The following is a 487,587-nucleotide window of genomic DNA, read 5'->3' as shown; positions in this document are numbered from 1 at the left end:
AAGTAGCCGTCAGTCATGTCGATGAAGGCAATATGTGTATGTGTGTTTGTTTTCTGCTGAGAAAAGGCCCCAAAAAAAATAAAAATAAAAAATAAAAATAAGAGAGGACAACGGACCTGTTCCTGGCCGGTGGGGAGAAGGCGGTATTGTATATGGACTGTCTATTCTGCAAAAAGGACTTTAAGGTGCAATTGTTGAGATTTTATTTAATAGAATGCAACGGCTGCAGGTTGAAGTCCGTGCTATTTGAATTACGCTAACTATGGTGGCCCAGAGATGAGACACTTGGTTTTTTTTTTTTTGTTTTTTTTTTGAGCAGAAGTCCAAGTAAAATGTCATCTCAAACAACTTTTCGTAGTAACTCAAGTGACGGGGTAGGTGTATGGCTGTTGTTGCATCTGTTGGTGTCATGTTGAGGAAATGCGTTCGCCGTGCTTGTCTATTTTGGGTACCCGTAGCAGAAATGACAAAACAGGGAAACGTCAGTGGAAGTTTTTAAGATTACGTGATATGCTACAAGGAGAGACCATGTGGTCCAGGGGAATGCAAAATTGTTTTATTTTCGGCAATATTATTAACAAATGCATAGACAAGACATGAAAACAGTGAGACTAGTGTGACCCAAAAAAAACCCCATCATAAAATCCATGATTGTATATTTGTTTTCCGTTGCTATAATTGCTCCCTAGTCCAAGAAATGCTATGAATAGCAAAAAGTGACCCGAGCAAGCAAAAAGATGCACCCACCCACTGCTCTTCATCCCCATTCAAAGGAAAATGCAACAGGCAACCACACCAAGACCTTTTCATTTCAGAAATGGAACCATGGAACTGAAAGATTAAAATGTCTTTTTTTAACACATTACTGCAAACACAAACATTACGGTTCATCCGTCAGGTTTGGATGCATTCAGCCCAACTCCTGCCATTATTTATGGAATGGTGAGCAGTGTCCACATAATGAGATGTCAAATAGACTCTCAGGATGTTGCACTTACAGTATTTGCATACAGACAAATATTTTACTCATTTTTATTTCTTTCATTCGTTTGTTTGTTTTTTATACCAGAACCCTTTTAAATTCAGATGTTGACAGACAGCAAAATACACCATTTTGATTTGGGGGGGTTGATTGAACTCTACAGTAGTCCTTGTCCCTGGGGACGTGGGTGTTTTTCCAGCATGCGTCTCAATATTTAATAGTCCACTGCTTGACGCTGGCATCATGAGAAGTGGTGACCAGAGTATTTGCGTCAATCCAAGACAGGCCGCTGACGTGGTGCAACTTGTGACAGTCTACAGATATCACAAAACAAGTTTATTAATACTCTGAATTTTTATTTATTTTTTTGTGACATGATGCATTTATCGTATGTGAGCGCCAGGTCGAGGACTATGTGACTTAAGTCAATAACTATGTATGTCTGGATACCAAGCTGTTTGGCCTACCTTGCAGCCTCAGCCGCTTGTCTGCATCATCAACTGTCCAGATAAACACCATCATGTCCATCCCACCGGTTGCAAAGTGCTCATTATCAGGTGCCCAGGCTAAAGTAACTGGTTTGGCGTGGTGTCCATAAAACTCATTTTTGAGCTTGGATAAAAAAAAAAAGAAAGATTTTAAGCAGAGGAGGGCGTTAAGCAATAAAACATGTTAAATGATTTATTTAAAAAAAAAAAGATGGATATTTACCGAGTAGCCATCCGTCACACAAAAGACTGTAGCCACTTTCTTGTCATCTATGACAGCCAGATAGGCTCCATTGTTAGAGTAAGCCATATCAGTGATCGCCCCTCGAGCCTGTATGGTTTTTCCTTCATCCTTCAGAGTATTGCCTTGGACCGAGTACAGACGAATTGTACCATCCTGCGGAAGAGAAGAATGGGGGTAAGAGTCCTTATCTACCAGGAGCAATTAAATGCGTTCATATTTTTTTTTTTTATATTCATAGTTAGAAGATTGTTCACATTTTGGTGGTTTTGCTCCCCAGACGCAGGCATGCCAAGCAGCTCAGAAGGGCCATTTTAGTCCCAAGAGATAGCTCAGCTACCAGCAGCTGTCGTATTTAGTCACTTCAGGCTGGATAAAGGTTCAGCTTTGACAAGTCTGTTCTTTAGGACTCCCACTTCATTGCATACAATTCTTAGCTAAATGCTTAAATATTCGTGCCTTCAATTTTCTGTGTGGATGTATGTTTCATGCTCCAGTTTCTTTTGATGGATGAATTGGTGGGTGCGTGTTCTTGTGTAACTGGATCACGGCTGATTGAGGAGGACTACATCCCTACGCTTTGACATTCCACTTACTGCTCCCCCAATGGCGGCAGTGCTCCCTGCAGGATCGAGAGCTCCAACTTCAGGTTCATAGCCAAGGTTGTCCAGCGTGAAGACATTTTGTTTGTTCTTCAGTAAGACAACCTAGAAAAACCCACACAGCAGATGAGCTTCAAGACTAGCTTAAGGGATTTGTTAATGTAGAGCCTTCAATGATATTCTAATGACTAACACTATATTATGTAGTAAGGAATCTTAGACAGCAAAGAAAAGAGATTGATTACCTGCCCAATGCACACAACCAGTGTTAGGCCCCCTTGAGCGGCTGAGATGCTTTTAGGCTGGGAAGCCATTTTCACCACATCAGAGGCACTGAAAACACACACCATTGTACGCTGCTTTTATTTATGTTTAGCATAAGGGCCCAACGTCATTGGAATTAGGTTTGTAGTACCATTTCTCTCTTTTTTAATGTAAACCTCTGCATAACATTAAAGAAAATGAAGGGGGTGGGGGGGATTTCCCATTGTGTCTTTTGAGGTTTCACTCACTGAACTTCTTATCTCATACACCGTTTGTGGGCGCACGTGGTCAATTCAGAGGGGGGGGGGGGGGGGGGGGGACTACAGCTAATGCTCCATGCGCACACTGAGAATGAGAGTGCCACTGCCGCCTACTGTAGTAGATGTGCGATTACACTTAATTCTCGTACAGAGAGAAAAAAAAAAAAAGACATCATATTGGACACTGGTATTGCACCGGGGGAGCACGTAAATGCAAGAACTGTGTTTAAACCTACCGACAGCATCTACAAACAATGCAAAGTTGCTTCCAGACGCACATGCAATTAATGCTCATTTCAAATGTCTCTCAAATACGGGATGGCCTCTACCTGTAATCCTTCTTGTTGATGCTGGTGTAGCGCGCCGTGTCATCCATGCTGCATGTCACCACTTCATCAGCAACGTTGACAACCATTTTGCTCACCTGGTTGCTGTGGCCCTTTCCTGAGAAGCAATCATTCTCTCCGGTTTCTGCATCCCAGTAATGTGAGACTCCCGTTAAGAGAAATGATGGCAGAAATATGTATGTTGACTAAACTTCTGTTTCGTTATTTAGCACAAATGCCAAATTTTAACCCTCGCACTGTCGTACTCACTGCATGTCAATATAATGTGCATCCTGACATCTATTTTCCACTTTCTTCCAATTCGGTGTCATGACATTTTATATTGGCATAAAATGGTGTTGAGCTAAAGGGGAACGCATAATAAGCGAGAGGAAAATCTGTTGAAATGTGCAAACGGTTGAGAAGGATATTGATGTGGCCATCATGACTCCCCGTGTAGATGTATGGTCGTCCATCACTTCTGTGAATTGTCACACACTGGATGGATTTGCTGTGGCCCTGTAGGAAGAACAAGTCAAAGCTATAACTAGGCCGAATGGCGGCTGAAAAATTTCTGTGAGTCCGACCTTGATGGTGCGTGTGGGCCGGTCAGGATTGTTCTTATCCAAGTAGTTAATGTAGCCTGTCAGGGAGATGCTGAGGAGGTAATCGTTCTGCCACAGACAGCCCAGCTGCTGATCCGCCACCTCATTGCCCATGTTGAAGGTGGTGACTGCGGTACCAGCGCCAACATCCCAGAGCTTGACGGTCTTGTCGCCTGAGGCGGAAATCAACTGGGAGCTGTCTGCGCTCCAGCTTACCTAGGGAGGAAAACAGAACGGGGATGGTGTTTTTCAACTAATCAACCATGCCCAGTGGCGTAGCTCATTCACAAGAGGATGTGTGGCTCTCTCCAACCAGTCCAAGATTTACCCACAACTCAACTCCACTGTACTTGCAGGGCACTTTAAAAACAACCATCGCTGTGTACAACGTGCTGTCGATGGAGCTAAATTAATTCATACAACCACAAACAAAATTAATAACCAAAACAGTAGAAAGCACAAAAAACAGTCAAACTCAAAATCAAGTCTCATGCAGAGTCAAAAGCCAAAGAATATACCGTCTTTAACCCTTTCACGTGACCATACTTCACACGCTTGTCAACGCAAAAGCCGGCCACAAAAAGTCAGTGTTAGCAACGCTACAGTGCTAATCAAAGGCTAAATTCACTTTTCAAGTGGTAAGGGGCCAAACTTACAGCATATATTCCTCCTTTATGAGCCTTATCTCCTCCCAGGCTGCCGACACGCTCACCGTTACCTCCATCAAAGATGAGAATCTGACAAAAAGAAATGGATTTCACGGAGACAAATGCCACGCGGATGTCCGCACATTATTTGAGAACATTTAATTGAAATAGTCAGTTGCGATTTTCTTCAGGTAATGAGAATATCTCATCGCCTCGAGGCTTACCTGGCCGTCAGCACTGGCTGTAGCGAAGTGACTTCCATCAGGAGAGAAACGAACACAGTTGACAAACTGGCTGTGATCCTGTCAGCAAGCAAGCAACATATTAATCTGTCTTGTATTACACTAAAACAACAATATCAGATTTTTTTTTGTACATAAATTTTATAGGTTCAGCCCCTACCGCCTTTTAATTTTGAGACTTCAATATGGTCAAAAACATGAAGTCAGGATAACATGGAGTATTTTGGTTGGTCTTTTTGTTTTTCTTTTCAATTTGGGGGGAAAAAAAAAGTCTCAGCAATCATTCAATCCAATTTATTAAGGAATGTGAAATAAATAAATAAATAAACAATACCCCAACTGAAATAAAAAGATTATTACTCACACGTATCGAGAATTTGAATTTGAAAGGAGGCCCCTCAAAAAAAGAGCCAGAGGAGTCATCGGCGCCGGTGACCATCCGGTAGGGACGTTTTTGACGAATGTCTACGCTGTTGATTAATTTGGAGTGGCCGGAAATACTTCCGACTGAAGAACCGCTGTCCCACAGAAACACAGCCCCGAACCTTCAGAAAGAAATACAAAACGGAAAGCACTCATTCTCAAGTGTGGCGCGCGTACCCTTACGGTGGCGGTACAAGAAAGAATCACTGCCTGAAATAAAAATTAAAAGAACAACTGTGATATGCCATTCAAAGAGATTTATCCTGGACTAGAGAAGACGTATAATTGTAGCTTTGCATGTAAAATGACTACAAAGCCCAAACTATTCCGGTCAATGAAATAAATCATCAGAACCATCAAAGCGTGTACATATTTGTAACTTTTTGATTGTTTTTTTTTTTTTACCCAATTCAAGCTATATTGACACTGATTCATTTGTTTGTGTACAGATGCACTCACATCTTTCTGCACTCACATCTTTCAAACCAGCATTTGTTACATCCCTAACAAACAATTGAGACTACAAATTAAATTCTTCAACAAAAAAAAAGGCCCATCTGTTTCTTCAAATAATTTTGTGAGGTCTTCCATGCATGAAAAATGACTGGTTTGTCGCGCTTTGCCGTTTCTAATTGCAAAAACTGGGTTGCTCAATCTATCATTTTTGAATGACAAACGAAACGACTTTTATATTTGGGTCCCATGACTTTAAGACGGTTTCATCTCTCTTGGTGCCATTTGTGTACAATCACATTCAATTGTCTAATCGTTAAAATTATTTTAACACAACACATAGGGAAAAACTAGCAGTAAGACATGACTGCTCATATGTCATATTTTGCTGTGAAGTCCTGCACAAAGTTGAAGATGACGGTCGGTGACAAGCTTCATTTCGATATCTAAAACGGAACGCCAGATGCTCACTTCTCTCGTCCATCCCCAACCACAGCAATCCTCTTGCTGTCCTCTGTCCACGCGATGTCCTTGACCTTGCCTGATATTGGGGTGTACTCATACTTGAGGAGGTGCTCCTTCTGCGTGGTGTCCCAGATGCGGATCTTTCCTGATACATCTTTAAAAAAAAAAAAAAAAAAAGATTCATAATTATAATAAAAATTCACAAAGATTTTATTGCGGTGATACATTATGTCCACCGACAGTATGTGATACATTTTCTGACATGGACTCTTTTTGTTACCTCCAGAAGCGATGTAGAATCCACTGGGGGCATACTTTGCCACAGAAACTGAATGGGCATGTTCGGTGTAAATGTCTGCTATGGCTGGGTTCTTCAAAGAGGGAGGTGAGAAAAAAAAAAGATATCAGCTGATCTGAATCTGCAAAACTGAAATAAGTTTGTAGCTCACAGTGTTTTTGGGTTTGTTTTCTAGAATCTTTAGTGAGCCTTGCAATTGTGCCTACACACCGAGAAAAATATATATTGTGTACCGGTACGTTAAGGCGACAGTACACTGGAATCCCTGAACAGGTGTTTTCAAATCTGTCTGATAATTAATGCTGGAGGCTTATAGATAGCATGAGAGACAGCGGTTGACTTCTGAGGTATCGTTCTGCTTTTCGGTCACAGAGCTAGTTAGAAATCCTCGAGTTTCTGTCATGACCAGGTTTTTCCTCAGGCTGGGCATGCATAGTATCGGGTTGCCACATTTTCACTTCCTGGATTCGGAGTGGGTGCATACACGACAAAATAAAATGTCTCTAAATTGACGTTTAGAATTGTTTTTTTTAAAAATTAATTACATGGATGTTCCGGATGATGACACACTTCCCGTTGGTGTAGAGGAAGTTATTGCCTTTGGGATCACCACCAATCACTTTGGCAACTCCCCTTTCCATCTGCGGGAGACTGGCAAACACTTGTCCTAAAAAGAAATGATGAAAATTGTTCATGTCTGAGAAATAGTAAACTTGATTTAAAAAAAAATTACTTTACTCATATATTCTCATTTCTCCTATACTCATTCCACCTCGACCAATGTTTCCCAACCAGAGTGCCGTTGCACATAATGTGCCTTTGGAAATGATGCAATTTAATTCATCAGAAAAAAATGGGATTCATTAAAAACAAATACAGTATATCTTTACTCTGCTATATATGTGAGTGGCGTATAGTAACAGGCAGAACAATTAAATCTAGGTGCAATTAATTTGTTACCATTCAAAATCAGAATAGGTGATCGTTTAGGTTCAAGTTTAATTAAACACAACCAGATTTCACAATCTTATTTTTACCAATAAAATTGAGATGATAATTACTTCAGTATTCATTCTTACTGTGACACTTTAGTTTGGTGGTTTGTCTTGAGATGTTTCAAATGAAAAATGGGTGCCTTGTCTCAATAAAAGGTTGCTGAAACACTGATGTTTAATACGCAGAGCATCCTTCAAGCACATTTGGGAAAAATATACTAATTGCCTTCGGCATCCTCACCATCACAGTCATTTTGTTTTCTTAATACAGAGCCACATTTCATTTATATGTTTGTTCACCAGCACAGAAGCCATATGCATTATCACAAGTGGAGCAGCAAATGTAGGAGCAGCTTAATATGCACGACAGCTTCCGCATTGACTATAGTTTTTTTCCCCAGCTTTTTTTTTTTTTGGAGCGTGGGTTGTTTTTTCATCACCTGAAATCAGTAGATAAGACCATGCAGTAAACGCGCTTTAAAATCAGTAAGCACCAATAGGTGGGGTTTCCTGGAGGAAGAGGGGAGATCCAGCCAGTTCTGGCATGTCATAACAATGCGTGATCACATTAACACACAACACCGTGACACACGCTAACTCACAAAAACAACAAGCTAAATCACAAACGTTCTAAGACGGGAAACATTTCTGACCGGATCAACTAACCGTTAAAATAATCATACACACACAAGGCAACCAGAGTTTTATAAGTGTCTGGTTCACAAGGAAGGATGTGTCAAAAATCCTCGTATCAGCTGAGGGCGAGGCTAGCTAGCTAACTTTGTGCTAAACGACTGACTGGCTTGAGGAAAGAAAAACACATAAATAGAGACATCCGTTGCATTTTTTGTGAGGCAACTCAGCATGCATACTCACTCAGTTCATACGACATTGTTCCTGTTGATCACTTGCTTTGAAGTTGCACTTTGAAATCAATGAATCAGTGGAGCCAGCAGGTTGAGAAGCACTCCCTGGACACACAAACCCGGAAGCAGGTAGCGCCCTCACGCCGCTTGGCTTTGCCCATATATGGTAAACTCACATACCACGCTGCCACTGTCATCCACTGAAGAGGCACCAATTAACTTAACATTTTGCCCCGAAATTAAACTCGCAGGCTCCAAGCAATGAGCCCACCCACCAATTACTTCGTCATCTCGTAACATTTTGTGTAGTATGATTTTTTATTTTTAAACCGGGAGTGGTGCCACATACAAAAGCTATAAATTAAGAAGTGAATGTAACATAGAGTTACTCCTCAGGCAGATTTTCAGTCCTCCAACAGTTACATTTATAACTACAGGTACCCATAGTTTTTACTTATTAAAGGATTATAACCAGGGGTGCACTGCAGCGGTGCACAGGCGCACATGCATACCGAAAACATTGAAAACGCACCCGGTTCATCACTGCGCCTATGCAGACCAAATATTTTGCATTTTCTTTTTGAGGGGACATAGGAGAGCATGTGGGGCTAATACTGAACTAATCTTGTTGTGAATGAACAAACCGAATGCATTATCTTCTTCCACTGATTTTTTTTTTCTTTCTTAGGTTAGTTGAGCTGGGCTTTGAGTCTGTTCTGCATGCCAACCCCCCGCAAATGGCGCCATTTGTTGGCCTGCGAACATGACTAATCGTGGCGGGGTCGCAAACGAGACGGCGGACATCGAAGGAGTCTCAAAGGTGTCCAATTTTGTTTCATTGACCCTTACTGTATAGCACTTACTGTATATTTTATGGAGTCTAAATAGACTGGGCTATGTGGCCAATATTTTAGTCGCCTTGCGTGGATGACCAAATATAATACTGTCCTAAAAAGGGCTTGCTATTTGAGTTCTGCTCTTCCACATAATGACAGCGAAATCGTTCTGTATTCCAACAGTCACTGTCATTGGACTGAAATAGGACTGGGAATCCCTTGATCTATTTAGGATGGGGACCATGTCAAGTGATGACACTGCACGCTTCCATAATATCGCGTTGCAAAGATATAATAATAAAAAGAGGGGCATCCAGCCATCGCTTAACAGGGATGCATGTATAAGATTGTACTAACCAACTTTGACCAACGAGACATGTTATTTTGCTTTCTCCAAACATTATTCATCAATCAAACTTCAATAGGTTCATTCAAGTATTTTATATCCTGCAAGTACCAATGTGTCTAGTTTCTGAACATGCTGTACAGTATATGTTAATTTGTCAAACACTGTCTTCAATTAAGTTTTGTTGCGGGTTTCGAACAATTTCCCTGACGTTGCTTTCTGATTAGTTTTGTGTTACGCCAAAGTCCTGGTGGAAACGGTGTAACTTTTTTTTAATCTTAGCAAACCTCTTCGAAACAAATAAACAAAATAACAAGAAATGCAGTGTACATCCTTACCGTGTCACTGCGCACATTTTCCACTTGGTGGCGCCATCACAGGATAACTGCCGCTACTCCACGAAGAAGAGAGTGGTTTCTGTGATTATGGCTGCTGTCATGAGAAGTGGACTGGTAACATTGTTCAAGGTGAGTGCGCAAATGTTTAAAAGCTGATTTTTTTATTCACAACAGTAAATGCGAAGTGTAAGATATCCCACTGACCGTGTCTTTTGTGATATTTGATATCAATCAAGTTTTTTTCTAGTGTCCCATACGGATTTGTCCTAACACTTCCCCGTTACTACTCTCCTCTGAAAGCATTTCTGTCCTTCGGGCTTCCTTATTCCTTCGTTGGTTTAACAAGTCCTTCTAAATAAAGTAATCGCCAAAAGTAAAAAGGGAACTTGAATAGGCATCAGCCTTCCGATACAATGCAGAAAGTTGTGCAGTGACTGATCCCTATTTGCCTAATAATCTCTTAGTCGGTGTGAAATGTGGGCCGTCAAATTGATCACAAAGACGATGTACCCTCAGGAAGCCATGGCTTACTCTGGATACACATTTATATTGAGCCTGTTATTTCATTATTGTGCCTACCACATTAACCTAACATAGAAAAAAAACTAATTATTGTGGTCTATCCTTGGGATTTAGCATGATATCATCCAATCCTCGGTGTGTTTTTTTAAATGTCTTCAGGGTCTGAGTGGCCCACAGTGGCAGCAGCTTTTCTGTCGACCCTTGAGCATATCTGCGGTTCGCTCTGGTTCCGAAGTGCCGCCCGCTCGTGCAGATGCAACCTTTAAGGTCACGATGGTTCCAGGAGATGGTGTTGGACCTGAGCTGATGTCTGCAGTCAAGGATGTGTTCAAAGTACTTTCTCTAATGATTCAAATGAATCGGAACCTGTCGATAGTCAGGGAACGTCTTCATATGTGTTCTAGTACATATACATTATATAAAGTTGTCCTTTCGTCCAATTATATTAAATGAATAGATTTTACAGCTACTAATTCTAGATCTGTATTGTGTTTTACTTCATTCTTAAAACCGAATGTAAATTCTGTACTACTTGCTGTGCACTTTTCTCTTATTTGCCCCCAACACAGGCAGGCGATGTCCCTGTGGAATTTGAGGTGTTTCATTTGAGTGAAGTACAGAACATGGCCAGCGAGGAGAAGCTTGAGCAAGTGTTGAACTCTATGAAGAGCAACAGAGTAGCAATTAAAGGTATTTCACCTGACCGATTAATTAGTCTCAAGTTTGGGTTATAAAGGAAGAAAAAACATTATTTCATGTTTTTGATTGTTCAGGAAAGATCCACACACCCATGGAGAACAAAGGGGAATTGGCTTCATATGAGATGAAACTGAGGTGCAACTGAGACTATATCATTGTCTTCCTATATTTTGATTCAGTTATTTTTCTTAAAAAATAAAACCAAACACCTCGATGCTCTTTCATCAGACGTAAACTGGACCTGTTTGCCAATGTGGTTCATGTGAATAGCTTGCCGGGCTATACCACGCGCCACAACAATTTGGACCTTGTGATCATCCGAGAACAGACAGAGGGGGAGTACAGCTCCTTGGAGCATGAGGTAAACCTGATGATTCCTTAGGTTGAAGAAGGACAGCGGACAGAAAAATACTTGCTGCAGTTGAAAAATAACATGGGTTGCTTTGAGGGGATGCTATTACTTCAGTGCGCCGCATTAAAGGTCAGGGGTCACCAAAATGGGACCTCTGAAAAACAGATTGGTGTAAAAGTAACTCACTAGTGAGTCGGTCATCTAAAAAAATCATAATAATAAAGCGCCACATATCAGTGATTTTAGATGACCAAACCGTAGCAGGAGTGCAGACAAGCTAGTGGATGCAATCATAAGAAGGGATAATTTACCATTGAATAATTTCCACAAATTCGTCTAAGTGTGTATCAAACTGGTAACCCTTCGCGTGAATCAGTGCCCAAGAAATGCAGTAGCTCTCTGGTTACAAAATGCTGGTGACCTCAGATCTATAGTTGTTGGAGACAAGGAATTTTCTTGCTTTTCCAGAGTGTGACCGGTGTGATTGAATGTCTGAAAATCATCACCAGAAAGAAGTCAAGGCGCATCGCCAAGTTTGCCTTTGATTATGCCACCAAGAAGGGGCGAAACAAGGTCACAGCTGTTCACAAGGCCAATATCATGTGAGAAAAGCAGATTGAATTCCTTTCCTCTGTGCATATATGGAAGCGTATCCTCATATACTCATCGGTTGAATGATATTATTTGTGTCATAACAACCCTTGCCCTCATCACTTTGTCCAATAACAGGAAATTAGGCGATGGCCTTTTTCTGCAGAGCTGTGCGGAAGTGGCACAGCTCTACCCCAAAATCAAATATGAGAACATAATCATCGATAACTGTTGCATGCAGGTAAATATACATTTTCGTCCTCCCCAATTCAGTCATAATTTGAATGTGTTTTCATGGGTGTGCCCATGAGCGGTTGAAATTCCCAAAACATTTCGAAATTTCTGGTTTGTTCATTCTCTTTGTTTAATTCGGCTACGTTCTGCTGTTGCGTTGTTTCCCCTGATACAGTTGGTTCAGAACCCTTACCAGTTTGATGTGCTGGTAATGCCCAACTTGTATGGAAACATTATTGACAACTTGGCAGCAGGACTGGTAGGAGGGGCCGGCGTTGTTCCCGGCGAAAGCTACAGTGCAGAATATGCAGTTTTTGAAACGGTATCTTTCTAACTTCCATTTCTCCTCTTTGCTTCAAATTTTGTTGCTGATTTCACTCACTGGTCCCTTGTCGTATGTGTTGAGCAATCCCCGTATCCCCGTCTGACACGTTTTGTGACGGGTACCCAGAATACATTTCTTTCCTCTCATTTTTTTTGTTCTCTTTTAAGGGTGCCCGCCATCCCTTTGCACAAGCAGTAGGCAGGAACATTGCCAACCCCACAGCCATGCTGCTGAGTTCCGCAAACATGCTCCGGCACCTCAAGTAAGTCAACTTCTGACTTAATGAGTTTAGAATTCACTTCATGGCAGCCTATTCCAATAACACGTGATTGATGTGGTTAGCGCGTCGACCTCACAGTGCAGTGGTGCAGGGTTCGATTCCAGCCCGGCTTTCCTGTGTGGAGTTTGCATGTTCTCCCCGGGCTTGCGTGGGTTTTCTTCGGGTACTCCGGTTTCCTCCCACATTCCAAAAACATACATTGTAGGTTGATTGAACACTCTAAATTGTCCCTAGTTGTGAGTGTGAGCGCAGATGGTTGTTCGTCTCTGTGTGTCCTGCGATTGGCTGGCAACCGGTTTAGGGTGTCCCCGCCTACTGCCTGAAGACAGCTGGGATAGGCTCCAGCACGCCCTGTGACCCTTTTGAGGATAAAGGGGATCAGAAAATTGTTGGATGGATGTATAATTTTAATCATGAGACAACATTTCTTTCAGCTCTTGTCTCATGTTTCACTTTTTCTAACTGATACTTCTGAAGTAATTTGCTCCATTGAACAATTTTGGCAGTAACCGGGACTGGGTGTTGCCAGTGAAATCGAACTCAGCTTTTCCAAAACTGTCCTTTTAGAAACTAAATTTTGTATCTGCTGAGGTCGTCCTTGTGAAATAATCAAATTCGCTTGATGATCTGGGTCTGATTTGGGAGAGCTGTCTCAAATCTGTGTCCATCCTGTGTGAAGCACTGCACATGTATCGCCAATCCTGTCATTGTTACCTGTTTTGTTTTGCAGTCTGGATTATCACTCCCAAATGGTGTCAGATGCTGTCAAAAGGGTCATCAAACAAGGGAAGGTGAGTGTGCACAAGCTGGTTTCTGCCTCATGCGGGCCTACTGCTCCATTCAGCCTCTCAGAATGTATTAACGCCTATTAATACAACAGATGTCACTAAAACCATTAAAGACGGATGTGAATATATAAAACCTGTCGAAACAAGCTGAAACCAGTGCTCGGTGTTTATGTGGCTTGCGTTCCACATTCCTGCTGTCAGCATTAACACTTACTTACCCACAAATTTCTTGTAACTGGGAAAGTATTGGAGATCTTGTTGCATTTCTTTTGTAGTCGGTCTCTTTCTCTTCTTGAAATGACTCAGACTGGCATGTGCCGCAACATGTCCAACATTCAGTCTCGGCTCACTGTCTGCTTGCCAGATGGCGTCTTGAAAATGCTCGGACTTTCAGCTCTTGTCGCTTTCTTAAGGAGTTGGCAGAAGGTGTTTGTATTTTGACACGCTTGTTCATCCGAGGCATGGAATGGCAACTGTTTAAATGTGATCATCAGCTGAAAGTGAAGTTTGCCATCCTGTTGTCCAATGCTCCTTTACAACTGCATGGAACCAACTTGGCTTTGCTTGCTAATGATACTTTTCCATTAGCTAAAGTAGGAAGTACCGGGTACTATTTGTTGTTCTTGGCTCAGTTCCATTCATAGTTTCCTACAGTGATACTTTTGAAGTGGAATTGCATTTGCCCCTAACTGAGGCGAGAAGAGCTTCACAAAGCGCTGGTAACTCCAGGAACCCGACATTTAAATCTAACCGTTGTGTATGTGTGTGTCTTTGCATGTCCCAGGTACGGACGCGAGACCTTGGCGGTTACTGTACCACGGGAGACTTTGTGCGTGCTGTTTTGGAAAACCTGCGATACCGATCTATTTAGATGTGTTCTTCCATTTACGTACACTTATGCATGATGTTTCTTGAATGTGGACATTGATATGTCACGAAATGTTATTTGGTGCTTGTCTCCTTGACCGCATGACGGTTGGCAAGATTTACTCATCTTATTAATGTGTTACTAGAATCTGACAATGATCATGGAGCTGCTGCTTAACAATGTATACACGAACAGAGCATCATTTCAACAATTAAAAGCTGGACCGCCACTCTACGCGAACGCTTAATGTTCTGTGACTTATCAAATGATTGAAATCCGTTTAAGTTCACAGCAAGGCAACCACCAATGCGGTGTGACGTTTTTCTACGTAATGAAACTGTTTGTTAAACCTCCTCAACTTTGGATTCTTTTGCAGGTCTTACTTTGCTCTACTGGGAGTTGTTTTTTTGGCGGGGAGGGCAGTGTGTGGGGGGGGGGGGGGGAGTTCAATACCGTTTGAGAATATTCATGTTTATTACCGTAATTCATTAAAAAGTGTAACCTATACAATTTGGTAAAGCAAATAAAGACAACTACAGACACACCCTTTTGAATTGGTATGCTCTTGTTGTTGTTATATGTGCTTGTTAAGCTTTAAAATCACCAATGGACCAGAGCAGACCATCTCCACTATTGGTGAATAAATTCGTATGTGAGCTGTATTGTTTCTTGTCTGCTGAAAACGGCATATTTTTGGCACCTAGGTGAATGGAACCAATTTTATTTCCCAGGGCAGGTTGTTAAGGCCATTTTTTAAACGGCCATTTTACGTGTATGCAAATATGATTCCGTTAATTGTAAATTCAGATAAGTCGGTTCTGGAATAAATATTTTTGCTGGATCCTGGTAGTGTTGGGTTTTTAGGACAAGCAATTGTACTGCTGAACTGTAAATAAACTCACATGATGCAACATTTGATGTACAGTACATCGAGTTTATTGAGAAAAACATAAATGCTGTTGTCTGTGCTACCATAAGTATGGTGAAGCGTTCCGGTTAATGAACGGATAACTCTTGTACTTGATCACACTGGTTTGTGCTGTTGTACATGGACTGTCTGGTGGGTTTATATCAGGAGGACACCGATATCCAGTTGCTCCTTGTGAATTTGTGTTTTGGGCGGGAATATGAGAGAGAGTGTAAGACTAAACTGAATAGCATTTGACACAACTAACTTTTACTGTGTTCTGTGGCGTTGTTTTTAAATGCTCTCGAGCATGCTGGCCTTCATACCGCATGTAGACATGTGCCGCTGCAGCTGTGCTTACATACAGTAATGCACTGTCCTTATGTTTGCAACAGGTGCGCACCGGAGACCTTGGTGGTTACGCCACGAGTGACGAGTTCACCCGAGCTGTCATCGCTAACCTGGCTGCTTAATCATTCAATCATTTGCAGCTCTGTCAGCTGCACAGACAGACACGGGCTTATTCATTTGCTTCCTGTGGACCTCCTCTCTCCACTGGACCCGCTCACACTTAACATCGTTGTCACTGATTAGATCTTGAAACAGACAACTGCAGTATCCCAAAAGTCTTATTATTGTTGTTGTTGTTGTTTTGCATGAAGTATTTTAGGCATTTCTTACAGTCATTCCTACTTGAATGTCACGAGTGTGCACAGCAGTGGTAAATGTTCTTTAACATTTCAGATTATGTATTATCTTAACTATTAAATTATATTGCCTCTTTGTTTATAATGAGATACGAAAAATAAAATGGGTGTGATGTGACAAACTGTCAGAATCTTTGTGTATTCACTGTTAGAGGAAGCACACACTTTGCAGCCACTTGACCTCACCAGATATATGACAGAAATGCTATTTTAGATAGGGACAAAATACATGCATATGTGCAAAATACGTGCTTTTAATATATTGCATTTTTCTGAAAAAAAATCTCTCAATGCATGTATAAACGATCCACTATCCTAACCCAACAGTATACATTTTTTTTCTATATTACGAGGGACTCTTGAATAAAAATGACCATTCAAGGCCATCACAAAATTGCTGAACAGCAAAACAATATTAAGTGCAAGAACTCGTTTTGTCATTTTTTTCTCACAAAAAAAAACTCACTTAAGACTGTCATTTTATTGAGATGATGTGTTTGTCCTGCATCGCATTCCACATCAGCAAAAGAATTGTCAGCCCTCCTCGTGTTCTGGACCAACGTAAAACCCAATGGGAGTGCAACTGGGCTCTGTCTGCAATCTAGTAGGGAATGGTGATATTACAATTCAATGGTGATATTACAATTCAAAACAACAGACAATGCTTGCAATCTAGTAGGGAATGGTGATATTACAATTCAAAACAACAGACAATGCTTATTTGCAGTTCCACATCTGCGAGTTTGCATATTCAAGGAATTTTTTCCCTTTAATAACTTTTCATACTTTGTTGAACTCCAGTTTTTCATGGGAACCGTATATGGGTGTCTTGAAAGGCGCTTATAAATAAAATGTATTATTATTATTATTATTATTATTGAGTGTTTATCAGCATTTTTAAAGAGCACTTTTATGTCTGTAAAAAGAAAAAAATATCTTTTTTTTTGGGTCATCATTATTTTTGTAATTCGTCAAGGGTCCATTAAGGGTGCCGTCAGTTGCCCATCCCTGATTTACGGAGTTCAAATTCAGGTTCACCGCCCGAAATGTGTCGATTTCCTGCCCCGGCTTCGTGTACGCAAATGAACCCGTAGAAAGGCCCCCAGGCTCTCCGCGCGGCAGATGTGCCACAATACTTCCAAGAGCCAGCGGATGTCGCTGCAGTGTACAGAGCAGCTCTGGAGAGGAGACGGTTGGACAGCAGAGGGCCTGGTTTGGGAGAACGCCGCTCGTTTCCCATTCTTCCTCATACACAGACACACAACATGGCGGTCTAGAGTGGTCGCCCGACGCGCCCGAGCGGACTAACAGTTGGGATTAAGCCCCCAAATATGACCGGAAGATACACTTTGAAGCGGCGATACGTGAGGGCGGATTGATCCGGATTGCGATTCGTTTTCTTGGATTTAGCACGTCAAGTGACAGCCAAGTGTTGGCGGCGTGTCCCAGATCTCGCCTCCCTCCTCTGATATCACCAGGTCCCCCACCCCGCCGTCCCTCTCGGCTCCAGGGGTGTGGAGACAGGGGCCGGGCCGTGGCCGACAGCGTGGACCAGCAAGCGGGCCCACATTCCTATTTTCTTTGGCCTTTTCTCCCTTCAGAGCTTCCTCTGGGCGTTACTGGAGTCTTGGTGAGTTTTGTTGTTTGGGTTGTTCCAAACCTAAATCACACATGTTCCACTGTCGGTACCATCGTGTTTCCTCTTGCTTTGTCACCCTTAGCGTTTACTTTTTCACAGGTACCCTACTTTGAAACTTGAGCAATGGGGAGACTTGCCATGTTCGTGTTTGGAAAAATCTAGAGACCTTAAGTTGTACAAGCTCTTTGTTACTACTCGACGAGTAGCTCGGAGGCAGGGAGGGAAATATTAGTGAAAGGGAGGGGGGGCTATGTGGAAAGAAAGGTCCACTGATGATTTTAGAAGCAGAAGTGATTTGTGCTGGAACCACAACAGTGAGTTGAGAGAGATCTAGTTTTGTCTCGCTGGTGAGTCCACTTTATTGGGTCGCCACTGTGTTTATTTGCATGTTCGGAGAGGGTGCGAGTGAAGATAGTTGAGTGGGAGCGGGCGGGGGGTGGCTTTTACACAAGAGCAACAAACAGGAATAAGATCACCCCAACATTAGCATATTAGCTCTGTCACATCGCAGCGTCCACGAGGGCACCTGAAATCCCCCTTCAGAACTTCCTCCGAGGTTTTCCTCCCTCTTGTCTTCCAAGATACATCTGTCCCCCTCTCGTCCAGTGTAAGAGTGCACACTATTTTAAAGTTCTTCTTTTCTAATGCCACTGTTATTTGCTTGTTAGTTCTAAGTGTTGCTCACACTTGTAAATGTAAATGCCATAGGGTCATATTTTGACCGCTTCCAAGTCTTGTTAAAAGTGATGCATGATCAGGAGTGAGGGTGTGGAAGAACCTGGACTGAACAACTGACAAACACAGATTGCAATGTCTACTAAACTTGACTCATCACATCTGGATACATACTCTGAGAAGCAGCACATATCCCCCATACCTCAGGAAGCTTTTCCAATAAATCCTGTGATTTTGACACTGTACAACACTCTTAACAAGGGAGTGAAAGAGTGCAGTCCTTTTCCACATGGTTTCCCTCACTACTTTGCGGTTCGTTTATTGCGGCTTCACTCTGTCACGAGGTTTTCATTTATGACCATTACTTCATCTATTGTGGGTTTTCTTGCTAGTTTTCTGCCTTCTAAAGTCGGACCAGTCAAAAAAATATAGACTACACACGAGAGAACGAAGAATCATGCGCTTATTAAATACGTTTAAAGTTTTTCTTTTTAGTTTAAAATGACTTACCTGAACCAGAATTCCGTGTCTTATTACAGCGGAAGGTACAATCCTAGTGGGTAATGCACCTTTTGGGGTCGTAAATCCATGTTGTGCAAACCAAAACTTAGTTTCGTTGATGATCATTTTTCCTCTTGCTTTTCTTTTTTGACTTCTTCATCTTCTTCTTTGTCTTCTAAATGGAAGACGAAGAACTTCAGACGGAAGTACAAAAATTTACAGCGCCAGTATTTATTCTTCATTTTGCATTTTTAAAGTTACATTTATTAAGTGTGACAAGTGTTTGGAAGGGTTAAAACCAAGCGGGGGTTGTAATGGTGTGTTATATAAATACAGTTGAGTTGAGTTTAAAAAAAAACTAAACTTCTATTGCATGAAAATTCACTTATCGGAGGAATCATGGAGCGTACAGTATCAACTGCGAAAAGTGAACGAATACTGGCGTGAGTGTGTGTGTGTGGGAGTGCGAAGTGCAAAATTCTTCTTCCCTAAACAGCCTGCAATGACAAATTTTCTCCCCTCCACCCCCCCATCCCATTTGTTAGGTTTGAGTATGCGCACCTACATCACAATGCCATATGTAGAACCATCTGTGCGCATGATGTCAGGGCGCTTCATTGTATTAACTGCGAAGTGTGCCAGCACCATCTCCATTTTGCTGTCCATACCTTTTTTTTTTCAAGCTATTTATAGACAATATGTTATTTCTGTCTTGTACATCTCCAGTGACCCTCACACCATACTTTTCACTGTTGGCCTAGATTGTGGATAAACTTCAGTATCGAATGGACACCGAAAGTATACCTTGGCGCACTGCTCGGAATTGACTTTTTTGGGTGGGACAAGAACTGTATTTTTATTTCCGCTTGTAGGCGTGCAGAGTTTTCCATGGAGGGGCACTGTGCTCCTGCCCCAGACGAGACAAATACAGCTCCATCCAGATAATTCTGAAGCTTTGTGGGACGTTGATTTTTAGCTGTATGTAATTTGTTGGTGGATCCGGTGATTTCGCTGTGCATTGCAGGGAATTAAAATAATGTCCATGTTTCGGTGTAGTCGCCGTGGCTTAATTTGGTATTAAGTCTCAAAAGTGACACCAAACCAAGTGGATGTCGAGGATGTGAATTATCAGTTGTGTTGAAGACCCTTACGAGTTAAATGCCGTGTTCTGAACCATTAGCGTCCTTGAAACTTATCGGCAACCACGAGTCAGGATCCAAATCGAATCGCTGTAAAAACGAATCGTTCCACCCCTAATGGCAGTGCATCCTGAAGCTACGGACCCTTTCTAATGTTGATTTGGCAATCCAAGGATTAAATAAAACTGTATAGAACTCCATTATGTCTGCAGCATGTCTAACGATGTGATGACAGTATGGAAATACATTGCTGTTGTGATTTGTGAAACTAAACTTGGGCTTCCTTTTTGAGCTGTCGTTAAATCGCATCGGGGATTCCACAGTAGAGGACAAACTGTGGTTGTCTCTTCACCAGTTTGGAGAAGAAAAAAAGAAGTCTGAAGCGTGTATCAAGTGAAGAGGCTTTCTGTGTAGCAGCACCAAAAAAAAATAAAAATGAGAGCGTTAAGTGGATTTTGAGAATGTACCGTCATCCGCTGCCATGTTGTCATGCCTGAGATGTCTGTTCGTCTTGCCTTGGCCTCTTATCTTTTGAGAGGAAAAGGAGGAGACAAGTGTGGTGGGATAGTCTGAGATATGAGTTTGCGGTTTAATTCCCTATTGTGAAAGAACTCCAATGAATGATTTTCTTTTTGAAGAATAGGAAACGGTACAATTAGCGCTTGCAGCACCTTCTTAAATGGTATTCGTTCATGGGTTCCACATAAATATTTGTTTGGTTCAAAAAGTAATACATGTCCTTTTGATAAAACTGAAAGAACTGAACCAAAGGGAGAGGAAAACATACAATATATCATTCAGTTGTATTTATATCCATTCGAGGATGCAAAGTACTTCCATACTACAGTATACATTCACATGTCACATATTAAGATGGTGGACATGACATTTTTGTCCTTCTATTGATTGTATTCCCTGAAAAATATGGATTTTGTGAGTGGAAAAAGGTTTTTGATAAGCCCACTCATACTTGATTTGTTCCAATTTCCGATCACAGATAATCAACCAACATGAAGTTAAAAGCTCGCATGGCTTCGTCACCTTGTAGACGCGTTTGTTTCATCTTACACACGAGGAGCAAAATGCACTTCAAGGCGATAATCTTCAAATTCCAATCATTTCAAATAAAGCTACTCAAATCACTTTTATTGCTTACCCCACCTCCCTTTTCGGATCAATAACATTAATAGTAGTTCACTGGAGAACATTTATTACATGATGTTGGGAATCGATAGCTAATGTATTACCGGTAGTTGAATTCAGACTCAAGTGACACAAAATAGTGACCGGGCTTGTCATTGAGTCTTTTGGCTCCACACAACGCTTGAGGGTCACTGTGGCTTCTGTGGGGAGGTTTTGCTTTGCACCTCCTCATCCGTTCCCCACAATGAAGTCGACGTCGAGCAAAGCCACTCACTCACTCATTACTTCAACTTACTCCAGTGAATTTTATGATCCCCCGGAGCCCGATGCCAGCCAATCATGAATTTAGGCTTCATCACAGGCACAAAAAAAAAAAGGCCACCCATGCTGGTGAAATTAGCCCAAATAGCAGCCCTGTGCTTCTCCTCGCCTCCCGAACAAGCCACCAGCTGATGAATGAAAGCCAGCAAAAACACAAACCACACCGGCGTGGAGTCGTATCCCTCAGCCAGGGAAGTCCAGAGGATTGCGGCTGTTGTATGTGGCACCGGGGACAAAATCTGTGGTCTGTTTCAAAGAAAGCGTCGGGAGCGGCCCTGAGTTAGGCTCACTTCTGCCTCCCGTGAAGAGAGGCATTCACAGTATTCCTGCTGGCCCAGACACCCCTCCCTCCTACTCTCAAGACATAGAAAGTGTTTTAATATGCAATGAATGGACAGAGACAAGCCACCATTTTCTTTTTCTGCAACCACCAGTTGAACAGAATGCCTTGCAAAAAGCCAGAGGGAAGGATTTTGCCGCGCGGAGGCTAATGTTAAAAACATTGCGAAAGTTAAAAACATCGCAGTTGTGTGTAAACACTGAAAAAGTAGTTCTTTGTCAAACATCCATCCATTTTCCGATCCGCTTATCCTCACAATGGTCGCGGGGCATTCTGGAGCCTATCCCAGTTGTCTTGGGGCAATAGGCGGGGGACACCCTGAACCGGTTGCCAGCCAATCGCAGGGCACACACAGACAAACAACCATTTTATTAATCTATCAATTTTATGCCAAAGTCCACTGAAATGACAAGATTTGACAGAGTTGGAGAACCATATGAAATGAATACCGAGCTCGCCTTTGCTTGTCCCGGTGGTGTCAATTGGGACTTGTTTTATATTGTACCTAAATGGGTTCTTTTCACTCCAAGAATGAAATGGCATGTGAACAGTTCGGCCCTTTCACTGTTGCGTGATTTCACTCCTATGAGGTCTGCACTTGGCCGCAGGCAGCGAAGCAGCTGTCTTCATTAGTTGGTTGTGGGCGGACTCGCTTCACTTGGATACGAGGTATCAGGTTCTGCACAGCAGTGTCGACTGTTGCGCAGGAAACAGTGTTCAAATCTTAACATTTTTGTCACGATATATGCAAAAAGACAGTATTTTCCCCACGTTATACGCCTTTTACTGCACAGAGTAAAAAAAATGATGATCATAACACATCAGTGAAAACTTTGCCATACTGTTTCCAACACCCCTTTAAATGGCACACTTGCAATTACATTTTTTACAGTGTCCCTTTAACGTTCTGCCTAACGTCGCCACCAATAGAGCATAATTAAGACTTTTAAAATGATGTACTTTTACAATCACTGCCATGGGGTTTTATTATCCGGTTAACTTACAGAAAGTTGGTTGTATTTGAAAAATCAATATGATTGGCTTAGTTGTTTATTCAGTTCAAAACAATGCGCTTAATATCAACAGTAAGGTTGGAGGCAGTCGATATGTTGTTAAAATTTAAGTTGTCCTTCGCCATGTTGTTGGTCGATAGAGATGGACCAAAAATTGGGTCATCGAAAATGGACGAAAAGCGCATTTTCGATTTTTGGGCAAAATACCTTTATCGCAAAGGCAGTTAAAGGTCTGTATTTATCGTAAATGTTTGAAGAGGAGTGCTGAAAAGATCTTCATAGACTGAAAATAATTTAGTACTGAATTTTTGAGATATAGCATTAGACACTTTCCCCATTTGAGTCGTCTGGATTTTGGGGCGGAAGGGCGGGGCTAAAAACAAGCTACCGTACGGACGTGGTCTTTCTGGCATGCCAACTGTAGAAGTCCTGAGCTGCCTCATTCCATCAGTGGCTCTTCGGCGCAATCGCGAGTTACTTTTGTAATATTCACAGGAAAACTATGCTAACAAGTGCATCTTCCTTGAAGCGTTATTAGTGAGTGGTCAAATGCTTCGATAATCCTTTCGATTAGGTTACTCGTACCACAGCAGCAAATAACGATTGTTGTCATCATAGATTAAATTGCGTGTTTATAACATGGCACAAAAATAGCCGTATTTATGTTTTTAACACCCAATTTGTTCTCTACCCACTTAGGCGATAATATTCCATTTAAAGCATCCGATTTGTGCAGGATGTTGTGCCCCGTCTTTGGCTCACCCAGTGCTCAAGTATCTGTAAACAAGCAGATGGACTGGATTATTCCAGGGTCAAAATCATGAGATTAGGGCCGCGGATTATCACAGCTCTGTCAGAGAGGCCGTCGTCTCAATTGGGATCCAGGATTACAGTTTGTATGCCCTTCCACCCAGCGGTAGTCGTGCTTTCTCCAAATCCTTGTGGCCGTCAGTCACCCCCCACCTTGGCTGCAAGTATCTTAAATAGTGGATCAACCAGTTTCCCAAAGGAAATATTAAAGTGACAACAATGCTTATTTTCCTTGTTGTTTGGTGGGTAAATGACCAATATTTGTTTGCTGAGTTGACGTCCTGAATACAAATATTTGCACGGCAGTCAAGCCACAACATGCCTAAGAGCCGAGCAGCAGCATGTCAGTCTCTGCCGACAATGATTTTGTCAATTTTTTTCCCTGAAAAGGGGATCAACTTTGAGTAACAGGTAACTGTTGAGTCTCCGGTATCGGTTGTATATAAGAATGTAACATTTAACAAGTATGTACTGGAAAATACATGCTTCAATTTTGTTTGAAGAAAAGATAAGGAAAGTAAATGTGTGCTATAATATTTTAGTCAAAGGAATGTGTTGTCATGAATGAAAAAGCTTTATTTTAAAAGTAATGAGAAGTTACACCGTCAGATTGTTTTATTTATTTATTTATTTTAAGAATTGTTGCCAGCTGACTCGGATTCAAATCAGTTTGTGAGGTGCAGAGGGATTCTCATTCCAAGCTGCCAAGCTTTTGGTCTAGTCGCGTAACTTGTAAAATTTTTAATTGATGCTCATGAGTGCATACAATCAAGACTGACTACATGTGATGTTCCTTATCTTGACAAAGAGCAAGTTGATGTGTAAAAGGTGGAATCGATTCTCTGCGTAACACTTTGTCCTCCCTTGTGTTCCAGAAAACTGCTGTGCGAATGAGTGACTGAGCTCAACTTCGTTTTTTTCAGGTAAACACAGGCTAATCATGGATTCATTTTGAACAACAAAAACATGATAAAGCATAAGTATATATATTCAGAATCATACACCATGTCAATAAAGTATTTTATTATGTGCGGTTCATCACAAAACACTGCATGATATGATTTTATATATTTTTTCCCCCCTAAAAATGTTCATGATCAAAATTATTCACTTTTTTTTTTTAATGTTCTTGATATAGGGCAGAATGGGTGCGTGTCCCTTGCTCCTGTTGCTAGGTCTCGCCCTCAGGGTCTCAACCCAAGATCATGTCCTGGTCACAAGTAAGAGTGTTTGTACAGATACAGTACATTTAAATTTTTATAAAGTAGTGTAACAATTACAGCGGTACCTCTACTTATGAAATTAATTGGTTCCGGAAGAAATTTCTTAACTAGAAAATTTTGTATGTAGAGACGCATTTTCCATGTCACTGCCCTAATCTGTACCAAACCACCTATCTATTTATTTATCTGCCCATATTGACACATACGGTAGAGGTCCCTCTTAGCCAATGGGTTGCCGGGATAATGCTCGGTAATAGCCAATGGCAGAGCAGCTATATGTATCTTGCGTTCAGGAAACTCGGAGCTGCGACTTGCAACCCATACTGTATTTTTACCTTTCGTATCTTGAATTTTTTTTTTTTTAATTAGAGGCAATGTTTTCCTGTTGAGGCGTTTCGTAACTTGAAAATTTCGTATGAAGAGACGTTCGAAAGTAGAGGTACCACTGTATCGGAAAAGTATGTGTTGTGTCATGTTTTTTATTTTATTTTTTTAATCAGGGTCCTTAAAATGTGTGTATTTCTAATGATGACCTTTCAGGATTAAATATCAACATACACACATTGTCTCCATAACTAATGATTACTGGAGCTCAGTTAGGGACCTTCTCTACCTCTTTTTCTTTGTCTTATTGCTATGCTGCATCTCTTGTAGTAGACTTAAGGGCTGCCTGGTATGTTGCAGCACAATATGGTACTAGACTGAAGGTGCGTAAGACTTGACTGTAAAAAAAAAAAAAATCATAGAATAAAAAAAATTACATAAAAATCTGCGAGGTGCAAATGATTAACCACGATATAGCTGGGAAACACTGGAATCCCACAGTCAGTAAAAGATGACTTGGTAAAGTAGGTCTTAAATCAGCCGGGCAGACATCTTAAGAGGATAGACTGTATCTGAAACATGGTATTAACTTCTTAGAATTTAGAGAAAGCCACTTTAATGTGCTTAACTTACTATCCCATTATTCTCTAGGTGCTCCAAATAATTCTCCAAAATCAACCCAACCCCCCACGGCACCTGTCATCAACATCACAGTCGCGCCCACACTACCCCCCACAGTCCCACCCGCAACACTGCCCCTCGAAGCCACCCCAACGACAATCACTACAGCGACAACAACAATAGCAAGCCCGGCTGGTGCCGAGGATGTCCTAGTTGAAGGTCCCAATGCCACTATAAGGTTGGCGCCAATTCCTCCTCCCCAACCTCAAACTCCAACTCATGGTCCTTTGCCAGCGCCCAGCCCAGAGACTCCCGCTCCTACCACCTCGGTGGGAGGTGAGAATGGGACCACACCGCCCATTCCAGACACCCCTACTCCCGAAACATATATTGACGACGATGACATGACCATGGAGACAGAGACCACTACAGACCATGACATGGATTACACCCCAGATGGTAGCCCGCATGGTGAGTACGAGCGCCTTACTCGTTTCCTTGTTTCACGCCCTTCCTGTTTGAGCAGTGTCTCAAATAACAGTAGTCCTCACATGGTGACGATCAACAGCACAAAAACGCCCTCAAAGCTCTAACCCGACAGATTTCTCAATGTGTACCGATATGTCCCTTGGGGATCTTGGGTCAGATGCTGTCGAAAATCCCGTTCTTCGGATGAACTGATTTTCATCTTTGACCTTGGCTCCCTTATCCCGTTGCTACTATCAGGCAACATTGCAAAAATCAATAAGGTCTTCACCGTATTTTCTAAAAACTGAAATGCACTGGAAGTCCAGAGAGTAGCTGTAAAAAAAATAAATTAATTTTAAAAAGTTTTAGGGTCGTTCCATGCCAAAATCACCCACTGGGTTTGACCAAGCAGATTTGGATTTTAATGAATCCCCAATGATCTGCCCAATCGTTATTATTATTATTATTAGTAGTAGTATTACTAGTAGTAGTAGTAGTACTAATGTTGTTGTTGAATATCATTGATTATCACTCACTGGGCACTTTGTGCCAAACAAAAACATTTACATCACTGAAGTCGTTTTAGAGAGCATGTGAAAATTACATTTCAAGGTCAAATTATTGGTCAAAAGGTCAAGTTACTAATATATGCAACCGTCTCCCCTATGCTTGCAGATTTGGGATCTTTTTTGAATTCCCTTTCCAATAATACCTGTTTTGTGAAGATTGATCCAATAGATATAAGGGTTCAAAGGAATGTGGTCACGCCCCATTTTGCAGACAATTTCGACGGGCCGAAGCTCCCAAACCCTTGCTCTCGTTGACGTAAAAATGTAAGATTTAGTGTTGTGCGATTACTATCAACAAGGACATCACGTTTCATGAAACTCAAAATCTGCTAGGTTCAGCCCAGTGGGTGATTTGGCTAATTAGCTTCTCATCTGACTCAGCTCTAATGTGTTGCGTTCTTTGTGATCAAGCCATGATACGAGAGGAAAGCCAAATATTGTGATGCAGTCTGTTTCCTATGTGGAGTTTAAATATTCTCCAAATAGTCTGGGGACCCTCACTGGTTAATTAAAGACCCTATTCTGTCGACAGATGTGAATGGGAATATGAGTGGTTGTTTGCCGAAAAGTACTCAGCGGTTGGCTGCCGACCAGTCCGGCCGGGGTCTATTCCACCTCTCCCCCTCAAAATTGATGCATGGATCTTTCTGGCCTTCAAAAGTCATACAGGAAGATATGCATCAACAGATTCTGTGTCCGGCATCGAGAGTATATCTCGGTAGACCAGAGGTCCACGGAGAAGCAAGATAATACTCTGTTTTTTCATGTGACTGATGAGGAAGTGACTCATTTTTCTCCAGTGGAAAAGCATTTCACTGTGATGTGGGCTTTGCCCGCATAACGCGGTATTCATGGATGAGTAGAAGACGTTGCTATGCTCAAATTAGCTGTCATTGTCCCAAGTGATTCAGACATCACGTGTGTCAGCATGTGCATTTCTATCAAATAGTTCCTCATTATGTCCCACTATATTCCAGGGGCCTATGCTGGCTGGCTACAATTTCATTTTGTCATCCGCAGTTGCCATATCTGCAAGTGAAGGCAGCGTGTTTCTCACCTATTGCGCTGAATAATACATATGGTTACTTGGACCAAAAAATAAAAAATAAAATTGCTGCTGAGCCACAAAATGATTTTTCTTAGTGTCTTTATGGAGGCTGTCAAAGAAGCCGCCAGAGAAAAGCCAAGCAAGCTTTCTGGTCAAGAGGCGACCTTTAATATTTTAGCTCTTCCGCTTTTAGACATTGTAACAGTTCTGGAAATATCCTGCCGTGACAGGCCTCCATTTAACCAATCATCCATAAGAAGATCCATCCACGTTCCATCGGAACTACTGAGCTGCTGTTGAAACGACGCTTCTTTCCTCACACGAGAATTCCTGGCATTTAAGTTTGCCGGCTGACTCTCAACTGTAGCAACCAAAATACTTGCTACTTTTACCAATGTTGATTTGCGGCTCTCGCTTTATGGCACGTCAACTTTGTGATCACTTTTGAGTTCATCGGCGTTTCATAACTTCTCCCATTGTCACCCTCGGGCTGTCTGAGAGCCTTTTGTGGAATACTCGCAGAGCCCATTAAATGCCCGAAGGCTGTGTCAGGTCCGCATGATGCTCGCAGCCTGCTGTGCTCTTCTTTTCCTCAGTGTGCACATTGTCAGAGGGGGGAACGCTGAAAAGAGCTGGGAATTGTGCGTGAAAACGTTACACGGCCGGGTCAAATGGTCCATTCTCTGACGCGCGTCGAGTCCGAAGAGCTTTCTTGAATATTGAGTGGACAATTTTGTCTATGCATTGTCAGCACTCCCATACATTTGTCTAGAGAATTCTCTCTTCTTTTGTTGTGGCTTAATGTGTCTTACAGAGCGGCCGGTATGCAAACAGCAGTCAGTGTTTTCTTTTATACGACCTCCCGTTGTCGGTCGGGCAAAACTCATGTCCTTTTGTGTTCACTGTTGCGGTGAAAAGGTTATACGGAACATAATGAGTGTGAGCTAACTTGCGCGTGTCATGGGGATGTATGCATCGTGGTCAGCAACCGTAAGTTCAAAACAAAATGTTAACTTGCTCCGCAAAATAAACTGCTTTGGTAATGTTGAGTTGTACGTGACCACCCCTATCGTTGCCCTTTCACAAGGCAGTTCAGTGCGGAGGGAAAATGATTCTCATACATCCAACATGCAGAGATCATTTAACATTTATGATGTGAATAATTCATGCGGAATTACTGCAAACATCCTAAATGTTTCATTACTTGAGACAGTCATTGTCTGTCTGCCATCACGTCGCTTGTGACTGGTCACAGAGGCGTGGAGTTGACACATTTTTTAAGTGCAATTTATCTGCTCCGAGAGACACCATGTTGCACTTGAGTTGGGTTGTTTTGTTTTTTTCTTGAGAAAGCTAATTAAATATTAACACAGATAACCATTACAGAAAGGAACAATCTAGAAATCAGTGTTTGGCTCTCTTGTTTCTTGTATCGGCACACTTACGCTAAGTGACATATTATGCTGGAGAGAATAATGTACCGGTAATGAAAATGAGTAAAAACAATCATTTATAACTCAAACTGTACGTTGAATTTTCACCGTACATATTTAACTGGAACGCCAGAAACACCGTACTCTCCTCGTTCTGTATTATTTCAAAGCCAGCCGGCGGCTGCTTGTCTCAACGTTGTCCAGTGTTTGGAAATCGTTTTACTTTTGGGGGTGTCAAATTGATTTTCATGGAGGGTCACATCAGAATACAAAATGTGAAGCTAATTAACATGAACAGTCGAATATTGTCGTGGCCAATGTGAAGCGCACTCATTGACCTCGACAAGAAAGGGACTTTGCGGTAATTTATGTTGTACTATTCAGGCTGATTTAATTTCCTTTTAGCAAACAGGTTTGTTTGTTGGTTACAAAGCACAATACCGCACTGATTGGAATTCAATCAACTCTTGTTTTGCTTCCATGTAACATTTAGCACAGTCTTAAGCGTATTTGGTACGCTCGCGATACTGCCATACGATCACACTGAATGGAAGCTTCTTTTTTTTCTCTCCCCAAGACAACAACCCCTCTGATGACATGCCAATCATAGCGGTGATGGTGGCCCTTTCTTCCTTGTTGGTTATTATCTTCATCATCATCATCCTCTACATGCTCAGGTTTGTGAAATGCAAAAGATTCTCTCGTCTGAGACCTCTTGTGGCGGTCTGAAGTGCTGCTGTCGCCATGGCAATTGCTGTTGGTCAACAAGACATGACTGTGCAATGAGTTGGTCTCACTTGACGTGTGCGTCACCGTTTTGTTTTTGTTGACTGACAGGTTTAAAAAATACAAGCAGGCGGGAAGCCACTCCAACTCCTTCCGATTGACTAACGGAAGATCAGATGATACAGGTGAAGCAATTCATTGTCCGTCTGCATGATGCTTGACGGACTGTCTATCACCCGATGTGACGACACACTTACCGGGTCTTCTTTTGTGGTGGTGGAATATCAGCTAATATGTATGCTGGCTTGATCCATCTTATTAGCCCGCATTGCTTCGGGTAACATTTGATTGATCGGGATCCCTGAACTGATAACATTTCATCGACTGTTGGCAGAAGGCTTTTGTTCTCTGCCAACACTTAACCAGTGTTGAGTCACACCGCCTTCTGGTGGTGTTCACAAAATCAAGCAGTACAAACTAAACGAGGCTTTGTGTATCTCATCCTAAAGACAAACCTGTTGTCTCTCTCCACCTGTGTCATTTGACCCTTTTCTTCCCTCGTCTCCTTCACTTGTGTCTCCTTGGCTTCCTACCCGGCGTTGCAGAACTCCAGAGTGTGCCGCTATTGGCCCGTTCACCCAGCACAAACAGGAAGTACCCACCCCTTCCTGTCGACAAGCTTGAGGAAGAAATGAATCGTCGCATGGCTGATGACAACAAGTTATTCAGGGAGGAGTTTAATGTACGACCAATCACCCCCCCCCTCCCCCCACCCCAACACACATCCCATCCAAACACCTGTAGTGTACATTTTGCCTCGCTTCTACTATCTCACACAAATACATTTTCCTGTGTTCAGGCTCTTCCAGTCTGCCCCATTCAGGCAACATGCGACGCCGCATCCAAGGAGGAGAATAAAGAAAAGAACAGATATGTCAACATCCTGCCATGTAAGCAAACCACTGAACTCGGCGACACCGTCCGTCCCTTTGACATAAGTGGGAAGTGTTGTAAGACGTTTGTCAAAACTTTTCTCTTTTCTTAGATGATCACTCCAGGGTGCATCTTTCATCTCTGGAAGGCGTTCCAGACTCTGACTTCATCAATGCCTCCTTTATAAACGTTTGTACTGCAATAGTAATCACTTCATATCACAAAAATTGCATTTGTTGTGCTTTGACTGTAAAATAATGACCCCCTTTCTCCCCACTTTGTTGTCCGCGTCATCTCTTGCCTACTTTTTATGCAGGGTTACCAGGAGAAGAATAAGTTTGTTGCAGCTCAAGGTAACATATCACTAAAACAACATTTATAGTGACACATGAGGGCATCCAACTCTTTGCTAATTCCTTTGTTCCTCTCAGGACCGAAGGAGGAAACAGTAAATGACTATTGGCGGATGATCTGGGAGCAGAACACGGCCACCATAGTGATGGTGACCAATCTGAAGGAGAGGAAAGAGGTAGCGGAGCAATTTCAAGTTTGTCAATCCTCAAGTGCCAAGTGTCATATTTTAGTGACTTCTACGTGCATCCTTGCTGTATAATATTTGCAGTCCATTATTTTTAACATGTGGCGCGCGACAAATTATTACTTTTTTTTTTATGTGTCCTGTAATTTAGGGTTTTGTTTTTTTTTTTACATGAAGTTCGGTTCGTTCCCCAAGGACCCTTGACACTTTTGTATATGCTGCAATATGCATTTGTATGTCTGTGTTTTAGTGTAAGTGTGCCCAGTACTGGCCGGACCAGGGCTGTTGGACATACGGGAACATCCGCGTTTCTGTGGAAGACACGATGGTCCTCGTAGATTACACCATCCGCAAGTTTTGCATCCAACAGGTAAGAGTGAGGAACTCCGGAACTAGCATATCTGAGGTTGACGGATGTCGTACTGATCGGTGAAGTGAATTTAGGATACTGACTCGCTCTGGTTTGATTGTGTCTCAGGTTGGGGATGTATCGGGCAAAAAGCCTCAAAGGCTTGTCACTCAGTTCCACTTCACCAGCTGGCCGGATTTCGGCGTTCCCTTCACCCCCATTGGTATGCTGAAGTTTCTCAAGAAAGTCAAAACGTACAACCCTCAGTACGCCGGACCCATTGTGGTCCACTGTAGGTAAGTATCGGACGAATGGAGTTGTCTCTGTTGGCGTGCTGTACAACTCACAAGAGCGACCTCTTGTGTTTTCACTTCTGTGGTAGTGCGGGAGTAGGACGAACGGGTACATTCATTGTGATCGATGCCATGTTGGACATGATGAACACCGAGAGGAAGGTGGACGTGTTCGGCTTTGTCACCAGGATCAGAGCCCAGCGTTGTCAGATGGTCCAGACTGATGTAAGACACATTCTGGAGCAAAATAACATCACTACTTTAACTGCATCTTCAGTGTGCGCGCAATTGCAGTATCGTTTTGATTATGTGCATATTGACAACTCTTACTCTCGTTCTTTCAACTCACAGATGCAGTACGTGTTCATCTTCCAAGCGTTGTTAGAGCACTATTTGTACGGCGACACAGAGCTGGAGGTGACCTCTCTGGAGTCCCACCTGGCTAAACTGTACGCCCCTTCACCAGGAGCTGGCTGCAGTGGTTTGGAGGCTGAATTCAAGGTTGTTTTCATCAAAAGATGACAGACATCTCTCTCTCGAGCTAGTTAGCATAATTTAAATCAAACGCGTTCCCCGATGACTTTTAGAAACTGACATCCATCAAGATCCAAAATGACAAGATGAGAACAGGCAATCTGCCTGCTAACATGAAGAAGAACAGAGTGCTACAGATCATTCCATGTGAGGGAAGCAGAATGCTTCGCGCCTTGTTAGTGCGGTCGGCACCGATGGCCGCTCAACCCAAAGTTGTGTATTCCTCTTTTCATAGACGAGTTCAACCGAGTGATCATTCCAGTCAAACGAGGGGAGGAGAACACGGACTACGTCAACGCGTCTTTCATTGATGTCAGTTCAAAAGCTGCTTCCTGCTCGCCGCTTTCTCGCTCGGTTTTGATTCCATTCAAACGGCTCTCTCCATCACTCACTTTTTGCAGGGCTACCGGCAGAAAGACTCGTACATGGCAAGCCAAGGCCCTCTGCAGCACACCATTGAGGACTTCTGGAGGATGATCTGGGAATGGAGAAGCTGCTCAATAGTCATGCTCACTGAGCTGGAGGAGAGAGGGCAGGTTTGTGGAACTGCGCAATGTGGACTATTCACGATGGCCGCCGTATCTATCGGACGTAATAATAACCGAAATACTCCCGTAGGAGATTTTGATGGCGTGATTGCTTCGCTGTTTTGCTCCTGCAGGAAAAGTGTGCTCAGTATTGGCCCAGTGATGGCGTCGTGGTCTACGGTGACATCTCCATTGAACTTAAAAGGGAGGAAGAGAGTGAGAGCTACACAGTGCGTGACCTCCTGGTTACCAACAACAGGGTAAATAAAAATGTAAAAAAATTGAACTAAAATGTTCCACCCACACTGATCGTCCACCTGTGTGTCCCAACCTTTGTTGCAACCACGTTGCATATTATGCAATCGAAAAATCTCACGGCACGACACCAAACAAAAATACCACAAACCAGAGAGAGAGACTGAAATGATGATGAATTTCTCTCACAATTGTACTTAATGTGAACTCAGGAGGCGTTTAGTTGAATACAAAGCTATTATTCTGTTGTATGAATTGCAACTGGGTACAGTAGACGCAAGTTAATTGTACATGTTGCCATCTAGTGGTAGAGCAGTGAACTTGTTCTGCCTGTCACTCACTGCTGGCAAAGACAATTGAACAAAGACATATTTTTTTCTTATTTCAAACATAAAATAAAAACATACTGTTAATATAAGGACACTAAGTGATTGCGATTTACTAACGTAAAGTAAGGGATATTCAGATTTTGGGTGAAATTTCAGAATGACCCTAAAATGCACTATAACCTTTATGGGTGAACCTAATTTGACCTTCTCTAAACTTTTGAATGCACATGTTCATCTCTTCAATGTCTTTTTTTTTTTTTGCACATCTTGTCCTCTAACAAAGAACTAAAGAGCAAAGTGTTTGCTCCATAAGTCGACCAATACATTTCCTCGTTCAATTAAAGTTTTTTTTTTTTTAAGAGTCCTATTCATCATGCTGTTCACATTTCATCATGGGACCAAGAAGACACCAAATAACTGAGAAACAGTACCTCATTGCAAGCTTTAAAACAGGATATGCTCAGAGGGAAGTGGCCACTGATAAAGTTATGCAAAGAGTACAAAAGTACAAAACTTAAGAGAAAGTTCAAGATGTTGCAATTTAGTGCATTTTCACTTCATCCTTCAATTTCACCCGTGACTCAGCATCCCCAAATTTTTGTCTTGTTTGTTTACCAACTGGCGGCCCGGTAGTCCAGTGGTTAGCACATCGACTTTACAGTGCAGATTCCAGCTCCGGCCTCCCTGTGTGGAGTTTGCATGTTCTCCCCAGGCCTGCGTGGGTTTTCTCCGGGTGCTCCGGTTTCCTCCCACGTTCCAAAAACATGCATGGCAGGCTGATTGAACGCTCTTAAATTGTCCCTAGGCGTGAGTGTGAGCATGCATGGTTGTTCGTCTCTGTGTGCCCTGCGATTAGCTGGCAACCGGTTCAGGGTGTCCCCCGCCTACTGCCCGAAGACGGCTGGGATAGGCTCCAGCACCCCCCGCGACCCTAGTGAGGATTCAGCGGTTCGGAAAATGGATGGATGTTTACCAACTGCGGCAGCACCACTCCATCTATCCTACCAATAATCTTAACGACTGCAAATAATCTTTTTTTTCTCACTTTCCTTTCATCCTTGCAGGAGAACAAAGCGCGAGCAGTGCGTCAGTTTCATTTCCACGGATGGCCAGAAGTGGGCATCCCCACTGACGGTAAAGGCATGATCAATATAATAGCTGCAGTGCAGAAGCAGCAACAACAGTCCGGCAACCATCCAATCACAGTACACTGCAGGTAAGAGCCACTGGACCCAAATGGCTTTTGCCAGATAATTTTTGTGCAACCAGCGGCACGTTGACAATTTGTGGTACAGTGTTGTATTTTCCTGTCTACGCTAGTGCTTGCCACCACACTTAAGTGTACAGCGGATCCTGCATATTCCTGGTTCGGCATTCACAAGTTCACGCATTAGCTTTTTTTTTTGCCCATCCTTCTGTTATACGGAAACTCACCTATTCACGGTTTTCTGTAACATGTCATAAAATAGATTTTTTTTTTTTTTAATATCACCAGTATATACTGTCTGGTGTTTATTGAATCATACCGTCTCCTTAGACGAGACAGAAACAGTTATTGTCTGCCTTAACCACGCCAAAAAAAAAAAAAAGGTCATTCTGGGAGTCCACTTAACCAAAGTTAGTCGCAGAAGTTAGTTTTTCACAGTCAGCCATGGTCCCCGTCTCCTGTGAATGTGGAGTTCCACTGTGTTTGGATATGCATTAGTTATTGTGTCACAATAATTTGAATCGCCACCAAGCCACTCATGATGCCAGAATTGCCTCCCATTTTACAACAAAAGTACGCTGTGACTGTAGGGGTCCTTGCTGATACACCAACCAGTCCAAAGTCAGTATATTGTGGGAAAGCCCAAGAGACACTCACCGTGCAGTCGCTTCTTCTCCTTGGAAATACTTGATATTGAATTGGCCTTCATGCATGCTTTCATTGTATGTGAACATGCTTCCTTTTCCCGTTATGTGTACAGTGCTGGTGCGGGCCGGACAGGGACATTCTGTGCATTGAGCACGGTCCTGGAGAGGGTGAAGGCAGAAGGCATTCTGGATGTGTTCCAAACAGTCAAGAGCCTCAGATTGCAGAGGCCCCACATGGTGCAGACACTGGTGAGCAGGCATTATATTGCTTCATTATATTATCATTATTATTTTTACCCACAAGGTGTCTGCATCTTTTTGTCGTCTTTTTACATTGCTTTTATTGTACCAGTTATTCTAATCAAGTGATAGTCCATCTGACTTGAGGATGCATTTTCATATCATGTATGTTTGTATATATTTTACTTGCTATTATGGTGATGAGTCAGAAAAACAACCTTACCGATTAGCTTTTTTGTGTGTGTGTGTGTGTGTGTGTGTGTGTGTGTGTGTGTGTGTGTGTGTGTGTGTGTGTGTGTGTGTGTGTGTGTGTGTGTGTGTGTGTGTGTGTGTGTGTGCTCAGGCCAAACTGTAAACATTCCTTTGCCACCATCTTGTGGCGTCTTGGTGTCAAAGAACTTTGTTCAAGGGTTGAGTTTCATTTCAATAGAAGTCGTGCTTTGCTCCCATTTCGAGGCACTGCTAGGAAACCATGAGGGGAGGGGGGGGGGGCTCAATTCTTGATCGATGATAATATCATTGACTCATTAATGATGCAGAACAGAGAAAAGAATTTCCCATCGCTGAGACTGATGTGATATTTTCTACCCCGCTTTCCAGGAGCAGTACGAGTTCTGCTACAAAGTCGTCCAGGAGTATATTGATGCCTTTTCTGACTATGCCAATTTCAAATAGAGACCCACCATTGGATGGATGGCTCCACATCATACTAACACCACCACGTGCATGCCCCAGAACACACACGAAACATGACTGTGCAGAAAGCTGCATACCTCCGGCCGCAGGATTGTTTTCCTTTTCGGTGACACATCACTTATTGTTTGGTTCTGTGGATGGGACAAACTGCCTGCTGGAAAAGGGAACCAAGATTTCAGTCTGGATGGGAGGGCAGTGCAATTTGGACAGAGAGGAAAGGACATGCCTTCTTGAGTATTTTGTAACATTTTGTTGATACAGGCCCTAAATTGCTTACATACACATATTTACTGTGTTGCATCGTTTAACTTCTACTTTTGGACACAGTTTTAAGTTTGGCTGCATTTTTGGGTGGCACCTGTAAAGTATTTTATTGCTATATATATATATATATATATATATATATAAATCTATCTAAATATAAAACTAATGCTTTGGAGATTTATGTTTTTTTTTTAACTCATTAAGGACTGAAAAAATGTAAACGCTTCTGATTTGCCAGAGCCACGCTGTAGTATCGTGCGGTGACAAAGGCTTAAAGCCAAACTCTGAGACTTTGATATATGACACAGGCGGATCGATTTGTTCTCACAGAATTAGTTAAGATCAATTTCAAGTCAAATGCACATTGGCATCGGCAGCCTGGTGCAATTTTTGGAATAATTGTTTGCATTTATAACGCATAATGGTGCAGGGGTCACGGAGTCTTTTGTGTGCAGACAGCCAAAGGTTGTCTGTCACTTGCTTCTGCAGCTAAGGGTCCAATCATATTAAGGCACTTGAGAAAAAAAATCTTAAAGACCTCTGCTGAACTATGGCAATTTATGGCAACACCCACACACAAAATGTTAATTTATTCAGTCTACTATTCCACAAACATTTGCAGGATCATGTTTGGAAGAATTTGCACGGAACCCTGACCTCAAACCATCAATACATTTTGGGAATAAATGGATCTGCCCTAGTCTTTCCAGGAGAATGTCAATTGTTTTTGCCTGTAAAAGAGAGCCCAACTCTGTCGAGTATTTTCTTCCTTTTTTTTTTTTTTTTTTCATTTCTGTATGGTCAGCTGTCCCAATTCTTTTGCCCACGCATGTCAGATAAAAGCGGCGCACGCATACAGCAGTATTTCCTCAAACGTCGTGTTGAGCCTTTCTTGCTTTTCCTTTGAGCCTTTTTTGATCTCTGCCAGACATCCCAACGCTGTAGTGTCGCGAGTAAAAAGAATGTCCATTCATTCCCACCGTGAACACCGATGTTGAAGAATGTCGCTTTTTATTTGAATGCTGTTTTGAACAAAAATGGGGTTTTCCTTCAATAGTTTTCTTTTTTTAATTGTTTTTAAATTTTGTGTGCCATGCTGTGTTTACACGTTTCGGTGTGACTTTAGTGGCTGTTCTCCACCACACACACTTGAACTCTGACTACCATTACAGATGAGGTTATCCCCCTCTTGATGATAGTGATGAAAATGAATGATGTCAGTTAAGGGGGTGAGGCATGGGGGGTGTTCAAGGCAACCATAATCTTTGCTGGAACAAACCCAGGAAATGAAGCTCATCCTCACACACACACACACACACACACACACACACACACACACTGGAAAACCAAAACAAAAAAAGACAATATCCACATTTTTGACTTGCAAGCCAGTTTGGATCAGCACCTGCCACATTACAAGTCATAATCTATTTTTCCCCCCCACTGGGCGATTGCAGAAAATGTGGAGAAAATACCAATGTTAATAGAACTCAAGAAATTGCCGGCGCATACTAAAATTGTACAGACTGCTCTTTTCACTTTTTTTTTTTTTGGTCACAGAAATCAATAGTTTTGTGTCATTATAACACACAGACGGCATTGAAAACATAATGTCAAAATCTTCCTCGGCGTTTAACAAGCTATTGAGATGTTTAATGATGACCCAATCTCAGAAGAGATTCACACGTGAACATAATTTGCACCACACTGATGTGACCCTTATGTACCAAATAATGACAAGTACATTCAGCAATTTTCGTGGTGAGCCGGGAAGCAGTTGGAGATGTCGATTATCTCATGCACTATTTGCACCAGAAGAAAAAAAAACAACAATGAAATAAAGACCCACATGATGATGAAAATTGTGGGGATTCAAATCCCTTTTTTTTAGTCTGTAAGCCTTCTATTCATCCTCTGTAGGGATTTCAAGTAGCAAATGTATGACCATCCACTGAAATTGTAATATTTGTGCATTGTGCTATTTGCACATAACCTGTTCGCGACATTTCTTTCTTTCCATTTGTCACTTTTGTACAAGAATTGGACACGTATCTGATTGTCAGTTTACGCTTCATCTTCATGGTCATTGGTGGTGTTTGAATCATGAGACACTTCTCCACATGACACTGTGCCAACTCATGTAAACCACCGTTTTGCTTCAACAAAAGTGCCTCCTATTAATTTTCCCCCAAGAAATATTACTGCCGATATGCGGTGAGGTCTAAAATGGTTTGCTTTCTAGTTACAGACGCAAAATGCGGAGGATGCTTTTGAGAAAGATGGAACCAAAGCAAAATCAAGTCGTCTTTTCATTGACGCGCCATCAATTTTCATAGACGTGCTAACGTGTCACTTGCTGATTGAAGTGGAAAGTGTATATCGGGAAATGACCCAACATTTGCAAAATAAGTCATTCGTTTGCCCCCCACCCCGTGCGCAGCGGCTACAACAGCACAGAGGGAAACCATTTTATGGTTGCAAAAAAAAACTTTGTCTTCTCTCCACCTAAATGTCGCCTTGATGTCTCCAATTGCACTCACTCGTCCCTTTTCCTCGCTGACGTTTACCTTGGACCATCATCGAACTGTTGTTCCGGGTTGAATGATTTCCCAACTTTGTACATAATGTAAGGTTATTTATATTTCATTCCTGTCTGCTGCCTTTATTTTATTTCTCCCCCACCCACCTTTTGCTTTTTTCAGAAAAAAAAAGCTGTATATTGAATTGTAATGGGACCATTTTGAAATGTATTGGATGTTTTGTTTGCAATTTTTAATTGGTATCATTGTCATAAGGTAATCCAACTTTTTATTTTGCCCATGTTGGTTTCTAGTGTTTTGTTATTCAACATTTGAATATATGTGTATATAATTATATATACGGGGGGAAAAAGATATATAATTATATAATGCCAGATGGCCTTTCTAAGCAAGATACTGTTCCAAACTAATAAAGTGCTTGAGATTTTTTTTTCCTTCTCAGTCTGTATCTACGATGCTTTTTTGAAGTCAAGAACAACAACCTGATGCTCAGTCAAAGCTTACAACGCAGTGAGGACCGGCGGCATGGTAGGCCCAAAATAATTGTCACTCATTCTTGTCCGCTTTCAAGTATCAAGTACAACTTTATTGTCAAATGTATACAGCGCAGATGAAATTTCTTCCCTCTCAAGACAACATACAACAAGAGGAGCCGCTGCGGGTGCCCGCGCCGCCATCAAAAGAAAAGTTAACATAAAATGACAAAATTATAGATCACACAGTCCTCTTGTGTGGTCTTGAAGGGTCTTCAACTGATGTTTAATCCTTCAAATTCCCATCAGATATATTTGAGCTTTTACACTTCTCCATTATTTGTTTTCCTGAGAAGTCCCATTTTAAAAATATTTTTCATCTTTCTCAATACAGGCATAGTCGGTGTTCTAAACTGTCAGCATAAGAACTACTCAAGTCGAGAATATTTTTTAAAATATTACTTATTGCATATTTTTTAATTTCCTTAGACTTTGTGTCATTTCCTGAACCCCGTTCAGCAAATATAACTTTTCCCTATTTGCCCCAGTTATGATCAATTGTGGACTATAACTTTTTTTTGTTCAATGTTGTGTGAAAAGGGCGGCCCGGTAGTCCAGTGGTTAGCACGTCGACTTCACAGTGCAGAGGTACCGGGTTCAATTCCAGCTCCGGCCTCCCTGTGTGGAGTTTGCATGTTCTCCCCGGGCCTGCGTGGGTTTTCTCCGGGTACTCCGGTTTCCTCCCACATTCCAAAAACATGCATGGCAGGCTGATTGAACTCTCTAGAATTGTCCCTAGGTGTGAATGTGAGCGTGGATGGTTGTTTGTCTCTGTGTGCCCTGCGATTGGCTGGCAACCGATTCAGGGTGTCCCCCGCCTACTGCCCGAAGACAGCTGGGATAGGCTCCAGCATCCCCCGCGACCCTAGTGAGGATTCAGCGGTTCGGAAAATGGATGGATGGATGTTGTGTGAAAATACATCACAAAGGACGCCGTGACCCGATAAGAGTTACAAGCAATGACTTCAATGCAATATGCATTGACTCTTTTTAGCGTAGTAAGTGGCACAACTCCAGCCAATCAAAAGCTCAAGTTAAGAAAATTAAATCTGAAATCAAACTCCAGCGTAACAAATCCTATCGGCGGAGCGGGTGACTTTTGACTTTGATACCTGGCACCATCATTTCATTTCCACATTTGTACAGGAAATCTAATCGAAAAGGGAAATTGTCTGTGGCCTGGCTAGCAGTCGACCATGTTTGTTCCTCTGCCGTCCGCCTTCCGATATTGGCCTGGCAAAAGTAAGGTTCAAGGCTTGAGTCATCAAGATCAAATCCAAAAGAGAGGGATTGCTTCGGAGTATGCTCTAAAATCTTTAGGTCTTATCAAAAATAGATGTGGACACATTCGTGTTTGGAATGGTACTAAATTAGGAGGAAAAGGGCCATTTGAAATGACGTTAAAAAAAAATTACATCTTGAAAGCACGGTTTTCGTAGTAATTGTTACATGATTTTTTTTTCCTTGTAGAGGGGTGATTCATACGTAAACACCTCAGCCCCGGTGGGTGTCACTGCTGTTTGCAGATGATAATTGGAATTATCCAGGTCCGCTTCACCTTGTGCCCCCCCACAGATGTTAATTTCTCCGCTTGGGAGGGAAGGAGCATTGGTGTCAATAAGGGCGGGACGAACATTAATGTGGTGGTGGGTGATGGAATATAGGCTACGTATATATAGTACGTGAAACGCATCTGTTCAGGAAAAGCTCTGTGAAATTACTGAGTAACAGAAAGTTGAGTCCGACACCTTTGGAGGCGCCTTCAGGCAAGATCAAGTCAGAGTTAAGACAAGCAGATTTAGGAGGTAAGGCTGTGATATTTGGACAATATTTTATTCATCGGCCTATTTTATGGTGTGAACGTAATGTAACATGTCTAGAAGCAAGCAAATCGATAGCCTCATACAGCATAATTGCCCATGTGCCAATGTTTTCAGAAAAAAAAACAAATTCAAGATGAGTCCAGATGCTTTGTTTTCAAACCTTTATGGATTAAGAAAAACTGAGATTTGGGGGAGCGCATTTGTATTTTGTTTATTTATTTCTTGGTATTGTGGCAGCGTGTTCAAAAGACTTGAGCAATGATGCTATTTGGTCGGACATAATAACAACTTTTTGAAATGAGAGCACCCTCAGTAAAAGGTCAAGGAAACGGCTGTCAAAGTTGGAATTCCAAAGAAAGAAATTACGTCTGATCCTCGTGTTACGAGAGCAAAGCATGTAAGCGGCATTCTTTCATCCGATCAATCTCAATACGTTTTTGCAATTTCGTGAATTGCTGTGTCGCAATGATTGGATTTCTGTCACTCATCTCGAAATTGGCCCTCGAGAAGCGAAAGTTCGACATATCAGCATTGTATGAAATAATTTATATCGTTTCTTTCAATATATTTTGTAGTGAATCGTACCTTTCTCAATGATTGTCATTCTTTTTCTTCACCATTATCATGGCATAAATTATTGGGTTCTTCTGTCTTTTAATGGGGCGTGTGGCATTCCATCGGAATTATGTTTCGGTTCCTTGTCCTGTGATGGGCTACTTTGCATCAAATCTGCAAAAAATATATTGTTAGTCCTCCCAACGCTGCTGTAGCTCCATTCCCACAGTATGAATTAATACCAGTATTATTGGCATTTTTCATTCAACCGACGTGACTCCTATCCATCTTTGCTCCTAGGTAAATAAAAGCTATCATGAGTGTATCTCGGCTGGTTTTACTGCTTGGACTGCTTCTTTGTATTGAAGCTCAGCTGTCCAACGCCCAGCACTGGTCTCATGGTTGGTATCCTGGAGGCAAGAGGGACCTGGACTCTTTTGGCACATCAGAGGTCAGGCACAGTGGTTGTGTGTACCCACCAAATTTTTGTGAGTGCGTGTGATGGACCTATTTTGTATATATGAACCTAACATCTAATTTTCAGATTTCAGAGGAGATCAAACTATGTGAGAGGGCGGATTGCAGTTATTTGAGACCACCCCGGAGGGGTATTCTAAAGGGCATTATTGTGAGTGGAAACGGCCAGTTCACTGGATTCAATGCAAATGATTTCATTTTAAGAAATGGAAAAATTAATCAGGGCATTAATGCTTTTAATTATGAGTCTATTGTGCTGTAACTCACAAAAATGGCTCTCTTTACAGTTGGATGTCTTAACCAGAGAACTCCAGAAGAAAAAGTGACAGCTTGTAGCAACCTGACTCTCCTCTTCTTTGTAATAATTTTGAATTCATTTAACGCAATGTGGGCTGTTGGCTTCAGCGGAAAGATTTCTGGCATTCAGTGATCAGTTAACCTGTGTTCAAAACATGCCTTGAAATAAAGAGTTTATTTTGATATTATATGTCTTCTTCAATTTGCGTCCGCTGCAAGGTCACAGAAGGTGATTGGTTAATTTGCTCTACATGTACGGTTTCAAGAAACGCCGTGTGAACGCTTATTTAACCTAGATTTTTGCATTCATTGGTCATAAAATGTGATATGAGCCTCATTTAAGTAACAGCAATTAAACAAAATGACATGGGGTTTTTTAACGCAACATGTACAAATCATAACATAGGGTGGAAAAAAATGTCAACCTTTGTATTTAATAGATGGTTGAGCTTTGGGCAGCAATAACATCAGGCTGTCATGATGAATGTTTTATTTGTTTTAGTTTGACATCAGTGCAGATGTTGTGACTTAGTTTCGATTTGTTTTTCTGTCTCCCGTTTGTGCCTTCCATCCATGATCCGAGCCGTTTATCAAGACGGGGTACACCCGGTCAGGTCATTTGTCTCCCTCACCCCACTTGTGTCAACCAATCACGCCTTTATACGTTTGTATTTAGCAACCAGGTATTCATTCTCTGTTTATTGACTAATGTTACAGTTAATGCTGTATGTCCAATGTCCTAGTGGCTCCCCGTTTATTTGGTCACTCTGTACCCCTATTGTTTTGCACTTTGCTAATATAGTATACAGTATATGAGCCTGCTAAACCATACTTTTGATATGCCCTTGATTCGCTTATTTCCATCTTTTGTCTGAACACCTCCATGACAACAAACATGTCCCAGGTAGGTTTTGAAGAAGAAATGATTGGGTCGTGCCAGAACATCTTTTCCTACCATGTAGTGTGTCTTCAGAAATACATTTGGCCGAAAGTTGCCATGAGCCTGAGCAATGGTAGCCCCTGATTAACTGATTATTATTAGTAGTAGTAGTATTAATATTGTTATTATAAGTAATATAATATAATATTTTTTTACGATTACGATTAGGGATGGTTAGCCATCATGCATACATCTTATTGGGAACTATCTTACTCTATCGGCTGCAGGTATTGCATTGCTTTTTGTCACGACGACAACCAGCTCTTCGAACTCAGCACGCCTGCGCGTCAGTCGGGGCTAAAAAAATGGACCTGCCGAACGCCAGTGCTCCGCAGTCTGTGGAGTCTGGCGCTCAAAATAACATTAATAGTGCCCCTTTAGCGATTTCCACCACAGAACCTGACAAAGTAATAAACATTAAAACTGATAGTACCCTGATTGGAGGTGAGTCTTGCCTGAAACGGGGCAATTCAGTCGTGTGTCATGACCGGACGAACGACGTTAGCTTTCTTGCTAACAGGCTAGCCGCATCGCATTCAGAGGGATAGCTCCTTTAGCTACAACTGCTAACGTCCATGTTTTGAACTAGCCGAAGCAAGGAAAGCTGAAATCACCCCGTCAGAACAGAACAACGAAACGCTAGGGCAATACCAGGAAAGGCTTTGATAAAGCAAGAAAAAAAAAAAGATTTCGTCTTCGCCGTTGGCTCGCGGTGTTAAAATTTGCCGTTTTTCTCTCCAGTCTGTCGTGACAGAGAGCAGGCCCATTACTCAGCTGATGGAACAGTAAAAAAGTCAACATGCCTGGGCTATTTGTAAAAAAAAAAAAATTTTTGGATTGTGTGATTAAAATAATATCTCGAGCTGTTGTGTCAATGAAATTAAAATTCACTGATCGGATTTCAGACATTCTAAAGCTTTATCAGCGTTTCAATGACACCATTGAGGTGTATAAGCTTGACCAATCACTTTGGAATAGTTAGCTTTAAATCGCGACAAATCGTGGTAAGTACCCTATCCGGTATGTCTCGGCAAATATCCAAATGTATTAGATTTAATTCAGAACTTATTTTACCTGGCACTTTTTTTTAAGTGACGCTTATCCTGCATTTTTACTGTGCAAACCCAGTTTCCAACATAATCAAGTGAAGTGCTTAGGAAACTCTATTTCAGCACCAAGTTAAAGCAAATGATAACGTCAACAAAAGGACTTGTGCAGACATCAGTGTTTACTTTTCAATTGCGAGCTAATAATAGTGTTTCGCAAATGAATCCCATGTCTGATATCTTTTATTCATCATATCTATGTATCCCAGAGCATATACTGGTAACAGTGGTTCGCAACTTTTGGCACCCTGTAACACCATTTACCAATCGTTGTGACCATTTCTTAAAAATGTAAAAGTTAAGATCAAAGAAAAAAAAGACATTTAAAAATAGCTGAAAACCATGTCTACAATATTAGATTTTTAAATAGAATCATCGCATGCTGTTTTAGTTTTCTTCGGTGCTGTAGTGACACTCTCGTTCACAAGACTTCCAAATATGTTTGACATTGTGCCAAAAGTACACAGGGTTTCTTAAGTCTATGTCATGTTACCAAGTCTCAAGTTTTAGGAACGGCAAAGGTGGTAGTAAAGACTTCCACTCTGCTCTGGTAGTCTTCTCAGACCATTGCGACATCACAATCATTTTTTACTTTTTGTGTAAAACGTTATATATATATGTATATGTGTGTGTGTTTGCCGTGTGACGAGTGAGAATATTTACAGCCAAAAGTCACAACGCAATAAAACCAAGCGAACCGTGATTTACTTCATTTACAGTATGTTTTATGGCAAGTTAATTTTAAAATTTGAAGAACTTGCACGTTAGGCATAATGGGTCATCCACAATTACTTTTAGGTGTGTCAGAGTTACAAATAATAACAGTAATATGTTTCCCATTGTTAGGTTTCAATAAGTGTGTTAGACTAGAGTACTGGCTTTTAATCCCTTTACATCTAGTACCACCTAAAAAAAAACCCACAAACTCCTCGTACCACGATTATAACTAAAATTAAAATACAGTAGTGTAGTAGGCCCAAGTGATAATTTGAAACGAGGTAGTAGCTTTACTCCTAAAAAAAGTACATGTAATACTAATGTAAGTCACATTATACACAGTTTGAACTGTGAGTAATGATCTCCCCCTAAAAACGTAATTAAAACATAGTAACTATTTGATACAAATTGTTTCGAAATCAATATTAAAAAAAACAACCAGTTCTATAAGATCAAATATTGTACTATAAAGGGAAATACAACCAAACGGAATTTAACAAATATGCCATGTTGGATTTAAAACATGTTTAAGTCACTGAAACATGCGCAGTTTGTTCGAACATTTAATTAAGCGATTCTTTCACTTACCACTAGAGGGAGCCCACCCACCACTGATACCACATTAAGAATAATAATCGAGGATCTCTCGTAGTTTACGGTTTCACTGTTGGAATCAAATGGAGCCCAAAGGTATGTTGTATTATTTGCATTAGTGCAGTGATGAATCAAGTGGAATTGAATCACTTTTTCATTTATGCATGAGTAACGGCAGTCTTTTCACGTTGTTCTTCTTCAAGCGTTTTTTTTTTTGTTGTTTTGTTTTTGCCATTCAGCCAATGTGAGTGATGAGGAACTCCTGAAAGGTCTCCTCACCGACCAGCATTGCCATGTGTGTGAAGCCGTGCTGTTATTTGAGGCGCAGCGGCTGTCACATTATGAGGTTTGGGACATTTCTTATCCATCGCGCATTGAATCACGGCCCATGAGACCTCATTATATTATCTCTTACCATTCATTTGCAGGGAAAAAAACATGCCCAGAAGTTGAAACTCTACCTGCATAACAAGAGGGATGAACTGAGGCATACAGAGTCTGCTGGACTGCTGGTTAGCACTTGTTTTATATTTCAGCGGTGTAATGTCGTCTGTCTTGGGGAACTGCTATTTTTTTGGGGCCATGTAATCTTCACAACCCAACTATATCATAACAGAAAGGTCTTACATACTGTACATCAGTGGAAGCATGTGCGACAGAATCTGATGTTCTCTTCTAATTTTGCAGCACCGCATGCCGTCTGACAAAGACCGTTTCTGTGAGCTGTGCAACATGGTGTTTACTTCTCCCGTGGTAGCAAAGTCACATTACGAAGGCAAAGTCCACATGAAGAATCTCAGGAAGCAAAGTCCTCAAAAGGCAGGTACGTGTACATGAGAGGAAAGGCGAAATATTTCGGAGCAATGGCGCACTGTGATATTTGAATAGGGCAACTGCCAGTGAAGTTGAATTGATTCCTTTTCAACCTAACAGCGAATAACACAGTGGTCAGTACTTTACCCAGACCTCTGGTGGACTGTGCTACCGAGGACCACGTGTCAGGATCAGGGGATGTTACATCGAATCCAAATACTGCCAGTTCGGATCCAAACAAGTACTGCGTCTTGTGTGCGGCCTCCTTCAATAATCCCCAAATGGCGCTACAGCACTACAACGGCCGCAAGCACCAAAGGAAGAAGGCCAGACAAGAGATGTTGAAAGAGCTCTCAGATGTTCAAGAAGGTAACGCGGTGCAAAGCAGGATGAACACAAACACACACTGCAGGAATCGAAATCCAAATATTTTATTTTAAACGGGATCAGAATTAACCGAGATGGTTCGCAAGTAGCATGTCTCCGATTTTTTTTTCCTACTTCCTTCATTCCCCCCTCATTTGTTTTCTGCAGAAAACGCTCTGACGTGTGCCATATGCAATTTGCAATTGAACTCCGTTGAGATGTACCAAGCCCATATGCAGGGGAACAAGCACCATGCAAGGTAAGCTTGCTATATAATTCATGAGATTTACCACATTTATTGCTGTTCTCTGTTCACAATGTATGCCTTTGTCAATTCAATAGTAATGATCCATAAATAAAAATCACCGGACACTCCCAACGACTTTTTGACTGACAGAGGCCTCTCTTCAAAGCCTCGTAACATTTTGCATCCCAAAATAGCATGACTTGGATGAACGAGACTATCCACAAGCATCAATTGGGTACACCGCCCCTGTTTACCAACCATCCTTCTGTTTGTTCACCAGGGAGAGGAAGGTCTTCAAACTGTGCAAAACCCGACAGAAATCCTACAGCACGTTTGCCGATGAGCTTGCGCATTACATCCAAGTCCAGAAAGCTCGCGGACTCACGCCCAAGATTGACACCAATCTATCGAAGAATGAAGCGCAAAACGAAGATGATCAATCAGAAGAAGTAGTGGATGTACAAAAGGGGCATATGGCTCAACAAAACCGGACTCTGGCCAACTTTTCTCCCACGTATGACCCCCTCCCACGCTACCGTGTCCCTCACTTTGGTGTAGAAGGTTTCCAACCTCCGTACATGGGCCCTCCCTGGCCGTCCAGGGGTTGGGACTGCGATGGTCCTCCATCTTTCCCGCACTTAAGGCCTTCGCTGGAATCCGCTGCTCGACCTCTGAAGAGACGAAGAAAGTGTTCCAGCTCCTCCTCGTATTCTACCTCATCATCTTCCTCCTCCTCGTATTCATCTTCCTTTACCAGTGGAGCAAGCGACAGCGATGCAGGTGAACGCAGGCAAAGAGAGAGGAGGAGGACCAAAAGATCCAGGAGGGAAAGAGGCAGACGATCAGGAGCTGCAAGCTCGGACAAGGCGAGGCGCAAGCAACAAAAGAGAACAAGAGATGATTACTCAGAGGAGAGGAGGAGAAATGATGTTGGGGAGTCGGGGGACGAGAGAAGAAAAAAGCGCAAACATCCCAGCAAGCAGAGACGGCAAGTAAGGAAACAAGCGGCGGAAGAAGATCACGTGAAGGGCAGCGTCGTGCCAACAGACACGATGGAGACTCAAGAAGAAACCGATGCAAATGTTGTCGAGCACAGTGACAGACAGGAAGACCATGCCGGTGTGAAATGTAGAAAAGAGAAGAAGAGAACAAAGGAGATCATGGACAACAGGACGGAGGAGGAGAAGTTGTGGGATGATTCCATTCTTGGCTGTTAAACCCAAGAAGGGCATTTCAAATGTGTAATTATTATAACGCGTTAACATAATTTAAGAGAAAAACTACTCATCTCTATAATTTGAACTGCAGAGATCTAGGTAATTAAAAAAAACAATCTGTCTAAAAAAAACTATTAGCAATTTATGCTAGCTGGCTAGCCAGGTTTGAGCTCCAATTAACTTATTCTTCTATTGACGCCCTTATAAGCTACTTTTGTCACCCTCGTACTAAATTACATTTGATCAATTTGCACTTTCAGTTATTACTGGTATGAATGTTCCAAGTAATTTTCATGACAATTGAAAAGAAATAATCTGGCAAAACCAATGTGTCGATCAGGTCTTGTAATGCCCTTAGCAGCCTGTGGTGGGCGCTATTGAGTTGGGGAGGCCACATGTTGAAAGTTGAGTCATTTCGTCTCCCTTAAGGGGTTTCGGAGGCAAACCTGCAGCTGGCGTACCCTTGTAAACAAGCTCATATGTGTCTCATCATGGAATGGCGATCTTTAAATGTCATGAAAAGGCTAGCTAGTTGTTGGAGAGATGCTGGTCTCTTTGCCGGCTACTGTCGAGGTGGCCTCGAGCAAGCGATCTTCACTGTCCTCCCAGCTCGAGCGGCGCAAGGCTGTGTGCGCATCTCTTTCCGAATCTCCTTGCATGCCTGCACGCGAGTGATGTGTTTCGATGTGTGGCATGCAACACGAACTATACTTTGGAGTGCCATTTGGATTTCCCCCTGAGGGATTATATTACGTAAAAGAAATACAATTAAAGTATGCTTGTATAGTAAACGGTTTTTTTTTCTTTATAACAAAAGCGAAGACAACAGAGCTGCGTGGATGTGTGTGCGTGTCGTTTCACCTTAAACCTAAATGTTTTAACTGAAGCGGATTAAATGATTTCATGTTTCTGTTCGTATTTATTTACATTGTGTCTTGTGTACAAATTCAGGAGGAAGCAAAGCATCTAAAGCAGGCACAAATCGAATGGAAAACGAACAGCTGTCAATGATAAATGATACGTAGTTGCCAATGCACAAGAAAACGGCTGATCACAAGTTTTAAAACTGCCTCGGTACAAATTATAAAATGTGCATGTTAAAAAAAAAGGTAGACCTAATCAAAATGTTAAGCAGCAGAACAGTTGCTTAAATGAACTGCAATTAGGTGAAAGCAGCGTCTCGACGAATGCTGATTTAACCCCCCGCCCCCCATTTCGTTTGGCACTGTGATGAGAAAGATTGAAATTCGAACATCGATCATAATGGAGTGACGCGTAACTGAAGCGCATCAAGATCTCCTGTTTTCATAGAATCATGTGCTGTCGTTCCCTGTCTTCAGGGGCGGCCCACATCCTCTCGCCGAAGAGACCACCACCACACGCACACACACACACTTCTTTGAATATCTTTATTTCACAGGAATTAGACTGTTGTAAATTAAACCCGGCCTAGCTCGATCACATTAAAACAAAAAGCAAATAATGTGTCCGAAATGACCAATCTGATTCGGATCACAAATGCTATTTTCAAGTGCTGCACTAAAATCCGTGAAAAACAAGATGCATTTGCAAAAAAATTTAAAAACTGCACAGTTTGAGCCAACTCCTTTGTTCAAATGTAGCCTAAATAATTAAGGCTGCCGGCGCAATTCTTTCAGTTCGCTTTGATGTTTAAGGGTATCATGGAAGCTGGGTTTTTAGGCCTCGGCTGAGCTCGAGGTTAGGCACCTGAGACCACAGAAGTGCAACCTGCGACATAAAACAACTTTTGAGTTCGGTGACACATGTTGGCAAACTGTAAAGTAATGCGTTTTAGACGAAAAAAAAGACCATGTATAATAAGGCGTTTTTAGCCGAAAAAAACCAACCGTGTGCAGTAAGGCGTTTTTAACCGAAAAAAAATCGACCATGAATAGTAAGGCGTTTTTAGCCGAAAAAAAGGACCATGTATAGTAAGGCATTTTTAGCCGAAAAAAAACGACCATGTATATAGTAAGGCGTTTTTAGACGAAAAAAACGACCATGTATAGTAAGGCATTTTAACTCGAAAAAAACGACCATGTATAGGAAGGCGTTTTTAGCTGAAAATAATGACCATGTATAGGAAGGCATTTTAACTCGAAAAAAACGACCATGTATAGGAAGGCGTTTTTAGCGGAAAAAAACGACCATGTGTAGTAAGGCGTTTTTAGCCGAAAAAAAGGACCATGTATAGTAAGGCGTTTTTAGACGAAAAAAATGACCATATACAGTATAGTAAAGCGTTTTTAGCCGAAAAAAATGACCATGTATAGTAAGGCATTTTAACTCGAAAAAAACGACCATGTATAGGAAGGCGTTTTTAGCTGAAAATAATGACCATGTATAGGAAGGCATTTTAACTCGAAAAAAACGACCATGTATAGGAAGGCGTTTTTAGCGGAAAAAAACGACCATGTGTAGTAAGGCGTTTTTAGCGGAACAAAACGACCATGTGTAGTAAGGCGTTTTTAGCGGAAAAAAACGACCATGTAGTAAGGCGTTTTTAGCCAAAAAAAGTAAGGCGTTTTTAGCCGAAAAAAACGGCCATGTATAGTAAGGCGTTTTTAGCCGAAATATAGCGACCATGTATAGCAAGGTGTTTTTAGCCGAAAAAAAAAGACCATGTATGGTAAGGCTTTTTTGGTCGAAAAAAACCGACCATGTATAGTATGGCGTTTTTAGCCGAAAAAAAAAAACGACCACGTATAGTAAGGCGTTTTTAGCCGAAAAAAACGACCATGAACAGTAAGGCGTTTTTAGACGAAAAAAACGACCATGTGTCGTAAGGCGTTTTTAGCCGAAAAAAAAACGACCATGAACAGTAAGGCGTTTTTAGCCGAAAACAAAACGACCATGTATAGTAAGGCGTTTTTAGACGAAAAAAACGACCATGTGTCGTAAGGCGTTTTTAGCCGAAAAAAAAACGACCATGTATAGTAAGGTGTTTTTAGACAAAAAAAAACGACCATATAAAGTAAAGCGTTTTTAGCCGAAAAAACGACCATGTATAGTAAGGTGTTTTTGGACGAATTTTTTTGCCGAAAAAAACGACCATGTAGAGTAAGGCGTTTTTAGCCGAAAAAAACGACCATGTATAGTAAGGCGTTTTTAGCCGAAAAAAACGACCATGTATATAGTAAGGCGTTTTTGGACGAAATTTTTTGCCGAAAAGAACGACCATGTATAGTAAGGCGTTTTTCACCGAAAAAAAACCGACCATGTATAGTAAGGCGTTTTTGGACGAAAAAAACGACCATGTATAGTAAGGCATTTTTGGACGAAATTTTTTGCCGAAAAAAACGACCATGTACAGTAAGGCATTTTTGGACGAAAAAAAACGACCATGTATAGTAAGGCCTTTTTGGATGAAAGAAATGACCATGTATAGTAAGGTGTTTTCACCCCAAAAAACAACCATGTATTGTAAGGGGTTTTTCGACGAAAAAAAACGACCATGTATATAGTAAGGCGTTTTTGGACGAAAAAAAACGACCATGTATAGTAAGGCATTTTTAGCCGAAAAAAACGACCATGTATAGTAAGGCGTTTTTAGCCGAAAAAAACGACCATGTATAGTAAGGCAATTTTAGCCGAAAAAACCCCGACCATGTATAGTAAGGTGTTTTTGGACAGAAAAAAACGACCATGTATAGTAAGGTGTTTTTGGACGAATTTTTTTGCCGAAAAAAACGACCATGTAGAGTAAGGCGTTTTTAGCCGAAAAAAACGACCATGTATAGTAAGGCGTTTTTAGCCGAAAAAAACGACCATGTATATAGTAAGGCGTTTTTGGACGAAATTTTTAGCCGAAAAGAACGACCATGTATAGTAAGGCGTTTTTCACCGAAAAAAAACCGACCATGTATAGTAAGGCGTTTTTGGACGAAAAAAACGACCATGTATAGTAAGGCATTTTTGGACGAAATTTTTTGCCGAAAAAAACGACCATGTACAGTAAGGCATTTTTGGACGAAAAAAAACGACCATGTATAGTAAGGCCTTTTTGGATGAAAGAAATGACCATGTATAGTAAGGTGTTTTCACCCCAAAAAACAACCATGTATTGTAAGGGGTTTTTCGACGAAAAAAAACGACCATGTATATAGTAAGGCGTTTTTGGACGAAAAAAAACGACCATGTATAGTAAGGCATTTTTAGCCGAAAAAAACGACCATGTATAGTAAGGCGTTTTTAGCCAAAAAAAAACGACTATGTATAGTAAGGCCTTTTTGGACGAAAAAAATGACCATGTAGAGTAAGACATTTTTGGACGAAATTTTTAGCCGAAACAAACGACCATGTATAGTAAGGCGTTTTTAGCCGAAAAAAAAAACGACCATGTATAGTAAGGAGTTTTCGGACCAAAAAAACGACCATGTATATATAGTAAGGCGTTTTTAGCCGAAAAAAAACGACCAAGTATAGTAAGGCGTTTTTGGACGAAATTTTTAGCCGAAAAAAACGACCATGTATAGTAAGGCGTTTTTAGCCGAAAAAAACGACCATGTATAGTAAGGCAATTTTAGCCGAAAAACCCCCGACCATGTATAGTAAGGTGTTTTTGGACAGAAAAAAACGACCATGTATAGTAAGGCATTTTTGGACGAAATTTTTAGCCGAAAAAAACGACCATGTATAGTAAGGCCTTTTCGGACAAAAAAAACGACCATGTAAAGTAAGGCGTTTTAGCCGAAAAAAAACAACCATGAATAGGAAGGCATTTTTAGCCGAAAAAAAAGGACCATGTATAGTAAGGCGTAAAAACGCCTTGTAAAAATGTCTTACTCTACATGGTCATTTTTTTCGTCCAAAAAGGCCTTACTATACATGGTCGTTTTTTTTCGGCTAAAAACGCCTTACTATACATGGTCGTTTTTTTTCGGCTAAAAACGCCTTACTATACATGGTTGTTTTTTTCGGCTAAAAATGCCTTACTATACAGTCGTTTTTTTTCAGCTAAAAATTTCGTCCAAAAAGGCCTTAGTATACATGGTCATTTTTTTCGGCTAAAAACGGCTTACTATACATGGTCGTTTTTTTTTCGGCTAAAAACGCCTTACTATACATGGTAGTTTTATTCGTCAAAAAACTCCTTACTACACATGGCCGTTTTTTTCGGCCAAAAATGCCTTACTATACATGGTCGTTTTTTTCGGCTAAAAACGCCTTACTATACATGGTCGTTTTTTTCGGCTAAAAACGCCTTACTATACATGGTAGTTTTTTTCGTCAAAAAACTCCTTACTACACATGGTCGTTTTTTTCGGCTAAAAACACCTTACTATACGTGGTCGTTTTTTTTGGCTAAAAACGGCTCATCGTTCACTTCAAAGAGGCTCGTTCGCGAGCGACACATCACTTGTGAAAATGTAGGTGATTGAACAGTCAGAGGTGCTGCCAAAAAGAACCCTTTCTGCACTGAAATACATTCATTCATTCATCTTCCGAACCGCCTCATCCTCACTAGGGTCGCCGGGGTGCTGGAGCCTATCCCAGCTGTCTTTGGGCAGTAGGCGGGGGACACCCCGAATTGGTAGCCAGCCAATCGCGGGCACACAGAGACGAACAACCATGCACGCCCTCACTCACACCGAGGGACAATTTAGAGTGATCAATGAGCCTGCCGTGCATGTTTTTTTTTAAATGTGGGAGGAAACCGGAGTACCCGGAGAAAACCCATGCAGGCCCGGGGAGAACATGCAAACTCCACACAGGGAGGCCGGAGCTGGAATTGAACCCGGTCCCTCTGCACTGAAGTCGCCGTGCTAACCACTGGACTACCGGGCCGCCCATTGAAATACAATGAAATTAATTTTGATTCCGTTTCCTGCAATACAAACCGGATACTTCATACTTGACCATAAAGTTAATTAAGACTGAATATGAAAATAAAATAAAATTTTCAGTGAGGATCAAATAGTTTCAAAGAAAAAAAAAGTCTATCGTTTCAAATTCAGATTGTACAATTCAGATTCAGTTCTTCAATATGATTTAGAGTAAAATATACAAATCCATCCATTATCCGAGCCACTGACCTTCAATTCACGTAATTCAAATTCAGTATAAACTATTTAAAAGTTATTCACGTTTAGTTTTTGGTGGCAAATATTCCACCCCACAGCGTCACACCTAGTTTAGTTTTGGTTGTAAAGTATCCTAGAGTGTCTTGAAAGACGCTTAAAAATGAAATGTATTATTATTATTATTATAAGAAATTTCAGGGGTTATTTTTACTGACCATTCATTGTTCATCACATGTACAAATGTTTGTTTTCCTAACACGCTGTCCATTCTTGTTTTCTTACAGTTCTTACAGCCGCTGTGAGACCTAACAGCCTAACATCCTGGGCCTCAGACCAGGAAATTGATGTCACAATCAAAAGATGGCTACATCTGGCTCCTGATCGGGATGGTGACAGGAAGGAGAGCATGAGAAGAAACGAGGACATGGAGAGCGCAACAATTTGATGGACAGAAAAATACCGTTCAAGAGTAAGATGCATTCCAATTTGGACTTTGTGTTCACTGTTAAATAAAGAAAAGTGCATTTTTCCAGTGTATGCGGAGTTATATGTGAGGTTCACAAATTATGACAATAAACATATTTTTATAACAGTCGTTTTTGAGACTTTTTTTTTGGGGCTCATGAAAGATGTGGCTTAGTTGAGGTTGAATTCAGGCTGATATCAGGAACCTGTTCTGGCCCAGCGTCGGGCCGGAGTAGGGCCAGATTTGGTTTTACAATGCGGCTCAGATCTGGGCCGAATGCGGCCCACATCATGGATGCCAGACGTGGGCCACTGCAGGACCGTCATTCATTGAGGTTATGTGGGCCGAGTGTATGTGCCGTGTCTGCCCCAGAGCGGGGCCAGACCAATTTTGCTGATATTTTACTTTTCATCAACGAAGAGGAAATGGGGCAGGTGTTCGAGAAGATACGTGCGAAACAGGAATGGAAATTTCCATCTGGTTCTCCGGCGCCACTGTATTTTACAGATGTGTTCAATCGCAAAGAAGCACTGAGATTTGCGTGTGTCTGCACAGAAATGCGTTCATAGTAAATTATAAATATTAAACGTTTTGACTGGTCTGCTTCCCTACTTGCAGACGTTATAATTTGAATTCAGTTTGAAAGCATGTCGTAATCACTAAAATACGTTGAACAATTTTTAAAAATGTATCTGATAGTAACTTAATCGGATCATAATATTTTACAATGCATTTAAAAGGGTGGTGGTCAACATGTACATTTGTCTTTTTTTTGGGTAAATACTTAACTATAAATGCCAACCATTGTTAAAACTCAGTTTGATGTAATACAGTATTGGCAACCGAGTAAAACTAATCTGGCTCCACCTTGTGCCTGTTATTTGAATTGCAAGAAACTGCTATTTGGAAAAATCATTCAGCAGCCATTGCGGCCTGATCATCCTGAAAGGGGGATTCTCCCTTTCTGCGGCCCCCTCTCAAGGTTTCTCATTTTTGCCCTGTTCTTTTTTTTTAGTCGCCCCCCCCCCCAAAAATCAAGCTTCAAACCAAAAATTAGTTTGGTAGAAACACACCATTACGATTAAGTCATACGACCATCATTATACCGTGGTTAACGGTGGGCAGTTTACAGTGCTATCTTGCTAGGACCGCCATTTTTTGTATTTTTATTTTTTTTAAAGCTGCATATGCATTCTCTGTGACTATTTATCACGACTGCACACTCTCATAAACAGCACGGCATGATGAGCGGCTATGCTTGAGGATCGCGCTTGCGCGGGCGAGTGACACACATGCCTTTCATCATCAAGACTCAGGGGCTGGCATTCAGCGAGGCCACATTCAAATCTTGTGAGCAAAACCCCACTTCGAACGTGAAGCTAAGCAATCGTATTTGTGAAAGGTTCTTATTGATTTAAAGTTTAGAGCTGGGTGGGGTCACCAATTCCGGTCCTCGAGGGCCCCCTATCCAGCAGGTTTTAGATCCCCCCCCCCCAACATCGTACCTGATTCAAATGATCTGGATGGTGAGCAAGTCATAGAGGGGTGACGTGCAGATCAGCGAGCTCCTCCTCAAGCATTATGTGGAGCACGACCTCGATGCGATGTACTGCAGTGAGGCCGTTTGACACCTCAGGAGGGGCGTGGATCGCACTTCCTCTGTCACAAGCAGACTCCCTCCGAACATCACCAACACCCCCTCAGCAGTTCTGCACCGTAAAATGGATCGACAGTGGATTCGCCTCCTGGCAACGCTCTTGTTTTGCAGCAGTAAGTTCCTTAAATGTGACCTGAAAATATGCTTACTGCCATGTGAATGAGGTGAGAGACAATTCCCGCGTTTGTTTTGTCTTCCAGAGTTAAGTGGAGGAGCTGTTACAGTGGAGAAAAGCAAAGAAGGGCTGAAGGTTGAATTGAATTGCAAGCCCCCTGAGGTTACCGCCACAATTGTGTGGTTTCGATTAATGGACAAATCCGGCATTGAATTCCTGGCAACTTTCGCGACCAGTGGCCTGGTGAAGTCTCAAAGTAACTCCTTCACATCCACCTTCAGTGACATGAAAATCCACGACAACGTCCTCATTATAAAGTCCTTCAACAAAGGTCGTGACAGCGGCATTTACAGTTGTGCATCTATGAAAAACAACAAATTGCATTTTGGTGACATCACACGATTGGTGGGAGGTAAGATTCTTTTTGTTTGTTTTTTAATCACGTTAAAATGATTTAATTGATCATGTCGGGACACCGTTTTGTGATATAAAACTTTTTTTTTTTTTGCAGATGACGCTGCGCCCCCCCCAGTCACATACATTCCATCTGCAAGCACCAAACCCTGTTCATGTGAGAACGCGACTATGCAAGGTACGTTAGTAATGTCACTCTTGTGAGTGCTAGCTTGCAATCCTGCGTGAATAAATACAGGGACGTAATAATCAATAATCATAAATTATCTTTTTTTTTGGCAGATGAGTTCATATTATGTAATCCCATCATACTGATTCCACTAGCTGGCAGTTGTGGCCTTCTGCTTCTGCTCATCCTCATTATCATAGTGTACTGCAATCGTAAGTCCCTTTTGAATATGCCAAAGACTTTAGTGGCAGTCCTCAAGGAGGCTATCACATCCCATTTTAATTTTGGCTCTATTCCTTGACACATTTGGAAATATATTCACCTTATTTCAGTTTAAATGTTTTTTTTCTTCTTTTTTTTTGAAGGCATGAGAACACGCAGGTGCCCACATCATTATAAAAAGAGGTATGTGGTTTTTTTGTTTTTAACATAATAATTATGTAATAATTATAATAATTTAAACTGTGGCCCACAACTTAGACAGACTGAGGTCATTGGCTCAAGTCCTCCTAACATGGCATTCTGATGCTGAAATTGCAGACTGTTCATATTTGGACTAAACAGGAATGTGAATTCATATGCTGTGAAATAATAATACATAATACTTTGGTGGATTTCATCCACCAAAGTCTAAATGACATTGTCAAATTGAATAGCTCCTTCTGATGCTAATTAGGAATTGAAAAGATTCTCAAATATATTTTTGATACCGCTTTTGAAATTTGAATGACTCAAAATTGTCATGACAAATAGGATGAAATGAAGTTGAAAAACAGTTATTAGTACTCTAAAGTACTTAAAAGAACGTCTTCATATCAATAAGCTTTTCTGTCGTTCTCAGGCCGCTGAAGAAAATGGCTCCTGGGAAACAACAGCCGCAGCAGCAGCACACTTGATCATTGTACACGTCTGTGAACGTTCTATCGTGCTGACTTTATATATTTCCCAAAATGTCACTGAAGTACCGCTCCCTTTTGACAACTCCCTTCAGTGTACCTCAGTTTGAGCGGAGATGAGACGTTCCCATTTCTTTTTTTTTTTGCAATGAATCAACTGAATTCATTTTTATTTTTTGGATTCAATATGCTGCCGTAAACATAGTGAGTTGTCAGCCTATTAATGAATGTTCAACATGTACAGCGCCAAAAAATATTTTGTCATTCGGGTGAATGTTTAGCCAGTGATTGCAGTCAAGTTTTGAATGGGGGTTTTTTTTTTTCATTTTTGTTTGGATGTTTCTCGAATAAAATGTTCATAATTTTGGACAGAGTAGTACTGTTAGAAAAATGATTTACATTGGAGATCATTACTGGTTTTTGTAAGTTTATTGTTTTTGATTTACAAATATCCAATTGGTAAGGAATTTTTACTTGCATTTTTTGGTAGATTTCTTTTCATTCTAGGTTATTACTAATGTGTTTGAAATCTAAGTGCACGGTATTTTAGAATTCTTACGTTTGCGATAGTCGGATTTAAAATCAAAGAGCATTTAGACATTTTAAATGAGCCGTTTGTATCGATGCATGTTTTTGTCATTCGAATTTTTAATTCAACAGAAGCACTCATTTGCGCGCTACGCGCACATTATTTTAGAATTCACAAATGAGTACTATGATAAATGAAAAGAGCACTCATTTGAATTCCCATTAATTATTCGTCTTTATTTATGTTCATTGTCTTGTAAATTTATAATTTCAACAAACCCACTCATTTGCACCATCAGTCATTCAGGATCTTGGCGAAAATATTTTATCTCTAAATATATTTATATAAAACATTCAATGGTTTTAGCAAAATAGATGTGTTGAAGCCCCCCGAAGTGAACAGGAAGTGGGCTGCTCTACCGTTTTGCAGCATGAAAAACCACCAAGTCAGGAGTTTTTGTTCCTGTGAAGGTTTGGCGCACGCACGCACGCACACACACATACGCACGCGGATCCCTTGCACCTTTAAGAAAAAAAAAAAAAGTCACGAAAGATGTTCTTTGCAGCACTTTGCCTCACTGAGTTTGTAGTTTGTTTTTAATTCTTTTTAGGCACAAATGGATTATGAACTACACATTTACTGATTATTAGATGTAATGAATATTCCCATTAGAAAATGGATGGCTACTGAAAATAGTTTACCTCTCTTGGACACCCAATCCAAAAAAAAAAAAAAAAAAACCAGGAAGAAAATAAATGTCTTTACATCTACTTAACGTATCAAAGCCCTTTGTAAGTCACACAGTGTTTTCTTGTATAGAGTAAAATCCTTTTTTTTTTTTTTTTACAGTTTGTTTTAAACACCACCTTGGTTTACAAAGTGCAATTGTGGACGCCAGCATTTTATTTTACAAATTATATACCAGAGACCCTACAGCTATTTCTCAGAATGGCATTTGCACGGAATGAAGCCTCCTCTGCATGTTTCTATGTTTTGTCCAAAAATATAGGCCGACAAAGCGTCTTCATGGCACTTGAGCACATGGCGATCGGAAAACAAATTGGATTTGCATCAAGCATTGCACAACATCGAAAGACTATACACTCGCTCGCCACTGCTCGTGTAAGCCAACGGTCACACGGCCGTTGTGTTAACCAGTGTGGCGCAGGAGAGCGAAACCAAGACATGGACAACAACATTCTTATCCACATTGACCAGCAAACGCATCTGTTTTTTTTTTTTTTCCCCCCTCCAGCATGTCTTGCTACAGTACAGGCAGAAACCGAAAGCTCCTCATCTTTGACTACAAGTGGAAACCAAGCAAAAAAGTCATGCTTGTAAATTAGTGTGGGTGTGTGCGTGTGCGTGTGTGTGTGTGTGTGTGTGTGTGTAGGCTGTCGTTCAGCTCTCGTGTACATCCTGGATGATTGAATAAAGTACAATCTCAATGCAGAGACGAGGGTCCACCACCAGTGCTTCCTCAAAGGCTTCCGGAGGTCCAAACTGCACCCGCAACACAAAACATGTATCGATTTCAGTATTTGATTCTTGCTCATTTGATTCTTACGAAACGCAGGTCAACACCAACCTGACAGCCGGTCATCTAGCTCTTCCTTCCCTGCTGTGCAGATGTCGGTACGACGTCTGAGCTTTGTTGGCCGGAGAGCTGCTTGTCGGCAGGAGGCTCCGATGCATGTTGTTTCTGGAGCACAAGGGGTCAGTTTAAAAAACAAAACAAAACCCAAGTGATACTTGGGGGAACCTTCTTCATACGATCATCAAACAGGCTTTTAGTGCATTTGGATAAGGTGAAGCGTACATGCAGCTCGTGTGCGGCGGTGTCAAGCGCAAGAACAGTCTGACAAAGTGGAATTGTGTGCATTGTAGCGCACGTCACCATGCAGCAGGCACGTTGCTTACTTTAGATTTTGACTTTGACTTGCTCTTGCTCTGTAGGTACAAAGTTGACATCTAAGTCATGTCAAGCAACCTCAGGAGGGGGCGTCACGAGCTTCTTCCATGGGTTGTGGTTTTATATTAATGTCAACTCATTAACAGGATGTCTAATAAATGATGTGTTTTAAACCTCGCATACCGGTAAACTCATTTCTGTTTATTTACCTTGGCTGTGCCCGCCTTCGCCTTGAATGCTGGGTCATCTGGAAGGAGGGTGTCAGCCAGCGTCTCCAGAACGGGACGGGGCATGGGCTGCCGCAGAAAACAAAGACATATTTAAAAATGTCCACGAATGTTGAACAACGCGCTCTGGCTGAACAGGGCCTCGAAAATGAGAGAAACCCACAAATACAGAAAAATCCAGACATTTTAAAAATTGTAAATTATTTGCGACTGCATCTTTATCAGTCTATGGCGCAGGTGTCAAACCCAAGGCTTGGGGGCCAGATCTGGCCCACCACGTCATTTTACGTGGCCGGCAAGAGCAAATCATGTAAGTCCGAAGTGGCCCGAGACAAAAATGAGTTGTCTGTTCTATGGCATGGCGACTGGCAAAACAATGACATGTTCTTCCACTAGATGGCAGAAGTTACAATGAACTTCACAGCCAGATCTCCTCATTCAAACAACAGTGTCACAGCTTTGGGTGGAGTGAAACGGGCTCAGATTTCACACTAAATGTAAAATATTGAGTGAATTGAGATGAGGTAATTGTTTTTTTTTTTCCTTCGGTATATTTATTTTTTGTGACATTTTTGTTTGGTGGGGTGCTGTGAGCTTTAATGTAAAATATGTGCCTTAACATGGCTAACATTTGCGTCATTTCCATTACATTCCAGTGACAAATCCTGATAAAGATATTGACTTTGACAGCAAATCGAGATGATTTTGCTCAGGGTAATGCCATTTTACGAGTGCAATTGTTGTTTTCACGCAATTGAATTTGGTGTTACCTTCACGGCCTCCGAGTCAAGCGCGGAAGGCCTCAGCTCCGCAGACGATGAGACCGATGTGTTGAAGTCACTGGACAGCAAGTCCAAGGCCGTGTTATCGTCCATCAACTTCAACAGGGGAGCGAGGAATAGAACGTGAAATTTCAAATACGCACGCGACACGCGTGATCGTCGTATCGTGCGAGGGACTCACCGTCTTCGGTGTGGCGCCCGCGCTCGCCTTCGCCTCGGCCATATTCTTGAAAAAGAACATTTGATTACATTCGCGTGACGTTGAGGAAACGTTTGAATAAATGCAGCGTTATTTGATACCTTAAGATCCTCCTCGGTGGGTCTGTACTCGGGCGGAAGGGTGTCGTCTCTCTCTCCCATTTTATCGAGCCTCTCTTCGACGGCCTTCTTCTCCTGCACACCAAACACACACGAGGATAAAAAGAAATGACACTTCCGGTGAGCACTTTGAACGTGACGTTGCAGGTTTATCCATGTGCTACTTGCCTTACAGTTTTTGATTCAACGATCTGCTTCTTTTTTTTTTTTTTTGTTTGTTTGTTTTGTTTTAATGACGGCTAAGTATTCTTCCAAAAAAGTTGCATCGATCCAGACAGTGACGCGACTATAAAAATAATACTAAAATAAAAATGACAACCTTCTATATGAAAGAATAGGAATCGAGATGTCTACATATCATCACGTTTGCTCCCGCCTTCTCCTGATTTGGATCAAATCTCTTGATTTAAGCAGTTACAACCCTAATTCTCCGAGTGGTCTTTTATCGGTCGGTGCCCACCTTGACAAGGTCTTTGGCAGAAATGGGGGCTGGCTGAGGGGCGGGTGTAATTTCCGTGACGAGAGTTTCTGAAAGAGCATCCAGGGCGCTGTCTGCTCCGGGAGAAAAGGGCATCTACAAAACGGGCGCAATAACAAATCGTTACATTATAACTCGGAATCTGACGACATGAAGCAATTTACAAGTAGTGCAGCCTTTTTTTGTGTGTTTTTGTTACCTCGGAGGCAGTTTCTGTGGGGACACCAGCAGCAGATTTCACTGTGGGGGCAGCAGAGGATGAAACAAAGTCTCCCGCTAAGGCATCCAGAGCAAAGTCTGCAGAGGACTGCGGGAGAGACGCTTCAAGTAAGGACGTTTTTATCACAGTCCCTCACGTGGATCTGCTTTATCGATGCATTTATGTACAGTGTAGATTGAAATCACGCAGCGTCTAACTAATGTAGCAGACCACCATTCCAATGTTCCTGTCAACAACAGAACACAGCGTACCTGCGCAGGAGCGGCGGAGGAGGAGACCACGGGAGCGTGGACAGCAGGAGCGGCAGAGGAGGTGGCGAAGTCTCCCAACAGAAGGTCCAGGGCCTCACTGGTGTTCATCTTGGGCTGCGGGTAGAAAGGATGCGACAATTAGACTTGGAGTCTCATCAGAATTAAGAGAAAAAGAATCGTCGTCGTTGGGATTCAAGCGGAAACCCAAAACAATCGCCGCCATCAAACACTCAAAGGGATTCTCATCAGGTCTTACCTGAGGTTTGGGAGCGGGCAGTTTTTTGAGCTCTTCCTCATTAAATCTGTATTTGGGTGCAATTGAGTCTTCCCTCTCTCCGACAAGCACCGCATCTTCTTCCTTGTGTTTATCCTCCTATTAAAAAAAAAAACGGTTCGAACAAAACAATGCGTTTTCTGGGAGTTTGTTAGCCCAAAATGAACTCACAAAGGTTTTCATTGCATTCATTCCTGTGTAGTAAGCCCAGGTTTGCATTTCTTACCAACACAATGTCCTCGGGTCTAAGTTTGGGGGGTTCTGGTCTCGGTTCCGGTGCTGCCAACGTGTCACCAAGAGCGCTGAGAGCATCCAGCGACATGGAGTCACCCTGAGGAGACAAGACTGGAACTTCAGGATAGTTCTCACGATGGCCGTTGTAAGCGAGGTGATGTTTGATGCTCGAGATTACTTCATCGGTCTTGGGCTTCGCTGGTGGCGCAGACACTGGAGGGCAGTCCGATACCTGCGGAAACAAAAGACAAAGAGTTTAGGACTACTGAACTGAAGACAGAGGCCTCGAGAGTGGACAAAGACTCACAAAATGATTTGCGGGTTTTACCTGGGGTGCCTTTCTGATCAAAGGAGGAAGAGGTGCGTGAACAGCGGACGATTTGGTTGAAGTCAGAAGATCTTGAGCGGACAACGTTTTTTTGGTCTGGAAACACAAATGGCCACTTTTTGACGAAATAGGCAACCATCAAAATCGGATCACGATCAAAAAAAGGGAAAACCGTCGTCAGCTAACAGAGTCTGTCGCCACGTCTACAAATCAAATTGAAAACCCAACAATGCAAATCAAAAGCCATACATCCAAAACACCCAGAAACGCCCCTGGCGGTGTGCTGTGGTCTGACGAGTCCACAATTCAAATCGCTTGTGGAAATTCTGGATATCATGTCCTCTCATCCAAAATAGAAAAAGGGCCATCCAGATGTGTTATTCAGCGCAAAGTTCAAAAGCCAGCATGTGTGATGCCATGGAGGTGGATTAGTGGCCATGCCGTTGGCAATCTGCACATCTTTGGGGGCACCGGTCATGTACGTACAGATTTTGGAGGAACATATTGCTGCTTCAAAAGCAGCACGAAACCGTCATCGACAGCCATCGAGAATTTAAAAAATAAAATAAAAAATATAAAATAGTCATCTGTACGTGACGGCGCCAATTGTTTACCTGCGCTGGGGCGGCTGAGGAGCTTGCGAAGTCTCCAGACAAAAGGTCTAAAGCCTCATTCGTATTCAAAGTGGGCTGCAAGAAGCGCAAAGGAAAAAAAAAAGAACCTGAAACATCTTCCCGCATGACATCAAACCCTGAAAAATGCTGTTGACGCGGTCTCACCTGAGGTTTGGGAGCAGGTAATTTTTTAAGCTCCTCCTCATTGAACCTGTACTCGGGTGCGATCGAGTCCTCCTTCTCTCCTACCCGCACGGCCTCGTCCTCCTTGTGTTTTTTCTCCTATCGTAAAAGGAATCAACGTCAGTGAAGTGTGTCGCGTCTGACCGCAGGAAAAGATGCGATCTGTTGGGATCCTACAGAGATGATCTCTTCGGGTCTGAGCTTGGGGGGTTCTGGTTTTGGTGCATCCACCGGTAGAGTGTCACTCAAAGCGCTGAGTGCATCCAGAGGCATGGCGCCACCCTGTGGAAAAAACAAGAGATGAAACTCGGATCGTTTTATGGAGAACTTGATGGAGCGGCGGGAGCTCATTCGTAAGGGCTTTGGATCAGAGGGTTCAGAAGCCCAAAATGTGCACGTCGCAACTGGCCGTCGGCGAGTTCAAACTGCTATTGAGCAAGTCATTAAACCGCCCCGGGGGAACAATTTGGAGCAGCAATTTATAGTATGTGCAACATAATGGAAGGGGGGGGGGGCGAATTTTCACCTGAGAAGGCTTGGGTGGAGCAGGACACACAGAGACAGTTGGAACAAACGCAGGGACCTCGGCTTTCTACGACGGTAGAAAACAAACAGCGTGTTAGGCATCGCTTGACCTATTGCGTCGACTGCTGTCTGTCCAATCAATATGTGCAATGAACCTGTGCAGGAGCAGCAGAGGAGGTCAAGAAGTCGTCGGAGAGAAGATCCAGTGCCTCGTTAGTGTTCAAGGTGGGCTGCGTGATGCACAGTTTGGAAAAGATTAATTAGTACTGTTGTTGTTATTCATGGAAGGCGAATGCCTTTTTTTTTTTTTTTTTTGGTCCAAATGACTTTTTAAATTGTTTCTTTTTGCTTTTTCCTTTGTTCAATACATCCGCCTGCTGAAGTGCACTTTTGAACAACATAGCAGAGTTGGAGCGGAGTTCGTTTTCAAAAGCAGAGACGTTTGTGACTTGGCAGTGTGGTTCAAACATACTGCAAAAAGGTTTAAAAGACCAGATAAGAAAGGCTTTATTTGTCTCACAATGGAGAAATTCCCAATTTACGGCAGCAAAATTATGAAAGGGAGAAAGTCAAAGACAAAAAGTATATCAATAAATATAAAATATAAATATAAGTATATTAAAAAAGTAATTCATATAATATTAAAATATAATATAAGAATAAAAATATAAACATATTAAAAATGTATTGGCTAAAAGTGGGCTAAAAGCTAAAAAACATTTTGTGCTTAAATGTACACAATTGCGCATTTGATGAAATCAGAAATAACTTTTGTTTAAAAACAACAACAAAAAGTGAAGGCCATGTCGCCTGTCCCTCAGGCCTTGGAGTATAAGTGTCATGCGGTCGCACCTGAGGTTTGGGAGCAGGCAGTTTCTTGAGTTCCTCTTCATTAAACCTGTACTCCGGTGCAATTGAATCCTCCCTCTCTCCGACACGCACGGCGTCTTCCTCCTTGTGTTTATCCTCCTACAAGGTGAATATGGAATTTGGTATTCTGAGAAGGCGCTGTGTGTGGTTCGGATACAGCCTTGGAAGCTTGTGTGACAGTGACAAGTTCACCTACCGAGACCATGTCCTCCGGTCTAAGTTTGGGTTCTGGTTTGGGTTCTGGTGCTGCCAGCATGTCTCCGAGAGCGCTGAGAGCACCCAGAGACATCGAACCACCCTGAGGTGACGACAAAGCACGCGGTTTCAAACTAGAAAGTAATATCGCTAGAACACGGATTCCCGTCCACTGTGAACATTCATGTACCGGTATTGTGAGGTCATCGGGTCTGCCGTGGGAAATTTCTCTTACCGGTACTTGGGCTGAAAATTTGTATTCATTTACTACAAATACTCGAATAATCTACTAGAAGAATCTATATCACGACATATGGTGGTGACAGGCAGAATAATGAAATGGCTCTTCCAACCTACATTGCCGTTCATAAAATATCAGCTTTGTGTTCAACTAAACAGGCCCAGATTTCAAGCAGAGTAGGTAAAGTGCAAAACAAGATCACATTACCATTCTGGTTTACTGGTCTAAGAGTGTAAAATACAAAAGTGCCACGGATCAATAAACTGAGTCAAATGTTACGGTTTAAAAGTGAGCCACATAAAATTGTCCAGTGGCTATCAAGTTAGCTAATTAGCACTATGTAGCGAAAAATGGGTGCAGGGAAAGTAACTGAAAGGCCACTGACCTCATCCGTCTTGGGCTTTGTGTCCAGTTCAGCTTTCAGAGAAAAATCAGAAGAGGCTTTTTCCGCAAGGGTTTCTTTTTCAGCAGGGGGAGGGCCCACGCACACTGTTTTCTACAAAACAGAAAACAAAAGGTAACATATTCACAACAGTTGCAAACATGACTTTGAGACCATTTCACGTGAAAACAAACAAACATGAAATGGTGGCCGGCCTACGAGCAAAACAACAGGAGCTTTATCTCCTTCTTTAGTTTGGAAGTCAGCAATCCATTTTGTAATGCATTTACTGCCACCGACAGGAATGGAGTGGAACAGCAGTGGCCACCCAGACTTTAGTTGTATTTTTTTCACTGAAGCTTTGACATTCCTTTACATTGACAAAACCGAAGAAGTACGTGACATTTTTGGGGGCAGGGGGCCGGGTCAGAAAATCAAATTTAACATCCAGCTTAGATTTTATCACAGTGGCACGATGAGTTACCATATTGCTTTTGTACCTTGAATTGGGCAGGGGGAATTAAAGCTTCCAACGAGAAGTTATCAACTTCCATCTTGGCTTTTTTGTCAGCTGGAGGCTGAGCTGCTATGCAAGGAGCCGGTGCAGGGATGTCAACTTTCTGCAAAACACCACCGACAGGAGGAAATGAAGATGCGTGGCAAGACCAGTGATGCAAATAATGAATCGGAACATCTTTCTCTACCTTCACAAGCGGTGGTGCAACGTAACAAGGGGCAGCAGATGAGGCAGCGGCGGCGTCTTTTTTCTGTGGGTTACAAAATATAATACCACCTTACACATCCAAAACAACTTAAATGTACACACTGCTCTGGAGATGGACTTTCATCGATGGAGATGCCAAGAGGTGCATTCATTCTACCGTACTATGAAAGGGGCATGTGCAAAATTGACTTTGAATATCTTGTGTCCAAATAGTTGGATCCCTAAAGTGTGAAATCAAACAACCCAGTAAATCTTTTGTGATATGCATATTTTCCTAATAACATCTGTAGCTCATTTGCATAAGGGGACCGCCCCCTCGAAACCAAGTGATTTTCCAAAGGTGTGAAAAGTCACTTTTATGTGGGCCGTGGGATGTCACCGTTTTGTTATCAACCCTTTCAGGGACAGCGGTCACTACAGTGGACAGCTTGGATGTTCAACATGATGGAGTGCAATGCTAGTCGATGTGGACTTTGACCTGGTGCATTTTGGGTGCAGTTGGAACAGTTGATGTCATGAAACCCGCTGAAAGCGACTTCAGGGCCTCGTCGGTGCTGAGTGGTTTCTGAGGAGAAATGCAGAGTGTCACCATTTTCTTCCAACGACAAAAGTTAAAAGTCTGCTTAGAAGAATGACCCGAAGGTTATTTTAATTCTCCACTAGGAGGCGTTTCTGACCACACACAGAAACAAAATAAAATAACTTCAAACCACACACAGGGATCAGAAGTGAAGGAAAAATACAGACACACCCATGAAATTCCATCAAGAGGCAAAGCAGTATCAGATAAACTACCTGAAATTACACATGTAACATAACACTGCTTCACACGCGCGCAGCATTCAAAACACCAAAGCTAAACACAGGAGAAAGAAAATGAATGGGGAAGATCATGGGACCAAAAAAAAGGAGAGCCTTGCAACACAAAATAACAAAGGTCAACCCCTGACTGATTAATTTATGGATTAGGAGCTGTGTTTTAATACTTTTGTTTGAATGTGGTTGTCAGAAAAGAGCCAACAAGATCCAGTCAGGAAGGTGGTGGTTCCTGTACGGCTTGCAAAGCCGACACCCGGCACTGCTATGCAACATTCCTCACGCGAGTGTGTTTCAGTGTTTCTTTTAACTGCACTAAAAATATTCTTTAAAAAAGTATAGTAGCCACTTACAGGAACATCCTTAGGTATGGCGTCTGCAGGAGGCGGAGCCTAAAAATGATATTAGGATTCAGTGAGGGAAAAAAAAAAAAGTTGCATCATCAGTTGATGGAAACATGAACAACCCAAACCCTGTTTTAAAGTCGTTATTTTTCTAGTTAAGAAATCACACGGTTTATTCACAACATAATCCAAAACAGAATGAAACAGACGAGTCATGCGGCCGGATTCAGCTACGAGCATTGTTCTTGACAGAGAACTGACCATATTTTCAAATCTGTAATCGTGAGGCAGCGTGTCGTCTCTTTCTCCACACTTGGGAGCTTTCTCGGCTGTGGCGTCACGCTGTGACACATGCGACGCACAGGTTAACTCACGCCACGGCCATGCTGCGCGTTGTCAGTGCAATTACACATCGGATCCGTTGACGGACGTACGCGGCGTACCTCTTTGACCTCGGGCCCAGTGAATATCGGTTGTTTCGGAGTGACCGGATCAACTGGTGGAAGGATACTGGCCAAGGCGTCAAAGGGATCGATTTCAGGTGTCTGCACATGCCGCGCAATTGAGCAAACGGAGGGGGGGTGGAAGCAAAGCTACACACCAACATGCTTTCCGGAGCGGAGAAATGCTCGTTTACCTCTTTGGGCCCGATTGTTTCGGGAGTGGGACGTACTTGCACTTGCACCTGCAACGAAGAATCGACATCAATGCGTACAACTTCACATGAGACATGCAAGACAGAAACGATTCCAACACACTGAAAAACAATTTTTAATCCATCCATCAATCACAGGGCACTTAGGGACAAACAGCCATTGACACCTATGGACAATTAAGCAGTGGCAGCTCATCCATAGATGGCGCTAGGGCACTGCATTGCCGCCCAGCTAATATGCACCAAAAGATTTTGATTTGTTTATCTCTGACGACGCAAAAAATGATGTACTTCCTGTTCACATTCATTCCACCGGCCAATCAGATTTAATCAGTATTGGTTTGTCATGGAACGACTTCTTTTTGAGAAAGCTTCCACCGACTCATCAATACTGTGGTTTAATGCTGCCAGTGCCCCCCCCCCCCCCAAAAAAAGTTGTGTGCGTCTTGTTGGTGATGCAAGGAGTCGGAGGCGAATTCCTGGTAACAAGCACATGCATGGTTGAGCTAACAGAGCCCAAAAAAACCTGAAGTCCAGCATCGACAGCAAAACCCCAACAACAAACCCAAACGACTGCTATTTTGTGCCACATAGCACAAGTGTCAAGCTTCGATACGGCCCACCATATCATTTTATGTAGCCCGCGAAAGCAGAAACATTGACTTCATGTTTCTTGCTCAAGAAACGGACAAATGTACCTTGGCCGTGTCTTTTGGGGAGCCTTTAGATGACGACGCGGCAACATTAGCTGCTGCTGTGGCCGCTGCTGTTCCGGGAGCGGCAGTAGAAGACTTTAGAGTGGAGACAGGTGACGTCTATAAATCAAACCAAATCAACGACTTCAAAACACACATCATAAATTCAGTCAAAAGATCCAAATTTGATACAAGAAATGTTCTGTCAAAAGCACATGATGCATAAGGCAACAAAAAGCAACCGTGCATCACCCAACAGTTACCTTCGACATCATTTGGGGACTGCCGCTCGCCCCAGACAATGTCATGTTGACAACAGTCGACCCAGCAGACGACATGTCAATAACAGTGGGCTTGGTGTTAGTCTACAAACCAAGGAGCAAGTGTTTAACGTACGCCATGTTATTATTTTTATAGGCGGCTCAAAAGCTTGCGACTAAAGCCTCCGATCCCCAAAAGCCCAAGACAGAGCAGTGAGTGATGTGCTGTAAGCAAAGACGGCGACGCAGGTGAAGGGCCGCGATGCGGAGCTCGCCGAAGCAACGCGCGTGAAAAGAAGAAGCCAGTCAACGGTATCCGGAGAAGTGAGCAAGAGCACAAAAAGGAAGCGGGAAGTTCCTGTCACGCTGAAGCCAAGCCCTTCCCCTTTGACCCGTCGTCACCCGCCGTCAGTCTACCTGGGGTTTAGCTCGAGGAACCCCCAGTCCCGCTGTCGTGATGGAAGTACTTCCTGCAGTGCCGCTTTTTGCTGTGGTAACTCCTCCAGGCTTTGTAGCCATCGTGGAGCCTGATGACGCCTTCTGAAAAGCACCAGGAGTGAAGATGTCCATCATCTGCCCTGATTGCTCACCGGCTAGCGTTAGCGCTCATAGCACCTGTGATTTTGTTATATTTGTACATGTAAGCAAGTGACCATGTAGTGCAGGGGTGGGCAAACTTTTTGGCTCGGGGGCTGCATTGACTTAAAATTTGACAGAAGGGACAGGTCAGCACGAGCTATGGTACATTTAAAAAAAAAAAATGCATTTGTTGACAGTCCATATCAAACATCAACAGAACAAAAGCATGAAAGTACTGTATTAATATACTTTTTTAAATGACAACAGTGTTGTTGATGACCTATTTTAGCCTGTGCATTGCTGCAGATGGGTTGTGATCACACCAGTAGAAGTAGAGCGATACAGAGGTCCTAGGTGGTCGAAAAGATCCCCCCCCCCCTCCCCGTGTTCTGCAACTTCAAGTCAATGCGCCACCTGGTGGTGAAATGCCTGTCATTACAAGTCCAATTGAAATGAATGCAATCATTCACATCGAACCTTAATTGTGGACCAACCTTCGGCGGGCCGGATTAAAAAGACCAAGGGGCCAGATTCGGCCCGCGGGCCATAGTTTTCCGATCTCTGGTGTAGTGGCTGATTAATCGAGCGCAAGCTAGCGGTCGTTAAGGAGCGATAAAGTCAAACACGTCAACTCATCAGTTCAATCCAAACCATCGTATCTATTGGTCACTGGAGAATTGTGTTTATCGAGCTAATTATGGCATAGAGAATATACATACGGTATTTACTGTGACAGGCAGTTGTCAGTTGACCCGAGGAGGCATTAAGGATGCAAAGGTTCGGCCTAATAATAAGACTCCCCTACGTCTTCAACCTAAAGACCAGGTAAAACAGGACTAGAAATACAAAGACTAGACGCACAGGTAGTGGACCTTCCACGAACCAAAACAAGATTGAAGTGCTGCAAAAACACTCAATCAGCAAACTAATCTATAAAGCACATACTTGTGAATGCAAGTAAATATGTTGAACTCGATGGTTTCTAATATATTAGCTTATCTAAGCTCTGGACTTCAGGCCGGCTTTTAAAAATGTATGAATTTGATAAGCAGCCTTTCTGAGGGGGTTGACTCTTCAGAGACCTTCACCTGCTCAAATGCCACAATAAGGGACATTTTGTCCTGCCGGCTAAACGGCTTCCCTTTTTCAACTTCAGACATCGCAATCAAAACACCTGGCGCCGGAAGAGGAAGGCCACAACAATACCACGCGGTCCACATAACGGCGGGGTCAAAGGTCACCTCGACAACACCCCCCCCCCCCTTAGAGCCAATGGGAGATGAGCAAATGGAGAAAGTGATTGGAGATCAGATCGTTGTGGTTATTCGAGAGGATGTTTGGATACCTCAAACTGAGAAGGCGTCACGGTGGAGACCTGAGCTGCTGGTTTGGGCGAGGCCTGGCTGGGCTGCGACTGCAAAGACACACACAGAAGCGTGCACAGAGATAAGTTACGCATACAGGGGAAAAGAAAACACACTCACAAACAGCACGAAACTTCAAGATCCGGGGAAAATAAAGATCCCAAGGAGCCAAATCTTAATTGTGCCACACATTTTGTTTGTCTCACTACGCCAAGCCATAATGGCTGCGTCAACACACACCCTTGGGCTCTTCAATGTCGAATTTTTTTTTATCACCGGAAGAATATCTGCAAAGTCCGCCATTTTCACTCTCTGGCCAACACGAACACGCTAATGCATGCTTTTATATTACGAATCCGACTGACGATAACATCCTGCTTTAAAAAGTGGATCTCGAGTTTGCAATTGCTACAGAATTTGGCAACACACGTTCTGGAGGCGGAAGCATATGATATTGATTTTTAAAATCACTGCATTGGCTCCATGATGTGTTTCAGGATTGAAGTTCTTTGATTGATTTGAAAAAGTTTTAACGTTCTCTGCTTTTAATTTTTTTTGCGGCTCCAGACATATTTGTTTTTTCGGTCCAATATGGCTCTTTCAACATTTTGGGTTGCCGACCACTGGGCTAAACGTCAACACATTTGGAACCCTGCGCTAATCTTTCCTTCGCAACGTTGCAGACATCTCAGTGGAGCTCGGTCAGTACTTGGCAGAGTTGATTTCGCCAGCAATGTGAGCGATTGCCTCACAGACTGGTGTTGTATGTGACATTTGTGACAAAGTGGGTCACAAGCTCGGTCAAAGCCGACAAATCACATGTGTTGCCCTCACTCACTCTGCCTCAACAACGGCCACAAACAAAACGTGGCAGGATACTGTTTGTCCCTTTTCGACTGGATATGACGAGAGCCAAAGCTGTTGATAGAGAAGCAAGATAAAAACGAAGTGAGCTCACCCAGCACCCAGAGCACCGCCCTGCCACATGGTTGGTCACGCGGTTCTGCTAATTGCAGTCAATAATATTGTTGCTAAGTTACCCCCCCAAAATACGCTGAGCAAACTTCGGTGTGCGACGAGATTCAACAGGCTGGGATATTTTCATTATGATGAGTCCATCTTGAAGAAAAACAAATCCCATTACGAGTCCCTTGAGCGGATATTTGGTGCGTAAATGTTCTTCGTCAGGACGTGTTCATTTGTGCGTAGGTTCGATTAACCCAAATATCGTGACAATCGTAGAGATTGTTTGCTTGGTAAGCGGCGGGCCTAAAACGGGATTGAGGGACTGAGAGTGTAATGTCAAGCCATGATCCAGATCACACAATTTTGTAGCGAATACAGGAGCTCGTATTTGTGCCATTCAAATGTAAGGGAAGTTGCCCAACAGGATTTGGTGACTCATTTGCCTTTCGGTCGTACAAAGCGCAGTGTACCACCCATCAAGAGGTTTCCAAACACGCGTTGCCTTGATGTTAACCTTTCTGCATTCAAAATGTTGAACTTTCCTGAGTCGTTGAAAGGCTTGCGATAGATGCAAACAGAAGATTGAGTCAAAACATCGCGCGCCATCGAGTTCACAGTTCAGAGCATTTGCACTCGACAACTCCTTGTTATGATGGTAGAAAAGGATGAAATAAACATTTGAGGGAATGTTGAGTGGCAAAACGAATCGAAAGGAAACGCTCTGGTACGGTGAACACGACCACGGGAGCAAACAGCGGGCATTCGATAGTGGTAGATGCACTTTATCTGGTTGCTAATGTCATTCACGGTTGAGAGCTTCATTCATGAAGCTAAAAGAAAAATGCCATCTGCGCTATTTTGTCCGGAAACATTCAAATTTAGCCACAGTGGCGCAAAAGCCTTTCAAGTGCATTTTTCATTCAGGCAATCAAACGTTACGGTCGATTGGAGATTCCATTTGTTTTCATTGATAACGTAAAATCAGTTGCGTAAAAAAGTAGGACAATGTGGGACGGTCGCTTGTTGTTTGAGGTTTCATCACACAAATGTTGAGGTGGGAAACACTCAAACTTTCACGCAGGCTTCGTGGCGTGCCGCGTCTCTCCTACCTGCAGCATTCCAGACATTCCTCACTCCTTGTCCATCTATGACCACGCCTCAAAATAAATCAATCAATCAATTGTTCACAAAGCGACATTTCCCGCAACCAGGCCCAAACGGTAACACAGTTCAACTCCCGCCTCTATTAAGTTAAGCAGAATGAAGCCCTTGGAAAAGAAATGTCGCCAAACTACAATGTCAAACCAACCAAAACACAAATTGCAACAACAACGACAACAGACCGGACACAGCTGCATTGAGTAAGTAGAACATCCATAAAGCGAGCAGCAAACTCATCGCGACGGGCAACGTTAGCGTTTGTCCAAAATGAAAAATGTTGCTGAAAGCTCCTGGATGCGGATGAAAACTGTCGCAGTGGTTATGACGATTTAGCAGCTGCGAGTCTGATTTTATTTTGATAGTGAAATCGCAAATTTGTCATTTGAGTGACACATGGTGCAACCATGGAATCAAGTGTACCCCACCGTATATAAACAACGACACACCCCATGTCACAATCTCACGATGGTGTACAAACGTGCATCACCCAGGAAAGAATTTCTTCAATTTTCGCTGTGCGCGATTCAGCAAAAATGAAGGAACCGACATGATATCAACACGAAGGTTCGCTCAGAACGGCTGAGCTTGTGTTTGCCCGAAATAGGAACACGTGTCTGCCGAATGGCTTCAACGGTGACATCACAAAGTTGACGGAATTCTCATGCCAACAAGGCGAAGGTTTGGGGGGGGGGGGAAATAGCGCGGCTCCGGTTTCGATGGGTGTGATGCACAGATCACCTGTCAGCTTACAGTATCAAAAACATAACAAGGTGGAAAAAGGGGTCAGTGCACAAACAATGCAGTAGGCTCGGGCTTTATACAACTATGCAGTTGAAGCTGGAGCCTGTTTTGAAAAAGCCATGACTCACCTCGGGCTCCGCCCCCTCACAGACTGACACATGCGAACCGAGATGGCAGCAGCTGCTTCTCGGGGCTACTGCGGCGGCTTTAAAATAGAGCGTCCAGCTCGGAGAAGATGGGAACTGAGGGGGATGTGCATTATCGAGGGGATTAAAGGTGCAAGGGAGCAAAGCGACGGAAAGCAAAGGGAAGAGTGATGAGAGGCCACTTAACGATGCGGGATTAGTCAGCCTCTGCGCTGGAGTATCAATACATCGGATGCACTGGATTTCATTCCCGGTGGCATATTGCCTTGTGTCAGTTTCTAACTCTTGTCACGGCTCTCCGCCTTGTGGACGGGAATAAGTGTCAACGGGTTCAAATGTCTCCTTCAAATGTAACCTTCATTTCGTACGTCACATGACAAAATCTCACAGCACCCCATCAAACGAAAATGCCCAAAAATTGTTTTAGACTGAAACAAATTGATGATCGCGTCTCAATTGATTCAGTTTCAAATCCGGGCCGGTTTAATGAACATTAAGGGGGATAGACGAATGGGAGGTGATTATTTCCTGGATGTATATGAATGGCAACCGATGGTTGAGCAGGATTGTTGCATTGTCTGCCATCCAGCAGAAGGCACACATTGATGAACAAAGATAATCATGAGTCATCATTTTTGCGCCAATAAAGTGGCAGGGAACCACTGCTTCACATTTGACAGGCAGGAAGATTCTTGCAAAGTCAGTTTAAAAAATAAAAAATTGTCGCACACGCATTGCACAACAGCACATTGCCCCCCCCCCATGCCAATCACAGGAGATAGGAACTGAGCCCTTCTCAGGATTGCAAAGAGTTCCGAATTCCAACGCACTACTATTGTGAAAATGAAGCTCCTCAACTCACTCCAAAATAGCCCGATGACGAATCGCGACGCTTGCTTTTGCGTCTTTAAATGACGCATCTACAAATCCGGCGCAAACCTGCACGGCTGAGGATGAAGAGCAGAGAGCCAGGTCGGGTGAATGGGGGGGGGGGGGGGGGGGGGGCTGCGGCACAGTCGTGTTCTTCTTGGCAAGGAACTGTTAGATGCTCAGGACATTGCGAGCTGGTATGTGGTCATGGCCAGAAAGCCCCGAGTTGGCCTGCTACCACTCTCACCTCTTCTCACGCACTGAACGAAGCAAACGCCACCGGATCTCTTGGGGTACGCTCGGGTTGATTGTCTTGCCCGCCATTGAAGGGGAAGACTCGTAGTTTGGCTTTAAAATACGAGTTAACTTCTGGGACTATGAGTCCCGGAACAATCCAATGACACGCCTTCGATAATGTTTGGCGATGAAGTCATTTTCGCCGCCTGTCTGAGCAGGATGACACATGCGAGATATGAATAGAACCTTGTTTACTTTGACAACAAGTTCGCGACGGCTACTTTTCACCGACAGCTCAACACGCGGCATAAAAGCGTCCTGTCGGCAAACTACACGCCTCCACATTGAGAGCCGTAGACGCGTTGACAGGTCGAAGCCAGGAAGTCCTTCCAAGCACCCAAACGCGCGCATTTACCAAAGAAAAACGCACATACCATAGGTTTGCTTTCGGGATACTATCCTCTACAGAACTTGTTGCATGCGCGGCCGAGATGTTCTCTTCGGGCTGAATGACCTTAGATCCTCTCTGCGGTGAACAATATTAATCCGCATTCGTGCTCACGCACGTAGCCCCAACACGCACAGACACACACACACACACCACACAGACACACGCGTCTGACAACACACGCCCAGCCGAGCACAAGTTGCCGCTCCGCCCTATAGGAAGTCCACAACAAGCCGCCATGTCTCCGTCGGGGCCCTCCCCCTTCACCCTGAAGCCAGCTGAGCAGGCTCGGTCAGATTGGACGGTCGGCCCAATACAGAACCGCCCACTTGTCGCTGCCTGCGCGGAAAAAACCCCCCAACAAACATAAATCAACTCGAGGGGGGGGGGGGGCGATATGGCGACCATGTGCGGCGCTTTATAAATAGGAACATGGCAGTTCACGAACTGACACGATGGGCGACGTGGAGAGAGAGTTCCCGTGCGATGCGAAGAGAAGACATAGTTGGGCCGGCGCAGTCGGGCTGCATCTGGGTGTGCCTGATAGACTCACCGCTCTGGAATCTCGACTGCACAGCCGCCCCAGCAGAGACTTGAGTGTGCGTGGTTGGAAAGAAGAAAAAAGGAGACGAGGCGGATCGGATCACATGTTATCCCCGACCCAACCCAAACGCAACACGGCGGGGGAACAAAAAGGTTCATTTAAAAACTCCAAAGAATCGACGCGGGATCATGAACGGACATGTTTTCATGTGGCTTTTGCAGAACTTCAAAAGCGTATCGCGAACAGCGCAGAGGAAAGGTCGGGTCAGGGGTCAGATGTGATGTAAGAGGGCGCTGCAGAAAAAAAAATAGCATGTCAGGCTCGCTTTGGCTCCGCACGCCGCCTGCACTTGAGTGTTAATCCTTTTAATGACTTGAGTGACTCGGGATGGGGTTGCCGAGGAGAGAAGCACCTCCCCGCGTCTAATAATACTCCCCGCACTTAAGTGACAAGAATGTAGAGGCACCGTCGGCTGTCGGCTCGCCACGTCCGTCATCTCACACTTTCGGGCTAATCTCTGCTTCATGATAAACACTCTCGATCTGAAATGTGGGTCAGCGCTGCTGACAATGCACCACATTGTCGACATCGGTCATGACGTCAGGGTGCCCGCGCTGGCCACAACATTAGCTATCGCGAGAACACATTTGGAGACAAAGTGATTGTTTTTTTGTTTTTTTTGAATGACTGGAAAGTGAAAAGTGGCATTGTTGTGATACAATTTATTGTTTATATCATTATTGTACTAGTGTAAAAAAAATGGTGAATAACTCATCTATTTGCTTTGATGAGAAAGAAATAGTCAACATCTTACAGTCTTTTGGCACTTCTGACATTTCGAGCTGTGCTACTCGCTCATCAAATAAATGTGCACTTTCACACGCAAAACTTGGCCAGTGAATGAATTTTGAGCTTAACCTAACACACACAATCGCGCACACACACACACACACACAACAAGGCACTAACAGGCAGTTGCAAATTATAGCCTGGATTGCTCAAGAAATTTCGGAAAAACGCTTCACCTACAACAGGCGCCCCCTAGTGTCTGAATTATTCACAGCCAATCCGCCTTAAAAGTACCGCGCCGAAGTAAGAGAGCAAGAATCAGCTTCTTGGTGGGAATAGTTGTCTGTTTTGGGACCCGAGAAGAGTAAATCGACTCTACGCGCTGAATGAGATCAAGCGAATGTCTCGTTCGGCTTTCGACCGCCACAAAGAGCGAGTGTGTCTCTGAAAGCCAACAACACTGCGTGCTTGCACTGGATTCAAATGCCTTACTTGGTAAACTCTGACAACACTTATCTGTGTTGTCAAATAATGAACCAGAGCAGACCCTGGCCCCACCCGTAGAACGCTTGTTATCTTCCAAGGTTTTTTCAGTCTCAGAGCCTGCGAGCCTCGCATTTTACAGGAGTGAAACGATAGTTTAGATAATGCACAAAAAAAAAACTTTCCCATCAACAAAAAGTATCAGTGACTCGTTCGGAATGGACGCCAGACAAAATACATACCACCAAATAACTTTTCAGGGCGGCAGTGCAAATTTCCGGTGGGGAAGACCAAACTCAATGTGAACGGAATGCGAATGGTCGACGTGAGCGCGCTTGCCTTGACATGCCAAGCCAAACACTGCACTAACAGCTGGCTGGCAGAGCAACATGCAACATCATCATGCCCATGTGAGACCTGTTATTTATTTCTTTTCTTTTTTTGGTTTTCCATTGCCCGAGAGAGGCCTGTTCAAAACCTCATCGATCTATTCAAAGAGACCCACAAAATCGCCACAAGCCATTCACACGTCTCAACTGGGTGTGCTTGCGTACCGAATGCGACAACCTGGGAACGGCAGTCGTGCATTCGAGACAGCAAAAGCTGAATTTGAATAAAATATCACTCAGTAACAATCACGTCATCGCACCAAACCAAACCAATACGGGGGAGGATTCATTTCTTCGGAAGGACGACGACAATGGCCATCAAAAAGTCCGAAGGCGATTTCACTACTTACATCTTGATCATGTCCATTTCAATAATTCATTAAAAAATGAAAGCTAACAATGGTGGATAACGTTTTTTTTTTCGCCCCGCCAAGTTAGTTTTAACAGAGTATCGAAAGATAAATACGTAGCAGGTCTGACAGGTTTCTCTTAAGTCCTTCATTTTGTAGACAGCGTGACGCAGCTTAGCGATTCATTTCGCTTCAAATATTGAGGAGTCGATGTTGTCCCGAAGTCATGACACCAGCACAACAATAAGACCTGAATGTTGTTGCGTGTGCATATTTGCAAGGCAATCTCTTGACTTCATGCGGTGAATCTGTCAAAAGGTATTTTGAATAAAGGAGGAGAATATTAGTCGCGACGATATGTTGAGTGGATTTCAACTGGAATATCTCCTGGGGAAAATATATGAAATATGGAAACATGTGTAATTTGCATAAGTGCGCACACCCTCAAACGAAGCACCTGTTGCTTAAAGGGGCAGCATTTCTTCCACTGATTGGAGTGGGCGGGGGGGGGGGGGGGGGGGACTCTTTCTGAATGACACGTGCAGACTTCCTAAAAGTTCAGGGCTGAAATTGATTCTGATTTCAAAGTGTTCTCTGTTTCAACTAAAGGGTGAGGGTTATATAACAAGTAATAATAATAATTTGCCCCATAACGCAAATGATGGAGTTCCATTCATCTCATCCTCCATAAACCAGAAAGTGGCCAGCTAAAGTAACAAACCGACGGAAAAAAAAAAAATATATATATATATATATATACAGTATATGTACGACATGCATAATGTTTCCACTTTGGTGAGATGAATTTGTTTTTTTCTTTCTGACATTCGAGTCCTGACAAAATTATTCCAACCACCCCAGAAGGTTCCATCCGGCCCGCTACAATATTAGCGGGCAAACAAACGCAGCCAGTACAACTTTGTCAGGGGTCTGCGCTTCACTGCGAGCCTGATACTCTTCATCATGTTCAGGGTGACGTTTCCCAGCTGACTTGGGAGGGTGTGTGTGTGTGTGTGGGGGGAACACTAGAAGCTGATATCAACTGTCAGTCAGAGGGCCAAACAGCATTCTCGCGCATGATTTAATAGAGCAACAAGACTCCAGTTTCCACGTGCATCCTATGTCCTCCCGCTTTAGGTGTCCTTTCCTCGGCCTTCACTAAAATTAGCCCCAACACCCCCTACCCCCTTCTAGTTTGCTACCCTTCACAGCTATTAACAAGATCGAGAAACAAAGGTAGAATTGCAAAAAATAGCGCAGAATCATCACACCGCTGGTGACATGTCAACAACAACTTGTGTCAGCCACGTGTTTATGTGAAGTCGAAAACCAATTACTGCATTCATTGCATGGCAGGAACTGGCATTTTTCTTTTTTTTTGTTCCTCGGCTTACATATCAGAACAAACAGCTGCCTCACCCCAAGCGTGGCAGATGCAAACAGACAGGAGGAAGAAAAAGAGCAGACTCAAATCAACAGGTAACAGGTCAGCCCTTGTGAAGCACGTGAACTTGATTTCAGACGGCAGACATGGCAAACATTGAAGTCTTGTTGAGTCCCGTACAATCATACGCAACCACTTTCAATGAAAATCATTAGAATTTACTCCATTTAAAAAAAATAATAAAAAGTGCGTGTGCGCCGATTCTCTTTTGCATTACACAATCCATGAATGCTAATTTTATCTATTCGGCAGATTCCTCTTTACGTATTTGGAGCTTTGCCTCACTTAACAAGCTGATCTGCAGTGACTGAAAACACGTAAACGATCTGATTTCCTCACAAAGTCCGCTGCTTTTGAACCAAAAGGGAAACGACTTCTTTTTACAACACAAACAAAAACTAACAGTATGATAGCGAAAATCTTTTTTTTTTTTTTTTTCATTTTTGCTCCTTAACATCATACATGAGCTCTCAGGGTTCGATTCAAACGTGTTCATTTCGGTGTTGCTGTATATACATAGTTACAGAAGGAGGAAGGTCTGAGAATTGTAGTTGAGGTTCTTACACGATACTTGGTGACCTTTTTTCCATCTTGCACTCATTAACTACAACACAAATTTAAAAAAAAATAATAATAATAAAAACTAATAAATAAATGAAAGCCTTGCTCTGAAAACGAACTAAAACTAACAAAAAGTCAAAATGAAAGAACGAAATAATAAAAGTAATAATGAAAGAGACAAACTTCTACAACCACAATTGTGATGCAATCCGTATCAAGGGTAATGTAAGTACGGGGAGTTACTTTATGATTCACACCCCTAAAGTACACGGTTAAAAAAAAGAAAAAAAATATGTAGTCAACTTTTAATGGCTGTGCGCTCCTCTTATCTGTGGACTTTGTTCTGATGCCTGCGCAAGTGCCGTCCAGATATGTTTTCCCACAGGCCATTTCCTGTCCTTGTCATGAAAATGCAAATTGTAAAGTGAATCTGAGCACAACAACCGAACGGTCCCGGCTGGCGGTCGCACGTAAACAAACATGGACCCGATAATAAAGTACCGACAGTGGAATAACCAGAGTGGGACTGTTATATAATCCCTATAACCCCTTCGCAACTCATTCGAGTATCATAAAAGTCAACCGCGCTCAGGTTGCCGTCCCCATTTGAAGACAAAAAAGCAAATGTAAGCCTCCGACATGGCAACACACCCATTCCAGCTTGCTCCGTCGCAGCACATTATCACATGAGAATGCTATTTGGGCGAGACGCAGAAACTCTCCCGAGGACTCGCAGCCTTTTCCTGACTATCAACAATCTGTGCAGACTGGAAGAAAACAAAACACACGCCTGCTTGTGTGCCTTCAACAAACGGGACGCAAACAGTGAAGGCCTTGTCCCACCACTGGCTTAATATATGATTGCTGGGGGAAAAAAAACACACATTCAGCTTGCAAGGGCTGACCAGGAGCTCCACATTCCACAAACAGGGAGCGAGGTCTATCTTGGACCGGGACCAAGTACACTTTTCTCCCCGAGACAGCGTTTCTTCGACTGGAACGGTAAAAGGGCAAGCTTTGTGCCTTTCTCTTCACAGACTAATTCACGGCAACAAAACAAAACACACGTGGATACTTTCAATAGGTCGCCCAGCACTTTTCCTGGCACCGGCGCTCACACACATTCACGCAAAGTAACACACACCTGTTCCTCCACGGCAACATCCTGCAGGGTCGGGGTCTCTCGGGGACCTCGGATCCAGCTCAGTATCTGGCCCATGTTGGCTAATGGTGCCCGTGTGTGTGTGTATGTGTATGTGTGTGTGTGTGCGTGTATGTGTGTTAATGGTCGTCTGTCAACCGCTGGCGTGTCTGTCGGCTTGCAGCATGTTTCCAACACGCAGGGAGGGAAAAGGGAGGGGGCAGCGAGGAGCAGGGGCGTGGTGGGGGAGGACAACAGTTCGGTGGGGGGGGGGGAGGCTCGCAATGTGCACGAGTCACAGGAGGCCGGGCTTGAACTCCCGGGGATTAAAAGAGAAGTGAGCCGAGCCACCGGAGGCACGCACGCATCCTTGCATATTATACGCAAACCTCCACGCACACGGACGTGCGCAATAAGTCTTTTTTCAACAACGCCTGAGAAAATTCTCTAAGATTATATCCGAGATGTGTGAACACACCCGTTTTCATGATCACACACGGGTCAATCAGGGAGCTTACATAACGTCCCGCCGACAACAATAATGGGAGGCAGGAGGTTTTAAAATCCGCACGCAATCGTTCACATTGACACGAACTACATTTCTTTTTGTAGCCTGGCCGACTTCGGCCGAACTCAAGATACAGGAAATAGAATCAACATTCTCTAGTTTTGTTTGTTTGTTTGTTTTTTTATGACAGTTATTCTCATCTGAACAACTTATTGAGCCAAAAGCAAAATGGGGCGATGGAAAGCGCCTTTAAAGTGGGAGTTGGGTCACGAAAGTAAGCCTTTCACGGACAGCGGTCACCACGGTGCACAGACGATCATGTTATCAGGTTACAGGTTATCATTATTGGTGCATGAAAGGGTTAAATGATGTCGATGATTACATTTTCCACAAATTTCCCCCGTGTGGGACGAATAAAGGTTATTTTATCTTATCTTAAATGATGCACCGTACACTGCACGTTAAGTGATGTTGAGATTCAAGTTGGTCCTTTTCACAGCACACGATTGTGACATTCCAAATATGGAATATTTTGTGAAAAGTGCATCCAATAAGCCACTTATGTTACTTCAATGGCTATCGTCAAAGTAATTTAGCGAGCACGTCGGCTAAAATAGAGGGCGGTTGAGAGCTTATCAACACCCCACTTTTTTTTTCTTCAAACGACTCATACTCATGCAAACCAAGAGATGTTCAAGCTCTCATGATCACCCGAAAACTACCGTGAGTGCAAAGTCTGCATTCTTATCTGTGTTCCGCGCACGGCGGTGTGCCTCCTCGAAGCCGTACTTGGGTGGAGTGTGCACACAATACAGCTTTTGCGTGAGTCAGCCAGATAGAATCGGTATGCTGCTCGCACCATAACGGCCTTTAAAACTCGCTACTCCTGTTTGTGCAGCCAACAACATCAACTGGTCACCGAAGGCTCGAGTCCAGGGCCACCTTGTCACCATTTATAGCATCGTGTTTTATGGGTGTCAAATATATATGAGTGTCTTAGCACCCTGTGACAGATTTGTAGCAGGAACATGAACTCCGTGGCTGGCTAAAACATGTAAACATCGCCGACGGGTATTTCCGCACAAAATGATCAAACAAACCCTGCCATGGCATTAAATACAGCAAACAGAATCAAGTTTTTGAATATTACTGTATATTGATCCAGCTGGTGTGTCCAGACCGAAGCGTGTTGACTCGTGTCATTTAAAAGAAGAAGAAGAAAAAAAAGCAAGCATGTAGCGAACATGCCATTACATGTCACGTTACAAGCCATTTGTCTTCCTTTCTCCACACCGTGCATGACACACTCCCTGTCATGCAGACATTATCGGCGCTGTCAAGTCCCAAGCCACCCAGCCTGTCAAACTAGCTGATGCACCATGAGAAACAATACAAACGCTATAATTAGTCGGTCGGTGTCCTCAACTCTCGATGATAAGGCTCCAGTCAAGACTTAATGAGAGCAGAATTGCATGGGAAGATACAAGAGATGCAACTGTTGGCACGGAAGACACTTATTTTTTTCTCAATAGCTTGTACTTGTTTGAACGTGATTGCGGCAAAGTACTGAATTGTGGAGATTTTGCGTAAAACCATTTTGCACCATTTGGGTTTTCCAGATTTTTTGGGGGGGGGCATCCCGAATGAGTCAGCCATCCATCCATCCATTTTCTGAACCGCTTTATCCTCACAAGGGTCGCGGGGCGTGCTGGAGCCTATCTCAGCCGTCTTCGGGCAGTTGGCGGGGGACACCCTGAACCGGTTGCCAGCCAATGGCAGGGCACACAGAGACGAACAATCATCCGCGCTCACACTTACACCTAGGGACAATTTAGAGTGTTCAATCAGCCTGCCATGCATGTTTTTGGAATATAAGTACCCGGAGTACCCGGAGAAAACCCACGCAGACCCGGGGAGAACACGCAAACTCCACACAGGGAGGCCGGAGCCGGAATCGAACCCACAACCTCTGCACTGTGAGGTTGATGCGCTCACCACTGGTACACCGGGCCGCCCGCAGCTATCCTCAAATGTATAAAAATTTCAGCAACCTCGTTCACCTCGAATCAAAAAAATGTTTTGTGAGCGCTGCCTCTTGAGTTGAGAAAATATCAAATAATGATGGCGGTCACCTCATAAAAAGGATATAGACAAAACCAGAAACTTCAGAAGTGATTTGAGGAAGTAGCGTGATCAGGATGACCTTACGCGTGATTGTTTTCGGCAGCAGAGGGGCACAAACAGATTGAACATCATGCACTCTTAAGGATTCATTGAGTCCGCATTTCTGACCTGAAACAGAGAGATGGATGGATGAAGAAGGGATGGATGAATAGGTAGAAAGTAAAGACTGTCGCAGTCGATAAACTAGCGTTATGGATATGAAACACAGAGAAGAGTCTCATATCACAGTTCATTGTACCGCAACATGAGGTCAGCTGAGGTCAATGGGGAGCGAAGCGCCGTCATAACAAGCAAGAGGAAGAAGACGCTCCTCCGTCTGATCAATTTTATTTTTTCTCTCACAATCTTGCACCTCATTTCAAATAAAAGTAACCTTTAAGTGCACAAGGCAATTCAGTTATGTGGCGTCACAGTCTGAACACTAGGGGGCACAATGCAAAAGGACTACATTAATAAGAAATGAAGAAGCACATGCAGTGCGTTGGATGTGAACAAGTAGGCTTAATGCCATGTTACTTTTGTGTGTCAAAATAATAATATGTTCATTAAAAAGTTATACAAGACTGCTTTTTAAAAACACCAAAACTGTGACAGGACAACTGCAGTGATACTGTAATGGGCAGCATTTTTCACAACCCTGTTTTGTTCAGTGGAGATGTCGGCGCTGTTGGACAGTCGGCATTGGTGCGGCTGGATGGATAGCTGCTGAAGTTGAGGATGAGGAGAGAGGAGCGTTGGCACAGAGCGCCGATGCGTATTTGGAACCGAGAATCGCCGCTTGGAATTGAAATGGATTTCCATGGGACAGGAGAAGTGAACCAATCTCTTTTTTTGTCAATGGATGCTACAGCTTCTTGTTGACTTTGAAACTTAGCTTGTAGCCGACATGTGCACATTTTGAGCATGACGTCTCTGATCCACTGGTTAAAGGACACTTTGATTCTCTCCTCTTTCATCTCAAACTGCTTCAAACAACAAAGCGTGTGACGGAAAAGTGGTTAGGACTGCATGACTGTCCGCGTTTTATGTTACGTGTTGTGTTTATTGTTTTACTTTATGTTAACTGTTTTGTTAAGCGCTTTGTTACAGCTGCCACTGTTGTGAAAGCGCTATATAAATCAGCATGTATTGTATTGTATACTTCATTAATCCATCCCTCGGTTGGCTTAAAATGTTATCTGTGTTTACCTTAAAGTGTCTCCATATGACTGACATTGCTTCTAATCGGAAGGTATATGCCAGGCTGGTGAAGAAGTATCTGCATTACGGTATCGGTGCATCACGAGTTTTTATGTTTCTATGTTTTTTATGGTCTCTCCATATGACGGATTTTCACCTACTGGGGTGGTCGACAATGTATCCTCACGATAAATGTGGGTTCACTGTTTATGAACAATATTTCGACAGTCGTCATTGGCATTATAAAAAGAAATCATTTTAGGAGGACAAATTCATTTACATGTGCAATGTATCTAGATTGTGTAACGGCCATATTATAACCTTCTATCAAGTAAAAATGATTACGCTATCACTACTGGGTATTTTTATGGTTTTTCTTTGCAAAATATCCACACTTTCACTTCTGCTGCTAAAAATGTTCCAACAGCGGTTGTAAACTCAGCAACTTTAGGAAACACTCTGAATCCCATCAATCCAGAAATATCCTGCATTGTTATTGTTTGACAAAAGAATGTGAGGGAGTGAATTCAGGGGGAACTCTACAGGATGCTGTTTTCCACCCATTGTTTCCCTGGGTTATTCATTTAACGTCACAAGAATTGATTTCACAGGCTCACTCACTTACTAAAAACGCACAAGTGCTAAGAGTATGTTTGTTGGTAAGTTGATTATAGACTGGGTAAGACGCTAACAGCTAAAACCTCTTTCTTGAGGAAGGCCCTCAGAAAACAGCCTGGCGTGATCGATCAAATCATTGACACAAATCTCAAGTTTGATTGCAATGACAGATAACAGGTTCACATTCAGACTTTGCAGAAATAACCGAGTGAACGAAGCTTGTAAAGCAAGAGAATGGCTTCAAAATACTTACAACGAACTTGTAGTAGGCGGCATACGCCATGATGGAGGAGGAGGCCAAACACACAACACGAGTTAACAGTCTTCCCAGCACGAGAACGCACTTCTTGGTGGACTTCTTATGCTACACCGACTTTGTCATGCCACTCCGAAACGTGCGTGTGCCACTCCCAGCACACTGTCGACAATTAACACACGAAGCTGTCTGCGCCGTTGCCTTCTGAATCACTGCCCAAGTCACATCAAAATCATTCTTTTCCAGCAGCCTCTTCCCCTCCCGAGAAACAATAGGCGAGTAACAACCTGTGTGCGTGAGTGTGCTTTCCGTATCACCCCCCACGCCCCAACCCCACTTTCATCACCACACTGTACCGGTAGTGTACTGTTACTGTACTTCCAAAGAAGTAGGCTGCACATTTTGTCACTGTTGCATGCGTGGACAATTCAGTTGGGCAATGTTTCAGGATCTCCGTTTTCCTCAGAAATGAAATTTCGCTTGATTGCGGACACATGTTGTTCAAGTATGACAAACTGCGTCAGAAAACACGTTACGAGTTGTCGCCGAAACCAGCCTCCCGACAACGCACATCACTTGAAGAAGACAGCGTTTGCGTCGTTTTTACATTTTGTTACTCACCTCCTTCGTGGCCGCGGCGTGCTTCCGATGGTCGTGGTTTCTCCTCTTGTGTGGCATCTTGATAACAACTGAGTGGATCAACTGTTTCACTCGTTCTCACACACAAAAAGTGGACGCAAGAGAGTCCCTTGAAGCCGAAAAAAAAGTTGCCCCTCCCGCTGGCATCACTTTTGTCAGACTTGATGGTTTAAAGATGTTTGTCAGATGCAGAATGCTTCTGTTTCTATGTGACCGTGTATGTGTGCAACAAAAGGCATGCTTTGCCTTCTACATAAAGGTAATTTGTATAATTTGACAACCTATTGCCCATTTCATTCCATTTGAAATCACATTGTTCCTACAGGGGGAAAAAAACAACACCAATGTTATTGGACACTCCCACTAACACCCTTTTTTCTCCTTTCTCTAAATCAGCTTTATTAAACTTTGTAGAGCACCCTAGCGAAACTGTACCAAAACATTTTAAGGTTATGCTAATGGAAGAAAAAACGTTTGTAATAAGAGTTCTAATGTGCTGATTATTGTTAAGCAGCAACGTTTCGGATGCTATCAAGAGAATCATGCTACTGTTTTTACAGTTTCAAATTCTCCGACATAATCTATAAAGCCACAGCAATGCGTCTCTTACTTAAATTACCAACACTCTTGAGTGCTCTTAATAGTAGCTGAATGCTTAATCGTGTAACAATGTCCTTTCAAAACCTTCCCTAGCAAAGTATTTACTTAGCACGCCCCAAACCAGTGGACAAGATGAGTCATCGTTACGTCATCGTGTTTCCATTGGTGACGCTTGCAGTAGTCATTCAATGCTGCCCTCTAGTGGAATAAAATAAATACATTCAATCTAAAGCATTATTATTATTATTATTATTATTATTACTATTATTGCAGTACTGGTCGACACACATTTGCGTGTCGAGAAAGTATTTAGGGTATTTTGATATTTTGATGTTCCTGAATCCGAAAATGACACCCCTTGTTCACTCAACACATTGGCAATCAGTTGGTCCAACAAAATTGTATCTCGCTAAATATAGGCATTTTAACTAGGTGAAAATTCTTTCCATAATTTTATCACATGCACCCAACAAAAAATTTCTTTGGGTGGAACGGTAAACAAATGCGAAAACGGGTGATATCAAAGCACAAACACTTTTCAACCATTTACTGTAATTGCCAAATATATTGATATCTCATAAACTCGAGCCTATTCAAGGAAATGTATGTAATTTTCAGAATCAGCAACAAAAACGTTGCTATTATTATGACTGCTATTATTTTTATGATGATTATCTTGTTTGTATGGCATAGAGAGTGCGAGAGTGAGCTGGCTCGCTTGCTAGCTAGCTAGATCGGATAGTGTTTCTTTTATAAAGACAAAAAGGGCAACCAGATTTATATTGCTGAAAACAATAAATACAGTCTATTGTACATAATACAGCGCACTGTACGTGGAGCTCATAAGTACATTACAACGCCATAAAAGAGCTGCGATGACACATAAAAGTCCTCATGGGTTGGTCCCCACGTTCAGATGTACATGACATCAAGACTCAAAGCGTCACTTTCCTGACCTTCACACTTGTTGATAACCATATGCATTGTGTCACATCAGTGTCCCATTTCCTCTCTCTACATGCCAGTCTGGATGACATTTTCGCTCTATTAACTGATGGACTTGACATTTGTGCAACATTGTACAACTTTGTTGACAAAAGAAGATGGAACCCAATGTTTCAATTTTGCATCTTTTCCCCAACACGGCAGATTTACAGTGCTTAGCAAATGTATTCAACTTCCAGCAAGTTATCAGCATGACCAAAATACTTCCATCAACAGTATTCACTTTGGTGCTTGTGATCCTTAAGGTTGCAAAACAATCACAGGGCACGTGATACAATCGTTGACACCAACGGGGATAATTTAGAATCTTCAATCTACCTAAGATGATCATAAAACCGCACAAAGGCACAGGAAGCCCACATGACGTCTTTCCTCGTATTTACCACATTGAATTGATTTTGGGTGCTTTACAGTTCACTGAATTGACACCTCGAGGGGCCCTGCAGCTTCATGTGCGTCAATCCACGACCCATCAGCAATCTCAGAACTGGAAAAAAACCCACACTGAGTGCACAAAATGCAGTCACACCCCTGACCTCATCCGATGTTTTTGTTCTGTGGATGGTCAAGGGGAACCCACATGAGTGATCTGAGTCCATTACTGTTAAAGAAACACACACACACACACACACACATTCTCATGTGACAGAAAGATGATGCCGCAACCGATGAGGAAGACACAGTTCTGTGAAAAGCCCACATACTGCTGCAATTGCCAGTATCTACCTTGCTGTTGTTTTCTGTGGCTTTCCAACTGCGTGTATGTGTGCGTGCTTGTGCGCGTGTGTGTTTGCAATGCCTCCTCTCAAAGCAAATAGCTGTTGCTAGGTAAAGGTGGATTATATAGCTGACCCTGAGCCAAGGTGTTTGCTCACCACCAGATGAGCAGAGCTAATCAGTCAGTATGAGCCTTCACACATCTAATGGACTCGACACACGCATCATTTCCGCATTTCGGCTACGGAGGCGTGCTAACTTCCAGCAGCTAGTCTAACGCATAGCGATTGCGTCAAACTCTTTAAAAGTTTGACGCAATCGCTTGCGTCAAACTTTACCGGAAATGATGAGTTAACTTGTTCATTGCTCCAGTTATTAAAGCGATCCAAGCACTGCATCTCATTTCATGAGCCATTTGTAGTGTTTCAGTACATGGAGGCCTGTGAAAACAGAGGCCGATTTTGACATGCTCAGCTCAACTTCATTCATAGAGCACTAAAACTATCACAAAACAGGATAGAAAGCCTTTTTTTGTCACATTCTATGGTGCAGATTCAACAAAGTGGAGCTCATGCAAACATAAAAGAAAACTAAAAATTCAAGAACAACACTGACAAGCATGTAGTATACTGACTGGATGAGGTTAATGTTCTCACGAAATTTTGTGAAGTAGCGGACGACTTGCTATCGCCGCCGGCGGAGAGAGGGCGAGAGAAAGCACGCAGCCGAGCAAGGACAAACACAGAGAAAGACAGACAGATTGCCTTCGTCAATTCCAGGTTCAATAGTCAAATTGTTCCAACAAATGTTTAAACTTTGAAGTACCGGCTCACTGCTGAATGTGCTCAAATAAAAAGCTCAATAATAATGGCCACCAGAGCTGGCTCGGTGAGCCATCCATGCCTTCAGCTTTGTCACGAAAAACGTTACTTCTTCGGCTAACATTTCCACTTCGAACAGAGTCAGCGCCGAGCTATAGAATATACCTATTACAAAAATCCACTTTAACACAGTTAAAAAAAAGGTTATTTTTCCTGTAGCTTGGAATAAACGTAAACCGGAAGCCCCGACACCTCAGAATATTTTTCCATTGGAAGTTGGTCATTAGCTGCCGTGCACACAGTCCATTCAACGTCATTGAGAAGCTCCCTCTTTTGGAGCCACATCACCCTCCTTTGTCTTGTTTTGTACATGTCCATTACAACGAGTTTTTTTTTGTGCCCTTGTGAGCCATGTTTGTTTGCTCTCACTACACAGCTTGTCTGATATGGACTCCCTCCTTTATTGTGCGATAACCTTCCACTGTTTGATCATCCATACCGACAACAGCTCCAGCTCAGCATCCTCATTATTAGTCGAGCTTACTTCCTCTTCCACTTGAAAAAAAAATTTTTTTGATCCAAAGATATTGTTGGGTAAAGCATAAATTGGTTCCATGTTATGTATCGCACAAATTTGGAATTGACCGCCATTTACGGTATTTCTTCCACATCAAATAAAGCAAAGTGGAGCTGTCCGCTGTATGTTCGTTCGAAAAAGGGGTTCTTTGGAAAAGGACAAGAGTTTTCATGACTTTGCTACATCACCACAGTGCCTCTGCAATTTTAAAAACTGCTCTGCCAAGCAGTTGTACATGTTTGTGTCATACTGCTCCTTTCGTTCCCCAAAATATTATCTCCTCCAGGCCTTTTGATTGTTGCTGAGCTCAACAGCTCAGGTGTTTGCTATTACTTGTGTTGCCTTTTCGGTACAGTGCAGACCTTCATAATGAAGCATTTTCAGATATTCCTGCTCTGTTCAAATAATGATATGAATAACAATAACAATAATAATAATAAGAAGAAGAAGACGAAGAAAAAGAAAAAGAAGAAATCCAATACATCTCAAAGTTTCATCCAGATTTCGGTTGCAAGTGAACGCATCATGTACAACGATCGTAAAGGAATTAAAAGAAAAACGAATCCGTGTTTTTCTTTAATTCAGATTAATATAATCAGATTATGATTGATTTATATGTTATTACATGTCTTCTTTCTTTACCGCTCCTCATTCTGGGATATTTTTAGGCTCACCTCCCGCTACGCCTGGAGGGACGCTCACTAATAGACCTCAGACGTCATAGCATCTGTACCGTGACGTGTATCGAACACCCCTCCCCCTGCCGTGAACGCACACGCGCACTCCCAAATGCACGCGCACTCTCGATCCATCACTAAGTGTTTCCTTGACGGGATAAAAACGCGTATTGAGGGGAAAAAATCGCACATCACCACCAATCTCGGAACAGATTTACCAGTTAGGTGTTTTTACGGGAACGTCCAACCTGTGCTGTGTGATTTTTATTTTTTTTTACACCCCTCATCTGGTTGAATTTCCTCTGAAATGGAATTGAGATGCCGTCCCGCGGTGATGTGTTGTTTTCTCGCCGTCCTCTCCTCCGTGATTCCACGCTCCGTGGGCTCGCCTTACGTGGACAGACAGTATCTGAACGAGTGGGCCGTCGAGATCCCGGGTGGGCTGGATGCCGCGGCGGAGATCGCCCGGGAGCTGGACTACCAATTGGTCCGACAGGTAGGCACCGGTCACCTGAAGGACTTCCAAAAACCTAAACTCTCATTTTGATTCGTGATCACTATCGTGGAAGATCTTTGTAATCGCCCTCACAGGAACGAGAGACGTTAATTAGGCGTCAGTATCTCAAAACCTTTGTAAAAATTCTGCTTTCTCCAATGAGAGCGTTTAAGTGGAAAAATAATAGCTTTTATGGTAGCCCAACAGTACACTACAACATCCATCCATCCAGCCATCATCTGAATTGATATTTCCAGCACTATTTGTAAGACATCCTGGCCACAACATTAGGTACGCACAAATAATTTAATGAGACCCAAAACAAACCAATATATATATATAAACAAACAAACCAATATATATATATATATATATATACACAAAAGATCAAAGGTAAATATTATGGCTTATTGGTGTCTTCACAAGGGTAAAAATGCCCAGCTTGGATTGGCACAATCATGCATTTGTAAAAAAACGTCCTTATTATTCAGGCTATAGTGTGCACTAATAATGTAGAACCGAATAAAGGAAGGTAACCATGATAACGGAAACCCTTCAATGTGCTTCCAAAGTGCTGTAAACAACATCATTGATAACACTGTTAAAATAGTAGCTCATCCATATTAGAGATGTTTGATACGGCTTTTTTTTCAGACCGATGCCAGTATGAGTCATATTTGAGTACTCATGATCCCGATACCAAGTACAGATACCACGAGTATTTATGATACATACAATTTTAAATTAACACACTCACAAGATAATTCTGAACTTGACCTTTCTGTCGTTGTCAAATATATGATAACTCGCTTATGTGTCAAACGGCAGCAGTATAGCACCAACTACTGGTGAGGAAGACTTATTTGATGTCAGATTTTTTTTTCTTTTGCCTTAAGTATCGGTGACTGCTATCGGCATTCTTTGAAAAGTCCCGATGCCTTGAAATAAGGCTGGTATCGGTCCGATACCGATACTTGGTGTCGATACTCGCCCATCACTAATCAACAGAGCCTTATCATCTTGGTTCTCATATCATGCAAGTGTTGGGGATGCGGTCTTGGATAGAATTACAATGTTAAAATTGTAACTGATGAGAAAAAAATAATTCAATCTCTGATGCCTCAAATTGATCCGAGAGATCAACAAGCATTGTTTGCCATCATTATTCATCCTCACTGTATATGATCCATGCAGATTGGGGCCCTGAAGGACCATTTCTTGTTCAGACATCGCAAACATCCCCGCAGGATGAAGCGAAGCGCCACGCACGTCACCAGGCAGCTGTCGGAGGATGATCGGGTGAGTGGTGCCTTTGAATGTTCAGCTGGGCGAGTCTTTGCACATATATTCTACCTTGAACACAAAGTAACCTCCTCTTCCGCAGGTGTTGTGGGCAGAGCAGCAGTATGAGAAACGGCGCAGCAAGCGAGCTTCCATTGGGCAGTGCCGGGACTGCCCGGCGGACAAGCTGTTTGATGATCCCATGTGGAACCAGCAGTGGTACCTGGTGAGTCTGCCAGGAAACACTTGACAGAGCAGTGATTCCCAACCACTGTCACTGTGGCACATGAGTTTGTCATGAGACATGTTAATTTGTCTCCGCATGAATACTGTGGTCGAAGGCTCTGCTGCTTAAGACGCCTGGGATCCGTCTCGATATGTCAGGTCATGTTGTTTGGTTGACCTTTTTGTTTGCTCACGGTTTGGCAGTTTTCCCCAGAGTTGGTTCTGAAGCTTTTCAAAGGCTGCATGGGCAGCTAAATGCATGATGCTCCTGCTATCTTCCCACTTGGCTAACATTGGAGAAAACCCCAACCAACAAACAAACACGTAAAACAATAAAACAAGTATTGTGGCCAAAAGATCCATTTGCCTAATTGGTTCTGCTGTCCGAGTGGGGATGAATGTGCCGGAGAGAATATAATCCAACAGGATGCAGCAGAGCGCAGCACAATGCGTTAAATCCCTTCCCAGTTTCCCCTGAATGGGATTTTTGGCCCATGCGGGCCAAGTTGGAACACAGAGCGGTCGGTTTTCACAGCCTCGTGCACCCATCTGGTTTATACATCACCAACATGTTCACTACTTTGGCCATCCTGACCATGGCTTGACCACTTTGGATGGTGTTGTACAGAATGAGCCCTTTACTGACGCTAATCCGCGATCAGCGCATCAACAGCGTATCAGATTGGATCGACTCGCTATTAAATGGCTCACATCGTGGGGAAACCAACCCACTGAGCTCATTAGCTGGGGAACATTTATCGTAAATGTGTAGTGCCCCACAGTGCTTTTCTGAAAGGTGGAAAAAGAGAGCCCACTGAACTGCCAGGTTCTCCAGACCTGCAGTGACCTAATATGAGTCATACATTTGTGGAAATTGGGTAAAAAAAAACAACAAGGTAGCATGACTAACTCAAAATGCCACTTAATGTATCGGCTTCTCACTTTACTACACAGCGAGTCATTCATGAAAATAAATATCATGCAGAATAGTTGACACAAAAACAACACCAACAGCCATGTCCATTTGTAACGTGGACATTTGTGAGTGAAGGGAAGTGGTGACGAAGAGAACAAATGAAGGAGTGACAGGTCAGAGGATGGTGACGCTGGCAGATGCGATGTTTGCTTCCTCTGGAGTGGGCGCAGCTACATGCGTGACGAAATGGGATGAGCAACGCAGCAAAGCAACCGAGGGGGAGACCTGAGTGAGATGCCATTATGCCTTGCCTGAAAATTTAATCAGGCTGTGACTCATTGCCTGCCCGCATGGCTGAGCCTGTGTCTGTCTGTCTGCTGTGTGCGTTTTTGCTTTGTGCCGTTGAACATGTTCGGATCATCAACAAGGAATTTGGTGTTTCAACAAAGCAAGCACTCAGTATTAAAAAAACAGAAATCCCTGCATGAAGTGGGGTTCTGCTATAGTTTGTCCAAGCGAAAATGCAACATCAGAGAATGGATCAGGTTTCTAAAAGGGAAGCAATTCAGGAGCTGAGGAGAGGGTTGAAAAGATGCGATACATCACAACAAGCATGAGTCACATCCTGCGGTGGCATTCTGCAGCGTCTGTGCATCACGCGCAAGGAGAACGAGAGTAAACGAGAGAACCTCTTTTGAGTATCAGTCTCATTTATTTTTGTAGTACCCAAATTTATTTATATCAGAGTATTTTGGGGGCGGGGGTGGATTTCTAAATAATCTAGTGGGAACAAACACAAGGCAAATGAAAAGTTATGCAGGTTGACCCGCGCTTCAGCGTTAAATTAATTAGGTACTGGAAGACACAAAAGCCTCAGAGCGCACCAACAAGTGGCTACGGGAGTGGACTTGAGCCACGCCAAAAAAGAAAAAAAAAATCCAACACTACAGTCTTGAACGAGCACAACTGCCACTGGCTGAAAAGCTTTTATCGCCTAACCTTTTACGACACATGATGACATTTAAAGAGCCTTTTTCGATGCGCTTTGTGTTCTGGAGAAGCAGTCGTTGACTTTTGTCCCCGTCTCCCATGCAGCAAGACACACGCACGTCGTCTGCCCTGCCTAAACTGGACCTGCACGTCATCCCGGTGTGGCAGAAAGGCATCACGGGCAGAGGGGTGGTCATCACTGTTCTGGATGACGGACTGGAATGGAATCACACAGACATCTACTCCAACTACGTAAGATGCTGTTACCATGGAGACCGACCAGTCGTCTCCTTCTGCTGTTACCATGGCAATGCTGGTGGTGACACCTTGCGAGGCAAAGACTACTTTTGCCTTGATTTAGATGGAATTTTTCATGCCCTCCGCTAATGGTGGCCGAGTAAATACACTTTTGTGCTGTTTGAGGAGAAACGCCAAATGATTTCTTCTCGATTGACTTCTTTCAACAATCTGATATCGCCTGTCATTTTTATTCAAGGATGCAGCAGCCAGCTATGACTTCAATGACAACGACGCCGACCCGTTCCCCAGATACGACGCCACCAATGAAAACAAGTATGCCGGCAATGCTGCTATTCTGCATGCATCACTTCCGATCCGTATACATCTGCCACGATTCTATACGAGGGAATTTTAGAATCAATCAATATTCCACATGAGGAAGTGGAAAGTTTTGATACAGTTCTTGGACTGGAGATTTCGATTGGAATCTAGACGGGAGCATTTGAATGGCATGGAATTGCACCACATAATGAGGATCTTGTCACTCAGGCATGGGACCAGATGTGCCGGTGAGATCGCCATGCAAGCAGACAACAATAAATGCGGCGTTGGCGTGGCCTTCAATTCCAAAGTTGGAGGTGAGAGGGTTTTCTTTTGTCATTGAGAAATGACCGAGCATGTATGTAAAATGACGAACGCTGACAGTAATTGATTGCGAGTCTTACATTTTGCACAAATAGGGGGATTTGGGGGTCTACAATATTTTTAGACCATATTTTGATGCCACTTGTTGCCTACATCTTAGGATGTAGAACATCTTACAAAAATGATCTTACTTTTCATTCGGTTTCACATTCCTTCCACTCAGGCATTCGTATGCTGGATGGGATTGTGACGGACGCCATCGAGGCCAGCTCGATTGGCTTCAATCCAGAGCACGTGGACATCTACAGTGCTAGTTGGGGACCCAATGACGATGGCAAAACCGTCGAAGGTCCAGGTCGTCTGGCTCAAAAAGCCTTCGAGTACGGCATCCAGAAGGTGAATCATTAGGCAGCTTTTACTGAGCTGGCAGGATGTCACACCGAGGTTCCTTCAGGGCTCTGTTATCCGCCCTTGGTGGGAATCGAACAGAACACAATCAATAATGACAAGACGCTTAGAGGACAGGATACCTTGGATGAAATCTTTCCTCTGCATTAGAAATAATCTATGGTCTACACAAAAACAAACGTCTCATTTCTTGCTTCACTGCTGTCCACCGTGCCTTTCTCCAGGGCCGAGGCGGGAAGGGCTCAATCTTTGTTTGGGCATCAGGTAACGGTGGCCGCCAGGGGGATAACTGTGACTGTGATGGCTACACAGACAGCATCTACACTATCTCAATCAGCAGCGCCTCCCAGCAGGGCTTGTCTCCATGGTACGCTGAAAAGTGCTCCTCCACACTGGCTACAGCGTACAGCAGTGGAGACTACACAGACCAGAGGATTGTGAGTAGTTTAATGCTCTGTGCCAGCACCTGTAGAAAACTCTTTCAAGATTAAAAGTCATTCACTGCCAGCCCATGGTAAAACGATTTGACTTCTTTAGCCGTCAATGGCAGTGAATGTACCTAAAATGAAGCAATGCAAGTTGGTAACCCATTCCTTGGGTACTGAGTCATGTGAAGGGCTACAATTGATACACACCTCTAACATTATGAGGGGCTCTGTAAAAAAAAGAATTTGAGTTTCATTTGTTTGTCTACCGTCCTTTCAGACCAGCGCTGATTTACACAACGAGTGCACTCAGACTCACACCGGAACGTCTGCGTCCGCACCGCTAGCTGCGGGAATCTTTGCCTTGGCACTGGAGCAAAAGTAGGCAAGCCTACGAATGAAAGATGATTGAGAACTAATATTCAGATATGCATATTCATCGATATTCCACATGCCCTGTCTAGTCCAGATCTGACCTGGAGAGACCTGCAGCACATTGTGGTCTGGACGTCAGAGTTTGATCCCTTGGCCAATAATCCAGGTTGGAAGAGGAATGGAGCGGGACTGATGGTCAACAGCCGCTTTGGTTTTGGACTTCTCAATGCCAAAGCCTTGGTTGACCTCGCTGACCCTGCAACGTGGAAGCATGTGCCAGAAAAAAAGCAATGCATTGTGCGGGATGACTCTTTCCAGCCAAGGTAAGTCAATGTATCAAAGAAGTAGCTAACCAATTGGACTGACTCTATGGAAGTGGATCTGTGCCATCTGAACTTGAATTTGAATTTATAACACACTTTTTTTTTCACGGAAAAAAAACAAACATTTGTCCAAAATTTAAACTCAAATGGCACAGATTTATATTGTGGTATTTTGGTGCCGTCTTGTCTTTGAGGACTGTGCAGTTGCATATTGTCAACTCAAGGGGTCATCAGTTTATCGTCACGACACACTGCATTTTCAAGGTTCCAAACAGCAGGTAGCATCGCTCAGATACAGCCATACCCCCCCCCCCCCCACACACACACACTTATTTGTTTATGATCATGGCCTACTGTTTAGCTAAGAGGTTTTCATACACATATGTTTAATGAAATTATGACATGTTGAGGTTTGCCCAGCAGCTTCAAAATTACGCGCAAACACGCACAAGAAGGCATGCTCAGGTATTGCAGTACTTTCTGTTTTTCCATTTTATTATTTTATACTCATGGCCTAGAAGTGTATTTTCCATCAGAATATTTACAGTAAACATGACTTACTGCTGCGTTAGCACGAGCTTGTGATCAACCCGTATTTGAGATGTGAACGACGATTCTGTAGCGGGAGGTAAAGATTATGAATTGCGTGACTCGTATCTAAACTCAGCTGACTTTGAACGTGTCTCACACAAAGACCCAAACGAAAAGAGTTTTGGGTCAAACAAAGATATCTTAAACCATCTGTGTTAGTCAAGACGCATCTGTTGCTCAATGACGATAGTCGCGGCAGTAACAATGAGACTAAATGAATTGGAAAGCTTTTTATGAACAATGACATCTGCCATCATTAAAATCTAGGTCATGCTAATTGCTAATTCCCAAAAAGGATTTAATCCTGGCAGAGAATGCAAAGCTGCCGAAAAGAATACAACAGACGAAGCATTCTGCTTATAATAATTCTATTTTGAATTATTTGGGGATTAGTGACACAACTCAAGCAAAGGTCTGCTCTAATGACGTTTGTTGTTGAAGCAAACTAATGTTTATGTCATACCATCAACACACAGCAGCTTTAACCGACCACATCTGACAAGCCATGTTGAATTTCCATTTTGCCTGATTCCTTTTGGATTATAGGACTCAATAGCAACAACGACAACTTTTTGACAATGTTCAGTGGTCTTATACCCAACTCCTGCTGTACACCAAGATTTTTGCAGCAGACCTTTTCAATCATTGCTGAACTGGGATGGGGGGGGGGGAGCAATTTAGAAAAGAGGACACACATTTTCTACTATTTAAAAAAAATGAATACCCCAGCAGTCAAGATACATGCAGTATGTTCATGCATTTCACGTTGCCATATCCCCCCCCCCCCCGCTTCCCGCCCCCCAACATTGTTCAGATGGCTTTACCATGGAGTCATTTGCTATCTTAACATCATCCCTCACCTCATTAGCTGTGTGTGCAGTATTTTTTTTAATGTTTGCTAATGCTGTTGTTTGAAGACTGCGGTTCAAAATTAGAACCCATTAGTAAACCACCAAGCAGATATGACAGCGTTCTATCACCATGGAGCTATTTTTTTTTTCCATCTAATGTTCTCTGCTATTTTAATGCATCCCACAGGAATTTGAAAGCAGCAGGGGAGACCACCATAGAGATTCCAACTAAAGCCTGTGCGGGGCAGGAGAACTCCATTGGCTCACTGGAGCATGTGCAGGTGGAGGCTAGCATTGAATACACCAGGAGAGGCGATCTCCATATCACACTTACCTCACCAGCTGGTGAGATAAGCGCAGAGATACACACACACAAATATATACGCACACACAATTCATGTGTGTGAAATGACCAAATTAACCCCCCCCCCCCCCCCCCTTGCTCCCACAGGCACTAGCACAGTGCTGCTAGCTGAGCGCGAGCGTGACACGTCCTCCAACGGTTTTAGAAACTGGGATTTCATGTCTGTCCACACATGGGGTGAAGACCCTTCTGGCACTTGGACCATCAAGATAACTGACACCGTGAGTGATGGCCTGAAGCCCTTAGCAACCATCTACAAAGAAACTAGTTCAGCTCAAAACAGCAGAAATGTTACGATTATTGATCTCCAAAGAGATGCTCCAGATAATGCGTCCCTTTTGAAAATTAGAACCGACAAAGGAATGATGTTTGGCGTTTTGGTCTATTCCTCCTCAGCTTAATCCTCTTTTGTTGAAACAGTCGGGCCGTATGGCGAATGAGGGTCGGATCTTGAGCTGGAAGCTGATTCTCCACGGAACATCCGAAAAGCCGGAGCACATGAAGAAGCCTCGAGTGTATATTCCCTACAATGCTGTGCAGAATGACCGGCGCGGTGTGGAACATATGGATGACATGATGGTGGTAAGCACGAGCACGTTGAAGGCTAAACAACCACTTGCCACTTGTTACGACCGAAGTGTCATTGGGTTTCATTGAAAGAATAAATAAATAGCAGGACTTTGTTCAAATAATACACGGTAATTAGTTCTTGGGGTTATTTGAAAAAGGCATCTTTTATAACTGAATTTGACGGATGAATGAAAAAAATTTTAACGCAGCATGAGAGTCATTTTGTTGTTGGTGGAGGGTAATGTTTTGAATTAAGACTCACCATGGCATTACCGCTTGACAAATTACAGAACAATTTATTTGATTACATTTTATTATGCCAATACACACAGCTTAACACTTTGTCGAAAAACTCTCACGGCATACCACCAAACAAAAAAAATGTTGCCAATGTTACAGCCACACGTTAATTATGGATAGATGGCACCGCTATAAATAATTGACAAAGCTACATCATTTAGAGTCAATAAATAATTTTTTTGTATCACCTAAGTGAGACCGGATTCACTTCCCGCAACACATCTGATGCTTTGTGTCATGAATGTCACGAGAGGCAAGTAAAAAAAAAAAAAAAAAAAAAACCCAGGAAAATTATCAAGACATTTTAGTCCTGATAACAAATGGAAAAAATGACAAATAATGATAAATAAAAATAAAGAAATAGATTACATTGTGGAATAAACACTGTTGCATTTGCTATGTTTTTACATCCGTTTGCCTTCTTCACTATACTACATATTATCATCTAACACTACCCTTAAGATGGTAATCAAAACAAAATGTCACATTGTGAGAAGAGAAACCAAATGCAAAAATGCAAAGGTAATTGAACCTTCATTTTAAAAAGATTGAGCGAGTATAACTTGAATTTTGTCCTTCATTTCTTTTGCATCCTTTTGAGGGCAGTTTTGACCTGTTACTCCATCTTCTTCATCTGTTTTGGCGATGCAGGAACCCACTCGGGCCCCGCCACCTATGAAGACTAAAACACAAGCCGTAGCTGCTTCTGACGCACTCAAGAAAGCCCAAAAGCCAGCAACCCCTCCGTACTCCCCCACACAGGCCTTGCTGCGTCTCCTGCAGACAGCCTTCAACAGGCAAAGCCCCACCGTCCAGGAGCCCCCAACAGTCGGGGGGAGGCAGCATCCCGGAAGGGGGTCCTCCCTCCTGGCAACGCGAATCCCCCCACAGAAGCTGTACCAAGCTCTGGACATGATCGACAAGTACGCTGGCCCGGGGCACAGAGTCTACAGTGACTATAGTGATGGCTTCTACAGCGCCAAGCCATACAGGCATAGAGATGACCGCCTGCTGCAGGCCCTGTTTCAGATGATAGATGATGACCAGAAATGAGAGAGATGGCAAGTGAGAGCGAGAGAGGATACAACAGTGTGCTTGTGTATTGGTTGGGAAGTAGAGGGATGTGGCAAAAAAAAAAAAAAAAAATGAAAGGAGAATAAAATTGGGAAAATAAGGGAAAAAAAGGACCTCAAAGGTCTTTTATTGGGTTCTGCAGGTTGCCCCCCATATCCTCCATATTTACTCTCTACGTCACACACACACACACACATATATATATAGATAGATATATAGATATATATCTATCTATATATATATAGATAGATATATTGCTAACCGGTGACTTATTCTCAGGATATCCACAAACCTTTCTCAAAGCCTATGTTGACAAAACATACATTCTACTATATGGTGAAATAACACAGAGAGAACAACTGTTCTGTCTGACTATTTAAAGCTCTGGCCTCCCTTCTGGAAAAACAAAACAAAACAATTAAGAGTAGCTACATGTTTAAAGGAAATGAAAAAAATCGTACAAAAACAACGTAACCTTCTTTTGCATTTTTATTTTCTCAAACTGCAATGCTGCATTCAAAGACGTATTTTTCTAAGGATTCTCATGTTTTACGGAAAGAATATATATCAAACCCGAAAACTGTTGATTTCGCTTGATTAGCGCAACATCAGCGTGGCGAGAATAGAAACACGGCCGAATGGTTTTTCGAGCTTTTGTGTCTTTCAGCGAAAAGAGATCTTGATTGTTCTGCATCTGTAACCGTGAAATATAAGCCGTTCTTTGTGTTGCAGTACTCATTTCAGTGAAAGCACGACTCTGGTACAACAGGACCTATTTGATAGGAAACGTCAGCTGTGGGATAGAGACTTTGCTTGACAACCTGCAGGCACATTTGTCTGCAATGCATTTAAGTTGTTTTATTGTTCCTATTGCTGGACAGCAGCATTCATCTCCGCGTAGTGAGCTATTTTAACTCTTTCATGCATCAATAATGATAACCTGTAACCTGATAAGTTGTCCACTGTAGTGACCGCTGTCCCTGAAAGGGTTAAAGCATCTTTGGCAAGTTTTATGTATTTTTTATTTTTTTTTGTACCGAGTGAGCTTTCATGCAGAGTCTCTATACCCCAGTGTGAAACTGCCAGCCCCGCTTCCCTGCCAATCAGGCGAAAGGAAAAGGATGATATTTGGGGAAAATGCTGCATTGTAAATTACCTCGAGAGCGTAGCTAAAATTTTGCTCATTTATGTTTGTTTGTTTGGTTTTTTTTGGGCTGATGCTTCCGTTCCGAATTGTTTGCACAAATCAATATTATGTTGCAATTTCTGTCATGGATGTACAAAAAAAATAAGAGATTTATCGTTAAATAAACTGCAAATTAACCTCTTGTGGATTTTCTTGCAACGTTTGATTTCTGCAGCAAAAACAAACATTGATGGATTCAAGTAAAAAAAAAAAAAAAAAAACGAAACATGAAGGCATTGAAGTGGCATGAAGGTCTGGCGTTTTGAATTCCACTTTAGACCTTGGTCTCATATAAATGCACTTGAATTAAAAGTTGGATTTTCCTCTTTTTTTTCTGTTCTTAAATTATTAAGAAAAAAAATGATTTTCATTAGAAATGTATTAGAAGCTAAGGAACACATCTGAACCAGAGGTGCCAATAATTCCGGAGGGCACTGCATGTTCGCAAATCGGACCTTGAAACTAAGCAGGAGGTGGAGGAAACCTTTTTTTTTCTGAAACACACAGTGATATCAGAGACATTCTGTCACTATTTTAGCTGTATTTGGGGGGGGGGGGGTGACTTTGTATATGAAGATGTTTAGCATTATTAGTAGACAGACTTTTTCGACACCTACACTCATAACGCTGCCCATCCCCCCCCCTTTTTGTTTTTCTTTCTTTTTATCCCATAGCAAGTTCTTTTTTATTATGTGCCTCAGACCACAAAAAAAGGTTGACGGGCCTCAAACACCCCGCGGGCCGTGGCTTGGTAACCCTGCCTTATTCGAAGCAGCCCCTCTACTTGTTTTCATTGCCCAAATTCCACATACATCTGGTTTCTTTGGTTTCACCGCAGAAATGGAAACTGCGGAGTCTTGAGGAAATGGGGGAGGAGGAGGACGTTCGGGAGAGGGGGAAAAAAAGTGAGGCGACGGACGAGAGAAGAACAGGGGGTTCGAGTTAAAGAAAAATAACCGGAAAGCAGCACGTTTTAAATAGCTTGGGAGAAACACCGAGTGACAAAGAAAGAGAGCGATTCTTTTGGCAAAGCGTTTGTGTGTTTATCCACGAGCGCGTCACGGCATGGCGCTGTTCCCGTTCTGCAAACCAGCCACAGGTCAGTACAACCTCCTTCAGCGTTCTGCTCCACCTTCTCGGCTTCCGTCAGAACCTGCTCGACCTGCACGCGTGTAACGCGAGGCAGCACGAACAAGCACGTATTCTGCTGGAAACGTGTCGGGGAATCTAATGACATGTTTTCGACGTTTGATTAGTTCAAGGCCTTTTGGGCATTAAATCATGTGGACCGCTCGAATAACACGTCTGCATTTACTTAACTGCGCTTTGTTGTTTTGGTCTCATGGCATTCATTTTGCAGCAACTAAATCACATTCAGACTCGACCGAGTGAAATTATTTCAGGAATTTGAGATAAAACACCCAAACCATAGGCGGTTGTATAACATCATACCCATTTATAGTCGTCTGTGAAACTGAGTCGAGTACAGTATTTGATGTGTACAAACAGCAGACGTGCGCTGTGATGGTAATATTCTTTGATGCAGCATGCCACATTTCCACGGGGAGCCATATCTTGAACAGTACATTCTTTTCATTCCACGCAAGACGAGAGAGAAAGTTGCTTTCAATGCGCTTTGTTTTCCGTGTGCAGCCTCTTGTGTAAAATGTGCACATTTCTATGTTGATCCTGCAAATATAGGAGCCGTCAGAGTGTCCAGGATGCAGCTGCTCCTGTCCTGTGTTCTCCTGTCCCTTCTCGTATGTAAGTGTGCAGGGGAGTTTGCTCGACTGTAATGCCGTATCAGATCATGAAATGTTATATCCATCGTAATCCCTTGCGCGGAAATTCAATTTGGGCAGCAGCGTGACTCTGATGAGCCCAATCTTAATCACCGTTGTGAGTTTCTGGGTTTGAACCTCAGCCGCGGCCTTCGACTCAGCTGTATTTTGTGTTGCTCGCCACGCGGAGATCAGATCACACGCGTGCAGGAACGCAAGGAGAAATGTCAGAAGGGGGCACGCAAACAGAGCTACGGCACGTGAGCTCGGATTGTGTGGAGAAGGGGAGGGGTCGGGCGGGGGTCTTGCTCAAGGGCACCTCAACTTTGGTCAGAAACCGTCCCTCCATGCATCTTGTTCTACCGTAATAGGGTACAATTTGTGCCTGTGATCATGTAGTAAAATCCTAATGTACTGGTTGTACGCTATTCAAGCAGGAAAGTGCAATCATGTTTCCGGCATTTCAAAGCGGGCTCCATAAAGTGTTGAGAACTCCGAAGGTTTGTCCTAGCGTTACCCGGTTCTGTGTGCATTTAATTTCTTCAGACTTCCTCCGCGGTCGGAAGGCTGGTGGCAATGTGAAGTCCCCTCATCCTTACTTTCGCTCCATGGAACTGGCCACGGGAGGAGAAAGGAGAGAAATGGACAACGGCAATGCGGCAGCGCTCCAAAGCCCCGTGCAGACTCCTTGGGGTGCTCCTTTGGTTTGGGGCGACAACCGCAACTCGGTCCGGCGAAGGACTGAATTTGCAGAGCAACAAATCCGGATAGGCCTTCTTTCCCTCGTGGTGGGAACATATGCCAAACACGTGAGGCGTTTCATCTCCTCGGCAGAAATCTACTTCCTCCGCAATCAGATGGTCACTTACTATATTCTCACTGATAATCCTCGTACGTTCGACCCCCCCATCAAGTTGGGGCCCGGACGGCAGCTGAAGGTGCTTCCCGTTGCCGAGTTCCCCGGCTGGGACAAGTTGGTCTATCGTCGTATGCCCATTTTGGCTGACACCATCAAAAACCAAATTGGCAGGGAGGTTGAGTACATTTTCTGCGCTGACGTTGATCAGGAGTTTATGGCTCCGGTGGAGGAAGAAATACTCGGCGAGCTGGTTGCCACGTTGCACCCCGAACTCTACGGCAAGCCGCGGAAGGCGCTTCCTTATGAAAAGAACGAAGAGTCGTCGGCTTACGTGAAACAGGACGAAGGCGACTACTACTACACCTCCGAGCTTTACGGCGGGCTGGTTCTCGACGTGTACAGAATGGCTCTCGGGTGTTCTTTGCTCATTCTGAAGGACCAGGCAAACGGCATCGTGGCCGGCGGCCGCGAAGAGAGCTACTTAAACCGATACTTGATCACTCACCGGCCAACGTGCGTGCTTTCGCCGGAGTACAACTGGTGGGATTCGGGCCTGGCTGTGGCCGTGCCCGAAATGAGGCTGGTTTCGTTGGGAAGGCAATGTGAGGCATTCGATGCCAAGAAGAGAGAAAAGCACCGGTGTTGAGTTGATGTGGTCTCATTTGTTTTTGTGCCACGTTCACTTGCGACAGCTGCTTGAAAGTGCCGCAGCGGGTCGGACTTGGAGACCCAAAGTTGACGCTCTCCTCTCAAACATAAGCGATGAAAATGGCCGACGACAAGGATGAGCTCGGGTTTGTTTTGTTTGTAAAGGCAAACTTAATATTTGTTTCCCAAGCATTTTTGAATCCTATTTGTGTTGGATTGCAATTCTAGTACAACCAATAAAAATAAGCATATACTTGTACTCATATAGTATCCGCTGTCAGTGAATGAAGTCGCCATTACATCAATTGAGTCAACTTTGCAGGAGGATCTCCATTCATCCATTTTCCGATCCGCTTTATCCTCACAAAGGTTGCGGGGGGGGGGGGGGGGTGCTGGAGCCTATCTCAGCCGTCTTCGGGTAGTAGGCGGGGGACACCCTGAACCGGTTGCCAGCCAATCGCAGGGCACACAGAGACGAATAACCAACTCACACCTAGGGAGAATTTTGAGTGTTCAATCATGCATGTTTTTGGAACGTGGGAGGAAACCGAGTACCCGTAGAAAACCCACACAGGCTCGGGTAGAACATGCAAACTCCACACAGGAAGGCCGGAGCCAGGATCGAACCCACGATCTCTGCACTGTGAAGTCGACGCGCTACCCACCCGACCACTGGGCCACAGGAGAATCTCCTACTTTCCCTAATTGGACTTAACAACAAAAAAAACAACATACAAATAAAAATCACATGTTGACATATTTTTTATTCAACACATTCTTGCGATTTGTAAGCCAACAAATCAAACACTACAACCGACACACGTTTCAAAACCCTCTTGCACGACTGCAAATGTAGCGTCACATGTTATGTTCACTAAAAACCAAAGAGGACAGAAAAAATAAGAGACATGCCCCTTTAAATGTCAGCCTCGCAGATACTCTTCTAGTGGCTTTGTGGTCGGCGGCGATAAGAGTCAACAGTGTCGGTGCACACTTTCCCCCTCAATGGACAATCATTAACTGGAAGCACTGCGCTTTCAAGGTCTTTAAATACCAAATGCTGTTCCTCCAGGCTACACGTGTTTTATCAGCTGCTGTGTTTTGACTGCGGCAAAAACAATGACGGTGGGACTGGTGAGGCCTCAAAAGCTTTTCAACAGAACGTTGAAAAGCTCCCCCCCCCTCTTGAAAGCGAAGAAAAGGGTAAATGGCGATGGACGACAAAATAAATCTGCAACTCTTTCTCCTGCTCACGGCCCTTCGGTCTACATTTGTCTCCGCGCGTTGTACAGTCAGAAAAGGGAGGGTTTAAAGACAGCAGATGGGTCCTTCCCACTGCCAAGAGAATGCGTGCTCGGGGCCAGATCGCCACGTGGAGCGAAGTCGGAGGTGAACTTCGGATAACTCCCAGAACCTGATTCCCATTTGCCTCACACACGGGGCGCTTTCTGTCTTTCAGGCTACCCGATCCATGGCTGATTGGACCCTTTCATGGCATGTTGCAAAGCACTTTCAAGAATTATCGCTTTAATCCACGTCATGTGGTTTTCTTGCTGTTAATGAAGGCCTGGGGGGGGGGGGGGCAGCTTATGACGCGATGCATACAATATACGGCACAAATGTCACAACTGCGAGTAAATACGCTGAGTTCAGAGACAGGATGAAAATGTAACTCAGCAGGAAGAATCAAACGGAATTGCTTTTTTTTTTAAAACTAGAGCGTGGCAGAGGAGATGTAAACTAAACAACAAAGAAAAAGAAAAGTAAAGTAGTGCACGTTCGCACGTCTGCGTCAAACGGTTTTTTTTTTTTTGTGTGTGTGTGGAGTTCACATGTATTCCCCGGAGACTCTGGATTCCTCGCACAATCCGAGATGAAGAGCACTGGCGTGAATGGAATGCGGTTGAAGAGAAATTGTAATTCAACAACACGCTTAACGGTTAGGTTAGGACTGGAGCTATTCCCCGAGATACTTTGCATCACAAACGATTTATGTGGTGTAAAAATGAATCTGTCATTCAAATTTGGTGCATATGTCTTTTTTTTTATTAACTTCAGACGGTAAGCATGACAAAAGTTGACTGTTAGCATGACGCAACAACCATCATTCGCATTCCTGTGCACAATTACTCATTTTACAGCACAGCTGAGAACTTGCACTGTTGCATGTTTCAAAAGAAGAACTTGGAAAGTGTTTCAGGAGTGGCCTTCCTACTTCTATTTGACTAGCAAAATTGACAAATCTCATTTTCCTAAGCAAGGGCTAACTTTGCACATCTGAACAATATAATTCGGAGATACGTGGCACTGGAGAAAAATACGGCCAACTCCATTTGATGAACGCAAGTGACTCACGTCTTCCTCCACATGAACAAACAAAATATTGTCTGCACTTGAACAAAGAGTGAGTCAAAGCTTCTATTGGAGGACACCGTTGGGTATCCTGTCAATAAAAACATTCTCAAACCAATGAGACACGTTTAATTGTTTGTACATCAGGTAACCTGTGATACAAACAGGAAGACGCCTGGAACTAAACACACAGTATTCCATATTAGCATGTATTTTTTTTTTTTAACGTTTGATGGCTCTGCCGATGTAAATAAAACGACTTGAGATTTGTGCCCATCACCCAGAGTTTCAACTGGCTTTATTAACTCACGAATGTGCGTGTGATGTTCTTTTTAACACCCATCAGGACACATATTACTCAACAACACGGGCTTTGAAAACAGAGCAAGTCCCCAAATGCTCCAATATGACAGGAAATGTGATTGGGTTCTAGAAGTCTTCAGTCAAATTCAAGTCAAATCCCTTTAAGTGATGGAAATACACATGTGTGCTTGTGACTTGTCCCGGGGTTGGGTGGGGTGAAGATCCATGTTAATCTGTTGGATTCACAGAGGTCTTTCCACACCCAGCCTGAGGCTATGACACACCAAAACACGCCACTCTAATCTCTTGCATTGGGGGGCTGCTACGAGCAGATAGTGAAGATGCAACTCACTGCCTGGGAGGGGGGTTGGTGCCCATTGTGCCTACCTCATATTATGACTCGTGTCACTAAAGGGAAGTACATCATCCTATCGCGTCATCGGTTTAGCGTAATGGGTGTACAAATATCACATCAAATGCACTAGTGCTTGACTTGCTAAATAGTGGAAAATAAATATCCAATGCGGTGCATTTCCCCAAACTGGGGTCTTTCATGAACTCATTCATTGTGCTTGATTGGGCTGAAATGTTCCCCCAATACTTGCCCACCACACGTGCTTGTCCATGTGTCGTGTATTAATGTGTGCCTCTTTGTTGTTGTTGTTTTTTTTCTTCTCTAAATCCATACTGTGCTCCCCTTGCAGAAGCTGAGTTAGGGGTTGTTTTTTACCCTTCCCCCCCTTCACTTACCTTTTTTTCTTTTCGCCTGCGAAAACGGTGCTTTAAAAGGCCACTCAGCAGACTCGTTCTGTCTGGTCATTGTCTCTTTTTCTGGTTGTGTCTGTTCCATTTCGTGGAATTCTGTGGTAAAATGACGATCAAGTTCTTCCGATTGTTTCGACAATGCATTGAATTAAATCAATCAATTACAGAGTCTGGCCCACTGAGTGTAGAGCCTCTCTCGAAACAGCCCAGAAAACTATCATCATTATCAGTTCAATCTATCATGTCAGTCGTACATCACTGCAGGCAAGGGGCAGGTTTACCAATGTTGGGGAGTGAGTGTTTACACTGCAATTGGATATGCGCGTACTTGTTTTACATTTAAATCGATTTGAAATAGCTCGAAAGACTGGTACCGCAGTGAGTAAGGGGTTGTTATTGTTCAAGCCGGTGCTAACGTACCGCACAGAACTCGAAAGAGCACAAGCGCTAATGCAGAAAACGGGGGGCAACTTAGAGGCCAGCGCGGCGGCAGAAGCGAACAAGTAGCAACCAATCGCGAGGAGGCAGCCGAGGAGAGGAGGAGAGCGCCTTTAGTCCCTCCCCGGGCCGCTAAGGGCTGAGAGGGGAGCCGGTGTGCTAAATGTTCTCGCCTCAGAGGGACAATGGTGGAGGTTTGCTAAACATGGCGGCGCTCTCCGAGGATGGGAGGTACGGATTAAATTGTGGCCAACACAGCACAGGCAGAGTCACCGTCCTGCACGTCAAATTGACCGAGACGGCACTGAGGGCGATCGAGAGTTACCAAAATTGCAAGGTGAGTGAAGTGTCTTCTTTTCGATTGGAAATGACACTCGATTGACCACCAATTGACACTTTGCTGGGAAGCCCGACTGCCACGCACTGCTAAAGCTATTCGGTTAGCTCGGTTTGTTGGCAGCGAAAAGAAAAGCTCAAACGTCGACCGTTTTAGTCCGGGGTCGTGCGATTGATCAACGGGGAACGATGCGTGTGGCTTTGCACGATTGTGGCGATTGAGTTTTAGGAACTGTCAAACGTCGTTTAACCAAGAAAATCAGTGGTAAAGTGGGACGCTCGGAAAAGCTTTCGTTAGCGGTCTGTTCGTGAAGGCTTTAGTGCTGCGCTGGACAGACCACCATCGAGCCGAGCAGTCCATTTTCTTTACTTACCATTTCCATAAACAAGCAAATGAGATTTGACGAGCTTTGAAATACTTAGAATGTCATTAACGCCAGGGCGTCGCCACAAAAAGTTAAGACAAACACAGCTCGAAAAGAAAAAAACTTGTTTACCAGCGTTAATTTATTTGACTTAATCAGTGTAAAGAGCTGATGAAGTCAGCCAGAGTATAAATTACTGCTCGCTCAACTTTTGACAACGTCGAGGAAGTTTTAAGCAAAAATTAAGTTATGTATTTGAAGTTTCAAATGATCGACGTTGCAGAACAAGATGGACCGCCAGGCTGCTCGTGGCTCCTAAAAGTGCCACTTTTTTTTTTGTTGGCAAGAATGATGATCATGTATGAGCAAGTGCCCCGGGGGGTTTACTTGGTTTGCTGAGTCATTGAAATTCTTTTACAAGTTGGGAGAAGAGAAGGCTATTGGTCTCCGTGTTATTTTATCTGTATATCATCTGTCTTATTCAACATTTAGTTAACAACAAGGGTATATTTATGTTAAATTACATTTAAACAAAATTGCGGACTTACTCTTGCCACGGCTCCAGACAGAAGAAAGAATCTGTTAACTTGGTGTGCTATTTGAGTAAAACTTGGTGTACTATTGGGTTAAACTTGGGTCACTGCCCAAGTGTAGATATATTTAACTAATCTTGAACCATACACTCACGGTGTTACCTCACCGAGTTGTAGATGCCCTGAAATCTACCTGAACTAAACTTTGGTAACAACAAAACTGTTACATAACACTGACAGACCCTGTCCGGACCGATGGACCCAAGCTGAGTGGAGTGTTCAGTGATCTTTTTGGCACCGATGTAGGTCACACATGCGACACAATGGGGATTTTGCTCCCGTGGTCAAATTTTGGAGAGGAAACAATGCAACATCCCGGCCCTTTAAATGTGACGAAACGGGGTCATTGCTCGGTTGAAGGAATTCTTTGTGCGTAGTGGGTACTGCTCCCGACCTAATTGGATGTGGTGATGTCTGTGTGCACACCGTGTGCTTACCGTCTCTTGCTGATTGGGCAACCGAACCTGCCTGCGTTTTGTTTCTTGCCCTCTGGGCAGTATGTGTTGCAGCTGAACCAATGCTGCGGAGGCTGGCTATCTTTGTTTTTCTGTGGTGATCTGAAATGTGATCAGAACTGGTTGGTGTGCGTAATAGTGGGGGAGGGAGTCAGTCAGTGGCTCGGGGAGTAGAAGTTAAACAACCACGAAATGGATCCTTCTGTCCCGTAGAGGGTATACACGTATCTTTGCTTATCTCCATGTCGGAGAGGGCAAGTCATCTAGAGATGCTTTTGTAGATTGAAATGCAGGTTCCCCCTGAAATTGGTTGACGTAACCGTTTTAGAAGTCTTTGCTCCAGCGGTGAGCGAGCCGGGAGTCCCAATGGCTCTCTGTCCTAACCTACTCTGTAATGCAGCAGCGAAGCCTCCGCATATTTGTGGCCGTGGACAGCGGCCCAATTACACATTAAAACCTATATAAAACAACAAGCTTTTCTGAAATAGCTTCTGGCAAATATGTTCAGCTCTTTGCTTTGAGAAGATGTAGCATCACGCCTTATTTTGGAGTTGGTTTATTTTCTAAAATGCAGAGTATCGAGAAATACGTTTTGTTGCTGTTGGGCTTAGTTGCGTGGTCTTCTTGGTGCGACGGGCCCCGAAGGCTCTGCTGCTGCCTCAAGACGTTTCAGGTTCCTCTGCGTCAGTCAAATTTGCCGCTGCTTCTCCTGAATTTGGGTTTGTCTCCCCCCCGCTAACCTGACTCGCAAGACTCTTCCAACTGCATTTTACACTTGTGAGATGTTGCACGGGATTAACCTGCACCCCCCCCCCCCCCTTTAATTTTTGCAGGATGTATCCTCTTTGCAGCCGACCATACAATTCAAGGGACTCCAAGGGGTAAGAATATATCATTGTTCAGAATATTTTCTTTTCATTTGGAAATACTATGTGGTACCAGCGAGAGCACATATTCATGTGTTCATAGTCTCGCTTAGTCAAGTTAATCATCTGCTTACCTGCTTCTGTTTTAGCACTAATCTATGCTATAAGTAGTCGGTAACTAAACATGGCCGTGCTTATTCATGGAGTATTTATACAACGCTTTATAAGAGACCGTGACGTGGAACAAATACCCCAAAATTACATAAGGCATTGATTCAGAGATTGATAGTCCCTTCATTTGAAAACTTTCATAGATCAATAAATGCATTTTCCATTATGTAAAAAAAAAAAAAAAAAACTTAAGATGATCCTGGTGTTCAGTTTTGTCACTGAACTACCCACCTGTCAGTTTTCACATCCTGATATGGAGCTTCACGAAACTCATTATGTGAGAAAACCTTAACTTATTCACTCCCAAAGACGTTTTTAAACGTCTTTTCAGACTTGGTCTAGAATTGGCTGGTACTTAAAAAAAAATCACTTTTCCCTTGAAAAAGCAACAGTTGGCCCAAAACACGCTACAAGCGAATGAAATCATCTGTGAACCGATTGGCTGGCTGAAATTGCAAAGCATTTGTCGCATGGTACACATCCCTGGAACAGGTGAAGCTCACACCTCGTTTACGCCCAGGTGCTATCTGATCAATCCTCCGCCCAGCTATTAAGTGCCTTCTGAGGAAGTTCCGACAATGCCAGGGTGTATCACAAAACCACGACGCATGCAAATGTGCTTGGACGCAGTGTGATTACGGGCCGGGGCAGTAAGCGTGCTTCACAATTGGCCCAGTGTCTGGGCGCTCTCAAACTCTTGGACCATTTGGATTCACCAAGCCAACCAGAATCAGAATCAGAATCATCTTTATTGGCCAAGTATGTAGAACACACAAGGAATTTGTCTCCGGTATAACACGCTGCATTAGTATCATCGTAAACAACAAATCATTGAACCATTTTAGAGTAACCAGTAGCAGTATTTGTAGTACAAGAAGAGTGACTACGTCAGTGACTGTTTAAGGAGTTAATGGCTAGAGGGAAGAAGCTCACTCTCCCTTATTTTTCCCAGTCCCAAGTAAACATACCGGATTTTGTTTTTAATTAGTCTTTTACACAAACCGAACTCCGGTTCATGTTGGACCTTGTAAAATAAATTGTCCATGTCCCCCCCCCCCATGTGGATTCTTTCAGCGCATTAAAATACCCCGGACAAATTCTTCCTCTGATGCCTCCCACAATTTTGATTTCTACCTGTCTAATGTCGGCAAAGACAACCCTCAGGGAAGCTTTGATTGCATCCATCAATATGTTTCAAGGTAATGACGGAACTCCCCTCTTCTTCCCGTCCTCCGACACTTTGCCAGACGCTTTGTTCACCGTTTCCACGCGTGCCTCCTTGTCTCTCCAGCTCAGGGGCCTCTCAGCTGGCGTTATTGGCGACGGTACAGGACAAGGTCACAATATGCGCGACGAATGACTCCTACCAGGTGACCCGGGAGCGCATGACCCAGGCTGTGGAGGACACGCGCGAACGTGGGACCAAAGTCATCAAACCCGGCGGCCAGTACAGAGGCAAGGCCCTTCCAAAATTCTTCAACACACTGCCGAAAAAAACCTTCTCTGGTCTCTAGATCTGATATTTACAGATGTCAGATTGACTTCGCAGCCCGTCATCTGCTCTCCATCCCCATTTTAGGGGCTGAAGAGGTTAAAGCGGACACGCCTGACTCAATTCGAAGCCTTTGTCGTCGACTAACTAAGCTATTCGGCCGTCTCGGTCTTTCCGAGATTTAACAGTCGGACTGAAGCCGTTGGTGTTTCACTGACACCTGCCAAATGCTGCTTGTTTTAAGCATGTAGCCATTACAAGCAGTCAGGTCCGCATTTAATGGCTCCTTCCTGTTTACAAACATGTCTAGGCATGTTTTCACTTGACCTCATAAAAGATGAATATTGCGTGTTGCTCTCATCAACCGCAATCATTCAGCTAGGTAGGACAACGAAACATCTTGCTTCAATCATTTCGGAGGCTAAGCGTACCTTTCCCGTTGTAGTCATACAAGCAATAATTTTGACATATGCAAATTATTTTTTGGGGGGGGGGGGTCTCGCCGCTAACCCTTGTGTGGAACTCGCATGCACACCTTGACAGGGTAAAGGCTCACCATCATCAAAAAAGTTAATCATTTATGAATGTGTAGTTTTGGAAAATCCTGAGCCAAAATTGAAATTGACTAGCGGGTAAACACGGGGGGCCGGCGTCTTCTGGAGCTTTTCGAGGATGCTACAGAGGCCGACGGAGTTTGGCTGGCTGCGCAGGTGCTAGAATGGCATCGGTTTTTGCTCAACGCATTCCAGACATTGCAGTCTTGGGCGCTTTAACTTTCAGCAGTCGGGCAATCAAGATGATGACCTGATTATTTATAGCCGCCGCCGCCAATATGCTTTACGACGCACACTGACATTTAGATTGTGCCTTTATTTGACTGTGTTATTTTGCATTATATGACGATGGATAATTTGACTAATAATTAACAAGGACCGGGGAACATGAGCAGTGAGTGCGACACTTGACTGGAACAAATGCACGCCACGTTTAAGCGCACAAGACCCGTGGAATAGAAAGCTAGGGCGTGTTTGTGTCTGGATGTATATTTATTAGAGCTGTCAAACGATTAAAATATTTAATCTAATTAAAAATGCAGCTGTCATAATTAACTCAAATTCGCAAAAAATTAATCGTGATTACTCACGCATTTTTTATCGTTTCTGAATTTCCTTTTATATTTTTTGTCTTATTTTTCCCCATTTTAATGCTCTCATCAACATGCAATCATGAATACGTTTTCTATGTGCAAAATGCAAATAATTACTGAAATAACAATTTCGATTTTCAATTTTACATGAACAACAAGTGCTGTGGCTCAATGAACAGATGGAGACCGCTACATATATTTTCGGATTGTGCTGTCCTTGTTACCCGATGGACAGAACAAACTACGGTTGGAATAAGAGATGCGCCTGCATGGCAAGCTATGTCAGCAGGGGCGCCGTTTCCCATCAAAAGCAAGAGAAAGCACGGACATGAGCTTAGCGTCGCTATAGGGACCAAGCTCAAAAGTGGCACGTCTTATCTCACTATTCTTATCTGGGTCTGTTTATTCGGGCACGGTTGTGTACACGTCTCTCCAACACGTTATACTGTCCTGATTTTGGTACCGTATACATTTCTCCATGGCACCCTGTCGTAACGTAGGTGGAAAAAGGAAGTGCGCTAAGCTCGCAACACTTGAAAATGACACACACACACACACCACCACTAACAAAAATGGGCATTTCAATTTAACGGACAATTGGCTGTAAAGGACGACCAAAGCACACATTGGGTTCACACAATTCAAGAGCAATGTATACAATCTGCTAAACAAGCTTGAAAACTCCTCTGACTTGTTTGAAAGGACTCTGGGGATAGATTTGCTTTAACACGGCAAGATAGGAACTGGGGAATGTGAGTGAATGCTGACATAAGGGGCGGTTTAAAAAAAAAAAACTTGTTCGGGGCTGCTTGTTTGTGGAATTGGCATTCAGTTAAGTAACAAATGGAGCTTTAAGCATCTTATTTAATTGCTGCCTACAGTTTAAGGTCTTTTTTTTTCTTCTTTTTCAATCAGCAGAATCTTACCACTTAGTCCCCGCTTTTTGACACAGAGGAAGGAGGGAGAGTGTTTCCTCTCACTAACCTTTTAATCTCATGAAGAGCTTTAGAATTTCATAATGCCAAAGCACCAGGCTCAGCAACATCCGCGAGACCTTTCTATTCCCATCACTTTTTCGAAACCACGTCACTGCCGTTTCTTATTGCAGCGTAATTACCGAAGTCCATGGCCACTGTTTTACAGAAGATGACGCCAAACACTTTGACACAACTGCTCTACATGGCTCACAATAAACTCTCTCTGTCTCTAGGGAAGCAAGTCCATGTCCGTAAACCAGCGCTATCCACCCCCGAGGTCGTCCCGGAGCGCAAGCGATCAACACCCATCAACCCAGCCAACACGATCCGCAAGTGCCTTTCCAACAACCCGGTCTCCCAGCGGTCTTTCCGGGACCGCATCGTTCACCTTTTGGCGCTCAGGTCCTACAAGAAGCTGGAAGTGCTCGCCCGTTTGCAACGGGACGGCATCAACCAGAAGGACCGGAACTCCTTGGGGACCACCCTGCAACAGGTGCAGTCAAGCGTCCGTTTGGGGTTTTGAAGATTTCTTTGGCTTTTCAATTTGCATGGCGCAGATGTGCGTCCGCCGACAGGATATGTGCCGTTTCTGAACATTCTGCTTTTGTCCTGCAGTCAACTTGAAACTTTCATGGTCTTTTCGAAACAGGTGGCAAACCTTAACCCCAAAGACAACACGTATTCACTGAAGGACTTTGTTTTCCGCGACGTCCGGAGAGACTGGCCTGGCTACTCGGAAGATGAGAAGATCCAGGTGGAGCGCATCCTGACTCGGTAATTTCTTGGACGTTTAGACTTAGCAGCCTACACTTTGCCGACTAGGGCCAGTTTAAATTGTGGCTGCGAGGTGGACTAGCTACAGTATATGAAACAATACTCCTTCATCTGTATCGCACATAACGCATGCGATTTTAAACCAGACCAAAGTTAACATCGAATTTAAACAGGTTTTTTTTTTAAATGCTAAAACTTTCATTCAGCAGCTTGAGATTAAATGCTTGGATAATGTTGCTCTCATTTGCTTTATTGTCTAGGCCATATCACCTATCCTTTAGAATTCCCTTTTTTTTTTGGATGTGGGGGGGGGGTATTGTACAGGCAAGACATTTTCTCTCACGTCACCTTTTTCTTTCTTCAACAGCAAACTAGGTCTTTCCTCTGAGGCGCCCTCCTCAAACACTTCTCCCAAAGACAGTTTACCTTCATCTCCTCGGGTACCTTTTTTGTTGACAAACACTGTGGCACAGCGCAAGCATACACGCCTCCAGCCTTCGGCATAAATACGCTCCGTTTCCCCTTTTGCAGAAGCGCCAGCCGGATTTTGACTTTATAGATCCTTTGGCGCCAAAGAAAGCCCGCATCTCTCATCTCAGCAATCGCGGGCCGGCCACATCGTCGTCAGAGCGCCGCGAGGATGACGAAAGCTCGGGCCCGAAATGCTCTTCTCTGCCCTCCGGTGTCATCTTGGGCCCTCCAAGCCATCTCCCGATTCCCTCTCACCCTCCGGCGCCCTCTCACCAGCAGCCTAGCCCAGCCTCCAGCTCCAACTCCCCCAGCACGCCGGAGGGCTGCGGCACCCAGGACCTGCCCGTGGACCAGAGTTCCTCCTGCAGGGAACCTTCGCCGAGTTCCTCGTCATCCGATCGAGCCTCGCTGCAGCGCTATCAGCCCCCGATCCCGCCGGCCGCGCCGCCCGCCTCGCCGGGCCCTCCGCCCTGTACCTCACTCACTGTTACCTCCACTGTGATCAGCAGCCCTCCCCTGCCCACCAGTGACGACAAGAAGTTCAAGAAGAAGTCCAAAAAGCACAAAGACAGGGATCGCCAGCGGGACAAAGGGAAATGGACAGAAAGGGGTTGCAACAGTTCTCCGAGTGTAGTCGAGCAGGCTAAGGAGAGTCAGAAATCTAAAAAGAGGCAGAATGCTGACGACGACAGAAGAGAAGCTCCGGACAAGAATCCTCACACGTATCAAGGTGCGTTTGTAACGATGACCTCCTACAAGTCCGACGTCTCCCCATTGCATATTTGATTTCATTCCATACCTGAAATGTTCATCTGTGAGCTCTTTTTCCCGTGCATTTTCCACCGCCTCACATTTATTTGAACTTCTCATACGGCCTTGCATTTAATAATTAACTGGAAACTCAAGTTCAGAATTCAGACTCGCGGCTCAGTGCTGTCTCCGAATACGATAGCAGAATAACACCATCTTTGTGTCAGTATCGAACGCTAACACTTGATACAAAGTCTCTTCAAACCAGGCCTGTGGCAGTAAAAGAACACACACAAAAAGAGCCAAACTTGGTGTAATGGTACGTACTCGGGCGTGCCCTATGAACCCACGCATAGCGTGGCGCTTCTCATAGCCTCCAAAGTCCAAAGCTCTCAAGAGAATTTAATAAAGACCTAAACACAAAGATCCTCATAAAGGAGAAAGCAGCTTGAGGTGAACCAAAGTATGACTTGGGAGCTCTAGATGCGGGTGTGAGCGTGACGGTGAGAAAAAAGTAGCACCTCGGTTTGAAGAGTTCAACATTTTAATGGTTAGCCAACACCCAAGTCTAATGCTTTTAATTGCACAAACTAAAAAAAAAAAAAAAAAACATACCGGGTAAAACAATAAAGCTCACGTTGCTTTCTTTTTTCTTTTAATAGGACTTCATTATGGCCGCAGATCATTTAGTGAAGTATGATCATTGGCCACATGTATGTGGACAAACGCATTCAAGGGACGGACGGGTTGGACCAGATTCTCAATGCCAACAAATCAGACATAAAGCAATGCATGGTCAAATCAAACACTTTCCTTTCAGACTCCCCCGAAAAAGAGAAGAATCCGGGCCAATCTACTGTATTCTCATCCACCATCGAGGCGCCAGACTATGAAATGTAAGTTGCCCCGGCAAAGCATCACTTTCAAATGAAAGCAGTCTGCATGTTGGAGCGCAGCTGGCGGAAACTTGAAGTATGAAACGACTTAAAACAAAAGTGCAAAGAGATCACACCCTGCCCCCGCCCCCCTCACTGATAAAAACATGGAATCTATGACGATGGCCTTTCTAGAAAATACACGGCACTGGTGTCCACGGAGCAGAGACAGCACTACAAGGACGACTTCAATGCCGAGTACGACGAGTACCGCTCGCTGCACGCCCGCGTGGAGAAGATCACGCGCCGCTTCACACAGCTGGATTCGAAGTGCCGCAAGCTGCCACCGGGCACCAAAGAGTATCAGGTCATCCTTTTCTTATTTATTATTTAATTTGGGGGGGGGGGGGGTCTTTCATTTGATTTCCGTGACATGCTGCAGGTTGATACAAGCAGAAGCACGCAGCCGGCTCACATGAGTTGTTTCATTTTGTTTTTGTAGAAGGTGCAAGAAGAAGTCTTGAAAGAGTACAAAAAGATGAAACAAGTAAGCAACTACAGTGTGACACCTCTCAAATAGTGGACCCCCCACGCTCCACCTAATGGTGTTGCCCACTGAAAACAAATAAGCACTTCACCCTTCAACCACGCCTCCTTTTTTTTCTGCTCACGGAAAAGAAACTAGCAGTAAATTGACTGGACGATACGCCCAGACAAAGACAATCAGGAACCATTTGCTCATTTTTTGGAACATTGTGAAAGGTACAGAAATCTTTTACAAAAACAAAACCAAGATTTAGAACCAAAGTGGTGGAACTTTGGTGAGTAGTGAAAGGTGTGAAGCTATGATTTGACAATTTAAGAGAGTCCGGCTTAATCAATACAACAGTTAAAAAGCTCATAAAAATCAATGTTATTAAACCCTTACGAAATGGATAACGACCGGTAAGACGGTGATCCGCAGAAGAGGTTTGAAATCATTTATGAATTATATTCGAGGCTCAAAGGTACATTTGAATGTGACCGTTTTTTTTATGTAAAACGGAGCAGAAAATACAAATCCAATTCCAACGAAGTTGCAACGTTGTGTTCACCGTCAATCTAAACGGAACACAATGATTTGCAAATCATGTTCGACCTATATTGCATTGAATACCCGACAAAGACAAGCGAGTTAATGTGCAGACGGATACACGTTTGACTATACATTGTGTATGTGAGCCACGCCAAGTACCTTTTACCTAAACCTTTCAAAATGTGTCCAAAATCAGGCCTCCCGCTGACTCCTTAACCGTAACGGATGCCCGGTCCCGAATGCAGTTGCCAAAACGTTGGGCCACGAGATAATATCTCTTGAGCGGTGTGCTCGTTCATCCGTGCGCACGTTGTGGTCTCACGCGATGTATCTGCTGTGATTCCAGCACAGCCCCAACTACCACGGGGACAAGCAGCGCTGCGAGTACCTGCACAACAAGCTGGCGCACATCAAGCGGCTGATAGCGGATTTTGACCAGCGACGAGCCCAACCTTGGTGCTGAGAGTCCTCTCGCCACATCACTGATCAGTATTGTGAATGGAGTGTCCAACCAGGACAGGGGAGGGGTCCAACTGGCTCTTATTTATTACCGCCCCCACGGTTGGTGTCGGTTTCTCCTTTGCTTATTTGCCTTTATCCCAATGTCCTCCTTTCATTCCTTCCCTTTCCAACCTTTGATTCCACAGGCTGTGTTGTGGCCTGAAATGTTCTGAATCCCACTTTAGCCCCTCAGTTTTGGACACCCCTTTTTTTTTGGGGGGGGGGGTCCCTTTTCATTCTTACAGGCCCTGTGGATTTTTTCCACAAGTAGGGGCTGCATGAAGAGCAAGTGGGTTTTGGTGGACGAGTGATCTCTTCTTTCCTTTCGAAGGACTTTATCTCGCATAAATTAGAAGTATTTTTGAGTTTAAGAGAAACTATTGACTTGTATTTAAGATAAAGAAAATAAGATCTATTTATTTTGGGACTTGTAGTGCAAAAGAGTCCGCAGATGATTTAACTTTTAGTAAACAATGCAAAAACAAAACAAGTAATGGGCCTTATGTGTTTTGACATTGTGAAGCCATTTTGCACATAATACAGATCCAGATATCATCACTTGGCAAAAAAAAAAAGTCTCCCCTCCTGCCTCACTGCTGTCTTCTCGTGCTGCTGGAGGTCACGTGACGCGGGGCCAAGTGCGCGAACCAACTGCGAGGATGCTAGAAGGGGAAATGAGTGAGCTGATGTCTTTATTGGATTGTAAACCGTTCTAATGGCCATGTGGGGTGTTGAGAAAGAACTTCATGGTAAAGACCTCCAAGGGGGCAGTATTCACCCCCCCCCCCCCCCCCCCCGCACCAACAGTGTTGATGTCAATGGTGCATGATGGGTGCCTTAGGGTGGTTATACTCAGTGTTGGTTCACCCCTTTGGTACAGAGTCTCTACTAAGGAACTATAACTGCCTGGCAAAAGGCTGTGGATGTATGTATGTGCGTGCGTGTGTCGGAAGCAGAAAAAGAAGGGATGTGAAGCCTGGAAGGTGTGTTACAAGCTGCACGAGTGCGCGTTTGAATGATTGTGTGAGATTGAAAGAGGGGTGGGGAGAGAAAAACAAAACCAAAAAAATGTGAAAACTGAAAATGAGATGGGGGGGGGGGGGAGGAAAAAAAAAAGCTGCTACCGTGTTTGACCAGCCAGAGCACTCGGGATCAATCTGGCTGGAGTAACAAATGAGACATTTGTCGGTTTTGACTTGCCTCTTGCGCTTTGCGGATGGGCTCCTTCGCCAAGGTCATCCACCAGAGCACAAGCATGTATTAGCAGGTCAAATGTATTTTTGATCGCTTTGAGTTCTGCCGAGAATTGATGCTTCATAGTGGTGTTCAATGAATGCATTCTGTGAAAAATGAAAATATATTTTTGAGTCTTTGTTAACAAGGGAACGTTTACAAAACCTGTGTTTGAATCTCGGTCATTAAATATACTTTTCTGGTTCACCCGCATGGAGTAGAATTTCTGATTGGGAAATAGCGGGTGAGGTTATTTGGCCACTGGCAGGGGCACCGTCATGAAATTGTCCCTTTGGTCCATGCCGCTTCAGTGCTACAAATTGAAAATGATCTTTTCTAGGGTCCCTCTCAGTCAATTGTCATCGCTTTCCTCCCCTGGCCACAGATGGCGAGAGAAACTCAAATCACTCTGCTCTTAAAACTGACACCAAGTCGTAATCGAGGTTATTAACCAATGATGGGACGAGTCAGATAAATTGAAATTCATTCCATTCCTTCAAAAATGCCTTTTGGTTGGCGGTCAAAATTCACAAATTCCTTGTTGATGAGACCAAATCACCACTTTTATGTTTGAGGTGTCGCAGCGGGCGTGGTGTTTTCATTCTACTGGGTCCACCTGAAACTATGCAGAATGCAAAGGCTTTTACATTCTGTACATTTGGTCCACTTATGTCAACCTCAGCAACCAAAGAGATGCTTTCATTTAAAAAAAAAATGGGAGCTTGAAATGTTCTCGTGACCTCTTGTTTGAAGGGGATTCAAGTCTTACATGAAATACCGGGATTAAGAAATGCCCTGGCACTATTCAGCCATGGTTTGAAAGAAAAAAAGATAAAGAAAATCAAGTGAATTTTGGATGAAATCTATCCTGCCCAACTGAAAATATAAGACATTTCAATAAAATCCACTTGGTTTTACCTTCAATAATTGTGTCTTTTGTCGTGTACCATTTGAAATTGAAAATGGACAGGTTCCTTGTGAGTGTTTGCAGAGGAAAGGAAAAGAGGGACAGACATCCCTTAGTGTCGCGTCGTTTGTAAATGTTTCACTCAATAGAAGAAATCTTTGGCGTGAGCGTGTCAGCTGGGAATGGAAATGGAACTGCCCACTCCTAGGAACTACGTACCTATGTGCGGCCAGTGTGCAGGTGGTAAAGGACTTCACTGAACTTGGCTCGCAAACGAGACCAGGTCAGTCAATAAACGTACTGTCACGTTTTGTTTCCCTGGTGCATTTAAATGAGCATCAATTATATGTCTATTTTTAGACGTAATCTTGTATATATTTTTTCGCCTTCACTGCCATTACAGACCGTCCTTCCTAACCAATCAACGCATTTCTATCTTACCCACTCGAGCTACGGCGAGTAGTGAGGGACACGCACACTCTTCATTTGAGATAGAATACTGTACAGCACTGACCAGATGAACAAAGCGCAAAGACGCCGAGTCGCTCCTCCCTCCCATCGTCGTCCGTCCCAAACTCAAGATGGCGCAGCAATTCGTCCAGGCTAAAATCAAAGGAGATAAAGTGGTTTTGTTCATTAAGCCAACATGCTCGTACTGTATCACAGCAAGGGAAGTTCTATTGAAGTACAAATTCAAGCCAGGACATCTGGAATTTGTTGACATCAGCGCGCGTCAAGACATGAATAGCATGCAGGATTACTTCCTGGAACTCACCGGGGCCCGCACCGTGAGTACAACTTGTGACGGAATCAAAGTGAAAGTTAACAAAAGTATGCCTTTAATGGCAAAAGTTTACTTCGAACATTATTGGACGTATGTCTGCATTTGCGGAGGCGTGTTGTTAACGCTACTGCGCATACTCGATGTGACATCATTTTCAATCGATTGACGATTGAATGCCGAAAAGTGAACGTCGCATTTGTGACATCCTGTCGTAAAAAAACGATACGGTTTTGTTGTTGGTATTGTGTACATGACGACTAATATAGGGCTATTTATTCCCCTTCGGTAGTCTAACCCAAAAACGATTTGCATATTCGTTTCCAGCGCAATTACGTCCATGCAAATATTTTACGTCACCATGAATCAATAAGATACCGCTCATTATCGGCGCTCCATCAGTGCTTTACAAGCTACAGTGGTTTATTTTATTACGAAAAAGCAACATAATACAGTACATGTAAAATAGTGCAAAAAGTAATTTTACCTCCAAATGTCTTAGCTGGTGTTTATTTGGCAGTCTTGTATCCCCAATGGCTTGGAAAAGTCAGTCGCTGGTGATTAAAAAAAAAAGAAAAATTGGGGGGGGGGGGTATTTATTTATTCTAAGTTTTTAACATTGTCTCATTTGTGCTGTTCATTGGAATTTAGGTCCCACGGGTGTTCATCGGAGAGGAGTGTGTCGGCGGTGGCAGTGACGTGGCAGAGCTGCATAAGAGTGGCAAACTGGAGGGAATGTTGCAGTCCATTGGGGTTCTCCAGTGACTTCCGATAAACTGTCAGGTAGGGTACTAAAAGAGTTGAATCGATTTTTACAAGCAAGGGAAAGAAATACACAAATGCTGTGATACCTGCATCCACAGCCTGTTTTGTTCTGTGTTTACAGATTATCATTGACATTTTGAACAAATTAGTACAAATGTGTGTCTGTGCATAGTGTTCACAATGCAAGTCATACTTGATGTGAATCCGCTCTTAGAAGAAGAGGAAAACACAACGGCACCATTCTGAAGGTTATGCTCTTTGTTCCATCTGCATCGGTCTCGTAAGGGTCGCGGGTGAGCTGGAGCCTCTACCAGCTGACCCTGCGCAAGAGGTGGGGGTCACCCCGGACTGGTCAGCAACAATTTATTTTACTGATGATGTTGTAGTGTTAGTTGTCTGCTTTCAACCGTTACACTTTCACATGGCTCTTTCAATGCACAGCAAATATTGTTTAATCAAGAATGATAAAGCTTTTATGAAAATCATCAGTGTTGTACAGTACAGTTAAAAAACAAAAAATACTGTTGGAATATAAAAAAATGTGGATTTTACAAAAATAATTGCAGCACCAAATAATCATAATTTAAAGTAGAAACTGGTACAATAAATTGTGTATCGAACCAGAGGCATTGTGATTTTTTTAATGTAGCAACAGATATGTGGATGTGAATCTTTCCCCGAAATCGTCATACTCCACATCATGCAAGCGTGACCAAAGTTATTGCCCGTCTATTGCCATCCTGGATGTGATGTATGCGCCACTCAAGTGTTTCGTACATTAGATGATTTCATTTTCAGCCAATTTGAAATGTCCACGTCCGACACAGACTACAAGCTGAATGAATGCAATGTCATGTAATAATCAAATCTCTTACTCCTATAGATTGGGAAGAATTCAATGGTTGTGCCTCCTATTAGCTTATGAGAGCAAACCAACCCCAACTTTTTTAGTGTTCAGTGCCTTGCCGAATGAAATTCAAATGATGCTCTATGTCCACTAGAGGCATGATATGCAAATAATTTAATCGTGTCCACTACAGGGGAGCCACACATCCTGACAGGGCAGGGGCCAAGTAGAAAAAGAAACCACGCAGGCCTTCTCCCACTTGTCCAGCAATACCTGTGACCATTTTGAAGGGGCAAGCACATGATCCTGATGGTTGCCAGTCCACGGGATGGAGCCATTCGATGTCACAGTTTTGAGAGTCATAAAGACCGCATCTGCCAACCTGAAATTGAATCTTCCACGGTGCAGTTGTTTTATATGCATACCGGTGTTTAGGCATCAGTCGTTTTGATATTGGCCGAAGTGGAATGACGACAGAAAGCGTCATGCCGTGGTGGTTAATAGGGTTGCAAAATGGTGGGATTTTTCAAAGTTCGGGGGCTTTGCATGGGAATTTAATACATTGGAACTGAAATATAGTTGTGGGGGGGGGGGGGGGGATGTATTTTAGCATTATCCTGATTAACATGAGATTTCATTTAGGTATGATGCAGGGTTCTTTTTTTGTCCCTTTGGTTGTCCCCCCCCCCCCATTTGTGTTTTGAGCCCAAATTCAAGCCTCAGATAGGTTGCCACTTGAGTGGAGAAAAACAGAGCAATTGTGCTACCATCATGCACGGACGTTCCCTTACTATTAAATTCCCATCAATTCAAATGAATTCCCTTTGAAAGTTTCCAGTTTTGAATATTTCCAAAATTCCCCCAGTTTAACTTCCCATGGAAACTTTCCAGGAATTTGCCAGCCCCTTTGCAAATGTGTTCATTTTTTTCCCCTTCTTCTTCATGTTGCTCGACCTTTCTCTGCATCCAGGTGACGTCACATGACCGTGCAGCGAGACTTGCGTAATTTGCGTCGCCGTTGCTGGTACTCGCTGAGCTCCTGTAGATACCCTCTGGATGGCCATCGAAGCCTCTCCACCTGCTCCCGCTCCTCTTCTGGAACACACACACACTGCTGTTTCCAGTCTCGCGTCCACGTTGCTGTATCCCAATAAGGAAGGCAGAGATTTGTTTTTGCTTCTTTGCGCTCGCTCTCTCTCTTGACCTTTGACCTTCCTCCTTTACCCTTCAGTGCCATCCAAAGACTAAAAATAAATGTCGTGTGTGTAAGGGATGATAATAAATGATACCACTGAATCGACATTGCAGTTTGCTTTTCATTTTGATAAGCGGTCCTTTAATAAGCCTTTGTCTTGAGCTTCTACGCTTTCCATTTAAAAGTGACTGAGTGGCCAGGCATGTTTATTATTCAACTTGGACTACTAGGTCATATGTGTACTGTATGTACAGTAAGATACGAGGCTTTTTATTTAGTAACTGATCCGATTTCAGGAGTTTCCCAAAACAAAGTTTTAGAGCGACAGCTGTATTTTCCCCATCTGGTTGGTTGATCAGAGCTAAAAAGTCCTGCAAATTGCACAACGGGTGACGGAGGAGGACATGTTGGACATGATTCAAAGTTCATTTCCAAGAAAAAAAAAGTGAGAAAAATTGTGAGGATAGGTCAGACAACACTGACCGTCTGGTTTTGTTGATTTAAAAGGGAACGTGCATTGTGCCCAATGCGTTTACGTGCATTGAAATAAAAGCGACGACGGGCTTCTTCGGTTTACTTGCCATTTTAAGTATTATGAACACAACTGGACATCAAACGACACTCGTGCCGTGTAATGCACACTAACCTGAAAGCTCCAAAAAGTCAGGCTTGTGGCTGAAGATCAGGTAGTTGTTGGCAATGAAGTGGAGGAGCCACACGTACAGCTGCTCGGCGTTGTGACACTATCGAGCGGAAGAAAACATTTGAGGATAAACTGTTTTTTTGAACACATTCCGTCAAAGTAAGTGTGGCTCATTGTTGCTTTTGGCCAATGCCCTTTTTTAATTCTGCCGACTGAGCATTTACCCAGTCCTGAGAATTAATTATTTTTAAAATCAACAAATGACCTGGTGAGTCTGTTCGTTAAAAAACAAAAGAAAAAAAACATAGCCCTAGAGCAAGCTTGCTCACCCAATTCAACTGACAAGTCGATGGCCAACCAGGTATTCTAAAACCAGGGGCTCTCCCAAACACTGACCTTTGCCCTTCGGAGGAGTCTGATCACGCTGATGCCAGTTGACGCCAGCTCTCTGCTGGGCATGCTCTGCAGGTATGCGCAGACGCACACCTCGCACAGATGCTGCAGCCGTTTCACCTGGTACATCTCCGCACACACCAGCACGGCCATGGCCTGCAACACGCTGGCTACCAACAACAACGAAAGAAAACACAACAAAAGGGTCAAGCTGAGAGGGGCGCGTTTAAAATCATTAATAACCCTTTCATGCAGTCTGTAATCTGATAACATGATAAGCTGTGCACTGTAGTAACCGTTGTCCCTGAAAGGGTGAATTACATTTGGTCAGCTAAAATTTGTGTCAGAGGACACTGAAATAGACAGAACCTACTTTCATCGTCTATGCTTGCGACAGAGTGACACACAGAACAATTAGATGCGCCTCCATTTGATGGCAAGACGCGCCTGGGCCCAATAAAGGTTGAGGGGGAAAAAAAAAAAAATGAGCGAAAACATTTTTAGGACTTGGGTCATTGCACGTGTCATGGATACGCTGTCCCCATGTGGCCATAAAGGCACATCCAAACAATGACCTATTGTGATTTACCTGTCGTGCAGTCATTTTGTCTCCTTAAAATGGTCAAAATGTTTGCAATAATTTGTTGTGTGTGTGTGAGTGAGAGTTAAAAATGTTCAAGGAACAACCAGATGATGCATTTGTCCATGCCATATCCCCAAACGATATGGCATGGTGACTTCCCCACCACACGGCGAACAGCTGCACACTCTTTGCTCGTGTGTAAGCTCCTGCTCGAGGCCACCTTTCCTCTGATGCCAAGTATGCCGTTGCTTTTGCCAAGATGTCAGACGAGAACCTCACAGGCATGCGTGCCACACCATGACGCAATGTCACAAGGTAAACAAAATGTCTCCTAACGTAACCTGACTGCCGTCGCTCATCCTCCTCCTCTAATAAAGGTTGATGGCTCGCATGCTCTCGGGCGGACAGGTGGTACCCTTCATTCCGATTTGTATCGACGGCCGCATAAGACTTTAAATTATGAACATACTGTATATTTTGCAATCAATGTGCATGGAACAGACTGTATGTCATGTAAAGCATGGGGATCACACAAATGGTATCCTCCCTCCCTTCCTTGGTGAAGTAACCTTGCTTTGCCCTTGACTTCAGGGCTGTTACACAACAGTCAGTCAGCCTCTGGAGTTATTGTTGTTTTCTTCATTCTCATGACTCCAAAAGAAACCCGAGACCTGCCTGTCCTCCTCGTACAAAACGGCATCTTTGTTGGTTGGTTGGAGTGGAGTTATAAATATATTGTATACTCGTTGAAAATATGACTTTGTGGTTGCATGTGACCTTTGTGCCGTTAGCGCATCGCGGTCTCGGCGTCATCGCCGGAGAGAGTAACAATTTGTAATTGCAAAACGAAGTGTTACAGATGTAGCGAAAGGGGGGGACAATCAAAACAACAGCGCGGCTGGCCTGCGTTCCGGCACAGACGTAAGCAGAGGAAGCTACGTGTGGGATGTTGTCGTGGCGAAGTGGAATTTCATATGACGCTCGTCGCTGTTCTTTTGGTGGCCCCCGGGGAGTGACAGCGGCAGCATGTTGCGCTCACGCAGATGGTTGATGCGACTTGTCATCTGTGCCCGTGTTGGAGGCTGCATTGAGCGAGGCCTGCGGGAAAACACTGCAGCGGCACACTCGAGTCTTTTTTTTTTTCATCTGGCGTGGCTGCTTATTAAATGGGATGCTTTAAATAGAACACCTGCTGGGTTTTTTTTTAATTGTCACCAAAATATTTGAGAGTGTCACCATATATAGCGGAACGGAACTTATTAAAAAAAAAAACTTAACTGCACAAATATCCATGCCAAATTTCAGGATTGGCAGGCTATCGGTAAGCATATATGCATTTATAGATGTCACTGATCCAAATTAGGATTTGGCCACGATGGAGGTGTGCGCTCCATTAAGTGCAGAGTTATAAATGCGTTCTTCTCCCTGACTTATTTAAATTCAAACGCAGAGCCCGAGAGAGGGTGAATGAATAAAAGATGAAGTGAAAGTTTCACCATCATACATACTCAATTGTAGGATTTAATGAGGGCAGACGATGAAAGAAGAAATTCTCTTACGGCACGTGGTTGGCATGCCGGTGAACGTACCGGGACAGCAAGAGTCCGTGTAGAGGTACTCCAGGAACGACAGGAAGGTGTCAGACGAAACCCCGTGGATGGGCACCACTCGACTGCGGGCCTCCGCGTACTTGCCACTAAACATGGCCGCCATGACGTCACAGCGCGCCACCAGCACTGCTCGATGTGCTGGCAATACGCTCCCTTGAAAGAACACACCAAACACACAATATCTGTACACTGCGAGTGGTATGCGGAAGTAGATTTTGTGACAAGCGCCACCTCGGTGAGTGAGAATCTCCAAATCGATCGCCTGCTCAATGGGTGCAACGTAAGAGTCATGGAGCCTTAGGTCAAGAACTCCAAAAACGCGGCACTGTACAAATGCTTCCCTGAGCTCTATGGCCGTGCTGGGCGGGGCAAAACGTGTTCCAATTCATCTGACGTTGTGAGTAAATCTTTCCGAATGGGCTCTTGAAATCAACGAGGAAATAGTGACACACGTAGCGTGCGCGCGAGCCGTGACATTTTTTGCCGAGTGCCATTCACAGCCCGTGACGGCTCTGTCGGCACTCAGGCTGCAATTATTTTTGCAAAAATGAACACAATGGCCCTCACAGAACAATCCTGAACTGGTTTGAACTCACGGGTACGAAGAGAAGAGCGTCTCGCTGTCCTTGTTATCATCTTGTTATCTCGGGGGTCCTTTCAAAAAGATATGTGGGATGAAACGCAAAAAAAACAACAAAAAAAAAGGGGGATGGAATGCAGCTCGTTCTTTGGACCGTTTTTATCTTGTTTTATCTTCGTATGGATGACCAGGCCCGTCAGCAAGCTCATAATTCAATCGAGTCTGATAAAATGTGACCTTCCTCTCCCGCGTGAGTGCGCATTCATTTTGTGAATGTTAATGACAGAGTCAACCCACCCTGCACCATGAAGATGACGTCCGAATAAAGAGGGGAATTGAAGAGGTTGACGAGAGTCTGGGGGCCGAGCTGGGCCGCGCGTGCGCTTGGGGTGTCTCTGGTGCCCTGCGCGGGCACACGAGAAGCCAAAAGAGGAAGACGCAGCGGGTTAGCACCTGAGCTGGATTACAAGCCGTTCCAAGGCAATTGCTATTCTCCACATTTCTCCCGCATCCCCAGTGCAACAAATGCGGCACCTCAACTCGTCTCACGCTGTCAGGCGCATCGATTAAAACAGGTGAAAAATGGAAAGCAGATGCTGATTTTTTTTATTAATGCCGCTAGAGAAAGACAATTTCACATTTTATTGTGATACAGTGTAGGCAGGGGCAAGTACCGATACCAGGTATACGTATCGGGCCGATACCGGGCTTATTTTGATACCAGTTACAAGTATCGGGCCGATACCGGCCTTATTTTGATTTTCAAGAAGCATGTCCTCACGGCCCCTGCCGATACCAGCCGCCGATACATAAGGCAAAATAAATAAATACAATCTGACATCGAATAAGTCCTCCTCGGCAGTAGCTGACGCTACACTGCGTCAGTTTAACGCAGCGCCAAACTATCACCCGCATCAGAAAGATCTTTGTTCACAATTTTTTTTTATCATCGTCAGAAATAGAATTTTATACATCAAAGTATGAGAGGTATCAGTACTCTCTATCGGGTATTACTCAAAGAGTGAATACTCATAGTCTGATATCCCTCATTGAGTGTATCTGTTCCCTTTTGATCCAGATCTTGTGATGGATGTCATCAGATTGTGCACGTGTACTTCATGTGGCCTGTGCGCAGATCGAATTTTTCACAGTATCACAGTACAGTCATTGATGGCTCTCAAACATATTATGACGGGAGACTTAAGGGGCTTCATCATGTTGAAGTCACGTCTCAGCTCGTCTGTCCTCACGCAGATTTGGTTCTTCGAGACGGGCTGCGGCAGAGGCCACCTAATCTCAATTGAGAGCGAGAAATCACGCTGATGAATTTTATCCCTGATGTCCGGTATTAAGACCTGACAAATAATCTACTTTTCCTCCCTCAAGAGCATCTCTTGTTTATTTACCGTTAATTCCCACAGTGCCGGGGAGGTGATTACGGTGACTAATTATGTAACTATGCTAATTATAACAGCACCGTGTCAAAACAAGAGCTCGCCAGTTCAGGCTGATTTAAAAACATGTTTATGAAATCAAATCGATTTCTCATATCACAGATATCACATATCACAGTTTAACCTCTTATTTGGTAAGGAAATAGAATACTTATGATGTCCACGCTTAAAACTGCTGCATCAGAAGCGGGGCCGCCATCCCTGAAAGGGTTCAAGTAACCCAAACTGAAACCTCTAACACAATGTCACGGAAAAAAACGCCAGGTTATTTTACTACCCAGCGCATTGGGTTGAGGAGTTGAACCAGCACGTTCCGGTGAAGATTTGGATCCAACAAGTGGTAAACACGACCCATACTTACTGTTTATTGTGCATGTTAAATTGCTCCATGTATCCTTTGTATGCAGCGATGGCTGTTTGAAAGTGCTCTATAAATACTGTTGACTTGACTTGACTTGATACTGGTGAGTTAAAGCGACCAAGTCTGTGTGGCTGCACTTCATATGAATACACATTTTCTTGTCAATATTTTCCAAGAAGCTGAAACAGCAAGTCTCTTGCATGATAGCTTTTGCACCGGTTTTTACATTGGATGTTCAACTCACTTTGCTGGGATTCTTACTTTTATTTGTTGGTACTCCGGACGGGTTTGCGGAAAGTAACAGAGAAAACGTGCAAGGACCATCTTGGATTAACTCACCCTGTCTCTGCCGATAAGCGATCGTATGCGCTCCATGAGCTGAGCCACTGCAAGCGAGTTCTTCAGTTTCTCTTCCAAGGCCTCCTGCAGGTGCTCCCACTCCCACGCGCCTACGAAACATCGACAAACGCATCGATTCTCCGCACTTCTCAAAGGACATCTATTGAAACACATGTCGCAGACCCTGTTTTTTTGAACACCCACATAACCTGACCTAGATTGTCAATGAATACCCCCAAATGTGGTATGTATTCTGAAATGGGCATTTTGTTTCGGTTTAACTCTTTCAGGGACAGCGGTTACTACAGTGGTCAGCTTGTCATGTTATCAGGTTACGGGGTGCATGAAATGGTTAACTCACAGTATTTGCCAATTGGTCAGTTTGAAAATTCACAACATGTTTTTTTTTTTTGGGGGGGGGTGGTGTATATACCATCACTTGCACTATAAGATCCAATGCAAAAAACAAAATCAGTTTTTCCACAATTATATCAGTCATTTTAAGTTTATTTTTATTTATTACATTTAATCGTATGCAAAGTGATATGTAATATTTCACATGCCGAGGAACAATGGTGTGAGCCAAAAATAGCCCCTTTTAGACTACTTCTCTCTCTCTTTTCTTTTTTTTTTTTACGTTTCCTATTAGGTTGACATCAGCCTGTCATGGATGTCTTCACAGATCAATCTGCTCGATGATGCACAGCTTTTATGCATGGGGCAGCCGAAATGTCTTGATTCAAACTAAAATGGAAAATGATCTTTTTGTTGGCAAAAAAAAACAAAAACTGAAACTACATCCTGTGTTTATAAAACTAATTATGGCCAGGGTATTAGCAGGATACTCCGGCTTCCTCCCACATCCCAAAAACGGGTGGAGATTAATTAGACGTCAAAGGGCTCAAAAGAAAAAAAAGCCACTCAGTTGGTCGCTGCTTAATTCATCATCTGACGGTTGTACAACATACAATAATCCCTTAGTGTGCAATATGTGATACATTTGCGATTGTACGCAGTATACTGAGCCATTGACAAATCAAATAACTCAGCAGCACGCTTGAAAAGGAGGCACGGTCTGACAGAGTTAGCATCAACCTAGTAAAATCATGGCCTCTGACACACACACGCACACACACAAAGGCAAACCAGAGCGTGAAATTATTTCACGGGGGGAATTTTTTTTTTCTCACAGACACATGATATCATTCTGTGGGGTAAAAAAAAAAAAAAAGCTAAAATGACTTCTGTGTGCTCTTCAAACAAATGAACATCAAACAAGAGCTCCTGGGGTGTTTCCTTGGGCAATGCAGAATAAACGCATACCTATACAGCACGTGAGATGAGCCCTTTCAACCAAACACGCAAATGTAGCAACTGAACAGTTTGCGTGGCAGGCGCGCGAGGTTGGAGACTGAATTAGAATCACCGTGTGAAGCAGACAGTGATTTCTTTCAGCGACACCTAACATTGTCTCCTTGCAGTCTTCGAGAGGAAAAATGACATTCATAGTCTGCTCTTGGCTCTCACCCCACAAGCTCAAAAAGCAAAAGGCACTCACGCTATTATCCTCCACATTCCTTCCTCATCCTCAGCCCCCTTTTTCTTTTTGCAACTTTCGCCCTCATTCCTCTGCCGCCCTCGTATTCTCCCACACATGAGAAAAATCCACAATTCACACTGCGCCAGTCTTGTCCAAGAAGCGAGCGCTTCTTCTTTCTGCAGTTCCCCCAAACAGACTCAGTCTCGCCCTGTAATCTGCTCGGCTCTCGCGGCGCTTATCGGTCCTCGTTTGTGTTTCACCCGCGAGCGCGACAGCAAACGTGAGCATGTGTGCTGTTCGTCAACGTTTGACTCATAAACACACGAAAGGCTGCAAAATCGAGCGGTTGTGATTTTTGCACGCCGCGCACGCCTTTGATGAAGTGCGCCACAATCTGACACGGAGCGAGCGCGGCACCGCAGACTTTAAGCCGCACTCTGAAAAGATATTCACGAGGCGCTGAGTACATCACACGCTTGTTGAATTAGGCGCCACGTGCTGGAAGAAATGAAAGGAGAACTCGATCTGCAGGTTCTTAACTCACACCAAACCCAAGGCATTGTCCACTACCCATTTTCAAGATTATTGTTTGCATGGCACGTGTCATGAAGAGGCAACTGTGTTCTGGTGCTTTACCTCTGTAAATGAACATGAGCGTCTCCCATAAGCACATACACAAGAGAGGGTCCTTCACCACCAGACGAGAGAGGCGACCGGCCAGGTGTCCCTCAGATCGAGGCATGTCGTCAATTATTGCACCGTCCCAGGTGGAGAGTAAGGAGTGAGGGCCCGCATCCCTCTCCCGGCAGACGCACCGTGACTGCGGCCGCTCCCTGTCCAAGCAGACAACATTCAGCACAAAGGTGGAGGCGAGCACCCGCCGGCGACAGATGGTCAAAGAGCTGGACGGCGCAACGCGTCTACCTCCTACCTGGTCTTGGGCCCCAGGAGCAGCTGTCGGAAATACGGGCTGACGGCGCAGAGCACCGAGGCGTGAGCCCACCCGAGTTCTTTCCCAGAGTCGCCGGCGTAGAAGGCCACGTCGGCAAACTGCACGCCGCGTTCCAACAACCACTGCATGTCTTGCGAGAAGCTGGACTCCTCCACTCGAATTGGAGGAAGACAAGCTGAGCAAAGGGAGGGCGCGGGAAGCGCGCCAGGTAAGAGTGGCGCAAAGGCGGAGGAAAACGAGATGAGCTGTGAACTCCACAATTAGGCATGAGGTGTTGCTTTTGGGGGCGGGGGGGGGGTCATCTTAGCGATTCTTGAACCGACTCCAACAGTTATGGGCTAGGAATCAATTCTGAAGAAAATTGTCAGGAAACATTTGAATGTGTACTTGAGCAATGCATTGAATGGACACAAAATGGAGAAAAAGGGAGAGTGGCGAGGGGGGGGGGTGATTTCACAAATCAGTCCTATTATGTCTCCATTTATGCACCGCAAACTCTCCTCTTGGCTTTCGCTGAGCAGTCCATCGAATCAGAGAAAGTGACAGCGTAAAATATGGAGTTAAGTGACAAGCGGCAATAATTCCCGCAAGCGGCAAAAGGACCCCAAACTGTCGGTCTTGACGTCAGATTACAAACACAGAAGCAAAGTGGACAGACGAACGAACAGCGGATTGAGCAGTTGCAATGATTATTCCAAACGCAGTAAGATGCTCAAAATGTCATCAAAATGAAAGTACAATAACATGTTTGCAGTCTGGAAGGTAATATATAAGAATGTCAATTGTTTTGTTTTTGTTTTTTGTTGTTGTCACTTGTTGTCAATTCTCAGTCTGGTGTTGAAAACATTCCAGACTAAAATTGATTTCGACTTCAGTGACAGTCTACCTTGCACTTCAACTCGCTTCGAATTTCCCAATTCAGAAAAAGACATATCGATCCTGACTGACCCATAGCACGGCTTTTTTTTTGGCTCTGTAAACTTGAGAAATAAATGTCTGCCTAGTCATTCTACTGGATTGAAATGGGAACACAGCCAGAACAGAAAACACACAAAAATTACATTCAACTTGACACCCAAAACACAAAATCTTGCAATGATGTTGTCGTCTTCCGCTCAAATGCTCTTCTCAATTTTAGACACGAAATTCTTCATCTAACCTGGTTGTTCCAAGTGAGGCGGGCGAAGCTCGTTGACTTTATTTCCTCGCCTCTTTTCTGGCTTCTCTTTGGCTTTGTGTTTCAGACACTGAATCATGAAGTACTCCAACTGAACAATGCAGGGGGGGGGGGGGGAACACACTTATTCAAAGCCATGGTACAAAAATAAGTTGTTACATCATCTGTTCTTTGCTTAGGGAACAAATTGCCCCCCATCATAAGATGTACTACCTTAAAAATGAATAAGCCCGAGGTGAGATTCAAAGCATGTGTGTGCGTGTGTGTGCGCGCGAGCGTACCACGCTGCCAAAGTAGCGACCCACGAACACATGGTTAAGCGAGGGTAACTCCAGGTAGGTGGCCCCAAGGTCCCGGGACAGCTGCAGACCTTCACTGTGAGGCACGCAGCTGCTCCAGTCAGACGCGCACAGCGGGCATGTACAGGGAGGGCCATCGTCTGTACAAAGGGATGACAGTTTAGTTATTGGGCAACAGTGACTAAATTCATGTTTTGCGTAATATTTTATTACACGGAAATGTGACAGGAGCTGCAATGTAATGTTTGTGCCACATTGCAGGTTATTCAGATCAATGGTTATGTCTGAGTTGAAACGATAGTACGTAAATGAATCAAATTTAAAAAACAATAATACATTTTTTTAAAAAAAACTTCCCGAGACTCGGACCCTTAACCGCAGAAGCGTGAGGTAGACAAGCTACACACTAGACGCCATGCTATACTCAGATAGCGCGCTGTAGAAAGGAAGGGGGTCATCAAAAACAAATCTTAATGTGACGAAAGTCCATTATTTTAGTTGATCAGGCCGCCTTTTCATTCATTCATTCCAATAAAAAAAAAAGAACAAAGACTACATGCCATGACCAAATTTGGCATGCCCATCAAATTCCCTTTTGCGCTCATCAAAATACCTCACAAACACCGTCAGATGAGCATCATCAGTGGTGCCACTGTTCGGAAAATGCACAGCGTTTAGCATTCCATCACCAAGCTACTTAAATAGATCAAAAACCGGCCGGTGCTTCAGTGCGTCTGGTTGCTGCGGAATCTGAGAGGGGGATTTGCTTCACTCTAGCTGTCGTTTTGTTTTGCTCGCCTTCAAACATTGTGTCTATCTCAGAATGGTGTCTTGTGCTTACCCCAAATCCACACCACTCCTGATTCTAACAAGAGCTTTTTTTCTGTTGTTGTCTCATAGATGTGACAAGAACCGTGCTTGCAATTTGTTATGATGATTTCCTACTAAATTCTCACCTGAGAATTGAAAACCACTCAGACGCAATTATCTGAGCATTCCGTAACGGCCAATTTAACAAACAAACCAAATAAATCAATCCAAAAATGTCTCATCACGTTTTTTGTTTTTTTTAGACCGACACAGATAGCGGGGCATAAAAGAAAAATCGAATGGGAAGTTCTAATTCTTGAATGAAGACACGGTTACCCGGCTGTGTTCTGCAATATTCAAGCATGTAATATCTGCAGTGATGCGCTGGCAAGAACCAGCCGTGCTGATCTACGGTTTACGCAGGGGGGGGAGTGGGGGGGGGCAGTATCTGACAGAAAATTAGTGGGATTATCTCGCAGGAAGAAAAAGGGACCACAGAGAGACAGAACAAAGAACAGAGCCAGAGAGAATGAGTAGGACACAGCTAAGTGCTGAGGCATTTGATAAATCATAATGCTAAGAACCTACAGGCACTCAGCCAAGTGTGTGTGTGTGTGTATGCGCACATACGAGACAGAGTGAAAATGGGGGTGTGAGTATTTGTCAGGCGGCGACTTGGCACATCAGTGTTGCGTTTATGTGCGCCAGGGCGCGCGTGTGCCCTTGGCGGAATAGCGTGCCCCTTTGCTCGCCGCCGCTTTAACGGCCACGTTCATGCATGTAACTGCAGCGTGGGTCCGAGTCAAGCAGCGGAAAGCAATCCCAGCTCAGTCGTCACTCTCTGCAGTCATGAGGCGAGACTTTGAAACCTTCTCTCGGTAGCAGCAACAAACTGAAAGCCAAACCCCTCTGCCCTCGTGCAACACCGCAAACAGGCGCACACACGCGAGTTCGCGCGTACTACTTGCACAACTCGACTGTGATCTTTCCGGGGCGTTGCACTGACAGCATCTCAAAGAACGTTGAGCAAAAAAAAAAGAAAAAAAAAAGCTAAAAATACAATATTTGAGAATGTGCTAGAAGCCAAGAGAAGCATATCATGAGGAGCCTGTCAAAGTATATTACTGCTGACAAAAACAGTTCACAGACTAATCGGTGATAGAAACTTATAATGAATGAGAAAATGAATCTTACGGGGTATTTAAAAAAAAAAATCGCCCTCACCGTTTAGCCTCGCGCCAACTGCCACCAAGATGACAGGCACGCCCCAGTGCCTAAGAAGTGGGCGGAGTCTTGGAGCATATCCATTCCTAACCTGCTGGAAGGCCAGCTTGTCGGTCACCGAATACTTGATGACCAGAATGTCCGCCTGCTCAAGCACCTTACGTACGCTGGCCCAGTCGCTGTCCAACAAGTCCTGGGGAAGAAGGTGGAGACACCGGATTAACGGACAGTTTGCTGTGATGACTATCATGGATGTGACCTGAGATAACCCCGAGCCACAGTATCGGCTTAACGTCTTATAAAAAGACTTGATTGAAACAAAAAAGCTGGCGAAGCCTGCAGAGCGTTTTGAGTCATTTGAATAAAAACAAAGAAGCCGAAAGATGAAATGACAGACTATTGCTAAGCAAAGACAGCTCTACAATAGAGCACTGAGTGAACTGCTGCAAATTCACAATTCTCCAATTCGTGTGCTTTAAAAAAAAAAAAACACTTTTCTTTCTCCATTCTTTTTGAGGGAGTTTGAGGACAGCATGGTAGAATTCTTTGCACAAACCTGCAATCAGCGCTTGGAGGGAAAGTGGCTTTGACAATAGGAAATGATTGAATGTCTTACGACAAACAAGCAGCATACAAAGTAAGACCGTCAGTTTGGTGACACGTTTTATTACCGGCATTACCTCCACAAAAGTGATTACCTTTCGACTGCACTGTGTCTCTATTAGCAGTATTGTTGAGTGAGGCAGGAAGGAGTGTCTTCACACACAATGTTGCTCCACGCTGACACTTTACATTTTGCGAACATCGACATTGTGTATACCCGGCAAATCTTTACTAATTGGTCCAGTTCGGGCACATGTTGGAAGGGGACATTGTGGCGCTTGTCCATATTAGGACGATACAATTTTAAGACATCATGGCCTTGGCAGAGGTCAGTACTCCATAAACACCTTTTGAGTTAGCCATAGTGAATTCTCTCCTGTTGTACGCAATCAAATTGAATTAAAAAGCTTTGATTGCAAGCATTTTTTTCTACTGCTTGTCTTAATTCAAATTGCCAGCCAAATTGTAGGACACGTGATGCTAATACAATGCTAACACCGAAGTCCAAAAGCAGACATTGCTTACCCAGCTGGGACAGTCCTGGACCACGATGGTGACATCTCCAAAGACACGTGAGGTGTATTCCATGAAGGCTGGATTATGCAGGCTCCTCTCCAGGTCACCGGGACCCACAAGCGCCCCGTGGCCCAAATAGCTCCACAGCAGACCTCCCTGCAGCTGGCCCTGGCCCATTATCTCTTCCCCTGGCCCGACACCACCGGGGCACTCGCTCCCCAGAGCCACAATGTGAATGGACCTGCGAGGGAGACAAATGAGCCACGAGGAAGTACTTCAGAAAGAAGAGGGGCTCATTGTTTTTCCTGGTACTCATCCATCATGCCAGTGGAAGAGATACTGACAAGCTTGGCAAAGGCCCATCAGGGAAGTGAGAATGTAGGTAAATAGTTATCGCGAGCTCTTCATCATTTACCTTCTTCAATCATTTATTGGACACCGCAGACCTCACCACAAATTATTTCCTCTTTGAAAACCACACGCTGTTGCTGATGTGTAAATTCGTAAGAGAAGCATGCCAAGAAATTGATACCAATGAAGAAATGCCCTTGAATGCATAGACAGCTGTCAAACTCAAGGCCTGTGGACCAGATCCAGTTCTGTCTGTCATGTTTTTCTGGCCCGCACAAGTTTGCCACAATGATCCGATATGATGGGACGATCATTAGTGTTCCCAATTATTACAGTTCGGCCTCACTGGCCAAAAGCAAAGCCAGATGTCAGGGCTAGCCATAGCTTCTTTTTTTTAATGTTAAAGGAACAACTTTAAATAATTTCTCCTCGGAGGTTGACGAATCTTTACTTCATACCCGTGGATGGATGGAATTATCAGATAGAGGTGGTGGTGGTGGGGTTTCGGCATTCAAGGGGAACTGAGCACGAAAGCGCCCTGATGTGACGCCTTTGGAAGGAGTTGTAGGCAACCAGCAACTTACATTGTGTTCACGGCGCCGTCGTTGCTCTACGCTGTGGAGCGTGTCCCTCTCACGGTGCGTTTCCACGCCAGTCTGCGGCAGTCAGGCTCGCCTTTGTCCGCAGTGAGCCACGGCTCCGCTCCGCCGTTAATCGCTCTCATCGGCGGCTGGTCCCACTGGAGCCCCGTCTCGCCAACTGGCATTCCCCCCGCCTCGCTAGTCATTCATAAAAGCCGTAGGTAGCCTCGACCCGGCGTCGTCCCGACGGCAAGCAGACGGCTGACTGGCCGCGTTGGAATACCAACAACACTCAAAGGACAAATCACTGACAAGTTGCCAGCGGGTAGGCGGAGGCAATTAACCACCGTGGACGAGCAGAGCCTCGCGCACCTGGGCCCAGACCACATTAATGACGTCGGACTCTACAACAAAGTCTTTCGGGCAACGAACGAGAGAGAGAGAGAGAGAGAGAGAGAGAGAGAGAGAGAGAGAGAGAGAGAGACAGAGAGAGTGAGAGAGAGAGTGAGAGAGAGAGAGAGAGAGAGAGAGAGGTGTGTGTGTGTGTGTGTGTGTGTGTGTGTGGAGGGGGGGGGGGTCGAAGCAGTTGCTTGACTCAGCAAAGACTCACGAGCGTGCAGAGCTCTAATTTACTGATGGTTTATGTAGCTTGGGGTCAATGGGGAAAAGGGTAGCTTTCACCATCGCAATTGACTACAGACGTAGGGGCCAAATAATAACATTTACATTTCACACAAAAAGAAGCTCTCATACTCACGAACCACCCCCCCCCCCTCTCTAACACAATCTCAGATTCCAACCAAAAACACACACACAGACTCACGAATGAACCTCCCTCACACAGCAAAAAAGGAAAAAAAACTCACACATGCTGAAACTTCTGACAAAAAGCTGCAAAAAAATATCTCATTAAAAAAAATCTCACTACAAAAAATTCTGACTCACCCAAAAAAGTGCGACTACTTATCCTCAGCCCCCCCCCCCCCCCCCCCCACCACCACCACCACCACCACCACCTCCCTACGGGTTGGATCAGAGCTGGTCCTAAGCATGGATACATAGCTCAAGGTATGGCCAAAAAGGTAACATACAGGAATGACAAGGTGAAGACCATTAGCTGATCAAGAAATGAAATATAAAATAGCCCCCGTGGACCTTTTAAATGTGATAATAACATCTGGCCATTCCTCTAGAAATAGTCTCCTGTGCTTCCACTACATTTTTATTAAGGAAGAAAATCTTAAAGGTCTAATTAGCCTCTCGTGTTATTCATAGCAGCACTGCATGCAGTCAAACTTCTTGGGCCGTATCCTCCCATATGTTGTCTTTAGCTCTCCTCCAGACTGATCTCAAAATACCAGCTAAACGCTGCAGCCCTTCGTGAACCATGAATTTGACAACATAATTACATGGCAATATTTCACATGGCTTAACTTTTTAACTGTGGTCTGCTGCATGCCCTCAACAACCCAGGCCCCGAATCTTGATTGTATTCAAAATGTCACATAATCATAAACTCGGTAGAGATCAGCCCATCAAATAAAACATTTTGCAAGCACATTTCCGAGCCTTACTCGATACCGAGGCAATTCATCACATCACTGCTACGGATCCTAAAACACATATCATTATGATTGCCCTGACTACAATACTGGCTGTATGTTTTTAATTAATGTACTCACACAGGAAGAGACCATTTTTCACCTTATAGATCATATAAGTCGTTGGATCACATCAATTCAGTGAATAAGCAGTATGCATGAGGAGAATGAAGATGCATAAAAGTTGAGTGATGAGCTCTATACATGCTGTCTCTAATTCCAAAAGACAGCCAATGAAATGAAAGTAAAGGTCAAAAACATTATTTTACACAGTCTCCATGCATATGCAAACCCCACGCAGAGGAGGTCAGAAGAGGCACTGTCACGTTTCCGTTAAGAGGATTCCATCCCCTCATCGGCCTCAGCCTCGGCCTCAGCTTTGGCCCTTTTTTCTTTGCCCTCTTCCCCCTGGTAGTAGTCTGACTCGATCCATCCGGGCATCTTCGAGAGCTCCACATAGACGTCCCCATTGGTCTCTGTCACTGTGTGGACCCGCTGCTTCACTCCTTTTGAGAACCATTTGGGCATAGGTGGTTTTTGGGTCTTGTCTATGGTCTTGCATAAACCTTCCCCTTTGGCGAGAGAAATCTTGTACTTGTGTTTGGGGCAAATTATGCACAGCGTGCCACCTATTTCCTGTGTGGTGAGGAAAAAAAACTCATCTAACTTGCTTTTTTTTTTTTTCCTTTTACTGATGAGCACACGTGAGAAGCAAATCTTGTACAAATGAGATTGTGTCTGCATATCTTAGAAAGAAGCTCCAAGTCTCACCTCAATGTCTCCAGTCTCCAGTTTTCCACCAGCATCTGTTCAAAAAAAGTAGATGATCAGAAAAGGTGAATACAGTATTCCAAAACAAATCAACCAACTGATACATCATAAACAAGCAAGAGTCTGGCGTGAGGTTTTGTTTCACTTTTATGACTATTAATGGTATCTGTTATGACTATCAGATTTGCAATGGCATCTCTCGAAGCAACTTGATTGACGTCTCCACTGCAAAAAGTGCACTCACGATAGCAGTAATAGTCCAAAGCATAGAAGCCTCCCTGGTGGTAGAGGATCAGCACATCCCGACCCTCCAGTGTTTTGAATGTGCGCTTTGCGTTAATCAAGTCGTCTTTCTTCCCCACAAAATGACGCCCTTCCCGTGGCTCATTCATCTCCATGGCTCTGCAGAAATAGTCGTAATCATATTTTGGAACAGTATTTACAAGTTTGTATGTCTACTTTTATTTACTACAGTGGTGACGGTCATGGGAGGTCAGGCTAAACGCCATCAGAGGCAGTGATCTACATTTACAATTTGAATTATAAAATGTCCTTCAGGAAATTGTGGTAATTTATTCCCCAGGATATTTTTTTTATACTTTGTATTTTCTTTCTTCACAGTATTTTCTTCATTTTGAAGTGACGGTCTTGGCTGTAAAGCCGTCAGTTGGGGATGTTAGCTTTCAATTGGCCAATGAGATTTCAGCCTCGGTCGTATGTGCTGCTATGTCAGTGTACTCCGCCCAGGACTTTCAGAATGTGTCGTGATGCCCCAACTTCGACTTTATTAGAAATGAGACTGTTTCTACAATCAATCTGATTTCATATTTGTCTTCAGTGTCAGCTGCGGTAAGCGAGTTGGCCCTTGATGATGTCAGCCTTTTTCCATCCTCTGATTATTTTTTTCAGAGCAAAAGTTGTTATTAATAATCAGCACCTCTGGTGAGTGCGATGCATTTTAAAGCAAACGCAACATATGACATGACATCACTGTTGATTTTGAACTGCTGGTGCAGCGATATGGCAGCACATAGAGGCTGAAATCTGTTAAAACAGAAAAACAAATTAATAAAAATGCAAAGTCCACATAGGCATGGAAATGCAATGAAATTAATAAAATAGAATATTGGTGGAAGAAAAAATCGGAGACAAACATTAGATTTTGGGCTATCAAAGTGTGTCGGTGCTTCTGATCCTGTTTAGGCAAGCAGAGAAGGCCTTGCTGTCCCTGACCATCCACCACTGGAGCTTTTAAAAGCAAAAAGTCATTTATAATTGAGCAGACACTAAAAACTGAGCAAAATTACAGCAAATGTCCTTTTTCCTCCCACTCAAACTAGAAAATAACTTCACTACCGAGATATCGCCATTCATGACCTACATTATAGAGCCAAGTAAACCACATCACACACATTGCATTCTGCTGTCATCCTTCCATCCAGAACTACAACCAGAATCATCTCCATGTGCAGTCTTTGTGACAATATCCTATAAATATCTTGATGCAGGGGAATCTGACCCCCAAGAATGATTCATGTAGTGGAATAATGAGCACTCAGTGCAGGCTGAGTAAACACAGTAGTACGAGTGAAAGTCGCATGTAAGGAAGCCTCTAGCCAAATTGTTAGAGGAATTACATAACATGAGGGAAAGACCATGAACAAATAATGTCTTTTGATCTAGAATTCTATTAGCTTTTCTACAGGTGTCCATAAAGTATGAGTATATGGTAAAATAAAATCATATACTTCTTATAATAAAATAATTGTATTCAATGGTAATGTTGAGAAATAAAAATTTCAACATGATTTCCATCATTTTTAATGCATAATTTGATGCACTTTGCAAAATTCAGATGAACTCGATGGAATAGGTCTGCATTGCCGTTGATTTCAACACACGGGCTGGTAATGCGTTCTCTCATGTGGTTTCAATCTGTAATCTTCATCGAGTATACTTTCTCTTTTAGCATACAACAGAAAAAGAAGTCAAGGGGAGGAAGGTCTGGTGAATGAGGGGGCCACTCTAATCTCAGACTGTATGTACCCATACTTTGTGGACATCCTGAATATCATTCATCCTATTCAACGTCATGGAGAGCTGAAGCCTATCCCAACTAACTTCACGCAAAAGCCAGACTACGCCCGCCAGTCACACACAAGGCACATACTTTATAGAGACAGACAACCACTCACATCATCAATGAGTGGGAAGTGAATCCACCCTGCCTACATTCGAGTTAGGCCAATGTACCACTGCACTGTCAATGACGTTACATTTAAACGTGTCCTGCAAACACATACAGAATGTACCAGTCTACCTGTCCAGAATTCTTATCTAATATCTATTTTTTGTCATTATTTTGCTTGAGAATGAAAATACCTCTCCTTACTTTTAACTTGAGCAGCTCCTCTGTGTCCCTTGTGCGAAGCCAGGCAAATATATGGCTCACAACTCCACACTGTGTGGGAAGGAGGCCTCATATTTGTTATCTTCAGACACACGCTGCTTTCGGAGGCTCTTATCAACACTCTCTATCACTCTCCTGTTTCCTCCATGCACAACAGCTTTAGCCGTTTTAGTTGTCGATGAAAATTCAATAATATATACGATGATGATGATGGAAACTAAAATCTAGGTAAATGAACATGATTTTGTTTTTTTTTTTGCCTATCCTTTCCAGGGCACATCAGTTTGACCCACAGCAATTGAAACTGATTTTTTAGTTGATGGTAATGTTAAGATGTGAGTGACTTTATGTGTGTTTATAGACGTCCTTAATCACCCGAAATATATTTATCATATGTTTTATATAGCTGGTCAAATTTAACCGAAAAAACGCATTTAATTAAGTAGTACAAGTATATGTTATTATGTTATTTAGTTTAGTTTTTGTTTAAAAAGCAGGAAAATCATTAAACACACACACACACACACACACACACACACACACACACACGTGTACCCAAATTAGATATACTGTATAATTTTTATTTTAGATGCAGTTTAACAAAGCAGAACCTTTTCATATTTTCTCGCATCGTCCCGGACTTTTTTCGAGGTGCACTTGTGCTCTGTGTCTTCATGCCGATAAGAAACAAGCCAAGAGAAAGCAAACGTAAACCTCACTAGTTGAATCGTAAGTTTCACGATTTTTTTCATATACAATTTGATGCATATCTTCAAGCCTGCAATGTGCATAATTCCAAAGAAAACCGAGCATGTTTAATACACCAAACCAAACAAGCTCTATCAGACAGATAAGGAGAACGAAAGTTACACTGTTACCTTGAACGGAATTTTTTAATGCAAAATAAATTCTTCCGCTTTACAATGAGAAACTGAAATTAGCTTTTGGAATTGCTGAATCTTTGGTGAATTTATTCAACCTCATACTGCTTTTTTTCTATTTTAGGGTTTAGTAAGTCTATGCTACTGCTACTCAAAAGTTACATTCATATCTCTGGTCAAAATTCTAAAAAGGGACCTGATCGGCCCCGTCGGTGTATTCATGTACATACATTTACTGTCCAATCAAAATAATAAGCAGTGCGTTGTAAGACCGTTTTGTGGTACGTGTGAAACTGTGAATATTGCATTGTCGCTCTGCTTGTAGTTGTAATAGCGTGACGACTTTGAACCTCGCTCTTATGCGCGCTAATGTTTAGCTTCTTCTATAACACAAGATGGCGCTGCGAGCCTGTGGCTTCATTGTGTTTCGACGTCTTGCAAGTTGTGCTCCTCCACAAGACCCTATCGAGTACCTCCTCTTGCAGACCTCATATGGAGAGCACCACTGGACCCCTCCCAAGGGTAAAAAAAACAAAACATGCTTTACCCTCATCAATGGCACTCTTAGTGTGGTAATACTGTTTTCCTAAGCTTTCCACACATACTCTACTTATAAAAAGTGACTACCTGTTGAAATGTTTAGACAGTATTTATTTGAACATTTCCTAAACCTCCGAGTTTAAGTGAAAAGCATTTGTTCACCATCAGGCCACGTGGACCCAGGTGAGGATGACCTCACCACAGCTCATAGAGAGACCAAGGAAGAGGCGGGGCTTGGCACAGAGGATCTTCAGATAATCGAGGGCTTCCTGAAGGAGCTTCGCTACGAGGTCAGAGGCCGACCCAAGGAGGTGCTGTACTGGCTGGCCGAGCTCCGAGACCCGGGGACGAAGGTCACTTTGTCCAGTGAACACCAGAACTACCGGTGGGCCCGGTTGGAGGACGCCTGCAATCTGGCCCAGCACAAAGACATGCAGGACACTCTGAGAGCAGCACACATATACTTGGAGGCTCAGCGGGACTAGCAGTGACACAGGGAGTCATCATTGAGGAGAGGGTTCAAGCGCAGTTTTTCCCATACTAGAAAGACAAAATCGAGATCTAACCACACAGCTGGACACAATAACCACACGGGAGAAATAAGAACAACAAAAGTTATGTTATTTTGCTTTATGACATTGCTGTAACAATTGATATTATTATGACACACATAATTCATATAAAGAAAGCACCATTAGCCCAATTTTAGATCACACGGTAAAACACGAGTGAGTGGTGCATGGACAGGGCTGACATTCAGAGCAAAAATGAACGCTAAATATGGAGTAGTATTTTAAAGCAGCAATTTGTATTGATTTACAGAATGTGTAATTTTGCTGGTGAGTGTGACAGTTGCTTTTAAGGCCTTTATTTGTTCGAATGTATTTTTGTGATTTGTTTTTTAATTAATTATATGAACACTACTGTATGTATAGTATATATTACAATATACGTTGTGTGCTGTGGCCTTTGTCGCTCATATTTTTTGTGAACACTACCCAGTTAGTGGCATCTTGGAATACTGTATTATGGAATATTGATTTTAAAAAGAATTTTTTAACAAATTCATTAAAATAAAACCCCACAGTCTCATATTATTTGTCAATACAACAATTAATAGCACCAAAAATCAAGGTCGAGCTCTTTAAGGCGGGGTGCCATTTAAGTAGAATTTGGGGCTACAAATATAAAGTGCAGTTTGTTATTTAAATGAATATAGATGCACAATAGGGCGGCCCGGTAGACCAGTGGTTAGCACGTCGGCTTCACAGTGCAGAGGTACCGGGTTCAATTCCAGCTCCGGCCTCCCTGTGTGGAGTTTGCATGTTCCCCCTGGGCCTGCGTGGGTTTTCTCCGGGTGCTCTGGTTTCCTCCCACGTTCCAAAAACATGCATGGCAGGCTGATTGAACACTCTAGATTGTCCCTAGGTGTGAGTGTGAGCGCGCAAGGTTGTTCGTCTCTGTGTGCCCTGCGATTGGCTGGCAACTGGTCCAGGGTGTCCCTCGCCTACTACCCGAAGACGGTTGGGATAGGCTCCAGCACCCCCCCCCCCACCCCCCCGTGACCCTAGTGAGGATGAAGTGGTTCGGAAAATGGATGGATTGATAGGTGCACAATATTGGTTGCACAACGTGCACTTATTTTTGTGTTAGTTGTGGTGGCAGAGCTAATGTTACTGAGCTGTGTGCAATGTTTACTTGGTCTAACCAATCATTGTACTCTATTCTCAGTTTTCTTTGTTAGTCATCCCATTAATGTTTCTCTCTGTATATAAATTTACTAATAGCCCCAAATCGGGTTTTTTAACACCTCACAACTGCAAGGGAAGCCAGGGAGAAAAAGAAAATCTCAACTTTTTCCTCAAGCATGGGGAGAACATGCAAACTCCAACGAAGAGTCCCTGATCAGATTTTTGAGCCCAAGAACTATGAATTATGAGACAGACATGTTAATCACGATGCTGCCTGTTGCCCCCATTCGCCATCCTTTCAAATGAATTTGATTCAACATCTTCACAAAGTCAAACCATGATGTATGACATGACATACAAACAGCATTCAATAGCATAGTGTTTTATTGATGAATTCCACATGTTACCACACCAACTGTGCCTCATTTTGCAAGTCAACCCTTATTTCAACCCCTCGGAAACCAGCGACTCGTGCACAGTGTATTTATATGACTTGTGGGCTCAAAGCAAAACTACCTGGCCACGGACAAAACATTGACATTTTTGGTTACGATGAAGTATTTTTATCGGTGACACTTGCATCCTCAAAAACAATAACATACTGAGTGGACAAAATAAAGAAAAAACCAAACAAATACAGCATTTTACATCCATAGGGTTGAACACGCTCCCAAGTTGCAGTCTGATTTTGGTGAAATTTGGCGAAATTGTCCTGTTTTCTTGAAATCACTCACATATGTGGCTAATAGTTAAAAAAAAAATACCAGAAAGCCAGTTAGCTTTCACTGCTTTAAGAGAATGTCAAACATCAGTCCTATCACGTCAATTGGCCACGTCGCTTTCATGACATTATTCTCATAAGTTGCTTGAGTCATTTGATGACAGAAGTCGACTTTGCAAGCGGTTGGAGGACAGCTTCACATTCAACAGACGCATGAGACACATGAAACGTTCTCATCATGGGGTGTGGGGGAAAAAAAATCACATCAGGGAGGAAGACATAACAAAATGTCAGGCAGTGTCGCAAAATGAGTCCCATTCACAATCCAATTTGGAGCTTGATTTCCTCTTTTTGTCTTTGTGAGTTTCCACAGCACAGGAGGAAACGTTTTCACTCCTTTTTGTTTTTTCACGTTCAAAATCAACATGTCTCAGGTTGAAAATCTGCTGCTCCACTTTAAAGAAAATGAAGTGATTAGACTACTTCAATTCCTTGGCATAAAATCCAGCCAGATTTGCCCAATGCCCTCTGGGCACATCTTAAAATGTTCTGCACCGCAAACACACAAAAAGTCATGGGAGCAAACCGAATCATGAGATGCAACTCTGCACCAAGCTCAATAGAGGCATGAACAAAACCCTGCCAGTGTCCAAAGTCAAATACCGGCCCCGTAAAAGTAATTGCACGCCTGAAAGGTGGTTGTTTTCATTCAAATGCAAAAAAACAAGCTGCGTGTGGGCTAGTCTTGATTGACAGCCGATAAACCGGACCACGGCGCGTCACTGGACTGGTGCCATATTGTCACTGGAGTTGCATCCAAGCATGAAAGCGTCGGGGTGTAAAAGTGTAACATTTTCACATCAGCAACAACATCATGTAAGCAACCTCTGGCGGAAGAAAAAAACAAAAAAACAAAAACAAAACATTCTCTGCTTGTGTGGATTTTGGTGATTTGGGGATGAAAAGGAACCTTTAATTGGGACCAACGTCAAACTTGTAAACACTTCTTTTGTGGGATTGAAGGCTACTATTTACCCTCTTAATACATTAAAAAAAAAAAAAAGAAAGAAAACCAGGTGACCATCGTGCCTTGTTGCTTTTTTCCTCTCTCAGTGAAAGTCTATCGAGGCCCTGAGCTTTTTAAGAGGCGGAGAGGGGGTGCAGAGAAAGTCTTCAGCTTGCGCACCTCCTTTTGAGGGATCAGTGGTGATGGACGCCGCTGTTGACGGGGCACAGCAGAGCTTTGCGTCAACAGTTTTGCTGATTGCATCGAAATTGCAGACGTGAGCAAATAGACTCCCGTCAGACACCTTGCCCTGGCCGACCTCCCTGGTGGCTTAGTCGTTCGCTGTCATTTTGTCCATTTGCCACAATCTTCGCGTTCATTCCTTGGACAGTCAACACACGCTTAGGAGGACATAAAAAAAACTGACAAGAAGGGAGACGTGGGATGGCGTCGAACACAAAAGCAGACAGACAACGAACAGTGGGGCTGGGGAGAATCCGACCAGGTCGTTGTTTTCATCATTTATCAAATATTATTGACGAAATTGGTGGACAAGGCATACCGGTACTTTGAAGAGATAAACGTCAGTCATCATTTTGATAACGGTCCAACTGACCAGCACTCATCAAGCCGACACAATCAACACTTCTGCAAAATGTGATGAGGTGCTGCATCAGAAAAGACAGTTTTGGTTACCCACCGAATTCACCATAAATCTATTTTTCGTTTCCACGCATCATAAAAGAGATCGACAACATTTGGCAGCGTAATCCGAATGATACCGGAAATGAAATTTGCAGTCGGTCAAAACTGAGCCTGACTATCATATTTTAAGGGAAGAATTTATTTTTTTTCATTTGGTGTATTCCATCTCAATGACAGAGGGCAAGCGTACCTAATGAAGTGGTCAGTGAGCGTACATATTCGGAGTTGCTTCTCCAGAATATCTTCAAACCAAAAATGTCACATTATCCAGTTTAACGTTTATAAGGATGTATTCTCAATCGCCCTCAATGACAAGAAAAAAACCCCCAAAACATCAAAATCATAAACATTACTGAGGGTGCGTTGAAGAAACGCCGAATTGTTTCTGCAATACAGACGATGTGCAAGCGAGTAATTAAGGCAAACGGTGACTCGACAACAATGTTTTTTTAAAATCTTACGTAAAAAGTACTGGAGAGACATTATTTGACTATTTAATTGTTTAATAGATGATGAAAAGTTTTTGGCAGTAGACCTTTGACCCCACTGTACACACACACACACACACACGCACACACACACGCACACACAACGAGGCAAAGGATTCGGGGAGTTGGCAAGGAGCAGTAACGATCCAGATCATCATGACTCTTCGTTGCCAGAGTCATCCTGGTTGTCGTAACATATGTTGGACGTCTCGCCGTCCTCCACGGAACCCACCGCTGCGGCTTCGCCTATCGACTCCATCTCGCTCTCGTCGTCGTCTTCCTCGTCCTCCTCCATGTCGTCGTCGTAAAGGTCATCGTAGAGAAGGTCTGAGCTACTGTCCTGAGAGGGAACCCTGGTCTGGACACAGTACTCCGCCAGCGTGGTTGGCACCTTGACGCCATCGCGATCGGCATCCGCCGCTGTGGACATCACCTGTTTTCTGCGATTAAATGACACGCAAATCACAATAAGGTTATCTGTGATTACATAATGAGTAATAGTTTTAGGAGCAGAAAATCTTGACCTTGCACTGCACCGTTCGTTTGGTAAGTTACTTTTTGTTTAATTGCTTTTGAAAGTCAAACTTTTTTTTTTGGTTTGCAAATGCTCTTAAATGTTGTACTTTTAATGGCGTGAAGCACATTGAGTTATCTTGTGTATGAAATGCGGTCAATGAATTAAGGTGCCTTGACTTGCTAAAGTCAATCAAAGTCTCAATTCTACAATATTATCGATATGCCGCATCGATGTGTCACAACAGGCGTTATTACAAACTTCACACATTTGTATATCGACAGCATTATAGCGCAGATCCTCAGTGTATGTCAGAACATGGCCGAATGGTACGCATGCAACGTTACCTGATAATCTCTGCATACTCTTTGTCCTTGCCTTTGCTGTCCCTCCATCTGCGAAACATCACCGAAGCGTCCACATTGGCAGGGGAAAAGGTATTTGGCTCGTTGAGAAGAGAGATGACGCTAAGCAGGATGGTCCTAGTCAAAGAAAAAAACAAAACAAAACATGCAAACAGAAGCACACCATCCAGAATTAGATTTTGGCACTGACGAATGCTTCCGATGGGTCCTCGCTAAAACAGGTTGAAGAACACATTCTGGCATTTTCACTGTTGTTGGCAAAAAAAAAAAAAAAAATGCAACCTTTGATTGAAACAATGCACTTGCGAAGGAAGTCCTTTCACAAGTGTAGAGACAAGATGTTGAGAAGCAACTGTTTTGACCCATGATCAGGATTTGCAGGTGATCAGGCTAACCCACCTTATTTTTTATTTTTTTAATATAGAAGGGCTTTTTCAAGTTTCCACGTTTGCTTGAAGCAGTCTAGTTGGTCTCTCTCTGGTACTATCACCTTAATTGTCTTTACACAGATACCTGAAATAATTCAAGCTGTAAGATAACGCTGGTTATTTAAGAGCTGCAATTGACATACGATCCGATTAGTCGACTAATCGCAACTCCAATCGGTAACTACTCGACCAGCAAAGCAGTCGCTTGTGGCAGCCCGAGTACAAACGAGCAACTTTCAGGTTACACCGTTGATTAATTATTCTTCATCGTCAGAGTCACAAACGCAAAAAGGCTTTTGTCTGCACCTGACATTCTGGGTCGGATTCCATCTTTCCGACGGCAGCTCCCCGCTCTGCGGATCATCAACCGGAGGGTGCAGGATGGAGATGCACACGTCGCCATTCTGAGGCAAAACACCACGCCGCACAACGTCACACAAAACAGAGGGCCCGCTTCATGACACTGTGGATATGTGCACAGCCAGACTAAAAAAAGGATTGAAGACATGTAAGAAAAATACCTCATAGATGTTGGGGTGCCACATCTTGGTGATGAAACGAAAGGTTGGCGGTAAATACGGGTAGTCCACTGGGAACTTGATGTGAGCCTGGAAGAGTGGACATACACTCACGGTTTAAATCCGACTCACGTCAAAATGTGTAACGTTATTACTGTACATGCTGCTGCGATATGTCACAAATAACCAATTTGGGGCACCCAGGTGCACCCAGTGGGGTCCAGGGGGCAAAGCCCCCGGAAGCTAATGGGTTTTTGAGATTTTAAAGCCTTAAAACCATTAATTTTTATCAAGAAAATGTTACTTTTTTTTTTTTTTTGTTGAAATACCATCCTCTAGTTGAATATAAAATTGACACTTCATAAAAAAGTAGAAATTTATTTGGAGTACATACACTAGTTTATGGATTTTAGAGATTTTAAAGCCTTAAAACCATTCATTTTATCAACAAAATGTTACAATTTTTGTTGAAATCCCATTTCCCTATTGGCTTACAAAATTGGCACTTTATACTAAACATGCGAAAGATGAGGTGTATTCAATGGTTCCTCTTTACTGGTTCCTACTGGGGACACCGTCAGCTTTCTAATCAACCAGTCCCATCAAAACTTGTTTTTCAGATCCGCATCTATCTGACGCACTTTAGCTTCGTCACGAGTCTTGATAACATTCGGCATTTTGTTTAATACAGACTAAATACACGCATAATTTCAATACACCACATCCCTCGTGCAAAACCATTCAGAATTTGTGGGAAAGGGATTTAGGAAGGCGAACACGCATTGGTTGTGATTCTGCATTTGCCGATATAGCGACCAATCACAAGTAAGATGTTGGTTTTAGCCCATATATGAAGTAACGACAAACTCACGCTTCGTGAGAAAAAAATGGTATTCAAAATGGATGCTTGCAAACTTTATTTGTAAACATTACGAGTCCCGAGTCTACCGAAGACAAGTAAGTCCGGCAGCCCAGAAATAACACCAGACTTTACCCCCACCCAAAATTTTTCTCAACGGATTTGGAACAATATAAAAAAAACGTCCATTTTGACTGGAAAAAAAGCGCCGATGCGGATGTGGAACTGGGAGTCGCGGCTTGGAGTTTGAAGCGGATTACGTGGGACAGGAGAAGTGAACTAATCGCTTTTCGTCAATGGACGCTACAGCTTCGTGTTTGCTTTCAAAACTTAGCTTGTAGCAGACGTGTGCACATTTTCAGCATGACGTCTCTGATCCACTGGTGAAAGGACACTTTAATCCTCTCCTCTTTCATCTATAACTGCTTCAGACAACAAAGTGTATGCAGAAAAGTGGTGAAGATTGCACGACTGTCTGTGTCCTATGTGTTGTGTTGTGTTATTTTTGTTATTTTGACTTCAAAATGGCGCCACGAGAGTGGCTGCCTCTCCAGAAGCTCCTATATTTTGTTGTTCTACTTCTTCCTTTCATAACTTTGCTGCTGTGAATCGGGAATTTCTCCATTGCGAGACGAATAAAAGTTTTCTTAAAATGTTTACAAAATGTGTGAGGAAGCCAAAGTACAGTATATGCAAACCTCACACACTGAGGAGCCAAGAATCAAGCCCCAAAACTCAGGACCGTGTGTCAGACATGTTACCAACTAGTCCATACTTGTAGCAACAAATGTTTCCTACCTTAAAGTAGCCTCCCTCATACAGGGTGTTCGGGGGCCCAAAGATGGCCACTTCCCAATTGTAGAGATCCGATTCATGAACCAGAGTGATACGGAAGCCCTCCACCGGCTGCTCCTGCAGCGACTTCAACTCCATCATCAGGGCCTTCTGAGAACTAGGGGTTGCTTGGTGGGCCATGCTCATCCCACTTCTGACACCAGCAGGAATAGAGAAAAGTGCGGAGAAGACCAAAACGTTAAGGCTATTTTATGTGTTGCCCCACCCACCCACATTTTAAAATCTCTTTCAACGACCACCACCTCACATCATTATTGTATATATATATATATATATAAAGAATACTTTTTGTGCGATTATTTTTGGTGGGGTGTGCTGCGACATGTATATTTGGCTATGGCACGCGACTGGAAAGAAATACATGACGGCAAAATGTACAAGAATTTCTCACTATGTACAACATCGTGTACTGTGTAAAGCTATCTGGGGACTTGGGTTCGATTCCCTGGTGCAAACAAAAAGCCAAGTAAAGAAAATGAGCGTTTACCTGTCTTCCTGCAACGCAATATGTAATCGTGAGGTTAGAGCAGAGAACTAGACAACAAAGTCATTGGTAGTGCTTGGCTAAAGTGACACACAGTGGTGACATGAGCCGTGGATGTTCTTCTCCTGCTTATGGCTGATCCTCGTGTGGTGCTGCCGAAATTCTTTGTGTTGCCACTGTTGATAGTCTACATGGAGCTAGTTTCAGTGGAAGTCACCGTCTCCCGTGGATCATTCTTGGGCTCGGAAGAACAAAGTCGCACTCCGTGACATGTCCCCGCGCCGCTGGTTCGGTTCGGACAGGCGCTCAGCTGATCCCAGCTTGTTTGTGTTTGTCCCTCTGCTCTCTGGCAGTCTCAACTTCTCCCCACGTCAGCTAAACCAGTTAGCGAGCAACTTCGGTCAAACGGGGCAGTTTTTTCCTGCACGCTACCGTTTCTTCCGACGACAGTAGTGTTAAGGGCAATCGAATGCGAATCTACGGCGAAGAATTGACATCTGGTGAAAATTACCCTCAAGACCAACTGGGGTTTTGATCGATATTTATTTTCCTCTCAACGATGCTTCCGGTTACCATTGCGCGTGTCTGCGGCGCGTCATCGACGTCCGTAACGTGACTTGCGTGCGCGCACTCGAAGCAGAACATGGATCGTTTTGCTGGTTGCGTACGGTATTCTGAACTCGCTGTGACGATATAATTTAAGTAATTATTCAGTGTGTACACAGTATACTGTATATTTTATTATATTTTCAGTTTTTTCTTGATCTAGTTGTTTCATATTTTACGCCAATAAAACAGTACAGTAATTCCATTAATTTTATAATTAACTTGTTTGCTTACCTTTGCCATTTCGTGAAATAAAGATGTAGTGATTTTTAAAAAAAAGAATCCTTCCATTCATTTTTGTTTGAATAGTTTTATTTTCACATGTTAAGTGCACAAGAGTTGAGCACGTTTTTATTTGGCCTGATAAAGAGAACCACGTTCATCAACTGCCATTCTCGAAATCTTTACTAAAATTGCTAATTGTCTTCCCTTTTGATACGTTTGAGATATTGCTATCATTTTTTTGCTCCAAAACAATATTTAAAATGATTTGAACAATTAACAATCCTACTATTGTATATACTACAATACTGTACTGCGAATTTCTCCATTGTGAGACAAATAAAGGTGTTCTTATCTTATTTTCCTTAATTGACTTCTGATTTCAAAACAAGCTATCAATATGTGGCCCGTGTGAAAAAATTTGTGTGGCCCCGTGTTCTCAAATGTATGTCAGAGTGTGAATGCTTGTTTGTGTACTAACTATAGTGGGTATTACACAATGTTAACCAAAGTCAGGCGGGATAGGCAGCATACCCATAACCTAAATGAAGAAACAAAATTGATGGCTGCACATTTTAACAACAAATTTAATCTTGAAATCAAAAGTCAATGAAAATGGTTGTATGCAACTATTTACATAACTATTATCCAATTCAAAAGAGATTGTTGCAAAGAAATTGTTTTAAAAGCAGCTAAACGTGAAGGAAGATTGCAATTGCAATACAGATTGTCCACCAATACAATACAATACGTGAGGTGGAGGGCGGTCCGGTAGTCCAGTGGTTAGCACGTCAGCTTCACAGTGCAGAGGTACCGGGTTCAATTCCAGCTCCGGCCTCCCTGTGTGGAGTTTGCATGTTCTCCCCCGGGCCTGCGTGGGTTTTCTCCGGGTGCTCCGGTTTCCTCCCACGTGTCCTGATTGAACACTCTAAATTGTCCCTAGGTGTGAGTGTGCGCGTGCATGGTTGTTCGTCTCTGTGTGCCCTGCGATTGGCTGGCAACTGGTTCAGGGTGTCCCCCGCCTACTGCCCGAAGACGGCTGGGATAGGCTCCAGCACCCCCCGCGACCCTAGTGAGGATTAAGCGGTTCGGAAAATGGATGGATGGATGGACGTGAGGGGGACACACTATGTGCGATAATGGGCCATATAATAAACCTGTGCCCTAGGCCTTGCGTTTCAAGGTCAAGGTCATCTTTATTTTCAAATATGCCTTATGTTTGACACAAAGATGAATCAGTTCCTTTTGTATTTGAATTAGTTAAAATCCCTATTCATACCACTGACCAGGTGAAGGCAGAACTACGAAAACAAAAATCGAAGAGCCCATGAGAAGAAGAAGACAACGAAGAAGAAGAAAAAAAGTACAGTATTGGCGAAGAAGAGATACCTGACGTCAGGCGAATGAGTGACGTCAGACAGGAACCAGTGGAAGTGAAGGGAGCCGGACAAATCAAGATGGCGTCCCTGGGCAGAAGAGGAAAGATATTTCACAATAAATAAAACATTTCGATCATAATTCTAATTTAGACTGTACACTTCTAAAAATAAAGTCATATTTGTAAGAGCGAGACAAGCCAGATACAGGTGAGAGCAATCTTTGTTTGATCCGTTTCGTTTCGTTACATTGCGGGGCGGTGGCAACAGTGTAAGTCGGGCCACTTGCGAAAGCAATGGCTTTGGAGACTTGTCCCCAAATTGAAAAGCCGTCAGGCGTTCAATTCTTCCAAAATTATATGATATCCTCCTGTCCACCAGGATTCAATTCAGCAGTTGCGATTGTGTATTGACTGTTGGTGTTACCGATCTTAGACTGGAGTGGCGAAACGTATGATAGCTTAGCTGGTTGCTAATCAATAACTTGAGTGTTTGCGCTAATGTTTTTGTTGATTACTGTGAGTCACACTTAGTGATTTAAGGCTCGAGAAGAGTTTCACTAATCGACTAATTGCCGAAACTGTTCTCTGTTTTCATAATATTGAATTAAGAGTAACACTCCTGCGCTTCTGTGGTCGTAGATATGTTGTCAAAAGCGCTTTTGACACCTCCCATGTGTAACTTAACATGACTGTTGTGATTGTTTCAAACGAGAACCTGATTATGATACTCCAGTGGTTACATAAAGACATTCCTAAGAACTATTAACTCACATGGTAGGTTCTGCGGCTGCTACAATCAGTTGCAATCAGTAATCTTTTAGCTCGATGTTACGCAAGAGAATTTCGAATATATATTATGTATGTCTGTGTTCTCCTTGGAAGTTCTATGAATAATACTTAAGTATATTTATAGTATTCTCCTTAAAATCTTATATATAGTATTTCTGTATACTGTATTAAAATATATCTGGACTTGGGTAAACAGTAGCTTCTTTGTTAATTAAGTCAGGCATTTTTGCTTAACCAAATAATGGATTATGTGCGCTTATATTCAAAGCAGCGGAAAATGTGTAAAACCGTTTGAGAGGGGGAATTGAGTAGATCATTTGCTGTGCCACATGGGGTTGGAAAATTCTGTGAATTTGAAGCTGGAAACGTTCATTGGGAATTGATGGGAGTTCAAGAGCACAAACCAGGAATTTCATTTAATTTTAATAGAAAACTTAAAGCTGAGGAAACTATATTTCGGCACAGTTCTGACTTAGGCAACTAGATTTAAGCATTTTTAAAATCAATTTCATTCTACAATCTTTTTGTCATTTCAGAAAGCTAGTTTTAATTTGTTTCCATTGCTTTTACATTTCTTGAAATCCATTGGTTGCAAATGTGCTTCAATGTTGCCAATGTATGTTCTTTTGAATAATTTGAATAAGCTACTTTTGTTCTCTTTGCTCTGCAAATGTCTTTTAGATGTAAATGCTTGTGGTTGTGTTAAAACACACTGAGTTCCCTTGTGTATGAAACATGTTGTATAAATATAGTTGCCTTGCCTTGCTTACGCGGTCATTACAGTCGAAGTTGGATGTTGAGTCGAGTGTATGAAACTTGACAGTTAAAATGTCATACTTTTTAAATGTATTATTTTGCATCAATGTCCCTTGTGGCACACAAAGTAAGTATTTTTACAGTTTTAATCCCTGTCCTTTAGTTCAAAATACTGCAATTCCTGCTATTCCACAACTCTTTCATGGAACTAATCCTTTCGACATGCGTATCTCACCCACCCCCCAAACCCCCCCACCCATAGTATCTAAATGGCTACAAGGAGGTCTTTATCGGATGCACAAAACAATGGTAAGGATTTGTTTAACTCTTCACATTTGATGACAACTTTCTTTGTCAGTGAGCTTATGCACATCTTGTCTTTTCACGTAGGACCCATCAGCTACCTTGATGATGTTCCCTTCAAGGTTAATGAAAAGTTTCGCTGTCCCGCCAAGGTGGGGCTACCTGTCGGCTTTTGTCTGCCGGACTGCACCTCTCTGTTGGTGGACTCACAGGTATTTTGTCATTCAAGCCACTTTCAAACTGCATCCCCGGTAAATTGGTGTGACTGCAGAGCCAGCGTTTATTTGCCTGTCCCTTTCACACAAAACATGCTGATGTGTTGTTTCACACAGCTATTGCGGCTTTCGGCGTTAAGGTGATTAATTTATGTGACAATTTCTGTCAACACAAAAAGGGCATGGGAAGCTTGTCTTGGGTGTTACATTTCACACTCCGTACATACTGGTGCCATACTCTCAGTGAGACAACCTCAGGAGCCGGCAAACATAAAAATGAAAGCACACACAAACACACACCCATCCTGCATTAGTACTTTGCATATAAGACAGCGAGTTGGTAAGAAAGAGGGAAAAGATGGCCAGTGTGTAATGGTCTTTACTGTAGAGTGGCACTGATCTTGTGGCCCAACTGCCCACGTAAACCAATTTGTGACCCGTCATCGCAAAACTTTTTGCACCGATTTCTACAAACAATTGCCGTGCTTTATTTTGTATTTGTTTATATTCCAAAATATAGAAAGAGAACATCATGGTGTTCCCCTTTACTCTCATTTTTCCCCTCATCAATGTCCTCTTTCTATGATCACAACAGTACGACTTTTCTCTGGAGAAATTAAGTGTCCGCTGGGGCGCGGAGCTGGCTGAGGCACGAGCAGCAGAGGCGCGAGCAAAAGAGGCCGCGGCGAAACAGGAAGCGGAAAATCGCGAAAGCGTGTCTCAGTCTGAGGACGTGAATGGGGCTGGAGGGAAGAAAGCCCCATCTGTTGTTGAAGACCACGACCCTCCGCCACCAGCAATGAACCCTATTCTGGCAGGAATGAGCCATGACGCCATACTCACTCCTCTGCCTGCTCCAAGTCTTGGTCCGAGGAAAATCCAGCCCAGCATTCCTCAGTCACACGGCCTCAACCTTGCTGACTTTGAGCGGGAAGAGGACCCCTTTGACAAGCTGGAGCTTAAAACATTGGATGATAAAGAGGAGCTTCGGAACATTCTCCAGAGCCAGCCTCAACCTGCTTCGTCTGTATCCCCTCCGGTTGGGTCCCAGCAAGGGCCAGCTTCACGTCGAAACACCCCATCGCCTCCCACCAACACCAGCCTTCCCGCGAAACCGGGTTTTGCCCATAAACCAAATGGCTTGGTTGCCTTGATGGATATGGACGGAGTTGGGCAACATTCGAAATCGGGTGTCGAAGCGGAGGATCGACCCTGCAACATCCGCTCTCTGAGCTTTCCCAAGCTGTCGGATTCTGGGGATCCCGAGCCGGTTCGGTACAGCGCCCGCAACGCACCCACGCCTTCTCCCCGACGGAACCTACCCAATGGCAGCCCCCCGATCAAACCCAAATCCCAAGTTATCGTCGCTCCAGAGCACCTCAGCGTTACCAAGGGTGGTGGACCAAAACAGGTGAGCTCACGTAAATTGCTTATGGATGGAACTCTTCACCTCATTGCTATTCTTCTCATCTTGATTTCCAGGTAAACTCGGGGTCAGGTTCCGCTGGCTTGCCATGCGGAGGAGCCTTGCTAAGCATGACGCCTAGTGAGCGCCAGTGTGTGGAAACCCTTGTGGGCATGGGTTATTCCTATGAGGGGGTTCTTCGGGCCATGCAGCGACAAGGGCAGAATGTGGAGCAGGTGTGACCCAACAGTCCCATCATCACTCACGCGTGACATGAATGTGCTCAAAATACAAGTTGCTATTGTCTGCAGTGAAACGTGCCGATAAAACGGAGCTCGCACATGTTAATCGGCTGTCAGATGCCACATGTCTCTTATAATGACCATGTCCTCGTTGTCCAAGGTGCTGGATTATCTCTTCGTCCATGGACGTCTGTGTGAGCGGGGCTTTGATGTAGGCGCGGTGGAGGAATGCTTAGAGCTGTACCAGTGCTCAGAAGCAAAGGTTGGTCCTTTGTGGACAGTGGGTGGCCGAACTATTTCAAGATGGTTTGCCTTTGTGAATGTTGACCAATGCCATTCCGTTGCTGTCAATCACAGCTTTTAAGTCGTGTTTCTTCTCCCTTCTCCTCAGGCGCTGCAGTTTCTTGAGCTGATGTCAAGATTTGGTGAGATGGGATTCGAGCGGGAGGCCATCAAAGAGGTGCTGCTGGTCCACAACAATGATCAAGACAAGGCGCTCGAGGACTTGATGGCTCGGGCGACTGCGAGCTGAGCCGAGCCAATGAAGCAACCGCCGCAGGGCCAGCTACCTATTAACCACCTCACACAGCCCCTTTTTTTTCTGCCCCTCTTAAAATCACACCATGTCCTGCAACATATGTGCTTGCCTTGGCTGTGGATGAGACAACTGGGAGAGTACTTGTTTCTCTCTGTGCTCCACCGTATTGTCTCTCAAGCACTTTAAGACTGGGTGCCAAGAGTATCGATACTTCACAGCGGTGTTTCTTTCTAATCAACGCTGAGGTTAGGTTCCAGGAACTGCTACTGCGACGGTATTGAAGACTGGAGATGAGGACCGAGGAGAATTGGGCTTTTGGCTTTGACGCCATTTATATTTGCTTCCACTTGGAAGTGTTGATCTGACTTTAGGTCAGAATCGGGAGGAGGTATAAAACCCTTGAAAACCGCTTCACAGCCAAGCTACCATCTTCCACTGCTCTGCAGATATCGCAAGTGTGGTGGGAAGGAATAATCGGTGTTTCTTGAAATTGAAACAGACGTCCAAAGGCAAAGGACGAACGTCACACCAGACAGAGAAAGAAGTGACTCAAGAAGTGCCCGTTCCGCTTCACTGTACCTTCTCCTCTCATTTGTTTCTCTCTGTTCATTTTCATTGTTTCACGTCATTTGATTTTGCATTCACATAATTGAACATTCATCATTGCAACCCAGAAAACAAGTGGATACTACGAGTCCAGTTTGCTCTTTTACCTGCACTGGACCAACCTGTTGCACGAAGCGGCAAGAGAGGGAGGCTCTCTCCTCTTGATGAAACAGTACATAGAAAATCTCTTACACACACACTGCGCGCGCACATACGTGTTCTCGTAAATATGAACCTATTTAAAATAGTACACTGCAAATTTAATTTGAACATTTTGAGTTTGATAGGATGTAAGCTATGGTAACACAAATGACACTTAACTTACCCTTGTTTGCATACTGGAAAGGCGTGGATGGAGGTTTTGGGCGATGTGCGTTGAGAATTTTGTTTTACAGCCACATCACAGTGCAATAGAGACATGGAACAACTGTTGACTGGTTTTCAAGTCTTGCTGGAAATTTGGGCAAGTTTTGATGAGTGATTTTTCCTCATTTTATCATTTCATCCATCTAATCAAACATAACTTGCATTGGTTGACTTGTTCATATGTTTCCATTAATCTGACTCAGATTTGTTGCCAAAACTTTGTCACAGATGTAAAAAACAAAAAGGGGGGGGGGCGTGTTAATCTTTGTGATAATGCACAATTGAAGAAGGGAGGTTAATGTGAGGTAGCAACATGAGCAGCCTCCCCCGACCCCACTCCAAAAAAAAAGTCAGGTAGTCAGGATCAAAGAAGGAAAAAAAAAGACAATTTGAATGATGTCCTAAGCGGGGGTCAAATCAGTACACCTACCTTCCAGAACACCAGCCACAATATTCCACTCATGTTCCTTAAGCATAAAGTCTATTTTTAGTTACTTGAGCCTAAATGACGGAAGATAGGAACAATTTTTAACCTTCAGAACATTAGGCTTTTTTTTACCCCCATTTGTCAAGCATAAACATTTGTTGTCACTTTTCAACTGCCACCAATCTTAAATTGCTGAATTCAATTCTGTTTTTTTCTGTTAGGTTTAAACACTTGGCTTCATTTTTTTGGTAAAAATTTGACATGACAAAAATCTGTCTTGCCTGTAGTTTGCTTACTCCAACAAATGCAAGCGGACAATGCTATGCCACTAAATTGAGAGTCTTTGGGATGTACTGTTGGTTTTGGGGCCTTGTCCATTAATGTCTCAACCCGTGTCAGGCTCAACTTTTAAGGGTTGTCAAATACTCCTAATTTATCATACAACATATTGTGTTGGTTCTAATGTATTTGGTGACAACATAATCTGACATTTTAAGGTGAATGACTTCCTGAATTGTGGGTTAGAAATGTTCAGTTTCCTCTGCTGTAACTTGGAAGGTCCCATTGAATAAATACGCAAATCTTTTCAATAGTCTCGACTGTGATTGGTATTTCTTGCTAAATGCTTACATTTTATGTGTCTTGGTTGTCCACAGGAAATATAAAAGTACTTTAAAGTCAAGTAAGTAGATAAGATTGGAGAAAGCAGATGTCTTTTCTGGCACTACAGGAAGTGGAAAGGCCGTAGAATCCAAATGCCCTTTGAAGGCATGTTTATGTATACCTCCATTATAGGTATTTTAAAATACGATATTTATTCAGATAATTTTTTTCTCACAGACTCCCAACATCAAACCAGTTTTATACTGATGTACTGTTTTATTGCTGATTTAAAAGTGGAATAAAATACAGGAACTACAAGGCTTTCAATTGTATACCGAGACAGCGCGTTTAATAACTTGGCCTTGAGTGATCCACCTTTTAATACCTGCACAACTATTATATCACAATTATAGAAACCAATCAAACCATCAATACAGTACAATAACTCACGTGCAACTGTGCCACACTGGAACAGTTCACAATCAATACTTATCACAAAAAAAAGAATCATACTCCACTGAGATAATGCAGGCTTCTAATGTGTACAGAATTTTACAGATGTGTTTTGCATGTCATCACGTTTCCCCTGAAAGATCATTAACTATAATGTATATAGAATGTTTTTATGCTAAAATGTGCATATGAGAAGGTTATAATTCAATTTGAAATACCCGACTCAAAACACGTTTTATGCCCTGCTAGAATGATATTCTCGTAATTTAAAAAAGGCTTAATACCAAGCAACCGAAGCCTCCTCAGCGAAGGAAATCATGAATGGCCGCGCGCAAGTTGTCGTGAACGAGCCCGTACCACAGGCGCGTTCACGTGTGACCTTGTTTTTCGTGACGTTTGATGAGTGCGGCTGCGCGCTTGGCCAATGAACTCGTCGTTGCTGACGCGATTCGCCAAGGGAGAAAGAACTCACTGAAGCGAGCGACTTTTGTGGCGACTTGCAAATACAGAGCAAGTTAACGCGATTAATTCTCCAACAACCCGAGACAAGCGAAGAGGCAACGTATCCCGTATGTAATCGCCCTTGCTTGTCACCGGACGCCGCCAGCAAAGGCCAACGAACAAAATCGTTTATCGACATTATATGATCCAACGCCCAGAGTCGGGTTTACCCTCCATGTGGGTGAGGGAATTGTGTGTGTCAGACTATGGCGAGAAAAACAGTTAGCAGGAAAAGAAAGGCAGGGGAGCCCAAGGACCAACAACAGGTAGGCGGAGACCGGTGGATCTCATTGGCTAAGCTATCAAAATTGATGGTAGCATGCTAACTAGCTTCGTGCTAAATATGTTCGTGTAGTTATAATCTGTGCCAGGGGGCAACACGTTTTGACCCTGGGGCGATCGGTGTCGCCAAGCCACCCGAGAACCAACGGCAAATGCATTAGGAGATGTTTATACCGTGTGCATGTGTATCCGTTCATGTTGGCAAACGTTAGCCAGATCACGACGACTGCTAAAGGTAGCCGAATACAGTATGTTGCAGCCCGATCGGTTATGACGGTCTCATTCGGGTTTTAGACTGTCGCCAGCTAGCGAATGGTAATTGTACCTCAAAGTGTACATTCGACCTTGTTCACGTCTGGAAAGCTTTCGTTTAGTGAATATGTCTCCCAAACTGGAGTACTGTATAGAAAAATCCAACGTGACCAAGTAATTACAACAGATTAGCCATAAAACCTTTGTTTTTTTTCCCAGAATCAACGTGTATTATATATACGTTTTGCTGCACTGCAAAATACAAGCTGTGTCAGGAAAAGTCCAGGACTGGTGTCAGAAAACATTTATTTTCAAACCAAACAAAGAGTTCCCCTAAATGTGGGACAGATAAACCTGCATGTCTCCAGAGATCTTGAGGTGTTTGCTTCGTTCAGTGCGCAAGAAGAAGAAGAGTTGTGACAGGACAACTTGTGGCTGCTTCCCCATGACAGCGTGTCTGCCCACAACACCCTGAACATCTGTCAGTTCCTGTCCGAGAACAATATCGCATTTGGCCATTTTCCTCAAACTTAAGGGCGTCACCAAGGGCACCTGTTTTGAGACATGTATGATGATGGAGCTCCTGGGGATCCCGGAAGAATCCTTCCAGGACTGCATGACAAGAACGGTGGTGAATGTGCGCTGCACTCCAGGTGGATTACAAGAGGAGATCTATCTTTTGTGACACCAGTTCTAGAACCTTCCTGGCTCGCCTTGTATTCCCACAAATGTGGGCTATACACTGCAAATGAGACTTGTCCATTTGTGCGCATGTAATCTTCATTGAAGACTCGAAATGATGCGTGGGTGTGAATTGTCATACGTCCAGTGTGTGCCCCTTAGAAATAATGTTTTTAATGTCTCAATTTTCTTCTTTTAGCTGGGCTGGTGTCAGGTGCCATACAAGCGGAGCCGTGTCTCTTGTTCTTCACGTCATGTGCAGTGGTGGCACAGTTCCCACTCTGTCGTCTGCGCCCTCCGGGGCCGAGAGTTCAGACCTCAGCAGCAGCATGAGTTGCAGCTCCAGCGGAGCCTGCGCGGCTTTGCGGCCGGCAGGCTGCCTGGCATCCTGAAGGAGCGGGAGTTCTCTCTTGGGCGTCTTAACAAAGTATTTGCCTCACAGTGGCTCAACCAACAGCAGGTTGTATGCGGGACCAAATGCAACACGGTGAGATGTTTTATCTTTCTTAAATGTGACCTATTATTTCGATGAGTTCAAAGCCCAAAATTATTATTTGGAATTATAATAATAATATAATTGTGTTAAAGGATGCTGTCATACTCAACCCCCTTTTGTCCATTTTAGAAGTCTGACCCGAGAATCACTCACCTGATTATGTCATCTCCATATTAGTCCACTCTTTACTGTGCTCGGGTGCCCTTTATTGATCATAATACCAAGCTGAACACTCCCAATGTGCGAGGTTTTGACAAGCCATTTTTCTGAGCTGATCAAATGTTGTCTTTTCTTTCCCCTTCTTCTTCTTTGCAGCTTTTTGTAACCAATGTCATGACGGGGCAGATCACTCGGATTCCCATGCTGAAGGACAGGGAATGTCACGGTGGAGGTTCTGTGGTCGGGGTGGTGCAGAATTACCACACCACAGCAAGCTCTCATTCCCGGCTCGACCAGCAGGGCTGTGGGATCCACGCTATTGAGATCAACCCCTCAAGGACTCTCCTAGCAACTGGGGGTGACAACCCCAACAGTCTCGCCATCTACAAGCTGCCCACACTGGACCCCGTTTGTGTTGGTGATGTGAGTTATCCGGTCTTTCTCAACACGTAAAACTCTCCAATTGGGGATACTTTTCCTTGTGGTTGGCATCACTTCGACCTCATTTCTACCCTTTTTTTTGTTTGTTAGGATGGCCACAATGATTGGATCTTCTCAATAGCATGGATCAGTGACAGGATGGCAGTGTCTGGTGAGTTCTCTGTATGAATGCCCGGTGTGAGGGGTTTTGCACAAGCGGCACCACAATGTCCGTTCTGCTTCAAAAGCATGTGAAAAAAAAGCCCCCTCCCCTCAAAATGAATGACTCATTTTTAAATTCCAATCGTTACCTTGGTCAAAGGCACCTCACATTCGTGTGAGGAGGTAGACCATCATCTCCCCAACAACTACTGCAATTGCAGTTTGAGTTTTTGTCTGCAGGACGACTCCAATCGTCACCCTCAGATTCCAAAGCCCAAGTAGTGACAGGTGGGCTACTGCCGAGTATGAAATTGAGGTTATTTTGTAAAAAGAGAGAGAAATTTTGTTGTCATGTCGAAGATGGTGGGGTGAACATCCTATTTGCCATTGTCAAAGGCAGGAAATATCCTCCATGTTTTTGCAAGGGAGATGTGGCGAGCGGTCCGAACAATTGTGTAGACAACGCGCCTCGTGATTATCTCGCCTTTCCTGAAATAATCGCTGATGAGCACCACATTTAGGTTTGGTAGGCAGGTAGTTTGACTTTACTGATGTACTTGACGCATGCCTCACGTGTTTTGTTGCTATTCCGATTTCTAGGTTCGCGGGATGGCTCCATGGGTCTGTGGGAAGTCACAGAGGAAGTCATGAGCCAGATACAGCACAGTCAGAGCCAAACGGCCATGCCCTCCTATGCCCACATCTCCCACCGAGCCCTCAAAGACATCCCAAAGGAGTCCACCCACCCATACAACTGTAAAGTCCGCGCTTTGGCCTTCAACAACAACCACAAAGTGAGCATTGCCTTCGAACAGCCGCTAAGAATCTTTAGTGAGTTTCGATCCAAATTCACACGTTTCCTGGTGGGGATGATTTTCTTTCAGGAGTTGGGTGCTGTATCTTTGGATGGCTACTTCCACCTATGGAAAGCTGAGCACAGCTTGTGCAAGGCAAGAGCAGTTCTTTTTTGTTGTTGTTTTGTTTTGTTTTACATTTTAGAAAACAGAAAAATGTGTGGATTGTTCATAGCAGAGCCCATCCGATATGGAATATTTGGGGCCGTGGCTGATACTAATATTGGCGGCAATAATGGAAAAAAAAAAGCCGGTGTATCGGCTGATCTATTGGGCATTAACCTTGTGATATGCTGTACAATTTCTGATGACACCCGAAATAGGATTCAAGACAAAGAAACATTAGCACTACTTCTGAGCGATATCATTTAATCCTATTTACTGTCTGATGAAAAGTTCCATCTGCAGCCACTGTGTATTTGCAAACAGCTCAAAAGTAAAATGCAGCAAAATCCAAAATAAAACACGCATTACGCTACGAGACTAAATACAAGTAACTTCACTAGATTCTAACAGATCAAACAATGTAGCAGCTTTCCAAATGAGCAAAATAACAACTAATGACACCATTTGAAACCTTTTCAAAAAGTAGTTCTGTGTCTGTTTGGATGTCAATGTTGTTGCTCGGGTCTTCATTTGTTTATCCTGCATTGTTTCCCTGCAGCTTTTGTCTACCAAACTGCCACACTGCAAAGAGAATGTGTGTCTGGCCTATGGGCAGGACTGGTCAGTATACGCTGCCGGATCTCAGGCCCACGTGTCTTTTTTGGATCCTCGTCAGCCGACGCAAAGCATAAAATCTGTCAACTCCAGAGAGCGAGGAAGTGGTGAGTGGATCACTCCTTTCTCAATGAGTCTGTCTCCTGCATAGAAAATCAATTGTCTGCGCAGGGATCCGGTCGGTGAGTTTTTATGAGCACATCGTGACAGTCGGCACTGGCCAGGGTTCGCTTCTCTTCTACGACATCCGCGCTCATGGGTTCCTGGAGAACCCTTTGATTACAGCCGGAGGGTATCGGAAGTGCTCAGGAGATGGCATTCTCAAGCTCACAACAGGAAAAGGCTGGCTGGTATATAATCTTTGGACCATTTGTTCTGGCGAGTGATTTGCAAAAAAAAAAAAAAAACTTGAGTCCACGCGATTAATGCAATTTTTTTACCCTCTTTTTGGTAGAATCATGATGAGACGTGGAGGAGTTATTTCTCAGACCTTCATTCGTTTCCAAACGCCGTGTACACGCACTGCTACGACCACTCCGGCACCAAGCTGTTTGTAGCTGGCGGACCGCTTTGCTCTGGCCTCCATGGCAACTACGCAGGATTGTGGAGCTAGCTAGCCTCGTCATCCGCTGCATCCTTACATGATGACGTCCTCATCCGCATTTTTATCCAAACAGTACCTCCATCCCCCCCCTTCTGCAACATCATTGTCTCTGTTGGACTCAGGAGCATGTGACCTTGTCCCCACCATATCACAGCTATGATTATTGTCGTACATCTTTGTGACCATATTTTAACATCCTGTCACGTGACACCTCTCAATGGAACACCATTTCGTCGTTCCACCAAAGGCAATCTGTTGTTGTTGTTGTTGTTTTTTTTAAAATAACGCAGTAGCTGCCAATGAGGAGCCTCGAGGAGGTTTTAAAACCCAGAGCCACCTGTGACAATGAATACGTTTTGCAATTGGGCTCTTATTGGTTGGGTCTGTAGTATGTAAGGTTATTGTTTCTGTCTCTTCCTGTGTAAGATATTACAATTTTTTGTGAAAATGAAATGAATGGCAATATAACAAAAAAGGGGAGAGGAAACAGGACTGCAGAAGAAGTTTGAAGGACCTAACGCGTGCAGTTTGACTTGATGGCTGGAACACATTCAGTTCGGTCTCAAAACAATCGCCAAAGGTTTTTCCTTCAGTGTGGCAAAATGAAGACGGCTTATCCCAATCAAAATAAGACATTTTCTGGAAATATGTGTGGCTGCAATCATATAGGAGAAATGTTATGATTGCTAAATACAATGTTCAATTGTGATATAGCCCCTTTTTGTGACTTGGGTTTGAGTGGCATACACCTGCTGATATCATTTGTTTTATATGTATTTATTTCCCCCTTATATCACCCACGTTTGAATGGCTTGGGGTGATATCTAATTTTTGAAGGTGTATTCTCTGTTCCCATAACCCTTTCTTGGCTTGTGTTGCTGTCCGATTGGACTAGAACGCTTTCTGCAGTTTTGCACACTTTTTGTGTTTGTATACTTACAGTACATATTTCAAGTCTGGTGTGACTAGATTATTTACACTTTTTTTGTTTCATATGTATAGTTTCTTGTCAAATGGAGGGCTTTTTATTGATTTGGTTAACTTGCCTTTGACGCTGAGACCTCTCAGAGAATAGGGAAGAATAACTGGTAGCTCTAAAAAACTTTGATCCAACAAGAAGCGTTAATAACGTGCATTGCTCGCTACCACATGCACGTGTCACAATTGTAAAATTTCATTTTTGGATCAAGGAGTGATCTTCATGTCCTCGTTTGGTAGAGGCAGGGTAGGCCCAAGTTAATTGTTTGCTTTGCTGAGGCATTTCTTTCTGTGAAAGACTGCCATAGGCGATTTGTTTTCTTCCTTTTTTTTCTTTTGAACATGGAAGACTTCATGAGGACTGATTGAAAAGAGAACCCCCAAATAGAACAAAATAACCCCACACTCAATGTAAATTTTATATAAATGTATCTGTATGTGTGAAATACATAGGGACACTTGTATGCATTTTTATGTATATTTCTGAGGAAGTGTGTGGTTTGATGTCTACTAAGCGATTGCTTTTTTTTTTATATACAACTCATGAATGTTTTTACTCAGCGCAACGTGAGAATCTCAGCAAAAAAAAAACGTCAGGAAAACAAGTTATTGAATGATAAAACAAGTAAATAAATACAAAATCTATATTGGAGCGCTTGTCGTCATTTTTCCGAGCATGACAATTATGTACGACTCCACTATAACCACCAAATCGTGATTCGTGTGACACGAGCATAAACAAAACAAGTTGTGTCCAGAGGACGTCGGACGAGCATCCACCGCGGTCGCCTTAATCACGTGACCACCTTGTCTGCTGCTGGCTGAGTGAGCGTGTTAGCAGGTAATAACACGATTTTATCATGTTTTCGCTTATTCGCCAACCAATTCTCAACGCGTTCAATTGATTTTGTTCTCGAGTTTACTCGTCGTACGTACTCGGTCGCCTGTCTTGGCGATTTTCCTTCCTTACTCAGGGCGGAGAGCGGTGTCTTTCGCAATTTTTCTGTTGTCTTGGTTTCCCAGCGAGCAATGTCGTGATGGGATTGTGTTCCGCTCAAAGGCCCTCTTCCTCTCATTCGAGATACCTTTTGCCTTTTTGCTCATGGTCTTATTTGGGATGCTTGCGTGATGGGGGGTTGTTAAAATGACGTTGTCTGAAGATACGGCTGACACTTAAATGGGCTGATTAGACGGTCGATCGTTAGCAACTCGGACCAGATTTAGGTAGCATCATTTGCTAACGTTAGCTTCACCTCGACTGCCTCCGAGACTCGCTCGCTCGGTGTTAGCATGTTAGCATGCCTACCTCAGTCCGCGCTAGCGAGGACAAAGAGGCCTCGAGTATCACAAGCATCAAGTTTGTTTTTATTAAACCGTGACACTACGGCCATAGGATTCGCCATTGCAAAGTGTCATGTAAATTCATAAACTCACATCCGGACTGTAAGTGAGTGATTCAATTTAGCTGATGTTAACATTCGACCACTTGGCTAGTCTCAAATAAAGTATCCGTCCTGAGAAAATATAGTTTCATGCGTATATTCGTTCCATTGTCATCCCTAAATGTAACCGTTTCTGTAATACACGAATCATTTACGTGTGTTTAAGTGAGTAAAACTGACACATTTTCAATGAATGGACTTTATCTTGGGGATCAAGACCAATAATAAAATCCCCGATTGTGGTTTGGTTTGTAAGTAAAAGTGACGGCTGCAGAAATGTTTTTGTTAAGCAAGCGATTTGTCTCACTTATCGAGCCAGCTCCTTGGCATTAGCTTTGTTCAGTTCAGCAGCCAATGGTGTCAGTATGTTTGATGACGTCAGGTGGGCATGTGTACTGCACTGCTATTGTTCTCTCAATCAGCAACTGTCAGTGGTCAGGGGTGTTTTTTTTTTATTTTTTATTTTACTTCGTGTTTACATCATGCACATTTAGACAGTTTTGCATTCTGTGTTAGTAGTACAATATGTCAATCAGCTATTCACGATGACATTCATTTGTCATATGCATCTAAAATAATCTTTGGCGATGTGTTCTTATTCATGTGAATTATGGCCTTAAACAATTCCCTGCACATATGCACTATTTGGTTTTTTGCAAGTGGACACTAGGTCACTCTTCTTCCTTGACCTAGATTTTCAGCTATTACATCAACAGACCAACTGTACTCTACACCAATAATTCTGTTCAATATTGCACACACTTAACAATTTCTGGTCAAGCACAAACACAAATAAAGCACTCTGTTATGATGGAGGTGTGTGTGTGTGTGAACGTATTTTTGAATTTTCTTGCCTCCTTGCCTTCCCGGGGGTTAAATTTAGTCATCGTGAATACTTGTCAACTGTGGGCATGTGAAGCCCTTGGAGACTGTTTGTGATTAAGGGCTATATAAAGAAATGTGACTTGACTTGTCTTGTTTCTTTGGCAGGTTTTTCTATTTTGTACATACAGAGTTTTGTATATACTGTATATGATGAGCTCGCTGGGCAGCGACAAGGCCCGGGGCCCTCGTGAAAAAGTGCCGCCTGCTGCCACCCACATGTCTCAACCACAGAAACAGATACAGGTGAGAATCTGCAGCCTTGCACACACACACACACTGCTCACGGCTGCAAACATTTTGTAACAAAACATCAGTGACTCAAATCCTGTTGCCAACAAATCCACGTTGCACACGTCATAAGAAGAAAAGACCAGTTTAATAGCTGTTAATATGTTAAGAAGACGGACATTGGGTTTTTCTCTACCTGGTGCTTGATTGCTGCCCCATGTGTGAAGAGAGTACAATAGTTCCCATATATACAGTACGTATGTACAAACAAGTCGATTCATTAATGTTTTTGTGTTGCAGGCCACTGCTGAGCAAATTCGGCTTGCCCAGATGATCTATGACAAGAATGATGCTGACTTTGAAGACAAGGTTAATCAGGTATAGAAACGGGGTCGTTTGTGTCAGGGTTTGCACAGCAATCTGCCATGCAAACCCATTCCCACTTGCCGCTCTTAACCAGGATTTAGTTGCATTATTTAACAAAATTGAAACCTGCAATGCGGTAGTGCCTTGAACATTGTAGATGGCTGGCTCAATTTCAATTCTTCGCTCACAGTATGGCCTATTGGCAAAAGGTTATCAATTCAGACACCTGATGATTTTGGCCCGTTGCACACTGAACAATGAGGCACAACGAGACAACTTAGGTGGTGTACGTTTAATATTCATTTGAAAATTGGCTTTGCGATAGTTTCTGTAAAAGCCGAAATGAAGGAAGTCCTGACTCCTGACATATTTTTAACGCTTTTTCAAAAAAATCTGCTTTGTATTTTCCGCAGCTGATGGAGGTTACTGGCAAGAATCAGGATGAATGTATGGTCGCGCTTCATGACTGCAACGAGGATGTGAGCAAAGCCATCAATTTCCTCCTGGAGAGCACCTCGGATTTGGTAGGTTTGTGCAATACACATTTTCCAATCATTTGATCGACTGCGTGGATGAATGAACCACTTGAAACTCATCTGTTATTCGCCTTGCACTGAACCGCTACATGGCAGCCTTAGATTTTTGCTTACGCTTTGTGTTTAGACCTCATGGGAGACCGTAGGGAAGAAGAAGCCGCTGGTGAAGGAGGCTCCTTCCGAAAGCAAGGAGAACAAGGAGAACCGGGAGAAGAAAGGCGAGAGGGAGGCTAGCAAGGGCCGTGCGTCATCCAACCGCAAGGGCAAAGGCTCCAATCGAAGCCGACAGGGTATATCCTGTTCGGACACGCACGCATTGGCACACGACTGTCAGTCACCATTGTAACGTCCGCATTCATGCGTCTTTGCACCAGGTGCGGTTCGACCAGCGGAAAACGGCGTGGAGGTGACACCGGTGGACAAAGGCTCCGATCGAGGAAAGAGGGCAAAAGGTGGTCGAGGTGAGATGCTGATTTGAAAACACCACATTACACGTATCACTTTAGTGGGTGTAGCAGATGTCGGGCTGATGTTTACGCAGGCTCCGGCGGTCGAGGCAGAGGCAGAGGACCAGCGGCAAGCAGGTTCTCAGCCCAAGGCATGGGGTATGTTCACACTCACGCCGTTTTGGAAACGTTAAAAGTTGTTGTCGTTTTACGCTGAGTGAAGGGAATTGCTTTGAAAAGGATAATTCAAAGTATTTTCTGTACATTTTTTAGCTACGGCGCTGTTCCAAAATGGATTAAATACATTTTTCCATGGGGAAAAAAAAAAGTTGTCATTTTGGGCTGTCGCGGGTCTCGTTCCGAGGGGGAAAACTATTCCTTTTTGAAATAAGGCTGTAACATAAAATGCGGAAATCGTGCAACGCCGCGAGTCCTCACTGGATGCGCCGTCATCTATCCAATCGGATTTAATTGCCGCTTAATCACCAGACCGTTTTAAAATCAAAATCTGTAACAATGTTTCATCATTTCCCAGCACCTTCAATCCTGCAGACTATACCTCAGAGGCAGGGGCAGGGACAGGGACCACACAGAGTGAGGCTTGGGACACTGCGGCTAACAACAACACAGATGAGATGGGTTAGTGTTGTGTGAACAGAATAGAACACGTTCGCCATGGTGGACTGTGCTTGGTACAAATGGCAACGGCTCAAGCGTTGTTGAGAAACCCACGGTCTCTTTCACCTCTTTGCTCTTTTTCAGCTAACTGGAGGAACCCGGTTGAAGACTATGGACCCGAGGACTGGAGTGAGGATGTTAGTGTGAGTCCTCACCCTAAAAATTTGGGGAAAGTCCCGGGAAGGAAAACAACTGGTGTTTAATTCAGCTTGTTCCTTTTTTGGTGCATTTTTGTTTTGACAACAGCTCTCGGAGACCAAAGTCTTCACATCCTCGTGTGCTCCCCCGGCTGAGAATCATATCACCTCTGGCCAAAGGTGAATAACCGACAAATTGTCTCGACGTCACCCGCGATGCTGATCCGCTCTACTCATATATAAAGTGGATGCATGGACGAAGCATTGTCGTGCCCACATTTTTAACCTCGCTGAATGTCATTCTGCAGTCTGGACCTCGCATCTCTGCTGCAGAAGCCTGCGGTCTGTGGAAGAGAAGCGCCCCCCTGCTCCTCCTCCTCCTCGCAGAGTCTGGTCTTCACCAACTCGCACCACCACCAGCCAGCACAGCCCCAATATCAGCCTCCTCCTAACCGCAGCACCACCGGTGGCACCAGCTATGCTCATGCAGCTCTGGTAAAAACAAAAAACAAAAAAACAACTCTTGTTTAGTTGTTATTGCTTCTTGTTATTTAAACCATCGACTTTTATGGTTAACACATAAAATACGCCGTTGGAAAACATAGAAGATCAACTCTTCCTGCTTTTACGTATGCCAGTCGTCTGTTCTCGGAGCTGGTTTTGGAGACCTGGGCCAAGCCAAAAGGCCTCCACCCAGTGCGGGAGCTCAGATACTGGAACAGCTTAAGGGGCCTGGCTTGGGTCCTCTGCTGTCGCATTCTGCCAACACCCAAGGCAGCTCTTCAATTGGCCGCCTACCAAGCCTGGGAGCGCCTGTACCTCCACCGTCTTCCTCCAGCTGGGACATGAAGGCGCCAGAATCGAACGCCACCACATTGTCCTCACAGTTCAGCCGTAAGTCTCCTTGCCAAAGCCTTCAGTCGGACACTCGTGTTACAAGTGTGCCTCATTGTGCGTTTGGGTTGATCTGTAGGTGAGTTTGGGCTCCAGCCAGAGCCATCGCTCGTGCTGAGTCAGCTTATTCAGAGGCACACCGGCCCCTCCTTGCCACTGGCACGTCAGCCCAGTCCACCATCTCAACAACAAGCGGTCCCCGCGTCCGTCTCCTCTGCTTCCCAGCACAGCAGCACGTCGGCGCAGGCGGGCCCGGCGATGGCGACTGCTGGTCCCAAAATTCCGGCCCCCAGCGCTGGGCTGGACGCTCAGGGCTGCGGGACACCACAGCAGCAGCGGGCACAATTGAAAGGTCAAAAACGAAGGATACCTCCGATTTCAAAGGTAAGGTTTCTTTCCAATCAAATTCGTACATCTTGTGGCCAACGACGTTCGCTGTGTAATTGTGTGTGTAAACTTTTTTTTTTCCTGTGGCAGATCCCCTCCACGGCAGTAGAAATGCCGGGCTCCACTGATGTCCCTGGTCTAAACCTTCAGTTTGGGGCGCTAGACTTTGGCTCAGAGGCTGCTTTGCCAGAGTTTGGAGTTGTGGACAGCGCTCTCAGTGCAGCATCCAGGGAATCCACGCCGGCCCCTGGCCCAGTAGCGCCTGCGTCAGGATCGGGGACTCAGAGTCAGACAAGCTTGTACTCCAAACCTCTCGGGTACCGTTGGATGTCATAAAATCAGATATAACGTCCTCTTTTTTTTTTTTTTTAACCAGCATTAAAATACCTGTGAAAATGTATTCCTTTTCCTTGGGTTGTAGTGAGTCGCTGGGAAGTCCGCTCTCCGTCGACCTTCCTTTGCCCCTGTCGTCATCTGAGCCAGTGTATCACTCGTCCTCAGTGGCACTCCCCAGTCTCACGCCCTCTTCACTGGGGCCCGCCAACTCCAGCACTCCTCCCTCGTCGTCGCTGACCACATCTGCCATTTCGTCCGCGCCCCACTTCTCCACAGTGGGAGGAAGCTATGATGGGTCCTTGCCCCCTCAGGCACGACTGGCCTTCTCCCAGAGCAAAGAAACCACCGGACCAGTTTTGGTGAGGAGAAATCAGATACAGAAGTTGTTCCTTTTTTTTCCTTCCTTTTATTATAATTATTTTTCCTATTCTAGAATGGTCTGAATGGAGTAAGGACCTCTGCAGCTTTAGACAGTACGTTCGTTACCATGCACAAATCTGGTAACAGTTACATGAGTACAAACAATCAGTTTCTCTTTTATAAGCGCTGTCATACTCCGTTTAGTTTCCTCAGCTTCCTCCACGCCAAAGCCCGACTCTCCGTCTCTCAACGCCAACGCGAACTGCGCTCCTGCGGCCTCCTCCCACTTGGCCCCCTCCACCTTGCCCGCACAGAGCTCCGGCACGCTCTCCAGCCTGGCACAGGACCTTCCCTCGGCCGGTCAGCTCAACACTCTCAACAGGTGACAAGCTCACGCATACCAAGAACCGCTCTGGATCTGATACAAACAGAACCTCAACAATCCATTTCAAGCTGCAAATGATCTTACTCGTTTGCAAACTTAACTTGCAACTTTGCTCAGTGGACACATACAACACAGGTGAACAACATGGTTGCGTGTTACAGTTCTCCTCTTGCTTTGTGTCTGCAGCCATGTCAACAATCATTCCTCAGCTCTTGGCTCCAGTTCTCTCACTGTAAGTATATTTAGTTGTATCTCATTTCAGGGCGTTCTTTGGTTTAGGTCGTACCAAATATGACGTTTAACTCATTCACTCCCAAAGACGTATTTAGATGTCTTTTCAGACGCCACACGTTTAATCCCAGCTCCTCATTTTATATTGACTGTACTTGAAAAGGGTCTGAAAGGGTCTGAAAATTACTGGTTAAGTCAGAGATGCACAGCCACTTTAAAAAATGCAGTTTCACTGAATTGGTCTTCAAATTCTTATTTTGCACTACAAATCATGTTTCTAGGCCTCTGCTATCAATGCAAGTGACATCCATGGCAGAAAATGTAATTAACTTGTCTATGCATTTCTGGCCATTCTTACAATAGAATAATAGTTTTGTGTTAATCTAAACAGGACCAGATCAAATTGAGACGAGATCATCATTATTTCGGTGTCCCCGATATAATTTTTGTGGCACTTTTGTTTGGTGGCGTGCCTCGAAATTGTTTGAATGTAAACTGCCTCTCTTGGCTTATCACCAATTAGTTGGGAAAATGATTCTGGCTGTTGAAAACAAATTGTATCATTTATTAACCGCTAGGCTACATCTCACTCGTGGTACATGGATACCAACACACGTCCTGTAACGTGGGCAAATCAACTTTGTGTCACCCCTTCAGTTCACAAGCGTCGACAGCAACAGCGTGAGCTCTCTCGCTCCCTCCTCTGCGTCCTACACGTCGTCGCAACCTCCACCTTTGGCGCTTCACTCAGCCCACAACAGCAGCAACAGTAGCAGCGGCGCCAGCATGAGCCACCTCGCTAGCATGTCCAGCATGGGCAGCAACATGAGCAGCAGCAGCGCCGGCGGTATCGCCGGCACGAGCGGACTACACTCTGCTGCCACCAGCACGGTGCTGGGACTCGGCTCCAATGGAGCTACCGGCACATCCAACCTCTCTGGACCGAGGACCGCACCCCTGCTCTCCTCCTCCACTGGTAAGCAAGAAAAGAAAAATGTGCGTTGGTATTAGTTGTTTGTGTCATATCGTCATTGGGTTAACAGGTAAAGCCCCACCGAACCTATCCCAAGGGGTTCCTCCTCTGCTGCCTAACCAGTATATCATGGGTCCAGGGGGACTGCTCCCAGCCTACCCAGTAAGTGTCACTGTAGTTTTTAATAACAGCCAAAAAAATAAATAAATAAAAATACGCTGTTGTAAAATATAAAAAAAAGTGACTGCTATAATGGATGTGAAGTGAACGTCTTCAGGAACTCTTGACTTCTTTCAAGTGTCTTACATCAGATGAACACATGATAAATAGGATTTTATTGATTATAAATAGTCTCAAATCTCGAAAAATAAATGTACCGAATGACCGGTGTTAATAACACCCGACCATTTCACCTTTTCAATTTGAATTTTGGCTCATGACTTGGAATAAAAAACAAAGTATCAGCCTTAATTTAAAAAGTGCACCACTTATTTACATGCCGCTTTGCTTGAAATATTTGTACATTCTTGCCCCACTATATTGCAGGGGAACAACTTATATTTAGCACACAGATACTACAATCTGTATACGAGTAGCTTTCATTGTTTTATGCTTTCATTATTTTATTTTGTATTGTTTAAATATGTTAACAATGTGTTTTAAAAAGTATGTTTAAATCGGATTTCATGTATTGAAAGCATGTAAAAGTATTCCTAAAAAACTGTTGACATGGTCTCTTTATGTCACTGATTTTCACCTATCGTGGATCTGAGTGACATTTTACCTCTCATGTACACTGCAAATACAAAAGCGGCAGATATTAAATCGGCGTTTGTTTGACAGCAGATTTACGGATATGAGGATCTCCATATGCTCCAGTCCAGACTACCGATGGTGAGCCTTAAACCCTCATCGCTGCTCTTGACTTGGAGTTGTTAGTCTGAACCAGGTCTCAATCTTGTCTTGTGCTCTCAGCCCTCCCTGCAGGATTACTATGGAATCACATTCCCTGGCCCCACTGCCACTCTGTCGAGCAGAGACGGGGGCCTCGCCAACAACCCCTACTCAGGTAGGAGCACTTTGGGTGATCATTGGCCGCATCAAACCTCATCAAACACATCCATGGACTCGTGACATCGGGGCTGGATTTACCACTTTGTGGTTCAAGTGACATATTTGCTCCAAAGTGGCGCAGTTTGGATATGCGTCTTGGCAGTGTAGAGGGAAAAAAATGCATGGAATCAGAAATCCTCGGATCAGAGAGTATCCACATTTCCATTGTAAATCAAAATCTTGAGGAATCAATCCAGTCCAAATAAGTCGTGTGTCATTGCATTTATTTGATTTATTTATTGTTTACCGCCACCTTGTCCCCGGCAGGTGTCGATCGTCTTCATGCGGTTTGGGTGTCGTTTTTATTCACTTGATATCACATACTTCCGTCTCGGTGTTCAGGTGAAGTCACGAAGTTTGGAAGGAACGACTCCACCTCTCCAGCACCGCCCACGAGCCTGGCAGCTCAGCAGCAGCCCCCGCAGGGCCAGAACCAAGGCCCGAGCCCGAGCCAGCCTCAGCCTCCTCAGGCCCAGCCTCAACCGCAGGGCCAGCCGCAGCATCACAGCAGTCAGCAGGCCTTCCTGCCTCCCGGCTACAGCTACACGGGGCTGCCTTACTACGCCGGTGTGCCCGGCGCCGTACCGAGCGCAGCGGCTTTCCAGTACGGCCCCACCATGTTTGTTCCTCCGGGGGGCCCGGGACCGGCCTCGGCCAAGCAGCACAGCATGGGCCTCAGCCTGGGGAACCCGTCTGCCAGCCCGTTCCAGCAACAGACGCAGCAGCAGCCCAGCGGTTACGGCCAGCACACCTTCAGCTCAGGTCAGTGACTGCACCAAACATTGGCTGCTTGGTTTCCATTTGTAGTGGGACACCCTTATGGTAAGGTACCACTGTATGTAGTCCAAGACTGAACAATGTATCAAATTCCAGTTGTCATTGCAATAAACTGGAATGCAATTTTCAGATCGCAAAGACTGAAAATTAGAAGAAAAAAAAAATCCACATTAAAAAGTGCATTTTATTTATTTATTTGTAATTGGTGCTTTCGTTTTTCAGGGTACGAGGAGCTGACAGCAGGACCGGCCGGTGTGGACTATAGTAAAGGCTACAATTCTTCCTCTCAGGCACAAGCCAAATCTGCTGCTAGCGGGCCTGGTAAAGGTAGGGCCGTGGAGACATTCAAGAGCTGATTGCGACTTCTACTTCTTTTGGGAGATTTTATTGATCTCGTTTGTGGTTGCACTTCCAGGTGTTTCAGTGACATCCAGTAACTCCGGCGTGCCAGACATCAGCGGAAGTGTTTACAATAAGACCCAGGTAAGCCTTATCCTCTCTTTTGCTTCCCAACTCAATTGCACTTTTTATCGGGGCACACACAAGGGTCCGGCTGTCGGGATGTGTGTACCCTGCTATCGTGGTCACAAATCCACTTGAGAATTTGGCAACTTGGAACACAAGCCATTGGAAGCGAAACCATCCAAGCTTTATTTCAGACATTAGCGTTGTGATGCATTTAACTTTAGAAGCAGTATTATGCACTGCACATATTTTACTTCAAAATCTGTGGACTGTTTTACATTATCTGTATTTCATTTGTGGATGGTTGTTTAAAAAAGATTTTTTAGTTTTTACTCCACAATATTTAGTGTTTTTTTTTTTAATCTTGCACAGAAGAAATACATAAAGAAAAACAACTTAAAACTCATATTCTTTTAACCCTGGTGATAAAAGTGAATTTGTTTTGTTTCTTCTCGCCCTGCAGTCTTTTGATAAGCAGGGTTTCCATGCAGGGACCCCCCCTCCCTTCAGCCTGCCATCTGCGCTGGGAGGTCCAGGACCGCTGAATCCTGGAGCAGCCCCTGGAGGTTATGCACCGGCGCCCTTCCTTCACATCCTGCCTCACCAGCAACCGCACTCACAGCTGCTGCACCACCATCTCGCTCAGGATGGACAGGTAACACTTTTCACTGCGGTGAACCCCTGGGATCCCTTCCAGACCCACTCGCAATAGGCGAAAGGGGAACATTATATAACTGATAGTACCATCTGTTGTGGTCGTCATCTCAACCACAACACACACACACCACCAATGTGCTCATTTGTGTGTTGTCCCTTGCTTCCGTGTTCAGGGCGGTCCAGGTCAGCGTGGACAGTCCAGCAGCCTGCAGCAGAAGAACCAAGTCAATAAATCGAGCTATGGCAGCTCCCCCTACTGGGCCAACTGAAGTCGCTACGCTGTGTGTATCTGCATGTGTGTGTGTGCGCGCGAGTGATATGATGTATGCATTCGTGTGCTTGTTGTGCGTGAGCGTGCATGCAGCACACTCATGCGTCTGACTGATAAAACAATGGAGGGACAAACCATTTTACAACACAAGCTAAAACACACTACCACCGCCTCTCCTTTGCTCTGTATATCCCCTTTTCAAATTTATGTCTGTTGTATGTAAAATATATTTATGTATGTATTTATACAGTATATATGTATTAGTAGAACATGAAATGTGGTTTTCTGCATTTTGTTTTATTTTGAAGGGCATTTTATTTTAAGAAAAAATGTGGAATGAGAATGCTAAATCATGAAGTTGGTGAATATACTTGAACACGAGCATCATGTGATGTAGATTCCTTTTTGTATGCATACATGAACTGAGAACAATGTACATAGATTCTAAGCATCATTTTCATGGCAATGGCCTTTTTTTTTTTTTTAGAAAGGTTTTTGTAATTCTGGTCTCCTGCATCTGTGAATCCTTATTTGAAGTGTGACTTAAGTTGATAGCGTTTCTCCCCCCCCCCTGCAGTTTTCCCTCCATCTGTCCATCATTCCTCAACTTCTACTAGTTGGCTGCTCAGCAGCCAGGCCTTGATGTCATTCTAACATTGGTTTAATCCTTGTCCAGATTAAAATATAAACCATTTGAGTGACTGGTTTTAGTGGTTTGTTCGGTACTATTATACAGAAAAAAAATATAGCACTAAAATCACTATCAATATTTTGTGAATTTCAAAAAAAATAGAAAAACCCTCCCCGAACTCAAACCATAAATACATTTTCTTTTGGACTGTGGCATACCTAAACTTGTCCGAATTGGCCCAAGTTTGCAGACCTGAGCCCAACAACCTGTAAAATGGTATCCTGACCATATACCCAAAGGAGAAAATAAACGGACAACAAATTTCTTAACTGAGAATTTATTTACATAAGTACATCTTAGTTCATTCAAGGCACAAGATACAGCGTCTCTATATAACCCCCCCAAAAAAGAGGGGAGTGGGGGAGAAAAAGTTTTAATAAAATGAAACAAAACTGTACACAAAACGAATTCATTCAGATCTATTCCATTCACTCTGCATCCTATTTCTTCTTTTTCTTTTTAGGCACTGTTATTTCTGGGACGTCTTCTGCTGGCTCAGCTTCAATGGCCTCCGATGTCCGTTTCTTCTTCTTCTTGGCTGACTTATCAGTGTCCTCTTCTGGTACCTCAACCTCAGGGGTCTCCTCCTCTGGTTCCTCGGGCTCAGACTTGCGTTTCTTTTTCTTCTTGGCGGAAGCATCACCTGCTCCGTGCTCTGCAGCCGGCGTCTCTTCAGTTTGGACCTCTTCGGCCGCATGTTTCTTTTTCTTTTTCCCTCCGGGTGTTTCTGAGTCTCCATTAACCTACAAGAGGGGTAGAGTCAATTTTTAAGTCAAGTACAACTTCAGTGAATTTGGGATGTTGTGTGTGAACAAATTCTGTTGATTATTTGCTAAACTAGTAGAAAGTTTATCCGTTTGAACATGAAATAACTTGGAATTAGGTTTGTAAGCTATCCAATAACGAGCGCAAGTATTTAAAGTTGTACGACTCTGTTCAGTGATCAAGCCCACGGTTTGGGGCCAGCCAATGGTTCAGAGTCAGACTAATTTTGCATGTCGCACGCTGAGACAGAACCACAGGGCATGGGTCAGATCTCAGATTTCAAAGCTAAACATGCGGAGCCGCTTTCGGAAGGAGTGTTTATTTACCTCGGCGTCACTGTTGGCATCCCCGTTTTCAAGGAGCGCTTGCTTCTTTTCACGCTTCTTGCGTTTCTTTTCCCGTTTTTCAAGCTTGCGCTTCATCTCGGCGGCTACATCAGACGCCTGCACGGGAGAACACAGATCGATCAACGCCGCGTGCGTCAAACCGCCGGGAAAGTCTTTCGTAGCTTCGGAATGAACACTGCATCAGGCTCATTAAATCAGTTTTGACCCTCAGCTATGATCAGGGACAACGGAGTCATCATCCACAGCATTTGACTGCACAGGAGCGATGAAGACGAACGAGCTCACCTCCTTCACGGCCTCTTTCATGACATCAACATTCTTGCGCGGTAGGTTGCCCGTCTCGTAGAAAGACAGGCGCTCCTCCACCTGTTCACGCAGTTTGTCACCAAACACGCTGGAGGGCAATTCTGGGGGCGGAGGAGAAAAAGCCTTAAAAACAAAATGAACCCATCACAGAGACAACAGACGTCTCGGAAAAACACAGTCATGGCAGAGCTCAGAAAATTATTTTTCAACATCAACCCAAAGGATGAATGCTGTTGACGAAAAATTGGAGCATCATGGCAAAGCCCGCAAGAAACGCATCAACGGTTGTCGGGGGGGGGGGGGGGGGGGGGGTCTCCCTCACCGGAGAAGCAGTCAATGCGCGAGGCGATGGTGCACTTGTTGGCCAGATATCTGGAGATGCGGCCTTTGTTCTTGGCGGCGGCGCGGCCGATGAAGGTCGAGTGGAAGATGAGGCCGTACTTGGGCGTGTTGCCGCGAGTCTTGAGGGCTCTGTGCGAGATCACAGCTGCTTTCACACTCGGGAGGGGTTAAACGTGCAAATACGACTGCAGGGACCAAAGGCAGCTGTTGGCGTTGACAATGTGCTTGACCAGGTTTTTGGTGGTAATTTGTTCCCAATGCGCTCATCATCTAACCGTTTTGCTCTCATCTATCGCGGTGCTGTGTGTGGTTGCTCAGACTTTGGGATGCAACGGGGGGAGCGGGGGATCACTCCGGACAAGACCGGCGGCCTTCTCAGGTCACCCTGCTCTGCTCCGGCCCAGCCCTGCCATCACCGCAACCACAGATCTCCCCGGCAGGGATGGGGTGCCCCAGTACCTGAACAGGGCCTTCTCCGCTCCCAGGATCTGCACGGTGGAGGCGGGGTACTTTGCCAGGTTGGTGAGACTGCCGGCGTGAGAGATCAGACGGGCGCCAACCTGGAAAAGAAAAATACTCAATTTGGGAGCACTTGTGTTCAGGGGGAGGGAACCCCCGCCAAGGCAAGTCGGACCATCAGCACCAGAGGTTTCTCCTCACAGCGAGTCAGAGGATTGACAGATTATTGGTCAAAAACATCATCGGTCTCATTTGTTCCGTAAAAGCGAACCGAGCCCAAGAACTCACCACGTCTCCGATCAACGCGGCCAAGTTGGGAGCCACTTGGTCCATCTTTGAGCGCAAGTACTCCTGCAGCTCCAGACGATAAGCAGTCAGAGAGACCACACGACTGGAGAACCTCTCGATGTTGATCAGGTCGATGGGTGAAATGTCCATTCCTGCGCAAAACAAACAAACAAAAAAACCCCAAAAGGTTCGTGATTATGTCACGTCAAACTCAATGCTGGCAACACGACTCGTGTTTCTCCCGACAGGATCCGCAGCGAGGATGACAGCCTCCACTACAGGTTTATGAGAGACTTTCTCTACCCCCCTGTGTTCACCACCAGAGACACTTGCTGGCCCAAGGTGTGCGATGAAGGGGCACGGTTTGCAAACGGCATAACGATTCAACGCAAGACGAGGAGGAGACGAACCCATCGAGGAACGGGATGCATCGAGGATGGCCTGCGCCTTGGCGTTGTCCATGACCACCTCCTCCAGGCTCTCCACACTCTCGTCCGTCAACTCCTTCCGGTTGCCAGTGAGCCGAGTTAGGCGGCAGTACATCGAGTTGTCCGGCACGATTCTCACCAGCTCGGGGAAGTGGTAACCGTACCATTCGCTGAACCACACAGGAAAAGAAGCACTTCATTTAAACACGGCACCATGTTTTTGGAAGTGTCCTACGTGAGATCGGCTTACCGGACACGCATGGAGAACGTGTTGATGTCCTTGTCGAGCTGATCCAACAGCGCAATGGACTGGATGATCATGTTGTCTGCCCGGTTAACATTAAATTTCACTTTGGCCCGCGAGTAACTGTGGCCCAGACCGAGCTGGGCTTTGGAGGCCGCCAAGGCCGTCAGGCCCTTCACCAGCGAGTGGAAGTGAAGACGGATCCCTGACGAGACGGGAAAAGAAGCAACGCAGAGGTTGGATTGTGTCACTTTCGAGTCGCGGGTGATCATGTGAGCGGCTGGCTGTTCAGATTTTCAGTATGAACCTTCATGAGTGTCAGGACCATATAGACGCATCATAAACAGAGCGTGCGTGTGTGTTTGCTGAAGCGCAAACCAAAAGTTCTCGCGCGAAATACGAACCTCTTGCTAATTCTGCCACGACGCCGCCTGTCTGGATGGAAAAACCAAATTCTTCTTGCAAAGCAGCACCAATTTTGGGATCGCCAACTCCCAATGTGGCTTTCTTCTTCCGAGATTGAGGAACGTTTGTCTCAAGGAACAACTTGAGGTCAGCATGAACCACACCTGCAAAAAGGAGAGACATTTTTCATCTTGCCCGAATATATTAAACCTGAATGCGCAGAAATGTGCTTTTGAGACTACACCAGAATTGTGTATATATATATATAAAGGGGGGGGGGGGGCACATAAAGACATTAACCCAATGATTGGTTTAAATATAACTGGATATTAATGTATATATTTGCATATTGTCTCAAGTTATCCAGCACAATAACAACGAAATGTTAGCAACTGAAATGCAGTTCACAGATGAACTACTATAGGCAGTTGAAGTTCTCGTTTTCATTTCAAGACAGCCTGGATGCCCTGTGGCGCCACACTGCCTCTCACAGGTCAGTCTAGGTATTACAGCTAACTTCTGGTTTGGGGTAGATAAGTCCTTCCTTTTAAAAATCAGCCATTCTTTGTAATTTTAGCATTTTGCATGCACCAGGGATGTTTCCAGTAACATTTTGCCGAATGGCATTCCATGCGAATCAAATGTTGAATGACGGCTCAACAAAACACCGGCTAGCATAATCGTACCCTCGGATGTTCAGGTTGAACATAAGGCTGTCATCACAGTCTTTCAGTGGATTGACAGATTTGAAAACATCACCACACCCGAGGGCAGTAAAAACAATAACGGATGGGAGAAACGTGCTTACAAGAAGTCTGAATCAGTCAATACATTTCAATAAGCTTAAGGAAACAAAGCTTACCTTCAGAAATGGCATTTATGTTCTCCAGGGCAGATTGTGCTGATTTAAAGGGGAAAAAGGCAGCCAGGCTCAACATACTATTGAATTTAGCCAGACTCAGCACACACTGCTCCACCTGAAACATACACTTGGCGATGAGTCTCCCACAATAAGGCCAAACTAAGTAGCAGTGAGGCAATAAAACCCACCTGGGGCAGCAGCATGCTGATCTCCTCCACCTCTTTCACGGCAAACAACGCATAGCCGGACGCATGCTCGAACAACATGTGCAACAGCACCTAAACAAATACAATTAATCCATAAGAGTTTCATTTATAACCCCATGCCGGTGTTGTTTTGGGCAGCCATCTTGGTTTTAGTCTTTTGGATGAAAATGTTGAAGGAATATTAGTCACTTTTTGGGGGGTACTACAAAATACCACACATGAATAAAACAGAATGACACTTAACCATTAAAGAAACAAAACAACGTTTTGGCAATTTACGAACCACATAACATATAGAAAATAAGTGGCAAAATGATTAGGACCCCACAAAAATAAAAGGTTAGGGTAAGGAGAGATAACGGTAAAATAGCCGATTCACGACAGGCCCAGAATTCTTCGCTCCTGCGATAACCAATCAGACCCGTTCATGGCAAAATAACGCAAACGGGAGGTTTTACGGCAAAGTAACCACTGCCTTTATAATTTTAGTACTAAGTCAACTATTGGTTTTGTTCCATCCACATCTACGTTTGGGATTTTAACAGACAAAGTATGTATTCAGAGACTTTAAACGATCTTACTTTAATGTCGGGATTTAATTATTTTTCATCGATTGATCTATTTTTTTAACTCTGATTTTCCTTGCGTTTGAAATGTGTCCAACGAAATCTTGACAAAAAAATAAAAGATGAAACGACATTGATCGCACATCCCAAAACTATAAAATGCTGCAAAGGGGTTTTAATCCATCAAAACGGAAAGCAACATTTGATGAAAATGTGCAAGACGGTCCAATATATAAGCTTTCGTACCACATACGGTCACAGTGCACCACGTTTTAGCCAGGGCACCACGTGTGCAAACGCTTTGGGGTGAAGCAGCAACGATGCTCATCATAAAGCTTAAAATCTACACTTTCTAGTGGCGGCATATCTGAAACGCGTAGGTTTGCATTTCTACAACATTAAAATTTGTTCGTTTACTGTCGGCGGCCGCAATTCTTTGAGAGCGACGTGACGCACATTTCGCGCAGAACGAGTGTTAACCACATGGGCGGCTAACTAGTTAGCTCAGGAGAAAGGCCTTAGACGGGATTTGGAAAAGGAAGATGTAAACAACGATTTGTTAGATAACAACATGTATAGCAGTAAGGGCACGTCAGCAGTCAAGCACAAGACAACATTTGTAGCTAGATCATTCATATGCATAACTTGTTTCCTTACCATGATCGGTAAATGTCGGCAGCACACAAGACGTGTGCGACCCGATGCTTGTTCTTCTGTAAAAAGGCAGCACGGTCACGCTCCTACTCCAGGTCAAGGGCCAGAATACCGCGATATCACATAAAACATCGCGAGACGCAACAAAGAAACGTGGATTTGTTTCTTATGCCATCTAGTGGACATAAAAACAACAACCAAGTGGTACGTTACTTTAGAGTTCAAATGTATTGACGGCTGAAAAAGTGCTCACCCTCTGTTCCGAAGTGGAAAATGTTGATGGTTGGTAGTGGCCAAAATTATGCAAAGCATAACATAACATAAAAGTAGCGAATAACAAACAATATAGATTTGGCAACCAGTTCAGTGTGCCCCGCGCCTGCTGCCCGAAGACAGCATGGATTGGCTCCAGCACGCCAGTGCGACCCTTGTGAGGATGGTCGGATCAGAAAATGGATGAAATGAAATATATTAAGAGCATATATTTTGTCCCTATTTAAAAAAGGCATTTTTTCATCCACCTGGTTCGGAAATACTTGGTCCTGTGTGGACACACAGTAGCACTAATGTAAAATTGTAGCCCCCACCAGCATTTTCATTGCCTACCCCTGCTATTTATTATGAACAAAAAAATGTCATCCATGTCTGTCTGATATTATGAGTTGCAGTTTTGATTGACTCAATTCATTTGGAGTAAAAACTAAAAATTAAAGAAAAATAGAATAATAGCCCATGGTCAAGAGCATTTTTAGACCCCTTTGGGCCCCCAAGGCAACAAGGGCCATTCATTGTTATGGGCCAAAGTCAGCCGTATCCCTTCAACTCAAGGCCTCAGTCGATTAAGTGTACATTTACTTTGTAAATAAATTTATGCTTTTTTTGTGTCCCAATTCACTTTCTACATTTGTCCCTAAAATTTCAGGTTAGGGGCCACTGTGCTCCTACAGAAAAAAAAAGAGTCTGTAGTCCTGCAGCATAAATAAATAAACAAACAAACACTTCTATTTTGAATGCATAAATAACGAAACGCTTTATGTGTTGACGAACCCAATTGCGCTGGAGGTACCTAACGCTCAGGAAGGGAAAATCCAACTCGAGCTTGTACGTCACGCTGATGCTTCATTTAGGTCTGCACACAACTTATGTACTTGAACCACTTGGACACGACGACGGAGTGATTTTTAATCGTCCATTTCTCCAGAGTGGTCCAACAGTGCGCACCCATTCTGGTCACATTTCACCACCATGCAGGAACACAGTCAAGTGGTGGATTTGAGGAAAAAGCATCATAAAAGTTCTGCAGCCTTGCAGGGTTTCTTAGGAGCGCATGCATGTGAGCCTGGATGTGCGCAACTCCACATTACTCGCAGGTCATAAATGTGACATTGTGTTGGCTTATTCTTAGAAGCAGAGAATTTATGGCTGGCTGACCTCTGAGGACACTCAAGCCCAAATAGGTACAACATACATTTCACACTGAGGTCAACTAAAAAAAACAACCCCCATATATATATATATATATATATATATATATATATATATATATATATATATATATATATATATGTGTGTGTGTGTGTATATATATATATATATATGTGTGTGTGTGTGTGTGTGTGTGCATATATATATATATATATATATATATATATATGTGTGTGTGTGTGTGTGTGTGTGTGCGTGTGTGTGTATTTTTTTCAGTGTTTAGTTAATCAAAAAGCAAGTTTGCCCCCATGCCCATATACAGAATGTACACTGATTTAAAAAAAAAGAAAGAAAAAAAAGCCGAATACATGTGTGATATCTGCGTTTCCAGGAGCCTGGATGAGAATGCTTGTGAAGGAGGCTGTTGAGGAGCGGATGTGAGGGCGGACAGTAAAAAGCTGGGGCATCAGGAGCGCCTTGATATAAAGGTGGACGGGGACAAGTTCTCATTCAGACAAGAGACGCTCTTCTCATCCGGGACAATCTCACCAAGATTCAAACGACTGGTGAGCATGTAACATTTTGTCTTTTTCTCTTCTGTTCATTTGCACCATGTACAAATTGCTCCGTGTGTGTAAAGCTGTCCTGTCTAGATTGCCGCGGGAACTTATCTCATCTTGAGTGTATCGCAGTCTTGTCACTCTCATGCACTCCCACGCGCACATTTGTCAATCTGCATTTGCAAAATGACATGTCAGTATGACATTACATACATGTACACAGACATGAACACACATGCGGTAAATTAAATACTTCTCACAGCCGACACTTAGAGTAGGTGTGGCTGAAAAATGATGTCTTCCCAATTCTGGCGCCAAATATGAAAGTGCTCACCAGAGACTGAAAAAGCGCCAATGAACGTTTGTCCAGCACAGAAGAGAATGAGCATGCGTGGAGCTGTGGCCGTCTGCGTGGTGCTGGCCTGCCTTGTGGCGCTGCTGGTTGAGAGGACACAAGGACACATCACCTTCTTCAGCCCAAAGGAAATGATGCTGATGAAAGTAAGATGATTGGGTTGTATTGGCCAGTGTTAAGTCGTTTTAAATTCTACAAAATATTGACAGATTATTTTTTTGTGGGGGGGGGGGGCCCAAGAATGGCTAAGCGCAAAACATCGGACTATTCTGAAGTGACCTTCCATGAGGCCTGATCTAAACCCAGTTGAACATCCGTGGATGGAGTGCAAATATGACATTTGGAGAAAACAGTCACCAAACCTAGGACGGAAGCGGTTGACTCATGAAGAGTGGCCAGAAATACCAGAAAAATTTGAAAGCTACAAAAATCGTGATGGCAGTGATGGCTTCAAATGGCTGTGCAACAAAATATATATACTGTATATATTTTTTTGTCCAGGCTCGTTTCTGTTGAACCAAAATTCTAATGAAACTTTGTCAAAAGCAACTTTGTTCAGATTCACGTTTTTTCCCCCCCCTGAGACCACTGTGGGTTTTTCTTTCATATACAATCCGATGTGGGGAAAAAAAAAATCTCTCTGGTGACTTTGTGCTTGGCTGTCTACTCTCCAGGAGCGAGAGGGTAGAAAGGACATGGAGCCTCGGTCGGAGGACGGCCACTTGGAAGACGTTGCTGTCCAACAGCTTCCTCAAGCTGAGCATGGTGGAAATCCCGTGCGTGTGCACGCACATGAACGCACGCACTACCGCCACCGCCGTTGTGTTGCATAATACACGTTCATTTTCTGTGTATGTGTGTGTACAGGATAAAACAGTGGATATCACCGTGCGTCTTTCCCCCAAACAGTTGGACCATGTCGCTCCTGTGCTTGAGGAGCTCATCCATGAAATTGTGGACGAGCGACAGAAAGGTACTAAACTGCTCTCGGGACTAAAAGCTTTTTGACCTTTGTGGATAAGTGACCTTTAAATGATGACTAACAGTCAGGGGGAGGTTAAAAGAAAAAGATCATAATTGGATTCTCTCACATTCTTTGTCTTTACAGCCAAGTAGCGTGCTGGAGAACTGAAGAAGAAATGAATTCATGAAAGATGGACTGCTCTTATATTTTCTTGTGTTTCAAGGTATCGGTCAATAAAGGGAAATTATTGTTTCACTTAAAGGAGCCCTCGTTGTATTTTCTACACCAAAACATATTGTTCCCGAGCGACTCGTTGCCCTCGAGACGTGTCGTCAAGGCGACAAATGCCGCATTTACAAAATAGCACCAGAAAGTGCTAAATGTTGACGACGGCGTTATAATCTAACGGTCACCGATCTGATGCCCCCAAAACCAGAATAAGATTTCTTCAACTTCTATGGGGAAAGAAAAAAAAAGCATACCATTATTGATAAAGATCAACTTTATTCAATAAGAAAACAAAATGAACAATTTAAAGTCTAAACTTAACCGAGCGATGTAACACCTTGAAAGCATGATACTTGGAAAACCTGACAACATAACTGTAATACCTCGCTAAGCAAACTCAAAACAGCTTTTATTCAAGAAAAGCCAACTTTTAGAAGACATGACACTGTGCATCAATCTCACAATATCAGAGTCAATGACCACTGAGATACACATTTTGCACCACGGCAAAGACAAACACCTTCAGAAAAATCGTTCCAAGTTGTTACAATTAGTGCGTCTCCCTGAAAATTCACTCATTCAATGCATCACACTCTCGTCTTTATCCACTCGTCGTAACAATAAAAACATATCGCAGAAATAACACCATCTGTGACGCTACTGCGTGACTGCAAAACGGCTGCCGCATCCACCGGCACTTTGGCTCACAGATCCCTCTGATGTATTGCAACAACATTAAGAGGCTCGCGATTGTGACAATAAAAATAAAGGCAACATGAGTGGGGAAAAAAAGCACATTGGCAAAAGAACCACAGAAAGGAACTGCAAAGACAATAAAATGTGTTTTGCGCTAGTTTACATGGAAAAGGCATATTGAGCAATGTCTCCCTTTTAGCAAATCATGAAAACATTGTTTGGGGACCCAGAACGGTAAAGACATGTTGACATGAAAAATATGACTTTTTTTCATCTTAGAAGCAAGTACTGGTCGTACAAGTTTGAACACTAACCACTGCTAGTAATTCAAAAAAAAAAAAATCATTTTCAGAAAATTCAGTGAGGCGTGTCTTTACCGCTACTAATCTAATTCTAAGAATAGGAAGCATGAACACGATGGGCGCCTCACAAATATGAATATGATGAATCGTGAAGAATAACATCAAAAAGGTGATTTGAGAGGTCACGTCGCTCAGTTTCAAAAACGCCGGCGACCCCTGCCAATATCCGTCAGTTATTAAACAAACAAAAAAAGGCAGCATACAAGGCAGACCACATTTAATTAAGATAGACACACTGGGCTCAATTCATAAACATGGCAGTGTTCTATCTTGCAACGGTGCATTAATCACAACCTGAGGGATTAAAAATCAGAGCAGCCGCTTTAACAGCAACACGCGTAGGGCAATTGGACCTCCTTTCTGTTATCGGGAGGAACATTGTTTCACAGCTTCGATGTCAGTCTTTCGCAAATCTCAAAGTCCTTGACTGCCAGGGCCGCGTCTCGGGCCAAGGGGGCGGGGAGGACAATGGAGCAGTCGCTGTCAAAATACTTTCCGCTGATGCCTTCGGCTTCCTCTGACACGGCGCAGTAGATGGCGCTGACTGCCCCCTCTTCTGCAGACTGAGGAGATGCGGAAAGGACGGTCAAAAAACAACTCGAGCCGGTTGGAGGTTAAGAAGCATTAAAATAAATGGGGAGGGCCCTTTGCGCCGTCGTGGGTGTAGACACAGCTGACTTGTGAGAGCGGCTTCATTCATTCGCTATGAAATTTGAACGCCGCAGAGGCTCCACAAGTAACGTGAATGACGCACTCACCTTGAAAAAGAACTGTCCAATGAGGCAGAAGATACAACGAATCCTGAAGGGGTAGTGCCTCATCATTCCCGTCATGACGATACCAGGATGGACCGAGTTGGCCGTGACGCCTACATCCACATTTGGCACACGCACGTGCGTGCCAGCAAAACAGTGAAAATTGCTCACGGTAACAAATGGAGTTCAAAGTCATTTGAGCCTTACCTGATCCTCGAAGCCTCCGCGCTAACTCGTTCGTGCAGATGATGTTGTGCAACTTGGTGTGGTTGTAAACTCGATCGAGGTTGTAAGTGACATTTTCCCCACGAAAATGAGAGAAGTCCACTTCACCCTTTTTGTGGTTGACGGAGCTGACAGTGACAATGCGTGCTGGGGCGGAACTTTTGATCAGGTCTGAAAGAAAGGGGGGGGGTGGCAAAAAATTTTTTTTTGGGGGGGGGGTGCAAATTTGGTCAGGTTTTGTCAGGTCAGATGGTGGAAGAGAAATAACTGGCATGGCAAAGACCCTCACTTGACAGTTGCGCAACATTCACGTTTACCAGCGGTCTACCAAAACTCTTGATACACATTGGAATGAGTTCTCGAATCCTACCAAGGAGCTGGTTGGTGAGAAGGAAAGGCCCCAAATGATTGGTTGCAAAAGAAACATCAAACCCATCTTTGGTAATCTCGCGGGGTAAACCTAATGGAAAAAAAAAAGTGAGAAACATTAGATGGGGCTTGTACCTCCAACCGAAAGCGTTTTTTTCTTATGCTCCCACATTGTAAACACAGAGTAAAAACGAACCTCTACAAAAGAAAAAAAACGACCCGCATATCCTTTGTTTTGTGTCGCTGAATTGTACCCAGATGAGATTTATTTCCGTTTGATTTTTTTTCCCAAAAAGGATGGGTGTGCTCCCAGGCTATTTATAATAGTGTCAGTTAAAGAGGAAATTCCAAAACAGCACATCTGATTCAAAGACAGAGTGCATTTGGGTTATGCGACGTTGGTCCCACCCCAACTATTGATTTCATCCCAAAAAATTCCACTGCAATCAATGCATTCAGACACACACACTCATTCTTCAAACGTGGTCGCCATAAGACGACCGATCTAAACTTCATGGGTGACATTTTGCACCTGACACCGCAGCATTGTTGACGAGGATGTGAAGAGCACGTTCCTCCTCCAGAATCTTCTCAGTAAATTCTCTGACAGAATCCAGAGAAGAAAGATCCACCTGACGCACGTGCACGTCGGGGTTTCCCGTTTGTGCTTGGATTTCTTGAGCTGCCGCTGCGCCACGGGACACACTTCGACAAGCCAGAATAACCCGGGCACCCCGGCGAGCAAAGTCCATGGCGATGAACTTTCCGATCCCTAAGAGCAAGCAGCAGGGGAAGAGAAAAACCAGCAGCGCGGTACAATCGGCAAGTTATTATTTTCGAAAGGTCAATTTGTCGATGGTATTTTAACTATGGCGTTGATGCTAACTTTAAGCATGACTGCATTCAACGACATCTGTTTTAAACGTCAGAATAGCGGGTTTAACATCAGTGTTAACAAAAAATAAATAAATCAATAGGACCTTCCATTGCAGAATACAAACACCGTAAAGTTGCATAACTTAACATGCTGATACCATCAAACAACCGCCTGGAAATTCTTTCGCAACGACTGAAAATGATTTTGGCCACCAGATAAGTGACATGGAGCACATGACAACAGTCGGCGAGAAATGAGACATTCTGCTTTCCATGACCATTTGTTGTTTTGATTTGCTGGCAGAACCACAGGGAAGGACTTGTTCAGATAAAAGCGGTTTGAAAACAGGAATGGTCTTTTGATTAACTGGCAAAAAATAAAAAACAAAACCCAAACAAACACTGCAGTCTGATTGAAAGAATTCAAGCTTTCAAGTTAGGATAGGGGGCGGCCCGGTAGTCCAGTGGTTAGCACGTCGGCTTCACAGTGCAGAGGTTCGATTCCAGCTCCGGCCTCCCTGTGTGGAGTTTGCATGTTCTCCCCGGGCCTGCGTGGGTTTTCCCCGGGTGCTCCGGTTTCCTCCCACATTCCAAAAACATGCGTGGCAGGCTGTTTGAACACTCTAAATTGTCCGTCCCTAGGTGTGAGTGTGAGCGCGGATGGTTGTTCGTCTCCGTGTGCCCTGCGATTGGCTGGCAACCGATTCAGGGTGTCCCCCGCCTACTGCCCGGAGACAGCTGGGATAGGCTCCAGCCCCCCCCCCCCCCCCCCCCGCGACCCTCGTGAGGATCAAGCGGTACGGAAGATGAATGAATGAATGAAAAAAGGTTAGGATAGTTCTGCGGGCTACCATATAGTATAATAGTTAATCATTAGACTGATTTATGCAGGAGAGCAGCTGCACGACCACGCCAACAATCACAATCTGGTTACGCCGCCATTGCTGCAATCAAAGACCGCTGACATGCCGAGGTCAGCTGACTGTAAAAAAAAAAATATATATATTTTCCTACTTTGCAAACCTCCCCAAAAACCTTTTTCAAAGATCTTAGAGCCTTGAGCTTTGCAATGAACAAAATGGGGCGCTGACGGAACGGAAATTGAGTTTCCGACTGTAACAAAGCATTCCATCAATTTATGTTAACAAAACAAATCTGCTCAAATGTATCTAACCTGACTACTTGCATTTGTTATTGTCGAAAAAAACTTCCAGGCCTTCAGTGGAGGTGACAATGATGTCCAAGGGCTTCCGCAAAGCGTGGGAAGACGCTCATTTTTCAAGTGGAGACAGAACATGGTCAGCGAATTGCGAAAAGAAAAAAAAAGATTTGGACAGTGACGATCTGTAGCTATTATATTATATAACAATACAGTATGACGTATGTACAAAGTATGATGAAATTCTGAAGAAAACCTTTGCATTTCCACACACGCACACACACACTCATGCAGACACACACGCACGAGTCAAGAAGTATCTAGATACTAGCGCATCTCAATAAATAACAATATTAAACTACTAGAATATCGTACAAGTGTTCATTTATTTAAATAGGTCAGTTCAAAAAGGAAACATTTTCAAAATTCCATTCATATCAACAATGAGCGTGATTGTTTCTTATGGAATTTTGGAATTTCTCAAGATCGTGAAGCGGGTTCAACTATTCAATTTCCAATACTCAAATTCACCGAGACGCGCTTGCATGTTGCAACAAGGGTACCCAAATATATGCCCCAATATCCAACTATAATGTCGACAATATTTGAACAATCTGGCTGTCTACCTAATGTCAAAGAATAATATCAAAATGTCCATCCATGCATTTACCACACATGGGACACATATGCATTTCACAATTGTTTTGAAGCGGCAAAAATCATGATCATGTCCCTTTATGAATGTCTCACATCAGGCCCATACATTTCCAAATTGTCATGAATGGGTTTGAATTAAGGTTCAAAGCCCAAAAATAATCACATCTGCATTTGTAAATATATCGAACTGGTATCTAAAAATTTGGCTTTCACAACAGAAAGTTTGTTGACACGATTGTCAACTTTTTATTCACGGGGGTGCGAAAGACAAAATATTTGCACATAGCTGAAACGATTGTGCGGAATAATTCAATGAGATAGAAAATATCGCTGCTAATGCAAGACCGAAGCAGACCTGAATTGCCTCCTGTCACAATCGCCGTCTTCCCTTTGAGCTGCGTGTCGCAGGCTCGCGGGTCCCACGTCCCTCTCCGCTGCCGACGCACCACCATCCACAACAGCAGCGTGGTGACCATCCACAGCGGGTGAGCGATCACATCCAGCCAGTCCATGGTACTGCCAGCGTGCTCGGGGAGAAGCACAACGAGATGACTTCCGAAGCTCCAAGTTTGACGTGACGATGTGAACCGGATCACGGTAAGTAGGAGTGATCACCGAGCTCATTACCATGTGACCATATGTAGTTACTGATTCATCGAGGCTATCGTAATAGTTCCGTTGAAGCTTTTGACGCTCGATGTGGTTCGTTTGCAAGCGTTTCTGGTCATGCCCATCATTTGGCTTCATTATCTTTCAACATCTGCGCCAGGTCGTCCTTTCTGTTATGCGTCACCCGTGGAACCTGTTCGGCCAGACTTTTGTTTAATTGGCTGCCAACATGCCACCCTGCCTACCTGATTTGTTCATCAACTCGGTAGCATTTAACACCACGAGATGAGCCTTTAGTCTTTTCAAATTCCAAGAACAAGCCATCTTAGTTGTAACTGTCACAATTACAGTATTGGAAGGGCAAAAGTAGTCACACGCTGCACTTAAGTAGTAGTACTTGTGCTAAAAATAAATAAATAGTCGGATACACGGAGGAGATCTCAAACACCGGCTTAAGTACAAATACAAGTAAAAAGTATACCTGTATTGCCTGAAATTTGAGCGCAAAAGTAAAAATGAATTTCTTGTGTTTATTTTTTGTAAACTTGGTACATACAATGAAAAAATAAAACTACCGGTAAATAAAACCGAAGTGCTTGTACTGAGAGCTAGCAACAAGGTGTTCCCTTACACTTGCTAATGCTGTGAAATGACTGTAATTTCAGAAAAAAAAGTTAAATGAGCTCGTACGGTTGTTCCTTGCTATATTGCGTTTTATTTTTTGGTGGGTTCAGCGCATAATCAATTAAAAAAAAATAGTATTCATGCAGTTTATTTGCTGTATCGCAGGATTGTGCTGTGCTTCATTTTCCACACAAGACTGTTACTGCAAACTCACAAAGCAATAAACAAGAGCCAGGAGAAAAGAGGAGTAAAAGATAGAAAATGTCCAAAGTTTGAAAACTGTTGAGGAATTTAACCTTACTATGAGTACTATTGGGGCCGCTCGCCTCTCATTAACATATTATTCCTATATAAACGGCAGTCTGTATTTTTCCTTTGCGTCCTGACGAAATCTGAAACTCTCAGAAGCCCAAATTTATTCATATTGTGTTGTGATAAACTGCAGAAAAGACGATGTGGTGTTGGGTCTTTATTCCACCTTATAGAGAAATAAAATGACCTGTGTCCAAGGAGGGCCATAAGGAAATGGACAGCTCCTCTCCACAATAAAACATTTTCCAATTAATACAAGAAGCTAAATTCCAACCTACCGATTGCAAAGTACAACAGTTTTAATTAACCAATTAACATAAATATAAAGACAAAAAAGATGGGGAAAAAGTACTCCTATTCTGTACTTCACTACATATGCAGTTACTTGAGTTAAAAAAAACACTTTGGCAAAAGCAAAAGTACTCATTCAAATAATTACTTAAGTACACATAAGGTATGGGCTATAAAATGTACTCGAAGAGTAGAAATAAAAAGTATTTTTTCTGGATGGTTTGGTAAGAAGTGGTCATGGTCAGAAGTCTTTGTCGGTTTGCAAAACTGGTCTTCATATGTCTACCTGGCCACTTATTCAGCAAAGTATTGGGTCATAGTCTCTTTCCTTCTCTCTTTTTAAACTGTCAGATGGACTGACCTCTGACCCCGCTGTTGCATAATAACGCTGCAGTAGGTTGAACTCAATGCTGCTCCCTAGTGTCTAATCCAGAGATGTCAAACTAATTTTACGAGTTGAGTGGCCACATTTTTCTAATTCGATCCCTTATCGGCAGGACCAGTATATTCCAAGTGTAATAAACTACAAATCATAACTGCAATTCGAAATTTCTTAACAGAAAAGAGCAGCACACTGACACAACCAAAGTTTAATCAGAATACCTTCACCACAAGGTGCAATACAGACATACTCCAAGTACATATAGATTTGAAGATGAAATGGACAAAGAGGATTGCAACTAAACTGCAATATAATAGTTGTTTTTTTACAGAGGATAAAGAGTAGATGCATGTGAATAATTTTGCTTGCTGTCTGGTTGTTAACAGCTGCATCATGTGTTAGCATTAAACTGTCAGACTTTCACAGGACAATGTGGTTTGGTGAAATCTACATGTGATTGTCTTTGTTTTATGTTTGGTTTACCAGTAAAAATAACTTGTAGGGCTCTAGTTTCATGCCCAGGGAAATTCTGGCATGAGGCGCGATATAAATCTGTGCAGGGGTGGGCTAGACTAAGTTTTGGTATTTTTGCAGAGCTGCGCAAGTCGGTGCAGCATAGCACATTTTTAAAGTTTTGTGCCAGTGTGGGTGTGCAGACTTATTTGGTCGCCAATCAAGTGACCACACGTGAGAGCCACACTGTTCATCCTTGAAGAACAAAAGCTAGAAAGGCTCGGTATGTCAATCACAAACATCGATCAACTTCCTATTTCTCCTCTTTGCCGTCACTACATCCCCCTAACAAAACAACAACAATGAAAAAAAACAGAGAAGCAAATCACACGAGGAATTAAAACAAAAAAGTCCATAATCTGTTGATGTCTTGTGTTTAATGGATGTCATAAATTTGCATTGTGTCTCTTTAGAAGCATTTCTTTTTATATTAACACACAAAATCAAAAATTAGAAGGCGCTATCATCAAACATTCAGAGCCACTTAAATGTTTCAGTGTAATGCTCGCTATTTCTTGTCCAATAATGTGAAGCAAATAACGGTTTGCTCATTGCTGTCCTACCAAGCAAAACGATTGGAGGACGCAGCTGTCTGTGTGCCGGTTTGAGCATATCCGGTGGGAGGGCGGTTGCGTGGCTGCTATAAAACGGGGTCCCAATTGGAATGTGTAATGAAGAGAGCAAGAGAGAGAGAGAGAGGAGCACACAGGAAGCGTAAAATTAGATTAGAGGACAGGGGATGCCTGTTGGAGAAACTACAATTTGTATTTGTGGACTACACACGTGGGCAGCATGTTAGTACTTCAAATCTGAACAAGGGTCTTTCAGTGTTTAAACTCTACTTTTAGTTAAAAAAAAACAACTCTTGCAAGACAAAGAGTCCAAATGAGAGAAAAGGTCAAACTCCAAGAAGAGGAAATGAAGGACTTTGCACAGTCAGCAGATGGAGGGGTCTCTCTGGGAAAAGCGTCTCTTGTCACCCGATCTTTTCGATTAAGGAATGAAATTGTTCGTGTGGGACTTGCCGAAACCCTTTGCACATACGTGATGATGGTAAGGAATCATTTCTTCATATTTCGTGATTGAAAACAACATCATTTGGAAACAAAATTATGTGTGTGTGTGGGGGGGGGGGTGTGTGAAACATTTGGACATGGTTTGGAAATCGACTCGTTCAAGGCATAAATGAGTCATATGATCACGCCTGTGTTCTTGTTCATCAAATTCTCTTTGCCCCCCAAACACGTTTTGTGCTCACGTGTTTGTGTTTGTGGATTCAATCTGAAGAGGGGTCAGATAGTGGGCCACGTGGAGAGGGTCGCGAGAGTCACATGTTTGTCCGCCGCTGTAATCGATTCCATATTTAGAACTGGAAGAGACACATTGTGAAGCCCCTGGAGCAAACCTTCAGCGTAATACGCTGTCACGACAACAGCCCCGTTTCCTCAGCATTTGTGTGTACTCCCAATTTGCGCTTCGACCCTGCTTACTTTTTAACCGAAGCATGATTTGTGGAATCAGGACTACACATTCCCTGTTCCCTGAATGAATAGCTCAGTGTGAGCCTTTTTCCGCTCGTTCCAGTCTGTTCGTCTGACATGGCCTCAGAGTTTGAAGTTCAAATGCATCCAAACTCGGAGTTGTTTTTTTTTTTTTTGGAGTGGTTCAAATGTGACTCACCAAAGGGATAACCTGTGCCTTATTATCATGATCATCATTATTATTATTATTTTTTCCTTAAATTAACCCCTTTCACGCCTGATGACATGATAAGCTGTCCACTGTAGTAACCGCTGTCCCCGAAAGGATTAATTCATGATTTTTGCTCGGTTAAGCATCCAGCCTGTTGCAAAGACTCGTTTCGTCGGATGTTTCGTCTGTCTCTAATCGTCACCCATGACGTGCTTCGCGTTAAACTCCTTGTTTTTGTGCGCAGGTGTTTGGCCTCGGCTCCGTGGCGCAGGTCGTGACTGGACAAGGAGCATTTGGACATTACATAAGCATCAATCTGGGCTTTGGGCTGGGTGTCGCGCTCGGGTGTCATGTCGGAGGCAAAGTTTCAGGTATAAAAGCGGACCCATCCTTCCATCGTAAAGATAAATGCTCTCTGTGCCACAATGTGCTCCGTGGCTCCGCCAGGCGCTCACATGAACGCGGCGGTGTCCTTCGCCATGTGCGTGTATGGCCGCCTCGCGTGGAAGATGCTGCCGCTCTACTTTTTGTCACAGCTGCTGGGGTCCTTTTTAGCCGCGGGGTCGGTTTACGCTGTGTATTATGGTGAGGACACAATGCACGGAAAAAAACAAAACAAAACAATCGATACTGACCACTTCCACCTGTCACATGACATTCTGGTAAATGATTGCATATTTTATGTTTGCAGAGGCAATACATGACTATTGTGGAGGGAATCTGACTGCCACCGGTGCCAAGGCTACCGCTGCTATCTTTGCCACCTATCCGGCCCCCTACCTCTCCTTGTTGGGGGGATTCATTGACCAAGTACAGTGTGCATAACATTGAGTTTATGAGACACCCTTGACAGAAAAAAAAAAAAAAAAAAAAGCTTCGTTGAACTTTTCCCGTGGAGTGATCCGCAGGCATTCTCATGACCTTTCTTGTGTTATTGTGTTGGCAGGTATTTGGCACGGCGATGCTTCTGCTGTGCCTGATGGCTTTGTCCGACCAGAAAAACAAACCGGCTGAAGCAGGCAGCGAGTCAACTCTCGTGGGTCTCCTGGTGCTCTTAATCGGCATTTCTCTGGGCAGCAACAGCGGTTACGCAATCAACCCCACCAGAGACCTCGGACCGAGGCTCTTCACAGCCGTTGCCGGCTGGGGGCTTGACGTGTTCAGGTAGGGAGGAATTGCACACTGATGGGTCCCCGGGTATTCTGCAAAATTGGCACAACAAAACCATCACCGTTGATTTGGCAAGTGTTTCCGGCAATATTATTTGCTCTTATTCGTCGAAACTGGCGCCGCCACGTCAGTCATCTGACGGGAATCTCAGTGAGCCTGCATTTCACTTGCCGAAGACAAAAGTGATGGGAAAACGGTGACGTCTTTGCAGCTTCGATATCAAGCTGTAAATGATTGCAGAGAATTTGCAACCAAGTGTTAAAAAGTCCAAGTTTGATTTGTGATTGTGAATCTGCCTCATTACTTTGAAGATAATCCCAACACTGGAGTTGCAAGAGAAAAGTGCAGGTTCTTTTCCAGAAACATATCAGTGGAAGTTTAGCTAAGGAATACAAAAGATGGAATTGACTTTACACACTGCAGAACAAAGACCGGCTCTAAAAAGTCTACACACCCTTGTTCAAATGCCATTTTTCTGTGACATTTAAAGAACTAATGAGACCAAGATAAATAATTTCCACCATTAGTGTCCCTTAACCTATACAAATCGAATGAATTTTTAGAAAACAAAAACTGTTTGAGAATAAGATAAACAACTGAAATCATATGTTTGCAAAAGTATGCACGCTTATGTTGAAAATTATTTGGATTATTTGGCCTGATTTGGATGAACAGTAAATACCTTTAAATTAAAGATAAAAGTCCAACCGACATTGTGAAAGGGGCCTTGTGTCCCCAAAGATAAAGAAAAAAAAATGGTCTGACTCAAATTTGTAAATACGATTTGCTTGTTGAGCTTTCTGTTTTACGATGTCTTGATCTGTGCAGGGCTGGAAACGGTTGGTGGTGGGTGCCCGTTATTGCCCCGATGATCGGAGGCGTGCTGGGCGCGGGGCTCTACAAGCTCTTGGTGGAACTTCACCATCCTCCACGCTCGGAAAATTGTGCCGGACCCATTGAGGAGACGGCACAAAACAACGACACTGAATTGCGTGTGTGAACGCTTCCCCAGCTGCCAAGGTGTATGGAACACGTCAAGCTGTAGTCGACACATTCCAAGGTTGTTCCGATTGGACGACTTGCGTGTATGTATCTTGGTGACTCGGTTACAATTTGCATATTTGATTCAAAAGTAGCTGGTCTAACTTTGGAGTAACTGCTTTGTTTAACTGTATCACAATCCTACCTCCTTTCAGAGACTACGGTCGTAACTTTAATATGATGCAGAGAAATACGTGCTCATCTATTATTCATTCAGGCAATCAGCAGGGCAAAACGTTGAAAACACGACCTTGATGTTGGAACGGCTTGAAAACCACCTGAGCCTAAAGTTGAGCCAAGAAGTCTTATCGGACTTTTGCAGCCGCATTCTCGGGGGCATTACACTTCCAAGCGAATAATCAGATATCTTCGACGTGAATCCTTGGGGCAAGTATTTATTAAAGGAAAGATGACTTAACTTTTTCGACGGATTTATAAACGGTGGGTACATTAGCGCCTGAAATATTGAAAATCTGACACCGTGAGGTTCACGATGTCAGGTGTTGATCCACGTCATTCAAGGAAAAGCAGCCACCTTTGATGTTCAATTCTCACAACACTTCATGGTTGGCAGTCAAAACGAATTGAAACGTGAAATAAAATCTCAAGCCTTTAAATATAAATGTGCAAAAAAAGTAATCCGGCGATCACTTGCGTCAACTCATGATTCTCTGAAATGAAACTGTGAGCGTTGAACACTCGTGACAGAGCCTCAGTCCAAGCATTTAGTTCTTCACTACTGCCTGAGAATACTGACAGGAGAACCTGTCGAAAAAATATCATGGGCGAGCCGACGTTGTTTCATCGCTTGGCGACGCCAGGTCTTCCGCTGCTGCCTGGGCTTTTGGCAGTGCTCGCTAGGCTGCACGGCGTGGACGGCTTCTTCTTTGGAGCGGGCACCTTAGCTTTGGCTTTAAACGCCTTTGTGGGATCTAACTTGTTGAGGTGCAAGTCTCCAGCCGAAGCGGTCAGGCTGAGCTCACTCCTGAAGGTCAGTGGCTGGTACAGCGATGCCCACTGCTGAAGAGAGAATGCGTGTTAGAGACTTGACGCAAAAACAAATGAGAAAATGAAATCGGGTGACATTTTGATTCTTGAATGCAAATCATTTTTGTGTGTGCGTGTTCTTTGAATGTTGTGTCGTACTTGAGTTTTAATCTACAATCACTGCACTCATGAGAATGTCAAAAAATAAAAGTGTACCTCAATTGATCTTGCGTATTAACTACTTGTACTGATGGAGAGTATTTAGAGAAGAACGATTTTTGCTACCTTAGCTTGCGGACTGGGGCCATAAGGTGTAAAAGAATACTGCCACTCAGGCAGCCCCAGGTGAGTGATCATGAGGCGGTAGTAAGAGGAGAAGGTTGCGGTTAAGAAATGCCAGCAAAGCGAGCGGTCCAGAAACCAAATTTCCATTTGCTGGGCTACCACACCTGTAAAAAGAAAAAAAATGTACTTGGTGAGAGCCAAAATTATTATTTTTCTTAAAACAAAAGAACTCCAAGTGCACCTGGGGTGGAGTTTTTGTATGCCAAGCACACCTTGCCATTCCCACCACATGAATCCAACTCAAAGATGCGACTCCGAGAATCAAAATGTGGAGGGGTGGAAGCGTTTGGCAACCCTGCCGGATGACAATGAGGAATTTGTCATAATTATTTGGGTGAATTCAACATTGCAACTGTTGACTTTGCTCCAAGTGAGTGCGCAATTTGACTGATGATCTACCGCATTCAGCGCTGCTCTCATCCCAGTCTAGGTCGGCCAGTGAGGGTGCATTTGGCAGAGAGAAAACCGGTGTTGGCTGGAGAAGGGGCTGCAACCTTCCCACACTGTTAATTGTCATGCATCCTAAGGGAACACATCCATCTAAGGGAGACGCACAAAAAACATTGGGAATATAGAGTTGCTTTCATTGTAAACCATAACGTTAATTCAGTACACCTAAAATTCTGTTTTCCAGTGTTTCCCAAGCTTTACTGAGCCAAGGTGCATATTTTACATTGGAAAAATATCACAAAAGGACAACACTGGAAATGTACATACTTGGTGTGCAATCTGGTTTTCTTTAGCTCAACACAGAGGTATCACTGTTGTATGATACCTCAAAATGGAGACATTTGCAAATTTGTCATCTATCATTTGTGTTATTTAATTCTTCAGCCAGTCACAATAAAGTAGGTAAGCAAAGGGAAATTATTCACAGTAAATAATGGATTATTTTCTGAACAATGAAGCGAAATTGGATCGTTTCGTAGCATAGTTGGGAAACCCCGTGTTAGAATATTAAAACATAGGTTCACTTGCTGTCTAGTTTGACGTTCCAAGTAAGTGTAAAGCCATCTGTTGTCAGATAAAAATCTCGCAGGTCCTCTGGTAAAATACAATTGTTTTTCTGGGGAGGGGAGGAAACAGATGGTTTGTTATTTATGTGCCATTTGATTATGAACAGTTGCAGGGTTTGGAATGCGTTTTCTTCACCTGCTCCCATGACAGCAGATTCCTTTTTTCTGCAGGCTCCCTCTCTGCAAGCCGTACATCGACAACACCAGGCATGCTCTCTGGTAAAAAAAAAGGACACGATTCAGAATGTTTGGAATCAGTGATGTATGTATGTTAACATCCTTGCTTGCTAAACTATATGTTACAGAGGTTGCTATAGCTCCGACGCCGCATCAAAACACTCACCAAGGATGCGAGTGATGCCGAGCGTCAGTCTTTCAGGCACGCATTTAAACGCCAATCTCTCTTTTGTCTCATCCATTCTGTTACCGATGAAATTAGATTTTTATTTGTCCCTAGAAGAGCACCCTCTTTTGGTTGTGACTGAATCGGTTACCAAGGATGTCAACCAGCCGCTGGCAACATTTCTTCTTCTTCGTTGTGAGTTTATGATGTTTAACATCACTGCCACCCTCCGGTGTCACTTGATTTTCACATTTACACATATGCCACCTTAGTCCTTAAAGTTGATCACGACAGTTGCTCATGATGTAAAACTTTATTAATTTTAACTAATATCACCACGTTACTGTGCAGTCTCCAGGAGGCGTGTTCACTTTGGGGGGAAAATTAAAATAAAGAATAAAACGATAAATGTGTAAGCCAATAGCAAGCCGTCTTCTCGAAGACTTGCCAATCAGATCTTCATATTTCACTAGGAGGCGGGGCTACAATTTCTTTGCAAGGTTTGGTTCTCTGTCACTTGCGGCGGTTGTTTCAACATGGCGGCAGCTGAAAAAAGGAATGCCAAATCTGAAATACTTTGGACGAAGAGTGGTAGGCTGATTTATCCATTTATTTGCTTACCAGTACCTGAGGTCTTATCCAGCATTTCCCCACGACGAAGTGTGTTTTACAAAACAGCAACCTACTTCTTATTTAGCAGTCACGTATCAAAAGAAAAGACCTAATAAACCACGTTGCAGGGAAAGAGGACTGCGTCCGATGTGTTTATAATATTGTATGGATTTTACTTGTGCTTTCTTTTTTCTAAAATAAAGAGCTAAAATATAAGAAGCACTTCTCCTTATAATTCAGTTCAGTTTTACACTCCTGCAAAACACAACGTTATAATAATAACCATGTTATAGTGATTAATGTTGCTTTTGTCGTTTAAAACTAAGCATTGTAGTGTTTTTGGAATGAATATCTTGTGTTGATTGGATTGTACGAGTACATACTTTACTCGTATGTCAATATTGAAGTTTGTAGTGTTACTGCTTGCTGTTGTCACACAGGGAGCAGATTTGGGACAAGAGAAACTCAACTAGTCGTGACATTTTAGTCACAGCTAGAACTGTGCGGTTATACTCAAAAGACTAATCTGGATTGTTTTGATCCACATTGTAATCATGATGATTAGCCACAATGACTGAGCATTTCAAGCAGCAGTGTTTTTATTGCACCACTCTGCAACAAAACAGGTTTTAGTGGAAAAATTAAATACATTGATAAATTTTTATTGCAAATGCTATGATATGAAATGTTTTTCTCCAATCGCAGGAGGAGACAAAGTGGTCCCTTGTAAACCAAGCGGTATAAGTACCTCAATTAAAAAAAACGCCAAGATGCAAGCCCGACACTCTGACTGCAAGATCGACGCACCATTAAGGAGAGGCGGCACGACCCAAAGCTTTGTACAAAATGATCAATGTAGCTCTGACGTTAAGGAAAATGCGTCTGCCCTTGCCTTTGCTTCCGTAACCACTGAGAACGCCCTTGTTCCAACGCTAGATCCGATACCCCCTGTTTCACAAGTAAGGCTTTTGTCATTATTTTTGTCCTATTTGTAATTCCTACGGGTGAACCGAATGTGATAGTGACCCATGTTTCCTAGATCATATTTGGAAGTAGCAGTGCACAGAGCCAAGTCGGTTTGAAAGACCTCTGTCCTGAGGACAAACGACGCATTGCAAACCTGATTGAAGAGCTAGCCAGGTAGTTTGCTGTATTGGACTGATCCCGCTGTGTGTTTAAGTTATAAGGCAATTTAAGTATTAATCCATCATGCCCTTTGCTTTCTTGCACAAGCAAAGTTCCCCTTTATTTTCCTCCCATTTCATTTCAATATTGAAAACTGTATTGTCTCCTTTTTTTTTTCCCCTAGGGTGAGTGAGGAGAAGGAAGAGTCGGTGAAGCGCCTCAAAGATGAACACGATAATTTTGAGAGCAAAATCCAACAACTCGAGCAACAGAACATGCTTATAGCACATGAAAGAGAAAGTATCCTTTCAGATATTATTGACAAAATACCAGTGCCGTAAATCTGAATCCTCCACATCCTCTTTTGCCAAAATAATTCACAAATAGCATATAATGCATTAATTGAGGCAATTTTCTTCATTTGAATTTTAATTCTCTTTGTTTTATGTTTAGTTTGACAGTAACCTTCAAGGGGGAGTGCAATTAAACTGAAGTCCCCGCCCCCCAATTGTTCACGATTTGCCAAACTTCTGCTTCTTGTGAAGTGAGTCGAGGAGAGTTCACCGCCATCATACGGCGCTCATATATCAAATCTACGCTCACAAGTTAAAGCAAAAGCTTGCGCAAATGATGGGTTGTATCTTGAAAAACTCGCGTAAGTCAAGTCACTTGCATCTCAAGTGCATTCGAGCACTGCAATTGATGTTGTCACCGTTACGGTTTTCTTCAAGACAGGTCATTCTGACCTTGTAACAATCTCTCCATATCATCTTTGATGTCGGAAAAAAATGTCTCTCTGTGCCTGTTAGCACCCGTTTCTTAAATCCTACAGATGTACTGAGGTGACTGATATGTACAGTTTGCGACTACAACATTAGGTGCATGTCGACCTAAGGTCAAGAGAATTTGTATTTTTTTTGTGTTTATATATTTATGACAACTAAACGTTTGGCTCCTTGTCGAATGAGATTGCGCCGGTGCAACTAATCAAGCGTCTGGTGGCTGCGTCAGTCTGTGCGACGCGTGACTGTGTCGGAGGAAGTCAACAGGGGGCACTGTTGTCCAGAGTAAGGCGTTGTACAGCCTTATGCAAATCTTGAATTCCTAGGCAGACAACTGGGGAGATTCATTTCAATTGTTTTTTTTTTTTTGACGCCTGCCACAGTTGTCTTTTGTAAACGCTTGCAGCTTATTTGCTTTTGTGCACAAAATCAATTTCACGGTTGGAGCAATGGCCCAAACTCGAAAGCATCTATTAAGTTTGGTATTTACTAAGACTTTGGTGTGTCTTTTCAATATGTTTTTGTAACCTTTACTTTGCACGTTGGGTGTCATTTCCTCGCTGCGCAGCGAAAGCCGCAATATTCTTTATTCACTAATTTGAGGCTAACAACGTTTATTATGTTTTATGCGCTCTGCTGTCTTCCTTAAAATTCCACTCAGGTTCACACACAGTTGAGGCTAAATTGCTGCAAAATATGAAGAGTAATTGACCCTATGGTAAATTGTATGATTGGAAATGGAAGTGCATTAAATCAGGATGGCACAGCTCAATTAAATGTGCTCAGGCTTGCAGACTTGGCATTTACACCAAAGTTCCAAACTCCATTAAAAGGTATTTGAGAGAGAAAAATGTTAGGTTCCCAGCACCTCGGGGGGCAGGGGGGTGGGGGGGGGGGTAACGTCGTCTTTTAAAAGAAGTGTGGGCAAGAGTCATGAACGCACTTCTCGGGGATAAGGTTCTGGCACTTTGCAGAAAGGTTAAGGAGACACCAAAGGCAAACACGCTGAATGAGAGGCTTGTCAAATCTAATTCCATTACGCCTTAGCTTATCTTATCTAACCAAGGTTCAGGGTTGACAGGGTGTAAGAAATGTTGGGCTATACTTTCGCTCTAAGCCACCAAGGATGAGAGAGGGAAAGAGCAACCTTGATATTTGGGTGTTCGCTTGACATTTTGAAATGAAATGAATTTGTTCCAGACAGGCGCAATGGTTTTTGTACATTAAAGCACGTTGTTATGTGCGGAGGTCATCGCGGCGATAGTGCCCAACAAAGCATAGCAGGGGGGCGGGCACAACTAGAGGAAAGCCAGACGCCGCGGAGAGATGGGCAGATGCCACTCTGCTTAGTGATTACCAGAAGAAAAAAATGTGTTGATTGCGTTCTTTCACTTACGATGTACGAGGGGCAGTCAAAAAGTAATGAGCCTAATTGACTTTATCAATCTCATATTTCTTGCTACTTTTTGCTTATTTTATTTACTTTTTTTGCCCGTGACCCCCATTTTCTTAAGGTTCGGTGCCGTTTCCAACTTACCCTTATGCAAGCTGTCATTCGCCATCCTTGCTGCCTGACATACACATTTCGAGTTCTTAATCCCCACCCCCTTTTTTTGTCCCTACGCTCCTCTTCAGACTCAATCTGTTTGATTTTGCCTGCTTAAGTAGGCTTTGGAATTTTCTCTCCCCCTCCTGTGCAAATTTCTTCCTCCTCGAAGTGGATTTCATAATTTCATCTGGGCCTCAACCTGGCAGGGCAGTGAATCATTTTGACAGGCCTCTTCAACCCAAGCCCTTGATTTTGAGTATTTTGGGAGCAAGAGGGGAGGAGCAAGTCATTGTTGGCAATTTGCAACTGCCTGTTGAGTACTGTACTTGGCCCTTGGCTGAGGTCCAAAGATGTGGAGAAAGCCTGTTTAAATTTTTTTTTTGTAGCATCTGGCACAGAAGTGGAATCTAGTTAGCATTGCTCTTCTTGGCTCCGATTGCCGAGAGTGCTTGTTGTCCAGGGCCCGCGTGTCCCCCCCCCGTCACCATATTAGCATGCGTTACCTTCACGTACAGCGAGACGATTCTGTGGGGGCAGCAAGACATTCTTTGTTGTGCACCGTCTCTCGTCCAACTATTTGTATTCAACCCGATGTACTGTATTGTGCATTTATGTCACGGCGAACAATTTGTTGGCAAGTGTAAGAAATCACAGGAAATTCTCTTTTCATTCTAATGTTTTGACATGTGAACAGCATGCGTTTTGCGCCGTACGACAACACTCCATCTCGGCCCGTGGCGAGTGTGTAGCTGCGGATGCATAATCAGTATCTCCCCTGCAAGACCCTTCCGTATTCATGCTGCATAAATAGACCTCCCAGCAATGGTTTACATGATGTGATGTCCTTGTGATGTCCTTTCATCCAGCGAGACTTTCACAGACACTATCAGTGCTGGGGGGGCGGCGGTGGAGGGGTTGCGAGTCGTCTTTGGCGTCTTAGATGGAAGCTTCAATCAATGTGTTTCCTCACATTTCTCAATGTTTATGGAAGCCGCTGCCTCGCATTTGTCTTGTGTCTGGTCCTCAATTCAAAGTTGTCCACCCGCTCTTTTCCTTTGCCTCTGTTTCATTTCCTCAGCCTGATTGAGGTCCTCGAACAAGCAAAGCGTTTCCTTATGGAGTGCTCTGCCAACTATTTCCCCAATACGACTCTACTTTGAACTTTGATTTCCTCTTAATATCTGGTCTTCTTTTTTTTTTTTTTTTTTTAAACGGATGCTGAAAAACTCATCAGCTGGGGTAGCAGGGCCACCATCATAAAAATATATGGCCTGGAGGAAACACACTTTATGGTCAGCTTGGGTGGGAGTGTGTGTGTGTGTGTGTGTGTGTGCCTGACTTGCTTTTATTGTGGCGCTTGTGTGAGAGTGTTAGTGTAGGTAGGGAAATTACGCTCTCGTGCCTCGGTGTGTTTTGCGTGCCTCCTAGAAAGTCAAGAGCAAGACGGAATTTGATTATTGAATATGTATGAGTTTGTCTGTGTGTCTCACACTCATTATCTTTGTATGTGCTGGTGTGGTGCGATGGTGCTACTGTCATTAGTGGGCTCCTGGGGCGCAGCAGTAGTTCCGCTCCAGATTAGTTTTCTCGTATCTGCCAAGTCTCTGTCTGGCAGCGAGCCGGCTATGGCGCAGCCCAGCTCAGCTCAGCGCAGCATGGATTGAACCAGATGGTGAAAATTCTGTGCTAGAACACAAACTTTGATTTTCTGGCCCCTTTTTAAAAAAATCTTTTTTTTTTTTGTACTTTCCCGGTCAACCATGTAACTGTAGCGGGAGAGGGTATTTATTATTATTTTTTTGGTAACTATAGCCACTGTCAGACTTATTCCCCTAAAGAGAAGCTTTTCCCCACAAAATTGACTGATCTGCATCAAGTGACCTTTTAAAGCAGACGTCTTTAAAAGCAACACCGCCGTGACGGTTAAACAGACTTTTTATGATGGCGTTCTTATTTTTTCACGAGGACCGTAAAAGCCCATGTTAGTTTTCGACCCCATACCTAAGCTTAAAGTATCATCCCAGCAAGGGGGACTCAAGGTTATGTTTGCTCGGACTATGACTTTCCCTTAACTGCTCGTGCTCCAGGCCTTCAGCAGCAGTACAGAGAGTGTCAGGAGCTTCTTGGGCTCTACCAACAATACCTTACTCAGCAACAAACGAAGCTCAACCAGTCCATCGCTGAGCTTAGCCAGGCGCAAGCGCAAGCTCACTATAAGGTACGTCGAGACTCGGTGCGCTGCCAAAGGCTTCATTGAGACCTCACGCAACAGCTCGTTTATGGCTTAGATATGATTACACCACGGTAAAACTCTCTCAAGGTCACACTTGAGAAAGGAAGACACTTTTCAGCCTAAGCATCTGGAGATAGAATAGATGACACGGCCAACCTCATTGTCCCACTGTGGCTCTGAATAATGGGTGTTTGCCTGCTCTCTGACCCTGAGCAAATGAGTCACTCTCTCCCTCCCCTAGTCAACTATAAGATGGGCTTTTCCTCCTTATGTTTATCTCATAATGTGCCTGACCTTGGTTTACCTGCCAGTAATGCTCAGTGGAAAATTGGCCTCTTCATCTTGCCGCCTCTGTCAGGTCTAAACAGGATATGGTAAGCGTAATGGTACGCCTCACGCCATTGTAATTATGCGCGCGGGGAGCGTTTTTACCCGCACTTCTGCGCAAATTGAGTGAAGGGTTCATCATTCAACGCTGACAAGTTTCACTTATGGCCAGCTCTATATTACCCTGTATGGCTTATAAAACTAAAACAGCCTTGTCTGTGGGCTGAAACACCGCGTGACCTTTATTTATTTATTATTATTTTTTTAAAAGAAGTTGGTCAAAACACTTTCATTATTTTTCTTGTGTGTCCAGTTGCTGAGCAGCGAAGAAGCCATTAGTGAAACTACTAGCCGGGCTAATGGCCTACTGTTTGATGGCTCATACCTCAGTCTTGCCGCTACCCAAACACATCACCCTCAAGCGCACAGGAGAAGTAGCGCAAGAAGAGGACCCTTGCCGGCTGTCAATATTCCTACGCCCGCTTCCGATTTTAGCAAAAACTGTCCGGCTGGTGCCGGTGAGCAAATCAATGGTCATCACATTCAGACGGGAGAATTCGGTTTGCAGCACAATCAGGGGCCTTTCCAAGATGGCGGCTATGGCGCCCAGCAACATCGAACAAATGTCGGTTCCCTTGAGAGAAGCTACGAGAGCACCTTTAGCCAAAGGTACGGTTGTTCTGAAACTGTATACCCGCACTTTGTTTCAAATTTTACAGATTTCCGGAGACGCTTCATTTGAAAAACATCAAAGATCTGTTCTCAAACAAGTAATGCACAGTTTTCCATACAGGCCCCACGGTGAGAATGACTTTGCCGCTGGGAAGAAGGAACCTTCGACAATCCCTCGACTTGGTTGCGGGGACTGGGAGGAGAAGCGGCACCAGCTGCTGCTGCAGAAGATGCAGCTGGAGCTGGAGCGAGAGAAGCTGCAGACACGTCTGGCTGATCAGGAGGAGCGGCTCAGCAGACAGAATCAGCAGCTGTGCCAGTCACGTCTTGACTGCAAAAGGTTGGTTCCAAAAACCTAAAAAAATAAAAATTCCTCGAAGTGTCAGAGTACACAGTTGCGAAATGTTGATATAGTTTGGTGCCCCAAAACACGTTCCCAAAACTGCTTCTTAGGTAAATTGGCAGTCTAAAAAAAATGAAAGAATAGATATTAAATGATGAACAGCTCTGGTATGATTAGGAACGGGTGAGTATCAGGCTGATAGTGGCCTTATTTTCAGGTATCGAGTAGGGTGGAGGCTTCTGATACCAGCCATCGATACGTAAGACAAAAAAAATCATTTGACATTGAATAAATCCTCCTTGGCGGTAGTTGGTATTAGTGTCGATCTGGAAAAAAAAGTGTTATCAAACATCTGGAGTCACAGCATATAATGATCAATTCGTCATTTCTATTTATTCTCATGTTCATGTTAGGTTTCAAGAAGTGTGCCAATCTAAACTCAGCAGCTCATTTGCGAACAATGGAACGTCACAGCCCCCTCGCGGCCAAGATTTTCCGACCAGGTAAACCAAGTAGCTCAATATGAAAGTCTTTCACAGAATTAAATTCCGGAGTCCTGTTTATGAAATTTGCCGATAGTGTCTGATGTCTTTTGTGTGTGTGTGACAGAACGAATCCTCCTGCACAACAAAGCGTGCATGACAACTGTTCACAAACTGCCCCGCTGGACAAAAATCTTCAATTTTGTGGTGAGTTGCCATTTTTTTTCTCCAATTTAAAAAAACGTCATCTTGATACTTTTCACATAGAAATCGTTTGGGGAAAGGGTCAGTACAAGTCAAACTTGGAAGGTGACTGAGCAAATCTGGCCGTTACGTTTTTTTAAGGGATAATCAGATGAACAAATAGGTGGCACCGCTGCCAAATAGTAATTGACATAGTGCTAGCTTGACAAGCGGCCAGCTATTTTGTGTCAAGGCCAGTCAGGAAAAGGGTGAAAACATCCGTGCCATCAACAAGAGCTTTCAGCTCGTATTTGCTCTTCTGTTAATGAAACGGTTTTCGCTGGTTTCGCTAAAATTGCTGCTGTGTCACAGTCCGCCATTGTTTCGGAAGTTAGAATCAATTTTACTCTCCCGTCATCAGAGACATAAAGCCGAAAGCCACCCGTACCTATTTCCTGTATCTCATCGTAGAAACACAAACTTGTCGGTTGAGCCTTGCCAAGAGTGATTGGTATAACATCTCTGAATGTTAATTTATCTTCGAGGTGAGCCCCCTCAGGTGTTGTCGTCGTCAGTCTTCTTGTCCATGCCAATACCCACTGCGTTACGTTCTCTGGCTTCCCAGCACCTTTATCACGCTGTTACATTTCTCAACAGATGCTACAGTGCAATCAACAAAGGACACAGCCACATCCCCTGTCGAGTTCCCTGCAAGCCCTGCGGAGCTCACCGCGGGTCCTGTGACTCCGAAGACATCTGAAAATCGGTAACCTTTCGGCAGGACCATACAGTTTGCACACCCAGAAAAATTAACAACAGATGCATAAAGAACCGTAAAATTGACCCCCCCCCCCAAAAGACTTTGTGCATGATGTCTGGTGTTGATGTTGCTGTGGCTAGTATGGCTTCCTCCCACAGAGATTTCCAACTCATTGGCTGATTAATTAAGAAATGTATGTATAACTGCTGTAAATGGTCAGGGTACACAAAGGTAAAAACAAGTGATAAACATCGGCCAATTTTGGCTGTGTAAGGCCAAAATTGGCCGGGCCCTAGTGTGTTGTTGTACAGAAAAAAACGAGTTTTGCCGATTTTCTGTTTTCCGGGGTAAATTATGACACGTCTTAGTTCAGCTAACTTTTCGGCTGTGAGATGCTAAATGAAGCTTTTACTGGGCTAGCTAGCACTGCGGCCAGCCTGTCAGGAGACATGCTGCGTTCCATTAGTCCGCCTGGCAGGGACCTTGCAGCAGGTGTAATTGAACAGACTTCTGGATGCACACACACGCGCACACGCGCACACACACGCGCACACACACACACACACACACACACACACGCTACCCTCCCTCCTTTCTCTGCAACAGTAATGAGACAGAGAAAGTGAGCGGCAGCGACGTTCAAAGCAAGTTTGAATGGGGGTTGCCGGCGAGCGTTGCACCAAACGAAAATGCCAGGTGCAAATTTGAAGCAGGTGTGATATTGATCCAATTGAAAAATGTGTGATCGGTCTCATAAGGATATTGAGGGCAGCTGCCATTCACACAAGCAACTTTACCAAAAGTTGGAAACCCTTTTTTTTCCTTTGAATTCATGCATAACTAAAATATATCTTCATCGAGCCTATTATGTACGAGAATGATGAAAACAGTACTGCTAATGTTTTTTTTTTTTTTTGACATAGCACGTGTAGTTCTACGATCAGATTTTCTCTCCCAAAAAATAACATTAATGAGCGTGCTAGGTGTGAAGAGATACACTAGCTGCTGTATATGAGGTTCTTCGAGACAAACAAGGAGAGCGTCATCACAACTCACAAAAAGTCTTCGTACCCTTCCAAGGACGTACTGTCGACTTCTGGGCCTTTCTGAGACTTTCTAGTCTCTGTCGCTCTCTTGCGACACAATGACATGACACACTGTGACACTCAAAGCTCAGCGGGCCACATCCCTCTGAGAACATCCTGTTTGAAGCCTCACTCTGCCGAGGCACCCGTGATCATTTGTTTGGTGTCGTCCTGGTCTCGTGATATTGAAACGTGAACAGCATGAAGAAGAGGACAAAAAAAAAAGAAAATACCTGTGATGATATCAATGTGTGATCATTGCCGTCATGTTATTGCAACTTGCAGCACGATCCGCAATTGTTAGGACACTGCACGGTGTTTGACAATTCATTTTGCGTGAAGGTACTTTACATGGCAACAACGTGACCCTCTGGGCCATCTGATCTTAAAGCATTCAGTCTCGATGTGCAAATTGCCAAACAAAGCTCGAGTTAACATGAAGTGACCTTATTAATCCTTTCATGAATCCTGTGCCAGTTAGTAATGAGACAGTTCCATCTCATTTCCATCTTGACTGCCATGACACGCACAATATTGATTGGTTGAGGAATTGACATGCGGGATATACGCTTTGGCCGTTACAGTTTCTCCCCCCCCCCCCCCCTCCTATCTTACTGTTTGGACTGCAAATGAATTAAGGGCACTAGGGTGAGACGGCTATCTTTAATGAAAGGGTGCAGTGAGAGTTACAAGCGAGGAGGCATGCAGAGCAACGTGGACATATTTCAAACTAAATTGGATAGAAAGAATTAATCCGTTTTTTTTTTGTACTTACAATATGGAAGTGTTGGGTGACATGTTCACAGGTTGTTAGTATGTCTGCCGCACGGTTCAAAGGTTCTCCCGGTGCTGTTGTGGGTTTTCTCCTTGTACTGCAGCTTCCTCCCAAATTGCCCAAAAAAACCCACTTCTTCGTTTCTTTCACGACTTTAAATAACCCAGAGAATTGAATGTGGGTGTGAATGCTTGTTTGTGTACTTGCCCTGCAGTGTTGGAGGTTGCAAAAGTAATGCGTTACAGTAAAATATTATGTTTAGGCGCTCACTCAACTCAAGTCAACTGTATTGATAGAGCGCCATCGCCAGCCTGAGTCACAGAATAAAAATGACTTTTGAGATGAGTTTTAAAGATGGACAACGAAGGGGCTTGCCTAATGTTTAGTAGGAGATTATTTCCAAGAGAGAGACTGGCAAAGGAAAAGGCTTGATGCCCTCTGAGCCTTAGCCTAGTCCTCGGTACCTCTAATGGCGTCTGCTCCGCAGACCCGAGGTGGAGGAGCTCAGAGAGGCAATGCGGGCGAGACCATTTCAAGATTTTTAAACTAATCTTAAAAATAATCTCAAGAGGAACTTTAAAATTTACAGGGAGCCAGTGAAGGGACGCCAGAGTAGGAGATGTGTGCTCCCTCTCATGAGTACCAGTCTAGAGGCAAGCAGCAGCATTTTGACCCAACTGCAGCCATTTGGTGGAGGATTGGCTGACACCAAAATAGAGTACATTGCGGTGATCCAGCCAACATGTAACAAAGGAGGCAATTACTGCTTCAAAGTGCTGTTGAGAAAGGCGACTTTTTACTTTAGCTAGCTGCGTAAGAAGCAGGATTTACCAATGGCACCAAAAAAGTGGCCTCAATGCGAAAGCGTATTTTTTTAGCTCAGCGGACCATAGATATGACAGTCATCCGCAGTAGCAGTGAAAGGAAATAACCATGCTTACTTAAAATGGAACCCAAAAGGAGTGGCAACAATGAAAACAGCAGTGGCCGTAGAATCGAACCCTGCGTCACACCATACGACAGTGAGGCAGTGCGGGACTCAGAACACCCAAGGCTGATGTAAAAAGTTCTGTCAGACAAATTGCGTTGTAAACTACTCTAGGGCGCCAGCACTCATGCCCACCCGGTGCTGCAAACAAGCCAACAGAATACTGTGATCCAGCATATCAAAGCTGCAGTAAAATCCAATAAAACCAGACACACACAGTGTCATTTCTCAGGAGGATGTCATTAAAAACTCATAACAGGGCAATATTACGCATATACTCATCATCATTTAAGCGAACTACAGGTGCGAGGGGACCCTAAAGACTAGCCACCCTCTAATGACGTGCTGGACATGGTTTGGAGACGTTGCTGGTGACGAGCCAGTGTCATGCATTTGGATTTTTAACAGTTCGAATTGACATACAAGGCTATAAAGAAGTTAACCAGCATTGAAAAAAAAATTACTCTTCCTTTGTTGGAGTGTGACAGACGGGTAGCTCAGAGGTAGTCCTACTAATTGCGGCACACTTTGAGTCAACGTTCTGTTCTTCCATTATTGATATGATCGTTTAGCCAAATTGCACTGAGCAAGCAGGACAGACACGTGCTGTTTTCTGACTACATTGACTGACAGAACATCTGCTCTTGCCCATGCTGATTTCTTTTATTTATTTTTTCCCCCCCCAAGAACGCAAGCCGCAGTGACAGATTTTCTGAAAGTCCCTCGGGTGTATTAATATCTGGCTACACCTCAAAGTGGAAAGCCACAAAATCTCCAGTACACAGTTGAAGTCCTCGGAATCTCTATTGGCATTCTTTTCTGCCTTATGCCACCCCTTGGCCCCACCCGCCCACACGCTCCCGCACCTCTCTGACCAAACTGTACCCCCCTACCATCACCATCACCACCACCCCCAACCCTCCCCCCCGCCTTGTTATAGATTGTGACCGCCGTTAAGTGATGCATTATTCATTACCAGCATGTCGTTTGTTGATGGATGGCTGTTTGAGAGCCCTGTCCGTTAAATAAATCAACAAATAAAAATGCAAATTCTCACATTTCGTGAGACGCAAACTAGCCAAAGTCCCTCCCCCATGTTCCCTTCGCTGCCTTCCTCTGTATCCACAAAGCTGCATTTGCTTGCCATCTCTCTCTCTCTCTCTCTCTGCCAGTCACTCACTTTTGCTCACTCTCTCCTGCGCCTGTTGACAGGCATGAAACCAAATGAGGAAAACACATTCACTTCCTTGAGTGTAATGTCACTCGCTGTGTGTGTGTGTGTGTTTGTGTGTGTTTTTTGTAATGTATTCATTTTTACGTTTACCCTCCCACAGCTGACTTGACCCTCTTAAGCTTTCTCCTTTGTCACTCAAAACATGTTCACAATTTAGTTCAATATTCATAATATAACTTAATAATAAAAATTTAATAACAGTATTTTTGCTTTTTTATACTGTATATATATATATAAATATATATGTATATATATATAAATATATATATATATACACGTTTTTTTTAACTGAAAAAAAAACCGACCATGTATAGTAAGGTGTTTTTAGCCGAAAAAAACGACCACGTATAGTAAGGGGTTTTTAGCCGAAAAAATTACCATGTATAGTAAGGAGTTTTTTGACCAAAAAAACAACCATGTAAAGGAAGGCGTTTTTAGCCGAAAAAAATACCATGGATAGATAGTATGGTGTTTTTAGCCGAAAAAAAATGACCACGTATAGTCAGGCGTTTTAGCCGAAAAAAACGACCATGAATAGTAAGGCGTTTTTAGCGGGAAAAAAAAGACCATGTATAGTAAGGCGTTTTTAGATGAAAAAAACTACCATGTATATATATATATATAGTAAGGCGTTTTAAGACGGAAAAAACGACCACGTATAGTCAGGCGTTTTTAGCCGAAAGAAATGACCATGTATAGTAAGGCATTTTAACTCGAAAAAAACGACCATGTATAGGAAGGCGTTTTTAGCGGAAAAAAACGACCATGTGTAGAAAGGCGTTTTTAGAGGAAAAAAAACGACCTTGTAAGGCGTTTTTTGACAAAAAAAAATGACCGTGTATATATAGTAAGGCATTTTTGGACGAAATTTTTAGCCGAAAAAAACGACCATGTATAGTAAGGCATTTTTGGACGAAATTTTTAGCCGAAAAAAACAACCATGAATAGTGAGGCGTTTTTAGCTGAAAAAAAAGGACCATGTATAGTAAGGCATTTTTAGACGAAAAAAAACGACCATGTATATATAGTAAGGCGTTTTAAGACGGAAAAAACGACCACGTATAGTCAGGCGTTTTTAGCCGAAAAAAACGACCATGTATAGTAAGGCGTTTTTAGACGAAAAAAAGGACCATGTATAGTAAGGCGTTTTTGGACGAAAAAAAAACGACCATGTATAGTAAGGCATTTTTTGATGAAATTTTTAGCCGAAAAAAACGACCATGTATAGTAAGGCGTTTTTAGCCGGAAAAAACGACCATGTATAGTAAGGCGTTTTTGGACGAAAAAAAAACGACCATGTATAGTAAGGCATTTTTTGATGAAATCTTTAGCCGAAAAAAACGACCATGTATAGTAAGGCGTTTTTAGCCGAAAAAAAAAACGACCATGGAGAGTAAGGCGTTTTTGGACGAAAAAAACGACCATGTATAGTAAGGCATTTTTGGACGAAATTTTTAGCCGAAAAAAACGACCATGTATAGTAAGGTATTTTTGGACGAAATTTTTAGCCGAAAAAAACGACCATGAATAGTAAGGCTTTTTTAGCCCCAAAAAAGGACCATGTATAGTAAGGCATTTTTAGACGAAAAAAAAACGACCATGTTTATTAGTAAGGCATTTTTGGACAAAATTTTTAGCCGACAAAAACGACCACGTATAGTAAGGCGTTTTTAGCCGAAAAAAAACCCATGACCATGTATAGTAAAGCGTTTTTAGCCGGAAAAAACGACCATATATAGTAAGGCGTTTTTAGCCGAAAAAAACGACCATGTTTAGTAAGGCATTTTTGGACAAAATTTTTAGCCGAAAAAAACGACCATGTATAGTAAGGCATTTTTGGACAAAATTTTTAGCCGAAAAAAACGACCATGTATAGTAAGGCGTTTTTAGCTGAAAAAAAAAATGACCATGTATAGTAAGGCATTTTTGGACGAAAAAAACGACCATGTGTAGTAAGGTGTTTTAGCCGAAAAAAAACGACCATGTATAGTAAGGCGTTTTTAGCTGAAAAAAAACGACCATGTATAGTAAGGCGTTTTTAGCCGAAAAAAACGACCATGTATAGTAAGGCGTTTTTAGCCGAAAAAAACTACCATGTAAAGTAAGGCGTTTGTAGCCGAAAAAAACGACCATGTAAAGTAAGGCGTTTTTAGCCCAAAAAAGGACCATGTATAGTAAGGCGTTTTTAGCTGAAAAAAAGACGACCATGTATAGTAAGGCGTTTTTAGCCGAAAAAAACCGACCATGTATAGTAAGGCGTTTTTAGCCGAAAAAAACAACCATGTATAATAAGGCGTTTTTAGCCCAAAAAACGACCATGTATAGTAAGGCGTTTTTAGCCGAAAAAAAACGACCATGTATAGTAAGACATTTTTAGCCGAAAAAAACGACCATGTATAGTAAGGCGTTTTAGCCGATAAAAAACGACCATGTATAGGAAGGCGTTTTTAGCCCAAAAAAACGACCACGTATAGTAAGGCGTTTTTAGCCCAAAAAACGACCATGTATAGTAAGGCGTTTTGAGCCGAAAAAAACGACCATGTATAGTAAGGCGTTTTTAGCCGAAAAAAAACGACCATGTATAGTAAGGCCTTTTTGGACGAAATTTTTAGCAGAAAAAAACGACCAGCTTCATGCCAAATCCGGGCCAGATGCCTTTGCTGACTGGGAAGTGTTTATTTTATTTGTTGCTTTTGTGGGCTGCTGCTGGATGAAAAACCAAAAGCGACAAGCGAAGTGCGCGGTTGATGTGGCCATTTTGTCCATGGATGAATGCAAATGAAATGACAATTTAAAAAAAAAAAAAAATTTTTTTTTTTTGTGTGGCCGGGTACTAAATGTTCCCCGGCGCGGCGTTTGGGGATGCCAGAACCAGCACGTGCCAAGCGCGGTCCTCTCCTCGGGGAGCTGTGCGTCGCGCTGCATGGGATGCAAATGGATGCGGCTTTAAACGAGCTGAGAATTATGTTAGTAACTTCAGCGGAGCATGCTTTGAAGAATTAATGTTTTGTATTTGGAACGGTTGTCCTTCCAGTGTGTGTACGTTGAATAATTTATCAAGCCAGACAGACTGAGGGATCGAATCTCTATTAGCCTAATCTTTGTTTTGCTTTATTTATTTCACCGCGCATTCCCTCATTTCTATTCCGGGTGAGAAGGCGGCGTGTTCTCTTGCTCTTTGTCCGTCTCATACCTACAAGAAATGGTGCACTTGTGTGCTTTTGGCTTGTGAAAGCCGCTCGGTGTAGATCGCTCCGTCATTCAGCAAGCAGTATCGTCATGTGTATTTATAGTCATGTAGTAGAAGTTGGTGATATGTCAGCACCCTCTAATCATGTGTAAGGAAGCCATTTGCATTTCGGGGGCCGGTACCTCCAGCTTGCTTGCGTTTTGCCGAAGCTTGAGTTTATGTCGCTTCATAGTCTGGCATTGTGCTTGTTTCCTGTTGTTAGGGCAATGATGCCACACTGCACTGGAATCTGTCAGGCTGTTTTGAATCAAGCTGCGCCCCGCCGAAAGAAAGTACTGTACATCAACTGTACTGTACTGTAAATCAAATAACGGCAACATTCCTTTTTTTTTTTTAAATCCCCCAGCTTGGACTTCTCTGTTGTCGAGTTACCGGATAAGTTGAGTCCCATTGCAGCGCATGAGCAATGCAAAGCATCCTCCCGGAGGCTCAAATCATCGCAGCGTGGGCCAACCCTCACGACACCCAAACCAATCTGCAGAAGTCTGCGTACCCCCGTGGTGGTGCCTTATCGTCTGAATTGCCTGCAGGACTTGGAAGAAAGCCAAATATTGGAGGATATTTTTTTTATTTGCTGACAAGAAAAAGCGAAACATGCAAAGTGTTACTTGCTTAATGTCGACTGTGCTGTCTTAACTTGATTATTTTATTTTATTTTTTTACCAATTCAAGATCGGTGTGCTTTTGAGGGAAATTATGTCATGCGCTTTGTATTTTCAATTCCAATAAATCGTCATTTATTGGGCACCTTTTCTTGATTTCTTTGAAATTTTGCCTCTGTAGGGGGTAAATTGGTTTCCCGTCAAACTACACATCAAATGAAGAGAATAACTTTGTACCGAGTCACTTATAGTTGTCAGTCTCCGTGTTTCCTCATGACTGCCCCCTGGTGGCCAAGCCACATGCACCAGGTGGAGTCACAATTAATGCATAAATGATATTCATGCTTTCCACTCTCACTTTGTCACTAAATTTCTACAACGTAAACATTATAGTATTTTCCTTAGGACTACATTTTGAAAACATTTGGGGTGGGGAGGAACAAATGAAACTCTCATCTCAAGGCACAGCTGTCGATTCAGGCTGGAACAGTCTCCTTCGATGAACTGTGGAATATTTGTAAATTAGCCCACAAACACAGTCAGTCTTTGGAGCAGCTGTTTTTCCCGTGTGGTTAACGCAAATCATGACGCCAGACGGGAGACTTTATTCTAGACTGTGCTTTATTATTGGCCTAAGCGGAGACGCATCATTCATTTTAAAATTACAAAAAAGGAGTTGAGGGAACAAGAAATTGGTGCAGTCTTTTTCTTGAGAGTCGGAAAGCGCATCGGCCTATCAGAAGCTGAGATCTTCAGGAACCTGGCAAAGCTGAATTATGCAACATTCATTCCCCCCCTCCATCCATATGTGCTGAAATTGCGAAATACATCTCCATAGTTACTTTTAAACCACATGATGCCTCTCCAGTCACTGTAAAAAAAAATATAAATTGTCACAGCACATAAAAATGACACCAAATTATTTTTGTTTTGATGGGATAGTGCAGATTTCATTGACTTTTGTTCTTGGTAAAACACAGTTGAACAAGATCAGAGCTCTGGCAAACGATACACTGCAGAAAATGGAAGGAGAGGAGTGAAGTTATTCTTTTTAGGACCAAAATAGTATTTTACGCCACATATTTTGTTTTTGTTTTTTTTTCATTAAGTATTCAGCTCTTCACTTTGCAGGAGCTCACTTCGATCCCAAGGCAAACGTCTGATTGTACAGTTAGTTCATGAGTGAGCACTAAACCAGAGAATGCATAAAACAAAAAGAAAGAAAAATCAAACCGATGAGAAAAACCTTTCATTTAATTTGCATTTTCAAAAGGAACCGATTATACTCATTCCTGATTCTCTATTTTTTTTAAACTGATCAGGTGGAAACCAGGTTTGATATGCGCATTCCTATTATATACAATAAGCTGCATAAGTGTAGTAAGTCGGCTAAATCATCATAGTTCCCCTTTATAAGCAACAAATGCTATCTGCCGTAAGTTCAAAACAGAAATGTACATAAGGCTTCGCAACGCAGTCGTTTGACTGCCCTGCTTTCAAATTTTCATCGGAACCAGGAAATTCGAATCACCAATCCAGTGTTGTTGTTCTTGTTTTTTTTTTTTTTTTGGGCGGCTCCTAACACGTGAAGAGGTAATGCGATGCTGATAGGTACAACGTGGCACTTTTAAGCAAGACCCCCTCGGTGGCAAAGAGGAGAGCTCAGATCTTGAGTCAAACGGCACAAATAAATACATAAATAAATAAATACATCAACAAACAAACAAATCAATAAAACACAGCCACAAATAACTGGAACACAAATCGCTTAAAAGTCCGTCTTTGACATCACTTGGTCAATATAGGAGCTGTCGTCTCTCCCTCTTCGAAGAAGTGCTTTGAAGGCACGGTTCTAAAGACAGGAGCGGTGATCATCCGCAGACCACAACAGAGGGGGGTGCCCGCCCGCCCGCCCCCCCCCCCCACGCGTGTTTTATAAAAAACTATTTGGTCACGTACCAACTCATAGAAAATGAATGCCATGAAAAGCATGCATGTCGTCTCAAGATGTGACTCGTCAAATAAATCCGAAAAGGAAAACAGAACCTCGGAAAGTATTTCTGTCAGAAAATAGGTCCACGCGTGTCTAAGCTGGAATTGAAGTCAATGCTCTCCCTGACTGTTTTCTGGATAAATGCCTTGGTCAGGTTCTACATTTCGCACTGTACCCTAGCAACTTTTTCTTTTTTGTACCTGGTTTTCATGAGCGTTACCATGTTTTCATTCATTCATATATATATATATTTATATATATATATAATTTTTTTTTCTTTTTGGGGGTATTTAAAGTACTTTACCCAGTCCTTTTCGATAGAAGTAAAAGTCCTATAAAATATGCAAACCTATGTACAAAGGAGAACGGAGCAAAAAAAAAAAAAATTTACAGTATATTCATCGGTTCATGTTTACATATCTATATATATATATTTATATTCACACTTCTGCTATGTCTGGTGATGTTTTAAACCGGTAGACTACCCCCCCGCCCCCTTGTAAACTTGTAGCTTACAGCTGTGGGCGGATAAAGATGATGTGCTTGGCATTCTCCCACCTGCGGCTCAAAACAAAATCCCGCGTCAACGCCCTTTTTTTTTTTGTTTGTTTCTTGGTTTTTGCATTGCAGTCAAAGCGGGCTCACCGCACATTCACTTGCTTGAGTTTGAAGCGGTTCGTGTTTGCTGGCTCAAAGACTGGCACGGGTCACGGTGGTCTCTGCGTTACTTTGCCACGCTCGGGTGGGGTGGGGGCCATTGTTACGAGCGCAGCCGAGACGTGTGCAGGCGTCCTCGGAAGTTGAACGAAGTCATTTTGCCTCACCGATGTTTGGCAGGTAAAAGTGGAATTCCGCAATCATTTTTAACGATTGAACTTTTTGTTGCTGCCATTTCTGGGAAAACAGGAAGCATTGTCTACCAGCGCCAAGTAGCCTGATCAAAATTCACGTATAAATATTCAGTGAGTAATCTCCAGCAGCTGCTTGGCCAATAACTCGGGGTGACCTTTTCTACATACCGAATATTTTACTATTACCTTCAACTGCATTCTAAAGTAATATGAAACCTACCTTAGTGGTACAGTCATGATGATGGATAAACTATCCCCCCTCAAACTTATTGCTACACTTTACCGTTTTATTTTTAAAAATTGGATTACATCAGGATTTGGACCACAAGTCAGCGTTTTCCAAAGCGGGGCAGGGGAGGAGGGGGGTGGGGGTCTCCAACCTCTTTCACTCCTGTGTGAGCTGTTTCTCAAGTAAAATAAAAACAGGCAGAAAGCACTCCTGTTTAATTTGAAAAGGTTCTAATAAATGTCAGGGCTGTTTACTCGGGAATATTTTCAACAAGAAAAAAAAAAGTAAGCGCTTTGAATGGATGGAATGTTTTTTTTCGATTTGCTTTATTTTGCCATCTATTGGTGGCCGCAAAACTAGAGCACTTTGGGCTCCAGCGCCTCAATGGCGCAAAATGAAACTACTCGCCTCTTCATTAGCCTCCTGGCAGCCATTTGGAGATATTTCAGATTTTTTTTTTTTTTTTGTCCTTCCTCACAAGCCGTCGGGGTGCTCTGACCAGTCGCTTGGGAATGTTCGGAGACCCGTGCGCTAAAAAAAAAAAAAAAAAGTGCTTCATGCCAAGAACTCTCACCGATTAACTACTGGAAGCCATTTTGCCGCCTACCCATTTTCCTTTATGCCTAATTTTGACTTCGTCACAGGCGCCTCGCTCGCTGCTTCGCTAGTGACTCGCTGCGCTCGCACGTTTGATAATGCCCACTTTTATCCAGAGCGTCATGAGTGAGTATACGTATATTTTCAAAGCTCAAAAGACATGAGATGTATTCCAACCGCGGACATGCATTGACGACTCGGCTGCGAACGGATACGGATCCGGTTGGAGTTTTTGACATCATCATAGTGCGCTCGCTGGCTGCTTGCAGAGAAATGCGCGCGATTTCCATTCTTTGAAATGTTGCTGAGAGCACAGTGTTGGATGGCAGGTTCTGCAGGTGGCAAGGCACACCCTGACACGGTGACGGCCTAGACGCTACATGCACATTGAACTGAATGCAGGAGAAGAGAGCACGAGACATATTCGTTTTGGTTCAAGTTTCAAACAGACGTTTGTGTGTGTGTGTGTGTGTGTGCGCGCACGCGTGCAAAGCATAAAAAGATATGTTTGGAATCGAGTCGAAGAGAATTGTCCTTTTCCTCGAAAATACGTCAGCCTGATTTTTCTTCCAAGCCTGCTACTGAGATGTGGCTTTTTGCATTTTCAGACCCTATTTACAGTATCCTGTGCATTCTCACACACACACACACACACACACACACACACACACACACACACACACACACACACACACACACACACACACACACACACACACACGTAACCTTTTAGCAGGGCTGTATACCGTGTGTCAGCATATCAGAAAAAGGAATGCCTGCAGTTTTTTTTTGTTGTTTTTTGGGAGCTGCCAGATTTGCAATTCATCCCGAGCAGAGCAATGTTTCAAACTGCGGCTAAAATCTCCCCCCCCCCCAAAATAAATAAAAATGACAGCTCAACATCTTCAGTAGCTGTTCTATATACAGACACACATATATCAAATATGTGCATATTAAGTACATATGTATTTGCTTGTGATTAATATCTGTTGATCCATATACGCTGCATATATGAATACATTTTCTTGAATGCTCGCTATACGTATCTAGATATATGTACTGCAAATATAAACAAGTTCAGATAGATCAAAGGTTTCGGATGTTACTCTAGCTATGAGGTTAGGATGTCAAGTTAAAAAAGATAAGGCTGTGATGCGGAGCAGCCCCCCTCCCATGCACTCTCGTCCCTCCCAAGACAAAACGAGAAAAAAAATAGATGATGATAATAATAATAATAATAAATAAACATTTGGAGTGATTGTAAACTAACAAAGTGAGAGACCCCATTTAGTCTTCTGAAATAGTTTTGCCTATATTCCAAAAGCATTTTATATATATGGGAAATGTACACTTCTTTTTCATACAACTCTCGAGCCAGTTGACACTGGCCGATAGAAGAGCTGCGGTGGTCCAAGTATATTCGAGCTACAAGTCCTCAGCGATAAAAACGTTTGGTCTTTTGGTCCCTAAAACAACTAAGGAATGACAAGTAAGACTCCCTCGGAGAACCGTCGCTATGGTTCTCCTCGGCAATGGTATCCCCTGGAAACGGACAGGCACTCCGAAGCTAAAGACAAGTCATCCTGAAATCCAAGCCAATTTCTGTCCCGATCACATCGTATTCCCGATTTACGCGCTCTCCCTTCTGGAATTTGTTCCTCTGCGTCTTGAGCCAATTGGGCCCCAAACACAAACCAGACCAAAAATATCTCCTTCAGCAATCTTCTATTCAGTTTTTAAAAAGTTTATCATGTTCTCGTTGGACTTTTGGACAGCCGTTGTTCCCTTGAAGAGTCCATCAGGGTTGGTCATTGAAAGGGTTTTTCAGTCTTTTCCTTTTTTTTTTTTTTTTTTTTTTTTTTGTTTCGCCATTGTTCAAGTAAAAGTTTTTGTGGTCCACAAAAGGTAGCTGTCAATCAAGCAGGGTTCTGAGTGGAAGGATCTGTTTGTGTGTGCGTGTGTTGTGTGTATATATATACTGTACTGTATGTGCAGAAGAAAAGGTCCGGGGGGAAACCAAGGTGGTCCAAATTCTCACTGGGTTCCAAAGTTTTTCGTACATCCAAAAAGAAGGTTCCCACGACTCTGCCAATAGCGTTCTCTCTGCCTCGATGTCCTCTCCCTTTCTGTAGCAGCCTCAGTGTTCTGGACGTCGAGTTTGCATTCTACAGCGGGTAGCGAATAATCAACATATAATTCAGCTCAACAAAACCTGGAAAACACAGAATATTTTTTTTACGTGACGGTAATGTGCGCTCATCTTGACAGTAATTTCATTTCAGAGTGAGCATTTCGACTGAAAACAGATGTGTACGCTCCCAGCGAGGTGCCTTGTGAATCATTTGTGCTAATTTTGTGCATGTTGTCATCATGTGTCGTACAGTATAGATCAGGGGTGTCAAACTCATTTTTGTCCCGGGCCACTTTGGAGTTACGTCTTCCCTCGGAAGGGCCGTAACGACAGAAAGCGTATAAACGTTCCATTATCACATCACAAAAAAAAAAAAAAAAAGGCTTACTAGTTTTGAAATCAGTCTACTATTTGTTTATTATTAAATGATTACAAAATCTCAACATTATTTATTACACTTGACAATTTGGCATTTCAGTACAGATATTAGCCAGCTTTGCTTTATCGGGCCACATAAAATGACATGGTGGGCCAAATCTGGCCCCCGGGCCTTGGGTTTGACACCAGTGGTATAGGTCATTTTCAAGGATAAAGGGGACACTTGTGAAAAGCAAATGATACCCCCAGAGTTTCAATTTGCTTCTGTTTGGGGGGGGGGGGGGGTCTCGAACTAAAACTGTGCTTTTGACTGGACACATTCATCGTGAAATTTCAGAATGAATGAAAACAAACAAAAAAAAGCTTGATGTGTTTGTTGAAATGTCAACATCTTGAGAAACTGTGTGTGCGGGATATTTTTGCGGCCGGGAAGGAATGGCGACACGCTCATATGAATGTGGCCTATTTTTCCTGCGGCGCTTTCACTTGGGGACGCGGTCTTTATATGGATCAGTTAGTTTTGTGAGCGGGTGATAAGTTGCCCTTGAATTAAGTCATCAGCGGTGAATGAACGACACGGTCTGAACTCTCCATCATGCAGATGAAGGGAGGAGACAAAGAGGAACGGCACAATTACCAGCCTTTGACGTAATAAATGCCTTCCCCTTTGGAGGCAATTCCTTCTCTCCGCAACATGCTGACGCATTGACCTGCTCTCGCTTACCAACAGCGTTAACACACCGAGGGGGGGGGGGCACTCGGCGAAATGTTGTTGCATCAAATGTCATCAAAGACTCTGCCATTCATCCAAATGGACATTTGAGAGATTTGAAATGATTCAGGCAAGCTCATTTATTGCTCGTAAAGTCATTTGGTTGTCGACACGCCGGGCTTATGACGCATCACTCTTTGTGCGGACATTGGGTACGCTTGACAACGAACATGTAAAAAAACATTTTGTATCATGTATCTGGATGAAAAAAATGGAATCCGAGTGATTCGTAGTAAGATTATACGGCTAGGACAGGGATGTCAAACTCATTTTTGTCACGGGCCACATTGTAGTTACGCTTTCCCTTGGAGAGCCGTTATGACAGAATTTTGGGAAACCATATGTTTGATCACCTCCACATATTACAGACACAGCGCACAACAAATTGATGGACAGCTCGTTTTAAAATCAGAAGTCAAGAATAATGACTTGTTCAAACATGGTTTACATTAACGCAATAAGTGGTTTGGTAATGAGAAAATGCTTGTAATATCATAAGTTATAATGGATTACATATGACAAATTGAAATTTTGGTTCAGACTTGAGTAAGCATCCTGGAACTTGACATGCTTGGTTTGCCTTTGCGGGCCACATAAAATGATGTGGCGGGCCAGATCTGGCCCCCGGGCCTCAACTTTGACACTTATGGGCTAGGAGGCATTTTTGCTCTTTCCACATTGTTGTTTTGTTGACACGTCTTTGCGGCACAGTCACACTGGAACCCCCCCCCCCCCCCCCCCCCCCCCAAAAAAAAAACGTTCTGCAAAATTAGCACCAAAGAACCGTCGAACATGCTAAATAGTTAAGATTGGAGGGAGAATTGATTGGTCACATTCCACTCCTGCCACAGAGATGGGATGCGTCTCAATACTTTTGCCCCGCATCGTGTATGCGTACTGCTGAAAGACACATCTTATCGGGGGACACCTGTAGCGTTGTAGTCCAAACGACGGCGGTGAAATTAACATTTAAAAACGTCGACTTGAACTCGCCGCCATGCCACATCGCTGTTCTTTACAAGCAATTTGCAGATGATCCGCCTTTTTTTATGAGGCATCCGCCAATGTTTGATGACATTTCAGAAAGGTTAGTGCAACCACATCGGGCACTTTCATAAAACGGGCGTGCCATTTGAGCATCCGTCAATACACCGTGCGTCGGCCCGAGTATTGCGACGGCTCGGTTTAATCGCCCAACGGACTAGCGTGGCCGCAAATGCTCCCCCAGCGCGCTCGAGATCTGACCTGTCTCCCCCGTGTGCGACAGCTACCCCGGCCACCGTAGATGGCAGCGGCTGGCTGGGGCCGGGGCTAGTAGGGGCGGTTTGCGTCCTTTGGCCTCTTCAGCTGCACCTTGAGTCTTTTCATGCCGATCTGGAAGCCGTTCATGGACTGGATGGCAGCTTGGGCACTGCCCGGGTTATCGAAGCTGACAAAGCCTACGGAAAGGGTCAATCAAGAAGAGAGGGGGGCGCGGGTTAGCCGGACGTTGGACTTGCAAAAAAAAAAAAGTGTGATTATGAGATTCATTCATGAAACGCTTGAATTGGAAAGTCGCTGTAGGAAGGCATCTGTGCACGTTACGACAGATCAACACAAGTTTTCCCGTAATGCTACGAGGAGTGAGATATATTACAAGAATATCAGAACAAGAACAACAACAAAAAGCAACAACGGGAATCACAATAGTTAGAGAGGAGCATGCAAGCAAAAATCACAATATGGTGAAATGATGGCGTTTGCACTAAAAACCAAAATGTCGACACAGTTGTGCTGTCATTTTTTCTTTTGGGGAGGGGGGGTCGGGGGAGGGGGGCTTCCTGTTGTGGAAAAATCTCAAACTCCGAGCTCCATGTTCACACTTGGACGCGTCATTAGGTACACGCGTACAATCTCAGTGAGAGCCAATCCAGGAGCTGTGTGCAAACATTTCTCCTCCACAAAGGCAATAACGCTCAAGTATCCCCCCCCACTATCAAGTGGCTAAATAAGGTCATCAGAATCTTCGAAGCACTTCTCAGGATGATGCAAGTGCAGTTCCTCACCGCTGCAAACGGCAATAAGCAGAAATAAAAATCGCTGCTTATCTGACAAGAGCCTACAAAAGGAACATTCATCGTCTTTGTCAAGGAAGAATGTTTGACAGCATTTTTTTTTTTTTTGGGAACGGATGTCATTCGAGTGCGCACGTGTACCCGATGATGGTGCGCATTAGTGTATGCTCATTAGGCACTGATGTGCTCATTCAAGTGTTTCCTTGGCAAATCTCTATTCAGTTACTATCCAATGCAAATTCATAATCATAATGTTTTTTTTTGTTTGTTTTGTTTTTATTCTGACTGCCAAAACAGCGGCCAAGTTGCATTTGCCGTCCATCACCGAGTAAGCCGGAGTTGAATCATTTCACTTTTTCATTTTCATTTGGTTTGAAACAGAGGGAGGTGCAGGGAGGTTAGCAAGGGGCTGCAGTAAAGAAGGTGATTAGTAAAAAAAAGAAGAATCAGAATAAATAATCAATCATCTTCTGGTTCTGTTAATTTTTACCCACCAAAGCATTTACTTTGGTTTGTCGCTCGATCCACAAACACTTTGGAGGAGATGACATTACCGAATGGCAGGAACATCTGCATCAGTTCGCCATCCCCAAACTCCTGAGGGAGGTGGTAGATGAACAGGTTGCAACCCTCTGGCCCTGTGCATGGCAGACAGAGACACAGAGACAGAGAAACGTAGGGAGAAGCATCCAGTGAGAGTGGGCAAGAAGCGAGATTTGAGATAGACATCGACTGGACACTTCATTAGGTACGTCTCGTGAGGAAAAATCCAATGCAAGTGTTTCATAAACAGACGGGGCCTTATTTTCGTTCCCAGCTCAAGTCGAGCGCAAAGTACAGTCTAGCTGTGTGCATGGGTGGAGTTGTCTTTCTTTTGCTATTTTGCTGGACTTTGGATAGAATGCGACATAACAAAGGCAGTTGCACTTTTGTGTGCAGCGGTGGTATGAAAGTGGCCTTTTCCTGGCCACTCTTTGCAACATCCCTCATTTGGATCAAAATCAGGGCGTTTGGAGTGCAGAATGCCCAGATACGCGGTGCTTGACATTGCGGAAACAGATATAGACTAGCTGGGGTCCGTACATGACATCGGCAGGTAAACTGCAAGATCTCCCCTTGCAGATGATGCAGTCAGCCGCGCACGTGAGGTGGGCAGTTGGTGACCGGCGGGGTGCTCCTAAAATATTTTTAATATGATAATGATTATGATTCATTCAGTCAATAGATTTCTATTTCCATGAGTTAGACCTGCTTTTACAGTCTAAAATCGAGTCTACTTTTTGTAATCAAATTTGCAGAGGCACCAGGGAACGAGCCAGAAACACGAGTGAATTCACAAGCATGATGAGCTCGACCAATGCCCTGGCACAAAAATGAGGATGCGCCCGTTTTAACACCGAGAGCAGACTACTTTCCATGACCAAATTGTCAGATGAGTCAGGGGCGAGGCGAGGCAAATCTGTGCACCGGAAAGCCCCGAAAAGCGCAACACGGCCCCTAACAAGGCAGACGAGACTTTCGCCGGCGTTGAAATGAAGTGATTCCTGACGAGACTTAGTAAGTCACAGTCTCCTGTCACTGGTGAGGTATTTTGTTTTTGAACTATTCACCATGTCCTTGAGGCAAATGATTACCTGCTGACACCATTATTTATATATTTGTATTTTAGGACAATGCACATTAACTTACGGAGCAGAAAGGCATCCGTGTTTGCGCAGTGTCTCTCTCCTTCCTCTGTGCATCACTGCTCACCCCTCCCCTCTCTGCGACTCGTTTACTCAGCTTTGGAAGCAGCCAATCAAATTTCAGCCATACTTCAACTTCCCCTCACCCTTACCATTGACAGCGAGGATTAGCCGTTTTTTTTTTTTTTGAAATGGTGACCTTTGTAAAACCATGGTCAAACCTATCATCGCCCCATGCCTACTCCCCAACCAGGACCGCGGAAGAGATGATGAGTTGTGCCGCCGGAAATGATCCAGTTCCATCTTACTTGATGCAAAAATGATGATTCATGTCTTACATGTGTCTCTGTGGTCATCTGTCCATGCCAATGAGGTATGGTGACAAGCAGAACAAAGAATTGCTCTTTTACTAGATAGCAGAAAGGAGAAATAACGAGCGTATCCAACTGATTGCCTCATACAACAGCATAACCTTGCTTTTGTGTTCAACTAAACAGGTCCGGACTTCACACCGGGTAAAATTTGTGAATAAATGCAGACAAGATCATTATGTTTTCACTATATATCACTTTTTGTGTCTTTTGGCAGGGGGGGGGGGGGGTTGTGTGCTGTGAGATATTTCAAATACAAAATGTGGGGCCAAGAAAGGTTAGGGGAAACTTAAATGAGTAATATATCAAACAGCAACCTGTTTTCCCCCCCCCTCCATGGGACTGTCTTGTTTTGTTTGTATTCCACAAGAGGGCAGCAAGGCCACAGTCCTGTGTCATCTTACTCCCGAGTTGCAGCAAGTGAACACTTGTAGGATAGTATAGTCAGTGAACTTACAGCCTATAATCACCTCATTTTTTTCCCCAAATGTCAAGACGTTTCATACATGCATGAACGTAATCTGACCTCTGCATATCACGCCTCACTGTGAACACAGTAGCACACACACACACACACACACACACACCCGATGTCACAATTGCTCACATACTGTATTGCCCACGTCGGTGGGGGATATCAAATCTGTGGCTTTTCAGTTACCAGCCACAACTGACATACGTCTCCAACAAATACTGTGATGAATCTTGACCCCCCCCCCCCCAAAAAAAATGTGCCTGCTCTTAAATACATACATATTGTATGTATAGGAGCAACGCTACAATATTGTCTGCAAATGTGTATGAGACAAGTGTGTCGAGCAGCGGTATCAGAAGTATTTGACTAGGAAATGAGGTTTTACCTTCTCGTTGCTGCTGTGGGATGATGGTTGGAGGGTGGGGGAAGGCCTGGCTGATCTGGCCGTATGCAGCGGGATAGGCTGCTGAGGCACACACACACAAGACGCACACGCGCCGATCAGATAACAGTCGCGACGAGAGCACGTTGCCGCGCACGCACACACACACACACACATGCACACCCAAAAAGATGATATACACTGGGGAACGGTCGGCAATCGATCGGATAACAGGCAATAGAGTGTACATGTTTCACAGTCACACACACACGTGCTATAAAAAGCAGAGACGAAATTGATGCTGTACGGGCGTGGAACTTTTGCTGACACTGCAATATTTTTTTTTTTAATGCTTCTGCAAACAAAGAAAAAAAAAATCTTGATCTACTTCCCGTCTTCCCTCCGTTTTACGCACACGCACTGACGCGCGCTCACGTGATGCACACACCTGCATACTGCTGGACTCCCGTGTAAGCTTGCTGGAGCGGATCAGCCGCAGTGGGACTTTGAGCTGATCCAGAAGAGAACGCGAAGAGATGAAGGAGGAGGAGGATGGATGGATGGATGGATGGATGGCGAGAGAAGTGGGCGTGCACCAGGGTTAGAGAATAAGAAAAACGATACAAAGCAGCAATGAGACGGAGCAGGAATGTCGACGGAGGGGAGGTGAAGGGGACACAGAGGAAGGCGAGAGTGATATATAATAACAGTGGGAGGGAGGGGGTCATAACATGAAGAAACGGAGGGAAGAGACAAAAGAGGCAAAGAGGTTAGTTCTCAGTGTGAGGTGCTGATCTCTCCCAATGTGCGCGGGCTTAATTGTTTCCGCAAAAAGAAGGAAAAGTTGACAGACGTTTGGAAAGAACGTGTCTTCCAGCCATCATTTAGTCATCGTTTCCGAAAGATAAAAAGCAAGCAGTACCAGAATCCGATAAGGGCATCTTATTAATGCAGTAAAATGCTTATACAGTACAAGTATGCAAACTGTACGGCGCTGGAAAATATTAAGGAAACAAAATATATATTTTTTCTTTTGGTATTTGGACCAATTTTTATTTTTTGCAAATTCAGTAAATGCTCAAAATCAGTGTTTTTCAACCCATGGGTGTGCCGCGGGAAAATATCCAATTTGTAGTCTGTGCGGTCTTTCGCCCAGAAAGTAATTATGTAGTACCCTACCATACCGCTAGGGAGCAGCAAAAGCTAGGCAATTGCCTTGTGTTTCGACAAATTTGTGACATTTTCAGCTAGTGGTGTGCCGCGAGATTTCTTTTTCAATGAAAAAACTTTGAAAAACACTGCTCAAAATGATTATGTGTTACATTTGGGATACGGTTCTTGCATAACGGTCAAGAAAAGTTTATCACGGTGAAGACAATCATTTCCATTATATACATGTACACACACACATCCACAAAAATATGCGTCCACTGAATGTGGATCACTCTGTTTTAAAGTCACCGTACGGTTTCACTTTCCAGGTATCGATTACAGACACGTATAAGAAAAGCTGTAGAAGAAAGAAAATTGAAAACTAACATGAAACGCAAATTATTAACAAGTTATACAGATGCGAAAAACACCGCAGAGCAAAGTCGTACACCACACACTGCTAGGGACACTCAAGGACGAAGATAAAGCGGCGGATGAGAATAAGAGCGTTACCTTCGGATAGAGAGGAGAGAAAGCAGCCACCCTGAACTCCGAAACAACTCCTTGGAGCTACACCCAGGCCATTTTTCTCAGAGTCTTCCCTAAAAACCACTTCTTGCAACACTAGGGGGTGAAAAAAACAAAACCAAAAAACAACAACAACCCAATTGAATAGTTTCATTCCTCGTCTTGAACAAACAACAACGAGGTGAGGTACAACATTCGGTGAGCAATGAAAGAGCAATTCTTTTTTTCTGTCCATGAGTGTGGTCCCTGAAGATTTATTATTCACGACAGCCTTTTTTTTTTTTTTTTTTAGTCTTGAAAATTATTAAAATAACATATGACCTTGATACCTCCCTTAACTGATGTTAAATTGTGCAAAGGTATTGGCTGCAGAATACATTTTCCTGATATTAACCCTTCGAGGGACAGCGGTTACGACGGTGGACAGCTTATTATGTTCTCATTATTGGTGCATGAAAGAGTAAATTAGAATCATTTGGATCCACACGGTTTCTGTTTAAGAAGCGAGTAGGATTTTGTGACTCTATATAGTAAAGTAAGTTTAAAAAATAATTTGCGGATAATTATTCATAAACATAATGAAAATAAGGTGCCTGAAACGCAACTCACTAACTGCAGTGAAATAATGGCAAATATATCGTCCGCTGTGTGTACATTGCCCTTCTCTGCAATAAATGGACTCCCCCCCCCCCCCCCCCCCCACCCCCTCGCACATTTGCATCATAGCTCATCCTAATGGTGTCCTTTATGCACAAAGACCAAACTTCCTATACCTTTGAGACTGGTTGCTGGTCTCCCAAAGAAAGCAAATATCCTCTATTTAGTAGAAACAATAACTTTTGGAACTATTTTCTGAAGTTCTTTTTTTTTTTTTTTAATTAATCAGTGTTGCAGTATAGAATAATAGGGCCAGTACTACTTCCACAGCCACTTAGAAATTGTCAAAATTATCGCCTGCTTCAAGTAAATTGTATCCCCCCCCGCACAATAATGTGCTTACTTAAGTACTACATTGTAGCTAACCGTAAGAATGTTGAGAACATATAATTGGACTTGTTTTTTTTTTAATATGACTAAAAATAAAATGACAGACCCCCCTGCCCCCCAGCATGATTGCAGCTCCCAAAGCTCTTATTGCATTTCCATTGCCCTGGTTCCAATAAAAACACTTTCTTCTCGAGTCGATCTACATCACAGCTCAACACAATGCCGTATCAAATGCATCGAGTATATTTTTTTTTCCCGTAAGTGGGAACAGTGATTGTGCCTTGTCCGAATTTAGAACGATTGCTTGAGATACAGCAAGTAATGCGCTACATCAGGGAACTTCACTTCCTTCACAAGTCCCACCACTGAGACCAACATTCAGAGTATGAACATTAGCACTGTGCTCTAAAAAAAAAAAAAAACATATATATATATATATATATATATATTTTTTTTTTGTCGATACAAGGTGGTTTCGATCCGGAATTACCAGGGTAATGGTGGATGCCATTGGTGAAGACGGCCTCTGCGGGTGGCTGTCCGTTGGCTTGAGGAGGCGGCATGCCAGTAAAACCATTGACACTAATGGGGGAAGGGATGCTGGTCACTGTGGGGGCGCTGATGCCTGGAGGAGTGCTACCGCCTGCAAACGGGAAAGTGGAAAATCAAAGATGGGTAACAGTGAGTGATTGTCTGTATTTCTCCCCCGCACCCCCCGAGACATGATAGAAAGTTTTACTTTGACTGGCCACCAAGTAATTCTTGCAAATGTCAGAGGGGGGCGGTCCAGTGGTCCAGTAAAGACATTAAATGTCAAGGCTGATTTCCTATCTCCCTATAATCCTTTGTGTGATACAAGTGGATGCAGACCTTCGATGCACAGTTGATGCTAACACTCACTAACACGACGTTTTTGATATATTCAAGCATTGTCGGAATCTCACAAAAAGCTGCCGTCTTGAAGCGTGTCCCTCGAAATCCCGAAGGAGGCACGTCGGACCTTGCGGCTTATGATTCACGACACTCTGGATTGTGGATGTTACGATTTTTTTCAAGCAGATCACATTTTTAGCTGCGACGGATGACATTTATTTCCGCTGTTACCTGACGTGGGCGTGAGCGGCGCTCCGGGGAGGCCGTTGATGGTGGCCATGTGCTGCATCTGGGCAGCAGCGAAGGCGGCCATGGGACTGAGGTAGCCCCCCTGGCCTACGGATGCCATCAACGCGGCCTGCTGCTGCACCTGCAATAAGGAGGAGACTACAATTAAAAGGACTTTCGAATCGGTTCAGAGGAAAAATTTGCGCGTGTGAGAAAGTGGCAACGGTTGTCAAGAAACAGCCAACCTCAGTACTGCTCAATATGAATTTAATGTCTGGTTATAAAACCACAACCTCATATACTGTCAGTAAAGACCCCCCAAATCCTAACCTGTGCAGCACATAATTTCTGCTTGATTTTGACTACATGGGCCTCTCAGAGAAGATAGATGGGCCAGATGTTGCCAGCGGGCCATATTTTGCCAAGTTGTGCTGCTGAAGTCTTTCACCCTTTCATGCACCCTGTAACCTGATAACATGAAAAAATGTCCCCTGTAGTGATCGCTGTCCCTGAAAGGGTTATTTTTCATGCATGAGGTCTGTGGGTACGGAAAAAAAATTGCATCGTATCGTATCGCATCATATCGTATAATCTGGTTACAGTCTTCCTTGGCAGAGAAACGCAACGTGGATTTTGTTTTTGCTAACTCTGTCAGGATGTTTATGTGGCAATGACTTTAAAAGTGGACCCCCGGTGCCTATTAAAAGCCGCAGTTTATGAATACAGTCGTTTTACATCCCATCTTTGAGAAGGTACCAAACCTGGTTGGAGACATTTTTCTTGCAAAATATTTTGCACGATACGCGGTCCCCGCGGATTGGCGATTGAGTTCATGAATATGTTGCGATGATTTCAGCACCATCTCCTTGTTTGACATATGGTGTAAGTGGCCTGATAATCTGGATGCCGCGGTGGCGCTGCTGGAAGAGTGTCAAACCGCTTTTCAAAAGCATCAGAAACAAGGGCATACGGTAACCGTTTTCCCGTTTAAAGTGTCATTTAAACGACGTAGGCTGAAAACAGAAACCTCCGCTTTGGAAAACAGCTTTTATTTTCTCGCCCAGGCTCTTGAAGCAACTTTTTTTTTTCCCCCGGGTCCAAAACGGTGCCATGTGAACAACCCCTAAATGCGTTGCAAAAATATGCTCCGTGAGGGCCGTGCCTGAGCGTAGGCTCCGTAGGCTCCAAACTGCAGGGCCATCGGGTTGAAAATGCCCATCTGACCGGCCATCTGCTGCATGCGGCGAATGGTGCGCTCCTTATCCGTGTCGGCGAACTTGACCACCAGACTGGATGAGGCACCCTGCGCATTCACAAACACACCCGAGCCGGGCAGTAGGTTAGTATGCACAGATGGACGAATGACATCACCTTGTGTCCCCTGTTGTACACCTAAAGCCGAGATTTTCCTCCTCCCGTGCACAGCAACACACAAAAAAAAAACGGAAAGAGTTGCGAGTGGAGAGCAGCGAGTCTTTTCATTTTGCTTCAAAGCTGAAACTTTGCTCCCTGATGTAGTTGGCATGGGTCAAAGCCAGGGGACACCCCCCCACCCCCCCGGAGGGATTAATAAAGTATAACTTTATAACTTTTAGGAGGTAATTAAGCTCGCTGCGATTCACCTCTGCCGTGACTCTTGCCACTCACATAAATCGACACGCTGTCACGCACAGCTACTCACAGGCATCGTCTGGCTGCCGTGTAGTGAACTGATGGCCGCCTGAGCTTCGGCATGAGACGAGTATTTTACAAATGCGCAGCCTAAAGAAAGAGAGAGAGAGAGAGAAGACAACGATCATGTTAAAGAGAAAGAGCTGAGGACAAACATGGCGCGCCGTTCACCGCATCACCGGCAGCGAGCGATTCGTCCGCTGGACAAAGCGATCGGTGGATTTTGCGCTCAATAGGGCGGGCTCGACGCGGCCCTTTGACATCATTCACAATTTTTGCGATCCTCTGACGGGGCTTGAAATGCCACGGCGACGGGACGCGGCTTCATATCGACGAGGCCCCCCGTTGATGAATTTGAATGATCAAGTTGCCGGTAATTATTGAGCGACAGCCCATTTACGCCGGCTGATGGGAGTCTTGTTAATGGAGCGTCATGGAGGCATCAGAATGATCAAGCCCACTGTAATCATCGGGCTTAGTTATCGACGGGGCGCAGTGTTGGCCGCTAAGCCCCGCGATAACTTCAAGCGCTGTGACAACACTGCGAAAGGGCCATTTCGCTGGCACGATACGAGGCCCCGTGGCTGATATGGAGCTCGACTTGGTTTGTCTTTTTCTCCCCGCAGACCGACTTATAAGGTTAATTGGGGGTTGCCTTGTGGACAAAGCAGCCTCACGACGTCGACATTTGAAAGGTATGCAATCCACGGCGTTCAACCACTCACGGACCAATAACTTTGCTTTGACGTGACGTAGCGCTGCAAAGTCCCCAGCTCTGAAAGGCCGAATCATTTTCTGCGCCGTTCGCGCCTGTGACAAAACTCCGCTGACCCAGTCCTGTATGGCGGGAAATTCACCTTTGCTGTTGCCATCCGGACCTCGCAGGATGGTGCACTCCTCGATGCCGCCGAAAGACTCAAAAAGGCGCCGCACGTCGTCTTCAGACTGTTGCTTGTTGAGCATGCCCACAAAGAGCTTTCTGTCTTCTAAAAGGTAGACGGAGTAGGTTACAATCTTCTTTTAGACTCTGGAATGAGTTGGAGTTCTAATTATTTGATGATGTCACCGTGGAGAATATCATTCCAAGAACTTAGTGGGCCACTTTGCGTTGAAAATATCGTCACAGTCTGTTCAACTCAGTGGCGATTGCTCTCGGACTGCAAGGGAAGCTCGGCTTCCCCTAAAATGTCAAAGAATAAGTGATCAAATATATAGAATGTAAATTTCATTGTGTGTACATGTCATTGACTAAATATGCGTTACAACGTTGTCAATTTTTGTTCTGAATCAGCTTTTTCTCTTCCTTCTCCCTTCTCATTCATTCCCACAGTTTCGCTGTGCTTTAAACGCTGGACGCTGAGCGTCCGCAGAGAGTCTCGAGAGTTCAGGGTAGGTTGTCCCAATGCGTTGAACGGAGACGAGTCATTGGATACGAGCTGGTTTTTGTCCCGCCCACGGACGCTCGGCGTCTCTGGGAGTCTACGGACAAGTGGGCGTGTATCGGCCCGCCCGGACGCTGAGCTTTTCTGCATGATGATTGGATGATCTATCCGAGGCGGAATCTTTTTATGATTGACAGCAAAATGAGCCAATCACCGATCTTTTGGTGTCCGTGGGAGCATTTTTCAATTTTAATTCTGTTCTGAGTTGAACTGGAGATTTAGAATAATCTCGAATGGCAACACTCTCTTTGTTGAAAACGACTAGCGACAGATTAATCTTTTATTTCTGGTGTGTTTTATTGTAGTTGCTTGTGTTCGCAGACTGACTTATATCACCACAGTTAAGAACCTGGAAAAGACGCCTTGTTGGCATGCCAGGGTCACAGATCATTTTCTTGAAAAGGAATGGAGAGAAGAATTCACGTAGAAATAAACAGACACATTTTATGATGTAGCCCGAAGTTGAGCTTCCCCTTCTTGACAGACCAGCATCCTGGTCTGTCTGCATCCACTGGTTCAACTTCTCTCAAGGAACTTTGAGTTTTTGTGCTGCCAAGTGTCAAAGACTGTTGGGAAGCGGGTTATTCCATCTGCGCAGGTTTTACATCGCAACGTCGCTGAAAGCAGCTGCCTGCCGCCCGTGGAAATCGCGATGGCACCAAATCAATGTTGAGGTTGAACCAGATCGAGGCTAAGGCGGCAGGTTTCAAACGCAAAAGCAAACAGCTGCAGGAGTGTCAACGCGCCATGCGTAGGCATTAGGGCGAGCAGATGTGTTTGTCCTCGGGTCAGGACACGATTAACAATTCATTGAAATTCACGTTCCATTCCAAATGAGCCTTTTCGGGGGAATAATTTAGAGCCGGCAACGCATTACGGTGGTCAAATGCGCGCAGGCGGGACGCCGGCAACTGTTTGCTCTTAACGAGAGGTCAAGTTGCTCTGAGGAACAAAGACATGAGACGAACCGGTCTGCAAAACCTACACGAGCAAAGCCCCCCCCCCCCCCCCCCCTCCCCCCCCACGCACGTCGACTCTTCTATTTCAAAATGGGGAATCTCGTGTGCTTAGTCTTGGGCGGGATCTTCACAAACGAGGCGAACGAATGCGCGTTGCAGGGGAGGGCGGACGGTGAAAGTGCGCAGCAGCAGATGGGTTGAGCGCGGGGGCCGTCTGTTCAAATGTTACATTGTAGAATCCCGGCTTTGTGGAAATGGATGTATACGTTGGGAAATTAATGAGCCTTGGCGCAACTGCCTCAGAGTGCGCCCTGCAAATTAACGCGCGAGGAGGTGCCGACGTGCTCACGGTCCGTTCCCCACAGCCTGTGCCTGACAGGGTGTCCTTGCCGAGTCAACAAGACTAATCTGAGCTCTGGCCTTGCACCGGGGGTGGGGGGGGGGGGGGTGTTTACAAGCGCGGGGCGTGCAAGATGCACATACTATGCACACGTATCTGTACACGCACACACGACACACATCCATTGATGGCCAAAGCCGTCGGTTCCCCGGGGAAGGCACCAATAAACATGACATCTTTCTTTGGGGCTATTAACACACACACGCACACACATTTACGCACACGTATTGGGCTGGAAAGCAAATCAATATACAGCGGGAAGACTTAAGAGTCTCTCTCTCTCTCTCTCTCTTTGGGGCACACAAACTCGGTTTGGCATGACAACAACTTTCATTTATTTACGTCTTAGTTACACCCAGCGGAAGGATGACCGACATTGCCAAACGGCCGTAAAAGTGTTTGAACCAGCATGACGCATGCAACAATTGGACATCTTCGATTGACCTTCTTTCACGATCTGCATACCGTCTACGTTTTGGAGCGAAAATGGCGTCTGAACGCCTTTGTCAGCGAGCCCTTTGCTTGTTTGCTATTTGGCGAACCCTGATTGAGAATGCGCAAGACCGCATGTCTCCCTGAGGAGAAAAGTCTGACATCGAGAGTCCTAAACAAAACAGATCGCCGACGAGGATTCAAAGTCGGGCCGAAGATCGGCACCAAGGTGTACGAGCACGCCCTTCTGCTCCGCCAGTCCTCATCTATAAAGAGGCGACAAATGAAACGGTCGACCATGTCCAACAATGCTTTTCCAATCCATCACATGCTCTAATTCTTCCCTTTTGTCTCCGTGTTTTGTTCTCTCATAAATCATTTATCCGCAACAACCGCAAAGCCGTCTTGCTCTCGTTTGATATTAAAAGCGCGGGTCGCTGCGTTTTTCAAATGTCGAAAATGTCACCAAATACCAAATTAAACGCTCGTTGGCTTGATGTGAAGAAACACGATTTGGCAAATGGTTCTTGCAAACGGCACCGCGTCGGGACCAAAACAAGGGACAGGTGCCCCCCCACCCCCACCCCCTCCTCGTCCAAGCATAACGAGGCATGCGCGTTCGCCCGTCTACAGACCGTACGCGTGCGCTTGTGAACGCATCCTTGCATATGATGAGACTCGCGAGCGAGCGAGGGGGCCCGAAGGCCGCGCCGGCCAACGTCGGCCAACGTCGGCAAGGACAAGCTCTGTTTACATAATGCGTTGTGAACACGAGAGGGTCCGGCCAGGCTGCGCTGTCAGCCTGCGTTGAGGTACAGGCCGTTGTGTAATGGGACAAATAATGGTGAGGCTGATATGCAGCGGCAGCGTGTTTGCCGGGGTCAGAATAAAGGCAGGAAGTGGAAATGAAAAGAAAAGGGGCGGCGGAATGCACTCTACCTCCTCGACTCTCGCTGTCTGCCGGCTTCACCTGGATCGGTCTGTTCATCTGCGTGAGGGGAAAAGAAAAGAGGGTCAGATGAGAAATACGGCGAGAAACGTGAAGCGGTTAGTCGTATGAACTCATGTGCCGGGACACGCTTCCCCCCCCCCCCCCCCAATCCCGCCTAAAAATAACCTTATTTATTTATTTTTAAAAAAAAAAGAAACACTCAGCCAAATTGCTGGTAAAGTGTATTAAAAATCTCCAAAGCTGCAGCGCTTATAGCCATTGGGGGAAGAGTTGGTTGGGAATACGGGCTGCAAATATTATTTGATCTGAGATGAAAGGCGGGGGGGGGGGTGGAAAGAGAAATGAGGAGAGGGATGAAGGGAGCGAGACAGGGAGGCAAGAAGGAGAGTCGAGAGGTAACTCTTGGTCAGCAGATCTGCTCTGACTACAGCGTCACCGGGAGGACTTCTGTCTGAGGCGGGATGGATTTTGCACACTCACCGGCCACCGATTTCGAAATACGGAACCGATACAGGCCCATGAGATCCCATCCAAGAATTCCACGATTGAAATAATACTCCCCTTGGATTCCATTCATCGCCTCTTCCATGGAGGTTATCACAAAGTTGTTTTTTTTTTGTTTTGATCACTGTCGGTTTTGCCTTCTGCAGAATTGCACAAAAACTTCCAAAGCAATTTCTTTGCAGAGAAGTCGGCCACGAAATCACCTCTTAGATTGTGATGTAGATCTTGCTACAGCCGTGGAATTTTCATGAGATGGTTTCAAAAGTTCTCCACGAATAATGCATCGGTCTTGACGACACGGGTGAGGCGTGTGCGGGTGGAGAGCTCTGAAGTTGCATTTTTTTTCTTCAAGTTTTTGACCCTCTCGTGGAAGATGGAGCCGGAACGACGTCAACCACGGGGGGGGGGGGGGGGGGGGGGGGATATGATTTTTATGTGGCAAATGAGTCGAAGACTTTCCATAGATCTGATTGGTTGGGTAGAAACGGCGGATGTTTTGCAAACTTTCTCAGCATAAACAGTCGGATTTGTTTTCCAATGTTATTAAATATATTTTTTGGGGCGGGGGTAGGGAGCGGATTCGTGGGCGGGGCCAGCCTCAAGTTCAGGCGAATAGTGACTGTATAGTAAGTAAGTAGTGGTCCATTTTTTTTTAATCCTTATTTTTGTTACATCACTCATCAGTGATCGACTCCAAAATTTTGAAATTGACACGATGCTATTTTTTTTTAACCTCATGTCCAAAATTATTTACAGTGACTTGTCATGACAAAAACAGTCTCATTCAAACCAAAGAAACCTTGACGGTCCTATAAACTACCCAAGATAATTTTTTTTCCTGAATAATTTGGCTTTCATGCACCCCGTAACCTGATAACATGATAAACTGTCCACTGTCGTAACCGCTGTCCCTGAAAGGGTTAACTGGACAATCAGGTCAAATGTTACGACTGCATAAAGTAAGCACATATTGTCCACGCAGTGAGGGGGGCACCACGGCACGTCTCTCGTCCGATTACAAATGATACCGACCCACGTGCATATGCATGTACACCACAAGTGCAGGCACCCCCCCACCCCCCGCACCCCCTTCAGTGAGACCTTTCCACAGGGTCGGTCCTCATGTCATTTGCCTCCTGCCTGTCAGACATTCCCTCCGCCTCGGCCCCCAGAGCTAAACGCTCGCCTCCAATCAATTTTTAATAATGCCAGGAGGAACGGGGAGACGCGCGGTGAGAGGGGAGCAAGAGCGGAGGATGCGGAAAGGGAGAAGTGGGGGGGGGGGGGGGTGGGGTGCGTGTTGAAGCGCTCGGACTGGAGGGGAAAGGTCAAGATTCCGTGTGATGCAGCATCAGTGTTTTGTTCAATATCATTAAATCCTTTCTTTTGAGTTTGCTGATACACTCATCATTGTAATGAACGGTTCAGATGATTCAACAAAGCCAAAGCCGCGGGGGCAAGGAGGACGCGGTGTCACGACGCAACACAATTAATGCTCGGACCTCCAGCCCTTCCTTTCGTCAGTCTCGGACCAATATTAAATCATAACGTCCGCCATAACGTTTATTTCAAAAAGAGTTACCCGTCGCGTCTTCAACCTCATCTCCTCCCTCCGCTTGACAGCCAAGAGAGCCCTATTAATGTTTTTAATGTGCGGCGATGCATTATTTATCAGACTGGCTGTTGATATGGAGGGGGAAAAAAAAACGAACGGGAGAACTGGGAATGCAGTGAGCAAGTTAAAAAATGTGTAAAAGAGCTGGATGGCGAAGGTGATAATAAGAGGGGTGATGGGAGCAAGCTCATTTTAAACAAAGTGGGGGTGATGGAAGGTGGGGGGGGGTTGTGGTGGAGGGGAAACATTGGGGGAATAAGGAAAGAGGACAAAGGGGAGCTATGAGGACATAGATCAGACTATGGGACAAGGTCAGCATGGAGCTGTCTCTCTCATACATATGAGTGCTTTTACCATGACCCATACTAATGGCGTGGCCTCAATCTGACCTAATTGTGTTCCACCGCCACTGGTTTAAAATCCAAGCGCTGGTCTGAATGCAACATATTCGAAAAAACAAACAAACAAAAAAAACACCGAAATGACCCTGCTCTGTAACAATGAATGCTTTCTGTTTTGGTCTCGAAAAGATGAAACTCATTCTCGTCATCCTCGTCTGAGCACTGAATCACTTTAATGTATCCTTGCTCCTTACTTGAGCCGCAAGACTTCTAGTCTCCGCTCATAAAGTTTTACATACAGTTCAAAACAATGTTCGGCGGTTAAACTATTATTTTCTTTTGCCACTGAAAGCTGAGTGGCGTTTCATGGGCTTGCCGCCATTATCTCAGCAACATAAACTGCTTCAAGGTCAGTTTTATCAGCCAGCTCATAACGCGGGGAAGAATTAGCACCAGACCGCCGGACAAACCGATCCCAAAACAGCCGTTAAAAAGTGGACGCTGACTCGTGCTGATGGGTTCCTTCCAGAGAACTGCAATGGCGCTTGCCAAAGCCAGATGGCACCGTCGAGCAGCGGAACCAACTCGGAACCGTGCAACCCGAAGGCTTGCGCGAGGGCGGGGAGGGACGCACCGCGAACACGCACGAACGCACCCGCACATATGCAAAAGAAGCTTACAAGACATGCTTCGCTTCTAGCCTACACAAAAAGCCATCACGACGGACTCGTGCCTCCAAGCATCCATGCGAATATTCCATATGTAAATATTTCCAGATGGGGAAAGCAAATTGGCTCGTCTTCTCAGGTGAGCGTGCCTCGTACCTCACGTGCATTCTCTCGTCTAGATTTATATTATTGTAAATTGAGGGGTTCGTTGTTTTAACTCATTCAGTACCAGCCAATTCTGGACCAAGTCTGAAAAGACGTTTAAAAACGTCTTTGGGAGTGAATGAGTTAATAGATGGCTCTACTTTACAAACGGCAAAAGGAGAGATGGAATCCTGGAAAGGGAAAAGAAAAGACATCTGCGCCGAAGCACGTTTGACCACACCCTCTTCGCCACTAAACTCACTTCCTGCTTTCCCTTACTTCAACAGCCAATCAGAATCTATCAACATCAAATCATGTTTGAGAAATTAAGAGAATATAATTTAGGTATCTTTAACATCAAAGACAATACTGTAATGTTCAAACATAAAATGATAATCATTAACAATTGAACAAAAGCTTCCAGTATGACCCATTCATTCATGCGTGCATCTCGCACGCTCGCTCACATGCGAAACGGGGCACGCTGAGCTCCAATGCGGCTGAAAGTCCAACTCAGCAGCCTTGTGTTCGAGCGGCCTTGGAGCGGCGCTTGATCGACAGCTCCGAAAGAACTGCGGCTCCAACGACGGCGCGTACGCGCGCGCGTGCCTCGTTCCTCTGTTGATTACGTAACTCAATGACAGCGCTCTGCCTCGGCGCTGCCACAGATTCCCCGCTAACTAGAAGCTGAGGGAATACATGGTGGTGCATGCAGTCTGCACTGTATCAAACTGGTGAGTCATTCTTCTGAATCAGCCTAGTAGGGGCCTAGCGAGGCGTAGATGATTAACTCCAAACAATGTGGGATTATAGACGATGCGCTCTGCCTTGAAATGGGAAGCAATTATTCCAAGTCCTTGATCTGAGTTTTGCTGCTGTACTGTATAGACTTCGGGTGTGTTCAAACCGCCACCATGACGTGAAATCACAACAGGACAGGAAACGACAACTTTGGTTGAATTTCTATAGAGTCACTTGTTGTGTCAGTCTCAATTTTTTGGGGGGGGGGGGTGCGTGGTATCCTATCTCCATAGTAACACACATCATTCACTAGGACAGCGTTTGCAAACCCCTCTTGAGCCAAGACGCCCATTTGAAAATCTCACACCCGAATGGATTCATAAATATAACTTCTCAGCGTCGATAATATCGACAAATATTGATTGAACACAAAGTTGACCTACTCACAGGAAGCCATGACATATGATCATAAGTGTACCTTCTGTCATGATTTAACGGCATAGATGAATGAAAAATGGTTCACTATTTGCACAAACTATTCCAAATAATATGTCTGACAAATTAACTGAAATTGGATCAGGTTCTGCGGCAACCCTGAGTCTCTTAAGTGTGCCGTGGCACCCTGGTCGGGAATCCCTCCACCTTTCCTCGGGAAAGATTATGAAAGTTGGCTTCACGGAGCTGTGGAAAGGAGGGGGGATTTTCTGATTTGGACGAGTGTCTGGAGGAGGTGCTTTTTAAAAACAGGTGGAGAGAGCGACAGAGAGAAAGAGAGAGAAAGAGGAGCAGTGCAGGCCAGGTCATTTCATTATCACAGTGAGAAAGCACTCCACGGAAATCTCCGGGGAAGCAAGGAGGCTGCCGCCTTCATAATATCCCCCCCCCCCCCCCCCCACCCCTGCTATTGTCACAACTTGCTCTGTTTTACATGCTGCAGCTAACTGCTGCTGCTCTCCCTTCCTAAACAGTGCAGACTGTCTATTAACTGATTCTGAGGAAGATTAGATGTGATTTTTTTGGGGGGGGGGGGTCTAGGTGTGTCTGCAGGACGAACACAGAATTTTGTTATTATCAACCGCATTAGGTACCATCCAATTCTAGACCAAGTCTGAAAAGACGTTTAAAAACGTCTTTGGAAGTGAATGAGTAAAAGACATTCCAGCTAATATTTATTTACTTAACTTTTCTCATTCGGCTCTTACAATTAAAAAAATAATAATTATCGAATTTTATAGAATTATGGGTCTGTTATGTTTTTGGTTCTTTAATTGCATACTATATTTTAGCAATAACTGAAAGATCTCAGCGTTTCCTTCGAGAGAGGGGAGCTGTGTTCCGTGATTTCAAAAAGTGTCGTATGAGTAAAGTTTGATTGACTGATTGGACACCGCACTGTTTCAAATCCATCAAAAAGACTACTGGGATGCATTTGAGTTGTCAGCACGCATGCATGCGACTGGAACATTTGGTACAAGCAACTCAATCTCAGCAATTATTGTGCCATCCCTCATTTGCCATGCATGGGGGGTGAGTAGGGGGAGGGGGGGGGGATAAAGCACATGTGGCATGATCTGTTTTGTAAAGTGTTTTCAGAAAAATTCAATCCTGTGCTGCAACCAATCAAGTCACAGAAGTATTTAGAGGAAACACACACACACACACACACACACACACACACCGCACTACCAGCACCTCTGCAGTGCGCAGAGAGAGACGAGAGAAGAGTCTTAATGTGACTAATGGAACTGGAATCAAGTAGTGCAAGTTTATTTTTATTTGTTCTTTTTTTTTACCACACACGAAAAAAAAAAAGGTCAATGAAATGGCATCGCCTCACCTCACAGCGCGTGATCTACTCGGCCTGGAGATGAATGCAACGTGACACCAATGAAGCCATTCTAAGCACCGAAGACAGATGACATGAGCAATGTAGCGGTTCACCTCAGGTGACCAGCGATTGTTTCTCTGGGGATCAGTCCAGCGTGGTGAATATTTGCTGTCATCCATTTTTGATGTGCTCTAAAATATAAAGTCAAGCTGGAACATTTGACTTAGAGGCTAACCGCCGGAAAAAAATGATCCCCAAATAACCCCATAACGCGGTTGTATACATATTGTCGATTCAACAATCGTATGCTGCCTTTTTCCACACACCGAACTGGGTCAGCGTGGCTATTTCCGAGCGTGGGCTCTTAACGTGAGTAACCTCGGCTGAACTTTACTTACTGTCCATCCCATAGCGTCGTATTTCAGGTTCAACACAGTAAGAGGATTAACGCGGGCGTGTTAAATGAACACGCGCACGTCCCCCAAAAAACAGATATCCTCCTCAAGCATTGCATATTCATTAAGAACCGCTCTTCATGTTCCAACCCTGAGAATCCGCTCGGAGCAACTGTGCGAATGAAATATGCAGCCATCGCTATTGTCGGCCTGTTTGTAGATGCTGCTGCTCGCTCTGCGCTGCCGCTCCCGCGTCAGCGTGTCTCCGCAAAGGCGGGATGAAAAGGAAACACCGCGAGATCACAAAAGGAGGCAAGTCTGTCTGTCCGACTCTGTGATCAGTGCTTATTCCTTCATCAACGCGGCTTTTAGAAGCAGCTCAACGACACAACGGAGCAGAGACTGATTGACAACCTCAAACGCGAACATCAGGGAAATATCAGCCTGGGTATGCCAAAGTCAGTCTCAAAACCTCACCGGGCATTCAGGGAAATATTTTGGATACGTAGAATGATAACCCCAGACAGTCATTTTACTGTATTGTAATGATCGGTGTCCTAGTGGTTGGCGTGTCTGCTTCGCAGATTCACAGGGACAGCAAGAAGAAACCAGTGCCTCGAGGACTGTCATTTCAAAGAAATGAATGCTCAGTTGTGAGTGACACTGTCGGCGAGCTTATGAATGAACAAAAGGCTTGTTATCGTAGTTGTAGTGCTCACTTGGTCTATGGCGCCTGTCAAACCCAAGGCCCGAGGGCCAGATCCGGCCCGCCTGTTCAATTTATGTGGCCCGCGAAAAGCAAATCACACGTGTCAACTTGCTAAGATCTGGATCAAAATCTCAAATTGTCATGTGTCATAAATAACGTTGAGATTTTGCATGAATGAATGAATTTACCCTCACTTGAACAATAATTGAACAAACTATTTTAATCGACTTGACTGATTTCAAAACTAGTACTCTATTAATTTGTTGTGTACAGGTCATAATTTTGTGGTTTCACTGTCATAGCGCCCCCCCGAGGAAAGACGGAACTCCAACTTGGCCCGCGACTAAAATGAGTGCGGCACCCCTGGTCTAGGGCATTGCGTCATCAGAGAGGGGCTTAATATGATTTGGCGGGATGCGGGTATAAGGCTGCTCGAAATCCCCATCAACTTCAATCACGGAGAAAGAAGTCATTCTTAACACATCGCAACTTCATTACACCAGCTAAGCAGCTTTTTTTTTAAAGATTGGATTTGATAGTGACACAGCTTTGAGGTGACCAGAGAGTACTTGTTTTGACTCGCGATTCCAATATTACTCAGTTTTTTTTTAAAGTCCCGTGTTCAAAAAACAGCGACAAAACGCAGTCATTTGAAAATCGGCGAGGTATCACATTTCCCCGCTTCACCTCCCCTTCCTATCTCATTTGCCTGCAGTTGCTTGAGAACAGCACCGATTTGCTCTCATCCATTGTTTGATCCATTTCACACCGGCCCGCCTCTTCTTCATCTCCTTCTGCTTCCGTACTTATTTCACCGCCAGGCTGCTTCGGTTATGTCGACTGGTGGGATGCCGGCGAGCGGTTTTGAATGGGAGGTGAAAATGCAAATGCGCCGCTCTTTGTGTGTTTTTTTTCTCTCTCGTCTCTTTCCACATCTGATCATTCTCCCTGCTTCTTCCTCTTCCTCTGTGAAAATTTGCTGTCACGCCGAGTAAATGAGCATGTGAATAGTTGTATTTATTTATTTATTTTGATTTTCCCCACATCAAACTGATGACGCATAAAACGGTGCAGAGCGTTTCCCCGCTTCCTTCATCTTGTCACAGTCAGGGTGGAAAGAGAAGTGGCTTTAATGGCAAACGAGGGGAGAGAATATCGTCACACTGCAAGTGGATGGAAAAGATCAATAAACCCCAGAATGATTTTACCGTCACAAAACTTCAAGCTTCATTCTCTTGCCTATTCCTCCCATTTTGACATGGACTGCGCCTTCACACCAGATTGTTTTCGCTTTGGTACAACGGCACCTCCCCCCGACCCCAACATGAGGTTCATCTACAAAAAAAAACGAATGAGAGCCAATGCGAGAGCTGTATTAACATTCTGTCTTTTTAAATAAGCTTCATTCACCCCACAATGGGGATAGTGTGGTCAAGATCTTAAAATAAACATCAAGACAAAAAAAAAAGACTGTTGCTGTGCAAAACTGTACTTTTGTTGTGGACTGAAAAGATTTGAGGTTGAAATTAAATAAGAGGTTGATATTTAAGATTTTATTCCCAGTGATATCGATTATTCGAGCATTGACGGATGTCAGCGTTGATACCCTGGTATGTGCCTTACAATTTTTATTGTCGCATGGAATATTTTTTTATGATCCGTTGAGTAGGGCTGCGCACGAATTAGTGCTGAGTCAAATTGAGGAGAAAATTCACCATTAAAACCGAATACCAAATCAAGTCGAGCCAGAACTCTCGCTAAAGGAAGTTATTTTAAAGTAAAAAGGTGAACCTTTCTGTGTGTTGATGCGCTGGTGTCGGCTACCCTCAGATACGTTTTAATGAGATACAGTAAGTGAATGTGATAAAGCGCGATACAAGTGCACTCCATTTACCGTTTTGGTCAAACTGGATTTTTCATTTGTTGGACTCTGACACATTTTTCAGCAAAAGTACATTGAGCAACACATTCGAGTTGATTCGGTTGTTCGGTGGCTTACGCCAATCCGAATAGTGAATGCAGCTCTTCGCTGTGAGTCCGGCCGCGACTGTCGAGCCGGTTCTTGAACGACTATATTCCTACTTTCACTTTGAACGCATGCAAATGATTGACCTCGGACTCTGCGACATGACAGCTGAAGTCAGAACAAAGGTGGACTCCATCACCCGAGCTTGATCCCTGCTGCACCCGAAGCCACGCATCTAACGGAGGACAGCGGCGGGCCGTGAGGAACAAATGGGCTGCGGAGCAAAACGCGCTCGCTCTCACATAACAATAAGACCCATTGCGACGGTTACGTAATTAGACGCGCTGGCACCTTGCAATCAACAACTCTGGCGGGCCTATAGCTTCGACTATAAAAAGAAAAGATCCATGCGCGGAGGCGGATGAGGGCGGAGGTGCCGAGCGAGGCGGTGAGAGAAAGAAAGAGGCGAAGACGCAGAGAATGAAAAAGTGTGAGAAAATTGGTGCGAGAACGAAGGTGTCGCTGAGGGGCTCAGCCGCTCGCCCTTTGTCTGTGTGTGTGTGTGTGTGTGTGTGTGCAAAGCGCACTTGCACGTGTGTGATTACAGAAGTGGAAGCCTTTGGGCTGTGCGCCTCGGTGTGTGTACGTATGGGTGGTGGAGCGTATGTACACTTGCAAGGGAACAAACTACAAGGACGAAATGTGATGGAGTTGGCTAGTAATTGAGAGGAAGAGAAAGTAGGAGCGGGTGGTGGTGGGGGGGGGGGGGAGAAAAGCTAACTAGAGAAAGAGAGCAGAGGACAATTTTCAGCCTCTAAGCTCACTGCATCGCCTCGGCTTTGCGGAATATAGTGAAGATTAGACCAGATGAGAAAGCCATAAATTCTACTTTTCTCTTTCCAGCACAGACCATAAATCATAGCTGTTGCCGGCGTTCCATCACTGGCTTTTTGCTTTTCACTTATCTAATGAATTAAAAAAAAAAAAACACGAAACAAAACAAAGAAAAACAAGCTCAACGCTGTCATATTCTGAACCGAGCTGCGCCCGCGCTTCTACTTTGAGCGCCGCACAACTTTTGTTCCCCTGCGTCGGCATCGCTGGGATGCGCGCACGATGAGAGGCTTTCGCGTCATTTCTGCAAAGCGTGTTCACGAGATGCTCCGCTGTACACGCGAGGAAAGTACAACGCAGTAAAGGCCGAAGAGAAAGGCACACGCGTTATGAAGAATGCCGCCCACGCACATGATGCACAATTGCCTTCCTAAGCGCACCCCCAATTCGAATACTCTTGCAATATTCAGATGAGAACTTGCAGGTCCAAGTGTCCGTGCTACGGGGGTTTCAGACATGCACGTCACTGTTCTTAAGGCCCCGGAAAGCCGAGGCAAAGCCAGTGTAGCGTGAAATCAGAACAGAGCCTCCCAAAAAGTCAAAGACGCCGCCTTCTAAACATCATATTGCACATCGAGCGAAGAAGGCGCAGAGCAGCGTGACAACATCACACGGCAGCCGGGGAGGGGGCGGGGGGGGGGGGGGTTCACACACAGGGACTTTCTTAACAGCTGATTTGATTGTCAAAATAAATGGGTTCAGCGGCTTATATGACCGCATCAATCCGACTTACGGCACGATGTGACCGCTTCGCATGCCGTCAATGTTGACTCGGTTTACGACAAGCGTGCAACAGTGATTCCAACACGTTTACATTCGGCGAGCAGTAAAAAAAAAAAAATAAAAATAGGACGCGATTTAAGATGTCTTCATAAACTTTGATGATTTGGATTTATGTCAGCGTGTCCCCGTTCGGGTGGTGTACACGATGACTCGTATCGCAATATAAAACAGTTATCTCAACTACGGCGGAGTTGACAAGTCGGTGCAGTTTAAGCGGCTTCGTCAGATCATTTGGCATTTTGTTGCGATGATTGCGAAGGAAACATTACAAGCGAAGACGAGATTTCCGACTCCTTGCTTTGGCAGTCTTTTGAACAGGCACCCCGCTGAGTCAACACAGTTCTCCCATTCAAATCAAGGTTAGTCTCTTTTCTTTTTCCTTTTTTTTTTTTGATGAAGAGCTAAATCTGTTGTGAACTCGATAAGGTGGACTGACATTCAAGCAAGAGTGATGCAAACATGAAGAAAGAGCTGCTAAGAGGTAAGAGCACAGTGCTTGGTAAGAGTGCAAGAATGGCACGCGATGGCTTTTCTGCCCCCCCCAAAAAATAAATAAATCAGCGCCAAACATTTGGGCTGTCTCCAGTCCGCCTTGCAAAGAAATGAGAAGGGACCACATGACACACTTGCAAACGCAGCCACCCTCTCCTCTGCCTATTTCCGTACTGTAATCCCTCATTCGACACTGTCCACTTGTTTCAAGAAAGAAAATGTAAAAGATGATGGGCAGAATCAAAGCAAAAGACCAAGTCGGAAATCAGATATTTATCGCCGTCTATTTATTGTATCCCATGTTTCTTACTTGCCGGACTTCTCTCTTAATTTCCAGCCCTGCTGCATGTCTCTTTCAAAGTGGTTGAGGATAAGAGGAAAAGTTTTGATGTTGCGGCCGGACTAGGTTCATTCCAGGGGGAAGTGAACAAGGAACAGAGAGGAAAGAAGAAGGGTGGGAGTGCGGGGCTGGGGGGGGGGGGGGGGGGGATTTAATGTCATTATTAATGAAAGGAAACTTGCTTCAAACTGGAACTTATACGGGATCACCTGCTGAATTTAATTTCCAGAGGAGGACTTGGGAAATGAATAGAAATGAAGGGGACTAAAATATCATGGGAAAAGTGCAGAGATATGAAAAAAAAAAATCATGGCGGCATACACAGTAAATGCTTTGTTAACATCGTCAAAGAGGCATTGAGCAAAATGTTTACCATGGGAGCTACAGTACGTCTCATGAAACATCTTACGATTCGGTGCGCTTTTATACGACTTGAATGAATACGTCTCTGACAATGACACTCCAAATTACGATCTTTGTCGGGGCAGAGTTTTGACACAGCTCTTAACCTAATTCCAAGCCGTGCGAGAAAGCCAAACATGAAGCGGCGGCAAAGATTCGGCCTCATCTATCAACCCTCCTTTTTATGTATGTTTTGCCACTCGAATGGTCCTCTCAGAGGTCCTCTCACCTTGGCATCGATTCCCGGTCCTTGCGCGCCGCGGTGCCAAAACCCGACAGCCCTTCATGGAAATCGTAACCTTGTGTGACCGACTTCAAAGAGTCGCGTTGACTTGGATTTCTTCCGAGCTCATCTTAAACACAAATAAACGCGCTTACGTAAATGCGTTCCGATGAGTTTGAGGGGATTTGCTCGAAGGTGCCAAACCAACTTTGAAATGCACTTGGCCGCGGTCAGTTAATGCGGCACTGCGCCCGGTCAAAGGGGGAAAGTCGGCGTCAATGTCTGTGCGTGATCTACACTAATGTATCTTTATCGGGGGAAATTAATGGACTACAAGGTAAGCACTTTGCATCGTTTCCTGGGTCAAAGGTTGATGTGCTTGCCCCCCCCCCCCCCCAGCTGTGAAAGTCAAGTGTCGAGAGTGCAAAATCAGTATCGTGACAAGTCTTCGACGTAAAAACGATGCGACCGTCGAGCCGCATCGTAAAGTCGGTCTTTGTGTTCCGTTGTTGGGATGAAGGAAACGTAAACAGGTTCCTCAAAGAGTCCGAATGATTCCGGACTTAATTCTGTTCAAGAATAAATACAAAAGAGCAAGCACAATTACAACTTTGCGCCTTTGAACGAGCGTGCGCTTTCTCCGGGCAAAACTTGTCAAGATGGATTTGTATTCCCGTTCTCTCTCTGAGGGGGAGAGCGGATCGATTCAGTGCGGATCGCTGAGATGCACTGAGATGAAATGCAGGCTAACATTTCGATATAAAGGTGCCACAGAATGCAAAAGTTCAATTTATTTAATGAGAAGTGGGGTATTAATCATGAAATATATATTTCTCCCCCAGGAGGAATATCAATAAATAATAAAAATTGCATAGTGAAAAAAAAATATGCATAAATGCTTCCCTTTGCTGAATGTTGACAGTGACAGACATTTGGGCTAACCAATCATTTAATGGCATGTTCCAGAAACTGAAAGGTCTCAGGTTTAGTTGAACAACAATGAAAATAAAAACTATCCATCCATTTTCTGATGCGCTTAATCCTCACAAGGGTCGCGGGGGGCGGGAGGGGGGGGGGTGTGCTGGAGCCTATCCCAGCCGTCTTCGGGCAGTAGGCGGGGGGACACCTTGCCAGCCAATCGCAGGGCACAGAGACGAACAACCATCCACGCTCACACTCACACTTAGGAGACAATTCAGAATGTTCCATTAACCTGCCGTGCATGGTTTTACTATGTGGGAGGAAACCGGAGTACCCGGAGAAAACCCACGCAGGCCCGGGCAGAACATGCAAACTCCACACAGCTGGAATTAAACCCGCTACCTCTGCACTGTGTGATCAACGCGCTAACCACTGGACCACCGGGTCGCCTGAAAATGATATACTGTATATATATATTTTTTATGTACAAAGGGGAAACTCATAATATGCAGCCCAATCCAAAAGTATCGGAACAGCAAGCTAGATTCCTTTGTTTTTGATGTATACTGAAGACCTTTTCTGATGAGATGATGAATATCAGACTTAAGTTCAGAATTGCAGCTCGTATTTCACTGCATTTACATCTCGATGTCGAGAAATTGTTCAACAACACCGGACAGAGCACCTTTTGCTTGAAGGCTTGAAGCCGAGACCACTTTGGCCTTTCCGTCACGCTAACGGAGGTTCCATTGGTGTCATCAGCCCATCAAACTGTGTTCCAAAACTTTGGGTGGCTCATCTCTGTACTTCTTTGTTACATCATGCAACAAGACGACAACCCAAAACACACCGCGACCCAGAAACAAACAAAAAAAAAGAACTGCAGCAAAGGTCTGGAAAAGCATTTCAAGTGAAGAAGGCAACCGTCCGTAGCCCAGGCCATTAGCGAGTCGCATCCACGTTGACTTTCACTTCCAAACGTCAACCCCCTCGAACATCCCCCCCCCCTACCCTGAAACCTTCGCATGTGCCGCTTATCCCCCCGAACGTCAGGGCCAATATTTTAGGTTGTACGGCAACGTTACACCGCTTATGCAACTCAGCAGTGGCGCTGCCTTTATTTTCATTACCTGTCAGGATCGGTATTATGTCATTCTTATGACAGCGCTAGCCAATATGTCAGCCTCTTTAGGCTGAGTGCATCCATCTGCGTTACGATATATCTGGCTGTAATATCTTGCTGGCTGTTGGCCAGCTGAGAATTGGCCAGCGAGAGTTGCCACTGTATCTCGCCATATCTCTGCGTCTCCCTTCCGTGACCCTCGCCACCCCCACATACCGTATTTTCACGACTATAAGGCGCCATTAAAAGTCAAAAATTTTCTCCAAAATGGACAGGACGCCTTATGATGCGGAGCGTCTTGTCTATGCGCTGAGTTCCAAAACCTGACTGACAGCCGACACGCTGTTTATATAGAGAAACGGCGGAAGTGACTGTGGACAGGCATGCGGCAAAGAAGTCGGCCAATCAGTAAAGGGTGGGCGTGTATATATATACACATATGGAGAGCGAGAGAGAGAAAAGGCAGATGTGAGTGAGGACAGGCATGCGGGGAAGAAGTCCGCCAATGAGTGAAGGGTGGGCGTGTAAGTGGACGCTAAAGGTACGCCCCAAGCAGGTACCAACACCTGTATAGAGTGTGGCTATGTGCATTGTTGCAAAACAACTTCGGTTTTGGTTTCTAAGAACCCCCGAAAATAAATTCTACAAAGAGACACGCCTACGAAGCTCAGTTCAAACTTCAAGCCATCGGTTATGCTTTTGGCATGCGTGCCCATCTCACAGCAGCGGTGAAAAACCGAGTCAAGCAAATGAACTCTGAGCTTGCCGTTATTCCTGGAGGCTTGACTAAAGAACTCCAACCGCTGGACATCGGCATCAACCGGGCGTTCAAAGTAAAGTTGCGAACGGCATGGGAACAATGAATGATCGATGGCAAACACAACTTTACAAAGAGTGAGAGGCAGCGCCGGGCGAGTTACGCCACAATTTGCGAATGGATTGTGGCTGCTTGGACGAACGTGTCTGCTTGCACTGTTGTTCGGGTTTTTGGCAAAGCCGGCATCATTTCTGTGGAGCCACATGGCAATGAGAGTGACTGACAACGAGAGGGAACACGGCGTTTTTGATGGATTACCGGTACTTGCACAATTGTTCAATTCTGGTACAGAGGATGAGGACTTTGATGGATTTCTGGGTGATGATTGATCGAAAAACGTGAGTACATTGTACGATGGCTAAATAAAATACAACGGAACTCAGTTTTCCGTTGCCTTTTTAAAAACGTGTTTTTAGCTTGTATCTGTATGTCTTGGCATGCTACCGTATGCTCCAAGCTAACGTGTTTTTAGCGTGCGCGCATGCATGCCGTATGTTTAAGCTGGCGTATGTTTTACCACTTTAAAATTGCGCCCAATAATACAGTGCGTTTTGTCTATGTGTAAAATACAGAAATAGCACCCATTAATGAGACTGCGCCCAACCATACGGTGCGTCGAATGGTCGTGAAAATACGGTACCTAATAAATAAATAAATAAATCACATAAATCATCGATATAGTGGCTATAAGAACTGACCATTTATACTCTTTGCATTTAAAATTCAGGGAGGCAGACAGGGACGAGGGGGAGGTGGGGATCTATAGCTACCCAAGTTGAGAGACTGCCCGAGTGTCTCAGGAATACTGAAGCAAAATGACTGATTTCTGGTGCTATGTCCTGCAGTGCAGAGTTAAGAGGACCCGGTGGCCCTTGGGACCAGACTGTCACAACTAGAGAAACTCCTCTGTTGAGGTTTTCAGCCAGCTCCCAGGGGGTTTGCACCACCACTTACCGGTTGAAACAAAAATCAATGGCTTAATGATCCAAAACAGGAAATAGAATGAGAGCGGGGGAGAGAGAGAGCAAAGAGAGAGAGAGAGAGAGAGAGAGAGAGAGAGAGAGAGAGAGAGAGAGAGAGAGCAAGTCCCCAAAACAACAAAATGTCTTTTGGCAAGGGACATTCTGTCCTGGGCTTTCATTTGTTTGTTTGTATGGATGTGTGTGTTGAGAGAAATTTGCTGGAATGGTAAGTGAGTGAGTGTGTGTGTGTGTGTGTGTGTGTGTGTGTGTGTGTGTATGTGCACCGACAGCTTTGAGAGAGTGAGCTTACCCCAGCTTAGTGGCGCAAAACATATTGATTTATCGATTGCCTGTTTCACCCTCTCGCCATCTCTCTCTCGCTCCTTCTCGCTTTTGCTCACTCCCAGCCTGTTCTAAAGCCTGGGAGGACTGCAGGCTGCGGCGGGAACTTAAAAAGGGGATGCAGAGGAGAGAGAGAGAGAGAGAGTCGGCAAAGCGGACGGAAAGCAAGGGAAGTGCGTCCTATTTCGTCGAGTTGATCAAGCAGCCTTTTAACCAAGGACCCTACATCATTCAGATTTATGGACGAAGGTCACGACCAAATCAAAACCTTGGCCTATCTGTGAGGATGCCGATTTATAAGCACCCCGTAGTGGGGAGCGGTGGCCGCTTGGCAGGGGCTAGTATTCTTCTCCTTGGCCCCTCGGCTTCCCTGTGGAGAGAAGTGGATCAGGGCCTAGGAGAGGCTGGCTGTAATTTGCGATTAGCGGACAGGTTGCGCCGAATGATACACAACCTCCGGCTGGTCGAACTCCCAGTTCAAAAGAATGTCACCGTCCCGGGCCACACAAAGCTTGCTGTCTCACTAAAGTGGACGACAGGAGGTCACGTTCCAATCGGTACGGTCGAGCCTTTTGAAGATCTGCTAAGTCATAACAGACCCAGTGCGAGTGCAATAAGATCCAAGCTCAGAGGCCCAGACAAATGCCATTGAGCGTGCATTGCAACGTGGAGGTGACACTGAACAGACGCTCATCCGCAAATGCATAAAAATGCTCAAATTGGTCCAAAAAAAAAAAAAAAGAAACACGTGTCAGCATCGATTTGCGTCCTCTCCACTTGCTTATGTCTCATGGGGGATGTTTATGACAAGCGTCCCCCATGTTAGTGCATTGTCCATTCCTAAACTGTCTCCCCATAAATTATGGACAGGATGAAATATGAGTCTGACTCGACAGCGCTTCATCCCTAAGGAGACCTAAGCCAACAGAAATATTTGGTGAGTTGTTGTTGTTGTTTTTTTTAAATACTTCCCTCACAAGAAGCCATAAAAACATTCCAAGGAATGAACTAAAATGCATTGGAGACTTTCCAAACAGTGCATAACAATGAGGAACACCACACGGTAAAAAGGAGCAAAGTCCATTTCCATTTTCCCTCTTAACGGTTCCCTCCTTGCCGTCAAGTCAACTTTTTATCCCAGAGTTGAGGCTGTTGGGAAATCAGGCAGAGACGGGGGGGTCGGGGGGGGGGGGGTAGGCCTGGGACCGAGCCTGATCTATTCTTAAATGTGCAGCATTGGGCAAATGCAGTTACAAACCAGAGGCGGCACAGAGTCTAATCTAATAAAGTTGAGGTGGCCCATGTGGTGAAAGCCCGCTCCTCCCCTGAGGAGGCACGTCTGAGCACAGAAAAGCACTGCGGCGCCCCCTCTGGCACTGATTGACCCCCACCGGCTTGGGTTGCAGTGCAGGCAATGTGCTGTATCACATTTAGAAGGAAGCCAGCCGGCACCGTTGTTTTATCTCCAGCTTCCAGCTTGTGAGTGATTAGCTATGCACGCTTAACGCCAGGTAACTTTTTACGATTTGCATACGGCGCGTAGGAGGACACGCCCTGTTATTGACTGCCGACCAATCTGAGGTGTCGTCTGCCTTTCTCTCGCAGTCAGATGCGATAAGTGAATGCAGGAATGGATGGATATCGGAGGACTTTCCTTAAAACACAATTTAAGGAGGTTTGGATGAAGACTGGGGTACGTGGAAGTGCAAAAAATATTTTCAGTCGGTGACCTTGGTAACATGTTTCTCCCAATGGCGCCCATTTTCCAGTCACGGCTAGCTTTTTCAAGTCAAGTAATCAGATTACACTTCCTCTTCCAAGATTGCGAAATGTTACGATGTAGGATACACAGTATTGACTTCAGATTGACGCGGTAATCTCTCACACACATATTATGCGTGCAACAAACCTAATGTGAATGAAGACTAAAATACAGGAGACTCGGAATTTAGTGAGGCGTTATGGGAGCCTTCAACTTCACATCCCCGTTTCACATTAGCATTTTCAAGATGGAAATAGAGTCACTATTTTGAGTTTGCGTTGGCTAAAAACAAAAATATTGAGGTTTGGCGTAGCCTCTGTGCTGTCCACAGAGTGTTATCTAGCTTCAACATTCTGCGTTATTGCAGGAGGCTCCCAATGTCATCGTTATAAACGATACACATTTGATGTCACGGTAGTTAAGTGGCAAAACCTGGTGCCATTTTTATGCTCAGCAGGGTTAGCGCCATCTGTTGAATGTAACTTTTTAAAAAAGTAACTTTTCATCTCAGTTAGTTACTTTTAAAATCCGGCAATATAATAAAGTAAGTCATCAGTAAAATAACTACGGAACTTTTCCAAGGTAACTTTGTTTTCGGTATTCGTATCTTCAAGGATTTTTTTTGTTTGTTTTTTTCCACCCTCCCAATTTCAAATTCAAATCCCAATGACTGGAAACGGCGCATCGATGCCTCGTCTTTACTGAGGCCCGCCCACTTTGCTGATAGCGAGGGAAACAGAAATGTGGGGTTAATAGCCGTGTGACACCAGGACACGTATAATCCTATTAAGTGGAGTACACACTACAGCTGTGGGCTGTGATTTGTATGCTGTATATATTACATACGTGATAATATTACAACTCCGCCGTATACTTTTACGCAGTTTTTTTTTTCCCTGCCATGCCAGAAAAATTGTCTACCTCAGTTGTTCCGCTTTAAGTAAATGGCGCAGGAGATTGATGTTCTTCCCATCGCTCGATAAAACCAAAGAGCTGGGAATACTCCTTCCTGTAGTAAGAGGCATTTTCGGCAATTTCTCATCCAAACTGCGGTAGTCAGTGGCCATTAATGTCGGTGGCCGGGATGATCATTCATTACGATGGAAATCAATCATTACGGGGTGTTAAGTGGTAATTAATGAGTTATTTACCTCAAGTTTTATATCGGAAAGGAGGGACGGCAGCTGAAATAAACCCAAAGGTCCACGTCCACTGATATTCCAACATACTCTGGTTTTAACATTCGACATTGATTGTGAACCCGAAATGATATGACGTCGGGAGTATTCAACGGAACAAATGCAGTGATTCGGTGCATCCCCAAAAAATTCAGGCGCTGGCTAAATCTCGGGCGAACTTTTAAAATGAACGAGTATGAAATGACAATAAGCCGTCGTGGTCGTATCATTATTCAAATCCATGCTGGTAAATTCCAGCATAATCTGGAACCTCAAGAAAATTTCAATCGAGAACATTTGACGCAACTATTATCATTTTTGAATTTCCTGTTTTTTTTTTAATGGTAATTAAAAACAGAAAATAGCGATTGAAAAATGAATTGGTAAATAGGCTGTCACTTTTAAAGAGCTTTTCTACCTCAGGTACTCAACGCGCTTTGCACTGTGACCTCATTCACTTGACGCAGCAAATGGGGTTTCGTTCGGTATCTTGCTCAAGGACACTTCAACATGGTCGCAATGGCCGGGGATCGAACCGCGAACCTCTGGGTTGGGAAACGACCACTGATCCATGCCGCCCGTACTTGTTCTCCGTCTTACATCCTTTTGACACCATTTTGTACGATTTAGCCAATTTATGGGGGACAAATGTCTTTCAATCATACTGATGGCAGCGCAGATTTCATCCAGACGTCAGGCATCATTTGAAGTCAAAATTTCCTTTTTTTTTTCTTTCCCCAACCCATCATCAAGCTTTGAGTTGCACTTATTTTGCAACTAATTGTAAGAATGTCAAGAATTTACATTGACTGTGCCATTTATGAAAATGATGATAGGGCCTATGAATTTTTTTTTTTTTTGGGAGGGGGGCGTAGAAAGTACTCGCCTCTGAATACTATCCATTTGGTGGCAGCGGGTCCTTTGTCAGGACTTGGGCTTGGGAACTGCGCCGTTGGGTCGCTGTTAAAGTCCCACTGCACATATTTTACTTCCGCTCGTTGAGCATTCTGTGCCGTCCTCTTCGAGTCATCTTTTACAGGCAGGCCAGTCCAGAGCGCAGTAGCACTGTTGCTCAACTTCGATTTATAAAGAGCCCGTTTTTATCAAGAACTGATGAGCATCGAGATTTTTTTAGATACTTTTGTGACGCAAAAAGAAAGAATAAGCATACAAACAAAGTTCTGCCTTATATATTATACTAAACGGAACACCCACGCATCATTATTAAATGTATAACATTCGCCTCCAGCCCAATTTTTTTTCATGGACTTTCAGTATTTTCCTTCTTCCAGAACCCCGAAACCGATTCATCAACCGACTCAAGGTGCACAAGGTTCTCCTCCATTCATCATGTAACATCAACAAGCTCCCTGAAATAAAATGCATACAAATATAAATGAAGGCTCGAGACCTTTCAGTCAGCGTCACCGAGACGTCAAGCGATCATACAGAGAAGTCCACGTTTCAAAAAAAATACCCAAAAAGCAAGAAAATATGAAGCAATGTGAGCCATACAGGGAGAGGGTGGAGGAGAGGGGGGGGGGGGGGGTGCTCAGCGACCAAAGAGCTCTCGCCACGTGAAGCCGCTCTCTTGGACCCTTGCCTGAGCAAGCTTGTAAGGTGTGTGCATCAGCACACTTGACACCAGCCAGGACGACACGTGCATTTGGCAAGCCATGTGCAAACGTTAACATGGCATGATATTGAGGCTGTCCTACTTTTCGGGTCCACCTCTCGCTTCCCAAACGCAAGGCTCGGGACTCGCCTCGCTCTCGACAAGTGCTCATTAACAACGCTTAAGTGTCAACAAACAGCAAGTACCTGAAGGATTAAACAGCCTATTCACAGGGGAGCAGATCAGCACTGAATCATCCCCACCTGCCACCGCAACATTTTCCCCGAGAAATCAAGAGAGCTGAAATTGCGGCGCGCGCGTTCCGCAAGCAGGACAAACTCATTACACACACACACACACACACACACACACACACACACACACACACACACACACACACACACACACACACACACACAAAAACAACTAATAATCCGGTCTCCGAAGATAACCTTGCGTCGTGAAGCTCGCAGTGTGTCAGGAAGGAAAACTACTTTGCCTTACTATTTCTGTGTCTGCCGCCTTTAATGAACACTCCTTCCCATTAGCGCCACCCAACCAGTCACGTGATGTGCTACGACGGTGATGAATTGACTTGCAATTTTTTTTTTGAAAGGCCCAAAACTCATTAAATTATTCATTTATATTAAAGCAAAAACCAGAAAGAAATGCTCAATTAAAGATTGTGGGGTCACCAAAGGAAGCCTGCTCAGATATGACCGCAAGTGCGTTTTGGACAAACAATTTCACATGGTGAGCAACAATCTATGTCAGTAATGTGATTCACAAGCTCAACTCAAGAGTTACTGTAGCCTTTATAACACTTTCTTGTGTTGCCTCCAATCACTAACTCAAAAATTGGACGAGATAATAATTTTAAGAGGTCACTTCAGGTCACTTCCCTCACCCCCCCTTGTAGACTACTTTCACAAAACCTTCCCGACAACTTCCACTCAGCCTCGCTGTGAACATCCACCGTTAGATGAGCCTCCAACCTTCTCACCTGTCCTCCCCCAACTCCCTTGTTTGCCCTCCCCCACCCCCCACGTCTTCCCTCTGCTAATGAGCATGGTAATTATGACTGGCCCAGGCCAAAGGGAGGGGAGAAGAAAAAAAACAGGAGAAGAGGACAAGAATCTATACTGGCTGCTCCAATTGCTCCAGATAGCAACTCTCGCTCTCTCTCTCTTTCGCTCACTGACACATAGCCCTACGCTTAATTAAACATGCCTCAGAGGGACAGAGAGACAGAGAGACTGAGAGAGAGAGAGAGGTAATTTCATGTCAGTATGGAGTTTGAGAGAGTGAAAAGTGACAATGATGCAAATGCAGAAAGAGAGAATGATAAGAAGCTGTCGACGGGATGCAGCGCGGTTGGGCTACAGTCGGAGGGATAAAGGGGAAAGTTGTGGAGATGTGGTGTGTGTGTGTGTGTGTTGTGGGGGGGGGGTGGACAGGTGAATGCTTAGTGAGCCAGAGAGATTGAGGAAGACTATCCGGGGGAGTGCAGCAAGAATGGGGTAGACATTTTTAGAGAAGAGGGGTGGGTGATAGAAGGGGGGGGGGGGAGCAATCTCTGATGGAAACAAGAAGGAATTAAAGACTGTGGAAGAGCGAGTGGGATGGGATGACTGTAATGTATGAAAATTATCGCGAAAGAGCTCCCAGGAGGCGATGGAGCGGCAGCTCGAAAGAAATCTAAGTAGCAAAAATGGTGTCTCAGTCATATGAATGGTAATGCAGTACATCCTTATTTCGCAGAAGAAAATAAGAAAGGAGCACGGCTGCATCGAAGGCCTGGCTGGCAACACAATGCCCCAAAAATACATTGAGCCGTTTATGGATATGTTTTACACCACAAGCAGAGGCAAATGTTATAAAATCACCCACTGGCCAAACATCAGTGCGGCATGGTTGCTTGTGTTTGTCTAACCATCCAATCGGGCATTGATGAGGTCAAAGGTGACGTTGGCTGACCATCTCAAGGTGTTTGATGGGCTTGATGTCAGAGCTCGAAAGTTTCGTCCACACCAAATGCATCCAAGTGACATTTCTGGGGCAACATCATCCCCCGACGGAAAAGTTGGCTCCCCCAAACTGTTGCCGCTAAATCCCTAGCATACAATTGGTCCAGATGAGATGAAGAATTTCAGATGTAGATGGTCCTTATGCTCAACCGCAAAGAAGGCGGAAGTATTTCGCGTAGGCGTGCTGCAGATGGGTCGAGCTGAGAATTGTTGTCGTGGTAACGAGTTCCGTGAAACGCGGACATCATCCAGCCTGATATTAGTTTTAATATTTGGAAACAATCCAGCAGAATGTACAATGTAAAGCCAAAGCATACCTTTTAGAAGGAGATTAAATGACAACACGCTGCGGTCCTGTGCCAATTAGAGTCTCTCTGTTGTGAATAATTAAGCAGGCTAATAACAGGACAATTAGGGATGTGTAATTACATTAAGGGAACACGGGGACTGGTTTCAACATGGTAATGATGGCATGCAATTAGAGAGTGGATGTTATCTCCAGGATCAGATCAATAATTCATCACCGCACCTATTTCTGGAGCCTAAAGATGACGCCTGATGACTTATCACTGGACATGGGAGCCTTTATTTGCCGTGTCATCAGTTTCACTTTTAACAATGCAAAGTGATGATGTCTTCTTTTTTTTTCTCCCCAAAGCGCTGCCCTAGTCTTCTTTCTAGCTAAAAAAAAAATAGATTGGGGTCATTTGGGACGCTTTCGAACAACGTTTGTCATCACATCACCTAAGCGTTGCATCTGATGTCTTCCTTTTCGCTGCATGGCCTCAGTCCTGTTCTTTTCAAAATACGACTACAACTCTAAGAGTCAGCCATATACGGGAGTTCAAAACAACAACAACAAAAACATTTCAAATGGTAATGCAGTACGATAAACCCAGAGGGTGGTGAGTTTCGGACCTGGGCCTTCACTGGGGGGATTTAAGTGACCATCTCCACTTCATAATAACACCATATCACAAAATAATACATAAAAGAAAAATGCTTTATAACTATACATGGCGCTAAAGACAGATGATTTTTTTATTGCATAATTCAAGATAAATATTATTATAATTAAAGCAAGAAACCCAGTTCCATTTCACTTCCTGTACATCACCTCCAAACCTAGCCACTTTTCCATTGTAGCTCCCGATCAATATTTATTTCATAAGAGGAGAAAAACTTCAAAAATGCTTCAAATAAAATACATCAAACTCACCAGAGCCACTGATGCAGAGCTCCTTTACTTCTTCTTTACTCTTGACTGTCTGCGTAAACTAGCTTTAGCGCACATATTCGTCTCGCGCGTGCTCTCTCTCTCTCTCTCTCTCCTTCTCTCTCTCTCTCATATATAATCTCTCTCATGTATGTAGATATAGTTTCAATAAATAAAAATATATACAGTAGTCGATTAAATGTATATGGCATTATGCCATCTTATGTATTTTTGTTTCTAAAACAATCGAAAGAATTTCCTCCGGTTGCTGAGTTAAGTTCTGTCATTTTGCGTAATTACGTGATATTTCCAAGACTCAAGGAAGACGGAGTGTTTCTCACACCACTGAGAGTGCAGCCAACAGAGAGTGAAAAACAAAACTAATCAACTTTCCAAAGGTTTAATTAAAGAACAAGAGCACATTTATCAAGAGTCAAGCACAAGTCTCCAACATCTGGGCTATGTTGAAATCCAAGCGTTTAGCGCTCGGAGCACTGGCGCATTTCCTCAGCGCTCCCATCTCGTGAGAAAGGAAGAAACACATTTTTGCTGGTCCCCGGCATGACATGCGTGGATACGGGAGACAACAACAAAGACACGGAGATGACAGGAGCAAGCGGCCCGGGACCTAAAAAAAAATGTCTTTGTTGTTCACTACGGTTGACTTTCGAGTGCATTGTGCACTTTGAAACTTTTAACGACGGCGCTCTTCCATTCTTCGTGGGGTGAGATCAAGAGAAGAAAGCCCATATAGGGCGCGTTTGAAGATATACAGGTAGCCTACACTGTCATCATTGACGACTACACACTCATTGAGTAAACAGACTGTATCCAGACTTGCTTTGTATGACCTGAACTCATAAGACAAATCATTCGATAAAGCACTCCAAATTAGAGACTGAGTGAGCGCAAACCAGCCAAAATGTTGACTTGTCTTCCCTCCCGGTGTGTCCAACTTGTGACTGACTCTCATAATTGGCACGGGAAACATTCGCTTATGAACATATTTGTGTCGGGAACATCTGTTTTTCTGACTAAGCTCGCACAGATAGCCACGGTGAGAATATATCAGTGAATGACTCCCACCGTCTGGCTCCGTCGCCCCCGTGGAAGGTTATCTCTTGTTGTTTTGAAGAGACCGCAGCGCACGCATCGCAAATTACCTGACGATGATTTGAATGAGTTGTTACTTCTTGGGAAAACAATGTTCCGGCGCACGACTCATGCGGGCGACAAATAAAAGACCAACTGTGTAGATCGCGTGAGTTGCGACAGTCGCCTAGACAGTACGCATTTAAAAAAAAAAAACAGGGGGCCATCTGCAGGAAAAGCTTACTTAAAGTATAGGAGGACATTATCCATAGGGAGACAATTATACTTGTTGGAAAAGCAGATGTCTTTGAGATTAGGGGAAGCTCTAACAAGGCTTTTCCAAGCGCAATGATGACTGAGCGATGCAGATGTTTCACGCTTGGTCTGCGCGTCCACATTGAGGCCTCGTTTTATTTGCCTCGGAGCACTTTAGGTGGCAAACCCGATTCAAGACACATTTTAGACGTGAGGTGACAAATACCAACCCGCGGGTTCGGTCATGGAGATATTTGTGTCACTGGTTGTATATCTTATTTGAGATTAAGGTCTCCCTCATCCAGGCGGAGCACCGAGAGCCCATTCGGGGAGATCAATAGTCAACCCACTGCAAAAATACAAAAGCATCGACTTCCACCCTATTAAAGGTGCCCCCCCCCCCCCTCCTCCCTTGAATCAATAGAAAGAATAAACAGCAATCGCGGGGATGAGAATTTAAGAATGTACCGACGTGAGGAAGCAGACATTTTAATTATTAGCGCGCCGAGGGAGAGCTCTTCACAAGCAGCCATTAAAAGAGAAAATATACACAACTTATGTTTCCGCTAAGTGGCCCTGCAAGAGCCGCGCTGAACTTTGAAGTCCTTTACCGCTCAGGAAGATGCGCAGCCGTAAATGAATTATTAGTCGGTGTGGATCTCCGCCAAAGACAACCTTGCAGTGGAACTAATTGGGACCGAATGCGCTTCAGGGCTAACACAACTGCACATGCGTCACGTCTCCAACATCCGACTTAGAATTCGCTCCTTCTCCATCCTGGCCGTCACCGACTCGAGTAACTTTACAGGTCCAAACCTCTCACTTTGTCACTCAAACGACTCAGCCCAATGGCATCGTTTCCTTCTCGTGCCACAACCCTGATGAACATTCAGAATCACCATCTTCATTGACTTTGGCGCATAATTCAACTCCCTGTATTCTCCTGTTTCAAAAAAATAGCTTCCCAAACAACACCTCCCCCATTCTTTCGAATTCAAGTGACACCCCCTCAACACCTTAAAACTCATTCAGTACCAGCCAATTCTAAACCAAGTCTGAAAAGACATATAAAAACGTCTTTGGGAGTGAATGACACAATAACACAAAAGTTAAAGCAAAATATTATACAGTTCAGACTTAAGCTGTTCCTCAGTCAATGTGGCCCGGTGGTATGATTGATTGACTTTGATTTTACGTTTAAAGTCTTTTCTTTCTGGATTTATGGAACCTAAAATGCCTTTTCAGGCCTTTATGTAGTCCTTGAGTGTGGCGGTGATCTAAAAACGTTTGCTTCATCAAAACTCGTGGAATGGAGTCGGCAGAGCCCATATGGCAGTTGAAATGGCCTGATTAGCAACTTTCCATGGAAATCGATATTTGAACCTGATTAAGGCAATTTACAGATTGCCGACGACTTCAACCGGGATTAATTCACACTTGGATGAAACATCAACGCCCGTGTGAGTTTTGGCAGCATTCTGCGCTCGCATTTTGTTCTCGTGTTGAACGAGTTAATTAGTTCACTGGATAATTTCTTGAGTGTGTGGACTGCTTGAAATTCTGCTAATGACAGAGAGCAGCAGTCAGCAACCACTGATGAATGCAAGGGGCCACCGGGTTTGAAACATATTTTTGAAATACATCTTTATTTAAACGCTCAAACACATGAATATCACTCGTTACAATTGAATTATTGTCACGGTTTCATGTGACGTGTTCTGTTGTGTTATTATTTAGTCTGCAAAGTGCTTTGTTACAGCTGCAGCTGTTGTTACATAAATAAAGATGTCTCATATTGTATTGTATGCAGCGCTTTATTCTGAAATCTTTATTCTGCTCCTGTTTACTTTTTCAAATCATCACTTCCTTGGAAGTCACAATGTCTCATCGCTGGCGAGCCACTTTTAGATCAGACCCGCGGGCTCCTCCGATAGCCCGCAGGCACCACGGCGGTGACCCCTGACCTTGAGGGCCTTTTACTCCGGCTGTGATTTTGAAGCGTAAAAACAGGACCATGAATATGTATTAACTAAAACAACAAACAAAAACAAAAAAACAACAAAATACGATTAAACTGAGCAAACGTGGTCTTATTGAGAGTGAGGTGAATCGTTGGGAGATTTCTCTTCATTCCAATGCAACTTGCATCGCCCCAACTGATAAGAAATCTGTTCGCTCGTTGTTAAGAGTGTTCCCATTTGTCCTTGAGAGTATTGTTTGGTTTTGTTGGCCACAGCTGTTCACTCATCTGAGCACCTTCGGTTGTCAGCAAAGTATCCCCCCCCCCCAACGTTTCTAGGGGGGCCTCGGTGGAAACGCTGTTGACTTGCTGTCTTCACAAGTATGCTAACAAGCTGTCTGGACATACAAACGTTATCGCCGTACAACTCCCCCGCCCCCACCCGACAAATTTTGCCTGCCGCTCCATGTCCTCCCAAGACACTATTTTAATAACGAAGCCGCACATTTTCATTCGGGAGACGTGGAAATGCGCCGTGTGTCACTGGCCCTTGTGAAATATGGAGAAAGAGTTGGAACACACACACGCATGCCCGCACGTGCTGAAAACAGAGGTAGGCAGGGGCGGGAAAAACAAAAAAACTAAACATCAAACATGATTTGACTTTCTTTCTTTTTTTTTTTTTTTTGTGGCAGATTTAGTTCAGACAGCGTGATTCCCTACGGATCACGGTGAGTGCCGGCAAGCAGACGCGGCGCAGGGGAGGGAGATGGAGTGAATGCTGTCAGAGCAATTGCTCTTTCATGTGTAAAGGTGACAAAAGAAAAGAGTGGAAAAGGTGCATGACAGGAGGACATTATGCAAGAGTGAGAAGAGGCAAAGTGAAAGGGGAAAAAGGCAGCAAGAGAGGCCCGATGCAAAAGACTCGGCAGGGTGTTCCTGATTCAGCATACTTGTAAATCTGATGGTATCGTGCAATAAGACAATTAGCGCGGTGTGGCCGGGATCATTTTATACCTTCCACGAGACCTGCCCTTGCACGTTAAAATAATGTGTTATTGAGCCCCCGGCTGCTTGCGAAAAGAACTCAAGTATGGTTATGATATCAATACTCAGGATGACCGTCATTGACTGAAAGTAACACTTGATCAGTGTCGTCACACAACACATTCTGACTCTTACTCTCACGTTTGCTGCTTTATGTTGAAACGGTTCGCTGTCTGAGAAGTGTGGGAGTCACTTGCTTCTCAGCGATGGTGTCAATGTGAGTGCGAAAGCTCATCTGCCGCGATACGTGACCTGCGATTGACTGGCTACCAGTTCAGAGTGGAGTTCGCCTTTTGCTGGAAGTCAGCTGGGACAGGCTCCAGCTCCCCGCGACCCTGAACAGGATACAGTAAGTGGTGGAGAAAAGGGATGGACGGATGGGTGTTGTTCACAGTTCCTCTTTGGTTATATGGCTATATTCGATTTCAGACAGCAAACAAAATATTTGTAATATATATATTATATATTTGTAATATATATATAATATATATATTTAAACTAAATATTTGGAAGTGTTTGGTAAATTAAGAAACATGTGTCATGATAAGGTAAAATAAATAAATGTGAAATGTGTCCTAGTGCTCGCACCATTTATTACAGGACAATGCACATTCATCGCCCTCTCCATGAAACTGCTTACCCCTCCCCTCCCTGCTCATTACCGGTGACGGTATTAGCGCATCTTCAATCTTTGACTTTTTAAAACCACGGTCAGCCATCAAACTGGTCATCGGCCCATGCCATCTAACTACGAGTACTGGTCCAAATACTCAAGTAGCAATTACTGTGCACTTCATTCGCGTTCATCTCCTGAGGTGGGTAACACTGTTCATGGATGCGATCGATTACATAACAAAACACTTAACTCCGACCTTCTCAAAGTGCTTCCTGAATAAAAATAATTAAAAAAAAGACAGATGCTGTGAATATTGGGCCTTGCAATTATAAAAGGAGGCAGAAAAGCAGCTAAAATGTGAAACACTGACAATTGTTATACATTCGGGTTCTTTGACAGGCGAATAATAATAGAATGGGGGGCCGGAATCATGAGGCCGGCTAAGATCCACACACGCAGGACTCTCCGCGACGCGCGCACGCGCACACATGCTGGAGGGTGAGTCAGAGCGACACTCCTCCTGTGTCTCACACACACATAAACAGTCTCCCAGCAGAGCCCCTGCCAGGTTATATGGAGGGATGGAGTGTTCTGAGTTACAGCCTGCACAGTGCAGCCACTCGCCATAGCGGCACCATACAGAGTCCATAAAGCATGATGGATGGCCTATCATCATTTACCACTTTGGTGACTTCTCAATGCTGTCACACCCCGCCAAGCGCACGCCAAAGAGGCGACGCATACAGCCAAAGAGACGGGGCGCACAAAGGCACGACGTTACGGCGAGAACCGAAAAAGGCGGACAAAGCGACGCTAAAAGGGGGATCGGAGAGCGAGAGAGAGAGAGAGAGAGAGAGAGGGAGGTAGGAAAAGCCAGTGGGCGAGAAAAAGAGCACGTGAGAGAGAACATTTGATGAAGGAGCATTTTTTATTATTATTATTTTTTTATTACGATGTTTGCTTCAATGAATACACACCGGGTCACGTGCAGAACATGCATACACATTCATGCTCTGGCGCAAAAGAAGAGAGCGCTTCCCTGCCCCTTTTTTCTCTTTGGATGACAGCAGCCCACACACATTCAGGCTGTATTTGGAGCATGTAAAATCCACTGTCTCCTCTGCTCTCCTCTCCGCCTCTCCCATATCACACCAGAGGGAGGGACGGGGGTGGGGGGTGGGGGGTGGGGGTGCGCGAAAGAGAGGAGAGGTGAGGAAGAGAGCAGATGTAGCAGGTGAGAGTTTAGATGCCAAGGCGGGTGAGGTATCAAACGTAGCGGAACATTCACGGCGGACAAAGTCAATGAAGTCGTGCAATGCGGAAGTCGGGGCAAGGGTGACGAGGGACGCTAGCATTCATCGTTGCAGGTCATTGTCGCGCGAGAAATCATGAGGCCGCAGTTCAAAGAGCAACAGGGATCAAAGCATTGTGGGGGCAAAAAGCGGTACAGTACCAAACTTTTGTGGATAAAATATTACGCTTCTACCAAGTATTATTGTATGGTTTTAATACATACCGAAGATAAAATCTTAAAAGACTGCTCATATTTTGGAGGTGCTCGGATTCACTTTTCAAATGGACACGCCTACTGAATCCAGCGTGACCGTAGCGGTCACCACTTTGGATATCTTTTGTTTTTATATTTTGTTAGCTTCTTAACAATGTCATATTATTATCATCGTATCATTCAAGTGAAAATGATTCGTCTGTCTTCGTATAAAACAACGTCGAAGAGTGGTGAGAGGAGAAGGGAGGAAAGACACCATCTCTGGACAATGTCTATTGATCGCCACCCAGCACACATCAGCACAACTTTCCCAAATTGCTATTGAGAAGTGACCTGTAATGCAATTACTGGCCAATGCGGGGCCTTGGTTGCCATCAATTATTAAAAGCTGCCGGGAGTCGTGGCCCGCTATCCCGGCTTTGCTGGCGTGTTGTGTCATTATCACATCTGCCGACCACAAGCTTCACCAGCTGCTACAACTGTGTCTGGAATACGATTTTCCAGCAACGTTTCCTTCTCTATCCAGCTAATTACTCGACATGGCCAAATCAAGAGACTGAAAATTTTCCTTTGCGGCATCATCAGCAAAGATGCGATGGGCAATGTGGCAGAACGTAGGTTGAGTTGGACTTCAAACATCCGATATTGTATTTAAAGTCGACCAACAAGCATTCTACAATGAGACCACACCTGCTGTGACTTTAACCCTTTTGTGCACCCTGTAACCTGATAACACGGTCAGCTGTCCACGATAGTAACCGCTGTCCCTCAAAGGGTTAACATAGGGTGGAAGAAATGTGACTTTGGAGTTCCAGCCTATAGTGCGCTGGTGTCAAACTCAAGGCCCGGGGGCCAGATCTGGCCCACCACATCCTTTTATGTGGCCCGCGAAAGGAAATCTAACTTTCATGATGCTTTCTAAAATCTCTACCAAAATTTCAAATTCTCATTTGTAATGAATAAGAGTGATACTGGAAGCATTTTCTTGTTACCAAACCCCTCATTATAGTAACTTCAACAATCGGTGAATAAACTGTTATTCTTGACTTCTTGATATGGTTTCAGCCAAAATGGCCCGGGACGAAAATGAGTTTGGCACCCCAGCTACAGTGTGTCCTCCGCCTTATCCAAAGCAGCTCCCCTTTGTGATCTTGCTTTGACTCCGCTTTTTGGCTGAGATTTCTGAGTATTAGAAACGGGAGAAACAAAACGACGTGAGTTTTGTCCGACCGGATACTCGAGTTTGAGAGACTACCCCATGTGTGTATACCAGAAACCATATGTGGTATATGTATGGTATTTAAAATTAGCACCCGAATTGATAAAAAAAAAAAAAACATGCAACGGCGGTAGAGACGCGTCCCTATGGAAGAAAGCGCACGTAAATTGTTCATTTGGAACTGACACTGGGTAGTCCACGGACACACTGCCCATTTCCCTCTCCTAATGAGATTAAACAAACCGCCTAGATGATATCATTACACACACTGTAATGTGACCCGGTAACGTAAAGGTGTCTAATGTCGCATCGGGGTGATCAATCTATAGACCCCAAAGGCTACAATGCAGCACTTTTGAAATGAGTCGTACCACCGGACTACACTGTAAAAAGAAGCGGCGCCTCGAGACGGATGACTCTTTCTTCATTTTTTCTCATTACAATCTGCTCAAACTCCACTTGGTAATGGGAGGTTGTAACACCGGGCCTAAAGCGCCACCGTAATGAGGTCATTCGGACGCGAGATGACAGAAGACGGCGTTTACTCTACAACCGCGGTCATCTTTGTCGCTTGGATGGCATCGCTTTCATCGGTCCCCGCCTGCGTCGGAGGGTTGAACCAAAAAGAAACCGCCGCATATGGTGGATGGTAAAAGCGCCACAAGCTATCACACTACCGTGGCCTCAGAAATGCGAGTTGTGTGGTGATATCCGGAACACCCTGTAACTGATGATGGGCGGAGTTAAAAATATGATCCATTTACAGGTACATCGTTATTTCAGAGTTGTATTTTTTTTTCGTTTTCCTCTGCAGGTGCAAGTTTGAAGCGTGATTTACTTTTCAGCAATAACGGATCCAACGCCGGACTTGATCACATACAGTATGTGATGAACTTTGAACTTTAGTCATTGAAAGGGGTTTTCAGTGGGCTGCAACATTTCCAGGACGTTTCCAGAAACTTCCCTCTAAGTTTCATACCTGTCAACTCATACGGTTTAGCCATAGTTCATACGGATTTTGTGGTGAATCTTACGTATATGGCCGTATCGCATATATCATACGGATTCTGAAAGTTTCCGTCCGCCCCCCCCCCCAAACAGGTAGTTCCGTCTGCTTTTGCCCAGAATGGTGCGAGTCTACTCGAATGCTTTCATTTCCAAAGTACCTAAATATGAATGGATGCTGTAACTTCGAGCCGATGGGTCAGCATTTGGAGTTGGTGAAAAAAGTAACGCAGGAATACAACTCTGAACACAATAATGCCACAAAGTAGAATGATGATTATACATTAACCAGACATTGTATTATGGAGATCTACAATAAGTATCATTGAAAATTTCGTGGGTTTTTTTATGCCGTTATTTTGACATATAAAATGCTTTGGTATGTTATAAGGATTTTTTGCTCTTTATAAGGATTTTTTTGGTAGTTTATACAGGTTGGCGCTCCGAAAAGCTGACAGGTATGAAGTTTAGCTGTGCAATTTTAAAACTCGGGACTGCTGGACTGCGCCGTGCTGTACAGGTGCTTTCTATTGGTAACTAATCTTTTTTTTTTCTCCTAACACTTAATTATGCGTTCTTCAACGTAAATATACAATTACAAAATGAAGGATATGAATAGATAAAAAAAAAAAGTTCACAAGCCCAAGCGTAATTCATCGTGATTAATTCCGGAATGACACACAGTATCCACTATTTAATGCCAAGAAAGCAAGTGCATTTCTTTTCATACTTATTCAAATCTAACTTAAGTGGAGCATGCAAATGTAGTCGTGGGACCACATTAAAAAATATCTCATCAATTAAAGGCTTTGTGAAATATGCAACAACCCATTTCAAGGTGCAACACATGCTAAATGGGCAATTAATATTTTTTTAACTGTCAGAGATTTTCTCGGACAAAGTTAAAGAAATGACTCGGCACACAGGAAAATTGTCTTCAATATCGGCGGGAGCGGATCTCTGAGAGCGAACGACGGTTAGTTGCTCCGCGATCACACTCTCAGTGCCGCCACCGCGAGTTCGACATTTTATTGTAACATATGCAAAATACAAGAAAAACAATGCCCCCGATGTTTGCATGCCGCACCCCGGTCCGGCTCCTCGGTAGTGATTGGTTACCTGTTTTTCCAACTTGAACCACCAGTACATTGGCGCCTTTTCTGGCTGGTCTACATCGAATTAGCATGTTGTAGACTTTGCGAATGGTCAATGTCGTCTGGGCGCGACGGGTGTTCTCAACTCGTCTTTTGTTGCTCAACCGCTGTTCCCGAATTATTCATTCCCCTTTTGTGACCGAGTGTCGCCTTCTCCCCTGTGGTTGTCCACCTGTATTGACGTGCTAATTGTGGACTTCAACAGTCCCCCGGCCAGATGGCCGGCGCCTGTGTGTGCAGGCATTTGGGGGTGCTGGATACGCACCCAAACGCTTCAATGTGCCCAAATTAAATGAAACTTTAAACATGATACAATTTTGCTCATAGATTCCTCTAACATTAACCCAGTACAAAAAAAGGATTCCTTTTTAAATGTCTTTTTCTTTTTTTAACTCAAGCACTCTTAAGGTAAAAAAAACAAAAAAAAACGATCTAACATTTCAGTGTGATATCAGAACAAAGTCATTGTCCCAATAATATCTCTACGCCAATGCGTTCTACTCTTTCAGCGAGACAAGCTAGCCACACTCGTCAAAGAACAATTGACGCTAATGTCTGTCTGATTCGTAGTCGTCGTGGAAATCTGCAAAAGTTGAATCGACGTGACTTCTTGAATGTTAAAGAACGATCACCCTGAACTCAAAACCTATGCATTATTATTATTTTTCTTTTTGGTGTCTGGGTGTGCTCACTTGCAAGCTTCCAGTTTTTAGACGACCCCGAAAGGCTAACGTAATTACGGCAGCGGAGCGGCCTATCAGGAACAACATCCTTGAAGCAGAGGGAGAAGCTGTCGGTGACTCCCTCTCACCTTCCTCAGCGAAGAGAAAAAAGTGCGGAGGCTCCTAAAGACGGACGACAACATCACAATTTTACCAACCCGGGCGGGATTATCACCAACACTCTTGACTACCAGGCAAAGCTGACCGCGCTCGACGAGATGATAACGAGACATGAAAGTCGAACGAGAGATCCCACCAGCGGATACAAGAAGGAAATCTAAGACTGCCTTTCAGAAGGTGCAAATGGAGGAAGGAATTGACAGCAGCATGGACTCTTGCCGATACTCGCGGGAAGCGGCGTCTAAAAATCATCAGCAAGAAGCTCCACTCAGGCAGCATTAACTCGACCACTTAAAACATACAAATGTCTTGTCTCTAATTTTGACAGTCTTGCTTGGAAAAAACCCCTCACTGTACTTCACCAATAAGGTTTGCAAACCTCATTTTATCTTCACTGAGAGAGTTTTCTGGGGATTAAAGGTGCAACGCATTCAACAGGCAAACAAATCCAGTTGCCTGAATTCAACTTTTTGATGTGAACACAAAGAAATGGGGATGCTATGATATATATATATGTATATATCAGAACACCGCTCGCATAAAATTCAGAAACATGATTTTCGAGCAGGGGTGCCCGAGTCCGATCCTCGAGAGCCCCTATCCAGCCTGTTTTCGATTTCTCCGTTTTGCTCCAGGACCGGAGTTGGGCACCCTCCTTCTCGACTAACTGTCCAGTTCAATTCCTGTGAATTTGCACAGACTCCCAGAAGCAGTGAAAGATTTCCCAATGGCAAAATTCATAGATTTCCTTTTTTTTTTTTTTTAATAGCATTTGCAAGAGAAATTACTCTTCCATTGTATTTTATGGAAGCATTGAAACGCATCGCCGCATAGTGCGCCTCTTAAAACGCAGATTTTATTTGGACCATGGCTATTGTTTATTTATTCCCTCTTGGCAGCGCTCTTAACTGTTGACTGCTAATAAATTGCCCATCAGGTCTTTGGCTGTATAAAGATGTGTGTTCTTAAGGAAGCGCACATCCTTATGGATGCCAAAAAGGCGGTGTTGTGTTTTTGGCTGGGCGCTTTTCTCGCATCACTCCTACCACATTCTGTCAAAGAGCAGTTTCATTAATCGGAGCGTTTGCGTGAGGCAAACGGTTTTCTTTCGGAGAAGGGCGATTCGAATAGTTGATGCGGAGATGACGGGGAGAGAGGGAGGGGATGATTTAGCTCTTGAGGCCTGTGGCATTTTTCATGTGGACGTGCCGCCATGACCCTTGCACACTGCGCCCCCAATTTACATTAATGATAGGGAGGGTGTCATTTTTGCACACTGGGTTGGGGATGGGGTAAAATTGCATTTCAGTTACCACCAAAACTCCACTCAGTTCGCCCACTTCACCCAGGGAGCCCGGCAGGTATTGACCAAAGTGGGCGGGGGGGGGGGGGCTTATCGAGACAACGTTGCCATGAAACTGGGTCACAGGAGCCAATCAATGTCATAGATTTCTTTCCCTGGCATTCTGGGAGAGAGGCTGCTTCGGGTGGTGCCGTTGGAGGAGTTGTGGCGGAGGAAGAAGAAACCAATCAGTGGTTATAGAGGCACGTCACCAACATCTCTCTTCCCACTTGGTTTCATCAACCTTTTCCTCTTGCCTGCTATTCATTTGCCTTCCCATCTTTTTTTGTTGGTATTTGTTTGCCTCCGGGCTGAAAGCGGGCATGTGTATGTGCACTACGGGCGCGCGCGTTGATTGCATGTGGGTGTGTATGTGTTCTGAAATGACGCATTGATTCAGAGTGTTCCATATTTTCTTCTCACTGTTACAATACGAGTCCATCAACGGTGTATTAACCCCCCCCCCCCCCCCCCCATCCACCCCTGCCCCCGCACTCTCTTTCCATGAGTATCAGGTTGTTCAATGAAAGTGTTTGTGAAGAGATTTGTATTACCGTTACAAGAGAAGTCTTTGCGGGGGTGAGTGAGTGCATGTCATGTTGGCAACGGCGGTCTGCATTGTGTCCATGTACAAAGTATTCGTTGCAGCATAAGCACACACGCTTCTTTGTGTAGCATGTGCGGGATTGTGGTCCACGTGTTATTATCCATCCTTCCATCCATTTTCGACTCATCCTTATTAGGACTGTTGGAAAGATGGAGCCTGTCCCAGAAATGAGCCGGGGTGTGGCAGGGCACATCTAGACATAGAGCCAATCCTACTCACGTTCACATATTTTTAATGAAGTGAATTTTGGAATGTGGGAAGAAGCCAAAGGAGTTCCCTAAATGTGTTTGAGTCAACGCCGGATTCACGAGCGTTTGTTTCTGCTAATGAATGCAAAACATGGATAGCCTTCCAGAATCAACGTTTGACCATTTTGAACACACGCTATACTATAGACCGGTACTGTTGATAAGCCACCCCCATTCTCCTCCAACAAGGTTTTTGTAAAACTGAACATTTGAAAATTCATGGAATGCAAATGAAAATTTATAGAACAAAAAAAATATATTGTTTTGATCTCCGAAACATGCTAGCCTTTATAGAAACAGAGAACGTTAGTTCTGGTGCTGTTAATTTGAGGCCGCTGTGGCATAAACCCTGCATTGGGTGGTTGTGGCCTCATAAATTTGTTGAGAATGAAAAATATCATCTTGAATGCCATAGCACGGCGCACTGTGACCCACATCGACATGCAGACCTACACACGTGCGAGCTTCCATCAATCAATAATAATCATCCATGTTTTAATGCTGTTGGCTAATTGTGGAACCGGATCAGGGGATCACAAATATCACAACACGCAGATTGAACATGCGGACCCGTTTGTTAATTTACTCAACCCACTTTTACACAGAGCCTGGATGACAAGATTTTGACTGCTATGTATTGTTGTTGGGTTTTTTTTTTTTCATACACCGCACGCACGCTTGTTTGTTGTAAATGTACGTGCTGAACCATATCTACCCTGTGCTTCTCCAGGGAAATTAAAAAGCAAGTCAATCACTTTCAGAGCATCAGATTGACTTTTTAAATCAGCATACATCTAGCAGTACAATTGAATGTGAATTGATTGGGGCAAGACCGGCGCTTGCTATGCTGTTCTCTAAATGAAAGATTCCATGTTGATATGGGTCAACGATGCAAAAAGATCTCCCTGCCAGAATAATCGACACCCCATTACAGTTGTGCCGATGTGTTCTTTCAAGCAGCATCGTTGAAATTCAAACGGAATGGGATTCAAACTTGGGAACAAGGTTTGTTTGGGGTGAGCCCCGCCTCCCGCCCTAAAGTCAGCAGGGAAAGGCTTCAGCTCACTGGTGACCCTAATGAGGACAAACACGAGAGAAAATGGATGAAGGGGATTTCAAACTTGAGTCCGTGACTGACTCTGTGTTGCTTATTTACCTTCGGTCTCAACTGGCACCACGCGTGCATGCATGAACGACCGCACGCACGACCGCACGCACGCACACACACTCGCACGCGGAGCCTTCAGTACTTTGTGCTGCGCTACGGCAGCAGCCTACAGCCATGCTTACAGGCCATTTCCACGAGGTAGTCTAATCCCCTTTACTCCCAGCTCACCTGGCAGCCAAAGAAAGAAGGCTCCCAGAAAAAAACTTTTTAAATATAAAGGTTGGGAAAGCAACTTTGATGATAAAAAGCGCATCAGGACGCGAAGTGAAGGGGAAAGAAGCTTTTAGGGGGGTGGAAAGGGATTTCATTTGCAGGATTTGGGTTGTGTTGGCTTGAGAGAGGAGGGATTGATGGAAACTGGAGGGACGGAGAAAACAAACAAGGTGGGGAAAAAAAGAAAAATAGGGAAGAGTGAGCACCATCACATTTCCTTCTGCCCTTCTTTGGCTAAATGCTTTTGACTAATTCATGACTTTCACCAAGGAGGGAATGGTTTTGGTTTTTGGCTATGAGAGTCTTTATTATTTTACTTGGGTGGATTATGCCACAAAAAAAAACAAACAAACAAAAAACCCCACAAAAAACAAAGGTAACTGATTTCCCCACAACTTTACGCAGGTGCCAGATTGACATCTTTATTATCGTCAATGTCATATTTCACTAAAGCCGGCTTCGATATTATTATATACATTTGCTTTAGGATGTCCTTTACTGCCACCTACAGGACTGGAGTGGACAGGTATTCATCCATCCATCCGTTGTCAAATCTTCTTTATCCTCACTAGTCTATCCCAGTTGACTATGGGCAGTAGGCAAGGTACACCCTGAACTGGTTGCCAGCCAATCGCAGGGCACGCATTGACAAACAACCATTCCGGCTCACAATCACACCCAGGGACAATTTAGAGCGCTCCATTAACCTGCCGTGCGTGTTTTAGGAATGTGCGAGGAAACTGGAGTACCTGGAGAAAACCTACGCAGGAAGGCCGGAGCCGGAATCAAAGCCTGCACCTCTGCACTGTGAGGCGAACGTGCTAAACAGTCGTCCACCGTGCCACTGACAGGCTTTAGGAACAGTAGATCCTTTGAACCAATGGTTTCCATTTCTCTTGGATGATCTGCAGCAGGCCTCTCTTAAGGTATACGCTTGTTTATTTTAAGCTCGTCCTCGATCAATTGCGAAATTGAGAGTGACCCTTTCCTGGCAAAAGCGTTGCTCATTAGCATTTGCCCCTGGAGCCAAGTTGATTGCAAATGACCGTACAGGTATGTCGACGCTTACATTTAGATGCTATGTAGCACGCAAGCACATCTGTGAATAGTTCCATTTGCCATCGCTATAAAAGACAAAACATCAGTCACAGCAGATTTGTGAACAAAAAATAAATAATTCTAGTTTCGACCAAATATTTAATCTCTCTCTGTATACGTCGGTCTCTCCCTCTCTGTTTCTTTCGGAAAAATCCGCCACTGGGAAGTGGGGGGGGGGGTTAAAAAAAAAAAAAAAAGAAAGCACGGAGCCCCACTCCTCCGCTCTTCTCGCTGCACGTCTGTGATGTCATAATCACTCACATCAAAGGCTATGCGCTCAACACGGCGACTGTCAGCTTCCCTAGAGGCGTCATTAAAAAACGAACGCAGCAAAGCAAGCCAGGCCTGACAGAGACACATCAAAACTTCCTGACACGTACGTGTGCAAGTTTGCGCGCCGGCATATGAACTTGACTTGCATGTGTACGTAGAAAGATGCACGCGCACGAGTCCACACTGTACATGGCAGAAATGAACTACAGCGATAAATGCAAAACTCTGCATCTTAAAATCAATGCAATGCTACAGTCAAATACAATATACTGCATATTATCCCCCCCTCGGACCCCCGTCCCCGCTCACACATTGAAATGAACACCCTCCTCCCTTGACAGTGTCAAAAATCCCTTCTACTGTCACGCACCGGCGACAGCTCAACATTCACACGAGACGGCGTTGGTGCGCGTCGTACATGACTGCGAGCATCTGCAGCCCATGAACATCTGTCGAGGAGACGCGCTGCATCGGCCATGCACAGGACGCACAGCGTGCGCTTTAATGTACAAATCGACGTCATCCACGCACCCGCCGGCTTCTCATCCCCTCTCCGTCTTTCCCTCGCACGCTCGCCCACACGCGGCTGCTTCGAACCCACGCGCACGGGAGCGCGCGCGCTCATTTACACAAACTGGAGGACGGAACTAAAAATAGTAGGCCTATGATGTGATGCTGCGTGTGGTTTCTCCCCGTGGGTTTATATCTGTGTGTGTGCGTGTGTGATTGTCAGAGTGACGAGAGAGGGAGAGCAAGAGGACGCAAAGCGAAAGGGAGGCTCTGCTCGTGTCTGCTGCACAGTCAGTGATAAACACAAAGTGACAGGCGTGGCAAAGATGGTGAGTCCCCTTTGATTTGAAATGAATGTCAGGCATTTGTATGTGGGGAAAAAAAAAATGAATACACAAGTGGCGGCCCGAATCTAACATCTCTTGGTTATGTGTGGCCTGTTTTCTTTGCTTCCGGGGTGACATCGTGCTCCGCGTGTACTGTAGGACTTACCCCTGGAAGGGTCTTCTGCTCGTGCAATGCATTCTGGGCTTTCAGGGCCGACTCCCTGGCACAGTAGGTAAGGAAGGCGCAGCCTGAAACACAGCAAAAGAGAGACGTAATTATATCATGTGAGCCGGGGACAAAGAGAAAGCGACAGACGTAGGCGGGTGCTCCAGCAACCTTCGGCGAGAGCTAAAAACAAACGCAGAGCACCATTATTCCAATCAGGAATACGGAATATTCCGCGCGTGACGGCAGCGCAACACAACAGCAACTGAACAAAGGCGACGTTCTCCTATGCATGAGCGCCGTCGAGTCTGCACGCAGAAATTAAGAAGGCCAAAATATCTGCTGGCTTGCAGATTTGCGCAATGTGCCACGTGAGAGCTCCTCCGCCCGAGAAACGCGTCAGATGTGACGGAGCTTCCCGGCTGCCAGTTATCCATTCGCCCATCGCGCTCTTCTGGCTGCTGTGACACAGATAGACATTTTCCCTGACAGCACCCCCCCTCCCCCACCCCCACCCTTTTCTTCCAGTCTTCATTTGTCCAACTCTCACTCCACATGTTGTTCCAAGACTACCCACAATCCTCGGGTTTGTCGGCACCTGGGCTGACGTGAAGATGGAGACGCGGGAGGTGAGGCAGAAGAAGAAGCCGTGGGGAACGCGGGAGCCTCTCCCTCGCCATCCCATCATGACAGCGAGGAGCATGCTAATATCAGAGGGCTGACAGGCTGTCAATCTCCACATCTAGGGAAATGATTCATGGCAATGACAAATGAATAAAACATGTCCACACGAGGCATCACCAGAGGCGACGGTGACATGATTCAACTAGACGCACACAAAAAATAAAATAAAAAAACCTTAAAAAGAAAGATTTTGTTCTGTGCCGTCAACGACTCAGCAGACTGGCTCATTCTGGTTGCACGCAACATGTTGTCATGGGCAACTCCATATAGTGCACGTGGAAGTCGCGGCCACCCTTCGGGAGGCTTCGTCTTTAACTTCAGGTCTTACTGATGGTAACCCACAAGGCAGCTGCTCTTGTGGGTGTTTTCAATTAACAGGCCTTTCACTCGTTAGGCGAAATGGGAGCCGGCCTCTGACAGCTCCGCTCCTTCCTTGTCCTCTTTGGGTCTGTCATGTTAAGTCAAACATGCAGGTGGCATACCCGTGGAAACGTATCAATCGCCTTTTCACACAGATGACACTTAACTTACTCGCATGTATGCTAACGTCATGTTCACTATGTTCAGATACGGAATATGGAATGGAATGGATTTATTGTCATGCACATGTCACCAGTACAGTTTTCAACCCCCCCTCCATGAAAGGACAGTGACACCAAGCGAGGGAGAGAAAAAGTTAGGGCTGACGGGCCAACAGGCGGTGGTCCGATTCTTTAAATGAGAAAAGGAAAACAAGGAAGGGGAAGAGGGGGGGGGGGGGGAGAACAACTGCTCATGTTGAGAAGAGGGGGGGGGCACTGTGTGAGATCTGGGAAAAAAAACCAAGAGACAATACAAGAAGAGACAATACAACAGAACTGATCGACTTGAGCATGTGAGAGGGTTGTCAATGGAGGGAAGTCCTGACAGTATATATACGCTGTCCCAAAAATGTCGACGCACTGCAGTTCAACTACTGTTTTGTGATATTAAAACGGTGACCTGTACAATTGATTAAAAAATCTTTTCGAAAGTAAAAATAAACAACTGAGATGTCTTAAATGTTTTTTTTTAATACTTTGCTTTTCAGTTTCCTCCATGAACATTGGTAAAGTAATTAAAACGAAGCCAGTGGAGATCCAAAACGTTCGCACAGATCTGTGTACGGGGCACATAATCAAAAGATTTGAAGGTAAAACAGACATCATGACACAAGTGCATTGTATTCCCATACGCATTGAGGTGCTCAAATGCAAAGCATCGAGTCTCACATATACTGTACAAAGAATGACAGTCAACAAACATTCAATTTACCCTCATTGTCACAAGTCCGATGCTTGCGGGGGCTTTTCGAATCTGACTAAGACCAATATTGGCCCAGGAGAGAGAAAGAGAGACGCTGTTTGTTTCTGATGTCAATGCTGCCAATTTGGTTCCCCATCACTTCAAATTCAAATCAACTGCGGCGCAGAGGCGATCTGAGAGGATGCGCGTCGTGTGCGCGTGCCTATGAGGGAAAGAGAAAGAGAGCAGAGAGTGAAGACGGGAATGGGGAGAAAGAGTGAAAAAATGAAAAAAAGGGCCGGGGGGGTGGGGGGGGGGGAACAGAGCGGGACAGTGGCAGCAAACTGCGGGGGATGCTCGGTATGGGAGCAGGAGAGAAGGGGAGAGTGGAGATAAGATCAGCGAGCGTCTGTGAACACCCTCCCCCCGTGTCCTACACTTGTTGCTTATCTCAACTGGCGCAGACCACCCAAAGGGAGGCATCGCCGCTGAGGGGGTGACAAAGCGATTGACCAAGGATCGCTTCATACATGCTCAGTTAATGCGAATGGTTGTCCGTGTGTCGAACTGACTGCCATTCCAAGGCGTAACACGCCCCTACCTGCGACCCAAAGGAGGACGCCAAGCAATATAATTTTTTTTTAAAATGGGTGGACGGATAGGAGAGAGTAAATGTGCTCACACGTGAATCAACAGAAAATGCATGTTTATGGTTCCCACTTGCTCAGCCATCATCGGACTTGCTGATAATCACTCAGAATGTCATGCATGTTCCGCAGGCATGTTTTTGAATGACAAAGAAGGGACCGATGGTGTCCCCGGATCAGGAATTGAAACATTCTATCAAATAAAATACGTATTGTTCTGAAAAAAAGCCATTATGGGACACTTCCACCTTGTCTGACGAGAGACAAGCACCGAAAAGTCACACCTGCCAGCAGAGAATATGTCGCACATTCATGACAGCGCGTAATGTTTCTGCTGATATGAAAGTTTGCTTCCGACTTTTATTTGAATGTATGTCCATTCAAATGATAGAACGCTGATAAAATCGGTTTTACGGGGCGGATTTCAGCCCTGGAATGACAATTGCCTTATAAGCCACATGAATCCCCGCGCATCCCTCTTTGAATTACTGCTTCACACTGTTACTGGACACATGAATTACTTTTGGCCGTCCTGATCCGCCTCGGCGCCACCCAAGACCAGAACGCTAAGGGACAAGTTATTGCTGAGAATTCTCTAATTATCTCGTGCCCATTAATTCGGGCATTGTAAAAAAAAAAAAAAAAAGGCTGACATAAAAAGTTCCCTCCTGACACGCTCTCCTTTTATTCCCAGCTCCAGATGGGGGAGAAACTCCCAGTGATCATTTAAATATTTCAGAACATCTTGGTAAAAGCCTCAAAAGAGTCAATAGCATTAAACTCTTTATCCGCGGCGCAGCTGAACCTCCCCGATGCGCGGCCGCCGATCTCCGCCTCCAAAAACTTTGCCACGGAACTTCGTTTGATGTCGGCAAATTTCCGGCTGTCGAAGCAGATTTCGACATTGCGTGTCTGTTTTCTTCTGTTTTGTTCAAAGAGTCGACCACGGCCTGCTACGTGTATGCTTAGTAAATGCGAGTAACAAATGAATGTTCATCAGACGGGAAACTCCAATGGGGAAGAAACGGCACTGCACTGCGACATTTGATTCAAATCGGCAGAAACTATACAGTCCGTAAATGTCATTTACCGTATTGTCCACACTAAAAGGTGCACTGGATTATGAGGCGCACCTTCAATGAATGGCCTATTTTGTAATTTTTTTTCATATATTGGACGCACCGCAGGGGCGGCCCGGTAGTAGTAGTAGTAGTAGTAGATTTTATTTATAAGCGCCTTTCAAGACACCCAAGGACACTTTACAATAACAAAAAACACAAAACAATACGGGTTGAGCAGCGGCAGCCAAAACGTCCAGTGGTTAGCACGTCGGCTTCACAGTGCAGAGGTACCGGGTTCGATTCCAGCTCCGGCCTCCCTGTGTGGAGTTTGCATGTTCTCCCCGGGCCTGCGTGGGTTTTCTCCGGGTGCTCCGGTTTCCTCCCACATTCCAAAAACATGTATGGCAGGCTGATTGGGCGCTCTAAATTGTCCCTCGGTGTGAGTGTGGGCGTGGATGGTTGTTCGTCTCTGTGTGCCCTGCGATTGGCTGGCAACTGATTCAGGGTGTGCCCCGCCTACTGCCCGAAGACGGCTGGGATAGGCTCCAGCACCCCCCGCGACCCTAGTGAGGATCAAGCGGTTCGGAAAATGGATGGATGGATGGATGGACGCACCGCATTATAAGATGCAATCTACAATGCATCCACTAGATGGAGCTTTGCCCAAGGAAATGCCAACAGAACACTACACGACACTACACCCCGATTTATATATCGACGATCAGATGTCAGTAAAACTTATTTAATAAATCAGTGACACAGTTCACTTAACCAACAGTAAGTTATCACATTGACTCGTTAACATTGAACTAACTCTCTTGCCGCTGCTCTATTTCCGTGTTCAACTGCGAAGCCGATCGCCTTAAGTTTGAACTCTAGCAAGGAGCTATTTTGGGGGTTGACATATTACCGTAATGACCATACACAAGGCGCATCGGATTTTAAGGCGCTGTGAGCTTTTCAGAAAATGGAAGGTTTTTAGCTGCGCCTTTAAGTGCGGAAAATACGGTAATCTAAAATTAGGCCAATCCAAAATTGCACGCACAATCATGGACGTACGCACGCACGCACCTTGGTCGCACACCAAGCAACATTGAACGGAAACTGATTGCGGTAATGCAGAAAGTGCTACGGTTACATTTTTAATTAAAAGTGCATACGTATTCGAGTCGAATATCCTTGCTTGGATCTGATGTCAGACTGAAAAACAAAACAAGCGGGCCCTGTGAAGAATAGTAATTCAATAAAGTGAGCAGCGATTCGTCATATCCCCTTCACCTACACTGACCCCTCAGATCATTACTCACAATGCTGAATAGATAGTGGATAGAGGCTATTCCAGGGGACAAAAACCTTCCGACTTTCTCCCCGTATCGTCTGAAAATCTGAAATTGCCAGCTGTAAAGGCTGATTCAATAAAACCTAACTTTAAAGTCCACAATATGAACTTGGGGACGCACTACGCTATGTGTGAATAGGGAGTCCAAATAAAGAAAACTTCAATTACAGCTCAGAGCATACTACTTTTTTTTTTTAATTGTGTGAAACTCGGCTTGATATTCAGGAGCTGTTCCCATGACTAATGAACGCTGGTCCTCAGATATGATATGATTTCAGCTGAGGCAGGCAGAATTAAGGGGCAGTATTATGAACCATGAGGTGAATTCATTTAGAGTCAAATGGAATGGCGGCGCAGCTCACCATCAGGCGACGATATGCAAATTGCTCCAAGAAAGAATTTAGCCACACCGAGGGGAAAAGACCCATAATAAGAAACTTATAATGTGGGTGATGGGTGAAACTCCGAGCAACATGCGCACATCTGCCAAAATAATAATAATGATAATAATAATGATAACAATAACAACAATAATAATAATAATAGTACCGGTAATAACAATAATAAGATAGGATAAGACAACTTTTATTTGTCTCAGAATCAGAATCAGAATAATCTTTATTGGCCAAGTATGTAGAACACACAAGGAATTTGTCTCTGGCATTTCTTTCACAATGGAGAAATTCCCAATTTACAGCAACAAAATTCTGAAATGGACAAAGTAGAAAAGAAAAAGTATGCAAATAAATATAAATATCAAATATAAATATAAGCATAATAATAATGGGCGATAATTCATCATGTTTTACTTTGTTAGTTTGTTTTTGGTGTGAAATCAAAGCCCAAAAAGCGATCAGTGGGAAATCAATCAGCATTCAGACAAATTCTTCCATCTCTCTCTCTCTTTCTCTCTCAATCTCTCTCTTCCTTCCGGAATGTTACCATTTTGTCTATTTGGTCTGGTGGTTTTAAAAGGTCAGGATTCTCCTTGTAAATATCACCGTGAAATGGCTATTTAATTAGCTTAAAGGTAGCTAGCAGCCGCTTAATAGGAAGTAATAGTTTGTCCAAGGAGCTGATGTCCCATTCAGCGCATTTAAGACTCTGTAATCCTTCACAGGAGTGGCCTAGTTCTACTGTGTGAGTTTTTTTTTTTTTTTTTGTGTATGCATGTGTCAGAATCGAAGCGAGGTAGCAACAGAGGGAAGCAATTCACTTGTAAACCAGATAAAGGTGATTTTTTTTCACCCTTTCATGCACCCTGCCACCTGATAACACGATAAACTGTCCACTTTGGTAACCGCTGTCCTTGAAAGGGTTAATATGTATTCCCGTTCAAGAGTGGTTAATCCGTACGTACCTGTGACTGACTGAAGAAATGTACTGCCGAAATATACATATTTAGACATCTACATTGACGCTTATATCAAGATCTATACTTTAGGCTAGTAATGTAACATACTTGAGTTTAAAACAACGGATTGCCTCAAACCAAATATTCCCAAATCCATCCAAATTCTGTCCAGTCAAGGCCAGCTAATTAAGTGGGGAAAGCGAGACCCTGGATGGGTTGCCAGGCAATCACAAGGCAGCGCGAGAACAGATTCCGGCTTCAGATATGGGAACCAGCAGATGACCAATTACCATTGCTATAACAATATCGGCACATAAGAGTAAGATGTCATTCAGTGAATGGCTTCATAGCGTGTTATCGTTAAAGAGCCAAATCATTTTTCTGGTTCGATTTTGCAATGACATGTTAAGCTTAAATGCCTGTCAAGCACACATTCCAGATCACATATATTTACATTTTCATCAGGACGGCTTTTGAGCCCTGCATCCAGAGGATACATTATCATGACATCGCCGTGGATTTTCACCCAATTTTTACAGGATCACCCTTGAAAATACGCCATAAAAAATATAATAATAATAATAAATCCAACCTGCTCTATCAAAAACTGTAGGCAGGAAGCTGCCCGTAAATAAACCATGGCAAACTCGCACTGACAGAAAAAGACCCTTGAAATGGTGCGTGTATGTGCGCGCGTGTGTGTCCCTGAAGATAACAAGTGGCATCTCTCGCCCTGCTTCCCAGCGAGGCTGTCTCTAAGCTGTGCTAATCGATTGGCGAAGGAGGAAAAAGGGCGAGCTTTAATGTGTTGCATGTGAAGGATTTACTGGAGAGCAGAGCCTCGGAATCAATGGACTAGAAAATGCATCATTAGGATAGTGTCAAACACACACACATACACGCACACCGCCAACTTAAACCCATTCACTCCCCCTTTCTCCTCTGGTGCTCGTCCAGTGAGGGTTGGAAAGAGAAAACACACAAAATGGACTTGAGTATATGTGAGGCGCGCACCCTCACGTTGTAAAGTGCGACAATACACACAAAGCTTGGCTCCTCAAGACAAACGCGCGTGCGTGTGTCCATCCCAAATATCCAGGCCGCACAAATTGTCAACTCTTACCTCAGCCATTTTGTCAGCAAATGTTTGAGTGACCCAATTTTAGCTTCCCATTCTATGAATAATTAAATTCCCAACGACTCCTCAGGTGAACCCCCCCCCACCCCCACCTCACCTTGTTATACCGTACGTGGCCACCGCTGAACGGTGAAGCAATTGCAGAGCAGATCGGAAAGGGAGATTGGTGGGCATTTCTAATTTTTCTGCCAAACTCATTAAAGCTGTTTAGTATTTCCCACAGGAACGTTCTACTGATCACATCTGTCTTTGCCTTCTCAGAAATGAATCATCTTCCGACTTGGAGATGATTTCGCCAAAATGGGATAGAGGAGGACTAAAAATAGCGCAGTCTAAACACAGAACAATGAATGACATAGTTCTGATGTTGACTCATGCAGGGATTGAGACCTCAAATGACTTTGGTTACACGATATGCATTATGTAGTGTTTGTATGACTGACAATGGGGCGCAAAATTTAGCACGACATTTTATCCATCCATCCATCCATTTTCCCATTCGCTTTATCCTCGCAAGGGTGGCGGGGGGGGGGGGGTGTTGCTGGAGCCTATCCCAACTTCATGCTAAAAAATTCAAATCAGATGCGTGATGAAGACATTTTGTGTCTCGATCCATTCGAAGATTTCTGGAAATGACACAACATGAATTTCCCTTGCCGTTTGCGCACATTGCACAAGCGTCTTTTGTCGTCTGACTTGTCGCTCACTCCACGGTCAAGCGATGTGAGTTTTATGAGCCAGGGAGGGAGTGTGCAAGTAAGGGTCTATTTACTGTATTATAAACACACTTATTAAGTTGCATGCCATGTATGTAAGTGGACTAATTCCATTACATCAAACTGTTTTATTACGATCACCGATGCACATCAATTGCTTCTCTCGCACAGACCAAATGCTTTATAGGACGGTATGACAAATGTGCTTTTATACTGGAAAGTCACTGAAGGGATGGCAAGCTATATGACTCCAGCGTTTGCCCGGTAAAGCTGCTTTTGTCAATGCATGTTTTTTAATTTTTTTACTTTTTTGAATGGCCCCAATTGTCTCTTTCAAGAAACTGCTTGACTAAAGAGATGACTCAGCCTGGACTTTGACACCTTCTAGCGTGCCATATTTTTGCTCCCCCTATGGCCTGAGTCTGCTAAAATGGGATGATAATAGGTCAATTACAACACATAATAGTTATGATACAAAATCAAGTTGGAGCAATATTTTTTTACAGTAGATTTCATTATACTCTGATGGGATCTATTAGAAGATCTATCTATATCTATATCTAGCACGGTTGTCGACTGGTTTGCACGTCCGCCTCACAGTGCAGAGGAGCAGGGTTTGATTCCGGCTCCGTGCCTTCCTGTGTGGGGTTTGCATGTTCTCCCCATGCCTGCGTGGGTTTTCTCCGGGTACTCCGGTTTCCTCCCACATCGCAAAACCATGCACGGGAGGTTAATGGAACACTCTGAATTGTCCCTAAGTGTGATTGTGAGGGCGAATGGTTGTTTGTCTACGTGTGCCCCGCGATTGGCTGCCAAACTGTTCAGGGTGTACCCCGCCTACTGTTTGAAGACAGCTGGGATGGGATACAGCATGCCCCGCGACCCTTGTGAGGATAAAGCGGATTAGACAATGGATGGATGGATGGAAGGATGGATAGATGCATGTCCACTCCAGTCCTATAGGCGGCAGTAATGGGCATTCCGAAGCTATTGCTACATGGCAGGAAAGCAAGCGTTTAGACAAACAAAACTTATACATCCATCTTCACAGTTCAGTGAACCGAAGAAACATGCTTGGGAAATGAGAGGCAAACCCACGCAAGCACAGGACGAACAGGCAAGCTTCTGGTATGCCGACCACGATTCCGCCGCGCTGCTTGTAAACACCTCGTGCTGTGAAACCATCCAAACCCGAGTGATAAAAGAAGTGTTTTCTTTCTAGCCTCCTTCATAACATGACATTAAAATGTAAATTTCCATCTCTGACCCAATTAGAGGCAGTTGAACAGATGGATGTACGCTATAAGTCGGGAACACATGTCGAGGGGTCGGGCCCATTACTCAAAAGTCTGTCTGCGGAGGAATCAGATGTGTCAGGGAGGACATAAAGTCTGGGGCGCGGGATCGCTCCCATGTCTTGTCCCCTGGGTAAAACACTTACAGGATAAACACTCCCATTAATATTCTTCTGTGCGCCTCTCCACTCGGCTCGCCCGTCTTCTCCTTCTCATTCCCGCGTCCCATTATCCTGCCTGGGCGGACATCCCGTCCTGTCCCGTCCCGTCCTCCTTGCCAACGTGCAAAAGCTGGAGATGAGAGGACGATCCGAAGGCAGGAGGGGGAACATGAATCATTACACTTCCTGTTGTCCCATGCCGTCCGGGGGAGGAAGAGAGACGATGCCCGGTGGGCCCCGATTGATTCCGGAGATTTAATTGGGTTTATTAGCCAAGATGTTGGGCCCCGCGAGGAGGCTCCCAGAGGCCACCGGCTTCCTCCCGTCCCTCCCTCCCTCCCTCACCCGTTCCCTCTCTTCTGAAGGAGAACTCCTGCGTAATTGTTTTCCCTCCATCTTCTATGTCATTGTCAGATGGGTCCTGCGGGATTATTAGCAACCCCAGGTCCCTCAATAATTCATCCAGAGCTATTTATACACAGATGGAGAGTCCTCTAAAGTCTCCCCCAGTGAGCTTATCTGACGCTGAGACAGACAGAGAGCGAGAGACACAGAGAGAGAGAGACAGAAAGAAACATGGCTACAAAGGGAATGCAGGCGAGCGATAGACAGAGAGAAAATGGGAGTGACACACAAAGACAGTAAGAAGGATGGAGAGAGGCAAATCACAAAAAGAAAATGCAAAGAGGAGCAAAGCGAGTGTGACAGTGAATAAAAGAGCAAGAGCCAGCAACGGCAACCACGTTTTAGGTAGACACAATGACAACTTTTGTGGGGTTTCAAGGAGAAACTCTGCCTTGCCAACGTGAACAAAAGCACCATCCCGGGAATAGCATACCCTCACAGAACACTTTAATGGATTTTAATCTTCCCCCTCCCCCCTTTATCCCATTTAACACAATTAGGATGTTTGCAAAGCTAACATGGACCGGTAGTCACTCACCATATAGGAAGGACACGTGAAAGACATTCAGCCATTTCCATATAGAGTACCTACAGACTGACATCCGTCCTCTACAATGTGGCAAAACCAACAAACCATCCGCCAGCCATTCCTGAAATCACTGCAAAATTTACCAACACACCAAGTTAAATTATTTGCGTTACACAGCATATGAAGTGTCTTCTGATCCCAGAGCAGGCAGGTACAAGTCTTAAAGATAAGGCGCCGTACGCATTTGTAAGTGGTCGATAGACGTGTGAGCAAAGGAGACCGACCACGTGACCGCGGTTCCGATGTATCGACTCATTCGCGCGTAGCATTCAAAAGCATTCGGCGTGCGGTGAGATACAGCATCAGCTCCCGTTCTCCACATGGGTCATCAGGCCATGGGAAATAAAGCAAAGAAGAGGAAGGCGATAAGGAGCACCCCCCCCCCCCCCCCCGGTTGGATGAAATGATGGCAAAGGAGCGGCAAAGAGATGCTGAGCTTCACAAGACTGTCCCAAATAATCACGATTACTGTCTGAGGTAAACACGTTCCCGAACATCCACCCTTTGTCCCTAAGCGTCGCCAAAAGTTGCTCAATGTCACAAAAGACAGAGGCAACCCCCTGATTTTCACCATCATTGAAATAATTGACGAATTCAGCGTTTGCTGCCGTTTAGTGAGATACCACTTGTATTGCCCAACATTGTGCTGAAATAAAATTCCTCTGTGGTGATTGAACACAACTTTCCAAATTCTGTTTTAACAGAGCGATGCGCTCAGTTTTACGTTGGCTGGACCTCTTTCAGCATCAAACCGTGCTTTTGTCAATGAAGTCAAGTCAAGTGTATTATTTCGTCCCGATTCACGACAGACAAGATCTCAAGGCACCTTACAAATGGAGCAGAGCAGGTCCAGAACCATGCGCAGCACACATTAAAGAAAGCCAGACAAATCCCACATGGGGCAAGATAGGAAACTATATTACGAAAAAACAAACAAAAAAACCCCCCAAATGCAAATCTAATACGGTCCATTCTCAGCATTATTTGATTAATTTTTATTGATTTTTTAAATTGCTTAATCCAAACTAAAACCTGTAAGAAGAGCCGCTGGTGCAAAAGTTACAATACATTCTTATTGAGTTGCTTTAAAGAAAAAAAAAATCTGTATGCCATCATTTTATTATATTGTATAACTTGGAGCATCATGGTCCTTTTCTTGTGGCGCATGTGATCTCTTTTTCAATTTGAGCGGTTGTGGTCGTAATATTTTGAAACCTGATGCTGGAAGCCATATTTATCATTTTCCTTGCGGTGCTCAATGAGAGTGTGTGCGTCTACATATTATTGATGAATAAGCTGCAAAGGAAGCCCCACCCCTCCCCCCGCCCCCGGCTCTCTCCCTCACAAACACACCAATACACACAAATTGTGCTCCGGGGGAAGCCATGTTTATCAAATAATGAATGCTCACGGACTCATGTGGATGCAAACACACAGACACGCACACACACCTCTATTTCTATCTCTAAATTCCATGAACTCATTCCACAGCAAGTGGAGGGCTGGAAGTGGATGACCAGGATTGCCATCTCCTGTTCTGTGATTAAAGAAGCAAACTAATGGACTCCGTCCGTCTCATTGGGAACCTGTGCAGAGAAAAGGCAGCGATCTCAGCAACCATTAAATTGCAAATCTCCTACAATTTGCTGACGGCTTTCTGTCCAGATCCTTCCCTGACTGAGCTGCGCATCGCTGAAGCACACCGAATGGTCAAGCACCAAACCCAGCTGAGCCCACTCACCAGCCAACCAGGTGAGCTCCCCCAGAGGGCAAATGCAGATAATATAAAACCTTGTTTATTTTCACACAATCGCGGGCCATGAAATTTCACGTCATTTCTTTTCAACCTGCGACCCCGATGCAAGTAAGCCTGGACTGAAAACACCCCAGGAAACTCATGCGAGGATTCAGTCTGTGAATGACGATGAATCGTAATTCCGACCGCTAACCTCAAACGTATCGAAACACTTGCGGATTTGAGAGCCCGCCCCTTCCCGAAAATGCAATGTCATTTCTTCTTCGATTCCCGCTGATGTTCAAACTTAAGCCGAATCTTCTCTGACCTAAAAATGAGCAAAGGGGTGTTGCTTAATGATTCGTGTAAGATCCCGGCTAATATGGAGGGCACACTTTGCTCCTGGGGTGTCTGAGAGCGGCGGGGGTCGAATGCAGCTCTCTTCCAAAGAAGGTCATTCTCCTTTCTTGGCCCACGATGGCCAGAGAGTGTAGCACTTAAATCTGGCAAAACTCACCCTTATAAATTACAGCAGAGGGCAGAGAGGTCAAAGCCTGGCATGGAAGTAGGCCAGAAGCTATCAATCAGCCGGGGCCGGCGAGGGCCACATCTGTCCCTGGGACTCCCTCCATCTTCTAACTCTTTTCCTCCTCCTCCTCCTCACAGTCTTTCCCCACTCCTATCCCGCCTCCGCCTTGCGCTCACATTGTACAATCTGGCTGCACCTCTTTTCAGAATATCCTCCCTTTCCTCGCGACCGTCTGCCTTTTGATGCTCTTGTCTTTGTGTGCGCCTCTCCTCTCCTCTCTGCCGTGGATCTCCCTCCACCTCTTTCACGCGTTCGCTTACATCACCCCGGTTTCAACATCTCCCTCCGTTTTTGAGCTCCGTGTCGTTTTTACGCGCTCTTGCGCCATCTCCCTCTGCAACCATGTCTTTTGCTCTATCTGCTCTCCAACCAGCGTAATAGGATAAGGGCCTAACGTATCTTCCGTGAATGGGATGCGAATATGGTTGGAAAGATGATATCTGATCTGCAAAAGTCAAATGGTATGGTTGCGAAGGAGAATATTTAAATTAAGCACCCGGCCGCTCTGGCTCATTCCTTCGCGCCTCGCCAAACGTCACACATTTCTCGTGAGGAAATTTACAGTCGTTATGAAAGGAAAGAAATGCAAAGCTGCTAGCGTCAGATGTTCTTCTCGCATCTGATCAAGAAAAGTCATATTTTAAATGAAGGGTGCTGACTCTGGGAGTCTGAATCTGCAACGTGGTCTCACTCGCAGTGAGTGAGACAGCCCATAAAAAGGAACTATATTTCGCGAAAGAAGCCAATGCGTTTCTAGCATCATTCACCTAGCTAGGGTCCGGATCACACGTGCCACAAAAACTGCCCAAAGAAATGGTGCACGGCAGTCAACATCGATGGACTAAGCATGTATGACATTTTGCCCTATTTTCTTTTACAATAGTTGTTAGTTTGACATTGTACAAGTGCCTGTTGTGTGAATTTCGAGGATAGAGTCAGATCTGACTCACCTTATCTCAAGGCATGCACCGGTTTCATCAGAAAATCGTTGATGAAATTTAAGCTCTGGAAAAACGTACCTACGACCATTTTCCCCGAATCGGCCTTGGTTTTGAATAATGGAGTGGGATCTTTGGAAAGACCTAACCCTCATGCCCACCTTCCTCTTACAAGTCTATGTGGTGCATTTTTAATTGGACGCATGAAATAAGCATGAAGGCAGATGGTTACAAAAAAAAAAAAAAAAAAAAAAATCTGAAATCTGGCCGCTTTTGCGTTCCGCGTAGCCACATAGGATGGGAGATACAAACTGTAAATCCACAGAGGGCCAAATAAAAGTCTGGTCCGACACGTTGCGCATGGACGGAGATCAGCGACATGCGCTCTGTCCAGGAGAAAAAGAGTACAAGCCTGAAGTAATCCCTATTCTTGTGAATCCAGCTGACAGGGCCCCGGATATGCCACTCCGAGTTACGATTTGCCGTTTCCTGGAGAATAAACACCGACTCGGCTTTCTGGAAATGATCACTCTTTTCACAATGATATGAAATAATTGATCATCAAATCAGTCAAAGAGGCATTCGATAAAGTTCCAAACAAATACATGATACGCGGGGCAGAAAGCACGACGAGAATGATTGCGCGGCCGACGTGAATTAATGGGCCACCGACACTGTTAGCGGTGACAAAATTAAGGTCTATTTTTCATAATACTGCTGCGTCATGCTGCTATTTCCTCATGCAAAGCTTTCTGCAGTGCAGGGCTGCAGCAGAGGGCTAAATTCATGTGCATAGCGAGGGCTCCATCTGCGCTCGCACGTGAAATATTAATATTACTATTAAACATAGACGCTCGCAATTGAGCATTCCTCTTTAAATGGGAAGCCCGCGCGGTTCTATTGTCCGCGGTATAATCACGCATACATTTGGAGCATATACATAGACAAAAGGGGGAGGAGGAAATATGAGTGTTCAGGGTAAAAAAAAATTTTTTTTTTTTTAAATCCATAAACACACAGACACAAATGATGACACATTCCATAATATCTGTTATTGTAAGAGCTGCGGAATGTATTTCGATGGAAGAAAATAAAAAGTTTTGGATAATCCTAATCAGCAATTGAGATGCCATCATCTAAAGCATTTTAAATCCTCTTGTCTCCACTCGTTATCCCCGACACATGATCATGCTAGTTGCAAGAAAGAAATGAAACCACACTGAACAAAGGTGCAGCACAAAAATACAGTTTTGAACACGCCATTTTAACCACCAGGCCACTGGTAGTGCAGACAGGCAGAGCACAAAAGTTGATTAAAGAAGGGGGACAAAAAAATGTAATAAAATCAAATAACTAGCCAAGGTGTCAATTTGTTCAAAGTTAACACAAAGATGGTGATGCAAGAGATTGGGAAAGAGAACCTATTTGAAAGCCCAAGGAGCAAAAAGTTTTGATTCCACCTATTAAAAACTTCAAGCAAGGCAACAAGCACAACATGAGGAAAGCGAGACTGGGAAGCATATGGAATACAAAAGGCCAAATGTTGATGAAACACTGATTTCATTTTAAAACCGCTCCGGGCGATTAGTTGAGCACAAAATGTGTAACGTTTGCATAGTCCGCTACACCAAAATGATAAACCAGCCCAAAACCTCCCCCCAAAACAGTACTGTATCTAGCTGTGTCTATCAGCATCTGCTTTTCTCCACGGGTCAGAACCGCCATCCACCGAATGCCGTGCCTTTGCCAAGTAGAGACATTAAGTACACACTAATGCACGAGTATACATTAGGACACCGCGCGATCTCTGAACTCTTTGCGTTAAATGTTTTCTGTGGCTGAATGAAGTGGCTCGCCAAGATAATGTCATTAGGGAATTCAATTCTCAAAAGAGACGCACGTCAAAAGCGTCAACTTGTGGCCATTCAGTCTTCGTTCTGCCTCACCACAGCGAAGGTACCGAGGTTCAAGGTCCCGTTTCCTGGAACGGTGTGCGCGTTTTGTTTCAGGAATACTTTGATAATGTCAGCGATGCAAATAGTGCGACATCCTAACAGCACGATGCAGTGTCACCCCCCACCCCCCTCCAATAAATGTAGCCAAAACAAATAAAATCATCTGTGCAGTTTGAAAATGATCACTGAACATTAACATGACTTTTTTTCCAATTTGGTCTGGCTTGGCTGATCTATTCTGGTCCCATATTCACCTTTTCATGTTGGAAAAACAAAACAAGTGGATCAAATTATGAACAAATGGACAACTTGGAAAAAAGTAACATTATTCGGCAAACTGTTTTGTGACGTGATCCACATCCTTGGTCGATATTTTATGATACGAAATCAAAAAAAGTAGAATTTCCTCTGGCAGGCACAACTAGAGACAACTAGAAACTTTTTGAATGGGAGGTCAGAACAAAAACCCAAAGTTATCAATGAGATCGAGGAATCTATTTGGGTAACCCCCCCACCCTGGCCACATTACAGTCTCCTTGCATCAGGGCCGAAAGGGGCAACGACAAACCACCGCAATTAGATGACGCTGCTGCAGATTGAAATATATGCAACGCCAAATGGTTCCAATCAAACAGGTCAGATGGTCAAGGATTGAGCAACCTTGGCGGACGCCTACGCTTTCCCCGAGCGTTTCGCTAGTTTTGCATACGCTATCTAGAAACTAACTCGCCCTTTCTCAGCCCGGCCATTCCTTTGCGTTATCCCACTCTTAATTTTAGTTTTAACGAGAGGAGCGCCGAGGTCAGAGAGTATATGTCGGACCGGTTTCCGTGACAGGCTTCACTGGCTCCACTCCTGCCGTTAGCATGCTAATATGTGCACTAGCGCCATTCTTTGCCTTCCTCTTCAACTGCTCGTGCGACACACGAGCAAGCGGCTCCCCGCTCGGCCATCTCGCAGTTCCCTGCAACAATAACAGACGACTGAGGCACCTTCTCCTCCTTTACAAATGAGATTCACTGTATTTCCTCTTACTGCTCCTCCCTTTTTTGTTGTTGTTGTTGTTGTTATTGTTTGACACTTCTGAGTGGTTCCGCAGCGTGCCTGGTGAGAGCAGGGTGGCGCTGCCGGCTCAGTGTACTTTTGTAAGTAGCGCCGTCCTCTGTGACACATGTTGCAGTGCTCCAGACAAAAACACCCCAAATCGATAGTGATGCATCGTAGTCGAAACAGGACACAAAGTGGAGTCAGAGCGCGCATTGTAAGAGAAGCTGAGTGTCGTATTCTGGAAGGAGTCCACACACGCACACACACAAGAATCCCCAAAGCAAATGCAAGAGGAGATAGAGAAAGATCCCGCAGAGAGGATGATGCAACTGGAGTGAAATTTTTCGTCCGGTACGCGTGCTGCATTAACGCAGACCTGCAGGACAAAACGCAGGCACGCACACGCTCTCACGCACGCTCACAGCTTCTTCTTTTTTTTTTTTTTTGTTGGAAGGCAAATTTGGTTTTATCCTGCTTTCTGCAGATGGTGCTTCTCTAATGGTAGCCTGCAACAATCTAATTGCCTGCAATAAAACACAGCATGAGTCTTTCATGTTCTTTGCCGTCGTGACTTTCTGGTTTTACCAAAAACACAATCCGCACCATAATCTGTTGTGAGCCTTCTTCTCTGAAATATTCATTCCAAAGAGGCTAAAATGTCCAAATACAGGCGATTAGAGAGAGATGCAATGCCCTTCACGAGCAAGCTTCTGTATCATAACGCATCTGCAGTATAGATAAGATACATACGCCCACTATTATGTCACAAAATATGGGCAGCGTCTTTTAGTGTTTGAGTAAAAAGATATTTTTGTTTGTTTGTCCCCCTTAGAGCAAACAAATTGTGAGACTTTGTTTGCATCTCTCACCAAGTCAACCCTGAGCCCATAACAATGACGCGAGAGCAACCTTTGAGCCGAACTCTCAGGCCGACTGAGCCCTGCATGTTGTTCATCCAACAGCTAAGGTACAAGAAGAAATGACGTTCCATCCAACCCACTCACTGAGAGAGAAAAACAAAGTTGCTGACGGTTGTGTTGACGAGGACAACAATCATGTCGATAGGATGATATGACCACGACTTCACACTTCACAATCAGCCGCACCTTTTTACACACAAATCCAACCGGACGGATTGTATGTACGTATAATCGAAGCGGGGCGCGAGCTCGAAGGCCGCCCCTTGTGTGCTAACTGAGCGTCTCAGACCCGCTGTGCTCGGTTGCTGCCGCAGCGGCGCTAGCAGCCGGTGACCATTATAAATGGCCTCTATTAGCATGGCTCGGTCGCAGAGGGGAGAGAAATAAAATCATTGAGAGAATGTAGGCCTGCGCCGGTGTCCCGGCGCCCACTCCCAGACTCTGCAGACCTCTGTCGTCCCCCCCACCCTCAGTACCCCTCCTCCCCACCTGCCTCCTCCTCCCGGTCCTCTGTTCCAAGGGGACAGAATCCTAAAGACTAGATTACCAGTGATACATGGAGTCATTATGGGGAGGGTTATGGCAATAGTATCACAGGCACAGCTGACAATGGCTATAATAGGGGTCTCTTTCTTCAGAGGCAGCATTACCATAGGGAAGGCTGCTGCTTCTTCGCGCTTGTTGATACTGTAGAACAGGATAAGCAATGTTTATTACCTGCGGTAGCAGAAACAAAAAAGAAAGCTGTGGATCAGTGAGCTGAAACTGATCTTATTTCTTGCTAAAAGTGCATCCTTGTTAAGTAAAACGGGGCTAACGGTATTCCAATTTGAGGCGGCTATACATGGTTGGTGATGACAACCGCGACATTTTTTTTTTTTTTTTTTTTTTAATAAAAGAGGTTGAAAGTGTGGAATCATGCGACATCTATGTACAGTTTCTGCTTCATACTGAATCACATGTGCAGACTTAGGACCACGAGGGAGTAAGATGATGAAAGGGCGTGAGGACAATTATAGTATATCAAAAAAAAAAATTGTTGAGCATTCTTAAGGACAGTTGGACAAACTTTTGAGTAGCTCACACTGCCATGGAAATACTAACAATACACTGGAATCTAAAGAGCTAAATGGAAAACTACAATTGCATGCGATCGACAACAACAAACAGATTTCGCATAAGTGATTTGGAGAAAATATGTCAACCGCATGTTACAAAGAAAGTCTTAAGGGAGGAGAGAAAAAAGGGTGCTTTAGAAGACATTAAAAAGAAAATTGGGCTGCGACTGCTGCCTCCCTCAGAGTCACTTATTTGTGACGTGTGCACTCTCTTGCTTTCTCCTAATTTGGACAGTTTTTTTTTTTTAATATATATAGAACGTGGCTGGAAGGTGTTTGAGGTCCGTGCAGGGAACGCGAGTGAGTCAGGCAGTAGCTAGTGCCTCAAGCTAGTTAAAATATGAGCACAGTGGGGACTCGCTAATGAAAGCGGGAAACAGGGCCGTATATCGCGGTGAGGAGACTGTTCTTAGAATCAGCTGGTGAGCCATGCCAATAGTTCTGGGGGCCACTGGTGATTAACCGTCCGACAGGGGGTCGACCACAGCTGTGCTATTAATAAAATATACCCCCCAATGCAAACTCTGCTCCTCTGTCTCTTTTGTTCTCCCGTGCCTTTACCCTCTGAAATCATTTGTATGTAGTTTCCGAAGCCATTCAGCAGAAAGTGATTTTTTTTTTTCCTAATGTACTTTCCTCTCCTGGGAGACGTCCTGCAGGTACAGTGGATCAATTACTGACCTCTCATTAAATGGTGATTTACCTTCCCTTGAGAGAGGAAAATAAAGTACAAGTGGAAAGTACCATCGTTCCTATTGCGCCTGAACAAAGACGGGTCATTAGTATCACACCCCAAAGGCCACGTCCGATCAGTCGGAGACATTTGACATCATCTCACGAGACAGCCTCATTCATAGCCAATCTAAGTGAATCCGTTGCGATCCAAAAAGTTTGACAGAATTTGAAGAATCGTGGAAAGCACACAGTTAATTATGGACAGAGTACTTGAGTTGCACACGCGAGTGCACGGGCGACGCGCACGCGCACGCGCGCGCACACTACGCACAGTGCTGCGGGCAATCAAACACAGCCTCGGGCTATTGCAACATGAAAACGTGAGTTTAATGGCCTGGATTTAGTCGAGTGAATCAAAGCACGTTTGCAACGACCGGACTACAAAAACTGCCGGCGCGCACGCATGCCGTCGTGACACTTTCTGCTATTACGATTTAGGACATTGGCTAAAGTCCAGCGACGAAGCGTCATTCTGTGGTTTTGTTTTTTCTCTTCTTTTCTTTTGTTGACACGTCACCCTGTCAGAGTGGCGCTCCTGACGCCCTTCGATGTGTGACAGATGCCGGGAGCGTCACCCACCTTTGTGCATGCCCGTGAAGCGGTCCTTGAGCACCGTGAGCTCGTAGATCTTGCCAAACTCCTCGAAGAGGGGCCGCAGGTCCTTCTCGTCCAGGTTGCGGGGGATCTGACCGATGAAGAGTTTGATGGCATCGTGGTCTTTCATGGGGATGGTGGCCGGGCAGCCCGCCGGGTTGTGGTTGTGGCTTAATCCGTTCACTAGCCCGTTGGTGCTGGCGGAGACCACCCCGACCCCGACACCGACACCGTGCACCGCGGCGTCCACTTGCCCGTTGGTTAAAGTTGCCATCGTCGTTCGGAGCGGCCAGCGAGTTGAGGGCGGGTTGCAACAGCGGCAGATGGCGATGATAGTGGTGGCGAATGAAAAGGCAAGGTGCAAGCAAGTCTTGGTCAAAATTCACTTCCGAAAGCAAGCCGCGCCAGAGGCTGATTTGGGCTCTCGTCCTATCAAAGCCAATATTTACATTGATAGCAAAACACATGTAGCGTGCGGCCGGCCGAGTCGCATAGCAGAAACGCGTGATGCCGTTCTGGTCCCGATGGAGCCTTTTGATTCCTTATGTTTAAGTCCTACTCAGAAAGTCGTTCATTGATATAATAAAAGCGAGGAAACAGCGAGAGGGCGAGCGAGAGAGAGAGAGAGGAGTTGAGAGACCATATTGGGGTGGGGGGGGGGAGACTAAGAGAGAGAGAGAGAAAGAGAGAGACCAAGCGTGTTCACTGCCTATTTACACCCACGTTCCCTCGTCCCAGCTTCTTGGCGCCCTTTCATTTTTTTTTTTTTTACATTCGAGTCGCTATGGGTGTCTTCTTGCTTTAAAGGAGCAGGACTGATTCCAACTGCCACAGCGGTGGGGAGGGAATAAAATAAACGCACTGTAAACTTGGCTTATGTCGCACACAGCTTGTCTGCCACCCCCCCACCCCCCTATTTTGTGATGGGAAGAGCGAATGGTACATTCCATCGAGGCAGAGTGGGTCTATAAATAGAGAACTATAGAGGAAAACGGTCTTTTGTGCTCCCCGCTCAGCAAGTGGAAAAACGACACGATCATAAAAAAATTGGCGTGCTCACTGATGTTGTATCAGTAAAGATCTGTTCAGTAAAAGAGCCAGTGTGGACTGGTGGTGTTTACCGAACATTGCAGAGCCTTTTATTTGGCCGCATGCACCCTGCCCGCGTTGGAGATCCCGGACAGCTCCGCGGTGCTGAAACGAACACGTTCCAGTCCAGAGAAGGCTTTTAGTGTCACGTTTGCCATTTCTCGTCTTTTAAGTGTCATTATTCATGACCCCCGAAAGCGGGCACGTCAATATGTAAGTTTATTGTGTTACTCTTGAAGCCTGAGGCACGAGATGCGTGAGCTCCCAGAAAGGGAAAGTCTGCGAGCACCGCCGAGTGGCGTTCAGAGGGGGCACATAAGGTTGGCTCGGAATATAATATCAGGCACAGATCGTCACTTTGAACGATGCCGTTTGTTTTTAGGTGATGGTGCTAAAACAGCAAATAACCACATCGAATTGACCGAGATCTCTTCATTGATTTGTACAAATCTTGCATTGTATTTGTATGAATGCTTTCCGAACAGAAAATGATCATGCGGAAGCAATGGCGAAAGACAAATGAGTGGCACTTACGATATTGACAACCAAGTACGAGTGGATGAGAAATGCAGACAGAAACCTGCGTCAGAAAAGAACATGCTTTCCAAGACAAAGTAGACACTCAATATTCTAAGAATACGTCAACCGTATGAATGGCTACAACATGATCACCACTTGCACAATTTGAGAACTTGACCAAAAAAAAAAAATCGGCTTTTTCACAAATCATATTCATTTCTGCAGTTATAGATTGAAATTGTGCAAAAGTAGATACAGTATCACACAGGGATGGACTATCTTTGTGATTTTGACCCGAAATGCGAACACTCAGAACGTCAGTGCAATTCTACTCCGCACAAACGACAATCACAATCATAACATTGGTACTTTCACACCCGCCTGGCAGTGACAGTCAATGCAAAATGAGCATTCTCTTATCGATTGATTTCGAGAGTGGCGATCATCATCGTATGACCAGTCAATCTACTACTCGATCTATTGCCAGATATAAAAAGTATCGTTTGTTCTATGCTGATATTGAAAGAGAATCAGCGTTGAACCTTTTCATGCACCCTGGAACAAGATAACGTGATAAGCTGTCCACTGTAGTAACCGCTGTCCCTGCAAGGGTTCATCACAGTATTCAAACCCGTGAACAAAAAGAGGACATCGCAGTGGCTTACACCTCATATTGTTCTGTTTATCTCCTGTAAGTGGTGCGTGCGTGATACTGTTTGCTCCGGCCAAACGCAATGCAATATATCAAACCACATCTAAAAAGCAACACAAAACTTCGGATTACAAACAAATCAGCGAGGCGCAGTACATATTGATTGGATTTGAAGGTGTAAAAAAAAAAAAAGTGTACGGTTGCCGTTCTCAAGAGAATGCAACATTGAGCAGTTTTATAGCGCCGCAAAACAAAATATGCACGTCACACACACACAGGCAAGACATTTCACGATGAAGATGCAATGCGTTGTCTGTATATTTATGCAAAGGTACACCGTCTAGCGTGCCGACACATTGATCCATTGTTCAATTATGAGCCAAGTGAACATGTGCTCGACTTTTATACTGTTCTTTATATCACGAGAACCGCCCCCCCCCTCACTTTCCCCTCTCTACTGACACATTAGCCAACCATTATATAACAAAAGCGATACACCAAGGTGCCTCTCACCTATTTCTTTCTGCTCTTCTGCCAGCTAAATGGCCCGGTAATGTCATCTCGTTTTCACGGCATGACCGGGCCCCGGTGGGGCGGGGGTAACTTTGCTTTCTTTGGCATGACACTGCGCGCCGCGATCCAAGCTCCCCCCCCCCCCCACCCACCGGGGGCCTCTGCCCATTCTCCATGAACTGCCGACTAGCCTGCACTCATTCCCGACTCGCCGTCGGTAATATTTTACATAAAATGCGGCGTAACGAGAGGACACCTCATTTCACGAGCACACCGTCCTGATAACTACATACGGAGTGTTTGGTCACAGAACTCATTTGAACATTTCAATTTCAAACGAAACGATGAGGGCAACAGATACACACTCTCTGGATTTTGAGAGATTTACAGTATGTGTGAAATGAGGAAAAGCGGGATCAAGTAAAAAAAAAAAAATCCATCCCGAGACCCAGCGCAGACGTCCGTCCGTGGTACATTGGAATTCTGTCTGCGGTGCTACAATAAAGAGCCAATTGTCCTCTGTCCGTGGTTCTTAAGTCATGTGTATATCAATTCTTCTGTCCGTGGTTCCGAAACAAATCCACCGCATCTGTCCATGGTGCTGGAACAAAACTCGGCATGTTTGCTCTGTCCGGGGTTCTGAATTAAGCCTGACGCTCTCTTTTCTGACTCTATAGGGCCAGGAGTGTCAAACTCATTTTTGTCGTGGGCCACATTGTAGTTACGGTTTGCCAAGGAGGGCCGTTACGAATTTTGGGAAACCATATCAATGTTTAATCCCCTCTACATATTACACATACAGAGCAAAACAAATTGATGAATAACTAGTTTTAAAATCAGAAGTCAAGAATAATGACTGTTATTATGGATTGCATGTGACAATTTGAAAATTTGGTTCAGACTTTAGCAAGCATCATGGAACTTGACATGCTTGATTTGCTTTCGCGGGCCACATAAAATGATGTGGCGGGCCAGATTTGGCCCCCGGGCCTTGTCTTAGACCCCTGTGCTATTGGCATTGGATAGACAAGGTGTAGCTGTGCTATCAACACAATATGATAGCACGAGCAACATCTTTACGGTTGCGGTTGAAGTTTGCGGGTGCTATCGAACGGCGCTGTAAAACTCCGAGGACTTTCAAGTACTCATCTTGGTACATGCTCACTTTTGAAAACAGCAAGCAGCAGCCTGTGCCAAAGTAATATTGAGAGGGTATTACCGATCTCGTTTAAGGAAAGCTTGTAGTTTTGCGGTGGCAGACTTTCCTGGGAAGCTCATCGAAGGAAGCAATGAGCTGTGTCTGTCTCTTGGCCCCTGTGGTTGTAGCGGGGCTGCACTGGAAAGAGATTAGTGCGGTGACATTTGACATGGGTGGGCGTCCGCGCTTGTGCCGAGCGCCGGCTGTACAGATCGGTTCTGCTGACAGCTCCTCTCCTTCACTGACTCTCTGGCCCCAAAACGCGGACAAACGCGAGCTTCTGCGCAACGCTGCCCGGGCATCGAGTCACACACACAAACATGCAAACAAACATACGTGTGTCTTAAAGAGACACAACTGGGGGGGGGGGGGGAGAGCTAATTAGCCTAATTAGGCCGCAGTTCCTTTTGTGCGTCCTATGTCAGGAGCCATGTGGCCTCTCACGCAGGTCTGACAAGGGGAAGAAAAAAAAAAGTGTCTGGCTGGTGTCTAAATCACGTCGCTCCAAAAACCCATTTCCACTACAACAGATCAATTCCACTGAGAGATCACAAGGTGAGATGACCTCTGACTCGTGGCTTTGTTGGCGCACACTGATGATACTCAGAGGGCTTGACCTGGTTGTCAGGGTGAGGTGACACCTCCATTCCAGATAGGGAGCCATTTTGAGGCCAGAGTGCCGGACTCCGAGGAGCCATTAATTGCTCTAGGGGAGGGAAAAAGGGGCGCACCGGGGAATGTGACAACACCTGATTCGCCGCTCGAGATGCCCCTGGGCAAAGCAAAAGTCGAGAGGGGATGGATGAAGCGTGGCCTTTATGTCATTTTGTCTGGTCTATATTTTCACACGACTATATTTTCACGCTCTCCTGGCAGTGAAGTTGAAATGTTCTTAGCAGGATTTCTCTCGCTGTGTTCGGGCGATGTCGGCAGCGCGAATAGAACGTTGAGCATCAGCGAGCACATTTTCATTCCATTGTTCCAGACTCACAAACGCTCGCATGAAAATGCACCGGATGCACGGTTGGTCTTCGAGTTCGATTAGCATGAGAATGCCTCCCGATCGCATCGACAGAGCGTTGAATGCGAGATGAGCGAGAGGAAGCCGGGAGAGCGCTCCGCGTGCCAGTCGGACCCCGTCTCCCGCCAGGTAGCGACGGACAATGTAAATACGGCAACAGCAATCTTCCATGTCTGACCCCTAATTTGTTTCCAGCATGCTTCTCTGAACTTTAACTCCGTGCCCACATATGTTCCGACTATTCTTTGCTCAGCATGTGGACTCAGCGGGACAAATTAAACAGTGTGTTTGAAAAAGACACACGCCGAGTGAAGAAATCCATCAGGCAACAAGTCTGAACAAGCCTGTCCCCCAAGCCTCTGGCAGGCTCTAACACAAAGGGGCTTCCTGGCTACAGCTTAGCTCATAGGTAGGGAAAGGTCATTAATAATGAATACCAAATCAGCATCTGAAAAAGGTTAGCGTTTTCAAACACCGCACTCTCTTCCTTGTACCTCCCTCGTAGCATTTATTATAGCCTTTTCACTTTCCCTTCACTGTCACCCCTTTTGTCAGGGAAAACGTGAGCCACAGCTTCATTCCGCTTCTGTGGCTGGCAAGCAGGTAGATGACATGGGAAATGTGATTCATTTGCACGCCGATCCGGTGCGATTGCTCGGGGAAGTGACGCGGTGTTATTCGGTTGTCCAGGACCTCGCGTCGTCGTGCGAGTGTGTCATGAAATGTTACACGGTCCAAGAAGACGGACACGATGCTGGGCAAATAGACAGATTTCATAGAGTTCAGAAAATACATAGAGAAGCCACCCAGAGCATTGGATAAACATACAGTGACATATTTCCTGCAAACGCTAATAAAGCACCATTGTGTGTTCACATCAGAGGAGCAGGAAAAAAAGTAAGAAGTGGAACAAACAGACTTTCACAAAGGCATTTGAGCAAGTGTGAGCTTTCAAAAGCGATTCGCCAGCATCCCCTCCTCCCTCCGTCTTCTTGTGCTCATGGAGCACTCAGAATTGTTGTTGTTTTTTTTTTTTTTTGCTACAGTTCATCGTCTAATACAATCCCGTTTATCCAAGATGCTGGACTTTTGCTCATAACTTCTCAGGGTTTCTCATGGAGGACTCCTGGAGGACGCGAGGGGGAGTGGCGGGGGGAGGGGGGCGGGGGGGTCATGCTGTCTGGTTGTGACCACATATGTGTGCACCACATGGTTGCCTTCAGGGGACCGTTTGATTGGATATGGGTGCTGGATCCTGTCGCCTATCTGTGAACTCTCCTTTAATCTGGATTTAGTAAGCCCAAAGGGAAAAACACATAAGGGGCTGAGTTCAGTACAGTATTGCCTTCTCCCTCCTCCTTTCTAATTCTTTCATTTACAAGGCAAATGTGAAACTAGAGATCCAAATGCTTCCCGCCTGAACGTATACTTTCAATCAAATCAAAATGGATGCAAATTATTCAAAGGTACAATCATATTGAGAGAGAGAGAGAGAGAGAGAGAGAGAGAGAGAGAGAGGGAGGGATTGCCGGTGCGCCATTTGGACGGACATTAGACAAGACACAAAGATGGGAACACCAGAAATATTAACAATATTGCTACATTTCCCCACCGATTCCCCGAAATGGGCTGGCGGAGGTACTCTTCAAGCCATGGAAAGTTCCATATACCACAACGCAAACTGTCAGCTTCAATTTGGTGTCAGAATTGTCCAGACTGTGAGGATGAGGACCATTTCGAAAGTTGCACGTGCATGTGCATGTGCATGCACCACTACACACAAAATGGACACAGGTGTCGGGCGACCTCTCCCTTTATGGTTGAGCCTCATGTCATGCAGAAGCGGAGACAACACTTCCCAGGGTGCATCGATCTCCTCGGCGCCGCGCTACTTGGCTCCCCTGTCTCAAGCACAAAGGCAATACACCTGCCTAGAAGTGCAGCCCTGATACAAAGCCTGCAGGGAACAGATGTCTCTGAAGCGTGTGCTGGAATTGATGCTTCCGTTCCCATTCATTTATATCCGGGCAGAAAAAAAAAAAACGAGGTCCATTTTTTGCAGGTAGATGTGGAAATTCCACTCATAAATCTTGGTTTGTAAAGACGGAAATATGCTGATGTTGAATGTGTCATGTCATCATGACGATCATTCATATCAGGTACTCTTTCTAAAAATATCTTAACCGTGGAACTGACTTCAAGAGAAAAGTGAAAAGGAATCCAGCGGATGGGGAAAAAAAGTCATCTCAAATATATTGACCACCAAATGCTGGAATAGAAGCATATGACCATTTTTTTATTTTTATTTTTTAACAATGAGTGCCTTGCCTTATGCAAATCTTTTGTTCATCTGAGTTTGGGACTGGAGAACTCCACTAGGAGGAGACTGGTAACCAGAGCAACATACACGGTGACGTGGGCATCAAGCAAATGGCAAACAGGGATCCCAAACCTGGATTCCAACCATTTAGAAAAAAGAAACAATAATCGTAAATGGGGGGCGGGGCCAGCTTGTCACGTGACCAAGTCCGGCACTCTAGTCCATGTGTGATAACGTGGGCCTTATGAGTCAGAAATCTAGGTGCCATGCCACAAAAACCGATCAAATGTTGCCGCCATCAAACATTCTTTGAAGCTTCTGCAACTTGGATAAATCCTCACCATTATAACGTGAAATTTCAAAGTGAATCGACTGTTGAATGAGCCGCTTAATGTCACCTTTTCATGTCAGAAGAATCATTTGATGAACATGCGCCGACTTCAGCTCATTAGGCGTTAAAAATTGGCATTGCTTTTGCTTTAATATTTCACGTGAAAGCAAAATTAGAAAAGCTAATGCGCTCGTCAACAAAACATCATTAGCTAAGTGAAAACCTGTCACGTGCAATGTGTAGATGTATTTATATTCATCTCAATCAACGCTGCTAAATGAAGCGAAACTAGGGGAGCGCAGGTATTAGGGAGCTCCGTTTTTTTAAAATTTTTTATTGAGAAACGATTGACGAATGACCTTCATCACACAGATAAACAGACTAATTGTGACAAGGACAGGGCAATCCTGTCCTTCCTCATCCCACACAATCCCGCAGATGCACAGGAGTGCATCCTAAAGTTGAACACTCATCCGGACGGACGGAACGAAAGAAAACAAAGGCTCCTAAATCACAGCGGAACAACTGCTCCAGTGCCAGCCTGATGATTTACTGTAGCTTCTCGAAATGAATCCAATCACAACCAACGGGAACAAAAATCATCTCCCTGTACAATGGCCCTGTAACTGGACTGCTGTATGTCCACCTGCCCCTTCCATCGCCTACATCATTTTTTGAATGCAAACCCAAACGTCAATAGTCATTTCAGCCCTTTGGAGGGCCATGCAAAGTGCATGCATCTTTGTGTGTGTGTGCGCGCGGTTGGAGACGTGAGCAGGGATGTGTGTAGTTGGCGCAAGCTACTCGTAGCATGACGAACATGTGGAAGTGCAAATCAACAACATCAATCGTGTCGATGGAAGGAGATTTGAACGGCGTGTCGGAGGAGATGTTGATTATGACGCGAGTCGATTGTCGAGACAACGGACGCTCTGGGGCATCCCCCCCACCCTCTCTCCTCCAGATATTAATCCCATCCACCACTGAGATGTAATTGAACAAGAGACTTAATTTCGATGTACACAAATGGGTAAAACTGGCCCAAAAAACTCTCTGGTAGGCCCGGCTCGTCGTTGAACCGTAAAGAATTAACGAACCTCTGGATATGAAATTGAGAAGGAACTAGGGCGAGAGCTATTAACGAGGTTGATGATTTTTTTTTTTTTAGTACAGAAAAGAGGTCGAAATTGGCTTTGATGTTGACCATTTGACTCCGTGTCTGTGGTTAGCAAATAACTTGCATATTTGCTACATTTATATCACGAAGAATTTGCCTTATAGCTCCTCTCAGGGCCTCATTTAGCTTACTCAAGGTTTGTTCATGCAAAAAAAGAGCGCAAACTTGAATGCACACGCAAACAGATGTGGAAGCCGATTGACTAACCCTGCGCAACCGGGGTTGCGTTTGCCAAATGCACAAATCTGCTCCACAGTTCATTTTGCATGTTCCGGTAGGAGTATATGCAAATTGATCAATTTAGCATGTACAATATGATTTATGCAACTTGACACTAAATGCGGTGGCTGGTTTTGCATTTTTAAATACCACATTTGAAAGAAAGAAATGCAAGCAAAATGGGTAGTGGCGGTGAGATCGGATCTTTTAGGCTAAGTAAATTTGACGCCATTGTTCAGGATCTTAGCGACTCTGACCCCCAAGTGTTTTTCAAATGTTTTCTCGATCGCTCAATGATAACGGAAGATTGTGCTTGACGCGGCATTCTTTCATGCCGATTGAAAATTTTGAGTCTGGATAGAGGAAGAGAGCATTATTCAATCAAGGAATCCTTCTGCTGCTTATGTCAGATGCTTGGTAACTAAGGTTCACAGTCTGTATTGTGGAGAAGAGTTTGAACTGAATGGTAGTTGTCATAGGCGAAGAATGCTCATTGGCATTTCTCATTTGAAGCTCTTGTGAGAACACAATGTGAGTCCAACAGTTGACAGTTTTGTCAGTTAAAAGTGAAAACGAGACGAGGCAGAAGAAGTCTGACGTCCACAACATTAGATACAAGTAGGTCAAATTTAAAGAGATTTAAAGATCAGAAAACACATGATGTACTGTAACCGGCCATAAGATTGATTAGCACAATTGTGAACACACGCACACGCACACACACACACACACACACACACACATACACACACACACACACACACACACACACACACACACAAACAAACAAAGGGTATACAAAGCAATAGTGGACAGGCAGACACCAGGACAGAGCCTGCAGAGAAGATAAGATTCCGGGGTGGCTTCACTGTGGAATGGTCTGCAGCGCACACCGGCCTGGGGCAGAGGGAGGAGTAAAAGGAGGTGGCAGGAGAAAAGAGGGAGGGGTGGGACAGAGTGGCAACGGTGTTATCAAACTGGTCCAGGGGACAGTTTGGGAATAACACGTGCCACTCTTGTGATTTAGCTGCAATCATGAGACTGAGGTAGCGAGACAGGATGAAAAATGAACAGAAATTAGGGCCGGAAACCAATGCACTGCAGGTTTGACCGAGCTGGTGTTTTCGGCATAAAAACATTGTGCAGGGGATACATTTTTCTGCCGGTGTGAACATTTTTTAAATTGCAGAAACACGACGTATTGATACACATTGTCTCTTCGGTGCTTCTGAATGATGTAAGGGCTGAGACTTGGAGCCAGTCACAAGAAGGAGTCATGCCATATCAACTGTGACAAAACCCCTTTCTACTGCTCATTCTCTTGTGTCTGGGTCAACTGATGCTAACCTCTTCCAGAACATTTTTTTTCAGGTGTGCTCTTTCAAGTTTTAAACCCGATTTTACACACATCCCATTTCCATGCACTTGGTATGAATGAAATGACACAAAACATGTTTTTTTATGTACTTGATGGCTTCCCCAATTTTTCTGTAACTAATATGTAATATGGTTGTTTACCTCTTCTGCTAACACATCCAATACCATCAATTCATGCCGTGTGTTTTGCATCAGTGACTCAAAGCTTCGTGTGCGTCACCCATATTTGGCTCAACAAAGACGACAATCATCTGTATCGACGGAGTCAGGGAGATATTTACTGGCTAATACATTTGGAATAACTCATTGATTTCTTTGGGCGGGGTGGCGGGGAGGGCAGACACAAGAGGTGGAAGAAATAAAGTGATAAAAGAAATATGCATCTCATTCAAAATAAGATCTTCCAGCTCTTGTCAATGCGAATTGAGTATGAATAAATTTGTTGAGGTATACACTTGAAAACACAAAATTAGCACCCTTATTCAAAAAATACATTATTTCACATTTAAAAAAAAGCATGATCCTAATTTCCTCCACTACATTATGAATAGTTTTTTTTTTATTGAAGAGATCCAGAATTAGTGGTAAATTATTTCTTTTGATGCATGTCTTTAGTTTTGCTAAAGGAGCTTAAGCTTCAAAATGAATTTGCAGTCAAATTGTTCAAGGTTACAGAAAGGCTGCCTTCTTATTCAAATCCTTTCCTACTATGTCTTAATGTCGCAGCACTGAAGGAGCGCTTCCTCTGCCAGGCACATGCCCCCAAAACAAATTAGCCAGTTTGTCGGGGGAGCGTGGGGGAGCTGGCGCGGGGGTGTTCGTAATCAGGCGTCAAGAGGTGGAGGCCCTTGAAGATTAATTGGAAATGGGCCCCCAGTAAATGTCAATGGCAATCAAGGGTTCGTACAGCTCTGATTGACTCTATACACAGATCCTTGCGCCTAGGATAACCTTTCGCCTGCAGTGACATTGCTGGCACGGCTCCTGCACTCGCTTTGTTACAGGATTGAGGAGGTGCTGGAGTTTAAAAAAAAACAACAACAACAACAACAAAAAAAAAACAGGAACAGGAAACGAAGAACAGTTAAGTCCCTTTACCTTCTGTGTTGCGGTCCGATTTTTTTGGTAGTATTTTCACAAATAAATGCAGTTAGTGTTGAAAGGCTATTAGAGCAGGTTTGTTACTTTTTTTTTTAGATTCTTCATTATAGTATAATTTTTATTAGCTTTACTATTAATTTAGGTTTTCCAAATGAATCAATAAATATATATATAAAACATACATACAAATATATACATACATAAATAAATAAATACAATTCCAAGCACAAGATTAAAAAAAAGGACACGAGGAGTGGTGTATAACATTAAAAAAAAACAACTATTCGCTAACACCGGTTAACAAATATTTACATTTTTTTTTGGGATCAGAGATGCAATCAACTTTTGCAGATGATTTTTTTGCACACAGGTTTTCAAAAAAGTAATAATAAAATAATAAAATGTAATCGAGTAATATATTTAGTCATATTTATTAATTAAGGGTTAGATTAATTAAGCGGTGGATTTTTTTTTTCCGGAACCATCATAGCTATGAATTACATTGCATGGTGAAATGCTTATTGCGCAAGCTTTCACAGTCAAACTTGAAAACAAAACATGACAATATCTCAAAAACCCGACTTGCTCGGGAAAAGATATTTTTTTTAAAATCAGTGTTGAGCAGTGTAATTACAGTAAGTTTTATAAACATAAGACTTAGTTTCAGATCACTTTCATTTTTAAAGAAAGCCTTTGGGTTTTATTTCGTACGCAAAAAATGTTTTTACAATTCTAGTTTTGGTTATTTCCTTCGCTTTCATTAGCTACAATAACCTTGGCCGCAACTCACGTTTTCACGTGTTGATGTTATCTGATGGCATCCGAAAGGTTGAAAGGAGCGTTTTTGAAGTGCTTGCAGCAGCTAAGCGGGATGGCTGTTACCATTCTTCTCTTCAGGCCTAAGGATTTTCACCTGCCCAAATCAACTGTGACAGCGAATCGAAGCATGACAGGTCACCTGGCTCGGATGGCAACCGTGCTTGCTGCGCCAAAGCCGCGCCGTAGTGGCAAACACTGTCAATATATTGACTGGATGTCAAAAACTGGGAAAACACATTATCTTACACAAGCATTGTCACACATAATCTCTACAGCGCATTTCATTCCATGCCCCCCCCCCACATCGGCCTGCAAAATTCTGTTACCGAGGCAGAAAACATCCACTTCAGACGATTCAACTGAAAGCGAGCGTAAAGTCGACCGAGCATCGAGGCAAGTATGACTAACGAAGAGGGAGTGACGGTGGAGGAGACCGAGAGCTTCAATTATTTCATTGATGCCGTGGCTGTTTGTCAACCGGAAAAAAAAAAAACATTTGGCATTACCAAATGATATTTGAGGGTTAAGCGAGGCAAGAAGCGCACACCCGGTGTAACGGAATGCACGGATGTCTGAAATGCCGTCGCATTTCTCTTCGGGTATCTCGTCAGCTATTGTATTTATTTATTTTTTTTAGTTTGGTGCCATTTTCTCTCATGAATGTAGCTCCATGGAAATGCAGAAAAAAAAAGAAAACCCAATGCATGATGTTTAAAAAAAAATAAGTTTTTTAATTTTTGAAGGTCTCTGCATGCATATTTCAAGCATGGCTCAGTCAGTCCTTCATCAAGAAAGTTGGATGTCCTGCAATTGCGCTTCCATATCGGCATGGGATTTCAAACTGAATTGAATAACTGTCCAAAAAGCTGAAAAGTGCATGCGCAGTAACTCTCTTGAAATGCATCATGTCCACCATAAAGGGAGGTGTCATAAAACTCAATATATTGTGAAGGTTTTTGTGAGATTTTTTTCCCCCAATGAAATGTTGTTGTTGTTTTTTAAAATCAATAGTTAAAATTTGACTGCCTTATTTGAATGAGGAAATACTATGAAATCCATTTGGGCAAAATAGTGTTGGAAGTTTCAGCACAGGAAGTCCACCGGCGTTGTGGAATATTTTGCAACAGGACTTTTAGGGAGACCGTGTCCATGCCCAAATCTTCTGGATGGATTTCCACATAACGTTTCAGGAAGCAGCGATGTTGTTGATGTAAAATAATCCATCGTGTACAGAAAACACAGCCCTCGTGAGGAATTTCCCCTTTCAGCCTGACAATGACTGTAAGCATACTTCACTTCCGAATCCAAACCTTTATGATCGAACCTGTCAGAGCCCAGACCTAAATCCCATTGAAAATCTCCGATTCGGGCAGCCATCCCCTTGCAATCGGATAGATTTGGAATGGGCACGAATTGTCCGGCTCAAAATAAATGTCACACAGGAATAATATCACACACACGAGTACCAAGATCAAATTTGCACACCACATGACAGAGTGCCCAAATCAACATGGCACGTGCAGGGACGACATTCAAAAAGCACATCGTAAACAAAGAAAGTACTCCAGATGGAGCTTCAGATTCGTGAGCCGGCGCCAGCAACATCTGCATTTTCGAAAGACCGCCAGATACATTACAAGGCGAACTGGAGCAGAACGGCTCTCTGGCGATGCACCATGGACATTATGCAAATACCGTAAGAGAACATATTAGCGAGTCTATCGGCGACCCTCAAGAGATGCTTCCACCAAATTGTCTCAGAAGCTCAGCGTGAGCCGCCACTCAGCTGTGGGATGAGTGAATATAAATCAGGGTGACAAAGCAGTCTTCTGGCCATTAACTACCCTTCCCGCGTCGCCGTCGTATAGGATTCTCGGCCTAAACGGCAACATTTGTGCGACGTATAACATGCGCCCTGTCAAATTTGTCGCGCGTGATTGCGAGGAGACACTCGAGCGTCACAAAGACGTCGAAATCAAGACGCATTCATTGTGAATCACCCAGAGCGGTTGATTGGAACATTCGCTCTAATGTCCCATTACGCTTGACGCGCATAAAAAGAGCATTCGCGCACAAGTCAGAATGGTGGAGGTAACAATGTCGACGACAGCATATATTCCCAGTAATAGCCTTGTTGTTTGTTTTTAAAGAGGCTTTGCTGCCGCATGCCATTACGGCGCTAATGATATACGATTGTCATCTCACACATTGCAGAGCTAATTGGGCCTCTGTGATCACGCCTAATGGCTTTACCAGGGAATTATTGACACAATGATGTGGGCTGACATGCTACAGGTAGGTGAATAAATAAATAAGCAACCAGCCCCCAACCCCCTTCGGCGCCCCGCTCACCCTCCTCCACCCAGATGCGAGGCTCGTCAATCTTGGCAACTGCCTCTGGAGTAACCCAGTCAGTTAACATTTTCGAAAAAGGCGGCCCATTAATAATAAAGGCATATTAACATAAGTTAATTCTGCTGCGGTGCGGGACTCGCTGGAACAGTTATTAAAGTCCAATTTGGCCCCATTAATAATGCATCCTCCTTTGACTTTTTGATATCCAGATTATGTGGTATTACTCTGGCTATACATTATTTATAAATCACTTTCAATTGGGGACCTTGATGACTTCTAATTGGTTGATGGCGCTGCCATTAAGTTGTCCCTGATGAGACTTGTCAATCAAGGTGTATTCTGTCGACCTCAGTTTCCAACGCCCGCGCGCGCACACACACACACACACACACACACACACACACACACACACACACACACACACACACACACACACACACACACACACACACACACACACACACACACACACACACACACACACACATATGCACACAGCAGGGTTCCAACTGTGCCAACCGTCCACAACACCGCAGTATACTTCATCCACCTCCCCCACCCTCAAAGTGGGGGAAGGGGATGCCTTGACTCCTGCCCATCACAGAACTTTGAAGTGTCAGGGAAGGGGAGGCGAAACGGCACGGGGCTTGCTGTTAGCGAAGCCTGGCTTTAAAAGTTAATGGCTCCCGTGCCTCGCTGAATGACACTGGAAGGGTGAGCAGTTGTCATCCTTTCATTGTCCGGGGGCCTTTTGTCAGTCACTCACTCACTTTCAGACAGACAGACGGTGGCACGGGGACGGGATATACTCGGGAGTGTGCGCTAAGCACGCGAGTTCAAGCCGAACAAATGTTTGTGCATATGTAAGCACATTACGGAGAGAAACAACGAGGCTTTCATCTTGTAGGGCAACTTTTCTGATGACGCATGATGAGGGATACAAAGAGCAAGGACTCGCACGTCCCTCACAGCATCGGGCTGTTCCAATCAAGCCGGAAAGCACGGCATTCTGTCTCAGACGGGCAAAGCTCTCGCCGCATGATCGGGTCGTCATGTGAAGTTGAAGGACAGTTGTTCGATGAAAACTATAATATAAGACAACAACCTTCATGGGCACCAAAAGGATCTCATTGTTCAAATATGTCGGTCGGCAATTACATTTTTTTTTTAATTGCAAATGTAGGCCATGTCATGTTTGTCCGCAATTGATCAGTTCAGTCATGTTTGACATGAGTGACTTTTTTGCATCTTTTTTTTTTTTTTTTTTGTATCGCAAGAATAATGTAGCAAAGCTGCACAGGTAAGGCTAATTTTATTTGCAGATGCACAAATACAAACAGTAGAAGAAAGACAAAAGTAAGAACCCGCTCGCTCACCCCCCCATATATATTTTGTACGATGCACGCATATTTCTCATGTTTAATCAATCCCAAATAGTTTGTTATGGTCTCATTGGTGCCACTCTGATCAAATGTTGGCATCAATATTCATACGTACTGAATATTCATGTCCATCCTTGCCCATCAGTATGCCCGCTCGGCCGCATTAGAAGGCCAGCACTTATAATTGGCAATCTTTCCCTGTTGGTCGACAGTACAGACGAGCCATTTCCTTGCATTCAAATCTGCGAGTCGCACAAAGCCAGCTTGTCAACTTTCCACTTCATTACAGGTCAAGCAATAGACTCATTTCTCTCAGGCGCGTCGCTCCCATAATTGTTTTCCACCTCTCCTTTCATAGCCAATTTACATTGGCTTCCTTGCCAAATGTAAAAGAGACAGAGGAAGGGGAGATGAAAACGCTCCGGCTTTTCACTTCCACTCACTGTCCATTAACGACTTGACACATGGAACGCAAAAAGTAATATGAATTTTGCCCACCACCACCACCACAACCCGCCGCACAGTAGCATTTGCTTTGAGGCATACGATACAGTATGTTGTAACAGAGGAGGGAATTCAATCGAAAATTATGGGGTAGAACAGACTAGAATAGAATGAGAGCCGCAGAGGAAAATATAAAAAGCCGGCACTGGCTCATAATCCAGTGTGATGGAATTTACAACTATATAAAACTCTATAAAATGTTCATATGAAACTGATGAAAACTTGATGATGAATGGAATTATTGTGCATTTGTAGATCCAATAAAGAGGCCGTGATTTAAGTTTGGCGTACTTCGCGTTTATGTCTGTGAAACCTGCAGAGACGTCACTCGTCGCCGTACGTTGCCTGAACCGTATCACACAGGAAACGTTGTCAAGAATGTACACTTTTCACATGATGTCACAGTTTAAATTGTCACCGCCCACCAAAACAGATTAATTAAAAACTAGCATTCTTACATGAATTACAGTAGGTCTGTGATAATAAGGGATTTCTGTGAGTGTGAACGCGGATCGTTGTTTGTCTAAGTGTGCCCTGTGATTGGCTGGCAACCTGTTCAGGGTGTCCCCCGCCTTCTGCCCGAGGACAGCTGGGATAGGCTCCAGCAACCCGCGTGAGGATAAAGCGGATCGGAAAATGGATGGCTGGATACCACCTCAATTATTAATATCATTTTTATGGATGTACAAAGTACATGAGCTGCAATTTTTGCTCGTCCTGAAATTTCCACCTGAAAGCCAAATATCCCGAGCTTTTTGTGAGCAGCGTATATGAATGCAGCAAGGCAGATGCCGGAGTGGCTGACATATGCGTAAACATGTTCAACAAACAGACGGACATCCAAGCCGAGCGCGTTTACACGCGGGAAGGTGCTGACGAGCTCCATTGCAGTGTGGACCAACATTACGCCGGATTGCATCAGCAGCGCAGCTTTAACCGCAGAGGACCTCTAAAACCAAACCTGGGAAAGCACGGTTGGCATGATAGGCGGCAGCACGTCTGCTTTTAAAAGATTCCCCCCCTCGCCAAAATGATTGCTGGAAGGTGCGCAAGGTTTTCATGTCTTGGGATTGCAGAGTAATTCTTCAGGTTGCATAAAGTGCGGCGAGCAAAACTCAATTTTCCAAAGCATTTTTTTGATGTCGAAGATTTGCATTCGGCTTTTGCAAATATTCATGTGTGAGAAGCTTTGACTGAACTCCGATTGCTACGCTGGTTAACTTGTGAAAAACTCGGCTCATCAAACCCCCGTTGGAAGCTTTTCCTTTTACCGTCGTGCCCGACCACATGGCCGTGTTTCTGGTTACGCTGCTGGGAGACCTTCACAGGGCCCAGCATTTAATTGCTTCTTTGCGGGGGGGCTCGTCTCAACCGGTCCGCCGCCTCGCAACCCTTTCTTTCGTGCAAGAAAGGGAGGAATCTTACAGACAGTGGCAAAAAAGGATTTCTGCTTATGCTTGATCTCCCCTGCGGAGTTTGTCAAATAAAAGAAGATGCTTTAATTTGGTCACAACAGGGGCCCTTCCACTATACTCAGCATCTTAAAAATTCTGGTAAGAAAAGCCATTCAGCCCGCCCCTCATAAGTCCCCAAGTAAGTTGCATGACCTCACTTGGCGTTGGACACAGCGACCTTCACCATTTCTAGAGAAGACACAGGGTCTGAATTTACTGCACGTCCTGTTCAAGTGACGCGGTACGGATTTTTGCTCTCAAGAAGTACATTTCAGATCAGCATCTTGGCAAAAGGAATAAAACAATAGAGATCAAAAAAAACCCCCACATGACATTTACAAAAATGTGACTGGAGCATAAATGCATCATATCAGATAAGGGTGCTTCTCAGAATGGATGGTCAAAAGCTTCCAGAGTCAATCTTTGAGTCTGTTTTCAACATATTTGTGTTGACATGAATTAGACGATGCTGCAGTGTGCATCACTTTTATTTTGTTGACTTTAACTTCACCTGTGACATCCAAATAACTTTTTCATGTCGTGTCAATGTCCTTTTCTTGTTCACCCATTGTACCCTTTTCAGAAATCAGACCTCTAACTCCATCCATCCATCCATCCATCCATTTTCCGATCCGCTTTATACTCACATGTGTCGTGGGGCGTGCTAGAGCCTATCCTAGCTGTCTTCGAGCAGTAGGCGGGGGACACCCTGAACCGGCTGCCAGCCAATCACAGGGCACATAGAGACGAACAACTATGCGCGCTCACATTCACACCTAGGGACAATTTGGAGTCTTCAATCAGACTGCCATGCATGTTTTGGAATATGGGAGGAAACCGGAGTACCCGGAGAAAACCCACGCAGGCCAGGGGAGAACATGCAAACTCCACACAGGGAGGCCGGAGCTGGAATTGAACCTGGTACCTCTGAACTGTGAGGTCGACGCGCGAACCACTGGACCATCGGGCCACCTTCTTTAACTCCCAATTGGCTAAAAAGACTTTGCAGATATATACTCTAGTCTAGAGCTACCTGTTGTGATGGCATTTGCTTTCAACGCTGCAATTGTCAGCAAATAGTGTAGACGTCGTTTCTTTTGACACACTGAATGTGTTAAAAAAAATCATTAAAAAAAATTATCATATGTATGAACATTGCTCTTCAACATCTGATACTATATTTCATCCTTTTGCTCTTCTCTGTTCATCTGATGAATATGATTTGTCATGGTGAATGAGATAGGCGATAGAATAAAATGTTTACTTCGGGAGGGGCAGGGGGGGTCTTAATGTATTCTTTTAAAAGATGCAGTGGCACAGGAAAAGATTAATTTATCACGCCATCAAGCACAAGAACAGCTGCACAGAAGCACGAGTGTAAATTGCAAATCGCTGACAATGCCTGCGTTACAGATGGATTTCTCTGTCTGCGTCTCATATTGAGATGTGGCATGTGAGAGAAGTTGGCGGGAGGGGAGAGAAAAAGGGTCGGGGTGGGGGGAAACAAAAAAAAAAAAAAAAAAAAAAGCAATTTCAGTCAGAACCCGTCCAAACTTTGTGACAGGGGTAATTTTGATCCATTAGCTCTCGGCTGCTCGCCTTGGCCAATTTTCCATCATTCTCAGGATACGCCCCAAGGAGAAATTCCTTTGCTCCTAATGGAATCTATTATCATTGTGACATAAGGAAACATACTTGTTGGAAATCCCGCAAACCTATCTTGCATGCAGTTGTGTCGAGAAAAATAGGAGTCTGTTTATTCTTTGTCTGGAAGTTTGATCGAGGTTTTAAGCACTGCTTCTACTGGTTGCGTCTACAATGGTCAGGAACACGGGTGAGAGGCCAAAGAGGGCGACCAAAGTAAACTTGGAAAAGCATGAAGAGGGGTGTGAAATGTTCAAGCGATGCACCTTGAAACTTGCATCACTGACTGAAGAGGCATAGTTGTGTTTGGCTGCAGATCTGCATCGCCCCCCCCCACCCCCCCAAAAAAAACAACATGACCTCGGCCATTTTGATTGCGCCAAAGTGAAAATGAACTCACAGGAAAATCACATACAGTTTCAAACATACGTTCTCGCACTCACTGTTGGTTTCTTGTTTATCAGTTTTGTGCAGTCCTTGACGGTGATTTTTATGCAAAGGATTCCTTTGCGTCGGAATACAAAAATGACAGTATGTGGTTATTTTGTTTTTTTCGTGCTTTTGCTGCCGTCCACATCCGAAGGCAAACTTCACAGTACACCTCCTCCACTTCTTTCCTGTACTGCGCTGACTGCTGACCACCTGCGTGGCACCCAACTGATCTCCACCGCGGTCCTGTTGCTGATTCCGGCAGACAGATTAGAAATGGCAATTATGTCTTATCAAGATAGAGGGTCAATAAAATATTGAAGCAACAGAGTTTACGGAGATTACGCCTCCAAGTGCCAGATGGAGATTATGGCCCAGTTCAAATTCTACTTTGGCCTGAAATAGGGGCACTGTTGAATTATGGATCACACGGTGAGCTGCTGGGAATGCAACAAAAGATAGCGAGGTAATCCCAGGATGCTGATGGCCCAGAGAGGGAGGGGGCGGGGGGTTTGCCGGGGGTGGTGCGAGCTGATAGGACAAGCTGGGAAAATCTGTCGATGGATGAGTGTTTGGACTCTTGGCTGGTGTACTTCTTGGTATCGCCGAATGATCTTTGAAAATAACCATTTTAGACACCGAGGCTCTCGTATAAGGATTTTAACTCCACAATGTATTCGCTGTCGGATAAGTGATGTTCAGTTTCAGTTTGCATAGCAGAGAATTACTTGATATAGCAAACAACATCATCACACAAAGCATTGGCTTCAGGCATGGTGTCAAACATGACTTTGCGAGGGGATTAGTTTCATGTGGCCCAATAATAAAAAAAAAGTTAAAATTTGCGGATTCAATAAATAACACAATTTGTCATCAGAGAATCTGTCCTCACATAATTGCTTTCCCCTGTGAAAGAAAATCCAATTTTTAATGACATTTGTTTTAGCTTTCTTTGAAGGTGCCACGGGTGATGGTTGATGGACCTCAATCATAATGTACTGATTAAAAATAAAATAGCAGGGGTAAATCATGTATTCTATTGGAAATATGTGAAGCTCTTCTCCTTCCTGTTAAAAGAAGGGAGAGCAGCTAAAATTGAAAATGATGCTGCAGTCTTTAGGAGGCAGCCCGCGATTTCCAAATTATCATATTTTCCGAGTCAATAATAAAAAGCTTATGATCGCGCTAGCTATGCTGACAGCCTTTAATAAGATAGGCTTGCTGGAGCGCAGCCGACCAAGTGCCCACGCTGTTCGAAGCCTTTCCACACCGATGAATGTGTGTGCCTGTGTGTGTGCATTTCTGCACGCGCGCTCCCACCTGAAATATTATAAATTTTGTGCGTACTTGCTTTTTGTGGGTCACATACTGTATGCATCTATCACATAAACAACATTTATTGTCCACAAAGATGGAGGGCACATTCAGTGCAGCTCTGTCATTCCAACAATCGCGTGAGGTTGTCAAGTGAGGGTTTTTTTCTTTTCTTTTTTTATTGCCCTTCATTACAAAAGAGTCTCACAGGGCTTCACAAACCCACAGTTGACAAATATTCGCAACAGCCCTTGATCTAAAGTCCAGAAAATGGCAAAGGGGGAAAAAAAACATTGTGCCGGTACGAAAATCAGGATGATGATGATATATTGAGTTCCCCCTTAATGATCTCACAGTAATGAATTGAGTAGGTGCATAAAACCATGGCCCAGTTAAGTTTTTGAATGCATCCCACCTACGGTCAGCAACCATCGAGTCCGAGAGGCAGTTACAGGTGTCAACGTAGAGGGCATGGTTGTATATCTTGAGCATAGAGTATATCGAGGAGAGTATATCATCCACATTACCAACTTTAAATCCCCCATTGCCCTGACTTCCCAAGGTGTTCCCCAAGGGTCTGTTCTCGGTCCCCTCTGTTTTATCATGTGCCCCTGCCATGGTTTTGAGCGCCATCTGTTTTGCTAACAACGTTAAGCTCCACATTGCCAACAAAGTCTCCCGTTCTTAACTTTGACTCTATCCTCACAAACCGCTTCATTGGTTTAAAATCCTTGAGCATCAATAAAAGTGATATATTACCATTATTATGGCTTTGTGGGATTTCAGACAGTGTCTGTGGCTAAGCAAATTTAGGATACTTTTTTTTTTTAAACTAGTGACAGGTTCGACATCACACAATTTCGATGGTTTGTTGATGGTTTGTTATCGTTGCTGCCGCACAATCTAATTCATATGATTGAAGCACCATTAATGGACCTGCCACTCCACGACAGAACCAAGTTATGAAAAGTAGCAGCTGCCCTGTTTGTTCTGATGGAAGAGTGGGAAAAGGGTCAGAATGAGAAAGATTTTTTTTGTTTTGTTTTGTTTGGTCAGTGTGGAAGAGGGCTGGGAGAGAATATTTGGAAATGGTCGGTGGCATTAGCGTCTTCAAGGCTGACAGGAAGGTCTGAGTCGAAAGCCCTCTCTCATTAGATATGCGCCCACATTAGCGGGGACGGCTGTCTTGCTAAAGGTCAGGGTTGGTGGATGCTGAGACGACAGCGAATCGCGAAGCGCTGAGCGTCCAACCTTTGGGCTCACCTTTTTGAACTTCAATCATTTTGGCCGGGGCTTAATAGGTCCCTGGGGAGGATCAGAAGCAGAAAAGGCACAGGGAGGGTGGGAGGATGAGGGAACCTTAAATGGGACATCACGCCACCTTGACATTTTAATTAAGACTCTCAACCATTAGCATGCCAAAAGTTGAACTCTTCAGCTTATGGAAAAGCAAATGACAAGTTGCTGGGGTTTTTTTTTCTTGAGCTCATGTGACAGTGATAACAGAAACTGACAGAATTGCTCGCTGAGAAGTTGCGCTCCTGAGACACATTTCTATCGTGAAGGATGTGGCTTGATTCTTGAGTTGGCCTTGTGCTAGCGGCTTTGGAACGTGTTGCAGGCATCAAATTCAAAATGAGTGAATATTTGGGAAAAAAATAATCTTTTGATTCATTTGAACATGAAATACCCGTCTTTGTTGTGTATTCAATTGAACACACTGTAAAAAATGTTATGTTCAATCTACTCAATTTGATTTTGTCCAGCGGATGCCCAAAATGAAATCATGTTGACCCAGAACCATTTTTCCAAGTGTCACGTTTTCCAAAGAGATCACCACAATTGCAATGCAACGAAGGGTATAGAAATGCATGCTGTGGACATTACATTTAAAAAAAGACATGATCATAAAACACAACTTGGTCAAGCCATACTCTAATGGCTATTTTCCATGGCAAAATGATTTCCCTCTGAGTAATTGCTATCAGAGAGACTGAAAATGTGACCGAGATTGAAGCGGAGTGATCGACGCAGCGGGAATCTTAACCTGACTTGTGGTTTCCCCACAAACCTACAAAGTGTTTCACTGTCATTCAGCTCAATAGTTTGATCTTACAGCCTTCGGCGTTGTTTTGGATCAGTCTGACCGGTCCGTCAGACCAGTCAAATTCTGCACGAGAAACAAATCATGCATACAAATTGGAATATTGGTAAAAGATCCATCCTCCAAACTCTCTCCCTTTGTTCGATTTTGATTCCGCAAGTTCATTGGCAGCACGGTTACCCTCTGGACTCTCTAACTAGTGATTTACAGACCAGAATGGTCGTTTTCGCCGAGTTACCATCTGCAACAATTAAATACCAGGCCCAATGGGGGTGTCACCCCTGCTGAACACCAGCAGGACTAAATCCCTGAGCAAAAAAAATAGTCAAGTGTCCAGTACATAAACAATATGCAGCTAATTTTGATATTCAGACCAGAAATTTGTACTTTATGTTGGCTAAATCGGAACCATTTACCCAGTTTATGTACCTTCCGGGATGTGCTCAGTGGGTCTGTATTAGTCTTTTGGATAGACTCTTTTCCTGGCACCAGTGGATGGATGTAGACCAGTGGGAGTCTACTTTGTTTCCTTGCAGAGTGATAAGCTATCAGATAATGATGAACCTGTGAGAGAAGTGGCAGCCAGCCGCCTCTGCGCCGAGAATTATGACGCCAGCAATTAACGGATCAGCAAGCGCTGGAGATAAGTCCCGGAGGTCAGGTCCTGTGGCACGCTTTTCTGTTGACATCCCTCCCTTTGCTATTTTTTTTTTTTTTTTTTTTTGCCTGTGCGTAGCCTCAAGCACAAACAAACACTCTTTGTATGCAGAGGTTTTTATGTTACCGCGGAGAAATAGAGCGCTTCGTTGCTTTTGGCCCCGTAGTTCAAAGCAACATCCTGTCCTCTGCCCTCTGGTACGCAGCAGTCCGGCTCTCTCGATTCTGCATCAAACTGCATCTGGCATCTCGTATGCTCGACTGCCGAGGCTCCGCTGCTATATGGAATTCTTTAGGTTCAAAGTGAGATGCATTCATGAGATCCAGCTACGGTTTTACCAAATGGTGCAATTCAGTTCAGCTCCTTACTGTAGACTTTGGAAAGTTGGTCTTGTATGAATGCATACCACAGACTTTGTAGGCAGGACAGTAATCGTGCTCACACAATTATTTTTTATAATTAAGTGGCACATTTTGTGCTCATCCCATGCCATTCCCGTCAAACATCTACAATATTCTTATAAGGCTATTTGAGTCGCGGTAATGAAAACAGAATGGCCAAACCCAGGGGACAGCAACCTGGTGCGCAAGGACCACATGGGAAATAGCTCACCAGTGCTGGGGAATTTTGATATCCTGGGAAGATTGTTGTGATCATTTGAAAATGGAAGCACTTGAAGATTTCGAGAAACAAATTGTTACATCCCGATATTTATCTGTTTTGCTATTAAACCATTGTTGATAATGATTGTGAAAAGTCATGAACATTATCGCTGTCTTCATATCATTGAACGTTATGAGTGATAAACATAACGCTCAGTTTAGCAGTTCATTTCAGAAGTGTGTATCAAAATGGTAACCCTTCACATTAACTCGTACCAAAAAAGTTAGCTTCAAAAATGTTGTGTGATATAAAACTGCCCTTGACAAGTTTTGAATGTCAAAAAAACCCCAAAACTAAATGGCCTTTACTTTGTAATACTGGAAGTCAAAAACGACCTCTTGGATTATTTTTGTTAAACTAAAGTAAACATCAAATGAATTGTACTTTTGGACTGCACAGCTCGAACAAAGTGTAATTCTGGTGTATAACATTTTTCAGGGATATGGGTATTCATGCGTGAGCATTATTAAATGTATTCTTTCAGCCCAAAATGAAGGACCATAGCCCAGAACTAATCAGGCACGTACAAACTACAGTGATGTCTATTTCCCATTTTTTTAATGTACTCCTTTTTCAATAAAGAGCTTCTCAACGATTCAAAAGACTTTTGAGAAACTATAACAAACATTTGAGCATCACAATTATGATGCAATATTTGGTCGGCTATCACCTCATTCTGATGCAACTAATTTGAAGAACCACCTCAAGCAAAGAGAAATAGAATTTACAATCCAGTGCGCCGGAGCCGAACGTCTGAACTAGCTTTGGCTGCGTGTAAACGGGCTTAATCAAATGCTTTACATCTGCTGGTGTCATAATTCCAATGAAAGGTCATTACTAGTTTGGGGAGCAGCTGAGCAAATCCCCATCAAAAAAAACGAAAAAGTAATTAGTTTGCACAACAACAAAAAAAAACAAAAGGGCAGAAACATGGCTGCACTGCGGGCTATCTGGTAGATAACTCTCTTAGCCAGACACATTTGGTAATTAGTTTTTCCCGTCTACTGGGATATTCAATAACCTGCAGTTGGAATGATGGAAGAAGAGATAGTGACTTATCGCAAATGTTTTCTTGCTTTCAAAAAGAAAAAAAGGATTATATAGAAAACTACAAAAACCTACAGAGGATTAAAACGAAAATGAGCACTTGTGGTTTGTTTTAGGTTTTTTTTTGTAGGTAAACGTCCCCTGTTCGATGTATCCGAGAAGCTTATTTATTCCACTGCATTTCATTTTCCCTGAAGTTCCGTTTCATATTTTGGCCTGAATGAAAGAAACCCAAATACCTGTGAGAGAATCGAATCATGAACAAAAACAGATTTTTTTTTTCATCTAAGGGAGACCATCCAAGAGTTGTTTCTTATGACACATTACATAAACTCAGGTTTACGCTGCACTTATCGTCGGCCATTTTGACACTTTTTTTTTTTAAACCTGTATATAAAAAGCGGATTTATTCAGCTGATTCACCTGTTTGGTCTTGTTTTCTTTGTATCTTGTAGTGTATTGTGTGAGTACTGAGAAGAGTAAATCTTTCCGTCTGTTTGGCCTGTTCAGTCAATAAAACAACCCCAGTCGGAATCAGAGCCAACATTTCTGTCTGAATGTGTTGTTTGTGGCTGTGGATGGAGCGAGACAACGGATCTTGCGGGGCTGATGGACAGATATGTCGGTGCATTCTTATGTCCACAGTCTGTGAGATGAGATTACATTTGACAGCTTGTTTGGTCTCATTCCACCTGGTTGGAGCCATCCCTCGGGGCCCCACCGCATGACACAGCTGAGGACACAGTCACCTTAATGTAGCGACGGGAAATACAGTTATTTATGACGCACATTCATTAAGAAAGGCAACTTTCTTTGACTTCGATTTCCCGAGTAAAACCGAATGGAAAATCTTGTCGAACCGCTAGCTCCGGTGATTTTAGGATTTTCTTTAAAAGACGTCAGGGGATCGTTAAACGTTTGTCAGGTGAGACTGGAAACAAGAGTTAAAGTCAGCTCTCAGGCACTCCTGCCACTCAAGTACAATATGAAACTCAAATATGAATGTGATTATGACATCACCTGCTCTCTGTGACAGCCCGCTTTCTTTTCCAATTGCACACTGTCCTCTGCCTTCCACTGTGACAGTACTTTTTCCAAAATCGGCTTTTCAAAGCTTGCCTTGGTGCTGAGCAGGAGCGCAGTGTGTAGTACGGTGGAGGGAGTTGGGGGGGGGGGGGGTCCAAATCTGTCTTCACCTCAATCAAATTCACTAAAACTGCATTACACAACCTGCACCACAACTTTGACCTGCCCTCAGCAGGTGTCCAATTTAGAATACCGTACTTTCAGCCAGCAAATTGTCAGAAATCACACTTAATAATGCCCAGCTTCGCATCGTGCGCTCTGTCAAATTCCCAAACACGATAAAACAGAAAGCGAGATGTGCCAGATTTGATACCCAAGCGCATGTGTGCACTGTCTACAAAAATAGAGCCCAATGAGTTGTTTGTGATATGTGTATAAAAAAAAAAATCTAAGTAGCTACACACCACTGGGTCATAATAACGTAATTGTTATTTTAAAAAACTACATCTTAGACAGTATATATCATATTTAGGGCAACAAATACATACAATATTCTATTCTATTTGCGTCAGTGATTGGTCCCCGAGCCCCTGGAATGGCGCGGCTTCACAGCATGACATTCTGTAGATTTCATATATTTTGTGGATGGAAGTAAATTCAGCTCATCAATGAGAAATAAGGAAGCAAATAATCAATGGCCAAGTGGCTTGCCTGTCTTGAGGGAGAGTGAACGAGCTTTTAACCACTTTGACCTACTTGAAAAAACTCTCTCCACTTGCAACATTTACGGGCAGTGTGAAAAATGGAAACAGAGCAATCCACACGTCACCCCAATTGTACTAAACACTGACTGCTTGTTTTATTTATTTTTGTACATTCACCTTCTGATATTTATCTGCACTTTTCGAACTAACCAAATGGACGTGTTAAGGTAATGTCACACCACGCTTTGCTGGGTGACCTCAAAACCTGAATCTTTTGGAAACCGTTCCAGCTGAAGTTGTTGATTGACTTTGAAATTTGGACGATTGTTTGTATGAACATCCAAGGGGCTGAAATAAGGACTATGAACACAGTGACTAATGTGTTTGTCTCTATCTCCTTGCCAAGTATGCATCTACACAAAGAGACATCAAACCGAATCAATAGGCTCCGAATGGACAGGTCATTAAACACTCCCGCCCTCATTAAGTCACACGGCTTGGATTGTAGACACACACGACCACACTGCAAATGCAAGAAACATACAATCCATATAAAAGCTGCCAACAACGGTTTTCACCTCTCCGCGTCACATCAGAACATGGACAGCTGTGACAAATGGGATGTACCACCCGCTGAAGAATGTTTTCTGGAAGGAGAGAATTTGTGAATCCGACAGAAAAGCAGCAAAGTAGATTATTGTGATGATATATATATATATATGTGTGTGTGTGCGTGTGTATATAAAACAACATAAAGCCCCACTTGGGCTTCTTTTAAAATATTTTGAACGGGATTTTTCGGAGGTTAAGATTAGCCAAATATTATTTTTGGACACTCTCTCTCTCTCTCTCTCTAGAGAGAAGTTAGAGTGTTTCAAACCATTTCGTCTCAAATGTGTGCACATTAAAAAAAAAAAAAAGTGGGGGGGGGGGGGTGCTCCCACACAGATGTGCGCTTCTACTGTTCAAATCCAGCACCGAGAGTCGAGGCAGCCTTTAGAAGATGCCCGGAGTTGCTGGCCACTCTGCACGCATGCACATTCACAAAGCATATCATTAAACATAATAGGGTTTTTATCACCGACTGTCAAGGAATACCGCTGCATTTGCATTCAAATTTAATTTGCCATCCCAAAGCGCATGCATCCAAGAAATCTTCCTCACCGCGTCGCTTTTCTTTCCCTCTGCCTCTCACACTCACAGGCTGCATATGCGTATTATTTTGAATATTATGAAAGCACGGGAGCATAAATTGCCTTTCGCTTTGCAGCTCTACCGTGTTGGCTTGTTAATTCATGATTGCACTATCATATAAAATTAGTCAACACTATTTGGCTTTTTCAAAACCTGCAGACACTGCCTTGCACCATTTGGATGACACTTAATAGCACTGCAATCTCATGTGTGTACATTTGCTTGGATTTAATCACGCACCTAATCTATGACTGGCTAGACTTACATTATCATTGTCCCCCCCCCCCCCCCCAAAAAAAATACATGGAAAAAGTCTCAGCTTGTTACACAATTTCTCAAACCACAAGGAAGGCGCGACAGCAAAATGCGAAGGCCACGTGATTGTCTGGCTCTGTGTGCTTTCACACAACTCCATTCCACGGACAAAACCTCCCCTGCAAAAGCTGTCAAAATGTTTACCCACAGGCCTTGAGGTCTCTATCTGGGGCCTGGCATCTAATAAAGACACCTGGCCTGAAGCAGGCAGCACCTTTCCTGCCAAACGCCCCCACCGAGATAAAGAGGAAAAGCGAGGCGACGGGTCTCGAAAGGGGCGCAAACTCCTGACAGGAATGACGTGAAGGGTCATGGGAAGCAAGGAAGGCGAGATCAATTAGAAGGGAGAACATAAAAAACCATGTGAGGATAAGGGGATTTGAACGTGGATGGACGAATGGTTTATTTTACTTTTTAAGGCCCTATCGCCTTGTTCAACACAACGGATATTCTCCTGATTTTACATCTGAACCCTTTGAGGAGCAGCGGTGACTACAGTGGAAAATTTACCACGTTGTCAGGTTAAAGGTTTCATGAAAGGGTTAAGATTTATACAAAGTAAAACGTCTTCCTAATAGTTGTGACAGTATGATCCTGGAATCTATTCCTACATGAAATTACATAGTGTATTAAAAAAACAAACAGTTTTGTGCAGTTGTTTCCACACTCAACGAAATAAATGAGCAATGTGATTATACCTTGGATCTTTACAGAATCGGGGGAAGGGTGGGGTGAAGGGAAGTCATGTATTTTCACAAACCATCAGGAAGATATTTGTATTAAATGAGAGTTGGCTCTTGAGGGCCATCAAGTTTTACTGTGATCTTTAAAACGGACAACGGGGCGCCAGACTCCAGCCAATTGCTTGTCTTCTCAAACCTCCAACACGCAGACACAAAAACATACATCCTGCCTTAATGCAGATAAATGTGTACCCGTTATAGTCTACGCGTGCGCACACAAACACAGACACACACACACACACACACAAACACACTGCACAGTGGGGACCTCAATCCAATTAACGTGATTATTAATTAAAGTGTGCGCCCGGAGGAAAACCGAGGCTGATGGAGGCGGCCCAAAGGGGGCGTCTGCTGAGAGGGTTCTGGACTCACTGTGGCAGCATGTGATTAGGCTGCACACCTAACTACATTCCCTGCGTACACACACACACACACACCAATTTGCACCTTCTGCACAGCGCATCAGTACATATTTGCATTTACTTTCCTTCCTCCTCACTGTTGCTGTGCGACGCAAGCAAACAGACAGGCTCGCGTGTCTGTGTGCCCGTATTTGCACAACACTGAGAGACATTCGCATCCTTTTGATACATTGACTGCTTATGCGCATCTGTGTTCCAGTATCTATTGAAAGAAAGATTGGAAGATATGACTGAAGAGGGAAATGAAGCGGGGGGGAGCCAGACAGGCACCAACGATAATGAGTAGTGGCAACTGCCTTTGAGAAATTTGCATTGACATTATGAGGATACGCGCTGCTTTCTTTTGAGTCATGTCATTTGGGTTTCTTTCGGGTATCACCTGAGGACCTTTGAAGGAAAGTGTATCCGGGAGATTTATCAGTCCTAAAGTTACCAAGGGATGTTCAAAACAAACAAACAAAAACAAAACTGTAAGTAAAGATGCCGATCTGTGATTGTGGATGCTAGAAGTGCACATGTGATGCTTAGGTGTCAAGTTATATTTCAACATTTCTTACACAGTACAGATAATATGCCATTGAGTGAAACTGTGAAAAAAATACATCGCCGATCTAGAATATTCCATTGAAGAGTCGCATTGATTTATTTTTCTTTTTAAATCAATGCCGCGCCATATTAGCTCTGATTTACACATCGCACACACAATGTATTATTTGAGATGAGTTTCACTCTACTTTCTTTTAAAAGTCCTTGTCCAGCATTGGACATGATTGCATGTGATGAGGACGCGCTAATGAGACACAGATTCTTCATCTTCTTTATCCGCAATGCTGAATTAATGTGTCGGACGACCTCCTGACCTGCTGATTTACATTGTATTACGAAGAACACGGTTCGTAATAAAACGTTGACCAACGTCTCGGCTCCCCTGACTCACCAGCTAATGCAATACGCACTATGCAGGTCTCCTACTGGGGTGTTTAATGAAAATGAGAATGTGAAGAGAAAATTGGAGAAAACCTCTCTGAAATTAATCGGGGAACGTTTTTGAGGAAACAACAGGAGGAGAGGAGGGCATAATTGAAATCCCACACAAAAGGTGCTTTTACTTTATAATTCTAAAAGACAATCTTCTTTAGTTGTCAATTTTTTAAATGATTGTCACAAGGCAGGTGGCAGTTATGTGTATGTGTGTGGGGTTTTTTTTAGAAAAACAACAGTTCACCTGGCACCTTTTCTTTCTCTATACTGTTTACTAGAAAACACTTGAGCTTCAGTTTGTGGGTGAGCTGGAGTTTACCTCAGCGAACATCGGGTGAGAGTTTGTCACCAGCCGATCGCAAATCTCAACATCCCCCCTCATATTCACACCTTGGGACAAATTAGTCTTCAGTTAACCAAGCTAGCGTGGTTTTGAAATGTGGGAGGAATACAGAGTACCCAAGCAAACTACTCATATCTAAAGGCAGGTGTCTCGGGTACGAACCTCTAATCTCAAAAGAAACACACGGCGCTAATCATTACAATAACTTCCTAAACACATTAATGACGTTTTAGCATAGACAATTATTGTAGCAGACAAAAAAAAGAAAGCTTTCCCAAAATAAGCTCATATTGCAGTTTTGACACGAACATTTACTACAGGGTGCATGATAATTAGCATTGACAAGCTAGTATTCGCGAGACAGAATTCACATTTCAGCATTAGCATCTTAAGCTAATGTCTAAGCTAATTGGCAGAATGATACCAAACACACTACGTATGAAGGAAAGAAACACAGGTTTCAGGACTTGGAATGTCTTGGAAGTGTTAAGCATCCATGTTTTTTGTTTTGTTTTGTTTTTGTAAAAAGACGTGTCGTCTCACACTGAATTCCTCAAGCAACTTACAAAATGAAACCGTCTGAGAAATAGATTTGCAACTTTTCCGCACTTCAAAATTAACTTGATGTGTTCAGCTGTTTATGTACATACATAAGTCTGTCTTAAACAATGGTAAACGACTATTTATGGTTAAACAATCTTCCCTTACTGTGTGTATGAACTGCAAAAGTACAGTCAGTTGGCGATCTTAGGTAAAAATTTTAAAAAATAATTCTTTGATTAATAACAGTATTCATGTTTATACTATTTAACTTATTGAGAATGGGAAATTGAAGTTTTTAAATGAAGCACTGTTTGGAAGCCCCTCAAGCTTATTCGAGTTCATACAGGGGCATACGAAGATGCGCACACGAGTGGGGAGGGAAGTGTAATGTAAGATTATCAGCTATATCAGAACAAAGAAGATGCAAAAGCAGCACAGGGTTGTTTCGAGACCCGAATAAACCAACACTAAAATAAAAGAACAAAAAGAACATGAAAAAGAGGAAATCCTTTTATGGCTAAGGTGGAACTCGCTGGAGAAAGCTATTATATGCACCCTGAAGGACACAACAAGAAAAGACAAGTAGGTGGAAGCGTTTATATTTAGAAAAGAAGGTTTTCATACAACAAAATAATTATCAGGGGCTACTTGCAATAACCCTTAAATTAGTATCGAGTACAGTCATTGAAATTGAAACAATAGGTATCGTTCCAGGTGTTCATTTCCAAAATACAGTTTGAGACTCTCTAAATACCATATTTTGAGGCCTATATGTTGCATTTTCAGAGGAAAGTTGTTCCTAATCATGGGTGCGTTCATTAATATTCTCACAGCGTGCACCGTTTCATTCAGACCGTTTCGTAAATCAGAGCGGTTCGATTGTTCAGAGTCGCCCCAAAACTGAGAGCTGAAGCCCTGTAGGTCAGAGCAATACAGATGGAAACAGTTCGTGCACGAGCTGCTGATTGATTTATAACAAAGGCTCCGTTCGGATATTAATGGGAGGGGAACGTGCTCTGCCAATCCGAACACACACGCGCGCGCACACACACACACGCGCGCGCACACACACACACACACACACACCCACACCCACACCCACACCCACACCCACACACACACACACACACACACACACACACACACACACACACACAGACTCTTGGAAGTGGTACTTGGGCGGTGATTCCCAACCTTTATTGAGCCAAGACTCATATTTTAAGTTCGAAAAATCACACACATTGCAGGAATAGGTAGAAGGACAAAGATACATTATTTGGTATTACAAATATTTTCTCACCAATTGAATGAAATTTGATCATTTCCCATGACACACCATTAGAGGTCTCACAAGACACTCATCTGCCCTGGCTGGGAATCACTGTATTAGGGCATCAGAATGAATTTCCAAATGCACGCCATGCTAATGCCCAAAATCTTCCATTTCTGACAAAAAAAAAAAATCTTTTTAGTTTAAAATGACTTACATTAACTCGAATCCCTAGTTGCACTGAGGCTCAGGGTAGAATCCTGGTACCTCACTTTTCAAAGCATTCTAAATTTGGTCATGTCGGAAATTTTAAAAAAAGAGGTGCGTCCGTATTCATCAAAACATGCTGGATACCTCTCGTACGCATACCAGTGAGCCAATATGTGCAACTTGTTCTAAACTGCCATGCTCGTATACATCCAGCATTGAGAAACGCTTCCTATTAACAATGTATCAGCAATCCCTTTAGGAAATCCAAAAGCAGAATGTTTTTTTTTTTTGCAAATTATATCCACATGACGGAACAGAAATAAATACTTTCTTCTTTTTATTCCTCCATTTGTTATTGCTGTGGTTCTTTCTTTTGGTGCATTACCGCCACCTTCTTCCCACTGGCAGTAATGCACCAAAAGTATTTGCCAATGGGAAAAAAAGTCAACATGCCTCGGAAATGGGGATTTCTGTTGCCAGTCTGGGCTCTAATTTTAATATCTACAAGTTGCACCTATGTCTCAGTCGCAGAACCAGAAAACAACAAAAAATGTGTGTGAATTATAGTCTGACAAATACGGTACTGTATTTACCTGCGTCGTTATGAAGTAAAGCTCCATTAAGGGCAACGTGTCAAAAGCCATGAATCACTCGTGCTCTTCTTAAAAACAAGGAGAATTAAAGAAAGGGGAGCAAACCGAGCGCATTGCCGAGTCGGGGAGTAAATAAGACTGGATAACAGCTTCTGTCTGCGTGTCTCTTTCACTTTGTAAACAATGTGACTGAAGCTTGGGTGGGACCCCCCCCCCCCGGATCCCAAGGTTGAGAGGGTGTGCGCTGATTGTTGTGGACGTTTCCGAGAGAAAGGCTCCCACCTGTTCCAATTGCGGGCACGCACTCGCAAGGGCGCGCGTGCGCGCACACACACACACACACACAAGCAGCCCTCAGGGAGCAGGTGGCACACACACCGTACATGGGTGACGCAGTAACACCAAAAGTGATTCTTTACTGCCACCCACCATCCCATCTGATTCAACAAGATAACCTTCGCAGTGCAAGGACACACAAACTGTCTGACCACATCAACTTTTCCGGCGCGGCTGAGGTCGGTCGAGGAAAGTTTCACCGAACCAGGATGGATGTCTTTACAATTATTCCAGTCGGTGTACTCGGTGTGGTTTACAAGCCCATTGCGATGAAATCGGGTCTTATTTTATCATTATGATAATGGTGGTGGGGGGGGGGGGGGGGGTTAGTGGGTCTCCTGGCTTAGAAATTCAGGCGCAATTTTTAATGCAGCTAGCTGGTGAGAAAAGAGAGCAGCAATTTGGTGCTTTTGACGTCAACAAGCTCTTGCACGCCGCAAAACTCTAGACGAGACTATATTCTCCCGACACAGTCTTGTGTAAAGGGTAACACCTAGTCAATTTTTGACGAGTAAGTCTGATAAAACATGCATAATGGGCGTCTGTTTGGGAGGAATGGGAAGGAAAATGTCACATGTGATCTGACATTCAAATAAGACTCGAATACATTCCGGAAATTCTGATTCGGCGCAAACTTTGAATAAAGGGCGCGCCCTCGAGTGAACCCAAACACCCCACACGGTTCTTGCTTTCAGATTGCCAAAACTTGCCTGACATTACGTATACTGTATACTTTTCTCCAGGACAAATGTTAAAAAACGGAATATCTTTCAGGAAATATATAATTATTATTGATACAGAGCCCACAGAAATTACGACGGACATTCCCTTTTACCACATCGGTCCTTTTATCGCGGCAGACAACGGTTTCATTTAAAATGGAGCAATATACGTTGCGTTATTTTGAAAAAAAAAATCTTGGTTTTGAGAAAGAAACATTGAACATGCTGATAATGGAACGGAATAGAAAGGGGGAAAAAAAAAATCCAAAGTCTTTATGATGATTGCAGAAGTAGCGCATGAGTGTGTGCTGCATTGTGACAATAACACATAATAGAACTGCCAGTGGCATTTATTTCATGCTGTGTTTAATTCTGCAGGAATAATGATAAAAAGGAAACAATCAAAATGTGTGAACACAATAAAGACAGCTATAGAATGGGAAATTGGGCCCCCACGGGGAATGATTGAGCCCTCACCGAGGCTTCGCTGAATAAATCACACCGCCATCTGCAATCGCTTTTGACCTTCGGTGAACCCCGGCGGCTCTCCCAACCTGGCGACCACTTTCTCATCTTTACATGCTTGACAAACACAGAGGCGTGATCTCGATGTACAGTTCAGGATTCAGAACGCTCAATAAAAGCGGGATATTTGCATGTCCACACATTTGCTCATCTATTTTCTTTCCTTCCAGAGGTGCACGTGGACGTTTGTACGGACAGGCATCAGCGGTGAAATCCACAGAATATTTGAGAAAAAAAAAAAAAAGCAGCCAGGTGACACATTGGCCTTGTTTTGACTGCATTCAATCAACGGTGTGCATAATTACCTCGGTGCATGGTAATCGATCGGGGACCAAAATATTGCAGTTTGCAAATCCTCTCATTTGCATTCGCTTGCTACTCAAAGCATCAATGGTGCTTTTTTTGCGCACGTGATGCCCACCAACACCAATCTTCCCTCATCGCACACACGCACTCTCACACAGAAGCACTTAAAACCACATACAAACACAACCCCCCCCCCCCCCCCCCCCCACACCTGTCCAGCTACAGAGGAGTGAAATCTGTTTCATTGGGACGCTCCTGGAAAGCACCACAGACAATGTCAAGCTGTGACACAGTACAGAAAGAGTGATCAAATATTCCCTCAATTTTTTTTTCCCCCCTCTGAACTTGACGGAACTCACACCTACAGAGAGTCGTTACTGCTCAAGAGATCCCAACATAGCACTCCGCACAAAATGCAGAGCGACGATAGCGTGTCATCACCCAACCGAAGCAGAAATCCGACGTGAATATATTTGTGAACTGACCTCCCATTTGCAGTTAAATTCTTTACAGAGGCGATTGGCAGCCCATACAGTCGTCCCTCCCGCCACGTTACATACCCTGCCCTGTTCTCTGTTCTGTTCTCCTCTGACAACGATTTATTGCAAAATATGGTCTGACAATTAGGCAAGCAGTTTTTTTTCACAATTCTCTGACCAATGTATCAAATATTGACCAACCTGTTGCCGTGTGAAAGGCCAGAAGAAAGCGACTCTTTCAATACCACTTGCAACAAGACAGAATGCAGCGTCATCGATGCATTTGACAGTGACAGTTGGATCCAATTGTTTACACCATTAAAAAAAAGAAAAATTGTCTAGCCACCAAACCAAACCTAACCTCTTGGGGCTTCGTGCTTTCTTTTTCTCCCCAAATTATGAGCACATCTCATCATTGCTCACCCGCCAGTATACAAATCCCACAATGCCCCACTGCCAGAGGGCGACCGTTTGAACCGGTGACATTTTGAGCCTTATTACATGCTCACAACACAGCACAACAAACGAGAAGACCAATTTTGTAGGGTTTTTTTTTGTCTCTCTCTCTCTCTCCCCCTCCCCCCATCCACTTCTGCCTCTCTGCCATCTTCCGGCCCCCTCCCCCCACTCGCTGTTGTTTGGGATTGAAAATGAAGGTTGGTGATGAAGGCTGCTGTATACAAGGAGATTAGCACCATCTAATAATCTCCTCTTTCAACGGGGCCCGTCTTCATATTTCCAAATTAAAGCGGAGTGCAGAAAGAGGGGCTTATAAAACATTAAACAGCCTCTGGCTCCATCAACGGTGCGCACATCCCACTCCTCAGCACTGCTCCCGGGGGTCTGCCGAGTACTGTGGGATTTGCAGTGCTGGAGTAAACTAAAGCAATACATCACCCGGCGGATCACGCCCAGGGAGAGAGGCCTGGACCAATCATTTTGAGGTTAAACAATGTAATTTGGATCTTGTAAGTGCAATTTATTTTGCCTGTCAGATGGAGGCAATGAAACATTTTCGGTTTTTTATCCCTCCTTCTTGGTTAGATAAAAAGTGGATGCTATTTGGGAGGGAGATAGTAGATGTGAGATGTCTGTGGCTATTTGTTCGTTTGTGACAAAATTGGGAGTGTTTAAAATGAAATCCGGAGCGTTCCTGTCGCATGGATCAGAAAAGGCGGGTATTAGAAATGTCTTGAGGCTGTCAGATTACTTTGCTATTTCTTTTAGCCATCGTTTGAGGTTAACGTGGCCATGTGCAACCGTCAGGTCGCCAGAAACGAAACAAAGGCGCGTCAATGAAATCATTTCGTCACTGACGAAAACGACACAGTAAGTAATGCTTTGAATAAGCAGCTGCGCTTTTGAAGTCTAAAGTCGTCAATCTGACCAAAATCTGAGACATACGCTGTTCTGAAGTCAGACAAAAATCCAGAGCCTGAGCCACTGTGTGGTCATAACTAGAAATGATTCATTTTGCAAAGTTGGAAAGAGGAAAATATGTCTCTGTCCTGGCTGCTCAGTAAACAATCACCAACAATCACAGGCCGGCAATCAAAAGAAAACTGCTGAATTTACAATGGAAAAGCGAGTCCGTATCTCAGGCAACTTGTCATCTAAGCAATAAATGAGCAATTGATTTTAGAATATTAAAATACAAAAACATTGACAGCGCAGTGAATTCATCTTTGATGATGGCTTTTGGTTGTCTCCAAGAGTAGATTGTTTCGATTTCAACTAATCCTCAAAGAAAAGAAATCGGATCACATCAGAAGTTAATCAGCGTCTTTTGTGGTTCCAGAGTCACGCTGACGTGTTGATGAATCCTTCCGAAATTCTTCTCTCAACTCTCGGACGATTTTGCCTGAATAGAGCCTTCAGTTCTTTAAAAAGAGCGACGCTTGAATCTTATGTAACCCCGTGTTTTTAAACCTCACCCCATTAAATAAATCTCTTCTTGCATGAAATATAAAAAAAATTTAAATCCACGGACATGAATTTCCCTTAACTGACTGCACTAGGCCAAGGGAAAAATTATCCGCCATTATCTCTACAGAGACATTACTGGTCGTCTCAAAAAGAATGAGATGAAATACCCTCGGAATCACCGTGGGAGATATGCTGACTGCAGGAAACAAAGCCATTTTAATGTTCCCTCCAATAGGGGCCGATATCCTCTTGAACATACATTTTGTTGATGTCTCTTAATGTTCTGCTGGGGTTGCTGGCGGTCAGGAAATCTCCTGCAGTTTAGAGGATTAGAAGATACAAAGTGCTGCTGGTGGAAAGAAAGAGCCAGTTATTGGAGCGATACAAGTGAATTAAGAGATTAAAACCGCTTTAGAAAGACTGATTATAATACCAGAGGGGGTTGAAAATGGAAAGACAAACCTTGAGATTGTATAAATCCCTTGTACTTTTATCTCCTGTGACGTCTCTGACGCTAAAGAAACACTCATTCGCCAACGCGCACTGAAGATGACGCACCCTTGACATTTTCAAACTAAACTAGGTGTCGTTATAAAGTTAAACATTTGAGAAGTATGAATGGGTGTAAAATATCTGTGACCCCAACATACCCCTCTTACGCAAAAAAACAAAACAAAAACAGTCAAACATTCAGAGAAAATAATACCATCCATCCATCCATTTTCCGATCCGCTTTATCCTCACAAGGGTCACGGGGGGTGTTGGAGCCTATCTCGGCCGTCTTCGGGCAGTAGGCGGGGGACACCCTGAACCGGTTGCCAGCCAATCGCAGGGCACACAGAGACGAACAACCATCCGCTCTCACACTCACACTTAGGGACAATTTAGAGTGTTCAATCAGCGTGCCGTGCATGTTTGTGGAATGTGGAAACCAGAGTACCCGCAGAAAACCCACGCAGGCCAGGGGAGAACATGCAAACTCCACACAGGGAGACCGGAGCTGGAACGGAACCCGGTACCTCTGCACTATGAGGTCAACGCACTAACCACTGGACCACCGATTATTTAAAATGTATGAATGTTCGGGGGGGGGGGGGGGAATGTTATCGGTACTCCTTCTTGAGTGTTAAACGCAACTTTACTTTGGGTGGTCTTTATCTCGCATAGCTGAAGGTCACTGTGGAGATTGTTTGGCAAGATTACAGCACCCGACCAAAAGATACGGCGTCTTTGATGTATAGCATTAATTTGAAATGCGGGAATTTGAAAGCCATCTTAAAAGTCTTGCTTCCTTCTGCGTATGAGCTGTGCTGCCTCCTGCCGGCGGTCCCCAAGTCACCAGTCAGCGGCCCGTTACGGAGGTATTTTCGTCAGCACCCTCCCGCCTCCGCCATCAAATATTTGCTGGCCCAAAGTTTGTAGACGAACATACAGAATATGCCCAAAGAAAATGGCATGTTTGTCTTTTTTTTGGGGGGGGGGGGGTCTTCAGAGCAGATTATGTTTGCAATTAACCGCATGGCCACAAGTGAACCAAACGTAGCCACAAAGCGAAGCCACGTACGGCGTGAACTCGACATCGCCATACAGGTCGATTCTGCATCTCTCCTCACTTCCTTGTTGTGTTAAAATGGCGAGCGACTTTAGGCAAAGCTACAGCAACGGAGATTAGTCTGGAACAAATTGATCCAAAAGTAGCTTTGCCAGGCGTTGCCGTAAGAACAAATGGAATGAAGAAAATGAGAGGAGAAAAAAAATGGAGAACAGATAGCGGGATGGAAAGTGCTAGCCACTGCAAAGTCTCCAAACAAAGAGGATATGTGAGGCATGTACCTCAAGCCGTTTTTTTTTTCTTTACAAGAAGGGCCAGTAAGCACTTTTCTCTGCACTGAAAAGCTCGCGCTCCTTCTTCAAGTCACATCAGCACTTTTTAGTGATGCTCCCAAGCACCATATCCAGGTGAGCGGCGTACCTTCAGGATTTCTTTATTTCCCGTATCAGTCACATTCAGTCCTTCCTCGCGCGCTCCTCTACCTCACCCTGCCCCAGTTTACTCTCATCCTTGGCTAATGTTTCGCCGTCCTTCCTCTCCTTCACCAGCACTGAACAATTCCTCTTCGCAGGCAATGTTAAAGTGGTCATGTATCGTTTCTAACTTTACCATAGAAGAGAAGTTAAAACCGAAAATAAAGACAACTACTGCTACCTGCCACGAGTGGTGTGTGAAACTGCATTTATTTTTGTTCTTGTTTTTTGAAATCACGAAATAAAATCAATTTGTCTTCACCCTTTCGTGCACCCTGCAACCTGATAACACGACAAACTGTCCACTGTAGTAACCGCTGCCCCTGAAAGGGTTAAAAAGGGGTTTGTCCACCAGAAAAAAAATCTTGCAATATCTTAAAAGAAAAGACAATTTCTATGCACTTTGTCATTTTGTGCAATGTGCAGAACGAGCGGATTTTCGTCTCCTTAAATTTTGCTTCAATGGGGGAACGTTTCCGTAAGTTGACATTTTGAGTGCTTATGTGAAAAGGCAAAGTGAAGGCAAGTGGATACGCTTCCTGACTGACTCCACAGCAGACCTATTCATGTGACTGGAGCACCCCCGACTGCGAACACCACTTCCCTTGGAAAGTGAGGCTGGGGCACAAATCACATTTTCTGCACAATTAAAGCGAGGCTGGAGCTAAGTGTATCAGGGCCTTCCTCTCTGCAGGGGCCCAGAGAGTCAGCAGCGCTGTCACCTCTCCGTCACCACGATGACAAAGTGATGAGATGCTTTCTCCGTTGTCATTTTCCAAAAGTTCTCACAGTGAGAGAGCCTAAAATGACAGCGAAAGGGCCACTTTGCTCTGCCACCCTTCACTTAAAGTGCCAACCTCCTTGAATGGGAAGTTGATGACAACTCAAAGCGGATTGTGGCTTCGGACAACAATATCGCGGGTCTGTCATGACTGCTTCAAAGCAGATCCTGCTACATTCTTTGGGAAATGTGTGCGAAAGCTGGCAGTTGATGCAATTTTCGCGTTCATTTCAAATGGCACAATCATGTCAACATAAACCCCAAACTATAACTTGAAACAATCAATTGCAGCATTTGTACACACCAGATCAGTGTAAATACAGGGTGCATGAAAGGATTAATGTAGCCACCTAATTACATAAGCAGTGGCTTTGTCATTTTTTGCCTTAAGCGTGGCAAACGTGACACTTCATTGTTGGTTTCGGTTTGACAACACACAGTGCAAGCCAAGATAATTACTTTATGCAGCCCTGTTTTAACATTTTTTTTTTCCAAGCCGTTCATATGCTTGATGTTTCTTTGACAATTTGTACAATCTTTGATGTGGGTGGAATGCAATTATGGAGAGCAGCCCATCATCAATCAAAAGTAACCCCATTTCCTAAATTAAGTCTTGATGCTTTTGCTTTTTGTTGAAGATGCGGAAAGGGGACATTTGTCTGCAGCCAAGAGGCAAGGGGATGAAGGACCGGTTAATTACAGTAAATGAATGAATGAATCCATCAGGATATTCAAATAGTTGCTCGAACATCAATTTACAGTGCCGTGAAAAAAGTTTAGCCCTCTTCTCAAAATCGTACTTTTTTTTGCATAATTTTTGCTCTTTAATGTTTAAAATCCTCAAACAAATATCAGACAAAGATAACACAAGGACACATAACATTCATTTTTTAAACAGTGATTGGAGGAGGAACTCAGGACAATATCTAAAGAATGTAGGCCTCCCACATTTTAATTTTAGTCATACCAATTGATTTGAAGTGGAACTTGGTGTCAAAAAAAAAAAGAGACCCACTGGTTTATGTTTAGGGCGGCACAGATCGCACCGCAGAGGTGCAGCGTTCAAATCCGGCTTCCTGTGTGGAGTTTGCATTTTCTCCCCGTGCCTGCGTGGGGTTTCTCCGGGTACTCCTGTTTCCTCCCACATTCCAAAAACATGCGCGCCAAGTCAATGGAACACTCGGAATTGTCCCCAGATGTCATTGTGAGCGCGAATGGTTGTTCATCCCTATGTGCCCTGCGATTGGCTGGCAAACAGTTCAGGCTGTCCCCCGCCTACTGCCCGAAGACAGCTGGGATAGGCTCCAGCACGCCCGCAACCCCTGTGAGGATAAGCAGATCAGAAAATGGACGGATGGATGGTTTATATTTATTTTGAGAAGAGCAAAAGCAGAGCTTTTGGTTGAAATGCTGATACGCAACATCTGTCATACATTTTCACTGAGAACTGATTTTGTACCAAAATTGCAACAATGAATTCAATCAGCCATGTAAGTGGTAAAAAATGAGTAAGAGAAAAAAAATCAACTCAGCCAATCCGCAACACTAGATGGCAAATTGAAGCTTTTTGCTTTGATGGGAAGAGATTTTTGTACAAGTTGAATGCACGGAAAAAATAAATAAAAGCTTTGCTAAAAAAAAGAAAAAAGCTCCCTTGCTGTGCTGGAGTACGGTGTTCAATATGACTTCTGTAAAGAGGGAAATTAGAGCATGAATCACAAGCGCATCTCGGTGCCGCCTGGGATAGCCCTGGAGAAAATGCATGTGACCCAAGCATGAAGAATTCTGGGGAGCTGTCAGCTGAGATCAAATTCATTTGCAGACCACAAGTTTGGCGTGCAAACACTCGGCTGACATGAACACAGTGGCTGAGATTGGATTGTTACTGCCGCCTCTCTTCCTCTTATCAGCACAGCTCAGTGTAGATCCTTGATTCAGCCTTGTCGGGAACAACAACTCTGCATATCAAATCAAGAGCAGAATTGACATGAACAAACCCTCGATGAAGGCGGGTGGGGGGAGAATTTGCTTTGTTTCTTGTTTACAAAAATGTTTTGCAGAGTGCCATGAGTTCAAGAAGAATGACAATGAGATGTTGATCCAGGAATTCATTTACCTCCCAAATAAGTAAATAAAAAAAGAAAATGGAAATGGAAATGGACATTCCTGGATGGCGGTATGGACTGTCTATTCCCCAAAACAAACTTGAGGTAGCACATTTGTTTCATGACACAAGGTATGCTAATCAGCTACTAGCTTTGCAGTTAGCAAACATAGCATGAGTTGTAATGCTATGTACTGTATACTTCCCAATATTTCCCCTTCGGTTCAACTCATCATCACTGAGTTAGTCACACTACATGGGCTGCGATGCGTCAAGGCAGCTCAAAATCGCCTACGAGACACTACGCTCGTCTTCGACACATCTGTTGGCTCAGAATAAAGCTACACTCATGTAGCATAAAAGAAACGGATTCAAAACATTAAGATTTCGGTACTCCAACCAAAAATTAAAAAGAAATTATGGTTCAAAAGTCAAAGAATAATCCAGAAGCTGAAGTATTAAATGTGTCACGATTAGCTGATTTAATACTACAACTTTAGTGGTCTGCAGTTTTATGCCATTAGTGACCGGTCCTAGTGTTACTAGTATAGCCTGGTAGGTTAAAAGGGTTGCAACGGAGCAGAGTATTTGTCGATTCAATCTTGGTTATGCTTCAAATTAATTACAGAGACAAACGAGAGGCTGAGGTGAGGCAATTTTGTTCAACTCCATTTTTGACTGTTTCCTGGTAATCCACGTTACTGAAAATGTTGTCGTAGCACTGTCACCGTGCCCTCGTTAAGAATATTCAAAGTATAATGCAGGATTAAAAAAAACAAAACATCTGGGACTACTTGGCATTTGTTACGATGGATTCCACGTTCATTAGAGCCGCACCTTCTCCACCTCATTAGCTGTAACTGCGGTGACCTCTTGTTGTGTACTGCTTATATATATTCACGCGCATAAACATGTGTAGGCACACATTTTTTTTCCCAAGGACAAAAAGCAAGTCCACCCCATTGTACGAATTTACATACACCTCATTTGTGTGCCTAGCGTGTAGCTCGATCCTCTCCCTCTCTGAGCGGGAGAGTCCACGGTACAGACCACTCACTGCCCGTCCGCATCAAAGGGAGATCAGAGCATCTAACCTATTTACTTTTTAATATCTCCCCATCTTTAGTGGACTAAACCCTGTCTTATTCCGCCTTATCCGAAGTGCACACAGTCGCAACAGAGCAGCTCGTACCCAGAGAGGATACGCAGCACATAGAGGCATGATGGACAGCGTCATAAAGTTGTGACGGCGACTTCTTTATTTGTAACTTGGCCTGGAGTGGAGGCACAAGGCAAATGTATGTGACTTGTGAAAGCAAAGATGGCCACATGTTGAAAGCGATGGAGAGTTGTGAAAGAGGGGGAGCAAGGTAGAGCCCGCGGCTGGGCAATAATCTCAACATGCGATGCCGGCCGGCCCAGAGTGGAGCGCTGGCTGCCGTCGGTTTGCGCGGCTACGGCTGTCATGTTTCCACCAGCTCCCAGCAAAAATAACTAGCGCTGGCAGAGTTGGTGGCCGTGTGCAAGGAGGTGCCAGTGGCTATAACAGCAGATATATCGCTTATGAGATCAGATGTCTGCAGGGCTGGAGGAGCCATGAGAGACTGTGACAGAGAGAGAGAGACAGAGAGAGAGAGAGAGAGACAGCAGTCACATCAGGAGGAAATTGCTTTGCTGCCACTAGCCCTTCGGTGGTAAACACAGCACGTTAGTGTGTGTGGCAGAAAGTGGATATAATTGTCCTGACATGGACATTGTTTCGATGGACAGAGGGTGTGAGGAGGGAAGAAAGAAGGCTAGGCGGGGGCTTGAATTGGTAACTGTGAAGTATGGATTCAGGAAATTGGCATGGCGTTCACACAGTGACCGGGTAAAAGTAACTCAACGGCAAGTAGAGAAAATTGTTTATGAAGCTTTCCATCCCTGAATCTAAACCGAACACGGACGGCTGCCGTGATGCCGGTGGCGGGGGTTGGTAAAAAGCAGTCGATGGGAGAGAAAATTGGATGGGAAACTGTCTTGGGGAAATTGAGTTGAATAGGAAAGCAGCCAGTTGAATATATGGAGTGGAAATCAGATCCTGCCCAGGAGGGGCTGACTGCAGCCTCCACTGTGGACTAATTCTACAAAGATGGAGAACAGTCCCCTCAAGTGACACTTCAACACGTCTGTTGATGCACATAATAACCAAATCCAGTCTCATTATAATTACGACTAGAATTCGCACACTCAATTATTCAAGCAGAATGTATGACACCATCACTTTCAGTTGACAACAAATAATACTTGATAAATCATCACCGGTATTCTCTGACCACCTGAATCGTTTCCCAGCTATAAAAAAAAATAAATAAAAATTCTGTCAACTCCCACCTAACAACATCACGAGCGACCAACACTTCAAAGCAACAAAAATGAGGACCGGGTCTTAACATTGATTGCTTGGAGTTGATCAACAAACAATGATGTTCATATCATGAGGGCAGCTCAAATGACGGTGCTATTTGAAATTCCGTTTATGAGAAAAAGAGTGACCTTGTTATGTTGAGTGTTTATATACTGTTGCAAGCACACACTTTAAGGTGACAAAAAAATAAAAGTGTTCAATCTGCACACACACACACACACACACACACACACACACACACACACACGACTGAAGATATTACATAAGATGTCATGCAGCCCACTGAAAGTATATTTTGGGGATTTCCTTATTTGACCTCTATATAAGCACTTCAAGGTGAGAAAACGCTCTTGATCCAAGTAGTGGCACAAGTGACTTCAAAGAATTCATGTCCTTTCCTGTTTTGCGAGTGATCGTTTTCAGCGCAGCACCAGATTGATGAAAACATCAAGGTGCGAAATAAATAACACGAAGAGAAATGCGTAAATACTGAATTCTGTCTGTGCATGCCACAATACACACACACACACACACACACACGCACACTCAGGCGCACAGCATGTCCCTAGGATGAAAGCGGTAACTGGCATCTGAGATAAGCAAATGCCTTTGAGCAGCGTCCCTCACATCCACACTGATGCATTATTGATCATGACTCCTCATAGTATGGGAATTTTACCCCAGCTTTTTTTCCCTCAATGCCCCTGGGCGAGCATCATCAGATGAGCTCCGGATTGTGTTTCATTCTAAGCCCCTCCTCCTTTCACATTATTGCGATTGATCTGGGGAATTACTTAATAAAGGACGGTTGATAAGAGCAGACATGGGCTTGAACCGAAAAGGCATACGTCTTCCCGCAGATCAAAGATAAAAGTCGAAAAAACTCACTATTGTTTGGTCTGTATCCCGTCGTCCAGATGTGAAGTGACACAATAGGTGCAGGATTAAAGACCTTCACAAACGCTGGTGCTTTTTTTTTTTTTTTTTTTGATGCGAGGAAAAGGCCCAGCGGGAAGCCTGCGGTGGAGCACATCATAAGGTCTCTTCGATTGAAATAACTTCTTCAAACAATGCGCTTTTGCTGAATTTGCAAGTTAGAAAAGCCTCCCAAATTATTGTTTAGCATAAATGCAATACAAAGACAAGTTTGAAACTACTTTAAAAAGAAGCCCGGCAAATAGGAGTTGACTGAAAGAAAAGTTTAGTTTTTTTTTTTCCTCGTAATCGGATCAGCAACTTTTGGTATAGTCACATAATCAGAAGAAAATATTGTCAATGCCGTTGACAAGCCTCCATAAAGCTGATGTTGCATCATGGATCATGGATCGAAGGAATCCCGGTGCAAGAACTGTATATCGTTCAAAGGTTGCAAAAGGACAGCAGCGCTATTTTGTCCTCGAACAGCCCTGCTGACCGAAGAGAAAAGGGAGACTTCATAAAGACGAAGTAAAAGCAACATTTTTTATTTTCATTCACGGGGGAAGAACTTCACCTAGCCGCAAAATTCCACGTCAATTTGTGTGCCCATTTGCGGTGAGCCCGGCGGTGAGACGGCATCCAAAATTTACAACGGCTTGCCGACGGAGAGATTTTAGCAAAAAAAAAAAAAAAGGCATCTGAGGAATGATTTGCTTGTGCAAACGGTTGTGCACTTTCACACTGAGTGGGTGAAAAAAAAAAGAAAATTTTCAATAACACAGTATTTCCTTTTTGAATACACAAGGTTATTGTATCGGTGAGAAATAACTGCAGAGGATGAAAGGATGTTTGACGACATGCCAACGTGGACAAGCAGGAGAGAAACTCAAACTCTTTGTAGAGCAATGAGACGGCATAATTTGTACAAGTTAAGATCAGAAAGGTTTATAAGCAGCTCTGCTGCAAACAGTTCTGGGCAATTAGTGTTGGTTATCAATCGACTTTTCCAATCGCATATCAGTCCTCGAACGTGAGCATCGCTGCAGCTTCACACTCCAGCAAAAATGTTATGTTCAAGCAACCCGAATGGAAATGATGCAATGTCAGATACACGGCGGTAATCATGACCACGCCGCTAATGCACATTAGCGAGCCTCTTTCAAAACAATGCGCCATAGAAATGGGCTCCGGTGCTTGTAGGAATGATGGAAAGATATCAAGCAAAGGAACGAAACAAGGAGATGCTGTTCAATGTGTGTTTAGTGAAAAGAAAAACTCGGTCGGGTGTTAATATGTTTTGCTTTGTATCATCATCATCATCATCATCATGGATCTGTTGACGTTGTTTTGACCTATATGTAGTTTTCGGTGTTTGATGACTCCAAGTGAAAAGTCTTGTGTGTGCATTGAGCCGAGGAACCGCAACACCTACACACGAGTCCATTTCCTCCAAATCGCAACGCGCTTGAGTCCTTAATAACGATCATGTTTTGTTTTGTTTTTTAATTGAGGATACGGCGTATTCCAAACTGGTGGGCCGAGTCAGAATGGCACAATAACACCTCTTTAAAGCAACCTCTGTATCAGAGGCACTCAAATACATTCTCTTGAAGAGCCGCTTACTTTATTATTATTATTTTCTTTTTTTTACCAGTAGGTCAGTATTTCTTACTTCTATTCCTACTATTAGTATTACTATTACTACTACTACTACTTATTGCGGTTTTGTCAAATTTCTGGATGGGTCTGAACCACAGCCTTGTAATATATAATTGTTGGGTGTCAAAATGCAAAGCACCGGCGTACTAAATTCTGTGTAAACAAGCAGGGGCGGCATAATGGCGGACTCATTGCTCAGTGGTTGTATGTAAGAGGATTATGACAAACACATTTTCTTAAGCCTCTAAATTGAGTACATCCACTGTAAAGGCTTATCACTCAATGGAGCTACATTTTCTGCAAGGGAGGGGGCAACGTTGTCTATAGTAGTTGATTTTATTATTTTATTAAGCAGGAAACAAAATATGACGGTATTACCTCCCCCCCCCAAAAAAAAATTGTGCCACAATCATGGTGAATGATCGCTGATGATTGTTTTTGGTAATCAAACCTATCAAGTCAGTTCTTCAATGTATCTCGGTAAGACCAGGTCATATTTAATCGTCCACTTCCTGCTTTCTAGCTCAACATTGGACTTCTCTTCCCTGTGCCCATCCGACAGCTTTACCAGTCAGGGTAATCCGCTCCTCTCCCCTGGTTCCGATGTCCGCTTCACTCAGTCAGTTTGGGATTATCTAGCAACAGCCCTCCTGGCCCAGTGATACAGCTGAAGGGGGAACCCAATGTTCAGGCTGGTTAGAGTTAGATCTCCCCCCCCCCCCCCCCCGACACCCCCGAGACAGTTGGCATGTTTAGCTTTGCCTGCTCCGTGCGTGCGTGCGTGTGCCTTTTGTCCTTTCAGGAAACAATCTACTTGTAAGGTCCAGCAACTCTGCATGATGCATCTTCTTCGCGTACATGGCCGCTCCACATCCAGTTCCATTGTGGACGCAATTGACTCTCTCGCTGTATGTCATCCTTTCAAGAGCAAGCTGCTAAGAGTGATAATGTGTGTCGAGCATTCAGCTGCGTTCTGGGTAGGACTGCGTCTGCGAATGTGAGGAGATAGCAGAAGTATGGCACAATATGCCGCCCTATTAGGTCATGATTGATGAGAGATGACATATCAGTTTCACACTAAATCCATCACCACCGGGGCAGCATATGTGTACTCGGGGAAATTAACAAATCAACATAAGTAGAATGGCACCATTTGGCCAGCCAAGGACTTTTACTTTAAAAGTCACTGGAGGTTGCGGCCAGATGTGCTCGCTGTGCGCACCGATCCAGATATCTACAAACCTTTCTTTGTAGAAAGGTCTGATTATAGTAACGGGATGCGTTGTTTTTCAAAGTGGGCGGGTACTTGAAGAATTTGTGACAATGATACGTTTTGTTTTTCAACAAGTCCAGCATTGCGCTTCATTATATAAACTGTGCGTTTACATGGAGTGGGGTGGGTGGTGGGGGTGTAAAGCATTAATTGCTTTGTATAATGCCGTGCACTGCTCCCGGGCACTATATAAGTGCACTCCATTAACCATTTACTTGGCCGAAGTGTCCACCAATCACTGTAATCTAAAGGCTATCTAAACGACCAATGCGAGCTGCATAATGGATGGCTCTCCTCTTTATCTGTCCTGTCAAAGAAACAATATGTCCGCGATGCGTGGCTGAGGGATATTCGTTCATCAAATATTGATTGGTGTCGACCACCGTTGGACTAATAAACAACGACGATTTGGCCGAGCTGAAAAATGGCTTTACCAATGTCAAATTACCCTGATTCATGCATGGAAAAACAAACGTGGTGGAGTATTTAGTGATTTTTTTGTGCGCTTACGAGTGAAGTGCTTGAGTAAAATGAATCATATACCTGTCAGTAACGGAGTACATTTCGTAATTCGTATCTGGTGCAACGTCACACGCTTCGACATTAAATCACAGTGATGGTTTTAGTTTTATATACGCACACTTTTCCCTTCTCCATTTTTATATGGACACGATACATATTTCTCCGCATTTACGAGCCACAGTGTGCTTCTATACAGGTTCCCAACATTATCTACTGTGCCGTGTAAAATTTCCCTATCAGCCATTTTCTTTGCGAAGCAATCATCATCTCTGAAATTGGATTTTTTTTTTCTTTCCTCTTAGGTGGGCTACTATTTGCTATGACACTGTTAAAAACCGTCCTGGCTCAGCAGAATAGGAGCTCTTCTAGGGAAATGCTTCTGTCGGAGCATGTAGCTGCGGCTTTCTCCCCGTTCGTCCCTTCACCTCCATCGGAAATGGTTCATCACATCTCTCAGAGCCAATGAGATCAGCAGACAGCCTCTGGGAATATGCACTCAAGTACTCTCGATCTTGCTTCGCGCATTAATATACGTGCTATGTGTGTTGGAATATTGTTGGCAGAATGTAGGGCGAGATGGTCATATTTTGTTTGCCTTAGCCAGTGGTTAACCTTGCACAATACCGCGCGCGCATTCGCACAGGCGCGCACGAATTCCTGCCCGTGGCAATGTTTGGCGAATCAAAATCAAGGTCAAAAAGAGTTCGCGTTACAGTCACATCAACCTGCATGGGCACACATTCCTCGCTGGTGATTTCCATATATTTGTACTGGGTCATAAAGTTTGCAACCCCCGCGGCCAAATTTCTTATAGCGGATCCAATTTTAACCATGAGGGGGGGGGGGGGGGGGGAATGCACAAACTGTATTTGTAGTCAAAGAAATGAATGGGAGTGGAGGGGGCTCTTCGGCTAATGCTTACAAGTAACATAAACAAAAAAGGGATATAAAATATTCATTCGGATAAAACAAAAAGGGAAAGTAGAGAGTAAGCAAATCAGCTCAATTTATTTGCTTTTGGGCTTGCCGGTATAAAAGTGCTAATTGTGAGGATTAAGTTGTGCCTAATGTAAGCAAAGTTTCTGGTCTTTCGCGAAAAAAAAACGCAGAACAAAGGGAGACACACAACTTGTGCTGCAGATTGACAAAAACGCACACTTTGCAAAGTAGAAACAAAGAGAGGCTTAAAGTGGTTAAAAGAACGTGGGGTAACAGAGAAACAGAGATGCTGAGAAAGAGCCCGGGTAACGAAAGAAAGAATGCCACAGCACATTGATCAGCGCGGATTTAAGAAGAAGAAGAAAAAAAAAAAGCTCGGCTCGCTGGATCAGTGCGACTCGGGCCCGGACCCAAATCACTCATACAACACCTCTGAAATCCTCAATAGCTTCCTTGTGAATCAGCCTTCCCCTTTCACGGCTGCCTGGAGCAGATAACAGGCTCAAGTCTGTTAACAATCTCACCTAATAGACTTCGCCGCTGTCAATCACATTGCAAATATCAATACGGCCCCGGAGCTGGCTTACTCATGCACACACAAGCTAACTCGAAAGCCGCACAATCACACATTTGGGCCTCACGTTGTTCCCTTTTGGGTCATCTGACTTGGCATTGATGGTGTTAGACAGACTTTCACTTGTTCAAGTCTCTTCAAAGTTTTTTTTTTTTAAAAAACCTTTTCTCAATTTTCACCAAGCTAAATAAGACATACTGCACGACTTTGTTGACTTATCCATCCATTTTCCGAACCGCTTGATCCTCACTAGGGTCGCGGGGGGTGCTGGAGCCTATCCCAGCCGTCTTCGGGCAGTAGGCGGGGGACACCCTGAATCAGTTGCCAGCCAATCGCTTAGCAATATCCACACATGGTCCTGCGTAAACCAAACATTGCGGCTGTGCAAAGAATTCCTCCATTCTAAAATGCAACACATTACAGCTGGGCGATATGCAAAAACAAAAAAAAAGTTCCATGTCTATATACTGGTAAGTTTTATATCACAATAATGTCCGTGCAGCTCAGGATTAAATGTGCAGGAACTTGAGCATTTATACGCATAAACTACTACAGGTCGGACTCATTTCCAAAATCTCCATTCCCTTTTGTGTGTACTTCAGCAAATGATCTTTGTATCAATTTCCGTTTTGAGCTTTTCAGAAAAAAAAAAAAACCCAAAACACATCATGGATGAAAAATCCAAACTTGAAAATCCAGCGTCGTTTTGGAGGCTGCTATTTAACTCATTAACCTTTTAGTTTAAAACAGCTTATTTTAACCAGGATCCCTCTTTGTATTGTGGCGAAACGTAGAATCCATGTCAGTTTTTGCGCCTTTTTGTCTCATACAAAATAAATCCTCCACACTGAATTCCTAAAGCAAAGCAAACAAGTAGAGGAGATGCTCTCTCTGGGGCAAAACGTCACATTATAATTAAAAATAAAAACAAAAATCAAAGAACAACAATTTCCATCAGAAAAGTTTTCAAAAGATGCACTTTTGAATGCTTTGGTTCAAGCTAAAAAAAAAATTAAAAATAAAACAGCCAGAGAAAATCAATATGATGGACTCTGGTGTTTTGCAAAGAAGGAGCTCTGGGGAGAAGCCAATTTCTCAAAATTTTTTTCATGTGATTTTCATCAAACGGATTCGAGGAGGCGCAACATGCTGCATCTCATTGGACGGTCTTTCACGCATATTTTCAAAAGCTTTGAGAAGAGATCACGCGGCACACCCAGCAACACAATTGCACACTTTGCTTTACACCCAAGCAGGCACATATTTCATCAAATATAATTTGATGACACAAGTCGCATGACGTGGCTCCCGGTATGAATCTCCATAGACGGCGCACTGCCCGAATGCAGGATATCAATATTATACCGCGTGCTATATTGAACCCGATTTCTATGACTTAGCAGATTGCGATCAAGCGGATGGACGTGGCCTGGCTCAGTTCCATGTACAGGAAATGACGGCCCTAAATGTTTAAGTGCGTTAAAATGACTTCATTTTAACCGTTGCCACATCGGCCCGCTCTCGGTGTCGTATTTAGATGACTGGCAAACATTTTTATTGCTGCTCAAACTCTGATAAAGGAGTGGAAGTGCAACCACTACTTTTGCTGATACAAAGCCACGGTCAGGTCGACCCAGGACGATTTTAGCCACAACTGACAAAGATTGTTTGGGATGTAAAGAGAACCCAAAAAGCAACTTCAGCTGACATACAGGCTTCTCTGCAAGAAAACTTTTTTTTTTTTTTTTTTTAATGGTGTGGCTGTTTCGAGACGCACAATAATGAGGTACTTGACTCAGAATCTGCTGCACTGTCAAAGACAGAAAAAAAAAAAAGCTGTTCCTGTACCAACGTCACACAACAATTTGCTTATGCTGAGCAGCACTAAGACAACCAACAACTTTTTGGACAAAGTTAGCAATTAGTTTGTTCATCCTTAGACCAAAATGGAGGTTTTTGGTGGTGTGTGAGCTACACCGGCGTAGGCAATATCATCAAATTGATGCGAAAGAGGAATGCAGCATGTTATCAGAAAACATGAGAGGCTAATTTGCATTCAGCAGCCCGGAAAACGCACATGGGACTCACTTGGATTTTCCGGCATGACAATGATCCAAAACACAAGGCCATGTCAAGCCTTCGGTGGCAACACCAGAAAAAAATAGTGAAGGTTCTGGAGCGGCCTTCACAGTTTCCTGACCTCAATTTCATTGACCCACTCTGGGGAAATCGCAAACGTGCAGTTCGTGTAAGACAACCCAATAATTCAAAAGGAGCTGCGGGCTTTTTGCCAAGAAGAATGGGCGGCTTTAGCACCTGAGAAAGTAAAAGGGGTCTCATCTACAACTACTGCCAGAGACTGCGAGCAGTCGTTGATGCCGATGGGGGCAATCGATGGCATGAAAGGGCATGCAAACTTTTCAACGGTGGACCGGACCATCTCTTTGCTTTGATTAACGCCATGTTTCTATTCTTTTGCCGAAATACCTCATCGTTTAAATCCTATTCAAGTTCAAATGTGATTTGCCTCATCACTCATGTTAGATTTGAAAAAAAAAAAAAGTGCGTAAACTTATGAGCACAACTGTGCATGATGTTGAGAAAGCGATATGTAATGGAGTGGCAATGGAGAATATAACATCCATCTTTTATCTGAACCGCTTTTATCCTCACAAGGGTGGCGGGCGTGCTGTCTTCGGGCGGTAGGCGGGGTACACAACCTGGATCTGGTTGCCGGCCACTCGCATAGACAAACAACAACGCACACTTATTTGGTTGTACTGCTGTGTCCACAGTGCTGAGTAGCACCTCAGGACTACAAAGCTGACAAAAGCTCTGATTGTGATTGGAACAAATGTCTGTACAGTACACAAAGCATTCTCTTGCTAAATGACCACACGCAGGCACATGCACAAATTCTCTCTCTCTCTCTCTCTCTCTTTCCCAGTTCTGCGTCAGCGCTAAGACCAACTGGGACGGTTGACATTTCACTCTGGCTCCGTTTCCATTCCCTGTGATCACAGCCTCGCTGGCTCGCCTCTCTTAAAGGTCACTGTTGTTGTTTGTCAAAATCCCAACAAAAACAATGCTCTTTGTGTGTGTGTGCTTGGGTGGATATTTGTGTAAGAAAATCCACAACAAAAGGGGGAAGGGGAGGAAGAGAAAAAGAGGTTGTGTGTTTTACAGCAATGATTGTCAGCCAAACCAATCGTCCAACTTGTTTGGTACGCTGCTGCCGGGCCGGTGTACCCTAAAATCCAGAGGGAATTCCTGATTTCATGACACTATGCATGGAACTAAATTATACTATATAACACAAGTTGAGAGAACTGCGTGATTACGCCGAGTGGAAACTCCGGAATTTGAACATAATCAACTTTGACTTTGTTTTCCGCGTAAAACATCACTTCATCTGTTCCCTGGTTCAAACTCTGTAAGTTAAGTGCAGAGACAATTCATACCAACAACCGATATCTACAGTACATATATTTGTGTTCATGTTTTTCTTTTTTTTTTTTAATCTTGTCTGGATAAAAAGAAAAAAAAATCACAGTTTGGCAGTTGTACACTTTTTGCTGGACAACAAATATTGTCATTTGTAAACAGGTCAGATGATTTAATATGTTCATCTTTTATGTTCCCCGGCAAACACACTTGTGATACACAAACTGAAGGAGGCGGGTAACTTTACATAATATGCAAACTACGGCATCATCAGTTTCAATAACTGCCATGAGGGGGGTCACATTTTCACCGATGCAATTTAAACTCAATCGAATAATGTTCATGTCTGTCGCCTGCAGAAACAAAAGAGAGAGCGAAAGACAAATCTGCCTGAATGGGGACTCGGAAAAAAAAAGAGAATCCCAAAAACAATTCGGTTGAGTGATTGACATGATGTCGAATTCATCATCGTGAACGATCGTGGGAAGCACCTGACAAGCAACAACATGAAGGACACGCACACACTTGGAGTGCAGCATTAATACGTGCACACACAAACACACACACGAAAGTGATTGAAATTCAATTTCAGTGTGGCTTTGTAGATATTAAGTATCAAATCATTGGTGGTGTTTGTTGGAAGGTATGTTTTGTGTGTGTGTTTGTGTACTTGTGGAAGTGTGCAGGCAAGCTGCAGCAATCGTGCGTCTCTTTGAATGTGCAAGTGCCACCACCTCGCCCCCCCCCCCCTCCTCCTCCTCCTCAGTCGCTCACGTCTACAGCCATTAGTGTGGCGGCCGTTGAGGCCGCCTTGTTTTGACAGATGCTCACGCTGTCCAAATGCATCTCAGAGGACGTTATGTCGCTTGTCACACTACGCCCAGCCCCCCCCCCCCCCACCTTTATTCCATTGCCACCTTCCTTTCGTTCTCTCTGAATCACGATGTTGCTCTTATTTTCCTTTATTGATATTTGTATTGATAATCGGTTTTTGTCAGCCTTTCGATGCAGCACTTTTTTCCCCTGTCACATAATAAAGTTGTTCGAATTATGCTTGAAGCAGTGCATGAGAAAAGACACAAACAATACATTGTGCGCTTGGAGGTATTTCAGAAGAAATGGTATTGTGAGGAAAGCACCACAGCATATAAAGGTTGAACTGCACCATTTAAGGAATGTCGACCAACTTTTTAAAACATTGCTTCAGCACACTTTACAAGCTCGTTACACATTTCACTGAAAGCAATAATGTATACTTTGAGGCAAGGGTGTGAAACCCATTTTCCTCGCGGGCCACATTTTAGTTACCGTTTCCCTTGGAGGACCATTATGATTGAAATCATAAAGAAGTCAAGAATAACATTTAAGTTACTGTAATGGGGTGTGTGGCAACAGGAAAATGCATACCATCTCTCTCTTATTCATTACTTAAGAGAATTAGTGGTACATATTTTAGCAAGCATCATGGAAGTTGCCATGTTTGAATTGCTTTCGCCTGCCACATAAAATGATGTGGCGGGCCAGATCTGGCCCCCGGCCCTTGTCTTTGACCTTTGCCTTAAAGCCATAGTTTTCAAATTAGAAAAAAAAACAAAAACATTTTTTCAATGAAATCAATTTTCTCAGACATTCGGTCATGTTTGGTGTAAAAGGTGTGACCAGCAAAACAAAACAGCCGAGCTTCAAGCAGCCGAACCGTCGGCCATGGGGCAACCCGCTCTGTGAACTAAGCCACGGCGGGCCGGCATGTTGCTGAGGCTCTGCCAGGAGCTGGAGACAACTGGTGATCAACTGGAGTCTTGCTGGTGTCACCAGCTACCAGGAGGGCAACAATAGCATGCTAATCTTGCTGGGTGGCCAGGTTGGTAGAGTATGTTGTCAAAGGTTTGGATGTTTGTATGAATCCTGGTTGTGCTAATCACACTCTTTTACTCTCAAATGTTATCAACACTGACATTCCCTCCAAATTACCCCCCCCCGCCACACTGACCATTATCAACATAGCCGCGCTTACCTGCCAACTTCGTCATGGTTTTCTTTGTGTTTTTTCATCAGGTACATCCATGGATTGTGGCAAGATGGCTGATTACTTCTTCTTCTTTGGTGGCTTTTAGTGTGTGCACCACACTGCCCCTAGCAGGCTAATATATATAGACTCCTCAAAAAAAAAATAAAGGGAACACTTGGAGTTACATTGCGCTGTTTAAATGTCCCCTTGATATATAGCATAAAAAAAAAATATCTGAGAAACTTGTTGATGTGCATGGTGAGATTTGGCTTTGAAAATGCATAAAATACTTTTGCTTTGACTAGATGTGTGGCTGGGTCGCGGAGATGAACGGGTACTCAGGCATGAATTTAAATCCACCCACTGAACAGCACCGACAGAAAACCACATGACATTACTTGCCATTGATGCTGCTTTAAATGGATGCTGTAAAGGAAGAAATGTTAATCACATTTGGATGGTTTGGCTTAAAAAAAAAGAAAAAAGAAAAGAAAAAAAGACTGCATATCTTTAATTAATATCCTCTAGCTCCTCCACTATTGCCCAGCTTGGGTTGGGATGTAATTAAAAATGCAGGCCTGCACACTATACAATGTCAGATGACAATCATCAAATTATATTAATATCAGCGTGATGATGGCTACTTGATGAGAAGATTGCCTTTTGAACCATCTCGCACAAGTTTGGTATATTACTCTCTCTTATTATTCACTCTGATTAAATTGAATTCAACTGATCGCACTGATGAACTATGTCGTCCACCCTTTTCAATTCCAAATATTGGATGGAGGCCTCAGTTTGTATTTCATAAAAGTACAATCAATTCATTTGAAAATACCGAACTGAAGGCGCACTTGCCGAGTTACTGCAAATATGTGGCGCGCGCAGTTCGACAACGTTCTCAGAAATGGAACTCGAATGCCTCCAATTCATTTCACACAACTCCTTCATGATTTTCATCTCCTACTAAATCATGCATGCAATCCTGAAAACATGACCCGCTTCCTATACATGCGCCCATTTACGCCTTTGCCCTGAAGGGACTCCAACGTGTTTCAAGAGAAGACGTTAACCTGAACCTTCGCCAGTCCGTATCTTGTCGGCATGCGTCGAGCCAAGCGAAGGTGACCTTGCCTTGAGGCTTGACTATCACCCCGTCCACTTCTCGTCTCACTGCCGCCCCTTCAGTGGCCTAGCTTTGGTGACTTTTAGAGAGAGTATGTCTGTGACTTTCTCTGACTGTGTGTGCGCGTGCATGTGACGAAGAGTTGGCGAGGCTTCAGGAGGGCTGAATCACACCGTCTGGGCTCTCTGTTGGATGGACAGGGCTTGGCTTTGGGCTGAGAGGGTCCTTTACGCCTTAACACACACTCTCTCGCGTATGTGCACTCTCCTCCATCCTCCCGACAAATGGTTAGGCAATGAAAGGAGACAATCCAAAACATCTAAGATTTGAACCTGTCCTGGGAAGGAAAAGAAAAAAAAAAAAAAAAGGAAGCGGCAAAATATCTGGAAGTGAAAAATGCCCCAGAGTTCATGTTCATGTGAGCGACGCAAGTGCTGGTTTATGCGAATAGAGACAAGAAGTGCAAACACCGTGCTTCAGTGAGTTCAAGTGAACAATGAATCACAAGAAAGACAAGTGGGAGGAAAAAAAATAGAGGCTGAAGTGACTCTCTGGTCCGCACTCGGAGTTATATGTTGCTCCACTTCCTTCCTTGCCTGCAAGGCTTAGCGGAGTGAGGGGCGGAGAGCAAGGGGAGGGGGAGGGGGGCAGAAATGAAAAGGTTGGGGTCAACTTCATCTGCCCGCTTATATTCGCCACTCTATCTCACCTCAATCTGGCCAATACAGAATCGGTATCGGCCCAGAAAGTTTCTCCATTCAGGTTGCGAAAAACCAATCTGGTGCACTCCATTTCCGTTCCTCATAGCTGGACACAAATGGAGTTCGCGGGCAGTTGAGTTCAATATGTTACATCAACGCGTGGTTCGCAGGAGCCTATGAAAATGCTTTTTGGGGCGGCCTGATTTTGGAATCGCCCTCGTCACCATCTGCTATCACAGGGAATTTCAATGTAATATCAGCTTTGCGCATGAGCAACATTGGTAACTCACATGTGCGGGAGGGGGGCTACACTTGAGAGGTCTCAGTCATGAAAACAACTCAAAACGGACAGAAGAAGTTCAGGCAGCCAACTAATAGTGAAGACACAAAGGTAAAGAAAAAATCAAAATCTGTGTGTCCTCATACAGAACTCAACATTTTTATCACTTCACCCCCTGGACTTTGCTTTGTTCTGATGGCTGACTCCCCCCCGAACCAACCCGAACCCCCCCTCACGCCCCACCCTCCCATTCCAATCCCAGAAGTCGTCCCTCAGAGGAGAGGCGATGTCACTGGAACATAGAAGGAATAGAAATCGGATTCGTTTGAAGCGAGGGAGCACGTGCCAGAGGACAAGGCGATGATAACGGATTAAAGAGGAGCGGGAGGATAAAGAATGATATTTGAATTATGTAACTCAGCTCAGGGATGATTTGGACGATCCCATCGCTGACACCAACATCATTTCTCATTACCGGAGAGCCTGTGAGCGCCCGCCGCATTGCCTTGTGAGTCATCTCGCACACAAGAGCAGGGTGAGATGTTTGAAAAACAAGGGACTCCGTTTCTTGAGGACTGCAGCTCATGTCTTGTACTCAAATGCAGACACACACACAGAAAAAGGAAAATAAAAACAAACAACAGGATTATCAATCACGGCCAGTCAATCTCTCCTCTGTATGAGAAAAATTGTTCAATTAGTCTTGCGCAAAAGCCATGAGCTAAAACTAAAGCAAGCAAATTTTGCCACGAATACGGTTTCTCCGAAGAAGAAAAGGAAACACCAAAAAAAACAACAACCCACCATCGGCTGTCAAACATGACACACTAACGAAAGGAACATCATGAGGTTCATTCGAAATATTTCATCACTTCAATAATTAGGAATGCAACACAGTAGCTTACTTGTTGATTGAATGGTTACACACAACCAATTACTACTACTACTAATAATAATCACGGTGGAGATCGCTGTTTTTGTCTGTGTTTATTTATTTTTTTGCTGCAAAAACTGTAAAAGCAATTTCTTGTTTTATTTATCACAAACTCAGCACTTTAAATAACAGCACGTTTGTTCATTTAGATGGATGGTGTGAGATATTGCAGCTCTTCTCCACACCCTCACCATGCGTTAACCGTGCCAGTGTTTGTTTTTTTTTCTCGGTGCTGTGTCTGTGGGTGTGAATGGCGCATGGCAGATCGCTTAAAATAGATATTCACTCTCTTTACTTGCTTGACAAAGGAGTGAGAGGGGATGAAAACCCACAAGGGAGCGGCAGAGTGTGACCGAGATAGACAAAGAACGGCGTAGGGGGCGGGCCTAGAAAAAAAAAAAAATCTCAACACCGGGCTAATGTTCACAGGAAGCAGACACGCGCGTACGTGTGACGCACGTGCACACCTTTGGAAGTATTAAATGAAGATGAGAGGAAAATGAATTTTGTACATGACGTGAACAAGACGGTGTTACGGGAACGGGAATTGAGATCGGAATCTGACATTTACTCCTATGATGCATAATGGTATAACCGTTATGTATCATTGACTACTATTATATAGTAGTCCCAAAATACATGCCTCACTGGGAAAATATATATCCATATTTTTTTTAAAACCTTTTGAGATCTCAGATGAGTAAGTAAGCAAAAAAAAAAAAAACCCTCTACAATTAATCACATATATTGAAAGCAAATGTGTGATGGTTCTTTCTTCGATGGTGGTTCAAGGCGTCAGTCTGACGATGCCCGAACAGCACGAGTGAATCATGCTTTGCTCTGAACGGATGTTAGTACATTCCAGCTTTGTTTTAACTCAGCTCAAAGTGAAGCAGTCAGCAGGATGGAGCTGGCTCGGGCGACCATGTCTGCATCTCCCTCCCCTTAGCGGCTCACATCTTTACAGCGCTCAAGATAAGCGACAAGTCATCAGAGCCAGAGAAGAGCTTTAAAAGTACAAAAAAAACAAAACTTGGCTGCGAGCGGGTGGATTCCCCCATCTGTGCGTGTGATTATTCGTGTGTATGTGTGCCTAAAGAAATGAGTTACCGGGAGAGTATGACAATGCTGAATAATCCTACGCTCGCTGTCTTTCAAAGTGCACATTTTTATACATGAGTTGAGTATTTTTGCATGTCGAGTATACGTCCGTGTGCTCGGTAAGGTTCACGAGTGAAGTGACAGCCATTCTGCTCCCCTAACCCTTCCGCCCACCACCCATTCTCCACACTGAAGGCTTGGCAGTGTGCCACCACCCTCCTCCTCCCCCTCTCTCATTTGACTCAGCATCAGTGCTCCAGTTTAAGGTGCTGAATCATCACTATAGATGATTTAGAGTATATACACACAAGGCTAACAACATAGATCTGGTGTAGACGGGTGTGTGTGTGCGTGGGGGGGGGGGGGTGTCACTGTGATGTAGCGGAATCATAATCAATACGTTGTCACCTCTCAGCCCATGCGCTCTTGTAAGGCTACAGTTAAGTTAATGAACTATGATCCATGGGGGGGATACGACAGACGCTCACCTTATTTTTAAGCCCTACACTCATGCCGTGAGATCGACAACTGTGGATTTTCGAGTAATGAGAACATACAGTACGTTCTGGACAATGAAACTCACAGTCAATATAAGTGCATTGAGAGACGAAAACAAAGGATTCCCAAACATTGCTAATGTAGTTTTTCAGTGTTGAAATCTTAAGGGAGACGTGAACCGCACTATTTGGCTTTGGCCCGTTATGTCACCGCGTTCGTAGGAACGCCCCCTCAACGACGGCGGACAGCAAAATAACTATTAGCCCCAGTTGAAACCGTTAAAACTCCCATAAACCGGATTTGATTTCAACATCCCCGTTGTATGTGACGTACGGGTACATGTCTGTGAACTAAATGAAACAAAAATCCTACCACAGCTGCAATGAGGAGCAAGAATTCACTGTAAGTGGCAACAAGGTGGGAGCATTTGTCGAGAATGGGCTGTCCAAACAATTTTGAAAATATCGAGCCGCAGACATGATTGCTTACTGATTCCCATGTGTCCCCAATCATAACAGGGTGACTGCATTCAATATTATGTTTATAATTACAAGCGTCACGCCACATTAACTTCGAGTTGATGCAATTAATATGAGAACATTTGCATGGCTGCTTGAAAGTACAGTAGCATAGATACCGTATTTGTGGGGAGATATATATATATATATATATATATATATATATATATATATATATACGTGGACAACTGTTGAACAAACAATTCTCCTCTTGGATGGTGGTGTGTTGCTGTTGAATAAGCGAAGACGACATTTTGTTCTTAATATTCATCTAACTACACAGCAAAGCACATTTTATTCTAAAAAGGCTATATTTGGTAGCAATGTGAACAGAATAATATCTGCCTAAAATAGTCAGTCAATTTTAATAATTACGTCGGAGGAATATTTACTTTAAAAAAAACTAGTAATGTTTTTTCCACTCAGGAAGTTTTGGTGTTACAGAAGTATTACTTTCTTAAAAAAGAAGTCACTAAAAGGTTGAGGCAACGAGCCCCCGCCCGCCCCCTGGTGGCCATCTCCCAAACTTAAGGTTGTCGGTTTGTTACTCAACTCTGGATCTTTTTTTTTTAAATAAACTAATATGCAAGTAAAATTTAAAACACTCCAAGTAAAATGTACTTAGAATAGAACTTTTTTTTTTCGAGTCAATGTTGCTACATTTTTTTCTCTGTGTAAAATTTACTCTGAAGTGTTAAACTCACAAATTTTACTCTGTTTGGACAGGTACCAAATGTATTTTTTGGGGTTTTTTTGAGTAGCATATACTCCATGAAATTTACATATACATGAGGCGAATACATTGTATGACTAACCATCGACATGATGGATTAGCTTTTGCCTCAAAGCTGCCAGGATTGATCTTTGGCTGATAAACACATCCCATATGTTAGTCAGCGTACAGAAAAGTAGAAAGCAGCATGAAGACGACTTGCTGATGGAAGCGTTTGTCTTTGCGGGTTGTTACAGCGGAACCCGATTCAAGAAACCTCCTAGAAGCAAAACAATTTGTGAAGAACCCCATTTCATAACTTAATGGGCCATATCATTACATTGATTCTTGATTTGCTCACATACTCAACCGGACTCTCACGGTTCACTTGATATGATTGCACACAACAAAGAAAACCCCCCCAAAAAACATGGAATGCGTAAATTGTTTGCACTTGTCTGCCGTAATGGGCTCCTGTCCATTCTACTCACAATTTGTATTCCCATGTGTAAAAATCATCGTGTTCCACGACTGTAGCAGCTCTCGTGTGTGTGTGTGTGTGTGTGTCTTTATATCGGTATATGCGAGTACGAAATGACCTTACTTGGTGTTGTCCATGCTTCCCCTTGCACCTTGTTGCTTCAGCGAGGAATCAATGTGGTTGGGCGAGCAGCAGCTGTTTGTCGGTGTGGCCTGCAGGTTCCTGGACGCATTTGCGCGTCTGAGTGGCCAAGCTGTTCAGGGGTCACATCTTCATTAGGTCATACACGAGAAGGCAATCTAGTCACGAAGATGCATGAGCGTGCTTTGTCTCCAGAGTAAAAAGTCGATGAGTGATGTTTCTGTTTTGTCTTTTTTTTATTTTATTTTTATTTTTTTAAGTGCATCATGAGGCATGCGCCGTATGTTATCTTCCCGTTTCGCTCACAATGAAAGATGTCATGTTTCAACAAGTGGTGGCCGTGGCCATTTAAGCAAATTTTGCCGAGTCAATTTGTAGGAGAGGCCTTGTTTACGACTCATTACCATTCTTTAAATAAGTGATTTGAATTCAATGCTGTCCAACTATGACACTGTGCATTTGAATTTATCCACCCAGCCATCCATTTTCCGATCAGCTTTATCCACACAAGGGTCACGGGGTGCTTGAGCCTATCTCAGCCGTCTTCACTCTGAACTGGTTGCCAGCCAATCGCAGGGCACACAGAGAGGAACAACCATCCGGCTCACTATCACACGAGAGACAATTTCGAGCGTTCATTAAGCCTGCCATGCATGTTTTTGGGAATGTGGGAGGAAACCGGAGTACCCGAAGAAAACCCACGCAGGAGAACATGCAAACTCCACACAGGAAGGACGGAGCCGGGATTAAACCGACGACCTCTGTACTGCACTATGACACAGCAGGCTCCGCCCACTAATTGACACCAAGGAAATGTGGTAATGTGGACCCTTAGATGCAGTTCCTTATAAAGCAACAACAAAAGAAAAAACGTTCATTTTAGATTTAGAGGATTGGACCGTTTCATACACTGTATGTCTGCCCTTAAGATCTGAAATCGGTGAAACAAATTATTTGTGGGGGCAGAATGCGACAGCGTGACTTATTCTGAAAGGTCTGCGCCTTCATCGTTGCTCAGTATTAAAAAACACTTCATAAAAGCTGTCAAGTTAAAGGGCTCCAAAAAAAAAAAAAAAACGCAGCACGAAAGCAGAGGACTCTCCACAATCCAGCAATAAAATCATCTCCTGCCTCAAGTCATTTCATAAAATGGCAGCGATAAAGAGATAGACTGCTCTTTATAGTTTTTAGATTGCCGGCACTTTGCAAACTCCCTTCGCCTGTGTCTAGAATAATGTAAATATTTCACAGCTATGTGCCCACTAATACATTAAACAGAAATATAAGTCAAATAAAGGTGCATAACTGTTGGTGCTTGGCATCCCCAGAGGGGACGGACACTTGGGCAAGGAGATTTTCCCTTTCAGCTAACGCTCAGGTTTCCCTGATGAATGGTGGTCACAAGTTGGGCCTCAGAGACCAGCCAAGGCAGACATACGGGGAGGCACAAGTCGTGTGTCAAAGGTTTCAGTTTAGGTTATCAAAGAAAAGGAATAAGTCCACACAAGAGTAACATACTTTTCTCAAAAAAGAAAGAAAGAAAAAAAAAGCTGCATCGGTCTATGAGACTGGATTTTAATTACCTGTAAGGTTGGATATTACGAAAATAAATGTACACAGCCCAGTTGAATGGCTAGTTTTCCCTCGGTGGTCGGATATGAATACATACAGGCTTACGCAAACGAAAAGAGGAGGTAATTAGTTTACCGGGGATCTTTCTTTGTTATGATTTGTGCAGCTCAGACAAGAAAATGATTGAATGCTGTGGGCAGCATCAACCGGCAACCAAAACAGACCCCAGAGCACAAATAGAAATAATCCAAATAGATGCTATCTCTTGGTCGTGCTTTAAATGCCAGCTACAAAAAGACACTCATTAGGCCACTGACGGGGAATGTCCGAGAGTCACATAGGGCCTTGTGGATGCCTCAACACAACAGCATCATCTTCCTAAATGGAGTAGCTTGATTCGCATAGTCCTTCAAGTCATTCAATTTGTTTAGAAAATGTAAACTTTTGAATTTTCAGAACTTCCGCGGGAGCTGTTTGGCACAAGTTGTTTGTTATCTTATTTTAACACTTGAAAGGCAGTTCAACAATGTTAAAATATGACTCAAAATTGCTCTCGGCTCATCCTCACTCCAGTTTGTCTCCAACCTCGCCCTTCACACTTCCACTTTGCGTGGACACACGATCGCCACCACATATCAAGACCAATCACATGAAATGTGATTAAAAACACAGCGTAGATTGGCGAATGCCACATAAGTATGAGCTGCATCTCCTTCTTCAAGTGTGTATGAATTTTTTTTGAACAATTTTAGGACATGTCCATGAAACAGTGGCGAGGAGCCCAAGTTTGTGCATTTCCGCTTCGATCAAACTAATGATGAAAAAGTGACATTGTACAATCCGTACCTGCCTCGACCTCAGCGCTAGATTCGAAGTCTGCTCAGAGTCTTAAACGATTACGCGGAAATGAAAATGCACACTGGGATTTACAGGCAGACGCCGTGACCTCTCATCCGTTTTACTGCGCACCAAGACTTATTGTGACCCTAAAATTGCCAATAATGAAGCTCGGTGGGGTGAGTGAGAGATGAGGAGGTGAGGCTCAAAAAACAAGAGGGCTACAGCTGTCTTCTGCTCCTGCTTCGAATAGAAAGAAGAAGTGAGGGGAAAATCATCATCTCACGCTGCCTGATGCAAGCTTAAATGCTCTATTGCTTTGTCGATCACGTTGCGCTCCCATCATCTTTCCCTGGCGTCTTGAAGACAAATCTGGGCCGCTGCCGCGCACTCACACACACAAAGCGCGACGCGCGGCAACAACAGCAGCCCAAGCGTGATGAATGACACTCTCATCCCAACGGGTCCCTGTCGATGCGTGTTCAAGTGGATGGGATTGAATTTAACCACAGAAATGAAAGGCCATTCTTTTTTTGGGGGCACAAGGCTGGCGACATGAATGGTTTACGGCGACGCGGGGCTGGGTGACTGATGCCCCAGGAGGAAGACGTGGCAAATTTCTACAGAAAGACAAGGCAGAAAGCACCTTCATCATATGTGTGAGCACCTGCACTTCCCCGGCTTTCCTCAACCTCACACTCTTTATCCTCTTTAGCACCCGATCCCTGTTTGAAGGAGTTTTCACCTCTAAACTTAAAAAAAAAAAAAAAAAGAGAAAAAGAAAAAAAGAGAGGTCCTATTTATCACATCATGACATTTCTGTCATCACCGGCCGACTACGTAGTTGGTTGAGACGCTTGAGTTACGCTTCAGAGAGATTCGGTGGAAATGTAGCATGACTTGAAAGCGCATTTCCTTCAGTTTGATGTCAACGTTGTCCGAAAGCCAGAGATAAAAAAAATTACTCACATTCTGTATGTTGTGTTAAAAAAAAAAGAGACTTTGGTAAAAGTACTCTTTCAAATAATTACTCAAGTAAAAGTAAAAATGGAGGGCGGCCCGGTAGTCCAGTGGTTAGCACATCGGCTTCACAGTGCAGAGGTACCGGGTTCGATTCCAGCTCCGGCCTCCCTGTGTGGAGTTTGCATGTTCTCCCCGGGCCTGCGTGGGTTTTCTCCGGGTGCTCCGGTTTCCTCCCACATTCCAAAAAACATGCATGGCAGGCTGATTGGACGCTCTAAAATTGTCCCTACGTGTGAGTGTGGGCGTGGATGGTTGTTCGTCTCTGTGTGCCCTGCGATTGGCTGGCAACTGATTCAGGGTGTCCCCCGCCTACTGCCCGGAGACGGCTGGGATAGGCTCCAGCACCCCCCGCGACCCTAGTGAGGATCAAGCGGTTCGGAAAATGGATGGATGGATGGATGGAAGTAAAAATGGATAGGTTGTGTCATGTACGTGTAAAAGAGAACATTAAAAAAAAAAAAACATTCAGTTATTCCCGGTCCCCTTTTGTGATGGTACGGCACCAGGCGCAACCGTACGGGGCCCAATATATAAGTTACAGCGAGTTTGTTTATGGTGTTTTAAAAAAGCAAAATGCTTCCTCATTCCTATAAAGCCCAACCTACAAGCTGAATCCTCATCCTCTTACACAATTACAAGGGGACCTGGCATCCCCGTGAAGGGACTCAAAGCGCTCACAAGGAAATGCTGAAGCCTTCCACACAATACCGGGGGTGAAGAGGGTCATACCCAGGGAAGGATTAGGAACATGTTTTCCTTCTATCTGCCGTTCTGCAGGCCCAGCTGCCCGGTTGAGCTTGGCTCCATATTTATAACCAGACAAGTCCTGGAGGCAGCAAAAACACTCCTGCCTCCAAATCCACTGGGTTAACTAAGAAGAATGCCTGACGTCCCCTTGTGTAATCCACCCACATCTTATCAGCCGTCCCCTCTCTCGCTCGCACATACATAGCAAAGTAATTCACTCGCGCATCAGTGCAGAGAAGAATGCAATTTAAACTGCTCTTGATAATTAACCCGGATCCATCGCCAACACCATCTCTGCTGATTATATAAATGGCCATTACCAAAAGGGGTTATGAATATTCATTAGTCGCGAGTGGTCGTCGTTCTATCTTTCAGGGTGGGTGGAAATTGTGTGTCGTGGGGACGGGGTTATTTGGCTGTGACTGATTGCCACACACATTACATTACAAATAATCCATGTCTGCAGTTTTGCTGCTAATAGGAATTTTGTTGATAATGTTTGACAGCCAAAGTGATATTTATGCAAATGCCACGCATCCATTATTTCCACATCACTATGCCATAGTCACCTTCTACCAAACAACAAACTGTCACATGCACCACATTTTGCTACAAGAACTTACTGCACAGTGTTTCCTCATTCATTGTGGGGCTTATGTTTCAAAAATAACACGCGATAAGTGAAATCTGTGAAGTAGGAAACATTTTTTTTTCGTTACAATTATCATACTTGATGTTTTGAGGTTGTAAACGACACCATTATCATTTTATTACATTTGTCACTTGTTTGAATAGAACTTAATATTATTATTATTATTATTATTACCTATATATAACCTTTTTTAACCCTCCTGTTATGTTGCCTTATGTGATATTTTTTGATGATTAATGATTTGATGAGCAGTTCTGACCCACGAACCTCATGGTGAAGTGAACAGGGGGGTGAAGACCCAAAAAATCAGTTTTAGAAATAAAAAATGTCAACATGTTTTCACCAATGATGAGGATTTTTTTTTTAAAATAACAAATTTGAAACGTTACACGCTACCTTTGATAACTGCAATGAAGAAAACATCAAAAGATCTCATTTTTGTGCAGCTCGTGCAGCCTGTGGCCATTTTCACCATGGATGCCGGGCGATCAAATGTAAGACCCTCCTCTTTATCTTTATTGACAATCTTCTTCCTCTTCTCACTTTTTCTGCAATAGTTAGCACCTTCCTTTACCCTTTGGGTGCGACGTCAGGTGCCCTCGTCAGTGCAGCGCGTTTTGCCGACATTGTTGTTAGGTCGAGGAGAAAACAGGAGCCACTTCCGAGTCACGCTGCTGAGTGTTCGAACAGAAATGTAAATTTAGCCAGCCCAACGCAATCCGTGCCATACAGGAGAAAAGGCATGGAGGAGATGTTTACAAAGTCTCACTTGGGAAAAAAAGAAAATCCGCTCGATAACGAGCCCGCGACACGTGAACCTCAATACAGCGAGGGACCGCTGGATACCAAAACACATTTGACTTGACTTTCCACCAGAGTTGAGCTGCAAGTTGACTTCACATCCACTGGCAGAAATAGAATTTAAAAGAGGGCGAGATAATCAGCCTTGTGAATTGTGACCACATTGTGTCAAACAGAGCAGAACAGAGAGGAGAGAAGAAAAAAAAACTGAGTGGGAGCAAAGGAGCAGAAAAGGGAGCAGAGGAGGCGCAGCAAACGCTTTCATGGTGATGACAAAAATAAATAAATAAATACATAACGAACCTGCCCACTCACAGTGCGATAAATTGGGAGTTGACACAAGTCACGGCACAACAACTGCGGCTGAGGGAGCCATCACTGAGAAACCGATGAGATCAAGCCTTCGAGAATTGTCTTTGTGAGCCAACGTTGGGGCTTAGCTCCCAAAATGCTTCAGGATTAAGACAACATCCAAGTGGAGGTGGAGTTGGCGCAAGCACACGGGTCCCTCGCTGATCTTCAGTTCTTTGAAGCCACTAATACCTTGTCTCATACTTGGCATGGCACTTCATGCTACCAAGAGCGGAAATACAATAACAGAGAAACCACGACCGTTTGCTCCCCTCCCCCCCCTCCATCAAAAAAAAAAAAAAGATCTCATCCAAAAATGTGTCTGTTTGTTTCATTCTGCCTTCAGCCACCTCTACATTTAAAAATGAATGAATTTTGCTCCACATCTGATAAAAATGTCTGTTCCATTTGAGATTATCGCCTGAGGTAGCAGCAGCGGATCACTGCATGTGTTTGCTCTTGAGGACTTTGCTCGGCACACACGTGCCTTTCATCGAGTGCGGATTCCAAGAGCCGAATGATCAAACTTGACAAATGCTGTATTTCAAAAGTGCTGCGTCAACAGAGTAGGAGTAAAGTCACTGAAAATGTGTCACCGCGGAATTAGTGCTGAAGAGGCAACGAGGTTGCAATAAATGGATGCAAAGTTAATCAATTTAGCAGATTTTAAGTACGTCCAAAAGACTTTAAACAATACCCACATTCAAGACACTGTAGCAACACTCCAAATAATCAAAGTTCATGATGTGACACGAAAAGCACTGATAGCTTAGCAGATCGCCACAGTGGAGCTTTTTCGTGCCTACCCCAAGTTTGAATAAATGCAAACATTTTGTGAAGAAAATACATCCGGCCTAAAAATGATTCCATACAGCTCATGTAAATGACTCGCAATGGCACCGGTGTCAAACTCAAGGCCCGGGGGCCAGATCTGGCCCGCCACATCATTTTTTGTGGCCCGCGAAAGCAAATCAAACATGTCCACTTCCATGATTGATGCTTGCTCAAACCTTGTAACATTTCAAATTCTCATATGTCATAAATTACATCGATTGTAAGCATTTTCTTGTGACCAATTTCTTGTGTCCTCATCACAGTCACTTCAACAATCGTTGAAAAAAACATTATTTTTGACTTCTTCATACGGTTTGACAGTCACAAGGAAAACGGTGACTCCAATGGGGCCCGCGACAAAAATAAGTTTGATGCTATGGTAATGGGATGATGTAGCTTGAAAATGGGGGGGGGGGGGGGGTGTTCAAACTACTTTGCCTAAATCATGTCTTGGCAAAACACGACTTTATGAACGATAAACAACACGACAGACATTCAATTCATTCATTACAACAGACAAATTATGCACTGACTTGAAGATCCAAATCACCAGGGATACACAAACATGTAAAGGAGTAGAACATGATATACACGAGTCTCAGATAAATGCCAGTAAGTGACAAAAACACATTGCAGTATTACCGGGGATACGTGTTGAACATTTTTTCTGTGATCGCGTCTTATTGAGAATGTGACCCAAATTAGAACAAAGCAAGCAGAAAATGCTTTTGATATGGCAATGACAAATGTGGGTTATTATCTTAATTAGGGTTGTATCCGAATATTAATGTCCATATAAATGGAACCGTACACTGTACTCAAAATCAGGGGAAAAGGGCACGGAATCTGTCATGTCTCACTGTTTGTGACTTGCAGATTAGTTTTTTTTTGGGGGGGGGGGGGGGGGGTTGTGTAGCTCTCTATAACTGTGGTGCAGAAGTTCAGTCGCCGAGGGCCCCTACCCAGCCTGTTTCGCTTATCTTCCTCCTCCAGCACACCTGACTCAAATGAATAGGAGCTGATCAAATGATCAGGAGCTGATCATTTGAACTCCTGCAACGCACGCACTTGCAACGCACTTGACTTATGATCCATTAGACAACCTTTGAATTTACACTGACGAGGAGATAGAATAAGATGGCTTTTTGGGGTCTTAACTTTCGGGTCTTCATATTTGTCAAAATTGAGTGTGATATGAAACAAAAAATCTGATAAGGAGACAGACACCTTTAAAATCAAAATAAGATTGATTGAAAGGTCTGTCCAATGCGCCTACGCTCATCGTCTGACAACGCTTCCATCAATTTAATCATCAGATGTGGGGACAGAGCACTTTATACTGCACAGCAAACATCTTGGTTGACATTCAAGGATGTAGATTAATTTAGTCACATATATGATGGGGGTCTTAAAGTCACCGAGAAAGGAAATGAAGATGTTCGAGTCAATTTCTTTGCCAAATGGAGTGGCCATCGTGTCAAAATTCAATCTGTTTATCTTTTCTTCTGATAGCAAGAGGGAAAGTTGAGAAGTGGAATTTCTCTACCCTCCCTCGCCTCCGCTGAATTATTGCACAAACCGAGCTTGGAGAAAAGTGGATCATGACAAGTACACCTGCAGCATTTAGCCCATCTTCATCCCACATCTATCTCTCCCTTGCTGTGATTTATCTATCAGTCTGGGCTCAGATTGACTCTGCGCTGTACAACAGGCCATTAAAGCCTGGGGGAGATTCACCTTGCCACGCGGCAGCCTCAGATGAAACGCTTAAAAAGAGCACATTAACTCATCAATATGAGAACAGGAAGATGAAAACTGTTGTCAAAGGCCTGCCAGATATAACTGATGGCACCTGTTGGATGTAACCGAGGTCATCGGAGTCAAACAGCAGGAAAAGTCAGAATGAACAAGATCCACTAAAGAGGGGGGGGATTTTTCAGATGACAGTGCTGAGAATTACTTGGACAAATTATTCAATCGTGAGAGTTTTCCTCGATAACATGTCATGTGGCAAGAATGTTGCAGCGGGTCACCACTTTGAAATCTGAAAAACGCTTATAGTCATCCGAAACTTCCAACGATATTCTTTCTTTGCCTGCTTTTGTCTTGTGTAGTCAGGGTGCAGAACACGTTATTGTTGGGTGTGCATCACTCGATACTCGTCACAAGCCATTTACCACAAGGGGGGAGTGGGGGGGGGAGGTGCGTCCCCTGCAGTTCTTCATTCTAAGTATCATGTCACGTCTTCATAAAAGCTCGCGTAGAATTTCTTCCTGCATAATCTCATTCGTTTTCCAGCACGAGCCAATTTGGTCCGTTGGAGTTGAATTGGAAAGCATAAATGTGAACATGTGAAATGAGCGCAATTGGACTGTCGCTCTGGACGTCTTAGTTAATGGAACCTCAGTATGCACAAACACCTAGGTTATACTTTATAGCTAATATGAGCAATTTGATTTCCCCCTTTGGTGATTATTAGCTCACAAAAATGTTTTGAAACGCATTGCTTTAAAAAGGAGAGGCTCGTTCAAGCATTTTTTTTCTTTTTTTAAATGTGAAATGGGCATTTGATTCACAACAAACAATACAACATTCATTTGTTACTCTGAAATATATTTTTGAAAGGAATGCAAGAATGTTTTGAGCCCATGTTACAAAGTCAGTGTGTTATTTAGAAATGAATGACTTGATACTGACTCATCATTTCACACGACAACATCCACGTATCGTGGAAGCCGCGTTTCCTCCTGCCAGAAGTCTCTGCAACGCTGGGCGAATCAAAAATCCTCGGTGCCCCTCTGCCCTCAATAACAGACATTTATTGTACCCGCCTCACGCACAGAGCTGGCGACACTGCCCGACTTCTCACATTGCCACTTCAGCCTCCTGCCTTCAGGGATGAGGTGCCGGAGCCTCTGGGCCTGGCCCTCAAAGCTGTCAAACAGCTTCATTTATCAGGCTGTCAGGATGCTGAACTCTGTCTACGAGCTGCCCTCGTGCCACCCGTGACTGGACTATAATACACACGATGGCCTAACTCATTTGCACAATCTATGCACAGGTTGTATATTTGTATGCCTTCAATTGCAAAACATACGCAAGACAGGATGAGTAGCGCAGCGTTGCACAGACGACACAGTTCTAAAATCGCTAAAAGGTGGGCCTCGCTTCTGAGATCAGCCCAATCAAGTCATTCATCTCCAATCATTTCCGAAACGGGATCAACGATATCCATTTTGCGCGTGTCTGTTCCGCAGCAAATGTTCTAACGTGTGTCCGCTGTAACTTTATATCAGCACTACTGGTGAGCTGCCTGTCTTCCTAACAACAAAATCTCTGTGTTTTAACCCGGACAGTTTGTTACTAAGAAGCTTAGTTTCATTTACTTGCGGAAAGGGTATTTTATTTATTAATAATTTGCGCTCTGGCTCTTTCCTTACTTAGAGCATCATTTGAAAATACTATACTTGTTGTTTTGGATGAAGTATCAATTTGTTTTCCAGGATCCATTTCCCAATCTTCTCCAGATTACCAATCAAAATAAATAAGAAACTTAGAAATTCTTTCAGTTTGTGCGTCGATTAGCGAAGGAGAGTGAGGCAAAGACAAATGAAAAACGAAAGAGCAATGCTGACAACAATGGCCAGAGAGAATTAAATGTAAAAAAAACAAAAACTGAAGGCCTAAGGAGAGGGCTTGCCTTGTTAAAGTGGACCTTTATCATGATCTCAGGTGGTAAGAGAACCAGCACACGGTTTTATGACTTTTATCTTTGGCCAATATTTTCCAGTTGACACATTTCATTATTTATTCAGGAAATATATGACACATGCCGGGTTTTCAATTCGTTTATGTTCGTTGAAATATACAAAAATGTTACAAGGGAAGCTCAAAACCCGACAGCATAGTGCCACAATCTGTTTGCTGTTTCTTTCTTTTTATTTAATTTTTTTTAATTGAGTCAAATAGAGCAGGTTTGTTTGGCATACTTTTAAACCCCACACAGACCGACCCACAAACACACACTTGTAATGTTGCACAGCTTAACCAAATTATTGACTCAGTGTCTGTTAAAAGAGGGATGAGAGAGAGGAGCCTGGCAAGGTCTGATAAGCCTCTGTAACAGTCGTGATAATGTTTTCATAATGCTTATTAATTGAGTTTGGAGGTAATTGCCACGTTTACTGCAAGCTGAACGTGTTGGTAATGCCGACAACTGTCACACTGACAAACAAGTCATGGAATATGGATTTTCATCCCCGACAGTGTGTAATAACCTAACTAACCTAGCAACACCGACGGGGGGAATTGATGTTACAAACTGCAACAGAATTTGCATGATAAAGACATCTTTCTTAATCTTCACTGAAGGGAGTGGCGTGTAGCTTTGATCAGGAAGAAGGAGAAAAAGAGGCCAAGTTTTTGTCTCACGGTGGAGGGGAAATGCTGGCTGGCTGATGACATCCTTCGCTAACTTTTTAATCTATCTGACGAGCGGTCAGTCTGTCTGTTGAATGGGAAAAGTCTTTGCAAATTGTATTTTCCATGATAGGCCAGTAACTTGCCATTTTTTACACTAACTGCCGGTTTGACCTAATTATTGCGATGCTTTTGCGTTTTTTTTTTTTTAAATACACCTGCTTTCAGTGTCTTTGTTTGTGAGGGGGGGGGGGGGTTACTCAATTCCATCCATCCATCCATTTTCCGATCCACTTTATCCTCACAATGGTCGCGGGGTGTGCTGGAGCCTATCCCAGCCGTCTTCGGGCAGTAGGCGGGGGACACCCTGAACCGGTTGCCAGCCAATCGCAGGGCACAAGAGTGTCAAACAACCATCTGCGCTCACAGCCACACTTTAGAGTGTTCAATTAGCCTGCTATGCGTGTTTTTGGAATGTGGGATGAAACCGGAGTACCCGGAGAAATCCCACGCAGGCCCGGGGAGAACATGCAAACTCCACACAGGGAGGCTGGAGCCGGGATCGAATCCACGACCTCTGCACCGTGAGGTCGACGTGCTAACCACTGGACCACCGGGGCCACCCAGTTACTCTCTTCATTCTCCTATTTCGGGTTTCAGTCTATATTTTGCTCTTGCCATCATGTTGTTCATCATTGCAGATTAGCGAGTCTCCTTGTCGCAGAAGCCACGCAAGGCGAAACCACGGCAGTTACACAGTCGAGCTTGTATGTTGGGGATCATGAGCACATCCTGCCTTAGCCTTTCCATCACTTGGTTAAAGGTTAAATCCTTTTTTCATCAGTCTATAAATCTCCCAGAATTTTTTTTTTACACTCGTCTATGTATTTTTGACAAATCCCAGCCTGGCCGCCGGACTTTCTTATTAATAAATGTTTGTCTCTTCTAGTATTGAATCTGCACTTTTGTTCATGCTCGTGACCTTCACTCCTGCCCGCTAGAGGTTGTTGCTGATGACACTCACAATTTTTGTGAACCTTCTTGACAATGCTTTTTATGCTGTCAACCGCTGCCGTTTTCCATCTAACCATTTGACATCTTTTAGCAAGCAGTCAATCAAATACCTTATGCCTTGACTCACAAATGACCCAAAGTATATAAATATATATAATATATAAATTTGATATACGCGTCCTACGTGAAGTAACAAACTCAACTACTTACTCCACAACATGCAGCAGTTTGGGTTCACAATTCTTCCAAAAAGAGACGTAAATATGTTTTTTTGTTTTTTTGAACTCCAATTCCAGTTGAAGTTTACTGTCAAAAAAAAACTAAACATAAGAACTTGACACTTGATTAGGGGTGTCTGGACTTTAAACCGCAGTACTTTTGTCCTTTGTAGGTTGGTATATTTATCTGGTGGGTAGCTTCAGTGTACTGACTCGTAAGTAGCTTGCCCAACTCAGATAAATAAGCATTTCAGTAAGTGCGCTACACGCTGAATCACTTTGGTCATCGGTGCTTCACGAGCATTTTTTAGGGCACATTTTAGGGCACATTTTCCACAAAAACATCGATAAAGGTCACCATCAGGGTCATCGAAACCATTCCAAACACAGTCGCGTTCATCTTTATGATCATACAGATGCCGGCTGTCATCAGAGAGATGTGGCGGGCATCGGGCGGCAGCAGAGATGTTGCCGGACAATGTCGGCCGCGCGTTGATGAGTAATGTCGTCTGACGGTTGATGTTGGGTGAAGCGTACAGTAATGGGGAGACAGAGGTCAAAGAAACCATTACCGCAGTGGGGGTGGAGAGAAAGGGGAAATGAAAGTGGAGACGATGGTGTTGTCTTTTCCAACTGTCGGGCGTGGCGGCTGCCCTTCTGCCATGAGTGAGAATCGGCACGCTGGCTGTGCATTCATTACAGTGTGCACCGACCGGGCCGACCATCATCATTAATCTAAGTCAGAAACGATTCGAAATAAAATGCTGCTTTGACTGTTGATTTATTTAAAAGTTGTTTGAGGGCATAGTGTTTGTATTTTTGTCCTCTCTCTCCTCTGCTAGGGTTTTTTTTCCCTCTTACAGTCTGCATCACTCAACAAAGTGATGACATTGAACTCCACTCACATATAAGAATCTATTAGATGATTATGCTCGCGCCGCAATCCTTCTTGTACTCTAATGACAATCTACTGAAATAAAGCACTACATTTGCATTTATTTTCTCAATACAGCTGAGATATGAGTCGATTCCCCGTACTGTCATGCTGATCGTTCCTGCATGGGAATCATAATAATAATAGCTCCTCAAATGAGCTGGCATGTAATTATTGTGCATGACCTCTCCTCGCAGTCAGTGAAGACACACAACCTGCATGGAAATGTTTACTGTCTTCCATCGATCAACACGTGTGACTTTGTTTCCCTCACGACAAGGTGAACGAAGAGTCGTACGCCAGCGGTCTTCTGTGAAGGTGCCGTGTACTGTATGTTGCGAGGTTATAACTCGCAGACAGGTTGACGCCAGTGATTCCCTCTTATTATGATGAGTTCAAACACCTTGCATTGCACTGCGACATTAGCGTGCCATCTGGAAGCGTATTGTGGCGTCTTCTGTCGTTGGTGGGCGGTCCTGACAGCTGATATTGTTGTGAACAAACTTTAAGCGATGCTAAATATCTGAACACGGTGACCAATGGCCAGCAAAATTCATAAGCGCGTTCCTACTCTTTTCTATTTCAAGCTGTGAAAATATAAACGTGATAAGCATAATATTTTGGATTTTGTTGAGGTAACTATGGGTTTTTTTCACCGTAGGAGCTCACATTTAATAAAATCCAAAATATTGTGCCAAAGGCTTTTTATATTTTCACAGATTGACAAGAACAGGACAAGAAAAGGGATGTGCATATGAATTTCGGTGGCAACTGGTCACCGTTTTCAGACGCTAGGTGACAACAGAACATGATAAAACCAAGCCAGGCAATGCTATTAAAACGCTTGCCTTCTTACTTCACCGACATCTGTCTGATGTGTCAATCAAGGAGTCTCTTCCCGATATGGCGGCATAACAACTCTTGCTAAAATCCCCCCCCCCCCCCAAAAAAAATCCTTTAACTCATTACAGAGTGAATTTTGGTGGTGGCATGATTTTTAGCCCTAGATCGATTACATATCTGCCAACGTTCAGCCCATTCAAGTGTCTCTTTCAGGAAACTGAAGAACAAAATCAAAAATATGTGAAGGACATTGAGGAGCGAGTGACATTGCCTCATGGGGAGGGTGGAGACACGCAGATTGGAAACAAGGGATGACGAGGCGGGCGGCAGGTGGATTCATCGCATCGCCAGGATGTCTTGTTGCGACCCTAATTTTGGGCCGTGGGTAATCAACATATCCTGTGACAAATGAGAGGACTGTAAGAGTTGAAGCATTGTTCGGGACAAATTTGCATTCCGGCAGACAGCCGTGACACCACCTGGCGTCTGGAGATGGAAGAATGGCCAAGGGGAGACAGAAGTAGTGAATCACCGCTACTGATTAAAGTTCACCTGCCAGAGGTTTGTGAGGTCACGTGTGGCTTAAAATTGTCTCGATGACAAATGCATCCATTCTCCGTGTAATGGTTAGTTACGCTGAGTGGGTTACAGTCGATTGAGACAGCGGTGTAACGGTTCCGGGTTGTCCGGAACAGAATCGGACTCCAGAAACGTGGACTTTGGTTTGAACAAAAAGAAATACCGTATTTTATTAAATAAAAATGAGTCCAACCAAGAAAGCTTGCAAAAGGCAAGGAACGTATAATGTGAATAGCTTGTCGTAAAAAGACAAGAAATAAGACAAATCGAGACTATATTTACACAACAGAAAATACGATCAGAATGCAAAAACGAGGCGACAAACTACGTAGCGTGAATCAGAAAGAACTTCTCGAGAATTCAACACTTGGAGACAAAGTCATTAGCAAGATGAAGTATGATCCGACGAAGGCTTGACAGTCCTTAACTACATGGCTAATTGAGATGTGCAGCGGGTGTGCATAATGAAGGGAAGGCCCTCCTCTGCCACCTGCTGGAGACGCACAAAAACAGAATCATGACAAGAGATTGGTGCTACAGACTTAAACCATTGGCATGCTATTTTATGTGACAGTGCAGTGAACGCAAACATTACATCGGCAAAATCGATTGAAATTAAGAGCAAGCAGACCTCGCCAACACTGGTCACGCACAGATCGTCGTCCTTTTTCTGCAAAGAGATGTCTCCTTGCGAGATGTGAGTGCACCACGTTTAAAAGGAATGAGACGAGTTGCTTTGATTAGTGGTGAATGGAGTCACCTGTGTTCACACCCACAATTGCGCAAACCATCCTTTTTTTACTACACCGGCTTGCGTGGCCTATCACACCTCGAGATTTGCTGTGGTCATGAAAATCAAGCCCTGAGTGTCTGACCCTGTCTTTTTCTTTATTTTGTTATTTTCAACCCCGAGGCTAATGTATGAAGTTTAACCAAAAGGCGGACAGGAATATGCTCGGTGGAAAATCAACACATCATGAAAAATACAAGTCAATCTATCGACACCAGGCCCAGGAGTTTCCAAACAAATGACCACAATCCTCCCGTCCCAAAACACTCATGTTTCAGCCAGGCAAGTATCGAATGCTGTAATAAATTAGCTTGATTTAAAATGAAATAAGGATTTTAATTACAAATTCAACTTCCGGGGATCGATACAAACTGCTCGACGTGAAAGCAACAAAACAACTCAACAAAATAAACAGTGACTTGAATTCGAAAAAAAAACAACAACAAAAACTGTAGTTGTGGCTTCACGTCGGCTTGGCCTTAACACATTTAGTCCAGAGTTGAATTAAAAGCGGGTAGTGCACATCAGAAAGCGATGACATTTATTCGAAAAACAAAAGAGGCGGAATTCTCACATCAAATTCAACTTGAGTGAGCTTTGAATAGTAAAATAATCTACTGTTTTTGGAAATGGCGCTCCACAACTGAAAGAATTAGTCGTACTCGTCAATGTGCTCAAAATACAGTGTGTCACATGATTATAACTTTTTTTTTTCCAGGACTTGAAAATATCAAATACATATCATTTTCCTACACCCCCCCCCCGCCCCCCCCCCCTGCGGCTTTATGATTTCACAGTTGTTGGTGGCCAAAACTTGAGAGTACCGTCGACCGCGCTGTCATTTCAGCCTACTGAAAGCGATGGCATGCTTGATCCAAACCCTTTTCATTTGCTCCCAAAGATCCCCTTTTCTCATCCATTCAACCTTGATGGCTCCTTTCACACCGCCGCCTGCACCCTCCCCTGGTAGCACAATGAACACCAGTCAGCCACGCTGTCTCTCAGATAGACTTTTATCTCTTGAGAAGCCCAGAGCTTGTGGAAAGCCCTTTGTTACCTATCTCTGAGGTGGCTGAATGGCTTTTTCCTTTGATTTGTTCCTTGCCACTTTTCCCTCACATTGGATGTTTCCCTTACACTTCAGAGAAAAGCCGCTGTCTAAGCTGTTGGGTACCTTGCTCAATTTTACAGTTGTTTTCGGGCTCACCAAATGAGGTCATAGTTTGCACATGATTATAAATGGAGTAAATTGCCTGAGACTAATGCCATTGCAAAAAGGCAGGTAATTATGGAGAGCCATTGCTGAATTGACACTGGCTACATTTACAGGCATGTAGTATTTTCCGCAGGTTATTTACTATCTACTTTAAAGAAATTCCAGCTGCACACGCACGACCACATCTGTGTTGATAACGCAGGAAGATTTCTTTTTGTCAGTTATGCACAGTCAGACTGCATTTCTGGCATCCGCACATCGGCGGCAATATTTTTAGCGACTGACCTATTTACAACGACTATACGCCGAGCAAGTAGTTTTGCTATCAAGTTAGGAGATTGACACCAATTTGATAAATAGTTGCAACACTGGTGCCGTGTCTGTCGAGTTTTATTTGTCCTGAAAGATGAGGTGCATGATGACACCGATGTCAGAAGCGTCAAAGCATGTTTTCCTACTGGTGCAAATGATCATAATTTAAAATTTGGTGACATGCTGCATTCACCCCCCCCCCCCCCAAACAAAAACGGAAAAAATGGAATTTAAAAAGTAAACACTCAACATTATACCTTGTGCTTGATGCTCAGTTCATATTGCTCTATTCTGTGAGCTTTTGTGACGTACTAGAAAAAAAAGCCTGCAAGCCGGTTTTAGTTTTAATCAACAGAAAAATCTAACTCAACAGAGAGGTCTTTTTTGGGGTTTTTTTTTTCATTTTTTGGCATTCATATTTGGCAGAGTCAATGAATAGTCCCCTGCTCCAAAACAACTCATATAAATTCAGCATAGCTAGACTGGACTGAACTAGTGCTTGGGTTTTAAACACGCCACAGAAAATGGTTGATCTTGTGTTTTAGCCCTAAAAAAGGAATCATGAAGTTCTCTTTTCTGTAAAAGCTTACACTTCTGCAGTTTGGCGGTTGCTAGCGGTTGCTAACGTTACAAATAATCTCGACAACCTTCATTCCTAATAAAAATCCCTTTTCTCAGTCCGCTCTTAAGAGGCAGCTGTCAACAGTCCTCTCGCAGCAGAGTGAGTAGCCGTGTCGGACAGGAATCAGCCTTTATATAGATTGTTATTGTTTCTCCCTGCTCACGCATCTCTCGTACCATCCATCTCTTGTCCCCCCACCCCGTTTTCAGGCAGGTTTCATCCGTACAAGGTCATTGCTCTTAGGCAGTCGCATCTCGGCTTTATTCTTCCAGCAGGTCAGCGGGTCTGGCGCACATCACAGCTATTATTCCTCAGGAACAAATGATCGTCCCACACTTTGATCTACGGCCTTCCTTCTCACTTCTATAATACCCTTGACGGAGTTTCATTTTTGTCCTGTTACCACTTTTAGCAATGATTCATCTCTTTCTTTTTATTTGTTTATTTATTTTTTGCCTTGAAATGCAACATTATTTGGGAATATATAATTACAACTAGCAGGTGATATTTAACATTCACAAACCGATTTCACTGAAGTTATGTTCCGAAATAATCCGGATAGGAGTGGATCCCACAATCGTAGACAATGATAAAAGTGTACGACAAAAATGGGTTTATTAACAAAAACAACGCGGGACCGACAAAGTACAACTCAGGACACTGGTAACAAAGAAAATGCGGCACAAAAGAAAAGTACTCAAGCAAGGAACGAGAAAACTTCCATTGCTTGTCAACTCAAAGGACAAGGAAATCCAACACGGGAGAATACAAAACAAGAATAGCAACAGGAACAACTTTCAAGAAAAATACTATGAACAAAAGCGGCGAAAAACTATGAGCAAAATATCAAGAACGTCGAGAAAATTAAGCACTGGGAGACAGAGTCTTGAGCAAGGCCAATAATCCGACACCCAGTTGTCGGTGAAGCATGTGTTTTTTAAGGCAGTAGGTAGTGACGCCAGATTCATGAGGAAGTTGTCATATTTTGCACCTCACAATGTACGACACATTTTCAAAGGGGAACAGGTCTGGACTGCAGGCAGGCCAGTCAAGTAGCCGCAATACATAACGTGATAGTAGCAAGTGAAGTTGTGTTAAAGATTCAGTGGCGACAACGGAATAAGAAGTTCAGTGTGACATTCAGCATTTGTAAAGCTTCTTGGTATTTCTGTGTCGACAACATCCGAGTGTGAAGAGGGCGTACTTAACTTTTTGCGAGGATTTAAGCTGCAATCACCACCAACAGCAACACTGGCTTGTCGCTGATTAATGAGTTCCGTGTGGCATTTTGAGCCACTCTCATCACAAGTCCAAGAGCAGGATCATAAGGACGGCCTCTTTTCCATGTGAATAGGAGGCTTATCATTTGTGACACCGCAGGCTGCCAATGGACAAAGGAAGGTGTGTGAGCAGGGTGGATGCGCCACTGCCCAACAGAAGGAGTTTTTTTTTTTAATCCATTCTTCTGTATGGTGGTGCTCAGCTTGAGGCTTTGCTTTAAAACACTAGGAGCAACTTGAAATGAGCTAATTACCAAAAGCTGGCCAAAACAGGCAAACACATTATGAATAATGAATAGCAGATGGGGGTTCTTAGTCAACATTTGTTTAGTTACACAAAACTCGACATTGATGGATGCACTGACAGGTGTGGCTAAGTAACTAATATAAACTAACATGTGTATGTGTGTGTGTGTGTGTGTGTGTGTGTATATATATATATTTTTTTTTGTTGTTTGTGTGTGTGTGTGTGAAAAAAGTGGCATATTGAATTTAATCAAACATATTTCATCAAGTGGCTGCACAAAATAAAACCATGGGGATCCAGATAAGATAGGTCCTGGTAAATGACACATCCACTTAAAACCACTTAACTGTCACATTCAGGCTGCTCTGGCACTGACGTCTGGCGAATTTACCACTACACTATCAGTGACTTTTACGAGATTGAAGTCAGAGCAGTTTTTGTTTCTCCCGAAAGTTTTGTAATTTTGCTAGCTCCACTAAGCTAGCTAGCAAGTATTTGTTACTGAATAGGTCAAGAAAAAAGAAACATCGCAGTCTGCTGGTTGAAATTATTTTCTGGCGTTTGTGAAGACACTCCCTACAGAGGCCACAGCCTTTTCTATCGCATATGTATTATTATTTTCTGTCATGAATAATTCTTTTGGAGACAAAGGCTTGCCGACGACACAAAACACAACTCGTATAAGAAAATGTCAATGGAAATTTGACAAAGACATGGTCAGAAGCAAAAACGCCAAGTCTACTGAACTCGTTTTACACACATTGTTCTCCCCAAAATAACAAGAGTAGCTCATTTTCTAATTTGTAAATGGGTCAGTGTCGAGCAACCTGCTGATTTCCACACCTGTCTGACCCCAATGCTGGGCATATTTGAGTAAATGCTCGCTCCTGGAGAAAGATGGGGCTTAAAAGAAGAGGAAGTGGTCAAAGAGAAATTAAGACGTTAAAATATGTAAGGGCACGCTTGTGTTTCTCTCGGTCGGAGCCCTTGAATATTGAACACCAACACAGTCAAGTTCCCCCCAATGCCATATGGACATTTGTGTTGTTGTAAGACATACAAACCCTCCATTATAACGCGAGCATTATCTAGTGTCACCTGAATTCCCCGCAGCCCATCCACATGCATAATAAATCGAGGAAATGTCAGCCGAGAGGCCTGAGGGAGAGTCGTGCCATTTATTTAAGCTCTAGCTTACGACACAGCCTCATGCCATCGATATTTGGATAGGAGTGAATGAATAAAGAATGCAGACTCTTGCATGTCAATCACGGCTTTTACAGGAGACTGAACGGAGCAAGCCTCGAGCCAACATATGTTACTGACACACAATAAGACCCGCGAAACAATAACGCAGACGGCTGCGAAGCGTTTTTGATCAATCCCATCATCTCACACGTGAGCGCCTTCTCTCGCACGTGCACAATAACACATCTGTTAATGTGTCACCGCAGAAAGCGATTAGCAATTTCATTAACTGCAGCAATAAAGGAGAAGAACACCGACACAGCACCGCCAAAACACCCCCCCCCACCCACCCAAAATAATTTGACTGTGTCAATTCCAAGTAGCCAAAACCACAACAGCAGTTCTGTTGTTTTTGTTTTAAGAGACTTTGCTTAGCATCTGACAGCATATTGAAAGAGTAGCTCTGAGCGTTTCCTCTCTGTCCAACTGACTGGCTTTTTTTTTTCTGTGGACGACTCCTGGAGGCCCAGAAGTTTGCACTAGCTTGTTTTTTCATTCCCACACTCCCTTCCGCTGCGAGCCAAATCACTGAGCTATGACTACGGGCCTGGTTGGAAGTCCTTATCTGCTATCATTAAAGATGCATTTATTCCAACGCCTCAGGTGTTTGTGTGCATGTGTGTGCCTTCCAAATGCTTCTTTTCCTTGTTTGCATGTGTGTACATGGCTGATGTATGTGTGTGAAAAGATAAAACGAGAGAAACAGAGGAAGGGGGTCTATAAATGTTTGTGTGTCTGTGTGGGCGGCTTCACGGGGGTTCTTGTGTGTGGTGCCGAAGTGGATAAGATGAGTGCGTTTCTGTTGCATCCTCCTGTGCCTATGTGTGTGTGTGTGTGTGTGTGTGTGTGTGTGTGTACCCTCCAAGGTTAACGCACTCCTCCCATGCTCAACTGAATAGCGACAGAGCTAGGGTAAATGGGGATCAAAAGTCAAGTGCTGGTAAGCATGCTAAATTAGCATCAGAAATCATCGCTGTCCTCATTAATTCCACAAAGGGCCGATTTCCGCTTTCCCTACCCCGGGTTCAAAACGTTCTTGCTTCTCCAGCAAGTGTGCTCAAACTCCAGCCGTTTCTGCAGACTCGCTCACGCGCCAGGAAAACAGAACAAGGACACAGATGAAAGAAGAATCTCTCTTTGCTACTGACATTGGAGCAGAGCAAGCAAAAGATAATGTAGTCTGTGAGTCACACTCACCTTGAGTTCTCTTTCCTTTTCATTACGGCTTCCATCTTCCACTAAGGGTAGCGGTGTTGTTGTTATCTCCGCCACAATCACTTCAATAATTTATGGCAATGAAACTGAGCGAGATGTGCGCCGCATGCTTGTTGATAACAGGTAAATTGTCTTCATTTCACAGCATCTGAACAGTTCAAAGTGGCTATTGTCGTCCCGCTACAGCGTTCCGTTTGTTCTCCTCGCAGCCTCTTTCAAGACCATATTATCAAAGAGAAACAGGAAAGAACTCGGGACGCTCTGTGGAAACGCATCCATGACCTTCTTTGGGCACACCAGCAGATGTGATGAAATGATTGCATAAAACATAATTGATGGCGAATACCACCCTAGGGGCTTATGCACCAAGCGTGTTTGCAGTCATTCAAATAGTTTATAGGCGAAGCGCCGCTTGGTTTGCTACATTCGGAACAAGTTCAGATGTTTTGCAGTCAAAGCCAAGGTGACGGTTGTCGAGTCGGCGTCCACCGAGCGATGATGTCATTTATGTGTTTGTTTATAGTTGCCCACTCACTCGCACGGGTGCGGCCTACCTCCCGACTCGTCCATCCAATCACATTCGGACACTCGCTCGGTTTTATAGGATCCGACTGTTTGCGAGACGCTGAAGGTGTCTGTGATTTGCGACGCGACAGTAGACGGGCCTTTTCACGGTTGCAGCGGCGCATTTGGTGGATTTACGAGCGGCTTTAATGCCGCTCATTAGCTAGCATTAGCGATGGCTTTTCAGATGGACTTTTGGGGATGGACTTGAATATTTGTCACACCGCGGTGAAGGTCACTTGCCCTTTCTCCTGCACCAGTCCGATTGTCGGCCCCGCTCTGATTGTTCCACCTGTTGGCGCTTACCTTGGGTTCAAATAGTCCTCGTCTCTTTTTGTCCGGCGCCAGTGTGTTTTCGTCCTTGTGCGTGCGTCTGGCCACAGCTCTGACCAGCCCTCAAATAAATCTCCCCTTTGACTCTGACCCCTGCAACTGTGTCCTGTGTTCAAACAAGCCTTGTTCTGACACATATTTTGCATATGACCCTGATAATGGGTTTTATTTTTAGCGTGATACTGCCACACGCTTAAGGCACCACATTGTATGTGCCTTTGAAATAAATGTCTTTTTTGACGAGATTTTTTTTGTGTGGCATCACAATGTTTTTATTTGATTCGATTTGCTTTACCTTCAAAGTTTTTATATTCATACAAATATCGAGTATGTGAAATATTGATTTTGAAGAGGCTGGCTAGCTACTGCTAAAAAATAATTTTCATCAAGTAAATATGTTCATATATTTCAAATGTGGAACAATTGCTTTCGTGGTAAACTCCAACTGTTGCATAATCCAGTCTTTTTTTTTTTAAACTTTTAACAGGTATAGTTGGCGAATTTCACACAGAGTCTCGGCCATGTGTGGGCAGCAAAGACAAAAGCCAAGAGAAGACATGAGTAAGACTCGTCTAAAAAAAAAATAATTCAAGCGAATGCTGATATGTGTGCTCCAATAAGGGTTTGGGGCTTTTAAAGAAAGCCATTCATTATTTCCCAGCTGAGCCGGATTACTGATTACCGGGTGCTGTTTGACATTTACCGTATGCATTTCATTATTGGAGCTGACCTGGAAATTAACGGCTGCGTCTCGGAGCTTCGGCTCCAAACCCCCACTTGTGCAACTCGCCAAAGCTTTGACCCTCTCCTCGTCTCCCTGCTGACCTTTCAGTACTGCATTATTTAACGCACACAAATCCCACACAGACGACCGCTGAATGCTAGGAAAAGGTATTGACAGAGACATATGGCTGCTGGTGGATAACATGCATAATTGAGGAGTAGGAAAACAGGTTATATCGCTGGCTGAGGGCTATGAGTCAAAGATGTAGACCTTGGGCCTCGAGTCTGGGAGTCAACCTGTTTTTGGGTACGCCTCACACTAATTGTCCAGACTTTTCAGCTGCACTTAGACTTCCTTGAAAGCTTTAAAAAAAAAAAAACACTAATGTGAGTGTTTTACGACAGAAGCCGAACGGATTTGGTGACGCAAAATTAACGTCTTAGATTGTAATATCCAGTTTATGTCCTCTGGTGTTTTTAGAAGACGCGAACGTTAAACAACTTCTCGTTGAAGCCAAAATTCCCCTCTCATAAAGCAAACTGAATCTTAACCCAGAATGGAGCACTGATTTGCCAAGCAAACAACAATTCTCTAAGCTATAAAATGAGCTTGCTGGTGAATTATACTCGGTTCCTTCTTTATTTAACAAGTTTTTTTTTAATTGCTTACTGCTTATTGTATCATATCGTGATGAGCAAGTGAAAAGACAACGCGTTTGTGGCGCGCTGTCTGCACATCAGAGCCTTCCACTCCCTGGCAGCGCTTTGATCATAATCTGAAATCTGACACAAGGAATAAAAAAATAAAAAAATAAAAATTGAAAAAAAAAGCAATTTCATAATTAGCAAGAGCCTACAAGAAAACCAAAGAAAATAAATGGCAGCGCGGTTGAGGAGGACAATGAGTCGACATTAACAATCAGGTCTGCCAGTGAATAACGAGCTGGCCCCCAACATTTTAATTAGCAGCCTGCCGGACGGCACTGTGATTAATGAACACCATTTGATTCCAGCGTTGCTCTGAATTAATAACAAATTGACATTTAATGAAAATTACTTACTGCCGTTGGAATTAAACAGTTTCTTGCCCCTTTGAGCGCCTCAAAATAATAATAAATACAAATCTTGTTCTCCCCCCAATTGATCATAAAAATGCGTTATCAAAGGTGACGGGATTGAATGATGAGAGAATTTTGCAAACGGCATTAACGACTCCAATTAACTTTTCATAGCTGCGGGTCCGGAGTACAAGAAAACAAATCTCCCTGCAAGGTTTATGTAGATGTTCCATTATGTTGTGTCGAAATTGAAAAAAATAATAATAATAAACAATAGGTGAGACTCCAGGAGATATAAAAATAGCTCCTATAATTATAGTGTGAGTTGAATTCGTATGTACTGTACATCGACTGTGTTGTTTCTTCAACCGGACAACTTTTATTGAGCAGAACCAGAAGACGATTCAAAAACTCACAAGACACATCGGCGTCCTGTCGAGCAAATACGAGAAGCCTGGCGATCACTTTTCACCTGCATCATATTTTTTCAGGTTTCCGCGCGGTCTCGCAAGCATACAAAACAAACACGTAGATACGCACCAAAGCCATTGCTGCTCTCCTCTGAGGGGGCAAAAAGTGTTGACCGCCGAGTCGGCCGGTAAACAGCCCACAAATTAAATGGAAAATCAGTCCTCAGCCTCCGACTGGAGATCAAACACTCGATTCTTCCCAGCAGGGGTCGCGACGCAGGATTCAGCGGGTGAGTGTACCCTGAAGCGGGATGGCCACCTGTTGTTGCCGAGACCAACTACGCCTCCGATATGGTCATAGTCGCCATGGGGTTCGTTTTCTTCTGGCCGCCCTCATTGCTCTCCATCACGCCGCACGCTGCCCTTCATTTGTAGGCAGAACCTCACCGGCCATTTATGAAACTTCACATCAATATTTTTGATCCTGTGAAGAGCCAAACAGCTTTTTGTTTGGGGGGGAGGGGTGCCCACTTCTGCATTTGAGACAGCCCTCCGTGGCTGTTGCCTCGCGCCGAGTCCTATTCACCCTTTTCTCTGCAGGAGTGTCTGCACTCATCTTTATTGCTACGTCCTCAACGTCATGGCCTGTATTCATTTTTGTTTTCTGCTCACCGTGTGGCTTGTGATTATTGCTTTCGATCAGTTTCCCCACTCGTTGCACGTCATGTTGATGACCGCAAAGACATATGCGCTTCTGGATTGTTGCTGTCCTTCCGAAAAGAAAGAAATGAATCACGCACAAGGTAGAAAGTATACTCTGAAATTCAGATGGAGCTCTTTGCTGGAACAGTTCATTTTTTCATCCATCCATCCATTTTCCGAACCGCTTGATCCTCACTAGGGTGGCGGGAGGTGCTGGAGCCTATCCCAGCCGTCTTCGGGCAGTAGGCGGGGGACACCCTGAATCAGTTGCCAGCCAATCGCAGGGCACACAGAGACGAACAACCATCCACGCCCACACTCACACCTAGGGACAATTTAGAGCGTCCAATCAGCCTGCCATGCATGTTTTTGGAATGTGGGAGGAAACCGGAGCACCCGGAGAAAACCCACGCAGGCCCGGGGAGAACATGCAAACTCCACACAGGGAGGCCGGAGCTGGAATCGAACCCGGTACCTCAGCACCGTGAAGCCGATGTGCTAACCACTGGACTACCGGGCCGCCCTCATTTTTTTTACTTGTTATCTTTAGTTCAAGATTCACTATCTTTGGGAAAATTGCTTCCTAATACAGTTATTTGTAATTGACAATGCTCAATGGAAATCTTTTAAACTTTTTTTAAAAGTAAACAAAATTCTTAAACAAAATTCTTAAAATGGCCTCCTGTGTCTGATTCCTGGATGGTACCAGTCATGCTGTTTAATTTCAATACTTAGTGGGGTGAACTGCCACATACTCCAAGCTATACGTTTTTCTGTCTTTTTTTTTTTCCTCTTTACATTTCCTCCAATATGCACAAATAGCCTCGAACATTCTTTGAGGCCAGCTGGCAAAGGCGCACAATGAGACACTTGAAATCACCGCGGGTAAAAAGATGTTTGGAGCAATAACAAATTATGCAGTGGGAAAAAAAAAAAGACAAGTCAATACCACAGCAGACAAATTGCAGACGATAGCTGATTCTCATTAATTCTAACTATGGGCTCCTAAGTTGCGTTGATCATGTCCCTCATTTGTTTCAGTAGAAAGAGGGGGGGCAAATGAGAGTCGCTCCTTATTCGCTCACGTTCCACCTGGTCACAATTTTAACCCTTTCATGCACCGACAATGATAACCTGTAACCTGATAACATGATAAGCTGTCCACCGTAGCCACCGCTGTCCCTGAAAGAGTTAAAATTGCATTTACAGCAACTACGATGATATATTTTGCTTTGGTAACAAGCCGAGATGGTGTCACGGCACTTCTGGAAAATGTGTGACTCACCAACACGTCACATCCAATTGACCTTGAGATGTGTAAACAAGAAGGATGGAACCTATATGATAGCGTGCCTGAACATGTCCGCTTTAATCAAATCTGAGACGGAAATTATGATTACGGGGCAAAGAGCTGAAACCGAGTGGATCGCAGTGAAAGTTAAGGGTCTATCGCGATACACTTTTTGACAACGGAGATGTCACTGTTCATTCAGCGCTGATGACAGCAATCACAGGCGGGCAATCTCGGCTTGCTGTGGGGTTCGGTTAATGTGATGCAGTATAGCGGCGCCCATTTTTAAGTAGCGATGGGAACAGGAGAGCTGACAAGGTTGAACAACTTGCAATCCACCATAGCCACCATTCGAGTGGTGGTTTTTTTTTTTTACTTTAAAGTTATATATGCTGCAAGTCTGAGGGCGTTCGGGGACATCTCAGCAAGCAGGAAAACACGGGTATCAAGATCCCATCAATTTTAAAGATGCCCGAGAGTCTTGTTTCTCATCATAGATGGTTGCGTCTAATGAGATGCTACAGTATGTTCACCAGATTCCAACATGATCAAAAGGCCACGCTCCCGTATGAAAGCATCATTTCCCTGTAGCCCGAAGGTTGTTTTGACCTGCCGTCAAACATCAGCTTGACCAGCAAGAAGTTTACGAGCACGAATATATTGACGGAATCCGTTCCTTTGCGTCATGCACGCTTGCTCACTTTTGATCCAGGGGCCCCCTGGGATTTCTAAAGCTGATTATCGAAGAGGCAAATGGTTACACACCAAATATATTCGATTGAATTTGTGAACTGAAGTTGTGATGCATTTCAGTCAGCCAGCCCCCCCCCCTCCACCCCCCCGCAACCCTGAATGGGATAAGTGCAATCGAAAACAAATGCATGGATTAGCCACGTTGGTAAGATTTTATCTGATAAAATCCACACTGGCATTTAATACGAAACTGAAATGATCACTTGAATCAAAGGGGAGCAAGAGCCTGTCTAATGTTCTCCTGCTGGGTGTTAAGAGGTAAAAAGGTATCAAATATGGACGGTGAAAGCAACACTAATCCCACCCTCAACGTAATAACATGGATCCAAGAGCGGATCCTGATTAACTCATTCAGTACCAGCCAATTCTGGACCAAGTCTAAAAAGACGTTTGAAAACGTCTTTGGGAGTGAGAGTTAAGCTACCACGGCCGTCACTTCTCTACACACTATCGCTGATTGACAACCGGTACTAGAAAAGCTAAATAAGAAGCTACGAGGTGACATCGGTGACTTCAATCCGTATTTTTGCTCTCCGCAAGCAGTCGTGAATGCAGGACAATGGCTGCCAAAGGAGCATTTGGCCAAAGTGCTGTCAACATCGGCACATCATTTCAAAAGATGGAAAGGACAAACGATTAGCTTGGCAGCAAGACCACAAAGCAACACAGTGGCTCGTGAAACACGGCCGCTAACACTTATTCAGCTGTCTTCAACAAAGTATGAGCGAGAATTCTATAAACATGTTAAACACCCCACCGATATCTAAGTTCAGCTCTAATTCTGGTCTTCAGATCGTGTGAGCGTCCTTAATTACAAGTAGCCAGGCTGTAAGAAGAAGAGGAAAGACTTTCGCAGGAACAGGTAAACAACAACCTAAAAAAAACTTTTCTGAGATGAAAGAACCAACAAGTTCAAACATGAACATATTCTTCCTAGTGTGTTTGCTGTGTTCGGGTCCTCCATTTGTGAGGAGCCTGGGCAGTCCTCCTTCCATCATCCGTGCTCCACATTTTATCTTTTGCTTGTTCCCAGCACTCTGCTGATTGATGGCATCTCCACCGTCATTAAGCCTCTGGTCATAAAACAACACTTCTTCTATCCTATTTTGAGCTTGGTCAGAAAAAGGAAAAAAAATGCAATTTGTGTGTGTCTATGTGAGTGTGTGTGTTTGTTTCTATGGCGAGGAAAAAAAACAGAAAAGAAAAGAGAAAGCTGAATGCAATACAGTACTGAACTCATGAACGAGACCTACAGGTTGAAACGTTTTAGGTTGTTTTTTTTTGCAAACCTGATACATTTGGAAAAATATTGAGAATAAGATGGTTTAGCACGGACTTGACCAACAGTAAAGATTTTAAATGACAAAGCTGTCGCTCGGAATTGAGATTTCTGAGCAGAAAGAATTTGAGAAAGAAAAAAAAAAATCAGAAAGAAAAAAGCAGAAATTGAATTGAAGAATTCACCCCGTTCACATTCCATGAACCGGTCATGGAATGTGTCATTACGGCATCGGATGTGTACGAACTTAGGAAAACAAAACACAAAGCTGCAAAACGAATGCAAAAAGTCCACCACATGCAAACAATCAGACCGGATGAGGAAACGACAACGGAAAACACACCAATAGCGTGAAGACGTCCACTCTTTCCACTTTGAGAAATTCAATCCATAACTACTAAGGCGGGTTGAGTTTTCTGCTTCACGGGTATGAAGTGACCTGGCCGCAACACCTGCAATGTAATTAAAGCGAAACAAGCTCCATCAATCAGCTGGCATTACCCACGGGAGGAAGGAAGCCCGATAATGTCAAAGAAAAGGAGGAGTAGAAGTAAATAAATAAATAGAAAAAAAAAAAAGAAGAAGCAGAAATTGGTAGCAGCGCGTTTTCAGGAGAGGCTTTGCACTGTAGCCTCGGAAAACAAAATGAAACAATCTGCTGAAATCGGGTTTGCAGTGGACAGAGTGATTACAGCAACTTAACTGGCTCACCCAGAGAGAGACCCTAAGGGAGCTGACTTAGTATCCCCACACACACACACGCACACACACACGGCCCAAACAGTAAACTGTGCATGACTTACAAAGTGGGGTATGAAGTACAATTAACCTGAGTGTGGCTTTCTCCAATAACTTAGACTTACGGGAAGAAGAAACATCGAAAAGAGAGACTCATGTCGGCGGGCTCGTATGACGGCACGCTACGTGCAGCAATTTTATGAATTGCAGCAACCCAAAACTGCTTGAAATGCCTGCCGGATCGGAACAAAGTTGCACAAGCCAGACCGAGTAGTACATGCCCACACACAACTTGAATTACTTCTACCGAGGACAATATCATATTTGTTTTGTTTTTCTTGGCACAATTAAATAAATATGAATGGAATAATATTTGAAATAAAATGATCCGCAACACTTAGAAGTATCACAAATGTGTTCAAATATGTGGCGCCATGCTCACCCACTTCATCCCACGTAAACCCAAGCATATCGTTACATCACACACACACACACACACACACACACACACACACACACACACACACACACACACACACACACACACACACACACACTCCATAATTGTGATTCTCTCGGGGGCGATGGTTATGTGCTCGGCTTCCTCAGTATGTCATGCTGATGAAAGAGACACCGGAGGACTCCCTCTGTCAGTGTCGTCAAATATCATCTGTGCTCTCCCGCTTCCCTGTTCTCAGCACCCTGCTGATTGACGCCATCGACACCATTATGACGCCTGCGGTATGAAAATAACACTTCTTCTTTCCTATTTTGAGTTGTTAGGCATCAGATATTTGCAGCGATTGTTTACTCCATTTTCTTTTTTGACTCATTGACTGACAGGGGGTCGAACTCACTCAAACATTGGAAATATTTTTTTTTCTCCGTTTGAACAGTTATGTAAAGACTCACAATGTCTGAAAGAAAAAAACCCACTAGCTTATCGGGTCCAATAGCACAATAAAGCAACAGTTTGAGAACACTGCCAATGTCCAGTTGCATCTATCTATGGTCCGTAATATCATCAAAAGATACGGAGAATCAGGAGCAATCTCTGCATCTAAGCGGCGAGGCCGATTGCCGACATTGAATGCCTGTAACCTTCAATCTCTCAAGCGGCACGCTGCATTGCCACGTGGGCTCAGGAACAGCTTTCAAAAAAACATGATCTGTTCATGCGGTTCGTTGCTGCATCTACAAAGGAAAGTTCAAACTCTATTTTGCAAAACAAAAGCCATATATCAACAACGTCGCTCGCATCTCTGAGCCTGAGCTCAACTAAGATGGACTAGGGAGAAAGTGGAAAAATCCTGTGGTCTGACGAGTCCACAATTGACATTGTTTTTGGAGATCGAGGACGCCGTGTCAAGAGGAAAAAGCCGATCCCGACTGTTACCAGCGCAAAGTTGAAAAGACCACATCCGGGATGTTACGATGGTCTGTTTGTACACGTAGCATGGGTAACTTACACATCTGCGAAAGCACCGTTGCAATGTCACATGATGCATGAGTTATAACAGTGTCGCTAAGTGGCAAAAGATTGGAACGGATTCGTGAATCAGGTATCCAACAAGTACTGTACTAGGATGGCACATCTGCAAGGTTGCGGCAAGTATTTGATATTTTTTTACTTCTGCAAGGGGCATAAAGGAAAGTGCTTGTTGTTGTTGAACTTCTTAGTTGAGGAAGATTGATGCCGTATGTCCGAACCGGCAACCAGCTCGGCAGACAGTGACGCTTGGATCTTTGGCAGTGAGAGAGTTTCCACTGACAGTTTGCTGTAATGGCCCTCTCGGCAGGGTGACGTTTTTGTGGGGAGCGGGAGAGCGAATGTGGGGGTGAAGGGCGGCGGCGGGTGACATGTACAAGGGAGGGGGACAGATGCCAGCCGAAACTGTGGGAGTGGAATGAGCTTCTTTCTCTCCAGCCTCCAGGGGACGAACACTCCAGCTACATTACTATCATATTGGGAGTCCATTCTGGCCGCACATTGGCCCATCAGCGACTTTGACTCCCCGCTGTCTGCTCAGTCAGCCGGTGACAGCTTCTACTTGAGGCACTTGTGAAGAATCAAAGATGAACATTTCTGAGCTGAACAAACGCCACGCCGCAAAGTCATAATCTGTGTTTTGATTCATCTGAAAAAATGATGGTGAGACATTTTTCACCGAGAACCAAGAAAAAGGAAGACAGATGAGCTGCTTTTGCAGGAAAAAAAAAAAACCCTCTGCATTTCGATGCTGCTTTTGTGTTTTGGCAGCTGCGCGCCATTTGAAGAGACCGTGCAGTGTGACGGAAAAGAGAGGAAAGCAGCTGACTGACCGAGAGGGAACGACAAAGACCAAGCAAGCGGGCAACAGAGAGAAAATGAGCCCAACGTCGAAAAAGAGAAAGAGAGAGAGAGAGAGAGAGAAATCGAGTGCCTGATAGATGCTGTCTATGGGCCGTCATTATCGGCCATTGGGTGTCTCTGGCATGGGATGGCAAAGAAATGTGACGGATAATTAGGAGGTGGTGATTCAAAGGGAGAAAAAGCAAAAGCCGTGGCTCAAGGCAACACATTCGATAGACAAAACCAATAAGTCAATAAACAATGCCGGCGTGCTGGGGTCTACATTTGCAACACTAACTTGAGCGCAGCGTGATTTAGTGTCAAATCAGGGTGGGCTCCGGCGCCGTGCGAATTTGCTTATGCATATGCATGTGCCGCCGATTGGGTGTGGCGTGTTGATGTGTGAACGCTTTGCATTCATTACAAGCAAACAGAAGTTATGTTTTCGCAAAGGTGACTGCTTTGAATTTTGTTTTGTTTGGGTAATAATGCTGCGCTGGATATTAAAAAAATATTTATAAATATATATATTTTTTAAAAAAGGCTATTCTCCTAATGTTTTTCTCATTGCTTCTTCCTGAAATCTAAAATTGAGAATGCAGTACTCTGGCATATAAAGTGGGATCCATTTGAGCGCCAAAACTGAGTCTACCTTTTTTTTTTTTTTGAGGTGGTAATGGTTGACTGGCTGTCATTTCAGATCAACCTCCTCCGTATCTTCCCCGGTGCAGCTTTGGGATGTTTGACTGTCTCACTGCTTATCTGTCTGAGTGACTGTGGGTCTGTTTGCCTATATGTCTATTCGTCCGGCCGCCCGTCCCTCAATCCTGCCCAAACCGGCACATTGGCTGCCCTCTGCCACGTGATTAGCCGCGAAGCAGGGGTGAAATTGATTTGGAGAGGCCTCAAAGCATATGAAAGATTGATGCCTCGCATCACCTGCAGCCACTTGAATAGTTTCGGCCTTCCCTCCTCTAAAATGTCCCTCCTGCCCACCTACTTCTCGTCATTCCACAAAGTACAGTTCATAACAAATGTGCTCATTTTCGTCCGCTCATCTTTCGTTTGCCCGTTTTATCGGCCCTTTGTAAATTGTGGAGTCAATGTCCGCTGATGGCGGTCACTTATAAAGCAGCCACTGGCTGAACTGACGCGGCAACAAAGTGAAAATATAGTCCAGCTGTAGTGTCCTTTACCCTCTTGAACTAAATTTCAAGTAACCGACGAAAAGGCGTATTTTATTCAGAACACAGACATTAGAATGGTTTTAATTATTGCCGCAAAAGCAAAAAATAAAAAATAAAAAACACTTTTTCTGACAAGCACTTCCATTACAAAGACTTTTTATACAGCGCGAGACATAAGTGGATTAAAATTGTATGATCGTTCTCAAGCAGAAACAAGGCAAAGGTCCATGCATTTTCCGATCTGCTTTGTCCTCACAAGATTGTTCCATTAACCTGCCATGCATGTTTTTGGAATGTGGGAGGAAACCGGAATACCCGGAGAAAACCCACACATGCACGGCAGAACATACAAATTCCACAAAGGCGGATTGGAGCAGAAATCGAACCCTGCACCTCTGCACTGTGAGGTTGACGCGAGAACCCCTGGACCACCGGGTCGCCGCACAAAAAAAAAAAAAAAAAAAAAAACACTGAGGAAGTTTTCCGATACTACTCCAAACTTAATTGCTTGCACTCTCTTGGCGTGCTTCAAGACCTCCTTTCGAAGGATTCCATGAGACACCATCATGGTGGTCAGGGTGCAACATCTATCGGCATTGTAGACATGATGGCTGCAAACACCCCCATGCACTAAAAAGTCTCCTGCTGTCATATTCACCAAAAAAAAAGAAAAAACAGCAAACCTCTCACGTGTGCATGTCTGCCCTGCATGTGTGGCTTGACGTGAGTCATCTAAATACTACATATTGAAGACACTGATAAGTCACATTTGGAATACGATGATGTTTCATGATGATGAAAAGAGACATGCATACACACAAACGCTGCTGCTCAGGCATAATCCCAAACATCAAAACAAAACAAAAGCAAAAAAAAAAAAAAAAAAGGCCCAAAGCTAAAAGCGGGTATTTGGGGGCAGGCAGCCAGTCACCACCATGACACTTCACAGCAGCAGATGTTCCCATTCACTGCTTTTGCTTTCACTCCCCAAAGAAATAATAACATTGAGTCATATTACCGACATTTTTTGGCCGACATAGAAGCTTACTGCCACGCCCCAGTTGGAAGCATAATTGTCATTCTGCTCAGCAAATAAATGAAAGTATGGCAGGGGGGAGGAAGGGGGAGTGGGGCGGATGTGTGGTCGATCTGTCCTCGATTTAAATGAGCTGAGTACAATGTTATAAATTCATTTTGGATGAATTAACCTCAATTAATAATGGCTCTTTGAGGCGATATGTTTGTATAAAACAAGTAAGGCATCCAGCAGGGAATTCTCTTTGACAAATTTGTGTCAACTCTATACACGCACAAACACGCACGCACGCACCCACGCGAGCGCAGAGTGGTGACAGCATGCGGCGAATCTCATTGTGATTAACGCTCAAGGAAAAATCAGAGATCCCTGCTTTAGCACAATGCAATCAGTTGCACTCAGAAATGAGATTTCTGCCCAGGCGCCAATCTTTGTATCAATCATCTCACCCCAAACACACCAATCAGCGTGCCTTGTTTCAGTGCCGACTAATGGAAGTCGGTGAAATTACCGCCTATGAAAATTTGACTTGGAAATGGAGGGGAGAAGGAAAGAAACAAATAGCGAACAAATGTCAGTTCTTCTTGATGAGGACACTGATTGTGGCAATTTCCTCCACCTAATGCCGCCTGTCAAACCTCCGATAAGAGCCTGCAAAAATGGAGCGGCGAGACAGTTTCGTCGGCGCATTTGAAGTGCACTTTGCCGTGACACGCGCGGCACTGTCTCCCCATTAGCCAAAGAAATGCCCTTCACCGGAACTTTGAAGATAATTAAACACATAATGGATATCGCTGTCACTCTCTGACTTGTTTGCTCATTTGTCCAAGTGTGGCCGCTGCAATTGAGACCCTATTAAAAGGGAATAAATCGCTTGGTTACCAAGTCATTTCACCATCGACAAAATGTGTGTGTGTGGGAGGGGGTGGGGTGTCACATCATGAGGGGTTCTCGAAATCCTGAACACTATTTCCTTTCATCAAAAGTCATTATTTCAGCATGCGGCGGTCATATGACATATGTATAGGGACACCCGTTATATGGTACAGGAATAAAAATGTGTGTTGGTTCGTTATTTGTCGCTAAGAGATTTCATTCTCTCTCTTTTGTTTTTTTTTTCTAAAAGATTTTGGTGTCAGCGGCCCGGTGGGTCCAGTGGTTAGCCCGTTGACCTCACAGCGCAGAGGTACCGGGTTCGATTCCAGCTCTGGCCTTCCTATGTGGAGTTCGCATGTTCTTCCCGTGCCTGCGTGGGTTTTCTCCGGGTATTCCGGTTACCTCCCACATTCCAAAAACATGCATGGCAAGCTGATTGAACACTCTACATTGTCCCTAGGTGTGAGTATGAGCGTGGACAGTTGTTCGTCTCTGTGTGTGTGCCCTGCGATTGGGTGGCAACGGGTTCAGGGTTAGAAGACAACTGCGATAGGCTCCAGAACCCTCGCGACCCTTGTGAGGATAAAGCGGATCAGAAAATGGATGGATGGATTTTGGAGTTGAATATTTTGGGGCATTCATTCAGAGCAACATTTGTAAAGAAGCACCGAGAGAAGGCCTGGCTGACAATCGATCATCTAAATAATTTCAAAGGTGTATGATGGGGGCACACTTACGCTGAAACAAATAAAAAAGGCCTTACCCAAACACGTTGGGAGTGTCCAAAATGACACACAGAAAGCCAGAAGAAATTACAAATGAGACGTCAAGCACAGGTTCAATCTCAACCGGAGATTTGGAACTCAAATACTTTCACGGTGTGTGTCAAGGGGGCCAAAAATGGGTTTGCGCGCTCTGTTGCGCAACATTTCCAATTCTCCTCCATCCATTTGATCGCTAGACATTTGTTTCCTTTGAATGATTACAATAGAAAACTCCAGTATCTAGGTTTTGATCATATGTTGTCTATGTGACACAGATTAAACAATTTATTTGCGTGAGCGTCCGCCTGAATTCATCACACAAATCAATTAGTCCGTAGTGCACATCTTGAAACCGTCAAATTTATACTGTACGCAGACACACAACTGGAAAAAGGCACATCTCAGAAACAAACTTCAGAACCTCAAATCTGCTTAACCATGTTTTTTTTTAAACCAGTTTTAATTTTGCTTCTTATCTCTTTGCTCTCTCTTCCTCTCCATCATTCGTCCATTCATGCCCAAGTGCTGCGGAGGCCTCGAGGACTCAGCGTCAGCTTTCTCTTTCCTCTTCATCACTTTCATCTCACCTTTTTTGGTGGCCGCCACCCCATCCCCACTTAGGTCTTGGCCTTCCATGCTCCGAGGAGCAGCGTGAGGCCTGCGCGCGGCTGACTGATTACTGTAATTCATACACTTTAATTAGCTGCACAAACCATTAGCCACAATTAGACTCTTACAGAACGTTCTGTGGCAGCAGCGAGCAGGGGAAATTGCCTTTATCTGCTTGGGTGGGGAAGCTAACGTGACAATGGCGCCAGAGGGTAAAAACATAGATAGCTGAACATCACGGCGCCCGTATGAGTGAGAGTGAGGAAATTAAAACTATTTCCAAAGGGCCTCATCGGTGGGTAAGAAGAAAGAAAAGTACACACGTGGCACTGTCACTAATTTGAGTCTTAACATACTCCATGAGTAGAACATTTTCATCCGTTACACAGAAATGTCTGAAGTGTTGCCACTGACAAATGGCCATCTTCTAAAATCTGAATGTTTTTTTTTTTTGGGGGGCGGGGGGTTGATTGACAGAGTTATGTGACAACACATGCGCCGTTCCATTTCCCCTGTCACGCCAAGTGTAAGTATGACTCGCCGGATCAATTGTGTCACGCTTGTTCCACAAATGGCAAAGTGAGTTGTAGCAGTGTGGGCATGCTTGCCATATTAGTTTAATGTGCAGAATGGACACATCAGCCAAATGACTCTTGGTATTACACGGTGTGTGTATACAGCATACTGTAAGTCACAATTTTTCTGAGTCGGATTTTTCCTTCTCTTCAAAAGTTCCTCTTAATTGTGTTTCACCTTTTCGAACTCCTACACCACACCGGGGGCTTGTACATTGACTTTTTAATGTTATAGCTAAGCCACTTTTCTATTGCTGTAAGTGAGGACAACAATTGTTGCGGCGACGGCTAATGGAGCTAATGCCTCCAATAAACTCGGCCACGCGCGAGGTAGCAGCCCTTCGGCGCTGACGGCACGGCTCGGTGCCTCCACATTCGATCTGTAAGTCTGAAAACGGAAGGAGGCTTGGAAGGCGTTCTTTTCAAAAGGCACTTTTTTGTCGCATCCGATTGGAAAATAAGACTTTAAGACAAAAAATAAGAATAGGATTCAGATTTCATGACTGTGCCACAGCATGTGTGTGTGTGTGTGTGTTTTTTCCTTGATATTGACTCACCCTATAGTGAGAATTACCACGCAAAGCCATTTCATCCGGACATCAAGTCAGCTGAGCAACACATCGGCACAGCCAGCACAAGCGAGCAAGAAGACTTTGGACACCTTTGTCCAGCGTTTGGCGTGGTGTGTCCCGCTATCAAAACTGTTGGGTTTTCGAAGAGCCATCAGCAAAAGTCACTCCAACTTGCCCTGTTCTCACATGGCTACACTGCAATTGCCTGCTCCAGTGAAGCCTACTGCAGTGTGGGAAAAGGTCTTCTCTTTCATGGACACACACATATATACACTCCCACACACACTTATACACACTCACTTTTGCATCTGGCTGATTCACTTTGCTAAAGCCTACAGACTGCATGATTTATCTGAACCAATGAGTCGCACCTTTCGGGGGTGTTGCAAACTCACTCCAACACTTCAGTCTGATCAGTCATTACTCTCAGGGCTAACATGAGAGCAAAGTATAACTTCTTTTTTTCCTGCAGCAAAAACCAACCAACCAACAGATTATGACCACTGAGGTGGACTGACATCGGACAAGCAAAATCTTCAAATATATATATATTTTTTGGTCTTGAAACGGGATCCATGTGTCGACATACGTGCATATGTAAGTCAATAAATACTGAATATGTTTCCAGTCACTAATATGTCAACTTATACATCCCAGAGCACTGACCCCTTCTCTGCTCCTGTCTTCCAGCCCAGCTGCCTGTAATGTGAGCAGAGAAGAAGCAACAAGCATCTAACCAAAGAAGGCATCCGTGCTTCAGAGCTGTCAACTGCAATAGACCTCAATGCGGTATGAAAACAAACGCATTGCCAGTTGTTGTCTTGTGTCCTGCTGATGCGTTTTAATGTCTCTGTCAGGTGAGCATGACATTGTTCAAGACACTTTTAATGGAATTCATTGCGGAAATATCTTTTGAGTAACTTTGTAATTGCATCCGATGAACTGGTTGGTACTTTGTACATGACTACCGGGGTACTGTTTTTTTTTTTTACTTCGGGCAGTAGGTGAGGGACACCCTGAACCGGTTGCCAGCCAATCGCAGAGCACACAGAGACGAACAACCATCCGCTCTCACACTCACACCGCAGAGGGACAATTTTTTTTTAGGAGTGTTCAATCAGCCTGCCATGCATGTTTTTGGAATGTGGGAAGAAACCGGAGCACCCGAAGAAAATCCACGCAGGCACGGGGGAAACATGCAAACTCCACACAGGAAAGCCGGAGCTGGAATCGAACCCAGTCACCCTGCACTGTGAGGTCAACGTGCTAACCACTGGACCACCGGGCCGCCTCAAAAGATATTTTGATTCAAATTTATAATTAATTCATCCCAAGTGCAATTTAGCTATTAAACCGTAACTACATTTTCAGGTACTCACGCCCTTGGTTCACATTGTTTATTTGCGCTTCTGCTTGATGCACTTTTTGCAAGAAAATAAAAAATAAAAAAGACACCTGCCATTTCACAATGTTTTATTTTATTTATTTGTTTTTTAATTGAGTGTGGGTATTAATTTTAAATGTTGCCCTTGTGTGCCTTGTCCTCTCTGTGCTCTTGCAGCAACATTCATTTCCCTTTGAGGGCCAATAAAGAGTTTCTGATTCAAAAGCAAGCGTTACAACCAAATTATTGTCCCATATTGTAAACAATGCAGCAATGACCAAATTCACCCGCGGTGACCCTTCGCAAAACATTTATTGATTCACCTCAAGGGATGGTGAGGCAAGAGGTGCTCCTGCATTTGCTTTGCGCTCGATAGAAAAACAGGCGGTATGACTTACAAGGGCCGTAGTTGTTGGCATTTTGCATGATGTTTAAAAAAAAAAAAAAAGTGCCAATTAACTGTTCAGCCTTTTGACTAAACTTTGTCTCACCTTGAGTTTGTTATCATTAGATATTAGGGAGATTCCGCCAGCTTACCATACATTAAGCACAAGTTCTGAAGCCAATGGTGGGCTTGCCACACATTAACATTGCGGTCATTGGAAGGGCAGATGCTACTGAAGGGGAGATAATTGGCGGCGAGCTGTCTGAAATGCATAATTAGACAGGACAAGACACTCCTACTTTTCTCTTTTTTTTCCTCCCCGTGCTGCTCTGCCTGGTTACAGGGTGATCTGAGCGACTTACAACGAGCTTTGATCTGGGTTAAAGTTTTCTAAGCCCTTTCAGATAGAATCAATTTGCTTCAACATGCATCACTCTCGCGCCGTCTCATCGGGCACAGTGTGGCGATCTGCATCGCGTTCGATAGCATGCCGAATGGCGGGAGGCATCGCTTCACGTACTGATCCCCCCCCCCCCTTCCTTCCAAGTCATGCCTCTTTGTAATATCTGAGCTCCATTTTCGATAATCATCCCTTAACATCATTATTATTCCGGAGCTCATCAGAGAACATCATCTCAAACACGGAGAATGCCCGCACTCGTCCTCTTTGCAATACGGCTTCATTAAATCCGGTTTCATGCTACGAGGCGGGCGCCAAACACGGAATCTATCCGTTAAATAGTTCATTGACCAAAGATTTTATTGGTGACTAAAAATATGCACGTGCAAATGATTGCTTCCCCGTTTGGAATATGCAAATGAGTTTCAAATATGCAAATGCTTTTCCATTTATGATTTCTGGCAGGAAGAGGCCCACAAGGGTTTGATGTAAGTCGTTTAATGTCATCAGATGTGGCCCTTGCACCGTGGCACATTGCCATTGAAGCCGCTCCCCAGTCCCATAACCAGCAGCGTGAGTGTAATGAAGGAGATTTAGGAGAACTGGAGGTCATTCGGTCCATTACGAGTGCTCTCAACAAGACAGACGGGACGGGCGTTAAAAAAAAATTAATTAAAAATTGGTACAGAAGAACGGCAAATATTGACATTACCACACATTTAGCTGCGCGCTCATCGTATAAAGGAACACACGAAACATAAACGCGTGACATATTTGTACGGCGCTGCTCTTGTCTTCACAGTAAACTTTTAAAGCCGCACGACACAGCCCAGCAGCGGAGTGTACAGTGAACTAACTGTATAACACACTCGGAATGCTTGTGCCAAGCTCTGAACTGGGAGCAATTTCCCCGCCCTCGCACCCCCGTTGCTCTCCTCTCTCCATCTGCTCCTGGGCCGAGGCAGGCTAAGGAGCCTGGGAGGGCTACGAGCTGGAACAAGTCTATCTGCGGCAGGCACAGAGGAGGCTCACGCTGAATGCTGGAGCTCTCTCTTCGCCCGCACAGATGCAGATGACTTCGCTTCGCCGCCGCCTCTCTGCTGCACAATAATACCCCTTTTTGTAGCAAAAGGGCAGAGGCCCAGCTTTGTCCAGTCAACCTTAATTTATGACACATATTCGGGATTCACATATCGTTGCTCTCGCTACAAAGGCATAAGCTTTCATAGAGTGACTAAGGGGCCGCAGAGAAGATTCGTATATATTTTTTTGTTGGAGAAATGGTACTGTATAAATCATTCACCAGAACATGGCATTCGCAACTCCGCTTGCCGCATTGATTTTTTATTTTTTTTGAAAACATGAAAGCGCAATACAGAGTCAGATTGAATTTTTTGCTCCTGTCATCACAAAGTTTTATAGCTACAGCTTGCTGTAATTGGTGAAGCAGTTTGGCCCTAACAACCATCATTCACTAAATCCAAATCTGGAGTCAAGTCTGGAGAAATGGAAGAAAGAGAAAAAAAAACCGCATTTGGATTTTCACTCTTAACTCATTCACTCCCAAAGACGTTTTTATACGTCTGTTCAGACTTGGTCCAGAATTGGCTGGTAATGAATGAGTTACAAATAAAATGCTTGCACTCCACCGCGACACAGTTTTACAAACGATTTTGCATATATGTTAAAGACGTGTGGTTAGTATGGATGCCTCCCACTCGAGAAGTTGGTCTTGGTCTTGGGTTTGCATTCTCTCCCAGTATTTGAGTGGCTTTTCTGCGTGTACTCCATCCATCCATCCGTCCATCCATTTTCCAATCTGCTTTATCCTCACAAGGTTCGCGAAGGGTGCTGGAGCATATCCCAGCTGTCTTTGGGCAGTGGGCGGGGGACACCCCGAACTGGCCGCCAGCCAACCACAGGGCACACTGAGACGAACAACCATCCGCGCTCACACTCACACCTAGGGACAATTTAGAGTGTTCAATCAGAGTGCGGTGCATGTTTTTGGAATGTGGGAGAAAACCAGAGTACCCGAAGAAAACCCAAGGGAACAACACGCAAACTCCACACAGGAAGGCCGGAGCCGGGATCGAACCCATGACCTCTGCACTGTGAGCTCAACGCGCTAACCACTGACACACCGGACGTGGACGGCAAATAAATTGGGTGGGTCCGGCACTAGCTAGCTTTCCAAGCGCTTGCGCTTATTGCATTCTTCATAGCAGATGGAAAAAAAAGTCACGCTGGTTCAGCAGATTGATCAAAAGTATGATTGTTGGTCACGCTGCGGGAGTGTTTGGAATGGGAGCAGCCAGAAATTACAGTCAACTCGCAAACTTCCTCTCTCGCTGCACCTTAATTATTTTGGGGCTATCAAGAAATGTTCGTATGAGTGACTGGTGTCTCACTACAAGGTGAATGGCTTCACAAATATCCGAAATACACGCTATGTATTTGCTAATGGATCAAGAACACAGATCACATCAGCTTCTCAGTGCAGGTTGATATCACTTCTTGTACAATCCCAAAATCTACCTTGTGGTGGCTTTATTATCGTTATTGCTTGTGAAAATGTGACATTTCGAATGATCAAAATTGTCTGTTCGTCACCACCATTTCACCTCATATAAAAGTCCTTAATTGCTCGACAGAGATGCGGTGTGTACGGTCTCTCGCGCCGTAGACAATTTCATTCAGCTTGACCGACCATCCATGGTCTAATCTGAAATGACTGACTGCTCCCTGATGCAGAGAACAGCGAGCAATATCTTTCAGGTTTCTGCTTTTCCTGTGAGCAAGTGGCCAGGAAACAAAAGGCTTCGAGGGAGAAAATTCAAGTGATGAAGGCGTTGACGTCACTGATGATATGCCACTCAGACTTACTCAGGCTTATTCGCCTCACCAAATTGATGCAACATGTGGCCTTCAGAAGAATTGTATTTGTGGACTTTCGACATTTTCGAGGCAGGAGCGTAAGATGGACTTGGTGATCAGGGGAAGAGTATAAATGATCGTTGTGTGCTCTGTCTGGAAATTTTCATCCCGAGTCCTTTTCGTTTTTATGTTGGAGCCTTAAAATAATGTCAACTATCAAATAAAATAACGAGAAAAATGCACGTCATGCAATATTATGTCATCTCAATAGTCATCTTATGGCTCTCTGACATGAAAAAAGGGAGGCAGTTAAACTGGAGCAGATGGTGCGAGTGCAGCGCTGGCTCTGGTGCTATTTATTAAATGCATTATTAATTATTTTCCACACGATGTGCTTAGTTGGCTTTCTCCTGGATCAACTCCAATACAGTTATTTGACCCCCCAGAGCCTTTAGATCAGAGGTGTCAAACATACGGCCCGCGGGCCGGAACCGGCCCGCAAGGAGGTTTGATCAGGCCCGCAGGATCATTTAAAAGTGAAAAAATGCATAAAAGACACGGAATGAATATTTTTAATGAGGTGCAATTCATGAAATATCCGCTAGGGGGACACACTGTTTTGATCAGAGAAAAAGACAACCTTGTTTTGATCAGAGAAGAAGACAATACCAGCCTCAGTCTGTCACTGAGACAGACCCAACACAGCAGACGCTATCAAGGATATGTGAATACTTTATTCTTTACACATATTATAGCACTCTCCTTAGTTTGTAAGGTGTAGGCAGGGATTACATTTAGAATTTATATGCTCGTGTAAATGGTTTTAAAAATTCCTTTCTTTATAAATCTCGTTTAATCTTAAAAGTGCATTACTATATTTTTCAATACCAATTACTTGTTAAGGTTTGGTGCCTTTGTACAGTCAATGGGATCAGCTGCAATGCATATATGTGAATGATAAAAGTAAATTGCATATTTGTCTAAGGAAATCTAAGGTCCTTCATGTAATGTTTTGTAAAAAATATATTCATTAAATTTCAACATTTTCCTAGTATTCTTGTGCTTCTTTAGACCAAAACAAAGGATATACATATTATTTTGGTTATTTACAGCAGAGTATGGTGTCATTTTTAATGGTCCGGCCCACTTGACATCTACCGAGGCTATATGCGGCCCACAATGTGAAATGAGTTTGACACCCCTGCTTTAGATTGTTCTAACAGTACACTCAGGGTCATAAAGTTACCACACAATTTCTTTCAACAGAGAAAATACTCAATATGAGGTTGTCTAAACTATTAGCACTTAGCAATATTTGGCATGAAAAGCAACATTTTTTGAATTGTGTCAACATACGACTTTCAATGGTAGTCTTTCCAGTCCGGGGTGTATTACCACCTTTGACCCACGTCACCTACGACTACAGTTTCCCTGTGATGGATAGAAAATATGCCTTCACCCGAACCCCAACGACAGCTGTTTTGATGTATAGAACAATGTGTTATTTTAAATCATCCAATGTGAATGCGTTGGGGCAGGGTGTCCCAATTTGTAGTGTGCCAGTACCGATTTGTACACAAAGGACAGTGACCGAATCGTGCAGCTCCTTAATTCATTGGACTGATTTCCGATAACAGTCTTATAAAAAGCCGATGCATCGAACAACCAAAGCCAGGCTACTCGAAATGTCAAATGTGTGTACTGCCGAGCGACATTAACTTGGAGTCGAATGCCTCCTGTGCAGTTTGGAGTGTACAATTTCCTCAGCTGCCAACCTGCTACGCTATTTTGTTACACACACACACAAACACACACACACACACACATAGGTGGCTTAGGACAGGAGTGTCACGACACACCATCTCTCGCAACCCAAGTTCATGCTCTGTTGCTCCCACAAGCAAACTATCATCTCCAAACACCTTGCTCAGTATGGCTGCTCGCTGTGAGTGATTTATGAAGGACACCGATTTTACCAGTGGAATGTTTTGTTTTCATTTAAACAGAGAGATGGGACAGGCACGCCACCCGAGTCGCAAACATTTGCGATGGGCTCAACAAAAACAAATTGATACAGGCGAACATCACCTGCAGTCATCCTTTCAAGATCACATTCAAATGCGCAATCATTTTGCGTGCCCTGACCAAGTCAAAATACTTTGAATCCATAGTTTACAGCGCACTTTTTGATTTGTCTGAAGCAGACGTGGAGCATTTATTCCACGGCGATACTTGCGCTGACAAGTTTCCTTATGAATTGTTTCAGCTGGAAGATTAAACGCCATCATTTTTTCCAGCGGTTAGGGCATGAAAACAGCTATTACACAGCAACATCACGAATGAGAAATGACCAAGGGTGGTGATGAATACTGCGAATACCCTTTGTGTTTCTGTCTCTTGCTCCATCTCTCACCCAGCCATGGCCTGAACTGCGGTTGAACCGAGTCCCGTGGGATTCTCGCTCGGCCAGATCGTTAGTTGGCTGACCCACTGGGAAAGAGAAGAGAAGTGAAGACTTCGACGGGTGAAATGCGGAGGAATAAAAGGAGCAATGGGGGACACGAGGGCATTACTTCAGAACATGACAGAAATCTGGGGCCCACTGATGCATGCGGGCTGCGTCGGAAGAATAAAAAATAAATAACACTCAACTTGCTCACCTCACTGTTTCATTCCTATTTATGAGTATATAACTGCTATGGTCAGGTCACCACTGTATTCTCTGGCACAAAGAATATGTTTCGGATGAAAAACTATGCCAATTGTCTAGTCGCTGATCAATTTCAATACAAATCAGAAAGACTCAACTCAGGTGCATTTAGAGATATTTTAAATACATCTATTTTTTTAAAAAAACACAGCTGCTTCCAAAGTGATGTACATTAAGCAAAGGTCACACATATAAAAACAAAGACAGTTAAAACAACACGTTAATAACATATAGAGGGTAATTACAGTCAAACAATGCAAAGTCCCATGCTGAGTCAAAAGCCAAACAATAAAATTGTGTTTTAACATGACTTTTAAAAATGGACAGAGAGGGTCTTGCCCTTGGAAAAACTCCAATCCCCTCTGAGCTAAAAGTAGCCTTCAGAAGAAAGTGCTGTTTTTGCTTCGTGGCACATAGATCTGATTTTTATCCACAAAGTACTGAAAGGAAAGACTAAGCTTTCTTAAGATGGAACACAAGTACAATGAAAACAGTGGAGCCCCCAATATTGAACCCTGTGGGACACCATATGACAGTGGGACAAGGGGGACTTGATACTTATCTGGGACCAGTGTCACGTTAGGGCTCAGGCAGCAAGAAGAAGCAACAAAAAGACAAAGTGTATATCAATTAGGTTACTCTAAAAAAAATTATGAATCTTTATTTTGCTTTCTCTTTGCATTCATCATATCATTTTCTTGTTCCATTACAGTTCTCATTTCCCTCCCCCCCCCCTTTTCCTTTTGGAGTACCTTATTTTGACCTCCCAAGGAAGCCCCCACTCTCCACCTCCACCCCCCCCCCCCCCCACTACCAACGATTCTATTGGCAAAGAGCACAGGGAGCACAGCCTTCTTCTGTCAGGCCTCCACACCCCTTCTTCTGCTTCACAGGTAATTAAATGGATTTCCTGTCTCGTAGTCGGCAAGAGAACATGACCCTGCACTCTGCCGGAGCGTGTCCAAAGGCACTCCAGGGCCGGCTCCCTCCACCATCTGCATCTCGGTGTCCGAGCGGAGCATTGGCCCTAAACAAACACTCCACCCTGGGGACTGTCAGACCACAGATGACCTGACTTTACACACTCCACAGATAAAATGAGCAGTAATCAACTATGAGGCGCGATACCATTGTAAATAGTAAACTATATAAAAACACATGGGTTGTATTACATCTAGTAAGGATTAGCAGATGTCAGAAAGAATATATGTAGGCATATCTGTGTGAATAAGATAGGTGGCGGAAGAGTGCGGCTAACAGGGAGGAGAGAAAGCAAGGATGGAGGACTTTAAAATACTTTGGGTCAACAGTCCAGAGCAATTGTGTGTGTTAAGGAGGTGAAGAAAATGATCCAAGCAGGTTGGAGCAGGTGGACGGAAGTGTCCGGTGTGTTATGTGATAAGAGCATGTCTGCTAGGGATGGAGGTGAACGTTAATAAGATGGCGGTGAGGGAGGCCAGCTATGATGTGCGGCTCGGACACAGTGGCAGTGAAGAGAAGTCAGGAGGTAGATCTGGAGGGGGTCGAGATAAAGATGTTGAGCTTCTCTTTTGGAACGGCCCGGTTGGACAAGGTTCGAAATGAGCTCATTAGAGCGATAGCCCAGAGTTAGATACTTTGGAGGGATCAAACTTTGATGGTTTGGACATATTCAGAGGAGAAAGAGCGAGTGTATCGGTTGAAGGATGGTGAGGATGGAGCTGCCAGGAAAGAGAGTAGAGAGGAAGCTGTCAGAGCACTTGCTGTTTGTGAGGAAGATGTGATCCCCAAAACGGGAAAATTGTAAGGGAGCAACACAAAATTTGGTTTATTGTCAGCGTAATCGCACACCTCGGATGATAGTTACCAGCCAATCACAAGACATGACCATAGCAACACTGGTATCTAAACAACAAACCAACAAACAAAAAAAAGACGTTTTTAGACTAGCTATGTAGTTGAATAAAAAATCTAATAACCATCTGCATGTTGATGAGTAAACCATTCTTCTCATTTCCTCTTTGCCAAGGATGCGAAGTGTAAAAGAAATTGTACTTGTGTCACAGTTTGCTCTCAAATGTATCAACGCGTTAATGACTACATTGAACCCATCCTTGGGTCAAATAAAAGGGCTGGAAGTTATCCTTAGGTGCTAACTCGGAGGAAACTAGAGCACCAAGAGAAACTCACGCAGGCCGGGTGATGATAAATTGGTCAGAGCTTTGCTCCGATGTTGATTTGTTCTCATTCTTCAGAATAACGATGGTCAATGGTTTCATGCCTACCTGGGAACTTCATTCTTGGAGTTGGTGTTGCTCACCACTAACTTTATGCTAAGTTCTTCAATCCCCAAATTTGGCAATGTCTCACAGCCCGCAACCGCTGGAAGTGGAGTTTTGCTCTTTCCTCGGCCTTACGAGTCTGCCATTTAGAGGCAATTGAGGTGAACCAATAGGAAGCACTGCTTGCGCTCAGAATTCCTTAAATGAAAGAGAGTGACGAGTCACAAGAAAAGAGCAGTGAGGTGGCACAGGGTAGCGCCGCTCTGCTTTTTTTTTTTCCTCACCGTGACCACCGAACATAAATCAGACAACGAGACACCGTCATCAAGACGGAGCACCCCTGGAGTCTCGCTACTAGTCGGGAAGCGGTATGCAAATGAGGACCTTGACCCAAATCAAATTCTAGAGCCCGGTTGTTAATTGCAAATTATAGACCCTGGCACCCCAATCAACGGCCTTTCGAGGGAATGATTTCAGGCTCTTTTTTGCAACTCTTGGAGAAATATTAAAGGGCAATAAGGGGATGCACACATCAGCATGGAGTGGAGTGGGATCCTCTGCCGACACGGCTGTCATGTTAGCGCGTGAGCAAAGTGAGTGCTGGACATTTAATGGTGGAACTGGCTGGCCATTATGAAAATGATGTATTTAGAAAAAGAAATGTGTTTCACGCTAGTTGTTGATCTATAGCAACGAAAGCTAAAATACAACCTCTGTAGGGACTTGTTATCTTTTGACCAGATTATAAAACAGCAATATTTATTCAGCAGTAATGCAACATGACAGGCCTGGAGACATGAGTTGGTTAAATGCAAATCCCCCCCCCCCCCCCCCCCCCGAGTGTTCTTCGATGTCCCAGTATTGTTTTGTCAAGTACCCACCAGGCCCCTCCAGACTACAAATGAGCCGCAATTCCTAGTTTCTTTTCTAGGTTGTCTTATCACTTTGGCTGTTTCCTAACAAACTGCATTTCCATATTGTCCACAAAAAGGTGACTTTCTTTATTTTGCAATTGGGTTGTCTGTGGTCACTTAAAAGATGGTGATCTTTTTGCAACCGGCACGGTTTCAAGCGACGACAGAAAACATTCCAACATGCGCGCATGCCCTAAACAGATCCATCTCTTGAAAGGCCTTTGCTTGCCTGCTTTTCTCATTCCAAACTGACACCCGCAAGCAGGCTTACACACATTCATGGCACGAAATCAGGCAATTGGGAGCTGTGAATGAAGCGATATTGTAACCTCAACCTATATGGCACTTTACCACTTTGGGTTCAGCCAAGGAATTATCCCCTCCAATAAATCCTGTTTGGAGGATAATCCTTTTCCCATCTTCTGGACAGACACTTCCTGTAATGAAATGGCCCCAGGTCCTTCCATGTAACCCAGTACCATCCTGGCCCTCTAAGTCCGTCTGTCTCAGGGGAAAGAAGGGTTTACAGTGTGGCTCCAACCCCTCTCAACCTCTGCTCAGCTTCAATGGCGTCGTCACCTCCCGCCTGCCCCCACATTTTACCCGGCTTCACACAGCCTAGTCTTTTCCTTGCTCCAAGTGCAACTTCATTTCCTGTCCAGCAAAGCCTTCGACGGGGGCGGGGGTGGAGCTTGACAATATTAGGGCAAAGATAAATGAATAACCGAGGAAAGGAACCGTTTCACTGGTCATTACATGGTTCAACAACTTCCAACAATTCTATTAAGTAGCTCGGGGATGTGCAACCGGCAGCCCGCAGGTCGCCTGCTAATTAATTTTTGAAAATAAAAATGTTTACAATCGAGGAGCAGATTTAAGTTATAATTACAGTGTTCACCACTAGATGGCAGACGTTGCTTAAGAGAAACCCCAACCCCAAGACTGTGCTTCTACACCAGAGAGAAAGTTCAGACAAGAAACCAAGACAGAATTAGCTTGAGAAAATTGTGTCATTTAATGAATTCTGGGTGTCAGCGGGTAAAATAGCTTAAAATTCAAAGAGACGTGATCAGGCTTCAAAAATATTGTCTTCAATTGCCACTGCAACACTAATCTCAAAAGTACACAAACAATAGCAACTCCCACAACAACCGTTGACAGTTCGTTTGAAGTACCTGAGGATTGAGTACATTTGTTTTTCCAAAAACATGGATATATTCAATTCTTAACAGTGTTACAGTCGCGTATGGTGGATCAGTTGGACAAACGGCTGTTGTGACGGACGGCGCACCAGTGATGACGCTGAGCAGATGTACTGAGGAAGAACCACCATTATTTATTTATTTTTTGCAGCTGCAGCTGTTGTGAAAGTCCGATATAAATACAAATGAGTTGAGCTGAGCATTTCAAATGGATTTTTTTGTCATACGCCTGGCTTGGAAGTGCCCAGTCTTATTTGGCCTACAGTAGCGCTGACAAAACATTGTGGCCCAATCCATGAAGTCGACTACCATAAGCAAGCACTGCTCAAGAACAGAGATTCAGCTCCACTAATGATTCAAAAGGCAAAACGGCCATTTTTCAAACATCAGTGACCAAGTAGGCATCAAAAGATAGTGAGCAGGAACCAGTTGGCTACATTTGGTGTCTTGGGGGAAAAAGCCTGGGGGTCAATCAGTCCGTGTCCTCGGTCATAACTGCCCTCTAAGTATTCTAGCACTGTCCGTTGTGTTGTCACTCGTGTATATGTATCACAGCATGTGTTGTTTATGTCCAAAAGCTTTAATAAGGACAAAATGGTTTGTATTCAAGAGTCTGAATTTGCACAAAAAGTCTGTTTTTGTTTAAAAAAAAAAAGATGAAGAGATGCTTTATTTGTGACAGGCTGGAGGCTGACGGGAATGGTCCCCCGCTGCTTTCGTTGTGGCACAAACTCTTCCGCATTTTAGCACTTTGCACCCACTGGTTCCCACATGCTTCGAACCTTAGCTCCTCCGCAGTCCAGCTGCTGCAAATTCCTCTCGGCTCCACTGCTCGCCCTATACTTTATTTTGTTTTTCCTCCCCCTCTCTTCATTTCTCGGTCCCTCCTCCTGTTCGGCAAACGACGGAGCCAAGCTCAAGCAATCTCTCCCGCGTCTGATGATCTAAGCCTGGGCAAACACCAGCAGGAAAACTTCGACTGCTGTAATGAGATGTCGTGCTGCGTCACATTCACTGTCTTCATTTTCCGAGAAGACGATTTTGCTTGTGTGCTGGGCTACTGGGCAGCAGGGGGGCTGTAGCTCACATTAAATAGCAGTAGGAAGCAACCTAAGTCAGGGTGGTTTGGGAGGTGTAAATGACATTGGTGGAGAGTTGAGGGGGAGCTCTCGGGAGCCCGAGATGGATGCAGGATGCGGCGCGGGGCTCTGGGAAGATCAAGCCAGGATTTTGCTCCATAATTGGGCAGCTCGGAGCAGCTGGCAAGCTGGGCAATGAAAGACTGTAAACAATGCGGCACATTGGAACACTGTCAGACTCCGCCGTTCTATATTTATGTGCGTTCGTTCAAAGCAAACTGTCTCACATAACCAATTAAACTTCCCGCAGTAGACACATTTTTGATCATTTCACTAGGGAATTTTGGAAGCTTTTTTTTAAACTGATGAGGAGTGTTGCCAATTCAACTTTTAGGCAGTAATTTTATGCGTTTGATCACTTGAGGAAAAGCACGTTTTAGTTTCGCTGTAATCTCATTGTCACTGATTGATGGCAAGCCAAGGCAACTTTTGTGATATGGCACATTTCATACACGAGGTAACTCAATGTGCTTCACACAACCAAACGCACATCAAAAAGCATTACTGAGTCGAACTGAAGACATGCACAAAGCAAAGTGAACAAAGGTAGCCTATTAAAATTACTCTAAAACATACAGTGACAACATTTAAGCACATTTCCAACCAAAGGATTTCAAGACATTTCAAATCAAAGGAAAGAAATAAAAACTCGCTTTTCTGAAATGATGAAAAGCCGATGAAATTAAGTTCAAAAAACGCCTGGAAGAACTTCATCAAAGGAATGGGAAAAGTATAGTTTTTAACCTGAATTTAAAAGCATTCATACTTGGGGCTTAACTTCTTTTGGCGAGCTATTCCAATTGCGTGCGCCATAACAGTTAAATGCCGCTGCACCATGTTTGCTTTGAAACCTGGCTCCAGTAACTGACCGAATCTGCAGATCACAGAGACTGGGTTTATTTTTTTCCATTTGCATTTTCTTAATATTTTCAAGACCCAAACCATTCAGTCATTTCATTTTTCAAATGTATTCTACAACTCTGTTTGTTTGATTTTGTTCACCCCTGAACACATTGTTTTACCAGCATGACTGTCTTCACATTCACGTGAGATCTCCTAAACTGGACCTGGCAGCATCCGCTACGCTTTTCTGGCCCCCTCGTCTCTTCTCACCCTCCCCATATCTGATGCTTGGCCACCTGGCTGATACTGAGTCTGGGAGCCTGGAATCATCTCTCTGCTGTCATCATCAGTGTCTGCCAGGCATGTGGCAAACTGTTTGCCTGCCAAGACTGTGAGCGAGTCTGCCGTCTCATTCTGTCTCGATGATGCCGAGTGCCTCGACGGTCAGCGCCTGCGTGCATGTCATTTGAAAGTAATGGCTTGACTTGCAAAGTCCACTCTGGGGAAAATCAAAACACAGCTTTGGGTGTGTATCTGCCGTATGTGTCATGATGCAGCCGTGACAATACGAAAGGCATACGAGACTGCGAACGAAATAAAGATCTGTGCTTTCCAAGCGCGAATGTGCGATCAGACAGCCTTTTCATGTGAAGATTTGATGCCGTTTTGCTCACCAGCCTAATCAAACAAGATCAAATAAAAGTGCAGTACTATACGTTTTACAAATTAAATTTACATTGGGATAGAACTCACTTTCAAATAGTAGGTGTTTTTTTAACTACGTTGAGGGGACGAAAACATTTCCAGTATGTCTTGTAGCAGATGAGTGTATGTCGGTGTCCTTTTGACATTTCCTAGCGCGCCTTTTCACAGCAAGTATGAATCACCGAGTGTCTGGAGGTAAAAATGGCGCTTTCTGTACAGGCCTTGCGTCAGGAGCTGGCAGGTAATGTGTCCATGTGCACGTGAGGAACGCCTCCGCTGCTTCCACAAGCAGCACTCAAACAGGATGAGGGTTTTCTCAGTCAACATTGTTCTCGCTGAGGAATTTGTCGTGTCAACTGCCATTATTGTGACATCCGCAGCAAATGTGACAAATTTCCCCCGCTGATCACAGCCGCTCCCAACTCCTGAATGCAATTTTTTTCCCATTCTCCACCACAAAGACACCAACCTGATGTCTGTAATCACACTGCTGGGGGGCACCGGTTCCCCTCTCTGTTTAACCTATGTTCCCGATAATCACCGGAGGCCAAATAGTGCATCAATGAGCTCTACTTGAGGCTTTGATATCCTCACTCCCACCAGCCCTCTCACAGGTTCTCCTTTCCACGTGTGGTGCGGGAATGTTAATCTTGGTGACGCACGAAGGTTTTCAATTAATAGGCATCATTAGCGCAACGGTGGGCCCACGGTGCGGAAAGACATGATGAATGGGCAGGTGGAAGGGTCGCAAGCGAGTAATAGAGATGACTTGTTGTCTGGCAATGTGGGGTTATCGGTACCCCGGTTTGTGAAAGAAAGAGTGTGCGGGACTGATTTTGACAACCAAACACAGCGAAAGTATCAAGCTGAAGAGCATTTTACTCTTTCATCCATAAGGAACATTGTGAAAAGGACACTTTATTGGGATTATATTTGTTATTGGGGGCCGACTGGTTAGCGCGTCTGCCTCACCGTGCAGAGGTGCAGGGTTCGATTCCGGCTCCGGTCTCCCTGTGTGGAGTTTGCATGTTCTCCCTGTGCCTGCGTGGGTTTTGTCCGGGTTCTCCGGTTTCCTCCCATATTCCATAAACATGCATGGCAGCCTGATTGAATACTCTAAATTGTCCCTAGGTGTGACTTTGAGCGCGGATGGTTGTTTGTCTCTGTGTGACCTACGATTGGTTAGCAACCGGTTCAGGGTGTACCCCTCCCACTGCCCGAAGACAGCTGGGATTGCCTCCAGCACGATCGCGACCCTTGTGAGCGTGAAAGGATTAGAAAATGGATGGATGGGTGGATGGATATTTGGCCCATAGGATTTGCGCGCAGGTTGTAAACTGTTTGTATATTTTGTTAACACTATAAGCTCACATTTTTGCAAGTTTAAACCTGCGTCACTGTGTTATTGCTTCAACTCTTAGCACCTTTATGAACCTAGCAGTGATGTGTACATACTCTGATGTGGGTTTCACACACACACACACACACACACACACACACACACACACACACACGTACTGTATATATATATATATATAATGGACCTCATTTTATTCCTTGTATAGCATCACCGTCAATTTATTTGTGGAGAAGATGCACCATCTGAAGTATCTGTCCTATCCATTTGTCTCCACCTCTTCCATTATTCTGTCAAATCGCACACATCCGACGCTTCTCCACACTCATTTCACAGGTGTCATAAACGGAGCAGTTGTTCTCAGTGTCACGGCAGCCCTCGGGCTACGCAGAGCCTGCACGCCGTCGAGCGGGACGAAGCGGCAGCAACGTGACAAGTAAATGTTACGTTACGAGAAGCAAGTCAAAAGCTGATCCTGCGAGGTAAGGGGAAGCCATTGTGCTCATTAATGTCGGCACGGCTGCAATACCCAGAACATGGATGCATGCTTCATTGTACAGTGCGTTCTTGTCAGGCGATAGCTCATTTGTGGACATCATTAGTACTCCGCTCATTTCCCAGGGCATTGCTGCCGGGGTCAGAGGTGAGCAGTATTGCCGAGGGAAGGAGACGAGAACGAGAGAGAGAGAGAGAGAGAAAGAGAGAGAGAGAAGGAAAAAAAATCCATGCATGGCTCCTTTAAGTGGAGCATTTGAAGAAGCTGCCAAGTCAATAAGCAGAGGGTTTAGAGTGAGGAGTTGGGAGCCAGCATTTTAAAAGGTCAACAGAGTAGTCTTTAATGATTACCCTATTAGCTGTTTTAAGGGCGGGGACGCCTCATTCGGTACGTCTGAACTCATTTACAGAAAATAAAATGACGGGCGAAAAAGGCCAAAAGACTGCGGACTTTTTAACACCGGCAACAAATATTTCAGATGGTTAATTCGAAACTTTGTGAGGACATTTTATTGCATGCGGCTAGAACTCGGAACTCGATATAACTCAAAGACCACGCCAGCTCACAAATATATTTGGGGGTGGGGGGGGGGGGATATTTCAAAACATACAATATCGAGAATGCGTCCGACTATGTTGCGGCACAACGTGGAACTAAATGATCTGCTGGTGAAGATGAATTGTTTCCTGAAAATGTCGCTTCATCCCAAGCATTCTGATCTTTGTTTCGCGCAATTCGATGAAGCGGATGTACCTCGCGCTGTTAGCGAGTTCTGCTAACGCACAGAGCTTTAAGACTAAACTTGTAGATCCAAAATGTAATTAGTACGGGAATATTGATGAGTTCAGAAGGCACAAAGTGGAATTGGAGAACTTCCCGGTTGATTTTTGTCCCACGCCAATGAATGAACTAATTAATTGTATCGATTCATATTTATGCAAGGGGAAAGATTTGTCATTCATGAAACGTCAAAATTGAGCAGCGAGCTTGCCTGTGGTTCATCTTGACGTGCGGGTGTTTTGACAATCCCAAACCTCTCTCATCTCTCACCTTAGAGTAGAAAGAACAGATCGCCTCTGAATATTGACATTTGGCCATTCCAGAAACTGGAAGACTCGTGTTGAATTATTCCAGCGTATCAAATATGTATAATTTCGGTGTTGATTAAACAAACTTCCAAGCACATATCTATCCAGATATGTGATCAAACAACCTTCCTTAGACAAATTCAGGGTTGGTTGTCGCCCCCCCCCCCTGTTCATAAACTCTCGATATAATTTAATAATTTCAAATTTCACATTTTTCAAGCTTCAGCGAACTGTGCAGGCATGGCCCACTGATTAGCAAACGACAGATGGTTCTCATCAAATTCCATCGACGGATTTTTCTTGCTCATGTAGCTCCAAATGAAAACCCCAATGTGGGATTCTGTTCTTGGATCTGCTATTATTTTACATTTTCTCTCCCTGCGAAGGGACTCGAGCGACGTCCTCGATGACAGCCTAACCTTACACGAGTTATTAAAGGCATATTTTAACGTGTCTCTAATCCTATATCTGACTCATGAGCATTATTTTTAATGTCATTTTTAAGTGTGTCAAGCTCAAAGGGGCCGATGCCACAAAAGCTATCGCGCATTGCTGCAAGGAATAATCAATTCTTTTCGGCGGATATGATATCTTATTTGTTTTATTCACTTGTATCCAAACGGTTTTTCTGGTTCCTTCATAGGCTGTGCTTTGAAAGCAGGGAGAGAATTGATTTTGTGTGATTCTCAATAGTTAATGTCTATTCAGTTCTTCAATGATGTGCTTTAAAATGAACAGCAGTTGGGGGAAATACATTGCTGATGAACTTGCAAAGGTTTTCTTAAAATGGTCAATGTTCTTTCTTTAGGCTCATCTGAAAATGAAATTATTGAACACCGATTGGGATTAATAAATGCTCAAAACAGATCAGAGGGGAAAAAAATGTGTAAGACATTTCTCCTGGAGAAAATACAAAGCGGTACTGAGTTCATCCCAGCGGTGCAGCGTGTAGCAAAAACATCGACATAGTACTAAAAATTGTCGCTGTCCAGGATATTGGTAGGAAATGTTTAGAAATTTTGACCTATTTTTCCATTTTTGTCACCTTGAGGATGATTTTGCAGGTGATTAGTTCTATCAAGGTAAATCAAAATGGTACATTAGTAGACTGAGACTGTCTCAATTGCTGAAGATAAATTGAGAAAAAAAATTATAATCAAAGAGGAAGCAATTACAAAAGCATGTAATTGCCTGCGCGAGGGTTGCTTTTTTTCTTCTTTTTTTTTTTTTTTAAAATCCTATCCAAACTCAGCAAAAGGATTCTCTGGTACTTCCCTTGCCATCCGTTTCCGACCGTCAAGAGAAGCAAAGAAGAAAAGCTTTTCGGTTAAGGTCATCATTTGTATCCGTAGGGGTCCTACGGGGAATATCATTGCACTGGTCTACGATGGCAACTGGTGTGCCCATGAAGCATCGAGACGCCAAGTAGGAAGTAAGGCAGAAACAGACGAATAAAGGAGAGCGAGTGAATGAGCATCTCGTCGTCATTAAGAACGTGTCTGCCATGCTCGCTCCATCTCCCGGGGTGTATGACTCCTCTGCGGTGTGTATCGCCTTGAGGGGAACAGCAGACAAGGACAAAGCTTGGTTTGCTGTTCCCCTCCGGACAAAGCTGGGTTTGCCGGAGAAGACAGATCTTGTAACACAGCATGCGAAATGACAAAATGATACCTTATCGGAGGGCCGCCCCACCTGTGTGCGTGTTGCTGTGTGAAATTGTGGGAAAGGGTCCCCACCCACCCCAAATGTGTACAGCAACATGTTTTCATGGACCAGCGTGCTGGTGGATAGCACGAGCTTGAAAACTGAACTCTGAGCTGCTGCTACGGTACCAGTGAAGTCTACTGCCGAGTGGAGAAACTCTGCTGGGTGTCTGCACAGCTAGAAAAGCGGAAGGATTTGCTCAGTAGTCACATTCGCTCCACTGCAGATTCACAATTAGATTCAAGACAAGAGCTGCATCACCAGAATGCACTTTGATGATTTACGCTCTCAGACATATATATTCCTTCAGAACTGTGTAAAGCACAGGTGTCAAAGTCAAGGCCCGGGGGCCTGATCTGGTCCGCCATATCATTTTATGTGGTCTGCAAAAGCAATGGAACATGTCAAGTTCCATGATGCTTGCTAAATTCTGAACCAAAATTTCACATTTTCATATGTAATCCACAATAACAGTCATTATTCTTGACTTCTGATTTCAAAACTGGTCAATTTGTTGTGCGCTGTGTATGTCATATGTGGAGGTGTGATTCAACATTTATATGATTTCCCAAAAATCATAACGGCCCTCCAAGGGAAACCGTAACCACAATGTGGCCCGCGACAAAAATGAGTTTGACACCTCTGGTGTAAGATCGGTTGGACTGCACTCTTTGTAGTGTTGTAGAACTGTATTTCACTATACCGAGAGCTGTTTCGAATGGTTTGCCCCACTCATAAAGTGATATAAGATAACCACAACATTTCCCGTGCGGAACTGCATCATTGCTATAAATTTGAAAAAATGAAATACTGGAGGAAATAGCTTAATACGTTGTCTCAGATGATTTCATCAAAAATCACGGAGTGTTGCCTGGGCTGGCTGGTTGATACTTTGTTATTGGATTTCTGTGCTCATCACGGACTGTGAGCATCTCCGTCTTCTTAAATGCGCGCCGGCGCGTGAGTATCGAGCCTCGAGGCGGATCCGTTGAGGAGCGAAACTTGAGGAACCACTGATGTGTCCTTTGCTTGATTCCGCTGGGTTGCAGAAACGTCTCAACTACTGTATCGGAAAGTCTCACAACATCCAAAGCCTTTCGGCGGATCTCATCCACCGCCAGTGCAACTGTCAACAAGGAGATTTTTAACCACCTCAACGGCCACACGCCCAAAAATCGGAAAGCCCACCTCGGAATCCCCACACTCATGTTGGTGGAATTAAAGAGATCTACAAAATATTCTCCCCACTGACATCTGGAGTCGAGGAAGGCGGAAATGTGGCTCATATACCTAGTATATATATATATATATATATATATATATATATATATGAATGAATGAACGCGGATTCTAAAATGGATTTTGTATCAATCTCTGTCTCATCAAAAACCTAAAAATCCGATCAGGAGCCCAGACCATCTCGCTCTGAAAAGGTTTAAACTGCCATGCTGGCGGTACCATTAAGATCCGCAGAGCAACCAGGGCGAAAGGAACTCAAGGGGCGGACAAAGCCCAAATAAAGCTTTTAATGCGCTAGCTATCGATCCTTTCACTGAAATCAACTCAGGAGTATTGGCAGGACCAGAATCCCACTTTGAAGGGACTCCATAATGAAGCTGGTCAATGCTAAGCTGTACGCAATCAATTCCGCGCATAACAGTTAATTACAAGGGAGGCCGCCATCGAGCAAAAAAAAAAGGGGAAAGAGAAACGGCTGAAGGCAAAAGAGAGGGAGAGCTGGGGTGCAGTGTACGGATGAGCTGTATTTCGGGAAGGGGCCGAAGAGAGAATATTCAGAGCGGCGTGTATAAAAATGAAATACATAGAGAAAAACTGGTGTATTTGTGTGTTAAAAAATTCATTTATTACACTCTGGTTGTATGCGTATCCTAAGTGTTATGTATATAACATCTTAGTTTCTGCTGAATATAATGGCACCACAATAAATCAGCAAATTGCTGCCATTTGAGGATTTATCACCGCAAGCACCCGACCCCTATTTCAACACGCAAGCCTCTGGGGTTTGCTTTTTGATAGGTGGGTTCAAATGCGCCGAGGGGGGGGAACAGCCGGGAAAGGCAGAGCATATCGAAATAGATGAAAAAAAGAAATAGCGAGTCCACTAACAAGGAAGTCAAGCTATTTTTCACCTGAACTTAATTCATAGAGCACTCAAAAGTAAGTAAATTAAGTGCTCTGCATAAATACAATTACAACTAATTTATTAAATATGAAAAGATTTTTTAAAAATGATAACAGGAATAAAAATGAAAAAAAAAAACCCCGATAAACAAAATACTCCTGCAGCACTTCCCAAGTGACTTTAGGGGCAAACTTATACTCCTTACATTGGCCGTTTAGGATTCCAAAAGTGGCTCGTTGGCAGTCTCGTGGGATCTCTTCAGAAAATCAAATCGATAAACCTTTATGTGACCTTTCCTTAACCATTGTTGGAATATGTCATCGGGTCAAGGAGATATGAAAAGGCGCCCTCTTCTCGAGCATCGGAAAGGACAAAAGTCTTTCCAGTTGAATTCGACTCTGCGTTTCCTTGCCTGCGACATGTCATTGACACATTTTAAATATTTACATCCATAATGACAATGACTTCAAAGATGTCATCCCCTCACCCAATCATAATAAATATGAGAAAGAGGGCTATTGTGCATTTTTAAAACTCCAACCATAAAACTTGGTGGAGTCTGGACTTTGCTTTTATTTGATTTGTTTTACCCCATTTTCGACTCATCCTGAAAGTTTGTGCTATGATTACCTAATGTCAAATGTTTGCATCCAGCCACCCGCCTCCTTCCATTTCTTTCAGTATGACGGCAGTATCTATGAAACCAGGGGTCCAAACGCTCAGATCTCCCGTTTGCATCTGTGTTTGCACATTTGTGTTTGTCTGCCGGGCTAATGGATTTAGTGGAGAAGGTGTTGGGTATTTATTACCATGTGTAATTGAATGCAACGATTATCAGTGTTGTGTAATGTGATTTTAATGTGGCAGCAATGGTTATGTGTAAAGCCTAATGACTTTGCCTCCAAGGGAGAACGGCTCCCAATTTGAAAACAAATCAAAATAAAAATGGAGCAAAATAGATCAGATTATGATTTTAATCTCTCTTTCTGCCTCTCTTCTCGTGAGAACAGACTATTACATTGCGCGATGATGCGCTTTTCATTTAAGTGTCCCCTCATTAAGAAACGTGCCCTTCTTTTCATTAAAGTGGACACATCGAGGAATTACTCCGTTTGTGTTTATTCTGTACCCGTCCGTCCCTGCGGTGTTGTGCTTTTCTATGAAGCCAAAGATCAAGATGGCGTGCTCATTTCATAGTATCTGCGTTACAATTGGGCATTTCATTTGAACATTAACGGCATGATGAATGTCAACGGTACGTATGTGAGGACAAAGCACCACAAACGGAATTTACATGGTACAGGTACAGTGCAGAGGTCAAAGCCATGATTAGAAGTGTCGCTTGAGCGACGACATACACAGTATGAGCGTCTACTGTCAAAGTCAAAGAGGCAACCTCGAAGTAAAGAGACAAGCAACTGGCTGCCCAAAGGCCGCATGCAGCCCGCAGCCACACTCGGACTGGCCCTCGATTCATTTTTAAACGTAAAAATGTTGACTCTTGCTGGGCTGTTGAAAGATGTCATACCAGTTGTTAACCGCAGCGGAGCTGACATCGCTTACCAGCGCCTCCCGACCCCGAGGCTGAAATTATGAGAGAAGACGAGTGTGTCATGGCCACCACAGCACCGATCTCAAAAGTACCGTATTTTCCGCACTATACGGCGCTTCGGACTATAAGGTGCACCTTCAATGAATGGCCTACTTTAAAACTGTTTTCATCTATAGGCTGCACCGCCTTATAAGGCGCATGGAATAGAATCTTCAGTAGTGGTTGCGGTTGCGTTATGCATCCACTAAATGGAGCTACGCTAAAGGGAATACAATACAATACAATAAAGCTTTATTCATCCAGAGCGTTTACAACCGCTGCGGCTGTAAGAAAGCACCTTCCAAAACATTTAAAATACTTTGTCCAAGAAATCAAAACATTTATCCATTTTGAAGGCGAATCGCACGCTGCCGGCTTTTGAGAATAATTGAATGCTTTCAGGTGCGCCTTGTAGTGCGGAAAATACGGTACACAACATGAGGAGTTAGTCAAGATGTGTCTTCCAAAACATGGATAGATTCAACGCTCACATAGGAGCATGTCAATTTGTAACTCCCAACAAATCTACACGTGAATTTAAAGTTTCAATTTATGTTAAAAATCTTCTTACTCTGTGCTGATTCCCTTTCGCTGATCTACAGCATTTTGAGGTAAAACAGAGATCATACGAGCACATACACACTAGTCCAAATACAGCCATAAAACATTTGAAGCGCAATAAATTGACTACACATTTAAGGATACACACAAACATATGCAAACACACACACAAACACACACTGGTTGCGTACAACCCCTAACTGCCCGCCATTACACACACACAGGCACTCACGTAATCAAGCAGGACTTTCCTTGACATGATTAGTTTTGCATTTGGCCTATCTGAGAGGAACAGTCTAGATTTTTGACATGACTTGTTACATAACACCTCAGGACCTGACAGCCTCTCTGGTTTATTAGCACCGATAATAAGGAACAATTTACTCACAATCTCTTTCTTTCTCTCCGTATGAAATTATTTAAACAATGTAGATTACTTTTGGATTTCTTAATTTAAAAAAAAAAAGGAAAACAACGAAACACGGCCTTTATCAATGTACTGAAGCTAATAGCAGTTAACTTTATCAACACATTATTGCACAACCAAATATTCATGACGGAGCATTTGTGTGTGTGTGTGTGTGTGTGTGTTTGTTTTGTAGTGTCCAACATGTTAATGTTGGCTGGTCCTGAATAAAAGAGAGAGAACAGATGGCGAAGCACCTGTGGGAGATAAGCATTTCCTGCTGGGGTTTCTAACCACCCCTACCACTGCTATGAGCTCCATATAAATAATGGCCATGTTTATTTCATGGGAGCATGTATATTTAACAACTGTGTATTACATACATGGGTATGATGTATGAATGCTGACAACAGTCCTTGACATTATATGCACAGTTACTCTTTGCCCCAGCAGTAAATCCTCAGCTTGAGTGTTCGAAACAAAAAAATAAATAAATAAATAAATCAGGCACCTCTCCAGAGTAGGGGAGTGTGAATGAAACACGGTCAGAGCTATTGTGTACTTCATCATTTGCTTTATACAAAATACAAATAGTGCAAATCGGTCATCTCTTTGTCCCGGAATATTTCATGAGGATATGTATGGTATTTGTCATAAATGTCCGGAGCCAAGAGTGGGGTCATTAACCCTTTCAGTAACAGCGGTTACTACAGTGGACAGCTTATCATGTTGTCAGGGTGCATGAAAGGGTTAAAGGGAAAATAATTCTTTCAAAATAGCATAGCAGCATTTTCATGAAACCCTTCTTCATATGACCAGCCCATTGATCCCACCAACCGTATATTTCAAGGCCAAGCACTCGAAGCCACACCACACGTTCAGTGACTTCCCGTAGACGGTAATGCGGTTGCTTACGGCTCTCCCCGGGCCCCGACGTGTGCCATGACGATTGGCTTTTGGATAAGAGTTCCCGACAGCTGCGCAACAATGCTAATGGCTGCTCTCCTGTAGGGAGCCAGCGTGTAATCAGCTCAGCTCTCGGCCGTTAAAACTTTACAGCGGTAATGTATGCAAACATGAATTCCATTTATTTCCAACTCGGTCCCAATAGACGGGCCTTAAACTTGCTTACTAACTTGCATTACAAACGCCTCTGTCGACACCTAATGCGTTTTTTATCACTCGTAATCCTGGTGTTGTACACTAATTAGATGGAGCTGCCAACAAGCAAATTCCCCCCCCCCCCCCCATTATTTTGGAGAATCACGCTCCTTGTCTTACCCGTTACCAGCTCTCAGTTTATTAAAATTCCTGATTTGCGTTTTGTACTTTGAATATGGTAAACCAAACCGGGGGTGGCCAACGAGTAGCTCAGGAACTGAATGAGACATTTTGGCATTTCCACACTACACCACTGGAAAAAACAAATGATGTATATACATTTCTGACAATTCCAGTAAACAGGTTTTGTGATGCAAAATTAAATGTATCTGGGTGATTGGTTGCAAAACATTCAGACATATCGCTACACAGTCAATTTCGAAGAGAATATTTTACTCTAAAAAGGCCATCTTTGGTCCGGGTCAAAGGAATTAGTAAATTAGTAAAGTTTACATACAATAATAATAAATCTTTAAGTGATTTTTTATTAATAAACGAACACGATGCAAGTCAAATTTACTCAAAAGCCTTTGTTCAATTTACTTTGAATTTCTGAGTGATTCAAGCACTTTGCAAATATTGCTCCATTTTTTTTCCTGTGTAAATTGTAATCTGAATAGTTCACTCTAAAATTTTTACATATATATATATATATATAATTCCAATGGTTTTAAACTGTGCTGCAGCTCATCAAGAACTACTGCCAATGTTATTTACTTATGTATTCATTTATTTGTCCCTTTGTTGCTTGGTGTGTCCAAAATATTAGCAATAGCGAGATTGTGTGATTGGCATACCTGACATTGTGGATCAATGGTGTGATTTACTGTTGTTGTGGAAGTGAGGACATGCATTTATTGTATGACTTGTTGAAATTTGTATTTATTTTATGCTTGATGTGCTGGGAATGTCTGCTTTTAACTTTTTGTGAAAAATCAGGATTGGATAGTATTATGCAGATTCAGGACAAACGTTATTTGAACTTGTCCATCATTGTTATGGCTATAGTTGAATTTAAAAGACGTATAAAATCAAGAAACGGTGATGGTGGTGGATCGTAAAGTGTCTCCTTTGTTCTGATTTTATGAACTGTGAGAATTTCTGTTGCAGTGATGAGGGAATACAAAACACCTAAATTAAGAGGTTGTTTTTTTGTTTTGTTTTGTTTTTCCCCCTGATCTTAGTTGTTAATGGTTCTGCTGTGGCTACCCGAGGCATTGAAACCATGCCCAATTAGGCACAAGTGTATTGCTACAGTGTCCACAAAGCAAATGGTGCATTGTTCAGTAATGCTCACATCACTCCCGACAAGTACAAAGTGCTAAAAATAATGTCGCCCGCAACAAAGTACCTTACGGCCAGGGTTGAACGACACGTTCAATTGATTCAAAGGAGAGTTTGTTTGGGGGGGAAAACAAATCGCCAAGAAGGAGCTTGGTTCGGACTGAAATGCGGGGCTGCTTCACTTCCTGACCTTGGAGATGCTTTGGATGTCAGGATGTCTCCCGCATGCTCATTGACATTCCGCATGCACCTCCATCAGCATACATATGAAATGTGATGAGAATAGAGAAATACACAATATCGATATCGGAATGAGGCCTCGATGCATCCATTTGTATGCTCAGCTATCAGTCTATTGGGTGGAGACAGAATTAATGGTCTCTACACTGCAGTACCCGGCATAAACAGCTCATAATTTCCCGGGATACAGTTCCTAAAAAAAAGACCATGCCACAATCCTCCATGAAACGGAATTCATAGGTTCAAATAAGATCAGTTCAAAGGGAGTTCTTAAAGGATCGAATTTTGGGGCAGAACAGCAGTCGATTGAAATTTTCAAATTCTAATTTGTAATTTTGACTGTATAGCGTTTAATCGGTTCTGTGGTGTCAGAACCAGGGTTGCACACAGTTTGCAGGGAACAAAGTAAAATGATTTATTTGAGGATCAGCGACTGACAACTCAAAACGGCAAAGCTCTGGAAACAAGGCGAGGACTGGTTAGATCGGTCGCGAGATGCTGGGGTGCACACACAGGGACAAAACACACTGGCACTGGACAAATGGAGACAAGGACCATTTCAACACAAGGGAAGGGCCAACAGGTGGAAACAATCGGGGCGGGGCTGACGATCACACTCGCACAGGTGACCTGACACGAGAGGAGAGTCGTTCTTTCAAAATAAAACAGGAAGTGACCAGACAAACACAAACAACCCTCACTGCGGTGGGACATGTAGATATGTTTCCGGCAGTGTGGGTTTCCCACACTCATTTTGAATGCCGTGCAAAGGTAACAAAAAGCCGGTGCTGTTTTATATCGTCCATTGTAACATCTTTAAATTTGTTGAGATATCCCAGTGGAAGATCTTGTGTGGCAAATACTGCAGGTGACGCATTCGGAGGCCTGACGCAGAACTTAAAACTAATAGAAGACATCCATCTTCGCACATGTGAATTTACCGAGTGACTTGTGCGACTCATCGGCAGTTCAGAATTGGAATCCAAATGTCTTGACATTTAATTGCCACCTGTAGGTCACTGACTTAGCCGTCCCAAACGCGGCAGTGGATCAGCTTATTAGAGAGCTGACGGATTCGCAGCCGCTCTCTCGCACGAGTTCCTTTTTCTCTCTCTCCATCTCTCATGGCTGCCGATGTCTTTGTGAGGCGACCATGAGGGAGTGACGAAAGGGTCAATCATCAGTATTAAAGATGTTATATGCTGGGCATGATTGCAAAAATGATTGCTCTGTCAATATTATACTTGAGCACATGAATCAGAGATGCCAAGGTTGGTGGCAGAAAAGAAAAGCAACACAAGCACCGTCAACATCCCGGGGAACAAAGAAACACAGTGACAGTGTACAACTGCCAGACATTCCAAGTGCATTTTAATACCGTCATTAAAAGCCGACAGTAAATGAACTTAAGTTTGTGAGTCATGCTAGAATTGGTGGAAATTATTCGTAAATCATTAATTGTTTCATTCTTAATACAGTGGTACCTCTACTAAGTAAGTTAATTGGTTGTGGAGGAAATTTCTTAACTAGAAAATTTTGTAAGTAGAGACACGTTTTCCATGTAAATGCCCTAATCCGTTCCAAGCTCTAAAGAAAATTCAGACAGAGAGTTGTGCCTAATATAAAAAACAAAGAATAAAGAATAAATATGATGCTCATTTAACTCATTCAGTACCAGCCAATTCTGGACCAAGTCTGAAAAGACGTTTAAAAACGTCTTTGGGAGTGAATGAGTTAACTTTTAACTGCGTCCTCATCGTTTTTTGCCCTCTTTAGTTCATGTTCTCTCTCAGAAGTGGTTTTTGCCTGGCGTTTTGTAAAGACCTTTGCAAAAGACGTCTGTTTTGTCGGCTTTTAATGACCCTTCGAAAATGTCCAAGGCAAACATCAGCAGACTGAGCAATCGCCCGACTGGTGTACACTTTTTCTGGGTGATTCACATTTACGTAAAACTATCGGCGCGCCCCATGGCCCGAGGGGGCAATGGCTAGGACCCTGCAAAGACACAGATCTATATCTATACACATCGACACATACAGTAGAAGTCCCTCTTATCCAATGGGATGCCAAGAAGATGCTAAGTTATAGCCAATGGCCGAGCAACTATAAGTATGTTGCGTTCAGGAAACTCTGAGCTGCGAGCAGCAGCCCAGACTGTATTTTTACCTTTCGTATCTTGACATTTCTTTCGTAATAAGAGGCAATATTTTCTCGTTTCGTAACTTGAAAATTTCGTATGAAGAGACGTTCGTACGTAGAGGTACCACTGTATATATTATGTATTTCGGAAAATGATGATCATTTTGGCTTCACCAGGTACTTAAACAGCCACTTCACTGCCACAAAAAAGTGCTAAAAGAATGATTGGAATATTGATGATTCCAAAGAGAATGATTCCAAACTGACAAGAAAGATGAAAACAGTATGCCATCATAATGTTTTACAATAACCGAGCCCTTGAGGTACCTTCATTTTTATTCTCTTGCAAATGTCTTTCATCTGAGATTTTATCATGCATTGCTATATTTCCGACTCAAAACATTGCAAAGGATTTTTCGTGTCGGACAAAGCTGTGCCTCTTGGAGATGAAGCAAGTGTCATTAACGCTCCTCGGATGGGCCACACAGCGAATATTCCCCAGAGGAAATTGAACATTGTCATGGCTAGATTAGCTCTGTAATAGTGAGACACATAGCTTCAATAGAGGTCAGCAGCTAAAATGTCAGGGAAATGAAGTAGGGGAAGGAGGTATGAAATGAATTTCATACCTCTTCGAGTGCACTCAACGGCTTTATGCAAAGTGGAGCCAAAACAGAAGCAACTTTGGAAGCACAGATGTGATCACGTGACATTGTTACATGGCTCTCATGAAGATTTAAATGTTCCGGAAGTGAATTTTCTGGGGTAAGTTAGCTTAAAGTTGGTGACATATAACATGGCTCTCATGACCCGGCGACACATTCACTTCAAATATTACACGTGGAATGAACGCGGGGGGACACATCTGCACTTAAGTGTGGCATTTTTCACGTTATTATTATTAAAAGGAATGAATGAGCCCAACGCTAGGCCATAGCCCGTCCTGCGGAGTGAGGCCCTTTGTGTTGAGCCCCCATCTTCCAGAATGCATGAAAGCGGCCGTGATGTGTTAAACGCTGAAATTAAATGGTGGCTATTGGGAGTCAGAAATACAAAAGAGGATGTCAAATACAATGGACGATGGGTCTTTAGGATAAAACCGAGCATCAACACACCTTTGCACGCCACAGAGTAAGTGATGAAACAATGACCGAACACAGACGTGGATGGCATTTTTGGTTCGCTGCCGCTGGAGCATTCAAGTTTGGTTTTGACTATGAGGAAGACTCAAATCAAGATTGACTATTTCAATCAGGCTCTTACCAGGTTAATACATGTTTACTTACATACAAATATTTACAAGGATACTTCGTCGAGCAAGACATGATTTCAAGTGAGCCTGTATAAATGGGGCACTAGATTAAAAATGAAATTGACATTTAATGTCCAGCCATCGGTAACACTGAACATGTTTTGCAGCTTTGGGCTAGTTAGACATTAACGCAGCGTCAATGTCAGACGTCTCTTGCAAGCCATTTAGTGGTCACAAAAAGTTGACAGGTGAGCAACAGTAAATCTGTGAAAAGTCTGTGTGAACAGATTCCATGTCCTTGAGTACAGTGCACCTTGAAAAGTAGTCATGCTTTTTATTAGGAAATATGAAATTGTCTGTGACAGCTTTGCCTTTCTCTATCTGACCTTTATAAATTCAAATGATGTGAGGTAATATTATACCGCACGTAGCATGATCACAATGATGAAATTCCTTCGGCATACAGTATGAAGAGAAAATATTCTCTGTGACGGGGTAAAATCCCCCTTATTAGAAAAACACTCAACCGGTCGTTGCGTCGAACTGATTTGTTATTCAGCTTCGCCACGACCGCGGGTCAACCACCCCAAAAATACATAATTTGTTCGACAGTCTATACTGACCCTGGTGAGATGCGATATACATTTTGACTGTGGAATATTATGGAATAAGCGACGGAGATGTGCCGTCCGGATTATTTCTGACCCGTATTTTGAACGGTATATATATATATATATATATATATATATATATAACCTATATATATATATACCGTTATGTATATATATGGTGGGGGGGCGTAATGTACAGTATGTTCAAAATACGGGTCAGAAATAATCCGGACGGCACATCTCCGTCGCTTATATATATATATATATATATATATATATATATAAAATTCCTCTGTGTGTGTGTGTGTGTCAATCATGAACGCAGTTTGCAGTCATGTAAAAGTGAAAGTGTACTGCGCCATGACATGAGTTTCATGTTATTCATACCGCTCAGTCAGCAAAATGTTTGCTCTTGCCGTTTTTGAAAACTGCACATTTATTGCTGGAGCCAGCGCTCGTATCGGATGTCATTATATTGTGCCGGCTGGCGTATGCTTTTCATCAATGACGTCCTGCAAAAATCATGGAGAGACGTGTTTTGTTTGTTTTTTAAGGCTGATACTCGATGATACCGTACTGCATATAAGCGATACAAACGTCATGAAAATTGCAAAGCAGTGGAATGAGCAAACAGTAGGTGGCAAACGGTAAAGCATTTCTGTCCTCCCTCTATCTAATTCATTTACTGCAGAGTCTGGTTTTCTGGCAGGGTGGTCAGAGATAATGTTAATCTTGGTCAGCAGCGGTGCGGAGCCATGCAGTTCCACACAACACAACGGATCGGGATGATAACATAAATATAGTCAGAGGCAGACACAGTGGATTTATCTGCGCTGAGAAAAGTTTGCGAGTGGCCATGTGTGAAAGTACATTTCTTGTCCGCAATGTTGATTCTATTGAATAGCATATCTGACACTAAATGGTCAGAACCCAGGAAAGATAATTTCCCGTTAAAAGTTCATCCTCCTCACATCACATAAACATGTCATTAACGGCTTCCTGGTGTGAATGAAGGACAAACACGGCCGACGTGAGCGAGATGACAGGTGATGCTTACTACTGTGTTAAAGACATGCCGGAATCAATAAACGTCCCTCTGAGGCTTCTTTGTTTTTTTTGTTTTTTCATTCCGGGCAGGGATCGTTCAAGTTTCTAATTGACAACTCATCAGACCCCCTGCGACTACGACTACATTATATCTGCAGAGATTAAAATAAATAATAATAATAAAATTAATGAGAAGCAGAAGCACCGGATGGATATGGCAAACTTAGCATTCATTTACATTAAAGAGGCAAAATCACTTGGCCAGAAGCATCTCAGTCATGACTTTAATCTACAAGAACTTCTAATTTAACGCCATCGTTCATTTGGTGTTACTATTCTTTATGACCTTGAATATGTATTTCTCTCTTTAAGCTTCCAAATCTGCTCAATGAGCATTTATTCTTCACATTGATGTTTTGTTTAGTTTTTTTTCGAAATAAATGATTTGATCATTCTTGGACAAGGTAAGCAGTGTTGGATTCCAAGCTCATCACTCTCCAACTCCTTCTCCTCCGACAGGTATAGTTTTCATTACAGTAGTCAATCTGGACCCAGCGGACAGCTCCTTTGCAGCAGACTGCACCTCAATATAATCCTTTTAATTAAACCCCCCCTCCCACTCCCCCGACCCCACCACCACTGCCGCCTCTGCCCTTTCTCTCACATGGAACCAGCCTTTTGTTCACCCAGGCACTCACCCGCTCGCTTCATGTCAAACTACGCTCTTGCCATTTGAAAAGAGGAGACGTCACCTTTGTCTCTAACCTTTCATGTGGCTTTAATCTCTGGCGCAATATTGCAGACAGTGTTTGGTGTGTGTGTGTGTGTGTGTGTTTGTGCGTGCGTGCGTGAGCGTGTGTATGTGTGTGTTTATGAGGTTCATCCAGTTTGGGGCTCATCAGGGTTAAATCAGTCTTCAAAAGAGCTTGATTGCCAATGATTGGGTACTGATAAGAGGCCAAAGGGCGGGGTGGCATTTAGGCTGATCCGTGCTGTAAATTCTTGATATCGATTTGCCATTATGAAAGACCTTCCCACCTGTTATTCTTCTTGGGTGTTCTTCTTTGAATAGAGGACATCATTTTCAATCACGTTGATTCAAGTCACTTCTCACGCTTTCCAGTCATTCATCTTTCGGCTGTCCTGTAAGGAGTATAAAATACAGTGCGGTTATTGTTTGGGTCATGGGTCTCATCCAATTTGAACACCTTGGCGCTGAAATAAAATGTGCATTCTTGTTGTCAGAATGAAGCGTGGAACCATAATTCCAAGCAAGCAATTTGTAAATGTCTACCGTCAGCCTTTGCTTTGTATTTGCAGATATTGTTTTTGTCATTTATGTCGCCATATCGTGGCGGTCACTTTGTTTCTGCACAGGAATTTTGTTGTGGATGTGTGTTTTGTTTGTCTGTTCATGAAGCGGTTTTTTTTCTGGGGTTCGTCAAATGTAAACACGATGACACTATAACAACCAAAGAAAGACTTTCCGGGAGGCTTGCAAAATCGTATCAGGGATGTTCGATACCACTTTTTTTCAGATCGATACCAGTACAAGTTATTTACTCTTGAGTGCTCACCGATACGATACTCACTACCGATATCAGTAGTTGTTTTGTGATACAATTCTTTACACAATGATAGGCAATTGTGGCAAAGACGTTTTCTTTCTTTCTGACTCTTTTGGTTTCACAAGGGTTAGGTTATCCAATCAGACAATCAATCAAGTTGAATCCAGAGCTTGTCATTGGACGTTTTACTGAAGGACAGCGTGAAACAAAACAAACCAATATTACATAAAAGTACAAAAATATAGGCTACATGTGAGTATAGTGCTTTGAAACGTACTCGGTTTTATTTTGTGGCTGAACAAAATAAATTGATTTGGATACAGATACACATTTTTTAAGTTGCTGTATTTCCCCCTCAAAAAATTTTATCTGGAGCCAGATGGTCACATACTATCGAGTTCTGTCAACCATGTCATTTACTTCATGATAGTGGCCACAAGATGGCTCCTTAAAATATGCATGGCAACCTTCATGAGTACCCAGTATTGACACATGGTATCACCCGTGAATAGATATAGACTCTAAATCGTAATTTAGCAAATATGCAGCTAGAACTACCGCAAAAGTACCAATCAGAAAATACAGTAAAATCTCATGAGCCAGAAAAGTGCCTTCTTCATATCCAGCTGCTTTTAAAACTCCATCCTTCCCGACGTGACACACCTGACATGAACTTGCGAGCCTTTATACCGTCGAGCTTTAACCATCACCAGACTTAAATGTTCCTCCCGCTTCTCTGCATCTGTTTGTCTGTTTCACAACCACCAACGGGGCTTTCTGCTGCTCTCATCATTTCTTTCAAACGATCCCAGCTCGGCTGTAGTCTTCTAACATTCTTCTCATGACTCCCTGATTGATAAGAAAGCCTCCTTTCGCCCACCCTTCGCCCATCTTTGCCCTTGACCCATCTCCAGCCACAATTCATCTGGGTTTTTAAAAGTCACATAGGCACGCTTGGATTGTCGGCCATTTCAAGCAGGGGGCGTTATCAATCTCTTTGCAGAAAATCTCTCCACTCCCCGGCCCCCCGACCCTGAGGATTTTATGCATGCGTGCTGGGTTTTGAGAGTGAGTGCACCCAGTCCCAAGCAGACAGGGCACTTATTCACTCAACTCTCCAAGTGTGTCTCTAGTTGGAGACCATTGCTTTAACGGTCTTGGCCTCTGTCCGTCTTCCACCCCCTCTCCCTCTCTGTCGCATCGTTCACATTTTTCCGAAGTTAGCATGCGCAACAAGCAGCCAGAGCTTCTGCCCTTTGACGGGCATACTGTGGGGAATAAGATGAGTGAGAACAGAAGACGATGAAGGGGATGGAAGTAACAAGTCAGCGCGGCGCCCTTGAAGGGTCAACTCTCTTTCTGGCGCCGCCTCCCCGGGAAATGCGCCATTGAGCCGAATGACCATGACTGGGTGAGAGGTGGAAGCTGGTTGTGATGCGGCTGAGAGGACACCGTCACGGCAGCCGGGCGCGCACGTGCGCGTGGAATCAAAGACAAAATTCCCGATATAGGGTCAAGCGAGGGATCGCGGCGACGTGCGCGTGTTTTAACCTTGCGTGTCATTCACAAACGGCGACGCCCATCCTTCCTTGTTGTGTCTCATTGTGCTGTGATCGATTGAGGGAGACAACTGGTTATTCACGAGCACCAACGCGGGTCAATATGATTCCCCCTATCTGCCTTCAATGGGTGTCTGTTTTATTCTCTCATTAAATGGGATTCGACACCGCCACCCCGTCTGCATTTAGTCGTATCTCTCCATGACAACCAATTAATGCATGTTCAGACACCCTCAGGCAATGCCCCCTAAAATAACCCACACACATGGGTGGAAATGAGGCATTCACTTAAACGCCGGATTTGCGACTCTGCCTTTCGCCGACCCTCCCGCCATGTAAAGGGTTAACTTCCTGTGGCCACATTTTCATTTCCTGTAGTGGGCTGTTCATATTGGTTGGAGGTGTTTATGTGGAACTCTCTTTCTCTGTTTATTACACCGCCAATGACAGATCAGGCTCTGCGACCCCTCTGGCTAGCTTTAAATAAAAGGAGTTTATTCCAATGCACAAGCCCCACTGTAGACCGCTGACATGAGTGCCAGGGAGGCAAAAGGCCAGTTAAAGGGAAATTATATTCCCAAACAAGATTTAACAATAAACGCGTGAGTGGGACAGATAAACAAATGGTACTGTAGCTCCTCTTATTGCTTTTCGGCAGTGTATGAAAAGGCTCTGGGGATTCTGCATGTTCTTGTGTTTTCCGGTCCCACCGAATATGATTACACACTATGGGCATATCTTTTTCGTGACTCACATACTGTATCACAGATGCAATCAATTCTACATGTTATGCACTGTGTGTTAAGTTTCTAGTTTTTAAAACCGCCAGAGCGCTTTTTTAAAAAATTGGATTTAACTCTCATACGTGTTTTTGTTTTGTTTTTTTTCTCATGTGGAAAAAGTACTCTCTCAAGAAAACATGACAGAGCTCCTCACAGGAAGGCCTGAACCAAGATTCCAGCCCAGAACCCTTTTGACTGTGAAGCAGACATGTTAGCCGCTACGTGACAACGCTAGCCAAATGCGGATCACAGTTCCTGACGTTACAACAACACTAAAAAACACGTCACAACGTAGTCTTGTGGATCGAAAGTAAGTGCAAGTGTTTACACATCCTAAATACTACAACCTCGAGATACAAAAAAATATATACGGTTTGTATTCCACAATTTGACAGAGCAGTTCATGATCACTCAAAAAGAAAACAAAAACAATGTTAAAAAAGAAAAAAAAGGCTCAATTGTTTTGTAGAATGAACATAAATGTCATGTTCAAAGCATCATGACACCCCACACAATCAACTTCATCCTTTGCTTTGTTCTGATGATGTCTCTATTTGACGCCTCTAAAATAAACGACTCAAAAAAAGAAAACGCTCTTGAGTTTTGGACATTGTATATTGCAGGAGAAAAAAAAAAAAAGCAATGAAAGGATTATTGGAAGCCGGTTCCCTTTCAGGCAGCCATTATGTCAGGCACTTGTGAGCATACTCCATGCAGGCCAGCAGTCCATCGGGGGGCGTTGTTATCTCCACGCAAAGCCGTTTCACTCCTCGTGTTCCCCCCCAAAGAGGCAATGTTGCGTACATCAGAAAGAGCCCTCGCCTCATTAAGCCATTGATATTCTGCGATGCGGGCGCCCTGCTGAACGCCATATAGGGACAATAGTGCCAGCAGAAGAACACAGTGTGTGTTTTATGAGGAAATTCTCCGAATACTTGGGGGCGGGGGGGCTCATCATGTGGACATGGGCGATGTGTCCTACATGCTGGTGTGTACCGTATGAATTGTACTTGCGTGATTAGTGTGCTCCAAAGTGAAGGAGACAGGAAGTGTGTATGTGTTTGAAAGGGGGACTTAGCATCACAGCCACAGCCTTGGGCAACCCCTCTGTTATAAATACAGCGTTCTAATGGTGACTTTATGATGTTGCCTGTGTGAGACTATGGGCCCCTTGGGAACACTTCCCCACAGCCCCTCTCCCTCCCTCATCTACCTTCCCCCTTCTCCCTGACTATATTCTCCCATTTCCCCTCATTGAGAATTTACAGCCTGACTGTATAAGTCGGGACCTGTAAATTATTCCCCTCTCTCCTGAATTATTTATACGTAGGGCCCGTGACACCCGCAATAGATGAGGACCCTGGTTAAGGAGATAAAAGGTGAGGCCTAATTGACCGTGTTGGCAGGGGAATGGAGAAATATTTGGGATAAGTTTGGCCGGGCCACATGCAGGCGATTTTACGACTTGCAGAGGTGATATCTGCAAGTGTGTCAAGTCTGTTTTTTTTTATCGTCTGTAATAGAGACGTATAGTGGTGCTTGTGTGCACACATTTGCACGTGCTGCACAGTTTAAGTGAGCAAATAGAACCGGTGTTAATTAAGGGGCTACAGGTGAGTCAGCAGCATTGCCGAAGAAGAGTAATTTGCTTCATTTGATACTCCTCCAAACTAAGTACAGAACATTATATACAATGCAATTATCTAATTAATCTGCAACATCTCACCCACTGACATATCGATCTTACCAGCGATCCCTTGGACTAATGTAACCACTTCCTACAGATTGCACAGTTGAAAAAGATAAACGTTGTTAAGAGCGAGCCGTTATACACTGCACTCTAAAAGTCAAAGGGGACGGACAGACAACGACATGGGCTTTTGATGATCTCCCGCCTTTTACTCCCGCAGTCCTAATAGCTCCGCAGCTTCCACGGCGACGACTATATTTCCAACCTGTGTATACACCGTATTAACCTGTGACATGGCTTGATTGCATTGACCCCCAGCACGTGGCCTTTCCCATTCTGATGACCTCCAAGTTTCTTTACAGCGAGAGCTCCCGGCTCGGGAACGGGTGCCGCTTTAGTGTTACAGTATCGAGTAGAGAGACTGAGGGACAAGGGCAAAGCTGTAGGGAAAGAGAGGTAAGAAGGAGGATATCTGCAACACTAATAGATGGTTATCTCGCACCCCTACACCCCCCCCCCCCCCGCCCGCCTCTCACCATTGGCCTGCAAGAACACCAGAAGCGGCATGTCCACCGAGATAAATAAAAGAAGCCTTCAGATCGATTCTTCCCCACCCCTCTGGTTTTCAAGAGGCCTTACTGTGACCTTTCCGCCAGATAAGGTATCCGCGAAGGTCAAACCCCTCCCTCGCCCATTCCTCTCAGGCAAGCGATTGGTGGGTGGTGGAGAATCAGAATGTTGAAATTTGTTCTTAAAGTGCATTCCACCCACCACCCCACCTCTGGAGGGTCCCACTGGAAAACTGACAAAATCACAACAGCCGTTTGATGAAACGACGTCTGTCAGATTGACCTTTTCTGAAATGCATCAGGGGGTCAAAAGTTGGCATATTCTCCCCCTTCTACCCCCCCCCCCCCAACACACACACACAGTTGTGAGGTAAGTGATGCCACATCCCAGGCGTCGCCGTCTTATTTGTGTCAAGTGACAGCAAGGGAGCAATCGAAAGAGCAGCGGTGCCGGGATTAGGTCTCTGTTATTCTTCTGTTGAGAAAGGTTATAGGAACAATCCTTGGGAATTGAGATCTACTTTCTGCCATCACGACCGCACATTGCAAGCCAGTGTGGCCTAAGGAGCAAATCACTAAGAGAGAAGACAAGGTACCATCGAGGCCATTTTTAGTTCATGTGTGTATCGTTCGTTACCTGATGGAATGCAAACATTCCGCGAGACAGCTGGCATCCTTAAATGCGTCAAGATCTGGTTTGTGGTTTGTTTGTTTTCTTTTTTTTCGGTAAAACTCAATATAAGATGCTTGGCAGGTGCTGTTCGGTCATCCTGAAGATAAAACATTTATGGCTGTGAGTTTCAGTGGGAAATTTTGACATTTTAGCAACGCCGTTCAACCTAAGCAGTGAGGATGTTGAGCCGGTTTGTATGGCGCACTTTTATCGGTATGCTACAAAATGAATTTCCATCCATCCATCCACTTTCTGATCCACTTATCCTCACGAGGGTTGCGGGCCGTGCTGGAGCCCAGCCCAGCTGTCTTCGGGCAGTAGGCGGGGGACACCCTGAACTGCTTGCCAGCCAATCGCAGGGCACACTTAGGCGAACAACCATCCGTGCTCACACTCACACCTAGGGACAATTTAAGAGTGTTCCATTAACCTGTCGTGCATGTTTTTGGAAGGAAATCAAAAATGGAGTGATGGATGAGCCACACTTGGGCAGCCAAAGAGATGCCTCATACATTGGGAAACGATATTTCCCCCCAAAATGAAGAGCTTTATCTCTCAGTAAAAAATGTTTTTTTTTTATATATACATTTTTTTTGTAGCTGATTGTTGTCAAGTTTGTTTGAAGGAGGACAGGATGTTCTGCGCCATGTGTGCTTTATAACCTTGGCTCAAATGAAGAAAGATATAAGCAGGTCCAGATTAGGTCTTATCTTGAGTAAAGGTGCTGCGTGGTGTCAGGTGCAAAGACCATTTTTTATTTTTTTAGATGGGAGAGGACACCTTTAATTCCCCGTGTGCCCCCGTGAAGAGCGTATCCCTCAATGTCTTATCTGGCCATCATCTCTCTTCTCCGGGAGCAAAGAGCCTAGACATATCGGCGAGATAGCACTGCAGCTACACATCACAAGCTTGCAATTCTCATCAAATCAGCCTACTGTAGACTGTATCTGGGATGACAAATTCAAGGAAAACTGTTTTGAAAGATCTCATTTTAAATGGCACTCTTCTGCAATTGCAGGATGTGTCACGTTAACGTTGCTCCACATGTTGCTGATGTAATTGCAGACGGCAATGTTCAAGACATACTGTACTGGATGTCGATTAACACTGACACGATGTTCATTAGCCGAGTAGCTTCAGTATCACAGAAGTGCTCTTAACTTGTAACAAGATCAGCCAACATCCACAGCGGCGGCTCATCAATAGCGGGCACGAGGGCGCCGCCCTCCCGCCCAGATAGCCATTCGGTCACCTTGAAAGGAATTTTATAGTCCATCCATCCATCCATCCATCCATTTTCTGATGCGCTTTATCCTCACAAGGGTCGCAGAGCGTGCTAGAACCTATTCCAGCCATCTTCGGGCAGTAGGCAGGGGACACCCTGAACCGCTTGCCAGCCAATCGCAGGGCACACAGAGACGAACAACCATCCGCGCTCACACTCGCACCTTTTGAGTGTTCAATCAGCCTGCCATGCATGTTTTTGGAATGTGGGAGGAAACCGGAGTACCCGGAGAAAACCCACGCAGACACGGGGAAAACAGGCAAACCCCACACAGGAAGGCCGGAGCTGGAATCGAACCTCTGCAATGTGAGGTCGACGTGCTAACCAGTCGAACACCGGGCTGCCGGAATTTTACAGTTTGTGATAAAAAATAAAAATAAAAAAATACCAGCTTATCAATTTATTCAATGTTCTTTTGTAAAGTGGTGGTCCACACTATCATCATGTGAATTACCAAGGAGAGTGATGTTCCTGATTTCTAGCGATGAACAGCACTAAAGTTGGTCAAGCCGATAAAAAATGCCGATTGCAGTAAATGCTCTGATTTTGTGGCTCTGATGCGACACATTTTATGATCGTCGTTTTTAATTCTGATTCTTCCTTCTCATTTTTGTTCTAAAAGGTGTTTTGCGTTTCTATGTCAGGTACCCCCGAGTGTCGTCATGACCACAAGAATTGGAATTAATTAATTTAACATGGAACTTTAATATGTCTTCCTCTGCACAACGCATCAAATAAATGTCCTGTCATTTCCACTTTATCTCACTCTTCACACTTGTCAGCTGCTAGACTTGTTTAGGGGTTAGGACACCAACTTAATTCCACGATGAGACAAGCAACCTTTTTTCCCCATCAGTTGTCTTCTGGCGCAAAGTCATAGAATTCCCCCCTTGGTGTCCCTGGCATTATTTATCGCGTGTGTCGAGACGCTCGAGTTCCGTCTCTTCGGGAATAGCTGCAAAACGTATCATGTTTTTAAAATCACTTTAAGAAATGCCATGCCGTGAGTGTATTTTGTGAGCAAAAGAGTTGTTGCGACAAACTCGAGTTCCTGTCCTTGGGGATCCCCCTCGAGACAAACACTGGCTATGCCAGCACGAATAGCAACAACCTCGCTAATGCAGTTTATGTATTTATTTATTTATTTTTAATATATCATATGTCTCCATTGAATCCCTACATTATACATTTCTTCCAGAACGCTATCTAACATTCACTCAGATGTTAGTCTAAAGCCACAAGAATTTGTCTCTTTTCAGTTTGAGCTCAAATTAAAATTTCCCTTGAAAACTACTATCAGATACCAACAACCACAATAACAGGAGAGGATCGTGTGACCTTCAAATATACTACTCTACTGTTCGCATATTCGCTAAAGGTTCGAGACAATGAAATGCAATTCCGAATGCATGTACCGTATTTTCCGCTCTGTAAGGCGCACCTAAAGTTAGGTTTTTTCGATTTTCTCAAAGGCCGACTACGCGCCTTATATATGGATCAATATTCAGATTTTTTGGATGTAGTATTTTAAATGTTCTGTAAAGCGCCTTGTTACAGCTGCAGCGGTTGTGCAAGTGCTATCTAAATAAAGCTGCATTGTACTGTATTCCCTTTAGCGTCGCTCCATCTAGTGGATGCATAACGCAACCGCACCCACTACTGTAGCTTCTATTCTAAGCGCCTTATAAGTGTATGCAGAAAAGTGGTGAAGATTGCACGACTGTCTGTGTCCTATGTGTTGTGTTGTGTTATTTTTGTTATTTTGACTTCAAAATGGCGCCGCGAGAGTGGCTGCCTTTCCAGCAGCTCCTATATTTTGTTGCTCTACTTCTTCCTTTCATAACTTTGCTGCTGTGAATTGGGAATTTCTCCACTGCGAGACTAATAAAGGTTTTCTTATCTTATAATGCCCTATATACTGTATGAAAACTGTTTTAAAATAGGCCATTCATTGAAGGTGCGCCTTATACTCCGAAGCACCTTATGGTGCAGAAAATACGGTACACAATCACGTGGCTAATATCAGATCGGTTATTACTTAGCCCAAAAATGACCTGGTGAAGATTCAGGTGCAGTTAGATGTCTTTTAAGAGGCTTATATTGAGGTCAGTCTTTTTCTTTCAGTCACCTCAAATAGTGAAATGAGTCATCAGAAGATTGACATCAAGCATTGCCAAAAGCCCAGACAATTCGAGAAATAAAAGAAGGGGGTGGATGGGGAGGAGGAGTTAAATGGAATGAGGTGCTCGCTCGAGTTGGTTTGTGTCAAACCTCAGCCTTAGACGCAACCCTGGGAACGAGGTGGGGGTTTTTTTAAAAAGAAGATGGAAAGGGGAGGAAGGGGTGGAGGTGACAAATCAATATTTTTGAGACATGGCCACTCAAGTGGTTGCCAATGACAGCAAAAATCATGAAAAGATATGGCAGCAGGGCAAGGGGAAGAAATGAAAAAGATAAGAAGAGAACAGTTAAGTAAATGACATTTGAAGCTATTTCCTTCAGGGTCTTGCCTTCTGTCGAGACTCCAAGACTCAGTAGAGTTATGGGCAGAGTTCAAATTCTATTAGCTCTGAAAGGAAATTTAAGTTCTCTGTCTCCGGAGGAAGATTTGAACAGAGACGCACACTTGCCCGATTGTCCGCTAAATGACGATGAGAGTGCAACCCCAAAAGCAACTCAGAAGGTTGACCCTGAATAGTTGCTGTCAATATGCTTGAAAGTAGGTTGAAGACAGCAAAGATCAAAGATCATCTAGTATGTTTTCATTCCATTTTGCATCACCGGTTTCAGATACGGTTTTATCTTTACATGTTTGTCCATTGGTCGCAGTGGTAGGATGTGATCATCGCAGTTTAAATAGTGGTTGTCAGGTGGCCATTCGACAAGAGATGTTGCTGTCACAGATCAACAATTTAAGCGGAAATTGTATCAATACGTATTTGTGTGTTGCTTTTTTTTTTTTTTTTGGGAATGCAATCCGATTCCGTCGTTTCTCAATTCTCTGCTGAATAAAGCTCAAGGTATGCATCAAAACACAACCCTGTTGTTCCCTTTGAAGATTCCTCCGGCCATTTTCATGTCAATGAGGTGTTCTGACTTTGATGGAACAAGTGATTTTGGGGCTGTTTCATTTGTAACACAGAGATCGAATATCTTCCTGAGGCCTACAGATAGTACTTTTTATGAGCTGCTCATTGCTGGGACGAGATCAACCTGTCCAAGGCCGCCACTGCGGGCTCTTTAACTGAGCTTAGATTCAACATAAAAAGAATAAGGTGACAATTTGGTTTAAAGACACAGAAAAGGCTCTGCAGTGGTTTCTCGGCATCACTCTTTTCAAGACGGTTTTTGACAAGTAGAGAATATCAAATTTTTTATTGTTGTCCTATTATTCTCACAGTTTTATTATTGTGGTTTATGTTGGATCTGCAGTTAGTTAGTTAGTTAGTTAGTTCCGCCCGCTCCTATTTGGAACATTGGGCGACCAGCCTCCTCCATTTGTTCCGGTCACTGGCGACCTTTCTTGCTCCATGCCAGCTGACACCCATCTCACTGAGGTCTTCTTTGGCAGTCTGTCTCCACGTCTTCTTTGGCCTACCTCTCTTCCTCTTTCCACCCTCTGGCATCCAGTCCATGGCCACACTTGCCGGTCTCTCTCTTGGCAGCCGGAGTACGTGGCCGATCATTTTCCTTCTCCTTTCAGAGACAATGTTTGACAGTTCAGCCACTCCTGCCCTCTTCATCACCTCCTCGTTGGTGATGTGGTCTCTCCATGAGATCCTCAGGATGGATCTCAGGCAACGCCGATGAAAGACATCTAACTTGTTGGTTATGTTGGCTGTCTTCATCCATGTCTCACAGGCGTAAATCGCTGTTGGGATAACCACTGACATATAGAGGCGTAGCTTGGTGGTCGTAGTGATGGCTTTCGATGACCAGATGTTGCGGAGGCGTTGGAACACTCCCGCAGCTTTACCAAGTCTACTGTTGACGTCTTTCTCCACACCACCTGTATTTGAGATGTTACTCCCAAGATATGTGAAGCTGTCAATGTACTCTATGTCATGTTGGTGTAGAGTGAGTGGTTGAAGGTGTTGGTGCTGTCCGACGGCCATGGCCTTGGTCTTTTCCTGGCTAATTCGTAAACCGACCTTAACTCCGTGCTCATGCAGATTGTTGGTCAACTCCTGGAGTGCGGGCTGGGTGTGACTTAACAGAGCCAAATCATCTGCAAATTCCAGGTCAGCTAGTCTGCTCCCTCCCCACTTGATACCAACTTCTTCCCCTGTGATGGACTTCCTCATCACAAAGTCAATTATGATGATGAAGAGTAGGGGTGACAGAATGCAACCCTGTCTTACACCAGTGACAATGTCAAAATCATCAGTTGTGCCACTGTTGGTTTTGACACAACAGGTTGAGTTGTGGTACAATGACCTGAAGATGTTGATGTACTTGAGGGGTACACCATACAGCTGGACGATCTGCCACAGTGACTCCCGGTGGATGCTGTCGAAGGCTTTCTTGAAATCGATATAGTTGATCATGAGTGGTGTCTGAAGTTCTTGGCACTGCTCTATGATGTTTCGAAGGGTAAAGATCTGTTCGGCGCAAGACCTTCCTTTCCTGAAACCGGCTTGCTCTTCCCTCAAGATGTTATCCACTTCATCTTTAAGGCGATGTAGCAGGACACTGCAGAATACCTTGCTGGGGATTGACAGCAGTGTAATGCCCCGCCAGTTATTGCAGTCTGCGAGGTTTCCCTTCTTAGGAAGCGTGACAATGACCCCACGTCTACAGTCGGCAGGAACCTCTTCAGCATGCCAAATCAGGTTGAACAGGTGGGTAAGGCTCTCCACAACAGCGTCTTGGCCGTGTTTCAACATCTCGGCAGCTACCTCATCGAGTCCCGGTGCCTTGTTGTTCTTAAGGCCCTTGATTGCTCTGGCAACCTCAGTCTCGGATATCTCTTTCGATGTAATATTTAGAGCTGGAGCTGGTGTCTCTTGATCGAAATTGAAGAGCACGGGAGGCATTGGTTGGTTGAGAACCTCCCTGAAGTGTTCCAGCCATCTTGCTTCTTGCTCCTCGTCGCTTAGAAGTGTCCTGCCATCCTTGCTCCTGATTGGCACGCTAGAGCTGCTCCTGGAGTTGGTTAGCTCCCGCACGATCTTGTATCGGGTCGTCGTGTTGTTGTTCTCGGCTGCTTCCTGTGCCTCTCTTGCTTTCTCTTCTAGCCACTGTCTTTTATCCTTCCTGCAACTCTTCTTCACTGCCCTGTCCAAGCGCCTGTACTCCTCGTCTTCCATCCTCCAGCTCCGGAGCCTCCTCTTTTGTTCTCTTTTTATCTTGGCCACTTTCCTTTCATCAATCAACTTCCAGGTGTTGTCTGTTATCCATCTCTCTTTGTTGGTACCCCTCTTTGTGCCGATAACTGCTTCTGCAGTTTCAGCAATGGCACAAGAGAACATACTCCACTGCTCCTCAATGTTTGCAAGGTGTTGTGATACCTTGAGCTTCCTACTCAACTCCTCACAGAAGCTTTCTGAGATGTTGTTATCCTTTAGCTTGTCCACTGCATAAGGTCTCTTGGGCTGCACCCTTTTCACCTTCTTCAGCTTCAGCTTGATTTTACTCACCACAAGGAAGTGGTCTGAACCCACATCTGCACCTCTGTGGGAGCGAACGTCGAGCAATGACGAGCGCCACCTTGTGTTGATGCAGATGTAGTCCAGTTCGTTCTGGGTCCCGCCACCAGGTGAAACCCAGGTTACTTTGTGGATCCGCTTGTGCTCAAAAAAGGTGTTGCCAATGCTGAGGCCGTTGGTACTGGTTAGCATCAACAGTCTCTCCCCGTTGTCGTTCGTGTCTCATCGAGACACGAACGACAACGAACGACAACGAAGGATCTGCAGTTAAGTACAAATTATTTCAAATCGAAATACAAATGCACCTCAATGCCAGTGAGTAATGATGAAATGTCAAATTGCTGAATTTTACTATTCTTATCTTCAAGACCAAAGAAAAATATTTCGTGGTCATTGAATAAAATCCAGATAAAATCTTATATGAATGAATCTCTTTTCACTACACTTACTGTCATAATTATTATTATTATTACTACCATTATTTTTAAAACTATCCCACTGGGCAGCACACCTGTGGGTGGGGGCACACGACGACACGAATATCAGCTTTGACCACTCCCACAGTGGCGCAGCTCTCACTTTCTCAGATACGCCGGACCACGTTTGTCTGTGAAAGTCCCCAGACCGGGTCTCACCCACCTCTGTGCAGAGTTACGCAATGTACCGGAGAGATTTGCTCCGTTCAAGAAATTAGAGTCCATTGGGTTTGACGTTGTCTTATTGTCCCTGTGAAGGGATTTCAAATATTTTTTTAATCTGTGTTTTCTTATCCACCTCGAAAGACCATAAAGCCAAAGAACAGGTGACAATTGACTAAGTGTAGAAGTGTACTTTGGTCAGCTTGTGTACTTTTTGGTAGTAAACGGCACTCAAACATTCAATCGGTCACACTGAAGATCGGTGGTTTGTTTTGACATTTAACATTGACATCATCCTTCCTTCCTTCCTTCTATACACTTCGCTGACGTCACAAACACCCACTTAACGCCATCACGGTGCTCCGCTCACTGACCCCACCTCAGTAGATGAGTAATATTTCACCCTTAGATCAACACCGCCATGATAAGGCGCAGAGAGTGGGCGCAAAGGGGATAGAAAAAAAGATGAGGAGCACGAGATGCTACATCAACAGCAAAGCCAAATCATTGCCAATCAGATTTTATTCACAGCTCAACTGCTAGACAAATTGAGGCTCATGCCGTTTGCCGTGGGTCAGGGCACTGCGTAATTTCATTTTAATAAGTCATTTTCCAGGGTGGGATGACACTGTGACACAGGCAAGCACACACGCTTGAGCGCACGCATACACACATGCAGACACACATGGCCTCACACTAAGACTTTTCACCCCACCCCCCAAACCCCGCTCGCTCTCCCAAACAAGACTATGAGCTGTGTCCTGGGGCTTCATATTTTATGGAGTCAAAGAAATGAATACACCAGCAGTGATCTTGAGAGTGACTTTAGTGGGAGAGAAGGGCAATAAATATGAAATGGAAACACGACTGAAAAGGTTACGCAATATTCCTTCTAAGTGTTTTCATCACGTTTGCACATTGTTTAATTGACCTTCGGTGAACGTGCTGGACGCAGAGAAAATTGCATAAAAGAAAACGTTTTCGACATTTCCCTTCATCTTGAAGGCCGGTTTCCAGAACTACAAAAAAAATACCAACACTGCCCATTTTCGCAACAATCGCTTTCATCGCACTCATCCGCAAGCAATCTCGGAAAATCATTATCGCACCATATAAGCGCAGGCACCTTCAATTTTCAAACAAAAAAATCAGTTTGGCATATAAAAGTAGCTGAAGTTTTGTTTCTTCAGCATCGAGGTGCTCTGCAATTTAGCTCAAGATATGAGTGAGGCAAATTGATTGGATTTATGTACGTATATATATATATATATATATATATATACACACACACACACACACACGTGCAAATAACCAACAGTTTTTGGGACAGTTGTTTTTTTTTCTACACAGCATTTCCTTGGACAGGCGGGAATCAAAGGCGTTATCCACTGCTGCCTCGTGCAGTAACATCAGACACAGTCTGATGTAAATGCAAGTCCCATATACAGTACGAACGTAAACGTGAGCTTCAGCATGTCAGTCAAGAGATGCATAGCCAAATTAAATTCATCAGTGGGGGGGGTCCTGCAACTCATTTCCAAATAGACCATAAACTTGAGACGAATATTTGCAATGCACGCAAAGGCTGTTGCGTTTTCAAAACCGGGTCTTTGAAGAAGTCTGTCTGCAAACGTGGAGGCATCTACAGGCGGCTTGTCAGAACTCTTCCCTCGTGTTCTTTCAAGTTTCTCCGCATTGGAGAGTCTGACGTGAGATTCATTCTGAACATGCAGTTGTGGCTGTGAAGATACGGACAGTCACATGTTCCAGAAGAAATACATAAAATTCTTCGAGCGGAATGAAAGCTTGGATTTTCCTCAAAGAGAAATGAAGTCCTTGTGGCAGATTCTGGAGGTTGGAAAATGAATATGACATCACATTTACTGCTTTTAGCACTTCATCAATTACAGTTACTGAAAAAAAAAGTGAGAACAAAACGCGTAGCATGATACATTTATCCTTTTGTTTGCCAACATGCAACTTTCTGGTTCATGGGAGCAAAGGATGCCACCGGCATTACAATTGCGCTGAAAAAAAAATCTATAATGTTATTCTGTTTTTCACCAAATTGAATGATTTCTTCCTGAGCCTTTGCAACACTCTTTCAATTTTACCTGTTGTACTATTTTCATTTTTACCATGTCAACGTTACTGCGGTTAAAAGGGTCACTAAAAGCAGTGGTGGTCTCTGAACTGGCACGGCAACATGTTTCCAGACACAAAATAAAGATGTTGCATGTTTTCTATTCTATGAAAGCAGTACTTCTCCATTATTTTCTGTTTCGGCCCCTCCAGAAAGAAAAAAATATTTCATACCCCCAAACTACATATATTGTAGCATACTGTAATGCATCTATAAAATTGTTAAAATTGCAGCCTGGCAAAACATTGTATCCTTACTACCCCGAAAGGAACAAAAATTAAAAATAAAAATGTGTGTGCGTACTCGTTCCCCCATCCCCCAAAAAAATAAAAACCTACACACCTACACATTAGAGCTATTACTCCCTGCGCACACTGACAATGAGGGCACCACCGCCATCTACTGTAGTGGATGTGCAATTACAATTTCCAGAATTTTAGTACAGAAAAAAAAAAAAAAGAAGGCCACAAGTGCATCACATCCAAAGAGGGCCTTCCCATATTTGGGGACTGTTTGGATGATTCCGTTTTTAGGGGACTGTTTGGATGATTCCGTTTTATTCCACATTCCTGCTGACAATTCCAACAGCATTCAATGCAAGAAGCACAAAAGTGCTATGTGATCATCCGAAGATGAAAATAGTGCGGACGAGCACGACGACTGGCATAAATGCCACCAAGTCAGTGAAGGAGTGGAGATAGCGGCATAACTCGAGATACAGCCTGCAAGCCAAGCGCAATCGGCCTCAACAGATAGTGAGCCGCGGCCTCAAAGGCAGGCTCGGGCCGGAAACGTTCAACTCACTGGCTAACATTATCTTTTAATTAAATTCACACTCTATGAGCTCATTTGTGTTGTCATTAAAATATCGCCTGATATGACGTTTCTGCGCGTTATTTACAGGGTAAAGATGTGCAAGTGAATTTGTGTGATGAGTGAAGAGGCAAGGCGACCCGGTTGGCCGGTGGTTAGCGCGTCGACCTCACAGTGCAGAGATACTGGGTTCAATTCCAGCTCCGGCCTCCCTGTATGGAGTTTGCATGTTCTCACCGGGCCTGCATGGTTTTTCTCTGGGTATTCCGGTTTCCTCCCACATTCCAAAAAACATGCATGACAGGCTGATTGAACACTCCAAATTGTCCCTTGGTGTGGGTGTGAGCGCGGAAGGTGGTTCGTCTGTGTGTGCCCTGCGACTGACTGGCAAGCAGTTCAAGGGTGTCCTGCCCAAGATGGCTGGAATAGGCTCCAGTACCCCCCGCATTCCTTGTGAGGATAAGCGGTGTCACAACTTTGACTGAAACTTTTTTTTTTGGTTGTGAATTTACTCTCAAATAATTATTCTGAGGACTACGTTTGACTGAAATTCAATGATTCTTATTCTCTCTGGCAATTCTACCCACCTCTTGTTATGCGGCTGTGCCTCGAAGTGAGCCAAACATGAACGAATAAATCAAAATCCGCAACAAGTTAATGTCTCGTGTCCACAAAATTACATTTCACAAGCTCGACGTAGTATAACATGGCCTTGACATATGCATCTCTCTCTCTATGTCGACTCACAATGAACTGCTGGCCACTCTCAATACCGTATTCTTATGCTGAATGTGCACTTTTCGATATCCATCTTATGGGTTTATACGTTACTTAAGTGTGGTCCCACTCAAGCATCTCGCGACCTGCTGAGGTGGAGGGACGCATGCGTTTGCTTAAATCATGGTTCATGAAAATGACTCAAGGGAACCTGAGTGTGCAGGACGGAGGTCACGTTTTTGATTGCCCCCTATAACAAATGAACCATCACATTCTCTATCTCCTTTTTCTCTTGTGCACCTAAAATATATTTTCCAGTGACTGCGTCCAACGTGGACCACATCAAGTCGCGGATTTCCACTGAAATTCCTTATATTTCTGTGAGGATTACGTGGAAATTGTTACACCTATATAAACACACACACTTGGAGGAGCACACTGGGGGGTCAATCTCGCGGGGATTATGCATGAATTACTTTGCATTTTTTTTCCGGTCACTTTCTTATTCTTATGAAATAATTATTTTTCTTTCCTGCTTATGCCGGGGCTTTAAAGTGGCTCTTGACGTGAGCTTGCGCCCAGTACAAGGCTCTCGCTGTCAAGGGGGGGCAGGTGAGCCATCTCGTAGCACACCGCCATCGATGTGGAGGTAACTTTCATGCTCTGTTGGGCAAACATTTTCCAGGTCACATTTTTCAATTACACCGAGAGGCAGGTCCCACCGGCAACCAGCCCCTTCCCCCCACCCCCAGCATAAAACGCACATGCCCGGCGCACACCCACACACACACACACACAAACACATAAACAGACTAACCTTCTCACCCTTCCCCCATCTTCATGCTGTTCCCACGCACAATCCAACATCCCATATTTAGAAGCACAGCTTCTTCCTCGGCTCTTAAAGAAAGGCGGGTATGAAAGAAGCTTCGAGGGAACATCACAAACAATCGAGTATATTTGAATAAACTAAAGAAATAAAATCAAGAAATGATGATATATTCAATCTACATGAATAAATAATAGGAAAAAGGGATAGAATATTCGACTTAAACTTAAGAGAATCCCCTTGAGCAAGGTAAAATGCCGCATGATCCAGAAAATTATGAATCAATTCTTAACAATCAATGAATAAAATAATGGCAAAATAGATGGAGTGGGGGGAAAAAAAGACACAGATGCAAGCAAAGGTCTCCTTTTAACCACAACGTAAAGTTAAGGACAAAGCTAAGGTCAGACAACTGCTCAGTGTTTCGGTCTATGGCATAGGTGTCAAACTCAAGGCCCGGGGGCCAGATGTGGCCAGCCACAATCATTTTAAGTGCCCTGCGAAAGCAAATCAAAGATGGCAAATTCCATGACGCTTGCTAAAATCTGCACCAAAATTTTAGATTTTCATATGTAATAAATCTGTGACATATTGTGAGCATTTTCTTGTGACCAAACCCCTTAATACAATAGTTGAATAAAACGTTATTCTTGACTTCTTTATGTATTGTCAGTTATAACGGCCCTCCAACGCAAATGGTCATTATAATGTGGCTCGCAACAAGAATGTGTCTTCGTAAAAGAGAGTTCCATGTTTTGGTCTTTTCATTATGAAATGGGCAAAAAAAAAGTAATTATCCGGGAAAAAATTATGAGAATTTAGTTGATCGTATGAAGTCTAAAAGTAAGCGTGTCAAAATAGCACACTTGGTTGCAACTGGCAGATTGCGCCGTTAAAGTCTCGACTCGTGCGCAGGCTGTAGAAGAAACTTTGTTGCATTCATGTTTCGGTGTCTCACATCTTTGTGGGCAGCGTTGGAGGTTGTCTGACGCTACAAATGCACCATCTGCATTCTGAGCGCTGCAGCGAGCAGCAGATGTGGGAGCAACTGTCATAAAAGCGCTACTTTGCTGTGGTATAAAGCTTTTTACGCTCATCTTCGCCCTACCCCACAGGATAACAATCCCTGGATAAAGGACCAATAAATGTTCAGGACCTTCACGGTAATAATCAGCGTTTCTATAAATGTGAGGGATGAAATGTCGCTTGGCAGCACTAAATGTCGCAAACTATCTGAAGGTATCGCACGAACGATACGTGTGCGCACAGGACAAAATGTGGCGTGTAAATTAAAAGTGACAGCCACATTTGAATATTAAAGTCGATTGGTACATCGGCAGGCAGCAAACGACGTAGTCAGCGCCTTTAAGACACTACCAGAAAGTAAGAGAGAGAGAGTGATGTGTGTATGGTGAGAATGTAACTTTTTAAAAAACGGTGACTGTGTAAAGAAAAGGTTTTGTGAGACCATGCTGGCAGAGAAGATGGAACTGTAGGCCGCTTGGACCGCATCCAGGAACACTGGGTCAGAGGGCTCGGAGAAGGGTGAATGACTGCTAAAAAAAAAAAAACGCTTTAACAATGGCACATACATCAACACGCACACAGGCACACACTTACACACTGTATTTAAAAAAATATATATATAAAAAAATAAATCACATGGGACAAATGAGCACACATGCAGAGCATATTTGCCCTCCTCTCTTCACTGCGCTCCAGTGGTTAATCTTGTTCCGTATCATGATGATTCTGATGAGCAAAATACAAATGCAAATTCCAAAGCCCCCCTTGGCGACCAACCTCAGAGCAATGAAGCATTTTGCGAGGTGTCAGAAACGTTGCAGGACTATGGCGTCTCCCTGGACTCAAACACACCATTAAATTGTTATTTTTATTTTTTTATTTGATTTTTTTTAAAGAAAACATTTGTGAACTCTTGGGAATTACCCAGATGTCTGCATAAAGTGGTCATGAAAGGCGTCGGGACCGAGGCAAGTCCTGTGTTTTGTTTTGTTTTTTAATGTGGAAAGCAAGCTTTCACTAGCACCTCCAATCTCGCATCATTGATTAGACTGTAGGTTGTCTGATTTCCGAATACCATTAGCTCTTTGAGAAGTCATTAACCTTTGGGTTAACATTCAATTTTCAAACCGCACTGTAAATATTTACATGGCGCGTCCGATAGTGCGGTATTCTTTCAGCAGACTGTATTTATCTATTGTTGTGACTGAGATGATCACAATCCAATTTATGCAAAACTCCAGGTAATCCCAATGGGAATCACATACCATTAAATTCTATCCCAAGCATTACCAATTTCCTTTTTGTCATCCACTAGACTTTATCATCCATTTCCCATCTGGCGGTGTGCTTCACTATGCATGCGGGCCTATCGACAGCAGCAGCAGCAGCACCCCCCGGGCACCACTGTATCATACTGTCCTAAAACACCTGCTACATCTCATCTTTACATGACAAAAATAAGTGCCGACTATCTGGGTTTTGGAGAGATGCATCAAATGTTGGCAGTGGGCTCTCAGGTACAAGGCTTGTGACAGGGGTCTCTGCACCACTACTTTGGCATAAACCACCACGAAGGAGCGTGAATTACGCACGGGGTTGAATGTATTAAAAGCAAGTGCGCAATTGTCTCATTGTGCGATGAGAGTGAAACAGTTAATCCGAACAAAGTAAGATTGCTGTTGTCACAATTTGCTGCTGCCACACAATGACAAATTGCAGCCTATAGCTGGATAATAATGTTTCATAAATGCCGGAAAAGGGATAGACTGACTCATTCCTCATCACAATGGAGGTGAAATACTCTGGGGAGCAATGAGAGCAAGTACCGTATTTTCCGCACTTTAAGGCACTTCAGAGTATATAAGGCGCACCTTCAATGAATGGCCTATTTTAAAACGGTTTTCATATATTACAAGGCGCATGCAAAGAAGAGAAGCTACTATAGTGGCTGCGGTTCTGTTATGCATCCACTAGATGGAGCTATGCTAAAATGAATACAATACAATACAGCTTTATTTATATAGCGCTATCACAACCGCTCCAGCTGTAGCAAAGCGCTTTACACAACATTTAAAATACGACGTCCAAGAAATCAGAATATTGATCCATATATAAGGCACATCGGATTATTAGGTGCACTGTTGGCTTTTAAGAAAATTGAATGTTTTTAGGTGCTCCGTTTATCTATTTGTGCCAACATGCCATAGTGACAAAAAAAAGATATAAAAAAATTAAAAAAAGCTCAAAAGTATGGCCAAATGCAGATTAGTGGTAAAACGTGAACATTGGCAATGAGAGGATCCGGTTGGTCAGTATGTCTTCAGATCCAAGTCCCAGCAATGCCCTGGTGCCTTTTATCAGGGAATGAGGTCTCTTATTCCCTGCTACTTATAGGAATCAAGCGGGGGAAAAGGGTGGAGGAGTCCTGGTTCGCAATGATCTCTAGCCCATATGTGATGGGTTTTCAAATTCCTCTTGGCCATAAAATTGAATCTATCAAGTCTTCAGCTCACCCCTTGCCCCTTCATTTCTCACTCTGAAACACTCCTCCCTTGAGTTTTATCATTTTGCACAATCTGAGTGCTCCTGTTCAGCTGTAGGATGGATAGCTTATCCGAGGAGGAGATTTAGATAAATGAAAGAGAAGAAAAAATGAATAGGGCTTTACCTGAAATAACCTCAGCTATCACCGGTTTACTTCTCCATCTCGCACACTAAAAACAAGTGCAAGTGCTAAGATGATGTGGTGCCTGAGACATGAGCTCGAAATGCCCCGTCTCAACATATCTGCTTTATATCTCTCCGGGATCCATACAGGCTAATCCCTATTCATGCCCGAAGGTCGGTGCAAGGCTAAAACCGCTTTTCACTTGCGCTACAGCCAAGCAGAACTTGGCTGGAACTAAACCAGTTCACAGTGCAGGATTTTAGCAAAACACTTTTCCGATGCTTCTTTTAACGAAATGTTTTGAAAGGCACATGACCCCGTGACCCTGCGCAGGAAAGAGCGAGCGCTTCGATAATAAAGAGGAGGCTTTTGGATAGCAAATGCTCTCAGAACTCGGCACACAAGTAAAACATCACCGGCTGAGTGTAGACAATCACTCAAGCTGCCCTTGGAGCTGCATTCACGTCTTTTTTTTTTTCCCACCCGATAAACTCAAATTAATTTGATTGCTCTCTTTGAGCCTCGGTCTCATTCTTCTGCAGCAATTTGTGTGTTTAACAAGCATTTACATAAATTGTTACTTTTTTCGATGATTTCAGCGCTTAGTCTTCGATCGTGATCGAAAGCAACCAGCAGTAGAGCGAATATCAAGGCTTGCAAAGAATATTTATCAATCAATCAAGATTTTTGGTGACTTATTTGTTACAATTACGGGATAAGCTAGTAATTGTATAAGCTAGGATAAGTTAGCTCTCATGCTTGCCCACTTTTCAGGTGTCCATCTTGAGTTTCATGTTTGCCCGCATCCAAACACCGCTAACCGCTGAAAATGTGCATGAACTGTGTGAGCTGAACGTATGAAAAGGGAACTCACGCCACAAATATGCCACGTCATCATTTTTTTCCCCCCCATCCTCCTGACTCTGCCGGGTTTTGAACACAATAGACGGAATACACCTGATTTACATTCGACGGCAAAGTTAATGATGAAGGCAAATCCTATCGAGGCTGCAAATCATTTGAATTAGAAGGAGATATGCTAATGTTCCTCGTGGTTGAGGATTTGCCAGCTGCTGTAATGCAATCTCGACTTGTCACAAGGTACATCTGACTGGCGTTGCCTTGGATATTGAGGTGTGCTGTAAGTGGCGCCGAGGAGATTATGATCAAGAAGGATGGCAAGCTGTTTCTCTCCTCCTTGCTCACATTGAGCCCCCCCCCCCTCCACCCCCGGCCTCCCCAACACAAGCCAATCTTCTGCTCACTTCTACCCTGTAAACACTTCAAAAAAAGTTCGAAATAAGATTTGTCACGGCAACACCTCTAAGCGGGACTCAGACACACACGTATATCGCCGTACATAGAGGCCGGTGAAGCGATTCCGCTCTATAAAGTGCGGAGCTTGGCAGCAGTAAACACTTGAGCAAAATGAGACGTGCGAGGGGATGATCAAATTAAGCCTCGTTTCTCATCTATGGATTCAATTTGGGACGTGTAATGAATGGCGGCGAATGAAAAATCGCAAGGGCCTCGGCCGTTCCGTGGTCAGGGTTGTCAGTAACTCTCGTCATATGTCTGCCCCGGTGGATTTTAGTCAACGAAAACACTTCACGCCATCATTATCTCGTGAAACTAATTTCTAGCATCATTTGGCAGCTTTCTTTCCAGGATCGTGGAACATTTCAAAGAATCCTTTCCGCCCTGCTTTAGGGATGCGTTATGTATTGAGCATATTGCATTATTGAGCTACTAAAACCTATTTCCCGCAGGAGTAAGTGGAGACGAAAACAAAACTAAGCGGCAATATTAATCGTGCATTTGCAAGATGGCCAGAAACCATTTTGTCTCCGTGAAAGAATAGAGACACGCAATACGACAGCAGTGAAATGCTTTAGAAGGCATGTTGTATTTTTGAGGGGGAGGGGGATTGCACAAATGTCGGTGAGAGAGTGTAGCATTCTTGTGTGTAACTAATGCAAAATTCCGATTTTTTTTTTTTTTTTTTTTGCTGTTACAATAGATATTACTGTCACAACAAACCTGCAGTTAAAAAAGGGCTGGAGGCTGCAAATATGTGAGAAGAATAGAAATTAGCCACATGCTAATTTGAAATGACTTTTTCCCTTTCAGACATTGTTGGCGCTAGTGAATTGGCAGATGGCCAGTTCACTTCATTGAAAAATTCCCGCATTATAATGAAAATAAATCATCCATTGTGACTTTTTTTATCATTATGGTTTGAATGGAAGAGGTGAACCTCTCTTTGAACATTCTGAATTCAATGACAGTGTCGTATTGAGCCGAACATCTTTGCTGGTGTATGGGAGGAGGTGCTGTGCACGGATGTACCGGTAGTTCAACTTCCCAAATATGATGTCATGTCTTAGTTTTGATCATCAACTATTTCAGACAGAATAATCCACGCTTCAACTGATTTCAGCCACTCTGACACAATAAATCAAATCCGATTAAAATCTAAACAGTCCATTGAACAAACATAGTGAGGGTGCTTGTGGCGGCTACATTAAACTTTAGTGGGCTTTGATGGAAAAAAAAAACTGATTAGATCTACTTGTATATTGTTCAGCCAATATTCTATGCAACAATAAACATACTCCTACATTGAAGGTAATGCTCATCCTGCTGTCCTCCACGTGGTGCAAAGTCGAAAGTTAATTTCTTAACGGCTCATATGTTAAAGCTCCTCCAACATTGAGTCATGATAAAGTATAAACACAAACCGCCGATGAGGGTCTTTCATTCCTCCCTGCGACTGCCACATTTGTTTTCTCCACCTTCCCCCCCCCCCAATAGACTTCTACTTGTAAAATCCACCCGGCAACAGTCAAGCGCAGCAAAGCCAGACGCCAAGATTTGCCCACAGCAACCGTCTGCATCTTCTCCAAGCCAACATGTTTGAATAAATAATTCACATTCGATGAGTGGTGTTGTTTTCTGTGCGCACACGTCTACACCCATGCGGTTGTTGGAGATCCTTATCATCCATTATGTACTCCAGACTGTACGTGCTGCTTTCTATGTATTGCTTTCACGATCTTGCGAGAGCGTTTGCACTCGCGCTATTGTTATTGTCGGTAACCAGGCGAAACTGGAAAAGCCCGACAGAGATAAAGGGTTTGGGTTGACAAGTCCACTGGTATTAATATTCTCAACGTACAAGCAGGTCAGCCACTGATGCTATTAACTAGGCAAATACCGTAATTTCCGGACTATAGAACGCACCTGCTTATAAGCCTCACCCACTACATTTTTAAAGGAAAAACCATTTTGTAACCATATAAGCCGCACCTGTCTATAAGCCGCAGGTGCCCACATTGTAATATGAGATATTTACAGAGAAAGACGGTGCACAGAAAGCGTTTTCAAGTTTTAATAACATACCTTAACTTTTCTTTCCAAATAGTACCTGTAACGCGGCAGCACCATGGCAGTAAAACAGCAATTACAAAAATCCTCGCTTGCCATAACACTCAGTCAACCATTCCTTCATTAGGCTTTCTACCATCTACGCTTTCGTGTCAACTTTCACGACAATGTCTTTCGGGAGTTTTTTTTTTTTCTGTTATGTTTGTGTTTTGGCATCGTAATGCTTGGTGGATGCAGTGCAGTCCAAAACACAGGTCAAATGCGCCCTCTCATGGCCGGCTGTTTTCAGTGTGTGACAGATGATAGCATCAACCTGTACATGTCAACTTGTCTCACTCTTACCTTGTATGCTTGAGCGCTCCCTGGCGGCCATTAGAAAAATACATAGGCCGTTCATTAAATAAGCCGCAGAGTTGAAAGCGTGTGACAAAAGTCGCAGCGTATAGTCCGGAAATGACGGTCACTAAATGAGTAGCGCCGGCCGTTTCCGAAAAGGCCTCGGCAAAATGCCGCAAATGATCACATAATTTGCAAATTTAATTGGAAATCTAAATCCAAGCGCACACCGTGACAGCTTGGGGCGCTATGGCTAGTTTGACGTACGCCTTGCACATGAATGCGCGACGACAACTCGCACATGCGGAGGGTCACCCATGTCAATTTGAAATATCAAGGAAGCCTGGAAAACCTGCTTGGGTCACCACCGTCACATTTAAAGCTGTCCCTGGATATTGCCGGGGCAAATTAACCGCTCAAATGTCTCTTGCCAGCTGCAGATTAGACTGAATGTCTCATGACTATGACGTTTTGGTTTTTAAATCACGTTGTGGTGTTTTCTTTTTTTTTCTTTTTTTTTTTTTAACCCACGCAAAGAGGGATGGGTATGCCAACATTTCACTCTCGTACCCATGGCGGGATCGTATGACTTTTGCATTTCGTCGTTTCGGTGAAGGCAGGCCACCTGAAATGGCCGGACGAGCTCCCGGTATACGGTATCTCCATACAGTCCTGCAGCTGGGGGTAATGCGTGATCAATAAACCATTGGTGCGTTTGCCATTTTTAAAATGGACCTGCAAAAGCATGCTCACGGCTCGTAATTACAGAAACAAACAGAGCTTGGCGGCAATTCAAAGGAAAACACGGTGGAGAAGACAAAGAGTGCAAGAGAGTGGCAGGGACGTTGGAACTAAAGTCCATTAAAAACTCTTCATCCCGAGCCCTCTGCTAACTATCGTGGAGGTGGTTCAGTAGGTCAGCATTTGAATTTAAATGACAGGGGCTCTCTCCAGATGTTCAAGAGCCCAAAGGTTTACAGATGAAGAATCCTGGAAGTTTGGGACAGCATGCCACACGGATCCAAAGCCCACTCAAGCTTTCTCTCAGAATTTCGCCATTCATGGAATAAAATTCACAGTGGGCTTAAAGTGAAATGTCAACAAAAAAATCTGAGCACAGAACTCCAATATTAGGCTATGTTCAGACTGCAGGAAAATGTGACCCAAATCAGATTTCTTTGCCCATATGTGACCTGTCCAGCATCTGATTTTTGATTATTTTCTTTCTTCAAAATATTTACCCATTGACTCATTACAAGTTTGACCAAAAACAGTCAGTATGGTGAGAATTGTGTATGCCGTTGATAACCTCGAATGGTGGTTTGTTGACCTTATAAAACGAGGACCACCTTTACTTTGATACAGACCGATACAGGTCTGATTGCACGTTTTTGTGTCTTTTGTGGAATGCAGAACCTAAAACTGCGAACTGCAGATGTGGCGCATTGAACGGTTTTATAATCATGCGTGTTGATTCAAAAAGGCTTCAGGTTAATAGTCAAGGAACTGACAGTGAGGCTTCAGCCACATAGCACCACGTCGGATATTTAAATCCGCATTTGTGTAAAAATCAATAAGACTGCAAAGAGGCCAGGTAGAACATAAAGGAAAGGTTTTCTTTATTGATTTCCGAGTGTGGGTTGCACACAAAAAGTCACTCTGTGCGCGTGCGTTTTTAACAAGAGGTGGTTTGTGCAGACAGGACTTTGAGTGGAATTCATGCGTTGAATTAAACAAGGGTACTTATGGCCAATGCACACACCAACAGCAACCTCCACCTCTAACATTTGCCTTCCTACCAGCAGAAAGCTTTGTGCAAATGTCAGGCAAGAGAAGGAAGGAAGCAGCAGCCAGACTTTCTACACATTGTTAGCATTTTGAACCGCACTCGGTCAGAGGTTTTTTTTGGTTTTATTTAATTTTTTTTCTGTTTTTCTGTTTTATTTTTTTTAACGAAGCAATGGTGATTTGGAGGTGGTGCAAAAGATGGACAGATGACGTTGGGCCTGTCACCAGAGTGGTGCAGGAGGTCTTCACCCCAGGCCGGTGGTCATCTCTAATGACTATTGACAACAACCTGAGCCTGTTTCAACCTAATGCACTCTTGGATGGAAAAAAATAAAAAACAACAACAACTGCCTGTGTGGGAATAGAACAAAGCTTCTAGAGCGAGCGACCCAACTTTGCGTGCATGCAGTAATTTCAACTGAAATGCATTTGCTTGGTTGGACTTTTGATTCCGTCACTCAGTAGCTAGCATCGCCGCAATTTGACGCAAACTTCAACGAGACATGCAATTTGTCGCCTGTGCCATTTTTTGGCCATGATTGCGGTTTAAGAGCTTCTTTTAAAAGGCCCCTCCGCTCAAGTGAATATGGACATTGTGTTAAGAGCATATTGATCGGAAAAGGCACTAATGACAGCACTTTACCGTGGAACAACAATAAAAACTTGGGTACACTTCTAAACGACACACTTGCATCAAACCGTATTAACCAACAAAGGCTGAAAGCATGGGCTCTCATTACCACCAGCAAATTACAGCCGCAGGGCTTTTAAAAACATATAAAGACGGTTTTAATCAAATGAACGTATATTCACCTGTGTGAATGGGAAAATAAATAGTTATTCAAGGTTTTAATGTCTCTGAGGGATGCAATCAATGTCAAGGAAAACAATCAAGTCCCTATTAACTCTCACCAACACCTGAAATTTAAATGATCTTTCCATTTTTTAAAAATCTTTTTGCTCTGCAATATTCCTCAACACAGTGCAAATAGGGAAGGACAGCAGAGTTGCCGGTACTCTGGATAATTAGGCAGAGAGATGCCGGACTGACCGTCACGACGGAGGCCTGACTGATGCCAATGCTCACTGGAAGCAGCAGCTGGCAGCCATCGCACGGAGGACATCTGAGGAGCTCTTTTTCTAGACGCAGGAGATCCCAGAGTTTTGCCTTTTCAGTCGCCAAGGGAAGTGAAGCCTTTGTGACAGGCATAATTAAAGCTGCCGCAGCCCGAGCGCAAAGTTTCCCTCTATCTTTGAGGGAGCAGTGCTCTCTGAAGTTGGTCCCTTTCGGGCAAAGGCGGGCTTAGTCAAGTACGCCCCTTTTATCCTAATGATCATAACCCATAGCTAATAGAGCACCAAACGGTGCTTAAAATGACTCAAAAAGATGTCATGAATACATTGAGTTCTAATGACAGCTAAAGTCGCGGCGTCACAAAGGCAGCGGTCGGTGACTTTCTAAGCACTAATTATTAAGATCACCATCTTTCTTAATGATCTCGGGGGGATGGAAGGACACATGAGGATCACATACAAATTGGCCAATTATTGCGGCGAAATAGTTTAAAATATATGTACATGATAATGGGACGGTTTAAAATTGGTTTGAAAACAATGTTGATGGCCGCGTTGCTCTTGACAAGGTCATGTGAAGAGGACAAATGCTAATATTCTATCAAACCAAATCAGACGGATTTTGTGATTTGTAATTATATAACATTACACATTAAGAAGTTAATGTAATTTTCAGACTACGGGTCGCCCTTTTTTCATAGTTTGGCTGATCTTTGAAGTTCCCATTGGATTTGAAACTGCTGCTACTATGTCATTTTTTTTCTTTTTAGTTTAAAATGTCTTCCCTTAACTAGAATTCCACATTGCACCGTGATCAAAGGTAGAATCCTGGTCAGTTATTGTGCCATTTGTTTCTGTAAATAGTAAATCCTTGTTTTGGCAGATGCTAAATGAGCAATATTTCACACATTAGATGCCATAATCTCTACTTCTTCTACTTTATTTTGTTGGTTGGCAAATACGTTTGGTGAATCACGGCCACTTCTTTTGCACAATGGTCTCTGTTTTTTGCAAGATAAATTTCCTCAGAAAAATTCAACGTGCAGTCTGAAACTTACAATACTTTTGTTTTTCAAAGTGGCCAAGCAATTGACAGTCAAATGAAGTGATGTGCTTCAATGTGGTACATTGTTGTTTTGAATTTAAAGGATCTAAAAAAAATGAACATTCCCAAATCAATTTTAAACGGACTTTTTCAAAAATGTGTTGTGCCAATTAGAAAAACAATGGGTAAAATGTGTTACCTATTTGAGAACCACGAACAGTATCCGTTACCTCGACACGGAATTCAACTGATCTAAGTGTGGCCCCTCAAGTTTGCTATCTAATTTTTTTGGCAGCAATGTCAGCATGAAAATCCGATCAAATGTTCCAAGTTGTAATAAGCTACATAAATGAGCTTCCATTTTAAGATGTTGGCAGAGGAGCAATATGGATTTTAGGGAAAGCGGGCACATCCAGAATACAAATAGCATCTTCCTGTTAAGTAAGAATAATCTGCTTGAAGTGTCAGGGAAAGGTTATAAATGCTTGACAAATTGTCTGTTTATGTCCAGAAGCAGAATAACTGTCAGGGGTGTTGCATTTTATGAGGGGCCTTAAGCCATTTTGCAATTTAAATTTTTTAAAAGGCGTTGTGTTTTGGGATTGTTGTGATTTAAGTCATCGACTGAAAACATAATATAAAATGAATGTGAGCTTGATTATAGCTTTTCATTTCAGCACAACATGCCTGTCCGGGTTTGTCAAGCTCACACGTCGGCAAGGTGGGAGGAAGGCTATTGTTTCCTATTTTTAGTTTCCATGGCTCCTGTTGCCTGGGTTGGGGGTGATCCAGATGCAAATATTCTCTAATGAGTATTAATTTAATCACCGCGTGATAAAAACCAGATCCTAGACGCCTGCTGCCGTCGCTACCTATCTCGAGTTATCTGTGGCATTTGCCACCTTGGCATTTTCACTCCAAATAATTGAAGGCTATTTTGGGGATCGGCTTTCCATTTTCCGTAATTAAGTAACCACACAACCGAATATGATGCGCGTGTTTCCATGCCGCCGCTACGCTGCGGCGGCCAATCAGCGGATTGAGCATATTCTCCTTGAAAAAAAACCCGCATTGATGTCGAAGAAGTTCCGGCACAAAGTCAAATGCGATTCAAAAGACGGGCAGAGAATCTTGATTGTTTTCATACACAATAACAATGTCACTCTGAGACCGCAGGGGAAATATGGCTTCTTGTTCACTCACCTTTACATAGACAACAGTGAAAAATGACTCACGTGTCTTGTTTACCTCGTTAGATTGAGAGGGTTACCTCCAAGGGCAAGAAGACATGAGTAATGCCTTCCACCTGCACCTGTATGCTCGCGACGCCGCGGCTTTAATTACCTCAATTAGCATTAGGGAGATTGTTTGTAAGGATCTGTATCTGCAGTGATGGAGCATATGCTGGCAGGGGATGCTAACACATTGGAAAACACAGGCAAATTGTCTTCCTAAATAACCTTGTTGTGACTTCCAATCCACTTAGAATGAGTTCTAAGTTGTTGAGAGGAAGAAAGCGATAAAGGGCTGGCACATGATCGAACGCCGTAGAAGTGCAGTTTTGTTTTTTTTGGTTAGTTTTTTTTTTCAGGTGGAAGACGCGATGGCAAAGTGAAGATGGGAGTGCGAAGGCACGCAGTCACTGATAGTAGAGCGGAGAACAATAAAACAACTACACTGTAGATATAAGATGACACAAATGAAAGGATTGCAGTTTCAAGTTGTCCTCCCACCCAAAGATTATCGGAAGTCACGTAAAGATCAGTACCACCCCTCCAAAGCTATATTGCAGCGAGATTTTGGTCCTTCTTTACGTGGGGATGTGTATCGTTTGATTTGTCCTCTTTTATTTCCATAATGGCTTTCTGTGCTCCCTCATGGAAACGTATGGAGAGCCTTCTCACTGTACTGTATAGGATTTGTCTTGCACTAATGGAGCCGAGATTGGATTCTGGCACTTATGTGTGACGAGGTGATTCCTCCTTTTTTTTGCCTCATCCATAATACATAGAGTTAAAGCAGTATTGCTGTTCTGAGATCTCATTTATTAACATGAAAGTTTCAACGGGATCAGGAAGCGCAACATTAAAATTTCCCGCCCTCAAGAAGCATTTGGAATTTTCTTCAACGGGTACGATCAGTGTTTAATTCCAAGAATTTTGAATAAAGCGTCATTCATGCCGTTGTCATCTGGTTACTGTAGCCATGAATGGAATAAAGTGGCATGATGGTCACTGCACAAACCTCCTGACCAATCAAGGCACAACACCGTGGCCAGAAATGCTCGTGGTTACAATGTTGTTTCACCCGAAAGAATAAAGAAATAAATACACAAAGTCAGTTATCCCCCATCACATCCCATTTTCTATTGCGCTTAACCTCACGAGGGTCGCACGCGTGCTGGAGCTTATCCCAGCTGACTTCGGGCAGTAGGCTGGGGACACCCTGAACTGGTTGCCAGCCAGTTTGCAGGGACGAACAACCATTCGCGCTCACACTCACACCTCGGGACAATTTAGAGTCTTCCATTTACCTGTAACTGAGCTTGATAACGTTTGTACAACTACCGGACACGAATTTGAACAGTAACGTTCACTACGATAATTCAGATGATCCAGGGTCATCCCGGCAAGACATTCCCATGAGAGATTGAAATCCATATTTTTTTCAGAATACTTACATATTTCGGTCAGTAGTGGTGGTCATATATATTTCTGATCAGGTTTACAAATCTGATGATGAATGGAGCATGAAGCATTTTTTCACATGGGACAAACAAAAGTTTTGGTCTGAAAATTAGATCATATTTATTAGATTGAAACAGGACACAGAAAGTTTCTACTTATTTGCCACTCTTCAATGACTAACAGAATGAGGTCTTCGAAAGCATCCTGAATGCAAACTGAGCTGGAGATAATCTAAGTCAACAGCAGCTACCTCTTGGCTCTCGCCGCCTCTCCAAGACAGGCACATCTCCATAAGTTATTTCATTATCGCACCGGCTCTGTGTTCCCTCTCTACGCTTTGTTTTCCTATCTGCATATGAGTATTGCTTCCTCTGGGAGGCCACCAGAAGGGCATTAGATGATCTAATAAAGAGAGGGCATTGCGAATATGATTCCACAAAGTCTTTCGTCTGTATTAATCTCACCGCCACATTTAATTTATGAAAACATTTCGAATAAATGTGTTTGTTTTGATCGCAATTTAAGGTGGTGGTGCAACATTTTGAATACTCTGAGTGTTGTCATGTCCTCTTTGAACACTGTCACAGGGTGGACATACCATACCGTATGTCTCTTCAGCATGTACTAAGTTTCCACGTGCCATGGCTCGGGCAATACTAGAGGGTGTTTCCTGTGTTTTTTGTAAGACCAGCATGTGCCTACAATTCCCTTTATGCTTGAGATGTGAAAACATATCCGCTGAATGCGTCTGGTGGTGGTAGCTAGCAAGCGACCTAGCTTGCAAGCTAACAGGCTTACGGATGCCGTGAACTGGGGGTTCGATCATCCAATACGTTACCGCCCGGCTTGATGTTGTGTTGGTGTGTGGGTCCAGATAATGGAGACACCCCAGGGACGGTTAAATGTTTATTAAACGCAGTGGCGCTCGTTATTCAACCTGCGGCTCATAGCACATGATACACAATTGAGTTCATCCTGATAGTTATAAACGTCACAATAGTTTGCAGCATATGATAGGAATGTGACAACAATTTATTTTCTTCAGCAATATCTCCAGAAAGAGCTAAATTAAAGGAACAAAATGGAGTTTACATTTTGTCAATATGTTACGAATTAAGGAAGTGATGACATTTTGAAGGCTTCAAAAAGCGAGCAAAAATGTTGGTAATTTTCTCCATTGTTACAACGGAATGGCCTGTGACGAAGCGGTGTATTGCTGTTGAGGGACATGTAAGAGCAAAGAGACGCATTTGGACTCGAGATAAGCATAGGGAATCATTACACGTGCCATGAAAGCCATTTGTGCAGTGCGACCCCCATCTGCCTGTTTGTTTGGCTAGCGGATTCCCACACTATCGCTGGCAACTGCCAGCTGGCTTATCCTGTTTGACGGCTTCCCTGTCTCTCCCCCATTCAAGGTTAGACGATACCAATTTGGCAACGTAAATAGTCATACTTGGCCCCAAAAAAAGTATTATTGGTGTATCTTTTTGTACAATATATACTGTATGCTGCTAAACGTTACATTGCTAGTTAACTCGATCGTACTTCGTGGTTTGGAAACAGAGCATTGGAAGTCCACAAACTGCATTGATGCCTTTTTTTCAAAGTGGGTTTGAAAGTGTGCATGCCAACGATATATCTGAGTGTTTCCACACGTTTATGCCCTCGCCGGTTCTGACTCCATACTGCTTTGATTTGAGCGCGGTGATCCAGCTAAGACTCGGAGCAAATACACGGATTAGGCCGCAGCGGCGCAGATAACACTCTGATCAAAGTGGCCTTGCTTTTTCGACAGGCACAGAGAAGAAAATATGTTAAAAGAGGAGGAATGGCACACACGGCCTGAGTCGCGTTTTTTTTTTTAATCTCCACCAACAGACAGACAGGGTGAGATTGTCCCTCCTTATTTTCCTTACAACCCTGCTGTCAATAGCCTGACAGAGAATTCACTCCAATCAGTCCAAGCTAGGTCACTCTCAAGGCTCACCCAGAAAAAAAAAGTGCTTTACAGCAGAGACTCAAACTCAGTTTTTCATCGTAAATGACTTCATTTTGCAATCATATCAAATACAGATTGCCCCTTGCAGTTTATTACACATCCCTTAAGTGACTGCATGATGTTTGTCAGGGCAAAAGAGTTGGTACGATACAAGGTCCCAATCAGGCCTGTGAAATATCACCAGCCTCAAGCCATCCTTCCATATTTTGAATTACTTTTTGTCTGGCTTCTGTGGCTATCCATCAGGGAAAAGTTGTGGCGGTAATCGTGTAACTGGTCCCAATTTAATCACCTGTGTGGAGATTGAGCTGAATTGATAATAAAATCCAATATGAAAAAAAACATTACCGCAGCACTGTGTCATCATCATCATCATTTAATGCCAAGGGAAATCTCGTTCTCGCAATGGGGCTCCCGAAAGATTACGAAAACCACAGTGACAGCACACAATAAAATGAGTAGGGCAAGAGACATTCGAAAACGATTATTGCGAAAAGAGAAAAAAAAACATAAAAGCAATTTAATTAAAAGAAGGCAAAATTAAAGCCAGTTGCAGATACTAGATGTCTTCATTAGGAGTGCCAATTCAACAATAGTCGATGTAATCACAGCATTTCCCACCCCATTGTCCAGAGGTTTCATCAACCTGCTTATTGACAACTCAGTGTGGGCATACAGTTAAATCTGCGCCCACGTCGAAGCCTTCGGCCATATAATGAATGCCAAAACACCTACACGCGTTGCTGACCATTGACTCTGTTTACTTTTCAGCGACACATAATAGCTGATGCTTCCATGAAAGACGTATTGTGCTTATCGTTACGTAACAGACAGAGAAGTGTTGGCGCATGACTGTGTGTGATGACATTTTGACACTGGAAGGCTGCTTTCACATTCCTCAGCTGTGAAAAGCCACCGATTGCAAATTTTACTCTCAACCTCAAAAATGGGAGGCCAGTGTGTCAGATAAAGGGCTAAAACCGATGAATGTTTGTCATGATTATTAAAAACGTCTTTTCGGGGGACTGCCATTGTCCCCTTTCACAGACTTGCATCTGCGGGGTGACTTTTCAAAAAAAGCAAAGTGTATTTTAACCATCCAAAGAAAGGGTTCCATTCATGTTTGTTTCAATATTAAAACCGACTGTTTTTGCCTTCATTGAGTATATCAAACTAGGCTACTTTTTCTCAAGTCATACTTTGGTTGAAACAAACTCTGATGTGGTTTCTTTGATCAATCGTGAACACTCTCATCTGAAACCTGCATACCAAAACACTTGATCACACACACACTGCAATTCAGGTTCGTGTGGCTGAAATATAAATGCAACACGGAAAGGCTAAAGCAAATTAAACCCCTTATACATACAAAGTGATCAAATATATATTTGGGAAATTCAAAAAGAGTCACAAATTCTGTCCAATTGCGTTGTGATGGTATCCTTACGGTTTCTCTCGTGTGAAGTCAAACAAGAACTGTTATATGGTGGCTAAATTCCTACCAGAATTTCGACCGACCGGTACTTTTAAAGGATATATTGACACCAGAAAAAATTAACCTGGAGGATCTTTTTCAGCCGCTGAAGGTATAGTGGTTCACATGCCTGACTTTAATTCCCCTCTGCGCTGTGGAATTGACTGGTGACCATTCCAGAATGTAGTTTATATTTGGAGTTAGCTGAAATGAGCGCCGCCTACCCGCTACCCTGACCACGAGGATGAGATGCATGTAACACGGTTGATTGATGATGATTTGTCGGATTGTATCTGAAACAAGACCCAAAAAGGTGTGACACTATTTTCTCGTGTGTTGAAATTAAATAGTGGTTTTCCTCTTACATAGGCTAATAATCTCTGAAAGTTTAATGGAGATTTCACTTGGAATGGCCGCCTGTAGACAGAAACCGTTTATGGCGATGAAGCTGCTGAAATGCATCCCAAGTTCATCTGAACTCCTAGCCGGCCCACTCCCTTTTAATTGAGCCAGGGGTCGCCCCATGAATTTTTATCGTTGATGCACTGATGCAATTGGGTGAATCGTACCATCTTTAATGTGCAGATAATCAAAGTAACAAGTTACAGTATTTCTGAAACTCTTTTTAAGTACCATAAAAGTCCGTCGCACATCAGCCACTGTGTACAAGGGGGGTTGATGCTGTTTCAGTTCTTTACATTAGACATGTTCCCCGTTGTCACAAAGTGCCCTGTCACCATCGGAACTCCCAATAAGAAAGAATAAGAAATCTGGTTACCACACTGAGACGGAACCGGATCCATTCACAACAACGGTTTTAATTTGAGGTCTGTGAGCATGTGTTGGCAAACAGAGGGAAGCCTAGATTCCAGAAATTTGACGCTAAATGCGACAATGCGCCTCATGCGTTTGGGAAAGGCGGACAAATTGAGTCATGTGAGATTGAAAAGAAAAAATGTCTCCTCCGCCGCCACACAAAGTTGACGTAATTAACACCTGAATGGACCATGTTTTTGGAGATGTGCCTGTGCTGAGGTGGAAAATGAGAACGGATTAACGGTCCTCTTAATTCCACCGCCTGGTACGACACAAGAGGACCACCAAATCAGCAGTGAACGCTATGTATTTAATAGTGTGATTAATACTTAAGTCTTCCGACCACAGCATCACTTCCTTTGGACACCTTGTACCCACAAAGGGTGTTCGGGGGGGGATTTTAGAACAAATCTCTTCTTAACCATCCAATTACAAACCACATCAACACTCCTAAATCTATTAGCACGTTTGGTGTATTTACTGGATAAGTTGTTTGGAAAGGGGCTTTGCACATTTTTGTTTGTCTTGTTATAATTGCTATATGAATTTATGTCTACAAAGGTTTGGTTGGATGAGTAGAGCATGGTAGCACTTGAAAGCCCTGACTTCAAACTACCCAACACCTTTTGAGTGAATTACACAGAAATTCTGAATCTATTTCCCTGGCTTGCGACCTCACAAGTACTCATCTGGGCGAATGGACACAAACCTCCGCCGACACACTTAAAACATTTGCAGAGAGTCTTTCCAGAAGACCCAAGCAAAAAGTCCACTCACCCAGGAGTGTGGTGAATTGATGATGAGTTTGTTCAAATCATTTGTGCGACTTCACTAAATAGGTAACATGTAAGAAGAAAAAGTATGAATCACATTAAGCTGTTGCAGTAAACTAGGTTATTGATATTTTGACCAATGTCCGTAAATCTGAGTGAAGAAGTTTATGTTGGTGCCATGCTCGTGGTCACCATATGGGTGAGCAATACTAAATCACACCTGGGAGTTACGAGTCACAACAAGCAAGTGGTCGAGTGCCGTGAGCATTTTTGAATGGTAAACAAGAAGCCGTAAACATTGGCTTAAAATTGCGAAGAGGCTTTACATGAATACCTTCTTCATCTTTTATAGCCTGGTCATCACCGTGTCAATCTTGGAGACGGAATCTGACATGTCGAGGACTAAAATTCTTGGTGGCAGTTGAGAATGCATCACAAGAATGGTACAGTGAGTGGGTCGGGGGGCGGGGGGGGGGACAGAGAGGGTTTGGGAATGGAGAGAGAGAGAGGGTGAGGTGTGCGATTTGCTGTGCGACAGAGCCCCACAGCAGACAGTGAAGGAACAGCAGCTAATGAGTCCATAGAGAGGGATTTGTACAAAATAATAGAATTGGCTTTATGATATAATTCAATCCAAAAGTGAACCAAAAGACTTTTTTAAAAATAATTTTTATTATTATTGAAATACAGTATACATTAGGGAAGAAACTGGGAAGCTGGGTTTCCCCTTCCACTCTTCACACGGGCTTCTTCTCTGTTTTTGGCTATAAAATTGCACCCCGAAAAAAAGAAAAAAAACGAGATCGGCTTTTTCTGCGTGCGCGTGACTGTAGTTACTTTTAAACCTCTCTAATTGAAATACAGCGTCACGTCAACAACTGAGCAGCCTTCCAATCTGTCCTCTGAAAATCAATCAATCAATGTCTAAAAGATGAATTCAAATGGTACTTTCATAAGATAATTAAGATATCTAATATGTATGTTGGAATGTCAAAAATGTCAACTTGGATTCTTGCCGCTGTGATTAAACTGCAATGTCAACGCAAAACCTTCAACGCTAATCAATTAAACCCGAAGAGCTGTGGGTGACTGCGGCATGCAAGAACCGTAATGATCTGCTTTTCATGGCTGCCAGCAAGCTGATGAGGGGACGCGGGTCTCTTCTCTTGTGAGTTTCTGTGCTTTGCTTCAAAAAGAAATCAATCAATTCACAGACAGCCTACGAGTGGCAAAAAACATTTATCTTTGGTTTATCTGCAGGTGACCACAGACAAAGGCATGTGCACAGTCCGCCCTCACGACACGGGAAGCAAACGAAAACAATAAATAAAAGGACGATGACTTACTAAAAGAGGCCAAAGTAACATCCAGGTGTTTCTGTTTGGGTTTTTTTTTTCCAATCGATTAGACCGATTTAAATCAATTGAGGGCTAACACACTTTAAGCAAAAGCACTCAGCGAGCAAGAACCTCCACAAAGTATTTTATTAGCATCTGAGCATGATGAATGGTATGGGTTCACTTTTCTGCAGTTTCTGCAAAATAGGGACGGGCGTGACACTAGATTAACCAGTTGTGAAGAATGATGCAGATTGTGTGGAACTCATTTTTGGTTATTGCATCTTGAATATCCACCATCTCACGTCTCCTTATGAGCGTCATGAATGAGCAGGAGCCACAGGGAGGCTGCACGCTGAACTGGTCGCCACCCAATCACAGGTTAGACAGATTCACATTCAAATTCACACCAGTGGACAATTTAGAGTCTTCAATTCATGTTTTCGCAACGTGTGAGGACGCACAGACAGAACTCCGCCACAGGGGGGACCTCAGCCCAGATTTGAACTCGAGACCTCTCGACTGTGAGTTGGACATGCGAACCATGAGGTCCCCGTGTTGCACATTGTGAACCAATTGAAACGCAATGGAACATATATTTGGCAGCAACCAACGGATGCGCTGTTCATTCAGAAAATATAATGTCAGCTGTGGACTAAGTCGAGCGACAGTCACCCAAACAGCTCTTCTATGGCACAAATACCAGCGTAGAAACAGGAGTTCAGAACATCAGAAAATAGATCATCCTAACCCTACCATCCAGTTGATTGTTTTTTTTTTAACCTCAATTTGTGATTTTTCTCCGTTATTCCAGTATAACCAACCAACCAACAAGGTCAGGGTGTAACCCCGCCTACTGCCCGAAGATAGTCCTCTTCATAACTCATTGGCAATGACTTGGTTAGCGAACATTTTTGAATTCAGTCACAACATCCAGATGTCCATCATACTCAATAACAGCGATCATATAACCAAGCATATTTGCTCTTCAGGACTCTGAAGTGACGACAAGATGTCATACATACTCGGAACATGGAAAAACAGAACATATGAACAAAAAAAGAATCTTTACAGTAGCGGCATGCAGGGAAGACACATCGCAAAAAAAACAAGTGTGACTGTTCTCAACAGAGTACCTTCTACTCAATGTGATGACTGCACACTCTAGTCGGTGGCACTGCTGGATCTGAATAATCAGCTGAATGAATGCATTTCTCAGAAACCATTATTCGGATGTGGCGAAGCGCACAACAAACGAAGGCATCTGGAGGAAGGGGGAGGCGGGGGTGGTGGGGGGGGGGGTGGAAAAAAGTTTCTTTCAGGAAGCCGGCATGATAAGAGTGTCTGTATTTCCACTGCCTTTATCACTTCCCAACCCAGACAATGGATTGAATTTCAAAAGCCAATAAACAAGGGAGATGTCCATTCTGCGTGGCAGTTATCACAAGGCCGCGTCCCGCTCGCATTTGCTGCGCCCCCCCTCCTCCTTTTCCGCTCTTTTTCTCCAAAATGAGGGGGGAAAGGAGAGATGAAAATTAAAAGCGGGAGGGAGAGTTGAGGGAGAAGAAAAGAAGCGGAGGAGATGAGACGCCTTCATGCTCCGTCTCTTCTTTCATAGGACTGATAAAGGCAAGCATCAAGGCCAGGGGTGGATGTGGGGTTTTTCTTTTTTTTTCTGTTAACTGAATAAGGCTTTTCAGGGTGATAGTGAGTAGCGTCCCCCCCCCCCCCCCGAGAGATGTTTGGAGGAACGGGGAGTGGCGAGCCAACATAATAAATATTCTTATCTGTTATTGTCATTGTAATGGGACAGGGCAGAGGGAGGGTGGGGGGATGTGACAGTGGATAGCTATGTCACTAGCAAGGGACCTGGTGCTGTTGACATGCAGAGGAGAGAAAATCAAAGGCAAGATGGAAATTGAGAAGGTGGAGTGAGAGCGAGACAGATTTGAAGCCGGAGGGATTTTGCGTGTAATTATTGATGGGTTGTCCTGGAAGGAAAGAGGATATAAACAAGAACAGGTAACAATGGGGCTTTTCTCCTGCAGCCCTTTTTGCTTTGCTGTATCACACACCGCAAGGCGTTCTCAACACAGAAGGGGAGCGTGGTTGAGTTCATGGACAAATGATAAAATGGGCAATTGTCTTCTGGAAACATCATTTTGATGAAGGAAACTTTGTCTCTCGAATGACGTGCAGAACGAAACGTGGAATACACATCTCGAGCTGCGATTGCGTTCCAATGTCAGCGGAAAGCCGCACGTTTTGTCAAGGCGAGGCATTGACATCACACATATAGAGAAAAAGCAACCATTTTTAAGTTTGGAAAAACACTTTTTAAAAATTTGAAGGGCGAACCACCTCCTCCAATAATTCCCTGATGATAGTGAGCTGTCACTTAAGGTGTTCCTCAAATGATCAGGTTTGTTGTTGTCTTCTCCAAATGTTGACGTAAATACAAAAATCATGACAACACAAAGGGGCAGTCAAGAAATTATGAGCCCAGTTTTCTTTGGACGAAAAATGAAACACACGCATATCTCAGGGCTTGCGGATTTGAATGCTCCTCGTCAATGTAATCACCGTGTTTCTCGATGCCAACTGTCCATCGATGAATAAGGGCGGGCCTTGTAAAACTCAGCCGCCTGTGGTTTTTGGGCTTTTTTTCACAGTTTTTTACAGCGTGGTTGGCATGTTCATCAGTAGTGAATTGCTGCCCACTAAATCCCTCTTTTTATGCCCTTCCTAAACAAGGAAATCAATCACAGTTCTTTGCTACTGATGGACCTGGAATGATGATGTAATTTCCAAAATGGCTGACAGGAAGTGGATACGTTTCAAATATATCATTTTTAAATTTTTTTTTTTTTTATAGTACACCAAAAAAAATAAAAAGTCTGATAAATTGAACAAGTCTCATTACTTTTCGACTGCCTTTCGTAAATGGCAGGACACTGGCAGCCTGAAGTCTATTGTCTCAAGTTCAAGCTGCTCTCTCACATCACCCAGTGAACAGACTCAAGGAGGGTAGGTTTGCGATGTCATCGTGTAATTCTCCAAGTTTGGAAACTTCTCACCGGAACGCCTCTTCAAAACTGTTTCGTGGTGTTGCAAGACAAAAGGGTTCATATTGAAGCGGAAGCAGGTGAGCTCAGAGCATTTAATGTAAGCACCCGCACGTCCTCCTGGCTGAAAAAGATCACGTGTTGGCCCCCTAATGGACAGTCATTCTCAACATTCCTATATTATAATCCAATATATTGATTTCCACCTCCGTTGACACCGGGCTCCAAAACCGCCTTCCCTCCCAGTTAGCCGCCCTCCCCAGTCTAATGGTCAGCTGTGGACTGTTTGAGTGAGTCCACCTATAGGCTCAGCCGAGTCTGATCTCCAATACCGAGCGGACAATTACACCGTCCACTTTCCAGCAATGTATTTTCCGCAAAATGGACCGAGTGTAACATATCGCTTTCGCCCTGGGACCTATCTATACAATCTCTTAACAAGTTCTTGATATATGTGAAGTATATTCCATTTAAAGCGTGCCCTAACTCTCGGTTTTATAGACAAACTGTCACACAGAGGTTTTAAAACAAGAAATAGACTGTGTTCTGCGGATCTCACGGCCCAACAAGCTAACACCTAAGAGCTCCTCTCGGGTGTCGAGGAGCCTCGGCTTTTCCCATTAAAAGAAACACAGACATTCCCAGCCCATATGGTGGATATCAAAAGTCTACCCAGCCCATCGCCGGGTAATTGAGTGATATTACAATGTTTAAAAAAAAAAAAAAAAAAAAGAAGCTTTTTGTTGCATGCCTAGATGTGCTTCTACTTCATGGACGCGATAAAGCATTCTACCAAATTATTGATTCGGACGGAAAGCTAAACAAAGGACAAACACATGCACATTGGCAAACACTATTCTGAACATAGATGATAATATCCCGTGTCTCATAGCTCTCTGTATAGCCGGATGCCAGGCCGCATTGCTCATTCCTATCAATTATTTAGACTAGCACCAACTCGTTGGGTCTTCTAAGGTTTTATTGGGTCCAGTAGCTGAAAGTTTGGCACAATGAAAAACATGCACAGGGAGCGATGAATACCACAGAGACTCCTCATCCACACACCACTCAGTGCCAAGCTGAGATCATTAGAAGTGTAACATCTGATTAGAGCGGCAGCAAATGGGATGATGTATCGTCTTTTCAAAAGAACAACACGCCGCCGGGAGAAACTTTGGCAAGTTGCGTGAGGGCTTTTAAAGGTGCGTGGGATTGAAAATGACATTCACCTTCAAGCCTGAGATGTATTGCTCGTAACTGCCAAAAGCCAGATATTGGGGGAACAAAATAGTTTGCCGGAGCATTGTAGGCATTGGCATGTATGCACATTGAGCTCAGTACTGGGGTGTTTACATGAGTTTGTGCGTGTGTGTGTGTGTGTGTGTGTGTGTGTGTGTGTGTGTGTGTGTGTGTGTGTGTGTGTGTGTGTGTGTGTGTGTGTGTGTGTGTGTGTGTGTGTGTGTGTGTGTGTGTGTGAGCGCGCCCAGTGGCAGCCTGCAGCTGTAATGAATGGGGCCTGGGGATAGCTGAGAGGATGGGAGGTGGCAGATCATAAATAATCATTTATCCCACCGTTTCCCCTGCTCCGCTGCCTGACACACCACTGGGTCTCGCCAGCAGCGCGAGACGCAGCTGCACCGGCCACAATGCTCATGTCGCCTCAAAGCATGGGGGGGTGAAGGTGTGGGGGGGGGGGGGGTATTGTCTCCGCGGCGGACCCATTTCGCTGATGTACCAGTGGGAAAAAATAATAATACTGGTGAAGATGCATAATCCGTTATAGGGGCTAAAGAAATGTGCTGTAAACTGGAAAAGATGGGAAAAAAATCAAAAGCCGGCTTATGCGTTTTATTCAGCCGAAATCAATAGCAAGCTTGCCCATTAGTTTTTAATGTGTACCTCCAATTGGAGCCTGAAATTAAACAGCGCTGAAGGAAATCAGCGGCTCCTAATAGCGGAGACTCAGGGGAGAAATTCACTCATAAACACAGGTTGTCCATTCCTTGCAGGAGGCGGCGTATTAGCTCGTCGGTGGCAAGAAAAGAAAAAAAAAATCATTCTGAACACAACAGTGTTAAACTGACGATCTATGGTGCACTTAAGACTATTGTCAAAAAGCTTAGTGCTATTAGTCAGGCAACATGAAGCATTCACAATTGCTTTCAGTAGTTTGGCCGATTGAAGCAATGGCTTGCGCATTACCGCAATATGATTCAGATGAAAGACACTACTGAGCTCCTTTAAAGCCGACTATTGCATTTTAAGCTTCACGAGGGGAAGCTTTTTAAATGAGGACTCTGGAGATGATCATCATTCGCCCCGACGTGCCCTTACGGGGCTGAATTTTATTTTATTTTATTTTTTTAAGTAATTGGAATTCCATCATATTGGTTTGCGGTATTCTTCTCCTTATGTATCTACGGGGGTGCCTCCCTCAACAATCGGTCTTTGAAAACAAACTTTCATAGCGCAATGAAACAATCAACACGTTTATTTTTCTGAATGCCAGTTTTGACTTCTTAAGCTTCAGAAGCTGTGCTAGTCGGCTAACAAAAAATAGATGTGTACTACTGTGGATTTTGGAACTACTTTGGCTGCAACGTATTTTATATGTCTTAAAATGATGTAAAATAATTCCCATGGTGATGGCCTTGCACAAATGAGACGACTGGCATGCCCCTGCGTCCAATCACGAGTTTCACGCTGAGCTGCATGAATATAGTTTGCCAGGCTACACCCTTGAGGATGTAGTTGCTATTGTAAAATGGAAGAAGTAGCCTGTGAAATCAATATTTTTCTTCTCAAACCTTACATATTGCTTCAAGAACATTTTTTTTTAATTATGGCTGTATTTGGGGAATTTCTGAAGACAGAAGGAAAGTGGAAATGGATCTGACTTTATTTATGGCTTTTGCATTCATGTTGCCACACGGCTGACTAAGTGTCAAAGTGGCCTTTATGATGTATGAAATTAAATTACAGAGGCACCACATCAGCAATCCAAACACACCTGCACTGAGGTGCCGCCCGAGCGGATTCCCTTGCTTGGTCCCTTATTTGTTTTTCCCACGCTTCTATTCATTCATACGTAAAAAAAGCAAATTGTATTGTTTCAATGACACTTATCAGTCCGTATATGAAATGATTACTGTTTGGAGCATTCTAGTTGTTGTGTTGCAATCATTTCCAAGTACCGCATTTTCTGCAGTATAAGGCGCTTCGGATTATAAGGTGCATCTTCAATGAATGGCCCATTTCAAAACTGTTTTCATTTTGAGGTTGCATTACTACAAAAGCTACAATAATGGCTGCGGTTGCGCTATGTGCCCACTAGATGGAGGTATAGAGCCGTTTATTTTTTATAGAGCCGTCACAACCGCTGGAGCTGTAATAAAGCCATGACAACTGGTCACAAACATGGACATGAAATATATAAATACGAATGGCATTACAAAACAATAAATGAAAGACAAAAGTTATGAAGGCAATTGATTCAACAAAAAGGCACGCAAACCTCGTGGGCTCACATCCACAAGGGGCTAAGTATCCTTCAAAGTCTTGCTTGTCTCCTTCCTTCGTTTAGTCAGAAGTGAACTATGCTTCTGGTATTATCTTTGTTTTGTAATAGCTGTGCAGAGCTCACAAAGTATTTGTTTGTTTGAGTGTGTGTGCACATGTCAATCAGTGTCGGGCAGAACCCTTTTAGGTTGCAATTGGTTCCTGCTAATAATCACCACTAGATGGCGTAGGAACATTAACAGGGAAACAACTCAATGGGGACTATAAAGAGGCTGTGTAACACCGTGCATAAGGTGCATCGGATTATCGGGCGCACTGTCGGCTTTTGGGAAAATTGAATACTTTTAGGTGCGCCTTATAGTGCGGAAAATACGATATTTTCATGTTGTCCAGATAACTGGTGCACCCTTCTATGTATTCATTTAGAATGTAATTATAAAAAGGTCAGTCAGGAGTTCATGTGTGTCCAATCGACAACCAATGTTCAGTCGTGTCAGGCAAAACAGCAAACTGTTAAGACTAGGACTTATCCTCCCCCTCAAAAAAAAAAATGGATGCCACATTATATGGATCCCCAGTGAGAAATCGGCTTTATTCTCTCTCCTCGCAGGTGGTTCGGAGCACAAGGTCAGCAACAGTTCACTGCAAATACAGCCAGAAGATACTGTTTATTTGTCTTGGTCCACCTCCAAAGGCTCTTTAAGTTTACACTGTACAGGGTAAGCTTGTGGTCTCGTCGTGAGACGGAGGAAACTCCATCCGATGTACGCTGAGGTTGCTTGTTTGAGGGATCATTTCAAATATTTATTTTCCTTGTTTGGACTGTTTATCTTTGAACTGACAAATGAAATAATCATGAAAGCGAGTGTCACGTTGAGAGGGTAAAGCTAATGATGGGGGTGGAACTTTGCAACATCTCTCAAAATTGCCAGGAACGCAATCTTTCTTCAAATGCGAGTTTTACTTGTCTGGCGAATAGCACAGATTGGATCGGCACATCCATGTGACGTTAATGATTCCCATGTTTGATTTTTAATTAGCAGAGGTTAGCATGCCAATGCAGTCAATAACGGAGGACGCATAATAAACACTCTAAAAATCATCTGCTCAGATCAGCACGTTAGGGCTGCCATTCAATGTTGTTGTAATTAATTCCACGTCAGAGCTTTATCTATTGTTCCTTATCTGCGGAGCACATTAGCAATGCGTCACTCGTAAATAATTTAGGAAAATGTCCATGCTGCCAGAATTGAAGACGCGCTCCCCATAAAACTTCAGTGTTCCATTACCAACGGTTGTTGGCCCCTTTTTGTGGTTCTTTCACCGCAA

The 487,587-nt window shown here is 43.8% G+C and overlaps 25 protein-coding genes, 2 long non-coding RNA genes and 2 other non-coding genes across 64 annotated transcripts; 17 read left to right on the top strand and 12 right to left on the bottom strand.

The window, feature by feature from the left end:
- Positions 1-534: 534 nt before the first annotated feature.
- On the bottom strand, positions 535-8,309 carry wdr1 (WD repeat domain 1). The gene is made up of 15 exons (XM_086118494.1): positions 8,168-8,309; positions 6,842-6,963; positions 6,279-6,369; positions 6,005-6,152; positions 5,022-5,202; positions 4,640-4,717; positions 4,425-4,505; positions 3,751-3,984; positions 3,595-3,682; positions 3,167-3,323; positions 2,559-2,646; positions 2,308-2,418; positions 1,694-1,867; positions 1,450-1,594; positions 535-1,296 (listed from the first exon to the last, which is right to left on the bottom strand). Exons 1-15 carry the CDS (start codon positions 8,181-8,183, stop codon positions 1,190-1,192), a joined length of 1,821 nt encoding a protein of 606 aa, XP_085974620.1. The 5' UTR covers positions 8,184-8,309; the 3' UTR covers positions 535-1,189.
- A 1,414-nt stretch (positions 8,310-9,723) lies between these two features.
- idh3b (isocitrate dehydrogenase (NAD(+)) 3 non-catalytic subunit beta) lies at positions 9,724-16,073 on the top strand. 2 transcript variants are annotated; one of them, XM_086118396.1, is made up of 11 exons: positions 9,724-9,806; positions 10,359-10,532; positions 10,769-10,889; positions 10,973-11,033; positions 11,127-11,259; positions 11,719-11,852; positions 11,980-12,082; positions 12,251-12,397; positions 12,568-12,662; positions 13,411-13,471; positions 15,639-16,073. In XM_086118396.1, exons 1-11 carry the CDS (start codon positions 9,765-9,767, stop codon positions 15,714-15,716), a joined length of 1,149 nt encoding a protein of 382 aa, XP_085974522.1. In that variant the 5' UTR covers positions 9,724-9,764; the 3' UTR covers positions 15,717-16,073. The 2 variants fall into 2 exon arrangements, with proteins under 2 accessions (XP_085974522.1, XP_085974521.1); XM_086118395.1 differs by lacking the exon at positions 15,639-16,073 and adding an exon at positions 14,253-15,247.
- A 1,085-nt stretch (positions 16,074-17,158) lies between these two features.
- Positions 17,159-39,724, top strand: ptpra (protein tyrosine phosphatase receptor type A). Its single transcript, XM_086117228.1, has 22 exons — positions 17,159-17,580; positions 24,407-24,454; positions 24,670-24,751; positions 25,730-26,170; positions 29,795-29,894; positions 30,055-30,128; positions 30,549-30,685; positions 30,803-30,893; positions 30,989-31,065; positions 31,193-31,229; positions 31,308-31,405; positions 31,665-31,784; positions 31,893-32,059; positions 32,146-32,281; positions 32,408-32,557; positions 32,644-32,737; positions 32,826-32,902; positions 32,992-33,126; positions 33,252-33,377; positions 34,766-34,917; positions 35,669-35,804; positions 36,396-39,724. The coding sequence occupies exons 3-22, from the start codon at positions 24,676-24,678 to the stop codon at positions 36,468-36,470; spliced, it is 2,499 nt and encodes an 832-aa protein (XP_085973354.1). The 5' UTR covers positions 17,159-17,580; positions 24,407-24,454; positions 24,670-24,675; the 3' UTR covers positions 36,471-39,724.
- A 662-nt stretch (positions 39,725-40,386) lies between these two features.
- Positions 40,387-43,163, top strand: gnrh2 (gonadotropin-releasing hormone 2). Of its 2 annotated transcripts, XM_086117230.1 has the most exons (4): positions 40,387-41,633; positions 42,507-42,657; positions 42,751-42,834; positions 42,971-43,163. In XM_086117230.1, the coding sequence occupies exons 2-4, from the start codon at positions 42,523-42,525 to the stop codon at positions 43,007-43,009; spliced, it is 258 nt and encodes an 85-aa protein (XP_085973356.1). In that variant the 5' UTR covers positions 40,387-41,633; positions 42,507-42,522; the 3' UTR covers positions 43,010-43,163. The 2 variants fall into 2 exon arrangements, with proteins under 2 accessions (XP_085973356.1, XP_085973355.1); XM_086117229.1 differs by having other exon boundaries at positions 40,387-42,657.
- Positions 43,164-44,216: 1,053 nt separating this feature from the next.
- Positions 44,217-49,888, top strand: zmat1 (zinc finger matrin-type 1). Its single transcript, XM_086118635.1, has 7 exons — positions 44,217-44,364; positions 46,577-46,683; positions 46,766-46,849; positions 47,025-47,160; positions 47,271-47,519; positions 47,685-47,775; positions 48,044-49,888. Exons 1-7 carry the CDS (start codon positions 44,226-44,228, stop codon positions 48,978-48,980), a joined length of 1,743 nt encoding a protein of 580 aa, XP_085974761.1. The 5' UTR covers positions 44,217-44,225; the 3' UTR covers positions 48,981-49,888.
- Positions 49,889-57,001: 7,113 nt separating this feature from the next.
- Positions 57,002-59,110, top strand: cd8a (CD8a molecule). Of its 2 annotated transcripts, XM_086117056.1 has the most exons (6): positions 57,007-57,260; positions 57,348-57,674; positions 57,774-57,854; positions 57,959-58,057; positions 58,211-58,250; positions 58,687-59,110. In XM_086117056.1, the coding sequence occupies exons 1-6, from the start codon at positions 57,212-57,214 to the stop codon at positions 58,739-58,741; spliced, it is 651 nt and encodes a 216-aa protein (XP_085973182.1). In that variant the 5' UTR covers positions 57,007-57,211; the 3' UTR covers positions 58,742-59,110. The 2 variants fall into 2 exon arrangements, with proteins under 2 accessions (XP_085973183.1, XP_085973182.1); XM_086117057.1 differs by lacking the exon at positions 57,959-58,057 and having other exon boundaries at positions 57,002-57,260.
- Positions 59,111-59,848: 738 nt separating this feature from the next.
- cast (calpastatin) lies at positions 59,849-88,648 on the bottom strand. Of its 16 annotated transcripts, none has more exons than XM_086117041.1 (34): positions 88,378-88,648; positions 72,723-72,791; positions 71,216-71,335; positions 70,802-70,903; positions 70,542-70,658; positions 69,826-69,873; positions 69,632-69,733; positions 69,450-69,530; positions 69,198-69,236; positions 68,507-68,593; positions 68,009-68,071; positions 67,805-67,924; positions 67,308-67,418; positions 66,683-66,784; positions 66,469-66,585; positions 65,772-65,846; positions 65,618-65,683; positions 65,269-65,373; positions 65,074-65,190; positions 64,909-64,983; positions 64,295-64,390; positions 64,145-64,198; positions 63,959-64,063; positions 63,715-63,831; positions 63,459-63,572; positions 63,187-63,294; positions 62,970-63,083; positions 62,492-62,584; positions 62,373-62,417; positions 62,180-62,287; positions 61,392-61,478; positions 61,191-61,220; positions 60,859-60,972; positions 59,849-60,773 (listed from the first exon to the last, which is right to left on the bottom strand). In XM_086117041.1, exons 1-33 carry the CDS (start codon positions 88,432-88,434, stop codon positions 60,874-60,876), a joined length of 2,943 nt encoding a protein of 980 aa, XP_085973167.1. In that variant the 5' UTR covers positions 88,435-88,648; the 3' UTR covers positions 59,849-60,773; positions 60,859-60,873. The 16 variants fall into 16 exon arrangements, with proteins under 16 accessions (XP_085973167.1, XP_085973166.1, XP_085973170.1 ...); XM_086117040.1 differs by having other exon boundaries at positions 71,216-71,338; positions 88,378-88,647; XM_086117044.1 differs by lacking the exon at positions 88,378-88,648 and adding an exon at positions 87,754-88,022 and having other exon boundaries at positions 71,216-71,338.
- Positions 88,649-92,910: 4,262 nt separating this feature from the next.
- pcsk1 (proprotein convertase subtilisin/kexin type 1) lies at positions 92,911-104,200 on the top strand. Its single transcript, XM_086118180.1, has 14 exons — positions 92,911-93,288; positions 94,483-94,587; positions 94,673-94,795; positions 96,806-96,952; positions 97,197-97,273; positions 97,490-97,578; positions 97,809-97,981; positions 98,218-98,430; positions 98,699-98,799; positions 98,883-99,116; positions 100,746-100,903; positions 101,010-101,143; positions 101,343-101,504; positions 102,444-104,200. The coding sequence occupies exons 1-14, from the start codon at positions 93,100-93,102 to the stop codon at positions 102,843-102,845; spliced, it is 2,307 nt and encodes a 768-aa protein (XP_085974306.1). The 5' UTR covers positions 92,911-93,099; the 3' UTR covers positions 102,846-104,200.
- Positions 98,511-99,013, bottom strand: LOC147201629 (uncharacterized). Its single transcript, XR_015101646.1, has 3 exons — positions 98,895-99,013; positions 98,740-98,809; positions 98,511-98,648 (listed from the first exon to the last, which is right to left on the bottom strand). It is a non-coding gene; the product is annotated as an uncharacterized LOC147201629 (long non-coding RNA).
- A 783-nt stretch (positions 104,201-104,983) lies between the features above and the next one.
- Positions 104,984-107,597, top strand: LOC147201627 (globoside alpha-1,3-N-acetylgalactosaminyltransferase 1-like). 2 transcript variants are annotated; one of them, XM_086118182.1, is made up of 3 exons: positions 104,984-105,151; positions 105,754-105,816; positions 106,380-107,597. In XM_086118182.1, the coding sequence occupies exons 1-3, from the start codon at positions 105,118-105,120 to the stop codon at positions 107,336-107,338; spliced, it is 1,056 nt and encodes a 351-aa protein (XP_085974308.1). In that variant the 5' UTR covers positions 104,984-105,117; the 3' UTR covers positions 107,339-107,597. The 2 variants fall into 2 exon arrangements, with proteins under 2 accessions (XP_085974308.1, XP_085974307.1); XM_086118181.1 differs by lacking the exon at positions 104,984-105,151 and having other exon boundaries at positions 105,193-105,816.
- A 3,443-nt stretch (positions 107,598-111,040) lies between these two features.
- ell2 (elongation factor for RNA polymerase II 2) lies at positions 111,041-124,206 on the top strand. Its single transcript, XM_086116783.1, has 12 exons — positions 111,041-111,535; positions 113,781-113,828; positions 115,059-115,183; positions 115,276-115,439; positions 117,834-118,093; positions 118,250-118,374; positions 118,742-118,814; positions 118,906-119,575; positions 120,416-120,491; positions 120,666-120,837; positions 120,973-121,017; positions 121,892-124,206. The coding sequence occupies exons 1-12, from the start codon at positions 111,362-111,364 to the stop codon at positions 122,006-122,008; spliced, it is 2,049 nt and encodes a 682-aa protein (XP_085972909.1). The 5' UTR covers positions 111,041-111,361; the 3' UTR covers positions 122,009-124,206.
- Positions 124,207-124,701: 495 nt separating this feature from the next.
- Positions 124,702-127,879, top strand: glrx (glutaredoxin (thioltransferase)). 3 transcript variants are annotated; one of them, XM_086116789.1, is made up of 3 exons: positions 124,702-124,974; positions 125,619-125,750; positions 126,773-126,928. In XM_086116789.1, exons 1-2 carry the CDS (start codon positions 124,768-124,770, stop codon positions 125,730-125,732), a joined length of 321 nt encoding a protein of 106 aa, XP_085972915.1. In that variant the 5' UTR covers positions 124,702-124,767; the 3' UTR covers positions 125,733-125,750; positions 126,773-126,928. The 3 variants fall into 3 exon arrangements, with proteins under 3 accessions (XP_085972915.1, XP_085972913.1, XP_085972912.1); XM_086116787.1 differs by lacking the exon at positions 126,773-126,928 and adding an exon at positions 125,947-126,352; XM_086116786.1 differs by lacking the exon at positions 126,773-126,928 and adding an exon at positions 127,550-127,879 and having other exon boundaries at positions 124,705-124,974.
- On the bottom strand, positions 126,161-142,205 carry rhobtb3 (Rho related BTB domain containing 3). 3 transcript variants are annotated; one of them, XM_086116784.1, is made up of 13 exons: positions 141,794-142,203; positions 140,868-141,099; positions 139,740-139,932; positions 137,688-137,845; positions 137,389-137,497; positions 136,209-136,404; positions 135,914-136,110; positions 133,738-133,847; positions 131,881-131,986; positions 130,953-131,156; positions 128,814-128,980; positions 128,421-128,517; positions 126,161-127,674 (listed from the first exon to the last, which is right to left on the bottom strand). In XM_086116784.1, coding segments are annotated over exons 1-13 (1,890 nt in total). In that variant the 5' UTR covers positions 141,796-142,203; the 3' UTR covers positions 126,161-127,555. The 3 variants fall into 3 exon arrangements, 2 of the variants coding, with proteins under 2 accessions (XP_085972910.1, XP_085972911.1); XM_086116785.1 differs by having other exon boundaries at positions 130,983-131,156; XR_015101529.1 differs by lacking the exon at positions 126,161-127,674 and having other exon boundaries at positions 128,814-128,976; positions 130,983-131,156; positions 141,794-142,205.
- A 610-nt stretch (positions 142,206-142,815) lies between these two features.
- rfesd (Rieske (Fe-S) domain containing) lies at positions 142,816-146,645 on the bottom strand. 4 transcript variants are annotated; one of them, XM_086117959.1, is made up of 4 exons: positions 146,545-146,645; positions 144,407-144,564; positions 144,163-144,197; positions 142,816-144,027 (listed from the first exon to the last, which is right to left on the bottom strand). In XM_086117959.1, the coding sequence occupies exons 1-4, from the start codon at positions 146,643-146,645 to the stop codon at positions 143,725-143,727; spliced, it is 597 nt and encodes a 198-aa protein (XP_085974085.1). In that variant the 3' UTR covers positions 142,816-143,724. The 4 variants fall into 4 exon arrangements, with proteins under 4 accessions (XP_085974085.1, XP_085974083.1, XP_085974082.1 ...); XM_086117957.1 differs by having other exon boundaries at positions 146,555-146,641; XM_086117956.1 differs by lacking the exon at positions 146,545-146,645 and adding an exon at positions 146,358-146,422.
- A 569-nt stretch (positions 146,646-147,214) lies between these two features.
- Positions 147,215-149,087, top strand: nudt2 (nudix (nucleoside diphosphate linked moiety X)-type motif 2). Of its 2 annotated transcripts, none has more exons than XM_086117963.1 (3): positions 147,215-147,301; positions 147,831-147,975; positions 148,162-149,087. In XM_086117963.1, the coding sequence occupies exons 2-3, from the start codon at positions 147,849-147,851 to the stop codon at positions 148,476-148,478; spliced, it is 444 nt and encodes a 147-aa protein (XP_085974089.1). In that variant the 5' UTR covers positions 147,215-147,301; positions 147,831-147,848; the 3' UTR covers positions 148,479-149,087. The 2 variants fall into 2 exon arrangements, with proteins under 2 accessions (XP_085974089.1, XP_085974088.1); XM_086117962.1 differs by having other exon boundaries at positions 147,224-147,301; positions 147,849-147,975.
- Positions 149,088-150,045: 958 nt separating this feature from the next.
- On the bottom strand, positions 150,046-157,202 carry ube2r2 (ubiquitin-conjugating enzyme E2R 2). Its single transcript, XM_086118344.1, has 6 exons — positions 156,631-157,202; positions 156,087-156,276; positions 154,433-154,519; positions 154,218-154,315; positions 153,466-153,600; positions 150,046-153,044 (listed from the first exon to the last, which is right to left on the bottom strand). The coding sequence occupies exons 2-6, from the start codon at positions 156,267-156,269 to the stop codon at positions 152,759-152,761; spliced, it is 789 nt and encodes a 262-aa protein (XP_085974470.1). The 5' UTR covers positions 156,270-156,276; positions 156,631-157,202; the 3' UTR covers positions 150,046-152,758.
- A 1,686-nt stretch (positions 157,203-158,888) lies between these two features.
- ubap1 (ubiquitin associated protein 1) lies at positions 158,889-165,072 on the top strand. The gene is made up of 7 exons (XM_086118492.1): positions 158,889-159,041; positions 160,641-160,687; positions 160,769-160,893; positions 161,492-162,307; positions 162,379-162,537; positions 162,704-162,805; positions 162,935-165,072. Exons 2-7 carry the CDS (start codon positions 160,648-160,650, stop codon positions 163,073-163,075), a joined length of 1,383 nt encoding a protein of 460 aa, XP_085974618.1. The 5' UTR covers positions 158,889-159,041; positions 160,641-160,647; the 3' UTR covers positions 163,076-165,072.
- An 863-nt stretch (positions 165,073-165,935) lies between these two features.
- Positions 165,936-172,297, top strand: dcaf12 (DDB1 and CUL4 associated factor 12). Its single transcript, XM_086118694.1, has 9 exons — positions 165,936-166,303; positions 167,452-167,739; positions 168,064-168,330; positions 168,439-168,499; positions 169,090-169,283; positions 169,374-169,439; positions 170,008-170,170; positions 170,235-170,413; positions 170,518-172,297. Exons 1-9 carry the CDS (start codon positions 166,244-166,246, stop codon positions 170,674-170,676), a joined length of 1,437 nt encoding a protein of 478 aa, XP_085974820.1. The 5' UTR covers positions 165,936-166,243; the 3' UTR covers positions 170,677-172,297.
- Positions 172,298-172,362: 65 nt separating this feature from the next.
- ubap2a (ubiquitin associated protein 2a) lies at positions 172,363-183,906 on the top strand. Of its 3 annotated transcripts, none has more exons than XM_086117557.1 (27): positions 172,363-172,486; positions 174,078-174,215; positions 174,501-174,578; positions 174,980-175,090; positions 175,230-175,392; positions 175,477-175,563; positions 175,644-175,707; positions 176,084-176,187; positions 176,311-176,369; positions 176,473-176,543; positions 176,672-176,858; positions 177,002-177,257; positions 177,337-177,641; positions 177,735-177,961; positions 178,066-178,339; positions 178,414-178,453; positions 178,545-178,722; positions 178,912-178,957; positions 179,614-179,932; positions 180,000-180,091; positions 180,773-180,823; positions 180,905-180,998; positions 181,385-181,804; positions 182,042-182,146; positions 182,235-182,302; positions 182,748-182,939; positions 183,115-183,906. In XM_086117557.1, exons 2-27 carry the CDS (start codon positions 174,120-174,122, stop codon positions 183,208-183,210), a joined length of 3,783 nt encoding a protein of 1,260 aa, XP_085973683.1. In that variant the 5' UTR covers positions 172,363-172,486; positions 174,078-174,119; the 3' UTR covers positions 183,211-183,906. The 3 variants fall into 3 exon arrangements, with proteins under 3 accessions (XP_085973683.1, XP_085973682.1, XP_085973681.1); XM_086117556.1 differs by having other exon boundaries at positions 176,969-177,257; positions 180,776-180,823; XM_086117555.1 differs by having other exon boundaries at positions 176,969-177,257.
- Positions 183,907-184,164: 258 nt separating this feature from the next.
- nop56 (NOP56 ribonucleoprotein homolog) lies at positions 184,165-189,883 on the bottom strand. Its single transcript, XM_086117553.1, has 12 exons — positions 189,779-189,883; positions 188,538-188,627; positions 188,350-188,464; positions 187,487-187,651; positions 187,089-187,287; positions 186,821-187,008; positions 186,411-186,562; positions 186,123-186,223; positions 185,644-185,792; positions 185,301-185,422; positions 184,995-185,111; positions 184,165-184,646 (listed from the first exon to the last, which is right to left on the bottom strand). Exons 1-12 carry the CDS (start codon positions 189,779-189,781, stop codon positions 184,344-184,346), a joined length of 1,704 nt encoding a protein of 567 aa, XP_085973679.1. The 5' UTR covers positions 189,782-189,883; the 3' UTR covers positions 184,165-184,343.
- Positions 185,193-185,259, bottom strand: LOC147201617 (small nucleolar RNA SNORD57). The gene has a single exon (XR_015101710.1). It is a non-coding gene; the product is annotated as a small nucleolar RNA SNORD57 (small nucleolar RNA).
- LOC147201616 (small nucleolar RNA SNORA26) lies at positions 186,641-186,771 on the bottom strand. Its single transcript, XR_015101711.1, has one exon. It is a non-coding gene; the product is annotated as a small nucleolar RNA SNORA26 (small nucleolar RNA).
- A 2,258-nt stretch (positions 189,884-192,141) lies between the features above and the next one.
- mlnl (motilin-like) lies at positions 192,142-193,231 on the top strand. Its single transcript, XM_086117412.1, has 4 exons — positions 192,142-192,261; positions 192,790-192,891; positions 192,983-193,088; positions 193,224-193,231. Exons 1-4 carry the CDS (start codon positions 192,142-192,144, stop codon positions 193,229-193,231), a joined length of 336 nt encoding a protein of 111 aa, XP_085973538.1.
- Positions 193,232-193,563: 332 nt separating this feature from the next.
- Positions 193,564-199,139, bottom strand: LOC147201613 (retinol dehydrogenase 12). Of its 2 annotated transcripts, none has more exons than XM_086116865.1 (6): positions 198,762-199,139; positions 196,247-196,486; positions 195,635-195,805; positions 195,328-195,516; positions 195,124-195,233; positions 193,564-194,928 (listed from the first exon to the last, which is right to left on the bottom strand). In XM_086116865.1, the coding sequence occupies exons 1-6, from the start codon at positions 198,916-198,918 to the stop codon at positions 194,749-194,751; spliced, it is 1,047 nt and encodes a 348-aa protein (XP_085972991.1). In that variant the 5' UTR covers positions 198,919-199,139; the 3' UTR covers positions 193,564-194,748. The 2 variants fall into 2 exon arrangements, with proteins under 2 accessions (XP_085972991.1, XP_085972992.1); XM_086116866.1 differs by having other exon boundaries at positions 195,716-195,805; positions 198,762-199,137.
- Positions 199,140-201,823: 2,684 nt separating this feature from the next.
- On the top strand, positions 201,824-206,252 carry aqp7 (aquaporin 7). The gene is made up of 6 exons (XM_086116868.1): positions 201,824-202,190; positions 203,074-203,200; positions 203,277-203,414; positions 203,521-203,639; positions 203,776-203,993; positions 204,828-206,252. Exons 1-6 carry the CDS (start codon positions 202,023-202,025, stop codon positions 204,997-204,999), a joined length of 942 nt encoding a protein of 313 aa, XP_085972994.1. The 5' UTR covers positions 201,824-202,022; the 3' UTR covers positions 205,000-206,252.
- On the bottom strand, positions 205,416-207,904 carry tpgs2 (tubulin polyglutamylase complex subunit 2). 2 transcript variants are annotated; one of them, XM_086116869.1, is made up of 7 exons: positions 207,732-207,904; positions 207,525-207,604; positions 207,351-207,438; positions 206,772-206,912; positions 206,554-206,667; positions 206,313-206,476; positions 205,416-206,060 (listed from the first exon to the last, which is right to left on the bottom strand). In XM_086116869.1, the coding sequence occupies exons 1-7, from the start codon at positions 207,805-207,807 to the stop codon at positions 205,842-205,844; spliced, it is 882 nt and encodes a 293-aa protein (XP_085972995.1). In that variant the 5' UTR covers positions 207,808-207,904; the 3' UTR covers positions 205,416-205,841. The 2 variants fall into 2 exon arrangements, with proteins under 2 accessions (XP_085972995.1, XP_085972996.1); XM_086116870.1 differs by having other exon boundaries at positions 205,416-206,057.
- On the top strand, positions 207,818-224,878 carry kiaa1328 (KIAA1328 ortholog). 2 transcript variants are annotated; one of them, XM_086116864.1, is made up of 11 exons: positions 207,818-207,926; positions 209,049-209,302; positions 209,383-209,483; positions 209,653-209,768; positions 213,887-214,017; positions 214,673-215,028; positions 215,153-215,371; positions 215,788-215,877; positions 215,984-216,063; positions 216,697-216,805; positions 224,478-224,878. In XM_086116864.1, exons 2-11 carry the CDS (start codon positions 209,114-209,116, stop codon positions 224,707-224,709), a joined length of 1,623 nt encoding a protein of 540 aa, XP_085972990.1. In that variant the 5' UTR covers positions 207,818-207,926; positions 209,049-209,113; the 3' UTR covers positions 224,710-224,878. The 2 variants fall into 2 exon arrangements, with proteins under 2 accessions (XP_085972990.1, XP_085972989.1); XM_086116863.1 differs by lacking the exon at positions 207,818-207,926 and adding an exon at positions 208,190-208,322.
- Positions 224,879-225,336: 458 nt separating this feature from the next.
- On the bottom strand, positions 225,337-307,834 carry celf4 (CUGBP, Elav-like family member 4). Of its 3 annotated transcripts, none has more exons than XM_086117846.1 (14): positions 307,200-307,834; positions 286,932-287,014; positions 246,263-246,311; positions 242,948-243,076; positions 242,101-242,180; positions 241,582-241,722; positions 240,423-240,561; positions 239,809-239,961; positions 238,317-238,427; positions 237,100-237,162; positions 236,655-236,735; positions 234,293-234,376; positions 232,930-233,123; positions 225,337-230,615 (listed from the first exon to the last, which is right to left on the bottom strand). In XM_086117846.1, exons 1-13 carry the CDS (start codon positions 307,486-307,488, stop codon positions 232,996-232,998), a joined length of 1,530 nt encoding a protein of 509 aa, XP_085973972.1. In that variant the 5' UTR covers positions 307,489-307,834; the 3' UTR covers positions 225,337-230,615; positions 232,930-232,995. The 3 variants fall into 3 exon arrangements, with proteins under 3 accessions (XP_085973972.1, XP_085973970.1, XP_085973971.1); XM_086117844.1 differs by having other exon boundaries at positions 234,233-234,376; positions 307,200-307,833; XM_086117845.1 differs by having other exon boundaries at positions 234,233-234,376; positions 236,655-236,732; positions 307,200-307,833.
- Positions 286,407-288,339, top strand: LOC147201609 (uncharacterized). Of its 2 annotated transcripts, none has more exons than XR_015101610.1 (3): positions 286,407-286,768; positions 286,925-286,998; positions 287,460-288,339. It is a non-coding gene; the product is annotated as an uncharacterized LOC147201609 (long non-coding RNA). The 2 variants fall into 2 exon arrangements; XR_015101611.1 differs by having other exon boundaries at positions 286,410-286,768; positions 287,500-288,339.
- Positions 307,835-487,587: the final 179,753 nt, after the last annotated feature.

Source organism: Hippocampus guttulatus, chromosome 8 (genome assembly GCF_054856545.1).
Source record: "Hippocampus guttulatus isolate MCC_2025c chromosome 8, RoL_Hgut_1.0, whole genome shotgun sequence".
Classification (NCBI taxonomy): domain Eukaryota; kingdom Metazoa; phylum Chordata; class Actinopteri; order Syngnathiformes; family Syngnathidae; genus Hippocampus; species Hippocampus guttulatus.
This window is presented reverse-complemented; position numbering and strand designations above follow the sequence as displayed.

Bases quoted from the DNA above. Each gene is read 5' to 3' on its own strand.
- ubap1 (XM_086118492.1), top strand. From the start codon at position 160,648: ATGGCTACAAGGAGGTCTTTATCGGATGCACAAAACAATG. The intron at 160,894-161,491 runs GTATTTTGTCAT...TGATCACAACAG, and splicing joins CTCTGTTGGTGGACTCACAG to TACGACTTTTCTCTGGAGAA. The intron at 162,538-162,703 runs GTGTGACCCAAC...TCGTTGTCCAAG, and splicing joins AAGGGCAGAATGTGGAGCAG to GTGCTGGATTATCTCTTCGT.
- kiaa1328 (XM_086116863.1), top strand. From the start codon at position 208,268: ATGGCGGCAGCTGAAAAAAGGAATGCCAAATCTGAAATACTTTGGACG. The intron at 209,769-213,886 runs GTATCCTTTCAG...CTCGTGCTCCAG, and splicing joins TATAGCACATGAAAGAGAAA to GCCTTCAGCAGCAGTACAGA. The intron at 215,878-215,983 runs GTAAACCAAGTA...TGTGTGTGACAG, and splicing joins GGCCAAGATTTTCCGACCAG to AACGAATCCTCCTGCACAAC.
- cast (XM_086117038.1), bottom strand. From the start codon at position 83,089: ATGGGCCAGATACTGAGCTGGATCCGAGGTCCCCGAGAGACCCCGACC. The intron at 65,847-66,468 runs GTGCGACCGCAT...TGCATCACGCAG, and splicing joins TGCCTGCTCCCAAACCTCAG to CCCACCTTGAACACTAACGA. The intron at 60,973-61,190 runs GTAAGCAACGTG...CTTGTGCTCCAG, and splicing joins AGTCAAAGTCAAAATCTAAA to AAACAACATGCATCGGAGCC.
- gnrh2 (XM_086117230.1), top strand. From the start codon at position 42,523: ATGAGTGTATCTCGGCTGGTTTTACTGCTTGGACTGCTTCTTTGTATT. The intron at 42,658-42,750 runs GTCAGGCACAGT...TCTAATTTTCAG, and splicing joins ACTCTTTTGGCACATCAGAG to ATTTCAGAGGAGATCAAACT. The intron at 42,835-42,970 runs GTGAGTGGAAAC...CTCTCTTTACAG, and splicing joins GTATTCTAAAGGGCATTATT to TTGGATGTCTTAACCAGAGA.
- celf4 (XM_086117844.1), bottom strand. From the start codon at position 307,488: ATGGCAACTTTAACCAACGGGCAAGTGGACGCCGCGGTGCACGGTGTC. The intron at 240,562-241,581 runs GCACGGCCCTCA...TCCTTATTGCAG, and splicing joins CCTACGGAGCCTACGCTCAG to GTGCAGCAGCAGGCCGCGTT. The intron at 238,428-239,808 runs GTAATTCCGGAT...TTCACCCCCTAG, and splicing joins TGGCATCCACCATTACCCTG to TGTTGCAAGAAGTGGTTTTT.
- nudt2 (XM_086117963.1), top strand. From the start codon at position 147,849: ATGGCGCTGCGAGCCTGTGGCTTCATTGTGTTTCGACGTCTTGCAAGT. The intron at 147,976-148,161 runs GTAAAAAAAACA...GTTCACCATCAG, and splicing joins CCACTGGACCCCTCCCAAGG to GCCACGTGGACCCAGGTGAG.
- rfesd (XM_086117959.1), bottom strand. From the start codon at position 146,645: ATGAGGCCTCCTTCCCACACAGTGTGGAGTTGTGAGCCATATATTTGC. The intron at 144,198-144,406 runs GTGAGTGCACTT...TTTTTTGAACAG, and splicing joins TTTGGACTATTACTGCTATC to ATGCTGGTGGAAAACTGGAG. The intron at 144,028-144,162 runs GTGAGACTTGGA...CTCACCACACAG, and splicing joins TGGAGACTGGAGACATTGAG to GAAATAGGTGGCACGCTGTG.
- idh3b (XM_086118395.1), top strand. From the start codon at position 9,765: ATGGCTGCTGTCATGAGAAGTGGACTGGTAACATTGTTCAAG. The intron at 10,890-10,972 runs GTATTTCACCTG...TTGATTGTTCAG, and splicing joins CAACAGAGTAGCAATTAAAG to GAAAGATCCACACACCCATG. The intron at 11,260-11,718 runs GTAAACCTGATG...TTGCTTTTCCAG, and splicing joins ACAGCTCCTTGGAGCATGAG to AGTGTGACCGGTGTGATTGA.
- wdr1 (XM_086118494.1), bottom strand. The intron at 4,506-4,639 runs GTAAGCCTCGAG...TCTTTTTGTCAG, and splicing joins CAGCCAGTGCTGACGGCCAG to ATTCTCATCTTTGATGGAGG. The intron at 3,683-3,750 runs GTCGGACTCACA...TTCTTCCTACAG, and splicing joins GGCCCACACGCACCATCAAG to GGCCACAGCAAATCCATCCA.
- LOC147201627 (XM_086118181.1), top strand. From the start codon at position 105,600: ATGCCACATTTCCACGGGGAGCCATATCTTGAACAGTACATTCTTTTC. The intron at 105,817-106,379 runs GTAAGTGTGCAG...TAATTTCTTCAG, and splicing joins TCTCCTGTCCCTTCTCGTAT to ACTTCCTCCGCGGTCGGAAG.
- ptpra (XM_086117228.1), top strand. From the start codon at position 24,676: ATGGGTGCGTGTCCCTTGCTCCTGTTGCTAGGTCTCGCCCTCAGGGTC. The intron at 30,129-30,548 runs GTGAAGCAATTC...CCGGCGTTGCAG, and splicing joins CGGAAGATCAGATGATACAG to AACTCCAGAGTGTGCCGCTA. The intron at 32,282-32,407 runs GTAAGACACATT...TTCAACTCACAG, and splicing joins GTCAGATGGTCCAGACTGAT to ATGCAGTACGTGTTCATCTT.
- mlnl (XM_086117412.1), top strand. From the start codon at position 192,142: ATGAGCATGCGTGGAGCTGTGGCCGTCTGCGTGGTGCTGGCCTGCCTT. The intron at 192,262-192,789 runs GTAAGATGATTG...TCTACTCTCCAG, and splicing joins AGGAAATGATGCTGATGAAA to GAGCGAGAGGGTAGAAAGGA. The intron at 192,892-192,982 runs GTGCGTGTGCAC...GTGTGTGTACAG, and splicing joins CTGAGCATGGTGGAAATCCC to GATAAAACAGTGGATATCAC.
- cd8a (XM_086117056.1), top strand. From the start codon at position 57,212: ATGGATCGACAGTGGATTCGCCTCCTGGCAACGCTCTTGTTTTGCAGC. The intron at 57,675-57,773 runs GTAAGATTCTTT...TTTTTTTTGCAG, and splicing joins CATCACACGATTGGTGGGAG to ATGACGCTGCGCCCCCCCCA. The intron at 58,251-58,686 runs GTATGTGGTTTT...TGTCGTTCTCAG, and splicing joins CCACATCATTATAAAAAGAG to GCCGCTGAAGAAAATGGCTC.
- zmat1 (XM_086118635.1), top strand. From the start codon at position 44,226: ATGGACCTGCCGAACGCCAGTGCTCCGCAGTCTGTGGAGTCTGGCGCT. The intron at 44,365-46,576 runs GTGAGTCTTGCC...TTTGCCATTCAG, and splicing joins TGATAGTACCCTGATTGGAG to CCAATGTGAGTGATGAGGAA. The intron at 46,684-46,765 runs GTTTGGGACATT...ATTCATTTGCAG, and splicing joins AGCGGCTGTCACATTATGAG to GGAAAAAAACATGCCCAGAA.
- rhobtb3 (XM_086116784.1), bottom strand. The intron at 137,846-139,739 runs GTGAGGGCGATT...CCCTTTGTACAG, and splicing joins AGTTGGCGCGAGGCTAAACG to ACGATGGCCCTCCCTGTACA. The intron at 128,981-130,952 runs GTAAGAGAATTT...TGTTGTTGGTAG, and splicing joins CGGCATGCCAACCACGTGCC to CCAGCGTGTTGCAGGCCATG.
- glrx (XM_086116786.1), top strand. From the start codon at position 124,768: ATGGCGCAGCAATTCGTCCAGGCTAAAATCAAAGGAGATAAAGTGGTT. The intron at 124,975-125,618 runs GTGAGTACAACT...ATTGGAATTTAG, and splicing joins AACTCACCGGGGCCCGCACC to GTCCCACGGGTGTTCATCGG.
- aqp7 (XM_086116868.1), top strand. From the start codon at position 202,023: ATGAGAGAAAAGGTCAAACTCCAAGAAGAGGAAATGAAGGACTTTGCA. The intron at 202,191-203,073 runs GTAAGGAATCAT...TTTTGTGCGCAG, and splicing joins TTTGCACATACGTGATGATG to GTGTTTGGCCTCGGCTCCGT. The intron at 203,640-203,775 runs GTACAGTGTGCA...TTGTGTTGGCAG, and splicing joins TGGGGGGATTCATTGACCAA to GTATTTGGCACGGCGATGCT.
- ube2r2 (XM_086118344.1), bottom strand. From the start codon at position 156,269: ATGAGCATGGCCCACCAAGCAACCCCTAGTTCTCAGAAGGCCCTGATG. The intron at 154,316-154,432 runs GTATTTTTCTTA...GTTTTGCCTCAG, and splicing joins GGCACCCCAACATCTATGAG to AATGGCGACGTGTGCATCTC. The intron at 153,045-153,465 runs GTAACGTTGCAT...ATTTAATCGCAG, and splicing joins GAGTATGCAGAGATTATCAG to AAAACAGGTGATGTCCACAG.
- ubap2a (XM_086117555.1), top strand. From the start codon at position 174,120: ATGATGAGCTCGCTGGGCAGCGACAAGGCCCGGGGCCCTCGTGAAAAA. The intron at 180,999-181,384 runs GTAGGAGCACTT...CTCGGTGTTCAG, and splicing joins CGCCAACAACCCCTACTCAG to GTGAAGTCACGAAGTTTGGA. The intron at 182,303-182,747 runs GTAAGCCTTATC...CTCGCCCTGCAG, and splicing joins GTGTTTACAATAAGACCCAG to TCTTTTGATAAGCAGGGTTT.
- LOC147201613 (XM_086116865.1), bottom strand. From the start codon at position 198,918: ATGGACTGGCTGGATGTGATCGCTCACCCGCTGTGGATGGTCACCACG. The intron at 195,806-196,246 runs GTGCAAAATGTC...TTTTTCCATTAG, and splicing joins CAACAATGCTGCGGTGTCAG to GTTTACCCCGCGAGATTACC. The intron at 194,929-195,123 runs GTGAGTGCGTCA...GCATCTCCTCAG, and splicing joins TTGGACAGTTCTTTTTCAAG to TCTGCAGAAGAGGGGGCAGT.
- tpgs2 (XM_086116869.1), bottom strand. From the start codon at position 207,807: ATGGATGAGACAAAAGAGAGATTGGCGTTTAAATGCGTGCCTGAAAGA. The intron at 207,439-207,524 runs GTGAAGAAAACG...TCCCCTCCCCAG, and splicing joins ATCTGCTGTCATGGGAGCAG to AAAAACAATTGTATTTTACC. The intron at 206,668-206,771 runs GTAGATCATCAG...GTCATCCGGCAG, and splicing joins TGAGAGCAGCGCTGAATGCG to GGTTGCCAAACGCTTCCACC.
- dcaf12 (XM_086118694.1), top strand. From the start codon at position 166,244: ATGGCGAGAAAAACAGTTAGCAGGAAAAGAAAGGCAGGGGAGCCCAAG. The intron at 166,304-167,451 runs GTAGGCGGAGAC...TTCTTCTTTTAG, and splicing joins AGCCCAAGGACCAACAACAG to CTGGGCTGGTGTCAGGTGCC. The intron at 169,284-169,373 runs GTGAGCATTGCC...ATTTTCTTTCAG, and splicing joins CCTTCAACAACAACCACAAA to GAGTTGGGTGCTGTATCTTT.
- pcsk1 (XM_086118180.1), top strand. From the start codon at position 93,100: ATGGAATTGAGATGCCGTCCCGCGGTGATGTGTTGTTTTCTCGCCGTC. The intron at 97,579-97,808 runs GTGAGAGGGTTT...CCTTCCACTCAG, and splicing joins CTTCAATTCCAAAGTTGGAG to GCATTCGTATGCTGGATGGG. The intron at 98,431-98,698 runs GTGAGTAGTTTA...CCGTCCTTTCAG, and splicing joins ACTACACAGACCAGAGGATT to ACCAGCGCTGATTTACACAA.
- nop56 (XM_086117553.1), bottom strand. The intron at 186,224-186,410 runs GTGAGTTCTTGG...TTTCTTTTCCAG, and splicing joins CCGCGTTGATCGGAGACGTG to GTTGGCGCCCGTCTGATCTC. The intron at 184,647-184,994 runs GTAAATAAACAC...CCCCTCTTGTAG, and splicing joins ATGCCAACAGTGACGCCGAG to GTTAATGGAGACTCAGAAAC.
- ell2 (XM_086116783.1), top strand. From the start codon at position 111,362: ATGTTCTCGCCTCAGAGGGACAATGGTGGAGGTTTGCTAAACATGGCG. The intron at 111,536-113,780 runs GTGAGTGAAGTG...TAATTTTTGCAG, and splicing joins AGAGTTACCAAAATTGCAAG to GATGTATCCTCTTTGCAGCC. The intron at 113,829-115,058 runs GTAAGAATATAT...GGATTCTTTCAG, and splicing joins AATTCAAGGGACTCCAAGGG to CGCATTAAAATACCCCGGAC.